Source organism: Megalobrama amblycephala, linkage group LG17 (genome assembly GCF_018812025.1).
Source record: "Megalobrama amblycephala isolate DHTTF-2021 linkage group LG17, ASM1881202v1, whole genome shotgun sequence".
NCBI lineage: Eukaryota > Metazoa > Chordata > Actinopteri > Cypriniformes > Xenocyprididae > Megalobrama > Megalobrama amblycephala.
The window spans coordinates 26,397,508-26,974,223 of record NC_063060.1 but is presented as its reverse complement, the minus strand read 5'-3'; the positions used below and the strand labels follow the sequence as shown (position 1 = coordinate 26,974,223).

The 576,716-nt window shown below is 37.3% G+C and overlaps 6 protein-coding genes and 2 long non-coding RNA genes across 15 annotated transcripts in view; 6 read left to right on the top strand and 2 right to left on the bottom strand.

The window, feature by feature from the left end:
- Positions 1-137,385: 137,385 nt before the first annotated feature.
- LOC125250104 lies at positions 137,386-153,564 on the bottom strand. Its single transcript, XR_007180719.1, has 3 exons — positions 150,805-153,564; positions 147,981-148,104; positions 137,386-139,466 (listed from the first exon to the last, which is right to left on the bottom strand). It is a non-coding gene; the product is annotated as an uncharacterized LOC125250104 (long non-coding RNA).
- ptprfb (protein tyrosine phosphatase receptor type Fb) lies at positions 150,175-385,849 on the top strand. Its single transcript, XM_048162494.1, is given in 36 exon segments — positions 150,175-150,498; positions 253,026-253,186; positions 272,911-273,056; positions 274,120-274,261; positions 292,844-293,029; positions 299,321-299,431; positions 303,388-303,399; positions 305,278-305,504; positions 305,507-305,549; positions 306,435-307,016; positions 307,253-307,386; positions 308,415-308,559; positions 313,449-313,754; positions 316,102-316,295; positions 324,326-324,352; positions 332,074-332,191; positions 334,038-334,616; positions 335,787-335,884; positions 336,405-336,661; positions 340,000-340,081; positions 343,281-343,508; positions 352,320-352,480; positions 355,559-355,570; positions 357,957-358,069; positions 362,305-362,402; positions 368,626-368,749; positions 368,885-369,060; positions 371,106-371,225; positions 371,316-371,470; positions 372,766-373,051; positions 374,454-374,632; positions 381,027-381,153; positions 381,234-381,359; positions 381,729-381,883; positions 382,879-383,014; positions 384,146-385,849. Coding segments are annotated over 35 exon segments (5,751 nt in total). The 5' UTR covers positions 150,175-150,498; positions 253,026-253,089; the 3' UTR covers positions 384,215-385,849.
- A 4,890-nt stretch (positions 385,850-390,739) lies between these two features.
- kdm4ab (lysine (K)-specific demethylase 4A, genome duplicate b) lies at positions 390,740-406,893 on the top strand. Of its 2 annotated transcripts, XM_048163178.1 has the most exons (23): positions 390,740-390,887; positions 392,053-392,205; positions 392,293-392,468; positions 392,549-392,663; positions 392,776-392,969; positions 393,131-393,180; positions 393,273-393,376; positions 393,520-393,657; positions 394,357-394,577; positions 394,672-394,826; positions 394,958-395,020; positions 395,111-395,403; positions 396,280-396,388; positions 396,468-396,640; positions 398,512-398,698; positions 400,150-400,226; positions 400,409-400,464; positions 400,640-400,748; positions 401,830-402,018; positions 403,835-404,008; positions 404,094-404,213; positions 405,304-405,396; positions 405,518-406,893. In XM_048163178.1, exons 2-23 carry the CDS (start codon positions 392,077-392,079, stop codon positions 405,656-405,658), a joined length of 3,066 nt encoding a protein of 1,021 aa, XP_048019135.1. In that variant the 5' UTR covers positions 390,740-390,887; positions 392,053-392,076; the 3' UTR covers positions 405,659-406,893. The 2 variants fall into 2 exon arrangements, with proteins under 2 accessions (XP_048019135.1, XP_048019134.1); XM_048163177.1 differs by having other exon boundaries at positions 394,958-395,403.
- A 29,040-nt stretch (positions 406,894-435,933) lies between these two features.
- On the top strand, positions 435,934-506,843 carry st3gal3b (ST3 beta-galactoside alpha-2,3-sialyltransferase 3b). 6 transcript variants are annotated; one of them, XM_048164452.1, is made up of 13 exons: positions 435,934-436,190; positions 443,412-443,560; positions 455,833-455,904; positions 456,281-456,328; positions 460,397-460,439; positions 464,515-464,607; positions 471,049-471,143; positions 476,228-476,291; positions 476,914-477,009; positions 477,120-477,306; positions 492,030-492,176; positions 498,622-498,768; positions 503,301-506,843. In XM_048164452.1, exons 2-13 carry the CDS (start codon positions 443,452-443,454, stop codon positions 503,388-503,390), a joined length of 1,191 nt encoding a protein of 396 aa, XP_048020409.1. In that variant the 5' UTR covers positions 435,934-436,190; positions 443,412-443,451; the 3' UTR covers positions 503,391-506,843. The 6 variants fall into 6 exon arrangements, with proteins under 6 accessions (XP_048020409.1, XP_048020411.1, XP_048020412.1 ...); XM_048164453.1 differs by lacking the exon at positions 435,934-436,190 and adding an exon at positions 436,236-436,998; XM_048164454.1 differs by lacking the exon at positions 455,833-455,904 and having other exon boundaries at positions 435,935-436,190.
- Positions 506,844-515,930: 9,087 nt separating this feature from the next.
- On the top strand, positions 515,931-532,909 carry LOC125251439 (neurturin). 2 transcript variants are annotated; one of them, XM_048164450.1, is made up of 4 exons: positions 515,931-516,172; positions 529,943-530,035; positions 530,158-530,344; positions 530,459-532,909. In XM_048164450.1, the coding sequence occupies exons 2-4, from the start codon at positions 529,982-529,984 to the stop codon at positions 530,929-530,931; spliced, it is 714 nt and encodes a 237-aa protein (XP_048020407.1). In that variant the 5' UTR covers positions 515,931-516,172; positions 529,943-529,981; the 3' UTR covers positions 530,932-532,909. The 2 variants fall into 2 exon arrangements, with proteins under 2 accessions (XP_048020407.1, XP_048020406.1); XM_048164449.1 differs by lacking the exon at positions 515,931-516,172 and adding an exon at positions 525,561-525,629.
- A 1,169-nt stretch (positions 532,910-534,078) lies between these two features.
- LOC125251440 lies at positions 534,079-538,631 on the top strand. The gene is made up of 4 exons (XR_007180999.1): positions 534,079-534,284; positions 534,556-534,639; positions 538,137-538,394; positions 538,507-538,631. It is a non-coding gene; the product is annotated as an uncharacterized LOC125251440 (long non-coding RNA).
- On the bottom strand, positions 537,734-540,717 carry ptger4c (prostaglandin E receptor 4 (subtype EP4) c). The gene is made up of 2 exons (XM_048164448.1): positions 539,339-540,717; positions 537,734-538,638 (listed from the first exon to the last, which is right to left on the bottom strand). Exons 1-2 carry the CDS (start codon positions 540,119-540,121, stop codon positions 538,045-538,047), a joined length of 1,377 nt encoding a protein of 458 aa, XP_048020405.1. The 5' UTR covers positions 540,122-540,717; the 3' UTR covers positions 537,734-538,044.
- A 30,611-nt stretch (positions 540,718-571,328) lies between these two features.
- Positions 571,329-576,716, top strand: part of pif1 (PIF1 5'-to-3' DNA helicase homolog (S. cerevisiae)) — an 11,681-nt gene continuing 6,293 nt past the window's right edge. Inside the window, exons 1-6 of the mRNA XM_048164253.1 lie at positions 571,329-571,483; positions 571,625-572,208; positions 573,362-573,491; positions 573,599-573,724; positions 574,037-574,190; positions 574,568-574,682. Of these exons, the coding sequence (XP_048020210.1) occupies positions 571,648-572,208; positions 573,362-573,491; positions 573,599-573,724; positions 574,037-574,190; positions 574,568-574,682 (1,086 nt within the window). The 5' untranslated portion in view covers positions 571,329-571,483; positions 571,625-571,647. The remainder of the gene's footprint in view (positions 571,484-571,624; positions 572,209-573,361; positions 573,492-573,598; positions 573,725-574,036; positions 574,191-574,567; positions 574,683-576,716) is intronic.

Below are 576,716 nucleotides of genomic sequence, written 5' to 3'. Positions count from 1 at the left end.
TAAGAAAAGTATGTTAAATATAAGCGTCAGGAGACGGGGGAGTGGAAAGCCGTCAACCGAGGGGTGTACAGTGCCACCCCCCCCCCCCCCTTCATTTTCATTCCTCTTTCCCGTTTCTCGCCTCATATCCACGTCTCTTCACATCCTTCTGTCTCCTTTTCTCTCACCTCTACTGTCCTTACCTCCAGGTGCTGCGGATGCCATGACGGCCTGTAAGGGGCATTGGGCATATATGTGGCGAGCAGGGTGAGGCCGGAAGCAGAGCGAGGCCATTTGAGTGAGTATCAATGAGTGACACCTGTCAGTCACACCGATCTCGAGTCCGGAGGAGGTCCAGAAGGATAAAAGGAGGAGTGACGACAATGCACTGTAAAAAAAAATCCCAGTAAAATTTACGGTAAAAAAACGGCAGCTGTGGTTGCCAGAACTTTACCGTAAAAAATACAGTAGCAACGTAAAAAAAAAATCTGTTAAATTTACGGTAAAATAACGTATTTCATTTACTGATATAATGTTAATTTACCAACCTAATGAAGTACTAATATCTGTTTTGTACCTTTATAATACACTGACAGTCACCAAACACAGTGGTGATAAGAGTCACATGATGAATCAAAGTTCATCACAAGCAGATTTTCCACAAGCTGAGAAGGACAACACTAACATATAGAAGGTGCACACACTGTCATTCACACACACACTAAACACCATCATGGTAACATGCATGAAATTTTAAAAATGCAATAAACATTAATTTAACAACATTAGATGTAACATAAAACCCTAATGTACATGACTGATTAGAAAAAAATGAAAAAAACTAAGAAGAAACAGAGTTATTTCAATGGAAATATATCAAATGTGAAGTGTCACGCAGGGAATTGTGGGAATGTCAATTTACGGTTTTTCACTGTAAATTTTACAATGAATTGTTATTTTTCACTTCCAAAAACTGTGAATTTAACGGTATTTTACCGTAAAATTACATTAAATGTACCGTTAGATCTATTACAGTTATTCACCGTATATAGTACGGAAACTTTCTGTAAACCAATTGACAGTTTTTCACCGCAGAATTTTTACAGTCTTTTACTGTTAAAATCACGGTCATTTTTTAAGACGAGGCCTGGGATATTTTAAGTAGCTGTTTTGTTTTTGATCATACAGCAGTCGTCCGTGAGGGGCTTCCGTTTACTTTCATGTTGTTTATTTTGTGATTAAACTTTACGTTCTTTGCTGGTTTCCGCCTCATTCCCGTATCTATGAACTTTGTCACACTGATAAGTGGCACTACAGAGATTGTCTGAGATATTAATTATCACTCAAAGCAGGAAAACTCATCTATTCACAGCCTCACTGCGTTTATAATCATGCTCCTTCAAACTATTCTAACTCAAACTTTCAGGAAAAATGTTAATTAAAAAAAGACTGAAAGAGTTGTCAAAAGCCTAATGGTGGTGATGTTGAAATATTGCGTCTGCTGTGTAGTTCGTTTATAAGCTCTAATTAGCTTTTTACTTTTGCCGATTGTATTTAGGCTTCAAAATTCATAAAAATTTTAGTTACTGATGCCATTGTAGAAATATGCTATTCAAAGTCAGTAATGATTAATCTATTGTTCCAAGAGAATATGTGAAATAATAACAGGGAATTATTGATATAAAAGACTGTTATTTGGTTGGTCTGGCCCCATCTTATGTAAGTAAACATCATTTTAAACCCTTTTTTTTCTAATCAATAATGTTTGAGTAAAATGTTTTAATGAGGAAAAATTAACATTTAACATATTTATGGACTCAGTTACTTTTTAGTCATGCTAAAATGCTACTGTGTATATTTGAATGTGGGGCTGTATGTGGCATTGTTTCTATGCCATTAATATGTATTAGATCTGTGTTATTTTAAGAGGCATAACTGTATAGCTATCGACATATTGTGACTGTTTCTAAACTCATGCAGTTAATGTTGATCTCATTTGTCATGGTGAAATTGAGTTATGATATCAGTCTCATCATACTCCATCTGGTCCTCATCCATGAACAGCATAAAGCCCCTCTGCAAAAATACAGCAATCGTCTCTCTGATTTCCCTCTCTGTTTGACTCCAGAACAACAGAAGATCACTTCACGTTGGGCAAACCATCCTATTATGATTTCTAAAACAATTGTCTCTGTCAGCCGTATCTCAAACACAGCCATGACAATCATTTTGTCATTTGTCACTCTGCTTTCAGATGATGGAGTCATCAGCTCTAGTGCAGCTTAGGGTGCTGAGAGGAGCTGGTCCGTGTTAGAGCGAGTGTCTTTCCGAACAGAAACGCTGATCTGATGAGTAGCATCATTCTGAATTAAAAAAAAAAATGGTGTAGGATTTACTTTGAAGCAGTTTTCACTCAAAAACAAAATAAATAATTACAAAGATACAGCAAGTATCATTGAATTAAATGTGATATTTTGAAGCAGAAAGGCTGAAATATATATATATATTTTATGCTGTTTGTACTCCAATAAACTTTGTTTTATTTGCAACTTTGAAAAAAAATATTTTATTTGCTGGTGGTGGGCAAAAATCTGTGAAATGGAGACACACACACACACACACACACACACACACACACACACAAAGACCAGTATGTCACTGAAAACTTGAATTTAATGATATATCTTTCTCTTACAGGTTTCTTGGGAACACACTTGGGGAACAATAGCCAGGAATAGGAATCCACCAGGTTCAGAGACGAGGAAAACAACACGTTGGTAGGTAACGCAGGTAAGAAGATCATCCGATGCTTCAGTTTGTTCTGGTCAAGGCCAAACGATGAGAATGTGTGCGATGGAAGCTTTTGTAGAGGGTGCTGATGAGTGCGGTTATTAGAATTCGGGTGATGGTAAGCATTGTGAGGGAGTGAGGGAGCCTGGTGGATATATATACACTGATCAGGCATAACATTATGATCACTGACAAGTGAAGTGAATAACACTGATTAACTCTTCATCAGGACACCTGTTAGTGGGTGGGATATATTAGCCAGCAAGTGAACATTTTGCCCTCAAAATTAATTAGTTAGAAGCAGGAAAATTGGGCAAGTGTAAGGATTTAAGCGAGTTTGACAAGGGCCAAATTGTGATGGCTAGACGACGACAACATGTCCTCTGCTCTGAAATATTCGGTGTCTGAGATTTTCGGTGACACTGGGCGGAGCTTACATGAATATTCACGAGTTTCCTGTTTTTTCATTTTCCACAACAATTAAAATGATGAAATTGAATTACAAGTGGTTAAATTGATCAGCTACTAAAGTTACTAATGTGGATTTATTTACAAAAATGTTTTAGTTCTATTCAACAAGCTTTCCATAACAATTAAAATGTTTAAATTTCAAATTTGTTTATTTAGCAGCTAAAATAATAGACCATGTAGTAATTTGCATATCTGTAATATCAAAAATGAAAGTAAATAATGATAGTAGGTTTTGAATAAAAAAAAGTAACTGATTCTGTGTTGAAATTTTATTTAAAAATGAGAAGTCATGACATATGATTAGCAAAAACACTTTAAACACACATTAACACACTTTACACAGGGTCTTGGGATCACAGACAAATGAAAGTTTAGTCTGCTCATGCAATCCCAGTGATACCAGCCTTTGCTACTGACACATTCAATCTAAAATATATAATAAAATGACATTACTACAAATCTGTATTATTAAAATTTTTAATAAACTGTGAAAAAGTGTGTGCTTTGTCTGGTGTACAGGGATATTTATTGGCAAAAGTCATCATCTTTGGGAACGAATCAAGGTTATATTAGCTATGGACATTATATTAGTTATTACATGCATAATTCATCATGGCCTATTTGGATAATCATTAAACTATATTTAAAGTACATTAACATGTTTTCTTGCATGTGTGCAATTTTGGAAACATATAACATATAAAACATTAGAAATTCAAGTCCACCCAGATTAGAAGTGCTTCTGCAAACTAGGAAAGTTTACTGCTGCCTTCAGCACAGGAATTTACAATTAATATTATTATGCTACCATACATTTCGGCAAACTTTTAAACTATATGCTTTAAAGACTTAAGGTAAAACAGAAACAACAAAAATATGCTACTTAAAATGCTATTGGCTCGTTTAGCGAATCCTAACGACACCTCTGGCTGTGTTCATATCAAACATAGCTAACACATGACATGACATAACACAATATAGCTTATATAGAAAATATTGTGCATCAATAACAGTTAGAATATAAGCTTGACTTCGTTTAACACTGAAAAATTAGCTAATTACCTTTAATTTAAAGGTCCCGTTTTTCGTGTTTTTTTGAAGCTTTGATTGTGTTTATAGTGTGCAATATAACATGTGTTCATGTTTCGCGTGTAAAAAAACACAGTATTTTTCACATAATTTACTTATCTGTATACCGCTGTTTCCACTGTCATAAAAACGGGCTGATGACTTCCTTGTTCTATGAAGTCCCTCCTTCAGAAATACGTAACGAGTTCTGATTGTGCCAGCGGTTCCTGTGTTGTGATTCGACAGCAGCTTAGCGAACCTTGCCCGGAAAGGTCATACCATAACGTGGAGATGCACGCGCTCAGTGTTATTGTAAACATGTCTTTAATTTTATCCTATCAATTTGAGCCGGAATCAGACCCGGTGATTGGACTGCGGGATGAAAATAACAGCGTTTCGACGACATGGCGACAAACACACTCTACAAACGCAACCCTTGTGTATTCCTGTGGGTGGAGGTTAGTCATGTTAGGGACCCTTGTTACCAGATATGTTGAATAAAGACCCGGAGTCAAAGTTTAAAAAAAAATAATAAATTGAAGAAAAATTTAATGAAGAATAGTTTGTAGTTTCATCAGCAGAAGCCAGCTTCATGTCTCACAAGGAGTTCGTAGGCCGCTCTGCGTACATTCACATTTCCACAACAATTATACTCTAACAGAGTCAACTAACTACGTCATTACTTCAGGTTGAATGATTCTGATTGGCTAAGAAAAATAGACAAGATTAGAAATTTTCCACTCATGGACAGATAGTAAGAAGCATATCTCCCTTCGTCGCAGTGATGACGAGGGGGACCCTGGATTTAGGTACCGGATGTCCTTTTGGGGTCATGATGTGGCGTCTGCTGGTCTCAAGCAGAATGCCAGTTGTCCAGTACAAAGGGACCTGCACAAAACTCTTAGCACACATACACAGATACACATGATTCACAGCTTCTTCAAGGCTGAAGTTGATCTGAGCTCTGCTCTGAGCAGGAAACTTTCCCCAAAACATACTGATAACATGTTCTTTTCTCTCAGTGAGAGGTACAGAGGAAAATAGATGCTTTAACATACATTGAAGAAGTCATTCAAATATTTTAACAGAAATATAAATGTTGATTAATAACTTAAAAGATATATATTGAAGCGGCAGTGGATTCCAGAATCCACCCCTTCAGTCAAAAAACTGTTTTAGTGACGTCATTAAAGAAGGAAGTAGAGGGATGTAGTCCAAACTGGCCGTTCGATGTAGGCGACTTCTGTTAAATAAAATATCTCGCTTGGCATTGAACTTTGAGCTTTAAAATTTTACAGATTTTATTTATACTCTGACAACAACATTACACACTAACTAAAGTTTGAAACATGGGATCACGAAGAACGGGACCTTTAAGCCGAAGAGTGTGCACTAACATTTTCAGAGTCGCTTTAACACACAACAGGAAACTCATGAATATTCATGTAATCTCCGCCCAGTGTCACTGAAAATCTCAGTTACCAAATATTTCAGAACACCTCCAACCAATACGACCATATAGGTAATTTGCCACTTCCCTGAAATACGACCCATGGGAGCGTTTGCTAAAGTTATGCCCCTATCGACAACAGGACACTTTCATTTTAATGCATTGTTCCCTTTTATCTGTGTCATATTTCAGGTTTCGTGTAGCTCAATTGGCAGAGCATTGTAATAACAATATGCAATCGTGATCACGCGATTGTGGGTTCGATCCCAGGGAACACATGTGCTCAAAGTGTAAATGCACTATTAATCACTAAGGGTAGGTTTAGGGGTGGAGTGGGTGTAGTCATTAATAGAAAAAAATTAGTTTTGCTAAATGAAAATAGTGTTTTACACTAGAAATAGTGTAAAAAGTCCACACAATGCATTTAAATGAACACACATTTTGATTGGTAATGACAGTTATATGTTATTTCATGACGACAGACGTAACACGACACTGTCATTATTTCTACGCCAGCTAGAGGGCTCATGACTTTAAAACGTAAATATAGGTCGTAATAAGGTGCTTGATAAACAACCTAATAGGGTCGTTTTTTTTGAAGGACAGTCTCCTAGACGACTAAGTCAGAACATCTCCAAAACTGCAGCTCTTGTGGGGTGTTTCCCGGTCTGCAGTGGTCAGTATATATCAAAAGTGGTCCAAGGAAGGAACAGTGGTGAACCGGTGAACAGGGTCATGGGCAGCCAAGGCTCACTGATGCACGTGGGGAGAGAAGGCTGACCCGTGTGGTCCAACAGATTAGCTACTTGTAGTTCAAATTGCTCAAGAAGTTAATGCTGGTTCTGATAGAAAGGTGTCAGAATACGCAGTGCATCGCTTTTTGATGCATATGGGGCTGAGAAGCTGCAGACCAGTCAGGGTGCCCATGCTGACCCCACCGCCAATAGCAGCAACATTGAGCATGTGAGCATCAGAAGTGGACCACGGGAGCAATGGAAGAAGGTGGCCTGGTCTGATGAATCACGTTTTCTTTTACAACAGGTAGATGGCCAGGTGCGTGTGCGTCACTTACCTTGGGGATCACATGGCACCAGGATGCATTATGGGAAGAAGGCAAGCCGGCGGAGGCAGTGTGATGCTTTGGGCAATGTTCTGCTGGAAATCCTTGGGTCCTGCCATCCATTTGGATGTTACTTTGACACGTACCACCAACCTAAGCATTGTTGCAGACCATGTCCACCCTTTCATGGAAACAGTATTCCCTGGTGGCTGTGGCCTCTTTCAGCAGGATAATGCACCCGGACACAAAGCAAAAATGGATCAGGAATGGTTTGAGGAGCACAACAACAAGTTTGAGGTGTTGACTTGGCCTCCAAATTCCCCAGATCTCAATCCAATTGAGCATCTGTGGGATGTGCTGAACAAACAAGTTCGATCCATGGAGGCCCCACCTCGCAACTTACAGGACTTAAAGGATCTGCTGCTAACATCTTGGTGCCAGATACCACAGCACACCTTCAGGGTTCTAGTGGAGTCCATGCCTTTATGGGTCAGGGCTGTTTTGGCAGCAAAAGGGGACCAGCACATTATTAGGAAGGTGGTCATGTAAGCTCTAGCGTAGGTTCTGGCGGGAAGACTCTAATGTTACGTCATTCATTAGATCAGATTTAACCAATCATTATTGAACACTCAGGTATAAAGCATTGGTACTTACACTTATCTGAGTTCGCAGATGCTGACACCAATCTCCACTTCCATCCTCCCCACCGCCACCAGGATGGTCCCTGTCCATATCCCTGTGGGGGTCGGCTACGCCCCTGCCTTTATTCCGGGCAGGATATGCCGAGCCTGCAACCATTCGGATGCGTGCTACGGATGGGGCCTACGGCAAAGAACTTTATCTTTTTGTATAGCTTTCTGGTTGTTAATAAATTTCATCATTATGTTATTTTGCCTCCCGAGTCTTTCTGGTAGAAATAATGTTATGCCTGATCGGTGTATATGTTGGCGGGATTGGCCATGATTAAAGCATATTCAAAGGCATTGTCTGGAGTCTGTCTTGTTGCTGTTGCGCAGCAGGTCAGTGGAACACAAAAGACCTTATTCCCAAGTGATAGTGTTCATAGGGGGCGATGTATTGTCCGATTCAGAGTGAGACTCTTAAGGCCTTTGCACACTGAGTCCGAAATTTTCGCATGCGTTTTTTCGTATTCGCAATAATAAAAAATCGGCACGCACAGAGACCTTGCACACTGAGTCCGATGTGTATTAACGAATGCGTTGCGAAAAAAAAAAAACCACAAAACAAATCGCAAAACAATACAAAATGAAGTCTTCAAGCAGTGAGCATGATTAGTTGTCTCCTCTCTTCTTAAAAAGAGAAAAAGAAAGAGGAAATATTGGGTCCATTCAATCCCTGAGATTGCATAGAGAGAAAGGAGAGTTCACCTCATCAAGGAGCTGCGGGATTATCCTGAGCGTTTCAAAGTTTACTTCAGGATGTCAGTGGCTCTGTTTGATGCTTTACTGGCACAATCTGTCTTTATATTCGGTCTCTTTGTATTCCTCACGTTGTTTGTCATTCAGTGCTGCTGTTTTGTGCTGTAGAGGACGTGGATCATCTGTCAGATGGCATTCTGGATTTTTGCGTTCGCGTACGGTAGCTCTGAATTGTCAAAACGTCTCTCAAAATGCTTGCCACGGATGCGAAAAATGCAGAAAATCGAACCTGATCCGAATATTTTTTTGACGGACGAAAGTTTCGGAGGCAGTGTGCAAACGTGATTGACATAACGTGAGGTTGAATTTATTTTTTAACGTGCGAAAGTTTCGCATGCAAATTTGTGTGTGCAATGACCATTAGGTAGAGGTCTTCAACCCCGCTCCTGGGGACCCACTGTCCTGCAAAATTTATTTCCAACCTGTTTCAGCACACCTGCCTGTGATTTTCAAGCGATCCTGAAGAGCTTGATTAGCTGGTTCAGGTGTGTTTGATTAGGCTTGGAGCTAAACTCTGCAGGACAGTGGGTCCCCAGGAGCAGGGTTGAAGACCTCTGCTCTTAGATATCCGGGGCTACCAATGTTGTCAGGTAGCTATAATTCTTAGGCGTTTGATGTAGTCAGAGTAGCTAGTCTTAGGCATTTTATGTGGTCAGTATAGTTATAGTCTTAGGCGTCTTATGCAGGGACACCAATGCGGTCAGAGTGGGGAGTCACCTGAGAATAATATTGGATGTGTCGGGACACCTGGTTTAACTTAAGTCAGGTGAATAGGGGATATCTATCATAATATATAGTCTTTTATATTCTCATTGTATAAGCCAAAAGATGTGATTATTATTTACTTTATATTATATTGAGAGTGTATCTTTTTTTCTGCTCACTATTACAGTAATGACCCTAAACTGAAATACACTGGAATAGAGTTGAGATTGCTACACTTCTATTAGTAGCTGAAAATATTATTGTATCAGCCTCTTAGTTAAACACATTTTTTTTAAACTCTCTCAAAATGCAATTATAATGAGAAAAAAAAGATAAATAAAACACTCAAAGGAGCACAGTATGAGTAGACAGCTATTACAGGTATTCAAATTTAACGTAAATCATTTAGCAATGAAAAGACAGATGTCAGCTTACAGGTATGACAGATGTCAGCTTACAGAAGGTCATCACAAAAGAGATGCTGCCGTAATCAATATTCAAGTAATTGTAGTATGATCACAGCATGTCGCATGGAGATTTGATTAGATACATAACAATGACATTTGCCACTGCAGAGACCGGTTTCATTTGAAACTGGGTCACTTTTGGCTGACAGTAAGCTTCTCAAATTTGCATGTTAAACGGTGCCATTAAGATAACTGTCTCTTCAATGAATTCAACCCTCTTTTTCATGTCCCAATGATTGCCAGCTTATAGGAAGACAGTGACAACTGTCATCCCCCCCTAAACCTTAAACACACAAATAACAACAACGACAATGACAACAACAAACTAAATCTTTCCCCATACACACACACACACACACTCACTCATCCATCCATCTATAAACACACCCACACACAGGCATGTTTAGTATTATGGTTGGCGAGGCATTTCATATCATGTCTCATTAAATGTGTGAATGATTTCAGGCAGAGATCGCACTTATCAGAAGCTGGTGCTAAATTAAGTTAGCAGGAAGCAAAAACATACCAATGAAACAGCAATATGCTAGTGTTACACCATCTTCACGAAAATCGCCTGAAGGATTCCTATAGCAATTTCAAGCCAATGCCCTCTCTGACCACAGGTTCACATGACACAGAACTGAAAAGGAAGGTCTATACTGGGACATTCTGACACGCATGTATATAATAGAATGGGCCAGACGATAGCTTCTGACAAACGTGTGCCGTGGGACGCAGCCTCTGCTTCAAAGCTGGAAGCCAACAGGCCAAGGACACTAATCTCATCCTCTGTTATAACTCCTGTTTCTCATATGTTTGGTGTCCGCTGAACACATAAATCATAGCTGTGGACTCTTTAGCAGTGTTGTCAAAGAAAGAACATAAAGAAAAAAGGAGAGAGTAAGGAAGGAAAAATAACACTTAAAAGGTGCACTTACACTATGACCTTTCGCAGTGAAGAGAAGGGGAAAATTGACTGGAAAGGATCATATAGCTGATAAAACCTTAAGGAAAATATGTTCAAAGAAGATATTTGTTGATTTTATTTACAAAATCTGCTAAATTTAATGCAAATAATCAACATAAGGTAATCACAGAGAGAGACTACCTTTTATCCCCAAGACAAATGCAAATGTTAAATGAACCCAATTACAAACAAAAATGTTCAAATGTCTAAATTACATTTCTCTTGTAATATTAGATCAGTTTATATGAGAGTGCATCTCACGTAAAGTGTATTCACTTCTCACTTAAGAGCTGAGTCCATAAAAACTGGTGCATACCAAATACACGATTTCAGTTACTCAGGTTACATTTATAATTTTATATATGCATTGTACAAGTCCGGAAATGTTGGGATGTTTTTTAAATTTGAATAAAATGAAAACTAAAAGACTTTCAAATCACATGAGCCAATATTTTATTCACAGTAGAACATAACAGAACAAATGTTTAAATGGAGACATTTTACAATTTTATGCACAAAATGAGCTCATTTCAAATTTGATGCCTGCCACAGGTCTCAAAAAAGTTGGCACGGGGGCAACAAATGCCTGAAAAGCAAGCTATTTTGAAAATATTCAGTTGGGATAACCAATTGATATCAGGTCTAACATGATTAGCTATAAAATGGATGTCTTAGAATGGCAGAGTCCCTCAGAAGTAAAGACATAGGCGCGGGAACTGGGGGTGCTGCAGCACCCCGTTCTCACAGGACAATAAATGCAACACAAATTTTTGTTCAGTTACATTTATTCATTTTTATCATTTAAAAATTTGTTTGTAATAAACACAGTAAATGGGCTATAAAAATGTTGTTGTTGTTGTTTTTAAAAGAACAACTTAGATCTAATAAAAAAGCTTTATGGGCTCAAGCATAGGCAGAGTTTCCAATAATGTTTTGCAGTGTTGAGCAAGGTAGCCAATCACAGACAAATCTGTTGATTTCTGGAATTCATTGAGATGTTAGGATCCACTCACCGCTCAAAACGCCAGAGTTTTTGTTCAGCGCTGAATGCTTTTCATGCTGGCAAATATTGATTAAAAAAGTGTAGACATTATAATAAAAGAATCATTGTGAATCAATATGTGTCAAAGCATTGCGAGATCGAGACAAACTTTCATCTTTTTAGGGATTATAAAGGAACGCTCGTTGTGCACATTCTGCCATGCCAAATCATGCACGCAGCAGTGTCTATGCTTGCTTTCATGTTTCTGAATGTTGTTGATACTTTAATAACAAATGTTATAATGTATCACCGTTTATGCTGGGATCTGTAGGTTGTGGTTAGGGCTAGGCGACATGTAACTTAAAAGGTATTACATGGAAATCTCGGATGTAGGCCTACTGGAAAAAAAGTGCTTTATACTTTTTATTTGTTTAAAGCTGCTGCTAATGTATTTCCCGTGTGCAGTCAAATGTTGTGGTGTATGGGCTATGCAGTGTTCTCAGCTATTTTCTTTTTTTTCTCAACGATATGTTTGTTGTTTCCTGGAATTTTAACGCATTTTATTGAAATTTCTTTATTGAAATTTCTGTGCGTAAGGGACAAGGCCGAAGACATTTATTGGATGCCCATGGTACTTAGGCCCTCAGACTACACTGCAACACTCATAGGCATGATTGTGCCAATGACATTACGAAATGGGCCCAGGAATACTTCCAGAAACCACTGTTGGTAAACACAATCCGCCGTGCCATCTGCAGATGCCAACTAAAGCTCTATCATGTAAAAAGGAAGCCAAATGTGAACATGGTCCAAAAGCACCATTGTGTCCTGTGGGCCAAGGCATATTCAAAATGGGCTGTTTCAAAGTGGAAAATTGTTCTATGGTCAGACGAGTCCAAATTTGACATTCTTGTTGGAAATCACGGACGCCGTTTCCTCTAGGATAAAGAGGAGGGAGACCTTCCAGCGTGTTATCAGCGTTCAGTTCAAAAGCCAGCGTCTCTGATGGTATGGGGGTGCATAAGTGCATACGGTATGGGCAGCTTGCATGTTTTGGAAGGCTCTATGAATGCTGAAAGGTGTGTAAAGGTTTTAGAGCAACATATGCTCCCCTCCAGACAATGTCTATTTCAGGGAAAGCCTTGTGTATTTCAGCAGGACAATGCAAAACCACATACTGCAGCTATTACAACCAGTTCCGGGTGCTGAATTGGCCGGCCTGCAGTCCAGATCTTTCAACTATAGAGAAAAATACGTCAAAGACGACCACAAACTCTTTAGCAGCTGGAAACCTATATCAGGCAAGAATGGGACCAAATTTCAACACCAAAACTCCAGAAACTCATAAGCTCAATGCCCAGACGTCTTCAAACTGTTTTGTAAAGAAGAGGAGATGCTACGCTATGGTAAACATGCCCCCGTCCCAACTATTTTGAGACCTGTAGCAGGCATCAAATTTGAAATGAGCTCATTTTGTGCATAAAGTTTTAAAATTTCTCAGTTTTAACATTTGTTATGTTATCTATGTTCTAAATGATTTGAAAGTCTTTTAGTTTTCATTTTATTCAAATTTAAAAAATGTCCCAACATTTCTGGAATTCGGGGTGTACACCACTAAGATTAGTGCACAATATTTCAACATACAGTATTTCACCAGCTTACCAGCTATCAGACCAGGGGTATTCATAGTCCCACTACAGCCAAATATTTCCCGTCCACAATCCCAACCCAGCACCGACTGACATAGATTGATTTTAGCCTATGCACTTTTGCTTCAGCAAGCTGCCTTTTAAGCAAACAGACTGGAATCTCACTTGTGATGGCCTTGCATCACCTCACCATAGCCTTCTTTCTAGTTTTTTTTACTATCACCACTCCCCAAAGGAATATCACAATCTCCCTAGTCACCCATCTTCTGTCAGATCCTTTATTTTTATATAATGAAAGTCGCTCTGAGGCTCGTCACCTTTATTCCACTGTGTCTGTTTCTTTTTCCAGCCACACTCATGCTTGTGAAGAGAGTAATCCTTCATTTCTTGCATGAGAGCTTGCCTGCAGAGAAGTAGCTGCAAGCTACAGTATCCTTTAATTCAATATTCAGGAAGGGATGTTCTTCAATAAATCCTGTGAATTCATCTCCTTATTGTTAAAGAAATTAAATTCTTTCCAGAGCATCTTGTTTTTGAATGAAGAAATTGGCAGCATGACACAAGATGCACGATGCATTGTCAGTGAATCAGTGAAGCTTCAGCTGATCTCTTTGAGATGATTCAGCTCATTGTGATCTTAACATGTGTGCATATTTTCTTTTGAATTTCAGAGAGATGCCTTATGAGATGAAGATTGTACAAACAGACACATCAATTTAGAGATCACATAGTCTTTCACTTAGTGTGAACTTTACAATATGGTGTTTTTTCTTTTACCTTTAGCTAGTGCGAATTGAAATCATAAGTAGAAAAGCACAGAAAGACAGCTATACAATTAGAAGAAAAAAACCCTGACCAATTACGAGTGGTTTGCGATCTGATTTGGTAATTAAAATTTACAAAGCAGATGGAATAACTGGGGGTAATTGCAATGTGAGAATTGCTGTGTCATGTCATATTCTGTTAGCATTGAATTTCATTGACCTGGGTTTATAGATAATGTACTATAATTTTGGGTTTTGGTGACTAGAGGGCAAATTTCTGTTGGCTTTTTGAGAATCAAAATTATGATCTGATGTCTAGGAATAAATTATGCTTATAAATGGGTATATCTATCTATCAAAGGTTTGTTATTTTCGGTGTCCGGACATCACGCTTCTTTTTTCCATGAATAATACACCAATTAAATGAGCTCCCCATTGATGTATGGTTTATTAGGATAGGACAATATTTGGCCAAGATACAACTATTTGAAAATCTGCAATCTGAGGGTGCAAAATATCAAAATATTGAGAAAATCGCCTTTAAAGTTGTCCAAATGAAGTCCTTAACAATGCATATCCACTCAAATTTATTTATTTATTTATTTATTTATTTATTTATTTTTAAAAAATTTTTGATATATTTACAGTAGGAAATTTACAAAATATATGTAATATATTGTTGGCTATTTCTACAATATACCCGTGCAACTTATCTACATATACACCACACATATGATCAAACCCCAACTTTTATTGAAGATTCAAGATTCATAAAAACATTTTGACTGGGTCACTAATCATCCACATGGGCCATTAGTGCTTGGACCCTGATGATTGCCCCTTTCAGCTATAATTTATCATTTATGTTGAAAAACGTTTTGCTGCTTTTTTAAAATTAATTTATGTACTTATTTATTGTGGACACAGGATTCTTTGATGAATAGAAAGTCTAAGTAACATTTTAAACATATTTACTACTTTTAATACATTTAAACATTACACATGCTGGGAGGAATAAGAGGAATGTTTCATGGCCTGATGTCTGGATAGTGTCCTTTATCTGTTCCCTTTTGTAAGGGTCATTTTGGAGGGCTCTCTGTTATGAACTGTTCTGAGCCCTCCTGTTTGAAATGCCCTGTAAATTGATGACATTGCCACTTGAAGGATCCTGCATAGGGCTTTCAAAAATACATTTAGATGATCCCCACAACCATTTGGAGAGATGGAAATAGCTAATATTTCAGCATAATAAGTATGTTGTCACTGCTGAGTGCATATGGCGAAGGTCAAAATCAAATATCAGTGGGTGCATGTGACTAATACTACACAACCCTCTGCATTCTTTAAACAACTTGGGCACACCACTATACCACAAAAAACTGACTGGGAAATAAGATGCAGATTTTGCCCTATGCTGCCCACAAGTCGGCATACTAACATCTAATGTTTTATGCTTCTGTTAGATTAGCTTTAACCATCTTCTTGTATGTACTTTTTCCTATTCTGTTCTACATTTTGTTCACTGATTTTATTCATATGCATTTCTTCAGTTTTTTTTCTTTTTCTTTTGATTATTAAGTCCTTTACTACCAACATATTGATTTCTGATGCAAATTTCTATCCAGTATCAGTAGCAGAACCTGCATAGGCCTTTCAGTCAAGGTTTGGCTAGCAGCATGAACTTTTGAACAGTAGTGTAATTAATACATTTAGATAATTATACTAATAGTAGTTATAGTAAATGTGTTTCTAGTACATTCCTCTGGTGCCATCAGCCAATCAGCTCCAACGTGGTTAGTCACATGACAATTACCGCTCATGTGAATATAACTGTGTCAGTGACCAAATATGGCAGTATGCAGATCATATACAGTTGAGCAACTGATAGCTATCGGACAGCTTTCTTCAGAATATTATAGACCTCCTCAATGTAGGCTGTGTTGTTAGCGATTAACCTCAAATTGCGGGGATTCACTTCCTAGAAACCATCACATACTGTTGTCAACTGTGATTATAATTGAGATAGAGTGGCGGCTGGAGATGTCTTTCATCTTAGAAAGCCAGCCTTCAAATCATCCGTCCTCAGTGCTGCCTCCAGATGTTACGCCCCTCAAGAGGGCAGAACAAATGTCTGAAACCTAGTGTTGATATGATATCACACACGCTCCATTTTGTCAGACAGTGTAGGCTTTTCAGTGTGTATACAGCAATACATCCTGCAGATCTCAAAGAACAGCATAGTGTGATTAGAGGGAACAAATGTAGGTTGCGTTCCAAATGCAAATACAGGAGCTACTCACCTTCTTTGTTTTGATTTGTTTAATAACAAAGGTGTGTGGATCTTGTTCTTGACCTCAGAGCTGCAATAGCTGTCATATGCCTTCTTAACATGCTGTGCAGGTGTAACCGTGTAGGCGCTAATGTGAGGTAAACACTCCAGTTTAAGTCACAGATCACATATTATACCACAGTTGCAGAATAATATAATACCTGAAAGAATTGAAAGACCTTCTGCTTAGAAGTAACTTGAGGAAAATTGTAAATTGATAGCATTGAATGCTTTATTTATGTAGTAAAGTTAGGTAGTGTTAAGCATTAATACTGTGAAATATTATTACAATTTAAAATAACTTTTTTTTGTAACATTACAAATATCTTTACTGTCACTTTTGATCAATTTATTGCATCATTGCCAATTTCTTTTAAAAAAAAAAAATCTAAGTTTTGAAAAATAATTATCCAGTTTCAGAACATTTTGCTAGAGAATGTAAGTCCTGTAAAGCTCAAGTGAAGTCAGGTGATACATGAGGACAAGGACCAAAAGCACAGGAGTAAATCAACAACAGAATGGCTTCAACAGAAGAAAATATGCCTTGTGGAGTAGTCTGGCCACAGTCAACTTGATTCACGTCAGACGTTCCAACCATATTGCTGAACAGACACAGTTTTTAAAGAGGAATGGTGCGAAATTCCTCCTGACCGTTGTGCAGATCTGATGTGTAATTACAGGAAATGTTTGATGAAGGTTATTGCTGCCAAAGGAGGGTCAACCAGTTATTAAATCTTTTTCTTTTTTTCACCCTGCACTATGATTTTTTGTGAGGAATGCATGTGTTTGTCTACTGTTGTGTGCTTATGGCCTTTTTTTATTCAGTAATAAAGGGGTCACATACTTTTTTACTGTATTTGCTGTAAAAAATGGTTGTATCTGTAAATGGTATGTCTGAATATGCTGTCTGCAGATACTGTACTTTATGCATTGTGCATTTTTCTCCCTGCATGCCTGCATCAACACATACTGTATCAGGGATGCAGGAGGCATTGGTCACTGTGGATTTGAGCTCTGTTGGTTTAAGGAGGTGATATGGCCTGCGACACTTTCATTTTGCATTAGATTAGCCTCGTGTAGTCTCTAGGAAGCCTCAGTATTCCCACGTCTTATGAAAGCATGCCATTTAGCTCAATGTTTGGGCCTTTTTTCTTCTTTTTTTGGCCTTCCAGCATTTAGCTGAAACACATTGAAAGTGAGCACAGGCAGTCAGGTGAAGATGTTGTTTAAAAGAACATGACATGTATTGTACCCTTGTAAAAAATGTGTCAAGGCTGGTTTGTCTCATCTGTTTGCTCAAAGATTTGCTAAGGAGAATCACAGTGAGCATTTTTATAAGCGTTATGGATGTAAAGCTGGTAGCTTGCCAAGATTTTTAGCTCCAGAAGGCTTCACGCTTTTATATCAAGTCATTTAGAGTGTAAATTTCATTTGTTATATCCCTCATTAGTGATAACTGAGACACCTGTGCTAGTTATATCCTTAAGTCTCGACACATCATTATGTGGGGTTTATTTTTATTAACATAATCTGCCTTATTGAGCAGTTAAAACTACTGTGTGCATTTTCATATTTTCATACTGCGAAACAAAAACGCTGTGCCAAAGTCCCAAAAACCTAATTAATGCGGTGTTTTATGAAATTCGAATAAAGAACTTTGCCAACAAACAAATGCCAATAAAGCAGTGAAGTCCCAAGTATGGAACCAAAAAACATTATCCCCCGGTTTCACAGACAAGGCTTAAGCCTAGTCTCTGAATTAAATGCATGTCTGAGCTACTGAAAGCAACTTATATCTTAAAATATGTCAGTATAAAAGCTAAATGTCCTAATTGAACTAATAAAGGCCTAATCCTGGCTTAATCGAAGCCCTGTCTGTGAAAAAAGGTGTATAACTAATCAAAATCCTCCATACTAAAAGAATGCATGGATGCAAGTGTCAGTGTAAGAAGAATGCAATGCAACAGTCTACGGACATGCACAGACTCAGACAACAACCACAAGCAGTACAAACTTTGAAACAGCCTAATCAAACCTTAGCCAGTTTAATTTTTATCTATAATATTACTTTTGCAAAAATGTATAGGCCTACAATGCTTAATAGCACTCTCACCCATTTAAGATGGATTTTCCATTTTTTTGATTTGATTTGATATAAGCAGTGAATCTTTACTTTACTGTATAGCAGTGGTTCCCAAAACTGGTCCTGGAGTACCCCCAACACTGCACCTTTTTGATATCTCTCTTACACTCGTAGTTATAGTAAAGTGAGTTCTTGGAGTCTTTACTAATGAGCTGATGAGTTGGATTAGGTGTGATTATGGACACATCCAAATTGTGCAGCCTTTACCAACATTTCTGCATACAGTTGAGCTCGAAAGTTTACTTGCAGAATCTGCAAAAACGTTAATTGTTTTAACAAAATAAGAACGATCAAAAAATTGCATGTTATTGTTTATTTAGTACTGTCTTGAATAAGCTATTTCACATAACAGATGTTTACATAGGCCTATAGTCCAAAAGACAAAAAAATAGCTGAATTTATAAAAAAATGACCCAGTTCAAAAGTTTACATACCCTTGATTCTTAAAGGGATAGTTCACCCAAAAATGAAAATTTGATGTTTATCTGCTTACCCCCAGGGCATCCAAGATGTAGGTGACTTTGTTTCTTCAGTAGAACACAAATGATGATTTTAACTCCAACTGTTGCTGTCTGTCAGTCAAACAATGCGAGTGAATTGTAACACAATTTATAAGAGTAAAAAAAAACACGCACAGACAAATCCAAATTAAACCCTGCGGCTCGTGACGACACATTGATGTCCTAAGACACAAAACGATCGGTTTGTGTGAGAAACCGAACAGTATTTATATCATTTTTTACCTCTAAAACACCACTATGTCCAACTGCGTTCAGCACTCGCTTAGTGAGGTCTGAACGCGCTCTGACAGCGGAAGTGATGTCTAGCTCTCATTGAAGTATAAGCGCGAGACATCACTTTTGTTGTCAGAGCGCGATCAGACCTCGCTAACCGAGTGCTGAATGCAGTTGGACATAGTGCTGTATTAGAGGAAAAAATTATATAAATACTGTTCGTTTTCTCGCACAAACCGATTGTTTCGTGTCTTAGGACATCAATGTGTCGTCACAGAGCCGCAGGGTTTAATTTGGATTTGTCTGCATGTTTTTTTGACTCTTATAAATTGTGTTACCATTCACTCACATTATTTGACTGACAGACGGCGACGGTTCAAGTTAAAAATCATCATTTGTGTTCATACTGAAGAAACAAAGTCACCTACATCTTGGATGCCCTGGGGGTAAGCAGATAAACATAAACTTTTCATTTTTGGGTGAACTATCCCTTTAATACTCGGTCGTTACCTGGATGATCCACGACTGGTTGTTTTGTGATGGTTGTTCTTGAGTCCCTTGTGTTAGATCAAAATCTCAATAATAGGTAGAATATTTGTAATCCCAGTCATCAGTTAAGAAACAGGCGCCTCAACCTCTGTGATGTGTGCAGCAGCAGCAGCAGCACGAAGCCTCGGGAGAATGACCAAGCAGACACAGATAAAGTGTGGTACAAAGCATTCTCCGATTTATTCAGGAAGAAGGGTCATATTTATAGACATAGGTCAAACAACAATCTCCAGGATGGCTTGAGCATCCAATCATACAACTTAAGAATCAAACCTTACCATGTATGGCATTTCACAAAATATAATAATAAATAAGAAATGTATGTGCGTAAATGTGTGTGTCTTCAACGTCTGGTTACGTGTGAGAGTGTCAGTGTGTCCAAGGACTACTATTTCTTGTTTTGTCTAAGTAGGTACACAATGGAAAAATCCCAAGACACAGAGAAAGTTAAAAAGTGAAGCCCAAGAAATAAGAAATTATTTAACATCTTGTTTGTCCTGAGCAGTTAAACTGAGCTCTGTTCTTCAGAAAAATCCTGCAGATTCTTTGATTTTTCAGCATCTTTTGCATATTTGAACCATTTCCAGCAGTGACTATGATTTTGAGGTCCATCTTTTCACACTGAGGACAACTGAGGGATTCAAACACAACTATTAAAAAAGGTTGCAAACATTCACTGATGCTCCAGAAGGAAACACGATGTATTAAGAGCCGGGGATGTAAACTTTTTGAATTGAATGAACAGGATAAATAGTACTTTTTTGTCTTCTTGGAAACATGTAAGCATCTTCTGTAGCTTCCGAAGAGCAGTACTAAATTAAAAAATATGATCTTTAAACAAAATAAGAAAAACTTGCACATCATCTTCTTGTTCAAAAGTTTTCACCCCTTGACTCTTAATGCATCGTGTTTCCTTCTGGAGTATCAGTGAATGTTTGAAGCTTTTGTAATAGTCCCTCACTTGTACTTAGTGTGAAAAGATGGACCTCATCATACAGACTTTGTTGGAAAAGGGTTCAAATATGCAGAAGATGCTGGAAAACCAAAGAATATGCAGGACCTGGGGGATTTCTCTGAAGAACATGGTCAGTTTAACTGCTCAGAACAAACAAGAACAACCATCACAAAACCAACAACTAGTTGTGGATCGTCCAGGTAACCACACACAGTATTAAGAATCAAAGGTATATGTAAACTTTTGAACTGGGTCATTTTTATAAATTCAGCTATATTTTTTTTGTCTTGTGTACAGTGATTGGAACGGCGTTACTTTTTTCAGTAACGAGTAATCAAATGAATGACTTTTTCCCCCTGTTACAACACCGTTAAAAAAAATGCTGCGTTACTATAATTGCGCTCACTGAAGCGGTTTTCATCTTAGCTATAGGACCTGCAAAGTTTTTTCTCTGGTGTGTGTGTTGGGGTGGGACACAGGCTAACTGATGATTGGTGTGTGACTAGACCTGCAAAGCGTTTTGTTGTAAAAATAGTACAGGTTTGTCATACACAAATATAATTTTAAACTGAAAACAAAACTTAATGAAGTAGTCAAAATCATGTCTGACCCATGTCTCCCGATATATTGCGCATGATGTATTCCACCTTATTCATGCTGTTCACTTTTCATAATCAAATAGATGAATTTAAAAAATAACATAGGCATATGTAAACATAAATATGAAACTACATTTTTTTTTTAAATTTCTACCAACACCTATAGTACAGTACAGAGAAATTTCATATTGTGAGCAAGAGTGGATCATAAGTCACTAGTTATTGTCACTAGTTATTTGACATATTTGAAAAAAAAAAGAAAAGAAAAAAAAAAGCAATAGTTACTTTCCCTGGTAATTAGTTACTTATTTAATGATGTAACTCAGTTACTAACTCAGTTACTAGTGAGTAACTAGTTACTATAACTAATTATTTTTTTAAAGTAATGTGCCCAACACAGCATATGGACTATATGTAAACATCTGTTATGTAAAATAGCTTATTCAAGACAGTACTAAATAAAAAATAACATGCAATTTTTATGATCCTTCTTATTTTGTTAAAACGATTAACATTTTTGCAGATTCTGCAAGGGGTATGTAAAGTTTCGAGCTCAACATACCTTAACATAGAGCTGAAATGAACACACAGTAATACGCAAAACAACTTTTGTTCCTTTTCACACTAATTATGATTACAGGGACAGACTATTGATAAAGGCTTGTTTTCACACGGTTTCTTGCACAATAATTATGCCCTCCAAACACTTTTACCATAGTGCAAAACATGTAAACCAGGGGTGCCCAATCCTGTTCCTGAAGAGCTACCTTCCCGCAAAATTCAAAGGTGTTTTTGTAGGTGGTGTGTTATTTTCAAGCATAAATAGAGCCTTTCTAGTTCCTCACCAGACATTTCACATCTGAACTACCATGTGGTAGTTCAGTGGGTACGGAAAGTATTCAGACCCCCTTAAATTTTCACTCTTTGTTATATTGCAGCCATTTGCTAAAATAATTTAAGTTCATTTTTTTCCTCATTAATGTACACACAACCCCCCATATTGACAGAAAAACACAGAATGTTGACATTTTTGCAGATTTATTAAAAAAGAAAAACTGAAATATCACATGGTCCTAAGTATTCAGACCCTTTGTTGTGACACTCATATATTTAACTCAGGTGCTGTCCATTTCTTCTGATCATCCTTGAGATGGTTCTACACCTTCATTTGAGTCCAGCTGTGTTTGATTATACTAAATGGACTTGATTAGGAAAGCCACACACCTGTCTATATAAGACCTTACAGCTCACAGTGCATGTCAGAGCAAATGAGAATCATGAGGTCAAAGGAACTGCCTGAAGAGCTCAGAGACAGAATTGTGGCAAGGCACAGATCTGGCCAAGGTTACAAAAAAATTTCTGCTGCACTTAAGGTTCCTAAGAGCACAGTGGCCTCCATAATCTTAAATGGAAGATGTTTGGGACGACGAGAACCCTTCATAGAGCTGGCCGTCTGGCCAAACTAAGCTATAGGGGGAGAAGAGCCTTGGTGAGAGAGGTAAAGAAGAACCCAAAGATCACTGTGGCTGAGCTCCAGAGATGCAGTCAGGAGATGGGAGAAAGTTGTAGAAAGTCAACCATCACTGCAGCCCTCCACCAGTCGGGGCTTTATGGCAGAGTGGCCCGACGGAAGCCTCTCCTCAGTGCAAGACACATGAAAGCCCGCATGGAGTTTGCTAAAAAACACCTGAAGGACTCCAAGATGGTGAGAAATAAGATTCTCTGGTCTGATGAGACCAAGATAGAACTTTTTGGCCTTAATTCAGGCACTGCTCATCACCTGTACAATACAGTCCCAACAGTGAAGCATGGTGGTGGCAGCATCATGCTGTGGGGGTGTTTTTCAGCTGCAGGGACAGGACGACTGGTTGCAATCGAGGGAAAGATGAATGCGGCCAAGTACAGGGATATCCTGGACGAAAACCTTCTCCAGAGTGCTCAGGACCTCAGACTGGGCCGAAGTTTTACCTTCCAACAAGACAATGACCCTAAGCACACAGCTAAAATAACGAAGGAGTGGCTTCACAACAACACTGTGACTGTTCTTGAATGGTCCAGCCAGAGCCTTGACTTAAACCCAATTGAGCATCTCTGGAGAGACCTAAAAATGGCTGTCCACCAACGTTTACCATCCAACCTGACAGAACTGGAGAGGATCTGCAAGGAGGAATGGCAGAGGATCCCCAAATCCAGGTGTGAAAAACTTGTTGCATATTTCCCAAAAAGACTCATGGCTGTATTAGATCAAAAGGGTGCTTCTACTAAATACTGAGCAAAGGGTCTGAATACTTAGGACCATGTGATATTTTAATAAATCTGCAAAAATGTCAACAATTCTGTGTTTTTCTGTCAATATGGGGTGCTGTGTGTACATTAATGAGGAAAAAAAAAAGAACTTAAATGATTTTAGCAAATGGCTGCAATATAACAAAGAGTGAAAAATGTAAGGGGGTCTCAATACTTTCCGTACCCACTGTACATACAACATACTGTAATAAAGCATTTCCAGATTCACATTTATCTGTTTCGAATAAAACACGCTTTTAGCACCACTCAATGGAGATTTCACTTTGGAAGTGTCATGACATGTGCAACTACAGTTTTTCCAATGAGCCAAGAGAGTATAAAATTTGTAGAAATAATCTAAACTTGATGGCTGGTCTAATCAATTTCATTGATGCAGGTTTGAGGTGTCATACAATAGGGTCAATTCCGGTTGATTGGGACACTTTTTCCAAGTCATCGCAATGTCAAAAAGTCTCCCAACCACCCTGAACTCACACTATGTCTTTCTTCTACCATCTGAAAACAGAGATCAGCTTTAGAGAAACTAGTGATGGGATATGATTGTGAGGGTGACTTTCCTCTGTCGGACTTGAAAAGATTTGCAGTCAGGCAATAAGATTTGAGAAATAAATACAGCAGCAGAGGAAACAGCAAAAGTTCAGTGACACATGGGAGCATCGCAAGCTGCAAATAACTTGTGATTGATACTCAGGTCTTGTGTGTTGGTGACCTGTGTGTGTGGTTCAGATTTTTGACTGTACAAATGTTCAAGGGCAACCATGTCACATTAATCTGTTGCTTTTAACAAAGAGTTGCTTTTATTGTACTCCTTAATTAGTGTTGTCGAAAGCTTTCCAGTTACTACCCAAGCTACACATGGTAAGGGTCAGCTTATGTCTTGCACATTCAATATAATCTTTCAGTCTCCACTGGAATGTAGGAAACTCTTTAGTCAGTTTTCTGCAGTATTTATAGACATTAAAAACAGAAAAGAAACAATATTGATTCCTACTTCAGTTAACTTCGCTCAACACAAGGTAAGGCTCATTGTGCAGGTGCAGAAGTATTGCTTTCTTTTTGGTGAGGTAATTGGTATTTTCCTCTCAGATTGTAATACTGTGAAAACTTGGCAACATGCCATGGACAGTTCATATCAAGTTATTTATTCCAATTGAACATGGAATCACTTTTGTCACATGCCCAGAAATCTAAGCAAATTCAGAGGCCTTTCCATCTCAACAGTAACTACCTTGTTAATTAGTCTCCAAGATGTAGTGTAATAGAGGCTCGTAAAAAAAATATTAAAATTTGCAAAATTGATCATTTTAGCAAAGTATGCTTATCTCAACCCACAAGAGATTTGGCAGCCTATTCAAGCTTTCTAGAGTTGTCCACAATTTAATTAAAAAAGCTAGCCAGCCAAGTAAATTTTTTTCTTGCCTTTTTTCTTGCCTTGCCGCCCTGGCTGTTTCCATTATGTCTTTGATGTAAACCCTTATATTTACAAGTTTAGGTTTATCTCAATTCATTAGTGTGATGTGGTCAAACATCAGAGACTTTAAACAAGAGGCCTAAATGTAGCCATTTTATTTTTTCTCTAAATATACATTTATAGCAGATTCATTTCTACAATACATAATGCCCCTATATTGTATAATTCATTAATTTAGTTTAAAGGCTCTCTAAGCGATTCTGAGCGGAGTAACTTCCTGTTGACGTTCGAAGTGTTGTCAAACAAAACAGAGGCTAGCTAGACCCTCCCTCCTACTCCTCCTGGCCCTCCCCTCCGTGCTTCCTGAAACAGTCATGAACGCGCATTTAAAATGTAAGTAGCTTGCGTATTGACGCTGCTTGTCGGTTATTGGCTGGAGCATGTTTATTATGTTAAGTGGTCCAGGCTGCACCAGTTTGTTTTTATTGCCGTTTTCGGAGCTTGTGGCGACTACAGAGACCGCGTTTTTTTACAGTGTGTTCAGGGGACAGGCAGCTAGCGGATAGTGAGGAGATGTTTGCTGTATGTGACAAAAAATGTTTTTGGCCTAAAAACGCGTGACTTCGTTTAGAGCACCTTTAAGTGCTCATTTTTTGAGTATTAAAATTTCAAAACATTTCTAATAAAAAAATAAATAGATAGAATAAATTATTGAAACTTTAAAAAGTTCCACAATGTGTACCTCCATAATGTTGACAATTCAATATATGAACAGAATAGAAAACATTTGGTCACCTGTTGTAGCTTAATTGGTCATCTTCCGAAGACCAAATTACCCTCTAAAATTCAGTCTTGGGCAATTTAGAATATTATATTAAACACAATATGCATATAAACTACACCATATTATAACATGTAATATGTAAAATAAAAAAGGAAAAAAATAAAAATCCTAAATAAGAAAAATGTAAATATGTAAATGTATTAAATTGAAAAATAGACAATAGACACACTTTTATGTTTTAAAATGTAGTTATAAGTAATAATTAATAATAAATTGATAAATTATTGAAACATTAATGTATTAACAGATTATAGACCATAGATTGTGTCACCTTTTGTAATTTGATAATCTTTAGAGTCTTGGACAATTCACAATTTATTTCTACATGAAAACCATAGTTCTATACAGTATATTAGGTTCTTGTGTAAAATCATATAAAGTCCAATGAAGAATTAAAATGCAAATAATAATAATAATAATAATAATTAATCTTTCTTCGAAGTTGCAAATGTATTCACTTTATCAACACTTCATTCATCATGCTATAAAAATATGTAAAATGAAAATTGGTCAGCAGGCCTTTATGACTAAAAAAAAGAAAAAAGATGGCCATTCAAACTTCAGTCTGTGGAGGAGGGTTTAGAATAAATCTAGCTGAATTCAGGCTTCTGCACCAAAATGCTATAATCCCTCAATAGCTTCTTCAGTAAGCCCTGTGGTCTTATTCAGCCTTAATGGCCTGCTCTACTTGTTTCTTTTGTTAGCACAAAAACTTTTGCGGGTTTATGCCAGATTTTGTTGTGCTCCAAGATGCCGCAATAGTCCAATTAAACAATTTAGCAATTTTCAAAAAGCCTGTTTGTGCAAAAGATACGCTCTTATTTAACCCTATAAAGCTATATCATATTTAATACACACATTTCTCTAAATCCTCTCAATTTCTCAAAGGCCTCTAAATTAGCAGCATGATCAAAACTTTGTTGAAAAACCTGTTGTGTACATGCCTTCGCACTCTGATAATTCTTTTTTTTTTTTTTAGAAAACTTGTTTTTTTTGCTGTGAAATCTTAAGGCCTCTGGTTACATAACATGTGAACCTTGTTTCCTAAATATGGAACGAGACCAGAGGTGGGTAGAGTATCCAAAACTGTACTCATGTAAAAATACAAGTACTTATAGAAATATTTACTCAAAGTAAAAGTGAAAGTAATAATCCTAATAGTTACTTGAGTAAGAGTAAAAAAGTATCCAATGAAAATCTACTCAAGTAGCTCGTTACTAGTTACTTTGTGTATATATATATTTGTGTATATAAAACTCGCTGTGCTCGCGCTCATAACATCTGAACATCTGAACACAAACAATGATCAAATGCACACTGACGGATCTTCTTCGTCTGTTCTCCAAAATGTAATAAAATGTATATTTCTGCAGGCGCGTGTAAACTGGTTAACTGTGTCTACGTAAAGGCGTTAATTTTCAAGAAGAACAGGTCGCCGGCGCCGCCACTGCGCAACTGCGGGTGTTCATTTCATAATCTCTGAACAATGGTAGCCTATCTTATTTAATGTATAAATTAAGATATATGTCCATAAAAACGGCAAAGAAATGCTACATACTGTTATCGTGGCGTAATAATCTGCTTGGTTGTAAAATGTCGGCTATTGGCTGTATGAATTGAAATCAAATGAAATCGATACCTGTGTGGAATTGTTCACAGACAGCATACGCAGTTCAACTAATAAAGATCTTCATCGCTGGCGAACAATATAGGATGCATTTGCAGATTTGCTTTTGATTGACTGTAGGTCCACTGCCACTTCCATTCAACGCTCCGAGTGAGAAACCGCTTCAGATGATTCAGTGCGTGCAGGAACTGAACAAATCATTCAAACTGATTCGCGAACCAATTTAGTCAGTTTTGCCAACTTGTTTGATCAAGTCTTTGAACAGAATCAATTCAAAAGAGCGATTCATTTGTGAATGGGGCATCGTTCATGAAAAAAGAGACAGCGTGCTTAGAATAAACTACGCATTTCTTAACATGTACAGTATTGCATTAAAATAAAGTAACGAGAGGAACGTCGCCAAATGTAGGGAAGTAAAAGTACAGATTTTTCATTACAAATGTACTCAAGTTAAAGTAAATGTACCCACATTTAAATCTACTCTAAGAAGTACAAATTTTCCAAAAAACTACTCAAGTAAATGTAACGAAGTAAATTTACTTCGTTACTACCCACCTCTGAACGAGACGTTGTGTTAAATTGACACAGATGCTGCAGCACTGAACTTTCTGGTAAGTTAACTGCATCATCATCATGCGATCTGCACCAAGAGGCAAAAGCTCACCATTTAAGTGCATACAACCTCCTAGTAAAAGGAGCTCTAAGCACTCCCAATGATCTCTTGATCAAGGAGAGCAATCAGGACCAAAAACCAAAAACCACACCTACCCCAGCCATGCCTGAGTGAGGGCAACTAGTCTTAGAGGTGGCAGGTTCAACGGGGAGAACAGAAGACAATAAGCTCTCTCTTTGGAAGCGAACAGATCGACCTCCACTCAGGTGTAACCTCCATTCCCCGAACTCCAGACTGTGCCTCAACAGGAAGTCTGCTGACAGATGGGTGACACCTGGAACATAAACCTCCCTGAGGTACAGAAACTTGTTCTGCACCCAAAGGAGGATGCATTGCACTAGCAGCCACATGCGGTGAGACAGCATCCCCCCTGGTGGTTTATGTAAGCCACCACTGTCATGTTGTCTGTCCTGACAAGAATGTGGTAGCCCTGGAGCATTGGGAGGAACCAACTCAAAGCCAGATAAATGGCAAGCAACTTCAGGCAGTTTATGTGCCATGACTGATGCTCACCCCTCCAAACTCCATAGGCAGGAAGGCTGTCATAGACAGCACCCCAACTTGTAAGGGAGGCATCTGTGGTCACCAGCTTGCGACGATAAACACCCTCTATGGAAACACCCCGAGACAAAAACTGAGGTTGCTTCTATACAGTAAGTGTCCTTCAGATCCACCATGACAAATCAGTCACCTGGTTGAATCTGCGACAAGATCTGCTTGTGTGTCAACATCTTAAATCTGCCCCTGACCAGAGTATAGTTAAGATAGCGCAAGTCCAAGACAGGCCACAGACATCCATCCTTCTTTAGCACAAGAAAGTAGTGGCTGTAAAACCCGCTCTCTTCCTCTGATGAGAGAACCTCCTCTATCACCCCTTTCTCCTAAAGCAAGAGGATGTGCTGCTCCATCACGGAGGATTTGTTCACACCTAGGGAAGTACCTCATTGAAGCAAGGAGGATTGCAGTGAAACTCTGGGTGATATTTCCCTTTTCTACAGTCAACCCATGCCAACACTCCAGGCAGAAGCTTTCATTCTGCCAGATGTGCTGCCAAAGAGGTAACAGAGGCTGGGGCGTGCCTGGGGTTGACAAAACTCCTGTGCAAAGAGGAACCGCTGTATCTCCAGCCACTGGAGTCTGAGAAAGGAGGGGTAAAAAAAATGTGTACCTCTAACTGAATCAAAGCTTCTTGCCCAATCCCCTGAAGTGCCGCCAGAGCAGAGTGTGTGGCCAGCACTCCATTTAGGATAATAGGTCGAGCTGTCTCGAGAGCAAGCTGAAGCAGCTGAAGCTTAAACGCTGCGCGGCGACTGCTGTTTTGCCAGCTTGAACTTTTCAATGACTGCATTCACCGAGTCATTAAAAAGTTTTGCTGACCAGGGCAGAGGTAGTTCTGCAAGGTTTGGATGGCAAAACACCTTACAGGTGGAAGCCACGAAAGGGGAAAGGTCCAAAGCCAGCGTATACTCCACCGGGGAAATGCCAGCGTACCCCTGCTCCTCATAGCCAGCAATGCTGGTAAAGTCAGCAGCCGCCATATTAGTCAAACAATACAGCTGTTTCAAAGACCTTGAGATTTCAGCCTAGAGGTCGGGGGAAAAAGGCAGCACCTCTTTCCACTAGGTAGGACATAGTCAGTCGAGGCTGCTCCAAACTCCTCAAGAGTCCAGCGTGGCAGAATGCAATCTAGGCCAAAAGAGTCCACATTGCATGCTTCCGGGCTGGGACATAACTGCCGAGACACTTCACACACCTACTGTGAGTGTCACCACTAACTATGAAGCATGAACATGGAGGAATACACTTTAAAAGAATTCAGCTCAATGTAGCCTCTGAAGCATACAAAACCAAAAACAAGACATGCCTATATAGTGCGAATGATGTAGTATTTTTTAAAGGAGCAGTGTCTGCACCATCAGCCAATGAATTGGTGTGATTCTATTCAGACAATCGGTACCACCCATGAGTGTTCCCCATAGTGTCAGCTACTGATGCAGTGTCGAGTGAACCTATGAAATCTTTATAAAGTAAATGTAAGAATAACTTTTATATTGTTAGTAATATTTCAAGATGAACACTTACTAAAGCAACTTAGTTTACTTGATTATCCATACATTTTGTCTATTTTGGCCATATAAATATCACACAGATCACACTACATCACTTAAATCAATTTAAAACTGCAAAATATTACTCAGTTCGATGTCCAGTTTTAACAGTTGGAAACGGTGGTTTTCAAGCACATATGACCGAAATCTGTTTTTCCAACTGGAATATATTTGAGTGCATCAGCACTTGATTACAAGCCACAGCTGGAGAAGAGATGCAGATGAATTCTCACCTGAATTCCTGTACCAGTAAATAGACGACTTGCTACATTTGCATATAAAAAGGTGTGCTGATAAAGGAAGCACTTAAACTGGAGTTTCTATCCATTCAACATCCTGCCTTTTTCAGAGGTTTGATAGAGGACTACTTTTATCTCTATGGATCCCATTATAAGATAATTGTATTTATTTTCAGTAGGAGCAAAGATGAGAGAATGACATGGACATTTGTTCTTCTGTAGACCTCTGCTAAACTGCAGAATGTGCTCACACACATAATTTGTTACAGCGTTGATGTGCTTTGCAATCCAAGCAAGACTGGTACAGAATAGAACAAGACCCATCAGTTTATTTGTAATAGGATATATTTTTTAACCTAATTGGAATATTTTCATTAAGAATTTAAAGTATTTTTCACAGAGCATATTGCAGACTATGTAATGAAGCATGTTGATAATTCTAATTTATTAATTTCAGGTATTGCATAATACAACATTATTAATATTTAAAATTTAAATATGTACACCACTGTTCAAAAAATTGGGGTAAGATTTTTTTAATGTTTTTGAAATATGCCCACCAATACTGCATTTATTTGATCAGTGAAAGTAATATTTTGAAATATTAGTAATAGTTTAAAATAACTAATGGCAAAGCTGAATTTTCAACAACCATCACATGATCCTTCAGAAATTATTCTAAAATGCTGATTTGGTTCTCAGGAAACATTTCTTATTATTGTCAATGATGAAAACAGTGTTGCTTTTTTTGTGTGGAAAATGTGATAAATATTAATTTCAAACAGTAATTGAAATGTTTCAATTAAAAAAACAATTATTTAAAACAATTTTTTTATGTTTTAAAATGTAAAAGTTAAATGTTACAATAAATAATAACTCTGGTAATTGTTTTTCATTATCCATTTGCCAATCATTCCCAAAAATTTCCAACAGACAGTTCACACGAGAGCAGCCAATGAAATTAATTTACTTAATTTTAAGATGCGTGTCACACACCCCCTAAAACATGGCATGGCTGCCAGTGAAACTTGCAGAGGTTGTAATATTTTGCAGCACATATGCTATACTAATTACACTGTAAAAAAAATTATATTCTTGATTTGTTATTACAACATTTTTTCTTTTGTCAAATCAACTTAAATAATTAATGTGGTTCAGATATCATAATATTTTGAATTTCTGTTGATTAAGCCAATCACCTTCATTGTATTAACTCAAATTTTTAATTTCGGTGAACTCAAAATTTTAAAGCAACCAGGTAACTTACATTTTTAAGTTAAGCCCACAGTGTATAATTTCACAGTGTTGTTGTGGAGAGAGACACTTATAGACACATTATTTTTGAATTAATAAATGATAATTGATTCCTTCATTTTATTCTATATTACCAATGAAATACAGTCCACTACACATCCACAAAGCTGTTGCAGGATGCCTTGTTAATTTTGACGATAACAAAGGCATCTCTACAGGCATTTAGCAAAAGATATCAGAACCCCCTGCAACCACACAGGGTATCTATGAGAAACAGTATTAACAGCATATTAGCCCCGCTGTCCAAACATCTTTGGGCTTTAATCAATGTCAATGTCAAATGATGCCTTGTCTTCCCCAGGGCAATAGACTCTGGATGGGAGGTGAGGGGTGACACACACATTACCCAAAGGAGAAGCCTGGGCCTCTAATGAAATTAATCCTTAAATTATTCATCACCATCACAGAGTCTGACAAATGTCGGAGGATTGCCATGATGATGAGCTGGAGAAAAAAAAGTCCTCTAACTAAGTTGTGTTGGTATTTTTCCTCTCATTTGTTTGTAACCTCAAGAAAATGTTTTTCACATAACTCATGAGTCCCATAATCCTGAATATCAATAATTTATAAGAAGCTGTCCTAAAAATTGTGGGTTCCAGGCACAAATGATTCAAGGGCGGCATTATTGGTTAGAAAAATACATCTGTTTAGGAGTCAAGCAGAGGGCACAATGTTTAAAACCCACCTTGATTTTCAGATCATCTATATTGGAACATCTATCCATCTGACACAGGGAGAGCCAGAGCGGAGTGTCTCCGGGGTGTCATTCATTTCGGTAGATGTTCAATCAATCAAGTCAACCATTGATCTTCCTGTCAAATCGTTTTATTCTCTCTGTAATAATCTGCTCACATTTGACAGAGACCTGTGTGGAATAGTAACAAGACAGACAGACAAGGTAAATGGATTAAGAGTAGGCTGCCGGCCACTGGTTGCTATATGAAGCTGCTGTGGGAGTGATGAGCTGAATTAATGTAATAATTCATCCATTCCTATTGATTCCTGTGTAACTGAATAGAAATAACGCAACTTATTTCTTTATCCGAATCTATTAATTTATTCAAAAATGCATATCATAATATCATAATGAAGAAAAAAGCCTCATTCTTTAAAATGTACTCTTATTAAGTGGTTTGGCATAAACTTTCTTAGAAAAAAAAACTGCTTTATTGCTTATTAATATACGAAAAATGTATGTTCACCACATCAAGGTCATGTGGAGCAACAAACATGCAGAAACATGAAGTAAAACAGGAATTTATATAGTAGATATGATATGATATAGTATTAGTAAATGTAGTAGGAAGAAAACAGCACTGCAGAATCATATCAGAATTCACACCCGTCCTCTCACATCACTGATACATTTGCATATGCATTCTCTTGAACATGAATAGGTTATTCTCATTACTCTGCAGGTAAAATATTTATCATAGTGGGTCTGCAGTAAGTTAACCCTTCAGCCTTGCTATTTGAAGACTATCAAGATTTATTGTCACATGTATATGCCACAGACATAACTATGCAATATATTTAATGACTTTTACATAAACTTTAATTATGTGAAATCTGAAACATTTCCTGAATTATAAGAATGTCAGATATATTTTAAATATATATATATATATATATATATATATATATTTTTTTTTTTTTTTTTTTTTACTTTTTTAATGCACTTTAGAATAACCACCGGCAATTTTAACCACCTGCAATTTGCAATACAAAAACAAAATGAGCAGACACCAGTCATGAGTAATGTGATTTTGAGCAATTTAAGTCCATTAAAGACAGAGGGGGGCACGAACATTGCCTAATGGAATGGTAAAATAATACAATACTGGTTGTTTCAGCGTTTCAATGTTGTTTTTAAGGTTCATGAATTACGGTATATACAACTTTACATTGGGCACACCATACAGTTAATTTGTGAGGCATGTTGTCACATATATATTTATATATTTAAACAACAGTTCTGTCTGGTTCTCAAATCTGATTGGCTGATAGCTGTGCAATATTTCAGTAATAACAGCACTCCTACCTTTTCAACGTTTGTATCACTCCGCTTGAAGTGACCATCATGGCGGCCGAGCAAATCCACCATAATTTTTGCTAATACTACTTGTTGTACCACAAACTGTTGTTTTAATAGTTTTTTAGACGAGAATGTAGTTGTTTAGACCTGAAACGTGACTCATATTTAATCATAGCACCTATTTTACAATTTGTTTAGACGTTTTCGGAGATGCGAGCTCCAGGGCATCAGCGGCTGTTCAGTGCTTGTGTACGCGCCAAGAACAGCTTCATCTCAGCCAGTGCTTCGGGGATTTACTGCTGGCTCTTATAGTGGTTAAAGATGAGACATTTTTGTCTACACACTCGTGTTGTCGAACTGTTGTATAAACGCAATATCACACTCGTAGCCGTGCAATATGGCTGTATATCAGCACGCTGAGATTTGGCTGCAGGCTTTTAAACCAAGTTACTATCAATCTACTGCAAAATGAAAGAGAAAATGCAGTACACTATCCATCAACCAATTTCCTTTATATGAGAATATGCATCACTTCTTGATTGCTGTTTAAGTTGTCTCTGGCTATAGCCACTACTCAGAGAGCCCAGTCCCAGCAAGAGGCCCTGTTCTGGACAACCTCCACGGGTAAACAGAGATCTCAATAGAACATGGGAAGCAGACATTGTGGGAGCGGGCAGAGCTGGCAGCCATACAAAAGGTTGCATCCGCATGGACCCACCCAATGATTAGCAGGCAGTGGGAGGCTGGGACTCGCAGCTCCCGTCTCGGAAAGAAGGCAGGATGCTATTGTGATTTATTTCTCTCATTAACACGTGAAGGACGGAGCTGAGATTCGCTGTCCAGTGTTTTAAAGAGAAAGAACCAAATATGTTCTTTCTGCTAGCCTTGCTATCTAGCTTATGCATTAAAAACTTGTGAGGACAAGGACTTTTTCTTTCTCTCAGTTAAGTTTCCTTAGAAACATAATGACAATAATTATTGTAATTTTTTTATTTATTTATTGTTAAGCAACATGTATCACAATGAAAGCAGTAGCATGCATACGTTTTGGGTTATATGACTTTAAAATCAGATTGGATTAGCGATGAGCAATAGTATTGCTCATCGCCAATCTGAAAATTGTCATTATTTAGGCTACTCACCCTCATGTCATTCCAAACCTGTATTCCAATTATTCTGATGATACACGTTTTTGGTGAGAGACAGACATAATTTTATATATATTTTTTTAACTAAATCGGATTCTATGGGCTGCTGCAACTGGATCATTCAGTTGACCTTAAGAACTGAGTCAGTCTGAAACATTATTGAATCATTCAAACCATTATGAACTGATTCTTTGAAAAGATCAGACTCAAAAGAACGATTTTTTTTATTACGGCTGAGTCCAAAAGCTTAAAAAAGCTGCCTTCAGAGGACGGATTCCAAGGTAGGAAGGCATCAAGGCACGTACAAATTCCTGTCTTCTGAGTTACCTTCATCTGATCGAATTTTGAAGGCGCTGTCTTTGATATCCCACAATCCTGTGCTTTCCATTCTGTGTCATTTGAGCTAAAAAATAACAATGGCATCTGAAAGTTGCATCTGAAAGACTCGAGAGGCAAGATAACGTAACAATGTTATTTATTAATGATCAGCAAGCAAAATGTTATGAGATAAAGTTAGTTGGCGTAGGCCCCATCCGAGACACACATCCTGAGGGTTGTGGACTTCCTGCCTGAAGATGAAGGCAGGGGTGTAGCCGACCCCCTGGGAGGTATGGAGAGGGACCATCCTGGTGGTGGTGGTGGGGAGGATGGAGGTGGAGGTTGGCGTCAGCATCTGCGAACTCAGACATGTGTAAGAACCAATCTTTTATACTCCAAGTGTTAGATAATGATTGGTTAGATCTAAACTAATAAGTGATGTAACATTAGAGTCTTCCTGGCAGAGCTTTCATTTCTGATGTAATTTCTAACATAAATTACTAGTAATTAAATATTTGCTTTATTATCACCAAAGCTCGCTCTATTTTGCTGTTGATCATTAGACCGTTGCGCTGCCTCAGAAGTCTGTCCGAAATCAGTTTTGTGAGGTACATTCATGCGCAAATGCTGCCTACAATGCCTGATAAAGCAGTGAGGCAACATTTTGATCATGAATTGGACATTGCCATTTCTTATAACTCAATCCAATAAGTGAGAAATATAATCAGTCATGAATGTATCATTCAGACCGGTTTGTGAACTGGTTCAACTGACTCACTGAAAAGACCAATCAAAAGAACAATTCATTCATGATTTAGACATCGCTGCTTCTCACAACTCAAGTTATAGTAAGTTGAACATGAAAAATTAAACAGTCTGATTCGTGAACGAATCATTCAGACAGGTTTTGTTAGATTAGTTGATTCAGCAAAAAGATCAGACTCAAAGGTGTGATTCGTTCATGAACTGGACATCTTCTTAGTACTCATATGGTTAGGGAAGACTTTGAATAAACAGCAGAATTGTGGACTGCTTTTATTAAACATTTTGGTCATTTTGGAGCTTGACACCCCCAGTCATTTACTTCATTTACTATCATTATACTGAAAGAGTGGCTAGATATTCTCTAAAAAGGTAGAGAGAAAGTCACATGAAGATCAGTAAATTTTGTTTATATAGTGCTTTATCCATTACAAATTGCAGCTTCGCAGCAATAATAGGTGTGATGACTGAATTTTTACTGATTAAATGAAGAGATGTTCATTCCCATTCTAGCCATGATCAGAAGGTTGACAGTTGACAATTCAAATCGGCAAATGAGTGGCATATGGTAATCCTTCAGAACCTGATGCATTGCAGCCCTCACAAGAGATTCAAGCAACAATAGCCTCTTTCCTTTAAGTCACAGCTTGTGTGCATTGCTAGAGGAGGATGGGCTGCTCTGTCCCTGATGACTCTGTGGCCTGACCTTCTCTTTCTGCCTTTTGTCCACCTCTCTGACAGTGTCCGCAATGATTTCTCCATTCCAGCTCTGACAGGACAACACAATGAATCAGAGCCATTACAAAAGGGACTTTTCCACTTCATTAAGCCAGAGTCCCACAAGCTTGGAGGGCACAGAATAAGCTATTTATCTTGAATTACAGCTGCTTAGAAGTGGCTGCATGATAATATGTGAATGTCTTATTTTTTCTTGTTGTAAATACCCCTCAGGACATCCTCTGGTGTGGGCATGAAGAATCAATATTAACAAATGCATCTCTTCAATTATGGAAATTGGATCCTGTTTAAGACAGTGCATGGCATGCTTACAGGCATTTGAAGAAGATCAAACAACAATGGGTCAGTTATTCTGGGGCAGGCTGCGAGAGGAAATTGTGCTGATGATGACGCCGAGACTAGGAATGAATTGTTGTGTCCGTGGACAATGACAGCGTAATAATGTCTCTCAGCGGGCTTCACTGATTGATTCATCATGATCCTCGGAGCAAGCTTATTCCAGGTGGTACATCAGGTCAGCTTATCGATGGATTGACCTGAACTGCATTCAGGCTTTAAATGAGGGACGCTAATGATTGGCTGAGGATTCAATCACAGAACAAACAAGATGGCTGAAATTCAAGTGTAGGTTATTTCATCTTAGATTGTAAATATACTATAGACTGCATAGACTGCAGGGGAAAATTAGTAGAAATTTGGTGCTGTTATTAGCTTCCTCAATAGTCATATTCATATATGTTATGTTTGGCAATAAGAAAACAATTTTGATTTCTCTGTATTTCCATACTCAAGTACGTTTAGTGGTGCCATTGATGTAATATTCGCACTTTAACCACTGTGTGATATTAAGCCTTCACTCCACACACCTGAGCTGGTTCAAATAAATAGAGAGAAGACAGAGAGGCACAATGCATGTACTTTTGATCTCTGATGATTCAAAACAACTTTGCTATCAGAATCAGGGAAGTTTGGGAGTATTTTTGGTAAACCATAGTTGAAAAAAAAAAAAAAAAATCTGAAACCAACCAAGATGCTTGTGGTGTGGCAGAAGTCACTATGAATCTAAACCAAACCTCCCAACAAAAACAGACAACCATCTGTTCTATTCTGACATTTTTGTAAATCTCTGGGAAATTTCAGATAGCAGCAGATCTCATATTCTAATAAAATGCTGGAGGCTCAGAAGTGGTTTCAGATTGATGGGTTCGGGAGAGAAAACGCCCTAGTGGTTCGAGGGGTTTCCTTCAAAGCCCAGATAAAGCCCCAAAGAAAAAATATAAGCATTCTTTCAGTAATTACAGAGTAGAATTATGGCAGAGGTCAGATAAAGGACTGTGGAAAGACTAAAATTTTATTCTGTCTTAAAGGGAAAGTTTACCCAAAAATTTAAATTCCGCCATCGTCACTCCACACCTCCTCTACTTTTATTGTACTACAACAGATGTGAATTTTTGAAGAATATCCTGACCACTTTTCATAACAGACTGTCCTCCAAACCCGACCCTATAGGTCATTTTTCAAGCACCTTATTACGACCTAAATTTACGCTTTAAAGTCATGTGCCCTCTAGCTGACTGTTGTTACCAATCAAAATGCGTGTTCATTTAAAAGCAATGGGTCTCATTCATGAAACATGAGCAGACCGAATTTTTGTGTAAATCTTGTGTAAAGTGGTTCTGGCGTAAATTTTCAGATTCATTAAAATGTTCGTATTTTCCAAATGTTAAAGAAATCTACACCTGCTCCCAGCCACGTGTAAATAGTGCGTTTAACATCCGAACGTTTTGCTCATTAATAAGGCTGCATTTTAATTCACCTTAATAAGGTACATTACAGAATTTTGAAAAAAATATTATATAGTAATTACATACGTTTTTTCTTTTTACTTTTATTGTGAGAGCCATAGCATCTGCAAACGGAGCACTTTAATCAAATAATTAATTGATTTCAATAGGGCTGGGCAAACTAATGGCCCCTTAATTGTTATGGAAATTGTTTCCTATAAAATGGCCAAAATCCTTCGTTTGGTGTCATAATATGATGCCCATAAGTTGTCAGTCGGATTTAATGGGCGGGATTTATGGTAATTGAGAATGAGCGTGCACGCACGTCCCATTTACGACTGATTGGAATTCATTAACACACACAAACATTTCACTATCACTTCTGACGTTTACGAAGTATTTGTGAATCAGGAGAAGAGTTTTCGGGAAGGTCTCTTTACGCGCAAATCACTCACATATTTACTCGTATATTTACGAATGTTTCATGAATGAGACCCAATGTGTGGACTTTTTTACACAATTTCCATTTAGCTCTAACATGATGTAACATATGATAAAAGTTGTAACTATACTATCCCAGCTAACAAAAATATGTTTTAAGAATGTTTTGCTAACATTATTTCTAAATGTTCTATGAATGTTCCAAACGTCCAGTTTTTAAAAAAATTTTGCTTTTTGGTTATGTGAATATTAAAGGAACATTCCATTGTATCATTCTGCAAACAACGTTAATTTTGAATGTTCTCTGAACATTCTGATACGATGTTGCATTTAAAAAAAAAAAAAAAGTTAGACGAACATCCAACTTAAACTTTCAGGAAAAAAGAAATTGTTCCATGAACGAAGCATAAATAATGTTTTTGTGCTAACATTTTGAGAACATTATTAAAGACAAGATAACTGAGATATTCTGTTAACATTACTGGAAGAATGTTTGTTCATAACTTTAAAAGAACCTTGCCAAAACATTACACAAAGTTCTGAGAATGTTCTCTGTTAGTAACATCGACATGTGGAGCCTAATTGTGTAATTTTTGGCTTATATCTTCACTAATGTTTGCTGTTTAATGTAATATAGCTTAATGTTCATGACAAGCCTTCAGATACTCAGTATAACACCGTGTCAAGTTGTGTTGTCTTTATTGATCGAGCAAAAAGAGCTGTCTGTTTTTCCCCAACTCAATCAATGTCTTCTGACCTGTGGTAACCTTCAACATAGTTGAACACGAAGAAAAAACAGACCCGAGAAAATGTACTTTAGGATGCTTTTACATAAAAGTGAAATATGTCAATAAAATATTCACTGACAATCTCAACAATAAGCCTAAACCCACATACTTATTATTCAACCCACTTCTTTATTTATTCCCTTAACAGCACACAAACAATTTGATAAAAACAACCTATTAAAATAGTTCACAGTTAATTAAGCTGAAATATAATGGGATACGTTGTTCTAGCTAGACTGGATTAAGTGTTCTCATAATCAATGATAATGCATCTCAAAAGACAGAGTGTTCACACATTTATCATAACTGTAAATTCTGGCAATTTACAAGATATGTTTTGTTTAACTGCAGCACAGATGGCTGTGCACAGCTAAATAAATGTGCAGTAATTGTAAAGAACTTGTTTTATTAGCTTCCAGTTTGTTGTTTATCACAACATCAGAGTAATATAGTCATGTGAAGCTGCAAATATGTATAGTCAAATGTGTGTCTACAAAAAACGAACAAAATGCAAATGTATCGTCACTCAAGGTCAAACATAATCATGAATGGGTTTCTGGCAGTCTCTCGATTCTCATACATGCCAAGGATTTTCTTAGAAATGCTTTTTGATGGAGAACCAGACCATGATCTGTATTCTGTCACACAGCCTCATTTCACAGGAATTGTAGCGATTTGGACCTCTGCTGCAATATAAGGTGATTTCATAAGAGAGGATGAGAAAAAATAGCTGGTTCTCGATGAAGCGGGGTGGGTATATTGATTTCTTTTTTCTTTTTTTTTCAAAAGATGTGGGTAAAAGATATTTGTCTTAGTGTACAGACATGTGTGATAATTTTACCTATGAAGATGTTCTGCTAAGGTAAGGTAGAGCTACTGTAAAAGGCACAGATAAGCATTTCTTGATACATGAAGCATCTATGATACAGTGTGTTTTAACAGACATATCAAACAACAGTATGACACCATAAAGCATTTTTTAAAAAGCGTTCTAAATGACTCTTGGTGATGTCTGCAATATTTAACCCGTTGAATTTTGAGTGGAGTTGAGGCTTCGCAGATGTACCTGTTTTCCTCGCCTGATTAGTGACATGTTTCTCGGTAAGAAACCCAGTGTTTGCACTCCATTGTGCCACGGAGCAGCAAAAGCAGTCAGGTACAGATTCACCTGCGGACTGGCATGGGCTAGCACCCAGTTTCAATTAGTTTGTTTCACTCAAATAATAATGAAAGTTCATTGTACTTATAGAAAAAAGTTGAGTGAACTCAAAATTTTATTGTAGTAAGCTGAACTTAAGGGGTTAGTTCACCCAAAAAATTACTCACCCTCATATCGTTCCACACCTGTAAGACCTTTGTTCATCTTCGGAACACAAATTAAGATATTTTTGATAAAATCCAATGGCTCAGTGAGGCCTCCATTGCTAGGAGGATAATTAACACATTCAAACAGCCAGAAAGCTACTAAAGTCATATTTAAAACAGTTCATGTGACTACAGTGGTTCAACCTTAATGATATGAAGCGACAAGAATATTTTTGTGTGCCAAAAAAAAAACCAAAATAATGACTTTATTCAACAATATGTAGTGATGGCCGATTTCAAAACACTGCTTGAAGCTTCAAAGCTTCATGAATCTTTTGTTTCGAATCAGCGGAGCATGTATCAAACTGCCAAAGTCACGGACCCCGGCAGTCCCTCACAGACAACTGCAGCACACACATAAGCATAATAAAACATAACACAAAGTGCAGGCCTGGTCCTCTCTCATCATTTACTGTCGTCGCTCCCCCTTTCATGCTTCCGGAGCTCCTCCGTGAGATACGAGACCTTTGCCGCACACAGCTGATGCTCTTTATCCATTGGCCTCGCGCTGTTCTCTCACGGTTCTCGCCGCGCCCTGCTTGTCACAACTCGTTTACTGAAATCACGTGACTTTAGCAGTTTGATACACGCTCCGAACCACTGATTGGAAACAAAAGATTCGTAAAGCTTCGAAGCTTTGTTTATTCAAGCATGATTGTTAAATGCTTCCATGGCTCTCGGCCCCGTTCCACTTGTCACAAAAATTGTAAGTTCTGTTAACTTAAAAAAATTTGTTTACTTAACTGTTTTGAGGTTTTCCTTAAATGTCTTGAGTATTCTGAACTTGAGTTTTACAGTGTGCACACCCCGTTATTAGAAAGCATGTGAAGTCGGTAGTACTGCCCTGCTAGGCTGTGGGTGCAGGGGGTTTGTTGGTGAGCAGATTCCTTTGTGAGACTAGCATTACAATCATTTTAATTCTCTAAATATGAACATATCACTTGTCCTTATGACAGAAATGTCTTTAAGTTTGAGCTTTTGTTGTTAACGCTATCAAATCATCAATTTTAATTCGTAATGTGCCCCTGAGAGAACTGAATTTTGCTCCTGAGCCAAATCACAATCAGACGAGGGCGAGAAACCCACCCACTGAGGCTTATTACTTGTGCCGAGGGGGAGATAACAGAAGGGTTTCACTTCCAAAAAAAAAGTATGGTGATGTTTCCTCTAGCAATTTACTCGTTCTTGATTCTCCTCTGTACCATCCACGGGGTCAAGAGCTGCTAAAGCTGCTATGTAGACTAAGCCCAAAGGAAAGCTTTTCCACTGACAGATGCTCAAACACGAGCAGTGATTTATATTTTTTCTCAACATCAAACAGGCGACAGATGTTTGCATATTAATTGAGTCAAGAAACCGCTCACTGCCTTGTGAAGCTTGAGAATTGTGCAGCACAGGCCTGGATCACTGGAAAACCTTCACAGATGGGGGAACATCCTCAGTATGACCACAGTGTAAGATATTTTTCTAAAGAAAAAGTTCAGTCATGCGAGATAACATTTGTGTGGCTGAAACCTCGGCCTTTGTAGTTAGTTCATTAGAAGACTAGTCATAAAAAAGCACTAGGGTGTTACTAAATGAGATTGGAATTGCTACCAAGGGGATTTAAGTTTTAAAGAGGTTGTGAATAACATTAGAAGTCATGACATTTTTCTAATGAAGGAAGCGTGTGTTTGAATCTTGTGCACCTGGAGGAGGAGACAATTAGCACTTAACAAGAAGGTGTTAGCGCGCTCCATCCTGCCTTGGAGGCCAAATCACAATCAGAATAATTCACCTTATAGTAGTACAGCACAATATCTCATAATCCATCGCCAGGACAATTGAACATGAAATAAGAGTGTTCATGCGAATGCTCATGAACTAAGAATATATATCCCAGGAGAACATGCAAGGTCAGTTCTCTGGAAGAGTGCACTCACTTCTGGGAAAATGCACTCTGCTTTAACTTATTTGATCACTGTTGGGCTTACAGTTTCCATTTGAGACAAATGAAACTGCATTTTATAGTTTCTATATGGCACCAGCTTCTTTTGCTATATTAAAAAGCCTGCTTCCTTGCTGCTGCCATACTGTGATTTAATTACAGGCTGTGTATTTAATTATTGGACATTCGTGATAAATAAATAAATGCTCATGCAAAATTACATCGTTCACTGTAGCCAGCATCACAACGCCTGCAGCTCGGCTGATTTATTGTACTCTAATTTTCATTCCAAAAGCACAACAAGCCTGAAAATAGGCACAACAACAGTGCACATGGCCTTGCTAATATGTCATGCTTGTTTGAATGAAAATGTGATGGGTTGGTTTTTAAATATGCGTTTCTTTCGGCTGGGGCTGCATTTGAAGTTGATACAGGGCTCTGATTGCCTTCGGATCACCTACTCGCTCACTGTGAATCACTTGCTTTTAAGTCCTTTCCACTTTATGACTTTGATTCTTGTCCTATATGTGACCCCAAATGCAGTGTGACCATCAGGGAGTGTAATCACTTTCAGCAGAGGGGTGAGTGTGCTGTAGAGTTCTCGAGGAGCATGTTAACAGCCTGATTGTGATTGTTTTCTGCAAAATCAAGCTCTCTTAAAAGTAAACATTTTCACTTATAGCCCATTATCACACACACTACACAGAATCATTGCTCATTTTCAAAGAATAAGGGGCAAAAATGATGTTATCAATGGTTAAAGAGCTGACCCATTTGAGCATGTTGTCTTTAAGAACATCTGGAATTTCAAGGCACAACAATATTGTTGTGTACGTTATGGGGACCAAATGTCCCCTCAAGAATAGTAATACAAGTACATTTTGAGTAATTTTTATTTCCTGCAATATTTTCACCTGCTCCATTACACCAAAATTGAAATGGTGAATTATATTTTAGCAACATATTATTATAGCGCATATGAAAGATTTTATGTTTCATTAAACATTGATGTTGCTCTAAAAAAAATCAATAATTTATTAGGTTTTTAAGCAATAATAGGTGGACAGCTATACATTCGTAATCTGAAAAACAGTGGCACACATTTGATTTGTTGATAACTTTCAACTCATTTTACATGTTGCTTCCAGGACTATCACAAATAATTCCTTACTATATTATTCCACTTTTTAAAACAAAAAATAATACATAGGCTACTATATATAGTGATTTTTCAATGTTTTGTAAAGAAGTGTCGGTAACACTTTAGTTTAGTGTCTAATTCTCACTATTAACTAGATATTTATTCGCATGCATATTACTAGGATATTGGCTGTTTATTTGTACTTATAAAGCACATATTAATGCCTTATTCTGCATGACCATATTCTACATTCCTTAATCCTACCCAATACCTGAACTTAACAACTACCTTACTGACTATTATTAAGCAATAATTAGGAGTATATTGAGGCAAAGTCATAGTTAATAGTGAGAACTGGACAAACTATTATGAATATTAGCCATTCAGATAACCTATGTGACATTTAAAGGATTAGTTCACTTTCAAATGAAAATTACCCCGAGCTTTACTCACCATCAAGCCATCCTTGATGTATATGACTTTCTTCTTTCTGATGAACACAATCGGAGAAATATTAATAAATATCCTGACGCATCCGAGCTTTATAATGGCAGTGAGCGAGGATCAACAAGTATGAGCTGAAGAAAGTGTCTCAAAAAAAAGCATATTCCACACAGCTCCGGGGGGTTAATAAAGGCCTTCTGAAGTGAAGTGATGCATTTGTGTAAAAAAAAATCCATATTTAACAAGTTATGAAGTCAAATTTCCACCAGACCGCCTTCCGTATTCAACTTACAAAGAAAGTGTAAAACTCTTGCAGTTCAAAACATTTACGCTACGTCCTACGCCTTCCCTATGCCAGTTCCGTTTTTTTCATAATTTGAATACGGAAGGTGGTCTGGCAGAAGCTAGATATGTTACTTCATAACTTGTTAAATATGGATTTTTAAATTTTTTTTATATATTTTTTACACAAACACATCACTTTGCTTCAGAAGGCCTTTATTAACCCCCCAGAGCCGTGTGAAATATGCTTTTGATGGATGGATGTGGATGGAGACACTTTCTTCAGCTCATGCTTGTTGATCCTCGCTCACTGCCATTATAAAGCTTGGATGCGTTAGGATATTTAATAATATTTCTCTGACTGTGTTCATCAGAAAGAAGAAAGTCATATAAACCTAGGATGGCTTGAGGGTGAGTAAAGCTTGGGGTAATTTTCATGTGAAAGTGAACTAATCCTTTAAATCAGCATATTCACAACAATATTCAATTTTTAACACAAAACCAAATGTTTTTGAAATATAATGCCTTCCCTAGGTTATTGTCATGATTCCTGTCTTGTGTTTAAGGACTTTTAAGTTGAAGTGTTTTTTGTTCCTATTATTTCTGTTCACTTTCTGTGTTCCTGTTTGCTTTGTAGTTTGTACCTTGTTTTTTTTTCCTCCTTGTTAGCCTCATTTGTTTCCATGTCTACTAATCACCTACACCTGTCCATTGTTAGCCTGTTAGCCTTTGTGTATTTATTTATTTATTGTTTGTTTGTCAATAAAACTCACTGCATTTGGACCAAGCTCACCTTTCTTTTTTAGTTCACCTTTACGTTACAGATATCAGGTCATTCTTCTATTTGAAACCTACTGTCACATTCTGTTATTGTTTCAGTTTTGTTTTCATTGACTTTTAGTCTGTTTCTCATTGTTTCCCATATTTCCTGTGTTTCCTTTTGCTGTAATGATTAAAATTTTTATTTCTGTCAGGACCACTATCGTCAAATATGATTGATAATGCATAGAGTTTGTATTGGCGGTATGATTCTGTTCTGGGCAAGAACTCCCTGCGCATCCATGCAGCTTAGCATGGATAAGAGCAGGGAGAGCAGCAATAACCCCCCTTAGGGTAAACTGAACAGAACCAACATATGCAGATATAATTTAAGTCAATATTTATACATGTTTAACATACACATATTTCAAGAATTAGTTTGATTCAGGGGAATCATAAGGCAAATTCTGACTGAAGAGAGGAGGAGCTGGGGATGGAGGAGGGTAATTAGCTCCTGAGAAATGCAATAGCTGCTGATAATACTGAGGAGCTTATATATGGATGCTGTGATAGGCGTCGTATTCCTATAGGTAGACGGGAGTCACCTGGGAGTCAGCTGATGCCAGCTTGACTAACGTGACCTGCCAGAACTAACGCTAACGCTTGATTGTTTGTCATGATTATTCATTGTTTCATTGATCATCACACCTGCTCCTTGTTTTGTTCCATAGTTCTCTGTGTATTGCCTTCAGTTTAGTTTGTCTTTGTCTGATGTGCTCATGCACACTGTTTCAATTACCTTCATTTGTGGATATCACTCTTTTGTTTTATTTAATAAAATAACTATTGCATTTAGATCTGATTTGCCTGCCTCATCTTCTTCTTCAGTCCAAAATGTTACACCTAAACTTCTTTTGATCATATATGACGGCATTCATTGCACAGCATTGCAGCAATCCCATGTATAGCATTGGTTAGCGTGTTTTTTGTTTGTTTGTTTTAACCATTTGGGTGGACAAGAAATAATGGGCAAAAATGATGCAAACGAGAATCAAACCTGCATTGCCTGCATGAGCACTACGTATGCTAAACCCTTAAAACTCTTTCATACACTTAAGAGTGTAAATACGTATATGAGGAATTGCATGTGTGTGTGTGTAGGTAAGTAACAGTTGCATCTAAAATAATACTAAACATTATTAGTTGAAGTGCAACAACCCATTTCATTATTAATATTGTTTACTTGCATAGTTTGGTAATTAACTAGATGCCAGCAGGTATCTTTCTTAACTGCAACTCAGACATCATTGCTCTAAATGAATGAATGTCTGCATCTAGACAAGCACCTGCTGTTTGCAAGGACTCTTGAAGATTGCCCACTCTCAACAGATGACACTACAGAAAAAAAAATCATTTATTTGCTCCTTATTCAACTGCTATGGGTTATTAGCTTTGGTTGTTCATGGACATGGTGACGAATATGGAGAAAAATAAATATATTATATTCAGTTTCTCTCCAAACAGCTGATGTGAGATGTAAACTGTCTGCTGGATGATTCGATAAGCTCATTCTCACCATACCATGACCGCATCAACAGATGAAGAATGAGGCTGCGTGAATTCAGTGAGTGGCAAAAAAATTGAGTAAGCAAGAAAAGGAGGGTGAAAAATAAAGATGCCAAGAGGAATGAGCCAACGTCCCCAGTGCCAGCTGTCCAGTCTATCTAGTTTGCTTGAGAAAGCTAATTTCCTCAGTGCACTGTGGAGGTGGCAGTGTGGATGTAATAGCTGATTAAATGTCCGTGCACGTCTGAGCACCACATTCATGTTCCTGTCCCTCCCGTCAGAGGAATAGTGGGTGTGTTTTGAACCCTTTGGCAATGGAGGGACCGAGGGCTGTGGGACCGACACAGAAAAGAGGAAAGGTTACTGTACTTCAGTGTTCAGGGAGGAGCTGTCCCTGGAAAAAAACCTTTTCAGGAGTGTTAAAACTAAAAGCGTGAGAAAGGGCCGCTCAGGGCCCAAAGAGCATTGTCTCTGTGGAGATGAAAAAACCTGCAGGAGAATGAGTCTTCTTTTGGGGTTCCCACGGTCTTAGAAATCCTGGAAATATTAAGGAATTTCAAAAGTGTGATTTGCCTGGAAAAGTCATGGAGATAAAAAAAGATCACAGAATTTTCTAGTGTCAAACAGTGAACGAAGAAGACAGGAAAACAAAATGAGTGTAAATGTGTGTTGACAAATACAAACAGACAAAGAATAGTGCTATCCAAACATACTAATTTTATATAATTTGAAACTGCTACAGCAGTAATACACAAATATGAGCATGTCTTCATTCAGGGCATTTCATACAATGGGCTTATGCAGATCGCCCTTTTTTTAGCAGATTCAGTTCACAAACAACTGACAGTTGTGACCTAAATATAATTTTCATTTACAATAATAACTCCTAAAATTCAGCATGAGTAATTTACTTTATGCGCCATCATTGTGTGCACATACAAGCTCAGAGGATCTTCTGTCCTTGGCTCACTTTTAGTCAGATTTATGAATTCAATGAATTGTTAACTGGAGACTAGCTCTGACTGGATCATTTCAATCAGTGAATTGTTGACTTGAGAACAGATGCAATCACATTGGTCCAATTCATAAATGAATTGTTCTGTGAGATTTGTGAACCAAATAAACAGGTTAATTGAAAAGAAGCATCTCGGAAAGGGTGAAGATGTCTTTAGTTCAAAATAGTGAGGAATGACATGTTTTTATGAAATGTAGTCGAATAAAAAGTACAATATTATGCTTTGAAATGTATAGGGATGTAAAAAATAAATACTCCAATTAAGTAAAAATACTTTGTTACTGTCCACCATTGGTGTCAACATGAGTTTTTCCACATCTAAACTATTTCTATTAAATTTTGTGAGAGCAGTCTTGGTAAAATGATTTTAAAAATCCTCCATAATCACTGGAAATGTCATGAGAATTAATACAATCTTAATGTCGTATAAAAGTAAAGGAATTTTGTATAACCAATATGAATGTTTTTGTAATGTTCAGGTCAGATTCTGGGCCTTTAGTGCTAGTTTATGATAAACATTTTGTAAGTTTAAACATTTTATATTCTAATCACTGAACACACACAGAACACTTTTGTCAGAGGTTGCATTATTCAGCCTGAGGGTGGTGTTCTAATGTTGATTGACAGGCTTTAGAGGCCCATTGAAGTGCCTTGAAACGTGCAGTATAATATTCAATGTGTTCACATAAATTCCATTGAAACAGGAAGATAGGGCGGGACATATCGAACAGCTAAAATAACCAAAAGAGTTTTCGTTATATCACAGCCTCAGCCAATGCCATTGAGTTTAGTAAAGCCTCAGTTTCCTCCTAATCTCCTCCATTTTGCTTTAAAATATGGCATTCTGTGCAGAACTCAAATAGGTCTGATTAGAGTCTGACTTGTGCATATGATCCACTTTGTGCTCTCTGGACCAGAGCAGATTGTGTGTGTGCGCTGCAGTGGTTTGCATTAGACTAACGCGTCAGTTCTAACACGTCACCGATAGACAGTGACGTGTTAGAACTGCTCCAAGATTCAGCACCCAAGTACGACTTTTGGGAAAACAGCCAGGGAAGCCAGGACAACATATTACAGCCTCCGGTAACACCAGAGCAACAGCCCCTCTCACCGGACACGTTATCCCTCTCTCTAGCATCCCCTCTTCTGTGCTTCTCAGAGAAAATGGAGGAACCTGGTGTATGGTGGAACCAAACTCTCCCACTCTTTTGCTGCGAGCCCCCAGATATAAAAAAAAAAGTGAGCCCCGAAACCACCAAAGCCTGTGGGCCCAGCTCGGCCTCCCCCTCCTCCTGCGAGAGCTCTTTGGCCCCTGCCACAACGCCAGGGCCCACATCCTCCTCCATCTGTTCTAGGTGAACCAAAAACAACCAATAACAGCTCTCAGTGATGTGTGTCGGGTTCCCGCTATGAGAACAGTGACAAAAGTACAGAATGTTATTGATAACATTGCTCCTGTGAAAGTCAGGAAGAAGAGTGGCAGACAAAAAGCACCATGGAGAAACTCAACAGCAGTGCAAAATATGAAAAGACAATCCAGAAAAGCTGAACGCATGTGGCGAAAGACAAAACTTGAAATCCACTATAACATCTATAAAGATAACCTTCATGCTTTCAATGTGGAACTAGGCAAAGCTAGACAGACCTTCTTCTCAAATATTATAAACAGAAACTTAAACAACACCCGCACTCTTTTTGCTACTGTAGAGAGACTAACAAACCCCCCAAGTCAGATTCCCAGTGAAATGCTCTCAGACAGCAAATGCTGTGAGTTTGCTTCCTACTTCTCTGAGAAAATGAATAATATCAGAAAGGCGATCAGCACATCCTTGAGCTGCACTGGGGTAAACCTCAGAAAGTAGCTATTATGTCTGTTTTCGAAGCAATTAATGGTAACATTTTGGAAGAAACAGTACAGCACCTTAAAACATCAACCTGCGCCCTTGACACACTTCCCACATCTTTTTTCAAAAGCGTGTTTAACTGTTTAGAAGCAGATCTCCTAGAAGTGGTAAACGCCTCACTTCTCTCTGGGACTTTTCCAAAATCCCTGAAAACTGCAGTTGTTAAGCCCCTCCTGAAAAAGAGCAATCTAGATAACACCATATTGAGCAACTACAGACCAATCTCAAATCTTCCTTTCATAGGCAAGATCATTGAAAAAGTTGTTTTCAATAAACTGAACAAATTCTTAAGCTTGAATGGATACTTTGACAACTTTCAATCTGGTTTTCGACTGCTTCATAGCACAGAGACAGCGCTCATAAAGATAATAAATGATATTCGCCTAAACACAGATTCAGTTAAATTATCAGTGCTGGTTCTTCTCGATCTCAGTGCTGCGTTTGACACTGTCGATCACAACATACTTCTTGACAGGCTGGAAAACTGGGTTGGGCTTTCTGGGATGGTCCTTAAATGGTTCAGGTCATACTTAGAAGGGAGAGGTTATTATGTGAGTATCGGTGACCATAAGTCTCAGTGGACATCCATGACATGCAGAGTCCCTCAAGGTTCAATACTTGCACCCCTCCTGTTCAACCTATATATGCTGCCACTGAGCCAAATAATGAGAAAAAAAACAAATTGCATATCACAGCTATGCAGACACCCAGATTTACCTAGCCCTATCACCTAACGACTACAGCCCCATTGACTCCCTGTGTCAATGCATTGATGAAATTAAAAATTGGATGTGCCTAAACTTCCTTCAGTTAAACAAAGACAAAACTGAAGTCATTGCGTTTGGAAGCAAAGATGAAGTTCTCAAAGTGAACGCATACCTTCACTCTAGGGGTCAAACAACTAAAAATCAACCTGAGTTTCAGTAGCCATGTAAAGACAATAACTAAATCAGCATATTATCATCTCAAAAATATTGCAAGAATTAGATGCTTTGTCTCCATACAAGACTTAGAGAAACTTGTTCATGCTTTTATCACCAGCAGGGTGGATTATTGTAATGGGCTCCTCACTGGTCTTCCCAAAAAGACCATAAGACAGCTGCAGCTCATACAGAATGCTGCTGTCAGGATTCTGAGCAGAACCAGAAAACATGAACACATCACACCAGTCCTCAGATTCTTGCACTGGCTTCCAGTTGCATTTAGAATTGATTTTAAAGTACTGCTACTTGTTTATAAATCACTCAATGGCCTAGGACCTCAATACATTGCAGATATGCTCATAGAATATAAACCTAAAAGATCACTCAGATCATCAGGATCAAGTCACTTCAGGATCAACAAATACCAAGGGTTCACTCAAAGCAGGGAGAGTCTGCTTTTAGCTGTTACTCCAGCCGCAGCTGGAACCAGCTTCCAGAAGAGATAAGGTGTGCTCCAACAGTAGCCACATTCAAATCAAGACTCAAAACACATATTTTTACCTATGCATTTGCTGATTGAGCACTGTGCTATGTCCGAACTGTTTATACTTTATTGTATACACACTATCTTTTTATTCTTTCAACTCTTTTTCTTATTTCTTATTTATTTCTTTTTTAATGCATTTTATATATTTTATGTATCTCTTTTATTTTCTGACTTTTAATGCATTTTATATCTTGCTGTCTGGTTGAAAGAGCTGGGAGAATTAGGAAGTAAGTTTTTTCTTTTCTTTTTTTTGTTATCTGGATGCAGGTCTGTGACAAATATTTATTTATTTATTTTTGTTTATCCCTGGATGCAGCTCGGTATAAAGTTAGTCCAGGAAGATTTGTCTATAAGGGTACTGTTTAAACACACAGCTGCCTGACAAATATTTTTCATTTTTTTAGAGTTATCCCTGGATGCAGCTCTGTATAGAGTCAGTCCAGGAAGATTTGTCTGCAGAGTTAGTCCAGGAAGATTTGTCTGTAGCCTAAGGGTAATGTTTAAACGCACAGCTACCTGACAAATATTTTTAGTTATCCCTGGATGCAGCTCTGTTTAGAGTTAGTCCAGGAAGATTTGTCTGTGAGGGTAATATTTAAACGCACAGCTACCTGACATATAAAAACAGTCATCCCTTTGCTTGAGGAAGATTCATTTAGATCCGCTCTGATGGATAGATCCGTTTAGATCCGCTCTGATAGACAACAAAAAAACTCCCTGAAATTTCCTAACTCTTCCATCTAGCTAGCGAAATTCTCTGTTTTTACTGTTATATCTATTTCTTATGTGTTCCATTATTATTATGTATTTGGTTCTTCTTTATGTAAAGCACTTCGAATTACCATTGTGTATGAAATGTGCTATACAAATAAAATTGCCTTGCCTTGCCTTGCCTAACGTGAAACCAGACTTTGTTCGCCCCAATGGAAAGCATATTTACACTGTCTGAATCGTTCCCTATCCCCTATATAGTGCACTATGTGCCATTCACCATGTAGAAAATAGTAAATGTGTGAACAAGTGACCAATTTTAGCCGCAGCTTCAGGATCTATTTATAATGTAGGGGGCGGGACAATCTAGAGAGCATTTGATTGAACACAAAATCTGATGAGAAGCTAAAGTGCAGAGTGATGTCATCAAAATCATTCATATATATACAATGCGGAAGTGAGAGACTGTAAGCTTTAAAGGTGCCCTAGAATGTTCTTTCACAAGATGTAATATAAGTCTAAGGTGTCCCCTGCATGTGTCTGTGAAGTTTCAGCTCAAAATACCCCATAGATTTTTGCTCTCTGATAAGCAAAAAGCAAAAGTTGATTTATTTCACTAATTCCATTTAAAAAGTGAAACTTGTATATTATATTCATTCATTACACACAGACTGATATATTTAAAATGTTTATTTCTTTTAATTTTGATGATTATAACTGACAACTAAGGAAAATCCCAAATTTAGTATCTCAGAAAATTAGAATATTACTTAAAGGGCACCTATTATGCAAAATTCACTTTTACATGGTGTTTGACCATAAATGTGTGTTGGCAGTGTGTGAGCAAAACCACCCTAGAATGAGAAAAATCCACCCAGTGTTTTTTTTACAATCTCAATAATTCATAAGCACTGTCTCAGAACGCCCTGTTCTAAGATTGCTCTCACTGTGACGTAGAATTGCGCTAAGCCCCACCCACGTGGTTTGATTGACAATCTGGTTTTGGCATAGACCCCGACCTCGGTGATCTGTCAACCATCCTCCATTGTTTCAACGACAGCCGGTAATGTCTCCTAAGAAACATAAGTGTTCTGTTGTGGGATGTAATAATGAACATAGTAGTTTTCACTTACTTCCGACATCAGAGCCACTGAAAACGCAGTGGATGGATTTTATTTACGAAAGAAAGGCGCCACTCAAAATTCCAAAATACGTTTATGTTTGCGCGAATCATTTTTTGACCGACTGTTTTGAGAACAAGGGTCAATTCAAAGCAGGTCTTGCTTCAAAGTTAATCCTCAAGTGTGGATCGTTGCCTACTGTTCGCGATCCAACGTCACCTCCAGAAGAAGTAAGTGTATTTAATGTTTTTTGAGCAAATAGTCATTTCAGTCGATGTCAGCCAATTCAATAACAAATGCGTCTATAGTTGTTGTCGTCGTCGTAGAATGTCTGTGTATATAATTTAAACCTGGTTTGTATAGTGTGTATCCACACGTATATATATATATATATATATATATATTTTTAAAGATATTGTATTAAAAACTGTGTATGTTTACTTAGCAAACGTTATCACAGTATTTGTGTTTGTAGTTTCAAAAAATTGCGCGAACGTTATCACAGTGTGTGTGTGTGTTGCACATCCATAATTGCAAAGGGGGCGCGATTAAAACTCTATAAGTACATAAATGTATCAAATAACCATTCAGAGACGTCCTGCTCCATTCTCAATTGTGTTTCTTCTGCCGGAGTCTCTTCATCATCTGGGTCTGATTCCGGTTCAAACATGTACGGCTGAATGCCATACAAAACAGCGGGTCTCTCACTCTCAGCCATTCTGCTTCTACCGACTGTTTATTGCCATAGGTATGCAAGTTACGCCCTCATCCAAAGGCAGGGCGGGGATATGCAGCTCATTTATATTTAAGGTGGTACACACCAAAACAGCTCTTTTTAAAACAGGCCCCAAAAATGACATTTTCAAATGGTTATAATAAATTAACTGTGGGGTATTTTGTGCTGAAACTTCACAAATACATTCTGGGGACACCCAAGACCAATATTACATCTTGTAAAAAGGGGCATAATAGGTGCCCTTTAAGACCAATACAAAGAAAGGATTTTTAGAAATCTTGGCCAACTGAAAAGTATGAACATGAAAAGTATGAGCATGTACAGCACTCAATACTTAGTTGGGGGTCCTTTTGCCTGAATTACTGCAGCAATGCGGCGTGGCATGGAGTCGATCAGTCTGTGGCACTGCTCAGGTGTTATGAGAGCCCAGGTTGCTCTGATAGTGGCCTTCAGCTCCTCTGCATTGTTGGGTCTGGCATATCGCATCTTCCTCTTCACAATACCCCATAGATTTTCTATGGGGTTAAGGTCAGGCAAGTTTGCTGGCCAATTAAGAACAGGGATACCATGGTCCTTAAACCAGGTACTGGTAGCTTTGGCACTGTGTGCAGGTGCCACATCCTGTTGGAAAATGAAATCTGCATCTCCATAAAGTTGGTCAGCAGCAGGAAGCATGAAGTGCTCTAAAACTTCCTGGTATATGGCTGTGTTGACCTTGGACCTCAGAAAACACAGTGGACCAACACCAGCAGATGACATGGCACCCCAAACCATCACTGATTATGGAAACTTTACACTGGACCTCAAGCAACGTGGATTGTGTGCCTTTTCTCTCTTCCTCCAGACTCTGGGACCCTGATTTCCAAAGGAAATGCAAAATTTACTTTCATCAGAGAACATAACTTTGGACCACTCAGCAGCAGTCCAGTCCTTTTTGTCTTTAGCCCAGGCGAGACGCTTCTGATGCTGTCTGTTGTTCAAGAGTGGCTTGACACAAGGAATGCGACAGCTGAAACCCATGTCTTGCATATGTCTGTGCGTAGTGGTTCTTGAAGCACTGACTCCAGCTGCAGTCCACTCTTTGTGAATCTCCCCCACATTTTTGAATGGGTTTTGTTTCACAATCCTCTCCAGGGTGCGGTTATCCCTATTGCTTGTACACTTTTTTCTACCACATCTTTTCCTTCCCTTTGCCTCTCTATTAATGTGCTTGGACACAGAGCTCTGAACAGCCAGCCTCTTTTGCAATGACCTTTGTGTCTTGCCCTCCTTGTGCAAGGTGTCAGTGGTCGTCTTTTGGACAAGTGTCAAGTCAGCAGTCTTCCCCATGATTGTGTAGCCTACAGAACTAGACTGAGAGACCATTTAAAGGCCTTTGCAGGTGTTTTGAGTTAATTAGCTGATTAGAGTGTGGCACCAGGTGTCTTCAATATTGAACCTTTTCACAATATTCTAATTTTCTGAGATACTGAATTTGGGATTTTCCTTAGTTGTCAGGATAATTTTAAATAAATAAACATTTAAATAAACATTTGAAATATATCAGTCTGTGTGTAATGAATGAATATAATATACAAGTTTCACTTTTTCAATGGAATTAGTGAAATAAATCAACTTGTTGATGATATTCTAATTATATGACCAGCACCTGTATATATATATATATATATATATATATATATATATATATATATATATATATATATATATATATATATATATTCAAAATGTTCATTATGAAGTAAACAAATTTCCATAGTCTTGATGTGTTTTCATAATTTCCGGTTCATTGTTTCCTCTACACAAAACATGTGAGATTAATAAAGGTTGCATGACTGCTATGACTGAATGTGTATGACTGTGCAAATTTCTTTTGTGGGAAATTCCATGCAGCAGCTGTTCTGTATTTAGGAATCTCCACCCACGGAAACAACACAGCGACTGAAGGTACGGCATTTAATAAAGCTATAAAGAATGCTATGTCTTATGGCTTGGCAGGCAGACCAACTAAATCTTCCTCAAATATATTCAAATGGCTCCCGTCTCTCCTCCCTGACAATATCATTATGTGCAGTCATTGTATTTTATGATTGGAATAACAACTCTCTGGATAGGAAAAATATAACAATGGACGGCAAAGCCAATTACCATAACCTGGCACCTAGTTTTGTCCCTTAATTTATTGTAGGAGTGTAAGGTCCCCGTGTGTAAGGCGATATTTGATTTATTAAACATCTCCAGTCACATTATAAAGCACAGCACTTTCATTTTTCATGTATATGCATTCCCTTTTTCTGCTCTCCTCTCTCATCTAAGCTGAGTGTTCATGCTTAATGCTGCATTACCGTTGTAATGGAATAAAAAAATGACTTAATCTTACTTTCACATTCACAGGGTACTTGTTGTACTGTGTAACCACTCACAGCCTGTTTCCTGTAGCTCTTTAAACATCTCAGAGCACTGTCATCACCTCACACTTGTAATGCTGAATGTTTATTCAAATAAGATGAAGTTACAGTTCTTATAAGAATTTGCAGAATCCACTGAGAATATGAAGGTGGAAATGACTGAAAATTACACAGGTGGAGGTAGTTAGTTGCATTTAAAGCTTAACAGACTATAAAGGCTGTTTCACATTACACTTAACCCTGGGTTGAAACATCTTTTTAATCTAGTTTTAACCACAGATTATGCAACATTTTACACTAGTAATTTTGAAAAGGAGTTTGTGAAAACTTCTGAAACTCTGCTCCACTTTTGTGCAGTTAGCCCTGAATTGTGGTGCAAATAATATTATGAAACAATGTAGTGCTAGAATTCTATGCTGAGGTGGGGTTCTGAATTTGCCGAGTTACACACGTTCATGGGTCAACATATTTTGTTGATCCTGGAACAACATTCCTGTCTGAAAATCCTAACCATATCCCTACTCCTAAACTTGAAGTTTTTTAGCTTTTAATATGAATATGTTAGCCTTAAGGTTATGAATAAGCTGGTGTGTTCCAAAACAATGATACAATTTGCATTCAAAACATACAGTCTCTCACTTCCGCTAAAATGGATCATGGATTTTAAAGGTGACCTATTATGCCCTATTTAACAAGATGTAAAATGAGTCTCTGATGTCCCCAGAGTGTGTATGTTAAGTTTTAGCTCAAAATACCCCACAGATAATTTTTTATAGCATGTTAAAATTGCTACTTTTAGTGGTTGAGCATAAACGAGCTGTTTCAGCGCGGTCCCTTTAAATGCAAATGAGCTGCTGCGATCTGGCTAAGAGGGCGGAGCTTCAAGAGCTGATTCTCCGGTGACAGGATTCAGTCAGGACCTACAGTCTATGGTCAGGACGCACTATAATGTAAGAAACTGCAAATATATGCTGCATGGAGATAGAACAGGTATAGTTTAGTTCAATTACGCCTGTCTTCTTGTTTTTAATCTACTATATTAGTACAGGCCTGTTGTACCGTCCGAATTATGGCCAGAACTTTACCGATGAGTTTTATGACGTTTATTGTACTTGATGGTTAAAGATGAAGCGTCCGTTTTCACTCTAGAAAATCACTGTAAGAGCTTAATAAAACACTGCAAGTGTGCATTAAAATATTATCCATAAACTCTCTCTCTCTTTCCCTTGTATTATCATCACCAACATAGCAAATAACACAGAAACACTCCTTAAAACTAACAGTAAACAAATATAAACACCTTATGCCTTTCGGGTGGTGCTTGATAAACTTTATACCTGTAAATAAGCTCAGATGAACTGTAATAAAGTGCCCTTACCTTCATTACTGCCATATCCAGTATCAATCTGGAGACTGTAAGCTGGATCACGAACAGTTTTTACTTGTATATCCTTGAGTAGCATATTTTTAGCACAGTCTCTGTTTTGTATTGTCTCTTTGTATTGATATTCGTTCACTAAGCAGTCCGGTGTGAAATCGCGCAGACATAAACGAATTTCGGCAGAACTGAGGGAGCATTTTCCTGGAAAACCAAGTTAATCCACCTCGTTTTCAGCAGCTCAGATTTAGGTAGTAAATGAAGAGAGCTATGTGGATTAATCCATCCAGCTATAGAACACCTAAAACGCTTGGGAGACGTTCTCGTCAGTGCAGCAATGGGGGACTCGCTATGAACGCGCTCAGGGCGGGTCTATGTTCAAACTTCAGTGTCAGTCAACACTGTGGGCGGGACATGTGGCTTTTGTGACGTCACACTGCCAGGGATCTGGAAAAGGCTTGTTCTGAGACACTGCTTATGATTTATGAGGATTAAAAAAAAAAAGGAGTGGGTGGATTTTGGTTGTGTACACACACTGCCAACACACATTTATGTCCAAACACCATGCAAAAGTGAATTTTGCATAATAGGTCCCCTTTAATGACATCACTGCGGACTTCAGCTACTCATCAAAACATCTGTCCAACCAAATGCTTTCTAGAATCTAAAGTCCCACCCCCTCCTACACTGTAAACAGTCCCTGAAGCTGCGGCTGAAAACAGACAATTCAGGCAGTGTAAATATGCTTTCCTTTGACGCAAATGAAGTCTGTTTTCGCGTTAATCCCACGTGAACTGCCGCAGCATGAGCACAGTCTGCAAATGCACAAGTCGTCACAGACCACAAAACGTTCAGACACATTTGAATTCTATAAACAATCCTTCATTTTAAAGCAATATGGAAGAGAAACAGTTAGAGATTATGAGGAAAATTGGGTTTACAAGCTCAACAGCTCTGACCAAGCTGTGATCTAGGCAAAACGGTATTGGCTTTTTTTCTTCTTTTTTTTTTTTAAAGGAAAGTTTGTTCACTCGGCGGCCATATTTGCAATGCCCCCGGGCATCTATTTCGGGCATCCAAGACCAAGTCCTATCTATTTGAATTGGGGAATCCTGAAATCTCAAAAACTGCTTGGCGAACTCCCAATTAAATTACATATTTCAAATCAGCAACAAAATCTAACCTAAACCATTCCATAAATGTTGTTTCTTATGCTAAAGTAGCATTTAAAAAAGGCTATTTTTTCAGGCTAGACAAGCCAATGTTTGTAGTGAACAGCAGACGTGATGGCGCCAGAGCTTCACAACAGATATCCTTTTGTCCTACTTTGATTAATACAAAAGAATGTGATAGGACCCTCAACAACAACAAATAAATGACTATTGTAATCAGGACTGCCAAAGGTGGAGGACAGGAAAGATGGCATTAACGGCCCATTGATCACAGGCTAATCTCATCACAAATTGCCTTTGTTCACCTCAGCCCTCCATGCCTGAGTCCAAGCTGTGAATGGCCATGGACTCCTAGAGCTACCAAACTGGTTCTGGCTAGAGCACAGCAAGAACAAATAAATGCTCCAAAAGAAAGACAATTTCTATACATATTGGCTTGAAACCACCAAAAATGGACAGGTATACTGTAAGGAACATGTACTTTTTACTCATCCAGGATTACATTTCCAAGGTCCTAAAGACATTGTTTTATTTAACTGTGTATTTTGGGACAATGCAACAAGTTCCACAGGATGAAAGGTGGTGGGCGGACACCTGGAATGCAGTGACCCAATCACATCACCACATCAGGAAAGGTGGGGATTAGTAATCCCCTCCCCAACGGGAAAGAATAAAAGCTTTCCCAAGTGAACAAACCCTTGTTCTGAGTTTCTGACCTGACGAGGGAAGCACGACCAAGATTATACTCTTGCGAGTAAACCTTTCACCGCACAGACCTTCAAGCAGCCCAACTGCTTCTGCAGAGGACTTTTGATCCTGACCTGCATAACTCAAGTACTTCAACCTACAGAAGATCCTGTGGATCGACCACCATCTGACCTACAGTTCTCTGGATTACACAGTTACACTGGATTGCACTCAGAGCAGCTCTGCAACTGTTGGAAAGCAATCCAGTCTCCCACTGCACACGGAAGAATACCAATGGACAATGTTTCCCATTCCTGGACTGGTCACCCGACCAAGTGAAATGTAAATATAAGCTAACCAAACCTTTTCCCAAAGGCCTTGGCATTAGGTTGTTGCTATATGAGATTGCTATTTGTGTAGAGACTGTTTATCCAGGGTCAGCAAAAACAGATACATTTGACACGTTATCTGTATTCATAGTAAATGCTTATTTGCTATTTCATACCAGCATCCAGAAAGACCACAACTGACTCCCAATTACCCATTCATTGCTTCATCCAATCCGTTGCTCTTCTACTTGGGATTCAATTTTGTTAACGTCCATTTGTGTTGTAATTTGTCCTTTCTGTTTGATTATTGATTCAATTTTCTTAGTAGTTTAGTCATTTTCCTTAGTAGTTTAGTCATTTTCCTTCATAGTATTTAATAAGTGTGATATTTTACTCTTGTACATCTTTTCGTTAATAAATTCATTTTTATTGCAAACTCTGTCTGTAACGTTGGGAGTCATGATGACAAGGGGTAGGTCCAAACGCAGGCTTTATTACAAACCCGATTCCAAAAAATTTGGGACACTGTACAAATTGTGAATAAAAAAGGAATGCAATAATTTACAAATCTCATAAACTTATATTTTATTCACAATAGAATATAGATAACATATCAAATGTTAAAAGTGAGACATTTCACATGCCAAATATTGGCTCATTTTGGATTTCATGAGAGCTACACATTCCAAAAAAGTTGAGACAGGTAGCAATAAAAGGCCGGAAAAGTTAAATGTACATATAAAGAACAGCTGGAGTACCGATTTGCAACTTATTAGGTCAATTGGCAACATGATTGGGTATAAAAAGAGCCTCTCAGAGTGGCAGTGTCTCTCAGAAATCAAGATGGGCAGAGGATCACCAATTCCCCCAATGCTGCGGCGAAAAATAGTGGAGCAATATCAGAAAGGAGTTTCTCAGAGAAAAATTGCAAAGAGTTTGAAGTTATCATCATTTACAGTGCATAATATCATCCAAAGATTCAGAGAATCTGGAACAATCTCTGTGCGTAAGGGTCAAGGCCGGAAAACCATACTGGATGCCCATGATCTTCGGGCCCTTAGACGGCACTGCATCACATACAGGAATGCTACTGTAATGGAAATCACAACATGGGCTCAGGAATACTTCCAGAAAACATTGTCGGTGAACACAATCCACCGTGCCATTCGCAGTTGCCGGCTAAAACTCTATAGGTCAAAAAAGAAGCCATATCTAAACATGATCCAGAAGCGCAGGCATTTTCTCTGGGCCAAGGCTCATTTAAAATGGACTGTGGCAAAGTGGAAAACTGTTCTGTGGTCAGACGAATCAAAATTTGAAGTTCTTTTTGGAAAACTGGGATGCCATGTCATCCTGACTAAAGAGGACAAGGACAACCCAAGTTGTTATCGGCGCTCAGTTCAGAAGCCTGCATCTCTGATGGTATGGGGTTGCATGAGTGCGTGTGGCATGGGCAGCTTACACATCTGGAAAGGCACCATCAATGCTGAAAGGTATATCCAAGTTCTAGAACAACATATGCTCCCATCCAGACATCGTCTATTTCAGGGAAGACCTTGCATTTTCCAACATGACAATGCCAGACCACATACTGCATCAATTACAACATCATGGCTGCGTAGAAGGAAGGATCCGGGTACTGAAATGGCCAGTCTGCAGTCCAGATCTTTCACCCATAGAAAACATTTGGCGCATCATAAAGAGGAAGATGCGACAAAGAAGACCTAAGACAGTTGCGCAACTAGAAGCCTGTATTAGACAAGAATGGAACAACATTCCTATTCCTAAACTTGAGCAACTTGTCTCCTCAGTCCCCAGACGCTTGCAGACTATTATAAAAAGAAGAGGGGATGCCACACAGTGGTAAACATGGCCTTGCCCCAACTTTTTTGAGATGTGTTGATGCCATGAAATTTAAAATCAACTTATTTTTCCCTTAAAATGATACATTTTCTCAGTTTAAATATTTGATATGTCATCCATGTTGTATTCTGAATAAAATATTGAAGTTTGAAACTTCCACATCATTGCATTCTGTTTTTATTCACAATTTGTACAGTGTCCCAACTTTTTTGGAATCAGGTTTGTAGAATGAGCGTAGTCGTACAGGCAACGTTCAAACACCAGCAAACAGAAACATAAGGGCAAGGCAGAAGAGTAATCCAAGTCACAGGCAATGGTCAAGGCAGGAAGCAAACGATCATCAAACAAGGAATAAACAGTCCAGGGTCAAAAACAAGGCAAGGCAAGGCTAGGAACTAGGAACTAGGAACTAGGAACTAGGATTAACACGGAAAACATACGACTAAACAATATTCAGCCCTGTGTGTTTATCTAGGTGCAGCTTATAAAGGGTCCACTGATGGGCAACAGGTGCAAGTGTGTGATTGGTTCCTAGTTAGGGAATTATGGGAAATGTAGTCCAGAGAGGTGTATGACTGTGTGTGCAATGAAATGGTGAACCGGCGACCTCTGGTGGGGAGTAGCAGGAACCAGCAGGTGCCGGATATGTAACACTGTCATTCTTGTGTTGATAATCAGAGGCTCTACAAGTTCGCCCCAAGTCCTTCAAATTGGTCAGATGATAAACTTCCTCCAATTTATAAAATTCTAATTCAGTCAACAATCTTCCATGATAGTTCTTTATTGTCAAGGTGAGATTCCTTGACTGGTGCCCCGAAATATTGAAAGGAATCATCTGACTCAATATTAATATTAATACAAAATATTAATATTAATATTTAAGACCATAAATAACTACATTTGTGGTGCCCTCATGTGAGGTTAATCCAAAATCACTACATGTGCATGTGCAGTCTTATGCACGAGTCTCAGTTTCTTATGGGAACCGGAGCCTCTAAGGCAGCTACAGTGACGCAATGAATTTATAAATCAGTGATTGGCTCTTTTACTTAGAAGGCGGGGCATATTCTGCCATATTGTGCATTTCAGTTTCTCCCATTCATAACTAACAGGAGTGAACCATCTTTCTATATCTATAGTCCCTGACCCCACCCCGTCTTCCTGTTTCATTGGATATTACGTCATCACAGTGAATAAAGCTGTGCGTTCCAAGGCACTTCAGTGGGCCTTTAACCCTACCCATAAGTTATTTCTAAATTCAGAAGGAAATTATAGGTGAATAACACTGATGTAGAAGCACCTAACCCTAGTTGTAAGCCTAAATATAAGAGCAGGTTTATGTGGTGACAAGTATGGATAGCAGGGATCAATTGACAATGACTATTTAATTGCAATTCCTAATTTGATTTGAGGTAGTAAACAGGACGTAGTTTTATTTTAAATGTAAGGAAATATAATTAAGAACAATTAAAATTGAAAGACATTTGTTTAACTAATTTTAAGTAAAGTAAAGCTTGTCAGGACTTTGATAGACAGATGGACAGACAGGTAGATCAATGTGATTAACTTCATAAATTTGCAAATAAGAATTGGTTTACATATGGGTTTACAAATGTACAGTGAAAATGTGAATAATGGCACAACATAACCAGGATGAAGAATGACAATTTGTGTGAAAAGCTCATAAAAGTCAAATGTGCTCACAAGAGGACGCACGTGACCTCTGATCTCAGCACTTCAGGGCAGAAATTAAACTCTGACCTTACATTAGAGTGTCTGTCCAGATCTGCAGAATAGACGTGTGAGGTTCAGCCCCTCAGTACAACGATGGACACGCTCACATGGAGGGGACATTAACACAGGCTTCACTGCAAACAAAATCAGCTCCCCTTAAAATGAGTCATTTGTACTGTAGAGGTCAAAGGTGAGGAACCCTCCTGTGTTATATTTCACATTTTACTGGCTCTGTGAAGTTCACAATAGCATGTGAAGAATCTGACCCATGTTTTTACACTAGTGTTAGAGGCAGTGATGTCTTCCATTAATCAGCCTTGCTTCCTCCATAAGACATAATCTAAATTATCACACAATGGAGCTTTGACAACTGCACTCAGTGGAATGCAGTAATAATTGAGAGCATAACAACAACGTATTGAAATGACAATAATTCAAGCTGACACATCACAATGACTCGTATTGAGCAAGGCATGTTTAACTCTCCCCCATAGCTCTTTAGAAGCTCCTCAAAAGGGAAAACTGGCTGAGAATGAGCCATGTTTATGTCAATATTGTGTTAAGAATACATATTACAAAGAATCTTTCACTAAAATTTCTCATGCGGTCTACTGTGGCTCTCATCAGTTAGTCTATGTCTAAGTAGTCAAACATTTTTGCCAAAGTAAATTGCATTATGTATGCATGGCTTTTCAGCTGCCACTCTGAAATCTTTATGTATGTATTTCCAAAAAAAAAAAAAAAAACTGCCTTGAACTACTGTATAATTATAGGACCAAACCATTATATTTGGCAGTCAATTTAAGACATTTCGAAATTCCTGCAGACTGGCCACATCCTCAACCATCCTTTACTTTGGCAGACTGTTTTATAGGCTCACCGCTGTATGAAGCAGTGACAGGGAGGGAGCAAGACCCAACAGTGAGCTATTTTATGAATAGGGCTTTGATCCGAGTCATATTGCAGAGATTTTGGATTAAGCTTCGAACAATAGGGTCTTTCATGAATGGAGATACACATATTGTGTGAACAGACAGCCAATCACCCTGCCAATTACATCTTAGATAGAAAAACAAGCATGTGGTTTTCATATTTTGCCCTTTTTTTCATATTATGGTCAAATGAAGAGGTGATAAATCATGTGAATTTTCTTCCCGTCTCCATCATGCTAAGTGTCCCGTTTTGGTGAGTTTCCAGCAAGTAATATAAAGGCCTCAGGCAGCTACAACATCAAGAGTGAGGTTGGCATGCTGAAGCCTGTCATTTAGATTTGGAAGTGAACCATTAAATGTCTTCCTTTTGGGGAGATTAAATAATTCCAGCTGGCCCAGTGTGCTATTTCAGTCTAACACAACACACTTTAGGTGTCAAGACCTCTCTTAATGAGAGGGCAGGGAATTTGTGTTATTCATGGTAGGAAGAAGTATAATTAGACTTGATAAATTAGTGCAACATTAAGTTCAATGTTTCATTAGAATGCATCCGATTACACAGGAGAAAAGCAATTGATTTTCGAATGTGATGTTAATCATTTTCCCTGCCGTTTCTCAGTAATTTCCCTCAGATAGATTGTAGGCCCTGATTTCATCCAGTCCCACTGTCATAAAGCCAGAATGCAGTCAATATGTTGTTTGAAAATCTATCTATATGACAAAAAGTGTTTTGTGGTCTTGCTATCAGAGTGATTCCCTTTCAAAGTGGAACTGTACACTGCGTCTGATCAGACGCTATGGGGAACGCCATCCTCATGACTAGTGTCTGAATCATGTGTTTAAAAGACAGTTTTATTGGCCAACGAAAGAAATTTGCTCCGTTCGAACCAGCAGCGGCTCCTGACCATAAATTTAGGAAGGGCAGATTCTGGGTCTTAGCGCTAATCTATGATAAACATTTTGTAACTTTATATTCTAATTACTGAACACATATAGACACACTTTTGGTAGAGGTCTAACTTCCTTGTGTTATTCAGCCTGAGGGTGGCACTCTAATGTTGATTCACAGGCACGCACAGAATGCTATCTTAGACCCTGTTTACACCTGGTATTAAGATGCGTTTTGGTCAATCGGATCACAAGTGGATGAGGGAGACACATTTACACCTGGTGTTTTAATCCGTCTCTTTTGTCCACTTTCAACCACTTCTGTCCTGATTTCTTTAAGGGGAGGGTCTATGGGTGGGTAAATGTATGGGCTTTTTCAGATCTTTCGATCTAATGGACAAAATAAGCTTGCACAATTTACATATGAACACGGAGAGCACCAAACATATGAAGAGCATCAGCAAGACGATGCCAAATGTGGTAAGTACATGTTAGATATCAGGAATGGTGAGAGAACATTGTGCTTGGTACATTTTTCATCTTCAAACCAAACTTGGGTCTTCAGCCGACAAAGTTTAAATCCCGTCTGTCTAGAGCACTTCCCATAATGTTTACGCATTAAGCCAGTTCTGTCAGGACCACTATCATCAAAGATGGATTGGCTGTGGCTGGATGTTACCGATCTATGAGAGTTGCCACTTACAGTCGGGGAAGAGCTGAAAACGGAGATGCCAGAGTCGGACACTTTCTGCTTCCTGTAGTGATGCTTGAGCTGTTTGCATACTTTATCAAAGCAGAATTGAAATAAATGCAATATTTGTCAAATACACAGATGTTTCAGAGACATTTTCATTCAATACTTTATCTGCTGCTTCATACAGCATCTGTTTGTACAAGAATAAAGTTCAACATAAGCCTATACTATTTAAATACCAAAAAAGTGGGGTAAGCATTTTTTATCAGTTTTATTTTGATAAACATGACACAATACAACATCGCAACTAGAGCTTTAATTGTTATAAAAATACAGATTTGTGAGCATTAGTGGAACTGTTAGAATAAACACGAACACACATGACCGTTGTCATGCAGTGAATTTGGCCAATCATGAAACAGCTGCGTCATCATGCAGCCGCTCTTGAGATGCAGCGCAAATTTCATCATCAGCAATTTCGTTTTTGTAACTGTGCGTACTTGTACTTGTACGCGCAGGTCGCACATGCACATTTAATACGCTTTTAATTTTTTTTTTGCAGTAATTAGTTTATCCACAAGGTGGCAACCATGCCCTAGGGGTGTCGATTCACAAGGTAGTCAAAGAAAAACTGCATAAACAGAACAGACCAAGGGTCTCATTTATAAAACTTTGCATTGATTTCATCCTAAAAGTGTACGTACGCGCAAAAGCTAGATTCTGCGTACGCACAAAAAAAATCAGATTTATAAAACCACGCCAGATCCTGCGCACAAATCCCTTTAAATCCCAGTCAGCGGAAGATTGTGCGTACAGTATGTGCATCTCCACCCTGTCTCCTCCCCGAAATCACCATATATGGCGCTTATGACGCCTAGTTTTACTATGCATAACCTTATTCCCATCCTCGTGACACCATGGTTAACATTTGTGCCATACACATTACATTGCTAAAAATCATCCAATATTCTATTTTAGAATAAATATATCAAAATATGCATAAAAACAAAATTGTATTAAATACTTAAGATAAAGGTTTTAGAATAGAGTTGATTCATTCATTTCCACTGGCCAAATACAGTAGTCAACATTTGAAGTGGATCAAAACAGTTCATCACAGTTATATTAAGAACTAAGTTGTCTAAGTTGTGTAGTTTAAAGAGGAATTATTGTGCTCCCAGCGCTCCTCGCTGTCACTAAAGCAGCGTGTCACAGGAAAAGTGATCTAAAGTAGCACATCTACTATCTGAATTCATATCACGTTTGTTTAACTTCTCCGTAATGACTGCGTAATGTAATTTCAGTGCTTATCGCCATTAGTGAAAATGTAATATTAATGTAAATATGTATATCAAAATGAAAACGTGAGTTTCCATGCGAGTTTAAATCATTATTTTATTTATTTAAACTGTTATTGTGAACATACACTGAGGATTTAAAGTGGTTTTCCTTCATCTGCACACTGCCTGTATGCAGGCATCACAGGCAGTGCACTTGAGTGGTTTAAATCCTATTTTACCAACAGAAGTTTTTCAGTGAAGATCGGACAACATACCTCTAGTAATGCTGTGTTATCTTGTGGGGTCCCTCAAGGGTCCATTCTGGCCCCCATTCATTTTTCTTTATACATGCTTCCACTTGGTTCCATTTTTAGAAAACATGGGCTGTCATTCTATTGTTACGCTGATGACACACAAATTTATCTGCCTTTAAAACGAAATTCTTATTGTTTGAATACTCTCATGACCTGTTTGACTGATGTAAAGGCCTGGCTGTCTTCAATGAGAGTAAAACAGAAATTATAATTTTTGGACCCTCTGATTCCTCTACTATTCCTAAATTAAATTTTGGTGGTTTGTTCACTTGCGTGAAGCCCTTGGTGAGAAATTTGGGTGTTATGTTTGATGAATCTCTGAAATTTGATAAGCAGATAAATTCAGTTGTGAAATCTTGCTTTTTCCAGCTCAGACTTTTATCAAAAGTAAAGTCATTTCTTTCTTTTAAAAATTTTGACAAAGTAATCCATGCTTTTATTTCTTCACGGTTGGATTACTGCAACTCTATTTACATTGGGATTAGTCATTCAGCTTTGTCCCGTTTACAGGTAATCCAAAATGCGGCAGCGAGACTTTTGATGGGTGCACGGAAACGGGATCATATCACTCATATTTTACGTTCCCAACACTGGTTACCAGTACACTACAGAGTGGATTTTAAAATTTTACTTCTCGTTTATAAATCCCTAAATGGAATGGCTCAACCTTACCTTTCCACCCTTTTGACTGAACACCATCCAACAAGATCACTCCGGTCGTCTAATCAGAGACTCCTGTCTATCCCTAAATCTAGGTTAAAATGTAGGGGGGACCGTGCCTTTTCTGTAGTTGGTCCTAGACTCTGGAATGACTTGCCCATTTCAATTAGACAGGCTACATCTCTATCTGCTTTTAAATCTAAGTTGAAAACATATTTGTTTGATAAGGCATATAATACATGTTGAAGCACCCTTTCCTTTTCTTTTATTGTTATCTTTTAACACTGAAGCAGCAATTTTAGTCTATTTTATGGTATGTTTTTACAATTTCTTTGTGTATGTGTTTTATTGCTTAATTTTTTTGTCTTTTTACTTATTGTCTTTTCTGTGTTTTTAGCTATTGTAAAGCACATTGGACAACATAGGTTGTATTTAATTGTGCTATAAATGAATTGCCATTGCCATCTGCCGTCAGTCCCTCAGCTCACCATTGGTGTCGCCAATTTCCTTTGTCTCCAGAATGTGCGTACGCACGGCTCAAAGTTTGCTTAAAGGTGCGCACATTCTCCCGTCAAGTTTGTTTTTTATAGATCACAACCTTTGCGTGGGAACTGGTGTACGCACGTTTCCAGCCCCGTTTTGTGCGTACGCACACTTTATAAATGAGACCCCAGAACTTTGATTACATGCGCACGTAATTTCTGTTTTTGTTTTAAGCAAAAACAAGACTTAATATCTTAAGTCATTTTACTTCTCAATAGAAAAAAAAAACAAAAATACTAAGCGAGAAATTTTTTTTTGCAGTCTAACTGTTGTATAAAAGCAATATCGCAATCATACTGTTTTTTTTTTTTTTTCTCAAAAATAGTATAGCTTTCTGTGCAGCTTTGTTTTTTTCTGTGCTGATATTCGGAAACAGCTGCATTCATGTTCGAGTGACATTGCTTAAATCATGCAGTGACATTGATATATTTTTGAGTGTTACATAAGTGTCCAAATATTTTAAGGGCCATTGTATATCTGCAGGCACTGTTTGGTACTAGTCCATCCTCTCAGTTCAGACTCACTTTCATCCTAGGATTTGCATAAAAAGGGCTGAATGCAGCTTGCAGATTTGGAAACCCCTCTGTCATTTACTCAGTTCCTGCCATGTTAGCATGCAATGATGTTAGACAGCCGCGCCGTTTAGTTTTTTGTGCTTGACACCAGAGGTGCGGCACTCTGAATAGCCTCTGGTAAAGGCAGTATGTCCCCATTATCATTATTTTCCATGTGCTGTGTTCAGGTAAAATCCTAAACCCTTCACTCAGCAATCAGGCAGGTGTGCTTCAAGCAGCAATTGCTCTCTGCTGATATTGGGCATTATCTGTCCAAGCCCGAGGGCTGCTACAAACATCGTGCATATTTAAGTGAGAACCCCCACCCCCACCCCCTCCCGTTCGCAATTCAGTTTTGCTGTTAAATTTCAGAGTAGAGAAATCTCTTGAAATGTTGTGTGTCCTAAAGTACGGTTTTCTATATAGGGACTCTGAGACCAAACATTTACTAAATGTGGCATACTTTCAGTACAGGGCACAGCCATTCTCGTGCAGTGTAAATAAAGAACACATTTTGTTCACAAGCAACTTGGAGGTCACAACAAAATTCCTGTCCTAGGTACACTATTTCATTAGAAAAAGCTCTAGGCTACAAGTCTCCTTCATTAAAGTCCACAAAGGATGAAAATATGGGCTTCACTGAGTGAATATAATAGATCTCTGCCATTTTCATTCACACCATCATCTCATCATTCAAAGCAGCGAGCTCTGTTTGTAGGCTCATTAACTACATTCATTCACATTCTGCTACTCTTACATCTAAAACCGAACCCTCATTTCTTTATACATTGTTTTAGAACTAGGCCTTACATTTACATTTAGTCACAGTCACTTTAACTTTTAGGCCCTCTAACTTTTGATATCAGACATCAGCCAGATGACATCATAATGGTGGTGGCTGAAATTGAAGAGTCAGTCAATGACTAAACAAGCAGCCTTTTGTCTATGAATGAAAACTGGCTTCAGACAAGCTTCCAAGTCACCATAACTGCATGACTAATGATCTAGTCCAAATTCAAGTGTGATTTAGAGATAACCGAACAAGTATTTAGTGGATACAATGCTTCTTTCTTGATAGAAATAGAGTCATAAATGAAATTATTTATTTTATCATGTACGTTTTCTGGTTTCGTGAGTCACAAAAGGAGGGATTTTGTCAAAATTAAGCACATAAAAGCATCAATATAACACATTGTGCACATTATAATATGAAAGACTGCAGAGCTTTGACAAGTCAATGTTATAGTATTTATTAATCTTTTGAATTAGCTTTTATTTTTATATTTTCAGTTTTCATTTTAAATTTAAAAGGTTTTAAAAGTCATTTTTATTAGTTATATATATGGCCAGTAACTTTGGAAAACCACTAGCCACAGTGTTTTTCCAGTGGTTTTCCAAAGTTACTGGCCATTCAGCATTTTCATTTCTTTGGGGAAAAACTGCCATATAGATATTTTTAATATCATCTCATTATTTGGCAGTAGGTATATTAGGCTGCTGTCACTTTAAGACCTGACGCACGAATCCATTATACTGTTTACATATGCGTGTTTACATTCACTTAAAACATAACTGACTGTTTACGTGACTACTTGCCAAGATCAGCATTTTGTCATTATGTTGTGTGTATTTGACTGTTTAAGCACAATATATAAGCAGCAAAAAACAACTCAGTTTAGTACGAGGAGGCTTTATGTGCGTGCACTTTGGGTGTGAGCACAAAATTGGGAATGAGTAAAATTATGTGCAGTATGTGCAATCCCACGCTGAAATGCAAGCTCTGTAACACCAACAATATTCATTTGGAGCAAATGAAATGCGTGAGAGAGGGAAGGCAGGTTTATATGTCAAACTAGCTGTCGGAGAGATGAGATAGCGAGAAAGCGCAGCTGATATCTTGTATCTATTCTGTGGAAAATTATTGGAAGTGTTATTTTTCAGTATCGTTATGTATCAAAAAATCGATATTTTTAACAACACTACTTTGCACACAGTTGATTATTTCAAATGCCTTTTTAAAAGACTACAATTGTAAATGTATATATATTACATATACAATTCAACCTGCCAAAGTGGCTAGTAGGAGTGACTGCGTTACACGCCACTTCTAAAATCCACTTTTGAAATCCACATTTGGCAGGTTGGCGGGTATTAATTTCAAGCCCTGAATATATAAAACGTACAGGTGGTTGCAATGAAGCACACATCATAGAAACATAAACAGAAAAGTCTTTAATAATAAATCCACCAAGGTAAACACAACCACAATAACTCAAACTAAACTGAACGATGAACAGAGGAAACTAAAGGCTTAAATACACCAGGAGACAATCAATGTAACATAGAACAGGTGTGTAATTTAACCAGGAACCAAGAAACTCACAAGGGAATACAGACAGGTAGAAAAACCAAAACTAAATCAAAAATAAACTGAACATAAATCTGGCAATATATATAGCTTTAATTTATTTTTATTTCGGGTTTTAGTTAACTTATTTCAGTTAGTTGCGTGTGTTTACAGTGTGTGTTGAAATCAGTTAAATGTGTTTTTCATCTATTACTTTTACTTTAATTATGGAAAACACCGATATTTTGTTTGTAAATTTAAAAGTAATGTGTTGCTTTACTAGTTACTTGAAAAAAGTAATCTGATTACATAACTTGCATTACTTGTAATGCGTTTCCTCCCACACTGATGACACCTTGTTTATGATTTCTGATCGATTTTAAAAACATTTTATACACTCATTAAGAGGATTTTATGACCAAAAAAATTGCGATTCATTAATTATTATTTATATTCTGTAAAATATATGTTGTTGTCCTTGTAATAACTGTACTTTAAGTCACTTTAATGTGCCAGCTAATAAGACAAATAAGTAAATTAGTAAAAAATATCTGTTAAAATTGGCTCTGTCCTTGATGGTATCCCAGTTTTACCCAGCATCTCGAGGATTGGTGTTTAAGAATTGTGTATTTTTATCCTGATTATACTACTAATGTATTGAATGGCCTGTAGTCAGTCTCAGGAATGCAGCACCCAGTTAGGAACATCCAGACCTGCCAATATCCTCCAGGCTTTTTGTATCTTCTCTTGACAATGCTCTTACTGTTATACCAGGCTGAGATTAATTTCTTGTCTGGTCTGATTGAGATATATAACCCAGTCTTGTGGCCTCGACTGTAGCCTGACATGTTGCAGGGTCTCAGGTGTCAGTGGCCATTTCCCGCTGAAGGTCCCCGGAACAAGATTAAATCCATTTATCTGTTTCCAGATTGCGCTAAACCCATTTCTGCTGTCATTTATTTGGTGCATGTCATCCTTCAGTGCCCTGTTTTGTTGTGTAAACAAGCATGATTATCTCACCTGTGCATCAAAATATGCCTGATGTTTAATATACTGGAGCAGTCTGATGATATACTGCAGGTCTCTGTAGATCACAGAAGAGAGGATGAGGTCTGTTACCTGAGGGATATCAGTTAATTAACAAATAATAGTTTCTGCTTAGGGCACTGACTTTCTATTAGATTTTATTTGTTATTTAACTTGGTACTGTATATCACACTTCTGATGCTACTGGCATCTGTTAACATACACATTTTTCTTCTGAAGATTATACAAATTCAGTCCAGAAAATAGAACATATGTCAGGGCACAGTTGCAGCAGGGATGAAAAAGGCAGGATCTATGAGCAGCAGTCTTTATTAATTACAAAATCAAAATAACAAAAGCACTCTGGCTTCTTTGCAATCTCCAAAAACTCAAACAGGACAACCACATTACATTGACAATAATGGACAAGGACCAACTGAAACTGAGGGCTATAAATACACTGGGAAACACTAGGAACTAAATCACAGGTACAGTAAACAGATCAAATGTGACAGCATAAATGCTAGCAGAAGCAGCAGTTCCGACAGTCAAAATCAAGGACTAATAGATGATCTTGACATGTTCAGTATTTTAAGGTTAAATTATTTTCTTCATTTTTCTTTTTTTTGTACATATGTAATTCATACCCAGGTGAAAAAAGTACATTTCTATAATGTACTTAAAGTGCTCTATTTCCATGCATTAATTTTGTACTTAATATACTAAAAGTTCCTCTTTAGTACAAACCCGATTCCAAAAAAGTTGGGGGACTGTACAAATTGTGAATAAAAACAGAATGATGTGGAAGTTTCAAATTTCAATATTTTATTCAGAATACAACATAGATGACATATCAAATGTTTAAACTGAGAAAATGTATAATTTTAAGGGAAAAATAAATTGATTTTAAATTTCATGGCATCAACACATCTCAAAAAAGTTGGGACAAGGCCATGTTTACCACTGTGTGGCATCCCCTCTTCTTTCTATAACAGTCTGCAAACGTCTGGGGACTGAGGAGACAAGTTGCTCAAGTTTAGGAATAGGAATGTTGTCCCATTCTTGTCTAATACAGGCTTCTAGTTGCTCAACTGTCTTAGGTCTTCTTTGTCATGTCTTCCTCTTTATGATGTGGCAAATGCTTTCTATGGGTGAAAGATCTGGACTGCAGGCTGGCCATTTCAGTACCCGGATCCTTCTTCTACACAGCCATGATGTTGTAATTGATGCAGTATGTGGTCTGGCATTGTCATGTTGGAAAATGCAAGGTCTTCCCTGAAGGAAACGACATCTGGATGGGAGCATATGTTGTTCTAGAACTTGGATATACCTTTCAGCATTGATGGTGCCTTTACAGATGTGTAAGCTGCCCATGCCACATACATTCATGCAACCCCATACCATCAGAGATGCAGGCTTCTGAACTGAGCGCTGATAACAACTTGGGTTGCCTTGTCCTCTTTAGTCCGGATAACATGGCATCCCAGTTTTCCAAAAAGAACTTCAAATTTTGATTCGTCTGACCACAGAACAGTTTTCCACTTTGCCACAGTCCATTTTAAATGAGCCTTGGCCCAGAGAAAATGCCTGCGCTTCAGGATCATGTTTAGATATGGCTTCTTTTTTGACCTATAGAGTTTTAGCCGGCAACGGCGAATGGCACGGTGGATTGTGTTCATCGACAATGTTTTCTGGAAGTATTCCTGAGTCCATGTTGTGATTTCCATTACAGTAGCATTCCTGTATGTGATGCAGTGCCGTCTAAGGGCCCGAAGATCATGGGCATCCAGTATGGTTTTCCGGCCTTGACCCTTACGCACAGAGATTGTTCCAGATTCTCTAAAACTTTGGATGATATTATGCACTGTAGATGATGAAAACTTCAAACTCTTTGCAATTTTTCTCTGACAAACTCCTTTCTGATATTGCTCCACTATTTTTCGCCACAGAATTGGGGGAATTGGTGATCCTCTGGCCATCTTGACTTCTGAGAGACACTGCCACACTGGGAGGCTTTTTTTATACCCAATCATGTTTCCAATTGACCTAATAAGTTGCAAATTGGTCCTCCAGCTGTATATGTATATTTAACTTTTCTGGCCTCTTATTACTACCTGTCCCAACTTTTTTGGAATGTGTAGCTCTCAAGAAATCCAAAATGAGCCAATATTTGGCATGACATTTCAAAATGTCTCACTTTCAACATTTGATATGTTATCTATATTCTATTGTGAATAAAATATAAGTTTATGAGATTTGTAAATTATTGCATTCCTTTTTTATTCACAAGTTGTACAGTGTCCCAACTTTTTTGGAATCGGGTTTGTACTTCTTAAGATAATCTTAAGAACATCTAAGTGTACTCAACTGTGCTATTTTGAGACACCATGAAATATGAACTTAAATGTGCTTTTAATATACAATCTCTGTATTTATAAAATGTATTTAGATACTACTTATAGTACATTTGAACCCATAGTGTACTACAAGTGGTAACTAAATATATTTTTTGAAATACAGAGATAGTATATTAAAAGCACATTTAAGTTCATATTTCATGGTGTCTCAAAATAGCACAGTTGAGTACACTTAGATGTTCTTAAGATTATCTTAAGAAGTACTTAAGAAGAATTTTAAGTGCAAAATTAGTGCGTGAAAATAGAACACTTTAAGTACATTATAGAAATGTACTTTTTTTCACCTGTGTATGTATTTTTGACTGGTATTGTGTCATTACTCAACTAAAATGTCAAAATGCATGATTATTTAGAATATTTGATTTAGTATTTAAGAATAATGAAAAATATATAATTTATATATAAATAATAATAAAAAAATTATATTAATAATTTAAAGGGGATGTATTATGCCCTATTTTACAAGATGTAATATAATCTCTGGTTTCCCCAGAATGTGTCATGAAGTTTCAGCTCAAAATACCTAACAAATCATTTATTATACCATGTTAAATGCCCATTTTTGAGTAGAAGAAAAAACATGCTGTTTTTGTGCATGTATCTTTAAATGAAAATGAGCTGCTGCTCCCCACCCCTCTTTCCAGAAGAGGGTGGAGCCTAGAGCTTGTGCCTCAGATACTAACAAAACATCTGTTTGGTTTTGATTATCATTTCTATTGCGGTCACGCTTACATGACATTGCAGTTCTTCATCATCACGAAAGTTAATATGGCTTGTTCAACTTGAAGCAGCACTGCACAAACTGATCAGTGTATGACATCAAAGTACCACAAGAGTGATCAAAGAGCAGACGGCTCCGTATGCTTTTAGAATCGCTCTTGCGATACTGCGCTGCTTCAAGTCGAACAATCCTATTATCTGCATGTGTTTTGAAGCCATATCAATCTGAACTTCTGATATATGGTTTTCTGAGCACACAGAAAGCCGGATGTCAGACGGCCGTCCCGTGATTATTAAATTAAGTTCTCTCTACACACAAGGTTATGTCAAAAACACACAAAGTTCACATGGACACAGTCTGTTATGTCTGTGAACTGAAACAGAAAGTAAAGAAATTGCATGTGTATATTAGATCTGTGCATTAAAATGAAAGCAGCATAATATACAGTACCTACTGCTATATATGCTGTTAATATGAATCAGACAACAAAAGAAAAACAGAAAATCACTCACTGTTCTTGACTGAATAACTTAGTAGCTTAAATAAGAATACATTTCTTACTTGAATGCTGCTGTTAAAGGTGCAATGTGTACATTTTAAGAGGATCTATTGACAGAAATGCAATATAATATACATAACTATGTTTTCAGTGATGTATAAAGACCTTACATAATGAAGAATTATGTTTTTATTACCTTAGAATGAGCCATTTCTATCTACATACACCGCAGATCCCCTTACATGTTAAGTCACCATTTTGCACCGGCATGTTTCTACAGTAGCCCTAAATGGATAAACTACTCTACAGAGCATGTTTGCTTGACTGGCTTCTCTCTGCTGTCTCAGACTATGACAACTATGCCCTGTGTTGGCCACCGTAGCTTCTCTACATTGCAGTTCGCAACCTAACCGCTAGATGCCACTAAAATTTACACACTGCACCTTTAAATGCTCTGATGAGGAGATAAACATGGCGGACTGTGCACAGCTCACTCAGGACGGGGTCTATGCTATAGGGCCAGTGTTGCCAGATTGGGTGGATAATTTCCAACCAAAAGCTTACCAAAACCTGTCCACTCCAACAACAAAAAAACACCCAAAACTTTAACTGTCAAAATAATGTGATTTTATTGCCATGTCAGTCATTGCTGATATGGACCATTTTTAACTCCTTAAAAAAAATAATGATGACAAAGTAATATAAAAATTGATAAATTAAATTAAATCAGGGCATATAAGAGAATTACCATATTATGACTAAAATGCCCAGGTAGACTATGTCAAAACGGCAATCAAGAAATTAACCGATACCCTCGGAAAAACACATGCATCATTTTCAATGTCAACAGTCAGAATTAGCCTATTTAAATGCTAAAAGTGCGCAGTATGAGTGATCGGAATAAGCAACGTAATTAGCAGGTATTTCACACTCGTTCATGCACACACCGTGACAGCCAAAACGGTGTCATTCATTGATACATACTGTACGATAATCTGACAACAACAAAAAAAAGGGCTATATGTAAGATTTTTACTTTAATAAAGCATAAAAATACCCCAATATGTTTGCAGATATTTAAGAAACATGCTAAGTTCACCTACTTGTATCTCAGAAAAACAATGCTACAGCCAGATATTCTACTTTGAAATGTGCGTTCCGTGTCGGAATGTCTGTCTTTGTTTTGGTCTGTGCGAAACCGTGTGCTGCCAGTTTATCCAATAGTATTTCGACATGACAGGTTGCCAGTTGGTGGAAAACACCGCGTATTGCAGTTATGGAAATCAGCAAACAAACTGGGTCAGAGAATCGCAGATTCTACCTGACCTAAAAAGCCTCTGCATCCATCTAAAAATCTCTATGAACGACAGCATATTAAAACACAGAAAAATCAACTCATCAGCTTATAGAGTGTAAGTCTCCTCAGCTTTCATTGTCAATTGCGTTCCCTCGTGATGCGTGTCCTCAAGCTGGCCACCCGTGTCTTTGAAGGAGGAGGCGGGGCAAACAATGTTTTGAATTTGGACTGCAGTACCTATATCGACCGCTGGGTGTCATTCCTACATAGAGCCCCTTTAACAATAAAAATGTGCTTACCTTCCTGTTGCACTTTAACTTCAGACAGAATAACAGAAATTCTTTCATGAAGTAGGCTACATATTGTAGAACAATACAACTTTGCATAGTCAAAACTAATCAAGTCCAGCAGCTTTCAAGGATATGTCCTGATGCAGGACAGGATCATATAGTCCCATATTTAGTTTCGATTTTGATTAAATTATTTAACTGTGCTCTGAATTACAGTGATATAAGATCCTTCACCTCCTCAGGTGTAATTCATATTGTAAGAGTTAGTCACACTCCCACTCTTTACTGTGTAATTTATATTCAGGCCACTCTGGCATTGTAATCACTTAAATATACAGCTATACATTCAAACTCTGATCCCTTATCACGCTAAAACTTGTCACTCATGAATCATCACGTCTGTCTGCTGATTCCTCGTGATTGGCAGGAACCCACCTAATCTAGCAACACTGTACAGGACAAAGTCCATCAGCGGTTGTGGGCGGGGCCTAAGCATTTGTGACATCACAGAAGCTACAATCTGCAAACTTCTTGCTCTCAGACACTGCTTATGATTTATGGCGATTAAAAAAAAAGGTTCAGTCCCAGAGCACTTTTTCTATCCCCCAACAGTATCTGAAGCTTTCCACTGGAATGATGGGGCATTAGCTGCTGAAATGGCAATTAATGTTTCAGCTAAAACATACTGTCAACAAATGTTCTTTCTCTAAAGTGGAATTTGATAAAGCGACACTCGCAGCCGTGGAAACAAAGATGAAACACCTCAGAAGAGAATTGTGTCAACATTTGCCATCCTGTGCCACCGGCTCAGGGAAACGGATTGCACTTCACAGCCGTAAGCAAACTGGGTCAAGGCAAGCAATGGGGGACAAGGACTCGCAGGATGCTGTAAACAGAGCCGATGACCTCACACCTTTGCCGCACCTCCCTCCCGCCTCACGCCATTGTTCTCCCCCTCGCATGCCCCGCGTAATGAGGACATTTTTTCTCATTGAGGCTTAATGACATTCTGACAGTGTGCTGTCGCTCAGAGACCCCCGGATTCAGCCAGGCAATTTTACAGTGTATTCCTCTGTTTTTTTCTGCTTCTGTAAGGGGAGTCTATTCACCGTCTGAATGAGTCAGGTAAATCCAATTCCAAAAAGCAATGGGATCTCAGACGAAGAGGAAATTACGGCTGGGAGAAGTGATGGTGGAATGGATCGAGACCTCCTTAGAATTGGGCTCCGGCCCAGACAATGCAGGACACCACTTTTAGTGCTCCTGTTAAATGCGTTTTTATAATTGATTCCCTCAGTGGCACAAAAGCGGGGCATTGAAAAGGCTGTCATTTGTGTCTCTTTGTGTTGTACACTGATGAGGTCATTCCCTCGAGGATCCGGTGTTGACCTTAGAGTCGAACCTCAAGGACATTGATGGGAGAGACGGGACCACACACATATAAAAGTTAAAGATACAAAAGTAACTGCAGTTAGTGGTATAATTTTTCTCCCACCAATTTTGTTTCCATTCAGCTTATGATGGAAATACAATGCACATTCTTCGTCCATTTCAAGCATCTTCTAATTCATTAGGTTGTCCATCAGGATCAAATGACACAGTCATCTAGTTTGCATATCTTTCTGATACAGTGTGTTCATTGTGGCCTTGCAACACCTGTGATGATATTAAATATTTGTCAACTTGTGGGTTGGAAATGTTCAATTTGTTTGCACTCCTATTGTCAAACAAAAACACAATGATTCTGACCTGAAAATGATCCAACCAGCTGCATGTGCTTCTGAATCAACTTTTTTTCCATTCTGCTCTCTCAGAGTGGCTGAAGTTTTGACCATATTCCTGTGCTTTGGTGAATTCCTGAGTAATGTTTCTTAACACACTGTTTTTTTTTCTCCCCCAAAAAGCTTTGCAGATACCTTTTTTTGACTGCATCACTCTGATTTAACTTGAGGAACACGACAGAAAGAAAACTATAGCGCAAAAAGGAATGTTACGAACATATGTGAAAATATGTGTTATGAACATATGCTGACATAAAAAAGAAAATCTTATGATATGCAGCTCTAATATTTTTAAGTATTGTTATTGGACACTTATACATAATATATGCACATGAAAGACAACACAACTACACTTTTTAAGCATTTCATTAAAAAAACAAAAAAAAATGTTTTTTTAGGTTTTAGATTATTCCACTATAAATATGTTCAAAATCACAATAAAGCATTTCTGGCTGTCAAATGTGGTGGATCATGTTTATAAAGTTTATAGAGTACTCAGGTAAAGTGAGTTCATACATCCACTAAAAGTCACCTTTCTGCTTAAAAATAATTGCAAAAATGGCCCAGAAAAGTTAACTTGATTCTGATAGTTTTATAGTTTAACATAAATGTCTAAAATTTAGGCCAACCATAACTGCAAGTTAAAGCCGTCATGAAATGGAAATTATATTCCTGTCTTGTTTCCCCGGTTTTGTGTTGTAGGACTTTTATTTTGAAATGTATTTTCTGCTCACCTTGTTTCAGTGTTTCATCCCCTGTGATATTTTCCGTTTCGTATATATTTGTGTCCCATGACACACTATACACTATGCACTTATACACTACTTATACACTATTTACTACTCATCCATGTAGTGTATGGATGTTATAAGTTTATTTTGTCTGATCCCCCCTCCGCAACATAACTAAAGCTATGACAGCTGAGTGCATGAAGTGTCCAACATTCCACACTTTGTTTTTTCTGTTAATTTAATCGCATCATCCGGATATCTTTTTGGAATTTTCTGTGTGAACGCACTAGACACACTATTTATACTTAAAAACGTCATTGAATAGTGCACAAGTACGCAAATTGCGACACACCTTTTGGACACATTTTTTGTTGCCATAGCTACCCATGTTTGTTTCCATGATGATTAATCACCTCCACCTGTCTCTTGTTTGCCCTTTGTTATCTTGTTTTGTGTATATATAATATAACAGTATATATATAATATAATGTTCTGTGTATATATAATACAACCTTCCCTTGATTTTTCTTTTTTTTTTTTTTTTTTATAAAAGATTATGAGAGCACAAGAATTTTTAAAAACATGACAATTTATAATAAACACTGCAACACTCCATAAAAAAATAAGAATTGTCAATTTTGATAAATGGTGTCTTGATAAGGATTTAATACATTATGACACATTTAATTAAGGCCAATTCACATATGACAGATAGACTCTTTATAGTTACTGATGTGGCAATCATTAATGAATGCTTAAGTTCTTCAAGAGTCATACATAACCTCAAGGTTATCTGTGCATTAGTTAAACATGAACATGCACCCTGTATTGTGTCCGAGAAACATTTTTAAAAGGCTCCAAAAAGCATGAAGCCGAACAGCTGCCATTGACATGAATGGGAATGTTAACAGATACAGTATGTGTTATAAAGTGACTTGTAGTAAATACTAAGACTTATAACAAAAAGCCTTGGAAAAAACTTGTTAAAGATCATTTATAGTGAAAATGTGAGCCACAACAATTTGATTAAAGAGCCACAGGTTGAGTACAAAAGATATCATCTGAGGTTTACTTATATTGTTTGTGTCAAACTTTAATTTAGCTTTAAACCTTTTACATGCCACACTGAGTTTCGTAACAAATCAATGATGTATATAATTGCCCTTGCAACTCTATTCTTACTTCATTGTTTAGTAGAATATCATAATGTGCTACTCATGGGATGTCATTGGTGTAGTGATTTATGGGCACCATAAATGTGAGGATTTGGTCTATATGGGCAACAAATAATATTGTGAGTTTTGGTCACGTCACTTAAGGCGAGTGTCAGAGTGTCAGGTGACCTTTTTTTCTAAGTAACAGTAACATAACAGTCAAAGACGATTGTTGAAAAAATAAAATGATGTCAATTGGAGGGAGTTTGTCATCTGACCAATCTGAAGGATTTGTGAGATATTGTTAATTTGTAGAGCCTCTTCTGCATTATCAACACAGGGAAGACACAAGTGTAATAAAATAAATTTGATTAACGAAAAGATAAACAAGAGTAAATCAACACAACTACTAAATGAATACCATGAATGACAAAGGTATAAATGCATAAGATGCATAAAATACAAGTGATTAATTTGGGTGTGGCTATGGCAGAGTAGAAGAAGGTTATCAGATATCTTGAAGACACACCACCCAAAATGAGAAATTCTCCTGAGTTTTCAATCTTTCTCATAATACAAATGACTGCTTTGAAATTGAGACCATTTTACCAATGGCATTTAAAATGATATCAAACATGAAAGGAAAAAACACAAGATACATTATACATTGAATATGCATTCTTGGAGAACTTTCAGTGACTTGAGTCAGGAGGAAAGGAAGGAGGGTGTGTGTGGGGGGTGGAGGGTTGCATAGATGTGTGAGGATGTTTGGGCAAGGCGTTATCCTATGCTATTTCTTTGAGATCTTCTCTCCAGATGAGTTTTATTGCTTTTTTTGCAGGGCGCTTGATCTCAGCTTTTGTCTTAGCAGGAAAATCAAGTCTTACAAAAGATAAATTGTTGTTTCTCTGAAGCCAAATGAAATGAAAGATTATTTGTTATTAACTAGCACCAGTTATATTACCTCTAATATAAATTAGAAACTCATATACTGGTAGTTTACAACAATGTCAAGGTCTCTGCAGAGGTTTTGTCAAAGATGCAATAGGTGATTCTTTATAGAAACATTTTTTATTATATTGGTTGCAAGTCACTCATATCCTAATAGCAATCACTATGTCTAAATGTATTATAAATATATATCCTCTGTGGAAAGCGTAGGACCATAAATTGTTCATCCAATCATAATATATTCAGTCCGAATGAAATAATACAATGTCCTACCTGCCTGTCAACGTATGTTTTTACAAATCCTTGCGCACCCCGTTCGTGCAGACATCATACGTCATCAGTGTGTACAGGGTGTAGGAGCACCGCAAACAATCAGCAGTCTTCCACTGGTTGTGCATGTGTAACAATGCAATGCAGTGCAGTAGGGAAAGGAGCTAGAATCTGTCTCTGTGGGGAGCTGATCTCCTGGAGCTCCAAAGAGGTCCTAAAATCTGGAACACACAGGCCCTGGGCTGGGCCCTGGAATGTGCTGTTTTCTGCATTGGGAATAGCTTTTCTTTGGAAGACTTATTTTGTGCAACATTGTGTATTACATTGAATAGATTTCAGCACTCTCTAAGAGGCCATTGAATAGACTCTCTACAGCTATTATCTCTGCCATTTAGACCTGCTGGCCACTTAATGTTATAGTCTATTATGGAGTATGATGTGGGCATTGCAGCAGTAGAGATATAGTGCAGAGCACAATAAGTGTTTAGAAGAGAGGAAGGCAGCAAATATTATTGTCACAGAAGAAAGATCATCTTTCAGGTCAGGTGTGCAGAGTCAGGGTGCATCACCTGCCGCATCAGCATCATTCAGGGCCTTTTCCTGACGGTGGTGTTTTCCTGCTAATCAGAGATGAAGGATTCTGCTGCTCAAAAACACAGCACGCTGTCTACAGGGAGGAAGAGGCCTTACAGAATATTGTCTTAGGATAAAAAGTAGCCACAAAGGGACTGCTGAATATTGTCACTTTCTCCATTGTAAGAAATTACAACAGTTTGGTGTTGCAATCTTGTTTTTAAGGCAGGTTCATTTAAAGGGTTAGTTGCCATCAGTTACTTACCCTCATGTTCCATATCTGTAAGACTTTTGTTGATCTTCAAAAGACAAAAGAGATTTCTGTACTTCCATTTACAGTCCACGGAACTACCACTTTGATGCTTCAAAAGGTTTATAAAGAGATCACAAAACTAATCCATATGAATAGAGTGGTTTAGTCCAAATGTCCTGAAGAGACTGGATCACTTTACATTATGAACAGATTTAATTTAGGCTTTTATTCACATATAAACATTGATCAGCGAACATAAACATAAGCTCAACCGAACCTGCTTGATGTGTGAGAGCAAACCTCTTGGTTCTTGCGTAACACAAGAGAATGAACCTCAAGCTTAGATTCTGTTTACCATATCTAATGTGTGCATTGATGAATGTGAATAAAAGCCTAAATTCAATCTGTTCATCATAAAGAAATCTAATCTCTTCAGAAATATTGGACTAAACGGCTCACATCATATGGATTAATTTTGCGATCTCTTTATGAGCTTTTTTAAGCATCAAAGTGGTAGTTGCTTGGACTGTAAATGGAAGGACAGAAATCTCTCAGATTTCATTTAAAATATCTTAATTTGTGTTTTGAAATTGAACAAAAAGTCTCACGGGTTTGGAAGGACATGAGGGTGAGTTGATGACAACATTTTTGGGTGAAGCCTTTAAGTGAAATACAGTTGTTTAAGATCACATATTTTAACTAGCTATATTATTAATGTCATTTTAATGACAATACTACACTACAAAAAGTTTTTTTAATCAGTGCTGTGTTTGTTTTTAGGTAAAGTGTTAATATACAGTGTAAAATGCTGCATTTTATGCTGCTTTTGAATGGCTTTTATAAAAAAAAAAAGTTATGTTTGTGTAGTTAATTGATTTGAGCAGTCATGATTCAGTATTTCCCTTTCAATAAAATAATGCTCGATAAAAGCACATTGATATGAAAGTCTTTACAAGTTTCAAGTTTCACGTTCAAGTTCAAGTTTCAGTTTTATTGTCATATGCATATTCGTACAGAGTACCACAGCAATGAAATACAATGTGCCTTAGCACTCTCTCAGCACCAGTCAATAAATAATATAAAATAAATGGGATAAAATAAAACTAATTTCAAACATACGCTCAAACCTCAGCCCTCCTTCCACTTACGCTATAATTCAGTAACCTTACAGCCTGTGGATAAAAACTGTCCCTAAAACGTGACGTACGTGTTGGGATGCTCTGCCAACGTCTCCCTGATGGGAGTTGGGAAAAGAGACTATGTGCCGGATGACTAACATCCTGTATAATTCTCAGTGCCTTCCCAATGCTGCGTTTCCAATAAATATCCTGTAGTGATTCCAATGGAACCCCAATAATTTTTGATGCAGTTTTAACCACCTTTGTCAGAAGATTCAGTTCACTTGAAGTAGCCCTTCCAAACCACACTGTAATATTACCTGTCAGTATACTCTCAATTGTGCAACGATAGAATTTTATTAAAATATTTTGAATTACTAGTCGTGTTGCTTGAAAGAAAGACCATCTTATAATCCAGATGCTTAAAGTTTTAAGTGTGAAATCACCCTATAGCTAGCATATAGTACATGTACTATAAAACTACATGGTAGAGGCTAAAGTAATTATTTCTTTAATATGTAATGGTACTAAACCTGTTTTCTTCCCGCCAGTGTGAGAATATTATGTACGGTCTTGCAATCATTGTCCAAAGTACTTTAGAGATTTTTAATCAGAGGAATTCATGTGAGAAACTAAAGCAAGGAATGTAAAAGAAAACATCATGAAATGCTTTAATTTGAATAGTAATGGCCCGGTCTAGGCAGAAGGCCAGCAAATCAAGTGGTTTAAAGGCGTGACAAACCAATTGTGCCATTTCACCAAGTCTCATTTTTAAATAGCGGTTAGGCAGATTGAGGTCAGCTGTTTAAGACTCCTGGCTACAAGAGTCAGTCATGTAAAAAAAAAAAAAAAAAAACAGAAGAAGAAGAAGAAGAATTAGAGGTCAGGAGTGATCATATTATTGCTCAGAAGAATAGGTAAGACAGAAAAAAGTGAAAGGACATATTCATTATGAAAAGGACACGAGCACTATGCTGTCTGTGTGAGATCCTACTGAATGGAATATAATTTACTGCTAGTGTATTTGTTCTGTTTCTAAGTCTGCTACAAAATATGTTCCAAAAGGTACCCAACCTATTTATGTTGCCTCCTATGATACCTTGTTACAGATCAATTTTAAGGTAACGTCTCATTGCTTTCCCAAAATTCATTGTGACGAGCGCTGTGAAAGATTCTAGTCATCAAAGAGTCCTGAAAAAAAAAACCCACAGTTTTCACAAAAATATTAAAAATACACATATGGAGCACTCTTTGTTTAGAGTGCCTGTGTAGAACATTAATGACGCACGAGGCTGCACAATAGTTAAATGCTTTGTAAAAGTAGGCAGAGAGGCAATTCACTTCATTTTGGAGCAGATACTTTTTCAAAACAGTGTTCTTTTTGTCCACAGAGATTGACTTAAAGAGATTGAAATACTATGTCACATGCCTTTACACCTCTGGCTTTCATTAAAGCTCAGACAAGTGAATTTTTTCTTTCAAAGCCAATTATACAAATGGCCAGGGCCGCTTTTTCCCCCTCTGCGCTGAATAGAGTGTGCTTCATTACCTTTACCACATCAGAGTGAGCAGGTGTGGGTGCAGCGGAGGTGAACTTTGAGTCCATTCAAACATCAATAATAAGTCTGTGCTAGCGCTTTATAGCTTCAGTGGTCTTATTAAGTGTACATGTAAGGTTATTATAGTTAACTAAAACTAAAACCATAAAAAATACTTGAAATAAAATCAATTTTAACTGAAATGAAATATAAAAAATGTAAACTTCTTTTCCATCTAGTTGCCAAGGCAACATTTCTCCTTTTCATTTAGTTTAACTTAAATACTTGAACTTAAAATGTACTAAAATAATTAAACTGAAAAAAAAATAGACATAACTTTAATGGTAATCTAAAAATATAGTATCTCTTTTGAACTTACATCAAAACATTTGTGGTTTTGCTACAGTCGATTTCATTTGTGGTTTTGCTAGCCATTATATATAAAGTGTGAAAGTAATAAAAGGTGTAATTGAATTTAATTATAGGATATTTTAAACATTAATTTTCCTGCAAATCTCTGTTTTTCTACTTCTAGGCATTACTAAGAATTACCTTCCATACTTTGGGCTAAAAATAATCTGGCTGTTTAGAATAGATGGTGTATCTTCCATGAAAAATGACAGGATAAAAATAGAATCATGTGAGACTCCCACATCTGTGTTAAAGGGATCAAGCAAAACCATTCCAGACATAAATTTCATATCCTGCTTTTTCTGCAGGAGATCCACTGGGGCACGTGGGCATTTGGTGAGAATGGATTTCTGCTCTGTGTTGGGACTTCCCAGGAGGCCGTGTGAAGCCTTCATATTCTCTGTTGTGTTTCTCTGGCTGTGTATTGATGGATGTTTGTCACTTTCACCTGCCTTTGATGTGTAGTTTTGGGGCTAGTTGTGAGTAAATTGGAAGGACAGACTCAAGGGTGTGTGTGTGTGTGTGTGTGTGTGTGTGTGTGTGTGTGTGTGTGTGTGTGTGTGTGTGTGTGTGTGTGTGTGTACATACACTCTTATGCTTGCCAAGGCTGTATTATTTTTACAGTAAAACAAAAATACAGTTTAAATAGTAATACTGTCAAATATTGCAAATTAAAATAATTGTGTTCTATTTGAATAATCAGAAATCCTTTAGAAATCATTCTAATATGCTGATTTGTTGCTCAAGAATAATTTCTTATTAATATCAATGTTGAAAACAGTTGTGCTGCCTAATATTTTTGTGGAAATCGTGAAGAGAGAATATTTTGTGTCAATACATTGCATTTATTTAACAGATTTATATTTATTATCACTGTTTTTTGTTGTTTGTTTGTTATGAAGGTCCCAGTTTTTGGAAACTATCATGGCTTCATTATGTATTTAAGGGTGAATGCCCATATGTATAAATTATTCCTTTTCTCAGACCAGACTTACAATCTCAAGACATGAAAATCCATCATAAAAATATGTTTTCAAAAATACAACTCTCTCAATGTTGTGGCGTCTATTTTTTTAAAAAATTTTTTAAAGGGTAGTTTTCTTGTTTACCAAGGAGACAACCATGTCAGTGAAGAGCTTGAGATTAAATATGAGACATGTGATGTGTGAAGAAAACTAGAAAATAAAGGTAAATATCACCAAAATATTTAACATTCCCCAGGTTTCACAGACAAAGCTTAAGCTAGTCCTAGACTAAAATGCATGTTTGCCCAGGCGGAAAAAAAGTGCACTAAAATACACTTTATTTCAGTACACTTCCATAATGTACTTAAAGTGCTCTATAATCGTGCACTAATTTTGTACTTAATATACTAAAAATTCTTCTTGATTACTTCTTAATATAATCTTAAGAACATCTAAGTGTACTCAACTGTGCTATTTTGAGACAATGCTTTTAACATACTATCTCTGTATAAAAAACATTGTATAAAAAAATGTATTTAGTTACCACTTGTAGTACACATGAATCCATCTTTCATACACTTTTAAATATACTCATTAGACAGAAAATACACATGAATTATTTAAAATATGAGAATAAAATATGATAAATATATACAAAATGTATTTATAATCTATTGCCCACATATTTTTATACATCAAATAATTCATTTCAAACAAACTATATGTTAATATTCCCTTTATATGATATACTTAACTACTGTACATAATAATGGTGTCTTTAATTAGTACTGCCACATGAAATAAGGAGGATTCAATAGCGAATGCAGCAAATATCAGTTTATTAAGAAAAATGGCAGCAGGAGAGATAGCAAGGGTCAGACGTCATGGGTGCAGATGGCAAAGTATTTCTTGGTAGCGCAGAGACTGCAATGGGCAAACCAGTCCTCCAACAAGAGTCCGACAGGTAATCCAAAATGATGGGGAATACCCAGAACATGAACCAGAGATTCAAACACAGCCAGGACTAAGACTGCACGAACACACCAACCATCTGACAACACAGAGCAAAATGCACAGACATTAAATAGTTGCGCGCAGGCACGTGCACAGGTAGGGCTCAACCTGTGCAGAGCACATACCCTTTTTGTCCTTAAACTCCAAAGAGCCCTTTTTTTTTGGAGGTGTTTTATTTTATTTATTTATTTTCTTTAATAAATCAATGCTATTGGTCACCTTTTACGTATGTCTGTCTGATTTACAAATATATTTAGCCTAATAAAAGGTATTAAAAAGAGCTTGTGACAAAATCTTTTTGGATCCGCTCAAACTGTCAGTCAAACCTCTTAACTCCGCCCCCTGAGTGCAGCGAACGGAAGGTCCACAGCAGAGCAGCTGAACGTCTTGCAACGGTAAATAAATATCTTGTTGTTTGAACAAGTAGGCTACAACGTTGTCTTTACGAAGGAAACACTAGTATGTCTATAAAGTTTCATATTTTATGCAGTGGCAGAGACAGGCTAGCATTTGCCAATAGTCTACAAATAGCCTTAAATAGCCTGTGCATACAGTAGTATTACATATTTTATAAATTGAGATTTTGGAAAAACCTATTAATGATGACGTAGCCTAATGTGATGCCGTCGTTTTAATGAAACATTTACGATGTTAATATGTATTTGCTCGCTAAATATTTTTTTTTAATCTAGTATTGTATACTCCTCGATCGTCTTCACATGTATAAACATAGTAAAACATGGTTTTGTAGTATGTTGTAGTAACTAAAAAACATTTCAGAATCATCAGGTCACTGTGCTTCTTTATATTTTATCATGCAGAATGTAATGTGTGTGTATTAATGTGTTGAGAGGGACATCCCAGTGGATCACAGTGAAGTCATAAACATCTTCAAGCACATGGCTCACAGAAGATTGCTGTTGTAATTAGTTTTAAAGAAGCCCTGAAACCCTGTATATATATATATATATATATATATATATATATATATATATATATATATAAACTGTCATTAATAGTGAATAAATATAAAGCTTTTGAGACTAATTGGGGGGAGGGGGGGTGCCCTTTTTAGTTTCAGCACATGCCCCTCAAAAGGACTGTGCACGGCCCTGACGAAGGGCCTACTTTGCATCAGCAACACAGACTCAATGAGAAACAAGTAATTCACAAGAAGACACTGATGGCACCTGTATTCATAGCAACTAGTTTATAACTATTTAATCATTTGATTGTTAATGCTAAATATAGGGGGCTGTTGCTCGGTATAATAGTTTTCAAGAAAACTATGTAAATTTAACTAGGCTGCTAAAATGAACACCAAAACTTACTGTTCTGAACAAGTCTAGGGAAACCACTGAGAAAGCACCAATCAGAGGTTGCATTTTTATGATGTCATCATGTAGACTTCTTACAAAGTATTTTACAGTATTTTAAAAATACAAAAATACAAAACACTAAAGTATTTTGACACAAAATACAAAGCCATTTTCATCAACCCTATCAAATTACAAAATACTATTTTGTATTTGAAATACATGTATCATAAATACTGCCCATCTCTGATTATAGTATGAAGCAGAACAGGACCAAGTGTTGTGGGAGCTGAACGAGGCCACTGGAGTGATTGCCCAACACACACCTCGCGAGCAGCTTTTATTATGTCACTGTCGCCGGCGCTGCTTCCGCTTTTCCAGTCATGAGTATGAGGTAACGCAGCTCTGTTTATCATATTAGATACATTTGAGCGTGTTGAAAATAATGATATAACGTTACTCTGTGTGTTCACTCAGCTGCTGTGAGACACTTGTTTGAGACACAGTGCAGTAAGCTAGATCGATTTTAGAATATCATATTAAATGTTGAATGGCTTGTGTTGATAAATGGCATGCAATTAATTTTAAAATGTATTGTATGATAGAGAAAATGCTGTATTACTGTTACTAAAAATAAAGCTGCATCTGATTATGCTATGTTAGCTACTTCACAAAATAGTGTTTTTCTCTGAGGCATGGTAAAGCATGGTACTCGCAAAAAAACAAGAAATTTAGATTTAACCCTCTGGAGTCTGAGGCTGATTTGGGGCCTGAAGAAGTTTTGACATGCCCTGACATTTGTGCTTTTTTCAGTTGTTCATAAACATATTAATGACAAAGGTGTCATTACACTGTATTCAGCACAAACTAGGCTACCATAATATGTGAGGAACATGTATGCACATGTTTTTGAAGGAATAACGTTTATGCGTGGTTATTGAAAAAACAAAAAAATTAAGGGTAACACTTTACTTGAAGGGGTGTGCATAAGACTGACATGACACCTTCATAATCTTGACATGACACATGTCATGAATATGAAGGAGGTTTTATGAATGTTTATGACAACTGTCATTAAGTGTCATTCGCTCAATTATGTCATTTTTAATGCAAAGATGACATTGTTTGAGATGTCCGAGTTATGACAACTTGACATAAACCAACACATCATAACCTGTCAGTGTCTTTGTCATGACAACTTGACATTAGCAAAACATCACAACCTGTCATAAACATGACATAGCAGATTAATTAACAAACTTAAAAAACAACTTAGCTTTATGGGTTAACATTACATTATTTTGGTAACACTTCAGTATAGGGAACACATATATAAACGATTAACTATGACTTTTCCCTCAATAAACTCTTAATTTACTGCATATAGTTATTTGTTAGGTTTAGGTATTGGGTAGGATTAAGAATGTAGAATAAGATCATGCAGAATAAGGCATTAATATGTGCTTTATAAGTACTAATAAATAGCCAATATTTTAGCCATATGAATGCTAATAGTAATAAGCAACTAGTTAAAAGACCCTAAAATAAAGTGTTACCATTATTTTATAACAGTGTCATCTTTTTTACGAAATTTGAAATTGTCTATTATCTGACCTTCTGTTGGAGGAAACTTAAAAAAACAAAAAACAAAACAAAAAAAAACATGAAATGAAAAATAGTCATGACGCTGTTATAAAATTATTTGTCAGAGTATTGTCACTTAATGACATTTTAATGACAAATTCAGTTTGTACCACTGTACTTGAGCTCAAGATACATATTTATGACACTATTATAATGGCCTCATGACAGCCAATGTCAAAACCAACCACATGACAGTTTAATGTAATGTTAACCCATAAAGCAAAATAATGTCAAGTTGTCATGACAAAGACACTGACAGGTTATGTATTGGTTTATGTCAAGTTGTCATAACTCGGACATCTCAAACAATGTCATCTTTGCATTAAAAATGACATAATTGAGCGAATGACACTTAATGACAGTTGTCATAAACATTCATAAAACCTCCTTCATATTCATGACATGTGTCATGTCATGATTATGAAGGTGTCATGTCAGTCTTATGCACACCCCTTCAAGTAAAGTGTTACCAAATTAAGTCACTGAAATAAGGCCAAAAATATATATTAAATCTGTGTTTACAAGACTTCTGACTTCTTTTACAAGACTATTTAAAATATAATGTATTTCTGTGATGCAAAGAGTCTGAATATAGAGGACAGATCATACATCATTTTAGTTTTCTTTATTTTGCAAAAAGCACAACATTTTGTTTTTACTCTGAGTGTATACAAATAAAAGAAGATATTCTATAGTTTCAATTGATATATTACTTATGTCTCTATGACAAGAAATGTCATAGTATTGTCAAAGTATTTTAAGTCTGCTTTGCTGCAATGTGAAAAAAAACCTGAAAACGCGCTGGCGCGTTTTCAGACCTCATGGAGTTAAACAATAAGACTAAACGTGTTGAGCTATATAACAACAATTAGTTTTCTGTCTATAAATATATCAAAACAGTTGTTCCCTTGTCTATTAAAATGTGTATTATGTTAAAGCGTCTTTGGTGTTTCCATGGTTTCTACAAAATAAAACCGGAAACCGAGGGTAACGCGGGTATGACGCAATTGACAGGCGACTCCTCACACGTCCCGGAGCCTTGGTTAAAATTGCAATTTTCTCACAATTTACAAATAGTTGTAAACATTTGGGATATTTTAAGTACTCAAGTGAACAAAATAACACTGGCCTAGTGGTTTTGGGATATTTTACTGCAAAAAATATTACATATTGTACCTTTAAATGCCTAATCCTGGCTTAGTCTAAGCCCTGTCTGTGAAACCGGGCCTGTGTGTATTTATATTTAAATATAAAAATTCTAGCCATAGCGAGACAAAGGAATTTTAATCCAAAAAGATCAAAATGTTATTTTCAGCATAATACATCTTTTGAGATGTGATGGAATTGACACTGCAGTGTGAATTTTCCTGACTTTCAGAACACTGAAGCATTCTCCTGTGATTAGACAAAATTGTTAGTAAACAAATTAATTAAAAGTATGTTTTAAGAGTTTTCAACAAGTGCCCTAGTTGAGGAAACATTTGCAGCTTAATGACATCTTGGTTTTTATATGACCTGCCGTGTATTACATCGCCAGTCAAAAACAAATCAGAAGGACAGACAAAAAAGAGAGAGAAAGAAATCTAGCACTATCAAGGACTGTCTCACTTCTTATTAGAATCAAAAAAATTAAGTGTGTCATCTGCTGATTGCATTTTTCAACTCCATTCTGACAGACATCAGTCAGAAAGCAATCGCTCCCCTCATTACGACAAGATCTTCATCATAACATCTCTCTTTCTCGTGCACAGGCCTTATTTACAGATGACAGGCAGCTCATTTATGACTAGCTGCCTTTGAGCCTGTCACAATGGCCTTGGGGGCGAAAAGAAACAGATAAGCCTGTTTTGACTAATACTCTTCATTTCTTCTCTAATGACCCCTGCATATTTTTGTTTTATGGTTTTGATTTTTTTTTTTATTTTTGTGAGGCATTTTTCAGATGTTGCATTTGGACATGGAGATTTTTTTATATTTACAAACCCTATTTCATCACACGTTCCATTACACCAAATATGCAGTCTTATTCACATAAACTTCCCACACTCTTTATTAAATTTGTGTTCATCAGAATGTACTGTACAGCCCACAGTCAGGATAGCGTCGGTAATGACGTGGTTATGCGCTTTTCTCAGTGGGACTGAATGGCGCTGCCTTCCCATAAGGCTGTCCTGCTATTTCACTGATATATCTTGCCTTTGTCTACCTGCTTAGCCTTGAGACTATATTCATTTCCTTGCTACTCATGCCAAGAGACATTTGTCTTTTTCTTGTCCTTCTGTTGGAGATTTATTCCATTAATAATTCATTACAGTCCGTGGATTTCACAAGACCTTCTCCAGGACGCTACAGACTGATTTTTTTTTTTTTTTTTTTTTTTTTTTTTTGTCATGTTGAGAGGGGCGAACGCAATGTCCTCTTTGAATTCACAGATTATGTGACCTGTCTGCTGTGGACTGGTGACATGATGGCTTTGTGGCAGGGGTTTATGTCGAGTAGTTAAACAGCAAATAAAAGCTCAATAATTCAGGTTGTGAACAGCCAATCAGTACCTGGGAAGTTGCATGAGTTGGGAGGGGCATCTTGGAGGAAGTGAAATGGTTCTGCATATGTTAAAGAACATCACTTGAAATGATCAATGCTCAAGTAATTATGTGTGAGTGACCAATAATTCCAGAGAAGGACAAAATAGTATATGTATGAAGTTAGTGTAAAATCAATGCTAGTAATCAATGTAAACACATGTTAATTATACTGCAGATCAAGGCCTAGGAAATACTTATTCCTCTTGCTTTTAAAAAAAAATTTTTTTTAAAAAGTTTGAGTCATGGCTTTGCATTCATATTGTCTTAATTATTTGTAATCATACCATACATTTTACATTCCATATGGGATGTGAAAAAATAGTCTTCATATCCTTTCATGAGAATTTTATAATTTGTTCTTCCAATCAAATGGCTTTCATTTACAGGTGACTGTGCCACCACTGTACCACCATATTTTGATGATCCTGGAACAACATTTCTGCCTGAAAATTTAGTCCTAAACTTCCTAAACCTAATCCTACCCATAAATTATCCCTAAAATCAGAGGGAAATGATAGGTGAGTAACACTGATGTAGAAGCACCTAATCCTGGTTGTAGCCCTTGACTTAAAATATAAAGTTGTCCCTCAAATATGATTGGCTGTTTGGAATGTTGTTGCACTTGGTGAAACCACATTCACCCAATCGGTCCAAATCAGATTTCCTCCACAGTCTGTCCTGCATGATCTTTATCAGCAGCCACATTTAACATCTCTGCAGAGAAAGAAGATATGATTAGATTTCTTTAAATAGATTTTTTTTTTTTTTTTTTTTGCTTTTTCTGAAATCAAGCTATTAATAACACAACAGTCTCAGGTTTGCTTTTAGTATACAGTATATTATTTTACAGCAGATAAGATACAGCAGATACAGCTGTTGGTTCAATTTTGCAGTAGAAGGAGTAATGATGTACATTTATGAGGGCCCTGACTTTTGTCAAAAGAGAAGACAAAACTGGTTTCTCCATTGTCCTAATAACAGGGGGTGCAGAAGCAATGCATGTTTTGTGCCTTTAAAGGGCACTGCAGCAAGGGCACACTATTCGTATGAGCATTCCAGAGAATCGCTTCACTGTGAGACAACAGGTCTTCCTAGGACCACGCTCACAGTGAAGTTAAGGTGAAAAGTGATCAGAAATCAAAATCAGAAAGAGCTTTATTGTCAGGTATGTTTACACATACAAGGAATTTGTTTGGGTGACAGAAGCTTGAGAGAGACATTTTGAAATGTCATGCCAAATATTGGCTCATTTTGAATTTCATGAGAGCTACACATTCCAAAAAAGTTGGGACAGGTAGCAATAAGAGGCCGGAAAAGTTAAATGTACATATAAGTAACAGCTGGAGGACCAATTTGCAACTTATTAGGTCAATTGGCAACATGATTGGTTATAAAAAGAGCCTCTCAGAGTAGCAGTGTCTCTCAGAGGCAGTGTCTCTCAGAAGTCAAGATGGGCAGAGGATCACCAATTCCCCCAATTCTGCGGCGAAAAATAGTGGAGCAATATCAGAAAGGAGTTTCTCAGAGAAAAATTGCAAAGAGTTTGAAGTTGTCATCTACAGTGCATAATATCATCCAAAGATTCAGAGAATCTGGAACAATCTCTGTGCGTAAGGGTCAAGGCCGGAAAACCATACTGGATGCCCATGATCTTCGGGCCCTTAGACGGCACTGCATCACATACAGGAATGCTACTGTAATGGAAATCACAACATGGGCTCAGGAATACTTCCAGAAAACATTGTCGGTGAACACAATCCACCGTGCCATTCGCCGTTGCCGGCTAAAACTCTATAGGTCAAAAAAGAAGCCATATCTAAATATGATCCAGAAGCGCAGGCGTTTTCTCTGGGCAAGGGTCATTTAAAATGGACTGTGGCAAAGTGGAAAACTGTTCTGTGGTCAGACGAATCAAAATTTGAAGTTCTTTTTGGAAAACTGGGACGCCATGTCATCCGGACTAAAGAGGACAAGGACAACCCAAGTTGTTATCAGCGCTTATGGGGTTGCATGAGTGCGTGTGGCATGGGCAGCTTACACATCTGGAAAGGCACCATCAATGCTGAAAGGTATATCCAAGTTCTAGAACAACATATGCTCCCATCCAGACGTTGTCTCTTTCAGGGAAGACCTTGCATTTTCCAAAATGACAATGCCAGACCACATACTGCCTCAATTACAACATCATGGCTGCGTAGAAGAAGGATCCGGGTACTGAAATGACCAGCCTGCAGTCCAGATCTTTCACCCATAGAAAACATTTGGTGCATCATAAAGAGGAAGATGTGACAAAGAAGACCTAAGACAGTTGAGCAACTAGAAGCCTGTATTAGACAAGAATGGGACAACATTCCTATTCCTAAACTTGAGTAACTTGTCTCCTCAGTCCCCAGATGTTTGCAGACTTTTATAAAAAGAAGAGGGGATGCCACACAGTGGTAAACATGGCCTTGTCCCAACTTTTTTGAGATGTGTTCATGCCATGAAATTTAAAATCAACTTATTTTTCCCTTAAAATTATACATTTTCTCAGTTTAAACATTTGATATGTCATCTATGTTGTATTCTGAATAAAATATTGAAATTTGAAACTTCCACATCATTTAATTCTGTTTTTATTCACAATTTGTACAGTGTCCCAACTTTTTTGGAAACGAGTTTGTAAGAAATAACAGAAAATATATTTTTTTAAAAGATACACAATAAATTATGTTTCATTAACAAAGTTCAGGAGGAGCATGTTCAGATAATTAACCTAATTAACACGGGAGGAGCTTATTCAGTTAATCAACTATATTAGCATCAGAAGGTATATATAGAGCATACCTACCTCCATTCTATGACAGTTTTTCTGCATCCCTCCACCACCCCATCTCCTCACTTATAACTATTCCTATCCCAGCCTGGAATGGGGGGAGTACTCTGGGTGTGGGCCAAATTCCGAGCTCAGAGCCCTTCCCTCAAACAGCATGCCAAATACGCATAACCTTTACTCTATTTAATTATATGTAAGCATGAACTCGTGAACAAGGTACAACCTATAAAAATAAACAAGATACACAATATACAGAAAAATAGACAGGTAAGGAAATGTAAATAGAGGAATGGTGTGTTAAATAAATAAATATACTTTTGGAAGTTTGAAACAGCTTGCCAAAGCAAACTTTCTGGAAAAGTATTATCATTGGTCCGTGGCCATTACGTAAGGTAGGTGTGCGCTGAGGCTCCGCCTTCTTTCACTCGGAAAATCTTTTCCAGTTCATTTCACCTCTCGAGTCCGTAGAAGTCAGATGTCTGCGAGTGAAAACATGAACACTGGAGAGCTGCTTTATAGTAGAAAACGAAGTTGTACTTCTAATGAAATGAGAGACTGACACTGTTTTTTGTGTTTAATACGGTAAAGCTGCTTGATTTTAAGCAATCTATTTTATAAAGTGTTATAATATAAACCAGGGCTGTAACCACCATAGACACTGAGGGAGGAAGCTGGTGATCCACTGACAGATGGAGGTGGGCACAGAGAGCTGGGTTAATTTGGACAGGAGGAGGTTTGGGATGATGGTGTTAAAGGCTGAACTGAAATCCACAAATAGAGTGGTGCAGGCATGACATGACTTTGTAGGCTAAAACACGGAAACGTTAGCATTTTAGCACTACCGGTTCCATCACCCCGAATGGGTTTTTTGAATGGGATTTTGGTTAAATGCCTGAAATAAGGTCTGTGGTGAACACAAGCTCAAGACACTTTCAAGTTTTATTCTACGGCATAAAATACATCAGTATTACCCCACCTGTGATTTTTGAATCTGTTACATGTCTTGACAAAGGCGGTTGCTAACAAGTGGCTAAATGGGACTACAAAGGTTATTTGGGACATTAAACACCATCATGCCGAACGGGTAAGCTCAATCTGCTTTTACAGCCTCGTTATGCTTATAATTGTGCTCTTATGAACTATTCTAACTCAAACTTTGTGCAGAAATGTTTTTAGATAAAAACTGAAAGAGATGTCAGAAGCTTAGTGGTGGTGAAGTTAAAATCATGGGACCTTGGTGTAGTTCGTTTATAGCCTACCTTTAGCTTTTTACTTCTGACGACTGCATTTAGGCATTCAAAATTCATAAAAGTTGTGCTCAGCTGTGAAAATTATCTTGATGGACAAAACGTGTAAGTGTCAAACTGTTGTTAATCACAGAGCTTATTTTTTGGGATAATCCAAAAGCCTATGGAAAAATCCTATTGGGTTTTTGTTGAGGGAACCAGTGTGATGCTAACTGCCAGATGGCCTACAATGTGACGTTGTACCTGCTACACTCTATAGGATCCTCACATAAGTCACATATGTTTTAGGATGTAGTGCAGTCCCATGCTGAGTGCATCATCCATAGACCTGTTTGCTCAATGAGCAAACTGCAGGGGGTCCAGCAAGGGTTCAGTAATGTTCTTCAAGTAGGCCAGGCCCAGCACCAGTCTCTCTAATGATTTAATGACCACAAATGTTAAGGCAATAGGTCTGTAGTCATTCAGTCCAGAAGATGAGATGCACATCCTCTTCGCAGACCTGAAGTGCCAGAGGGGGAAAGTTCTTTCTTAGCAGCATCTGCTTGTTCATTTCCTGGGATTCCACAATGTCCAGGTACCCAAAAACTACAACACAGAAACAAGTTCTGTGTTTCCAGTTTTGACAATTTGGAAAATATATTACTTATGCTGGGTGATCATTTGAAAGAGATTTAAGAGATTGAAGACATGATTTTGAATCTGTTTTTATTGAGGACACTGTTAACACTGAACTCTGACTGAGATTTCTAATTCCACTTTTATGACGAATGTCGCGGACAAAATGTTCTCCAGGCTTTGATCTATTTGTGTTATAGTATGTTAGAAACATTTCCCTAATATCTATGGTTTGTTGTAAATTATCATTTGGATGTGTTTCAGATTTTTTGTTCTTTGCAAAATCTATAATGATTTTTTTTTTTTTTTTTTTTTTTTTAGCTTCCAGGAGAAAATATGCTTTTATTATACAACTTTAATAGGGTCTCTTTCTTTAAAAAAACTCAGGTCAAGATAAAAGTGGTGCAGTTGACAAAAATGAAAATACTGTTTTGCTCTTTGAGAATTTGAAATATATGCAAGGACCTTCGGTGGAAAATATCCATGACATAAAACTAAAAAAATTAGCATTGTTAATGGAATACATCAAATTAATTAACTACATTCATTCATCACATCAATAAAATTTTTTAAAGCAGCTTTGTCATAATTATGGCAGAAATACTGGAAATATGATCGAGACTGGGGCTACTATACTGGACAATGGGGTTCCTTCAAGTCAAAATTGTTGATAACTAGTGTAGGGTGTTTCAAAAAAGAGAGCCCTTTTGCGGAACAGAGCCCTTCATGAGGGCACATTTTTAAGCATTGCACCTCTTCCCAATGCATTCAAAAATGCCTCTCCAGGGTTGTTTTTAATTAGTGGTCCTTTCTAAGCCTGCGTTTAACAGCATAATACCAGAGCTTTACTGGCCAAACTCAGCTGACTGTCCCTGATGCTAATTGCAGGTGGATTACAGATTTCACCACCAACATAACGCAACAGGTACAAGTAAAAAAGTTCACAGTATGTGATCAGCACAGGATCTTGCACATTGTGCACTCAGGTAACAAAATCTTTGAGACCTGTATGAATCAAGATTCAGGATTCTGGCTGACAAGATCATCAGAGACCCCTCACATTCTGCTTGTCTCTCACCTGCTGCCTTCCAAGAAGCACTGCAAAACCATCGAAACTAAAACTTCCAGATATAAAAACAGCCTTTGCAGCAGCCCTCAACACTTCAGTACAAAAAAAAAGAAAAAAAAAAAATACTAGAAAAAGGCAAGATTCCAGCACCTGCTGTGTAATAAATTTCATCATGCACTAAATAATTGACTTTGCCAAGTTATTCCTCTTAATTCCTTCTAATTCACTTTCACTGTTCACCATTACTGTGTATATTTTGTGTATATTGTTGTGTATACAACAGCCTATATGTGTCATAACACAGGAGGAGTCAACACAGGTAAGTAGCGAATCACTGGTATTTTATTTGCAGTAACTGGAAGCAATTGTTATAGAGGGTCAATGGTGAGTATAACTGCAGTCATATAGTTTGAGGATGACTTAGCTTGATGATAACAGGAGTCTATAGATAGCAGAATAGCAGAGTCTCAGATGAGCAGATGGGTGGAGACTGATGACAGAAGGCAGGTAACAGAAGACTGAAGACTAGGACTGGACGACGACGACGGTAGCTGGTAAGTAGATCAGGTGGGTAGTCAAGTAAGAGTTCATCAGTATAGACGAGACCAAACACTGTGGTGAGAAAAGTGACTGCTAATATAGTGAGTGAGATAACGAGGGTAATAGTTTGCAGGTGCAAGTGAATGAGGAGTGTGAGCAGATGTGAGCCAGAGAGGATGATGGGAAGTGAAGTCCTGAGCAGACAGGTATGGTGAATGCAGCTGGTGACAGTACTCTCCCCTCTTGGAAGGCACAACCTCATGCAAAAAATGGATTCCAGCCAGAGTGGGAGGGTGGGTGTCCTGGAGCTGTGTCAGGTGACAGGCAGGTGACTTGGGACACCTCCAGGACGGCACTGGTAACCCAGGGAGGCGCCGGCATCTCAGGAAGCCATGACGGTACAGGTAGCTCAGGGGTCCAAGGCAGTGCAGGTAGCTCAGGAAGCCATGGCAGTACAGGTAGTTTAGGGGCCCATGGCGGTGCAGGTAGTTTAGGGGCTCATGGCGGTGCAGGTAGCTCAGGAAGCCATGGCAGTACAGGTAGTTTAGGGGCTCATGGCGGTGCAGGTAGCTCAGGAAGCCATGGCAGTACAGGTAGTTTAGGGGCTCATGGCGGTGCAGGTAGCTTAGGAAGCCATGGCAGCACAGGTAGTTTAGGGGCTCATGGCGGTGCAGGTAGCTCAGGAAGCCATGGCAGTACAGGTAGTTTAGGGGCCCATGGCGGTGCAGGTAGTTTAGGGGCTCATGGCGGTGCAGCTAGCTCAGGAAGCCATGGCAGTACAGGTAGTTTAGGGGCCCATGGTGGTGCAGGTAGTTTAGGGGCTCATGGCGGTGCAGGTAGCTCAGGAAGCCATGGCAGTACAGGTAGTTTAGGGGCTCATGGCGGTGCAGGTAGCTCAGGAAGCCATGGCAGTACAGGTAGTTTAGGGGCCCATGGCGGTGCAGGTAGCTCAGGAAGCCATGGCAGTACAGGTAGTTTAGGGGCCCATGGCGGTGCAGGTAGCTCAGGAAGCCATGGCAGTACAGGTAGTTTAGGGGCTCATGGCGGTGCAGGTAGCTCAGGAAGCCATGGCAGTACAGGTAGTTTAGGGGCTCATGGCGGTGCAGGTAGCTTAGGAAGCCATGGCAGCACAGGTAGTTTAGGGGCTCATGGCGGTGCAGGTAGCTCAGGAAGCCATGGCAGTACAGGTAGTTTAGGGGCCCATGGCGGTGCAGGTAGTTTAGGGGCTCATGGCGGTGCAGCTAGCTCAGGAAGCCATGGCAGTACAGGTAGTTTAGGGGCCCATGGTGGTGCAGGTAGTTTAGGGGCTCATGGCGGTGCAGGTAGCTCAGGAAGCCATGGCAGTACAGGTAGTTTAGGGGCTCATGGCGGTGCAGGTAGCTCAGGAAGCCATGGCAGTACAGGTAGTTTAGGGGCCCATGGCGGTGCAGGTAGCTCAGGAAGCCATGGCAGTACAGGTAGTTTAGGGGCCCATGGCGGTGCAGGTAGCTCAGGAAGCCATGGCAGTACAGGTAGTTTAGGGGCCCATGGCGGTGCAGGTAGCTCAGGAAGCCATGGCAGTACAGGTAATTTAGGGGCCCATGGCGGTGCAGGTAGCTCAGGAAGCCATGGCAGTACAGGTAGTTTAGGGGCTCATGGCGGTGCAGGTAGCTCAGGAAGCCATGGCGGTGCAGGTAGCTCAGGGGCCCATGAGTCCGTAACACAAGAGACGGGGATACAGAAGACTCCCTCAGCCACTGTGGCCGCAATAAAGGAGCAGGGAGAACAGAAGGTCAAATCCTTTGTGTCAGGGACGGCCCCCTCAGCCGCGTTTCCGTTTTTTAGTACATTGTCATCATGTAAACGCACCCTAAAAATCCAGGAACTTCAAAAGGGGTGATTACAATTTTTTTAAAGAAATGTATACTTATTGTCAGTAAAGACTAAATTGTTTCAAATTGTAAACATTAAATTGATCAAAAGTGACAAAGACATTTATAATATAACGAAAGATTTCAATTTCAAATAAATGCTTCTTTTGAACATTTTATTAATCTAAGAATCCTGGAAAAATGCATCATTCTGTCCACAAAATATTAAGCAGCACAACTGTTTGTAACTTGATAATAAGAAATGTTATTTAAGCACCAAATCAGCATGTTAGAATGATTTCTGAAGGATCATGTGAAACTAAGACTGGAGTAATGATGCTGAAAAGTCATTTTCTATATTTAAATAGAAAATGGTTATTTTAAATTCTAATAATATTTTGCAACATTACTGATTTTACTGTATTTTTAATCAAATTAAATGCAGCATTAGTGAGCATAAGAGACTTCTTTGTGTACTATTATGAGTGCTGTATACAGAATAGACTTACATTAATATTGACTTTGTCCAAGCAACCATACAAACACCTGCGCAACATCCAAGAAACCACATTTTTGTAGTGAAATACGTGTTTGCCTCATTCTTCTCTCATATCCCTCCTCTGACCCTTCCACATGGAAATCGTCCAGAATGCCTGTCCTCTCAACAGGATATTAAGTCTATGCTGAGCTTTATTGCCCTTAACCAAGAGACCTAAGGGAATGGTCCTCTCAGTCCACTGCGATTTCTGTCTTCACTGTGTTGTCAGGCCTTGCTTCAAGGTCATTATGACAGCTTCACAAGACCTGAATGCTAATGTTACACTATAAAGCAGCATTACAATGTCAGTCAGTCCACACTAAGCAATCCGTGTCTCAGGCCGCAGGCTGTGAAGTGGGAAAGCAAGCTATGGCTGAGTATATTAGAGCTTGTCTGATGTTTGGGTTCACCTCAGGTAGAGATGACCTTTCTTGTTCCCGAACAGCAGGGCAGGAGACAGAGCTGAGTCAACCGTAATGACAACATGCCACCAGATCCAGCTCTACTGTGCCCTATTGCAGCCCTCCACCAGGGAGAGGAAAACACCACTGGCATTAAGCACAGTCAGCAGTAATGACAGCCCACAGCATATACCCAAACACCATGCAGGAACATAGAAGGAGAAGTGGAGAAAAAGACAGGGCAGCTGGCAGGTATAAACTGCAGAGCTGGAGATGAAATGCAGGTTTTGTGATTGAAATGAACAGCTTTTTGTGTTTCGTAGGTGTGGGTAAAGAATATGTGAGTGGCTTGAAAAAGTAAAGAGACAGAGAGGGAAGGAGATAGAATTCAGTCTCGTACAACACTGCCACATAAAAGAATGACACACTCAGACCCATTTTCTGTTTCTTAGTGCCTTATAGGCAGGAAAAGCCCGAGTTTAATTGATTTTGGGTTTTAATGGGCTGAAATAAATCCAGTCTTTGGATTTCCACAGACTGAATTTCTGTTCAAAGAATTTGTGAGAGAGTGTGAGGTGAACAAATGAGGTATAGTGTTTTTCTATTTTATTTACTAAATATATGGTACTTTGATATATGTTGTCATAACGTAAATACACACACATACACATACTGTAACTGATTACCTGTAATTCCACAATGTAGTACTTGTAGTTAGATTATATTATATTTTAAAATGCTCAAAATCAGATTACAGTTACATTTTTACATGATTACATATTCACACAATGGCAGTAAATTATTCATCATTTATTGATTTTCCGTAATTCTTCTTTTTACTTTGAAAATTTTCCTTTCCAAAAAATCCTGTTGTGTGTCATACCATTTAGCTTTGACTATATTCACAATCTAGAATGACCATGTAAATGTCATGTAGTTAAATTTGTGATGCTTCTAAATTTGGGGGGAAAAAGCACCTCTTGTCAGAGTTGGTTGAAATAAATGATGAGTAAAAGGATCTAAAAGCTACTAATCTGAAGCAATGCTTGTTGCAGTAGCGCCATCATATCTGGCTATAACATGTCATATAGCCTATAACATGCATTCACATGTTTATTTTTTAACTTTTTGGGAGGAGTAAAATTTACATATGTGATATCTCAGATCACCTTATGAAGTGCTTTGAGCGATTGGATTTAAATCCATCTCGAAAGCATTTCGGAGGGCATTTACACCTGGTCTTTTCAAGATCGGATAGCTATCCAATCAAAGAAAATGCATGAAGTGACCAGGTGTAAATAGGCCCAATGAGAAACCATAGTAACTAACTGAAACACAGGAACTAAACACAAATCCCACCCAAATAAACAAAGAACACAGATTATCCCTTACAACAGAGGTTTTCAAACGTGTCCTGGAGAACCCCCAGGACTGCATGTTTTGTATGTCTCCCTATATCTCCCACATGGAAAAAACCTATATAAACATATATGTTTCAATATAGGTTTTGATATAGGTTTTACATATATGTGACATATGTAAAATTGGCCGTTTTCCTATATTATATGTACATATATATACACACATATGCACACATATATGCACACATATATGTACACATATATGCACACATATATGTACACATATGTACACATATATGCACACATATATGTACACATATGTACACATATATGTACATATATGTACACATAATATAGGAAAACGGCCAATTTTATATATGTCACATATATTAAAAACCTATATCAAACCTATATTGAAACATATATGTTTATATAGGTTTTTTCCATGTGGGACCAATTTCACGTGTTCGTGTAGCGGTGTGTTTTCTGCGTTGTGTCGTAATCAAAGACAGACTGCGAAAAATCTTGCCATCAGGTCCTCACTTTATTCTGTATAACACAAATGGCAATATATGAGGACTTGTGCAGCATACAAACAGCATGCGGCAGCAACGCACAACGCTGAGAAAGAGAGATATTAAAAGTAACTTAAGTAAAGAAAAATAATCAACGAAACATCTGAATGTACATCACAGAGGGGTTTTGGATTACAATCATACAAATATATCATGTGAATTCAGCTGTTACATGAAACATGGCCTTAATTGAATCACCGCAAAAACTTTGTGCGACCTACCGCTGTGATGTCTCATGCAGACTGGGAAGCAGCAAAGTGCGTCAACACCCCAAGTCAGCATGGCGGCAGGAAACCCCAAATATGGTCATGGCAAGTGGAATCACAAAATAATTGTCTAAATACATAACTGCTACATTCACACATACATAAGTTCTTGCATAATTTTTTTCGTTAATTCTTAGTTTTTGCCTTGATAATAGAAAATATGAGCTAGGCATCATGTATGACAGTCAAAAATGAGATATGAGCTACAAAATGACCAGATCCTGCCATTAGCTATATAGAAGACATATCTTGTATGTATAGGGCATATATATGGATATGAAGAAGCAATACAGGAGACCTATATTTCCTGTATATGCACATATGCACCTCAATTTTGCCTATATGTGGCATATATACACATATATGCAGTATATATACGCATATATGCAGCATATATATAGCATATATGCAGTATATATGTGCATATATGCAACATATATATAGCATATATGCAGTATATATGCGCATATATGCAGCATATATATTATCATATATGTGCATATATGCAGCATATATGTACATATACACTGCATATAGGTTTCATATATGCGCATATATCCACATATAGGTTCTTTCCATGTGGGCTGACACACCCACTTCAGGTCTTGCAGTCTCCACTAATGAGCTGATGAGTTGAATCAGGTGTGATAGATGAGGGAGACATACAAAATGTGCAGGGCTGGTTTGAAAACCACTGCCTTACAATGACCCCTACCCCCCATCAAGGAGGCGCATCCTCTCACCTCATTAAATATACAAAACAGTCCAACAGAGGAGGGCAGGAGGGGGCTCAGACGGAGGATGTGGAGCAGGGACACCGGACAAGAACCAGGGCAGAAATAACAACATGAGGAACAAGGACAGAGAGGAAGGCGAGAGGAGCCATGATGGAACCCCCAGGCGAAGAGCCAGAATGCAAGCACATGGCAAGGTCAAGGGAGTGAGGCCATGCATGGTAGATCTTTAGTAGGTGAAACCAGGGGTATGACAGAGAGCAACGGACTTGCTAGCAGTGGAGACTCAGGCGGAGACGAAGAACTGAGGGGATCCAGCAACACAGAAAGTCCTGTAGGGCAGGGCTAAGCCACAGCAGCGAGCAACCAAGGTGGAGCCAGGGTTGCTGAAGGATTGAGGCAGAGACAGAGGGAAGGAGTGATGGAGGAGGCAGAGTAATGACTGGCCAAGGTGGAGCTAGAAAGACAAGGAAGCCCGGCTGTAGAAACGATGGTCCCAGGTAGAGCCGAGGGGGTGAGGAGCCATGGTGGAGCCAACTGGTCAACAAGCTGAGGTGGAGTGACGGGCACGGAGGTTCTTGGTGAAGCTAGTGGGTCGACACTCCAGGGCTGGACGGGCGAACAATTTTGTGCACAGAGCAGGAGACAAAGGGCTAAGAAGAGGCAGTGCAGACAAGGCTGAAGGACTGGGCAGTGCAAGTAGGTGTTCATAAAAAGGCTTTCCTAGCTGATACAGGACAAATAGACTTCTCAGGAACGATCTTCTTGATCGACGCGGTGCAGGCAGACATTTCAGGAATAGCACCTCCTTGGCCGATACAGGACAGACAGACTCTTCAGGAACAACCCACTCGGTTGACGCAGAACAGGCAGACACCTCAGAAACGGCTCACTAGGCCGTTTGTTGTGTTTTTGTTTAAGTGTCTTTGTTTCATGTATATCCAGTTTAGTCTTCATTGTGTCCTAGTAAGTTTCCTTAGTTGCTGATTATTTTCACCTGTCTTGTTTAGTCCCCTTGTTTTTTTTTTTCTTTTGTTTTTTTACTGAAACTTGTCAGTACTGACACTTTTGATCAATTTAATGGATCCTTGATGAAGTAAAGTATTAATGACTTAAAATAAATATCTTACTGACCCCAAACTTTTGAATGGTAGTGTATATGAAATATTTTATCAAATACATTAAGATATATGATGGGGTCATGATGTACTGCACATTATGAATTACCTAGTTCATGACATCATGTCAAAGCTTGAAAATAACCAATCTTTTCTTTGGTCATTGTATTTTCCTTCACCGTACACCTCAGGCAAGATGAAACCTGATTTGTTTGTTTCCTGCAGTTTGCTGCTTCTCAAAAGGTGGCAGGGTCTCAGCAGACGTTGTCCTATATACTGTGTTGTGTTACATTTCAAGGACGTCTCTGAACAGGGCTTGTAAAACACGTTTGGCATGGGGCTGGAACATGAAAACTGCCATCCTCAGCTGAAAGAGAGGGAGCTATCATTAGTCCTACTGCATTTCAATGAGCCTCTTGAACACTTAGCCCTATTCAAAGACATTTGAGATCAAAAGTGACAAATCCTACCTATTAGTTACTTACCTCAGCCTACTTTTTAGACCAAACTCTAAAACCAGTCAGTTATTTAGAGTGACATTTATTTAATCAAAAGTGTTGCTAATGCTAACATGCTAGTGCATAACATTGTTACTGATTCCTAATTATTTTACTGTTTGAAAAGCTATGAATTTCAAGTGATTTTTGTGAGTTTTATTCTATATGCTAGTGTAGTCTTAAATACTGATAAATTTTATTTTAGCAGAAATACACATTTAAAATTTCAGTCAAAAAAAAATGTTGATGACTCATCCTGCACTACAAAGATTTTTGTCCAATTCTTTCTAGAATGAGAATGTCCCTCCCCTAATGCTGCCTTCACCTATCAGAATCATCATAAACTTGAGTTTCGTATTTAGAATTATCCGAATTATTATAAATACGAGTTTCCTCGTCGGAAGTTGGACACGAAGGGCCCCTCAAGTCTTATTTACGAATGGGGAAACTCTGAGAACATTTTGAAATTTTGATTAAAAAGTATGAGGTCAAAACATACAGTATTTAAAAAATGAAATGCATGGATGAACTGTTCACCCAACCTGTTCACAATACAATAAATAACATATATTTAGAAAAAAGAGTGAATTTTTATGTCATGCAGACTAAATGGATTTCACCCAAAAAATCTGTCATTTACTCACCCCCATGTAATTTCAAATCTATATGACTTTCTTTTTACTATACAAGAAGATATTCTGAAGAATGTTTCAAAAATTTTTTTTTCCCATACAATGAAAGTCAAAGGGGTCCAAAACAACACTGGTGAATGTTGAATAAAGTACAATAAAGTAAGTCAAACAGGTTTGGAACGAAAATGAGGCTGAGTAAACAATGAAAGATTTTTCTTTTTTGGCTGAACTATCTTTACAATACAAACAAACTGTTGCTGCTACGCTTATTTTCAGTTGCTGAACTTGATTATGTACCATGTGTTTCATATCTAGCAAGCTAACATATCTGGGACAATGCGCTTGACATGAACTGGGAAATGTTTCACCGATTCCAAAGTCTTTTGTTTATCTCACTGACTCCTCCTGGCTCCTGGGGTTCGAAACACAATAAGGCCATCGTGCGCACAGCATGTCGCAATTGGCATATAGGACATCTCTGCGTTCACATGGGGGGTAACAGTGCTTTTGTACAGGAGTAGGGGCTCTGCAAAAGTGTTTACTTGCCCTCAGTATTGATCTGTTGTATGAAAACAGTACAAAGGTATGATCGATTAGCAGGCGCTGAACTTGTTTGACTCTGCACTGTATGTAGTCTGAGAGTGAAAGAAGGGGAGGGAGAGCCAGTCGAAGTCTTGGCGCTCATGTCCCAGGCTTTGTGGGTTTGTCATGATTGGCATCACTGATGCCAAAGAATTTGAGGTGAACCGGTGGCACCATCTCCCAAAGACCACATCACACCTGATTGACAAACTGCTTCATAATTTCATCTAAATGTTTGTGCCATCATTTTTATCGAACACTGGCTCAATTTACTACAGTCCGTCTTCCAAAATCAATGGCCATTGATTAAAAAAATTGATTTTTCGAGGGAATGTGAAAGTCAGACGTCCGTACATGTTAATAATACAAAAGGAGAGCAAGGGCTGAATGCACTAAACAGTTTGTGTAGCCATCCCACAATTTTACTGCCAATTTAAGTGAATTTCATCATTAAAAAAAACTGTAGTTTCAACCTGGTGTCCTTACTCTTACTCCACTTTCTCACAATATATCCTTCATGGTCCCATATGCACACATACATTCTGGAGTTTACCAGCCATATTAAGATTCTACAGAGACACTGTCATTCTGCCTCAAGAGGGAAGAAAACATTGTCAGGAAGCAACTGGCTGTAATGAGTGGCAGGGTTACCTACCACAGTGAAATCTTAATGAGGGATTGTCCTTTTTGGTGTGCGTTCTCTCAGCAGAAATAGAGGAAAGGTCCACACGCTGCATTATAGAGCCATTATCATTTCATTTAATGTACAACTGAATGCTAGGCCACAGGAAATTACAAATACCACATGTTGCTTGACTACAAATGAAATCATTAGTGGAGGAAAAAAGGTCTGTCAACAGATTACGTTGACACGCAATATTTCCTTTGTGAATGAGATTGTTCTGGATGAAACAGAAGCCAGTGTGTTTTGCATTTATGTAACAAGATTGATGAAATTGGCTTAGGAAAGGGGCTTTTTGCAGATACTTAACACTAATTAAAAAATCCACGCTCTTGCGAATTATTGTTCAAAGAGAAGTTTGGACTTAATTCATGACACTTGATATAATCTAATCATTGTTGACATGCTCCATTAGCAGATGATCATACTGCGGCACTAACACTACAGGACAAAACAATGATTAAAAAAATTAAGCTCAAATAGAAGTACTTAGATAGATGCCAGGGGGCTTCACTAAAAATACTTGTGAAAGGACTAAAAAAAATGTAATGTGCATTTGATACTTTTGGTGTCCTACTAGTAATTACTTTTTTAGAACATGTGCAAATTAAACAAGATATTAAGAGACTGGCATTTTGAATGACCTGAGATGAGATGGGATGTTATGGAGTTGAGGCCCATTCACACCAAGTATGATAACTATAATGACAACCATAACTATAAAAAGTTTTACCAATTGTTCTAATTCAATGACAATAGCGAGGTCAACAAATGACAAAGATTAACAATATCATAAGAATCACTTTCGGAATAATTTTTCCCAGCTGATGAAAGATAAATACATGGACAAACCATTCAGAATCCACCCGACTTTATAGAGCTCAAGCATTTAAAGCAACAGACGACATATCTGCAGTGCACATTTATAATGTTATCATCCGTTGGTGTGGACGCTATAGTTGTAATTCTTGGTGTGAATGGGTCATGATATTATTTAAAAGTACAGAGCCATAAAATGTATGTGAATAACATAGCTTAGATAATTTGGTTTCAAGAATCTGATGAGAAATATTTCATTAGTTTCCAGACTTTGGTATTTTGGCTAACCTGAGCATAGTTTGAGAGACTGTTGAGATCTATTCTGAAACTATAGCGCAGGAATGGGCAACTTCGGTCCTGGAGAGCTACTGTCCTGCAGAGTTTAGCTCCAGGATTACCAGAAAGCTATAGGCATGTGAGTTTTTATCAGGGTTGGAGCTAAACTCTGCAGGACAGTGGCCCTCCAGGACCAAAGTAAAAGAAGCAAAAACTTTTATTTGCTCCCTTACAGAAAACCCACATGAATTTCCCATGTGCAAAAACACGTAGTCACATGTGATTTTGCACATGTGAAATTTAATATGTGAAAACATGTTAAAAGCACATGTGAAATATGTGGATCACATTGGAAACATGCATTTTTGTCTGTAAATTCCCATGTGAAACACATAAGATCACATGTGGAAAACGTGAAATGTGTTTTTTTGTGTGTGTGTTTTTAAATCTCATCTCATTTAAATCTCATGTGTTTTTAAATCTCATTTGTTGTTTAAATGTAAGTTTGGAGTCAGAAAGATCAAGGTTATCTGTCACACCAGTGGGTGTTATTTTATGCTATGAAGGTAAATCACATGTTCCAGTGCACCCTTCTCCCATGTACTTTCAAACTATTATTCAAACCTTTTAGTTGTCATAGAGACTCTGACAATGACCAATAAAGTGTGATTATATCTAATCCTTCCTATTCACAGCACATTCTATTAAAATGTGCATATTAAAACCATTAAGTAATAATGTGTCATTTCTCTGCCAGAAATCATATTTTTTCTTTCTATAACTTCATGGTTATTTCTTACAAATTCTATGCCCTTGACAATCAAAAGCTCATTTTATTTATTTATCATTAACTCTCCATCTGTTTTATAATCAATGATCTTGCTTACTAGAGTCTCTCCCAAGAATTACTGTTGCCATGGACACAAACATCAGTTGTCATGTCATATGTATTGGTAGACTCTCCGTTATCCATCGAAGGTGTATTCACATTCATATTGCATCACTGGGCTCTATTTTTCATCAGCTCCATCAGTATGCCAATAACATCACACCTCATTACTCAAAGAACAGCGATTCTCAACCATTTCCTATTCTAGGAAGTCTAAAGTGGAGGGAAGGGAGTAGTTAGTGCAGGTTCCCAAAGATCTGATGTGTCTTGTGTCATGCGACCCCTAGCAGGATACATTATTGAACCTGCCTGTGCCCTGTGCATGCCTCCAAGCGGCCCTGGCAGGTACCTAGCAACATCAATTACAAAAGTTGTGCCTATGGCCTCTGCCATGTATTGCCATCACCGTGGGGTAATTGGTCCGGCACTGCTTCCAATTCTGTACAAGTCGAGCCTATTTTTCTAGTCAGTCAGCCTTGCTCTATGTTTAACAAGCTATTATACCCCCTAGCTCCACCGCTGAGCCCGGGGACATTGCATGTGCGTGGGTGGCGAGGTGTACTGAATCAAATGGAACCGAATCATGATCCTTGTTATGATAGAGAAAAGATTCAACTGTCAGTTTTACAGCTAACATGAGGTTACAAGTCATGACAAACTGAAGTCTTACAGACATGTCATTGCGAATATCCTAGCTGATTCCTAACTTCTTTTTTCTACTTTGGCTGGGTTTGTGCTCTCTCATAATTTCACATGCCATGATAAATTAACCTGTTTTCATCACCTGGGGTTTGCCCCTCCCTTTCCCTCTCCTAACCTATATTCACAGAGGTCTGTCCATGGCAAGGTCTTTTAAATGCTCTTGAAATTTTACTGAGCGCAGCTGGATCATGGGGGCACAGGGTTGATAATTGGGACCCACTCCAGTTCCAGCTTTTCAAGCACAGCAGCCAAATTGCCTGCTGAAATTATAAGCTTAAACCAGGCTAAGATAGTGTTTGCTGGTCTTAGCTGGTTTAAGATGGTCCAGTTGTTCTCCCAGCCTGTTTTGTTGGTGTTCAGCTATAGCTGCTCTGACCAGCTGTTAAAGGGTTAGTTCATCCAAAAGTGAAATTTCCGTCATTAATTACTCACCCTCATATCATCCCAAACCTATAAGACCTTCGTTTGTCTTCGGAACGCAAATTATATTTGTGTTCCTATATTTTTGATGAAATCCGAGGGTATCTGATCCACACATAGGCAGTGCACCTTTTGAGGTCCAGAAAGGTACTAAAGACATTGTTAAAACCTACGTGACTACAGTGGTTCAACCTTAATATTATGAAGCGATGAGAATACTTTTTGTGTGCAAAAACAAAACAAAAGTAATGACTTTCATTCAACAAATTCATCTGTCCCCTGTCACACTCCCATGCAATTTTCGTTGCAGGGCTTCAGTGTTTACATCCGAACGGCAGCTCAGTATTGGCCAGCTCTGATCACGTGGGCACCACGATGCATGAGTGTGATGCTGACACAGGAGCCGGCCAATACTGAGCCCACGTTCAGACATAAACATTGAAGCTCTGCAACGAAAATAGCATTGCAGTGTGACAGGGGACAGACGAATTTGTTGAATAAAGTCTGTCAAAAACACAAAAATAAAAGTTAGGTTTCACAGTATTACTGCCTATATATAGTACAACCAAGATATTTTTCATCCATGTTTTAATTATATGAATTATACAGTTTTTTATACAGTTCTGTTTTGCAGCACCTTACTTGCCAAAAAATATAAAGTGCAATGATTTCATTGGGTCCTAAGTTATGGAATTTATATTCATTCGCAAGGACTGACAAGCATGTGGAATGCTGTTCATTCCCCGTTAATGGTATGAAATAAATATTGTGATAAATATCGATATTGAATGATATAGAAAAAAAATGTGATAATATTTCTGGCGCTATCACCCAGCCCCTAACAGAGAGATACAAAATCGCAAGTTAATATAAGGTCACAAATAAGAGATATAAAGTCAGAATTGTAAGATTTAAAGTTACATTGTGAGATATAAAGTCAGAAATTAAAGGTGGAGTAAGTAGAATTTCAAAAACACTGTTTGGAAGTTAGTCGGGCCGACATCAACAACAAAAGCGTAACCAATCAGCATTAGGGGGCGTATGACGGTCGAGGAGACAGAACGAGCAAGAGGGAGATTTGAAAAAAGAAAAAAAATGGGACACAATACAATAGAGCTCAAAAGAATATTACTGGAATGAAGTTTTATGACTGGGCAAGCACTTTAGGACCAATGTTTATTAGAAAAGCTTTCCAGTGCTGGAGAGAGCTAAGTGGGAAGGCCTGAAAACAAACACGGAGGCTGCTTTCATTCCGCTTCATATGTGCGTATCACTGGGTTTGAGTGTAATTGATTGTCTGGAGCTGCTGTGCTGTTGGCGACTAACAACGAAGACTTTGTATTTACTCTTGTATACTGTACGTTCATTTTTTGTGCTTCCTTGTCATTCGTTCATCAGCTGCGCTTTATTTTTTGTGAAGCATTTTGTGGCGCGTCAGCTGTGATAAATAGACATCCACTCGCATTGCATGTGTAACAGTGGCTAAATAGTGAGAGTTTTGCAGTTAAACTACTGCACACTGATGACCGCTAATGAATGCAGTGCTTAGCATCATTGTTAGTGCAGTTGCCTCGCCTGCCAGCAGCGATCAGGCCAGGGTTCGAGACCGCCTCGGAGCAGAGTCTGAGTTTTGGAGGCGGAGCAATGAAGAGAGTGGTGGGTTTGTTTGGATTGATTTCAAATATCAACAGCATTTTTCAAAATCTACTTATCCCACCTTTAAAGCCATACAATGAGAAATTGCATTGCAGTTGTGAGAAAGACACATTGTGTCATATAAATTCACAATTACCCTTTATTTATTTTTTTAAACTCTGGAATAGGAAATAGGCTTCCATAGGAGAGCCAACTCTCTCTACCCTTAACGTCACAGCCTTGTTATCTCACATATATCCCCCTGAACATGTTCAAATTGTTCTTCATGAAGAACTGTATAAGGCTCTAAAGGAGAAGCACAAGAGCAGCAAATGAGGCAGTCTTCTGATAAACGCATCTTCTTTCAGCAGTATGAGGTCCTCATATCATGTATTCCATAGAGAGATTTGGACAGATATAGGAATGTGGTGCTCATTAGCGGAAGTCCACGTGCTGTGCCATAATTGATGCAATTTTCATCTTGCACATTCACATATGTGATGGAATGAAGGCCTCCTACTGATGTTGCCAACATTACCGACAACTTGCCAGGCAACACATTGTGACGTATAAGGATGGTAACAGTGCTGCTTATGCACTTTAGATGTATTTTGATGTGTGTGTGAGAGAGTTAAAAAGCACACAGGGAAGGTACTGATTGCTTGAGTGGAAAAGTGAGGTAATCTGTTGACCTCATGGTAATTTATAAGTTAAGGAATGTTTGGTTGAATAACCCACAATACCCCATCACAGATGTCCTTATAGGTTTTATGACTTCTGTTATGGAAATTAACTTAGCATATGGTTTCTTAAAGATAAAGATTTCCCATAATTCAAAGGCAAAAACAGATCTATTCTAGCATATGTTTCAGATGGGTTGCTGATTCCAGTAGCTAAACGCTTGACCTTGCCAGCTGGTTAAGGGACGACAGACTCAGAGGTCCCTTGCGAGAATCATTTAGATTCTATTATTCAGAGGATTTACACTCAAGATCTAATGACCACAAAAAGAGCAATGGTGAAAGAGAGCAGAAGCTCTGATTCAGGAACAACTCATGCCAGGTCAAGACTGATCTTCCAAAACTACTTAAATTCATGTGAAACGTTTTTATTATTTAGTACATTTGAACGGCAGAATACTAACAGTGGTTCCAACAGGCAAGAATGAAACCTACTGTATGAAGCAGAATTTTACAAAGCTGAAGCAGTAACCAGTAGGGGTGTATTACATCAAGAATGGACTTGAAAAGGCTTGGACTTGGTCCTTCTCCCCCATGCACAGCATGATATCAGAATAGAGATATTCATGATTCCTCTCAGCTAAAAATACAGATTTATGTTAGACATATGCTTGAACTATGTCCTTGAATACATACATTTAAATAGTGTGTTTTTCATTTACCAATAATAATGAATGTGTGACATTCTGTGGACACTGAGCTTTGGCATTTTCAGACCTGGGACAGTCTTGCACTCTTACTTCCTGTAAGGAGCATGTACTCTCAAGTGGCCAAGATTTAAAGTGTGGGTATTCGGATATGCCCGATATTAAAAGTCCTTCTACTTCCTGGAGAGCATGGATTATTTACCAGGGAGCAGTTTATCATATATTAAAGCATTTCTGGAAAGCATTGTTCATATTAATGATGTAGAGGCCTTGAAAGTCATATATTAAATATGATACATACTGTCTTTAAAAGCTTGTTGTTAGGAACAAACTAAAACCTTAAATGGAATGTCTATTTACACTAAGTCCAAATAGCATCCCTTGTTGGCAAATGCTATTTACACTACCTCCGGCCACCAATGTCTGGTTGGGCCACTCAAGTTTTAAAAAAGAAGCAAGGAATTCAGTATCTTCAGTGGCACAGCAGTAGCAAGTAAGGCTAGTATTCCTGGCTATTAATGTGATCAACGCGGGTTCGAATCTGCCTTTTGCCGAGCTTGCATTTACTTTAAATAAAAATGAAAATAATGTTCTAAAAGTGGAAATAAACTGTGAGTGAGTGTTTGATAATATTAAAAGTGTTAATTGGGTAGGGTTAGGGGAAGGTGTAGAGAGGGTTGTTACTCTCCCAATAAGACATCATCCATTTAATAATTATAATAAATATAATCATTTACACTCTATGATATTATTACATCCTGTTAATGTACAAAAATACTGAGGTGCAAATAGTATCTACCAATATAAAGTATAGATAGCATCTAATTAATTTAATCTCATTGCAAAGAACTGATACTTTTACATGGTGTAAAATAATCTATCGCTATTTTCACTTAGTGTAAATAGCCACTGACAATTTTAAATTGTTCTTCATTGAAAATCTTGCCTTTAAAATTTGTGTTGACAGCCGAGGTCACCATTTACTCTCATTGTACGGAAAAGAGTTGCTTGAATATTTTGCTCTAAACAACTCCATTGGTGTTCCAGTGAGAAAAGTCATACAGGTTTCCCAAGACATTAGGGTGAATAGGTGATTATTTGTGAAAACTATTCATTTAATATACAGCAGCAGGATATTGAGGGTAATGTAAGAGGTGGCTATAGTTGGTCCAGTTAGATGAACTGGCTTCCAACCCACCTGGCACTCCAACATGTCATTGGGGCAATACAGAACCAGGGGAGGAGAGAGAGGGAAACTTTTCATTTTAATTAGTTCCTGCTGCTGTCTAGAAACAGGCTTGGAGGTCAGATGTAATTGGTTTGTTTTTATATTGAGATGTTCAGGCCAGAATGATTGGATGTGGATGAGTTTTGGAAGCCCCCCCACCCTTCCACCACCTCTTTCTCCCTCCTTCTGTTACCTCTCTCAGTCTGGCTCTACCACAGATACTGGAAAAAATCTGTGGATCCTGGCAAGCTCTGGGGCTTGGCATGGGCAGAAAAGCCACGGCATGGCCCGTTCCACCAAGAGATTTGCCAAGCACATAGTCTTTCTCTCTCACAGACACAGGGCAGAAAGGATGTCTGTGACAATATGTGGAGGAATTTATATCATGCTGAATGATTAAACCTGAGGGCTCGTAAAGTATGCGTAGGTGCCAGGCAAGCAGTTCCTCAAAGTGTCCAACTAATACTAATATGTGTCCAACAGTAACTGAAGTGAAGTGGCTAGTGTGTGATTACTGATTGCCAAGGCCTGCATATAGATTCTGTGCTTGCAGGAGAAATCAAATTCAATCTTTTATCACACATTTAATAGCCTCCAAACACATACATAAATATAATGAGATTTTCTTGTAGATTTTTTTTTTTTTGTAACATCTTAAATGTCTTTATTGTAAGCTTTAATCAATTTAACAACAACAACAACAACAACAAATAAAAATAATAATGTACTGACCCCAAATGTTATCATTAAATTGTTGAGATGATATCTTGCAGTTCATGTTGATTCATTAGCCGCTCTGATGGATTTAATTCAGTGAAGGATTCATCGGACTGATATAAACTGGTAACTCATCTTATTGAAATAATTATTAAAAGAACCAACTCAAAAGAGTGTTTCTTCTACAGAGCCCACAAGGACAACTTAATAGAAATATTTTGCTTGACATTATTTTGCGGTAAACTGTCTATTTATGTCATAACATTCAATACGGACTGCAATCTCATGTTCACAACTCATGTAAAACATGATTTCTTTTGCCGTGGGACTGAAGATTCAGCAGGGGGAGTGCCCCGGATAGCAAACTGACATAGAATCAACAGAGTCAATGTTTTTTTGTTAGCTGATACTACATCATTTATGTTTCCACATTCCGTGCCTACTCAAGAGCCTTAGAGTTTATGCCATTTGGACAAATTTGTCTGTCTAATACTGATTTCTCAGTAGAATGTCAACTGTATACTTATCATTCTTGTGTTCCACTACATTTCATAGCCTGTGTGTGCTGTGTGTTATATAAAAATCTTGCAGTGTTGATAAAGATCAGTGCCTCTTAACTTTGTCTGACCTCAAATCCAAACCAGTGTCAAATGCAGTGCATAGGTCGAGTAGAATCAAAATGTTTCTCCTGAACTGCACTGAAGTTAGGCGAAAACATCCAAAATGTACAGTAAAAGCTTTGGTCTAAAAGAGCTATTTCAGCTTGTTGTAATCAAGCAAGCAAGTGAAATGTATACACCAATCAGGCATAACATTATGACCATTGGCATCTATCTATAGTGTGCTATAGTGTGAGTGGGATATATTAGGCAGCAAGTGAACATTTTGTCATCAGATTTTGTGTGTTAGAAGCAGGAAAAATTGGCAAGTGTACGAATTAGAGCGAGTTTGACTAGGTGCACGTGGGGAGCGAAGGTTTGCGTATGATAGGGCTGCATAGCCGCAGACCAATCAAGGTGCCCATGCTGACCCCTGTCCACTGCTGAAAGCACCAACAGTGGGCACGTGAGCATCAGAACTGGACCACAGAGCAATGGAAGAAGGTGGCCTGGTCTAATGAATCACGTTTTCTTTTACATCACATGGATGGCAGGATGCGTGTGCGTCCCTTACCTGGGGAACACGTGGCACTGCGATGCACTATGGGAAATAGGCAAGCCAGCAGAGGCAGTGTGATGCTTTGGGCAATGTTCTGCTGGGAAACCTTGGGTCCTGCCATCCATCTGGATGTTACTTTGACACATACCACCAACCTAAGCATTGTTGCAGACCATATACACCCTTTCCTGGTGGCTGTGGCCTCTTTCAGCAGGATAATGCACCCTGCCACAAAGCAAAAATGGTTCAGAAATGGTTTGAGGAGCACAACAAGTTTGAGGTGTTGACTTGGCCTCCAAATTCCCCAGATCTCAATCCAATCGAGCATCTGTGGGAAGTCCGATCCATGGAGGCCCCACCTCACAACTTACAGGACTTAAAGGATCTGCTGCTTTTTTCTTTTATTTTAGTCTTAAAGTTCAACAAAACTGTTACCTGTAAAGCTTGACATATGAAATAATTGTCAGTAGTATTTCATATGTCAGGATTTACAGGGTTAAGTAACACACTGGAGGTGTTCCATAGGATTCTGCCAGAGACAATCTTTAGAACATCAAATGGTGCTTCAAGTATCTATTTATTTTTTAGTGAAATACATTTTTTTACTGTAGTGTATATTGGAGGAAAGGAGGGTAGAAAAGTCAAGTGGTTGCACAATGGATAAAAAGCTGGAGTATTTTCCTCATTGGAGTAGAGCTGAAGGAATTCAGGAGTGCTGGTATTGGTGGATCAATGGTAGAGGAGGTGGGCAATGAGTTGTGTCAGGGTTAAGAGACAATGGACCAGTGATGTTACCCATTTTCTTAAAGTAGATAATGAAGCCCTTAGTGGTGAGTGAGGAAGCAGAGGAGGATGAGAAGAACATAGACTGTGCGGGTGGAGATGTCAGTGCAGGTTCTGGAATAGAAGTATGTCTTGACTGATCTAATGTCAGTGGAAAATCCTGAGAGGATGACTTGGTATATACTACGGTTGTCAGTAGATTTAGCTCTCTCCCATTTTTCTATTTGTGACTGCATGCTTGAAACACAGTCATACATCTGCCAAAGCTTTGGATGCAGATGGAGGTGAGGAGTAAACATTTGGTGCAGAGAGAGAGGGAAATGAGAGCAAGAAACGAAATGGTTGAATGAGCATTACACATTCTTCCCTAAACTTCTAAAACACTTGCAAATCCCTGAGCTCAAATGATTGCACATTCTCTCTCTTCCCCCTCAGTATTACTTTACATAAATTACTCTGGCAATAACTGTAGAGTTCAGCATGTTCTTCCGTTTTGCTTTCTACAGTAGCCTGAGTCTAGTGTGTAAGAGGTGTTGGGGAGATAGACGAGCTCTTCTCCACTACATTATAGACATGACGGTTTCATTACGGAAATCATCAATTGTAGGCAGCTTGCTGTAGGAGATTGTTTTGTTGTTTCAGTAAACATTGAGATATTGTTTTCCAGCAGAGCAGTGTGTAATTAGCCAGGGAGTTACATAGTTCTGTGAGATGTAACAATCCTTATTTTAAATGATTGTTTATAGTTGCAAGAAAAAGTATGTGAACCTTTGGAAATTACCTGGATTATTGCATAAATTGGTCATAACATTTGATTTGCTCTTCAACAAACACTGTCTGCTTAAAGATACACAAACAATGTTGCATTTTCGAGAAAAAAAAAAAAAAAAAAAACATGTATACATTCATAGTGCTGTCAGGGAATGCCAGACTTGAAGACAGAGAGTTAGTTGAAACCAAACAGGTATTTATTGGCACAGAAGTGAACAACAAAGCAGGTGAGTGATGGAGAAGTCAGATTAATATGGAGCAGATAAATACTGAATAACTGAGTCTTTTCATTCTTTACCAGGGTGCAGGAGTATATCGGATGACTGGAGAGTGACGGAGCACACATCCCTTCATGGAGTATGATGAGTAGACCAGTGAGTAGGATCCTCTACTGAGTATAACTGGAGATTGTTGGAGTATAACAAGGACATTTCTCAGGTAAGTAGAGTGGAGAAGAAGCCTGTAAACCACTTTAGAGACCAGATAAAGGCTACGTTCAGACTGTCAGTCCAAATTCGAGTTTTGTGCATATCCGATTGAAATCCGATCAGATTTAGCAAGTGTGAACGGCAAAAAAATCACATGAAATGCAAATCTGTTTCGAGCTACATCCATATGAGGTTTGAAATCCTATTCAAATCGCATTTCTAGAAATCTGTTTTAGTCTGACTGCTCTGGGTAGCGTTTCCCAAAAGCATCGTAAGCCTAAGTTGATCGTAGCTCCATTGGTTTCAGTGGAGCTACGATCAACTTAAGCTTACGATGCTTTTGGGAAACTCTGCCCTGATCGGATTTTGTGTGGTTTCTGTGACTTTCTCACACTCACGTCAAATTGATGTTATAGAAAACATGCTGAAAGTCACTTCAGAAACAAGGTTGTGTTGTTGAAAAGTGCCGGATGAGCAGAAAATGACAATATAACTGAGAAATGTTTTCCTCTACATTTCTGCCGCTGCTTCAACACATAGTAGTCGAGCGCAATGTCTACACATTGTCATGTTGTAAATAAGACAACATACCCTCCATGTTGTGGTCGTTGTTTTTGGCGTACCAGCTCAATATCATTGCCATAGAAACCAATGCATATATTCCGGAAAATGAAAGACCGGCATGAGACACACAAATCAGATCTGAACAGTTACTATACACAGTGTGGACAGTCAATAATTTTAGATCAGATTCCAATCGGATAATTGGATTTGGACTGACAGTTTGAAGCTAATGTAGCCAAAGAGCGACTGTGAGGTGTGTGCTATTATACAGGTCCAGACTGGAGTGCTGATGGGGAACAGGAGCGGGTGATGGCCGAGTGATGCTGCCTTCACATGTTATCAGAAATTTGATAATTCCCACTTGTGAAATCGTGATTACGAGCTTGTTGTATTCAAGTTTTGAAATAGGAGGGTTTTTCATATGCAATTTTTACCTAGGAAACTCATATTTACGATAATTCCGAGAGCATGTGAAGGCAGCATGAGTGCAGGTGACAAACGAGAGGGATGCTGGGAAATGTAGTTTCTGACTAGATGACTAGACTTTTGTAGATGTAGACTTTTGTAGACTTTTGCAGAGTGAACCCTTGAATTAATAACTGGTTTACCCTCCTTTGGCAGCAATCACTTCAATCAAACATTTCTTATAAATCTGGATAAGACCTGCACAACAGTCACAATGATTTTTTTTTTTTTTTACCAATCCTCTTTTAGTTCGCCAATAATATTTGAATGTCTTTTTTTTCTGTTCTGTTGCCATTGTTTATTTACTCCTGCGCTTGTTGCATCATCTTTTACATCTACTTCTGTTGAGCTTGAATTGGTAAACAGATGGTCTTACATTCTCCTGCAAAATGTCTTGATAAACTTGGGAAAACATTTTCCTGTAGATGATGTACTGTAGCAAACTGTCCAAGTCCCCAGGCAGGTTTCAGGCTGAACTGCCAAAGTCACGCCTTCAGTGTTGAACCATTGAAATTTCGAAACACTTATGACGTAACAAAGCTTCATTTACTGAAATCACTGAGTGACTTTGGCAGTTTAATACACGCTCTGAACCACTGATTCGAAACCAAAGATTCGTAAAGCTTTCACGCTTCATGAAGCAGTGTTTTGAAATCACTAGGTATTGTTGAACAAAGTCGTTATTTTGGGGTTTTTTTGGCGCACAAAAAGTATTCTCGTCGCTTCATAACATTAAGGTTGAACCACTGTAGTCACATGAACTGTTTTAAATATGTTTTTAGTAGCTTTCTGGTCATCTGAATGTGTTCATTATGTTGCTGGCAATGGAGACCTCACTGAGCCATCGGATTTTATGAAAAATATCTTAATTTGTGTTCCGAAGATGAATGAAGGTCTTATGGGTGTGGAGGGACATGAGGGTGAGTAATTAATGACAGAATTTTCATTTCTGGGTGAACTAACCCTTACAGGTTATCCTGGCTAAATCCACTTAGCTTTTGTAAAATCATTAACATAGGGATTTGCATACTTTTTCCTGCACTGTGAATGTTTACTTGGTGTGTTAAGACACAAAACCATATCATTCTTGTGATTTTAGTTGAATTCGGATCAAATTTTATAACATGCAGAAATCCAGGTCAATCACATGTGAAGTCCTACAACTGTATAATATTTAAACCTATATCATATTTATAATATTTAAACTTATAATTATAACCTAACCAGGTTGTAGGAGCAGTTTCCTGAATTAAAATAAACTGTTTATACAGTGAATGTAGTGACTGCCATAGTAAAATAAACTGCCGCTAAATCAAACTAACTGTTAGATTAATGATCTGTGCTCTGCCATAAAGGTCTTGCTTCTTTTGTTCTATTCATGAAAAGGTTAATATTCATATTTCAACACCTCGTCTCTGTTCACAGATGTGTACCTGACTAAATAAAATGTATTACTTTAGTCATTCATATATTATCCACAGTGACAGCCAACGATTGAGAAATCTTTGAGGTAATATTATTTGAAGAAGCATTGTGGCCTTTGCAAACAGAGAGTATAATTTGATTTACACAACTGTCACAGTAGAATATTGAGAATCAAAATGAGGATTTTTATGTTATGTTATGGCCGTTCAGACAGAAATGTTAGCTTTTACTCTCTGCCCTCGTTTCATTGCACACACATTATATTCTCAAATCTGCATAGAGTGGAAAAAAGTACCCATTCAAATAAGATGCAGTGGACTGCATCTTGAGTGTTTCTTCTTCCCACTTTCAGGTTGTCAAATGACAATGTCCCAGATGGCTTAGAACTAGCAGAATAAAACTAGTCTAGCAAGAATTAATTTCATCATCCACTTGTTTTAGAATAGTGTCAGGCCAAAGGCCATGGTTATGCATTTGCGCTTCTTGCTGAAGTGAATTATCATGCATCTGCAGCCTGATATTATTATTGAATTTTGCAGGATTTTGTTTCCTAATTGTGATGCAAATAAAAGTTCACAAGTTCACAATGTTAATATAATCCTAGCGTGAAATTAGTAAACATTTTGTGCTTGCTGTCCATAATAGATTCTAGTTCTGTGTACGCCTGCAAACTACTTTATATTCATAATATCTACATGAAGATATCATTTAGATACTATTCATCTTCTTTCTACAGAGCTTCTGTTAGTGGCCAATACTATTTTGTGTATCTGGGCTGAACACACTTCCCCTAGTGCAGCAGGGTCCAACACGGCTATGGAGGCCATCCATGAACCATCTAGGAAAATTCTGTGCTCCATGTCACAGCCACTGAGTCCGTCCATGCCCGCTTTGTCATAGCCAGATCCTCCATGATCCTCCATGGTCCCGTCCACTGCTCCAAGGTCCATGGTCTCGTCCATTGCTCCATGATCCAGGCCAACCTGATCATCCATAGTCTCGTCCACTACTTCACGTTCCATGTTCTCGTACACTGCTCCATGGTCCAGACCTGCCTGATCCATCATAGTCTCGTCCACTGGCCCGCCTGATCCTCCCTAGTCTCATCCACTGCTCCACGTTCCATGGTCTTGTCCACTGCTTCATGGTTCAGGTCTACCTGATCCTCCATTGTCTCGTCCACTGCTCCACATTCTGTGGTCCATAGTCTCATCCACTGCTCCAAGGTCCAGGCCCGCCTGATCCTCCATGGTCTCGTCCACTACTCCACATTCCATGGTCTTGTCCACTGCTTCATGGTTCAGGCCTACCTCATCCTCCATTGTCTCATCCACTGCTCCACATTCTGTGGTCCATAGTCTCATCCACTGCTCCAAGGTCCAGGCCCACCTGATCCTCCATGGTCTCGTCCACTACTCTACGTTCCATGTTCTCGTACACTGCTCCATGGTCCAGACCTGCCTGATCCATCATAGTCTCGTCCACTGGCCTGCCTGATCCTCCCTAGTCTCATCCACTGCTCCACGTTCCATGGTCTTGTCCACTGCTTCATGGTTCAGGTCTACCTGATCCTCCATTGTCTCGTCCACTGCTCCACATTCTGTGGTCCATAGTCTCATCCACTGCTCCACGTTCCATGGTCTTGTCCACTGCTTCATGGTTCAGGTCTACCTGATCCTCCATGGTCTCGTCCACTACTCCACGTTCCATGGTCTCGTACACTGCTCCATGGCCCAGGCCCACCTGATCCTCCATAGTCTCGTCCACTGCTCCACGTTCCATGGTCTTGTCCACTGCTTCATGGTCCTTGGTCTCGTACACTGCTCAATGGTACAAGCCCATCTGATCCTCCATGGTCTCGTCCTCTGCTCCACGGTCCAAGCCCACCCCTGCTCCATGGTCCAAGCCACGGCTCAGGTCAACCACCACTCCATGATCCAGGCCCTCTACAATGCCATGATCCAGGCCCTCTTCAGCTTCATGGGTCTGGTCCTCTATCCCTCCCCCTGGTCTGCCTCCACCTTACCACCTTCCTGGACTCTTTATTTTGGTTGTTTTATATCAAATAAACCTTCGGTGGACTATACGTTAGACATAACAAGGTAATTTAAGCATCTTCCGGCATTTAAGTGTGTATGAAAAACTTTTGGAAAATGCTTGAAAACGCTAAAGTGTTAATGGAGAGCAGTTTGAAATGAAAACACAGTTTTCAAATGTATCCGGATTAGTGTAGACATAGCCATTGATATCTATCGGTGCAATATGTACCACATGACTAAATGTGTCCACACTACAATGCGAAAACAGCGTTTTCAAATTTATCCAGGGTCTTTAAAAAGCTCAGTTTCTGCAGGACAAAAATGCTGTCTCAGTGTGGACAGAAGGGAAAAACTTAGAGAAATATGTTGTATTTTCAAATGTATTAGTGTAGACATATCCTAAGACATCAAAGAAAAAGTAATGGTTATCAGGCATATAGATTTTTGTGAGTGTGTGACTGACTGAAGTAGTCTTGAGTCTTTGTTTGAAGTTTATTTTGATGTGTTATTTTGCTCCCACTATATGTGCAGGACATAAAGCACCATATACAGCATTATAGGCTCTTGCACTTCAAAATAGAAGTCTCACTGATTACTTTCCAGCCATACTGTATCTCCCACTCTGTGATGTATCCTTTTCTCACAGCAGTCTCACCTGAGAGTGCACTAGATCAGCCTGAACTCATGAATTTTTTATCCTCTGAACTGGATATCACTTCTCACCCACCACTCTACCCAGTCAACACAGTCTGTCGGGCCTCTAAAAGAGTCTTTAGCGAAAGGCCAGTGAGAGTGTAAATCTCTACACCACCCCATTAATAATTCACTGCATTTTCAGAGATGTGTCATCGTATCAACACAAGCGAAGCTGAAATGCGACCTGCACGGGCGGCTTTTGTAGGTTTTAGAACATGTATTGCTAAAGTGACGCCTATACAGACAAGGAGAGGTGCCTGCAGCACCTACTTTAGGAGTGAAGGGTTATTTGATCCGGTTTCTATTGTACTGGCCCTAAAGCGGCCAGAGAGGATCCAGGCAATATCTCTCAGGTTAATGGGGGGTGACTCTCAACATGATGCTAGCGGAGAGAGGATTGAAAGATGCGGTTTCGTCCCTCTCTTATCGCCGCGTTCACCTCTCTGTGACTCATCTGATTTTACCAGACGGCCAGAGGGCTTTCAGAATGTATTTAAAACAAACACAGTTCATCGCTCAGCCTACTACCCACCAGATGGGATCTTTAAAGTGGGGAAGATGTAGAGAATGGTTTGAGACGCTAGTTTTCCACTGTGGATGACATTTAATGAGAACTGAAAGCACTGCACTGGCAAAATCATTTTTGTTATCAGTATCTTTTTTTTATATATATATCTTGTGTTCCAGTTAAAACAAGACAAAAAGATTTTTAAAGTAAATAAATTTAGGTTTAGATATTTTTAAGAAAAATTAGACTGCATTGTGTAAAATCTTGCAATTTACCCTTATGTTGTTATTAAGCAAATGTACACTGTAAAAGATGATTTTCTGAAGTTGTACATGAAACAAATTATTGGAAAATACTATTTAGGTTTTTATTTATTTGTTTATTTAAATACTATTTAAGTCTTTATACTTAAAAAAAAAGTCTAATTCAACGTTGTAACACGGTTAGTAGATGTGGGAAGAAGGAGGCGGGAACCGGCGAACGTTCAACAAAAGTTTAATTCAAAATAAACAAAGAAAAAAATGAAAGTAATGCCGGCAGACCCTCGCGGACGTCTGCCGGCCACACAAACATAATAAAACATAAAATAAAGTCCAGGCCTGGTCCTCTCTTGTCCTTCACTGATGTCGCTCCTCCTTTTATGCCTCCGGAGCTCCTCCGTTAGAGACTCGAGGCCGGCACGCCTCGCAGGTGAGGCTCATTATCACTCGCGTCACCGGCCTTGCGCCGTTCCCTCACGGCTCTCGCCCGCCCTGCTCGTCACATACCCCCAACGCCCCTCGCAGGCCAGGGGGTACTCCCGCGACTGCGCTTACTCCCCCCCGGGGCCTGTCTCGGCGGCCGCAGGACCTGGGGGTAAGGACAGACGAGACGAGAGAAAGGAGACGGAAGCAAGGGAGAGACAGGACGAGAGAGAGAGAGAGACAGATGGCAGGGGTTCGCCGACCCCTGGGCACGCCACCAGGTGGTCCTCCGCCAATTGGATGGCCGAATCCAGCGACGTGGGCCGGTGGCACTGGACCCACTCGGCGGTCTTCTTCGGAAGCCGAGTGGTGAACTGTTCCAGCACCACCCGATCGATCATCTGCTCCACGCCACCTCCGTCGGCCATCAGCCATTTGCGGCACGAGTCCCGGAGCTGTTGGGCCAACACGAAGGGCCGGCCCGCCTCCCCCAGCTCCAGAGACCAGAAACGCTGACGGTGCTGCTCGGGGGAGCGGCCGACCCGCTGCAGGATGGCCCTCTTGAGGTCGTTGAAGACCAGGAGGTTCTGGATGGGCAGCTGCTGCGCTGCCACCTGCGACTCGCCCGAAAGCAGCGGGACGAGCCGCATGGGCCACTGGTCCCGGGGCCAACCTGACACCTCCGCAGTCTTTTCAAATAGGTCCAGGAAGGACTCCGGGTCATCTTGCGGGCCCATCTTCTGCAGTGGCAGCTGGAAGGAGCCAGCAGCTGCTGCGCTGGTCTCCGCGGGAACCTCCCGGTCTATCCAGCTCCGGAACTTCTCGCGGTCCTCCTGCTGGCCCTGGACAATCGCCTCGAAGCGGCGCTCCTGGTCATTTCGGAGGTCGAGCAGGGCCCGATGTCGTTCTTGATGAAGGGATGATGTCCGCAAACGGCATTCCAGAGGCAGAGGTTGCCTGCATGGCGGCGGCTTCCGTCTTCCTTCCCGGGTTTCGGCACCAGTGTAATAAAGGTTCTTGTATAGAGGGAAGGAAGAGGACAGGGATCGGCTTTGGCTGCTGACATTATTTTCTCTGGTGGCTTATTCTCACCAGAGAAAAATCTAACACATAAACAAAAAGACGGTGCAACGCACACTCAATAATTCCACATCCAAGGATGGGCTTCACTCCACAGAACGAGCACGGCTCACACAGCGACTGTCAGCAGACCCTCTCTCTCTCTCACGCTCCTGCTTCTCCTGGCGTTTTATCCTGTCTCCACGCCAATTACTGGAACAAGAAACAGGTGTTTGTGATTTACATTCAACCCGTTCAATCACCGCACATCCCCAGACGCTCCCTCCTGTTGCAGACCCCGCTAAACCACGCCCCCCTCGCCACAAACGTGTTACTTGCTGTTTCATTGTAATTAATTGTGAAATTTACTAGCAATTTCTGAGTATAAATAGTTTATACATTTTGTTTTTCAGTGTATAATAAAACGATACTAAATATTAAAACACAATTAGAAATACATATTGTTTAACTGATGTAAGATATTTAAAAGTTTTTAATTTGAAGTAAAAATTATAATGATTAATGATGATAATGATTATTTTTATTTTAAACTTATGTAAATTCTACTTTCATGTGCTTGCTATGAAATTGGCTTTTTGCATAATATGTGTGTGTACATCTGTATTTTAATTCTGTCAGTTCTTTTGTGGTTATTTAATTAAGCTGATAACCTTCACACGCTTTATATTAAAATGACAGTTTGTGATGTTGGGTGATGAAAACAGATTTGGCGTCTTTGAGGTATCTTAGTGGGTGGCAAGAGAATAGGACTTTCCTGTTTAACCGAGAGGCAAAGCTGGCTGCAGTGACAGCCACCAGGAAGCTCTTTTTAATTGGATCGCACCAAGCCTCTTAAGGATGCTCCATGACTGAAGCACTATGCCAACCTACTTTCCTGAAAGCAAAATAAGCAGACCGTGGCCCTTTGATACACGTTTTCTTTGAACAGTACTGAAATTCATCCACTTCAGATCTTCTAGGACATGTTTTCCAACCGGTTTTGTCTTATGTACCCCCACTGTCCAAGAAAGGCCTCTTCCATTGATACTAAATAAGAAATATTCCTTTTAACACTTATATTATACTATTTAATATGATCATAAATTTAATTAAAAAGTTAATTATTACAATAACTCACTTTTAATCTAAAAGTTAGACTCATCAAGCAGCCACCTGAAGCTGTCTGAGAAATTATATATTATATTATTTAAACTTGATGGGATGAAAGTGGAGGAAAGAATGCTAAACACTTGAAAACTTTTTTTTAAGAAATTAATACTTTTATTTAGCAAGTATGCATTAAATAGATAAAAAAATGACAGTAAATACAATGTTACAAAAGATTTCTACTTCAAATAAATGTTGTTCTTTTCTATTCTTTCTATTAATCAAAGAATCCTGTGAAAAATGTATCACAATTTCCAGGAAAAAAAGACTTCTTTCAAAAACATAATCATTAAAGGTGCTAAAGAGGATGTTTTGTTTTATAAATTTTTGCAATATTACTTGAAACTGTCTTTACTAACTGATAAAAGACTATTTATTAGGTGCACTGAAAGGAATAATATTAATATACATCATCTGTGCACGAGGTAGGGCTTTAAAAACATCAGCCAATCGTTTACGCGATCATCGCGTAAACGATTGGCCCTCTGGCTTGTCAATCACTGCCGTGACGTTCCTTGTGAGAGACGTGTGCGGATTGGCCCTCTGGCTTGTCAATCGCTGCCATGACGTTCCTTGTGAGAGTCGAGCGCGGCTGCGTGCTCCAGTAACTTTCCACACTCCACAGGCGCCGCATGCAATGTTTTTGTCAGGAGACAGGAGTAACAACTGCAGATTATGAGTTACCTGCGGTGAGTCCGACATAATGAATCCACTAACACGATACAGCGAATGCCGGTGGTAAACAGTCGTGTTCCAATACGAATGTTTACGAGTTTTGGGAGGCGTTCCTTCGAAGGAGGGGGGTTGTTCTTACGCATGCGCTCATTTCAAAAACTCAGTAACAGTCTTTGGTTTCTCAGTCGACGAAAAGATCCTCTTTAGCACCTTTAAAAGTAAGAAAAAATGAATTGTTTTGAATTATTTAAATATTTTAAAAGGCCTTATTTTTTGTTAAAGCGTGTATGTCCTGTTCACTTTTCTAGAATAATGTAATTTACCATACACCCCTGAGCATCAGGTGTGAATGCTTTTAAAAGGAAAGAGAGCATGTGAAAGAAAGGTCATGTGGATCTTCATCTGGGTCATTTGCACCTAAAGCAGAACTTCTCTCGTTTCCATATTCATGCTTTTCGTCCTATTGATGTCTGTACCTCAGCCACTGAAAGCAGACTCGGTGCGGATGCAAATAAGTTACAGACGACACCCACTCCCAGGCACTCACTCTATTTCCTCAGTTCCTGGAAAAATCTGGCGAGCTAAGGCAGTGTGCTTCAGCCTAGTGTTTGTGGGGGTGTGGACAGGCGAGCCCGGAGCCGTCATCCTCATCCTGGAGCTCCTGTAAAGACAGCCATGCAAAACAACAACAAGAGATCAGTGGCTAATCCTCTTCCTTACGTCGCTCAGCGCGGCTCCCGCCCAGTCGCATATTCAGATCAGCTCTCCCACCTTTCCTCGGCTTGTCCTCAGGGAGTGAGGCTGATAGGCCTGTCTTTATTTAGCTTCTTTACCCAGTGATGGCTCAGATCTGCCGACTCTGAGGTGAGCTCTCAGCACACAGGTTTTCCCGTGAGAACGAGGCCGTCTGACAAGCTTCAGTCAGAGCATTGAGCCTCCACCTCTCTCGTCATTTATGTAATGCTAGTTTTAGTGCGCTGATGGCGGTGCTTATGTAATGGCTCTGCTTCTTTCATTTAACTGACCCTCCATTAACCTGCATGGGTTATATTGTTTGAGGAAACGTCATTATTTCCTGAAAATATAATTAAATTTATAGTGTTGCTATTAATGTAAGCAGAGGCCGCTAACACACTCTCAGTTTCATGAGCTTATCTTATTATGGGCCATAAACGCATCAGAAGCTGTACTTTGGGTCAATACAAGCAAGAAGATCAATGATGGGATGCTAATTTAGTCTAAAATACATTGACAATGTAATTCACACATATAATTGCTTGAATACTCATCTATGATGAGCGTGTTTTCAATTTCTGAATTGATACATTTATTGGGATATTATTGGGGGGCATAAAATCAATGTCACAGTGATACAACTGTCTTAAAGGGAAAGTTCACCCAAAAATGAAAATTCTGTCATCATTTTCTCACTCTCAAGTACTTCCAAACCTGTATGAATTTCTTTGTTCTGTTGAACACAAAGGAAGATATTTGGAAGAATGTCAGTAACCAAACAGATCTCGCACCCATTTACGACTATTCAGTTGTTAAGTCTGACGTTACACGGCAGCGCTTCCGGGTCCTAACGCTCTATCTCATACCACAAGAAAACAACAAATGGTGCTAATATACACACACGATGTGGTGTAATACTACAAAAAAATTATAATCATAACCTTTATCTCCACACCAAAATTCCAGATGGCCAGACAGTGATTCATCTTTTATAAATCGTTAAAATATTAATGTCTGTGACGCTGTGAGCACGGAGACTGTTGTGTAGACTGTAAGTATTTTAAATGTTTAACTTTTCAAAACGATTGATGTTTAATATGAATAAATAGCGCTCATAAACGGCCGTCGATGGCATTCTCAAGTGAAATGAGTCGAGGCTTGGACCCGGAAACAGCGTTCCTTACGTCATGACTTAACAAGCGGATAGTAGGAAAAATAAATGATGACAGATTTTTCATTTTTGGGTGAAATATCCCTTTAATATCATAATGAAAAAAAGGCTTCATCAAAAGAATGAAATTCTTGAAAAAAAAATTTATTTAAAAATGTGAAAAAATGTGAAAAATATATATATTAAAAAATCTTCTTAGTTTATTAATATTTGCAAAACTGCCAAATCAAGTTCTTGTGGTGCAACTTACATGCAGACATATGCAGTAAAAATATACAAAAACAAAAAATTATATCATAGATGTGTCAAGGTCAATACTTCTTAATTTATGTCGTCAAAGTTAGTTTTAAAATAGTATAAATATTTAAAATGGTTTAAAATATTCAAAAAATGATATAAATGATATTAAAAAACGATTAAATGATGTTCATTAATAATTCATGATATTATATAATAATTAAATATAACAATTTATGATTAACATTATTTATTCATTTATTACAAAGAATAGGCCTACAAGAACTTGGCACATTTAAACCAGTGGTTCTCATCCAAGGGGCCGGGCCCACTTGGGGGCCTCAGGAAACTTCCAAGGGGGCCTCAAGATCATGCGTAAGTATTTAAATTAATAAATTATTATTAATATTTTAAAATAATCAACCTCTAATCTAAATTAAAATGATAAAATCAAGATTCTTATCTTGTTATTATATATAATATAATGAAATATTAAAAATATGTCTCCCTCTCAAATTATGTTTTTAATTAAAGAACATACAGTTATTGAAGTTTCTGAAGTCACAAAATGAATCTTGGTGTATTCATTTAATATCAACACTCTTTGTTGTTCTGTTCACAACAAAATGTTTGAAAACAGCAGCTTTGTTAATTACAGCAGAAATACTGGAAATAGCTTAAAAAGCCTTTCGGGGAGCCTGTTGGACAAAAAAAGGGGCCTTCAAATCAAAAAAGTTGAGAAACACTCTTTTAAACTAAAGATTTTCTTTTTCTTTCTTTTTTTTTTAATGTGGATACTCTTTGACATTGACCCAAAATGAAAAAAATAAATAAATAAAAAATAAAAATAACCTGAATACTTCAGGTCTTGTAACACAATCGATCCAAATGTATGTGCAAGGAATGCTGGGAATAGTGCACTTCAAATGCCATTCGTAAGTTTATGTAAATACTTGCATCCAATACCGCTCACTGGTATAAAATATAGATGCACCAAGTTTATAATCTGTGTTATTATGCCACCGATGCCCAAACAGGAGGGCTAGATGACTTGAAGCCGGTAACCCTACACTGGTGGGACACTGATGACAAATCTCTTCCTGTGGGGGCTTGGCAACCACAGCCCATAAATCAGTGAAAGGGTCACCTTGCCAGAGTTTCATTGTCCTGTCACACACTTTTCTATGTAGAATGTGAACATTTCTTAAGTTATAATCATGAATACATACTGTACACTTTTCTGTTAACGCTTGTCCCACCTTTTTTCTTTTAGGCTTTCCCGCCATTGACTGAAATTTCCGGCAATCCGTGTTTTCAGTGTTACATGGTAGGGGGCGCTATTAAACATCTTCTGAAAGAGTAAAGAATCTTCTGATCAAAACACAGGCGAAGAAGCAGAAACAAGCAACAGAAGCGCTGTCGGGGAAAAAGTTAATATGACATTCCAGCATATATGTTATGTATTACTATTATTGCTATTTATGGAATGAAACTGATATGAATTTATCTACAAGAATATTTTACCATTGAAAATCCTGCAGTGAATCAAAACTAAGTGTCATGAGAAGAATGTGTGCACCAATTTTCAAAAGTAGGATAGAGAGGATTTCAAAAACTTAGGGTGCAGGGGGAAAACGGGTCATTATTGCTGGTTCCTAAGCAACCAGAAGCATGCTGGGATCTCAAACAATAGCCAGGCTCCATCCTCTGTTGGCATGTCACAACATTTGTCAAGAATAAATGCTGTAAAAGAGGAGAAATTCAGAAACAGTTGACTTCAGCTGTGATTTTGGATGCAAGGTTGATACGGCACACATTTTAAGTAGACATGATAATTAAAGGTATTTGCGTAACTCAGTGTTAATCAAACATTCATTAATAACTGGGTCATTGTTTGCTGAGAAAATTCGAACAGCCTTGAGATTTATTCCAAGGTTCATTTATTCTCCCATAAACATACCACAAGAGGACAGTTGGATTGAAAACTTCACATTTATCATGGCAAACATTATTTGGTTTCATGGGTTAATGTGACATATTGAAGAATTGCCCGTTTAAGTGGTCACATGTAATCACAATCTACTCATTCATTTATCATAATTAAGCTGAAATCTGTGGGACTGCATGCATAATTTTGGTTATTGGTGTGGAATTTATAACCATCTTGTTTTGGCACACCACATATTTCCATAAAAACATGAACTATCCTGAAAGGGAGAAGTTATGATCTTTCCTTCAGCTATGTATACCCACATCACTCCTACATTCTGTACTATGACACTGAATAAATATTTTTTTAGAACGATGTTCAACTTACTTTAATTTTTATATTCTACTATTAAAAAGTTTGGGGTTGGCAAGATTTTTAATGTTTTTGAAGGAACTCTCTTATGCTATTCAAGACTGCATTTATTTGATCAAAAAAATAAAGTAAAACAGTAATATTGTGAAATATTATTACAATTTAAAAATAACTGTTTTCTATTTTAATATATTTTATAAGCTGAATTTTCAGTATCATTCCTCCAGTCTTCAGTGTCACATGATCCTTCAGAAATCCTTCTAATCAGTCCCTCCAGAAAAACGCGGACTTTTTTTGTGATTGTTGCGGGCAAAAATCCTTGATTTTGCGGCACGTTTTCTTAAAAAATGCGATGGAATATATTTTTGCAATTTTATGCGATGAAATTGCGGGAACTTGCAAAAACTGCGGTTTGATGAAAAAGAGAAAAAAAGGTGATTCCCCCAACAACACCCTGTTCTCACTAGGCTACTACCTTAATGTAAAGAGTCATTTCTTATTACTTCCTATGATAAGCAAGCATACTAAATCACAGAATATTTAAGTTCTCGTTCTGTTTTATTTATTTAACACATGGCTCAAACTGGTTTTCCTGCGTCGACCTCCGTCTGTGGTCCAACCATAGACTGTAAAAAAATATGGACGTAGTGTCCGTGACGTCACCCATAGAGTTTTGAACAGTAGTTTTTGACGCGCAAATGAGGCCGCGGCCATCTTAGCTGCACGTGACCGCACGTCACTCACGGATAACTGAAAATGGGCAAAGAGGCGGGACGAAGTTGGAGCCCATGCGACTTGTTGCTGAAACCACGCCCGCCCTAGCTATCTATCTTAGATACTATCTAAAATATTAATAAAGATAGCAATATCATTAGAAAGTACTAAAGGATTACTGTCAATCTACGGTGATTTTTTTACAATAACGTTATAGATGCTCCAACACCAGTAGGCTAATTAATTTGTGTGGGGTGTGCAAATAACACAAATCAAATGGGATTTCATACCTTTATAATGAAATAGAGATCGCGAGATGAATCCAATCCGTGGCACTTGGGTAAAATATATATATATGTACCAGATGTATATCTCTCAAATGTTCTCTCAATGAGCACGTATCCAAAGTATAATTTTTCAAAATAGTGCAGCAGTTTTAGTTATATCCAAGCAGTGCTGTCAGAGTTGTATATCCTCCTGGTATTGTCATTGTAGTAAATCTCAGGAACAAAACTTTTAGCCAATGCCACGACGATCCAACAACGTGTGTTCCGCATGCAAGCACATGTACACAGACTGACATCTGTCTCGAGTACGCAGCAAGCCATATATTGTATAAAATAATACAGAAAAAAAGCACAAATACGACTGAGATGCCAAATTCAGCGGCTGAAATGAGCTGCTGAGGTAACATGACGGCTCACAGACAGCAGCGGCATACCTGTCACTCAAGTGACCACGCCCTTAATTATGCAGAACTTTAAGGCTTACCGGTAATATAATTTAAACGGACGAGCTATAAAAAAATTCACCCCCCTCAGAGTTGTCATGAAGGGCAAATTCGCAGTATAGACCAAAACCACAATATGAACCAGACTGTAAACATGTTTTTTTCTGCTGTAAACTTGGCTAATTTAACATGATGGTCAATGAGATTCTGCTCACTTCTGCAGCCTGTCCCTAGCGGCCAGTCGATGAATTGCAGTTTAATTCACTTCAGTATTGGCTTCACGAGAAACAGGGGGAGGTTGCCGCTTGGGTCCAACACGCAGTTGCACGGAGTATATAAAATACTTTGCCCCCACTGTCATGTAACACACTGGGAAACTGCTTCGCGCGGTCTTTTGCGCATATTTTTGTTGGCAAATGAGAATGATTTGCGTGCTTCATCATGGTTTCACCGCGGGGTTTGCAGATGATGTTCACGTCACGTAATTACGTCACTTCATAAGGTTCCCACGGCAATGGGGGGGGAAATAATGGCGCTTTACTTGTGTGAAGTAAACGCAACATTTTTCAACTTTATGCTAAGATATATGTGACTTTTTTGCAACAAAAATACAGGGATTATAAAATCATGCTAGCCCCGCATATTTTGCTTGCTGAAATCGGCAATTTATGCGGCGAAAGTGCGGCGTATTTGAAAAAATGCGACCCCCGGACATGCGGACTTTGGCTGATTATGCATTAAATCAGGCGATCGCATAATCGCGTTTTTCTGGAGGGACTGTCTAATATGATGATTTGCTGCTCAAAAAACTTTTATTATTATCCATGCTAAAAACAGTTGTGATTTGAAGAATATAAAGATCCAAAGAACAGCATTTATTTGAAATATTATTTTAAACACAATTTAAATGTCGTAACTGTCACTTTTGATCAATTAATGCATCCTTGCTTAATTAAAGTGTTAATTTCTTAAAAAACTTAACTTAAAATCTTACTGAGCCCAAAGTTTTTGATATTTTTCAAAAATTCTTACTTAATATCACTTTACACAAGCTAATGCAACAGGATTCTTAACTTGAATCTGTAAAATTCAACTTTGCTTCATCCACTTGTGTCAAGATATGAAACTGTCCTAATTCAACAACAACAGCATATAATGTTACTCATGTATTGAGCAGAAACAAAGGTACCTTGTCATTCTAATATTAAAGCTTTTTCAATATTAAAGGTATAAATAGTGGTTGAAATGGGTACTGCAAAATGTTGGATAGAGTTGTTTCCCCAGCCCCCTCCTCCTCAGACTTGACGCTCAAGCGGGTTGCCAGATTGAGGATATGCAACAAGAGGGAGCGCAATTGACAATGGAAGGCGAGGAGGCTCATTGTAAGTTGATTTATCACTGTAAGTTGAACACAGTGTAAGTTGAATTATCTGCATTTTAATATGCTCTTAATATGCTTCATATAGATTTTTAGATGGATGCCAAGGCTTTTTAGGTCTGGTGGAATCTTCGATCTTCATTGTTGGCAGCAATATGTTTTATTTTCCACCAACTGGCAACCCGGGGAGTTACTATTGGGAAAATCGGCAGTGGGCGGAACCACACAGACCAAAACAAAAACAGACATTCCGACACAGAATTCATATTTCAAAGTAAAACAACTGGCTGTAGCATTGTTTTCCAGAGAAACAAGTATGTGAACTTAGCATGTTTCTTAAATATCTACAAAAATATTATGCTATTTTTATGTTTTAGCAGTCAGAAAAATACATATAACGCGGGTCCTAGCTCTTGTCTGATCATAACCCTTCTTCTTCTAATTATATTCCTCTGACCTTTTCCTTTTTGGTAATATTTTTTAGCCATCTGTCTTTCTACAGTCTTTCTACAAATGTCCTGCTTGCTTATTGGCTGTTGCTCACTATTGCTGATTGGCTACAAGAGTGTTTTGGTCAGTCCAGTCCACTTTGTTTTTTCTCCTGTTTTCACAGCCAAGCACACACACAGAACAAACATCTAGCAAATATTCACAAAATTGTTTGTTTAGGTGTTGATTTCAATTTTCAACAGCATTTCTCAGAAATCGCTTAGTGCACATTTAATGGAAAGATTTTGATAAAGATGAGCCTTGGTAGTGTTTCATATCCAGGTATGTCGGGATTTACAACAGTTTCTGTACCATTCTGTACCAAGCATTATCATTGTGAGGAAGAATCGAGCTTTTGCTTAGGTATACACTTTTATCTAGAGTAAGTTACATTACACACAAGGTGCACATTTCATTATAGCTTGGATTTCTTGGAAATCAAACCTATTATGTGTTTTTAGTACCATGCTCTATTTTTTGTGCAGTAGGAACACTGTTGAGGTCAGTTACAGGAACGGTATGTTGTTAGTTGTGTTAATACATGAGCAATGGCTGTTTTACATTTAGTATGCTGAAGTGTGCTATTGATAGGTATCTAGCATAGGGTTTTAGGCCTAATATAACTGAGTTAGACACAAACAGCTTAGGAAATGAATCATACTGGGCATACTTAACTGGATCACTTAAAATAACTTTATTCCATTATGTTGAGAACAAATTGTTTTTCTGACAAACGTTAAACCAAATATATTTTTTTTCAATTGCATTAGTGTTGAACCAACATACATGATTAAATCATTTAAATACAAAGCATTTGAAAAACTAATTTACGTGTGATCTTTAAGGTTACTTTTTATGTTGTCCACAGTAATGGCATCTTCAAGACTGGCATCGTGATAATTACTGGCAATGCCTCCATTAACATTTGTGTTCTCATGAAATGGAAAAAATCGAAGTGTAAAGGCATCGACTGCTTGATTTGGAAATGGACCATCTGCGGGCCTGTGATAAGTCTCCCATGTGTGGCGGGGCCAGGCTTCTGTTCTCTTCTTTCTGTCTTGCAGATTGCAGATCAATGCAGTCACACTGGAGACCCCCTGACTTCACCCACAAAGAGATTTGGTTACCCGTTTACTTGTCTGGGAAACAAGACCCCCAGCACACCACGAAGACTGCTTTTCTTTTCTTGTCAGTGGGCCTCCATTCCATTTCCCAGCCTTTTGTTCTACATTTTTTCCTCACATATTTGGTCTGGAGGCCCGAAATGTTACAATAGTTCCTAAACAGTTTGGCAAGGAGGAGAGAAAGAAGCCAAAAGAGAAATAAGACATTTGCCTCTCAAATGGAGACCAAGATGGGGTGTTAAGATTTTTCCATCAAGGATTCTTTGTTCCTCAAGAAACCATGGTTACATGGAAAGGTCAGAACTACGTGGCCGCTGCTTTGACTGCAGAGAAGAGCACACATTGTTTCACATATAGTGTTTGCTCTAGACGGTTGTGAAGGCTGGTGTGGGTGTGAGATAGTATCATTGCTAATGTGCTCTTAAATATTTAAACCAACCAACTGTTGGACATGAATGAACATGTTCTTTCAGGCAAGACACCCCAGGTGAATATAGGGTTAAATAATAAATATCACCATACTACCTTGTAATACAAGTTTACTCAAATGTTATCCTTAAAGTGCTCCTATTATGCTATTTTAAAGGTTCCTAATTTTGTTGTGGAGGTCTCAATAGGTTTAGATGCATCCAAGGACAAAAAAAAAACGTTAATTTTCTCAAAATAACTATTACAGCACCGTCTTTTTTCTCACAGTGTCTGAAACAGATCTGCTCTGATTGGTCAGATGGCCCAGTCTGTTGTGATTGGTCTTCCATTTACAGCAGTAGACCATTATCATATCTGAATTTCAGCTCCAGAGGCTTCCTCAGCACTACAAAGAGTAACGAAGGTGTCAGTTTTACAGTATCAATTTGAGCCCAATTCTTTGAAAGTGTATGCAACGTGGATTTGCTTTCACAGTGCAAAAAACAGCATTTTCTCGACCTGTCGACAACAAACCAAACTCTTTCACGCCTCAGCTAACAGTGTTTGAAGGCTGGTAAAAGTGGATGTTGTTTGTAGGCAGCCAATGAAGCCAATACTTTTTGTGCATAAAAACAAAACAAAAATAACGACTTTATTCAACAATTTCTTCTTTGCCCTGTCATTATCCTTACGTAGTTGCCGCAGTAAGCACAGTGAAGGCTTCTGTGTTTACGTCCGAATGCCAGCTCAGTATTGGCCAAAGCTGATCACGTGAGCAGCACGATGCATGCGTGTGATGCTGACGCAGGAACCGGCCAATAACAAGTCAGCGTTCTGACGTAGAACCTGGAAGTGCTGGACGTAAACAACGTATGAGTATGACACAGAAGTAGGGCTGGACCCAAATATTCGATTCAAATATTTGAATATTCGTTCGGTGGGTTGGTATTCGATTTTCAATTTTGGGATTCGAATATTTGTTTTTTTGTTTGTTTGTTTTTTTGCACACCTGGCATCCCCCACACGCGAAACGGTTCTCATTCGCGCTTGAATATGTTTACACTATAAAATCTGGCGAAATACAATTCTTTTTTTTACAATTATTAAGTGAAACATGAAATTTTACTAGGACGGCGTGTTCTTTATTTATTACAGTTCATTTATTTTTCGTTCTTCTTTTATTTATATAGCCTACCCGTTACTGTGTCAGTAATTACTGTACTGCTAATTTCTGATTTAAGAGTGATTTGTTTGTCAGAAAAATGTTAAGCTACCTTATTAAAAAGTATTGCTCTTAACAGACCTAAGGAGTTTGCATCTATGGTACATACAAATCAACAGTTCAACCTGGAGCGTACAGCTCTTAAAGGGGCCACACCATATTTACTCATTACACTGCCTTTTTTAGAGAGAAGAATATGTTCAGCCCCCTCCTTCCAAAGCTTTGAATATTCATTGTGGATTACTACCGAAGCTTCGAAGCTCAAAAAAATGGTATTCAGACCAGCCCTACAGAAGAAAAGATATTGTTGAATAAAGTTGTTATTTTTGTTTTGTTTTTGCACTCAATAAGTATTCTCGTCGCTTCATAAAATTTAGGTTGAACCACTGTAGTCATGTCAACTTTTTTTTAACAATGTCTTTAGTACCTTTCTGGACCTTGAAAGTATCGGTTAAATTTGTCTATGGACGAGTTAGATACCTCTTGGATTTCATCAAAAATATCCTAATTTGTGTTCCGAAGATGAATGAAGGTCTTACGGGTTTGGAACGACATGAGGGTGAGTAATTAATGACAGAAATTTCATTTTTGGGTGAACTAACCCTTTAAAAATGTATTTCGCATGTTTTGACTAGTCTTAAACAACACTTTTAAATCGAATAAAACTCATGTTCCTGTGTGAGAACTTGTCTGTGTCTAATTTATCTATCTGCTTCTGCAGGAGCAATTTGTGATGTGAGAGCGAGGGGGAGTTTCCCTAAGGCATGGTCAAATCAGCAACTGCGCAAAGGATGTGATCCTTGCTTTACTCGCAGAGGGCATGGAGCAGGACATGAGGAGATCGAGGACATTAGCAAGGCGTGAAATTAAAGCCATCATACAGCAGTAAGGCAGGTCCCGCCTCTTGGGAACCTGCCTTGGACCGTGCTGGGGTAATAGAGCCTGCCCTATTACTGTAATGATCTGTAGAGAGAGGACGAGGGACATGGGATGGAGATCTGAAAGGGATACTAATCATATGCTCATACGGGTGAAAGCTGGACAAGCTCTGTAAGCCCCTAGTGAGCCAACGAATATCATGGACAGGTGGAAACTGATTAGTGCTTGTGTCTGTGACTGGTTTTCTTCTCTGTACTTTTTCTCTCTTATGTCAGGCCTCAAAAATATAGATATTTTTTGCTTTTTGCTGATATTTTCCCCTGAATGTGTCTGTGAAGCTTCAGCTCAAAATACCCCATAGATTTTTTTTTTATTAATTTTTTTAACTGCCTATTTTGGGACATCATTAACTATGCATCGATTCAGGCTGCGGCCCCTTTAAATCGCGCGCTCCCTGCCCCCCGAGCTCTCGACTATAATACAATGCATTTACAAAGTTCACACAGCTAATATAACCCTCAAATGGATCTTTACAAGATGTTCGTCATGCATACTGCATGCATGCGTCGGATCATGTGAGTAGAGTATTTATTTGGATGTTTACATTTGATTCTGAATGAGTTTGAGGCTATGCTCTGTGGCTAACGGGCTAAAGCTAACATTACACACTGTTGGAGAGATTTATTAAGAATGAAGTTGTGTTTATGAATTATACAGACTGCAAGTGTTTAAAAATGAAAATAGCGACGGCTCTTGTGTCTGTGAATACAGTAAGAAACGATGGTAACTTTAACCACATTTAACAGTACATTAGCAACATGCTAACGAAACATTTAGAAAGACAATTCACAAATATCACTAAAAATATCTTGTAATCATGGATCATGTCAGTTATTATCGCTCCATCTGCCATTTTTCGCTATTGTTCTTGCTTGCTTACCTAGTCTGTTGATTCAGCTGTGCACAGATCCAGACATCCTGCCCTTCTGTAATGCCTTGAACATAAGCTGGCATATGCAAATATTGGGGGCGTACATATTAATGATCCCGACAGTTACATAACAGTCGGTGTTATGTTGAGATTCGCCTGTTCTTCGGAGGTCTTTTAAACAAATGAGATTTACACAAGAAGGAGGAAACAATGGTGTTTGAGACTCACTGTATGTCTTTTCTATGTACTGAACTCTTGTTATTCAACTATGCCAAGGTAAATTCAATTTTTGATTCTAGGGCACCTTTAAATTTAAGTACATTTCTAACAAGTTGGCAGGTGTTCTAGATAATTTTACCTCTGTGACATTAACAGCAATCATTTTAATAATACTATAGTATTATTCTTTTATTTTTAACAATATTTTACAAAACCTCAAAAATTAGAAAGGCATTTAAACAAAATCAAAGAATGTAAGAAACAGTACAGTGAGAAAACACTGGTCATCCTTGTATTCTTGGTGCAGCAGTATAAAAAACAACCAATAATAATCCTTGACTTGATTTGGCAAAATCAATTTTCACTTTATGTGTATCTCAGGGTTGCAGGCAAAGTTAAATTCGACAAACAAGAAGCAATTATTGTCTGCTGGCCATATCAGGAATGCCACTGGCCTGAATTGCATTTCATAGTGTGCTGAAAATTACAGATCTGACCACTTTACTTCACATTTTATTACTTTGCATTAAGCCTGTTCTGCATTTTGTGTCTTTAAGACAATAAATCATTTGAATTATGATTGTAATATGAACCAGTAAAATTCATAGCGTAACTAAAGAAATAAAGAAAAGAAAAAACAAATATTAAGTTGAACTTGGGGGTCTTATTATGCCCTTCTTCAAAGTTTGTATTTTGTTTTTAAGGTCTAGAATAGGTTTTCATGCTTGAATGCTCAAAAAACAAAAAAAAAAATTTCACATATTTTACATTATTGCAGCCCCTCTCTTCCCTATCTGTCAGTAAAACTCTGTTTAGTTCTGTTCTCTATGAAGCCTGTCCTTAAAAGCACAATGTGATATGATTGGTCGGCTGGACCAGTGTGTTTTGATTGGTCAACCACTTCGAGCATGTTTAGGAAATGTCACGCCTCATACCATAACCGCGAGTTTCAACACAGTAAAGAAACACAGTACTAACTGAACCAGCCCCCCCCCAACCCTCCCCCTTTTTTTCATAAGCTTTTGGTGGGAATTATTTAAATGGAAGGATATTGTGACGTTTACATTTCCGAAACTACAAAAAAAGGTGTTTCAGGGAGTTCAGAAACAGTGCTTATCGATATATAGAAGTCCCTTTGGAGTGAACTTGTGTGCTTTGTAACTTTGCAGACTAGACTGGGTAAACCCAGCCTGATCTAACGCCATTTTGATTTCGCCCGGCAACTCAGTCTGGAAACCCATACATTCATTTCTACTGCTTCTGTTACACTTTTGCAGGAACCAATCACAGATTGGCTTATCCAATTTGCTCGCTATTGGCTGGTATAACATGATGGCGATAGAGAAGCGACGACAGTTCCTTTTAACCTCTCGACCAACGATGCTGAATGACTTCTTTAGTTTAGCAAACAAATCGCTCGAGAGGGTGTAAATACCACTCACTTTCATGTTTTTTTTTTTGCACAACCTGCAAAAATCGCTCGATGCCATTGCTGCTTCTGCAAACCGCTGATCAATGCTACAAACTAAAACAAACTAAACCTGTCTGGAGTTGTCGCGTCGCTCTGCAAAGTACGTCACCCGGATCGTTGATCTGATTGGTTGAAGGACTATCCAATTGCGTGAATAATGCTCGTTGATCACGCCTCTTGTGCAGTAGAAAAGTATAGCAAACTCCCCAGACCAATGTTCAATTTTAAATTGAGCTTGGTCTGGTGATAACCAGACAATTTGCAGACCTATTTAGCAATATTAAAAGAAAACACACAGCACAAATGTACAAAAGCATAATATGACCAATTAAAAGGGATAATTCACTCTAATATGAAAATTCTGTCATTATTTACTTGCCCTAATGTCGTTCCAAACCTGTATGACTTTCTTTCTTCTGCGGAAGATATTTAGAAAAATGTATTTTCTTTGTCCATAGAATGATAGTCGATTATGTCCAATGTTGTTTGTGTTTAGACCCCATTGTCTTTCATTGTATGTTGCAACTTTGCTGCAGTCCAAAGTTGTCACTCGTTTAATCTCAGTCAGTGTGAGAACCAAACGAATTTCCATTCTGCAATGAGTTTTGTGTTTGTAATTGTTCGTGTGGTAGGACAGTGAGTGTGGAGCTGTAATAAAGGCTCGCTAATGACCCTGGCGCAAGGTCCAGAACATCACAACAACAGAGCTGCTGTCAGCCTCTCTTTGCAACTGCTCACTCTCCCTTAATGGAACATCTGAGTCAATAAAAACAATCATCACACTCATTGCCACAGAAAGCCAGGAAATCATTTTAGCTACTCAAAGAAAGCAAACCCACGGTGCATAATCTATAGCTTCAGAAATGAACACTTCTCTTTGCTATTCTGGTCAAGTATGTGTTGAGGTTTGGAGTTAGACGCCTAATGTTATTGTGGCTCTGTGGCTAAAAGTTGTTCTGTACAGTTTGGATGTGCTTTCATTATCTCAATCATTCACAATGAAGATTTTCACCTAATTCTTCCCTCTCTAATGAATCACACACAATGTCCACTCAATAAACCACCAACATGGGCTTTTGTTTTGCCAATGAGGGTCAATAGATGGATAGCGTGTCTCCAAGTGCCTTCTCTTTTTCAAGACGTTAATGGAGCTCAGCCAAGACCCACAGAACAGTCCCAGGGGTCGTTCCCAGATATCCTCAATGATACCCAATCTGGCCCCATTAGCGTTTTCTCCACCCATCAAAAACATGACTTCATGAATGCGGAATTAAAAATTAACCATCTAATATCCATTTGCTGATGGCTCCCACAAAAGAAAATGAAAAAGCAGATTCCCTCAAGGCTTTCTGGAGAAGAAATGACTCCTGCAATCCTATATGTAGAGGAACGTCTGACAGTGATAACAGGAACAGAACGGATGAAGTTACTTAAACAGGTCCCAATGATACTGAACTAGGAGCTTGTGCAAAGGCTGTCAAATAAAAGAGTTGAGTAATTACAGGTAAGCCAAACTTAGCAATTATAGTCGTGCCAAATTAGGTTCACGAAAAACTATATATATATTAATAATTAATACATCAAAACAAATCAAAATGACACTTTCACTATATTTTAAATGACATGCATTGCACTTGATCTGATTTTATTTTATTCCCTTAAAATCAGCCATAACGATGATCTTTCCACTCCATTCTCTCAGTTGATCAGAGAAGCTGACTGACTTTGCACCTCTACCACACTCAGGACTTCTTACATTCTTCTTCTTCTGACATCTTCACTGCTGGAACATTCTAGCTTTGATTTTTTTTTTCAATAACACACCATCAAAGTCACCATATCTATATCCTACCATATCTATGTTCTTCAACTTTTTCTAGCCCACCACTCCTCTCCTGTAATGTTCTCTAGCTCTTCATTTCGCTAGCTCTAGCATTACATTTTCTCTTCAACTAGGAAATGCCATTATTATTTTTAATAGAAAAAGCAGACAATATATTCATAGAAAAGCAGATTTAAAGAGAAAAAATGAAAATTCTGTCATCATTTACTCACCCTCAAGTAGTTCTAAACCTGTATGAGTTTTTTTTGTTCTGCTGTACACAAAGGAAGATATTTGACTACCATAGTATTTATTTTTCCTACTATGGTAGCAAATGGTAGGCGAGATCTGTTTGGTTACTGACATTCTTTCAAATATCCTTCTTTGTGTTCAGCAGAACAAAGAAACTCATACAGGTTTGGAACTACTTGAGGGTGAGTAAATGATGACAGAATTTTCATTTTTGGGTGAACTATCCCTTTAGATGTATAATTCTATATAAAATCATGTTTTTTGACATGTTCTTCCTCTCACGTTGCTTTAAATAAGCCACCAAACACAAACTACAGACAATACTACAATATTCTTCTAGCACTCTCTGGAATACTTGATTCTGATTGGCAGGCACGTGCACAGGTAGGGCTCAACCTGTGCAGAGCACATGCCCTTTTTGTCCTTAAACTCCGAAGTGCCCTTTTTTTTTTTTGGAGGTGTTTTATTATATTTATTTATTTTCTTTAATAAATCAATGCTATTGGTCACCTTTTACGTATGTCTGTCTGATTTACAAATATATTTAGCCTAATAAAAGGTATTAAAAAGAGCTTGTGACAAAATCTTTTTGGATCCGCTCAAACTGTCAGTCAAACCTCTTAACTCCGCCCCCTGAGTGCAGCGAACGGAAGTTCCACAGCAGAGCAGCTGAACGTCTTGCAATGGTAAATAAATATCTTGTTGTTTGAATAAGTAGGCTACAACGTTGTCTTTACGAAGGAAACACTAGTATGTCTATAAAGTTTCATATTTTATGCAGCGGCGGAGAGACAGGCTAGCATTTGCCAATAGTCTACAAATAGCCTTAAATAGCCTGTGCATACAGTAGTATTACATATTTTATAAATTGAGATTTTGGAAAAACCTATTAATGATGACGTAGCCTAATGTGATGCCGTCGTTTTAATGAAAAAACTGTCATTAATAGTGAATAAATATAAAGCTTTTGAGACTAATTGGGGGGAGGGGGGTGCCCTTTTTTAGTTTCAGCACATGCCCCTCAAAAGGTCTGTTCACGGCACTGCTAAAATGTATAATTGACCGTTGTTCAGGGTAACATATTTTCTTCATATTTGTGTTACTTTTTATGGCTGTCATATCAATGTGTTTGTCTCTTTCTTTTAAGATCACAAACTAAGTAGTCATGTAACAAGTAGGATAATATGACAGCAGGTTGGTTCACCCTGAATTGGTACATAGTGACAGCCTTCACATTCATAGTTAAAAACAAAAGCTAGGAATTAAATTTGCAGCAGAAAGCCTAAAAACAGTCCTGTCATGGTTATAGTTTTCATTCTTAAAATGTCCCTATTAGATAAAAGAATCCTGCATCCTACCGACAGCTTTCTCTGGGGAGCAAATCCCACTAGATGGAATTGATTAATATTTCACATTTCAAAATCACCAACAGTACATCTTAATCCCGAGGTGTTGCAGCCCTTACCTCTCAAGAGGATTCTGCTTTCCATTTCTTAGCCAGCCTTTAAGTGAGCGTTTAACTGGTTCAGCTACTGCTGGGCAATTTCTGAGAGGTCACCAAAACACACCCATATAGCCAGATCGGAGTGCTGAAACACAAATGCGGCTTTGTTATTTTAAAACCATTATGCTATATGATAAATCTGGCCAGACATTTATGCACAGACATGTATGGTCATGCCACCATATTGTAAGATATGCTGTCTGCACAGGACACACTGAACAAGCCCCTGCTTAAGACTTGACCTTGGCTGTATTTTCCTATGCATTTTTTATGTCGATCCAAGGTAGTTACACTGCAAAATTCAGCGGCCGATAAATAAGTGTTTACTTCCATTTTCTGCAAGCTATATTATATTTACAGGGCATATTTTTTGCACCCCATTTGCAACAAATGAATACTATAAAAGCCACTGAAATGACTGCCTTAAATTAAAAGAACATGTAATGGATTTCATTCAGAAATGATTCAGACTATCAATCCATTATTTACTTTCACCTGCTTCAGAATTTGTAACTCGACAACTGAGAGCTGAGAAAATGAGTACAACTGTAGAAAATAGTTTTTACATCTCAGATTAATATCTGAGTGCTAAATCTGATAAATGTATCCAGTTGGACATGATACATGTATTCATATCAAGTAGTGTGAAGTTAATCTTTCTTTTTATATAATAGAAAATCATTATCTAGGGGATATTAAGGGATATATATTTTATAGCTATTATACTGGGATTCATTAAATATTTAAAGACACCACACCATTAAATTAAAATAGACAATTCTTATTTTTTCATGGAATATTACAGTATTTATAGTATTTATTATAAATGATTTATCCATGCACATCCTTATTTTTTATTTTTTTTTAATTTAAAAACAAAAAAACAATAATTTAAAACTTGTAATCTTCAATCAAAATAACTACTCCTCCCTTTTGCAGCAACATCTCATCTCTCCTCTGATGATGTGTTCACTGGCATGAGGGCGGGACAACCTGTCAATCACATGAGATCACACTAATAGCAAAGCACAACATCCAGCGATCCAATGAACAAAATCAAGTCCTGCTCCTTTTTTTTTTCTTGTTCATGAAGCTGTTTTACACAGATACACATCACAATAGGGTAGAAAAGAAGGTTGCAACTTTTGTTCTAAGATAACTTTAAAGGGTTAGTTCACCCAAAAATGAAAATTCTGTCATTAATTCCTCACCCTCATGTCGTTCCACACCCATAAGACCTTCGTTCATCTTCAGAACACAAATTAAGATAGTTTTGATAAAATCCGAGAGCTCTCTGACTCCTCCATAGACAGCAATTTACCACCACTTTCAAGGTCCAGAAAGGTACTAAAGACATTGTTAAAATCGTCCATGTGAGTGGATCAACCTTAATTTTATGAAGTGATGAGAATACTTTTGTGTGCAAAAACAAAACAAAAATAATGGCTTTATTCAACAATATCTTTTCTTCTGTGACATTCTCCTATGCTGTTTACATTCAGTAGCCTACTTCCAGTTTCAACTCATTATTCGAAGGTTGAAATACTGCACTCACGTGGACTATTTTAACAAGGTCTTTAGTACCTTTCTGGACTTTGAAAGTGGTGGTTATATTGCTGTCTATGGACGAGTCATATACCTCTTGGATTTCATCAAAAATATCTTAATTTGAAGATGAACAAAGGTCTTACGGGTTTGGAACGACACGAGGGTGAGTAATTAATGACATTGGGTGAACTAACCCTTTAACTTAAATCTATAGCTATTTTTTATTTTTTTTGTATTTATTTAGTTGTTACTTTTAAGTTAAAGTATTTTATATTCAATTACTGTATCTATTAATATGTGAGTACTCATTTCAACTTTAATAAACTTGTTATTTATCAAGAATTGTTGTGTAAAATGTCTGGGCTGATGGATATTGTGTGATATAATATATTAAAATGACATATAATCTTGGATTAAATGTGTTTTATTTAGGTTAGGTTAAAACTAATTGAATATCTAGATTGGTTTAGGTTAAACCCCAAATACCTCTGCCTCATAAAGCAACCACACTAATCTAAACGGAGACTAATCTTATCGATTCGTGAACGGCCGAATGGTCACGAATGTTTCCGAAAATCCGCACGAGCAACCTGTAAACCAGCCAGGGAGGGAGACAGCGTGATTGAGGGGACGGCAGCAGGCAGACCAGCAGTGTCTCAGACCGCTCTGGAGCAGAAGTCCGTGAGACACAAACTCTGGATTCACAACAATAGAAGCTTTTCCACTCTACCGTAGTTATAGCAACCGGTCTCAATAACGGGATTATAACAGCCGCGTGGCACATTAGTAGAGGAAGAGTCGTTACTCTGTGGAATCAAAGAATTTTCCAGTCGATTTTAAAAGTGGATTTGTACGTGGCCAACTGAACCGGGTGAAACGAGCGGTTGCCGTGCACGGAAAGAAATGCAAACCGCGGCGGAACGGAGAGACGGTGAGTTTAACGCTTTTCCCTCTTCATTCGGTCTTGTTCATGACACTTGTTTTGCATAAAGCTGTACTTTTAAGGTGATTATTATTCGCATTAATGAGAAGCTTCTCAGCCACGAGGTTTGGAGTGTTCGCGAAATCCTAGTAATTCTCAGAGAAACTAACGGCTGAGTTGACGTCGGCTAAGCTAGTGCACTAGCTAACCGAACGATTTAAAAACTTGCAGATCTTTAATTTACCGTGGTCTGCCCAAAAGACAAGTGCAAATGAGTTCCTCTCCTAGTACAGCAAGTTATAAGCAAGGACTGACCATATTTTGTCGCTGTAAGTCTCATTTTAGTGCCTCGTGGTCTCAATTTCTTGTCAAGCGCTTGATTAGGAGCAAGTGCAGGGCGCAATGTAACGTAGTTCTGTCATGTAATCGAACTAGATAATGAAGTTGAACTATTGACCACAGGTAATCTGTATTGCACAGCGCATATTCTCTGGTAAAATACATACACATACAGAGCAAGTGTCGCGGGACATTCTTCTATCACTAAGCTGCCCGTGCGCGAGCTCACTTATCATAAGATGCTTTATCTTATATAAAATATGCCACATATTAGTGTTGTGCAATCAGTGTTTTGTTTACTTATGCATATATTTGAACTGGTTCAGTCCGGTGTGATTATGAAAAAGGCGTTAAGAAATTAATTCCAAACACGTACATGGATAAGATTTAGTACATTTTTTTTTAAAGAAGATGCCACCGTCGGTTGATGAGCGTGCATATTTTGAAACGCACACTCCCACATAGATATATTATACAAACATAGTGGTCTTTTTTTTTCTTCTTTTTTTCTGTTTTTTAACAAAAAGCCGTAGGCTGCCTTTAAAGACGATGTCTGCTGAGTTCTGTTCTAATCGCATTATAATCAAACATCGCTATGTTTGCTATAATGAGGTTTATTTATTTATTTATTTTACGTTTCCAAATCGTAATATTTCACAGTGCAGCTCAAACCAACTCTTATATCCGTACCGCTCTGTTATAAAGTATTATTTGACCTGTTTTGGCGATATTTTTGGTGGGGCTTCAAAGAAACGTGTCAGTGAGATTTACATGAGAACGCTCACGCGCGTTAAAAGGCAAGTTCAGCCAAAAATCAAAATCCTGTCATCATTTACTCAATGTTGTAACAACTCAAAACATGTACGACTTTTATTTTTTCCATGTAAAACAAAGGGAGATGTTTGGCATTCACAGTTACTCACTTTCACTGCATATTTTTCATGTGTGTGTCAGTCAAGACATTGTGCCTTACAGCTCCTGTTGTGGAAGAAAGGAAGTCATGCAGGTTTACAACAACATGAGGGTGAATAAATGATGATAGACTTTTAATTTTTGAGTGAACTGTCCCTTTAACTTCATTTATGCAGTGGGGCGCCAGCAGAACAATGCCACTCTTGTTATGCTATAGACATGCATTATTTGTTACTCCGGTTTTGTTGCCCTTTCCCAGGTCCTTCTACACAGCAATTCTGTCCGTCAGGAGTTATTTTAAGAAGGGAGCCTATAATATACATGACCATACGTGAGCACTGCAGGCGAGGGTTTCAACCATCCAGAGTTTTTATTTATTAAAAACAAACAAGCATATATCAAGAATATCAAAGTGTGCATGAAGCTTGTCAGCAATATTGAACGATCTGGAAAAACTCATGAGCAAATTGTATGCAATTGCATCAGAAGTCTGGAATAATTTGACCAGGGACAACATCATTTTCTTGATCCTGTGCTGTCTTCTGATACAACTCTTCGTTCGGTCCATGTAATTAGTTTAGTATTCTGTCAGTTCTGGTTTTGCTCATAAAGACAGAATGACTCCTGAGGCTAAAGGCTGGCTGGAGAAAATGTGTGGTCTATATTTTGACTGGCATTAAGATGAACTGATAATGCCACACGTGTGAGTGGATCACAGGCACGTATTTGTTGATTTGCTGAATTGTTGGCCGAATTTCAGATGCAGCTGAGCATTGTGACCTGCTAAAATAAGAAATATAGTAACCATGAATTTTCTGGATACATTTACTCTAGGTCTGCATGTTTTACATTAATAATGTACGTGTCATAGTTGCTGTCATTAATTAATGAGCATGAAACCATAGGAGATGCCGTCTAAGCAAGATATACAGTTGTATACTGGATCCTTGGGTATTTCTAGCAGTTTTGTTTGTGTCAGTATAATTTGGCATCTTCCTCTTCCACCCTCTTACCTACTTCATTCTGGCAGGGGGAACTAATTGGCACTTTTGAAATGCCCGGCCCTCTGTTGCCACATGCTGAAAAGCCACTTGGTGCAAACTTCTCCCTTGCTGACGCTGTCTTATGATTTCCATGTGCGCTGAATTTGGGTAATTTCAGGGTCTGGGCTCTAATAAGAGATTTTATTTCTGTAGCGCATCGGTTGTGGTGTCGGGGATCAACGTTTATAGGACTCATATCTGGGAACTGAAATTCTCTTGGACTTCTTAGTGGCACATTGGGCTCTGGCATGGGAACAAGCAGTTTTTTATTTAAACAATTCAGCCTAGTCAACACTTTTTTTTTTTTAGGAGTCATGTGGCACAGTCAGTGTGTTTGAAAATTTTTCAGTGCTTTAGAAGTTTTTTTAGAAGATCTGTTGTTTGCTATAGTTGCTTTCACTCCAAGAAGGTCATGAGCACCTGAATAAAAGACAAAGCTTTGACTAGATTTAATTGGTTTACCCGTGTACGCTGGGGTTTATTTTTTACTCTAAAGGAGGTATTTTCAAATTTTGTTGCCACAGATTTCCAGATTTATTTATTTTTTCGCCCTCTAGTAAAGACAACTACTTGTGTTGTAATGTGTAAGACCTATTTATAGTATGAGAAATAGAAGTATTATAAATATGTTCAGAATATTACCTGAAAAATATTTATTTTCTATAAGTTGTATCCTTGTAACTAACCTAACCTTGTAACTTGAATAAACCTGAAATTAAAAATAATGAAGAAAAATAATTGTAAAAATAATTGGAAAAATATTACTGTCATGATTTCTGTCTTTAGGAAACATTAATAATTTCAAATTTATTATGTCATTTGTTTATTGTATTATGTTTGTTAATGTTATGTTAATGTCAACAAAATTAATGCTTATAACTGTTAAAATATTTGTGGCAAGTAAAACTTTTGTCTTATTGCCTATAATTTAGGGCTGTCCAATGATTAATCACAATTAATCACATCCAAAATAAAAGTTTGTTTATATAATATATGTGTGTTTACTGTGTATATTTATTTTGTATTTATAAACGCATACATATATTTAAGATAAAACATAAAAATATAAAAATCAATAAATATTTATATATAATATATACATGTAAATGTTTCTTAAATATACATGTATGTGTTTATAAATACAAAATAATTGTATAGTACATATATATATTATGTAAACACAAACTATTATTTTGGATACGATTAATTGTGAATAATCGTTGAATAGCCCTAGCCTCTATTGAATTAATATTGTCTTTTTGTTTCTTTATTTTAAATTCATTTTGAACTTCCATACTTCTCGCCATGTGGTGTTTGGTAAAAGCCACCAAACATTTCACATATGTTCACTTTCAATTAAACGCTTTAATAAATTAGGTTTCAAAATAAATAGCAAGGCACTGATTATAAATACTTACAAAAGTACTTCCTTAAAGGGTTTGGAAAACCGGTTTAGAATCACATAAATTATGAAAGAATGTTCATTTGAGTGAACTATTCCTTAAAAGTGAGTAGTACACTTCACTCTTGGCCTTGTTGTTTAGCCTTTCATGTATGGGTTCAGTTGCTCACTTTCATTTGGAGCTCTACGGCCCTACGAATGCCATTGGATGTCATCCATGTGTTTGCTGTACCCAAGTTGCTGTCATTAAAATTGAAAAGTTTTCATATTTCTCAGGCTCTTCTGTGTTTAGAGAACTGAGAAGTAGTTAAGTGTCTGGAAGCTAGGCTAATTCTGCAGTAATTTGGCTGCTGATTGAAAACAGGTTCTCCATTAGTGGGCCTGCTGGTGGCATTATAAAACATTTACACCACAGTTTTATGGGATATCTCCATTTAACGAAAAGTGGAAACATACTTTGGCCAAGAAACGGCCCAGACCTTTTATAAGAACAGTGGCTAAGGCTATTTTGAAGTGCCCCCCATGTTTTCAGTTTTACATTATTTGCTTAAGTTACAGCTTTGATGGTTTGTGCTGAGAGGTAATTGGATTGACTCTGTCCTGATTTATTTTGAACATTATGCCTTACCTTGCAAGCTGTACTTTTGAAAACTAGCTCTGATATTTTTTTTTTTCAACTTGTTCACAAGTGAAAGCCTATTCTTTTGACACTTGTTAATATTGGTGTTTACATTTTTTTTTTTTTTATTCAATTCAATTAACATTTATTTGTATAGTGTTTTCACAATACATATCATTTCAAAGCAGCTTTACAGAGAATGCATGTCAACATTACAAATGCATCAACATTTATATGCATGTTTGACCATAATTCAGTGTTTGACACAGTAAAACTAAAATATGACCACTTTAATGGCTTAATGACTATATCGAAATATTAAAGGATTAGTCCACTTTCAAATAAAATTTTCCTGATAATTTACTCACCCTCATGTCATCCAAGATGTCCATGTCCTTTTCTTCAGTCAAAAAGAAATTAAGGTTTTTGATGAAAACATTCCAGGATTATTCTCCTTATAGTGGACTTCAATGGACTCCATTGTTGAAGGTCAAAATTACAGTTTCACTGCAGCTTTAAAGGGCTTTAACGATACTAGATGAGGAATAAGGGTCTTATCTAGTGAAACGATAGGTCATTTTCTTAAAAAAAATACAACTGTATATGCTTTATAAACACAAATGATCGCCTTGCAAGTGCTTCCGCCTTCCGTTTTCTTCAAAAAGCTTACGCTGTATGTCCTATGCCTTCCCTATTCAACTTACGGAACAAACGCGGCGCCAGTTCCATTTTTTCTGTAAGTAGAATAGGGAAGGCGCAGGACATACAATGTAAGCTTTTTGAAGAATTTTTTTTTTTTTTTAAGAAAATGCCGATCGTTTCACTAGATAAGACCCTTATTCCTCATCTAGTATCGTTTAAAGCCCTTTGAAGCTGCACTGAAACTAATTTTGACCTTCAACCGTTTGGAGTCCATTGAAGTCCACTATAAGGAGAAAAATCCTCAAATGTTTTCATCAAAAACCTTAATTTCTTTTCGACTGAAGAAAGACATGAACATCTTGGATGACATGGGGGTGAGTAAATTATCAGGAAATTTTCATTCAGAAGTGAACTAATCCTTTAACAGAGAGATTCCGCAAAGGTTGTTATGGTTGCCAAGTTCATATAAAAGTCGCAAGTTGGGCATTAATAAAGAATTGAACTGATTTATACTCTATCACTGTTGTTTCACTGTTTCTAAGCTGTTGTTTTTGCATTTCTATGTATATAAATTTGCATGTTTTTAAGCCTTGCCTGTTTAAGTATTCAAGTGCAAGAAGACATGAAAGAGAACTCATTACAGTTTTTGCTCGCTGTATGAGAATTTTTTTTTTTGTGTGTGTGTGTGGCTCTGCACACACATCCGAAGCGTGCGCACAAAAAGCCGCACCTCAGACAGCGTGTGAATACTGAATTGAGTTCTCTTAAGGTCGGGACACACCAAGCTGACGGTCGGCTGTTGGCCAATGCCTGCCCATCGGCGAGCATCTGTGGGGCTAGTTTTTGCGGTGTGTTCCACACGTTGGAACCATTTTGCCCGATTCAGCATACTGAATTGCCGTCGGGGTGGTCGGTGAGAGTGGGAACTCTGATTGGATGTTCAGTTTAGTGTACAAGTCAGTGCATGAGAATTAAAGTGAAAGTGATGAAAGAGAGCAAGTCAAGACAGCACTAGGGCTGTCGCGGTTAAGGAATAGTGCGATATGCGGTATTATCACTAATATATATATATATATATATATATATATATATATATATATATATATATATATATATATATATATATATATATATATATATAATATAACTGTGTAACAAGGTCATATTTAATAACGAAACTAAATAAAGCAAACAGGAAGTGAAGTAAACAGAACAGAATATCAAAATAAGGGTCTACATAACAGAACATAAACCTGACAATAAGATCGTTGGGCTATTGTTATATATAATAGTTAGTTCCAATTCTCAAATCTGACTAAACAAGATACTTTCTGCTGATATTTCATGAGTATAAGCAGAACTCATCTCTGCACTTTCTAGACGGCTGTCAGTCAGTGCAGTTACATTGTTGTGTCAAGGGACTGTCTTTGAGTCTTTAAACCATTCATTCAACTTCACGTTCAAAAACGCTGATTCATTCAAAGAGAGATGTAAAGAAACAGCTGTTAAAATCATTTTAACTTTGAGCGCCACTTTATACGACTCATCTGACTTTTAATGCATCGATGCTAAGCCAGAGATTTCGCTATCCTTGGACACAACCTTTTTTCACGAGAATATTTGTCTCGCAATCGTACGCGCTCAGTCGATCTCTCTCACAATCGCTGTCTGTTTAGGCTTGTTTTGTGCAAATATACGGAGCCTCTTTACAAATCACCATGGTGCACATTATGCTATTATTATTAACTTATTTAATATTTAGTACACATGCATGAAGTGCAAACGAGAAGGACATAATTAGGGCTGTCAAACGATTAATCGCGATTAATCGCATACAAAATAAAATTTGAGTTTGCCTAATTTGAGTTTGCCTAATTTGAGTTTGCCTAATTTGAGTTTGCCTAATTTGAGTTTGCCTAATTTGAGTTTGCCTAATTTGAGTTTGCCTAATATATGTGGGTGTACTGTGTGTAATTATGTATATATAAATACAAACACATTCATGTATATATTTGAGAAATATTTACAAGTATATGTATTTATTTATATTTTTATATAATTTATATTATATATAAATAAAAATATTTTGTACATAAATAACATATTTCTCTTAAATATATACATTAATTTGTGTGTATTTATATATACATAATAATTACACACAGTACACCCACATATATTAGGCAAACTCAAACTTTTATTTTGTATGCGATTAATCGCGATTAATCGTTTGACAGCCTTAGACATAATCTTTCAAAAAACAGAAAACATGCAAATATCGCGGTTGCAGCGGTTTTTGCAGTCCTCTGCGGTTGGCTCGTCAATAGCTCGGTATTACGATATTGCGGTTATCGCGACAGCACAGGCAGAAGGCTTATCTAATGTTATGTTATCCTCCCTGGGCATTCCAAAACAGGAATATATGATATGTAAATGCATAAACATTTTTAATTTTCAGGAAAAATAACTTCTTATCATCATAGATTATATATATATTAGCCAGTACTGGATATTTAATTCTGCATGCTAATGTTACCTTTTTTTAAAAACACAAATACAAAACTGTTAAATATCATCTTAAATGAATATTCATTTTTCATACTGCATTATAATATTATGATGTTGTGATGCTCAAATTTAAAATGATTGATTTTAGTTTGTGTTTCATTTTCATTTATTTAGACAAAAGTATATAATCTTATTTTTGTGATTTATCTGTAATATCTCATACATATAACTATTGCCTTCTTGTATAATCCAGTACTGTAATATTGGTGCATCTCTAGATCTCATTTCTACCATCATATACGATCCTGCTCATGCTGCTCAATCCCTTGCTTTCGCAGTGCACCAGTGACGCTACAGGCCATGACCAGTTTGTGGTTTTGCGTGACTTATTAGATTAGCGTGTTAGTCACCGGGCCTCCGTCACCATTGTGGTGGCTCCATTAGGCAGAAGGACGTGTCCAAGGTACGATTACTGCCAGTGTTTCGTGTGAAGGTGACCTCCCCCTCCATGCCCTAATCCAACCACGCAGACACATGTACACTCTTTCCCTCGCTGTCTTTGTTGATTCCCTTCTTGCTACTCTTTTCTGTCACCGCGATTTTCAATAATCCAATAAACTCAGCCAGCCGCTTGTCATATTGACATGCATGTGGTTCTGTGTGCTGTCACTCAGGAAGATGAATGTAGAGGGAGTTGCAAGCCACAGTACTGATACGGAGGATTGCTTAATGTTTATGCAGCATCAATGGCCTTGTGTGTTTAACAATTAAAAAAATTGCTGTGGGCTCCTTTGAATATTGATAAGGGAGGCTCTTTTGCAGCCCCGTTTAGAGAACTGGGACATGCATTTGTTGTGGTGTAGGTGGGCAGTGTACAGTGGTTTGGATTGCAGTGCTTGTTTTTTTTTTTTTTTTAAGCATTAGTTTGGCTGCAGAGTTAAAATTTAAAATGGTGTTTATAAAACCATATATTTAGAGGCAGTACAGAACCATTTAAACGGATAGTTCACCCAAAAATGAAAATTGTCATTAATTACTCACCCTCATGTTGTTCCAAACGCTTAAGTCTTTCGTTAATCTTCGGAACACAAATGAAGATCTTTCTGATTAAATCTGAGAGCATCCCACCATAGACAGCTACACAACGGACTCTTTGACGCTTCAAAAAGTTCATAAAGAGTTTGTAAAACTGATCTATATAAATTGAGCGGTTTAGTCCAAATTTTCTGAAGAGACTCTATTGCTTTATATGATGAACAGATTGAATTTAGGCTTCATCTCACACATCATTTGTGGTAAACAGAAGAATGAAACTCCTACAGGTTTGGAACAACATGAGGGTGAGTAAATGATGACAGAATTTTCATTTTTTTGGGTGGACTGTCTCTTTTATTACCCTATTAGGGGCTTTCACACTGGAGGAACGTTTTAATGGTTCCTAGAACTGTTGGCGGAGTATGGTCTAAACCAGCACTATAGAAACTACCAGTGACGTAAGTGTATATTGTTAGGCCAAACGCATGTCAAACACTGGCACCCGCCATTTTTAAAAAGCCATGTAAACATTTACTCTTCATGAACATGGAAAACAGAGATAACTGTATTTACCTGTTGTTTGTAGGGTTGTGTTCTTTTTTCAACCTCTGATATGGAACACCGCATGTTGTCATTGGAGATTTCATTTCTTAGCCCCACTTTTTGCTCTTTCAGTCGCATAAATTATGCATTTACATTCCATCTATGTTATCACGAAACCCGCGACACACAACAACACACAGCTCTGATCCCAGCGTCCTCCATCCACTGGTTGTTGATGTTTCATTATGGTGTTTGCTTGATTAATCAATTGGTATTCACAATGTAAGTATGGTTTAGGGAAGTAATTGGGCATAATTGCAGAATTCCAGCTTCAAATCGAAAGGTCAGCACTGACCAGCTGCTCTGAAACAAATCTGTGTCTGTTTTGAATTTAGAAAACATTGTTTTTTTTGTTTTTTTGCTCAGCAAAAATACCTCTGCTAGCACTTTCTCCTTTCTGTGGATAGTCACTCTAGAGTGAACTGTGGAATATTCTCAATTCATCCTAACTGAATGCAGAAAACAAGTCATAGTTTTCTGTCAGCCATTATAGACAAAAATCTTCCACAAAGCATACAGCAACAGCTTCAGTAGGGAGCTGAAGGGAGCTAGGTGCTGTCTTAAGCTGTTTTAAAGGGTTTGGACAGGGTTTGTAGTTTTTGATGGAAATGTTTTTTTTTTTTTTTGAGTCCCACTGAGTGCAGTCTCCAGACTGTATCACGGGGACAAGAGGAAGCAGCATGCAGGAGAACGGGAAGATGCAGTTCTGGCGCTTCATCTTCCCACTGGTGTGCCAGATGGAGAAGACCAGGGGGAGTCCTGGCATAGAGGGGGTGCTGGTGACTGCCCAACCGTCACAGAAGGACTCCCCCCTCATTCCAACTGTGTCTGTCCTCTGGACAAAGAAGAGACTATTTAAACAGAAAAGGCAACCTTGGCAAAATGATGGATGTTTTTTTCATGTACATGAAGTTTGTATTGAAAGACTGAGCTCTGCAGAAACTCATTTGCTTTGAATGTGTGAATAACCATGACTATTTTCCTTTCCTAATTTTATGGAACTCTGCAATAAAGATGACCTAGGGCCAGTCTTAAAACACGCAGCACTAGATACTTTCATTTGTTGTAAATTTGAAATAAGTAATATACATTAAAATAATATTTTATTTAATGCTTAAATTTATTGTTAAAATATGTATTTAAATAACTTAAAAATAAATATAAATATATTATTTTTGCACCAAGGCTAGTGAATTAATGGCCCAAATGGGCGAGCAGGTAAAACCTGGTAAAGAAAGTGCAACTTGCTTACTAGTGAAAGAACGTTTCAAGCCAAGACATGCTTTTTGTTGTCTTTCACACTGTAATTACTGTAATGGATTTGCAGACAGCCAAACTTCAAGACTTTATGGATTGTAATGATTAAGGGGCATATCATACATCCGGCACAATGCGGCGCCAGGCGCGACGCAAGTGTTTTTTGCTAGTTTCAGCCCGACTCAGTTATTATTTTCACATCCTGCACCACGTAGTTTAAATAGCAAATGCATTTGCATCTGAAAATGAGGTGTGTTCAGCCGCATTGTTGGCGCATTGCTATTTTGAGGCAACTGAAATAGACTGCGGCTTTGACCAACTGAAACCTGGTCTAAAGTCAATGGCGCAATATTTGTTTTGTTATTTAGGCTACGTCCACACGAAGCCGGAGCTTACCCTAAACCGATCTTTTTTTTTTTTTCCTCGTCTCAAAAAATATCTGCGTCCACACGAAACCACTGAAACGACTCAAAACGATGTAGTATACATGCCAGACCATTATGTGCCGCTGTAATTCTGCTGCAGAAATGCACTTAAAGCAGCAAATAAGACTTGAGCATGTGCATAAACCTTGCGCGCTGAAGACAAACTTTAGCAAAGCTTAGAAATAACACTTTATTTTGGTTCAGTAGCTTCTGCAGCACGAACACAAGCATGTAGAGTCTGCTGTTGCTGTTATTGGTGCTGTTTTGTGGTGTTAGTGCGTCTGACTAGGGTCGACATGTGGGGTGATGACATCATCGTTTCAGAAAATTGCTCCGTCCACACGACAACGCCAAGCCGGCGTTTTCAAATTTTTCCACTCTGGGACCCGGTTTCAAAAAATACCGGTTTCACCTTTCGAAAACGCCGGATCCGTGTGGACGAAACGCCTATCCGGAAAAAAAATTTGTGCGATTTCACTGAAACGCGTCTCCGTTTCAGTGAAAGAGCGTGTTAGTAATGTGGGTGCACAACATGCGTACACTCTGCTTGTTACACACACAGGGATGCATAGAAGCACACAAACATGCCAAATATTTAAAATAAAAGGATTACAATGTAAAAGATTATTATTGTGTGCATAAAGATTAGGGCTGGGCGATATATCGCATGCGATTGTCACGCGCATTTCGTCAGTAAAGCCGGTTCCCTGATTACCGCTAAATCGCCATCACCTGCTTTCAAATGGAGCGGCATTTAATATCGCGTTCATATCGCAGATGAATCGCCTTCGATAATGAACGCGATATTGCGTGGCTTGTCAGTGAACTACGGCTCTGTCTATTAAATGCCGCTCCATTTGAAAGCAGGTGATGGCGATTTAGCGGTAATCAGGGAACCGGCTTTACTGACGAAATGCGCGTGACAATCGCATGCGATATATCGCCCAGCCCTAATAAAGATAAAAATGCTTTTCCTGAAGATGGTCTGCTTGCGCGCTTTAACCTCGCGCACAAGCAGGGGTGTGTTTCCCGAAAGCATAGTTAGTCAACTATGGTCGTAAGTCCCATTGAACTCTATTGGTAACGACGGAACTTGAGACCATAGTTTGCTTCGGGAAACACACCCCAGATCCGTTTCCTCACTAGAGAAGCGTTCAGTTTTTCTGCTTGCAATTTCTGCCATGTCAATGGCGAATCCGCCATGGTACGAGCGCAGCTGGCTTTTACATTTATTTACATTTATTCATTTGGCAGACGCTTTTATCCAATTCCCTTTTAAAGGGAATGGGAGACGAGACTCTGATTGGTTTATTGCATGTTATGCCCAAAACACACCCATTACTCAGTAAGAGAATTGGGACAGCCCTTTTAGTGTGGGGTGCGCCAACTATTTTTCCCGTCCTTAAGCAAAAGTGGATTCGGACACGCCCTAAGCGCACTTGCGCCGTGCGCTTTAGACCATGCTCTTAGGTCGTTAAAATATGACCTAAATATTTTTGAGCTACTGTCAGAATCTTTTCATAAACTGCAAGTGATGTTGTGGTCAAACTGTATGTCTGGAAATTCAATGCCAGATGTCTCTCACTCATACTGAAGGACCGGTCTGTTTCTCAGAAAGCCATGATTGGATTTAATCCAAACGTTAACAGAAAGCAAATGACTCTCATAAAATTAACCAAGGTAAAGCAATAAGAAACTCATAAAGACTGTCATAATCTTGTTCCTGGGATGTCTGTACGCCAGTATGTTTTTCCCACTGTACGTTGCAATGTAAAGATCGTTAATCAGTTTTACAGATATTTTTTCCCATATTTAAGCATTCTTCCAATATCGGTTTTGTTATATCGGATTCAGTGATAAATGCCGCCATCTTGTTGGCGCTGCATCTGAGGGGAGATGAGTCATACATCAGTTAAATAAATCAGCCATGAATGAATGCATGTTGGAAATAAAGCTGAATTTAATTCTCTCTCTGTTGTCTATGCTCATCATTAGTCTCATAAAGTCGCATTCATAGTGCCGTTCACTCACTGGTTTGAGGCTCCGGAATGCTCCAGTATGGCCACCATATGTAACTTTGAACAAGATTCACTTGTTTAAAACTCCCTAAATTACAATTACATTTACTATAACCTTTATTTTGCTAATAAACATCTAAATAAGAGCTACATAGTGTTGTCAAAAGTACCAACTTCATTGATGTCTATTTACAACATGTTTTTGAAGTGTTGATCATTGCAGCTAGGGCTGGGCGATATATCGCATGCGATTGTCACGCGCATTTCGTCAGTAAAGCCGGTTCCCTGATTACCGCTAAATCGCCATCACCTGCTTTCAAATGGAGCGGCATTTAATAGACAGAACCGTAGTTCACGGACAAGCTACGCAATATCGCGTTCATTATCGCAGATGAATCGCCTTCTATAATGAACGCGATATTGCTTAGCTTGTCAGTGATCTATGGTTCTGTCTATAGGCCTTTTTCACAAGAATCGGAAATCACGTGACGCAGGGTAAAGTTAGTTCCGCTATGCGTCTGCGGCTATTAGATTGATATGCTCTTTTCTCAAATATCGCTTCTTACCTTTTCTGTTTTGTCTGTTTTCCAAGTCGCTTTTGTATAATCTACAAAGAAATTATTTTCTACTGGTTTGTAGCTTGTACGGCCACTAAGATGTTGCTCGAATTTACCGGCAGGTGGATTTATATCACCAGCTGTCATACAGTAAAGGCTACGCAGCTCATTCATCAATTTCCCCGATCGTATTACATACGACGAACATTATTTATATAACTTATTCATTAAAAAAATAACTCCCAATATATACTTTAATGGGGGATATAAAATCGAGATACATAATATTGTCGTGAGTTTAATATGTTTTAAAAATATATAGCATGTAATCTCATATGGCATCATCCCACATTCAAACATATGCTATAACTAATCCTGATCGATTAAAATTATTAAACTAAGACATAACTAATTTCCAACACCACACTGTACAACAGTCTTTGCATTAATGTTGCAACAGCACAATAATACTTCGCATAATACACACTTTAAGATGATGACGACAGGAAAATGAGTGAGAGACTGAAGTGTTTATATCCAGAAATATCAGGGTGCGAGCGGTCCTGTTTCATGAATCAGAGGATCAGGCTTGCTTGAGGGAGCTTCCAGCTGATCATTTCCCCAGCACGTCGCTAAAAGCACTCTATACATCCCAATGTGCATACTATCCACCCTAAATAGCACTGAATATTACACACAGACTACTATTTAGGATGGATAGTATGCACTTTGAGACGCAAGCACTGTCTTTACAGCACATGGACCACGATATGCACAGCCGCGCCAAACAGGCACGAAGAATATAACCAGTTTAACCGCCATCACTTCAAATTATTTATTAATTTAGCTCTTAATGAGAGCTCTGTAGTCTCACCAATAATTCACCAAGAACGTTCAAACATTTTCATGACATTTAATTCGTAAAACGACTTTGATTCCCGAGCTGGTCCTGATCGAGGCTATCTATCAGTGTAACCGGAAAAACTTTTACACTGCGTGGATCGTTCCGGAAGCCAAAAACCCGGAAGTGTGAAATTGGCCTTTTAAATGGCGCTCCATTTGAAAGCAGGTGATGGCGATTTAGCGGTAATCAGGGAAACGGCTTTACTGACGAAATGCGCGTGACAATCGCATGCGATATATCGCCCAGCCCTAATTGCAGCCAATCACAGACATATCTGATGAGCGTGTGAACACAGTGGCCAATCAGAGGTGTTTACAAATCCACTCAACAGTGCTCAAGGCATCACATTTTTAAAATTTCATCAAAGTCGGTACTTTTGACAACACTACAGCTACGTGGAAGAAGTTCTGCATAAACGCATAGATAAAAACAATGTTCTGTCAGCATATATTTCATAATCTTTTTTTTTTTTTCGCCTTTTTATATTTGTTAGAATTATTTTTATATGATATATTTGTTATCCGTTTGTAATGCTTTTAGTTAAACAAGGCACTTTAATGACATTGCACTTTATTTTTTGCACTCTTTCAGAACACTTAATTTATTGATGTAGAAGTGTATTTTGTTATATATGCAAGGAGGGAGTGAAATTATGGTATAGTAAAAAAGTGTAAAAGCAATTTCATTCAGTTCAGTGCTGTTATATCTCTCAAAAACAGAAATAATATATATCGGTTATCAGGCACATAAACATGCAAATAATCAGTATCAGTATTGGTTATAAAGTCGATACTGATCCATCTCTATTATGGGATCAATGCTCAGGATGTTGATATGCAGTTGAAGGTACCTGACCCAGAAAGGTGAAGTGATTCCCTTCAGCCCAGCAGAGGACAAAAGGGAGAGGCTGTAAGGAGTGCAGTGCTACCACCTACCAGGAAATGACACATAAATGCAGACACTGTGACAGAAATTGTCACCTCAGCATGTGGAGTATTAGTCACAGCTGACCACCTAATGTGTTCGACCCATGGTCCAAATCAGACTAGTGCACAAAAAGTTGAACATGTCAGACACCTTCTACTTCTTTGAAATACTGTGATGGGTTGATTATTAGGTTAAGCACTTTTATTAATGACCGTTCAACAGAACCTGACAGCCTGACATTATTAGCTATATGAGACAGGCCAGAAATGATTGCTAAAAGGATAGTTCACTTAAAAATGGTCAGAGTTATGCCATATACAACCCTTGTGCTGTTGCATACCTTCATGCTATTATTTTTTTGTTTTTTTAATGACATCTGTTATAATGAAATCATCATAACTCATACATGATGCCCCCTGCTGTGGCTTTCAAATAAAATATGGCTTTGTAATGTTACATACTCGGTTACATAATGTGAGAATATTAAGTTTAAGAGATGTGAACTACCATTCAAAAGTTTATATTATGATATATTATTGCAATTTAAAATAACTTTTCTGTTTTAATGTATTTTTAAATGTAATTTATTCCTGTGATGGTAAAGCTCTATTTTCAGCATCATTACTCCAGTCTTCAGTGTCACATAATCTTTCAGAAATCATTCTAATATGCTGAGTTGGTGCTTAAGAAACATTTCTTATTATCAATTTTGAAAACCGTGAAGCATTTTCTCTTGATTCTTTGATTAATAGAAAGTTAAAAATAAAGGCATTTGTTTGCAATAGAAATCTTTTGTAACATTGTCTTTACTCTTACTTTTGATCAATCCTTGCTGAGTAAAAGTATTAATTTCTTTAAATAAAAAAAAAAAAAAAAAAATCCTGCTGACCACAAACTTTTAAATGATAGTGTATGTTCGGAAATGAAAATGATTAAAAAGAAACCTGCTAATAGAGGGTATGATTAACCTAGTTAGTAGGTAGAGGTGAGGGCCATTCGGTCGCTTTCCTAAAAAGGCTTGTGATAAATGAGCTATTAAATCATCTGCTTGTGGGTCTTCGGGGCTGAAAGGAATTGGTGGCATTATCTCTTGCAAATAGGTTTGAAAATGCTTTAGGCCACAAAGAAACTGATTTATTACCCTAGATATTGTATGTCGTTAGCTCCAGTCTCTTTCATGGGTATATGCATTTTTCCCCTTCTAGCCCTCAAGACTGCATGTAAAATCACAACTAAACATAATTGTTTTGCCCTGTTTAATTCTAGAAATACATTTCTGCATAATCAGTTGAAACTGTTCTTGGAGGTAGCCATTTGCTCTTTTTCCCTCCCAGCATGTCTTTTGAATTTGTGACCTTTTTATTGCACATCTTAGTTTTATTAGTCACCTCTCCTCCCTCCATCTTTGCTATTAAATCCTCTGCTGTCATGCATACACTAATCCAAATCTTTCCTTTCTTCTCTACTCGCTATACTTTATCTCGCCGTTGCTATAGGAAACCGCACTTCATAATCATTATTCTGAAAATGGAAGTTTGCTCCTATAATGATAATGGACGGAATATCAAAAGGGTGGTCAGTATTTTACTTTCTTATAGGCTGCATTCATAGCAGAGTATTAAACTTTTTTTAATCTCACTGAAAGAGTTATGCTACTTCCATCTGTGAGAAACTTAGCAAGCAGGGCTGTGTAAAATTTTATAATTATATAATATAGCATTAATTACAGTATAAAATAATATATTTACTGCCTCAATCTGTGATAAGAAGTCACTTCAGATTCCAAATGGAAGTTATTTTGAACGCTCGACTGACGTTATGAAGTGAATTTGGAGTAAAAACATGCAATGTTTGGCACGTTTTGCTTTTAAAAACTGCACACCATAAGTATCAATAATTTTGCACATCATAAGTGACTCAAACACCTGTTGAGATGAAGCAGCATTTACTGAACTGATCGAGCCGCTCTGATCACATTGCCACTCCTCACTATGCCAAAATGGCAATTTCGGTTTTACTTCGATTAATCGTGGAGCCCTATTAGAAACTGTACAATTATTAACTGAGGAGGACATGATGTGGACTTCCAGTTAAAGCTGCTGCAATGGTAGTACATTACTTTCTGCTATCCCAGTGTAATGCTCAGAGATGGTTTCAAGTAAACTGCATGTAACTTGGTTTCCGAGACAAGTTTAAACACTGTGGCACTTTCAATATCGCTCTGTTTGTTTGAGCAGCCTGACATGTCAGCTTCTGGCTCAGTCAGTGGTGTGAGTTTAGATAATAGAGGGCAACTGTCAGGTTGAAGAAGTAAAATTCCCATTCATTTTCTCCATAGGGAAAATGATTTTAATGGTATCTTAATAAACCTTTAAAGGTGCCCTAGATTATGTTTTTAAAAGATAAGTCTAAGGTGTCCCCTGAATGTGTCTGTGAAGTTTCAGATCAAAATACCCCATAGATTTTTTTTTTATAAATTTTTTTAACTGCCTATTTTGGGGCATCATTATAAAGCGCCGATTTTATGCTGCGGCCCCTTTAAATCCCGTGGTCCACGCCCACAGAGCTTGCGCTTGCCTTGAACAGTGCCTTAACAAAGTTCACACAGCTAATATAACCCTCAAAATGGATCTTTACAAAGTGTTCGTCATGCATGCGGCATGCATGCGTCGGATTATGTGAGTATTGTATACTGTTATATTGTTTACTTCTGATTTTGAATGAGTTTGATAGTGCTCCGTGGCTAACGGCTAATGCTACTCTGTTGGAGAGATTTATAAAGAATGAAGTTGTGTTTATGCATTATACAGACTGCAAGTGTTTAAAAATGAAAATAGCGACGGCTCTCTTGTCTCCGTGAATACAGTAATAACCGATGGTAACTTTAACCACATTTAACAGTACATTAGCAAGATGCTAATGAAACATTTAGAAAGACAGTTTACAAATATCACTAAAAATATCATGTTATCATGGATCATGTCAGTTATTATTGCTCCATCTGCCATTTTTCGCTATTGTTCTTGCTTGCTTACCTAGTCTGATGATTTGGTTGTGCACAGATCCAGACGTTAATACTGGCTGCCCTTGTCTAATGCCTTTTATAATGTTGGAAACGTGGGCTGGCATATGCAAATATTGGGGGCGTACACCCCGACTGTTACGTAACAGTCGGTGTTATGTTGAGATTCGCCTGTTCTTCGGAGATCTTTTAAACAAATGAGATTTATATAAAAAGGAGGAAACAATGGAGTTTGAGACTCACTGTATGTCATTTCCATGTACTGAAGATAAATTCAATTTTTCATTCGAGGGCACCTTTAAAGACCGATCTACTGTGAGCTTTACTGGTTTGATGATAAACCATGATTATTAAAACCATATTTGATTACTGTGATTTTGAAAAAAATAAATCTTTTCCAGTATGAAGCAAAGTTAAAGGGTTAGTTCATCCAAAAATGAAAATTCTGTCAGGATTAGTTTTATGATCTTTCTATGAACTTGTTGAAGTTTCAAAGTGATAGTTACGTGGAGGGTCAGAAATCTCTCAGATTTCATTAAAATATCTTGTTTGAAAGATGAACTAAAGTCTTCTGAGATTTGGAATGACTCGAGGGTGAGTAACTGATGACAGAATTTTAATTTTTGGGTGAACTATCCCTTTAAGCAATAGTTTCATGCAGGTGCAGCATGCAGAATATGTTTTTTTTAGTGTGAAAACATGGCGGAACGCTGTGAGGTTTTACAAGAGTGCTAAGGGAAATTATATGAATAAATGTATGAATGAATTAATTATATGTATGTATCTCTGATGGGGACTGACTGTCTTCAGAAAAGTTTTGATGGCATTTTCTTTTCCAATTTCCTCTGTGTAATCCCTAATAAAGTAGTGTTTATAAGCGCAGCAAAACAGCTTTATTATCTGCTGTTCCATAAGCGCCATCTACTGTCACAGAGTGGATATTCAGAGCATTACTTCATTTTCATTCAGCCTGTATGCCATTTTATCATTTTATAAAACTTTTTTCAAAACTTTATTTGAACATGTACGTGTTAGTAGATAAAATGTTATGTTGTTGTTATGATCATTTTGGTAACTACAATCGTGATATGAAATGCTTTGTCATTTTCTTTAAATCAAGAGCTTCATACGTCATCATTTTTAATTCAATTTATGTCATTCACAATGCTTTGTGTGATTGTAGTCATTTAACTTATTGAATCTGTTCACAGTTTTGTACCCTTTTTCTATTTGCCTGATTTTCAATACTGTTTTGTTTCAAATCAAAATTTGTAATGTTGTGATTCACCTCATAGCTGCTTTGGTTTGGTTCATGGCTTACAGCTTTTTAACGCAATCTTTAAAAAAAAAAAAAAAAAATTACTATGCGAAAAATGAATGTGGAAAATACTTCTGGAATCAAGGTGGGCAGACACTGTTGCACTCTATGACAGGCGGGTGGTTGGGAACTTGGAAACTGTCGATTTAACAATTAACTACTAAAAACCAAATTAACTTAATTGCATGTTTTGTTCATATCACTTACAGTGTTTACTTAAAACATACACAGGCCAAATGTACGTTTCTAGGCCAAAGACTTTGTTGGATAGAGAAATGGAGCAGGGACACTCTGTCTGGCCTATAATAAAGTGTTTTAGTAGCAGCAAATGTAGTATTTACATGCTTTCATTGCAAAATCATAAAAAAAAAATAAATGTACAGTAAAGCTGTTTGTAGAGATGCACCGATTGATCGGACAGGGATCGGAATCGGCCGATTTTCCTCATGATCAGTCTCACTTCTTACCGATTCCGAGCCGATCTTTTTTGTTACCAGCGGCACAGGCAATAACGTCAAATGCGCGTTCCCGCTCTCTTCTCTGTCACGGTGAAGTGACACACCCGCGCGGGCGCCTCCTCTCTCTCACTCGCCTCATTCGCTCCGGTTAAATAGTGCTTACTGCGCATAATTTTAGTCATTCCCACAGGTTTCGCGCTCACACCGAAAGCGCGCGCACCACTGATCTATATTAGTGAAGCGAACAAGCCACGCTCAGTCTCAAACAGAGATAGAAGTCAAACAGACTCACAAGTACCAAAATAAGCACCTTCCTGCGCTCAAACTGTCAAATACATACACAAGTATGTCAAAACCAGCGGCACAGGCAATCTTGGTGAGTATACAGATAAACACAGTCAGTTTTGAATCGTTAAATAGCTAAGAAAGTGAACCCATGTCATGTGTAACAGTATTGGGTCCGTTGAACACCGTTCATAAACTCTGAAAGGGACAGCAGTCCAATATTCCTGCTGCTGTCTGTCATGTTAATCAAAGAACAAAAGACAAAGAAAATCAGTTTCAGCTCTTGACTGAATAAGTTTTATAACTTTAATGGTAAGAATTGATCTGTATTAATATTTACAATAAAGACTACAGAAATTAATGTAACCAATGTAAAATAATACTGAATGTGTCATTTTACATTTGATTACTTTAATTTCTGTAGTATTTCTTACCTGAATAGAAACCCAGTTAACCCAAAAAACTTAGTTTCATAGCTATCTTTATTCTATTGCATTTATTTGAGCTGTTTATATTTTATTATTGAGTTTTACTTGTTTTTTTTTTTTAATGAAAATAAAACTTTGCATTGAAGAAAAGTAGATTTTTGTTTGTATATGTTGTCAATTATAGTTCTTAGAAAGAAAATCGGAATCGGCAAAAATCGATATCGGCCGATCTCACTAACAAAAAATCGGAAATCGGAATCGGCCAAGAAAATTGCAATCGGTGCATCTCTAGCTGTTTGATTCTGGATAAACTGAGAATCACAATTTGTTTTGTTTCAAATAGAGATCACAATTCTCCACCGATTCTGAAAAGACACCTAGGCCTAAAACAAAATAACATGTAATTTTCCAGAGGTTCTGATCTGGGAAAAAAAAAAGAAGCTGTTTACACTGAACGTGACAAACCAACTGTTGCAAAGAACTTGGACTACGTCAGAAACAGAACGGGGAATCTGTTTACTGTCGGGAATTTGTTGTCGCGACGCACCGCATCCAGTGTAGACTGTATCACTGATTATAATGAGTTCTATTGTCTTTTGACATGTCGCGCCGCTCATGTCCGGTGTAGACACGTGTAATTGCTGCAGACTACTTAAAATGTTTAATTAACCTAAATTAACTTGAGTTTGACCGAATCTCTTGAATGAATGATTCAATGACAAATACTTTTTTTTTTTTTTTTTTTTTTTTTTCAATCACTTGTCGCCACCTAGTGGTGTAACAATGTAATGATACAATTGTTATTTGAAGCACCAAGTTACTTTCAAAAGGTGATTTGCTCTATTTTGATCACTTCTGTAGACATCAGTGTTGTTTGTGAAGCTGATTTATACCTCGAATGTCTCTCTGGGTCAGCGGCAGCGCAAACACAGATTTGAATGTTCCGGTGTGATTTTTGTCTAAGGTTTAATAGACATGGCTGAATCGTTGTCATTTAGGAATGAGATCGTGTGGCTGTTTGAATTGAGATCATAATCTTTTAACAATTAACTGTGCAGCTCTAATACAGAGTCAAGTACTTTGTTTCAATTTGACTTAAGGCGTTTTAATGTTAGTAAGACATTGAACATTGTTTTGTTTTTTTACTTTAGCTTTTGTTGAATTTATCTCTGATGTTGTATTTTTTGTACAATAATTGATTCTTTTTTTCACCTGGAATGAAAGTATTATTTCCTTTTAAAGGGGGATCTCCCTTCAGAACACGCAGATGAGAGCAGAGAAGTTTGTTTGCTATACTGCATGAAAAATGTCAGGTCGCTTCAGAGTTCAGCTGGAATATCTTTATGAAACACTTGAGGCAGAAACGTCATGACCACTACATGGAAAAATATTGCTGTGCTACAAAAACTTGTGAATTGTATTTATTTAAAATGCTGTTATAATACTGATTATGCCAGTCAGATCAGCACAATAATGCTCTAAACATAGTGAGCTGCAAATAATGAACAACATACATCTGAAAACATGGTCTCCATCTGAGGCTATCAATAATCTCCATTGTAATTAAAATAAATTTAAACAGCCTATGAAACCTCACAGCTGTTCTTAATGAATGAGAGGAATGTTGCCACAATAGCTTCAAAGGAAAGACAGCACACAGTGAGTCTCTGAGTTCGCTCTCTATATTTTAGCCTCAAAGGATTAAAGCTCCATTTACAGTTACAAGTAACACGAGATCCACACAGACCATTCAGATAATGAAATGTGCATTTGGTTTTTTACACCTGGTATTAAAGCATGTGGTGTGTGATTAGCCATGTGGGTTGAATCTCACCCTTCCAACAAACAACCCCTCCACTCTCCACAGTGAGCCAACATGAAATTAAAATGAACCCTATTTATTTTCATAATGCACCTCTTATTGTGCATGATTTATCTGTGCACTTTATTACAAATTATGAAAATGTTATCATATTGATGATATTTTCATCAAAATAATATTTATCTTTATAAGTATAAATTTAAATATTTAATACTTACCAAAAATGTAATTAATAAATCCATCAATTAGGAATCAATTACTCATCTTCGGGCTGGGCGGTATATTGAGTTTGTACGATATATCGATATATTTTTATATATGATACAGAATGAGGCAGTACCGTTTATATCCATATATACGGTAGCTTGATATGAGCGCATCTGAAAAATAGCAGGGGACCCAGAGTGCTGCTGCGGGGGAAATGCATAATACAATTTGTCCTAAACATGAGACATGCTTAAGATTAAGGGCTTTAAAGGGCTAGTTCATCCAAAAATGAAATTTTGGTCATTAAGTACTCACCCTCATGTCATCCCAAACCCGTAAAACCTTCATTTGTCTTCGGAACACAAATACATTTATTTTTGATGAAATCCGAGGGTATCTGATCCACACATTGGCAGCAACATCATTGCACATTTTGTGGTCCAGAAAGGTACTAAAGACATCGTTAAAATGGTCGACGCAACTACAGAGGTTCAGCCTTAATATTACGAAGCGACGAAAATACTTTGTGTGCAAAAACAAAACAAAAAAAATTGACTTTATTCAACAAATACATCTGTCCCCTGTCATACTGCTACGCTATTTTCGTCACAGAGCTTCAGTGTTTGTCTGAACGCGGGCTCAATAGAATAGGATCGCCATTATTCTGACTAAAATATTAATTTTGATAAAATGTTTGTTGTTAAACAATATGTGCCATATGTAGAATTTTAAACCTACCATTAAGTGTATTTTTATGATAGCAGTAGGCTAACTGTTAAGTGACTATTGTAATGGGGTAATCAAAATAGCCTAATATAGCTAATTAGTCTGTGCTTTTGTTTTTATTTTCATTTTTAGTTTAACTTCTGCTTTAAAAAGCATTATTTTTATTTTTATTTTACATGTTTGTAATGTTACAATGTTAGAATGTAATGTGATATTCCCTTTTTTGAACATATAATGTGCCAGACTACATGGTTACATTCACTACATTTGTTTTAACAGCCTTCAATATGAACATTGTTTGTAGGACAACATTAGGCAGGATGTGAAATAAGATTTTTTTTTTTTTTAATACAGATTTTTTTTTTTTTCTAATTCCAAATAGGAAAATGTAGAAAATACTGAGATACTGTTTATTGCCATTTAGCCAATTATTATAATTTTTTTTTATTTTTTTTTTGTGGCCATATTGCCCAGCCCTGACTCATCCTTAGAAATGCCTTTTTTTTTTTGGCATTTCAGTTCAATTCAGTTTTATTTGTATCACACTATTTACTATTTATTATTTATTTACTCTTTTATTATTTATTTAAATTAAAAATTAATAGGGGGAGAGGGATGACAGAGTGCACATGGTCCTGGCGTGTGAGGGGCCCTCAACATCCTGAAATTATTATAATTATTATTATAAAATTGTGCGCATTTACACTGTGTCTGCGCTAATTCTCTGTTCGCAAGCTTTGGCACATGTCTGTGTAGGCGCCTCCTCCTACAAGCACAGCATGCTCGCAATTCGCATGATTTGACTGGTTGTCTAGGAACGTTGCAAAGCGCTAAATGGCTGTGAGGGAGACCGGATGCGCCGGACTCCGGAGTGTGGTGATCTTCGAATCGTGCCGCTGCCGTTCAAGCTAAGATAAGGCAAAAGGTAAACAGTAAGGGAAAACAATTCCTCATAAATTTCTTTCCAAAGAGACCAAGTGAGAACCTATATTGTCGAGTGAGACAACAGCGACCTATATGTCGCTGTTTACGTCGTGTAAATAGATGCTTGCTTGCTGAACGGGAGTCTGCATTTTCCTACATAATAAGAAACGCTCTTATCGTACTCTAAACGCTGAAGTAACAAGAAAAGTGTGTGACAAATCTTTAGAGATAAATTGTAAATATGGAAAACAATATGTAGGCTAAACAATGTTTGTGTGGATCTTGCATTATATTAAAGGTGCCCTAGATTCAAAAATTGAATTTACCTCAGCATAGTTAAATAACAAGAGTTCAGTACATGGAAAAGACATACAGTGAGTCTCAAACTCCATTGTTTCCTCCTTCTTATATAAATCTCATTTGTTTAAAAGACCTCCGAAGAACAGGCGAATCTCAACATAACACCGACTGTTACGTAACAGTCGGGATCATTAATATGTACGCCCCCATTATTTGCATATGCCAGCCCATGATCGAGGCATTACACAAGGGCAGCCAGTATTAACGTCTGGATCTGTGCAGAGCTGAATCAACAGACTAGGTAAGCAAGCAAGGACAATAGCAAAAAATGGCAGATGGAGCAATAATAACTGACATGATCCATGATAACATGATATTTTTAGTGATATTTGTAAATTGTCTTTCTAAATGTTTCGTTAGCATGTTGCTAATGTACTGTTAAATGTGGTTAAAGTTACCATCGTTTATTACTGTATTCACGGAGACAAGAGCCGTCGCTATTTTCATTTTTAAACACTTGCAGTCTGTATAATTCATAAACACAACTTCATTCTTTATAAATCTCTCCAACAGTGTAGCATTAGCCGTTAGCCACGGAGCATAGCCTCAAACTCATTCAGAATCAATGTAAACATCAAAATAAACACTGTACTTACGCGATTAGACACGCTGCATGACGAACACTTTGTAAAGATCCATTTTGAGGGTTATATTAGCTGTTTGAACTTTTTTATGTTGTTTAAGGCAAGCGCGAGCTCTGTGGGCGTGGAGCACGAGAATTAAAGGGCCACACACCCTGAATCGGCTCATTTCTAATTATGCCCCAAAATAGGCAGTTAAAAAAATTAATTAAAAAAATCTATGGGGTATTTTGAGCTGAAACTTCAGACACATTCAGGGGACACCTTAGACTTATATTACGTCTTTTAAAAAAAAGTTCTAGGGCACCTTTTAATATGAGCAAACTTGGTCATATAATTTTAAGACAGTGTGATGATAATAAACTAAAAAAATGTATGTCAAAAACAATTAAAAACATTAAACACTCACAAAATTCATCACAAGATCCAGGCAGCTATTGTTTACAAATCTAACACACTTTTAAAATTTTACAGAAATGACAAAAATTATTTAAAATATATAAAAATTGGCCATCTCGGTAACAGTCGTGAAAGGTTAATGTACTATCACAAGTGTCATTATTTCTACCATGTTTACTATTCAGCAACTATTCTTAAACTAACACATATTATGATAGCATAAATATCAGACATGTAGCCTAATATATGGCTCAGGATAATATCAAGCCTATGTTCATCATGGTTGTAGAGGTACCTACAATGTTAAATTAGAAAGATTGTAATGTTTTGGAATACAAGGCACAATGTCTGTTAATAAAACACAAAACTGTCATTGTTATGTCTGGGTGCTCTATTTATGGCACAATTCAAACACAAGAGTATAGTACAACTGTTTTTCTATCAGTGAGTGATCTGTGTATAATTGTGCCCTATTATTTAAAAATGTGTGGCATAAAATTAACAAAATTTGTATAATTATATATATATATATATATATATAAGGGGCCCCCACACACTGTCTTTGCGTAGGGCCCAGGAATCGGTGCTACACCCCTGTGCACAGGCAGCCATACAGAGAAATTGGGAGAGAGAACATAGTAACGATAAGTTCTTCTGACTGAATTTATGGAGCATCTCAAATGCTAACTGACAGAGGATGCTTTTTCAACATCACCTGCTATCAGTGCCTGAACTCCCAACCACTGCAATCCAACTGCAACTCTGAGTGAAAGCCTCATTATTATGTTGCTGTTGGTGGAATAGACTTCAGGACTCACATGTCATTAAGCTTGCAATTACTGACATTCACACCCTTTACGTACATAATTTTTGTTTAAACACAAGTTTCTCATTTCTTACAGTCTCTCGACCCTGTCCGTGCCAGAGCATTGGCTTTCTCGGAGGAGGGTGTTTAATATTTTTAAATGGCACACTTGCAAGTGGATTATTTAAAAGGTGGCGTGTCAGGCAGATCTTTATCTGGTGACTTAGCAGCTTGAGTTGGAGGGACTCGGCATGGCGTCTTTGAATGCTGATTAGATTGCCTCTCCCTCACTCCTGTCGGCTAAATTGCACGCTAAAAGTACGTAGGCTGTTGTACATTACGACCACATGAGGGGACAGAATGTGATTTTTAAAAAAAAAAGAGAGAGTGAGAGTGAGAATGCATTAGAATACTAAAGTGATAGTAAAAACATTCCCTGCTTTGTTTAACCATCCAGTGATGTGTGATGAGTAAATATGTTGGGTCACAATATTGCCCTTTATTGACCCAAAGGTTACGTTGTGGCTTGACAGTCTTACCGCCAACTTGCTACACAGGATGTGGCTTGCCCTTTGGTTGTATGCTGAAATCATTCTTGGTATGAATCAAGCTGTGGGATATTCACCTAAGTTACCCTTTACACAATTCACCCTTCCTGTCCAAAAGTGCACAGTATGTGAGTACATGGAGTAATGAGCTCTATTTGGTTCCAGATGTCAGGCACATTCAGACAAAAATAGGCATGATGTGCCCCTTCAGACTGTGTGTACACAACATCCAGAATTTTTAGCTTTTTTTAATATAATTAATTATCATGTCTATTATAATAGTTTTTATACACAAGAACTCTGAAAGTGTGGCATGTTGAAATCGGATGTTCATACATCTTGAAATCAATTCTATAATTTTTTTTTTTTTTTTGAATAACGGCCCCAAGTGACTGTAATGACACAATTTATTTTCTCAGCTGCGGTGATCTCAAGGCAGCTGGCATTTTCATTCTGCCCAGCCGCCATCACAGAGCACGAATCCTTGGCATTTCATCCAATTTTCAAACTAAAGTTTGTGAATAAAAATGGCTGTACGCTGACAGTGATATTTCAGTTAGCCTTAACACTGTAGGTGGAAAAGAAGCGTGAGGAAATGTCACGGCCTAGCTTCTACAACAAAAACGCATTGGGCTGTTTTTGGTTAAAACGGAATGTCATGCTGAACAGAACTGGCAGAATTGGCTATTGAATAAAATAGGTTCTTTTAATTTCGATGGAAAGATGAGACCCGCTTTGAGAGGAATGTCAAGCTTTTGTTATTCACGGCATGAAAAGAGTGTTCGTGTGTTGATAACAGCTAGTTTTTGTTCTGGGCTTTTGGTATTCGGTGCTTTTACAGTATGTAGCTTAAAGCATCTTTTTTTTTTTTTTTTTTTTTTTGGAGGCAGCAGACATATTCCTGTAAGGATGCTCAGACAGGCTTCAGTCCTTCTGTCTTATTCTATGTAGTTTTCCACTTTCTGACAGTTGCTCTCTGTATACTTTTACTCTGAACGGGTGTCAGTGTCCTTATTAATAATTTTGAAATGTTCTACCCACTTACTGACATTCGTTTTTATTTCTGTGTGGAGGTGGTCATTCTTGTGGTTTGAATAGTTATATATTGGTTCATTAAAATACTGTTGAAATATGCTGCACTAAATATTACTGAAATAATAAATGTTATATGCTAACCAATACGTATTGATCCATTAGTTGAGGTGGGCGTTTATTGCATCACACTATGTTGTATGTTTTTTTTTTTTTTTATATTGATATAAAATTAACTAATAAAATCGTATAAAACATGATGCTTCTCAAGTTAAAAATTCAATGTGAGGAAATCACAATTATCTGACAATAATGCATTGTTTTTGTTGCTGAAATTACAGGTCCATTCAGTCTAAGTACATTGAAATTGTTCTGTGCTACACAAAAAATGAATGAACGCATTTCTGATGATCAGTATTAAAATGAATTTTGAAAAAGTATTAAAAGTTTGCTCCTATCTCTAATATTTGCTTGTATTTGATGGGTGTAAGATGTTGCTTTCCACATTCTCTCCAAATGTAACCTCTTTAATTAACATTTAAATGTACTTTTCCTGCTAGATATGAAGCTTCTTTGGAATAATTGTACATGGTGTGTAGTGGAAATTACTTTTCAACAAGTAACAAAAGATGCACTTTAACAACTAAACTAAGTCCAGATTTTAAAAAAAAAAAGAAAAAAAAAAGAAAGAAAGAAAGTGGAGTTGTCTATATTAGGTATGTGCAACAGCGATCGAATACTCTAGTACTCGACTGCGACAGTGATAATCGATCATGTAAACAATGATCGAAAAAAAATTTCACCTCCTGATTGGTTAGCAGCACTTTGGGTGGAGCCCTGAGCTCTGATTGTTTATCTTGCCACAGCATGTGTCAAAAGACGTGAGAAGAGAGAGAATGCCCTCAAAGTCACGTAGTGATATCTGGCTTCACTTTGACAAGAAATAAAATTTTTGTTCAGAAAGTGCAAATTGAATCCAAAATATTGCTGAAATATTAGAATAATTAAAAAAAAAATTGCAATAGTGACAGTAATGTAGCCTAATAGATTGTGAATTTGTTGTGCTTTCGTTTCGATTGCTGTGTTTTTAAAGCGCAGTCGGAGTTACACTTTCGGTCAAGCTCACGTTTGCATTCGCAAACTTTTTGCAGATGAAAGTTGTAATAGCTACATCTGATTAATCTAATAAAGGATGCGTTGGGATATCAACATTTATTAACATGCTAAATGCGCTGCATATCATTGTTTCATGCTCAAATGCAATGCCCAATATCTGAGTTATTTGAGACAGGCATATTGCTTTTAGGTGGTTTTTTTTAAATAAATAAATAAATCAATAAATATACTGATGTTATAATAATGCAGCAGTGCTTTTTTGTCATATTTGTTCAATAGCATAGGCTAATTCGTATGCCGTCGAAAACGTGCATGCGATTTATGGAATCACTTAATAATGTAGATGACAATATAGCACAAATCTGCCATAAACATAGCATTATAATGAGAACTTTATAGAAATCTATAGTAAATTCTATCCTTGCCCATGTTTCATTGTGCTGTCATGAAAGCGCATCACGGCGGGAGCTCTCTCTCTCTCTCTTACTCTTGCTATAGTGCGTAACTTAAAGTTCACTGGCATTTGCATGTTTTTGTGCAGATACAAAGTTATCTGATTAATATCATAGGATGTGTCATAGAATGGGCTTCAGTTTATTGGCATAAAGTCACTCTTCACCTCAGGCAGCTATTCCTTTTTTACGCTTCTTTATTAATAACATTGCTGCATCATAATCATAATCTAACAGTGTTCTAATTATGTGTTCATGTTTTCATAGACAGGTTTTCATGTCATATTTTTATTTTTAACATTCATTTTCACAACAGTCTTCAGAGATTTTCATTATTTCCATGACAGCCATGCCCCGTCCCCTGCACACGCCCCGCCCCCCGATAATTTAAACTTGAATCTTTTTTTTTTTTAAACGATGATGATCCTACACAGGCAACAGACTTGCATGCAAACATTTGTCGTCTGTTGCCTTTCTTTGATGATAAGTCTTATCCTGTTTACCTTGTGCATAAAGCCCTTGTGCTTTGAATGAAACAAGTCGTCCAGTTTCCTAGAGGAAAAAAACTAAACAAATCAACATCAGAATATGTTCTAGTAAATATGAGAAGTGAGATAATTATAATTGAAAAATTAATTGGAATTTTAATTAATGTCTTCTGAAGTGAAACTCTTGAAGTCAGAATGCTTATCGGACAGAAGCAATTTTGAATTCTCCATCTATGGAAGACGTCACATAACCCATGCAAACTAACACTCAGATCGGAGAGAAGACAACTACATGATAGGATATAAGCATGTGCACAGAGAGAGCAGGAATCCAAAAAAACATTGATTGGTTATCAATCAAGCTTTTCATTTTTCGTTTTTAACCGTTGGTTAATGGAACATCCAGACGTTACGTTTAGCAGTTAAAATGTCTCTCTGCTTTATTGACCGAATCACATAATCTGTATCAATACTACCTCTTAAAGACCTTAAGTGAACACTACACTAACATCATTGCTCAGTCTTCAGAACAGGAGTGAATTAAACCAAGCCGTAGACAAATTGCAATGCACGCTGGGGCACTTTAGGAGAAATGGTAAAGTAAAAGGAACAATTGAAGACATGGATCAATTCCACAGTCAAATGTGCTTAAAGGAATATTCTGTGTTCAATACAGTTTAAGCTCAATCAACATCACTTGTGGAAAATACCACAACAAAATTTATTTGTCTTAGAAATGTGAGGCACTCACAATGGACGTAAATGAAGTCATTTTCATTGTAAGTGCCTCACTGTTTTTTTCCCCACTTTTTTTTTTAAACGAGGGACAAGTCAGAATATTATTTTGTGATAATCAACAGTATGTAACAAATTTTGAAGGCAAAAAATTTCCCTTAAAGGGAAAGTTCACCCAAAAATGAAAATTATCATATGATTTACTCACCCTCAAGCCATCCTAGGTGTATATGACTCTTCTTTCAGAAGAACACAATCGGAGATATATTTAAAAATGTCCTTGCTCTCCAAAGATTTATAATGGTAGTGAACGGGGGGCCTGTTTTGAAGCCAAAAATAAATGCATCCATCCACCATATTTAAAACTTTATAATATAACTAGCTTGTTTTTCCTATGCAAACACATGCTAGACCTGTGGTCCAAAATCCTGGATCACGCAGTGAGAGCATGCACTCCAAATGCGAATGTCTAACCTAAACTGAAAATGCTACGTCACGCAGTGTATGCACTATCTGTGTGTTTTTCTTTGGTTTTTGCAAAGTGAGATACATACTCCATAATGTCGGATTGCACATCGTTAAAATGACAATTACGATATTATTGTAGATATATATATATATATATATATATATATATATATATATATATATATATATATATATATATATATATATATATATATATATATATATATATATATATATATATATATATATATATATATATATATATATATCACACACCCCTATTCTCTAATCAGACACACCTGATTCAACTCATCAGCTCATTAGTAAAGACTCCAAGACCTCAAATATATGTTAATGAAAAGACAGGCTTGAAAAATGTGTAGTATTAAGGGTACTCCAGGGCCAGCATTGGGAACCAATGAGCTAAATGGACAGAGTCTCGTGCATGACATAGCATTCTAGAAAATAAATTCACTTAGACCTTTGTTTCTTTTTTTTTTTCTTCTTTTTTTTCATTCCATGACCTGCATCTTGTGAATGCATTCTGTTTGAATGTTCTCTAATTCAGTCATTTACTCACCATCATGTTGTGAGTAAATTAAATTACAGACTTCTGTGTAATGGCACCAAATATGTATGCGGGGAATTAACACTTCTTCGTATTATTTTTAAACGATGTGTTAATTGTGTCCTCTGCAGCGTGGTGAAATTCTAGTTTTAGTATACTGTTAAACTTCCTCTAAATCCATTTCTTGGCATTATCAGCATGTGTTTGTTCAATATCTGTTATGTTCTAATTTAGCTTCTGTTATGAATGTTAATTACCAACAAGTGTTTCATGATAATTAACATGTCAGTCTATAAACTTCTTGTAAATGCTGTCATAGTGGAAAAGTTGTAAAAATAAATGTGATTTTTATCCCTGTTTACATTTTAAACAGTATGTTGTACAGTACAGCAAATGTTCTTTTACATTTTTGAATACTCTGTTCTTTAATGTTGTGTCTGTCATGTGAATAGGGCTGCTCTGACATCGGTGACCTAATGTTTCCTGGATGGATGTGTTTGAAGTGTATAAACATGAGCACTTTTGATGTGTTCACTTGTTTTGTTACAAGCAGGTTTTTCATTTTCTGCAGGTGTCTTGTACCCCTAATGATGATAGATGAGAAGATTTTTTAAGTGTTGTGTCTGTGTGTCCAAGTATTCAGCTAACAGGCTACTGCAGAAATTGAATAATATAATGTAAAATAAAACCGCATAGTCTTCACTGTGAGAATAAACCTTGCTTTGGTTCTTATTAAAGCTACAAAAGAGTGTTTTTTGTTGTTGTTGTTGTTGTTGTTGTTTGAGACAGACGACAGCAGGTATATTTCACATTTCCATGGATCCAATACACTGATACACATTCTTTTTTCTCCTAACTGTTTACATTCACTTAAGACTCACCAAGTCCAGCATTTTGACATTTATTTGACTGTTTAGGTGTGCACCCGAAGTTCACTTTTGCTCCGTATTGGAGCGCCACCTGAAAAACTGTGAGTTCTCTCTACGCTTTTAATAACTCTTTTTAATAAGTTACGTTACATGATTTTACTGATTTGCATGTCAAGTTTGGACTTTTGAAGAGTGAAATTTTATCGTACATTTATCGTATTTTTATAATCATTAGAAGCCAAAATCAAAACTCAATTTTGATTAATCACACAGCCCTAGTGAGAGCAAGCTTTACCATTGGGCTGATATGGGCAGTGGAGCTCTGCCAGGCCATCCAAGCGTCTCTTGCTTCATCTCTGTGGGCAGTGTTACTCCAGGGAAACTCTGGGCTAAGAGTCTGATGCTTCTAATGGTCTGCAGAGTAGGACAGCCAGTGGAACAGGTGGTTTGGCTCCAGTCTGTGAATATCCAGAGCAGAGCTGGCCAGCCATTGAAAGACAAGACTTACAATTTCTGTCCAACCTCAGACCACTTTGAGAGTTCAAGCATTGGGAATAAATCTCCCTTTGTTCTGAAGAGCATCAGTTCTTTGAAAATGATGAAATGTAGAGTAATCCACCGTCTTGTGTGCTGTAGAGAAATCAAAAGAAAATAGCAAATGTAGTTCACTGTTTCTCTCAATTTCTCAGATTTTGTGCTTAGATTTATCTAAATCAAAAATTCTTACATTTGAGGACATAATTATTAGATCCTGTCCTAAAACTCTAAATCCTTGTGGTCCTCCTCGAATCCACACTTTGATATTGCATAAACGGGGAGTCCAATCCTGTTCCTGGATGGGCCACCTTTTAGCAGAGTAACCCCAGTTAAACACACCTGAACCAGCTAGTCAAGGTCTTCAGGATCACTGGGCCCTTCTCTATCAGGAATCTGCATCCTAGTAAGTAGAGATGCACCGGAACCGGATTATTTTTTTTTTGCTCCAAACACACGAACGGCAACTGTTGTTTGTGTGTAATTATTAGTAAGTCGGTCGACAGGAAGTTAAAGGGATAGTTCACCCAAAAATGAAAATTCTGTCATCATTTACTTACCCTCAAGTTGTTGTTTGTGTTTTTTCAACACAAATAAGATATTTTAAAGAGTATGGTTAACCAAACAGTTGATGGACCCCATTGCCTTATATATTATGAGAAAAAAAAAATACTTTGGAAATCAGTGGGGTCCACCTGTTCGGTTTCTGACAAATTCATATTTCATATTTTCATATTCTTAGGTGTGATATTTTGGTCTTATCAGTTCAGCCCTACAACCTGTGTTTTAAAATAAGTTGGTCACCATGAAATCAAAATTGACAATTCTAATTTTTTTTATAGAATATTGCAATATTTATTATAAATGATTAATCCATGCGCATCATTGTTTTTTTTCTAAATTCATGTGCCCTAGTAATCTTTAATCAAAATAACTTCCCCTCCCTCTTTCAACAACATCTCTTCTTTTCTCTGATGATGTGTTTACTATGGGAAAAACTGTCACTCAAATGAGATCGCTGCAATAGCAAACGACAATGATCCAACAATCCAATCATTCCCAATGAACAAAATCATGTCCCACCCTACGTTTGTTGTTGTTCGAGAATTTGTTCCTCTCGGATACGTCACAATAGGGAAGAAAAGATTTCAACTTCCGTTTCCAACTTTAACATTGGGAGAGGCTCTAGCATTGATTTAAAAAAAAAAGAAAAAAAAAGTGTTGTCAGGTAGCATGCTTGGCAGTCCTACAGTGCGGCTTGACCCTGTCTTGCATGAAGTTGGAGAGAAGTGATGCTGTCAGTGGATGGGAAGTCTGGGACATAGTTAGACAGAGGACTGAAAAACCTGCCATAAACAAAGATTTAAAAAAAAAAAAAAGAACCCCATCACCCTGAGGGGAAAAGAAAGGGTCCAGCACTCTTCTCCTCCCCCCTCAAGCTCGACAAAAAGCCTTGGACTCGGCTCATTGTGATGTGGTCTTCAGAAAACCTGTGCGGAGTAAGAGGCCCTCTCGCTGAGAGTGTCCTCCAGGCAATGCAAGGTATTGTTCTTGTTCTATGACCAGCATCAACATACTAGCTGCTCTCGTCCAGAAAGTGCATGCACAAAAGCTTTTCAGATCTATTTCTGTTTATTTTTAACGTCTCTGGGTGGGTTTATCGGTATATAGCAGGTTTCAGATCCAGACTTGTCATTATCGACAAAATAAAGCTGTAAAGTGGTATATGGCTGTTTTTCTCAGAATCTGTGTTTGTATGGGGTCTGGAATGATGTTGTGGTTCTATGTGCCTCCATTTATCTTCATTCCCCATGCTGAAAATAGAGCCAGCGCCTGTGTCATTGGTGTGTAGGGTTTGGTGTGGAACCAGCTGAGCGTCTAGACCGAGGGATTGAAAGTCTCAAAAGAGAGCAGGAGGCATTAAAGCAATGACAGCAGTGTCTATAAAAGAGCTTGCCTCAACCATGATTACCAGTGTGGAGACAAGTGCCACTGTTCATAATGTTAACCAAACTGCTGCGTATACTTATGCCAAACCATCTAGTTCTTGCGTCTTTGCGGTTTTTGACAAAAATGCCTGCTATTTTGGAAGATTTACAGTCTACATGTGTCTTTTAGCAAATTAGACATTCCTTTTTGATTTGGTTACATGTCTTACTAAGGCAGTTATCACTGTTTTGATAAAAAAAAAGAAAAGTTACAAAGTTTTCCGTTATTTTAGTGCATCATTCGGGTATTTAAAGTGTACTTTTTCTTTTTGGAATTTTCAGTGTGAACACACTACTTGCACTGTTTGTACTTAAAAATGTCATAGAATAGTGCATAAGTACGCAAATTGGGATGCACCTTCTGTGTTTCGAAAGGGAGAGGTGGTGGGTGGTGGACTGAGCCGTTGGTTGCAATTTCCAACCTCCCCACTAGATGCTGCTAAAAATTACACACTGCATCTTTATATATGGACTAATCCTTATAATAACTACAAAAGATGTTAATTCAAAAGCATTGAGTGATTTTATCTTTGTCTTTTGTTGTTTGATTAACATTCATGACAGACTGTAGCAGGTTTATTGGGCTGTTGCCACTTTAAAAGCTGCATGGATCCAATATACTGTTACATACGCCTTTTTCTTTTCAACTATTAACATTCACTTAAGACATAACTTTGACGTTTATGAGGATACTCTCCAAAATGGCAATTTGTGTAGGCTATTGTACGGTGGCCGAGAGAGCTCAACGAGCTGCAAATGAAGAAAAAACATGCAAATAGAAAAAACACCAGCAAATAAAGAAAATATCTTCATCAGTTTGACAACACATGTGCTGCAAAAGTCCACAACACATGCAAATAACATGCTGCAAATAGCACATACCAGGCCCCGGTGATCTCAAGCCCCTTCTGCGATGATCTGAATGATAATGATGAGGCTACTTTTAGAATTAAATTAATATTTTAATTTGTCCCGCAATAATTTATAGCGCTTGACGCATAACTGACGCGCTATAATAAAATTAGCAGGACATTCTAAAACGCTTAACGTGAAAATGCTTAACGTGGCTTAATGTACTTACACAGTGATTTTAACCAACCAAACTTACTAAATGTCATTCTAATAAAGTATACTATGTGCAAAAAAATCAGATGAGCCCAGAATATGATCTTAACACATTTAATGACACGTTAAGCCTTTTCCTCCCATAGAAAACCTTTATAAGAAAAGGCTTAACATAGCTTAATGTACTAAGACAGTGATTTTAACTGACCAAATGTACTAAATATCATACTAATAAAGTATACTATGTGCAAAAAATCAGATGAGCCCAAAATTTGATCTTAACGCGTTTAATAACACGTTAAGCCTTTTCCTCCCATAGAAAACCATTATAAGAAAAGGCTTAACGTGTTATTAAACACATTAAGATCATATTCTGGGCTCATCTGATTATTTTTTTGCACATAGTATACTTTATTAGTATGATATTTAGTAAGTTTGGTTGGTTAAAATCACTGTGTTAGTACATTAAGTCACATTAAGCGTTTTTCATGTTAAGCGTTTTAGAATGTCCTGCTAATTTTATTACAGCGTGTCGGTTATGCGTGATGCGCTATAAATTATTGCAGGGCAAATTAAAATATTCATTTAATTCGAAAAGTAGCCTCATCATCATCATCATCATTCAGATCATCGCAGAAGGGGCTTGAGATCGCCGGGCCTGGTATGTGCTATTTGCAGCGTGTTATTTGCGTGTGTTGTGGACTTTTGCAGCGCATTTCTGTATTTGTATGTGTTGTGGACTTTTGCAGCGCATTTGTCTATTTGTATGTAGGGCTGAAACGATTAGTCGACATTATCGACAACGTCGACAATATAAAATTGTCGACAACTATTTTTGTTGTCGAATAGTCTCTTGATCTCATACGACCTATTTGAAGGGCCTGCAATAACGTGGTGTAACCAGTGGGGGCGCTGTAGCGCAATACTGTAATGCAGCCCTCCCGGATCCAATCCAATAAAAGAAGTCAGCGCTTTGGAGAGCATAGTGCAAACAAAGTCGAACCCGTGAAATGTGGGAGATTAACATAGCATAAACATAACAAACATAACGTTTAGCATAACTACAGAATACTGTCATGCAGGGCCACCAACTCTCATTCAAACTCACTGTTCTCATGCCACACGTTCATTTTCTCACACAGTGAAAGATGCATCGCAGAGCAAAGAGGACACAGACAACGCACCGACAGATCAGGTTACTTTTGATATAAAACTAAGTCTAAGCTTTTAAATTTAGTCAATATTACTACGGGATTCAAACAATACTTGTGGTGGTGACGCTGTTTAACGTTGTGTGGCAGATCGCTGTAACACCTCGGTTCAAGCGGCATGTGAACCTATTCCTCTCTATTACAGCGCGAAATAAACATTAATGAACATCAAAAAGTACTTACTGAACTTACTGAAATGAATCCATCTCTATTGTAATCACTTAATCTGAGTTTTAATCGCAGAAAGAAGTCAATAAAACTTGCAAACAAATATATCACACAAAATGTAACATTTACCTCAGGAAAGCCATTCAGTGACCATAAACTCGATAGTTTGTGTGTGTGTGTGTGTGTGTGTGTGTGTGTGTGTGTGTGTGTGTGTGTGTGTATATATATATATATATATATATATATATATATATATATATATATATATATATATATATATATATATATATATATATATATATATATATATATATATATATATATATATATATATGAAATATAATATATAAAAATATGAAATATAATATATAAAAATATGAAATATAATATATAAAAATATGAAATATAATATGATGTATAATATGTGTGTGTGTGTATGTATGTTGTTTCATTTTTCAAAAAAAACCCACATAATTACATTATATTTTTTTAACCTGAAGGATATTGGTCTATTCAGTTGGCTTGAAAATTATTAAAAATACACTTTTAAAAGCTGAAGTGATTTCCTTGTTTTATTTACTAGTTAAAGTACAGTATAACTCAATATTTTAACTAATTGCTAAAGTAGAATAATCGAACAAAGCTTACTGATTAATCAGTGCAATAATTGATGATTAGTCGATTAATCGTTCTAATAATCGATAGATTAATCGCTTATCAAAATAATCGTTTGTTGCAGCCCTATTTGTATGTGTTGTGGACTTTTGCAGCGCGTATCTGTATTTGCATGTGTTGTGGACTTTTGCAGCGTGTGTGTTGTCAAACTGATGAAGATGTTTTCTTTATTTGCTGGTGTTTTTTCTATTTGCATACTGTTTCTTCATTTGCAGCGTGTTGAGCTCTCTCGGCGACCGTGCTATTGGACTGTTTAGGCGCATATCCGAAGGCCACAGTATACTTTGCTTTGGCGTTCCACCTCATCTTGGAGCGTGAGCACAGAAAGCCACCTAGGGAACAGTATCTCTTTCGTGGATTAAAGCGCTTATAATAACACTGTTTAATATCAAGCACGTCCAACAGTTTAGCAACAGTAGACTGCAATTTACAACACTTATTCAGCTGATTTGGATGTTAAGTTTGGCTTAGGAAGGAACAAAAGCTCACCGCTGTGAAGGAAAGGATAGTGTGCTGGACGGAATGAGGCAGCGACACAATAATCTTTTTACGTAAATTATCTTGTTTTCATAATCGCTGGAAGCAAAATTGAAATTGAAAAATCAATTATGATTAATCGCAAAGCCCTATGTTAATTATATAAAAGCACTCATACTAAAGGGATAGTTTACCCAAAATTAAAATTCTTGTGGAATGCAAAAGATATTTTGTGATTGTGTTGGTAAATTTTACATTATCTTTGACTTCCACTCTATGGAAGAAAAACAAGGATGGATTAACTTGAGATTTACACTGTGGAATCTTTAAAACCAGAAAGCAACCACCCAGAAACCCTAGAAACCATCCAGAACGATTAAAAATGACAAACCTGGCAACCACATGACCAATGCTTTTTCATCTACCCACAACACAGCATCATGCCAGTGAGTTTTGCATGGACAAGAAAAAATGTACAAATCTAATTCTGAATGCCATGCCATGCCATGAGTTTTTTTTTTTTTTTTTTTTTGCACGGCTAGACAGGCAAGTGTTTTATCAGTAGTGAGGCAGTGTTGTATTTTTTTTTTTTTTTTTTAATGTGGTTTGGACGGTGACAGGCTGTTTCCAGCTAACCCGTGAGAAACATGGAAAACTCCACCTCCTGTGTGCAACGGTGCGTGAGAAGTGGCTCTCATGTGTCTCAACATCCCGTTTTAGGAAATAACTCTTGCTGAATTCAGCAGATGCTGCATTGTTGCACCTCTCCATATTATCTAGCCAAGGCCGATCGATTCGATGCGCAACAGTAACAAGTCCTCTCATGTCCAAAATACGACTCCGTATCAGGCTATAGTTTTCTCTGGCTTAGTGTCACGCATTCCCATCTTGATGTGGACACATTAAGTGGTTTATACAGCATATCAAGTGTTTAGCCATTTCACAATTTTGCCCCTCCACTGCCGTCACCCCATGGCCTAGGGATTTTGCCACCGTCCAGCTAATTTAACCACACCCTCAACTCTTTTCCCTGTCCTTACTAAAGTTATTACTCACTCAAGGCATAAAGATTGTGTTTAGAGGGCCGCACTGCGTGGAGACTCAGTAGCCCCTTGTGTGAGTGTGAAAGGGCCTCCTCAGCAGGTCTGCCAGTCTCCTGCCACCAGCACTGTCAGCCTGTCAGTCAGCAGGTATTCATGTCAAGCACCAACCAGAAAATATCTGACAGACCTCCATACCTCAACTAAATGGTCACATTTCATGGCCCTGCCAGTTAAGGTTTTGTTGTAGATTTGTTGAATAAATTTGGTTACACCACTGGTACCAGAGTTGCCCTATTTGTTTATTTTGCGCATGGTAAAGAACAAAAGCCTAACAAGTCAAACTAAGTGGGACGTAACAGTGCTACCTAATTTAAACGCACAGTGCAGACCAATATCTGCATGGCCCAGTGGACAGCATAGTGCTACTGAGTGGATGGCACAGCAGGCTGTTAAGTGCTTCACAAACCAATTTTGAACATGGTATTACTTGCACTACCATTTAAATTCAATGGGAAAGTATTAAGCAATTATGCATTAAATTGATCAAAAGTGACAATAAAAAGATTTATAATGCTACAAATGAATTCTATTTCAAATGCTGTTCTTTTGAACTTCAAAGAATCATGAAAAAATTTTCCATAAAAAAACATTTTCCACAAAAAATCAACATTGATAATGTAATAATCATAATAATTAATATTATTGAGAATCAATGAATAAATTACATTTTAAATAGAAAATAGTTGTTTTAAATTGTAAAATATTTTAGAATATGTACTGTTTTACCATATTTTGATCAAATAAATGAAGCCTTGGTGAGCATATAAGAGACTTTATTCGAAAACTTTTTTCAAAATATTACCGACCCCAATGTTTTGAACAATAGCGCACATATTAAACATATCAATACTAAATATTGTTATGTTGTTAGTACGATGATATTAAATAAAATGTAGTTTAGGAGTGATGGTGCTACCAAATCAGGTGTGCTTGTTGTTACATGTTAGTCTGGAGTCCCGTCTGAGGCAATTTTCTTACCCTGAAAGCTTTTTCTTCTATTTTTTTGGCTTTCAAGACATTACATACTCAACTCACACCTTCAGTTCCCCTCATTTTCCTAAAGGTGACTCAGATCCCTTGCGGTTCTTTGTCAGACTATTGCTGCTTTGTAGTTTCATCAAGAATACCAGAGCGGATTGCCATCTAGGTCAACTGGAATACGCAGATGCCCTCATTCAGAACTAGACCTATAATATATCTAAAGAGTGCCTGCGCTCTTCTGACCGCATTTGACCATGCTGTTTGACTGGCAGATAAAAGGAACGTCCTTAGGGCGCATTCTTCTAGTCGGGGTCTCAGCCTGTTTGAGCTTTGCTGAATTGACATTGTTCCTCATGCTCTCGCGGCCCCCGGTTCTGCTTTGATCTCTCCTCATAAACGGGAGGAAGTGTTGTGTGTATCTCTTTTCATCCCATAATATAATCCATCAAATGTGTTTGTCTCAGCATTAACCAGCATCACCATCTCACAGCTGGAGAGATTGTTGTTTCCTTAAGCTCCAGTGTAGAGCAAGCAAAGTGGTTACTTGATTTAATTAAAAGATGGTAACTGTTTTAGCATATGGAATGAGAAGGACTTGGCCTTGTTGTGTGATCTGAGTAACCATGGGAATATTAAAAGAATATTTTGAGTTGAAGGCATTACTTTGCAAGAATGTCAGTAGCACTTAAATGCATTGAGATGTTCTCTTATGCTCCTGCACACAATAAGGCCAGCGTGAATGATGCTCGGGACAGTTGACGGAACTCTCACTTTCCTGATCGGGCCAGTGCTTCACCATCACAAAAGTTTTCCATTTGTGCTCGTCTTGTCAATTTAAGTATTCAAGCTCAAGAAGATGCGAAAGAGAACTCAATTCAGTACTTGCTGTATGAGATGTTTTGTGTGCACACATTCAAAACACACTTCCAGAAAGCTGTGTCTGCTTCTCAGACAGCGTGCAAATACTGAAATGAGATCTCTTTCACGTTTTCTTGTTTAAACTCACAAATTCACACAGAATTGTCAAAATGTCTGTCTTGGCAAGTATCCTAGCAAACAGTCCATTATGTCTTCAGTGAACGTAAACAGTTGTTAAGAAATAAAATGCAAGTGTAACAGTATTTTGGATCTGGGCATTATATAACTGCTGCTGTCAGTGTTTTTAATGTTAATCAAACTACAAAGGACAAATAATCACTCGCTGCTCTTGACTGAATAAGTTTTGTAACTTTAAAAATGTTTTATCTATATTTAATTAATAGACTAGCCTATGCAGTGTTATTTTACATTTAATTATTCAATTTCTGTACTTGAAATCTGCTGTTAGACCTTCCTGAAATGTTGTGCTATTGCTCGTAATTTGATTGCGGTCTTATTTTATTACTGATTATCTTTAATGATATTTAAAATTGATATTAGTTAGGCTAGTAGTTTTTGCTGTCATATCAAATTCCACTGGTGTCTGAAATTTGTCATAACCTTATTTATTATCATTTACATGGAATTTTTTTATTTTATTTTATTTTATTTTATCACTTTTTTTGTGCTGAAAATTCTGGCAAGGCAAGTAAAAATTTGAACTACTGGCCCGACTGAGCAAGTAGAAAAAAATCCTATGTTGAGCCCTGCATTTAGTATACATAATGTTAACTTTTATCCATGGTTTTGAACTCAAGACCTATCCTTTTCAAAAATGGGCACTGAAAAAGCTGTAATTTAGAGATCATCAAGGCAATTTCAAGCAAACTATCTCCAGTTATCTGTTGATTCCCATTCCTAGATGTTACATGAATGCTGTGCATCAGTCGGAGCTGGAGTAGCTATATAGTATTTGTGTAGAAGCATGGGAATGTGCCACAAGGAACTGATGGCTTCCTGTTTTAGGAATGTCTTTTTTTGAATGTAAGACGTTTAGATCTCATTCCTGAAACTAAGCACACTGTAACATCTGGTATCTTATGTGTAACGAGTACAATATAAGCGCCCATGGGAAATACCCAAGAATGCAGAAGTGTGTACTTTGTATTTTACTTTGAGCAGACAGCAATTGTGATACTCTGACAAAGCTCTGAAATGCACATTTTACATTCATTAGAATGTGTCTCCTGTTAAGATATATGTGATACCAGTGGTATTTAGCTTAGCACAAACTTTTGTATTTGGATAAAGACTAGTCTGCTGATGAATTATGCTTTTGTGTGGCATATTCTCTCTGTTGAAGCTGGGATGGAGTTTATTCATGAGAATATATGAACTATCATAGGGATTGTCAGTTCTCATTTGTATTTTTCATGGTAAGCACTTTGTCATAAGGTGATATAAGTCCCCATCCTTGAATGTATCCTGTTTGCGTCAGGCCGTATAATTAATGTACAGTGCTAAATGCAAATGGATAGACCTCAAGGAGAAGCCTCAATCTCCATCACTTTGAAAAAGTAACTCGTACAGCGAGACCCAAGGTCCCTGCTAACTCACACCAGCACTTTTGCAGAACTGGAACGCTGGAACACTCCAGCCAGGGACTTCCTGTTTAGACTGTGACCTTCTTTTGGTGAGGGAATCTGACACTAGGAGATGGATTTCCCAGCTATCTGAGCTGATGATGTAATGGGAGTCTAAGCGTAACAAATGATGGTGCCAGCCAGGTCATCACTCGCCCTGTGCACAGGTGGTCCCATTTCTGAACACTTTGGACTCTCAGAACTGTGCCGTCTGTCTGCAGATGGCTGTGGAAACTTGTCTGGATTTGGCTAGTCAGAGGTTACGTTACATTCCTTACTAATATCTCAGTCATTTCAGAAAATGTATACTCTAATTAGATATATTTTGTCTATGGCACGACACTATCAAACCCTAAATTACATTAAATTGATCAAAAGTGACACACTGTGCATTTATAATATTACTGATTTTACTGTACTTTAAACAGATAAATGTATTCTTGGTAAACATAAGAGACTTCTTTCAAAATCTTTTCGACCCCAAAACATTGAATGGTGGTGGTGTATAAAAGTCTTTTGACATTTTAGTTATTCTTGGAAAATGCTATAAAAGTTTTTCAAAAGCATATGAAACCAACATGAATACAAAGAGTACATTGGCCCATTTACTTGCACTGATAAAAGGGCAGGGATGTTTGATTCATTTGGTTTACACCATCACTGTATTCCCTCTATGCAGTTGTCTGACTAGTTATAAAACTAAAAAACAGACTTAAACTGTGTGTTCTGTACTTTCCAGTTTTCCCAGATATAGGCCTGTCCAAATGTGTATATGAGGTCAGACACTATAACTAACAGCTCTCGTTGTTGCAGTCAGATGCTTGAGGTATGGCTGTTACAGCCTGTGCATAATTGTGAGGCTCAATGTTGTGCTGTCACTCAAACATCAACCACAATCTTCAGGTATACTTGAAGAAAGATTGGGTAAACTTGGCTTGCTAAGTGCTTTTTCAACTGCAGCTTGTCAGGGTGGTTATGCACTATGTCAAATGGATGCTAAGAGTGAAGAAGGCAGAGAAAAGTTTGGCTTTTTGGGACCAAAATCGGATTTTTTTGGATCTTTCATCATGCCGAGCCTAATTGTTTTGCCATGGTCCAGAGTTTGCTTAACAAAGTATGTTAGTTTGGCCCCAGAGACCTCTGTTGTTCTTTTTCCCACAATGGCTCTCGCCATCTGTGAAGGGAGATTGTTGACTTTCCATTAGTCTCGATCTACACAAGGCCAAAGTTCAGCAGTACTGCAGGGAGTGGGCACGGTCTATAGCGCACCAACATCTCCCAGAGTCAGCGGTGTGAGCTGAGCCGTCTGTCTTACCCTCTCTTGCCCCGTGTGACAGTACTTTTATGCCTCTCCCTAGACAGACAACCGAGGTCGGTGAGGTAAAATCTTAAAGTGAGTTTCGGCAGATTGGACTTGAACAGTTTGGAAAAACTGCCTCGTGTGACACGTTGTTCCACTTTGTTCCCAGAGCTGTCGCTCCCTTCAAGTGCACCTGGGAGGCTCAGAACCCTAGGATTGCTCAGTTGTTGCGTCACATAGTCAAGTCGGAAGCAAAATGCAGATGTAGTCAAACCAAAACAAATAAACAGACAATTAACTAATTGGTCTAAATGAAATTGATATTAAAAGTAATTTTCAACCTGCAAATATGACTTTGCTTGATCATTATTTTGCTTCTAATTACTATATCTTATAATTACTATAACTTCTAATTATTACATTTCTGACTCTACTTTAGTAGGGCCCTATGATTTCCACGCAGAAAACGCAGACAGAATCGCGGAATCCATTAATAAAAACGGAATTTACTATATAACGCGGAATGTCACGGAATTCGTCAAATTTTTGATGAATGAATAAAAAGCAGGTCGTTAAATCACGATATAGAGTGTCTGTGTATATTAAACCACAAAAATACTATTTAAATATGAATCCTGCATGTTGTGTGTCTCTGAAATGAATGTCGCAGAAGCGCGGTTTCATTTACCTCACACACACGCAAGCACGCACGCACGCACACACACACACTGAAGCACGTGTGACGCTCGCAGTGTTTTCATCCTCTGTCGCCTCATGAACGCACAAAATTCATCTTCACAAGTCACTTCATCAGCATTTTAACGCTTTATTTGGAAAAAAATCTATCATCATACCATAAACACAGAGACTCAAAGCTCTTGGCAACCCGTCAAAATAAAAGTTTGATTTAACTTGAAAGATTTAACTTCTGTAGAGTAAAATTTAGATACGTTTCAATGTAATAATAATACTAACACTAATAGACTTAATAATAATAAATTATTAAAACTTTTTTTTAAAGGAAAAATTTTAACAGTAAAGCTCTGATGTGCAGCACTTTGTTTGATAAAAAAGTTTAATTTCATGATTAAAAGAAATTCAATTAATGTTATCCAGAAAAATTAAAATACGCAACAGAATTTCTGAAAAAACAAAATATACTTTAAAAAAATACATTTTTTTTATGAATAAATTTGTTGTTTTTAAGAATTCAATTAATTAGACATTCTTTTTGATTATTAAAATTTAATTTAACCATTGAAAATTGAAAAACTTAAAATGGAAAAAAACGGAATCCAGAAAAATTAAAACGGAAAAAAACGGAATTTGGGAAAAAATAAAACGGATTTCATAGGGCCCTACTTTAGTGGTCGACCAATATATTGCCATGGCTGATATTTGGCATTTTTTAAATTATCGGCATCGCCTGGTAAGTATTTCTGTTTTGCCAAAGTGTGGAATCTGGACTTTTATTTTGACTGTATTCGGGACCTTTATTTTGACAGCACTGAGAGCGCGAACATCATTAGCCATTCTCCGTCTTCATTAGTTTGTTTACCTATTTTACAGATTTTTTTTTTTTTATCAAGTTCACATTATTTTTTCATATGGTTATATGGGCCACCCTGCTTGCTAAGATGTCAGCATTAACCATCAAGAAATCAATGGTCAACCTCTACTCTACTTGAAGGCCACATATCTATGCTCATTGTACACCATTATTTTAGCAGCCAGCCACATTCAGTCCAACAATCCAATTCTTGCAGTGTTCAATAAGATGATAATTCAGAAAATGGTAATGACTTTCCTGTGTAGTGCTTTGAGGTTCCTGCTGAGCTGCCCTGAAGCTTTCAGTTAAGGAAGTAAATTGCTTAGACCCTTATAGCCTCAAGGTGAAAGCACCCCAGGTCCTTAAATGCAGGGAGGAGGCGTCACCGGAGTCAGCAGTCCTCTCAATCATGAGGCGGTGTGTTACAGTCTACGCTGGTCCAGTTCCCAGACTTATCCCTTTACCACATGAATGTCTCTATTGTCCGGTTCAGGACCAGATGGGAAATGTGTGGTATCCAGCTCGCCAGCTCTCCATTTTTTTTAAATCCCAGTTTTGTGAGAAGCTGAGCTGTTGGGAATCCTGCTGTGGCCGTTGGCCAAGAGACCGCAGGTGCGTTACATAAATTCCAAGCTTTCGCCAATTAAATATCAGTGTTGACTATGACCTTGTACAACACAAAAGTGCCAAGTTACATTTGCCATTTACAACATTTAATCTACAACATTAACATTTACAACTTTGATTGGAGACTTTTTTTTGGCTTTGTTGCCTAAAGCACACAATGTATAAACTAAGGGTGTTTTCACACCTGTAGATCGATTGCATTGTTCCGAAACAGGGACTAAATTTTTTTACAGTGTTGCATTTTCTTCTTGGTTGGGTTTGCTTTCACAAGGCAATATTTCAAAGCACACCAAAATGTGTTTATGTAAGTCATGTGCGTGTACAACTGCCCCTTTATTGGTCAGAGTTTTCTCAGCGTCATCCATTAAAATGATTGACAAGTTCGCTCCATGAGCATATTGTGGCTTTTTTTGGACTGTTGAGAGACACGCAAACACTATACGAATGTAGCCGTCATTATCGCTGTTAAATTATAATCATATTAATTCAAGCATGCTCTCTCTGTATCTCTCAGCACTGTCTAGTAGGCTAACAGAGTCGAGACGCATTGAAACACTATATGAATGTTATAATGCAGCAAGAGCGGGAATCAAGGCTTCGTCAGGACAGCGTTCTTGCAGACTTGCACGGATAAGCGTGATTGCACAACGTTTTAAGATGATGAGGTTCTCTTTGGTTTTTAAATGCAGTAATTAATGTGCTCACTCACAGAATCAAACACTGCATTTTATATAACTCATTTCCCTCTATGAAATATGATATCGTTTGGTTTGTTGGTCGGATTGCTTTCGCACCACAAGCGAACCGCTCCAGTGTTCGTTTGCAGTTGTTTTGGTGCGAGTCCGAGCGCGATTGCCGTGTTCACATATGCCTAAACGAACCGAGCCAAGGGAGAAAATGCACCAGATTCCGAAACAAACGCTCAGGTGTGAAAGCGCCTACTTAATTCTAATTCTAATTCAGTGTTAAAACTGGTACAGTCAGAGTATAAGATGGTAATGCCATAGTACTGAATGATAGACATTCATACTTCATGGTATTTACCTGGGACTTCCAATGATACCATGGTGCCTTGCTGTACACGATTAAAAATGTCATTAGTATTTCAGTGGGTTTAATTGTTAAAAGATCACGATCCAAACACCCACATGTTCTTATTCTTAAATGATAACAATTCACCTTTATCAATTAAATATCTGACAAAACTTTAACCTCAATAAACCCCTAATTACTGCATATTAATAGTTAATGATATAGTTAATTTTAGGTATTGGGTAGGGTTGGGTATCATTTGAATTTTAATGATTCCGATTCTGCTAATTGATTCAGATTTTTATTGATTCCTAATTTCAATTCCAATAAGGCAAAAAAGTAGACATCATTCACATTTATTCTAAGTCTTATTGCACGTTAAAAAATAAATACGACCTCACGTTGTGTTAATTACGTTTACACGCTGCCTAAATTTTTTTTGGATCGGGTTCAACTTTTTGCGTTTTTTGCATCCATAACACATTTTGAGAGGTGTTTTGCCATTTCATAGCCACCATAAAAACGAACGCCAGCATCCAGAATGGCGTCTGATTGAAGTTGATCCACTTCATCTCGCAGGACAAAACACTGTATGACAAACATACAAAGAGTGCGGGATACAAAGAGTATTAATCAATACAAAAAGTATATATCAAACTTGAGCCACTGACATCCTAAAGTAAACTTTGAATCGCTCTGTATAATCCCGCAGCTCCTAGATAAGGAGATGGAACTCTCCTTCCTCTCTATGCAATCTCAGGATTGGATGGACCCAATATTTCCTTTCTTTTTCTCTTTTTATTACGAGAAAGGACAACAAAATCATCCTCACTTCTTGAAGACTCTATCTTGAATTGTTTTGTGAATATTTTCACACTGGATTAATTAATATGCATCAGACTCAGTGTGCAAGGTTTCTGTGCGTGATACATTTTTAGAATGACGAATACGAAAAAACGCATACGAAAATTTTGGATTCAGTGTGCAAGGACCTTTACACAAGGAACTTTGGCCTATGGTTTAAAAATACCAAAGCAAAAGCAACTAGTCTAACCAATAAACATTTCAAGCATTATTAAATAAATACAACTGAACAAAGATATGATTGAAACAGTGTTTTCAGGTATTCAGGGACAGATATTCAGGTATGGATTCTTTTGATGAATAGAAAGTTAAAAACAACATTTATTTGAAACAGAAATCTTTTGTAACATTATAAATATCTTTACTTTCAATTTTGATCAGTTTATTAAATTCTTGCAGGATAAAATGACTTGAGGAGTCCTTTGACTTTTGAAAACCTTCGCATTGGCATAGAGATGCCCTCAAATCCAATAGACATGGACTAAAAGCCACAAAAATCCAATTTTGGTATCATGGGGTCTTTATTAATGTCATTGTCTAGGTGCAGCCCAGTTCTGTGGTCATTTGTAGTAGTTCAGTGAGAGAATCTTGACTGTGGACTTTGAGATGCTGGATTTGTTCATGGGGCCTTTGTTCTAATATTATAGCTGATATAACCAGCATGGCAAAACTCATTACTAAGATGTGAATTGATCTGAGCATTTTCCTAGTGGGAAGGCCCTTCTGATTGGAGCGGCGGCCTAGGCATGTAGGGAGACAGAGTAAATTGCATTGCGGTTCGTCTCCCATTTCACCCAGCCTGTCTGATGGGATCAGCTATTGCAGGGCCACGTGGATCAACAGCAGGGATGGAGGAAAGGTACAGTGGGGCTTTTCTTCTGAAATAAGTGTAATGTGTAATTAGTATAGAGGGTATGTACATGACATCACCATCGACTGCAGAGTTGCAGCGTTGGCTCTCAGCGTGAATGCTGTGAAAAACACACAAAACACATCTAAAATGGAAAAGAGCTTTGCAATTGAAAGATTGTCAAATCTATTTGTACAGTCAATTGCAAAGCTCTTTTCCATTTTAGATGTGTTTTGTGTGGCTTTCACAGCATTCACGCTGAGAGCCAACGCTGCAACTCCGCAAATACAATATATATATATATATATATATATATATATATATATATATATATATATATAATATAGGGCTGGGTACCGAACTCGATACTTTTTAGGTACCGATCGAACTGCCTCGATACTATCGAGTATCGAAAAGTGTCTCAGAATGGAGCTGGGGAGAGGGGCGGAGAAATGCTTTCGCTGTCTCGTTGAGGAGCAAGTAACGTTGCGCTACATTGTTATTTATATCTAAATATATAAAACTATGCACGCGAGAGAGACCCTATGTGCGAGAGGGTGAGTGAATCAACGGTTTCGTTTTCAGTTTATCTCCGAATGGACGGGTGAGAAACGGCTGTTTATGTGAGCAGCCGGTTCACTACAGATACTGTTAACAGAACACAAAAGTGTCGCAATGCCTGCAGAAACAGCGGAATGCGCAATGTTTTTTAGTCTAGTTATGGACAGGTACAACACACAGCAGCTTTACATCAGCGTTCGTTCCTCAAGTCTATGGAAACACGCGACCAGTTCTTGACAGGTTTGTTCGCCTGCACGAGCACAGGCTCTGGCTCCAGAGCCTGTGCTCTGGAGCCAGAGTCTGGAACCAGCTCTGGCTGATACCCTGCTGAAAAAGGGGTATCAGCGTCCTCCTGATACTGTGGATAATCTGCAGGTCGGGCCAAGTAATAAAAAAATAACATTCAAATTAATTGTGGGTGGATGAGAGATGAATCATTAATGTGTTGATTTTAATAAAGACACAGAACTCTTATTTCACGATAAGACACAACGAACGTGCGTCACTCTTACTTTGCTTTGATCTTGTTAATAATAATCAATTTTTTGAAGAAGAACAATTGGTGAGTGATTTAAAAAGAGCCTCACATACTGAATTTTTGCATTGAAAACTAAACTTTATTAAAACTATTTGCACTGATTTATTGTGTTGGGTAAATTTTGTTAATTTGTGCTTTTTTTTTATTCCCTGCAGTGGCTCAGGAGATGAGTCTTTGAGTCTGAAAAAAAGTCAACAAAGTTAAAATTTAAAACCAAAGATTTTTTTGAGGTTATGTAATCTTGTTTAAACAGATTTTATAAAATTGGTATCGAAAAAGGTGTCATTTAGGTATCGGTATCGAAGTCAAGGTATCGGTATCGTCTCTGTATCCAAAATGTTTGAACGATACCCAGCCCTATATATATATATATATATATATATATATATTAGGGCTGGGCGATATATCGCATGCAATTGTCACGCGCATTTCATCAGTAAAGCCGGTTCCCTGATTACCGCTAAATCGACATCACCTGCTTTCAAATGGAGCGGCATTTAATAAACAGAGCCGTAGTTCACTGATAAGCTAAGCAATATCGCGTTCATTATCGAAGGCGATTCATCTGCGACAATGAATGCGATATTGCGTACCTTATCAGTGATCTACGGCTCTGTCTATTAAATGCCGCTCCATTTAAAAGCAGGTGATGGCGATTTAGCGGAAATCAGGGAACCGGCTTTACTGACGAATTGCGCGTGACAATCGCATGCGATATATCGGCCAGCCCTAATATATATATATATATATATATATATATATATATATATATATATATATATATATATATATATATATATATATATATATATATATATATATATATATATATATATATATATATATATTGTTTCTTGACATTTATATGTGCCTGATTTCGACACCGGGAAAATACATAAAGCAAATTTGCCTGTGAACGCTTTATATAAATACAATATAGGTAGGTAGGTATATTATATATATATATATACAGAGACGGATACAGAGACGATACCGATACCTTGACTTCGATAAAAATACATAAAGCAAATTTGCCTGTGAACGCTTTATATAAATACTATATATATATATATATATATATATATATATATATATATATACAGGGAGTGCAGAATTATTAGGCAAGTTGATTTTCTGATCATATTTTTTTCCCAAGCACATTTTACCAATTCCAATCCACATCAATCTTAATAACTACTATTAATATTGTTTTTAATCATTTATAAGTGATATATAATTGTTCATGAAGGCTGGAAATGAAAAATGCCTTATATTCAGGTGTGCAGAATTATTAGGCAAGTTTTCTTTTACAGGCAAAATGAGCCAAAAAAGAGATTTAACTCAGACTGAAAAGTCAAAAATTATTAAATACTCATGAGAAGGACGCAATACTAATGCAATACTAGAAATTGCAAAGTTAAAGCATGACCAAGGGACAGCAAAATGCTCATTGGGTCAGCGGGGTCAGACAAAAACAGGTGGAAAAGAAAAGACACATGTTAACTGCAAAATAATTAAGAATTAAGGTGAAGAATTAAGTGTGAAACCATCAGGAACCCTTTAGTCTCCACCGCCACCATTTTCCAGAGCTGCAACCTACCTGGAGTCTCCAGAAGTGCAAGGTGTTAGGATCTCAGAGACTTAGGTTAGCTAAAGAATCCTAAAAAATGACCTGCACTTGATAAGAATCACAAGCTGAAGTGTTATAAAATACATGAAGACTGGGTTTTAATAGGGCTTATAGACAGACAGCTTGAGAATGACTCCTGATGGACCAGCACCACATCCTCTTGTACCACTGTTTGAAGAATTTATCCAGAATCTGGCAGTAAGGTGTTTGAGTTCACTTTTAGTCCATCTCTTATCCTGAAATGTCTGTCTTGCAGAGATGGACTAAAAATGATCTTCCAAAACTTACTGCCAGATTCTGGAAGATAAATTCTTCAAACAGTGGTACAAGAGGATGTGGTGCTGGTCCTTCAGGAGTCACTCTCAAGCTGTCTGTTTATAAGGCCTATAAAAACCCAGTCTTCATGTATTTTATAACACTTCAGCTTGTGATTCTTATCAAGTGCGGGTCATTTTTTAGGATTCTTTAGCTAACCTAAGTCTCTGAGATCCTGACACCTTGCACTTCTGGAGACTCCAGGTAGGTTGCAGTTCTGGAAAATGGTGGCGCTGGAGACTAAAGGGTTCCTGATGGTTTCACACATAATTCTTAATTATTTTGCAGTTAACGTGTCTTTTCTTTTCCACCTGTTTTTGTCTGACCCCGCTGACCCAATGAGCATTTTGCTGTCCCTTGGTCATGCTTTAACTTTGCAATTTCTAGTATTGCATTAGTATTGCGTCCTTCTCATGAGTATTTAATAATTTTTGACTTTTCAGTCTGAGTTAAATCTCTTTTTTGGCTCATTTTGCCTGTAAAAGAAAACTTGCCTAATAATTCTGCACACCTGAATATAAGGCATTTTTCATTTCCAGCCTTCATGAACAATTATATATCACTTATAAATGATTAAAAACAATATTAATAGTAGTTATTAAGATTGATGTGGATTGGAATTGGTAAAATGTGCTTGGGAAAAAAATATGATCAGAAAATCAACTTGCCTAATAATTCTGCACTCCCTGTATATATATATATATATATATATATATATATATATATATATATATATATATATATATATATATATATATATATATATATATATATATATATATATATATATATATATATATATATATATATATATATATATATATATATATATATATATATATATATATATATATATATATATATATATATATATATATATATATATATATATATATATATATATATATATATAGTATTATATATATATATATATATAGTATTTATATAAAGCGTTCACAGGCAAATTTGCTTTATGTATTTTTATCGAAGTCAAGGTATCGGTATCGTCTCTGTATCCGTCTCTGTATATATATATAATATACCTACCTACCTATATTGTATTTATATAAAGCGTTCACAGGCAAATTTGCTTTATGTATTTTCCCGGTGTCGAAATCAGGCACATATAAATGTCAAGAAACATGATTCCTGGCTGCATGTCAATATCCATGGATCACTGGAGTTTTGGTAAGTTGTAAGGAACACTATATCAAGTTTTGGTAAGTTGTAAGGAACACTATATCAAGTTCAGCCTATAGTTTAAACTAATAATTATTTATTTTACTTATGTTTTCACAGTTTTCCCTATTAAATCCAGTCAAGCAGGAGGCTCTTTTGCCACTCAGTCCAGCTGAGGTGGCGTGTTCCGTCGGAAAAGAGATGTCAGTGCATACCCTATATAAGTTCAGATACTTAACTTGGAAAGTATTATTATTATTATTATTATTATTATTATTATTATTATTATTAAAAAAAAGTGGAAAAAAAAAAAGTGTGTGACCAGCAATCTTTTGTCCGTTGAGGCAAAGGGGGTTCAGGGCATGTCAGCCTTGTGAGCTATTTCATCCATCTGCCATGCCCTGTCAGGACAGGCTAGCTGGTAAATGCTTCTGCGTGACTTTGAGAGGGGGAGAGTGGACACAAGAATGTAGCTGCATTTGGCTTTGCTAATCCCTCACTATTAGAAGAGAATGGACACTGTCTCATGCTGTCCGGCTCTTTGCGTAAGGAAAAAAAAATAAAAAATAATACATTGCTGTTAGGGTGAGTCCATGCATGGCTTGATGTTAGGAAATGTTTAGGCTTGTCTGTAATTTTCTGTGGTTAAAATACACAAATTGGGCTCTGTTGCCTAATACATGTGGGCAGGGGTGCACATAACTTTTTTTGGTCTGGAGATGCTGCTTGGTTCTCACACTTTACTCAGAACATTTATACTACAAGTTGTCGTCATCACTTTCTCGAACATGGTAGATGATGATGTTTTGTTTTTATTTTATAAACACTAATGACAGACAACAGCAGGAATATTAGGAATATGTCATATCTTTGATTTTTATTGTTATTATTGTTATTATAAGGCCTTTGGACAAAAAAATGACCTGTCACATCATTGACACATATACACACACAATATAGGCAAGGCAATTTTATTTGTATAGCACATTTCATACACAATGGTAATTCAAAGTGCTTTACATAAAGAAGATTAATAAAAGAACATAAGGAATAGAAATAACAGTAAAAACAGAGAATTTTGCTATCTGGATGGATGAGCTAGGAAGTCTTAGAGTTTTTTTTTGTTGTTGTTGTTGTCCGTCAGAGTGGATCTAAACGGATCTATCCATCAGAGCAGATCTAAATGGATCTTCCTCAAGGCAGGAACACACCAAGCCGACGGTCGGCCATCGGGCAGTTTTTCTTCGTCGGCCGACTAAGTTTTCTCAGTGTGTTCCGCACTGTCGGCTGAAGTTGGTCCTCGTCTGCCTTTTTTTGGCCGATTCGAAATGTTGAATCGGCGTTGGAGCTCGTCGGTCCGTCGGGCCATCTGATCATTCTGATTGGCTGTTCAGCTACTGCCGCCTGCTGTTTTGGAAAGGCATTTCATATCACGCAGGCACAGAACTGATGTGCTGCTTGGCCGTCGGCTGTTTAGCGTTGGTTTGGTGTGGCAGGGCAACTTTGGACACAGACACTGCCGACTTGAGCAAACCCCGCAGTCTGCTTTCGTCGCCACTAGTTCGTCGGCGTCGACTTGGTGTGTTCTGGCCTTCACACGTCAGGACCGCTACCTGTTAAGGCACTTAAAACTGATAAACAAAGTTTCAATCTCCCCTTTTGCCAAGATGATCAGTTTATGGAAAAGGAGTTCGGTTAGGATTAGTTAAAACATTTCAAATACACCTGCAGGATATTTTTTCTAGTCATGTATTTCGCCATTGAGGATTTCTTATATCTTATATTTCTTTTCCTATATATATAACCTATATATATAGCTATATAACCTATATATATAACTATATAACATATATATATATATATATATATATATATATATATATATATATATATATATATATATATATATATATATATATATATACACACACACACACACTACCGTTCAAAAGTTTGGGGTCAGTAAGATTTTTTTAATGTTTTAAAAGAATTATCTTCTGCTCACTAAGCCTGCATTTATTTGATTAAAAATACAAACAAAAACAGTAATATTGTGAAATATTATTCCAATTTAAAACAGCTGTTTTCTATGTCAATATACAGTGTAATTTATTCCTGTGATGGCAAAGCTGAATTTTCAGCATCATTACTCCAGTCTTCAGTGTCACATGATTCTTCAGAAATCAATCTAATATGATGATTTGATGCTCAAGAAACATTTATGATTATTATCAATGTTGAAAACAGTTGTGTACAAATTTTTCTGACCCCAAAAATCTTACTGACCTCAAACTTTTGAACGGTAGTGTATATAGCCAAAGGAAAATATATTATTATATATATTGCCAGAGCAGAACAGTGCAATCTTTGTGCAACCTCTGTGCAACACAAAGCGGTGTTTTGTTTCTCAATGAATCCGTTTTGAACAAATCAATCGAGGGAACCAATAATTTAATGGCCCATTCATAAAGTAAGCCATTTACTTTTACAATTACAATTTACAGCCATTTGAACAAATCAAATAAATGAATGACTCAATGTCTTAATCATTTAGACCTTTACCGGCACCTACATACATATATGATCACCGTGATTTTGCCAAGTAAGACATGTTCCTGGATCAACATCTTTGTTGTTCCTGGAACAACATTTCAATCAACCAATCAGACATCTTTGACATTTTTCACAGAGCACTTGCACAGATATACACGGGAGCATTTGAAAATAGGTGTCTATGAGCGGATATAATGGGGATCTCCTGATAGACGCCTGCGTTTAAATGCTCCCGTATGAATCTGTAAGCGCTAGATGAAGAGCGACAAAGATGTCTATTTACAAAGTTTTTGAAGTGTTGATCATTTTAGCCAATCGCAGACATGTATGTTGAGCGTGTGATCACACATTGGCCAATCAGAGGTGTTTAAGAATCCATTCAACACCACTCAACATGCTAGGCTATGCTGGTATCGTCACATTTTAAACTGCCCAACTTGGTACACTATCCCAAGTTTATTTTAAGGAAGCTGGTAAACACTGATATGTTCCCAGGTTTAAATAAGTGGTTGGTAATTTTTTTTTTTAACTGTACCAGGTTTAAATAAAACAAGTCGATAAGCAGTTAACTTATGCTAAATGTGTCAGTTTACACGCAAAGAAAAGTTTAAGCTTTTAAAGAGTATAAGCATAAAATGTTTAATTTAGTTAATATTACATTTAATTTACAGACTGGAAAACTTTTTGTGCTGTTTTCTAACAGTTTGTATTTTAAGAGAAAAAACCTGCGCTTAACTGGCATTTTGTTTTCATAGTTAGACAGATATCGTGATGTATCATTATAGGATTGTCTAGCAATATACAGATTATTGCAGAATCACTGTATCGTGATATCATTATCAAGTATCATGATCGTATAGTATCGTGAGATACCCTGCGATTCCTACCCCTATGCACAGTAGAGTGTACTTCAAGTAATAATAATAATAATATAGTTGATTAAAATACAGAAACTCAAAAGTCTTAAATACAACCTGCCAGTTGGAGTGAAACTTACTTAAATAAAATTGCTTTAACCTATAAACCTTTGATTTTAAATTGCAGAACTGTATTCTAGGTTCTTTTCCATTAAATGGCGGGTTTTATTTCCAAGGTAATAATTAAAAAGTTTGTTAACCCAAGGTTAGGATTTCTATTTGCCCCAAAACATGAACATAGAGTGTGAAAAGATTGAAGCTGAATTGTGTATTTTTTTTATTTTTTTTTCTATGATAAAACGCTTACTCCTATCCCAGTTTAATAGTGGCGTTATCAAAACATTGAGAGTGTTTGAGAAAGCTGTTTGAAAATGTGCTGCAGAAATCTCATATTTTCTCTTAATTCATTCTTTCAGTTCAGGTTATTAGCAGTTTTATTGAATACATCTGTTGCACAGAAAGGATTGTAGTACAAACTAGGGCTGCATGATTTTCTGATATATATTGCAATATGAAAACAGTTTCACCAGATGAATACCTCTATTTGGAAAGAATTAATCATTCTAGATAGGGATGCATCAATACCATTTTTTTTTTTTTTTCAGAACCAATCCGATATTAAAAATTCTGAGTATTCTGAATATCTGATACCAGCCCAGTTTTTTTTTTTTTTTTTTTTTTTTAAATCAATGTAGAATTTCTCTGTGTGTTGAACTGATAATCACTCTTTTGTGTGTTAAACACAATCTTCTAAATACAAACAACTTCATCAAGAAAAACAAAAAACAAAAAATATATAATCATCTATGCAAAAATACCATTATAAACTAGGTTAGTGGATAATTCAGCAGCAAAAGTTACTCTAGAAAAATCATGTGTACAATAATTGTATAAGAACAATTCATAGTGCTCTCTACTCCAGTGTTGTGATCTAACAGACACCTGGTAGAAAGATGACATGATTTAGAAACAGCAATAAACTGCAGCAAGATAAAGTTCTTTTGTGCAACACTATAGACCTTTTTTCTTTTTCTACAGATCAAGTATAATAATAGGAATATTGAATCATCTTGGGGAGAGTTTCATCATGTTGACTGTCATAACCGAACTTGACACGCAGTTTGAATGCTGAATGGAGAATGACAGCGGAGAGAAGAGTTTACTTGAACTTAAATTTAACGACTTAAATATTAATCTGTAAGTAGCTGTAAGTAGCTTCATAAGGACTTGGAATATATAGTGCATGAAAATTTTATGGTGCTTTGTAATGTTTTTGTGCCTTTTGACAGCAGGAATGTTAGGCTGCTGTCACTTTAAGAGCTAATACACATCAATTTTCTTTCTCAAATGTTTTTATGTTCACGTAAGCAACTGTTTATGAGGATACTTGTAGAGACAGGAATCTGGACACAATTTTGCATGTATGTGTCTGTTCAAGAACAAATAGATGAGAAAGAGAATTCGGTGTTTGTGTACTGTGTGTGCACACAGGAAACGGCTTGCGAGTTCCAAATTCAGTTCTCTTTAATGTCTTTGTGCATGACTGGTTTAAAATCACTTTAACTAAGTTTTAAACTGACAGGACCGAAAACACGTGCAAATGATAAGCTTTTAGTCTATGATGATTAATCTTTGCAATTAATCTAAGAATTACATGCATTTGAACAATGCATGTTTCGTATCTATATCTTGTTGCCCCATTAAAAAGATGCACAATACATTTAAAATAAACGTCTTTTAATCTTACATTATTATAAATACATATAATTCTTTACATTCACATAAATATAAATCTAATATAAATAGTTTTTTTTTTCATTTCATAAGAAAACAAATAGTAATTTTAAACTTTTTATTAACATTTGGATTTTATAAAATTACAGTGATTTTTTTTTTTCTTTTTTTTTTTCTAGAATTAGAATTAGTCTAGCATACTTTTTGCTGCTGAATTATATAGTCATCTAGTTTACTTATGTATTTATTGGTCAGCTTATGATTATATGTTTTTATTCATTTGTTGTTTTTCTCTATAATGAAGTAGTGTGTTTAGTGCATTCTGGATTGTTTAACAAATCAGAGATTGACCATTAGTTCCACAAATACAGATGTATAGATACAGGCCCCCACTAATTTTTCTAGAAGTTAATAAATTCAACAAAGGTAACCTCTTTTGCTACATATTTTAAATGGTTTAAATGTATACTCTACATGTTTGACCACTTATGAACTATCATTTATCCTACTATATGTTGTGTACGTGACTAATATTCCCTACCATCACCAATAAATAAATTACTATTAGAGCACAAAATTGTTTACAAGATAACAAATTTCTTCATTGATCTAACCACTTAAATTTTGGTCTCAGAATGTACCAGATTTATGCATTTACATTTAAAATGTACAAAATTTTCATCCGAGGGGGGCATGCCCCGGCCCCCCTTAGAGGGATCGATTTCCACCCACCACAGTCCCACTAAATCCTGTTGGAAACACTGCATATGGATCACATATCGACTACCAACCTGCAAAATGACTATGGCGGATGCATACATCGCAATATCGATGCTAAAGCGATAGATCGTGCAACCCTAGTATAAACATGAAATACTGTTTGCACTTATAAATATTGAAACACTGGATAACACATACACATTACAGTGTCCATAATAACCAGATTACATGCACAACTAAATAATTACAGGAAGAATAGTACTAACAAAGTATATTTACAAGCAGCTCCGCAAAATACTTTCATTTTAATTGCACGGTGTTCCTTTTTTAGTGCAGTAACAAACACTGCCATGTGCAATGTGACCTAAAGTCCTCACATTTATAACACTTTATCTGTTCTAAAGACATTTTAAAAACTGAAGTATCAGTATTAAAAACTTTTTGTGCTGTTCTGTATTTTACCTCCGTCACCAGAGGCCATATCAGTCTGAAGGAGTCGTTCATGAATTTCTAATAGCAGCTATTCTACAGAAGTGATGTTATTGCTGTAACGCACAGCCTGTAGCCTGACTGAGCAAATAATGTCCTACAGCCACACCTGTTCTTTCCTCCATTTCAAACAACACTCTTTATGTGCTAGGCTGTTTTTGTGCTGCTTTTATTCCTGTTTGTCCTTTTCATCCTCTTCCCACTTCATCAGTTATAGATAAGACATTACCAAGATATTGGGCAAATACGTGAATCCATCCCATCTCGAAAAACAAACCTGGCTGTAAGTTTCAAGTAAATCTGTTTGTTAAGAGTTGAAACCTGTATTTGCTGAAGGTATCTCCAAACTGAACACACCTGTTCCAGATCTTTGCATCGCCCCCTGTGGACAGAGAAATGGCAGTGCAGGGTACTTTGTGTTGATTGGGATTTTGAAGAATATGCTTTTTGGTCTCAGGGAGGCAATAGAACTTTTACTTTAAGGGATAGTTCACCCAAAAATGAAAATTCAGTTACTCACCCTCAAGTTGTTCCAAACCTGTATGAGTTTCTTTGTTCTGCTGAACACAAAGGAAGATACTTGGAAGAATGTCTGTAACCAAACCGTAACCAAAAGCACTGTTTTCATCTAAAAACAGAAAACTTTTTATGTGTTTTGGCCATTCATTTACACAACAATTGCAATTTGGGGGCCTGAAAATTCAAACATTTGAAAACTTTCAGAGTTTCAGAGTGCAAGTTTTTGAAAACGATACAGTTTATCATCTCTGTGTAAACTACAGAAACGCAAATTTGTGAAAACGGTGATGCCATGTGCTGCGCATGTGTATTATGTGTTCAGTCTATAGGCACGTAATGTTTCTTTACAAAGTGACATCGCCAACTACGGGCCTAGCAGTATAATACAGAAATTTTAGTCGTTTTCACAGATATGTGTAAATGGGGATCATTTTCACAATGTTGTCGCCTGTATAAGAAAAAGGAAAAGATAAAACCTTATCGTTTTTAGTACATAGTTGTTGCGTAAGCGTATCCTTAGTCTAAAATGCATGTTAATTAGCTAGACATTCCATAATGACTTGAGTGATTTGAGCTAAATCTTGAGCCATTTTCTGGTTGGATATTTAAAATATGTTGTTGAAATGTAATATTCACAAACAGTTTTAGAGATTTTAGTCTTTATCTGTTCAAGTACATGTTCAAATGTTTGGGGTTGGTAAGATTTTTAAAGGTGTCCAAGAATGCTTTTTCACACGATGTAATATAAGTCTAAGGTGTCCCCTGAATGTGTCTGTGAAGTTTCAGCTCAAAATACCCCATAGATTTTTTTAAATTAATTTTTTTAACTGCCTATTTTGGGACATCATTAACTATGCACTGATTTTTTTCAGCGCGCCGCCCCTTTAATTCGCGTGCTCCCTGCCACACGAGCTCTCGATTATATTACAGCACATTTACAAAGTTCACACAGCTAATATAACCCTCAAATGGATCTTTACAAGATGTTCGTCATGCATGCTTCGAATTATGTGAGTAAAGTATTTATTTTGATGTTTATATTTGATTCTCTATGAGTTTGAGGCTGTGCTCCTTGGCTAACGGCTAATGCTACACTGTTGGAGAGATTTATACAGAATTAAGTTGTGTTTATGAATTATACAGACTGCAAGTGTTTAAAAAATGAAAATAACGATAGTCTTGTCTCCGTGAATACAGTAAGAAACAATGGTAACTTTAACCACATTTAACAGTACATTAGCAACATGCTAACGAAACATTTAGAAAGACAATTTACAAATATCACTAAAAATATCATGATATCATGGATCATGTCAGTTATTATTGCTCCATCTGCCATTTTCGCTGTTGTTCTTGCTTACCTAGTCTGTTGATTCACCTGTGCAGATCCAGACGTTACTGGCTGCCCTTGTCTAATGCCTTTCATAATGTTGGGAACATGGGCTGGCATATGCAAATATTGGGGCGTACACCCCGACTGTTACGTAACAGTTGGTGTTATGTTGAGATCCGTGTGTTTTCCGGAAGTCTTTTAAACAAATGAGATTTACATAAGAAAGAGAAAGCAATGGAGTTTGAAACTCAATGTATGTCTTTTCCATGTACTGAACTCTTGTTATTCAACTATGCTGAGGTAAATTCAAATTTTGAATCTAGGTTCTTTAATGTTTTTGAAAGAAGTCTCTTATTCTCAACTTTTATTTAATAAAAATGCAGTATACAGTTCATATTGAGAATTGTTATTGCAATTTAAAATAACTGTTTTCTCTCTCTCTCTCTCTCTCTCTCTCTCTCTCTCTCTCTCTCTCTCTCTACTCTAGCCTACAGTGTCACATAATCCTTCAGAAATCATTTTAATATGCTGACATAACAGTTGTGAAGTTCAAAAGAACAGAATTTATTTAAAATGGAAATTTTTGGAACAATATAATTGTCTTTACTGCCACTTGACAAATTTAATCCATCCATGCTCAAAACATTCCTGGGAACATTACCATGATGGCCGCTGAGTGAACTACTGTACCTTTCCTTAAGGGACTTTGGTTGTTCTCACAGGTTTGCACTGGTTCTTCAGTGCTCAGTCGTGGTGAGTGGTGGTCGGCTCACACAAACAAACACACACACACACACACAAACACATGCACTGTCTGTGTGTTTGAAGTGCTTTGAGAGGGAGACCTTGGGGGAGGAGGGTTATGAATAGGTTATGCATGAGTTCAACCCCCCCCAGCCCCCCGTTCACAGGGAATCAGAAGACTGATGAGTGAACGTGACTTTCACAGCTTCCACTGCTACTTGTGCAGGTGTGTGTGTCTGCATGAGAGAACTGTGCTCACATTTCCACTAACACACACACAGACCCTTATCTCCTCCCATCCGTCAAGGCTTTGTTAAAAAGAAGGGCTAGTAAATGGCAGCCATGATGGATTACTCACTCATTTGGCAGCGCTCTCATTTGTGTGTGTCTGAGCGTGTACGTGCAAGAGTGACAGAGATGGGAAGATGACTGAAGTTGATTTCCTTTGCACACCAACAGTATGAGTTGTTTTTCTCTATTCACCACCAAAGCAAACACCAAATAGCACCACTCGACAACAATGATTGATAATTGCATGTAATTTATTTTACAACAGCATTTTACACCGATTCTATTTCAGTAAACACTGTATGCAAACAGTGACTATTATTTATTTAATTTGTTTAAATAACAAAAAAATGCTGAATTTCCATCTACACTTTTTTTTTATGGATTTTGGAAGATCGTATAAAAAATGCTGGAAGGAAACACCAAAATGTAAATTATAAAGTATACTGCTGTTCAAAAGTTTGGGGTCAAGTTTGTTTTTGAAAGAAGTCTCTTATGCTCACCAAGGCTGCATTTATTTGTTCGAAAACACAATAAAAACAGTAATATTGTGAAATATTATTACAATTTAATAACTTATTAAAATTAATATATTTTAAAATGTAATCAATTCCAGTTATGACAAAGATGATTTTAAATTGAAACTATTCTAAATATTTCTTATTATTAATGTTGAGAACAGTTGTGTTGCTTTTTTTTTTTTTTTTTTTAATCTGTGAAAACACTTGTGGAAACACTTTTTTTTTAATGATTTATTTGAAATAGAAATCATTTTTTAAATGTCTAAAATAAAATAATTTTGTCACCTTTAATTAATTTAATGCATCCTTAATGGATAAAAGTATTAATTTATTTATTCTTACCTTTTGAATGGTTTTATGTATGAAGTATAATTTTGTAATGTTTTTTTTTATTTTTTTTTATTTTTTTTTGGAACACATTGGATGGAAACTGTTTTTTTTTTTTTTATATTGTTTTTGTGATGTTCCGATTTCCCCCATAAATTCAAATCATAACTTGGGTGGATTTCTTTTTTTTCTTTTTTTCTTTTTCTTTTTTGTGGTTCCTTGTGCTCTTGTGCATCAGACAGCAATTTGTGACAACACTATTCACTGTGACAGTCTGAAGCACAATACATAGAGACTTGAGATTTGAGAAACAAAATGTCCAGACACCATACACTGACCAGTTAATAAGGTTTGGTTGGTTGTTGTCGAATACGTAAATTGACCACTACAAGCATCCTTAGAATTTTTTTTCTTTTTTTTCCTCCTTGGCTGTCAGTAAAATAACAATCATTAGATAACACTTTCTGATGCTCATCTTGTTTGGTTCAGGACACTGACTCTGAGCGTTGTCTCCCTGAGGGGTGAGCGTATCCATTATTGTGTGATTACAAGAAGACGGCGCTTCTGACTGTGCAACACAGTGTAATATTACCTTCTTGACGGTGAGGTTTTGGGTTTTTGTTTTTGAAACAGGCTTCCACTTTTTTTTTTGGCACCAGCACTTAGCAGAGCAGCTCTTTAAAGTGCTACATTTGAAGTCTTGATCTTTGATTTTCTTCAAACTGAAACAGAACAAGCTCAGAGCAGCGCTAATGAGGTGATCGGCTTCACGTTCCTCCAGCTCCTCTGTGGTTTTCTTTTAATCGATGAAATGTTGCTATTAAGGTCAACAAACAAATCAAAATGACTATTTACTTTTTAATACAGATTCCTGGTCTTTTGAATGATTGACTGATTGCATGTTGTTCTAAAGAGGAAAGTTTATGCATTCGGAATCATTAAAATTTCTTTTCTTTTTGGCTGACATAGGGCTGGGTGATAAAACGATAACGATATGCTCGACCATTTCCGTGTGTGGCGCTTGATCGCCGCCGTTCGTTGGAAATATTTAACATCAGGATGGATGATTACATGCTTTAAATCATCGATTTGGGCAGCTTTGAGCAGCTCTTGAGGTTCTTATCCAGTATGTGAGATGAAATCCTCGCTGGTATAGCTGTGTTTACTGACTTTGATAAGGCCTGCTCTTTGCGCTGTCCATTCAGTTGTCATCAGAGGGAAAACCTCTCTCTATGATTGCGTTGGTTGGTTATTTTCACAGCTAGAATATGACGGCTGCACAAATAGATTTTTAAATGCTCACATTTTTTTATTATATTTCTTACTGTGGTATTGTAATTTCAGGGATGAAAAAAAATTACAGACATAAATGAAATGCGGGACACTACTTAAGTCTTGCGGGACAAAGCTCCTAATTTCGGGACTGTCCCGCAAAATGCGGGATGGGTGGTCACCCTACTTTAGACTTATGTTTACATTAATTATTTGAGTTTTCCATGGTTGTTGACATTTCTGTCTTAATAACTGAGGGGATTATGATCAGAGGAAGGTTAAGTTTAAAATCAAAATGTTTAAATGTACTATATTTTTCTCCTGGTCCTTATTTTAAATAAAAAAAATAAAAATATCAATAATTATCGATATCGACCGATATGAAACACTGATATCGTGATACAGTTTTCAGCCATATCGCCCAGCCCTAGGCTGACGTTACCAAGACCTTTTCAACCCGCTCAACCACCTGTCGTATAGAGACCACTTTTCAAGATCCAACCAATTCCAAATAGATTAAATAAACTCTTGATCAATGATAATTTACCTCAGTATATTAAAATAAAAATAAAAAGTTACTATAATTTGTTGTAAATTCACAGTATTTCTGTTTTTACTTTATTTTTGATCAAATAAATGCAGCGTTGATGAGCATAAGAGACTTCAAAAACAAAACAAAAAAAATTACTGAAACTTTCGAATGGTGATATATATATATATATATATATATATATATATATATATAATATAGTAGTGTGTGTATATATATATATATATATATCGGTATGGGTAGGGAACAGCAGGTGGGAAGAAAACTAAACTATATATATATATATATATATATATATATATATATATATATATATATATATATATATATATATATATATATATATATATATATAATCAGTAGTTTACTGAACAAATTGTGTCTCTGTCTTTAAATATATTAAATTATAACTAAAAGTTTCTTAAGGATAAAAACATATATATATATATATATATATATATATATATATATATATATATATATATATATATATATATATATATATATATATATATATGTCTATATTTCTCTGCTAATGCTAAAACTATGTAGGGAGCCCTTACTTGAACATTAGGCTACTATAATATTAAAGGTTATTAACACAGCCCAAAAATATTAGCTTAAATTCAATCGCAGGGCTCGAGGGCTTCAAAAAGTTAGGAGCACCAGCAAAAATTTAGGAGCACCACAACTAAAAAGCCTTGTCATTCGCTTGTCCGAATAAAAAAGTTGTTTGTCTGGAAAAAATAGGATTCTTGTGTTGTAAATATAATTTATTCTGAAGCAATAAGTGTTCACTCAGCTTTGACATTTAAATCGGCATATTTGTGATATAAACTCCGAGGGCATTTTTTTTTTCTTTTTATAAAGGGCTTTTCCCTCTAATCTTATTAAATGTGTGCTTCATCTTTCATTTTAAATTCTTAAATTTGATCAGTAAATTTAATTAGAAATCATAAGACACTATACAGCTCTTACCAATCAAATTAAATAATTTACACTGAAAAATTATAATGGAATTAAATAATGTCATTGGATTGTGTTAATTTTTTTGGAATATACAAATAAGAAATGTTGGAAAGACTGATACTTTTAAACATGAAACTAAACCGCCAGTAGGTAGCGGCAGGTGACTGTCTTTAGGAGTGAGTCATTCATTCAAACGATTAGTTCAAACGTATGATTCATTCAGTAATGAAAACACGATTGTGTTGTCATGAAATGTGAGATGGTTCTGCTGTGATCTTTGTTTGGAACTATTTTCGCTGCAAAAACGGATAATATTGCGTCTAAAATGTAAGTGATTTTTAATTTTAACTACTTTTTACGATTTATTGAACTGTTGTATGAAACCAGTGTTACATTTTCAATCGTGATATTCAGGATATTCAGGAAAACTGTAGGCCTACTCTTGGTCATGTAATGTTGCTTAACTGTATCATATGTTTTAAATATAAAAACTCAAGTGTTAATGTCGAGCCCTGAGTAACAGTGTTCTTTTCATCATCTCTCTTCAGCTCTTTATATTTTGCACCATAGTCACGTGACACGGAGCGCCGTGAAAGGGAGTGAATGACTGATATTAACCAAACTAAAATCTGCTTTAAACTTAAGAACATAAAGATGAAGTTTAATTGGTTATGTGACAGAACGGTGGACAGGTTACTGCATCAGCTTACAGCAGGCACATACTGTGCAGTAATTAGCAAACGTTTTGTAGAGAAATGAAAACAGGTCGCACCTCAACAATTATTTTCACTCGCACAAATGCTCCCAAAAATATTTTGAGGTCGCAAACTTAAATTTAGGGAGCATATGCGACTAAAATGGTCGCAATTTTGAGCCTTGAATCGCTATTTATTTTTAGATATAATAACCAACATCAAATAACAAATTGTATGCAAACTTGTTAGCTGCACATAAGGCAGTTTTTACTTTAAGTTTTACTCCAATTCGTTGTTGAAATATAATCATTTATACACAGTGGCTGTCATTTTCACAACAGATTTATTTAAACATACATTAAATAATCAAGACATCACTAACAGGTTAAGATAAAATATAATGAATATATAGGCTAATACAGAGCATATATTAAGCGAAAGAGTTCATTCCTCTGGCGAATTAACAAGCTGTGCGCACTAAATGGCTTTTCTGAGGTAAATGCTACGTGACATAGCCTATTGTTTACAAGCTGTTTCATTGATGTCTTTCCACCATTGAAACACTGATTGAGCGATTACAAAAGATATGACTGTTTCAGTAAGTTGTACTGTATACCTTTAGATGTTCATTCATGTTTATTCTGTAACTAGTAGGCTATTAAAGAGGAAGAGATGATCGCGTTCACTCGCGTTCCGCGCTGCCGGTTGAACTGAGGCGACTGCAGTGATCTGTCACGCCACATCAAAGCGTGTCAAAACGGCATTTTCTGATTGAATTTCGTATTTTGTGGACAGAATTTGAAGGATGACACTTTGTTTCTTATCGAAAGTAACAAAACGCAGAGCTTATTGCGATTAACAGGAGACCTTAATGTTGCAATGCAATGCATTTGGTACTCACGTGCACCGTACCGAAACATTTTGGTACGAATACGTGTACCTTTACACCCCTAGTAGCTGTATATATAAATGGTAATTATTGGTCTGCATTTGTTTTGGCATATGCACTTAAAATGTTCTTGTTCATGTAAAGTGTCTCTTTAGAGTGACTGTCCTGTACTGGTCCGGAGTGTCTGTTGCTCTATAGGGTTTGTAGTGTTGTATTGTGAAGGAGAATCAGAGCAGAGAGGGAATGGAGTGACTCTCAGTAAAAACAAAGTGCCACAGCCTATTCATGAGAGCCATCCCAAAACATCTCAGACCTATTGACCAACTGGATTGATATTCTTGTAGAAAAGCACTGCTTTACTTTATTGTTTATTCAATTAAAGGGATTTTTACCCAGAAATGAAATTACTGGTCAGTAAATAATGACACACAATATTCATTTTGGTGCATGAAGAACAGAAAATGGAGATGGTTTTCCAAAGAGTAATGAGTCACACAGTCCAAAAAACAGAGAATATTCTCCACTTCAGAGTAAATATACATAATATTTAACTGCTGATTATATGAATTATATATGTGAACATACATGATTATTTCCAAACAATATCTAATGCATCCACTCACCAATTCATGCCGTTACATAAATGTGTCCAATTACAGTCTTTGTTGAAGCACCAAAGCTGCAAATGAAGACAAATGGAGTGAGTCCAGAGAGAAGCGTCTTCCCAAAAGAGATCTCGGCCCTCTGTCACCACTGCTGCCATATCGCAGGACTCTAAAATAGTGTGTTTAATGTGTCTGAATGTGAAACATTATTTAGCCACTTGGTGGAGAGTGATGTGGCATTTGTCCGAAATTCCTGAATTCCATCAGAATAAAATCCCTTATTTGCTTTTGATTACTTTCCATCCAGTGGAGCAGATTGGTATTGTTTAAGGGGCCGTTCACACAGGGTGTTTTCTTGCATTCTGTCTGCACTTTTTTATAAATTGTTGGGTTGATCTTTGTTCACATCCTTTTTGTTCTGTCGCCTACAGTATCCCAGTATTTTTTCCTTCCAACTTCTCCATATCCTGTTTTGCTCCATTCTATTGTCTGTATGTTTTTAAACAAACAACGTGTCCTGTGTGTATGACCCGATACAAATTATTCATTTATTACTAACATTAATGTTAAAGGATTAGTTTACTTTCAAATGAAAAATTCCCCAAGCTTTACTCACCCTCAAGACATCCTAGGTGTATATAACTTTCTTCTTTCTGATGAACACAATCGGAGATATATTAATAAATATCCTGATGCATCTGAGCTTTGTAATGGCAGTGAGCGAGGATCAACAAGTATGAGCTGAAGAAAGTGCTTCTATCCACATCCATCCATCATAAACGTACTTCACACGGCTCCAGGGGGTTAATAAAGTCCTTCTCAAGCGGAGCGATTACATTTGTGTAAAAAAAAATCTGTATTTAACAAGTCAGGGCTCAACGCCCTGCCAAAATTTTCACTGGCCCCACAAATAAAAAAAAAATTAAAAAAAGTAAAAGAAAAGAAACTGGGCCTATAAAATAAGCCTAGTCATTGTTTTTGTTGTTATGGCACCAAAAGCTACTAGATTAACTCAAATGTTAAATATTGTTAGACAAGTAAACAGTAAGTAATACAAATAGAAACAAATAATCAAATTACAAGTAATAGCACAAATAAACACAACAGAATGAACATAAATGAAATAAACGATGCTTTTCAGGTTTTTATGTAGGCTTAAACAGGAGATTATCAGGTACAGAAATTGTAATCTAATGTGTAACTATATAACTATAGATTAAACTTTATAAAAGTTAATCAGTCAAGAGCAGTTATAGATGCATAAATGTTTTGAAATGTTGAAAATATAAAACGTTAAATACTGTTATTTGAAATTATTTATAAAATGAAATGATACTTTAAATGTGAAGTTAAACCCACCAGAAGGTGGCAGCAAGTCTGTTAATTAGCGAGTCATTGAGATTCAATCGATTCATTCAAATGGCTGATTCATTCAGGAAGTGTAGCTCAGAAACGCAAAACAATTCTGTGGACTTTGTTTGGAACTATTGTTGTTGCTGAAATAGAGCGAAGCAAGCGATTTGATGTCTAAAATGCAAGTCACTTAACTGCTTGTTTACTAAACTGTACGTTTGTATCAAATCAATATCACATTTGTAATCATGCAGATATTTGGAGAAAAATGGCGCTCCATGTAATATTGGTTAACTATATTAAATTATATAAATATAAAAGACATGCAGGGGCATTTTTGCTCCTTATCTTGAATTCTGGGGGCATTCTAAATGCATTTTAATAGACTAAATCACGCAGTAAAGTCTTAACCTTCTAGACAGCGTCACGTAGTGTACAGTATGCGTGCACTCAATTGGTGTGTTTTGTTTGTTTTTTGCAAAGTGAGGGAAATACTCTATAATGTCAGATCGTTAAATCAACAGTTAAGATATCATAGGCGAGATATAACGCACACCCTACAGCACTGGCCCGATCGGGCAAGTGACAGTTCCGTCAACTGTCCCGAGCGTCGTTCACACATCGGGCAGTGCTTATTGTCGAGCCCTGCAAGTTATGAAGTCAAATATCTAGGCCACTCTGCCTTCTGTATTCAACTTACGAAGAAAGTGTAAAACTTTCGCAGTTCAAAAAGCTTACGCTATGTCCTACGCCTTCCCCATTCAACTTACGGAAATAACTTAATTGACGCAATGCCAGTTTACACTTTCTTCGTAAGCTGAATATGAATACGGAAACCGCCAATTGTTAAACATAACTTTAATAATAAAATAAACATGAGGAACGAAACGAAAGTAAAGCGGCAGCCCCTCACAGATGACTGCCGCATATAAACATACTAAAACAACAACGTAAAGTCCAGGCCTGGTCCTCTTTTGTCCTTCACTGTAGTCAGTCCTCCTTTTATCTTTCCGGAGCTCCCCTGTGGGACGCGAGACCAGTGTGGCACTCGGGTGACGTTAATGCGCCACTGCCACTTATTTTCCCACGGCTCCCTGCCCTGCCCTGCTTGCCACATTAATATGTAAAATATTTTATGTATGTTGTTGTGATATATACCATTGCAGTGATGTTAAATTACTTTTGTTCTTATTGCCTGTATCTATTCAAGCTTATGTTTCTGAATTCTGAAGCAATTCTGTATTCTGTTTTTAAATGTTAGCTTATGCAAATGTATGCTGTAATGACACATTAACGTTACGGTTAAATGAACTTTGAAAGTGCCCCTATTTTTGACTTGGAGACACAAGTGCTCCTAAAAAAAAAAAAAAAATGTTAGCGTAGAGCCCTGCTGTGAAGTCGATCTGAAAACCGTGCTCTGTCTTGCCTCAGCTGCCTCGGGTTTCTGCTCTTTGGTTTGTTTCTGCCTCCAGTTGCTTGCCCGTGGAAGAGAATTTCTTCCCTTTGAAGCCCCCCACACCACCTCTCTCTCCCCCTCGTTGCTCTTCGTGGCGAGTCTGGCCTTTGAAGAGTCGGAGGACGAGAGGGCTGCAGTGTTTTCAAAGTGCCTGATGTCGGTTCATTTCCCCATTTTAATTGGGCTATCTAAATGCATCCCTGGTTTGTCAATACCCGCCGGGGTCCCAGATAAAAATGATTTGTCTGCCACATTCAGCGGCACGCTTTGCCTCTCCCCTCAGAGAATGCAGCCCGCGAGATATCCGGATTAATGTAATGGAGAATGTGTGTTGTTTATAATTGTTTAATAGCGATGGAAAACAGTGGCGTAGTTCTGCTCTTTTATATTGCGTTCATACTGACTGCAGTTTTATTGCTAGTATGTCTGTAGTAATGTCGTTGGATGCCCTAATGTGATTGGTGGACTGTAGCATTTGAAAATATGATCACAAATGAAATGCATTGCTGGTAAAATTGCAACAGGTTATTTCATATCATATTAAAAGGATAATTATAAAAAAAAAATTCCATGAAATTTATGGTAAAAAAAAAAACTGCCAGCTGTGGTTGCCAGACATTTACTGTAAAAAATAAGGTAGCAACATTTTAGGTTTTACACACTAAAAAATTCTGGGTTAAAAACATGTCAAATGTTTGCCCAACATGCTGGGTAGTTTTATTTAACCCAACTATTGTTTAAAAATTACTATATGACTGGCTTGAAATGAATCCAAAATAGGTTGGAAATTAAAAATCAGACACATAATTACTCTTTATTATTCTTTAGGCAATAAGAATAATCAAAAGGTGAACATTTATTAATAAGCAATTTAATAAATGTTTGGTGTTTCATAAGTTTAATGAATAATAATTAATAAATGTTCATTCATTAAACGTATTAATCGATGTTAATTTCCAGCATAGTTTGGGTTCTTTTTAAGCAAGCAATACAATAATTTTTAAAAAAAGATTTTGAATTTTAATATCATCCATTTATCAGTTATTAGCCACAACATAAACATAATTGGCCAGAATTTTAATATCAGTTCATGCCCTAAAAACATACTCTCACAACAACATATAAAGTATATCTTTATATATATATGTATTTTTGTTGTTGTTGTTGTTTACTTTTTGTAATAATAATAATATTTATATTTTTAATTATTTAAATTATTTTTATTTATTTATTTATTTATTTATTTTGGGAGAGCTCTTAAATATGTGAAATGCTTCTTTTTTTTTTCTTTCTTTCTTTTCTTTTTTTTTTTTATCCTGTGCGCTGCAGCTGACGCAACAGCTCAGGAAATGTACTCATTCTCACGGTGCTATCAACCAATCAGCATCATGATGTCATTGTCATGTGACAAATTACTCTGGAGCTCCATGAAATTTACAGTTCAGGTGACTGGCTCAAAAAGTGCATTGGTGCAATAAGCAAAGATGGTGCATGTCAAAGCATGTACTATTTGCATATAATATCTGCAGATACAGTACGAGCTGTTCGTATACATATCCAGATGCACGGTCTCTCTCTCTTTTATTTTGTCGCACAGTATTGAAAGTTCTGAAGGTGGCCTTGCTGAACTCCATGTGCCTCTCCTACTTACTCGGACACACACAAACACACACAAGGTCAGTTTACCAAGCACAGAGTCTTATCTTCTGTATGCTGTTTTTTTTTCTCACCTTTTGTCACTGAATGCATCGGACCCTTTCACTCCGCTTGAAGCTCCATTATCTTTAACCACCCAGCGAGTGAGTGCCGGTCCCTCCCTAAGACCCTGTATCTACATTCAGATGTAATAGGACTGTGTGGTGGTGTTCAATATTGATGGAGCGCTTTGCATACAGAGTGGAGGAGGTGTGATGTTACTGTGGGTATAGTCTCCTCACCACACTGAGCCTCTGTGGATTCAGTCGCTGTATGTGCGTATGCGGCCGTATCACAGCTGTGCGCGCTTAAACAGGTGCTTTTTCCAACTGTTGTTTACAGTGACACACCTGAGGCACTGAGAAAGGGGGATGAATTTAAACAAGAATGTAATTCTGACCTGCAGCCTGTCCAGGACTGCTTTGCTTTAACAGGTAATCAGACTAGACCTGGTCTGTAAGCATATGTTCCCTGATGATTACTGCAAATGTTTCACCATCGTGACTAGATTCTTAAAAATATTGTGTTTTTAAGAGATGAGTTGGTATAGCGAAATTCACATATCGTAGTATGAGTCATTTTTAGGGCTGTCAATTTAACGTGTTAATTAGATTGATTAGTTATGGTAAAAAATAACGTAAAATTTTTAAAGCATTTAACGCACTTGCCCTGCCCCAGAAATATGTAGTTCATCTGAACTACACAGTTGGTTGATTGACGAATATGATGACAACAACTCACTGCGTGATGAAGCCTATAGAATGCAGTCAGAAAATTCAAGATATAGGGGCAAAAATGCCTGTGTGAGTTTTTGTCTCATATTTAGATCATAGGAGTTAAACAATATCACATGAGTAACGAGTGCAATATTACACAAGTGCTGTTTTTGTCTCATGGCCTATATAACGAGTGCAAATGCATTAGTAATTTTATACAACAGTTCAGTAAATAAGAAGTTAATATTGTGTTATTTTGGACACAATATTGTCAATTTTGTTTACATTTTCATTGGCAAAATTGAAGACAAAGCAGAACTGTTCATCTCCGTGCATTGCACAGCAGTTTCATTTCTGAAAGAATGAACAATCCCACCACTGCTCATTATTATCATTAAGACATTTGCGGCCACCTACAGGCAGTTTTAGTATCTTGTTTAGAGTCTAAAGTTCATGTCTGTAAATTTCTGTTGAATCAAATAAAATATTTATTTCTTATGCTGCGTTCACACCAAACGCGAATAGAGCGTCAAATTTGCGTCTACCGCGTCTAGTTTGCCGCTTGAACATTTTGAATGCATTCGCGCGTCTAGAGCGAAATAGACGCGTGTAAAAAAAAACAAGCGTTTGAAGCTAAATTGACGCGCGTCCGAGGCGAAATCTGCTGCTTGTGGGAGGGGCAAGTGCTAGGCGGTTGTCTGTTTGCAAGATGGCTGATGTTGATTGTGCGTTCATCGAGAGAGCTACCGCTTTGTATTCGTGGGTCGATAAACGTGTACGTAACTCAAAAGAGAAATGTGTATTTACAACTTACCAGGTTGCCCAATCTCCTCACCGACACTCTTCCAAGTGAGGTCCTTTTTATTCCTGTCTCTATAGAAGTATGAACTTGTGTCTAGGGATGTGTCACGATTTTCGAATATTCGATTAGTTGATTTAATTATAGAATATCGAATAGGTTGTGCGATTGTCGTCTTAAAAATCCTCATGTTTTCAATGGTGACACGTTCACAGAGGGTGGTGCGCGCAGCCAATAACGCACCTAAAAAGCTGTCATTCAACTCTTAGACAACAGTAGAACACAGACTAGCGTGGCATATCAAGGCTTGAGGTAGACTTGATGCGATAGTCGGTGTTGCCGGTGTTCAGGAACAACACCGGTATCATCACTTGTCACCGCTCCCGAATTGGCGCTAATTTGAAAGTGAAAGTAAAATCCCCTCGGTCATTCATGGTGCGTGTCCACTGGTGGAGAGCGAGCGTTTTCAGTTTATTCATGTGGAAGCTCAACGTAGGAATTAATTGAAAGCGCTCGCTCTGCTTCGCAACGTTATGAATGGCCGTGCGGATTTTACTTTCACTTATATTAACGAACATATTAATATGTTTCAGCACATTACAATCATTATATGGCTTGAGTTAAGACAGCATATTCCCCAATGAATTAAACAGTTTATCAATATCATACTGAAAGCGTGAATGGTCTATCTCCCTCTCTCTCTGTTTGTGTGTGCATGCGTGCGTGCATGCGGGGGAGGGGTGCGATTTTCGAATAATAATCGAATAATTCCCAGCGATTTTCGAATATTATTTTTGCTTGAAATGCCCATCCCTACTTGTGTCATAAATCTCTGGGTGACTGCTCACTGATAATATCAGTCGTACCTCCATTTTGAATGAGTGACTCCGGGCGGGCCTGCCGCCACAGCAGCAAGCAGGCTCCTGATTGGTTAACGTGGCACGAATTTACGGCAAAGTTCAAATTTTTCAACTCGGGCGTCAGACGCGAATTCGCGCCAAACGCGTAAATGCACAAAAATCACCATTCGCGTCATTCGCGCGAACGAGGCGAATTCGCGTCTTCCGCGCTAAACGCCTCATTCGCGCCGCGAGACCTCCAGACGCGCGTAAACGCGTCTTTACATTGACTTAACATTGAAATCATTCGCGCCAGACGCTCTATTCGCGTTTGGTGTGAACACAGCATTAAGCTACTTTTTGTAATGTCTATTTGATGCTTTACACAATAATGACTTCAAATTATCTTTTGGGGCTCTTTTTATTAGCCAGAATTGATCTGAGATTAAATTGCGTTTAATTAGATTAATTAATCACCACATCAAGTAATTCATTAGATTAAAACATTTTAATCGTTTGACAGCCCTAGTCATTTTATATCACAGTAATAGTATACAACACATCACTGGAAATTTAACTCCAAAATGCTTTTTATATTACTTGACCATGCAGACATGTAATTTTCTCAAAGTAGTGACTTAAAGTAATGATATGCTTTTAATGAGAATCTTATATATGATGGTCAAAGATATTAGATCTTACACTTCTTTCATAGAGAATTTGTCTGTCTGTCTATAAAATGTATTATTTACATGTAAGTGTTGTTTTACTGTAGACATAATGATTTATAAAATACAAATTGCAAATTATTTTGGACTGTCACTTTCCCGTTATTCTAAAAAAATAAAAAAATAAAAAATAAAAAAAAATCTCACCTATAAGGACCAATTGACAGGCTTGCATTTTCATTTGAGTTTTGGCAGGGTAGGAGTACGGTGATAAGAAAGTGAAATGGCTAAAGGAAGCTTTGCTTTTGCTTTTCTTTCTGTATGGCAGGGTCATACCTGTTGGGACATTAAAAATGTAATGTCAAATGGAACTCGCTTTTCCATTTTAAATTCAGCAGACATTGCATATTCTTGTACACACAAATGCAAATTACAGGACTTGCAATTACCTTTGATTTCATCATTCACACAAATTATGCATGCACAAATAGGAGATGCACATGCAAATTTTGTTAGTCATTGTTACATTATACTTTAGTGTACAACATAACTATATACAATCAGTCCACAACAGATGATACTCATGTTGTGGTTGGAGGCATAATGATCCAGTATAAATGTGGCTATGATGAGCGCCAGTGTTGGGGAAAATAACTTTTAAAAGTAATGCATTACAATATTGCATTACTCCCTAAAAAATGTAACTTAATTGCGATAGTTACTTTTTATGGAAAGTAATGTTACTTTTTCTCACCTGGGCTTGCTTGTTTGTTTTTTAAAAACAACAACAAAACAAACCAACAAAAGTTGTCAAATGTAAAGGCCCTTTCACACCAAAAATGAAGTGGTGTGAAGGAAATGCAAATTCATTCCTATACAGTAGAGGGTGAAGCTCAAACAAGCTGTGCTGCCATTCTGGATTGCAGAAGAATAGGACAGAGTAGTAGAAAGTTCAACACTCTTAGGTCCTGTCCCAAATGGAACCCTAGGCCCTTGCGCTCTTCCGCAGGGTCCACACTTTTGTGATGTCGCTTTGACTGTGGAGTAGAAGTCTTCTACAGAGCTTGCGGGCTCTGTGCTCTGCAAAAGTGCGCATCAGCTGCAAAGGGAATGCTCGTGGGCACCCTTGTGAAACCTAGAATGACAAATGGGACACCCTACAGTGTTGTGGACTTAATGGAAATGCGCAAGTGGAGGCCATTGTAAGTCCACAAGACCACAAGCCATTTTGGACAGGGTCTTCTTTAAAAAAAAAAAAAAAAAAAGAGATACAAATGTGATGTTTATCTAACAAGCCATTTTTGCTTATTGTTATGGTTTAATTGTATCATCAAAGGGCAGCAGCAAATATATTTGTTAATAAAGTGAGACTAAATACATAAAGTATAGGTTTGCGTAATGTTCTGTATTTTACTGTTTTTATTCATTTTAAGGAATACTGACTCTGATTTTTTTCATGTATTTATTTATTTTTTATGTGCAAGTGAGATGAGTAAATGCTTGCTCTTTAGTCTAGAACTGCAATAAGCATCATGTTTATACAGCGCACTCAACACCTGCACCGATTTCTCTCAACATGGCGACAGGAGAGATGTCAGTCAATACATGGAAGACAAATTACCTTGCGTTACTTATTTGAAAAAGTAACTCAAATTTGTTAAATTAAAAGTAATGCATTTCTTTACTCAAAAAAAGTTATCTGATTATATAACTTGCATTACTTGTAATGTTACCCCCAACACTGATGAGCACATTTAAAATGGCTCTAAACTGATTCAAAAGCTAGTGAAGTGCCACACTACCTGCTGCCAAATATACTTCATCCAAAACATAAAAAAAAAAAAAAAATCATCCTAAACATCATGTAACCTTATTATATGTGACTGATTTGGAACACACATAGCACTGTGCATGGCACACTCGACTCAATGTTGTACAGTGTGATGATCTAAAGTATATGAGTCAAAGATATGAGCCAAAATAATCAATTTCTAATTAAACTAAATTATTTTTATTGATAATTTGAAGTATTTTATGAAACATGTTTGTTATTGACCTGTTTCTCAAAAAGCACTGCATGGCAGACTGGACTCACTATTGATTTGAGTCAAGATTGACATAAGCATGTTGCAAAGCTAAAAATGTGATGTTCTGAAAGGAATAATTTCATTTTATAGTTATTCTATAGTCTATTTTTTAGAGTTTTTATACTATTTTTACTACTTTCTAGTATTTTGTGAGAGGAAGTTTATCATTGACATGTCTCTTGTATGGTGAGCCATTACAAATGTTGTATTTATTTATTTTTTTTTCCCACACAAAGCTTGTTGCGGTACGTTCTGGTCTTGCTTATTCCACAAAGTACACATGTAATTAGGGGTGGGACAGAATATCGATATGGCGATATATCGTCATCCTTCTCTGTGCGATACGAGAATCGTATCGCTGCGCCAAATATCGATATTTTAATTAAAAAAAAAAATAAAGCGCTATATATAGATTTCTTTGCTCAAAGCGTCCTACTTCAAGGCGGCGCTCGACACATGAATGAGGGAAACGTGAACTTAAGTTAACTAGCCTAAGAAAAAGAGGTTATTAACAGGATGGCGGACAGCAGTGTGAGTAAAATAGATGCCCCAGCCACGTTTAAGTTCAAAGTGTTGACGCACTTTTATACCATTGATGTGACAGTCGTAGACATCTTTGACGTTCTTCACCGAGCGCTTAGATATACACGGGAGCATCTGAAAGCATATATTAGGGATCCTCTGATAGACGCCTGCTTTCGAACGCTCCCGTGTATATCTAAGCGCTTGAAGAACGTCAAAGGGTGATGTTTGCACCTGGTTTTCACATCGTGAAAAGACCAGGTCTAAATGCCTAAATACGCATTTGAGACGGATTTAAATCCGATCGCTCAAACCACTTCAGGAGATGGTCTGGGACGCATTCCAGTCAAAACTGTCTATGCTCAGTCTAAATGCATCTGGTTGTTGAAACTACATATGTAAATTTTACTTCTCCCAAAAATACTAAAACTGAAACACAGAGTCAGATATGACAACGCTACTGCATCACACATCGCCGCAGATCTCTTCAGCAAGCTGACGCGCAAACGGCCGCATATGAAAGTGAAAGTAAGTCGCAGACGCATAACACACAATTATCTTCATTAAAAGTAATGAGACCTTATACCAGTGCTGTTGCCGCTCTCTCCTATTGCAGTCTTTGATTTTGAAATTAAATGATGGTCAATAAAATGCACCTCATATTTCTTGCTTTCGGTGACGTGAACTAAGATACCTAATTTTAGGCTAATTTAAGGCAGCATTACATGTAGGGGTGGGAATCGGAGTTCAGTGTAGTTCATGAATCCCCATGAATATGTAGTTTGTTTTGTTGTTTGGTAATTAATTTGGTCAGAACTATTACCAGTACATACAAAGCTTTGGGAATCTTTCCAGTGATCATTGCCCAGCTCTATTGTATCTCATGCGAGATTTCTTAGAAAGCGCAATTGTGTTCCCTTGTTGGTAGAGTAACCCATCTGAATGCTTGGTTCTTTGTTCTGTTGTTGTTGTTTTTTGTTAGATTGTTCTTTTGTTTGCTCTTTCACTATTTTTAAAGTTTTGAGCCTTTTGTTTGTTTGCTGCTGTTTGTACTTTTCTGTCCTTTCTTGTTTCATTTTCACATTCTTTTGTTCATTCTGTTACTATTTTTCATTCAGTTGTTCTTTCACTATTCGGTCAATAAAATGCACCTCATATTTCTTGCTTTCGGTGACGTGAACTCTATTAAATGTACATATAAGATCGGATTTATCCGTTAACCTGCACTTAACCTTTTCACGTGCATTTTGTTTTCATATTAAGACCAATATCGCGATGTATCATTATAGGATTGTCTAGCGATATATCGATTATCGCAGAATCACTGACTCGCGATATTATCGTTATCGTGAGCCATTTATCGTGATCGTATCGTATCGTGAGGTACCCTCCGATTCCCACCCCTACATGTAATGCTGCCTTAAATTAGCCTAAAATTAGGTATCTTAGAAGGCAGTATAGTTAAGATGTCTACTTTTTAGAACGGACTTTGATACCTGAAAATTCTCACACAATAGGAAGTTCACTATGTTTTAGAATTGAGCAAATGTCTCCCATGTGACATAAGGTTTGGAGAAAAGGTTAGATGATTATTGTTCAGTGTAGTTCATGAATCCCCATGAATATGTAGTTTGTTTTGTTGTTTGGTAATTAATTTGGTCAGAACTATTACCAGTACATACAAAGCTTTGGGAATCTTTCCAGTGATCATTGCCCAGCTCTATTGTATCTCATGCGAGATTTCTTAGAAAGCGCAATTGTGTTCCCTTGTTGGTAGAGTAACCCATCTGAATGCTTGAATTGTGGGTAAGGTGTCAGTAAATTGATTTAAATTACAGGGAGGGCGCTGGTGGGTATTAAGTAATTGACAGTTGTGCTGGGCTCTCTGTCTGTGCTAACGACTTCAACGTAAAAGCTAAAGCTGTTTCAAACGGTCGTCCACCAAAATTAACGGCTCACATGGCAAAGCTGTAGTCCGCAGGCTTTTTCAATCACTCTTTTATCTTGGCATGTGATGGCTGAAAAGCCCCCAGAGAAAGCGGGGCATTAAGGGCAACAGTTGTAGCGAGGCATTCTTAACCTCTTTCTCCGGTCACCCTGCTGTCCGCACTCTACCCACTTCCACAGCACACGTTAAGGATGAATCCTTCAGCTTTCCTTCCGATATCAGCGGCAAAGACGCCACAAAGATACAGTTTGACTGGGTTTTCTCCTGAGGTGGCACAGCAGAGGGACTATTGTGGATATAAGTGTAATTATGCCCTAGAAAGCAGTCTCTAATGCTCACAACGTCTTTCCTACAGAGGAGCCTGAAACTCTCAGAGCAATAGCTTGTCCTGGTTTCTCATCCCCAGACATTGTTCATGTGACAAGAGGCAGAAGAGAGATATGTTTGGGAATAGGTCTTTAGGACATCTTGAGTTAATACGAGTACAATGTTCCATCATTTACTGAAATTTAAACAGTCATTTTAAAGATATTTTGAAAAACCATTTGTCCATACAAGTCCAAAACATTCTTCAAAAATTATTTTGTGTTCTGCAGAAAAATATTAGTTATACAGGTGTGGAATGACATGAGGATGAGTAAACAGAATGACAGAATTTAATAATTTATTTATTTATTTTTCATTTTTCAACTATCTCTTAAAGCTACATGGAGTTGACATGTAGGCTATAGTAGATACTGTCATTTTGAAAGATTGGAAATTATTAATTATGTCAAGTGGATATTTAATCTACATGCACAAATGGAATGTTATGCATCTATATAATTATCTGGGAAATGAAAACAAGTATGTTGGATAAAAGTAGACGGTGACGGAGTTATATAACCTGGTCCTTAAAGTGATGGATAATGATTATTCGTTGCCTAACCTCTGTGTCATTTGTAAACATTATGCGGTAAATTCGATAGAGTGCATAGGATGTTTCTCATGTGTTTCATCATTTGTATATGGCATTTTAGTGCTGCATTACCCGTACAGGGATTAAAAATGTTCCACTGAGGTTCACCGTAATCTAATAAGCATCACTGTGTCAGATTAGGACATTAAAGGGAGTTCTGTGTGGGAATCACTGCGTGGCAGTGTCTGGAAACATACAGGTTTAATACTATAACCTTTCTGTTTTTGGAATTAAGTGTAAAATCCTTTGTTTTGAGTCGTTTGTTTGCTCTTTCACTGAAAGTAAATCTCACAAATCACACTTGCTAGTAAATCTCACAAGGAATCATCTGCAAGTAGGCTGACATTTAAAGGTCCCGTTTTTCGTGGTTTTTTGAAGCTTTGATTGTGTTTATAGTGTGCAATATAACATGTGTTCATGTTTCGCGTGTAAAAAAAAAAAACAGTATTTGTCACATAATTTACTTATCTGTATACCGCTGTTTCCACTGTCATAAAAACGGGCTGATGACTTCCTTGTTCTATGAAGTCCCTCCTTCAGAAATACGTAACGAGTTCTGATTGTGCCAGCGGTTCCTGTGTTGTGATTCGACAGCAGCTTAGCGAACCTTGCCAGGAAAGGTCACGCCTCTTACCATAACGTGGAGATGCACGCGCTCAGTGTTATTGTAAACATGTCTTTAATTTTACCATATCAATTTGAGCTGGAATCAGACCCGGTGATTGGACTGCGGGATGAAAATAACAGCGTTTCGACGACATGGCGACAAACACACTCTACAAACGCAACTCTTGTGTATTCCTGTGGCCGGAGGTTAGTCAAAAAACTGTTTTAGTGACGTCATTAAAGAAGGAAGTAGAGGGATGTAGTCCAAACTGGCCGTTCGATGTAGGCGACTTCTGTTAAATAAAATATCTCGCTTGGCATTGAACTTTGAGCTTTAAAATTTTACAGATTTTATTTATACTCTAACAACAACATTACACACTAACTAAAGTTTGAAACATGGGATCACGAAGAACGGGACCTTTAATGAAATGTGAAATTTTGAAGTAGACTGATATAAAATGTCAAACATACTCAAATAATTTGTCTCATTTATGACTTTGAAAAATCAGTTTTTACAGTTTGTTCGTTTATTTGTTTGTCATTTTCTTTTGCTCATTCTTTCTTCTGTTCTTCCACCCTATCTTTCTCTTGTTCATTCATTCATTCGCTTGTTCTGTTTTCTGTTTTTGTTGTTGTTGTTGTTGTTGTTGTTGTTTTTCTTCAAGTTTTGAGCCTTTTGTTTGTTTGCTCTTTTGATTGGTAATTTGTTCTTGTTTGTACTTTTCTGTTCTTTCTTGCTTCATTTGCTTGTTCATTGTTTTCTTTCGCTATTTTTCATTCAATATTTCATTTTTCATTAGCTGCATTTTCATTAGTCTTTCTTTCTTTCTTTCTTTCTTTCTTTCTTTCTTTCTTTCTTTCTTTCTTTCGCTTCATTTTTTTGCTCTTTCACCCTTTCTTGGTTCTGTTTTTGTTTTTTGTTAGATTGTTCTTTTGTTTGTTCTTTCACTATTTTTAAAGTTTTGAGCCTTTTGTTTGTTTGCTGTTTTTATTGGTTGTTTGTACTTTTCTGTCCTTTCTTGTTTCATTTTCACATTCTTTTGTTCATTCTGTTACTATTTTTCATTCAGTTGTTCTTTCACTATTTCAATCTTTGTTTTGGGTGTGTGTTCGTTTGCTTGCTTGCTTGCTTTTCTGTTCTTAATTTTTGTTCTTTCTTTCCTCCTTTCATCTTTCCTCCTTTCTTTCTCTCCTGTTCTCTTTTCCGTTTCACTCTTTCATCCTTTGTTCATTTTGTCTTAGTTTGCTTCATTAAGCTCTTTAGTTTTTTCTTTTCATTCAATATTTCTTTTTTCATTAGCTTCTTTTTCATTAGAATTTCTTTCTTTCTTCAGTTTTTAAGTGCATTACTTTTGTTGGCATGTATCTTTATTTTTTTATATTCACTATTAAAGTTCAGATACACCATTTTATATCCAAATTCTTACCACATGACATTAAATCAAATCACGATTCCCTCATAATGTGATTAATCATTAACATTTATGTCCTAGCAAGGTTCCTGATGAGTCACACAGGCAAGCACGTACAACCTTTGTACACAGGTGAGTAAAAACAACCCTCCAGTCCATTTTGTTAGGAAAGTACTCAGAGAGCCCCTGTTCTGACATCACACTGGCTCCACCCAGACTGACGCCCACTCACAGCTCAGTGTGAAGAAGCTTCCCTCAGGAAGGACAGCAATCAGCTCTCTCCACAATCAACTAGAATTTACCACGTCACTGGGGAAACTACTGAAAAAAGTTGACATTTATAAACCGTAGACAAAGACGGGACTCTTTTGACGTCAGTTATACACTTACTGGATTGAATAGCAAGCAAAACATAGCCCTGTGTTGTCTGTTCCGCCGTTAACAAGGATCTCCCCACCTGGATGATACGTGTGTACGGATTTGAATATTGTGGTGCTCACTCTTGGGAATAACAGTCAAGGGAAAAAACGAAACATTCAGGATTTAAGTAAAGGATTACCATTTCTCACATTTCCTGTGGATATTTTCATAATTCCGTAGTGTTATGGGTAAGTTAAATTAACACTTACTGTAATCTAAGTTATGTTGTGCTCTTTTTTTTTTTTTCCTTGATAAAAAACAATTAAAATATAATGAATTAAAATTACAATGATCATTTTTCTTCTCTAACACTGGTGATGGAAATGTAATAGCCTAAAGTGAGTAAGTAATCCCTTAACTTTGTCCTAACTTTGCTCCACTATTGCGGAGGTTTTCTTCAACTCTTCCCAGAGCACTTTTTCTGTCTCTTTTGTCCTTTTATTGTCACTTGTTAAACCAAAACAATACTTTTATTCTGGTTCTATTGGCTACCTCTTTGGCACATAGCCCATGTCTGGTGAGAGCCCTTCTTTGGCTTTCTTTTTTTTCAGGGGACTTTGAATAGAGAGCCGTAGAGTGTCCCCTAGCTACCACTGATATAACGTGAGAGACCCCGCTGTGAGACCACATGAAGTCTCAGGCCAAATAACCCGTTTTTCCAGTTGTCTTTATCTCCCTGCGTGATCCTGTCTTGGCTTTCTGGATGGTTTTTGGCCCGACGAGGGTTTTTTTTTTTTTTTTTTTTAGAGCCAGCTCAGGAGAAACTACACCATTGATTAAAGGTGACTGAAGAAAATTACAGGCTTTGTTGTGAGTTGTAACATTATGTTGAAACGCCTGTCTCCCTCATAACTCCAGATGTTATTGTAGATGGCTGAAAATTGCTTGTACCTGCTTGAGGTATGTGTTATGAATGCTGGGACCATTTTAAACTCATCCCTGTGAAATGAATGTGCGTTTGGCTCTTTCACCTATGTGCGGTAGCTCAATACAATGAGCAAAGTGAGGGTTGCACAATAGATTCCTTGCTAAACTTTAGATGTTGCTTTATCTGGGGGGAAAAAAGGATCATCCAGTATCTTCTTTCTCTCTTAGTTTTCTAAAAGTGGAAAGTTGGGAACGGAACGAAGTGTAAAGATAGCACGTCTGTCTCGCTTTGTTTAGCATGAAAAGCTGAGACCTCCTGGGGCTGTGCCTCAGAGAACCGAGAGTTGCTCTCTCAAAGTTGTGCAAAATTTGAACCATTACTCTCTCTTGCGCTTGTTAATCATTCACCGGCACAGACTTGCAACTCTTAAACGGGATGGGGGGTGGAGAACAGAGCCCGATAAAAGCTTTTTAAAGGAAAAGCTTTTCGAATCAAAACCACTCTGATCTTTGCATCTGCATGCCTACCTCTGCACAGAGTAAAAAATAGAAAACAGGAGCCCAACGGAATCTTTTGGTCTTATCTGTAGTGGCCAACCCCCTCGTCTGTCACTCTTGACCTCCCACATACAGGCTGGTGACCTGAAATTCTTCTTTTACAACTCCGTCACAGTCGTGTCGCCAGCTGCTCCTCTCAGTAGAGTGTGGGATCACGCTGAAGAGCAAACTGTGTGGCTAATAATGTTAGTGGTAACGTTTTTCTGTTATTGAAGGTGCTAGTTTAAGTTTTGGGTGAACGATTATTTTCAAAAAGTTGTATTGCTACTTTGTTGTCTGTATTTATGAGTGAAGTGTAATTTTAATAAGTGGAATTAAAGTCTGATTAGAATGATAGTTTTGTATTACTTGCTATTACTGTAACCTAAAACAAATAATGTAAACCAGTTTTCCCAGATGAATGACATTGAAATGTCAATGAAATAGGTTTTCCACCTCATTAACTGGTTCATTTATATAAATATGTGTGGTGAGAAATATCTGGCATACATTTAAAGGAGTTCCTTGTAATTGTTCTGACTCATGTCTTTAATATTCACTTAGGAGTTTTTATCTGTGTTGCACATTTCCCTCATGGTTTGAGAAAGTCTAGTGGGCAATATGGACCAAAAAAAAAAAATATTTACTTGATCTTAAAAGATCTTTACTTGACTTGTCAACATTTTGACTGGGCAACAAATAGTGACCTATTTTATTTTCACTCCTTTTTATGCATCAGCAAAACATTTTTCATAAATAAATAGTAAATAATATATTAAAAAAATTATATATTTTTAATTCATTTTCAATTTCCTTTTAAATTTTCAACAGCTGGAATTTATACAGCAATAATATATCCATGACATCTATATTTATTTACAATTTGGCACACAATTTTGTTCATTGTTATATATATATATATATATATATATATATATATATATATATATATATATATATATATATATTCTAAATTGTATTTATTGTATTTAAGTCATTATTGCCATTTTAACAAACCTCAACTATGTCAGCCTGAGAATGATTGTTTTGACACAAATCAACATAATTTGACACCACCACAATTTTCATATGCATTAATATTATAAATCAATCAGTTTATATTTTATTTTTTTTCCCCCAACAATGTAAAATATTGACCCGGTAGAGCCAGTGACTATTCCATCTACTGGCCCGAAACACTGGCCTCTGGCCAGCGCGCCGTCTTTATTATTGAGCCCCGTCGTACGATATTGGTCAGTGTCCCTGGCAGACACCATGCGAGATGGTGCAGTTTTGCTCTAGTGATGTGTTCGGACAGGGCTGGAACAGTGCATGTGTGATTTGAGGGCTGCATTTGGATGTGAAAAACATCTCAGGTGTAGTAACACTGACTTCATCGTTTGGTGATTAGCTACACACTCTCAGATGAAGAGCAATATAAGTTCTTATCGACCATTCAAAGAATGTTTTATTCAAAGATTGTGTCTTTTGTTTGAGTAAAGCTCCTCTCTTTGTCATCGACACTTCATTGAATAGGGTGTGATTACCTCTATTATTTAAATGATTTCTCTCTGAGAGCCTTTCTGTAATTAGCATTCACAAACATGCATCTCTAACTTTGAGTGCTCACCACTCAAATATCTGTATTTTGCGCCTTTTAATATTCATCCAAACAGCAAAAGTCAAATCTGCTATTAAGAGTACAAATTAAATTTTATGACACATTTAATAGTACGAGAGATGGAGCTTTTATTAAAGAGGACATTACCCTGCGTACAAAGGAACTCATTTCACTGCTAAATCATCTTGTTATGGAGCTGCTGATTGAAACAACCTCCATTTGGCGCTTTCTAAATGTTTGTAATAATGGTCACTGAGTCGTCTGTCAGTGATATTCACAGGTCTTTACATGACTTGAGACTTTAAGAGGTTTGAGTGAACTGCATGTCAATTCAAATTTTAGTAGTTTGCAATTACGTGTCAAATCAGAACCAGATCATATGTAAATATGTAGGTTTTCATGTCCTGTACCTTTTAGTAGGGTTTATTATTTCTTATAAATCTAAAACTTGCTAAAAGTATATTATTAGTAGTTTTTATTTGATCTCTGTTCTGAAAAATTGCAGCCATCACAAACTGATGCTTCTTCGTATAAGCCAAAGCTTTTGCCGAACAGCATTTTCCGAAGCCTTTTCAAGCCCAGCACCATTATTACAGGTGTAGACAATACTGGCCAAAGCACACACACACACACCTTGCTAGCCACAACTAATAATAGCAGGAGGATAATACCTGTCAGAGCTGTTTGTCCATTTGCTTTATATTACCTTTAGGATATATGACTCTCTGTTTGTGAACGAGAAAACATTTCATTTCTTTGCTAGACAATTGAATTCACCCCCAACCCTGCCGTGCAACAGCAATGTCATTAGGTATCAACAGCATTAGTTTTCATGATGAGTGGCTCTTTCCCTTGCTTTAGTCATCCTCCTCCCTTCCCCAAAATGCTTTACACAGCAAGATTCCCAGAATGTGATGACTTGTTTTGGATATGCGAATGACAATGAATTCATTTTGTTAGCATGTCTTTTTTTCGGTGTCTCTATGTATGAATTATATCTTGAGGCAACAACATCCGATAACAAAAACCTCACAACATTTACCTTAACAAACACTGTATGCCTCCAGGAATGCAAAATTGTTTCATAATTTAGTAGAGCGTTTTGAGCAAAGGTGCCATACCCAACAGATGGCGTGCACTGGATGAATATACTGGAGAGGATTAATAACTGGATTCCCCCACAATGCAATTCATGATGAACAGTATTGTTGTGTTTTCAGCCCAGTGCCCCCCATGAATCTTATCTTAGCTAAAACATCCCTCTCTCAAAAAAACAGTGGACGGACTTGGCTTGCTAATGGGACTGCTAATCCTTAGTTTGTTTCCATGTAAATCTTCCCACTGATGGAGAGGCCCCCGCCCTAGTAAATAAAAATGATTTAGCTAGTTTCCTTGGCAAGCTGTTTGTGGATATATGGGGACTGTGATGAACGCAACTATCATGTAAAGAGGGAGCAAGAATTCTAGGATTGTGCTGATAGTGAAGTGTATCGACGATAGTCAGAAATATCGCCTATCAAGACGATAATCAAGATGATAATTGGCTCATTAATGTATTAAATTATCACGCATAACCACCGACAAGCAAGTATGAGGATTGAGGAGTCCTTAATGAAAATGTTTTTAAAACAGACTACAAAACTACATTCCACATCAAAATTGAATTGCAAGCTGATCTTTTCACAAATTGTCAATAGTGCTTGTTATAAAAGAGACACAGCATTGGTATACAGCTGTTGTTTCATTTCCATAGCACATTAACAAAACCTTTTAATGTCACTAATAACAATACAATTACAAAATATTAAAATAATACTATTATTATTATTATTATTATTATTAATAATATATAGGCCTAATAAAAGTCTTTAGGTCTGAACACCAAGTCAGTAAATTAAGATTTAGAATTAAGATTTTAAGTTTGTATACCGTTATCAGCACTGAGGTAGATTCAGCTCTTGTCATGTCTGAAAGAATTAATGGACTGTTAGTGCAGCGTCAGATGCCAAAAACATGGTCAATTTTTGCTTTCACTTTAACTTTCAGGAAATAATTGACTAGTTTGAGACTAGTACACTGGCATAACTCTTGTGCAAAGTTTGCAGATTGCATGTGTGATATTTACATGCTCGCCTTTTGGGTGAAATATTTCTATGCAATGTCGTTTTTCTTAATCACCAACTCCATCTTTGCTCACAAAATGACATTACATTTCTCAAAATATTCTCATTTCCTGCGATTAAAAAAACAAAGTAAAAAAATTAATTGGTAAATAAACAAGTAAATAAGTAAATTGATGATTAAATAAGTAAACTAATTGCACACACTTTAGAGTTAACTATCTTTTGGTATCATAAAGGGCTATTTATAGGAACTCCATTTATAGGAACTCAATTTATAGGAACTAGCCACCAGGGCAGTCCCCTGCAAACTAAATTTCCCCTAGGGCCATTTTCCTGGTGCCAGTAGGAACTCTGAAGTGATGTAAGCCGTCAGTTACATCTTGCCGCTCTGTTTGTTGTGCGTGACTTTTATTTTGATGGTGAAACAGACTTTTGTTTTGACGGCGCCGTGAACGCTTTAGCACACAGTGCTCCTATTCTCCGTCGTCATTAGTTTACAATCTGTTTAACAGTCTTATATAAAACATTGTAAGATAGAACTGTTATACAGAGAAAGTAAACTGTAAATGTTGGTCCATGGCGTTGGTCCATGGCGTTGGTCCATGGCGTTGGTCCATCTATTGCTGTTTTCCATGTTTGTGGAGTAAATATATAGGCTATAAACTGTTTTTACACTGCTTTTTAAAAATGGTGTTTCACGTGCATTCGACCAGTTAACGTACTTGCGTCACTAGTAGTTCCTATTGTGCTGGGATAATAGGAGCTAATTTAGTCCCCCCAAAAGGCTTTCCTATAACTAAAATCGTTTCCAGTTCCTGCAGTGTGAACATGATAAAAAGCAGGTACTTCCGCCAATAGTTATAGGAACTATGAAAAGGTTCCTCCAGTGCGAAAGCCCCTAACGTTTGATAAATTCTTTATTCCATTTTGGACTGGATAAAGAAAGACAAGTTGTCGTTTATGTTGATGGGTGGGACTGTGTCACTTAATGACATGTGGCGCCCTCAAACACAACTGGATAATCAGATCCTAATTAACACTGACATTTTGGGCTACAAGACACTAAACCATGTCAAGACCATAGTTGGGATGTGGACAACTCCCTGTCCCTGCAAACTAAAATCAGCCCAGTGTGACACCAAAACATCTCGGCCATTTACTGACCTGACAAGAGCTGTTTCTTTTATTTATTTTTTTATAAATTGCTCTCTCATGCTTATGTTAGATCCATTGAGAAACCCCAAACAGAGGGTGCTTGGAGTCACATTTATTTGCTTTAGCTCACATATCCGTATTCTTGTTAATTTAATTTACATAAATGTGGAGTGTTGTACCTTGACATAGTGCGGTGATGCAAACAACCTGGTGTTCATAAGTAAATGAAGGTGTTGCTCATGAACCATGTTTGTGCATGTTTTTCTGTTGGCAGAGCTGCAGAACCTGTTTGAGACAGGGGCCAACATTGCGTGTCTGTTGAAGAGGTAATTGATAGTCTGAGAACTGTTTTTACTGCAGGTACATCCACCCTGCAGCCACAACGGGGGATGAGGGGGTGGGTGTATGTAGCAGCGAGTGCAGAAGGGTGAAAATCGAAGAGCACCAAGTGGGAAGAGGAGGTCTAGACAGTGTGGAAGAGGCGGGGGATAGATAGTGAAGGAGTAGATGGATGACCTAAACAAGATGGATTTTATGTCAGGTTCCGGACAATCTATTTCATGCGACACATTACTGTGCCGGCATGTCTTGGCCAAGCAGATGGAAGGATTTCTATTTTTGCCAGGTAATGGCTGAGAAGTGAAATAAGTCTTTACCCTCAAGATTCACAGCTTCTCATACTGAAAATAGGGAGGATGTTGTCAGATGTTGACTGTCAACTAAACAGACGGCCATCCCTTTACCAACAACACTGAAGTCTTCAAAGTGAAAAAAAAACAGAATCAGGCTTTTCTTTTGATGTTCTTACTGATGAAACACTAGATATTTTTAAAATGGACCAGTCTGTCCTGTATAATTAGATTCAGGTTCACCTGACCCCAATTGGAAGTTTTCTCAGTGGGCCTTTAAGACACATTTCTACTTTCAAAAACCATTAGATCAGGGGTGTCCAATCCTGTTCCTGTAGAGCCCGTTTAACCCCAACACACTTGCCTAGAATTTTCTAGTGTGCCAGAAGACCTTGACTAGCTGTTTCAGGTGGGTTTGTGATTGGAGAAAAACTTTGCAGAATAGTTGCCGGATTGGAGGACCAAATTCAAAGGTTTTAAGACATGTTTTAAAAATATTTTTAATTTGAGCAGCAGTGGCAAAATGCTCAAAAAATAGTGAAAGCAGCAAGGCCGAAGACGGCAGCAGTAAAATAATTATTTTTTATCTAACTAGGGTTAGTGTTATTCGACTAGTTGTTTTTAGGGCAAATTCAGTAGTTGACCATTGTGTCCCATCCCTAATGGATATGATGGGCACCTGAAAGTTATTAGTGTTTGTGGTTCAGTGGCTTGTCTTGTCAACAGAGTGCATGTTTCAGTGGTATATTGATTGATCTCCTCCCATGCTATTGTTCCTCAGTTACTTGGTTTTGCTGGAGCACTCGAGCTAAAATTCAATTGGCAGATTGTTCTTTAGGTATCATTTTAAAACTGTTATTATAATTTGAGTGAGAGGTTTTGCCTTTTGTCTCAAAGCGGTCCTTCAGCCCTAACTGGGAGGGAAACAGTGTGGCGGTATAAACCCATTTTGCAGAAAAGCACATTGACTCTGCTTTGGAGACGGAGGCCACGGTGGCTCTTTTGATCTCGCTCCTTTCAAGTGAAACCCTGGGTAATTTGCCTGTCGCGGTCAAAGTGAGTCACAAGCTGTCAGAGAAACCCTTTATGCTGTGGAGAGTTTTAGTGAAAAGCAACTATCAGGCTAATCCTTCTCTTCTTCCTCTCAGCTTCGCTGTGCACTGCCCTGTTAGTTAAAACCATTGCCAAGTTAGAGTGAGAGAAACTAATAACTTTCCCGGCATGAAAATTGGGAACAGAACACGTTCCCTTACCTGTCGCTCTCACCAGTGGGAAGCAACACTACAGGCTTGTATGATTCTTCCCTGAATGCTAATGGAGTTGCCCAGCTTGCCTCCATGTTGGATTCTCTTCAGAAAGGCAGCTAATAACCCATATCAAGTCTGATCTGCCAGCTTCTTGGAAGCCAGGCCTCATTTAAATTCTGTCCCCTGGTTACAGGCGTGTTCAAGAAGCAACCACTTGCCACCTCGCTGGCCTGCGGTTTGTTGGTTTGTCTTGGACGGGAAGTCTGTTAGTGCTTGAATTAGCCTTGTGCGCTCATGGCAGCCGTCCCTGACGTCTGCTGCCCTGTGACATCGCCTCTTCCTCCTCCCCGTCGCTGCTTGTTCTTTTACATTTTAAATCCAGAGCCTCACGAGACCGATGGGGATATGGCTCCATCTGCCACAGCTGTCTGTTGTTTAGCAGAGAGACGGAAACAGAGAGAGGCAGCAAACCCCACAGCGAGATGAGACCGCAGCTTACCCACACCTGTAGAACTTGCACGGCAGGAAGCAGAAGTTTGGCGTAGTTTGTGGGATGAATGGCGGTTTGATCATGAGATTTGCTTATTTGCGAGTCCTTGAGTCAACCTAAAACCAGATAAGGTGTTTCTCCACTGCCTTATATTCATATCCAGCTGTGTAAATGGACGAGTTGTACCTGTGAAATCTCATTTGCCTTATTTACTGCATAATTAGAGGAGATAATGACTCCCAGGTTAACCTGTTTTCCCATGGCGACCCTCCTGTTTTCATCCTTCAGAATGTTCCCCCCATTGAAAATTGGTGCAGTGTATGCTAACAGGCCTCCTACAGTTAATCCCGTCTTTGTCTTAACATGGAGGAGGACTTACACTCTCAGAAAACAATGGGTCTTGCATTACTTCCAGCCAAGGAGAGGAAGTTTACAAATTATCAAGAGCATTTTTTCGCAAACCGTGACCAGAAAAGCAGCATTTTGAACCAGAGAGTCTCTACAAACGATTGTATTTCAGGGCTGGACTAGTTTTCAAGAAAGCCACCTGCATTTGTAGTTACTAACATCAGACTTTTTTTTCAGGTTCTGGTGCTCTCTTGAGGAGTCACTTGTCTGAAGATTGATTGGATCTTAAGTTTTCAGATAGCTGTTCGACTTTGCAGCTCTCGCTCTCATGCTGCGTCTTCAACAGTGATGGAGGACTTGGTACTGATGATTCTTCACAAGTGAAATATCTCTTTCTAGTGGCAAAGTTTTTTGCTTGAAGTTTTTTTTTTAATCTTCTACAATGACTGGCTCAAGGAATTTTGTAATGCATTGACCAGACAGCTTAAACTTTTGACCAATGACAGACACTTAGATAAGTCTAATGATTTTTTTCTTTTTATAACTCTTGTTACTTTAATACAGTCTTTTTACTGTATCAAAGTAAAATATTATATGTGAAATGTGGAACAACAACTGTGTACATATAACATAACTGTCATGAAAATGACCTTGAAAATGATCTTGAAAATAAGCGTAATTTTTCAAAAGCAAAATATAATTTCTTTTTACTTTGTTGATTTTGGTTTGAAATATGAGCCCAGACATGTTTTTGAAAGATTTTGTGCACATGAAAACAACTTAAAAGAATGTCAGATTCAATATTTAAGAGGTATTTTGTTCTAATGAAGTGTTTCCTTGTCAAGATGTGCTTATCCAGTCTCAGGCAGTATTGATTCAGGTGTCACAGGTCTCTGTTGACATGTCTTCTGTTTGTTTGTGTGTGGATTGAGCACCGGTGCCGATGCTGAGGGTAAACTTAGCAGGCTGTGGGGGATTCAGAGGCATTCTGTTTCTTTGTCGTGTTCGTAGTGCTGTCGACTTTGATTGAGATCGCTTTGTGTTTGACTTCAGGTTTATAATCAGATAAGATTCTTTGCAGTCTTCAGCAAATATAACCTGTCAAGTATGCAGTTTATTCTTTGTCTATTGGAATACATTTTTAAAGAGGTAATTAGAGGTTGAAGTGTTGGCCAGGACCTTCTGATAAATTTTTGCTGCTTTTTGTCCAAATTGAATTTCTTTTGCTTACAATAGTCTGTATTACTGTCAGTTCTATTCAAGTCACTGTGAGTTAATGTACAGTATCTTGGGTCATATTTAGCATTATCATTAGATAAGAAAATTATTTTTATTATTATTATTATTATTATATTTTTCTTTTAAATCGTCTGTGCCTATTTTCAATTTTACGCCTTTGCTTTATGCTGTAACATCAGTAATAACTCAACAGAGAATTCCAAATGAAGCGTATCTTTAGTGTGTTTCGCTGTGTGTGTAGTACATCTCATTTCTGTTGAATTACTCTGCGATTGATTTGTGGCTGCAGGAAGGAATGAGAAGCCTTTTGGTTATCTTCAAAATGTGACAGTAAATCTCCTGGTTATGTCTTATTCAGAGAGCTTTTGCTTCATTTTATTGGTGTTTATACTGAATAAATGAGTGAGCTGTCACCACATCTGATGCCATCTATCTAGGAGTCAAATGTGATTTTAGGCTCATGCCATGACAGAAAGGTCTGAGGGAACGTTTGGTCATCTGCTCACTTAAAGCTGGCTCTTCTATTTACGTCTCACGTGTACTATTGCCGTCGATACTTCAGGCCTATGTACATTTCATATGAGTCATATTACTGTACATTCCATCACACTGTACTTAAGGGCTTAATGTAATGCTTTAATATAAACAAATAACTTGTATAAATACACACTGAAATGTCAAGCACAATGAATCTGGAAATAATATAGTGGTCTTGGTTTTTCTAAAGAAAGTAGCACTATTACTAGAGATTTACTGATGTGAAATTTGTAGCCGGGTAATATTATAAATTATTTTGTTTGAAAACAAGTGATAGTAGGATTCTAGGTAGGAAACTAGAAAGATTTATAATAATGATTTATAATTTTAGAAAATTATAATTTTGAGATTTACTTAAGCTTACATTTAACAATGGAAAGAGTGACTCAGAATTCAGCTGAATGATGGAATTAGTTATTTTCACTTCGACCACTAAGCAACCATCCAGAACACCCAAGCATTGACATCCTACAACGATCTTGAATCATTGTGGTGGTGGTTTTTTGGCACAAGCATGTTCTTCAAAAAATGCTCATTTGTTTTTGCGCTGTTATTTTTACATTTTGTTAGTTTACCTTTGTTAGATGTTAACCACTTTATTAAGGAAAATAATTGTTTATCAGGAAGCTTGGGAGCTGAGCACAAAAGGCTGTTATAAGCCGAATTCGAGCACGATGTTGTTGTTGTTGTTGTTTTGCAGCACAGAACTCTGTCAAGAAAAAAACATCTCCCACATGAAGTGTAGCACCACCAAGTAATTTGCTTACCTTCCACTTTTATTTGATTTTCATCAGATTTACTGTCTCCTGTTCACTCTCAAAGTTATCTTGGACTTGCTCTTGGGTCATATGTTTTATAAACTTGTCAAGATAAGAAAGATTAAACTTGAACACCAGCATCATAGTTGAAATCACACACCCGCTCAAACCGGGAGCCATGGCCCGTGCCGTGTATGGTGTTGGACAATTTTCTCCAACGCAGGTTTTGTGGGAAGGACTCAGCTTTATCTTCCCTAAAGACGTCAATAAGGTTGTCTACACAAGGCCCTGCCATAGATTCTCCTGTTGTCTTTATCTCTGGATGGGCCATTAAGGGAAAAGCAATCACTGGCGCTGGAGCGGTTGGAAGGAGATGTGCCTAAAGAGTGACAAGGAGAGAAGTGTTTATTTATCCTCGATGCTAGGAACACAGTGGGCTTAAGACGAGATTCCTGGGGCTTTCACACTGAGGAGACCGTCTATAAAGGCAGGGGAAATGAACCTTCACTTAGTTTAGATGCCACATTAGCATGTCACAATATACTATATAATCACAGTATAGTCACAGTTTAATCTGTAGTGCCATGTCTGAGTTTGAGGTCAGTAAGGTAATAACAGCATATTAGTATGATTTCTGAAGGATCATGTGACACTGATGTAGTGTTGTCAAAAGTACCGACCGTGATACCAAGTCGAGTATTATCAAGTATTTGTTGAACTGCCATTATGCTGATTTTAATTTTCTAAAAAAGCAGCTTTTGTCTGGACAGGACTGAATTGCATTCTTTATTACTAGTTTTGCATTACAGTAATGAGAATTTGAAGGGGGAAATGTGCTTGTCATGACAATTCCACAATGAAAAAAAAAATATGAATGAAATTAAAATACTTTATTATTTCTTTTGTTTTTGGGGTAAAATGTGACTTTTTGTTCTCAAACGTCCTTGCAATTGTGCATTTTTGTGCTTTTGCCTTCAGCTGGTTATATACATCTGCCCACGTGATAAAACTACCTGTATGTATGAGCATTTGAACATAAATGTCAGTATTTATGTGATCTCACGTGATATAAGATGCACATGAATAACTGCAAATGCCATTTGTTCAATGATGATCCTTATTCAGATCATAATCCTTAATAATCCTCTGTATTCATGCTAAAAGCTCAATAAATTTGAGTAATGTACGCTTGTAGCCTAGTTTTCAAAAAACGAAACCGTGACTTCTCAACAGTTATGAGGTTGATGACTGTTTGAGTATATTGCTCAAGATCACTGTTCCTTGGGTAAATCTCACCTGATGTGTGTACGTTCTCTCTGCTATTGTGTTGTTATCGGATTATTTACTCGTTCTCTTCGTAACCCTGGCCTGAACAAACAAGTCAGGCGTGGGGTAAGAGCTTGGTGATTGGCAGGCAGGTTTTAAATTATTGGTTTGTGACTTTGTGGTATGTATTAAAAAAGTAGATCAGTTGGCTAATCCTCGCAGTATTTTCAAAATGTAGGTCATGCTCCAAGCATAATGCTTGCCTCACTTTTCCTTCTCTACTGGTGACCTAATCAACTGCTCTTATTTGATATGCCTCCAAAGGTGGTAAAGGCTTATTACGAGAACGATTGACGTGGTACTGAAACCGCTCTAGGTGTTTTAGTATAACCGAGCTATGACTCAACATGTTATGCCGTCTCTTGTTATTTTAGCACAAAAACCCTCTTTGTCAAGTAAGATTATCAAAAAGCCTTTTGGATGAAAAAATAAACACACTTTTTAAATACCTCACTGTTAGGATCTGTTTGTTCATTGTTTCTTTTGGCATCATCTCACAAACACGGCAGCCAGGCGTATCTGCACGCATCCAACATGCATCCGAAATCAGCTTGTTAGTAATTGGCTAGTCAACACCTTCTCAGGTGAATTGAGAATTTCTCAACATGTGAGATACTGAAGCCTTTGTTTGTGCCTCATTCACATTCTTGCTTATTAAAATCACTGACAACTCACACTGTGGAAATTATTAAACTGATGAGATCAGACGAGAGCACGCTGACATCAAAGTGGCAGATGTAGGGTTTAGGTTTAGTGTCCCTTATGAAAAAGAAGTACACTTTTACTATACATATACTTAAGCAGTGCTTCCCACACATAGACTTTACTTGGGCGGGCCGCCCACATATAATAACGGCCGCCCAAGTATATTGGAGACACATTTTTGCTTTCTTTATTTTTATCCTCTTATACTTTTATATCCGTGCAAGATAATGAAACCATCCACGATCGATAAACTAGTCGTTTCGTACCTGCTCGTTATGTGTGTGTCAGAACTGTTTACTTCCGCTAACATTCCCACGGGCGTTGCATTTTGCAAAGTCACAAGGCGGCGCTGTTGCACGTTCTACATGCTCGCTCAACAGCGCTTCAGTCTGCTTCAAAGTGATTATCAATCAATGAAAAGCGCAGATTTATGCCAAGCGATTGCTAATGAACTCAAGTTGATGAATTATTACAATGTCTACTTTATGGCCTTCATATAAAATGTTTTAGACGATTGTAAGAATCTGAAGGATCAGCCTGCAATAGTACAGACATTTCAAAATAAGAGTCCCGGTGTATTTCGGGCTTGTTTATAATTAAAAGTCACATGCTTTTTTCTTTTTCTTTTGGGCATTATTGGTATTTTGGTTACACAATAAATTGTATTTAATTTGATTTCCATTTAATTCATAGTAAATTATTGTAGTCTCCCCCACAGGAAGAAAAGACTTAAGAACATTATTTGACACATATATTATTCATTTTATAAATTTTACGAGTAAACTCTGTGTCCCATTCACTGAGAGAGACACTATACGACAGCAAGGAGAACATAGGAAAAGGTGAACCATTTAAATGCTGTAATTATGCATAATTTACAATGCATAATAATGCACAATGCATAATAATGTATGTAATTAAATGTAATATCCTATGTAATTAAAATTTCAATAAATAAAAATACTGTTAAAAATCACACATTATTTGTTTGTCACATGTAGTAAGTAGAACATTTTTGTGCCGTGGGTAATAGGAGGATTTTTCGCCCAGCTACCACCGCAAATATATTTCAAACCTGTGGGAAGCACTGCTTAAGTGTGAACTGAATGTAATGTTTTCCGACATGTTAATTGAAATTAAATGAATCCAGTTAGCTGAACTTTAGAGTTCTTTTTTGACCCAATTAAGAACATAATTTCATGATTAGGTCTGTTGTCTTTGAAATATGGTTAGTGTACTGCTGAATGTATTGACAAGCATTTTATGGTAATGCATTGATGTCATTTATATTGAAACCTGTATGTCATATATTTAAATGTATTTGTAATTGCCCATTTGTAATGGAGTCGCAATTTTGTACATTTAAAATATATTAACTTTAAATGTAATATTGAATAACACACTACAGTTAAAATTATAATCAGGTACAGTTAGGGCTGGGCGATATATCGCATGCGATTGTCACGCGCATTTCGTCAGTAAAGCCGGTTCCCTGATTGCCGCTAAATCGCCATCACCTGCTTTCAGATGGAGCGGCATTTAATAGACAGAGCCGTAGATCACTGATAAGCCACGCAATATCGCATTCATATCGCAGATGAATCGCCTTCGATAAAGAACGCGATATTGCGTTAAAATCACTGACAACTCACACTGTGGAAATTATTAAACTGATGAGATCAGACGAGAGCACGCTGACATCAAAGTGGCAGATGTAGGGTTTAGGTTTAGTGTCCCTTATGAAAAAGAAGTACACTTTTACTATACATATACTTAAGCAGTGCTTCCCACACATAGACTTTACTTGGGCGGGCCGCCCACATATAATAACGGCCGCCCAAGTATATTGGAGACACATTTTTGCTTTCTTTATTTTTATCCTCTTATACTTTTATATCCGTGCAAGATAATGAAACCATCCACGATCGATAAACTAGTCGTTTCGTACCTGCTCGTTATGTGTGTCAGAACTGTTATTACTTATACATCAAAATAAGTGTGCTTCTTTAAAACTTGATAAAAAAAAAATATTAAAAAAACAATGATCTAAAATGTAATTTAAAAACTTTTACATTTACATTAATGAATTTGATATTAAAGTGCGCTTAAGTAGAAACAGTCATGAAGGTGTTCTCTTTTTAAGTACACTTAATTTGCCTTTTGTTTAATTAATATCATTATCTGCAAGTACAGGTTTTTCTTAAAAATAATCACTTCTTTTTCAGAAGGGGTAACAGTATTGTTGTAGCAAGTAGCTCTTAAATGGAGAGATTAGTCATGTAAACAACACCAGAGTTGGAGTTGGACTGGACTTCAAATGGTCAGGAGGGTGTAGTCACCCCACATCGTCTCTGCTGAAAGGCCCAATTCGGGTTGTTTAATAGAATGTCTTTGTTAGGTAAAGCAAAACCAGCCATGCTGCTACATTTAGCACTATTGCTACTTTTAGTTATCCACTCCCAGACAGAGTTAACTTGTTACTATACTCGTTACATTATTTTGAAAGAAGCTGAGCTATTGTTATGCTGCTGAAAAACGTTTTCTAGTCTCAGGCAGTAGCACTGCTACTTTTAGTTAGCTACTCCCTTTCACTTCCTTAATATTTTTCAGCAGTGTAACAATAGCTGAGCTGTTTTCAAAATAATGTAGCCAGTCTTATAGCAAGCCAGTTTTACCAACAAGTAGCAGTGTAGCATTGTAGCAAAAAAAAAAAAAATCTGCATTGCTGTTTTTATTCAGACGCCCAAGTTGAGCTCAGGCAATAATCAAACATCCTGTCCTGAAATGTCCTTTTTTTTTTTCAAGTAGCATTGGAAGTTTGATTCATCAAATTGGTTCATTCATATGGTTCATGTCCAAGAAATGTTTCCAAAGTGTAGTTTTTGTTTTTAAAAAGTGTAGTTCTTAATAGTCGTCACTCAATAGTAGTGTCATTTTACTTGTTCTTTTTTATAGCGAAATAAATATTTGCTCCGTTTATCATGGCCTTTTGAAGATGCAGTGCTTTTGTATTTGTGTATATACAGTGTATTTAGCGGTAACTTTTTATACATTTATAGACCTTTTTCAGGGTAGTGCGGCGCCATATTTCATTTGTGGCAGAAATGAAAACAAGATTGTGAGAGACAGAAGTACAGTGTGTTCAGTGGATTGTACTGTTGTTTAACAACATGCCAATAGTTCAACTGATGAAACATTTGAGAGAAAAAAAAAAAAGCTTTGAGTAGACAACTCCATAAAACAGTATTGAAAGTTGTAAGTTACATACATCTAGGACTTTTATATAGGGTGCATGCAATTGTTAAAGGGTTAGTCCGCTTTTAAATACACTTTTCCTGATAAATTTACTCACCCCCATGTCATCCAAGATGTTCATGTCTTTCTTTCGTCAGTCGAAAAGAAATGAAGGTTTTTGAGGAAAAAATTCCAGGATTTTTCTCCTTACAGTGGATTTCAATGGCTACCAACAGATTGAAGGTCAAAATTACAGTTTCAGTGCAGCTTCAAGGGCTTTAAACGATACCAGATGAGTAATAAGGGTCTTATCTAGCGAAACGATCGGTCATTTTCGAAAAAAATACAACCGTTTATGCTTTATAAAAAAAATATCGCCTTGAACATACTTTCCGCTTCTGCATTCTTCATAATTCCTCAAAAACCTTCATTTCTTTTCGACTGACGAAAGAAAGACATGAACATCTTGGATGACATGGGGGTGAGTAATCCTTTAAGATCTAAAGATCACAGCCTCATTTTCATCAACATGAAATTCCTGTCTTCCCTGCATTTAGTCTATGCATTTGGCAGACGTTTTTATCCCAAGCACCTTACAGTACAATCAGAACTTGTTATTGTGTGTGATAATGACCTATAACATATTGTCTATTAATGTATTTAGCTACTTTTTGTCAGTAGCCCCAGTGTAGTTTATCAAAATGTTAGCTTGACAAGTTTAATTACTTTAAATTTGAGCAGCTTGACAAACTACAGTTTCAACACAACTTCCCCTATATTCTGGCAGTTTCATAGTCTTTTAATATTGTAAGCACTGATTTAAACCAGCATTCATCCTTAGGGAACTGTGTGTGTGTGTGGCTATACAGTAATACTGCCACACTTCATGAGATCGAGCCATCTGTGTAAAGCCACTTTACAATCTTAATGGCGGCCGGTTATTGGGAATTCCCAATTCCCTCTTCCGTCCTTTTGATATTTAGCGAACCGGCAGCAGATTATGGGTTTAGTTTACTTTGATAAAAGAGCGTTTGCTTACCTCATTAACCCTGTTGCCCCTCGGCAGACCACTCAATTCATCATGCCCGTACCAAATTGTCTATATGCTTGGTTGTCCTACCTTGAATTAAATGCTAACACGTGTTTGTCTCTGTGTTCTGCAGGTTTTAGTCTATGATTGCGTGAGAGCAGAGCGGGGATCGAGGGGGAGCAGTGCCAACCTGGAACATGGTGCCTAATATTTGCATGTCCGTGCCCCTCCTGCCCGTTGGGCTTCCTCTTCTGCTACTGCTGAGCTGTGTGCAATTCTCCTCTCAGGCGGACAGTAAGTACAACACTTCAGCTGACTAGTCATTTTTTCCCCGTGCCTTTTCCTGTACCTTGTGAAATTGGAAGTGCATCGCATTGTGGAATTGTTTGCAGGCATGAGCGAACACACTAATGTTTCACTCGCTTGGCACGAAATGAACCCGAAATTCAAACAAAGCGTCCGCCGCTACCCACGGGTCTGTTCACCTGAACTTTCCCCCGGCCTACTCGCGCTTAGATGAGCGATGCATTTCTATGTAGCCGTGGATCAGAAAGCAGTTCTCAGGAGCCACTCTGCTTCATTGTCCTTGTGAATGAGTGTGTGGATCATTGAGATGCACCGTGAGTGACATGGCAATGTTGCGGGTGCCACGGGTTGAGCGGAGGTCAAGGCTCAGTTCTGGCATGGGTCAGAGAGCCATTTAATTCACCATGTGACCCATCTGCACCGCTGTCACAAGGCTGCTGTAATTCCATTAGGCCTCTCTCTCTCGCACCGGCTCACTTGCTGTCTTTCTTTTTCACTTGCTGCGTTTAACCTTTAAATCTTTCAGTTGTTCAGAGGCAGTGCTAGTATAAGAGTAACCTTGAAGCTTCTTCTCTTGACTCCTTTTGCCACTTTCAAAGTCGCTATGCCTTTGTGATTCAGAATCTTGCCTTTGCTTTCTCGAAGTCTTTTTCAAAACGATCTCTGATGCAAAGTATCTCTGACTATATTTCAAGAAATGTGAAGAATCTCTTTAGTGTCTCGAATCTGAAACGTGGCATCAAATCAGTTTTTCTTTTCCAAATGAAAATTTTGATGGGAAATTCTTATTTAAGTTCAACATGCAACTAAAAAAAAAAAAAAATCTCAAAATCAAATAAAAATGTTAATATAACTTCCCAATAGATAAAATAAAGTCTTAAGGTGCAGTCAGATTTACTTTTGTATGGCAAAATTTGGCGAGCAAAATGCAGTATTCTCAATACGAATTGGAAAATTGGATTTCAGGCAAAATAAAAAGAAATTTAAATTTTTTTATTAAAATTTGTTTCACTAACATGACTACTGCTTTATCTTCTTATTTAGCAATATTGGCAGATATTGGATATATAATTGTTCATGCCCATTTGACCTAATTTTCCTTTTGGATTCTTTCCTTTTCCATCATCTAAGCGCATTCTCACACCTGTGAATTGTTTGTTTTGTTCCGAAACGGGGACAAAATTTGATACAATGTTGCATTTTCTTCTTGGTTCGGTTCGTTTTCACAAGGCAACATTTCAAAGCGAACCAGAATGCGTTTATGCAAGTCACATCCGAATATAAATGTCCTCTTATTGGTCAGAATTTTCATGAGCTCATTGTGGCTTTAAATCTAACTGTTGAGACACTTAAATACCATACGAATGTAGCTGTCATTCTCGCTGTTAAATTAAATACTACATTTGTATTAATACTGCAGCAAATTCAAACGCGCTCTCTCTGGATCTCCCAGCGCTGTCTAGTAGGCTAACTGTGTCGAGACCTATGAATGTTTTAAAGCAGGTAGAGTCGGAATCAAGGCTTCGTCGGGACAGCATTCTTTCGCAGAGAAGCACAATTACACAACATTTTAAGATGAAGAGGCGATCTTTGGTTTTCAATTTCGGTAACTAATGTGCTCACTCACAAAATCAGACAATACTGCATTATACTAATACTGCTGTTATGAATTATGATATTGTTTGGTTCGTTGGTCCGTTTGGTCGGATTGCTTTCACATCTCAAGCAAACCTCTTCAGAGTTCATTTGGAAGCGTACCGAGACCACCTCTTCAATGAGGTCTCGATACGCTTGTTTGGTCCGCTTTTGGTGTGCATCCAAGTGTGATTGCTGTATTCACACCTGCCCAAACAAACCACACCAAGGGGGACAACAAACTCTAGTGCGATTCAAACAAACTAAATGAGGCAGGTGTGAAAGCACCCTAACAATCACTTAAAGTTAATCTTTAAGAAAACACAGTTTAATATATCTGTTAAATGTAACCTTTAGCCTCAAAATGAATTATTTTTCATACTGTACATTATAATTTTGCAATGCCTAAATTTACTGGTAGCATTTAAAACAATTGATTTTATTTTTTTTAGGTTTTATTTTTAATTTATTTACCTTAAATATTGTAGAATTTGAATATCGACCATTTATCAGTTATTGCCAATAATATGAAAATAATTATTGGCTTAATTGAATTTATTATTAAAGCATCACATTACAGAAGTAAATTAGGTTGTGAACACTGTGTTGACTTCATGCCACCCGGATGAAGACAGTTGTTGTTACATTGTGAATAAACATTACAGCATTTTGCTCATTGCTGCCATGGGCTTCATGTCTTTTGTTCAGTTTTCTGCATGTTCGTGTCTAGCGCATTAACACAGCATCTTCATTAGTGTCATCGCATGCTGCTTTAGCTGCTATAGGTGCTGTTGATGGTTTGAGAAGAGGTTTCTCTGGATTCATCAACTATACTAAAGGTTTCAGACACTAAAATCCTAGTATGATACTGCTCAACGGTGACATTATTTTGGTATAAATACTTTTTGAAGAAGGTTCAAACAAATAAAACTCTAAAAATAGAGGGGAGGTTAAATATTGACTACCACAAATGGTCTTTTTTGTGTTGTTGTCTGTAATCAGAGAGGGTTGAGTTGCTAAACATGAAAGAACTGGCTTTGCAACGCTCTGAATTATAGGGCAGTGGAGCCAGAACTACAGGGTGGGGCGTCGTGAACGTTGATCACCATGGTAACAGATCCTACCTAATTCAGACGGATGAAAAATTAAGGCACTTTCTTATTCTGAATGCTCAAAGAAGTCAAGATTACTCGGATTGCACAGTAGCTCCTGCGAGGAGACTGAGGGCTGTTCCTCGAGTCTTGTTTAGGTGGTTATGTCTCATTTGTGTGATTTAAAGCCACCCAAATTGCCTGATTGGGTCTTCATCATAACTGCTTCCTCCAGACGCTACGTCTAGGGTTTACATAACAGTCTTTTGTCCTTTTTGTCCTTTAATTTTGTTCTTTTAGAAGTGGTTTTCTCTCAGCTGAAAGAAGTAAACTAATTAGTAACTGTCTAAATGATAAATAGGAGATCCTAAGTTATGTCAAGTTATGTTAAGCAGAAATTGTCTAGGCTTTTCTGTCTGTCACTATCTATATGTCTTTCCGTCCGTCTGTTCTGATAGCTTTTTTAATACCAATACCACTTTTTTTTTTTTTTCTTTTTTTTTGTGCTGTTGGAAAAATAGCTTCAAGCTTGTTGTTACTTGAAAAGCTAGTCTGTTTTAAATTGTCAAGCTACCTTCACACTACTGAAAATTAATAGCATCATTACTTTTAGTTAGGTCAACACTGTTGTGAACTATAGGCCTACTTTTAGTGTTGTGTAATGTATTTCTAAATCTACAAGCCTAAAAATGTCCATTTAAACCATAGTTTCTTCAGTCTTTTTGCATTTATCTGATTTAATGCTATTTCTCAAACTACTCAGCCTTCCCCCCCCCCCTTTCATTTTCCAGTTGCAGTGGAATTTTTTCTGATGCTATTTGTCTCTATATGTTGTAAGAGGCAGTTTATATTGATCCTTTTTCGGTCCTATCCCTCCCATCTCTCTAATGGCAAGAAGGTTTGAGACAATTCAATCCTTTGAGCAATAAATGAAGGTGCCGTAAAAATCCTATCTGAAAGTTAAAGAGAGAGCTTTCATTTTTCTCCCACTTGAGCTAATTCTATATATTCGGTACAAAACAAATCCTGTTTTTGTTTAAATGATAACCCACACATATGGCATACTGATAGAGGAGAAACACTTGCAAACGAGGACCCTTTACATTTTATCTTGAAGCGTTATGTAGAAAACCACCTCTATAAATCAATTAAGCAAGCTATTGTTTTCCCGGCGGGCTAGGCATGGCCGACTGGGTGGTCGGCGGCAAATTGGATTGTGTTTTCAAGTGTCCATATGGTCACTGAGTGAAATTGACAGGAATAGAAATTGATCCTTTTTAATTAAAAGTAACCGTATCCTCAATCGAGTGGCACTTGCAAGGTAATTTTGTTAGTCCCCAGCTGTGATCCTTCAATGACAGACATCAGAGGAGAGATGGCGAAAAGGAGAAATGGAGAGAGCAGAAGGTTTACATAAGGCAGAACGGTAATATCACAGCGATGAATTAAAGGACTGGTCAGCGGGGGTTAATGATGTGAGATTAATAGCTTAATTACGATGGTCGATCGCAGGGCTGAAGGCAGATCCCCAAACTCTCAGCTGTGGCTAGGATACAGCACTGTCATCTGATGACAAGATCATCCAGTGTCCTTGACTGAAGGACAGCCATAAAAGCTATTTGAACCATCATACGTATGAGTGTGTCATCCTCCCATGCCACTTACACCTTATAATATTGCTGGTTGTGAGAACGACCTCATCGTCAAGACAAGATTAAAGTCTGCAAGACCAGCATGCATCACATGAACACCGGCACACTACAATGTCATGTAGTGTGGTCCAAAATGTTCCAAATCAAATAAATATATATATATATATATATATATATATTGTATATATTGTGTATATATATATATATTATATATATTGTATATATTGTGTATATATATATACAAATTGAGGAGTTATGTATAAATGGTTTAAAAAAAGTTAGACTATAATATATATATATATATATATATATATATATATATATATATATATATATATATATATATATATATATATATATAAAATACACTGCATTTATTTACTTGCTTGCTTGCTTGCTTATTTTAATCTATATTTTTTAATTCGTATATTTTGATATTGGATATTTTATTATGAATGTTCATCTCACTTACTTTTACATTTATGCAGTTAGTAGATGCTTTTATCCAAAGCGACTTACAGTAGAGGAACTAAAATGTTTTTATGAATGTTTTTTTTTTTTTTTTCATCTAAAGTTTTTTTAAAGTACATATTTAAAAATTAATTCAATAAAAGTTTTTTTTTTTTTTTTTTTTTTTTTTTTTTTACTTACACCAATTTAGTAACACTGTTAAATGTAATCTTTAGCAGATCTCAAAATATATGTGACCCTGGACCACAAAACCAGTCATAAGGGTCAATTTTAAGGGTCAACTATTTGAAAATCTGGAATCTGGAAAAAAAAAAAAAAAAAATCTAAATACTAAGAAAATCACCTTTTAAGTTGTTAAAATAAAGTCCTTAGCAACATATTTATAAAATATTTATGGTAGGAAATTTACAAAATAACTTCATGGAACATGATCTTTACTTAAAATCCTAATGATTTCTAGCATAAAAGAAAAATAGATAATTTTGACCCATACAATGTATTGTTGGCTATTGCTACAAATATACCCGTGCGACTTATGACTGGTTTTGTGGTCCAGGGTTACATATATCCATTATGTTGTAATGCCTATATTCCGTTGCAAAATAATTAATTGTCTTTTTTTTTTTCTTTTTTTTCTTTTTTTTTAATGTGTAATTATTCATTTATTTCTTATTTTCACTAGTGGTCTCAGACTGTATGTCCTTCCAATTATAAAAATCATGATTTTTTTCCCTGTAGCCTATAGGCACACGGTCACATCAAATCCATACAGTGTAGGGAGAAAACATGCACAGTGCACATTGTCAAGAACTTGATGTATTGTGAAGTTTCTGAATTGTCAAGAATCTTCTCCAAAAACCTCTGTACAGCATCTGAGATGAGGGTTGTGGGGGCATTTTGGCTTGTTAATATCCATAAAGCGTTTTTATGTAATCACAGACATGAGAAGCTAATCACATTTGTACAGACTTGCGTCTGAGAGCTTATGACATTTTGTTGTGGGGAATTCACGTCCCCTGCTTCTCATCAGCATTAAAGCTGGCTTCTCCTCATCCTCCACTGACTCCCATCATAACCTTTTTTTCCGTCCCCTTTGTGCTGACCCCATAATTGTCAATGACTAATGTTCTTTGTTCTTGTACAATGTGACCCACACACTTGGCTTGTTCAGGCCTCCAGGATTGGGTTGGCTGGCAATATGAACCGCATTTTATGTTGATCTTCTTCTGGGTTTCGTGAGTTGCTCTTCTAAACAGCTCTGTTCTAACATTCTTGCAGAAATATGCACCACATGTTCAGTTCTTGGTGCCTGGAGTAGAATATTTTGAATCTCCCTTGAGAATCTTTTTTAAATCGTTGTGGGAGGCTGCTTCCCAAAATGTGAAGAGCATTTATATTAGGTTACCTGTTTGGGAAAGCTTGATCAGACTGTTTCCAGGTTAGATGCTATTACTGCCCATACATGGTATTGCCATTGCTATGAACTGCAGGCATGGAAACATTGAGATTTTAAAAGTTAAAGGTATAGTTCACCCAAATATTAAATTTCTGTCATTATGTACTCACCCTTAGTGTTGTCAAAAATATTGGTATTTTGATACATATCAATGCTGAAATATCTGAAACTGTTCCAGTAGTCCTTTTCTGCAGTATCAAAACACTGATACCACTGATACTCTTCTTGACATACCCGTCTAGTCTCACTCACCCGTCTCATTTCCTCAAGTTGAATAGGGCTTGTATTGTGCATAATTTTACTCATTCCAGCAGGTTTTCGCGCTCAAACCAAAAACATGTGCACCACTAATCTATATACGTGGTGCACACACAAGCTGGGAAGCATATATATTTGGAACAATATAAGGGTGAGTAAATGATGACTATTCCTTTTAATGAAACAAATCAGATATATTCGTAAGATATTTGTACTTTAGTTGAATTGTATATCTTTATTATTGTAATATAGTGGTATAATATTAAGTAAAAGAGAGACTTTTGTCCCAAATTAGCATATCACACACCTTCATTTAGTCTCATGAAGTGTTTTGTAGTTGTGGATCTGCTACGGTAAATTCATTTTAATGAACACCCCAGTCAAGTCCAGGCCATTTGTGTTCAGATCCCAAAAGGACTGTAATTAAATTTTCTCCTGACACATGGTATGAAAGTTTAAGTACTGCAGACTTGTAGAAAAGGGCAGCAGTAAAGATGTGTAAGCAGTGAATAGGTGGGTTTGAAGGGAGCCTTTATCTATGGAAGCTGATTAATTTAGTTAGTGTGGGTGAGAGGGGCGTTGATTGTGATGGATGACGTAACCCACAACAGGTCCCCATTGATCCAGCACTGATCTCCTCTCCAATCCTACATCTCTGTCTCACGTCCATCCCCCAGGGGCACTTAAGCTTTTCTCTGCCCACCCGCCAGTCAGTGGCACAGGCTGTGCCAAGGTGACGGCTGCCCTTTAACTAACAGCTTTAACAGCTCCCTGCCTTCCTCCTCTCAGCTCTCCCAGAGCTGTTTATGCATGGATGAAAAAGACTTTCAAAAACTGCACATATGCACACTCATTTAATATACAAGGATAGGGCTGTGTCGGGTAAATGTGGTACTAAAATATGGAATATTCTTTTTGTTAATTTTGTTTAATGCCATCTTTTTTTGATACCAATACTGCTACTGATTTCTCTATGAAATTGACCCCCCCCTCAATTTTAGCCATTAACAAGCATGCAGCCTTACAGTATGATTGAAAGCTACCAAAATATACATTTATTAGGCTTTAAAAAATATAACCACTTTTAATTTAAGTGAATTTGAAACAATCTTCACATAAACCCATTATAACTGAGATTTGTCGGTGCCCTTCAATATATCAGGGCTCAGTTTTTTTCTGCTGGCCCAGTCAAACCAGTTCAGATTTTTACTTGCCCAGTCAAAATGCACAAAAATCTATTGTTTTTGTTATTTTTGACCATGTAACCTTGTAAGCAGTGCTTTAAGATTTTCAAGTCTAGCAGGTAGGATATATACAGAAATTGAACTTATCAAACACTTCATAGAAGTTATCAAACACTTCACAGTCTTCACTGAATAAATTATACATTAAATATTGATTAATCTTATTAAAGCTACAAATATTATTTTCATTCAAGAGCAGTGAGTGATTTTCTCTTTTTCTTTTGCTCTTTGATTATCTTTAATGATAAACAGCATTAGGTTTATTAGGCTGCTGTCACTTTAAGACCTGCTGCACATGACGCGGATCTGATAGACATTTTCTCACTCTTTATGTTCATTTAAGTCATTTAACTGTGCTTTCGATGATACTTGACAAAACGGGCATTTTGGGATAATTTTGTGTTTTTGTCCGTTCAAGCACTGTGTTTGTCACACACAGCATGCACCAGTACCGCACTGCGTTCTTTTTTGTGGTTTATCATGCTTGAATGGTTTAACACTCTGAGGTCTGAGGTATCACTGGCGATACCACCGCGTTTTTTTTCTTACTAGTGTGAAAGAGACTCAAAATACTCCGTCAATGTTGCACGTACAATTAAGAGTTATACACCATTTTAATCTGTTGAATATCTTCTTTTATTTGTGTACACTCAGAGTAAAAACAAAATGTTGTGCTTTTTGCAAAATAAAGAAAACTAACATGATGCGTGATCTCTTGTCTCCCTCTGAACAAAGTCCAATCTGATAGTTCTCAGAAAATGAACTGTAACTTAGTGAATACTAATCACAAAAAAATTAGACTTATGTCTAAAAAAACGTTGAAATGTCAGGTTTTAAATCGTGTAAGTCAAATCGAAAACAAACATTCTGTGTTTATGTAATCTGTATGAAAAGAGAGCCATGTCAGAAGTCTGAGATTCAGCTCATTACCCGCTAATGCGGCCACGCCCACGGAGCCAGCACTATTCAGATGTAAATTCAGTCAATACATGCATACATCGTCTCAATCGTGTATTTATTGTCTTGAAAAGTGTTTTGAATAGCCATAGTTAGCAATCTCTGGCCTCTGTTAGTTCGGTTAGTTCCTGGATTGCCTATTCAGGCATTTGTGGCCTAAAGGTGCACAGAGCGCCCTCCGGCTGCAAGTATGAATTGAAAACACAGTATCCAGCACTCATAGTAATGACAATAAATCTTGAATAAATATTACTCCTCTGTATAGAAAATTGACATAAACATATGAGAATCCATCAATATTTCTCCAAATGTGCATGCTTTTAAGCTAAAAGCCTATATGAAATGCCATAGAGGTAACATAATTGTTCAGACACTTTGCATCACAGAAATACATTATATTTTAAAGAATATAATAGAATACCATTATTTTAAATTGTAATAATATTTCACAGTATTGCTGTTTTTTTCTGTATGTTTGATTTACACCATGCTTTGAGACATGATCACAGAGGGGTTTTTCACAGCTTACCTGTCTGAAAGAGCTCATTATTTATGCAGCTCATTAGAGCTCTTTATGCGATTCTTTTGTCTTCTCAGGTGAGAATCACCCATTATTCATGATGATTCACGCCTCCACGCATACTGTTTCTTGACCAAAGATGTTTTAGAAAATTAAATCTCTCTATTGTTTTATATGAAGGAGTAGGAAGGATAATTTTTACATAATTTTGAAGCAAAATTCTAGTCTACAATCTCCAATACCCAGAAGTCTTGTGAACACAGATTTAATATTATTTTTTTGGCCTTATTTCAGTGACTTAATTTTTTTGTTTTTTCAATAACCACGCATAAACGTTATTCCTTCAAAAACACAAACATGTACATACATGTTCCTCACATATTATGGTAGCCTAGTTTGTGCTGAATACAGTGTAATGACACTTTTGTCATTTATATGTTTATGAACAACTGAAAAAAGCACAAATGTCAGGGCATGTCAAAACTTCTCCAGGCCCCAAATCAGCCTCAGACTCCAGAGGGTTAAAGCATTTGCATAAATAAGAGCGTGATCATACATTGTAATGCTAGCCAAAGGATGACAGGAAAAACAGATGCTGCGTTAATTGCGTTAAATACTTTTAACACGTTAAACTATAAAAAAAATTGCATGCATTAACATGTTAATTTTGGCAGCGCTAGTGTAGTGTGTGTGTGTGTGTGTGTGTGTGTGTGTGTGTGTGTGTGTGTGTGTGTGTATATACTTATATATGTGTGTATACATATATATGTATATATATATATATATATGTATATGTATATGTATATATATATGTATATGTATATATATGTATATATATGTATATATATATATATATATATATATATATATATATATATATATATATATATATATATGTATGTATATATATATATATGTATGTATGTATGTATGTATGTATGTGTATATATATATATATATATATATATATATATATATATATATATATATATATATATATATATATATATATATATATATATATATGTATATATGTATATATATGTATGTGTATATATATATATATATATATATATATATATATATGTATATATATATATATATATATATATGTATGTATGTATGTATGTGTGTATATATATATATATATATATATATATATATATATATATATATATATATATATATATATATATATATATATATATATATATATATATATATATATACCATAACAGTTACTGTAAAATATGTATTATTTGGTTGGTTGGTTTATTTTGTAGCTTTATTGTACCTGCAGTAACCATGCCAAAACTTTTTGGTAGACGTTTGAAAAAGGCATGAGTTATAACGCATGTTTGAAATATCAAAGTAAAACTCAGGCAGAATTCCCATTACTCGCTTCCACTGTAGCTGAGTCTAGAATATTTCTCCTGCAACTCACCATCCACTAGATGAGTCCTCTGAGGAAAACGCTGGGTTAACGCGGATTACGTGCAGGTCATAGCAAATAAAGCAGCCGGATTTATGACCATTTATGTTTGTGTCATAATTACACCCTTCGGTAACAGCGTGACTGCAGTACGCAGACTCCCGAGGCTCTCTAGAATGGTCTCAGGCGATCACTTTGGGTTAACCTTTCAAAATAATTCCAATCTGGTGATATTTCATGGCTCCTTAATCTTTCATAGTGCCTGGCTGCCCTAAGCATTCAGAGTCACCCAGAACTTCCTGTACCTTCTGTCTAGTGGAGTTCTCAGCCTGGTGCTGCCTGCAAACCAGCCGTTATGCTCACTTATGCTATCACTATGCTCTGTGTTCTCATGCAGACATTCCTCTTGTCCTTCTGCCAGTAGCGAGGCCCGGATGGTACAGGCCTATTGTGCGCATGCTTTCGATGTGTTATGCTCATCATAACAATAGCCTTATGAGAAGCAAGCTGGAATGCATTCGCATCTAGCGCAGGTTTGTGTTTTAATATTGATGGTTCTGTCTAAACAGGAAGGTTTTCTCTGTGAGGCAGAATAACTCTATTGTTCTATCATGAGGGCCGAATAATGAGGTAGTAACGGTATTCCCTCATGATTGCCCGTCTCTACTTTGATCCAATATCATGTCGACAGTGGGAAAGCGAGATAATGAGTAATAGCTTTGAAGACTCCAGGATGGGCACCGGTTTAAAGGCTGAAGTAATGCTAAACCTCTGCTAAACCGCCTAGTCATATGATACAGCTTACCTCTATTAACAGGAAGCTCTTTTTTCATCAAGTTGTCAAGACACATGAGGGAACATTGAGCTAATGCTTTTAGTAAATGATTTTTACCCCTCAGTGGCTACATGTGTACCCTCCACCCAAGCCGTGTAAGAACATTACTTAATCTTCATTTCTGTCAGTTCTGACTTTCTTTCTTCTGTGGAAGATATTATAAATTAAGTGCTGGTCACTCTTTTCTGTGCAATTGTAATGAATTGAACAATAAAAAGGCACAGAAGCACTATGAAAATATCATAAAAGTAGTCTATATGTGTTTTCTGAAGTCATTCAACAACTTGTGATGAAAAGACCAAAATTTACAACCTAGACTCAATGGAAAAAATGTGCTTCTGTCTACATTTTTTGCAAAAGTCCAAAAATACCTATACAACAGTTTGCAGCTGAAACAAACACTAGTGGCAGTAAAACACCAACAACTTTTATTCCTTTTTACACAAATTTTAAGTACAGTGGAAGATTACCGATTTAATATTTTCATGCGGTTCCTTGCACAATACTACGTTGTGACCTGAAAACATTTTTACCATATTGCATGATGCATACACAATTATATTTTGATGTTTGCATCACATAATCAGCTCCATATGAATGGGATGTTTAGCAAGACTCACTGGACATTATACTTGGAAAATGTTGTGAAATGGGCAAGAAACAATGTAATATAATTTTGCAGAAATGTCACCACAAGCATGTTTTTCCAATGAGCATGTGTTAAAAATGTTAGTCATTATTCATTAAAATTCTTCCTCTCCAGTGAGTTGTTAACTTCTGTGAGCGGATCATCCACTCAAGAATCATATCAGTCCGATTCATGAATGAATCAACAACTGGATCATCTTGATTCATTGAAAAAAAATGGCGCCGCAAATGGCCACCTCGGATGTGGTTCTTTCCAATTCTTCTGTTGTTTTTGTTTTTTTCAGTGTTTAGTCATGTCTGTACTTTCCTTCTCCACTGCTCCTGTCACCAAGATTCTGATTCACTTAGAGCTCAGATTCAAAAAGTATGATTTGTTCACAACATCGCTCCTTTTTTCATGAATTCTCAAGATTGTCTGTGAATAACAACTTAACTGTTGTATAACTTAAGTAGACTTGAGTTGTGTGGACTACTTTTTGGATACTTTTGTGATGTTTTTTGAAGCTTGACAGTCTCAGTCCTCATTCACTTTTATATTTGAAAAAGTGTCCTTAACCATTTCTTTTCCACGGAAAAAGGTTTGAAACGACACAAGAGTGAGTAAACCATGACAGAATTTTATTTTTTAGCTGAACTATCCCTTTAATATAATTCTCCAGCTGTGTCTTAGGAGGAAAGCCATTACTTTAATGCTTCTCACAGAGGGATATGCATAATTGTGCTCAGAATTTGTGTTCCGCACATTCTCCTAAATAATTTAATAACATTAGAAAGTGGCGCACTCAACAGCATCCTAACACTGTAATCACTTAGAGAAAGAATTCCCACTGGGGATTGTTTTTTCTTTATTTTTTTTGTGCCTTATCCGATCGTTTGTTTTTCTCTGTCCTTCGGCCCATTGAATTCTGTGTTTCTCTCTCTCAAATCCTACAAAAGCAAAGTGTTGATAAGTTGCATTTCAAACAACTTTCCCAGTCGATCATCACCTTCCCTAAAAGCATACCCGTCACGTGAGAGTTTGCCGTAGATGCCAATGCATTGAATTTAGCGAGGGAATTGTGCATGTTAATAAAGGAAACTGGAGATATTGAACTGATAGAGCAAAATGACTGGCTTGATGTAGAGTTAATTGAAAGCAAAATCCTGTAAAAGGTCTAAAACCCAGTTAATGGACAAGTTTCACTAAAACAACCGCAGCTGATAGCATCGGACACATTTCCGCTCAGCACACGAGTGAAAATGATAACTTGCTAATCTATTATTAATGAGAATGAATGGTTGGCTCCCTGCTTTGCGTATTGATCCTTGTACTCAATCCGGCTCGGGTGTTTCTGCGGAGCGGGAATGCTGCTAATTGCTGGTGTCCATTTGTCGTCTCCACTCTAAAGCCTTTTTTCTTAAAAGCCATATAAATGCTTAAAACATTGCTACAAAATTCAGATGCATTTTGCAACACAAGCCTTCTCCAGGGAAAGCCTTAAATTACCCATTTTGTAAATGGCCGCAACTTCAAGATGCAAGGAAAAACATGTTCGCAAGTAAAAGTAAAGTTTCATCTTGATCAGGATTTTGCAGCCCTCGTGTCTGTCCTCCCCCCATTACACTGGCCACATGCCACTGTCTAAAGCATGACTCTAGTCTGTAGGAAATGAATGTCAACAGGTGTCCAAGGCCACCTGTTCTGGTGCCTGTGGATTTATTGAGTTGGTTAATACAAAAGGACTGGGACGACAGCAGAGCCACCTGGGAGGTCAGGGCCCGGTCCCTCTCATCTCCTCCTATGACCTGTGTTCTCAACAGAGTCTCTTTGTGCATCAAGTAACCCTGAGCCCCTCTGTCAATTCACAAACATGTTGAGGGCACAACTGCACTACGCCAATCTGTTAGCTTTGAGATTTTTGAGAGCTCTACAAATGTTTCAAGAGCACCTTAGATAATGTCACTGGCCATTGGAAAGGCCCTCTTGATTTCCAAATCAATGAGAATGTACTATAAACACCGCAATCAAATTGAATTTTTCTTGCTTCCCCAGGTTGCGCTGTAAACCCAAAGTTGGGCTAACTCAAAAAGAAAAAAAAAAAAAAAAAAAAAAAATTAGTTATGATGTTCAAATTTAAGTAAGCAGAACTATCAAATTGAGTTTGTAGTACTCATGCATGTTATTTGCTCCTAACTTGAAGTACTGACTTAGATAACTCATATATTTTGATAGCAATAACATGAAAGATTTAGTTAATTAACTTTTTTTATTTTAAGTTCTTGTAAATCAAATGAGTTATTTATTTCACTATAAACCCTAATAAGTTGTCAGAACTCAAAGAATGAGAACTTTTTCAGAAAGTGCCAACTTGCTAATTTGCTAACATGTTAACAATACCATGGTATAGCACTTACTGAATGAGTACAGCACCTTAAAACATGTAACTTACCTGCTCTCAAACCAAGCAGCATGCGCCATTTGTCACCATGATGATAACTCTCCAAAAACCCACATGAACAGAAACTCTTCTAAACTAGCATAACAAAACATTAATCACTACTAAATCTCCCTTACCATTAATCTTGCACACAAAAAAAAACATTATATAACTTTATTTTAGCATTTACTCTCCCTTTCGGGTGCCATGGGCAAAGAATGCTGGGAAAATAGAAATCCCAGCCCAGTTTCAGTTAAACTCAAGTTAATCTCAGTTAAAATAAATGAGTTCATACAACTCAAAACAATGAAACAGTTCAGTTTACTTGAAATATGTCGGTGCTGTGAACTCAAAAGAAAAAGAAAGTTCTAAATACTCATAACATTTAATTTAACTGAACTAATTTGTTTAAACCAGCAAGTATATTAAGCATTAGGATTTGTTGCTCTTAATGTACCTACTTAAATTTTCAACATCACCTAGTGGTCTCATTAATAGAAATCGCCTAATATTGCCTTTTTATGAATGATACAAATTGTTTTTATGCAAGTGTCTGATAACCAGTATGCAGAATCAATGTTAAATAATTATCCAAACAAACTATACAAAAGTCTGTCTGTCTAAACCTTTATTATCTGCCTTTCAATTGGACCTCTGTGGTTCATTCATGCATCTCATGTGCTTAAACTCTCAGCAGTTTATATGTACTTTAATTTGAAACATGTGCCCAGATGGGTTAATGCCTACTGATCCTCGCTTGTAAACAAAGGGGAAAACCCCCCACACGCTAATAGAAATGTCATGACAGATGTTAAAGGACTCTTGAATGTCAAACTAACACTAATCTCAAGCTTTATATCTCACACACACCAAAGTATCCATGTTTTGGGAACTCCAAGCAATGAAAAAAATCTTTTTGGGAGTTTTTCCCATTAAACTAGAAGTTATTCCCATGAAACTAGAAGTAGCTAACCATGATGGCTGCAACAAGGAGGCTGTAAGCTCCCCAAATTACCTTTCTACCCTCTTGTGTGGGTATAATGGAGATAAAAGTGGCCAGAAAAGCTTTTATGAGGGTATGTGTTGCTCTGTGATGCCAATCAAAGCAGTATCCAGAGGAACCGGCACGTAAATGTCATTTAAATGTCAGGCCAGCCAATACTCCTGTGGGTCATGGGGGTGCTGGTGTGGTACACATTGGCTTAGATTTTACAATGGATACACATACAGGTGCATACACATAAACAGCCTCGCAGTTGTGGGCGTCGTCTTCTCTGATATAGCTCCAGTGGGGGTTATGTCCTAGAGCAAGGGCAGCCCAAGCCACCCGGCATATTGTAGTGATGATTTAAATAACACCCCCTGTCTGCTAGTCAGTACTTCACCACCCTACAGTAGGCTCTATGTTATGTTAACTAGGTATTGATTTTCTTTTCTTCAGCACTACCCTTCTGATCCCAGAGTATAAAGGAGGAAGGACACCATTGCGGTGGCACCGTATTCCCTCTGCTTGTTCCCTCCGAGAAAATCATATGTACTTCTACATGTAGTCTCCACACTGATGTAATTCATCTCTCCCTTGACTAAGAGAGGATTAGATTCCCACCATGGACCACCCGCTAGGACATTGTGATCTATTCCAACATGTCCCGTGGTTCACTGGAGATGTTTCCCTGTGATAATGGATTTTGCGTCATCCTCCTTATGATCGAGACTATCAGAAATCATGGGGCTGATAAACTGAGATCAGGCTAAAGGTGGTTTTCAGGGTCTTGTTTGTATATTTTATATATAATGTAGGGTTAGGGTTAGGTTATGATACAGATGTGACTCTGATCTGAAGTCGTTAGTGAATGATTCTTAGGGAATTGTAACTACAAGTGGTATGTCTAGTATAATATTTAATATTCTTTTCTTATTTTTTATTCATTTATTTATTTATTTATTCTGGCTGATGCAAAAAAAATGTTTTTAGTTTTATTTTATTTATTTATTTTTTAAGTGAATCTCTAAAATTCTACTTTTCTAAAAAAAAAAAAAGCCTGGTTGAGCTTTTTAAAGGTGCCCTAGATTCAAATATTGAATTTACCTCGGCATAGTTAAATTACAAGAGTTCAGTACATGGAAAAGACACACAGTGAGTCTCAAACTCCATTGTTTCCTCCTTCTTATATAAATCTCATTTGTTTAAAAGACCTCCGAAGAACAGGCATATCTCAACATAACACCGACTGTTATGTAACAGTCGGGGTGTACGCCCCCAATATTTGCATATGCCAGCCCATGATCAAGGCATTACACAAGGGCAGCCAGTATTAACGTCTGGATGTGCAGAGCTGAATCAAGACTAGGTAAGCAAGCAAGGACAATAGCAAAAAATGGCAGATGGAGCAATAATAACTGACATGATTCATGATAACATGATATTTTTAGTGATATTTGTAAATTGTCTTTCTAAATGTTTCGTTAGCATGTTGCTAATGTACTGTTAAATGTGATTAAAGTTACCATTGTTTCTTACTGTATTCACGGAGACAAGAGCCGTCGCTATTTTCATTTTTAAACACTTGCAGTCTGTATAATGCATAAATACAACTTCATTCTTTATAAATCTCTCCAACAGTGTAGCATTAGCCGTTAGCCACGGAGCATAGCATCAAACTCATTCAGAATCAATGTAAACATCAAAATAAACACTGTACTTACGCGATTAGACATGCTGCATGACGAACACTTTGTAAAGATCCATTTTGAGGGTTATATTAGCTGTTTGAACTTTTTTTATGTTGTTTAAGGCAAGCGCGAGCTCTTGGGGCGTGGAGCACGAGAATCAAAGGGCCACACAACCTGAATCGCCTCATTTCTAATTATGCCCCAAAATAGGCAGTTAAAAAAATTAATTTAAAAAAATCTATGGGGTATTTTGAGCTGAAACTTCACAGACACATTCAGGGGACACCTTAGACTTATATTACATCTTTTAAAAAAAAGTTCTAGGGCACCTTTAAAGCTTATGATACTATTTTTTTTTTTATTACTTTTATTTATTTATTGTAGTGTATATACATTCAAGAATAGCTTGTATTTGTATGTTCCCCACAAAGTTTCTTATCGCTGTTGCCTTAATGATATTATTATTTACATTATTTATATATTATATATTATTTTTTTATTAATTTATTTAATATTATTGATATTAATTATGTAGTTTCATTCATATTTTAGGAAATGCATCTCTCAAAAAATTACTTGATACTCTTTCCAGACTGAATTTTCATATCTGTCCTTGCAGAACAGCACACATCTTATAAGGTCAAACACTGGCCTGATTGTCCTTGAAGATTATTTCCCACCCTTGTGAGAGCAACTACAAAGAGTTTGCTTGTAGTTTTTTTTGATAATATCTGTATATAATGATGTTTATATCTGGTTGTACCGTGATATTCACCTTTCACCCGCATCGCCCACTATTTCCGCAGAATGTTGCGCAGTAGCTGCGATTCTGCCAAATGGTTTTGTTGGCATCAGTGTCTCTAAAAACAAGACATTACATGTTTTAAATGACTCAGGCGATACATGTGAGTTTTTATCTTCACACCGTCCTACCTGGCTTGAGCAGTGATGAAACATGTTCCATTGTTGTTTGTATTGTAAATGCATGACAAAGACGCAGGGTGTGTGAGCTGCTCTCCCAGAAAGCCATGAGCCGCAGCGTGCTCCGACTGGCCTCTTTAAAAACAAACCCGAATGTTATTTGGCTACTGGTAGTTGAAGCCATACTATTGTCAGCGTTTCTCCTTTCTAATACAGAATGAAATGTTTTCATTCTTTATATGTCCACGTGTGAGTGTTTGTAAATTCTTGAGGCTATTTTTGGCTGTTGAATCACATTGACAGTGTTTCTTTCGTGTTTTCTAGGACTGCCAGTTTAATTTTGTGTGATTTATTAAAAGTAGCAATAAATTCTGTCATTTTAACACTTAAATTGTTTTGTGGTTCTATAAAAAGTATTGACAATTAAATGCACACAATTAATGTATATTTTATAGGGCTGTCAGTGTTTACACTTCAGAGTGATTTAATTATAAATAATGTGACAAAATAGCTGTGTTTCCACTGTCGAGCCAGGGCTAACATCGTGCCGTACAGGGCCAATAGCCTCAGACCTCGAGCAGTAATTTATTAATTTGTGTCAGGAGTGCACGTCAACAATTGTGAATCAAACTGGTATTTATCATTATCTCGCATAAAAGAGAACACACATAGTTATTTAGTTTCGCCAGCTTCCATTTATTTGTGATCACAGGAATGCACAAACCAACTCCATTATGGTTTTAAGTCCAAAGGCATACACATTTAGAAAAAATATTGATAAAATATATGATTATGTCATTTCTTTAGAAAAAAATAGCATTTTAAATGTCTTAAATGTTGAGGTTAACTGGTAGCCTGATATGATAACATGGGAAAATGAGAAGTGGTGTTGACCCTGCTCCAGTAAACTTGATCATGACCAGTCCTCAAGCCCCAGTTGACCCTCTTTGGACCAAGGTGTTCATTGGGCCAAAAAAACCCTGGCAGTTTGCACCTAGGAGGCCTGATCAACCCCCGGAAGTAACAGTAGAAACGCGGCTAATGTGATCTTTTATCATGTTCTTGGTTTTATAATTAATCGTACTAAATTAATGGATTAAAATGACATCTCATGATCTAGACGGAGTCCATCAGAACATAACGCAGGGTTCGCGAGACGGTGAACTATTTTTGTATCGACACAACATCTTAATGTGCTGCTTATAACTGCCCCTTTGACTTTTAAAGTCTTTTTGCGAATTATTATTAATTTTTTTATATAAATAAGTTGCCACAATGTTTATTTTGTCAATAAGAAGCTGTCATACAGAGAATTGTACATTCTGAGAAGTATTAAGTGACTTGTGGGTGAAAGTCTCTCTCAGGCTCAGCTGTAGGTGTTAACTTAGTTCCAGTGTAAAGGATACCCTGTTCATAACTAGTTTAACAAAATTTTGTACGACCGCAATCCAGGAACTAATGGCTGCTCTCTTTCTCTCTGTTTTTTCACCTCACTTTTCAAGGCTTGCCAAATTTCATCAAATCTCCAGAGGACCAGACAGGGATTTCAGGAGGAGTGGCATCCTTTGTGTGCCAAGCAGCGGGTGAGCCCAAGCCTCGGATCACTTGGATGAAGAAAGGAAAGAAAGTTAGCTCCCAGCGCTTTGAGGTGACTAACTGTCTTTCCCTGCCTCTCCTTAGCATGTCACTGTCTCTCCCATGCTGCATCATCATGATGCCTTTCTTCTTTCCATCATCAGGAATTTGCGCAACACTCTTGTTTTTCTTCTTACCCTCTTACGCTGATATATTCTTTTGTGCTGCCGTCAGCCACCTCACACCCCTCTGTGTTGTCCCTCTATTCCCTTCGCCCTATTTCCTGTTCTATCCGTGTTAGGGTTTGAGGTGAGATTTGATTGTAAGTCAATGAAACCACTAAACTTTAACCTATTTCAGAGCAGTGCTTATTTATTTATTTATTTATTTATTTATTTATTCATTCAATTACTTACAAACATTTCAGTGGCCAAAAAAAAAAATATATATATATATATAATATATATATATATATATATATATATATAATTCTAGAAATAAATAGTGACCCCAAAATATATATATATATATATATATATATATAAAAAAAAGAAGCTTTAAAAAAAACCGCACTTAAAAATGTCAAACAACTGGTAATCTATTGAAATGGTATTCATAGATTTTTAAGTGTGTCTTCATTGTTCAATATTTATTGGAGCTGCTTTTTGTCAAATACTGTCAAAATATATTGAAGGAATGTTGGCTAGCCCTGCTCTTAATCTAAACTTAATCTCAATGCACACAGATCTCCACGTGGGAGGAGAACACATTAGCCTAAATACACTAAATGTATCCCCTCTTAAGTATTCTTTAAGTGCCTAAGGTATCCAGCCCCATACACACCTTGCTGACTTCAGGTCTTCTGCACCACAACAGTGCTGTAAAATATTATATATATGTAAAAGCATATTTTTTACATGTGAAAAAAATAAAGCCCATTCCATCAACACCGTATCCGCCTGGGATAGACGTGGCAGTTCTAGGAGAATAACTCCAGACGGTAGTTGGCTGAAAGTTCAGAGGGGGGTGATTAAAGATCCACCAGTCTTTGAAGATATATGATCTGTCTAAGGCTTTGTAGTAAATTCAAGACGAGAAGGGAGAAAAATATTTGACGGTGTGTCTTTCTTTTTCAGGTGATTGAATTTGATGATGGCTCGGGCTCAGTTCTCCGCATACAGCCGCTGCGCACTCACAGGGACGAGGCCATCTATGAGTGCACAGCCACCAACAGCATGGGAGAAATCAACACCAGCGCCAAACTCACTGTGCTGGAAGGTGAGACGTCCCACTGGGCATTTAATGGCACTTGCTTTGACCAATATTTCATAAATTTCTGGCTTTTTTGCATGAGCTTTTGCCATCAATTGGACAGGAAATGAAAGGAGAAGATGGGGTGGGATTGTGAAATGACCCAAGCTGGATTTGAACACTACCCACCAGGCCACGCTTAATCTACTAACTATAACAAGTGATAGAATTATTAATATATATATATATATATATATATATATAAAAAAAATTAATTATAAAAATGAAAACCTCATATCTCCAAAAATGCTTTTCGAAAAAATTACTTTTTTTAAATAATTAAACACTGCATTGTCAAATATGACATTGCGGCTTTATATATGGTCAGACACTTGCATGTGTCATTAACATACAGTAACAACAAAATATAGATTCATCTTTATTAAAGTTACAAAAGTTATTCAGTCAAGATCAGTAAGTGATTTTTTTTTTCTTTTCTTTGATTAACAGTAATGACACAGATTGCAGCAGGTATATTAGGCTGCTGTCACTTTAAGAGCAAATGCACTGATCCAATATACAGTTACACATGCGTTTTCTTTCTCAACTATTTACCTTCGCTTAAGACGTAATCGACTGTGTAATCCTTTATGAGGATATTTTGACAATTTTGTGTGTGTTTGTCCGTTTAAGTGCAAATAGACGTGAAAGAGAACTCAATTCAGTATTCACGCACTATAGAGAGGCAGCTTTTTCTGGATGTGCCCAGCACAGAAAACGGCGTGCGAGTGGCGAATTGAGTTTTGTTTCATGTCTTCTTGCACTTGAATGGTTTAAAACCACATTAAAATGCGCACACAGGAATCGATTAGCGGAATTGAAATTTTAATTTCATAACAAATATCCGATTCCTGACCTTAAGTATCCAATTCCAGAATTGGAATCATTTATCGATTCTTAACCCTATTGACCGCCAAATTTCGGACATAGGTGTTTTGTCCATCATGCGAACAACCTCATCTGAAGCAGTGTGTACTGCATCACGTTTTCCATCTACTTACAAGTTATAGAGTTTACTGTAGCTATGTGGGTGCTCAGTTTTTTTTTTCTGTCATTTGGCCAAAATCTCATGTTATTGAAGATGAAGTGCTACACACGGGCTATTTAACACCATACTGGCTATGACTCAGCTCTTTCATTGCAAACAAGCAGAGATGGTCCAAACTGCATGAATTATGAATTATTACTGACTGTTTTACTGATGAGTCCAACGGAGTTATGAGGTTTAGTCACAAGCTCTTTTTAATACTTTATTTGCAAAACCCACAGACAGACCCAAACCGTGACCAAAATTAATTATTTATTAAAGGGGTGATTAAGTGTTTTTTTTCTAGGCTTGGTTGTGTTCTTGGGGCACAGTCTAACATGCCTTAATGCTTAGTTTTTTTGAAAACGCTGTATTTTTCATATATTTTACCTTTATTCTACACCTCTGTTTCCACTGTCATATGAACGGCTCGTTTGACTTCCTGCTTCTAAGATAACACTCCCTCCGAAATATGCAATGTGTTCAGATTGGTTAGCAGGTTGGCAGCTGGCCCAGTGTATTGTGATTCGCTGAAGCGTCCAGAAACGCCACGCCCCTTACCAATCCATTGCTTCAGTGAAAATGTAAATAATAGCGTCTATATTGCTGTATCAAATTGAGCCGAATCAGACCCAGATAAAGAGGGTCAAGCTGCAATCGCAGCTTTTAAAGGACGTTTATGAATGGCATTTCAATGGTATTTCCAAAGTGTTTAGATATGCTGTCACTCCTGTTTGTTAGCTTTCTATATACAGTTTTATCCTGATTAAAGCTTTACTGTAGCGGAATACATGACTGTGTAGTCGCATTTTTGTAAAGGTAGCGTTTAATTTATAGCATGAACAACTGTTTGTCTATGAACATAGAAGTTTGTTGATGTTTGTAGAATTAAGCTAACTGGCTAGCATAGCAAAAACGAGTTGCTCTTTGTATATGTCCTTGATGCAACCAAAAATAGCAACAGGACTATATGTTTAAAAGACATGTACAAACAATAAAACGTACTTACAATTTGAAGCCAATAAACAGCAGCTTCTGCTTTTAAAGTGGGAACTGCTTCTTTCAGTAATAGCCTTTGTGCATTCAGTAATAGCCATCCAACATTGAACTCGTGTAGATTCTGGAAGCTGTCGTCAGCGCCGCATCCAGTGTAGAAAATATCACAGATTATAATGGGTTGGGCTGCGCCACATGGCCTCGCCCACTTTGTTGCGTGTTCCCGGGAGTGTGTTTTGCAGGGTTTATGATGTCACCAACCCGTTGTAGTCCAAAACCGGTCGTGTTTGTAGTCATTTAACTTGAAGGGGAAACGGTTGCATTGAACTTTCAGCGCTGTAACTTTGCAGATACCGTTTATGCTTAAGAAGCGACACTACACACTAACTAAAGTTAAAAAAGTGAAATCGCATTTAACCACCCCTTTAAATAAATAAATAAAAATGAATGGAGATGTGGTTTCTGCCCGATATAGTGTCTTGCGTCAATAGTTATGTCTAAGTATTAGGTTGTGAATCCTGATTTAAGAATAACCCCTGACCCATTTTTCTATGCAAGCCATTGGATCTTGCCCCATGTTTAGAGATACATTTATGTGCTGAGAAATGAAAATGAAGCATGAGATAGGAATATGAGAGTGTGATAAAATGTCAAAAATTCAACCACTATTAAAAATGAATATCTTAAAATATCCCTCTGAATTCCTTGTAGTAACGACTAACCCACCCCAGCACCATGTGTTTGGTATTACACACGTGCCCCCAGTGTAATCCCTTTTAATCTTATTTTTCCTCCGTGTATGAGCAGACAAAGGCCATTTAGTTGAAATTAGAAGCCCTGAATGAAGAAATCATCTGATGAATGTTGAGTCCTGTTCAGAGAGGAAGAGGAAGAGAATGGTGCCATATTGAAGGCAGGCCGTATGGCTCTTTTAGATGCTTTCCACAGTGAAGTGGATAAGTTGGACGCCCACAGGATCCTGCAGGACAGAATGAACTCTATTTATAGCTCATTGTTCATAGCGAGCAATGCATCATTTGTGTCCTACAGCAATGCTGAAAGACCAGCACAAAGGAGAAGTTGAATGATAATGATGTTCTCTAATGACTTACTAAAGGATGTCCTCTGCGGCACATTTGGAGGATCTTGGGAATCTCTGCCAGAAATGCAGTCGTCTCATCTTAAGCTCATAGAAATTATATTAGGCTGAAATATAACACATTAATTTTCATCACAGTTTAACCAGGGTAGAACCAGTGCTTGCACTGCTTTAAATACAAAAAGTACAGTTTGTTTTTTTCTTAGGAAATAGTACCTTCCTAAATTCCTTGGAAATGTAAATAGCATGGTGTATGAATAGGATAATAATTTAGTACCGTGATCTATTTCACAATATACAGTCAGTCAGTCATTATCACAGAATAAACACTGGACATTAAATGTTAAAATTGAGGAAAAAAAGAAGAATAAAACACAAAGTGATACAAGAGACAAGAAGTGAGCACAGATAAAGCAGTTGTTGTGGAGTTCAGAAGTCATCGTACACAATATTTGACCACATATCGCAAGATTGACCAATTAGTATAGTAGCCATGTAAAAAGCATAAAAAATAAAGTTTTTTGTTTTGTTGTGTTTTGGTTTGATTAGTTTGTCCTGGTTTGGTTGAAAGTTGCAAGGTAGCAGAAAAACACTTTTTTGCTCAAACAACAAGCCATTATGTGCTTAAGAGAGTTTAACTTCTTAAAGTTGAATGACCTGATTTACAGACGTTTGTTAATGTGCTAGAACTTGTTTGTCACATGAATCACTCCCACCTGAGTTTAGCTGGTCAAACACAGCTTAGGAATATGTGAGTCACTGCGTCTGCCTTTCTAATTAGCTACTTGAATCATATTGCTAAACAATTAATGTGAACTTAACATAATTGATCTCAATTTAAATAGATGACAGTTACAAGAGCATTTCTTCTGTGATTATGATTTGTATGGTTGCTCTAGAAGAGTGAACAAGTTCTTTTCCTCGGAGGGCCACTAATGCATCCTAACACGCCTTCAGGGCTCGCATGTCACCGAGACTACACTTCGTGTGGAATACCAGCAGGTTTCATTTCAACTTCTAGGCTGCACTTCCACCAAGGTTGTGGGCGTTAGTTGCTCACAGCTGTCGCCTGTTGAATAAAAATTTGCCATACCTCTCTTGTAATCACATTGTGCGGATGCCGACATGGGCCTCTGTGTGAATTCATAATGACTTTGTCTAGCTGCACCCCATTTGTGCTCCTCATTTCTCTGTAGCAGAGAAATTTGACATTACTGACACTCAAGGACTGCAGTGAAGACTGAATGCAAAGCAGTTTGTTACATGTGCCTTTTGCAATGTTCAGTTTGATCATTTCCATTATATGCTAAATCACAATCAGAAGGTATAACTCTTGGTGAATATGCCCACAAGAACCTTTTCCTACATCCCTCCAAATGGTAAAAAGAGTTTGTTTCTCATTCATTTCATGCTTTTGTCTTGTGTCAGACTGATGTGATGATGTGCATGCTTTCATGTATCACATAATGAGGAAGGACTCCCATCGTCCTCTCAACCCACAGGAATGCTTTTAAATGATGGATCAGTGGAATATTTCTGTACATTAAAAATGCGGTTTCCTCATTAGATATCCTTTTCAAGAGCTCTACTGGTGCGCGCTCCTGGAGTTCTTGTCTTTCAAAGTGGCTCAAACTCAACAGTGTAATTGGTAAACATTACTCGTATTGTCAGTGAATGAATATTGAATTAGCAATTTGGAGAAAAGTCCATGTTTGGGAATCGTAACGATTTAGATTCCATTAGCAATTCTTTTAGTAATTTCAAGGAAGAACGAATGAGCAATTATTGGAAAACAATTTATATTGCATTCATTACCCTCAGCTACCTGTTTGGTCTCGGATTTCAGACTACAGAACGGTTTAGTTCTTATCAAATCAGATTATATTATATTATACAATTCTTTGGAAAAACAGGTTATTACTTGTTCACATTTTCTGCATCCAACAGCTTTGCTGTCTTTATCTCTCCTAAATCTTTATATCTTATTTTTAGTTCAGAGTTTCTGTGTTAGTTTACTAGTTCACTGTTTGTGAAAAAGTCATGTGTTGCTCATACTGTATGTGGGGGGAGTGTGAAGTATAAAGGATTTTTCCACTGCAAAGTATTCATGAGGAACAATGAATCACACTCATCACTGTAGAGAGAAAATAAAATACATACTGATTGTTTTAGGAGGCTCTGGTTTTATTCCATTGGTAGAACAATGCAAATTCTAGAATTGTTAATGGAACCAAATGTCATGGGAATTCGGGTATTAAAGCCTGCTCAGAGGAAGATTTGGTCCAATCCCTCAAAATACTAGTTGTACATATATTTTCCAGCTAGTCAAGTACAGGCAAAGACCACTCTGGATCATTACCGCCCACCATTTACTGACACATTTGTCATCGACTGCACAGCATCACAGTGTTTTTAAATGCAGCAAGCTTTGACAGTTCAGGTCATTTTCCTGAATGAAAACTTTTCGTTTTCCTCAAAGGGCATCATTTGCTTTATGCACATTCCAGGGAAGCGCTCTCACGCAACACACACAGACCCCCTGCTCTACAGGTGTGGTCTCCAACTGCTTCCCTGGCTTCAGTCAACGGTCCGTGTCACGAGTTTAATTTCTCCCACCATCTGCTGGCTTGAAGCCCAGCGCTGTAGATCATGAGCGTTTGACAGTTACAAACTGCGTCTGTCGAGTGCGGCCTCTCCCAAGGACTCGTGCAATATGGCTGGGTGGATTCACTCACCTGGAGTCTCTATCGGCATCCCTGCCGCATTTTAGAGGGCTTTGTGGTTTAACTAAAGTTACTGGATTTTGAATAAAGACTAGTTTGAGTTGCAGCTTTAACCTGCGGCTTGATGCACAATCCAAATTAAAGGCTGTTTTCCATAATTATGACTAACATCAGTAATTAATCCTGACAGAACGTGTTTGTAGCTGCCAGATCTGATTGGAGTCTCAAGCGATTCACTATAGCAGATGCGTTTACAACCCTTGTCTATATAGTGAGCTCCTTCCAGTCCAGTTTAGATTGGAGGAAGTGACCTCAGACGTGTGACACAGGCTTTAAATCTGTAGTGCTATAGAGTGGCCATTCTCTGTCTGATGTTGCTCTGGTAATTGTGAATAAGCAGCCCTGTGGCTCTGACAGCCATGCTCACTAGGCCGCATAATTGGAGCAGTTCACACTTTGAGTCGTCGTATGTCCGACAGCTTGGTCAATGTAGCTTCAGGGTGAAATGATCGTAGGCTTTCAGTTTTAACAGCTAAATAAGTAGAATAATGTAGTCTGGTGAACAAGTGAGAAAAAGTAAGGGTAAAAATATGCTAAATTCTATTATTAGGCAATATAATAAATAAAAGAGGCTGTGTTGTATAGTAAACAGTCACAACTAGGGTTTGCATACCTTTTCGGGGCCGATTAATTTTTTAAATTTTTTTTTACTGATCGGTATCGGCTATCCTAAGCCCGATTCTTTATTTTACGTCAGCTGTCGTGCATGTGTTGTGCAGTAGGTGGCGGTATGCACCTTCTAGTGGGTTTACCAACTGCCGTTAAAAGGAAAAGTTGCTCAAATGCACATAACGTTGCTCATATGCACATAATATGAGCCATAACGCGTTGATATGGGTTGCGTCTTGATTCAGACTTGACTGACAGATTGGCATTCTGACGCCGTGATCTTCATGCTTTCTAACCTTAAAACCACTTTTTTTTTCTTTTTGTTGCAATCATTCTGCATATTGTACATATAATATACAAGACGTTTATATCAGTGGTCCCATATTCATAATTGTGACACACTCTGTTTACAATGCATATATATATATATATATATATTTGTGAACTGATGTTCAGCTGTTCTTTCATTAGTCAACTAATTATTTTGGGATCATCAGTCATCAAGCTCAGTATGTTTTCAGGTCATTTCAAGTTTTGACGTAACTTGAAGCAGTGATATCTAAGTGGGTGAATTGTTTACTTAATTTTTAATAAGTCTTCCCATTAACGCCATCATTTTGTTTAGGGCTGCACGATTTATCGTGATAAAATCGCACGCGATATGGCAAAGACTGCGATTATTTAATGCGTGGCTTGTCAGAGCTGTACGGCTCTGTGATCAGTAGTAAATTCTTCTCCATCTGAAAGCCAGAGGGCGCTCTTGCGCAGAAACTCAAAATATGCCTTGCAGCAGAAGATAACAGGCATCATATCGCTGTAGCTGAATAAACAGAAGATTGAAATGCTTTGATTAATTAAACATGACTAATAAACACATGACTGCCTTATTCTGTGTAAGAAGCCACATCATCTCACAGAAGGACACTCAACTGTCATTATGAAGTGAGTTTGGAGTAAAAACATGTTATTAAATGTTGTCTTTTGTTGGACAAGATGTTAATAAATGCTTCTCATGTCTGGAAAGATGTTTGACGCGTGTTGCTTTTTCAAATGTACATTATAAGCGACTCAAACTTGCAGTGCTTTCAGATGGATTAGCATTTGGAGCCATACTTCATTGACAAGCCGTGCATAAAAAACAATCGCAGCCTTTGCGATTTCATAATCACACTAAGAATCGCGTTTAAGCGATAATCGCGTTCAAGTTCAATGTTATTTTTCGTATCGTGCGATATATCGTGCAGCCCTAATTTTGTTCGTTTAGACCATTTCACGAACACGTACGAAAACAAGAGGCGGGATTTATTGCACAAATCAATCATTTCCAACCATATCCAATCATAGCACGATGGAGGTATCGCCTCCTCTCACGTGACTTTCCCCCATTCATTCTCAGTTATCCCCCACCACACGCTTTAGGGGGGCTGTTTAAAACTCAATCGGTTCAGTCAATATCATCGAGACATCAGTAGCAGTATTAGTATCACTGATACTTGCCTTCATTCATAAAAAGTTCCATGTTGTTTCTTTATGTTGTTTTAATTTGGAGATTAACTGTGAAATTATTACATTATAAAATCTATTAAAAACGTAAGTGTTTTTAATTGTGATCACGATTAATCACAGAAAAAAATGTGATTAATCGAGTTCATTTTTTTAATTGAGTGACAGCACTAATAAATATATATGTGTATAATAATATAATATACTTGTGTATATATGTGTATGTATATATATATATATATATATATATATATATATATATATATATATATATATATATATACTTTTACAGGTATCAGAGAACATTTGCAGATGGACCAAAAATATTCAAATTGAATCTTTTACTTAAGCAAAATTTATTCAAACTCTTAAGATGCAACTGGGGTGGAAAAACAAACAAAAATGCAAATTGCATGGGACGTTCAAAGGCTGTGAGTGATATACGTTCAAATTCTGTGGTTATCTGCAGCGCTTCGGGTCGTGAGATTGTTGGTCTGTCAAAATTTGGTAGGAGTGGCAGCTATACAGTCTGTTTTATCTTTAGTTTGATTAGCTCCGTGTCAGAGCTCTAGCACAGCCTGAAGAGAAGATGCGTTAATAGAGAGGTTCATGTGTTTGATCTGTGTTGTTCTGTCAGCAAACTGAAAGAATAAGTAAAGGCTGTCACATGAACCCAGCTGAGGGGGCTTCATTTTCATGTTACACAATTCTCAGTAACTTTCAGCAGCACTATAAAGCAAACTCTTTTGGAAGTGGTTCAACTAAACAGGTGTTTCAATGTATCAACGCTGCTTTGTTTTAGGGGATCAGGTACTTTAATTTTTTCAATTAGGATATTTTAATTTTATATAGTTTCTTAAAGGTGCTCTAAGTGATGTCACGCGTTTTTAGGCCGAAACATTTTTTTGTCACATACAGCAAACATCTCCTCACTATCCGCTAGCTGCCTGTCCCCTGAACACACTGTAAAAAACGCGGTCTCTGTAGTCGCCACAAGCTCCGAAAACGGCAACAAAAACAAACTGGTGCAGCCTGGACCACAAAACATAATAAACATGCTCCAGCCAATAACCGACAAGAATGATTTTAAATGCGCGTTCATGACTGTTTCAGGAAGCGCGGAGGAGGAGGAGGAGGAGGAGGAGGAGGGAGGGTCTAGCTAGCCTCTGTTTTGTTTGACAACCCTTCGAACGTCAACAGAAAGTTACTCCACCCAGGATCACTTAGAGCACCTTTAAGGTTTATTTTTATTATAATCATATACTTTTTATTTTATTACTTTAGTTTGCAATTATATTGATTCAGTTGTACTATAATTAATATTATATATTATTTTTGGATAAGACACTTAACATAAAAACACTGTTGTTTTTGCTGATGGCCTCTACGTGACCAGGATGTTAGTTCTGTTCGTGCTCTCTACATCTGAATAAGGTGATCTATAACAGATAGCAGATCGTGTGATTTCCACACGGCTGTCATGGCTCAAGGTGACTCGGGCCGTTGCGCTTGAGTGGAGTGAGCAGATCACCCTTCGGTTGTGGTAATGGGTCACACATGTGCTGTTATGTACAAACCAGTGTGCTGTAACATAAATAACAGCTACACGTCTGTGGCAGGGCTGTAGATCATATCGAGACGCAAGAAACTGGAGGACACACAGGAAGAAGGGCGAGATGGAGAGAGGAAAAACCAGAAAGACAGACCCATGCAGATAGAGGAGGGAGGGAGAGAGCGACCAGCGTCGCACCTGCCTAATATTGATTAAGTGACTGTTGGAAGGAAGTCAGCCTGAATATTCTGGCCAGCAAGAAAAAGTGTATTATTTTAAAGGTCATGGCATGCATTACACCTCTTTCCTCGCCACTGACTTAGATAAACAGCATGCTGCTGAAATATTGCAGACGGGACTCTGCCACTCCTAGGGTGCGGTTCACCTTTATACACGCTGCTTTGATATTTACTGCATGTGTCTGTGAGGTTGCAAATCTGCAGGGCCAATTATATCATTTAAAGGCGAGGATGTTCCGGGCAACTATTGATTTTACTTGGTCTGTTTTCTGCCTTTAGTTTGATCCTTATGAATTCCTAGCTGTGCTCATAATTAAAATGAACCAGGATATGACCCTCTGTACACTGAAATTCTGTTCTAAAAACAAGTGTGCTGCCTATCTAGACAGCATCATAAGCAAATTCCCAAAGCCAAAGCTGCTCCACAAGGTAGGCAGCGTTAGTCAGGCCAATAATGCATTGTAATGAGCTCTTTCAAGTAAAATATTATTAATTATATACAGTACATTATAAATAGAGGGCACAGGCTGGTAGGTCCTTTACATTCAGTTTACAAGCAATCAGATCATTACTGCATGGCACAAGCTGATTGGCCTCTGCTGATCCTGTAGCCAATGAGATTGCTTGCTCAAACAATTAAATAGTCTGGTTCAGTGTTTGTTGTAGCAGCATGCTATCAGAGTTCCTCTGAAACCCTCCACCTTCCCCAGCTCCACCTGCCTAGATCTGCTACGGGATTTGTGTGTTTATTTTATTAAAGGGTTAGTTCACTCAAAAATGGAAATTCTTTCATTAATTGCTCACCCTCATGTCGTTCCACACCCGTAAGACCTCTGTTCATCTTCATAACACACATTAAGATATTTTTGATAAAATCCGATGGCTCAGTGAGGCCTCCATTGACAGCAAGATAAATAACTCTTCCAGATGGCCAGAAAGCTACTAAAGACATATTTAAAACAGTTCATGTGAATGCAGTGGTTCAACCTTAATGTTATAAAGTGACGAGAATACTTTTTGTGTGCCAAAAAAACAAAATAACGACTTTATTCAACAATATCTAGTGATGGGCGATTTCAAAACAGTGCTTTGTGAAACTTCGGAGCTTTACAAATCTTTTGTTTCGAATCAGTGTTTCAGAGCTTGTATCAAGAATGCCAAAGTCGCGTGATTTCGGTAAACAAGGCTTCGTTACGTCCTAAGTGTTTCGATATTTCAATGGTACACCACTGGGGGGTGGTGTAACGTCTTGTTCTTTTCTAAACGGCTAAATGTTTTGTCTTTCTGGCTTCATTTTAAAAGTACTCAGTCTTGTTTCCAAAAATGCAAATATAATAGCATGTAAACGTTATCTCCTACATCAGCCTGCAGGCAAAGCAGCATTCTTTACTGTCTGATATCTAGGCTGTCACTGATATCACCTAACACTGATGTCATCTTGCATGAATGAATGGTGTTTTGTTCGGATGCAGTGCCTGCCGTCTCTCATTCGTAATTGCTCTGATTCTCTAGAATGTATGTTATTCGTAAGTATTGAGTGGCTACATTGAGAGTATGATCTAATTTGAAGATAAATGTGTTTGTTAAAGTACTTTTACCCAATTTAATATGTAGAGACAACTATTTTTAGATCGATTTGCTAATAATTTTTCTTGCATTCTTAATGGACAACACATCTGTTTAATTTGTTATATATATATATATATATATATATATATATATATGTGTATGTGTATATATATGTATGTATATATATATATATATATATATATATATATATATATATATATATATATATATATGTATATGTGTATGTGTATATGTATGTATATATATATATATATATATATATATATATATATATATATATGTATATATGTATGTATATATATATGTATATGTGTATATATATATATATATATATATATATATATATATATATATATATATATATATATATATATATATATATATATATATATGTGTGTATGTATTCAATGATGAGCCAATAAAGCAGATTATTTGGCAAGCTGATTAATGTAAAAAGCTGTTTTCTCCAGAGATCGACAAATCTGGACTCGAAATGATCTCTGGAAATTAGAAGATGTAGAAAAATGGTTGATGTTCTGATCTCATATATCACTACAGAAACCTTTCTGCTCCTTCCATCAAAAGAGATGTCCCCTTTAATTGTTGTCATCCATCACTCTCATACACACCTTTCTGGGAATTACAAGGACATTTGTTTCTCAAGAACTGTTGAGATTTTTACTGAAATACTCCATTGTTTTTAAACAAGCTATTTGTTTAGAAGTTGGCTTACCCGACTAGAAAAATTCAGTGCAAATCATTGAAATCATTTTGTGGTGAACTGTTCCTTTAAACACATACAGGTAGCATATAGCATGGACGTTACACCAGACTCATTGGATCTAAGCATGCGTGATCAGTCTCTGACGAACGGCTTGTTCTCGGTGTGAGTGCCCCACGGTGCTTCATCACTATTTGAGCATCCTCTTCTGTGGCGACGTGTTTGTGCAGGGTGAGAATAACTCTGGCTGACGTGGACGTGGAGAGCACTCGGGCTGTTTCACAGTGGGGTCTGAGGACAGAGACTTGTCTCTTCAGCGGGGTTCTGATTAGACCCATCACCCCGCATGCCATGCTCTATTCTCCCTGGTAATTGGAGCTGGCAGGAGGTTGGCACGTACCCCTCCTGTCCTCCATTTCCCTCTTTATCCTCCCACGGTGACCCCCCTACACTACTTCTCATGTCGGATCCACTGTAATGTGTATTATGTCCCTCTCTGCTCTGACCCAGCATTGAGGACATGCAGCCTATGCATGTCTAAACCAAGTTTATGGCAGCCCTTGTTGTTCACATTAGATTGGCTCACCGTTCCATTTCTCTGCCTTCAGGACATTTTGTCCTACTTACTTAACCAACCACCTGAAAAGCCATTGTTATTCTCTTGGCAGCGTTGCTGCTTTGTTTTTTTAATGATACAGAGTTAGCTCTTTCCCATTGTTCGCCATTAGTTTCATTCGTTGGTTTCCTTCAGTGCTCAAGTTTTGTAAATATCAAACTTTCAAGCCTCGATCTGTTCCTCTGTGTTATCTGATTGCTCATAGCATTGAATGTAACTCTCAGTGCACGTAATTTACTGCTTCTCGAAAAACAATGTTCCTTTTCTTTCCACAAAACTGATTACAGATGGGTTTGTGGTGTGCTACTCTGTTAGCTCCTTTTTTGTGGTCACATGCATCGATTGGCTTGGCAGAAACTTGGCTGCTTCTTGGCCTGGTTCCACAGCTGAGGAGATAATACAATAGATTGCAATCTGCAAGGGCCTGCACGGTCTTATCACGCTGGTAAGGTCTCATTAAATACCCGCTTTTGGGTCTGTGGATGGCAACAGTAGATTTCCCATTCAGGAAAGAAATTTGATTGGGCACTATCACGGATACTATTGTTACAGTGGCACTCGTTTATGGAGGTCGTCACGAGGTCTTAACTATTAAACACTGTTGTAGGTCCTTCCAGCTCTTTTAAAGCTAGTGATAACATTTATATACAGTTTTGTCTACATTAAAAATAAAACACTTATGGTTTTAAAGATCAATTAAGTGAGCGTAACATGACGGATGTCATACAAGCATAAATGTCACATACATGTAGTTTTTTTTTTCTGAATTTCATCATATGCCTTCAACATTGTCATACAACTCAAAGTATCTACACTATCATTCAAAAGTTTAGAGTCAGTAAGATTTTTTTAAGATATTTTTGAAAAGTCTCTTATGTTTACAAAAGCTGCATTTATGTTTGTTAAAAAATACAACATGGAATATTATTACAATTTAAAATAACTGCTTTCTGTTTGAATATATTTGAATTTGGTGTTGATTTGGTGCACAATATATTACTTATCAATGTTGAGAATAATTGTGCTGCTTAAAGTCCCCTGTGGTGAAAATCAAGTTTTTAATGTTGTTTATATGTCTGTGTGGTGTTTTTAATTTGCTTTAAGACAAACCATGTGCAAATTCAACACCATTGCTGAGTATTTTCTCTTTAAAACTGCAGTGAACCAAAGACCGTCTCAAAAACGCAGTTTGAAATCGCTGGTGATTCTGACGTCACAAACTACCTTGTAACCAATCACGTCAACGTGCGATCGTCTACGAGTGGATCTCTGTGAGTGAGTGGAGGCGGGGCTAGTTTGCATATTCATAGAACCGCGTATACTAAATCAGGCAAGGGTGTAGAGTTACATTCAAGCTATGTTAAGGCATGAAGACATTTTTTTATTTAATTTTTTTTTTTCAAGGAAAAAACATTTAAATATGTCAATTTGGTGATCAAAGATGAGTTTTAAGGGATAAAATTGACTACAGGGGGACTTTAATATTTTTTGTGGAAACTGATAATTTTTTCTAGAATACAAATTGAAAGAACAGCTTTTTTTTTTTTGTAACATTACAAAACATTATAAATGTCATTTTTGATATTTGATGCATCCTTGCTGAATAAAAGTATTAATTAAAAAAAAATAAAAAATAAATAAATAAATACTGGCCTCAATACCCCTTTCCAAAAAAATAGCAGTCTAATATAAATAAACCTATAGCTTCATGTACAATGAACAATAGAGCCGCACCCAGTGTAAGAGTAGGACATGATGCTTGACGTTTAGACATGGTTTTGGTAGTCGTGAATCATAGTCAAGCTGCTATCTTTGTTTCTCTTGAAATGGCAGTATGCTCAACTGCATTTTTAAAGTAACATGATACAAATAAGGTGTTGACGTTGCATAAAAACTTGAGCCTGTACTCTTTGTCTGTAATTGTCAGGAATTCTGCTTCTCGTATACCATGACCTCATTCGCTTGCGTAACCTCTCAGACAAAGGTGAAATAAAACTCTGCAACACAAGCAGAGAACCTCAACACATGACATCACTGTCGTTAAAGTTCAGTTTCTCTCTATTGACTATTTGCTGGAACATTTCTGCAGAGCTCTCTCGCTGTTCCTCCTACTTCCTCCTCATTCCGTCCGCTCTCAAGTTTCCCTCTGCTCTTTACAAGATGGCATCCCAATTACCCACCAAATGTATCACCCCATCAGAGCCAAGCACCTTGTCATAACTGCTTCGGGGAAACAATGAAACTAGCGTTGGCAGGCTTTTTAAATTCAAACCGCCATCTGCTGCGGCGCCCACATCTATGATGTGGCAGAGACTCGGGACAGAGCGGGACATTTTGCAGACTTTTTCCCATCTTACCTATTCATCTCAGTAATGGAGTCCTTGCTCGACTCAATATAAGCACACAAGAATTGCATTAAAAACAAATTTCTGAGCTTTGAGTCTTCTGTTTTTTAAATCCTCATGCATAGTAAAGAGGTGTAAATGATAAAAGTGCTTTCAAGGATGGAGAATGGCGCTTTTATTTAGGAAATGTAACCATCAGTTTTTTTTTTCCTCTGTGCTTTCTTTTGTGGAATAAATCCATCTTTTTCTCAATTGTTTTTACTTTCACATACCATTTACTTTTTTTCAAACTCACTATACTTGTAAGGAAGTCTCTGTCATTATAAACATTACTTATAAGCAAAATATTAGGAAGCATATTTAAAAGGTGCAGTCAGCAATTTTTCCTCATTAAAAGTTATAGACAGTGATAGTTAAAGAGAAGTACAGTGTATGCAAGATGAAGACTCCAGACACATTAGTAGCCTAAAAAGCTGCTTTCTTTTACAAGGAGCGGGTTGCTTCATGGTGGCTGCCATGTTGTGGTCACATGACCATCTGAATACTACTCATTTATCTCAGTAACCTTCCTGTTATTTGACCCTTTCGCTCGTGAAATAAATGAATCATGACTGAATGCTAATTTCTGCAGTGGCGTCTGCAACCAAGAACATTTTTCCATTGCATGATTCTTCATCCACATCACTAGGTGTCAGTATAATTCTAAGACAACTTTCACACACACACACACACACACACACACACATAAAAAAAAAAAGCAAATGCATTCAAAATGCAAATAAAGTGCACCTTTAATAAGTATATGTGAACATATAGCACATAGCATATAGTATGCCATTTTGCTCTCAAAGGCACTTACAGAACAGGAGATTGTATTTTTCTACTTTTTCTACTATTTTTTTTTTTTTTTTTTTTGATAGGGGAGCCTGAAATACACGTTTTTACACTCCACTGAGGGAACAGTTGGTTTTCTCTTAGATGTTCTTGCGTGCTCTGTTACCTTTTTGCATGCTGACTATATGACACTTGGTAGGTACTATTTACATGTTCCTTCTCAAGAAAATGTATTCAATTGTTTATTCAGAATCTGCTCTGAGAAAAGGACCGGCATAGTGATACAGCCCACACTCATGCAGGTAGTTGACCTCTCTCAAGCATGCTGAGGTAAAAATGTACACTTCGATACATGAGTTTCTGAAGGTCACTCCTGAGAAAAAAAAAAGAGAGAAAAAAAATCTGCCTGTTTTCGCTTCTTAATGAGGCATAACTTGAACAGCCTCATATTCCAAGTTACCTTGTACTGAAAAGTTCCCTCCAGTGCGGATTCCGCGTAAAATTTTCCGCTTTCTAAACGATTCCCTATTTCGATGTTTTCATAAGGGGGTTAGTGATTCGTGAAATAACTCTTTTGAGCTTTGCTCACTTTGGATGTGTGTCTGATTTACATTGTCCTGAAGTCATGAGCTTTTCAATTCAGCTTCCATGAGAAGTGTGGCTTGATGCTCTAAGGCTTGATACACCAATGATTTAATGTTGAACTAACTGGAATAAGAAGAAACAATAAATCAAAGTTGACTGTAGTGCTCTGTAGAACTTAGAGCAGAGGTTCTTAATCCAGTTCTTGGAGATCTACCCACCTGCAGAGTTCAGATCCAACCCTGATCCAACACACCTGTCTGTAATTATCAAGTGCTCCTGGAGATCTTAATAAGCTGGTTCAGTTGTGTTTTATCAGGGTTCGAGCTGAACTTTGCAGGAAGGTTAGATCTCCAGGAACAGGATATGGCCCCACCTTAGTATCACTGAAATGTTTGTCACATTTCAAATGTTGAATAATTCAGCCTTGCCCTTTGGCTTACCTTGGCATCAAAGAGAGTGTGGTGTTGCAGTAATGTTGTTGCTATTGCAAGTGTGAATATTACGCATCCTGGGCTTTCATCCAAACTTTTTTGTGAATGTTTGAGAAGAAAACATTGTCATTTTAAACAAGTGCCACAGCCATACTGTTGCTTTGTTCATGATTTCATGTGCTTAGAAACCGTATGTTTACAGCCTGGCCCACTTGCTTGTCTTGTTTGTGATTATAATTAGTGTTCTTTTTCATAGTATTCATATAATTTGTGTTAATTATGCAAATGTTTGATACTTGGAGATATCTGCTCTGTTACTCCCTCGTGTAGAAATAGTGAATGGCGTCACAGTCTGTATCAGAGTGGAAACGTTGTTTTCCAAACCATTGAAGGACAAAGCATTATTTGCCAACTAGATTTGCATTCCCAGAAGAAAACAGCAGTGTTTGCAAGACAGCAAAAGAAATGTGTAAGGTTTAAAGTTTAGGTAAGCAGTTTTAGGCTGTGGTTTTGCAAAAATTAAATGCTGCATCAGTTGCATGTTGCGGTTGTCACATCTTTTGTTTTCTTTCTGTGGCACATGAGTATCAACACATCACCAGTTTTGCAGTGTAGAGGCGGCTGAAGATGGTGAAAATGTTATAAGAAAGAAAAGAGCAATCACAATTCACTATGCAAATGTATGTAAGAAGGATGACCAGTGGCAATTGAGAATGCATGTGTTTTGATGATGTCAGTGCTGTTGTTTACATTTTGAATTGTGAACATAATAAAAATGGGGGTTGCAGGGGAAATTTTCAGACTTTGATCTTAAATGTCCTGAAGTAAGCTATAAAGTTTGAAAGCACACTTAACAATTAACAACAGAAATTAGACTTTGTTAGTAATAAGATAAGAAATGATGAGAGCAATAATAATAATAATTAGGTAAGGTCAATTTAAGATTGTAATAATAATAATAATGATGATAATGATAAACTAGCAAGGAATGGCTTTTAAAAAAGAAATAACTCATTAGAACCTCAGATGATGAATAATGAAGATAAAGAATAAAATTGGGTCTCCGTGCTGGATTTAAAGGTGGCAATGATTGTGCAGAAAAGTGTGGAAAAGTAAAACTAGAAAGTATGAGAAATATCAATATAGAGTGCTGACCTGCTAGTAGCATAACTAGTTCTAACTAGTGTATTGACCCTGTCATGTTTGGATTTATTTGTAGCTGAATTTGCATTTTCCTTTCTCAATGTTTTTGCTCTGTCTCTACACACACTCCTATAAAGATTTAGAACAAACCAAAAGCTTGCGGCTTAAAACTGAAAGCTTGGCGTCCATATGGTGTTACATGTTAGAATAATGGTACACAAACGTCCTGTGGATTAGCCTCGCCATGCTTTGATCTTATTAATGCAAAGGAAGGCCTTTTTCTGGGAAGTGAATTGATTCTGTGCACTAATGAGACTAGTCCTGGATTTGCTTTTGCAGGACAATTACCTCCGGCTCACATCTCTAACCCTTGATTCAAAGCAATCAGAGATCTTTGAGATCATTATCCCTATTTTGGTAAATCATTAGATTTTTGGCTCCTGACTTGACCTGTTTTTTTCTTTTTCTTGCTGCAGAAAACCAGATTCCTCATGGCTTCCCCACCATAGACATGGGCCCTCAGCTGAAAGTGGTGGAGCGAACAAGAACAACCACGATGCTTTGTGCAGCCAGTGGGAACCCTGACCCGGAGATCACTTGGTTCAAGGACTTCCTACCGGTAGACATCAACAGCAATGGGCGAATTAAACAGCTTCGTTCAGGTAGGAATGGCACACTTCTTCAGACCTACAATCACAGGAGAAGGAACTAATATACTAAACTTAACTGATCACAAATATAGATACCCTATCAACACAGCTCTGTTTGTGCAGTGTCAGGCCTTTGGTCTGCAAATTTGTCTTTGCTTACCATTGAAGGAGAAATGTATTGATGTGGCCATAACTTAAAGTCTTAAGCTACATGCAAATGGTCTGGGTAATTGTAGGCAACCTTATTGGAATATGAGAGTGGCCTGTAGAAGATGAGCTGCTCTATTTAAATTGTAGACCTTCCTAATGGATAGACGGCTCAGGTCTGACCTAGGATCAGACGGATGAACAGGACTTTGCCCAGGCTGGATTAATGGCTCCTGACTGACTCACAGCTTATCCCTCTCCACTAAATCCACTTCATTTAGAGGGCAAGTCCACAGCAGAGCTTGTTCTCAAGTTTCTAGCATCAGCGTCTAAGTACACAGCTTACAAATACACAGTTGAATGTATGAGCTCCCACTTGGTTGCAAAAAGTCAAATGAACAAAATGTACCATTCCACCAAACATCAAAACATTGCTTCCTCAAAGAGCTTATCTCTGGACGGCATGAGGCGCAAAGCTTTATGGCCCTTTTAGGACACTCTTAACATAAAATTATGACAATAAAGCTAGTCTTATCTGGCTTATCTGCCTGTTTTACTCTTCTGGATAATGTTGAATGACATGTTTGCTGTTTTGCTTCTAGTAGATAAGTGTTTTCTGATAGACAATGGTAATGGCGAAGTAACCTTACCTTGTGATTTGACCGATAGTTTAAGTCGGCATGAAATCCAAATGAACTCTTAGGTGTATGATTTATAGCTTTTCGATATAACCAGTGTTATCCAATAGCAAAGTCCCTTTCAAGGAAGATTTCTTCATTTGTTCTGCTATATTTGCAACACCTCCAGAAAACTATTTCAGGCATGCAAGACCAACTGTTTTTGGGCTTGAAAGCAGCTTGCCAAACTCACATTGCTTGCTCGCCAAAAAAACTACAAGCCAAACTCACATTTAAATAGCATATTTCAAATCAGCAGCAAATTTTGACATAGAATGCTAAAATAGCATTAAAAACATATTCAGTTTTCTATGGGAACCGGAGCGTCTAACAGTGATGTGCAGTTGTCAAGATGCTAATAAAAATACTAATGGTAAACGCAAGTAATTAAATGTGATTTATCATTCAAATAAGTTCAAATCATTTTTTTCTGTTTGAAATACGTCTTAACTTACGGAAGTAAAATGTGTCGAATGACATTTCATGTTGGCTTATATTCACGTGTACAGAATTGTTGCTAGCTGTTTCTGCTTTTCTCACACCAAACTTGTCGCCTTAACCTGCCATGGTCTGTGATTTTCTGAACAATGCTGTGAACAAAAATAACCCGAGTACATTTTGTTTCCCTAAGCTCTGCAAATATTCCTTAAAGCGTCAGGTTTGGTAGGCACCAAAACTATCTCAGAATTTTACCACAAAGAAAATTTGCCCTTGGATCTTTTTTTCCGAAGCTAATTCCGTTGCACCAGACAGCCAACATTCAACTAATCCTCGGAGAGCAGTAGTCTGCGCTCAACTTGATTCCTTTCTGTTTAATTAAGCTTACTTTCATTTGATTCTCTCCCTTTTGTTTTCCTTATCTCTCTTTGTCTATCTCTCTCGTCTACTAACACTTCTCTTCAATCTTGTTTGCATTCAATTTACTTCACCTAGGGGGTTCGCCAATACGAGGTAAGACAGCTGGAATGTGTCTCACGAAACGTCTCATCCATTACCCGTCTCATCGCCACCACTGTCATTTCCTGCTTGTTCAGTACATATACAACCTTTGTCCCAGCATTCAACCTGTCTGTGTTCTGATATCTAAGCAATATAACAGAAATGCACTACTATTCAAATGTTTGGGATAAGTAAAAAAAAATTATAAAAAGTTAATAATTTTAGTAATCAAGGATGCATTCAATTGATCAAAAGTGACAGTAAAGCCATTTGTAATGTTACAAAAGATTTCAAATAAATGCTGTTCATATGAATTTTCTATTCATCAAAGAACCCTGGGAAAAAATGTATCAAGGTTTCCACAAAGATATTCAGCAAAACTGTTTTCAACATTGATAATAAAATATAATAAAAAATTTCTTGAGCAGCAAATCAGCATATTAGAATGATTTCTGAAGCATCATGTGATACTCAAGACTGGAGTAAGACCAGATGCTGAAAGTTCAGCTTTGACTTCACAGGAATAAATTGCATTTTAAAATATATTATAATTGAAAACAGTTATTTTAAATTGTAAATGTTTTCCATTGTTTTTTTTTTTTATTTTTTTTATCAAATAAATCAAAATCCTTCTTTCAAAAACATCTTGCTGACCCTAAATTTTTGATCAGTAGTGTATTTATTACTAAAAGTGCTTTATTTTGAAACGCGTTCACTTACCAAGATATAATAGGAATAAATCATGAAAATTCTGATAATTTACAAACCCTCATGTTGCTCCAAACCAGTGGAACATAAAATGTGAGATTTTGAAGAATGTCTTGGTCGCCATTTTACATGTAGTAAAAATAAATGGGGATTAGAACTTTCAGAATTCATTGTTTATTACATAGAAATTAGTGTTCAGGACATTTTTCAAAATATCTTTTGTGTTCCACAGAAGAAACAATTCATTTTTCATTTTTCGATGAACTATCCCTTGGATGAGGGGAATAAAGTAATCGACTCTTGCTAGTTATTGTGACGTGCGTTTGTTGTGGATATTTTCTGAGGCCCGAGTCTTATTAAAGTTATGCTATGAGTTTAGTTTTCAGACAGAAGGCCATCTTTAGAATCTCCAGAGTGTGTCTCTCACATTCCAGTTGGGCTGTGATGAAATTGAAATGATTGAATTTGCATACTACTTATGCTAAAATGAGTATGTATGGGAAATGAGGGCACGGCCCTGATTGTTAAGATGGAGCATTCGATCAATCACACAGTTGCTCTCAGTTCTGAATGAAACATGGATTGCTAAAGCATGCTTGCTAGAGGCGAGTGCTTGACAAAACCGCCATTACCCTACTTCACTCAGTCAGTTAGCAATCTCAGTGGTCTGAGGACCCCTGCAGTTTGACTGTAAAACAAAGTTGAAAAGGCAAAAAAAAAGAGAAAAGGTGTACTGCACATAACAAAGGCCTGTTTGTTACCGATGACTGTTGTAGCACGTCAGCTCACCTCAGGTTTTGAATCAGAGTACGTCTGTCTCGCTAGGGGAGAAAAAGCTGACACTGCCGTATGTTCCCGAGTGGTTGCTGAATTTTACTGGCTGAATTCTCCTTGTTCGTGGCTATGATGTTTAATTGATCAGGCTAGCAACAGCAGGTCTTTGTGTTCAATTCATCTCACTCAACTCATATTGTTTTGTATCTCCTTTATCAGTGAGGGACATGTATCCACTTCATACAATTTCATGTCCTCATCAAGACGCACAGTTTGTCCCGCATTGTATTTATGTTTCAAAAATGCATGTCTCCATGTGGCGTACTTCCATCTCCAGTTGAAATGAAAGTGTTGAAAAAAATGACAATTTTCATTTTGGGGTGATCTATTCCTTTAACATACTGTATGTCATACCAGATACTTAAAAAAAAACAGTGATGGTTAAAAAAGATTATACATTTTTGTCTGTAACTGTCAAAGAATTTAATTGCATGCAAAATTGAAATAAAACAGTGGCTATTTTCACATTCCTTCTCTGATTTAGGTGGGATTTTGTTTTTTTTTTCTTTCTTCTTTCTTTATTGTGGTCCCTTTACTTATACAATATGGCACCATCAATCAGATGTGTTGTCAGGACTGAGGGGTGATGGCAATCAGTGCTGAGCAATCTCCGAATTGATTAGTAATTTGCTGCTTGTCAGTGTAGGAAACACCACCAATCAGTTTTCCTTGAACTTGGAGATTGGGCAAGGTTAGTGGTGCATGTTATTTCCTCCCTGCAGCACTGGGATGCTGGAAAGTAGTCAGGGTTGAACAGCAGGTGATAACCTATGCTATGATGGTACACCACTGCCAGAGGTAAATATGTGTGCTTTTGCTAGATTAAGAGCCTGGCAGAGTCTTGTAGAAGATAATGCTGTATCTATGGTTAGGACACCCAGATTGATTTTTCGTTTGATGTTCCTTCCCATGTCAAAATGGGTAGTTCTAAAGTATCTGCTGCATTTAATGTTGTTTCATATTATTGAGATTTACCTCCTTTTGTGTACTGAAGTGATATCTTCAATAAATGCACTACTGGTCAAAAGTTTGGAACAAGATTATTTAAATGTTTTTGTTGAGTCTCTTATGTTCACCATGGCTGCATTATTTGATTAAAACCCCCCCCAAAAAAACAGCAAAAACAGAAATATTTTTAAATATTAAAATTTAAGAATATTTAAATTAAGATTTGTATTAAAGGTTCTTATTATCAGTGTTGAAAACAGGTTTTACTGCTTAATATTTCTGTGGAAACAGTGATTTTTTTTTTTTTTTTTTTTTTTTTTTTTTTTTCTCAAGATTCTTTTGATGAATAGAAAGTCCAAAAATAACAGCATTTATTTGAAATAGAAATGTTTACATTATGACATAACATTATAATTGTCTTCACTGTCAATTTTGATCAGTTTAAGGATTAGTTCACTTCAGAATTAAAATGCATGTCTTTCTTTCTTCAGTTGAAAAGAAATTAAGGTTTTTGAGGGAAAACATTCCAGGATTTTTCTCCATGTAGTGAATTTCATTGGCTATCAACAGCTTGAAGGTCCAAATAGCAGTTTCAATGCAGCTTCAAAGGGCTCTACGTGATCCCAGCCAAGGAATAAGGGTCTTATCGGTCATTTTCTTAAAAAAAAAAAAAAAAAAAAAAAAACCTTTTTAACCACAAACGCTCGTCTTGCACGAGCTCTGCGATGCGCCACACCTAACATAATCACGTTGGAAAGGTCACGTGTGACGTAGGCGAAAGTACCATGCAAGTGTTTACAAAGCAAATGTGCAAAGACTAAGGCAAACGGCCTTTACAAAAAACGACCTTTCCAACGTGATTATGTAATGCGTGGCACATCACAGAGCTAGTGCTAGATGAGCATTTGTGGTTAAAAAGTATAATTTTTTATTTTTTGTGGAAAATGTTGTTTCGATTGATAAGACCCTTCTTCCTAGTCTGGGATCATGTAGAGCCCTTTGAAGCTGCATTAAAACTGCAATTTGGAACTTCAAACCATTGGTAGCTGTTGAAGTCCACTATATGGAGAAAAATCCTGGAATGTTTTCCTCAAAAACCATAATTTCTTTTCCACTGAAGAAAGAAAGACATAAACATCTTGGATGACATGGAGGTGAGTAAATTATCAGGAAATTTTAATTTTGAAGTGAACTAATCCTTTAATGCATCCTTTTTTCTTTTTATTTCTTTTTTCGGAGTCATAAAGTTCACAGTTTCCACAAAAATATTACACAGCTCAACTGTGTTCAACATTGATGATAATAATAAGAAATGTTTCTTGACCACCAAATCAGTATAATATTAGAATGATTTCTGAAGGATCATGTGACACTGAACTCTGTAGTAAAATTCAGCTTTGCCATCACAAATAGAAAAGTTATTTTAAATGATAGTAATATTTCACAATATTAGTTTTTGCTGTATTTTATCATTATCATTTTATCACTGTATTTTTTTATCAAATAAATGCAGCCTTGATGAGCATAAGACACTTCACGTCCAAAAACATGAAACAATCTTAAATATTCCAAACTTTTGACCAGCAGTATTAAAAGACTAGTTGAATATTGTCCTCATGTGACCTTATGAAGCACAGTTTTTATCTATAGTGACCACACAGGCTGCATAGTTTTGTGTGGTATTGATGTTTTGTTTTTTTTGGTGGGTATAAATATGCCACAGGAGTAATAAAGTCATATGCTGTAGTGTAATTGGCTCCGAGTCAATGACATTAATATCCTGAAAGCTTTTTCTAATGACAGTGAAAGGCAAATATGTTGTGCTGTAGACTCACTCAACCTGCAAAATCAGCTTAATGCATATGTCTTAGGCAGCATTCTTGGACAATAAACTATATACACAGTGGAACAGGTCTGACATTTAAACAGGGGGTGTTTACTGATTGTTTGCAGTGAAAGTTTGTGGTTTGTTGGGGAAAGTTGCGTCAGGGGATTCATAATCATGTTCGTAAATCAAAGAGGTGACTTTTATTCTTGTTTTTTTCTTCAGGAGCTCTGCAGATTGAAAACAGCGAGGAATCAGACCAGGGCAAGTACGAATGTGTAGCTACGAACAGCGCCGGGACGCGCTACTCAGCCCCCGCCAATCTCTACGTGCGAGGTAAGAGACATGCTCCAGGTGCCGCCCCTATCAAAACAACTTCCTCAACAATGATTCACACCTTTATTTTGACCATGTTGCAATTTTGTTTTGACTTCCACATCTGTTGAACTTTGTTTGACATTTCAAAGCCAAGATAAATTAAAAGTTGTTGACCAAACTGTGCCTGAAAAAAAAAAAAACATTCTCTGCTCTGTTTTGATTTCATAGCAACTGACGCACAGGTAAACATGTATATTTATCAAAGTATTTGTTATGAGAGCGAAAAGACAAAAAGGGTTAACCAAAGGTTAGTGCCACACATGACACCTGCAGTATTAATACATGGATTTAAAGGTATAATGGTGTTGGAGGCATTGTCTGTGAAACAGAACTCTGAGAGTGCTGTTGTTATGAGTGTCAACCCCTTCAGCTCTTTCCATGCAGGTAATAACAGGGAGCTTATGGCAGGCTGCCAGTATGGCCTCCAGCTAGTGACGTTACGGTGCCACCCAGTTATTGTCACGCAAGAAGTGACGACTAAGCCTTCTCATGCTTTCTGTAAAACAAATGGCCAAAAATGTTTCATACAACGGGATTAAACTGCAGACATCATCATACAACTCAATCACAAGAGGTTGCTATGAGTGTCTAAACGCTTTGCAAGTTAATAAAGGGGTTAAATTGTATTTTGCATAAAAAGGAAGCCTGTTTTTAGGAACATTCGGGGTATGTTTACACGACAATGATGTACTAAAAACGGAAGAGTTTTTTTCTTCACGTTTTCCGCTTACAGTTGACAGTGTTGTCAAAGCGATGCCTATTCACATGGATCAGTGAAAAGTACTAAAACCGCTGCCAGGCCAGTAGTTGGTGATGTCACTAGTAAAGAAACACTACACATCTATACACTGAACACAGAACATGCATGCGCGTGACGTCACCATTTTCACAAATGTAGTTTAGTTTGTAGTTTACACAGAGACAGTAATGGTATCTCTTTCCAAAAACTTGCACTTTGAAACCCGTTTTTTTTTTTTTTTTTTTTTTTTTTATATTTTTGTGAACGTTTGTGGTTTCAGGCTGCCAATACGCTGTTGTTCTGTAAATAAATGGCCAAAAAAACATTTCTGTTTTTAGTTAAGTGTCGTGTAAACAGCCCCTAAGATGTTTTGCATTTTGACATTTATTTTTATGATAATTAAACACATTTACCCCAAGTTCTCATTATGGTTATGCATGTTTAACTTTTGAGGTTTTTTCTTTTTTCTTTTTTTTTCAGTGATTAGATTCTCATGTAATGCGGTCATTTTTACTTTATTTATATCAGCCTAAATAGAATGCAGTACCAAACATATTATGTGCATTTGAAATAATTAGCAAATTAAACAATATATGGTCTCATGATATTTTAAATTATTCATTAAATATTAACTTTATTTATTATATTGTCTTTGTTATTTATTGAATATTGCCTGATTTATAAATACTTTATTTCAACAAAATATGGTCTTTTTATTATTATTTTAATTATTTATTTATTAAATACAACTTTATTTATAAATACTTTGCATTTAAATTATATATTGTCTTTTTATTGATGAAATACTGCTTATAAATACTAATTTAAATGATTATAAATACTAATTTGAATATAATTTAAGTGATAAAAGTTTTCTCGCATTATGAGTGCACCCCCAATTATTTATTGTATATTACTATTTGATTTGTGCCTAATTGATTAAATTTGTCACATTCCAATACCTACTATTCCTACTATTTATTTATTTATTTATTTTTTTTTATTTTTTTTTGAGAATCACCCATGGAGCAGAATGAATATTTATAATTTGTTAATCAGTCTGTATGACCTCACATTTCACTACAAAGAAACGTAACGTGCACTGCCAAATAATAATAACAAAAACAGGAACTTCTGGAGTTATACCAACAACTAACTTCCTCAGAGTTGACAGGTGCATAATGGGTCGACTTTATCCATCTGTCCATCACAGCCTGGGTGTGGGTGCTTGTTTTTCAAAGCGTCTCTGTAAAACGGCTAATCATGCTTTTCTTTTCAAGGGCGTTCAGCACAGCGTACTACTACCATTCCTCAGCCGCCCGTCCCCGCTCATTTATCTGCTCACGCTAGATGAGTTGGGTGTCTAAGACCGCCAGCCTGTCAGTGGATCTATGTATTCAATAGCTGCTTCCTTTTTCCTGGTCCTCAGCACTTTTCTGGGAGCTGTCTAAATGCTCTATGACTTTCTCTCTCTCTCATTCTCCCGCTCCGTCCATCTGTCTGACAGAGGACTATATCACCTGGGAGAATCACAGTCATGTATACTGGCTGTATATGTGAGTGCTCATTTGTCAGCCGCTTTTTCCATAGTGAAAAGTTGTCAACCACTGTCTGCTCTCTTTCCTCTGCTCTTGAAACTGACAACAAATCAAGAGTGAAGTGGGTGCATACTTCACATCTTGTGTGAATGTGTCCGCTTACTTTTGTTCAATATTTAAGGAAGATAAATGTTAATATCGCTAATGCACATCATTGTATTGTAGTGTTACCTTGGCAGTCCTAACAAGCCTTTAACTGACATCATCATCTTTCATGTGTCAGTTTGTGACAGAATATGGCCGAAGGCCCTTTTAGATTATCTCAGTGGCCTTCTCTGCCTCACTGGAGATATGGTTATGAATGCTCGCAAAAGCATACAGAGACAGCTGTCAGAAAATGTTCAATCATTCTGAATTGTTCGTATAGTATAGCAGTAATGGTACGCCAACATATGTTAGGAAAATGTTAATAATATGTCAGTCATCCTGTGCTGTTCCCATCGTTGGACTTTTGTTTTTGTTTTTGTGGAAGTCTGTTAAAACAAAAAAGTGAATTGTAACTATTACTTAATATCTCAAAACTGAGATTATATTTCTCACTATTGCACAGTTTCTTGTAAATTATGACTTAATGTCTCACAAAAATGACTATATATGTCACAGTGACATTATATCATAATTGTAATTAATTTCTTCTGCATAAACAGGCTACTATACAGTATTTGTTCCTTGTTGAAAAGATTTAAAAAGTTTGGTGTCAGTAAAATTTTTAAATATTTTTTGAAAAAAGTCCTATGCTCAACATGGCTACATTTATTTTTATACAGTAAAAAATGTAATATTTTGAAATATGATTCCAATTTAAAATAACTGTTTTCTATTGTAATATTATAATTTATTATAAATTATTGTAATATTGTAATTTATTCTTGATATTCTAATTGATATTTAATTTTGAACAGCCAGTCTTCAGTCACATCATCATTCTAATGATCTGATTTGATGCTCAAAAAACATTTCTTGACTTATTTGAAATAAATCTTTTAACTTTATAAATGTCTTTACTGTCACTTGTGATCAATTAAATGAATCCATGATGAAAAAAAGTATCAATTTATTTTAGTTAAAAAAAAAAAAACGTCCTGGATACTCCCAAGAAATGGTAAATTGGAAATTGAGTAACTTATTTGGTCACTCACACAGCAGAAGAATATGGTTGTCAGTCTTGTTTTATAGTGTTAAATATAGTTGAACACAAAGTTATTAACCAGAGGGACAGCCGCTTTCTATAACCGAACTTACTCCCTTAAATTGATGTCTACCGTTAACCTTTATCAATGAGATTTGTGATCCTTATAGACATGTAGTGATAAGTTTCTTAAATTTCTTTGACATTTATCCTATAATATGCCTGTATTTACCTTTAACATTGTAAACCTACAGTATGAGATATGGTAGAGTATATACAAATCTAACTCAAGTGTGTGTCTCTGTCTTTATTCAATTTTTCATTGCATTTTCTAACTGCCATGAAATTATAGGAATGTCTTTTCCTGTTCTCTTGTCTCACATTTGTCTCTGTCTTTCAATTTCATCTCCATCATATCACCTGGTCAAACTCTCACCTCATCACTTAGACCCTCGAGGAGGTTGGTTTTTTTCACTCTTAACCGCTTCTTGCAGACCTCAATCTGGATCCCTCTTTAATCAGAGACCCTTGTTATCAATCCCACTCCCTCTGCTATGCTGCCCCTCATCCATGTTATCTGGCTGAATGTGTTGTGTCAGGTGACTTGCATGAGCCTGGACTAATAGGGATAGCAATTCATTAATTAGTCCAAACTAGTTTTAATCCATGTAAAACATCCCCCTTAAATTTTACAAACAATCATCTGTAATTATATTTTTAATAATTTAATTTAATTTCTCATTTTTGTCAGGTTTAAGTTAACTGCGTTTTATCCCACAGTGGATGTATGGTTTGGTTTATGAATGAAGAATCCTGTAACCAACCTGCTTCCTGATACCTGAAACTTTATTATAGAAATATCATCAGTGTTTATTTTGACAGTAATACACTTCTGTTGTATTACCCACACCGAATTTCCATTCTTATCCTACAAATTATTGTCACCCTATGTCCATTTCCATAGTCATGGTTTGTCAGTGTCTCAGACTTCTTTGGAAATCAATGAAGTGAATATTTGTATTTCTTAGACATGCTACTGCTACTGTAATTTCTTTGCAATAGTGGACTTGAAGTACTTGAATTTTACATAGCCTAATTCAAAGAAAAAATGCTCAAGAGTCTATCGTTTTGCCTTTACAATGCAAACGTAATGAGGAGAATAACAAGCTTGGTCGCAGTGTCTATCTGAAAATAAAATGAGAGAACATAGTCAAGAATCCAATTTCAGGAGGACCTGTGCAAAAACCAATTATTGCCTATGCCATTTCTCCATAGACAGACATGAGGCAGCGGGTCATTAACACAAATTGGAAGAGTCTGTTTAATGTGCTGTGGTTTTATACTCCTATTTTGGGAGAATAGGAGAGAAAAGTCTCTCCAGTTTGTGCTTCTTGTAAATAGTTCAGCATTAGTATCTACCGCCATCGTACCACAATCTAAGATTCTGAGCACTACACATAGAAAGTGAAATGCATTCTAGTATTTACATTGGTAACAGAATACCCTTTTAAAATGTTGTTTTTGTCGCGCTGATCCTTGAGGATTAGTTCCTTGTACACCAAGAGTTTGGCCTCATGCAGTCGAGTCAGTTTATGTCAAGGCAGGTTTGAATTCCATTCAGCCCCCACATTGATAGTTCACCTCTCTCCTCCCCATCTCTGCACAGTGTCAGTAGGCTCCTTTTCGTCTCCATGGGAACCTCTTTTAATGTCAGGTTTATCTGCATATCAGAGGCTCACAAAGAGAGGGCCCTGCGAACAATACATCTCCCACAAGGTCTCAGACAGGTTCCCGAATCTAGGCAGGACCAAGCAACAACAGACCAGGGTCTCAGTGCGATAAACTGACAGAGAAAACTCTACATCCTGCAATGCCTCAGCAAGGATGTTTTTTTTCTTCAAATCCACAATTCAATAAAGCTCCCCTTTGGCATGAATTTTAATGTCTCACTCTATAAGAAATACCATTACAATGCCTTATTCACCCTTCCCTCGGCACGTATTGGTTTATCGCCCTCTTCTGCACATATGTGTGAGCCACAATATTGACTTCCTGCCTCCAGTTGTTAAGCTTCAGGCTTTAACAAATAGAAAAAGTGGCAGTCCGGCCTTTGAAGAGAATTTGTTTGACCTGTCAGCTCGACTTCATGTTAGTTTGTTCAGGTTAGTGGCATAGTGCTAGTATTTACACTAGAGACGTAGTAATCACAATAGACCCTGTGTATGGTAGACCCTGTATAATAAACCCTGTGTATGGTTTTTGTATCAAAGGTTAGCAAAAGGACTACAATACTGCACATACTGAATCTCTCACCACATTTTCTTCTTCGTTCCGGTAGTACGACGAGTGCCACCCCGTTTCTCCATCCCACCTACCAATCACGAGGTTATGCCAGGGGGCAGTGTCAACCTCACCTGTGTGGCAGTAGGTGCCCCCATGCCCTATGTCAAATGGATGGCTGGTGAGGTGGAGCTCACCAAGGATGAGGAGATGCCCGTGGGGCGCAATGTCCTGGAGCTCACCAACATCCGTCAGTCGACCAACTACACCTGCGTAGCTATCTCCTTCTCTTGGTATGATTCGAGGCAACTGCACAAGTGTCAGTCAAAGGTAAGATCCTCGAATGACCACTCTCTACACAAAAATGTTCATTCTTTTGAAAGAATCTTCTGCAGTAATAGCCTAGGTGTATACTTCATTTTCCACGTTCTGCTCCGTCTTGCATCTTGTTGAGCATGCAAGACATTAAAAGTATACTCCATTGACGTGAGCCAGTACATCAGCTGACTGTGCTGATGACGAAAATGACGTCAATTGGTCTGTTTGCAGTCCAGAGCGGAATGAAGTTTACTTTCGACTTTAGACCAAGAATGTGTATTAAGAACTTAAATAAGGTCCATTTTGTAGATTTTCTTAGGTTTAAAGATTCTGTAGACAGTTATTTTACCCAAGACCCTGAACAGGTTTGTCAGAGAACAGAAAAAGTTATTTTCTAACTGCAACCCCAAGGTTCTGACCAGCTGTTTGGTACGCCTGGCAAATACACACAAAGAAAAAACATGGACACTTGCTCTCTGTTGACTGAGCTTTAGGGACTTCCCGCGTTTTACTGTGGGCTCTGAGAAAATGAAAGGCTTTAGATTATTCTGAGCATGTGTTTACCCAGACCAGATGTCTGGAGCTGTATCAGTGCGGCTGGTCCCACCAGACAACGCCGAGCCCTGCCAGACTTCGTTCCTCGTCATCGTGGCTGCCTCTATTGATTCCACTTTGCACTTCACCAATCAATATGGACTTGGAGAATGTCACTGACATTTATCTGGAGTCCAGCCACAAATCTTAAAGACACAATGATGAGGCGGCACAGTCTGCCTTTCTTTCTCTTGCTGTCTTACATTGCATGTCTTTCTCTATTTTAGGAGTGTACCGTGTAGGCAGCTTAGCCTACATAAACTGTCATCCAATTCATTTCCTTTCTTATTGTCTACTCCTCAGCTCTCCCCAAGCCTCCTACGTCTCTTATTGTGACTGAAACCACAGCTACGAGCGTTACCCTGACATGGGACTCTGGAAACCCTGAACCTGTGTCTTACTACATTATCCAGTACCGGGCCAAGACCTCGGACACCAACTTCCAAGAAGTGGACGGTGTTGCCACCACACGTTACAGCATTGGTGGTCTCAGCCCTTATTCCGAGTATGAGTTCCGTGTGATGGCGGTCAACAACATCGGCCGTGGGCCACCCAGTGACCCGGTTGAGACACGGACAGGTGAGCAGGCGCCCTCCTCCCCACCGCTGCACGTCCAGGCACGGATGCTGAGCGCCAGCACCATGTTGGTGCAGTGGGAACCGCCAGAGGAACCTAATGGTCAGATTAGAGGCTATCGCATCTACTACACATCTGACCTGGATGCTCCTCTCAGCGCCTGGCAGAAACACAACACGGACGACAGCCGTCTCACCACAATCTCGAGCCTGACCACCGACATTACCTATAGCCTACGTGTCCTGGGCTTCACATCTGTAGGGGACGGCCCACCATCTGATGTGTTGCAGGTCAAGACACAGCAAGGAGGTGAGTTTTTGTAACAATAATACATCAGTACTTTTACATAGGGCAGGGTAAAAATCAATCATTATGTCACATGTAATAAAAACAATCTGAATTGAATTCAGTTAGAATTTGGAAATTGAAACAGGAAATGTGTATCGATACCCAGCCCTACTTTGCATGTGTTATTTCATATCAGCATCATGAAAATACATGTTCATCTGTTGTCGCTAACATGTCTGTGCCTGTTTGATTTCAAGTTCCTGCTCAGCCATCCAGCTTTGAGGCTGAGGCGGAGCTAGATACTCGGATCCAGCTAACTTGGCTGTGGCCAGTCCAGGACCCCATTATCAAATATGAGCTGAAATATTGGGAGGCTGACTCAGAAAACAAGGTATCGTGCCAGTGCTTGTTCCTTCTCGATTCATTCAGAATTACAAGCAGACCAAATATTGATCGTGTACAGCTGTTGCTGTGGGCCAAGGATACAAATGAAAGATAGCCAAAATTGACATTTCACAAAATGACTGCAGGCAAAAGGCTGAAGTCAGTTGATAGAATTAGAATGTGCTTTTGGCTTCAAAAACAGAATGTACTTGTCAATGCTCAGTGCTTGACAGTGTTTCTAACTGATGCCAGAAATGGGCAGTTTTGATCAGTTTTTTTTCATCCACATTGAGATCAGATGTCTTGAACACTTTCATCATGACAGCCATCGGTGTGTGAATATGGCAATATGGTGGTTCCATGTTTTTAGTAAAGTCCCCCCACCACCACCACCATAATCTTATAATGTTGAATAAATATAAAGGGGGGAAAATATATGTAGATTTATTAATTTAGCTGATAGTTACAAATGGATGAAATAGGGGTCTACAATATTAGCTGTTATGCTAAATATTTGTTGAACATGTAAACTTGCACTTAAAGAAAACAGACCGAAATGTCACCCATTATTCACTCAAAATCTCTCTCTTCCCACGATTGAATCGGATGCGCATTCACAACACGCATAAATGGACAGCAGTGGGTGTGCTTAACACCATACAAGGTGAAGAGGATGAAGTTTATTGTTTATCATTAATGCGGTAGATTAAATGTTTGAAAGTGAATTGGATTTGATGACTAAGTCTTCCACACCCACCTCACAATACATCCCTCAGCCCCAGAAATAATGTGTTAAAGTCACAATGAAACAAGTAGTGAAAGATCCTCCGTTTTATGACATGCATATAAGTGAAACGGATTATTGAAAAGAAAAAGCTGTCGTTCGGGGAACTGTGGTTCTATTCATCGTTTTTTGATTGGATGGGGGCAGATCTGAATGTGAGCTTGCAGTCGTAAGAAAGGGGGGTTTAAGAAGACTAAATGATTGGAGAAGATTGGAACATTGTGTTTTATTAACATTTGTTTCCTCTTCAGATCCATGTCACCTTCGACCCTGCCGGCTCATACGATGTTGAAGGTCTGAAGCCGGACACTCTGTATAAATTCTCCCTGGCAGCCCGCTCTGAAATAGGGCTGGGGGTCTACACTCAGCCCATCGAAGCCAAGACAGCCCAGTCCAGTGAGTGCCCTATTTTTATTGTCTTTATCACATCAACTAACCTAAACGTGTCCCTATGGGCAATCCAGAGGACTTCTTTCCCCCTCCTTTTTCAAGCCTTTTTCTCCACAATTAATTATTTTACACCTCTAAGCCAGGGAATACCTTTATTCATTGACAAGGGCGAAAGGTACGTTTGGTGTCTGCTTGTGCCTTTGTCATAATTATTTTGGCTTATACGCTATTAATGTGATTTGTTATTGCTGCAATGTTAAAAGCCAGAGCAGTGAAGCCTGCTCGAGAACAGGAGATGAAACACTGCATTTGTGCTAAATTTAACGCTGACTCTCACCTCTGCTCGCTTATAACCCAACCTTTCTAGCTTGCACCCACATATCAAAAGTCAGTGTTCAGGGAGTATATATTACAATATTTACAGTCATATCAGAGTACTCCCTTTCCTCCTGAGTCCCTCAAAGCCCCATGTTCTCCTAGAGACCTGTCTATCACCACCTCCAGGACTCAAAAAGACCCTTTGATCTCTTGAGGTTTTTTTTTGTCAGGACCCCTGGAAAAAAAAAAACAACAACCTTACAATCTGTCGACATGTTCAGCTACGGCTGCAGTATTTTTGTCACCTATTGAAGCATCAGGCATTTGTAGCATCTCCCACTGTTGTCAGATTAAGGACCGCCTGATGAGAGACACCTCACGCTCAATCCCACCGTTGGCACCATGAACGGTGCGACGTCACCAAACTGCCTCTCCTGTTCTCTGCTCTGGATGTTAACAAAGGAATGCAAGCATGTTAAAATATCCCAGCGTACATTCTTCTTCCTCTCAGCCACCTCTCCTTTCTTCCTTAGTTACTTTTTTATTATTATGCATTTATTTTTATCATATGCTGTAGAGATGCATGAACAGATGCCCTTTAGCTTTTTTAATCGTTGTAAATTGTTGTTGTGCTGTTGTAGTGATTTTTTTTTTAATGCTTCTGGACTGTGTTGTGTTGAACAAGAACATTTAATTTGGAAGCTCACCTGATCTCTATCCGTCGTGGACGGATAGAGTTTAAATATGCTCTATTTAAATATGCTCTATTTAAATATGCCGTGCTGGTGCTGCGCTTATCTCAGACACTCAGAAGTGGCACAGAGCCTGCCAAAAGATGCTAGCAGCATGCTTTAGCGTAGGCAGGATGGTCGAGTACGCTCTCGGACGCGTCAGCTGCCACACTCACTGACACTTGGATCTCTGACAAATGGGGGGCTGTTGTCTCCCAGCCAATAGTCTGACTGAGAATGTGTGAACGCCTGTTAAAACACAAACCGATGGCCTTTCCCCTGCTTGTCAACACCCAAAAAGAGAAAGGCAGTAAACGGCTGCGACTTACTGATCACTTAGACCAGAGTGAGAAATTAACACATACCACCAGCCAAATGAGGGTTTTTTTTTTTCGCAATTGCAAGTCATTTTTAACAGTCTTAAGGCTGGTTCACACTGTGAGATTTTGGCCACGATTTGGTCGTCTGAGACAAATTTTGCAAATCCTAAAAGATTCCTATAATCCTAGCCTAAAATCTGTAGTCTTTGATCACTAGTTTGACATGTTCACCGACAGCCGATTAATGGCCGTTGCAATCAAATTTTACCTCCGACGAAATTCTGGCAGTGTCAGATCCTCCAGTGTGACTTCTCCTACGACGAACGTCGAAATGTCTTCGTTTTTCAAGACAAGCTGTGATCAAAATGAATGATAGAGATGTCGTTGTTAGCCACCATTTCAGTCCCGTGTGTAACGCAGCTCACTGTCATCGAATGTGTATGTTTTGATGATGTAAAACTCTGGACAAGTTTTCATGCGCGCGTCCGTTTTTAACGCGTCTTGATTGTCGTGCAGTCTGACATTAATGACAGCTGAGATCTAGGGCTGGGCGATATATCACATGCGATTGTCACACGCATTTCGTCAGTAAAGCCGGTTCCCTGATTACCGCTAAATCGCCATCACCTGCTTTCAAATGGAGCGCCATTTAATAGACAGAGCCGTAGTTCACTGATAAGCTACGCAATATCGCGTTCATTATCAAAGGCGATTCATCTGCGATATGAACGCGATATTGCGTGGCTTGTCAGTGAACTACGGCTCTGTCTATTAAATGCCGCTCCATTTGAAAGCAGGTGATGCGATTTAGCGGTAATCAGGGAACCGGCTTTACTGACGAAATGCGCGTGACAATCGCATGCGATATATCGCCCAGCCCTACCGAGATCCCACAGTGTGACATGAGGATCATGTTCGTACAGTCTGACAAGTAACCATCGTAAAGGACTATTATAAATTGCACAGTGTGAACCCGGCTTTAGATTGGATTGTAACAACAGCACACTCTTGCTGGTGAGGCGCATTTGATTGGCTGTTATGCACACTACCATTCAAAAGTTTCGGGTCTGTACTTTTTTTTTCTTTTTATGTTAAAAAGTTTGGGGGAAAAGTCTCTTATGTTCATGATACCTAATGCTGCATTTATTTGCTCATATAATACAGTAAAACATTAATATTGTGAAATATTATTATAATTTAAAATAGCTTTTTTATTTTAATATATTTTATATAATATTTGAATATATAAAATGACATTCATATTATGTTCATTCTCCTATTAATTTTATTTTAATTGTTTGTATTTCTGTGAAGAAATTCATTCTGGCACTCTCAAACACTTACATTCTCCTTTCACATACCTACATATATTTCTACACTATATTTCTACACACTTATGTTTTTTTTTCACATACATTTATTTTTTCTCTCATAGTCACATATTTTAATGCACACATTCATACATTTTGCTCATATTTTATAACACACACATTGATTACTTTTTACTCTTATATTCATATATTCTATAATTCACATTCACAGCCTAAATTTTGTACTCGTATATATTTTTACGCACACATTTATACATTTTTATAGATTTATGCAAATGTATTCAAAGTATACGTTTAGTATTATGTGTGTTAAACAAGAAGAAAATGTATGCATGTCTGAAGAAAATATGTGTATGTAAGAGAAGCAAGTATGTATGTGTGATAGAGTGCAGTGGAAACAGAAGGTGCACAATGGAAACGGAAGGCAGGTCAGGCACGATCACGTTCAGCCTCTCAGAGCCGCCCAGTGACGCAAGTCCACAGTTTTCCCGTGGAATTGGCTACTTTAACATGATATTTAGCCCCTGGGATGCGAATTTTACCAAGGGAATCCTGCCAAAAACGTGGAAGGCGATTTTTACAGTAAATCATTCTATTTAATACAAAGCAAGCTACAGGGACGCAATGTCAGTCAACTAAACGAGTGTCGCATTCGTCTTTTCGGGTGATGGAAAAGCTTGATGACTTGGATAAAATTAATGATTTATTCCTAAAGACACTGAATATAATTACTTTGGATATTGAAATATGTTCTCAGAACTGTGCACTGATTGTTTACTGTTCACTGATTGGCGGGTTATAGAAGCAGCCACAGCATCTTTCTGCTATGAGTGAAATGCAGGGCGGTGGTCTGAAATCAGTTCCTCCACTGAACACAAGCCCATCTCCGGCACGAAAATCAGCATCGTTACAGTGGAAATGGGACAAAAAAGACCGGTTGATTACAATTTAATTAGCTACTTTTAAATGTCATTTTAAACTCGTTTGTTAAATGAGTTTAAATGTAGGCAATATTTTTCGGCATGGTAAAAACAGTATAAAATAAGCTTCCGGGGGGTTAATAAAGGCCTTCTGAAGCGAAGCGATGCGTTTGTGTAAGAAAAATATCCATATTTAATACATTATAAAGTAAAATAACTAGCCTCCACCAGACCACCTTCTGCATTCAACTTATGAAGTGTAACACTTCTCGCAGTTCAAAACGCTTACGCTACGTCCTATGCCTTCCCTATTCAACTTGCGAAACACGTGACATCAGTTGCGCTATTTTCGTAAGTTGAATACGGAAGGCGGTCTGGCGGAGTTAAATTGGCTAGTTATATTAGCAAATTAGGTAATTGTTAAAATATAAACACAGCATTTGCTTTGGTTTAGTGTCGATGAAGCCTTGTTGATGGGAGTGTGGGGGTACTAGAAGCTAAAAGGGATAGGAACCACTGGTTTAGATTATTTAATCTGTAAGTACTAAATCAGCTATATCATAGAAAATAAAATAATGAATAAAATCAACCCTTTATTCTGGGTTACATAAACAACTCAATTTGCTGGGTAAAATGATCCCAATTTGTGTTCTGTCCTATATTTACCCAGCCCTTGGGCTAAAAACAACCCAAATATATACATACGTATGTGAAAAGAAAATGTATGTGTGTGTGAGTAGAAATAAATGCATGTGAAAGGAGAATATAAGTGTGTGAGAGTGCCAGAAAGAATTAAGACTTTTTCGGCTGCCCATATATTTCTTTTTAGTATTTTCAAACATAAATATGAAAGAAAACCCAGTTACAACCTTAGAGCATACCAAATATACCAAAAGGTTATATATGTATGTTATATCAGGATGTAATGTTTCCACATACATACTATGTTTTTTGTGTGTATGTTTTGTTTTTGGGGGGGTATTAAAAAAAATTGTGAGTGGCTAATAAATTAGCAGATTTCTGAAATCGTAGCGAAGAAAATTTTATTCTAGAATTTGATGAAATCAAGCTTGAAGAAGCATGACTTCAAACTTTAAAACCTAAATGGCTTTAAAAACACAAAATCAATTTATAGTTCTAATTTGATTTTAGACAAAGATATAAAACAAAGACGTTCTCTATTATTGTGCCAACCTCTCAGTCCAGAAGCGAGCTTGTTTTGAGTTGATTAATTTTGCTTGATGCCATCCCCATTGCCTTGCCCCCCACCTGCAGCCCCCTCTGCCCCCCCTCAAGACGTGCACCTGCTCAGTCTGAGCTCCACCAGCATCAAGGTGAGTTGGGTGGCGCCACCTGCCGCTAGTCGCCACGGCGCTATCGTGCGCTACACAGTCAGCTACCAGGCGGTGAACGGTGAAGACTCGGAGCGCCATGAGGTGAAGGACATCGGAGCGGATGCTTCCAGCTATGTGCTGGATGGGCTGGAGAAGTGGACGGAGTATCAGGTGTGGGTGAGAGCGCACACCGATGTGGGCCCCGGCCCAGAGAGCACAGCTGTGCGTATACGTACCAATGAGGACGGTAGGTCTGAAGTCACCTATATGGACAACTACTAATACTGGGCTACTCCTGGCTACTATCTTTCTGTTTCCTTTTTGTCTGACAAATTTGTTTAACTTCCTTCTAGCATGTCTAACAATTATTCCTATTCAGGGTTATGAACAATATCATCTGTGACATTTGCTTTAGATTGCTTGTCAAACCTTTTCTAATTAAATGGATGTGTTATGGTCAGAACTTAAGTCACATTCTCCAAATAATACCTAACCTTGAACAAACCTGGACCTGAAAGCTGGGTCTTCTCCCTAAAGAGTAACGGTGACTGAACTCTGTAGATGGAGCATTGAGTTTTAATTATAAGTAGACTAAATATGTGAGGAGGGAGCAAAATCACAGAAACATCCTCCGAAAGCACCATAAAATTCAGTGGACCACTACCCATGGTTCATAACTCAGAGTCATCTTATCATTGAAGGACGGTCTAATTGTCCTACATCAAACAACAGACACAGCTTTCCAGGAAGGTCCATCTGTAAGCTAACCGGGTTGCCTAGACCTGGGGTTTTCAAACTAGGGTTCAGGAACTTGGGGTCCTTGGCCTCAAAATGTTTAAAAACCCCTAGACATGCAGGCACAGACAACAGCCCTCGAAGCATTTACTCACTCTTACTCACTGTCTGTCCTTCCTCAGTTGTGCTTCAGCAAATTTGATGTGTGTGTTCACACAAGTTGCAGGCTAAAACATGTGCAACTTCAGGCAATCCCTGAGTGCTTTTGATAAGGTTTTTAGAAGTGTAGGTTAAAGAAGCTTATTAAACGTAGGAGAGCAGTATAAGTCCGGATGTGCTCACTGCATGGTCCTTTACAAGACAACATATGCTTTGTCTCTAAATAACAGGATTTGCTCTGCTCCCCAGAGCATGTGAGGCTTGTCCTGCACGCATACACAAGCATCCTCTTTTCTCCCAGGCCACGTTTTGCCCTTAACACCCTCCTTAGTGTTCGAGAAGTGCAGTTAGACTACCGGTCAAAAGTTTGGAATAATTAGGATTTTTTTTTTATGTTTTTGAAAGAAGTGTCTTATACTCACCAATGCTGCGTTTATTTGGTCAAAATACAATACAAAACAGTATTATTGTGAAATATTATTACAATTAAAAAATAACTGTTTTCTATTTTAATATATTTAATATATACTTCTGTGTCACATGATCTTTCAGAAATCATTCTCATTTGCTGATTTGGTTTTCTTTTATTATTATTATTATTATTATTATTATTATTATTATTATTATTATTATTTTATTTTTTTTTTTCATTTATTTATTTATTTTTGGTTCTCAACTATTGATAATGATTCTTATTATTATCAATGTTGGAAAAAAATGTGCAGCTTAATATTTTTGTGGAAACTGTGATAAATCTTTTTCAGGATTCTTTAATAAAGAAAAAATTTCAAAAGAACAGAATTGATATGAAATAGAAATATTTTGTAACATCATAACTGTCTTTACTGTTACTGTTATTTAATTTAACCCGTCCTTGCCGAATAAAAGTATTAATTTCAAATTTTTGAATGGTAGTGTATTAGGTTTCCACACACACACAAAAAGAAGCAAAAACTGTTTTTAACAATAATAATAATAATAAATGTTTCTTGAGCACAAATTCAGCATATAAAAAAGATTTATGAATGATTTCACAGTATTACTGTTTTTACTGTATTTTTTATCAAATAAATGCATCCTTATTGAGCATAAGACTTCTATCCAAAAAATGAAAAAAATCTTAATTATTCCAAACTTTTGACCAGCAGTGTGTCTTTGTCCACTAGCATCTTCATAAATATCTTTTGTTATCTCTTTCCCTTTTTCCTCTTTCTCATTCTTCAATCTCCCCTCCTGTCCTAGACCACCTTTTGCCCTGTTTGTCTGTAGTCACATCCCTATATCTTGTTCCTGTGGTCACATTTACACCCTTAGAAATGATGTCATGAGTTTCTCTAATCTGGTTGTCGTCTTTTAACATCATTTCCATCTGGAAATTCATTCATGTGAAGCATGTCAGCTGAGCAGCATTTCAGCACATCCTCATCAAAACATTAATTGTCCTTAATCACCTCCTAGACTTTTAGCAGTTCTTATTTTTCATCATAATTTTTTGCATTTTCTTCTGCATCCTTGAATAGTTGTGAATAATCTTCTCACTGAAGCCGCATTAGCTTTTCTACCAGTATGATAAATGTTCCTTAACCGACAAATATTGTAATACCTCTCCTCAGCCAAACCGCTAACTCATTAGCACTTATTAGAGTGTTTGAGCTCACACACACAAGCCTAAAAGTTTAAATGTAATTGTCCCCCTTTAGTGCCAGGAGCCCCACCTCGGAAAGTCGAAGTGGAGGCTGTGAACTCCACAGCTATTCGTGTGACATGGAAGCCGCCTATTTCTGGGAAGCAGCACGGCCAGATCAGGGGATACCAGGTCATATACTCCCGCCTGGAGAATGGGGAGCCACGCGGCCAGCCTAATATAATGGATGTTGCTCTACCAGAAGCACAGGTACTACCTGCTAATTCCTTATTGTTGTACTTCACTGTTTGTACAGTGAGCTGGATGCCATTGTTATGGCTCAGTTTGGCTCTGTTCCAAACCTTAGTGATCCTAACTGAAATCAGAACTCTTAAGGTGATGATACACGGGGCAACATTTTAAGCAATGTTGCCGGGCAGTGTAGGTGAGCGATAATGCTTGGCCACTTTCCCATTGAGATTGAGCAACAAATTTTGATCTAAAGTATCCAGATAGAAATTTGTTGCCCATTCTCAATGGGAAAGTGCCCAAGCAACATTCGCTCGCCGACATTACCCGACAACATTGCTCAAAAAGTTGCCCCGTGTATCATCACCTTTAAGTGACTTATTTTAAAAGCTTTACATGGAGGCTTAACTAAACCTCACAGTTGATTAGAATTGAGTTTGGTGTTAGCATGTTGCTAAGCTATTGATCTAATACAATAAGCAAGCAAGCTTGCACAAATATTTGGTTAAAGGTTTTGTTTTTTTTTTCTTAAAATATTGTTTATTACAGTTCAGTACAGTTCATTTCAATCATTTGAAAAAATAAAAATATTTATTTAAAAAGAAAATAAAAACATCACAAATGATCTCTCATTGGTTTTAATGTCCTTTTAGTATTGTTTATATACTATTTATGTTGTCAAACGATTAATCGCGATTAAAATAAATGTTTGTGTTTTCATAATATGTGTGTACTGTGTATATTTATTATGTTTATATAAATACGCACACATGCAAGTATGTAACAAAATTATGTGTGTGTGTGTTTATATATGCATATAAATATACACAGTACACACATATATTATGTATACTATACACAAACTTTTATTTTGGATGTGTTTGACAGCACTAATACTAATATATTGTCATTTTTATTAGCTTGTGTTTTTCTGTATAGCTTTAATTTTTATTTCAGTTTTAGTATTTTTAGTGCTTTAGTAGTTAGTTTAGTACTAAGGTTTTCTATATTTTATATAGTTTTTATATTTGATTTTATTTCAGCTTTATTTAATTTACAGAAAATAATTTTTAGTAGTTTTTGTTTTGGTTAACAATAACAACACCGTTTTTTTGGGGGCAGTTTTTGGCAGCATAGTTGTCTTGTTTTGAACAGCCTTCGTGTTGGTTAGCGTGTCTTTAATGCCTAAAAATGCTGTCTAGGTAGGCAACTCTAGGGTTTGGAACAGAAACGTCTGTGTTTTCTACACATCTAATTCCACATGAAAACTTTTTTGAGCCTTCAGTGTTATGTAAATTGTTGTTAAATATTTCATAGATGCACACTATTGGTAGCCTTTCAAGAATTCAACTCTTTGTAAATCCTAACATTAATACATATGCACTGTCTTGTTACTCTGTATTTTTTTCAGTTTTGCTCATGGTGCATTAATATAAGGAGATTTAAAACTGCCTGAAGAAACGTGGGTGCACTGAGATGGAAGAAAGATAGTAATCCTTAGGAGGGATTTAGATATCCATGAATATCTTAAAGTAGACACTTTTTTGAGGATAGAGAGAATCAGACTGGGGGCATTTAAATGCTTCTGCTCTTGAATTGTTAGCTGAGAATTAACTTGCGTAGACATGTGTTTTTCTGCACTTTCCCGGCCCCCAAACAAGAGTTTCTCATTTACCTGTGTAAGCATTCCCCTTCACCAAGCTAGTGGGATAAAGACTGTGATAAGAGATGTTTATAGGCCACTGTGGGATTTAATGGTTTTTAGTAAATGGGCAGGTGACAGGGAGTTTTCTGGTGCATTGAGAAGATTATTTCTCATTTGCATAAGTGCTTACCCAAGTGAAGGAGTGCAAGAAAAATGCAAATGTATGATCTTACACATCAGTGCTCAATCCACCTCCTAGAACTGGCAGGTTTTCTGTCTGCCTGTTAATTGATTTCAGCCTGTTTTATTAGGGATGCACAATACTGTATATTAGTACTAAATTGGTTGTCGCCTAATATTATGTTATTTTATATTATTTATATTATTTAATTGTGCAAGCAATCAATTAAATTTGTTTTTTTATATATTTTATTTTTATTTTTATTATAATTTTATTTTAATTATTTATAATTATCTTTGTTGTCATCTAACACACACTTGAAGATCTTAAAAAAACACTAATTTAATTGAAAAATGTTATATACATTTTATATTTTATACTAATTTCATTTTAAAAAACATAGTAATTAAAATTGAATAACATTGTTAAATGTAATCTTTAGCAAATCTCACAATGAATATTCATTTTCACTGTGTACATTATAATGTTGTGATGCCTAAATCCACTTTTTAGTATTTAAAACAAACTGATTTAAGATTTAGTGTTATTAGTGGAATTAAATTATTTTTAATTCATGTAGACAAAATAGTATAGAATTTTAATATTTGCCTTAATATTTTTTAATATTTTATCAGTTATCGACCATAACATCCCATATCCCAAGTATGCCAGAATTTTAATATCAGTGCATTTCTAAATTTTATATTCTATAAAATCCCTCACTCAGAGCTTGAAATTGTCTTTGTGACATTCGCCCCTCTGGTTTGTGGATGCTGTTGATGTTTTGTCTGTTCAGAGCCTCCAGTCCACAACACCTCCACAAGTCATAACTTGTAAACTTTGTTTAATGTCACAAGGTTAGTGGTTCTAAATGTTTTTGACAGCATACAAGACACATTTGTTGTGAGTTTTTTCCAACTTTTTTTTTATCTAGTCACCATCAGTGACAAGAAAAAACAAAACAATAGGTTTTGTTTACAGTATCTGTCAGGTGAACTGCTGTTGACCTCTTTGCTCTCACAACACAAAGACACCTGCGCTTCTCTCTCCCTCTTTGACAAACAAATTTCCCTTCATCCACCATAACATCTGAAGCCATTTACCACGAACTGTGATGGTTTGTCCCAGGACATGACTCATTCGCCGTCATTGTCACAGAAAAAAAAAAACAACAACAATAAAACACTTACAAGACTTGCTGAGACGCATTTGTAAATATCAGATTCCTCAGACACAAAGATCCATACAGGCCTGTTTATTTTCACCTTGTGTCTCTATTTTCTCTCAGACATTGAAGAACTATCATAAGACTCCGGTTACGTTTATGTCTACATCTTTCTTCATTCTTTGACTCTTACTCAGCAAAAAAAAAAGAGAGAATGTGTTGTTGCTTTGCTCTCTGGGATGTAACTGGCCAGGGAGAGCTGTGAAGAAGGGAGAAAACATGTCGGAGAAGTGATGAAAATCCATTGTGTATTGTGTAACACTAATGGTTTGGCAGGGTGGTTGCTGAGTTGCTTTGATAAATGGCCTGTAGTGCTTTTTTGTCTTGACAAAAAGACCCGGATTTCTCAAGACATCCATTTTGTTCTTCTGGGGGTTGCCAGTTGTTCATTTTTAATATGTGCTGTTTTTCTACCACCTTCAGAGACTCTCCGGCTCTAAGAGCATGGGCTTCTGCATGGATGGGCTCCTAAAACATCTCAGAGGAGAGCAGAAGCATGTGTAATGTTTTTCATTTGCTCTTAGTGTACATTACTGAACCAATCCAAACCATAATGGCTAAGCCACCAATTAACATTAACACTTGTGAGTTGCAAACCGACTAGCTACCTACACAACGCCCACTCTCATTTGGTATGTCATAACATTGTGATTGCAGATTTTTTTTATTGAATTATTTTCATCCGATGTGTCATCATGAAATGACATGTACTGTAATGTAATTATAATGTGATATATTTCTGAATCTGGACTGAAACATGACTGCCATTTTTGAGGAGGCTTTTTGAAGGTCAAAGTCATTTCCAAGTATCCCAACAGTTACATTTCTCTCTCTTTTTTTTTTTTTATTGTAATTGTTTCCAATATTTTTAATATGTGAACTACTGCTGTTAACTCGAACTTATAAAGCCATAATGAAACGGGAATTATTATTGTGACATACATCTGAGTAAAACGGTTCTATCTGTTCTATAAAGTTTTTTGGCTGTTGATTAGCATTTACTAATACCCCTCCTAAGCTATTACATTTTGATAAATGTTTTTGCTCTGATATACCATGCACAATTAGATGTGGAACATAAATCAAAAACTTTAAAAGTACTTGCAATTTTGATGTCACAATCTGATCCCAACATTTGTCTCGCACAGAGAAACTTGAGAAGCCTCTCTCTCATCTGTCTCCCCGGCCTCAGCTGAAAAGCTGGGAAACCAGCAAGCACTTGTTTGTCCGTGGGTGGGTTGAATGCATTTTCTTTTCAAGAAGGCCAGACTGGGAACCCACACACCACCCTCAGTCTAAATTTAACTGAGAGTTAATTGATCCATTCCAGTGTGCCGCGAGAGCTGAGCAAGTGGTCGTTAGAGAGGCCTGTCAACCTTTCCATGAAGAATCTCCAATAAATCTGCACGAGAGTCCCCTACATTACAGCTGTCACTCTTCTGCGCTGCATGGTTAGGATCCTGTTTCATCAGTTGTGGTTGTTAGATTGAAGAGGGAAATAGGAAATTACAGATGTGTCGAGAGATCGGAGCTGTGGGTGATGTGGCTTTTAGTGGACAAGGACCTGAGCTGGTAGCCACATAGAGGATTTATAAACCATCACCATCTTGCCATTGGGTCTTGGGTGTTCATACCTGCTCCTGGGAGGTTGTAGGTTGGTAGTAGGTGTTCCAGTTGTGTTTGGTGGTGGATCATGTGAGTTTCACTGTCTATGTTGTCTACAATGTCTTCCCATTGGTAGTTGCCACATCCCATCACCGTGCATTTGCATAATGTACATCTGCATGTTGCAAATGGTTGACGCATCTCAAATCAACTCGCTTTGAAAGTAAATGACTTCCGATCACTTTGTCGCTGCAAATTGCTGTCATGTGAAAGCCTCTTTAAGACTCTGTGAGCATCTGCTTTATGGGTAAAGTAAATGTTATATACATACAGCACCAATTCTGAGGAAATCACTCTGGCCTCTGTGGCCTCAGTTCCAGATGAATGAAAGAGAGGAGAGCCCTTTATTTTCCATGATTGATATCAGCACCATCTTTCGCCTTTCATCTCTTGTTCTCCAACAGGCTCTATCTGACAAACGCAGACTTCCATTACTATTTTAATATCCTGTCTGAAAATTGCCGCATTTGGCTATAGCTGAAGATTCCTATCAGTTCTGACCTGTTTTTTCTGCTCTCTGAAGCATTTTAATAAACCAGGCTAATTTATTCATCTAGCATTCAAAGAGAATGATCCTGAAGAGATAATTTTGGGAAAGCAAAGGCCTGTATGTTTAACAGAGGCTAAAGTGCCACGCGGAAAACAACAACCCATTAAGAAAGCAGATACGTGGAAAAAATGTCTCATTAACTTGAGCTTAAAGAGGTTGTTTGTGTTTATTTAAGCGTACGTTTCTTGTGTCTGTGCTACGGTGGGGTTTAGTTATAATGTATAGCAGACTGAAGGAACTGTGGCAGCTTTTCCATCCCCTGTAGATGCTATTGTGTATGTGCTAATGTAGCCCCTCCAGTTCGCGCCGCCCACTGCAAGTGGTACGTAAACCCGGCCGGTTCACATAGCAGGTGGGCGCTCTAACAAGGTGGCTAAAGACCACAGTCTCTAACGTCAGTCGCTAGAGTTCCTCTTGAGATCCAGGGGAGAGAGTTTTACATGCACAGCTGTTACTGACCTACGTCCGTTACACCCCCCACCCCCCCAAACCTCAGTCCCATCTGGGTCACGGCACCAATATAGCCCCTTCAGTTTCCACCACCTGCTCCAAGCAGGACTCGAACCCGGGCCTGTCTGCATAGGAGGTGGGCACTCTAACAAGGAGGCTAAAGCACCTCTTGAGATCAGGGGAGTGAGGTTTACATGCACAGCTCTTACCGGCCTACGTCTGTTACACCAAGTGCACTTTGGTACTGTATCTACGCTGCAGCACTGTGCACGATTAATAGGACAGTTAAAGTCAGCGGTTTAGGAGGAGTCCATTGAGTAGGAAGTGAATGCAGTGAAACCGCAATGACTCAGTGATTGAAGTACAACTCTTAAGTGCAGACCTGAAGGGTTAGAAGCGCTCTCCGGCCCATTATAACTGATCAATGTTTCAGCCTCCACGCTTTCTACTCAACTTATCAGCATGACTTCAGCTCCTCGCCGAGAAAGGTAATGACGGGCGGTTTGGGCCTGTAGGCAGTCATGCCCTGGGTAAAGTCATTTTTACTGGACTTTTAGGAAGGCATGCCCTGGGCAAAGCCAGTGGATTCTCGTGTGCTGTCAGGTGCTTTTAAAATCGTCCATGAGACTCCCAGCTCTGAGCAGCCGCCGGGCTAACAAGACACCACATATGCGAGGCGCTATCCTATAGGATTGGCTGTGTGAGGTCTGTGTTAGGGAAACAGACTGAAACATTGGCCTCCGTCTAGTCTGCTAATGGTACTGTTATGCAATATATATATACACAGATCTAGATCAGCTCCATCATGAGAAGCAATTGTACGATATGGATGAATGTTTGCAGACTGATCTAATATAGAAAATTACAGTGTGGGGGTCTGCACACTGATATTGTGACATGCTTCACTGCACTTTGCAGATTCTCGGCTAGAAAGGAGCCATTTCCTTTTTCTTCCCGAAGAGGAATATCAACTCCGGTTGAGTTGGCTTCTCGGTCCAGGAAAGATTTGATGCTTCGTGTGTGCGCCTTTTGTTGAAGGTTCAGTAAGAGAAAGCAATGGTTGTGGGTGCTCAGTGTCAGTAAAGTTTGATGTCACCTAGCTGGCAATGTGATAGAGGTAATGGGATTTCATGCTCAACACCACCAGAAGATTCGCACCAAGAAACAGGCTATTCAATCCTGATGGGATTCACAGTCAAAAGTTTATATATATATATATATATATATATATATATATATATATATATATATATATGTGTCTTGTGTTTAAATTAAAAACTTTTTTAGAAATCACTAAAACTGTAAAACTTCACCATTTGTCTGAATACATCAATCCTGTAGTACAGGGGTCACCATTCCTGCTCCTGAAGGGCCGGTGTCTCTGCAGAGTTTAGCTCCAACCCTAATCATACACACCTGAAGCAGCTAATTAAGGTCCTACTAAGCATACTAGAAACTTCCAGGAAGGCGTGCTGATGCAAGTTGGAGCTAAACTCTGCAGGACACCGGCCCTCCAGGAACAAGTCTGGGGACCCCTGCTGTAGTACCAGTATCTGCCAGCAGGGGCCAAAATTGTGTGTAAATGTAAAATGTGGCTTTTTTTTGTGCAAACACAAATGTGTCAGTGAAATAAGATTAGTGATGTACAACATTCAAATTTTCTAAATAAATGAAAAACATGAACAATTTAAATCATTTCTTTGAAATGCTTTAAGTAAATAGGCAAAATGTAAAAATGGAGGAAATGAGCTGGACAATTCAATAAACAGTATCAACTGATACTCTAATATTCAGCCGATAACCAATATGGTACTGATATTTTGTGCATCCTTAACAAAAATTGTGACAAAATTGCTTTAATTATACACACGTAACAAGGCAGTGCATCTGTGATTAAATGTTTTGTATTGTACAATATTTCTGTGTGTCTTTTGGAGGTCAATTTTCAGGTTTATAATGAAAGCAGCTCAGGTAAGTGTCTGTGAATTGCAATATTTGCAACCATGCTGAGACTAAAACGTTCTTGCACCAGGTGTAAGTGGTGCAATAGTTGTCATTTCTTTCTCCCACAGAGCGACAGAATGAAGCACCTTGCCTTTCTTAACAGTATACCACTGCTCCTTTTACCTGACATTATGTGGCACTGTGTCAAATGTGAAATATTGTCATCTCTCCTCCTCCACCCTTCTCCTCTGTCTCTGTAGCATGTCACTGTTAACGCTATGTGTTCATCTGTAGATGAGAGAAAAAAAAGGTAGCGATGCTTTTTTTTCTCCCCAGTAGTGCCATCTCTGATTCATTTTCCCCCTCTCATCTGTCATATGTTTTCCATCAGTGGAAAATTGAAGAGTCCACGGAATATGTGAGTAACTCAAGTGTGAGCGGGTGGTTTGCGGCATTGGGCCTGCGGGGATGCTCTGCGTTTGTGTTCATCTATCGCTTTTTCCTCTCTCGCTTGGCTTTTCTTCATTTGAAACTAACATTTCTCTTTGTAAGGAGGGATTAACAGTTTGAGTGAACTCCTTCTGTGTGCTTGATATGAATTTGGACCAAGCAGCTTGTAGAAAAGGGGAGAAATGGGGGAAAATACACAATCGGCAACATTTAGCATCTTTTGAGCATTGTTGCAAACATATTCCTAACTCTGTACCCGTTCACTCGCACACACACAGAAAAGACCAGAATAAATTGCAGCATTTTCAGCATTATACTGAAGGTCTCCCACTAATGCACTGTATTTACTAATGGTAATGATGCCGCATGCTCAAAAGGTCTGGCCCCTGAGAGCACATTTCACTGACAGTGTAATGACTGCGCTAATGACTTTTAGCATAGTAAGTACCCGTTATTCACTCTCACACACACACACACACACACACACACACACACAATCACATGTGTGTGTATGTCACTGGAAGAGACTGGAAGAGACCATCACTACTGGAGCACTCTTGTTGAATATTCCATGAAGAGCTGGCAAGTTTAACATTTCCTGAATAATAAACCCTCACTTGTACTGAGATGAGAAATACTGTACATGTATAGACAAGGACACTTGACTAGAGAGATAGAAGAGATGGTTTAAACTGAGACTTACTGATTTAAATAGTTTTATGAATGAAAGCTTTGTCTAACTTGTGGTTATAATAATCACAAGAACATTTTTCTGGCCAAAATAACATCTAACTTTAGTCATTGGTCTAAATGTAGGCTGTTTATTGGAAAATAAACCCAGACAGAGTTTATTTTATTCAGCTAACTATACATTATCCCACTTATTACATTGTTACTCGCCCAATAAATAAATGCATAATTAAAATTATTATGTAAGAAGGAATCTGTTGCCGGGAACAAGAGTCATTTCATTCTATAATATTTGATGGCAGAATGCATCGATTACCCAATCCTAAGTATTCCAGAGAGCCATGTCAACAACTGTAATTTTCATAACGGTTATGAGTTTAGATACTGAGTCATGACGAATGCATGACTTTGTATTGTTTTTGCTGCTTCTTTTAAATGGGAAGCATGGAAAGGGATATTAATGGAGAAGTTACTATCTGCTTGGCTCCTTTGTGAATGGGTTGGGAAAGGAAGGCATTGAATGATGTTACCTGCTTTCAGCAGAGGGACCGGTTCAGGGTTATGTGTGCTGTGAGTGTTGAAAACCAGTGAAGCCTGGCTGGAGAGCTAAAGCTGCAGACAACAGTCGGCTTTCAACACTATAGCTCTTTGTGAATGTAGGTATGTGTTGTCTGTGAGCATGCCTTTTTGTGTGTGTTTGTGTGTGTGTGTGTGTGTGTTTCGTTGTTCCAGAGTTTCCTCAAAAGATTCTTATAGTTGCGTGACAGCCCACTACAGTTCGGGGCCTGGCTTGCGTTACGCTAGTAAATCCTCTTACTGCCTAGATTTGGAGCATTAAAAAAGAGCAGAAGAATTGGGCGCACTTCAGTTACCAGTGTCGTTTTCCTCCCAGTGAAGCCTGACCCCATTTCTCAGTCCACCCATCTCTGTGCCAGCAGACTGGCTGCCGTCTCTCTGGAGCCCTGCTGTTAGCGACCGCACCTGCTCTGCTGCCACTGCGTGCTGCCACCTGCCTGGAAAGCATTCAGCGTGAGCCAATCGCTTGCTCACGCCAAATTGCTTTCCTATCCCTCTCCCATGATTCAGGGTTATCTGGCAGTCTGTCAGCGAACTGGATTTCTGGAATCTGGGATTCATACGTTAATTCGAGGATTCACACCTGACCTGGTGACCTTTAGCTGTCACAGTTAGGTGTGCGTGTATTTGAGTACAAATCGAGGTCACCCACCAAATTTATCATCTCTCTGATGTTGGATGTAGTTATGTGTTAAACTGCCCTTGCAGAAATTGACTAGATGAATGGGTCAGAGCATCTCCAAAACTGCACCTCTTGTGGGGTGTTCCTGGTCTGCAGTGGTCTGTATCTATCAAAAGTGGTCCGAAAAAGGAAGGATGCATGTGAGGAGCGAAGGCTGGCCTGTGTGGTCCGATCCAACAGACGAGCTACTGTAGCTCAAATTGCTCAAGAAGTTAATGCTGGTTCTGATAGAAAGGTGTCAGAATACACAGTGCATCGCAGTTTGTTGCGTATGGGGCTGCAGACCAGTCAGGGTGCCCGTGCTGACCCCTGTCCACCCCTGAAAGCACCAACAGTGGGCACGTGAGCTTCAGAACTGGACCATGGAGCAATGGAAGAAGGTGGCCTGGTCTGATGAATCACATTTTCTTTTACATCACGTGGATGGCTGGGTGCGTTGCATCGCTTACCTGGGGAACACATGGCACTGGGATGCACTATGGAAAGAAGGCAAGCCGATGGAGGCAGTGTGATGCTTTGGGCAATGTTCTGCTGGGAAACCTTGGATCCTGTCATCCATGTGGATGTTACTTTGACACGTACCACCTACCTAAGCATACAGCAGGGTAATACGCCCTGCCACAAAGCAAAAATGGTTCGGGAATGGTTTGAGGAGCACAACAACGAGTTTGAGGTGTTGATTTGGCCTCAAAATTCCCCAGATCTCAATCCAGTCGAGCATCTGTGTGATGTGCTGAACAAACAAGTCCAATCCATGGAGGCCCCACCTCGCAACTTACAGGACTTAAAGGATCTGCTGCTAACATCTTGGTGCAGATACCACAGCACACCTTCAGGGGTCTAGTGGAGTCCAGGCCTCTGGGTCAGGGCTGTTTTGGCAGCAAAAGAGGGACCAACACAATATTAGGAAGGTGGTCATAATGTTATGCCTGACCTTTACCCTATATATATATATATATATATATATATATATATATATATATATATATATATCCTATATATTAAGCAGCACAACTGTTTTATATATATAATGTTTATTGAAGCAACATATTAGAATGATTACTGAAGGATTATGTGACACTAAAGACTGGAGTAATGATGCTGAAAATGTAGCTTTGCCATCACAGGAATAAAATACATTTTAAAATATATTCACATAGAAAACTGTTATTTTAAATTGGAATAATATTTCACAATATTACTGTAATTTTGATCCGATAAATGCAACCTTGTTGAGTGTAAAAGAGTTTTGAAGAGAATATGAAGGAGGTACAAGATGTAATTGGCAGAATAAAATAAGAGAGTACATAGAAATAACGAGTTGGAAAATAAAAGGAAAAAAAATAATAGAATAATAGAAATAATAGAAAAATAATAGGATAATAGAAGTAAAATAAATATATATATCAAAACATAGGAGAGTACAGGAGAGAATTAAGCCTTTAAGATACTTTTTAAAAGTGCTAATTGAATAATCTACTTGTAAGTTGTCAGGTTGTCACTTGAACATCTTGGGATCACAGTGACAAAACACTTCACTTTTTTCAGACATGTTTTAGGCACAACCATCAAAGTAGGTTTTAATGAATCAATCCTACAAGACGCTAATACAACTCTCATAACTTTCTCTTTTTTTTACACTATTTGAAGGAGGTGCCATAAATAATTGATTGCAGTATTACAGTAGTAATTATGGCATTTTTGTCGAAAAATGGTAATTGTAATATATTACAATTATTATTATTGTAATATAATGATTAGGGAAAAAATACAAATAAAATAACATGCTTCATGGTTCTTTTCTGTATATGGCTTCATAAGTATATTGTCATCTCAGCTAGGATTAGCTTGAACTGAAATGCAACACTGCACTTTTCTCACATAGCTGCAAAGTTTTTGTGACTTTTCTGGCACTCTTCAGTGGTAACACAAATAAATGGATCTGTTCTGTGCTATGCAGTAGTTTCAGGCCCACTTCTACATTTACACTGCTCTGTTCAGTGGATAATTGGTCTGCACTTTGTAATCATTTATGGTAGCACAGTTTTGTCACACTTTTGGACTGAATATCTCTCACATTCTAATAATATGACCATGTGAGAAACAAACAAAACAGTTGGACAGTAGTTTCATTACTATATTGAAGTAAATTTAACTTTAATAAAGTCTAGCTAACTCTAGGCTTGAATAGATGTACACTATTACATACTGTACACATTGTCATCGAGATACACCCATGTCTAAGAAAAACACCTAACATCTGTATTATGAAACCTGTCTTAACTCTTAAAGACACTTCATTCAAGCCATTTTTAGATCCTCTCTTTTCATCAAAGGTGAGAATCTCTATTAATTTCTTTCACCTCAGGCTCTATTCAGAGATATCACCAACACATAATGGAACTGTGCTGCTCTTTTCACTGATGACATTGATTATCGCTTGACAGCAGAGAGACATGCTGGTGTCAGCGAGTGACATCTGTGCACCTCTGTGTTATTTATTCTAGCAATCAGCCATTTTGAAGGTTAGCGTCAGCTGCTAGCTCACTAATGAAGTGTGACTGTGCTCAGTGTAAAGAGGAAACACACACCTATTAAGACGGCTTGCCATTAATCTCACCTTGTTTCATTAGAAAGAGAACCTCAAGAAAATCAGATTTAGCTTGAACTTAAATAAGTTATTAACTATTGTTTGGATGACAAAAACATTTGGCTGATGCTGATAATTATTTTTATATGTATATTTTAAACAGACTTCAAATTTTAGTAATTAAATTTAACTTTCTAAATGTGTATATTTTAAAAATATTTCAGAGTTGTTATATATAAGACTCTATATTTACACTTCCTTTCAAAAGTTTGGGGTTGTTAAGATTTTGTTTTTGAAAAGTCTCTTATGCTGACTAAGGCTGCATTTATTGGATCAAAAATACAACAGTTATATTGTGAAATATTATTACAATTTAACATAAATGTTTTCTATGTGAATTCTATGTAATTTATTCCTGTGATAACAAAGGGAATTTTCAGCAGCCATTATGCTAATTTTCAGTGTCACATGATCTTGCAGATATTATTCTTATATGCATTTAGAAAAAAAAAAACTATATTTTTTCTATTTAAATATATTTTATTATTAAAACTGTTTAATATAATACGCCCTAATATAATCTGCTTCCACCTGTCAACCTAATCAAACTGATCATTAAAACAAACTTATAACATCAAATGAAAACTAATATTTTCTGATGCAGATAATGTCTTGCTCATGCACTTCTTCAGAGCACTCATAGTGAAAGGTTCACTACAAACTGTTCTTTTTATAGCTTCCTGTAGAGGTAAAAGTGAATGTGCACTAGTGTACTACTCACAGAACTTATCCAAAAATAAGTTGACTATTAAAAAGAACAGCTTCAGTTCACAAATAAAATATATTGTTTAAATTGCTACTACCTGTAAATGCTACCTAAAAATGCTTAAAAACACTAACTTGGTGAGATTTATACTTGGTTTTAATAAATAGAACGTTAATTACATAGTTAATGTAAAAATCTAAAATAGAATTGTATTTGGTTTTGATGTAAATTTAACCAGGAAAATGTGACAACATTGAGAGTGAATTTACATTTTATTTATTTTAAAAAAACAAAACAAAAAAAAAAAAACTAAAAGACTCCTACTTAGTTAAACTTCTGTTCTCTGGTAGTGCGAGCTGTTCCCTTTGCTCAAAAAAATTATAAAAGAGCACTATTTATGATAGAGAAAATGAGAGATGAAAATGCAATTGCTTTGCCTATAAAAAGTAATTTTGTATGATGAAAGTAATGAATAAATGCTCAAACTCAAAAGGTCATTTAAATGTATCCAATCATTTACATTTTACCCTATGTTCCACCTCTTTAGGGCTTCTGTGGGAGAGAAAACCAAACCAATCCTTAGTTTAAAAAAAGAAAATTGTGAAATGTGGGCACATATTGGTATAAGTACTAATATAATTAAAACCTTAATTATAGAAGATACTCAGTCAAGTCATGCTAAGAAGGCTAATGAGAAGCTTTTAAAATGCCGTTTTCATGAACTCGATTTACCAGAGGATTTGTGACCATGTGTAATATAGGAGTCGTGTGTGTGTGTGTGTGTGTGTGTGTGTGTGTGTGTGTGTGTGTGTGGGCATGAGGCGGGTAAACATTTGCTGTGTTATGACCTTGGTTTATTTCCATGTCTACATTTAAGTGTAGTTGAACCTGTACTCTTTAATTATTGTGCAAGTTTGGTTTCTTTCTGTGTGTGTGTGAGAGAGAGGATTTTCAGCACATCATTTGCAGGTAACCCTGCAAGTACACTAAGAAGAGATTACTTGAGTAACTGTAAGCATTACAGACATTATTCCTCATGAGGCATTTCTTCAGTAAAATTACTTTTCTATTCATATAGCTAATTCATGTTTAAAGAGGATGAATAGCAGCGGATTAATGATGCACAGTTTCAGGGGCCATTTACATGACACCGTTTTCAATTAAAAACAGAACACTTTTTATGCATTCATTTTTGGGGCCCTGAAAATGCAAACTTTTGAAAACCAGTTCAAAGTTTTTGAAAGCGATACTGTTATTGTCTCCATGTAAACTACAAAAACGTGAATTTGTGAAAACGGTGACGTCATGCACATGCGTATTACATGTTCAGTCTATAGGCATTTTGTGTTTCTTTACAAAGTGACATCGCCAAATACTGGCCCGGCATGCAAAATACAGCATTTTTAGTAGTTTCCGCGAATCCATGAACTGAAATCTTTTCGACGGCCAGTGTTGTCTGTACTTTAAAAAAAAAAAAAAAAAAAAAAATGCAAAGGAAAAACTTTTCCATATCTATCATTGTTGCGTAAACATACGTTGAAATTATTTAACTCTGATGCGTTTTATTGGTTTGTTACTTGTCTGGGCTGCTTTGCGAGAACTACAGTATGTGATTGATTGCAAAAAGCCACAATGTAAGGATGCTGAATCAGTAGTGGAGGTATATTACTATAAACTATCTTTGGGGAAAAAGTGAAAATATTGTGTTTTAACCCTAATCCAGACTTTGTGTGTGTGTGTGTGTGTGTGTGTGTGTGTGTGTGTGTGTGTGTGTGTGTGTGTGTGTGTGTGTGCGCATGTGTTCCTACAGTTGCTTGCGTGTGCTGTGTTTGACGTTCTCTGTTTCTTTCTTTGGTTTGTGAGTTTGTTCAGTTGCTCACACAGGTTTTCTGTTGATGTCAACCAGATGTGTCTTAGTTCTAGTTGTGTACACCAGTTGAGCTAATTTGTGAACTAATTTGGCTTACTTTTTGAGGAACTTTGAAAACCCTATTTAAAAAAAAAAGGGGGGGGGGGTCATTCCAATATCTGCCAAATTACAGACAGTTGAAAAAAAAAAAAATGTCCTCATAAAACATTTAGTCACTGGTGTAAAGCAATAAGATTGACACCCATGGTTGAGCTGCTTTGGTTCTTCTTTTTGTGGCTTGGAAGAGCTTCTCATAGAAGAAGCTTTTCAAAGCCTTTCGGAGTTATTATTTGAATGTGCAGTATGATATTAAAAGAGAAATGTTTTTATAAGGGGTTTGTAAATGGTTAATCGTTGGGGTGTGTGTGGTTTATTGGAGGGTTTGTGATCAGTGTCTGCCAGTGGGGATGGCATGAGGGCGTCTCTAGATAAAGCTATCTTGGCATCTTAGGCATCATGCTGTTTCCGTTTAACAGGAGGCTGTGATCACCGGACTTCTCTCCGAGACCTCTTACTCTGTTACCGTGGCAGCGTACACAACCAAGGGTGATGGGGCGCGCAGCAAAGCCAAAGTCATCACCACCACCGGAGCAGGTAGAAACTCACACTTTACACTTGACTCGCTTCACGCTCAAATTCCACCTTGTTTACTTTCCTAATGCATGCTTCTGGTCTTATTCTGCATGATTTATTGGTGCACATTGTTCTAGAGAAGAAAAATTCTAAATATTATAACTTGCTTCACTTCTGGTACATCTTTTCTTCTCTACTGATGTCACCAGATGCTATATTCCACTGAATGTCCTCTTTTACTTGGAAATATATCACATTACAGAAGTAAAATTCGGTTTCATATTGACTTTAAATCCTGAATGTGTCTGTGGAGGTTTTCAGTGACAATTCATTGTAGAATGTCTGGTGACATTTAATCAAAATCAGCTTTTGCAAGGCATTTCTTCACTCAAGGATAAAGTAGCTGAAAAGGTCTCAATTTTATACTATTATTATTAAATATTAAAAATGTTATAGAATTATGGTCAATATGAAAAGACATTTGCAGCTGCTCAAGAAACATTTCTTACTGTTATCAATGTTGAAAACCGTTTTATTGCTTAATATTTAACTGCTTAATATTTTAGTGGATGATAGGGGCGTAATGGTACACAAACATGATGGTTCAGTATATACCTCGGTAGTTAAAAGTTGCTACATAAAATTGCTTCTTTTTAAGAAACAGTTGTTTATTGAACAAATTGTGTCTCTCTCTTTAAATAAATTCAATTATAATTAACATGTTCTTAAGGATTAAAAAAAAATCGATCTCGGCTAATGCTGTAAACTATATGTAGGAAGCCCTTTCTTGAACATTACTATAATATTAAAAGTTTCAATTAACAACAGAGCCCAAACTATTAAATTCAGTTGCTATTTATTTTTAGATATATAATCAACACTCAAATAAAAAACATGTAAATTGCACATAAGGCAGGTTTTGCATTCACTTCTAAATCTATTAATAAAATATTTTTCAATTATTTTTCTACTCCAAATTTTTGAAATATGATTATTTACACAGTTAATGTCATAACTTGTTTTCATGACAAATTTATTTATACATATATTAAATAATGAAAGCATTTCTAACAGGTAACATAAATATAATGAACATATAAGCTAATATTGTGCATATATTTAGTGAAATGCTCCCCTCTAGAATTCATTTCTCTAGTGAACTAACATGGTGTGGACACTAAATGACTTGCCTGAGGTAAATGTTATGCTATGTGAGATATTACTCTCATGCTGTTTTATTGATGTCTTTCTGCGGTGATTGAGAGATTACACGTAAACATATCTATGCATAGATGTTCTGTAATTCTTCTTCTGGGCTTTTTCCTGTTGTGGCGGTTAGCAAACAGTGTTGCATTACCGTGCACATCCCCTTATGGATTGGAGTGTGAATCGCCTGTGACTGACTGTATTCGTCGTCTTACTGCATGCACCGAACCGTGACGTCCGTATAGTTACTGTTCAGGACGAATATATGTACCGTTACACCCCTAGTGGATAACCATGAGAGAGAATTCTTTAATTTTATTTATTTTTATTTGAAATAAAAAACTTTTGTAACATTACGAATGTCTTCAGTATGATTTTTGATCAATTTAATGCATCTTTGATGTATAAAATTAATTTCTTTAAAAAAAAATCATACTGACTTTTGAACGGTAGTGTATTTATATTTATTTTTTAAGATGATGAGAAAAAAATATTTTATTTTCCTTTGACTAATTGACTAAGTAATTCTGCTATGCCAGAATAAGAGTATGGTTTTAGACATTTTCAAAGTTCAGGAGGATTTTGTCTGTAATCTAAAAAGTCCATGCACAATAACCCTCTTTTCAGCAATGCTTCACATATTCTCACTTTGCCCCTGCAGTGCCTGGTAAACCCACGATGATCATCAGCACCACCATCGGCAACACGGCTCTCATCCAGTGGCAGCCTCCTAAGGACATGGTGGGTGAGCTGATTGGCTACCGACTGCGGTACAAGCGTCTGGAGGAAGAGAACTATGAAGTCCGTGAGTTTGCGCGCACTGACGACCACCACACCGCCACAGACTTGCACAAGGGTGCAACCTATAGCTTCCACCTGAGCGCCAGGAACCGGGCAGGAGCTGGAGAGGAGTACGTAAAAGAGATCAGCACTCCGGAGGACGTGCCCAGCGGGTTTCCCCACAACCTGCGTGTTGTGGGCCTGACCACCTCCACCACTAGCCTGGCCTGGAACCCACCGGCCCTGTCTGAGCGCAACGGACGCATCACCCAATACCTAGTGGTGTACCGTGACATCAACAGCAAACAGAACAGCACCAACCGTACCGCCGAAACCCAGATGACCATTCAGGGGCTTCGGCCAGACACCACCTACGATATCCGTGTGCAAGCCTTCACCAGCAAGGGAGGGGGTCCCATAAGTCCTAGTATCCAGAGCAGAACCATGTCTACATCACCTGGTTTGTGTTTAGACTCCGTGGCTTACGTTAAATCGCTTAAATAGATACAGAAATCCTTTTATCCCTCTGTGTAGTGTGTGGTGTAATTTATCACTGTGTCAGGCCCCAGATAATTACAATGCACTGTAATATAATTATAATGCACCTTATACACTATATTTAATGATACAGGTGCACATACTACACACCCCTATTTATGTTCCAAGAAAAATTGTGTCCGGAAAACAGCATCTTAACGTGTTCATTTCTGTCTTAACACATCTGAACTTAAGATGAAATCTTTGTCCACTAGTCACAGAGAAATCACAAGATAACCAGTGAATTGTTTTTGCTGCAATAACACACACTAGAAACACCATAGCCATTTTGTCATGCTAAGACCATGATAAATGTGCAGTGTTATGAAAATATTCAATTATCTTCACTTTGGGTGGTCCGTATCAAGGCAAGTGGAGAAGTCCTCCCTTTGTGTTTTACTTTATGCGAACTGAAATCTGTCTTATGTTTAGCGGAGTCATTGTTGTTATTGTTAACTAAAACTATTTAAAATTGTTTTCGATAATTGAAGAATACAGCTTAAATAAAATGAAACATAAATATTATATTTAAAAAAACTATGTTTAAAAACTTGTTTTCTTGGCAAATACCTGAAAGAAGTTGAAGTATAAAAACTGAAATAAAATTTTATTAAAGCTGTATGGAAATATTAAAAGTCACTAAAACTTGAACTAAAAATTTAAAATATAAAAACAAAAGCTAATTCAAAATATTAATAAATAATATTAAAGTCTTTAAATAATACTAAAATAACACTAAGCAGAATAGCATCTCAGTTATTAGGAGTTTTAAGTTTCCTGTAGTTGGGAAAAGTATAGCTAGAGTCACAATTTCTTTATGTTGTTCTCAAAAAATATGCTGATATTATAGTTTACAGAAAAGCTTTTACAGGAAATATTCAGACGGGCTTTATTTCCTTCTTTATTAAAAAATGCATGCGAGATACTGTAAGTACTTTATTGCAGTGTCAGTAATTTCACACAAACAGTAAACAGTCCTTTGTAACCCATTTCAGAAGCTTTGTTTTGTTTAAAATGTTACCTTATACATAATTTAAACCCTGAGCAAAGCTCTGCATATGTGCTTATAAAATCCCTGTTTTCTGCCCAATAGCATTTGCCACAAGTTTTGGTGTCAAAGCTGTGATGAAAACCTCTGTCCTTCTCACCTGGGAGGTGCCAGAAAATTATAAATCCCAAGTGCCTTTTAAGGTAAGACCCCATTGACTTACAAAACATTTCTCATATTAAAAGATATAATTCACACAAATGTATGTTTATGGCTGTTTTCATACTGTTTTTGTAATCTAGCCCTTGGGGGTCTGCTTTATAATGGTCTAATGTTGCAACAGATGTAAATGTAATCTTACCTATTAGGTTTTAAGTGCTGATTCTGTAAATTCACATGTGGTTTTGTAAAATTGCGAATCACGCTGTTGGTCAGTAAGCTTAAATGCTTTGAAAAGTCTGTCAGAACAGTCTCTGGCCTACAGTGGATTTGACAGACAGTCTGTGTGGCGTCTCTGCATGCCAGCCACCGGTATAAAACCATAACAGTAATATCCTGATGGGCCAAGCCCAAAAAACAGCACACTGTTTCCATCGCTAGAAGTGACTGCATGGGGATAAAGTCTGTTTATGCAATCAAGTTCTTTGTTTAAATAAAACTGAATGAAAAATTAGATTTAGTGAGCCGTGCAACTGAGTGAAATTGAACCTCTCCCTCCTGTAGATCCTTTATAACCAGCAGAGTGTGGAAGTCCAAGGCAACCTCAAGAGGAAGCTGATCACACGACTGCAGCCAGACACTGATTACTCCTTTGTGCTGATGAGCAGAGGGAACAGTGCTGGTGGTCTCCAGCAACAGGTTTCAATTCGTACTGCACCCGACCTGTTCAAAAGTAAACCTGTCCTGTACACAGCAGACCAGACCAATAATGGTAAACTCACCATCAACCTGCCAAAAGTTCCCACCCCAGCTCCTGTCAGGTTAGTACTCTTGTAATCTGAAAAACAAAATGGGTCATTTTAGTGGTTCAGAAAATAAGTTTGAAAGAAAAAATATGATGTGAATATGATATATATATATATATATATATATATATATATATATATATATATATATATATATATATATATATATATATATACACAGTCAAACTAAAAAATATTCAGACATTTTTGATATATTTTTTGTAGTGGGTGCATAACACTATAGTTCATTTATGTAAGTGAGGATAGCAAAATAAAGTAAACTGTGACATATTATCCCAAAAATTCTTCATACTGTGGACTACCAGTAAAACTGATAAAAATTTGGGACCAAAAATTATTCAGACACTTTGACCTGACCATGTTTTGCTTAAGTGTTATCTGACATAATTAAGGGTGTGTTCACACTTGTCATGTTTGGTTCGATTAAAACGAACCCTGGTGCGATTGCTCGGTTACTGTGGTTCATTTGAACGTGTGAACGCTGCCATCCGAACCCTGGTGCGCACCAAACAAGCGGACAGAGACCGCTGAAAAGATGGGTCTCGGTCCGCTTCCAAACGAACTCTGGTGCGGTTCGAATGATATATGAACACAACATGGGCCGAAGACATGTAAACAAATCAAAAACAGGAAGACGAGACCCTAAAAAGGACAGAATCCTAACGCATGTCGGTTTTTCTCGTCATAGGCGCGAGTTTGCCCATCACAGGCATCAGACGCGTGTCTCCACGCAGCAGAGCGTTTGTGTGTAATGGATGGATTCCCGCCGCTGTTTTGACTCCTTTACACATTTTATAAGCTCTTCACGAGTTCCCAGCTGGCCAACATACCATCATATGCATGCTATGCACCGCTACGCACACACAACGAGCGCATTTACCTCAGCACACAGCATTGTTTTGAATGTTCGGTAAGTTTCGTCTCAAAATAGGCAATACGTCATAAAATCCGACCAATCACGTTGTGAATGTATTCCTATGCCTTAAGGTTTGGTATCTTTTGGTTCGGTGATAAAATTGCCAATCTGAACGCTAATCGGACCAGGACTAAATGTTTTTTTCTTCTTTGGTCCGGACCAAATTAACCAAACGAACCGAACTACAAGTGTGAACGCACCCTAAGATTTTTTTTTTCTGTCACAGTTTAATTCTGAGATCTTGTCATATTTTATTACTATATTTTTTAAACTATAGTGAATTAACTGTATTAATGAATGAAATGTTCAAGGTGTCTGAATAAATATTGGTTTGGCTGTGTGTGTATATGTGTGTGTGTGTGTGTGTGTGTGTGTGTGTGTGTGTGTGTGTGTGTGTGTGTGTGTGTGTGTGTGTGTGTGTGTGTGTGTGTGTGTGTGTATATATATATATATATATATATATATATATATATATATATATATATATATATATATATATATATATATATATATACACTATTAAATAAATTATTTAACAAAAGTAATGAAATATTTTTAAGATTTTAAATTAAATCTTTTATATAAACAAAATTTATATATATAAAATTATTATTTATATACATTTATTTATGTAAAAATAAAAAATTGTAGCAGGTTTTTTTTTTCATACTAATATGGGGGCACTTGATGTCAAACATTTATGCAATGTCTTGATTCACTGATAACAGTTTAAGTAATTTAGAAATGGCTTGCAGCAGATTTTAAATATTATATGTATATAAAGTGTTTTCAATGCAGTTTTTATGTAGTTTTTTTTATGTTGATAATCATCTTATTGCTGTGCATGTAAATGTACTCCTTCCCCTCTATTTAAACCTCATCCATGCGGATACAGTAACACTGCCTGAAGTAATGCCCGCAGCCTCATTCGGGTCAATGACGCCATGCTTTCCGTTCTGCAGTGTAGCTCACACACCATTACCATGCAATTATTCCCCCCCAACTGAACGACTGAATCTCCCCACCTCAGCAAACAGCCTTCCTGCCAACGCTGCAGATTCCAGCTGCTTTTAAACCCAAAACAACGTCATCCTACTGTATTCAGCTTTACATTTGACCTTCTCCTGAAAAAAAGCTGGCTTTTTCAAACTACCAGAAGGTCCTTGTCAGGCTCAAGTGACATCGTCATGTTTTCGCTTCATTCTCCTCTGAGCTGTGTGCTGAAGGATAAGTCGTGATGGAGTGCGTAGAAATCAATAGCGGAGAATGTGCTGGCAGAGAGGCTGTTTTCTATCTTAGCTGAAAGGAAGATATATCTAAAAGTCTTGGTTTGAGACCACTTAGAGTGCAGCCTGTCATGATGGAGGATATGAGCACATCCTGGTCGCAGAAAGCAGACACGCTGTTCTGTTTCTGATGTTCTTGCCACAGAGAGCCCATCAGTACGGCTGAGTGCTCTTCACAGGAGCTCCTGCTTATGGGTGGAGGCCCTTCAGTTATCATACCGCTTAAATGTGTTGTCATAATTTATGCATGAGAAAGGCCTCTTATGTTTATATGTCATTTTCAACACTTAATTTTTCATGAATGAGGAGGTAATGGAAGAGAAGTGGATTGTTTTTGTCCTTTGAGAGGAACATGTTGTTTCTGAGTCTTGCTTTTCCACAGCCAATTATGTTCCCTAAAAAGAAATGAAACTAATTTGCTACTGAACCGCAAAACTGGGAGATATTTTCTCTGACGTCTTGGCCGTTGACAAAATCAGAGCTGGTGCAGTGTGGTCAAAAAAAAAAAACAAAAAAAAAAAAACTCTGCACCTTGTTGCCAATCCCAGGAGGAGAACAGGGCTATGCTCCGGAGTGCCTTTTTTGATTGGTAAAAAGATTACCAGAGTGTTGAGGATGAGAAAGTCTTGGAGAAGATTGGCATTTGTAGTAGTGCTGATTGTTGTGGGATTTCGTGTCAGACACAGCGCTTCGTTCTGCGGGAAATGGCGGAGCTCCGAAGCACAGAGAGAGTTTTTCTTGGAGCTGATTTTGAAAATGCCTCTCGAATCAGACACTGGCCAAATTAAAGCCTCAGCCCCAGTCTTATTATGAGCGGCCGTGTGCCACTCTCCCAAAGTTATGCTTGTCCGGACCACCTGACAGCTCATTCGTGAGAGCTTTATTCACTCACACTCGAAAAGATGGAGCTGATCATTAAAAACCAGTATAGTGTTGAGATGAAGCTATTACTCAGAAAACAAGTCATCAGTTTTTCTACACACTCACACACCTAGAATGGGTCGCTTTTAATTCCCACCAGCGCAAATCTATGACCTTTTGTGGTATAAATGGTGACGCATGTTCAAGTTGCTGTAGTGCAGTTGAGAGTAGTAAAGGTGTGCATTCTAACCGTGTCGTTTTCTGCATAGGTGGTACTACATTGTGGTCGTGCCCGGGTCTCTTACATCATCTCGTCAGTGGATTAATCCTGATGAGATGGAGCTGGATGAGGTGAGTTATTACTGTTTTGTTATTAACAGTATTCAAATGTATATAAAAAAATATGACCGCACACTCAACTTGCGAATAGTTTATTTACCAACGTTTCGGCAAAAAGCCTTTGTCAAGGTATAATTTCACTCCAAGTGGAAAGAGCATAAATAGACAATGAACAGGTGCATACAATTAATCCCAATCAAATATACAATCAATTAATTAAGTAATCTAAAAAACTGTCCAATATACATGACAAGAATAAATACACGTCAACAATAGAAAACATCACCAACAATAAAAAGTAGAAGAAACACTTATAGAAAACAGCTTAGATCGAATTCAACATTCAAACCGTAAGGAATAAGAGTCCTTAATTTATATATCCAATAGGCTTCACGTTTGAGTAAGATACAATCAAGATCACCTCCTCTCGTTCAATACCTATATAACGTAAAGAGGAAACGGGATGAATTAACAGTATTACCAGAGTCATGAGAAATATGATACTAAATGTGACGTGTAAACACTGCAGATCACTGATTGGTCAGAAAGAATCATCACTACCATCTTCATTGGATTTGAAACACGAGACACCAATCCTGCTAGATTTAAATAGTCAGTAACCGCCACCGCAGTATCATTTGTATTCGTTACTCTATTTAAATAACAGTCGCACGCAACTTGAAAAAAAGAAATGGCTGTATCGTGGTCAGTAGACGGGGTGCAGACTCGTTAGTAGCCGAGGAGTGGATTCACGGCAGTAAAGGCACCGCAACTATATCAGTCTATAATCCCACCCACTTTGAAGCGGTACTAAACTGCAGTTGAAAAGCAAACCGAAAGTAAAGCGAGCTGAGTCGTACCACGCAGTGGAAAAGCGCCATATGTTAATATATTTTTAAATGTAATTTATTCCTGTGATGGCAAAGCTGAATTTTCAGCATCATTACTCCAGTCTTTGGTGTCACATGATTCTTCAGAAATCATTTTAATATGGTGATTTGCTATATAAAAAAAAAAACTAAAAAAAAACATTTTTTTCAGGTTTCTTTGATTAATAGAAAATCCAAAATAACAGCATATTTGACATATATTTTTTGTAACAATGTAAAAGTTTTTGCTGTCACTTTTGATCAGTTTGAGGCTAAATTAACGTATTGACTTCTTTAAAAAAAAGGTTAAAGTCATGGAAATTCAGTGGTTCCCAAACTGGGGGCCACAGAGTTATTAAAGGGGGGCTCTTCAGGGTTAGACAAGACCCCGCTGCACAATTATCCCGCTTATTATGCGGGTACTTGCCACACAGGTACAGTAAATCATTAAACACAAAATATTTATTTGACATATTTTATTACCTCAAAATGATTTGCTCTAAGCACGGGCAATTTTGTGAAAGGACTGACAGTGCCAGGTAAACGTAAAGCAAACGATGAATCTACTTAAAATTCACAAATACCAAAACAACGTGTCTAGAACCCATAATAATCAGTGATTCGGTCTACTGGATGTGGCGCAACACGACAAATCCCCAACAATAAACTGATGCCCCTTTCTCTTTATGATGTACTCCAGCGCTCTGACACAAATGACAAATGAATTTGCAACGTTCGCTTTCTCGCTTCCAGTAGACAGCCTCAAGCTGTTGCGGCGGTGCGGTGAAAAGACAAGAAAATGTGACGAGGCATATCTCGCCCTTCAGATTTACCAGTACAATGGTGGGTAATGAAGAGAGACCACAGTGTGTTGCGTGGGCCAAAATATTTGCTTCTGACAATATGAAGCCATACAAGTTAAGACGCCACTTAAACCATGTCTACACCGGACGCGACTGTTGACGCACCGTGCCGTGCCACAACAGCTAGAAGCGACCGATGTGAATCCATTTGTCCTTCCTATGAGAAGTATCTTGAGTGCTTGGAGTATGTCATAAACGGAACAAGGCATCGGTTTACTGTCGGGAATTTGTTGTCACACCGCACTGCATTCAGTGTAGACAACATCACTGATTATAACGGGTTCTGTTGTCTTTTGTCGCGTCAGGTGTATACACGATGTTTACATCATAAACACAAAAAGACGTCTGTTAAAGTTGTAGTACTGTATTAATTACAATATTTTAAATAAATCCTATAGAATTTTTCAATAAAGGTCATGTCTTAAGGTGATGATACACGGGGCAACTTTTTGAGCAATATTGCCGGGCAATGTAGCCGAGCAACGTTGCTTGGGCACTTTCCCATTGAGAATGAGCAACAAATTTATATCTGGATACGTTAGATCGGTCGTGGGCAATTTTTTGAGATCCTCCAATCATAATGTTAGCAGCCAATCACATGACCGGTTCGGAGATTTCAGAAAAAATTAAAACAAGATGGCGGCCTCTCACCGGCAGTGGAGCGGAGAAAAAGAGTGTGAACATATCTTTTTACGCTAGTAAGTTGTCATGCGTCAACCCAAAAGAGGGAATTTACCTCATATATTGCTTAAAATACCAACAGTAATGCGTGTAAGCTGTAATTAAGCCATTGAATATTTTCAGTTAAATACTAAAAAGACGGAGTTAGTTTAACGTCTGTAGTAGCGTAGGCTGTAGGGCTTATGGCACATAAATGTAGCTTTTGATGCGATCGACGCGGGTTCGAATCCGCCTTTTGCTGAACTCGCTCTTCTCCCTTTTTCTATCACAAATCAGATCGGAAAGGCATTTATTTTTAATAAAAATTGAAAAGTTGAAATAAAGTGCCTATAAGTGTTTATAGTAAGGTATTTATTGGGTTGGCAATAGATTTGCTCCTCTCTGATTAGTTGCTGCCAACTGTCTGTTGCCCTAATTAGTTGCCCGTTGACGGCAACATTGCCCAGCAGTATTGCTCAAAAAGTTGCCACGTGTATCATCACCTTTAGAGTGTCTTTATGCGGGAGCATGTATATTCACCAAGAATCCTGGAAAAAAAAAAAAAAAAAAGGTTGCTCATGAAAAAAATATTCCTCTCTACAAAAACTGGCAGGAAAAGTTTGAGAACCATTGGGTTGAAAGATGATAAACCACAGTGATTATTTGTAGAGTTTATATACATTACATGCTTTTACATTCACAGGCAATTGAAATTAAAGCATTGACTGACTTGGCATTAGTTTTCCACACAACACTGAGAGCCTGGCTTTTATGTCTGTTGTCTTACATCAATTCATCTATGTCTGATCTCTTCTTCAGCTCCTGGAGTCTACTGAGGGAGCTCTGCTCAGGAGACGACGTCACACTGACAACATTAGGCCATACATCGCCGCTAAGCTGCTCACCCTCCCAGAAAGCTTCACCTTGGGCGACGAGAAGACGTACAGTGGCTTCTACAACCGTCCCCTTTCTAACAACCAAAACTACCAGTGCTTTGTCATGGCCGAACTCAAGGACCAATACCCTGTTACTGCAAATGAGAAGCAGGTATTACAGATTATAATTTGTTTTTGAACTACAATATATGGGAACCCACATCCGTTTGTATGTTTGCAGTCTTTTATCAACGTCCTTCGAAAATTTCAGTGTGAGTTGCAGATACACAAGCAGTTATTTTGTGAGTCTTGCCAAAGCTTTGTCCTAATAAGCAGCAAAGCTCAATAAGCTTTGTTTGTCGAACAAGCATTAGCTTAAATGCCTCGCCGGTTCTCTCAGCCCCTCTCGCATTTTTCCATCTGCTTCTCAAACGAATCAAAGAATCGAACTCTGCACCCTCAAAGCCCTGAAAGTAATCATCGCTGAAACTTATTGCCCAGACCTCCAGAGGACCAGTTGGATAAATATTCATAATTTCCTCTTATGATAGCGTCAGCAGTGTTTGGCACTTTGAGCTCCTCCATCTCGGCTCTGTGGAAAGAGCAGCAGAATGGATTTGCGTGGCAGGGCTTTGGGAGCACGGAGGCTTGTCCTGATTCCCTTGAAGCTGACTCTTAAGTATCCCTAAAGCTTAGGCATTAATCTGTCCGCCATGCTTTATGAGAAGAGGAGGACAACTTCCTCACTCAGCACTTCAAAGGCCTTTCTGCCCCTCCTTTTTTTTAACCCTGTCAACCTTTCCGTCCTGCCTCGTTCACTCGGACTTCCACAAGACGTTCCTGATCTGCAGAAACTGCACTTGGACGCCTCTTTAACTAATAAAGATTAAACAAGCCCACAGATGATTTGAGAATGTTTAGATAAGTGTGCGATTAGATGAGTGTGTAAGGTTCAAAAGAACAAGCCTAGCCATTTGTCCGTGGCTAGAGAATGATATCTCAGAGAAACGTCCAATGCTCCACATCTAATGCTGCTGTGCCCTTTGGATCTGGCTCTCCAGTAGCTCTCCTGCAGCGGAGCTGTCATAGGAAATGAATGAACAGCTCTGAAATGAGCTGAGCTCCAGTAAAGGGGCCTTTAGAACATATGAAGCCTGGAGCTCGAGACAGAAACACAATCCCGTTGAAAAGCTGCGAAGAAACAGTGTGGAGCTGGGATTGAAATTATAGTCTAGGACTGGGTAAAAAATAATTATTTTCCAATAAATCACAAAATAAAATGCTACCAACCGCAAATCAATAATAATAAATAATATTATTATTAAATATAACCTTAAATCCGTGTGAAATTAATAAATAAACAAAATTAAATTAAATTAAATATATTTTAAGAAATAAAAAATATATATTAAAAGAACTATGATTATATAGGACTGGGATTGAAAAAAAACAGACTAGTATTGGGTAAAATTATTTTTCAATTAATCATGAAATTTACACAATAAAATGTGACCAAATGCTATTTAATAATACTAGTAATGATAATTTAACAATATCAAATAAATGTTAAATTAATCAACACAATTAAATACACAAATTATATTTTAAAAGAATTTGCATTAGACATAATTGAGTTTGATTGACAGGCGATCTAATATCTATCATAACGCCGAATCCGCTGTTATGTCCGACAAAGCAGTCAGGGAAGTTAGTGGATTAACGTTGGTGGACTCGAACTTGAAAAATGGTGTGTACTGACATCTTTCCGCGGTTGAAACAACATTCCTTCTGATGTTCTTTCGTGTTTATTTGATGCAATAAATTAACGACTAGGAAGAGGTGATCGTTTCAGCTGCTTGAACTGAGGCGCTACAGCGATCTGTCACGACACAACGGTATTTATTGTTTAAACTTCTTTAAAAATTACAATATTTGAAATTTGAGACTTTGTTTCATATCAAAAGTAACCTCCTCTGTTTTGTCTGTTGACGCGTTGTCAGTGTCCTCTTTGCTCCGTGATGTGGCCTATTTTTCACTGCTCGAGAACGCCATGGCTTGTCGGACATAGCAACAGTAACTAAAGGGGGCGGGTCTTTGCGAACAGTCAGTTATATACTATATATTTCAAATAAATAGATTTTAAAAATAAAGCTTATGTTTGTCCTTTTTTAATACTTAATGCTTAATTATACAATACTATTTCTCCAACCCTCAACATTTAGCATGTGAGGCTAAATAATAAACTAACTTAGCATGTTACATAAACTAACTTTATTCACTGAGCATGATAGTTGAACAGTTTTCAGTGTGCTCTAAATTTAGTGAAATATTTGTCGTTGTCTCTTCTTCAGCATTGAATGTTAGCTTTATATGTTAAACTGAAATGGATAAAAATATGCACTGTAGTGAACAGATTATTATTATTATGACTTTGTGACCAAATGAATCGATAATTCCCATACCCAAAAGAATCAATATTAAAAATGAATCAGAATGAATGAAATCATTACCTTGTGAATGAAATTTACTTTTAATTCACTTTAGGTTTAGTTAGTTTCAGCAATGGTTTTGTTGCATTTTTTTAGCTTTTTTCAGTAATTACAAGTAGAGAATCACTAAAGACACCCATGAGCATTTCAATTCATCGTGAGGACCAGTAAGACACAGTGTCTCCATGTCCATGGAGAGAGACAGAATGTCTTTGTGCACAAGCATCACTTGAGGCACATAAACAAGCCCAGAGTAGTGTGAAATCGGATGATAGATAGAGTGTGTAAACAGAATCTGTTTAAGCAAGTGCGGAGAAGCAGGCTTAAGATGTTATAAATGAGAGCGAGAGACAGCACTTCGACAGGTTTGAAAAGAAGAGAGCTGTTACAGCTGTCCAGCAGTCCATAGGAAAAAGAACATTAGAGAGCAGTGAGCTTTTAAAGAAAGAACCACAAGAAAAAAGTGTAACGGAGGGAGAGAAAGAGCGTCAGCTGGCTGGTAAAGTTAGGAAGGAGGGCCTGTGGCGGCCGAGCTGTTTCTGCCAGATAAAGTGTTTACATTAGCAGAATGCCCACACTGAGACCCCAGTGCTGAGATGATGTCGTTTACCGCTCCTCTTCTGCCTGAGGACACAAGCCCATCCTTATCCGCTCAATGGATTTTGCGTTAGTTAGTATTCAGCTTCCTTGTTTTTTTTTTCCTCCTTGTCTGTAGGACATGCTAAACACATTAGTGACGTTAACTGCCTTTAACACATCGTACTCAAATTGTGTTAAAGTGCCAGAGGAAGCAGAGTGCTGTCGTTTTATTCGACTCCAAAGCATCTGTAGAAAACGCATTGCACTGTGGTCTACAACCAAAAAAAATAGATTTTTGAAATCCCTTTGATGGGAAAATCTCACAAAGAAATGTCTGACTCATATTTTATTATACAAAAAAGAGGCCTATTTTTAGGACTATTAAGATTAGCATTTATGTTCAAATTTTCATTACTGTAATTTGAAAAATGTCATTCTCATTAGTTTAGTACAGTAATGTGGATAATTGTACATTTAACATTTAAATTTCACCATTCAGAAGCTTTTATCCAAAGGGACTCACAAATGAGGGAAATCACAAGCAATTTATCATAAAGGAACCAATTTTCACAGTCCTGCAATGCAGAGCTTTGAGAGAAACGCAGAATACAGAAGCTGAACCAAAAGTATATATTACAAAAAAATACTTGTTTCTTGTTTGTATAGAAAATGGCTTTGTTTTCGGTGATTTACTTATTTATTTAGATATCTTCCATATTAATCTAAATTTCTGTCCCAACTGAGCATGAAAATCAGTGCGAGATAGGGAATTTTGTCTTTTTTTTTTTTTTTTTTTTTTTTTTTGCAATGTTTCTCTGTGTAGCCCTGCCCACAGAGAACTCTCATTGGTCCAAAATTATGTGCCACATGACTGTCTACAAAAGCTGGTAGCTGTTTTTACATTTTTTATACAGTTTCCAACTGGTCCAAGTTGGTGTAGATGATCAGCTGGTTAGCCTGGTACATCAAGTCAGTTAAAGCAAGTGGCCAACTTTTAAACTGGAAGAAACTGGTTCCAACAACTAGCTTGAGCTTAAAGGCCCAACTCATGGCAAATTTCTTAGTAAAAAGAAGTTCGAAATAGCGGTAAACTGTGGTATACTGCGAACATCCACGCTGTTGATAGCGGCGTTTAGGTGAATATGTACCTATGTGCTGCACACTTTCCTTTCAATAACAAATTAAACACAAAGCAAAAATGACAGCAGTGAGAAAACGGTAGTTAAGAAAGCATCTGATCATAGTAATGTGGATGTTTGCACGAGCTCTGCAATTCAGCACTCCAGTATCTGAACATGCAATACATGAAAATAAAGAACAGAACCTCTACTTTAAAAAAAAAAAAAAATATATATATATATATATTATTTTAGCTTCAATCATTCCTTTTTTATCAACACATGAATATAGGTGAGTTTCATGTTTTTTTTTTAAAAAGTGACATTTTGAGCAAAAAGCTGAGAAAATCACGTTTTTATCAAACACTACATCTGGATCATATGTGACCCTGGACCACAAAACCAGTCATAAGTCGCACAGGTACATTGTATGGGTCAAAATTATCGATTTTTCTTTTATGCCAAAAATCATCAGGATATTGTGAATTTCCTACCGCAAATATATAAAAAATGTATTTTTGTGAGTGGATATGCATTGCTAAAGAACTTCATTTGGACAACTTTAAAGGCGATTTTCTCAATATTTAGATTTTTTGTTGTTGTTGTTGTTGTTGTTGTTGTTTTTTTTTTTGCACCCTCAGATTCCAGATTTTCAAATAGTTGTATATCGGCCACATATTGTCCTATCCTGACAAAACGATAACAACAATACATCAATCGAAAGCTTATTTATTCAGGTTTCAGATGATGTATAAATCTCAATTTCAAAAAATTGACCCTTATGACTGGTTTTGTGGTCCAGAGTCACACATTCAATACGATGATCAAAGCATAGATGCTGTAGATCGCTTCCATCAAAACCCCCAAAGCTTGCACTATACCACTCCTATACCACTTCCTGGATTGACATTTCACTCAGTAACATTAGGCAGTTTTCATTTATATGCTGTTATTGTTGATGATCACATTATTTTTCATATGCATGTGCTTACATATGAGATCGGTCGTTTCTGTCTGTGACAGAAGAAGATGCGTAAAGACCAATTCACACCACACAGATAAACGCCAACAAACACCAATGAACAAGTTGGCAGTTGGATTTAGAATTTTATGAACAATAACTGTCATGTTCACACTGCCCCAACAGACCCCAACAAACACTGATTGAACATGGTCAGTCAGGTGAAAACAAACTCCAACAGACGCCATCAGGGGTAACACACTGATCAGACAAAACCCAACACACGTGTTTGTTGGTGTTTGTCGGTGTTTGTCTGTGCTGTGTGAACTGGCCTTATGCCCCAAGTATGTAACAGTGAAAACATGGAAACCCGGAAAATTCTGTTTGGCAGAGAAGCGTTTTCTCATAAATAACGGAAAATTCTGTGTTTGGCGGGGAAAGAGTTAAAGGGTTAGTTCACCCAAAAATGAAAATTATGTCATTAATGACTCAACGCTCATGTCGTTCCAAACCCGTAAGACCTCCGTTCATCTTCGGAACACAGTTTAAGATATTTTAGATTTAGTCCGAGAGCTTTCTGTCCCTCCATTGAAAATGTATGTACGGTATACTGTCCATGTCCAGAAAGGTAATAAAAACATCATCAAAGTAGTCCATGTGACATCAGTGGGTTAGTTAGAAGTTTTTGAAGCATCTTATATAGATTTTGGTCCAAAAATAAAAAAAAAATGCGACTTTATTCAGCATTGTATTCTCTTCTCGAGTCGTGAACCCGGATGAACAACAGACCCGGAAGAGAATACAATGCTGAATAAAGTCGTAGTTTTTGTTTCAGTATATTGCACATACATTTTCAATGGAGGGACAGAAAGCTCTCGGACTAAATCTAAAATATCTTAAACTGTGTTCCGAAGATGAACGGAGGTCTTACGGGTTTGGAACGACATGAGCGTGAGTCATTAATGACATAATTTTCATTTTTGGGTGAACTAACCCTTTAAAAGCAAGCAGCTTTACAGTATTAAATTAACCGGAGAAGATTTCCACATCAAAGTAGGCGGAGCCTCAGAGCGCACCGGCCTATTTACATAATCACCATGGACCAATGGTAGTTCAAAGGTGGTTACCAGCCAGGGCAGTTCGGAAAGTTTGCTTTGGTAAGCTGTTTCGAACTCCCATAACTACCACAAAATGAACTTCGTTTTGGCCTGATTTTGTTCTAAATGATGTCACACCAGTTCGTTTTTCAATTTTGCTTGAAGTACATCGGGGCCTTAAGCCAATGATATGGTTTTTCCAGGTCTTTGCTAAAGAAAAGCCACAATTATGCAGTGAAATGTATATTTCCAGTACATCACGCACACACGCAACCGCCCGCCTTCACATAAAGGATCACGTTAACAGTGAGATTGTCATATGAGCAGTGCGATAACACAACGTCTTCATGACTTCATGACTCTCCTCCAGCTATTATCCTGCTTATCTCTTCAATTAATATCTGTGCACTCTTAGACGAGTCAAGCTGAGCTGAGCAAGTGATCTGGATTATGGTGCCCCACTCTGTATGATGGGATGAAGTGGAAGGAAGGGAGATAGAGAAAGAGAAGAAAGCTACGGGGGTTTGGCCATCCATATGGATGGCCTCTCCCAACACAGAATAAGGGAGTGATAGTGGCAGGTCCATCTTTCCTCAACTTTCTTTCTTTGTTCTTTCTTTTCCTTTTTCCCCCAATTTTTAACGCAGGCAGATTGTGAGGCAAAATTCGAACCTGTCCCATGGCGCATGCATAGAAGAGGGCACAGCAGATATCTCATTTATGTCCCCTCACGCTGGCTCTTTTTTCTTCCTGTCACTCCCTCCCTGCCTCCAGCCAGCTCACTATCACCATGGTTTGAGCACTAATGAAGAGGATATGATTCCTCTCCTCAGCTTCCATTTATCAAAGCTACAGAGAGGTAGAGGGGGGGGGGTGTCCTCTCTCTCTCTCTCTCTCTCTCTCTCTGTGTGTTCTTCTCACACAAATTCCTCTTTTCTTGTTCACATCTTCCTGTATATAGTCACATCTACTCAGAGGTGTGACCTATGCTAATCCAGGGTGAATGCGTGTATGGCAGGGGTTAAAAGGAGCTTTGTTAAGGGAACCTGGTCTGACATGGAGACAGATGTGATGATGTGTGTGTGCAGGGCCTGTTGTAGGTTATTTTAGTTTTGCTTTTTATTTTAATGCTATTTAACTATTTTAAATTTGCTTTTTCCATTTTAGTAATTGAAGTTGAACAGTGAACATACATTCCTAGAAAACCTGAAAATAGGAGGGAATTTCAAAATTGATATGAATCAGAAATATAATATACACTAATGTTCAAAAGTTTGGGGTCTTTTTTTGGGGGGGGGGTGATACTTTAAGCAAGGATGCACTGAATTGGTCAAAAGTGACAGACGTATAATGTTACAAAAGATTTCTATTTCAAATAAATTCTGTTCTTTTGAACTTTTTATTCATCAAAGAATCCTGAAAAAATGTTATAAATGTTTCATGAGCAGCAATTCAGTATATTTGAATGATTTCTGAAGGATCATGAGACACTGAAGACTGGAATAATGATGCTGAAAATATAGCTTTGCTATCACTAGAATCAGTTACTTATTAAAATCTATTCAAAACATTAAACTGTTATTTAAAGGTGCAATGTGTAAGTTCTTGGAGGATCTATTGTCAGAAATGCAATATAATATACATAACAATGTTTTCAGTGGTGTATAAGGACTGTTTGGTCCCACTTTATATTAAGTGGCCTTAACTACTATGTACTTACATCAGAACATAAGTACAGTGTACTTATTGGGTTCATATTGAATTGCAAAGCACTTTTGCTGCTATTGAGGTGGGGTAAGGTTAGGGAAAGCTTTGGTGGTATGGGTAGGTTTAAGGGTGGGTTAAGGTGTAAGGGATGGGCCAACAGTGTAATTATGAATGTAATTACAGAAATTAATTACAGATGTAATTACATGTAGGTGTTTTTAAAATATAAGTACAATGTAAAAATATGTATGTACACAATAAGTGCATTGTATCAAATTATTAATTTAAATGTAAGTACATAGTAGTTAAGGCCACTTAATATAAAGTGGGACCAACTGTTTTTATTACCTTAGAATGAGGCATTTCTATGTACATACACCGCGGGACCCCTTACATGTTTAGACACCATTTTGCGCCGGCATGTTTCTACAGTAGCCCTAAACGGACAAACTGCTCTGCAGAGTGCGTTTGCTTTACTGGCTTCTCTCTGCTGTCTCGGACGATGACATCTTTGTCCTGTGTTGCCCACCGTAGCTTCTCTATATTGCAATTTACAACTTCACCACTAGATGCCGCTAAAAATTCACACACTGCACCTTTAAATTTTATTAATATTTCATATTATTTTAGTGTATTTTTGATCAAATAAATGCAGCCTTCAGCATAAGAGACTTTCTTCAAAAACATTAAAAAATAAACTAATATAAAATAAAAATATACTAACATTCTTATAGTCAATAATGACCACAGGAAACAGTTTATAAGTTCTTAGCACAGCTAAGATGTCTGCTAAATATCATGACAAAGACACAGAAACTTTCAGTCAAGTCAAGTCACCTTTATTTATATAGCGCTTTTTACAATGCAGATTGTGTCAAAGCAAGCTACATTAATGTAACTTTAGCTACATTAATTTTGATTTCAAGTGAAGCATCCTATCCAAACAAACTCTTATTTGCTCTTGGTCAGCCATATTGTGTATGTTGTTGCTCTGGACTAACACAAACTTTCTCTCTCTCTGTCTCTCTGTAGCGGACCTTTTCAGCCAGCCCGTACTCGGACCTCATCGTGGTGTCGGACGAAAGCCATGTGCAGCGCAGTATAGAAAAGCCTGAGATGCTTTGGGTCATGGGCCCCGTGCTCGCCGTGGTGCTCATCATCATCATAGTTATTGCTATCCTGCTCTTCAAGAGGTGAGGAAGAGGTTTCCCATCACTCCTTTCTGACGATCAGTAGAGGTTCACTGTTCACTGGATTTCGCCTGTGAACATTCACTGAACAACGGTAAATGTTGACCGCACCCTTATAATCGTTCCTCCTGATAAGATAGATCCCATATTTCAATTTCTGTTTGAATGCAATGTTTGAATTATCTTAATTTGAGGTCTTTCACAATTAGTTGTGATTAATTAGATTTAATATTCACCATTCCATGTAATTATTTCTATATTATGTCAGTTGACAGCCCTAGTTTTCACTGTTGTTGATGGGGTTATGAAGAGAGCAACTCTCTCGAAGTTCACTAGATGTGACGGGAAAAAATATCAGCCTTTGTGAAAGTCTCATTTTAGATGAAATACACCCCTGCACATCATCGTCGGCGTGACTCTGAATTCAGGGCTGCTTTGTACATGGAACAAGATGTGGCTAATTTTAGCTAGCTTTCCCGCAGAGAGAACAAAAGGAGGACATTATTCATAATGACATCTTGACTCAGCCGAATAAGGCAGACATGTAGCTCGCGGCATGACCCGGTGGTCCCATTCACAACGCTGATACAGTACTGACTAATACTCCCTCTAGCCCGTCTTAGTAAAATCCCTTACTTCAGAGCAAACCTTGCGTTTGTTTTGCTCTGATTTTCTCCATGTTCGACACAAATCCACCGTTTCAGCCCCCCTGATGGCGCAAGGACTCTTTTAGCTTTGCACTGACTCGAATCGAGGCCGTTCACGAGCGAAGATGTAGCAGCGAAACGGCAGCGTCAGCTTTTGGTCTCGGTAGGCCAGCGGTTATGTGGCTGTGCCGGCACACCCTGCTGATGCTATTCTAAAAGCTGTCATCTTGCACTGCCCACCGCTGTGAGCCGGATAGTCCAGCGAGTAGCTCTGCTATTGTAATGCTTCAGGACTGATATCTGGTCTCTTTCACTGCTGGCCTAAAATTTCTCTCTCATATGTTTGTTCACACTGACAGTGATATTGTCGCTGGAGGCCACAACACTGCAAAAATGCTGTTCTTTAGTATTTTTGTCTTGTTTCCAGTCTAAATATCTAAAAATTCTTAAATTCAGATGCTTTTACATAAGTAAACATTTTTTCAGTTCATTATTTTTTCTTGTTTTCTGGAAAACAAAAAATCAGAATGAAGTGAGTTTTTGCTTAAAACAAGCAAAATGATCTGCCAATGGGGTAGGAAAAATAATCTTGTGTCTGTTTGAAATCTTTTTTCTTGTTTCTGTCCCAAACAGAAACAAGATAATTTTTCTTACCACATTGGCAGATCATTTTGCTTGTTTTAAGCAAAAAATCACTTCATTTTGATCTTTTTTTTTTTTTTTTTTTTTTTTCCCAGAAACCAAGAAAAAAATATCTTACATCATTTTACTTATCTATAAAGCATCTGGATTTAAGAATTTTTAGATATTTGGACAGGAAATGTACTTGAAAAGTAAGAAAAGCATTTAATTATGTAGGAATGCACAATATTATAATTTTAACTGATACCGATAAGCACATAATTTCATGTTGTGGCTGATAACTGATTAATGGATCATATTAAAATTTTACAATATTTTGTCTAAATAAATTAAAAAACATTAAAACCTAAAATCAATTGTTTTGTGGACAAATGTATATTTATTTTGAGATTTGCGGAAGGTCACATTTAACAGTGTTTTTAAATTATTCGTATGAGCGTTAGATGACAACGAAGGTCATCTAAATGTAAAAATAAGATATTAAATAGAAGTAAATCTGTAATATCGGCCGATTACTGATATGGTACTGATATATTTTGCCTCCCTATGAATATGTATTTTTTAATACGTCATGAGCAAGATGAAAAACAGCACAATAATAAATAACACTAAAAAATAATAATTAAAAAAAGATTACACTTTATTTTACAGTGCCGTAGTTACATTGTAATTGTTCAAATAAGTACTGAGTAATATTAATTAACTACATGTACTTACTATATAGTTACAGTTAGGGTTTGGTTTAGGGTTAGTTACTTATAATTATGCATAATTTACTGTTATTACTGTTGTAAGTACATGTAGTAACGTGCAACTACGGCACTGTAAAATAAAGTGTTACCAAAAAAACTAATATTGGCCGATAACTGATACGGTACCGATATATTATGCATCTCCATTATTATGTGTTTGTATATAAATTGAAGCAGGTTATAATACATTGTGTTATAAGAACAAGATGAAAAAGACAAGGTTTTTGACCAGGTTTTTAACACAACAACAAATAATTTTAAAAAGTTTAATAATGGCCGATAACCGATAGGGTACCGATACATGATTGTTATTGTAAGTTAATTGAAGCTGTTGATAATATGTAATGTCATAAAAACAAGATGAAAAAGACCATTTTTGACATGGTTTTCTACACATTTTGTATTTTACCCCTGGATGTGGGCAGAAGAGGTAGTTAGAATTACCTACAGGTAGTTACCTAATATTAAAGGGATAGTTCACCAAAAAATGAACATTTTGTCATCACTTACAGTACTCACCCTCAAGTTGTTCCAAACCTGTATGAGTTTCTTTCTTCTGTTGAACACAAAAGAAGGTATTTTAAAAAATGTTGTTAATCAAACAGTTGCCGGTAGCCACTGACTTCCATAATAGGAAAAAAATACTATGGAAGTCAAAGGTCAACTATCTGGTTACCAACATTTAAAATAACATTTTTTGTGTTTAGCAAAAAAAAAGAAACACATACAGATTTGGAACAACTTGAGGGCGAGTGAGTGATGACAACATTTTTCATTTTGGGGTGAACTATCCCTTTAAGTATCACCTACTTAATATTTGTGAGCTGAAGCAAAGGCTGAGGGAGTGTCAGTCAGTCATTTCATATAAGTACTTAATCAAATAACGTTTCTCTTTTTAAATCACCATCTTCAAACACAAAGTCAGATTTCTGAAAGACATTTTTGAAACCAAGGTTAGCCGCACAGCTCATTTGGGTCTCTAGGTGTCTGACAGGAACTAATCACATGTCTCTTCCTTTCTCCGCTTCGTACAAACGCAGCAAACAGGAGAGGTAGGTACCTTCAGATCATGGCCAGGTGTCTTTCTGTCATAGTTTTCATTTCAGAAGTGTCATCTGTCTCACTCTTCACAGGCTGCAGGGTTTACAGGTGTGGCCGCACATGTTACTGTTCATTTTCATGTTGTTTTGAATGACTATCAGTTCAGTTCATCCAAAACAAGATGTTGGCTGTAATTGCCTTTCTAAATAAAGACTGACAGTAGTTCACCCTCACATCCTGCTGTCCTTGAAAAGCTCCAGTCCATTGGGTTTTCGTCGTTACAGTGGTGCATGCTTGCTGTTGTGATCGTGATGTTTTATTTTTGGAGATGTTTTTTTTTGGTTTTTGTTTTTTTTCTTGCCGTGCTGTTCGTGTTGATCCTTCACCTCCTCCTGAAGGTCACTCAGACTGAGCGTGTGCAGTCAGCCTTTCTGCTGTCTCACCTGAGCCCTGAATGGCCCATTGTAAAGGAAATGCCAGCCTGGCGGCTGCCGAAATAGAAATGTTCTCGTCTTCAAAGCTGACATTTCCCTCCACCGAACTGTTGTGTTTCTTTTTTCCCCCCCTTTCCTTCTTACTCGCTAATGTACAAAATATATCTCAAACACACATACAAGCTCTCTCTCAGAGCAAAATGGACATTTTCTGTTATTTTTATCTTTGCGTTTCATTCTGAACCCACTATAAATGGATCCTTTTAGCCTCTAGTGTATATGTATTAACTCCAAACTGAATAATTGAAGCATGCTGAGACTTACTGTACGTACAAAAGAGGCGAGGGGCTACATGTCCAGCGCTCTAGTGATTAGCGATGCTGTACGCCTGGCTCTGTTAAGTGGCGTATGCTGAAGACCCTTCGGTGCGGCCCGCCTCTCTGGTGTCAGCCTCATTTGAGCTCTTCGGGCATTATGAAAGCTAGAAAACTGTGCTCAGAACCTTACAAATTGAGTGCAGTGAGATGTGAAATTTCCCGTGCAGTTGGCTCTCCCATTTTGGTTGGGGATTTGTGTCCATGTGTCTGAGGATGGGTTTTCACTGACAGATGTTCTGCGTCTCTGTGTGTGTGTGTGTGTGTGTGTGTGTGTGTGTGTGTGTGTGTGTGTGTGTGTGTGTGTGTGTGTGTGTGTGCACGACAGCTTTACCTGCTGGAAGAGCGCGCTCGGGTGTGCAGGTGCTACAGTGCCGTAATTACCGGTGTTGTGCCATCCAGCTGATGTGCTAATTACCTAGTCGCCTTGTTTTCCCCACAAACAAGGAGCGTCGCACCCTGAATATTTAGTGAGCTTGCTAACGGAATCGAGCGAGGTGCTGAACAAACACGCTATTTGGCTTTTATTTTGGATCACCGTGACCCCATCACATCCCAAAGGGAAATCCTAATGTGCTCTAAAAGCAGCGATGCTTTAACAGGAAATGAGGCTTGTGCTTTTTAGACTGATTAATATGTTGTCTTAAAGACCTCATGAAAACAAATTTAGAGTATTGTGACTTGTAGACAATCTCTATTAGCTTTTAGGTCATCTATACAGATATAATAATTGTATGCATTTTAAATGCCTTTCCAGGAAAAACTAACCAAAATATATTATATTATATTATATTATATTATATTATATTATATTATATTATATTATATTATATTATATTATATTATTTTATTTTATTTTATTTTATATTATTTTATTTTATTATTTGTATTATATTATATAAGATAGTATACTAATTTAGTGTAATATAAAGTACTATTCAAAAGTTTGGGGTTGGTAAGAAGTCTCATGTTCAGCTCCATTTATTTAGTAAAACAAATACAGTAAAAACAGTAAAAAAGTTTTAATATATTTTAAAATGTTTTCCTTCAGAAATTATTCTAATATAATCTGGTTTGCTTCTCAAGAAACATTTCTGATTTTTATCAGTGTTGAAAACACTTGTGCTAGATAATTTCAGGATTCTTTAATGAACAAAGTTCAAAAAGAAAGTTTAAAATAAAAATCTTTTTTCTTTTTTTTTTTTTTTTACTGTCACTTTTGATCAGTTTAATGCATCCTTGCTGTATAAAAGTATTAATTTCTTCTGAACCCAAACTTTTGAAGTGTGTATATAGTTGACTAAATGTTTAGTCCAATCAGATTCTTTCTAGACTAATAAGCAGCAAATCACGTGTTGAGTTGTCAACACAAGACACAAAATGTTACTCTTCAATGGTGTTTAATAGATGTTATTTTATTGAGATGCTAATGTCCACATTTCACTGTCCCATCCCTCAAAACAATTTATTTTATCTTACTTTTGTTGTAGAATATTTCGAATCTGCAGTCCATTCTCTGTTGTTGAGGCTGTCGTAGCCTGAATGAATTCAATAGCACTACTCATGCTGACTCCATTTTGTTCTTACAGGAAGAGGGCATCCCCCCTACCTAAAGATGATCACTCTAGTGGTGTGAAGGATTGTCTTCTGGCCAACTCGTCTGATCCTGTAGAAATGAGGAGACTCAACTACCAGACACCAGGTAACACATCACACACCATATGTACTGTAGACACACGCTACCAATCTGCCAGAGCCCCATGTGTTCTCCACCATATGCACGTGTATACTTTGCCTATGACTCAGTGTGTGATATTTGAGCTTATCACCATATGCCCAATGCACAAACACAAATCCAGTCTTTTCCTTACATACACAATACATGCACATCATCCATTGTACTATATCATCTGTATCTTGTTCAATAACCCTGATATTATTTTCTCTGTGCACAAACACGCATCAGCATATGCCACCAAATGTGTCATTTAGCATAAACAGTATGTGTATGCACACACAGATACATGCTGACTGAACTGACAGTGTGTCTTTGTAATCAGAACGATCTGTCACTGCCGTGCGTATCTTCAAATCTTCACGGCCCGCCCACCCCACCCTTAAAGACAGAGCACATGAGAGAGGAGGCACTTTTGGTCATAACACTGCATCTGAAAGCCAGATAAAAGCTTTATTTTATTTTTTATTTTTTATATTAGAGCTGCACGATTCATTTATAAAATATTGCCATCTCCATTCAAATACCCACGCAATCTTATTCATGAATGACAGCGATTCAGCTACGTCTAATAAAACTTTGACAGGTACAGCTAATGTTCAAATATGCGTCGGCACTGCTGCTGAGCCAGAGAGAGCAGTTGTCATGTATAGGTATGAAACAGCTTCACAAGAAGTCTTTTCAACCATATAGTATCATTATTTAGGTTACAATCATTTAAATTATTACAGAAGTACTTGGATAAAAGCTTAAAGTTCGGATATAAACACCGATGCCTATGGCAATAGAATAAACGACATTTTGAAAATAACTTGATGCTTCAAATAAAGATCTGAATCACTGAATCATTAATTCAATTCAAGAGATTTGTTTCAAAAAACGCAGATTCATCCAGTAACAAAACAAGCGAAATCTTTCAGTGACTCATTGAATCATTCATTCAAAAGATTAGTTTCAAAAATGCAGATTCATCCAGTAATGAAACAAGTGAAGTATTTGAGTGAGCCATTTAATAATTTATTTAAACCAATTTTTTTGAAAATAATTAATTTATTCATTATTTTAAATAGACTGGGGCAATTAACATTTTGCTAGAACCTCTAGTAAATAATGTAATTTTGTATAGTTGTCTGTTCAGAAGAAAAAAAAATGTGATTCTCAGTTTATCCAGAATCGTGCAGCGCTATATATATGTGTATATATATGTGTGTGTGTGTGTGTTTTTGAAAGAAGTGTCTAATGCTTACCACGGCTGAATTTAATCAAAAATACAGTAAAAATAGTAATATTGCAAAATATTATTACAAATTAAAAGAACTGTTTTCTATTTGATTTGATTTTAAAATGTAATTTATTCCTGTGATGGAAAAGCTGAATTTTCAGCATCATTACTCCAGTCTTCAGTCACATGATCCTTCAGAAATTTGCTGCACAGGAAACATTTCTTATAAATATTTATTTATTTAATACAGTAGCTCAGTAGTTCATTTATTTCTCTTTTTTTTTAAGTTTCAGAATAGTGTAAGGTGTTTTTGTTTAAATAACATTTTCGTTTGAGAACAGTACTGTTTTATGACTTTGTTCAGTGAGTATGCTGAATAAGCAGTAGCTGTAGGAAAGCATAATGAAGCGCTCTGCTTCATATTGCATATAAGGTACTATTTGTCTTTTAGTGGCTAAATTCAGTTCAGAATTTAGTTTCTTCACTCACTGTCTCATCTCCTTGGAGTGTCTTATATGGACTCAATTCACCCAAAGGCCTCTTGCACTCTTTCAACCCCTCTTTGTTAATTAGCCTCCTGCTTACCATTCCCAAGGTGAATGAGAGGCAGATCTGTGACGCTAAGAGAAAATGTCAGGCCTGCCTCTCTCTCCTCTAATAGCTGAGTGGTGGCAGTCGAGCCAGGTTATTACAGACCCTTTCAGTCCTGAAGAGCACATAATTACCGCAGGCAAAACAGCCATACAGCTCTCTTACCGTGAATCTCCGCTGCCACAGCCAGCGGTTTTCATTTGGCAGCAGAGTGGCGACAAGCGTACTTCACATTTCAGTGTTTGATTAAATTTTGAAACACAGGATTGAGTTGTTTTTGTGTTGTTTATGAGTACAAATTATGTGATGGTATAGTAATACAGAGATTTTTCTTACAGGTACTTTTATGTCTTTTGGGTATTTTGTTATATATATATATATATATATATATATATATATATATATATATATATATATATATATATATATATATATATATATATATATATACAGTAGTCAACATTTGAAGTGGATCAAAACCTTTCATCAAAGTTGACCTAAAACCACCTTCTTAGGACAGCTTCGTTCTTAGGAGAACTTTGATTAACTTTTTTGATCCACTTCAGATGTTGACTACTATATATATATATATATATATATATATATATATATATATATATATATATATATATATATATATATGTGTGTGTGTGTGTGTGTGTGTGTATTTATTTATTTATTTATTTATTTATTTATGAAGGTTACATTCTTTGAAACTTGTTTTATTATGCCTTCATTTTTTTTTTGGGGGGGGGGGGGGCTACTTTTAAAAAAAAAAAAAAAAAAAAAAAAAAAAAACTTATGTAAAGATTCTGTTGTTTTCACCCAGACTTTTTAAATTATGAAAATCCATTATAAAAAATAGTAAGGGTTAAGTAAACAAGGCCTTTTAATATTTATTGTCAAAATAAGTAATATAAATATTTACACATTTTACAACTGTCCCTCAGTTGTGGCGTCGTTTTCATCACAACCAACAATGTTGCTAATATTATCAACAGTTGTGTAGAAATGATGAAAAAGAAAAATCAAGGTGATAAATATTACTTAAGAACAGAATATCTCTTTGTGAAAACATGACTTAATTATTTGTATTTAGGATACATTACATGCCTAAGACAAAGGCAAGACAAAGGAGTTGGCCATTTGATTCCTAAAATGCTTTTAAAATAATTTAGAGATGTGATGAAAATTATATTGTGGTGGAAATGTTTGTTTCAGAGGAGAAAAAAAAAACTGTTTGACATTGTTAGTGTGCAAATGAATGATGTGAAAAAGTTTGTTTTCTAGTACCCTAGTTGAAGAAACAGCCATATCTGAGGCAGGAATTGCTTGTGTTGTACCTGTATTAACTGCAGGAGTTATTCACTTGTATGTTATGTACAGCACACACATGCCCACATTATCAAACTTAATTTCCTGCCATCTTATATGTTGCAGTAAGGTGTCCAGTCCCCTATCCATTCGTTTCTAGTTACATTTTCACTTAAACGACCTTGGACATTCATTTCAATTCCAGACATCTTGTAATCTGCCTTTCCCTGCTTTGCATGCATGTTTTAACTTTACTTTGTCACATGATCCCTCAAGGTGCTTGGACATCTTCCTCCATCTCCTACTAAGCAATTCCCAGCTTACACCACTGACACTCTAAATTAACATGAACTCCTACTGAATATTTACATACGCAGTATGTCACAACACATGACCGACATATTCTAGCAAAGAAATGCAAGATGTGTCCGCATTCTGTCGGACACAAGGATAAAGCAAATCAGGTTTTTTGGCATCACATCAGTGCGATTGATAAAGAGAGTGGCCCCTGATCCTGCCGCCCACTGTCTCGCAGTAACGATTTCATGAAGTAGCTGGCAGGGGGCTCGTCCAGACATTACTGTGCTCACTATGGGTATAATGAACTCATAATGGGGAATCATACCCAACCATGTCCCATTAAGCATCACAGTCTTGCTCATTCATCCTCAACCACTGGAATCCTAATGACAGATCCTCTCTATTACAAACCCCCCCTCCTTTCCTCACCAAACATCACACAGGCTGAGCATTTCCACAGATCCAGCTGAGCATGTAGCCTTGACATGTTCTCAGGCGCTGACAGTGGCAGGGAAATGGTTTTTAGCAGCAAGCTGACCCCCCAGACAAGAAATCCAGAGCGTGTTTTGGGTATAGACATAAGAGGACACAACATATGTCAGCACAAATCTCGCAGAAGTATCATGTCACATCAAGGTGCAAGAAGAACCTCTTATGTCGTGCCCTCCTCAACTCAAAACTGACAGACTCGCTCCCCGCCGTAATGGTATGATGCATCAGGTGTGATACTCTGGGATGTGCTCATCACTTCTTGTTGTCTTATTTTCTATTTTAGGAATGAGAGAACATCCTCCCATATCTGTCTGTGAGTTGGCGGACCACATCGAGCGACTCAAGGCGAACGATGCCCTCCGTTTTTCCCAGGAGTATGAGGTAGGACAGTAGCTTAAACTCATTTGACTAGTGCAGCTCGAACGTTTAGCATTAAAAACATCTGAATTAATTACGGTTGCAGATTCTCTAGGACAGGGGTATCAAACCCTGCTCCTGGAGGACCACTTTCCTGCAGAGTTTAGCTCCTACTTTGTTGGAGCAGGGTTGGAACTGATGTCTACATGAAAGTGGTCCTCCAGGAGCAGGAGTGGCTACCTCTGCTTTAAGACTGTTGTGGTAATGTTGTAGTTTTACTACATAGTTTGGAGCAGAGGTACCCAATCCTGTTTTCTTCACAGTTCAACCCTAATTAAGAACCAGCTAATTAAGATCTTCAGAAACACTTGAAAATTACACACAGGAACTCTAGGAACAGAATTTGGCACCCCTGATTTTGAGCTATTTTATTGCCTTTAAGTCCCCCCGGGAATGTTGCTTTCATACTGATGTCTATTGAATCATTGAAGATCGCAGAGTCTTGAACTACAGGATCCAATTGGGTGGAAGATCACTGTCTGCACTCTCATTGGTAGTCGCAATAACTGTTCATTTGCATAAAGTTAAGCTCTTCTGTTGCATCAGCAATGGTCTCTTCTACTCTTGTTGCCAGAAATTGCCAACTCTCATTGAAAATGAATGGTATCTGGTCACTTCCCTGTGAGGAAATATTATGCACAAATTGTGCTATTGTAGCCATAAAGGTCACTCACTGGGGCAGTACTCTCAATAAGGACACCTTTGTACCTTATTTACTCCTAAAGCGCTTATAGTAATACCTTAAGACTGCTACCTTTTAAAGGGATAGTTCACCCAAAATGAAAATTCTGTCATCATTTACTCAGCCTCAAGTAGTTGAACACAAATGAAGATATTTGGAAGAATGTCAGTAACCAAACAGATCTCGCTTGAAAAATAAATACTATGGTAGTCAATGGGGTGCGAGATCTGTTTGGTTACTGACAATCTTTCAAAATATCTTACTTTGTGTTCAACAGAAGAAAGAAATTCATACAGGTTTGGAACTATTTGAGGGTGAATAAATAATGACAGAATTTTCATTTTTGGGTGAACTATCTCTTTAAGGGATCACATTACTACTCTAAAGTACTAATATGCACCTTTTAAAAGGTACAAATATGTACTTTTTAGAGTACTGTCCCAGTGACAATCTGTTGTATGACAAAGATACAATATTTGCACATTTTTTCTGAAAGTGTATGTCGAAGCTTGTCATTGCCAGTGTGAATGCCCTTTAAGAAACTGATGAAACTCAGCAAAAGTTCAGCCCATGTTCTTAGGAACTTTTTCAGATAGAGCAATTGTTTTGTCTGGGTTTCCATTGTTTGATCTGATTTGGCATTTTTATTTTCTGTTTTTGTTACTTTTGTGAAGTTTGTTGTGTCTTTACTGTTTTTAAACCATTTCCTCACTCACTTTGCACTCTTTGGTGTTATCTAAGTTTCTCCTGCCATCATCGGTTAGTGCGCCCACATCCGGTGTTATGACAGCTGCTCGTGCTTGTTTCTTTCAAATAGGCAGATGTTCATTTTCCCGTGATCTCTCTCTAGAAATCTTCAATATACACGTAGGCCCTGTCACATCTTCCTGGTGTTAAGAAAAGCCTTTTACCTTTAACATGCCTGTCAGCTGTCAACCTAAAGATGTGGAATTATTAAAAGATCAGACAGTGTTGGCCCAAAATGTGCATCCTTGAAGGTTAAGGTTTTGACAAACACCTGGTGTGGATGTATTAGTAGATTAGTCTTAACCATTGCAAGATACCCATTCGAGATGTTTATGAGTGAAGTAGTTGTCAGTTTGCCAACATCACACATGTCTCTTTCTTTCATTTGTTCCTTTGTTCTTCTTGTCTTACTTTGGTCTCTTTTTTTCATCACAGTCGTATTAATAGTAAAACTGCAATTAAAATTTCACTCCAACCAACGATACCTAATTTTCTGTAATTGCACGTCTGTGGAAAATAAAATACAAAGACGACAAGGATTTTGTCTTTTTATAGACCTCCTTTTATTCATTCCTCTTTAAAAATGTTTGTTGAGAGACGGATCAAGCTGTTTCAACAGTCATATGTGACTAATCTCGCCTCCTGCCGCTGTGGTTGTGGTTTTCACCACTCAAGCCCTCTGTAGCCAGGCGGTGCTCACAACCTGCTCTTGGCATGTTGTGATGTCATGTCCTCCTGTCAAGGAAGGCCCCCTCTCAAGGGGACAGATGGTTCCGCTTGGGCCAATGGGAGTAGCCTAGTCCAGCCAGCATGAGCTAGGCAGCAGGTCACCATCACGTTTATTGGCTCCAAGTTCTACTTGATGCATCCGTTGCTCGGCTTCATTGTGTCAGTGTTTCACATGCTCATATCTGCCAAAGATGTTTTTCCCTCTGCCTTGTAATCAATTGCTATTTCCTCTTGGCAAAATTGTGCCACACCATACAACCGGTGATCTTTACATTAAACCAGCATGAAGCCCAGCTTTATTATTAACCTGAAGACGTACATACCAATTTAACCCAAAAGTCAGTATGTTTTTGAATGATTTACACTCCATAAACATACACCAGAATTTAAATTGTTTGGTGTCCAAAAATTTCTCCTTGGCTTTTAAAGTGCTCAGTAGCATTTTCAAGTGCTCACTCCTCAGCTCCACTGGTGGCAAAAGCAATAGCTAACACTCCCATCAGACACTGATTCTCACCAGTAACGAGCTTATGTTTGTCAATCCTCTAGAGCCAAAGCTTTTTATAGGAGCCGGCGCTCACCTCCCACCGCTATCATTATCCGCATCTCTCAAGCTTGTCATCTCATGTAGTGACAGCTCATATTTGTTCCCCTTGTTTGCCGAGCACTGCCAGTCAGCATACCAGCTGTCTTATTCGCACATTACCTGAACTTATATGCGAAAGCTTACGGCAAAGTAAATGTTCCTCCAAGATGCTTGCTGATAAACTGGCAGTGAAACACTTAGCACGTCAGATACTTCAATATGGCAATTTATTCATATTGAATTTTGAGTTGCCGTTTACTCGTGAACATTCCTTCACATGTGGAAATTTAAAAACCAGTTGTGTTCTGAAGAAAGTGCTTTAGTTAGGGCATTTCTTGTCAAAAACAAGTGCGCAAGTTTGAAAGGATCCGAGGAGGCTTATGTTATCCCAGATCAGGTGAAAGGTATGGAGGTTGATGGACACTGAGTCAACCAGAGACTTGTCCAGAGCAGGCAAATCAATGCTGCATAACAAGAGACCCTGCGACATTATTGAACGGCCAAGCAGGCTGCTGCATATTGCCGTCGATCGATGCTCAGATACGACCCGGTGTCATTTGAGCCGAGGAGACCTGTGACTTGAGAAGGAGAGGGAGAAAGTACCACCCCACCTCTAGTCTCTTGTGTAATCCTCTGAAGTCAGAATGATGAATCCAGTGTCTAGCTCCATGCAGAGTCATGTAGTGCAGAGTGCATCTTTAATTCTCTCCTGAAAATTTACATTTTATTCATTTGACTTTTGCTTAATCCACAGTGATTTACAGGTGCAGGCATATGTTTATCAGTATGTGTGCTCCCTGTAATTCAAATGTAAGACTCTTGGCATTGCTAGCACCTTGCTTCATTGGAACTACAGGAACATCAACTTTATTACTATTAATACCAATTCTGTCTTTTTATACACAAGTTGTACATTTTCTGCTTCGCCTGTGTGAGTGCTTTATTGTGTGAATGTAAAAATGCACTAAAGAGTGGCAGAATGCAGGCGAATAGTTTAGTCAATTCTATGCTTTTTTCAAATCCAAACGACCTAAAATGCAATGAACAAAAACAACCAGTCACAAATTACTTTTTAAAGTTGACACATTTATTTTTTGATTGCTTGTTTGTATATTGATTGATTCTTGCCACCATAGACAATGTAGATACAATTTCAACATTTATCATAGGTCTTCTGTTATTATTTGTTGTTGTTATTATTAATAGTAGTAGTATTGTTAATGTTAGTATAATTCTTCTTATTAGGGCCCAAGCCCTGAAAGGACTAGATCGCCACCAACTTGGTCAACGTGAAGTCAAGACATTGTGGATCCTAAATTGCGAGCAGATTTTTGATATCTCGAATGGTTTGGCTGTGGCGAGGCAACGAATTTATAGCGAAAAAGGAAACAAAGTGTTATAACTTGCTTTAAACTTCATAGGAATGAGACATGGCAATGTAGACCTGTGAAGTGATTCTTGATATCTTAAACACTGTTGCCATGGCAATGCTGTCAATAAATGGAAACAGGAAGTGTTATAAATTCTGCATACATTGATTTTGATGAAACTTCAGCTGTGTGTTTGTTGTAGGAGACAAAAGTTATTGTAGTCAAAGTTATAGCACCAACACTGGCAGCAGAAAGTGTGTCACTTTCAAAATGCTTTGAAATCACCCTCTTATTTTTACCCAATTTGCTTCAAACTTCATTAGCATAATGTCAAAACACAGCAGATGTAGGCCTGTAAAATGGATTCTTATCTTAAATACTGTTACCATGACAACACGTCAAACTTAAATATTATTTTGGGGTGTTTTTGAGGCTCTCAGTATGCTTCAAATTGCATGAAACTCAACACACAGATCAGAGGTGTCAGCCAGTAGACATGGGCAAAGCCTTAAAAAGGGCATGGAGGAGGGGCTCTATAGTGCCACCTTTTGACAAATGTGGGGGCCTACAGTCACCAAACTCGGCACATATATTGTTCTTAACTCCAAAGAACAGGAAGTCCGATATTTTGGTTGAATTCACACAATTCACACCAAACTTTCTGAACATGGTGAAAAGACATTGAAGATGTTAAATTGTGAACGGATATTGGATATTTCAAAAGATGTTGCCATGGCGAGCGATTAAAGTAATGACAAAAAGGATAAAAAGAAGAGTCTCATATCTTGACATAATCCTTTTACATTTACCCAGATGAAATGCATATTGCCCGTCATGTACAGTTGCCCCAAAGCCACCGGGGGGCGCTGGGTCTTGGACATCTCTGCTTGCAGCTATATTTATTATTATTAACCTGAAAAATATGTAATAACAGTAATGAATCATTGTGCCATCTAAAAAATCAGCCACAAATTATTTGATAAAGGTTATTCATTTATTTATTGTTGTCACCATAGACATGAATCTGTAGATACAGTTTGATTAGTAGTAGTAGTAGTAGTAGTAGTAGTAGGTTGTGTTTGTAACATTAACAACAATGGTATCAAAAATTATACTTCTTTAGCCCAAATTCACACAATATATAAATGTAATATGAATTCTCCCATTCACCTTTTGTAGTAGATTGTGTCCTTCCCTTATTATTGTCTGTAATAATGCATCATAATGGCTGTAACATGAGCATGACCTCTCAAACCTTTGTACACGACAGATAACTGACCTCTAATAAAAAGGGCCTTGCCTGTAATGTCTGTTAGCCATTCAGGGCATCACCTCATGCAAGCACCCAGTGATATATGCAGGCTTTTCCTCCAGATGTGTTCATCTGTCCTCTCTGTTTAGAGCTTCCTGTCTGTCTCCATAAATCCACACTTTCCCTGTTGGATCTGGTATTCCTCAGCCATTGCTCTTCCCTCTTCGCTGCTGTCAGCGGGCACAAAATCAAGCGCAGGCATGAAGTCCACATGGACACCAGTAATCCATTAGTCCAGGCTGAGTGTCAGAATGCTCCCTCCTCTCAATGTAATCTTTAGCATCAAAGCCATATGACCGAATGAGCTCAGGTACAGACATACTGAGTCAGTGGTACTATTATCAGAGCCCCCTACAGTGATCATGTTTGAATTATGGTATCAGAGAACACTAAGCCATCTGTTGGTTGCCTGTGATAACACATAGCAGATGAACTTGGTGTTATTGCAGGGAAGATGATCACTAGTAAGGGAACAGAACTGCAATATATCCACAAAGGGATCCAAATTACCACTCTTGAGCTTTGCCAGTCCATCAGTTCTAACAACCCCTGGTGGCGAAGTCATCTCTGGTTCTTGCGGGTCTCCGTTCAAAACATCGGGTTGCTATAGAAACAAAGCCTCTCTTGCTGAAGTGATGCTAGTTCAAATTTACCCCTGCGGCACTTTGTGGTATCAAGCTTCAAACAAGGTGCCTCAATAGACTGAACAGATTTCTCTCTTTTTACCTTCCTTTCTTTGTCCTCTCATCTTTCCCCTGCAGTCCATTGATCCAGGCCAGCAATTCACATGGGAGAACTCCAACCTGGAGGTCAACAAGCCAAAGAACCGCTATGCCAACGTTATTGCTTACGACCACTCGAGAGTTGTTCTCACCCCCGTGGACGGTAAAAGTCAAACAAATGCGTTGACCTTTAACATTTCATTATGGTGACAGATGTGTGTATGTTTAGGGAAAGCATGCAATTAGCACAAATACTGGCACAAGTGGGCCACCAGTGAATTGTCGTCTCTCTCTATAGGTGTTCCAGGTAGTGACTACATCAATGCCAACTACATTGACGGCTACCGTAAACAGAACGCCTACATTGCTACGCAGGGCCCTCTGCCTGAGACTCTGAGTGACTTCTGGAGGATGGTTTGGGAGCAGAGAGCCAGTACCATCGTCATGATGACCAGACTGGAAGAGAAGTCCAGGGTGAGTACCAGGGGACATACGACATCAGGACACGATGATAAACTAATCAGCTACATTCAGAACGAATAATTGCACTCAGTAGGCCCCTCACACAACTGTGTGATAAGATATTTCGATAAATGATTTATTATTATTATTTTTTTATATATATATATTGTAGTTTATTTATAATATTCAATACCGCTACATTCTATATTGGAATATAAAATATTTATTAAAAAACTGAAATAATTTTCAATAATAATTTGAAAAAAATAATTAATTTTAACAAAAAAAATATATATATAACATCCTTGAATCTGTTTTATAATCCTTGTTTTTTTTTTTTTTCACAAATAAACTTTTAAATACATATTAATAAAATGGATAGTACAAAAGGTGGATACATAAAATACTATTAAACAAGGTTTTGAATAAAGTGTTCACCAAGGCTGCATTTATTTGTTATATTGTAATATTGTGAAATATTATTACAATTTAAAATAACTTTTTTATTTGATTATATTTTAAAATGTAATTTATTCCTGTGATGGTAAAGTTGAATTTTCAGCAACAATACTGCAGTCTTCAGTTTCACATGTTTATTCAGAAACCGTTCTAATATGCTGATTTGGTGCTCAAGAAACATTTATTATTGTTATTACTAATGTTGAAAACAGTTGAAATATTAAAAAAAAAAAAATGGTAGTGTAGGTACAGAGTACATAAAAAGCCATGTACAAAGAGCACACTTTTCTAGGCCTGAGGTTCCCTGTTAAATGGTAGCATGAGTTCCTACCCAACCGCAGAAAATATAGTAAGAAAATAAAAGACAAAATACCATTCCATCCTTTTACTGGATGACACAGTACAATGGTTCACGACTCTCTTGGTGCTGTAAAACATCCATCTGTGCTTGGCATTAAAGGGACCTGCGTTTCTATGAGACCAATCACTATGTGGGCTTTTAGCATGCCGTTGTGCAGGGCTCAGCGGTGGGCCAGTGGCACCCAGGGTTGGTGAGGGAGCGAGTCCGTCAACTAGTTTTCTGTTCAGCTCAAATGTCATATCTGACAGTAGATAACCTGTAATTCCGCCCCCTGCGGAATTTGTGCACTCAGGTTTTTGTTGATGGATGGTAGGTCAGATGGGAGCTAAAGAGAAAGAGACATGTGTTGGCAGAGCTAGCGTGGTAAATGAGTGAGTTTTGGCAAGGCTGTGCACCCATAAAGCATTACTTCATAGGTAAAGGGCGTCCCCAAGCCCTGTGATGAAAACCTCCAGCAGAGACAGAACAACTGGCCTAGTTTTACTGCTGACAGGACCTACCTTGAAGAAGAAATGAACTCTACTTCATTTTCAGTTGGTCTTTTCCTGGAGTAGATTAAACGATCTCTATACAAAACATGCTGTTTAGGATGAATTTCTACTGCTTTTGTCTAATTTTAAATAATATTTGCATACACTCTGCTTTGTTGGCCTTCATTAGAGTTGTTCTCAATTCAAAAATAAGCTTTGTCCTTGTGAAGTACCAGTGTCTCGCCCCTCTGCCACAACTTACTAACTTCAATATTACAATGAAAAGCTTTACTTCATGCGTTAAACATTTTAAATGTACATATTAAAGTGCTTGTTTGATTTAAAAAAAAAAAAACTTTTTTTTTCAGAGCAAATTCACTACTGTTCAAATGTTTGGGGTCAGTAATATTTTTTGTTGTTGTTGAAACAAGTCTCTTATGTTCACCAAGGCTGCATTTATTTGATCAAAAACACAGTAAAATATCAAAAATTGCTAAATTAACATAACGGTTTTCTATTTTAATGTATTTTAAAATGTAATTTATTTCTCTTATGACAAATCTGAATTATCAGCATCATTATTCCAGTCTTCAGTGTCACATGATCCTTAAAATCATTCTAAGATGTTGATTTTATGCTCAATACACATTTCCTAATATTATCAGTGTAGGCTGCTTAATGTTGTTGTGGATTGTTTAATAAAAGTATTCATTAAAAAAAAGAAAAAAGAAAAAATGTTCTGACTCCAACCTCGCTCTCTAAAACAGGTCAAGTGTGACCAGTACTGGCCCATTCGTGGCACAGAGACTTACGGAATGATCCAAGTGACCATGCTTGACGCTGTTGAGTTGGCAACCTACAGTGTGCGCACCTTCGCTCTTTACAAGGTAAAAAGTTACTTGCCTTTTCTTCTCCATATTGTAAGTTTCCACATTTTCAGCTCGCTTAAACTCCTTCCTCCCACTTTGTTCAAACAGAATGGTTCTAGTGAGAAACGTGAGGTCAGGCAGTTCCAGTTCATGGCCTGGCCAGACCACGGTGTGCCTGAATACCCCACCCCCATCCTAGCCTTCCTGCGCAGGGTCAAAGCCTGCAACCCTCCTGATGCTGGACCCATGGTAGTGCACTGCAGGTGAGCGCCGCTCCCCAGTCTTTCATTTGCTGCTGACCTTTTCACTTTATTCGGATCTTATATAACTCTGTTGTAAAGTGAACAGTTGTAGGTTTGCTTGCTGGAATTTGTAGGAAAGGTTTTTACATTTAATTGAACCTTTGTGTTTTAGTTAGGGCTGTTAAGTTAACATGTTTAATTAATTATATAAAAAACAATTAATTCATTACAAAAAAACTGAAGTAATTATTGATTTAAAATTAATTTTCATACCCCCTACCAGAATGTTTCCATAATATTCCATACCACTTTATTGATATGTGAATAATTTGATTACTCAGTATATAATGTAATTATTTGTTTAAAAAAAAAAAAAAAAGTTATCTATTGACACTCTAAGGCTACGTTTACACTGCGAGCCTTGCTCAATTCTGATTTTTGCTCAGATCTGATTTTTTTGTATAGTTGTTCACATTGTTGTTTTAATTGTGGCCAATATCACATTTCCAGTGTGAACAGATCATGGGTTGCGAGGTATTTACCACGAAATTCACTCAGTTGCTTCACGGGGGTTAAATATCGTGTTAGTGCGTTTGCTTTAACCCACGGAGTTGCAAAACAACCCGCGGCAACAGTGAAAAAGCAACACAATTCTGCGGGAAAATCAAGGACTTGGCAACACAGTGCACTGTCATACAGAAGTAAACACGGAGGGCATTAAAGTAAGTGATTACGCTTTTATTTATAGTGTGATCTGCCGCGGAAGCCAGCGAAATTATGCGCATGCAATATGAAAAATAAAGACAATGATGTGACAAAAGAGAGCAGAGTTTTGAAACTTATGATACGAGCCCTCATGTTTTGCTTGTATTATAGAGACGTCTCTGTAATACTTACGAGTTCCGACACATCACTGCCCTTCTACTGACTACCTTTCGCAACTATCTTAATAACGTTGGGTAGGTGAAATCTTTGAATAGACTCCCATGAGTGCAGAATTGTGACGAAAGTTGATCTGGAGTGACATAAAAATCACATGAATTCCGAAATGACTGTTCACACTGCGGTCGCCTTACAAAACTTCTAACCTGTATCGGATTTAGTACCACATATGGAAGTGGCACAAATCAGAATTGAAAAGATCAGATTTGATGTGGTTTGTACTGTTCACACTGTCATGGGGAAACAGATATGAGTCACATGTGGGTAAAATAAAATAGATTTGGACCACATTTACCTGCAGTGTGAACGTAGCCTTATTATTATTATTATTATTACATAGTTTGTTTGTAGTCTAACCAGTTTGTGTCTGTCAGTGCTGGAGTGGGCCGCACGGGCTGCTTCATAGTCATTGATGCCATGCTGGAGCGCATGAAACACGAGAAGACAGTAGACATTTATGGCCACGTCACGTGCATGAGAGCCCAGAGGAACTACATGGTGCAGACGGAGGACCAGTACATTTTCATCCACGAGGCGCTGCTGGAGGCCGCCACCTGTGGAAACACTGAGGTCCCTGCCCGAAACCTCTACGCCCACATACAGAAGCTCACCCAGCCACCATCTGGAGAGACCGTCACAGCCATGGAGCTGGAGTTTAAGGTGACTGCAGCTATCTTACTCATTAATGAGAAAAGTCATGTTTTCCTTATTAAAGTTAAAAAAATTAATAGTACTTTTGACAAAGACTATCAGTGGATTATAACATGGAGCGGGTCACCTCATGGGGGCCGCCATGTTGAGATTGTATTACCAGCTGAATACTAGTCATTTTATCTTGATAATATCCCTATTTTCTGACACCTCAGCTCCAAAAAAAAATGTAATCATGATTGAATGCTAATAGTGGATGGTGATTAAATACAACATGAAGATGCCACAAAATGGCAATAACACTGGACTGTGCTGAGAAGTTTAAAACATTAAACGTTTTTAATTGATATCAGCCCTAACTATACCACAAAATAAACAGAAACAATCAATGACAATTGACAATCGATGAAAACTAAATTGTAAAAACAAGCTTAAAATGAAATTTAAATAAAAACTAAATAAAAAACTATTATATATAACACTGATGCATCCACGCCACTAGGTGTCAGTATTAGCCCGTGATGACTGTAATATCAGTCAGCACAATGTAACAAAGCTAACTGAGTGCACCTTCAGTGGCGAGAGTGAGACGAGTCAATAGTTTAGGAACATTTATATGCAGTAAATGCCACAGTCGATCAGATTGAGCTCGAACCGAATGAAATTTCGAACCAATTGGAAGGGGTGGTGTAGATCTTGAACAATCTGATGAACAGGAAAATTTTAACTGTGTAAACTGGTCAGTGGAGGAGGCTCGCAGTAGCTTTGGTAACATTTTTGCGGTGACCTGTTTCTGAACAAGGCGACTGGCACTGCGTAGGCGCTAAAATATTGTTCAGGATAGATATAAATGAATATGTAAATGCACGTGAATTTGCAGAGTTTAGGGTACATAAACTAATCTTTCGAAATCTGGAATCGGATTGGATTCTTTCAGATTGACGAGAATTAGTGTATGTAGACACCTAATGACTCAATAAATGTTTTATTGAAAATGTTTTACTATTCCATCTCTTAATAGTGCTGTTGGGATGTAACTGAACGCTGGTATATGCTCAACTCAGAACGGATTCTAGAAGTAGAAACAGCATCTGGTGCAAAGACCAGAGTGGGTACCCAGTACAGACAGAGCTTGTAGTAGAGCCAACGGTCTCTATGCACTCACTGCTGATGTCCATCTGTGCTTTCTCTTCCCTGCTGCCAGTCACGCCCTCGCTTTCCCAGTCAGACCGTTACACCCGCACCCCTCTCTACTGCTGCACAGCTCACATTCAATTTACAATTACAATAGCGCACAACTAATAGTCCCCCACATTTAAAAAAACATTTCTGTTTCAGAATGTTTTTTGCAATAATGTTTCTGCCAGCTTGTTTATGCTCAAGCCCTCTGAACCCATCGCTGTTTCCACAGAGACTTGCGAACACCAAAGCCCACACCTCGCGATTCATCAGCGCCAACCTGCCCTGCAACAAGTTCAAAAACCGGCTGGTCAATATCATGCCTTTTGAGTCCACACGGGTGTGCCTGCAGCCAATTCGAGGAGTGGAGGGATCGGACTACATCAATGCCAGCTGCATCGACGGATACAGGTAGCCAAACCATTACAAAAACACTAAGGAGTGCAACAGATTAATTTTTTTTTTTTAATTCATGCAGCTACTATAAACATATTTGAAAGATTAACTGTTAGCTTGCTTTGCTCCCTCTCTCTCTCTCTCCATATATATATATATATATATATATATATATATATATATATATATATATATATATATATATATATTGTCCAAAGGCCTTAATAATGATAAAAAAAAACAAGATATGACATCCAAAGTATGTAAGGTAGTACAACTAGATCTCTTTTATTGAATCTAAAAGGTTTTAATTATATTTTGCTACATATTTTAAAGATTTTGAAGTGTCAAATGGTCATTTGGTTTAACCGTCCAAAGGCCAATAGACCCATTTAATCATTTGTGATTAAAATATCTTAAAATGTAATAAATGTATATATTTTTTATTCTGGCATGATTTTATAACATCATATATCAACATAGTGCAAAATGGTATTAAAATAATGTGTAGAAGTCATTGTTTTATGAGAAAGAATGTCTGGAAAAATTTATTTCATTGATGTCATTCGGAGTAACCAATATAAAGGGACCATTTTGGATCAAGTCATGCGGGCAATATCACGTGACAGGATGTGACAGCATTTAGACACCTGCAAAGGACCACATGGTTGTGAAGCAAAGTAACTAACTCTCTCTTAACTATTTGAAAAATTAATGTTTTCACTTGCTCATACGCATGTCCCAAAACATCAGGTCATTCGGTACAACCGCTGTAAAACATGGAAAATGTTGTAATATTTCAAAAACTTGTACTAAATATAAAATGTTTGATTGTCCTTTTGTTAGCTAGATATCAGCCTGTTAGCATTGTTTGAAAATATCGTCATTCAGTATAACCAAAATTGCATTCGATCAAACCGAAATTTTGGTTAAACCGAATGACTTTTTTGGTGACAAATATTGTCCATCTTGTAAAAAAAAAAAAAAAATGACAAAAGCAGTGTTAACTGATTATAAAAACCACATAATCTCATTGTTAACACTTAATAAAAATTCAAAATTAATTATATCTCCATTGTTTTTTACACTTTTAAAAACCTTATTCGTCAATGACCCATATATATATATATATATATATATATATATATATATATATATATATATATATAGAGTGAGAGAGAGAGAAAATGCACATTTCTTAAGTTGTATGAATTTATAATTTATATAATTATAGCCATGAAATATATTTTTACTTTTTTTTTTATATATATACAGTTTTCATGATATATATAGCAATGGAGGTCAATTATATCAGTGAGGGTCAGATCATTGTTACAATTCGATTTTAGCCACGTATTATGTTGCCGTTCATAATAGTTAGCAGCCAACTGTCATGTTTTATCTACTCACCAAAGCCAATTTAGTGAATCTTTAATTGAGGCCTCTGAATCCATCTCTAAATAAATGCAGTGGTTTTGATAAGTAGATTTGTTGACTTTCTTTGTGTTCCTGCTGTTCTATTTACATCAGGCATCAAAACTCGTTCTTGTATGTGGTAAATAAGATGATCCATAGCTGCTATTTTTCTCCACAGCAATATTCTCCCTAAACAATGAGCAGCACTGTGTAGTTTGTCTACATATTTTCAGCCTTCACATTTTTTGTTGCCTTACTCTGTCTGACAGCTGTTTATTGAATTACAAAGGGAGGCGCTCTCAATGGGGCGAACGCTTGAGAAAATCAGAGACAGAAAAGCGAGAGAGAAAAGGCCAGTCGTGTTTGCCGTAAAACGAAGCGTGGGCACGAAATGTCACAGAGTCTGTGAAGGAAATGTCTAGAGGCTTGATACATCAGCCCCTCTCGTTTGAATTAAAACTTAATGAGAGCTACTCTGGAGGAGCTCAACCTGTGCCAATGCGTAATTGACACCACTCCCATTTCTGAAACCAAATGAGCTTCAAAAGCGATTCTTTGGTCACGTCTCCTTCTCTAGCCGAGCCTCAGGGTTCGTCTGCTCCAAGATTTGTTGTCTTGTCAAAAAGCAGCAATTAAGCTGCTTTTAAACAGCATGTTAATGCGATAAGCACAAAAACACGGTTGACCTTCTTGCTAGTTTACAAAGAGCTTCTCCAGTCAAGCGGATACATCATTAGGGCTGTTTTCGTGTCGGCCTTTATAACCATTTTTGGTTTCGTGTTGAATTTCGTTTGATTGGGGGGAAAAATAACCTCCAAGGAAGAACAGCATGATTAATATAGAGGTAATTCGGCTTTGTCAAAGGCAGTGTGTCCCTGACGTCTGCTTTGTGTTCTTCGTAGCGACGTGTTTGTGTGTGTGTGTGTGTGTGTGTGTGTGTGTGTGTGTGTGTGTGTGTGTGTGTGTGTGTGTGTGTGTGTGTGTGTGTGTATGCTATGGAATGAGTGGTCGAGGGAGGGGGGGGACTTGCGCTCCTCTTTGCTCTTCATTCTGGCTCGTCTCTCCCCATCTCTCTTCTCTTCTTCTCTGCCGTCTCTTTATTTGTCAGAACAAGGCCCTGAGCAGACTTTAATCTCCCGGTTCCGTGTTATTGCCTCGCCTGCAGCACCTTCATTAGTTGCTAACCCGTGGCACTGTTTGTATGAGACAGCAATGTGTTTGCCATGTGCACATTGATTGTACAAGCTTCCATTGCGAAGTACGCTGCTGCCACCCAGTGGTCATCTTAATACAACACCCTAGCTCTATGTACTGTACACAGGGGTAGAACAACAGATTATAGGACATGGATTTTCAATCGACTTGTCTTTCTTAAATGTGAACTTCTGCAAGCCATTGAATTGAACCGCCACCATTCCTTCAACGACACACCATCACTTTCTCTTCAAAACCCGCCCTCCAAATACATACTGTATCAGCAAACCTGAACGTGGAAGACGATTGATAGGCAGGGAGCATTTTTGGTTGGCTAAAAAAGGGTGGGTCACTCCCCTTTTTTACACTTTTGAGTTTAGGGCTGTCACAGAGACAGGGGTGATTTCTCAAAACACTCCTTTAATTGATATCTGTCAGGTGGTAGGACATTTTATATGTGATTTTCCAAAAGGAAAAATATCAGAGTTATAAATATAGTAGTGTCTTAGTAATATGCTAAATGTCAGTTGCAGCCATTAATAGACTAAACTTAAACTTTTTTTTATCATAGTTGTCACAAAAAATGAGACCTGCAAAATATACATAAAAACAAACGTTGAATGGAAATTGACTGCAATAGGTTTGTTATAAAGGCATAAAATGGACCTAATTATAAAAAATAAAAAAAAATAGCAAGAAAAAATATTTGGGGCCAATGTTGTTATCTTTAACTAAAACAATAAAAGTAATTTTGTTTACTGAAATAAAGCTGAAATAAAATAACAAATATTACATGAAAAAATGGGGGAAAGTTAAAAAAATTAACAAACTGAAATAAAATATGCTAAAGTTGAAGTAGCAAAATGATTAAAACTGAAATAAAAATAAAGTGCATCACAAAAATACTATAAATACCAGTGTTTCCCACAGGTTTGAAATATATTTGCGGTGGTAGCCGTGTGAAAAATCCTCCTATTACCCACGGCACAAAAATGGTCTACTACATGTGACAAACAAATAATGTGTGATTTTCTTTTTTCTTTTCTTTTTTTAAACAGTATTTTTATTTATTGAAATTAATTTTAATTACATAGCATACTATTACATTTAATTACATACTAATATTATGCATTATTATGCGTTGTAAATTATGCAAAATTACAGCATTTAAATGGTTATCCTTTTCCTATGTTCTCCTTGCTGTCATATAGTGTCTCTCTCAGTCTTTCTTTAGTCTTTTTCCTGTGGGGGAGACTACAATAATTTACTATGAATTAAATGGAAATCAAATTAAATACAATTTGTGTAACCAAAATACCAATAATGCCCAAAGGAAAAAGAAAAAACTTAGCGTGTGACTTTTAATTATAAACAAGCCCGAAATACACCAGGACTCTTATTTTGAAATGTCTGTACTATTGCAGGCTGATCCTTCAGATTCTTCCAACCGTATAAAACATTTTATATGAAGGCCATGAAGTAGACTTTGTAATAATTCATCAACTTGAGTTCATTAACAATCGCTTGGCATAAATTTGCGCTTTTCATTGATTGAGAATCACTTTGAAGCAGACTGAAGCTCTGTTGCACAAGCTTGTAGAACGTGCAACAGCGCCCCCTTGTGACTTTGCAAAATGCAGCGCCCGTGGGAATGTTAGCGGGAGTAAACTGTTCTGGCGCACACATAATGAGCAGGTACAAAATGACTAGTTAATTGATCGTGGATGGTTTCATTATCTTGGGCGGATATAAAAGTATAAGAAGATAAAAATAATAAAAGCAAAAATGTGTCTCCAAATATACTTGGGCGGCCATTATTATACCTGGGCGGCCCACCCAAGTAAAGTCTATGTGTGGGAAGCACTGAATACTATATTTAGTGGTTTATATTTAGTAATACTATATTTAGAGCTCAAAAAATATCACTGGAATATGAAGGTTTATGACTGGGCAAGCGCTTTAGGACCCACGTTACTATTTGAAAAGCTTTCCAGCGCTGGGGCATATTCTTCATACCTCGCTTAAAACATCTGAGATGATTTGACAGATGCTATATCTTCTAATCGTGATAACTGAACTCTGGCTAATTTGGTTCTTTAAACGAATTTGCAGATTGGATTAAAATATCTGGATTAAGTTGTCTAAGATTACTGCGTGTTCTCGTGTTCCATGAAAAGGGCAGATGTATCGATACACGAAACCACGATCAGCAATGCAGCGATTGGCTGGAGTCAAGACGGCAATGTAATGACATCATAGAATGAGAAAACACACCTGACGAAAAACTTGACGAATTTCTAGACATTTATAAGGAAACAGCCAAGCGAATAAGTGACAGAAGAACAACATAAATGTTATAATAGATAAATGAAATGTGCACTATTTTTTTTTTTTTTTTTTTTACACGATTACCCAATTATTTAGGCTATAGCTATTCACAATTTCTAGTATTTGTACAGGCAATTTTTTATTTCAATGTTGTAATTAGCAACTAATTTACCTTTGAAGCATATTTGACAGCATTAATTAAAGTTTCTTAAGGGTCCAGATCAAGTTATCTGCATCTCCTGCGCTTCATCAAGCCACTCCCATAATAGCTGTCGCGGTTCAAATTCACAAATGCATGTACGGCATAGACATCTGTACATCATGTGTGTAAGACTCCAATAAAAATTATTACGTAATTATTCCCTCACGAATGAATCTCTCAAAGAGTAAAACTGTCGGTGTCTATATTATGACACTACACGGCATTATAGTATTATTTGCACATTTATTTTTAAATCATTATTATTGTCCCTGGTTTACATCAGGGTAGGCCTACTCTTGTGGGAAAGTAGCAGTGGCTGGGACAGACTTTAAGCGGACTTCACCTCCGCTTAAAAAGATGCAATCTAATCCTGTTTACATGAAATAAGCCTGCTCCCGAGCAGGTTTGAGCTTACGGACCTGTTTCTATGACAGCAAGTCCAGGATGAGCGTCGAAGAACCGAACAATCCAAGATCATGCCAAATCACCATCAGTCAAATCCAGCTAAGTGAGTTAGTGACTTACGAAGAATATGCCCCTGGAGAGAGCTAAGCGGGAAGGTCTGACAACAGACGCGGAGGCTCCTTTGATTCCGCTTCATATGCGAGTAACGCTGGGTTTGAGTGTCATTGATCGTCTGGAGCTGCTGTGCAAACTCTTGCTTGTAATTACTCTTGTGTACTGTACAATCATTTTTTGTGCTTTCTTGTCGTTCGTTCATCATCTGCGCTTTATTTTTCATGAATCATTGTGTTGCCTGTCCGCCGTGATAAACAGACATCCACTCTCGCATTGTGTGTGTAACAGTGGCCACTTAGTGAGAGCTGCGCAAGTAAACCACTGTGCACTGACGACCAATAGGAATGCAGTGTTTAGCATCATCGTTAGTGCATTCACTTCGCCTGCTAGCAGCGAACGGGGTGGGGTTCGAGACCGACTCGGAGCAGGGTGGTTAGGATTGGAGGGTGAGTTTTGGAGGCGGTGCAATGAAGAGAGGGATGGGTTTGTTTGGGTTGATTTCAAATATTAACAATGCCCAACAGTGTTTTTAAAAAACTACTTACCCCACCTTTTATACTATATTAGTACTAAAATGTTCAGCACTTTTTGTGTGTTGCCTGGAAGTAACACTATGTTACTTGACAATGGCTAGAAAACACACAGCTGTTTTTATAGCTGCTGTCAAGGTCATATGATCATTCTGGCATATTTGCTTGTTTTGCATCAAGGTCTCAAAAAATGTTTTTGTGTGTGTGTGTGTGTGTACAGACAGCAGAAGGCCTATATTGCCACTCAGGGCCCTCTAGCGGAGACTACTGAGGACTTCTGGAGGATGTTATGGGAGCACAATTCCACTATTGTAGTAATGCTGACCAAACTCCGAGAAATGGGACGGGTAAGAGCTCGTTCCTCCTTTTAACTTGCATCCTGCTGTTTTAATCAGGGATAAACTCCAATTTTTTTGCCATCCTGCAGGAGAAATGCCATCAGTACTGGCCTGCAGAGCGCTCTGCCCGCTATCAGTACTTTGTGGTAGATCCCATGGCTGAATACAACATGCCCCAGTACATCCTGCGAGAGTTCAAAGTCACAGATGCCAGGGTAAGTGCATCTATCACCTGAAGGACTCTGCCAGAGGGGCATTATTTGTGTTTATTCATATGAATGTCACTCAGTATGGTACTTGAGGGCACCGCTGGGGTGTGTGAGCAATCTGTTGCTGGCGGCGGATGTTTCGCTCTCACATCCTGCAGCTCGCCTTGGACTTTAGAGCTTTTTGGCGAATATAAATAGTGGCAAGGTTATGAATAAGCTTGTAGCTGAGACGCATACACACCCAGTCATACAGCGAACATATGGACAAAGGCTCCCTGCTGCGCGCCGTCTGACTGGGTGGTGTCCAGCTGTTGTGTGCTTATGTGAGAGAGAAACCAGCAGCCTAATAAACCTGTAATTCTTCATTCCCTTCAGGATGGACAATCCAGAACCATTCGCCAGTTCCAGTTCACTGATTGGCCAGAGCAGGGAGTGCCAAAAACCGGAGAGGGATTCATTGATTTCATTGGCCAAGTTCATAAAACCAAGGAGCAGTTTGGGCAGGATGGACCAATCACTGTGCATTGCAGGTATGCTGATCTGTGACTGAACAAGTCTGAAAATATGGATAGAAAAATGTGTGAGGGATAGCATACAGTCAGCTGATCAGCATCACACAATAAACCCCAACATGAAGCAGAGGGGTCTTCCTGGTAACATCTTGAAGGGTTTATTATGTGATAATGACCAACTGAATGTACATTATCCTGCTTATTACACTGCTTCTTAACAAATAAATAAACATTTTAGACAAAAAGTGCATTTAGTTGCGTAGTTCCGTCACTTTAAGATTTTATGTAATGTTTTTTATGTAAAATTTTATGAATAATGAACCATTTGTAATATTATAAATTATTTTTTATTTAATAATAAATAATTGTACACATTCTTACTAATTAGTACTTTTACACTTTTTAAATTGTATCTTTTAATTGAATAATTTGTAAATAGTTTTAATTTAATAATAAACGTTTTTACACATTTAATTTTAAAATGCTATGCATTGAATTAACTTAAAATGCAATGAAAAGTACTTTTTTAATTCTATCAATTAATTTATTGTCATAATTATTTATTTAATTTAATAAACATTTTAAGAAATTATTTATTTTTATTAATAAAAAAGTATTAAAAATATGACTTTTCTTTTTACAGATTTTTTAATTGTATCACTTATTTAATGATTTACCTTTCATGAATCATGAACTTTTAAAAAAAAAATCTAATGTATTAATAAATAAGAGTACAAATTTTTAAATTGTATAATTTAAACATTTTAATAAATAATTATTATGTTTATTGTTTTTTATTTTATTTATTTATATGTATTTATTATAATTTAATAATTTATAATTTCATTTTTACACATTTTATTTTTAATTTAATTTCTATCACAGCCTCACAAACCCCAGATTGGGACACACAGATGTAGTGCATTACACTCAAGACAGCAGTGTTATGTGTCACATAGAGCCTTCACCCTTGTGTAACAGGTGTTAAGTTAACAGATGCTGTTGTTTTTCAGTGCTGGAGTGGGAAGGACGGGTGTTTTCATCACTCTGAGTATTGTCCTGGAGAGGATGAGATATGAGGGTGTGGTGGATTTGTTCCAGACGGTTAAGACCCTGCGCACACAAAGGCCTGCCATGGTGCAGACAGAGGTACTGTCCTAATGCCCAAGCATTATAATACCATTGTCAAATATGCCATTAAAGCTGCTGATTTAGAGCCTTATCATACACCCGGCTCAATGCGACGGCAGGCGTGACACAAGTGTTTTTTGCTAGTTTCAGCTGATGCAGTTTCATTTTCACATCCAGCACCCACGTTGTTTAAATAGCACTCGCGGCCATCTTTTTGCCCGTGGGCATGCTGGTCTGAAAACGAGGTGTGTTCAGGCGCATTGTTGGCGTGTTGCTATTTTGAGGCAACTGAAAATGATTGCTCCATTGACCAACTGAAACCTGGTCTAAAGTCAATGCCGCAGTATTTTTTTTATTATTATTTAAAGGGCGCGTTAGTAATATGCGCCTATAGTCGGGTGCACAATGCGCGTACACTCTGCTTGTTACACGCAGCACACAAACATGCCAAATATTAAAAATAAAAGGATTATAATGTAAAAAAAACATTATTATGTACATAAAGATAAAAATGCCTACATGTCATAATGGATAGTCAGTGCATGTATCAGAATTACCTCTTTGCAGTAATGACGAATGAAATTAGCTAATTATTTGACCAATCGTGGCAATATACACATGTATTTAAACTGACTTGTCAGGTTAAGAGTGTCTATATTCTGCCATGTAAATAGCAATCTGCCATGGTGCAAGTCCCATGATTCATTAAGAGACTAGGTATAACCCTTCTGGACCATGCACTTGGCGCGTTGACCATTTTTTCCATTGTTAATCTAGCAAAAGTGGATTCGGAGACACCCTAAGTGCACCTGCGGCATGCGCTTCAGACCATGCGCTTAGATCGTTAAAATAGGGCCCATATACTAAGAATACTTAGAATTACTGATTGGATATATCCACTGCTTCAACAAAACACACTGTCTCCAACTGCATCCAAGTTGTTTATAGAGCCTATGGAGCGTTATTTCTCAGGACACCTATTTCAGTGGTATCTGTCAAGAACGTTTCATGCGTGGTGTCCCATAAAATCATTTACAGCAGTTTCAACAGGAATTGATATGGAGCGTAAGCTCTCTGTCGCCGTAACTGTGTCATTAGTTAAGGAGGCGAGTGTTTCTCCCACTAACGCATGCTGTTTTTCCCCTGCAGGACCAGTACCAGCTGTGCTACAGAGCCGCTCTGGAGTACCTGGGGAGCTTTGATCACTATGCAACGTAACCACTCCTGGACCACAGCCCTCTGGTACAACTCTTCAGGAGTGCACCAAGTGTTCCTTCTGAGCCACCGTTCCCCCACCCCATCTTGTACAGAGATCTGGGGGGTTGGGAAGGGCAGGCTATCCAGTGGCTGGTTAACCAATCACAGCAGTCCGTTATTGACTGGCACCAAGAGATTGCTTTAAGAAATATAGACAACTCTCTTTCAAGAAGCACCATCTAAAAAAAACTATATTCTAGTTTCTCTTTAGCGTACGCCAACCCACACTACAGTCGAAGGCTACTGGTAGCACTAATTCTTCTCTTTTTTTTTTTTCTTTTTTTTTTTCCCCTTCCTGTATGACTTTTTTTTTTTTTTAAATCATGATTATCATTTGTTATTATTTTAAAAAATTCTGTATGACATTATTGTTATTATTTAGAATATTTGTTGTTTTTTTTATCATCTTTTAACATCTTTTGTCTTAACGGCCTTTTCCGTGGGTCTACCTTTTCCTTAATTGGTACTGTTTTATTTTTATTTTCTATAATAGGTTATTTTAGCACAAGAACATGTATTTTTAACATGTTCCTGATACTAATACCAGAGAACCGCTGTTCTCTAAGCTGCTGATGGTTTGACTTTGTAACATGATTTTACTTTTTTTTTCTTTTTTTTTTTCTTCTTTTTCTTCTTCTTTGTTATGTATAATTGGTCTTATTGGGCTAAAATGAGCGGGTTCACTTTTGGAGAAGCCTTTAATGTTCTGTCTCTGTCTCATTGATAAAAGAAAAATCTCCATCTGTGAGATGTACGCATTTGGGTTTAGTGGTACTAAATAAGAAAAACTTTTGGTAGGGGAAAGCAAATCAACTAATGAATAAAATCAGCACTGTACAGAACTCAGTAGGGGTTAAATGTGATTTGTGAAGAATAAACCTTCTGATTGCAGCGTGTTTATCGTGAGGGACGTTACTGGGAACCGAACGCAATCCTGGCGAAAAGTGCCCCTCGCACCCCGCTTCTCTGTGACATTAGAAGACGTGATATTGAAATGAGACCAATCGCCGTTGGCAACCTGTACAGTATAGACCACTCCCCCGAGGGAGAGTCAGCTCTGTTTAATCAAACTCTTCTTTTTATACAGAAATATATATATACATGAATTTATAATTATGAATAAATATAAATACTATTATAGATACAGTATATATACAGCTTCTGCTCTATTGTCCATAATTCTCTCAAAACGTAATCCTGGACTTTTCTTGATATACCAACATACACGAGAGACTGCTGTGTGTGAATCTATTCATGGTACAAAAGTTATATCTACTGTATTATCTACGCACCCGGGTATTTGGCGGTCTCCTCTGGTGGGATGGGGCAGCACAAAGCAAATTAAAAACACTTCCTACAGGACGTCATTTCATGCCTGCTCGATTACAACCGGCATGTTAAAGGGAGACCTGGCCATACGTTCAGAATATGTTGGCAAGTTCATTTTTACCTTGTGAATGATTAGTGCTGTAGAGGTTCGATCTGTTGTATACACAGTCTGTTTTCTATTTGTTAATAAGAAAACTGGAATAAAAAATGTTGCAGGAAAAAACTCATTGATGTTAATAAAGTTCAATAATTGGTTTTTGTACAAAATATTGCCTCTGTGTGCGTTTCTAGACTGTTCAGTGTGTTACTTGATTTAAGCAGAAGACAAAATGACTGGATGTTAGATGACTTTAACTTTGTAAAGCACTGTAATAACACTCCTCTTAAGATCTCGGATCTGTGATGGCTTTAGCTGTAGTTATCCAGCAGAGAACAACTTGTTCTTTGGCTTTCTGTCATGAAACAAATGTTCAATGAAAAGCAAATAATATTCAGTCAGTTTGAGCACTGGGTAAAAAGGTCCTAAAAATGGAACCAGTGCATTCTCTGTTTTGGTTGAACATTAAGGAGAGCTGAAACCCTTTACAAAGAGTTAATGCCTATATCAGAAGGATGCCAACGAGTGGCTGAAATTTATTTTACAAATGTGTCTGATCGTGTGAATATGGAACGCTGGCTTTATGATCACTAAAGCTGTCAATTAAAGGGATAGTTCACCCAAAAATGAAAATTCTGTCATCATTTACCCACCCTCAAGTTGTCCCAAACCTGTATAAATTTCTTTGTTCTGCTGTACACAAAGGAAGATATTTGGAAGAATGTTTGTAACCAAGCAAAAAAACTCAAAAAACTCCATCCACCACTTCTTTAATATGAGAATTTTTTATATGGACCTGCCATTCAATCACTCTTGCTTTGAGATACATTATATTTTATTGACCAAGGAATTGCAGATCTAATGACACACTGAAAGTGATACTGTAAGCTGATTGGCATTAATGGTTACCTCTGACCATGACTATATAATATGCAAAAGGAGCTTTTCATTTTGCCTTATGTCTTTAAAGGCCACATTTTAGACAGAAGCAAACAATGTTCATTTTATGAACAATGTTCATCTGTTCTTATTGGTTAGTTTAATGATGTGTGGATCCTGTATTGTTGTCATGCTCCTCAATTCATGCAGTCAATAAATTACTCTTTTATTACGGCAGTGCGTGATAGAAAAAGATATATACTTTTACTTTATATGCACCTTGAGTTATGCACAGTAGATACATTGATAAAAAAACAAAACTTAACCTTTTTCAGCTTCATTGTTCATTTTGAATACATTTTCAGGAGCCTCTCATCCTCCCTTGCCTCTTCTGTAAAAGGCATACACTTTAAAAAAAAAAAAAAAGGGAAAAAAATGTTTACTCAACTAATGTCTTCCATTTACCTTTCTTTAACAGTGTTTTACAGATATAGGTTGCACAAAGGCACTATTATTCACTTCTTATGATCATTTTTCATCTTCAAATCCAACATCAATATGGCTATGTCAACCATGCCCACTTATTTTCCTGAGAGTGCAGATCAGTCCTCATCTCCTGAACTATCAGATGAGCTCACCATGGCCGTTGCTGCTGGGCAGTGGTGGGCAATAATGGAGGATTCCTGCCCCTTACCTGAGGAGCCTGAGTATGGGCCACTCAGGCTTCTCAGATGCAACACTGAAGACCACAAAGCAGTGGAGGGAGAAGGAGGAAGCATCTGTGGTTGCTGGGTCTGAGAAAGTTAAGAGAGACGTCACCTCATCTCCAGTCTTCGGTGATGCATCTGGGAAGACCCCACACTCAGGATTCTCAGATGCAACATTGAAGACCAAGAAGCAGTGGAGGCAGAAGAAGGGAGCACCTGTGGTTGCTGGGTCTGAGAAAGTTAAGAAGAGAGACCTCATCTCCTGTGTTCAGTGATGCATCCGAGAAGACAGCATACTCATGATTATCAGATGCAACACTGAAGACCAAGAAGCAGTGGAGGCAGAAGAAGACACAGGGAGCACCTGTGCCTGACAGGTCCACACAAAGAGAACCAGTGCCCACCCTGTCCCAACAAAAAGCACCTGTGCTTGTCCATTCTGATATGGGGAAACTCACCTCATCCCTGGTCTTAAGTGATGCATCTGAGAAGGTCATGCACTCAGGCTTCCTAGATGCATCACTGAAGACCAGGGAGCAGCGAAAAAACCAGAGGCAGAAAAAGACACAGGAAGCACCTGCGGCTGCCAGGTCCCCACCGGGGGCACCTGTGTCTGCTGGGAACCAACAAAGAGGAAAACACAGGATCCCTGAACATCTGATTAAGCTTCTGCAAAATGTCTCTTTTGCACAGGGAGCACCTATACCTGGTGGGTCCCCACAGGGAGCACCCATGCCCTCTGTTTCCTTACAAGAAACACCTGTGCCTGCCTCAAGTTCTCCACATGGAGCACCCATGCCAGACAAGGTTCCAGATAGGCAAAAACAAAAGATCCCTGAGCCACTGAGGCAGGAGCTGCTGCAGCTGCAACTGCAACCTAGAGCTTCTTCACTTCAGGGAGCACCCTTGCCTGAACAGATCTTAAAAAGGCAAAAAATAAAGATCCCTGAGCCGCTGAGACAGGAGCTGCTGGAGCAAAAGCCACAAGTGTCTTTTCTTCAGGTAGCACCCCTGCCTAACAAGATTTCAGAGAAGGAAAGATTAAAGATGCCTGAGCCACTGAGATGGGAGCTGCTGCAGCAGAAGCCTGAAGCTTTTTCTCTTCAGGTAGCACTCCTGCCTAACAAAATTTCAAAAAAGGGAAAAACTAAAGATCCCTGAGCCGCTTAGACAGGAGCTGCTGCAGCAGAAGTCTCTAGCCCCTTCTCAAAAGGAAGCACCTGTCTGTTGCGCAGAGGGTGTTCAGGGTGTCCCTGACAAGATCCCAGAGAGGAGAAATCTGAAGATCCCTGAGCTGCTGAGGAAGAGGCTGCTGCAGCAGAAGCCTGAAGCTTTTTCTCTTCAGGTAGCACCCCTGCCTAACAAGATTTCGAAAGTGGAAAACCTAAAGATCCCTGAGCTGCTGAGATGGGAGCTGCTGCAGCAGAAGCCTCAAGCTTCTTGTCTTCAGGTAGCACCCCTGCCTAACAAAATTTCAAAAAAGGGAAAAACTAAAGATCCCTGAGCCACTTAGACAGGAGCTGCTGCAGCAGAAGTCTCTAGCCCCTTCTCAAAAGGAAGCACCTGTCTGTTGCGCAGAGGGTGTTCAGGGTGGCCCTGACAAGATCCCAGAGAGGAGAAATCTGAAGATCCCTGAGCTGCTGCGGAAGAGGCTGCTGCAGCAGAAGCCTCAAGCCTCTTCCGTACAGGTATCACCCATGCCTACCAAGTCCCCATTGGATGCACCTTTACCCAACAGTACCTCAACGAGAGTGCCTGTGCATGTCAGGACCCTACAAGAAGCAGCAGTCCCTGCCAGGTCTCCACAGGGAGCAGCAGTGCCCGCTGATTCAGCAGCATTGCCCGCCCGGAAAATCATAAGAGGAAAACGGAGACTTACTGAGCATCTGAGGGGGAATTTGCAAAGTGCACCAGTGCCTGTCACCCAGGGAGCACCCATGCCTTCCATGATCCCAAAAGATGTGTCTGTGCATTCTGGGACCCCACAGACAGCACCTGTTCCACCATGTTCCCCACAGTAAGCTCCTGGGTCTCAACGGAAAGTACTTGTGCCCACTAGAGCTCAACAAACTCCACCTGTACCCGAGAGCTTGTCCCCATTACTACAGGGGGGCCCCCAGGGAGCAGCAGTGCCTGCCAGGTCTCCACAGGCAGCATTGCCAACCCGGAAAATAATAAGAGGAAAACGGAGACTTGAGCATCCGAGGGAGAATTTCCACCGGTGCTCTAGATTTAAACAATTAAACACTGTAATAATTTAATCTGGGCTGAGTAACGCATCCTTTTCAATTCATATAACCTTCATATTGAAATGATGTCTAGACTTTCTCTGAGAATCACTCATTAAATCTGCAGCATTACATGATTATGTCTGTTCCTTCATCAGGACAATGTGGGTGTGTCAGCCAACTCCACAGAAAAAAATTCTCACCTAAACCAGACAGCTGAGAGCAGCCTTCAGCCCAGGTCCCACTCCCAGCTGACCCGGAACAGAGCTTTGGTTGGTCCCTCCTTTCTCTCAATTTTACTTAGATACTTAGATTTTACTTAGAACAATTTAACACTTTAATAATTTAACCTGGGACGAGTAGCATATCCTTTTTCAGTTCATATTGAAACACGGTAGAAGTGATATCTCTTTAGATTTTCTCTGAGAATCACTCATTAAATCTGCAGCATTACATGATTATGTCTGTTCCTTCAACAGGACAATACTAGTGTGAACCTGTCACCCAAGCAAAAAAGCAGCCCATGGCATTAAAAGTCAGGGACCAACAGTCAAAACCAGGCAGCTTTATTTTTGTTTGAAGCTGTTTTTTTTGTGTTATTTTATATGAATGAATAATAAAATGTAAACTATGTATCTATTTATTCATTTAAAAGAAAACATTGATCACAATAAGCAACAGGTTCATGAAATATTGGTAACACTTTACTTAAAGCCTTTTTATCTGCAGATTCCTTGTTACACATGAAATTGGTTGTCATGTGATTTATATATATATATATTTTTTTTAAAGGTGTAATGTAATTATTATAATGTATTACTACTGTGGTTATAACTGTGTTATAATGTATTATAACTTATAATGCATGGTCTCATGATTAATTATAAGGTGCATTACAAGGCATAAGTAATGCAATAGAAATACTTTTATAATGCATTATATATTGATCAATAGATATACACAAAATAAAATAAAACAAATCTTTTTGATTTTATTTTTTAGGCTTTTAAAATTAAAGTCCCTATTTTTTCGGGAATTATCGTGAAATTGGCCTTTTGGTTGGATTAATTTGGAGAGATAAACGCAGTGTAATTTTAAATTGAATTAGTAATGGGTCAAACTCCTCTGTGTTAACAAAGCAAGCATTTAACATAAAATTGAGATCACATTGAAACGTGTATGGCAGACAGCAGGCAAGCGACTGTAAACGTGACAGTGATTTGATTGGTTATGGTGACTCTGGCGTGGGTGGACCAATAATAGTAAACAAATCCTGTGTGCGCATGCGCAGTGTGTGAGCGCTGATGGAGGATTGTCAGGGGAAGGATCTGCTGTTAGCTAAACATTTCTACGAAGGTTGAGGGCAGCTATTAGCATTTTGTTCGACAGAGTCAGTAAGTATTTACATATCACCTACTTGTTACTTTCTGTATTTACGCTATTTCTATAATTTACGGTTTAAAAGCATTGTTAATAGTGGTAAAGTCGCTAGCTTCGAAGAGCTAACCGTTGTACTTTCACTACTGCTACCAACAGCTAGTTTCCCAATTTACGCAATTTTATATTATATTTAACATTTGTACTTGGTATATTTTGTACACCCTGTCGTGTACTTTGTATAGGTTAGATCTTTTTATTTATCCGATGATAAATTAATGATAAATTTGTACATGATAGTGTTTACGTTTGGCCTAACTCGTTAGCCTAGCCATACTTTTAAAGAGACGCATGTGTTAGCCAATCAGCATCAGGTCTTCTGAATACAAGGTGGGGCGTGCGAATGGGCGTGACGTACGGGTTGCGCTGGGAGAATGTGAGGTTTTTGTCTCACTGTCTTAGCCATGTCAAGTCAGTTTTTTCTCGGCTATAGTTTGTCACATGTGTTTTAAGGTTTTTAACACAGTTCTGCTAAAACGTGTGGTTAACCAAATTCAGGGGAAGTTAATGAAACCTAGCAACCCATCATGACAATAATGTGTTGATTGTGATGTATCCCAAAAAAGTCATCCCACATATTATATAGCAGGGGTTTTCAAACTGTGGTCTGGGGGTTTGGGGGTCTATGGAAAAGTTAAAAGGAAAACAGCGTTTAAAAAAAAAATAGTTAGTTAAATAACAATTATATTAAAGTGAATAAAGATCTAAATAAATAAAATGAATAAGTAAATAAATACTAAATCTAACAGTGCAGTAATACAATGAGTATATAGAAAAACAATGTAATGTAACTTAATAGAAGCTAAATATTTTCCAAATAATATTTATAATATTAATTTTCACAGTATAAATTGTCTTTATACAAGAAAATATGAATATGAAATATACATTTTAGGATGGGGGTCCCTCACATATGGATGATCATATTTGGGGGTCTGTGACACCTGTTATATAGTACTTTAAATAACAACTATAAGCTTGATTTAATGTCAAATAAAAGAATCATGCTTTTTTTTATGTTCATGGAATTCTCATTTTTCATGTTTCAGTATTTTGATAATATAGTCTGTGTTATATTAGCTGTACATTGAGAATACAATTCCAATAACATTTGTCATACAGGCGCTAAGGACTCGGTCGGTCAAGATGGCATCGGACACACCGGTTTCTAGGGGTATTATGACCTTTTACCCCACTGTTGAAGAATTCAAGAACTTCAACCGCTACATTGCGTACATGGAGTCTCAAGGTGCACACAAGGCAGGCCTGGCCAAGGTTAGAGGAAAACGCTACTCTTTACCCATTAGGCTACTGCTGTCAAAAAGTAATTCACAAAATTATATTTATTTTGCTCAACTACAGATCATCCCGCCAAAAAACTGGAAGCCTCGACGTTCGTACGATGACATTGATGACCTGCTAATACCTGCACCGATTCAGCAGGTTGTGACTGGGCAGTCAGGGCTGTTTACCCAGTACAACATCCAGAAAAAAGCCATGACTGTGAAAGAGTTCCGCAAAACAGCCAACAGCGACAAGTAAGTCTGTTGACACATTTTCTTGTTACTTATTTTCCAGTTTAAATGTATTATAACCACATCTACCCTTCCTTTTTAAGGTTTTGCAGCCCTCGGTATGATGATTTTGAAGAGCTTGAAAGGAAGTACTGGAAAAATTTAACCTTTAACCCTCCCATCTATGGAGCTGATGTAAATGGGACCCTTTATGACCCTGTGAGTAAACTCTTGTAAGCAATATGAATGAATTTTATTTGGTTTCGCTTTTGGTTTGTGAGCTCTCTCAAGTGAATGGAGTCATTGTTTATTTTTTTCACGTCTTATACAGGATGTCAAAGAATGGAATGTGGGGCATTTGAATACCATCCTTGACACCGTGGAGCATGAGAGTGGTATTACAATAGAGGGAGTAAACACACCCTACCTCTACTTTGGCATGTGGAAAACCACTTTTGCTTGGCACACTGAGGACATGGATCTCTACAGCATTAATTACTTACACTTCGGGGAACCAAAGTCCTGGTAATTGTTTGTAAAACCTGCGGGTTTGATTTAAATTCTTGAAAAGCTTTTGGAAGAAAAATGTAATTTGTAGATGAAATGTGTGCCCATGGGCCAAAAATGGTTGTTGTAATTGTCTATCCTGATGCCAAGTGCTAAATTCTTCTGGAATGATCTCCTAGGTACTGTGTGCCTCCAGAACATGGAAAAAGACTGGAGCGGTTAGCCAAAGGTAAACAGCGTTTCGTGTTGTCGATTCTGTACACAGAAATATTTAGCTTGATTTGTATTTGCTCATATATAATTCTTGCCATTGTTATACAGGCTTTTTCCCTGGAAGTTCACAAAACTGTGAAGCATTTCTTAGACACAAGATGACTCTTATTTCACCTTCAATTCTAAGGAAGTATGGCATTCCTTTTGAAAAGGTATGTTTTTATGATCATGAGTGCATTTTGCCTAACTGATGACTTGTTCTTTTTACCATTAGCAGAGCTAATTATGCTTCCTTAGGATACATGTGTTTGTAACTTCAAGTTTTGTGATGTCATTGTCCATTTTTGATTTGTAGATCACTCAGGAGGCTGGAGAGTTCATGGTGACATTTCCGTACGGCTATCATGCAGGCTTTAACCATGGTTTTAACTGTGCGGAATCTACCAACTTTGCCACAAGACGATGGATCGACTATGGAAAGCAAGCCATACTGGTAAATAAATAAAAAAAATTTGTATGACCCTAAAATTGGGAAAAAAATGAAATTCAATGCTTTTGTAACATTTATAAATGTCTTTACTGACACTTTTGATTCATTTAATGCGCCCTTGCTGAATGAAAGTATTAATTTCTTTAAAAAAAACTAAAAACTTTTACTGACCCCAAACTTTTGAACGGCAGTGTATATAAACTAGGGTTGTCAAAAGTACTGACTTCGGTACCAAGTCGGTACGAAAGTTTAAAAAATGTGATGACACCAGCACAGATACATGCGGGAGCATTTGAAAGCAGGCGTCTATCAGCGTCTATCCTTAATATATCCACTGATAGACGGATCTGCTGATAGGCGCCTGCTTTCGAATGTTCCCGTGTGTATCTTTAAGCGCACGTTGAGGTTTACAACATGTTTTTGAAGTGTTGATCATTGTAGCCAATCACAGACCTATCTATTGAGTGCGTGAATACAATGGCCAATCAGAGTTGTTTAAGAATCTGCTTACCAGCTCTCAAAATGCTAGGAGGAAATGCTGGTGTTGTCACGTTTTTAAAATTTTAGTACCGAAGTCGGTACTTATGACAGTCCTAATATAAACTGTTTTAATCTGTATCATTTGTGTCAACAGTATTTATCGTGTTCTGAAATGCCTGTACGTTACATGGTGCATCAATCTTGGCTTATTTTTTTCCTCAGTGTTCATGTAGGAAAGACATGGTGAAGATCTCCATGGATGTGTTTGTAAGGAAATTTCAGCCCGAACGGTATGAGCTGTGGTTGGCGGGGAAGGACAATGCTCCCATTGACCACTCCAAGCCCACGCCTGAAGCAGCTGAGTTTTTAGGTGGAGAGGCTGGAAAGGGCGGTGCTCAGGAACACGGCACTGAGAACCAAAGTAGTGAGGGACAAAAGAAAAGGTGAAAAAGCTCACTTTACTTTCCTACATTGTACATACTGGCATGTAAAAAATGTAATATCAACCTAAAATGTTGCATTTTCCAATTATATTAGCCTTGCCAAACAAAGGATAGGAACCAAAAGACACAGAGTGTGTCTGGACTTACCTGAGGAAGTTCTTCCAAAGAGTGAAACAAACGATGAGGAGGCTGAATATGGCAAGAAGGGGCGCTTGACTCTATACACAGAACAATACAGAGAGTATCAAGGTATGTCCTGTGGTTATGGCCTAAAAAATTTTTTTAACTTTTTTTTTCTTTTTCTTTTTTTCTCAAATTTAAGTGATGGCAGTGGTTTGAAACTCCTTTGTTTGTGAAATTTGTTGAAAAATTTATTTCAGATTTGAAGGACGAAGATGACCTGCTGCCACTGATGGGTTCGACCAGTTTAAAGATGCTTCCAGGTTCCAGAAGTCCTGCATCTGGGGAGTGTGTTAGGGGTTTAGGTTTTAGTGCCGCAGACCCAGGCTCTAAAGCTACTTCTCTGTCCTCAGCCTGTACACAGTCCTTCCCAAAGCGTCATCTCTCTATAGCATCTGTCCCTACTGTCCCTCACTGCCTGTCAGCCGTGCCACGGATTTCTACCAAACCAGGGGTGGCGAGCCTTCTCTTTCATCGGACCCTAAGCCCTTCAGATGCCCTTCAGGTCCATAGCTATGCAGCCAGAACAACGCTCTGTAAACCTCAGCAACCCATGACAGAGGAACCCAGAGAAGAAGACCTCAAAGACCCAGACATTCAACTAGATGTGAGGCCAAATATGCAAACTCCACAACCAAACATAGAGGTTGGTAACTGCGTTGTCTTAGTGCGTGTATTTATTTTATTTTTTAAATTAGCATCTTGAGTGATTTTGTAGTCGAGTGCTGTAACATATGTAAAAAAAAAAAAAAAAAAAGCAAGTAGGTAAATACTACAAAATGAACACAGGGCTGCATTGATATTAAAATTGTATGTTCAAAATGGCTGTTAACTGAATCGATATTAAAACTATTTTGTCTGAATAAATTAAAAATAAATCTATAAAATACTGATAAATGAAAAATCTTTGATAACTGATATGGTACCACTATATTATGGATCCCTAAATAAAATGTTGAAAAAAAGAATGAAAAAAAAAAAAGTGAGTACAAGGTACATTCTCGTTCAGAAGAACCAAATACTCCTGTATCTTAAATATTTTAAGATATGTTAGGACAAGTTGCTGAAACCAGGGATTATAATGTTACAGAAGATCTTCTTTTTCAAACAAATATTGTTTCAAATAACTATTCAAAGAATCCAGAAAAAAAATGTATCACAGTTTCCACAAGAATATAAAGCAGCACAACTGTTTGCATCAGTGATGATAATAATAAGAAATAATTTCTTGAGCAGCAAATCATCATATTAGAATGATTTCTGAAGGATCATGTGACACTGAAGCCTGGAGTAATGATGCTGAAAATTCAGCTTTGAATTACAGAAATATATTACAGAAAACCTTTATTTTATTATAATATTTCACAATATTACTGTTATGTAATATTTTTTTAATGCACTTGGAATATATTCAGCTTTATTCACAAACATGACAAATTATGTTTTAAAAAAAAGCTCAAAATGTATCACCTCCACAACTCGTATCTAAATGAAATGTAACGCCTCTCTTGCTTTTGTTCAGCATGAAATTGAGGGAGAGAAAGAGAATAAAAGCATGAAGAGGAAACTGCAGCCACTCAGCAAGTTGCCACGTTTGCATCCCCTCCTCAGAGAAAACTCCAGCGATGATGGTTAGGATCTGTTTATTTATGTGTTAATTTATTGGTGCATCACTTTTTGCTCTTTCTCATTACCTCCTCCACTCCACAGAGATTCAGGAGCCAGCGACAGAGCAAGAGGAGACTGATCCCTGGGCCAGACTCCTTTCTCCCATGTGGCAAAGCAAGCCTCGCGATTTTGAAGTTGAGAAGGATTTCAACTTCCGCATGGGCCAGCAACCTCCGTACTGTGCAGTGTGTACCCTCTTTCACACGTACACACAGGTAACACATGCCATTACTATCATCACTAAAATCTATTATTACTCAGTGTTAATTTGTGCGAACCAGCCAACACAGCGAGTTAGTCTCACTAGCTATGTTTCCATCCACCTATTTTTATGCGCATTTTGGGATATCGCATTAAAAACGTTGGATGGAAATTCCAAGATGCACATACATTTTAAAAAGGCACTCAAAAAACACAAAAGATCCACTCAGTTGAGTCAGATAAGATTTTTTTTTTTTAAATCCAATAAGAAAACGTGCATAAATATTTATGGAATAAATTCATAGATGGCCATTGAAAGTCACGTGTTTGCATTGGGACAGCATAACTGGACCAACCAGTGGAACGATCTCGTCGCACGGCATTTGAAATGCCTGAGCACAATTCTGACATTAAAGTGGTTCGGTATAATTACCTCCTAGAACTGTCCACGACTGTGTTCCCAAAACACCAGGCATTCACCTCAGAAAGCATGTTGACATGAATGCATTTTTTTCATTTCTTCTGAGGCTCAAGTAATGTATTATATATGAAAATTATTATATAGAGTGGCTTCTCCTACTGCAGTAACTTCCATTTATATATTATATTTTTGATATTTAGCGCCAGTTTACAAAGAAGTGACAATTTTGTTCTCTTCAGCTCACTGGATGGAAACGCTGCTTTATTCACAAATGTTTTATGCGATATCCCAATTTTGCGCATAAGTTAAATTCTCAACATTAATGGAAACATAGCTACTCGCTGTTTGATGCCATCGGTGGCTCAGAAATGTCTGGTGGATTGTGAAGACAAAATGTTATACCATACCAGTCAAAAGTTTGGAAATATTACTATTTTTAATGTTTTCGAAAGAAGTCTCTTATGCTTACCAAGCCTCCATTTATTTGGTCAAAAATACAGAAAAAAACAGTAATGTGAAATATTATTGTAATTTAAAATAATGGTTTTCTATTTTAATATACTTTAAAATATGATTTATTTTTGTGATGCAAAGCTGAATTTTCATCAGCCATTGCTCCAGTCTTCAGTGTCACATGATTATTCAGAAATCATTCTAATACGATGATTTGATACTCTTGTTATCATCAATGTTGGAAACAGTTGCGCTGCTTAATGATTTTGGAACCTGTGATACCTGTGATACTCATTGAATAAAATGTTAGAAAGTATAGCATTTATTCAAAATAGAAATATTTTCTAACATATATAAATCTTTAGTATAACTTTTTGTCAATTTAGCACATCTTTGCTGAATAAAAGTATTAATTTCTTTAAAAAACAAAAAAAGAAAGAAGAAAATTACTGATCCCGAACTTTTGAAGGGTAGTGCATATTGTTACAAATGATTTCTATTTTAAATAAATGCTGTTCTTTTTTAAACTTTTTATTAATCAAAGAATACTGAAACAATTCTACAGGTTATAATAAATATTAAGCAGCATAACTGTTTCCAACATTGATAATAAATCAGCATATTAGAATGATTTCTGAATGATCATGTGACACTGAAGACTGGAGTAATGATGCTAAAAAAAATCCAGCTGTGCATCACGTAAATAAATTATATTTTAAAAATAGAAAACCATTATTTTAATTTGTAATAATATTCCACAATATTACTATTTTTTTTTTTTTTTTTTTCCTGTATTTTTGATCAAATAAATGCAGGCTTGATGAGCATAAGAGACTTTTTTCAAAAACATTAAAAATAATGTTTCCAAACCTTTGACCGGAACTGTATGTATAAAATATAAACTGTGCAATCAGAAGTTAATATTCCTTTTCTGTGAGCTGATAAATGAAAGATGACTTGTGTAAACCTCTAAAAGATTGTGCCATGCACTTTGCCATTTCTTCTGTGTAGAGTGATGTAATCAGTCTGATCCAGTGCGGTTCTGCAGAAGGAGGGGACCAGCAGAAGACCATGCCGCTGATTCCCGAGATGTGCTTCACCAGCAGCTCTGAGGGACACCTGTCCACCCCAAATCTGGATGAAGATGGCACTAGCCAACTCATCAGCTGCTCTGTGTGTAGTGTGCGCGTTCATACCAGTAAGTCTGTTGTTCACTGTCGCCACTTAAATATATACAGTTAATATGGCATGTCACAGCATTTTAAAAACACTTTTCTACTACTTTTATAATTATTCAGGCCATTTATGTCACTGTTCAAAAGTTTGAAGTCAGTAAGATATTTTTTTTTTTTTTTTTTTTTTTTGAAAAAGAAATTAACACTTTTATTCAGCAAGAATGCATTGAATTGATCAAAGTAAAATGTATAATATTACAAATGATTTCTATTTTAAATAAATGCTATTGTTTTAATAAACTTTCTATTTATAAAAGAATCCTGACAAATAAAATTGTATCACGGCTTCCACAAAAATATTAATCAGCACAACTGTTTCAACATTGACAATAAGAATGATTTCTTGAGCACTAAATCATCACATTAGAAAGATTTCTGAAGGAAAGCTTTGCCGTTGTTGGATATCTGATGTTAACTGTATCCAAAGTTCATTGGAAATGTAGAAACTTGCTGATTAAAACACGGGACAAACACCAGTCCTTTGCTCTCTTTTATTTTCGTTTGATTCAGGATGCTTAAAGTCTTGTAGTTCACATGACATGAAGTTCAGAAATGAACAGGATGCAGCAGACTCACAAGGAGTAAATGGACAGGTGTTGACGAATGGACGGGATGGTCTTAAGTCATTAACGCATCCTGTGGAAAGGTGGTGGGTGTCCATTCAAACACCCACACCTCACCAATGCAAACCAAAAAAAACAAAAAACAAAGTTTTAGACCTTGACCAGGGGTGTGTGGATAATGTAGTGCACTAGATTTGATAGTGTAGTTTACCTGGAATTGTGGGAGATGTAGTACAAAGAAAAATTAAAAAAGGAAATAAGGAAAGAAAACCGAAAAAGGGGTCACAGTATCCATCCAATAAATTAGATTTTAATTTATAATATATAACAGAAAACAGTTATTTTAAAGTGTAATACTATTTCTCTAGCTCAGTATTTACTGTATTTGTGATCAAATAAATGCAGCCGTGATGAGCATAAGAGACTTAATGCTGTAAAAAACATTAAAAACTGAAGGCAAACTTTTGAACTGTAGTGTTTATAACTTTATATTAAAAGAGACTATTTCAGCCATTTAAAAAGACAGATCACACATCTTTTTATCTCAATAAACGTTCTTGGTTAGCAATTTTATTTCATTTATTATTTGAAGCCAAAAATGGTCTTTGTAAACCATTCAGTCATATTTCATATTTAAACATTAAACAACATTAAAATGGCTGTTTCATGTTTTTTTTTTTTTTTTTTTTTGTTTTTTGTTAACCAGTTACATCATGTAAAAATATACACTTTCCCTTATTGATTGTTAGAAATGTTATCCTAAAGTTTTTATATTGCAAATGAAATATACATGTAATTTGTCTGCTACCCATAAAAGGTCATTTAATAAATTGTGGATGTTTTGTCTACAGGTTGTTATGGTGTGTCTCAGGATACTAAGCTGGATGGGTGGATGTGTTCCCGCTGTGAAGCGAATGCCATTACTCAGGTTAGTTGGATCATTTGTTTAGGTTTACTTTTTTTTTTCATCCCCAAAACCTCTGCCATATATTTTTCTAGCTGCTAGGGGGCGCTATTATGTCTGGCGATCTGACGAGGTTTTTCCAGTTGCTTCTACTTTTTAACTCATATTCTCAGTGGTGTGACTAAGTGTTTGTGTCTTTCCCTAAGGACTGCTGTTTATGCTCTCTGAGAGGAGGAGCTCTGCAGAAGGCCAACAATGACAAGTAGGTACCCAAGAGCCCTTTATGGTCAGATTGCACATTTTCAATAGCACACATTCCTTTCAGCTGAATGACACTTTTATGTACCGACACACTCCGCTGCTGACATGTCACGTTAAGGGTTTTACCTTAGGTGCTGGTGAAATCTGCTTATGATAAAAATGTGGTTTTGTTGTAGGTGGGTTCATGTGTTATGTGCTGTGGCGGTGCTGGAGGCTAGATTTGTGAACATTGCAGAGCGCAGTCCTGTTGATCTCGGTAATATCCCGCTTCAGAGATTTAAACTGGTGAGTTAATGTTTTACATGGAAACATAGAACACAATCTGAATGAAGTGCTGATTGACATGTAGAGGGAAAGTGGATCTATATAGTTTATTTTAGAAATCTTGGCTAGTCAAAAAACAATGAGGCTCTCTCTCAAATTTACACTATATATATATTTATAAAAGTACAAAACACCCTAATTTTATATAACTGTATAAAATCATGGTGGTAAATCAGTATTTACCCAAATACTTCCCCCGATAAAGTAATTATGAAAAAGGCCATGGTGGTTGTTTTTTTTTTTTGTTGTTGTTGTTTTTTTGTTTTTTTTTAAATCAATCATTTTGCTAAAATGACTTTATAATTGTAATTACTGAATTTTTCTATAATTTAATTAGTTACTTCTGATGTAATTGAATTAAATGCTGTATAGACTGTAGATCAATTCTAAATAAAACTATAGTGGATTTAACATGAAATTTTAGTGTTTAGAGGTAAAATGTTTTTCGTGTAACCTTCTCGCTTTAATTTCTTTGGTCAGTTCAAGAATAATTTATGCAATTTTATGTTATTTATTTGAAAGAGAAAATAAACGATTAGGTAGTAATTAAGTACTTTTTAGAGTAACTTACCCAATTTTTTTTTAAAGAAATTAATACATATGAATACACAAATGATACATATTAATACATAAAAATACATATGACCCACAATAATAAATAATAACTTACAGAACCCAAACTTTGAACGATAATGTATGTGCATGCAATATTATATGAAATAAAATATGGCAATGGAGCGATGTCATGATAATCATTGGATAAATGATCTTGTTACTGTAAAAGCTTTGCTATTCTGAGAACAGCTATTTAACGGGTATGTTGGCATCATCTCTATGCCTAGTTAATTAGTCACTAGCACTGTTTATATAGCACATGTCTGTTAAGCAGTGTAATAAAAGGGGATTTTGGTATCTTAATCTTTTCATTAATCTTTTACAAATTACTTTCTAAATTCATCAAAATTTTTTCATTGTTCACTTTGCATGAACCCAAGTGTGTTTCTATTGTCAAATTCATAAGTAACAAAGGTTCTCTTTTCAGAAATGCCAGTTCTGTCGTAAGTGGATGAAGAAGAGCTCAGGTTGCTGCGTGCAGTGCTCACATGGCCGGTGCTCCACTTCCTTTCACGCCACTTGTGCACAGGCAGCCGGAGTTCAAATGCACCCAGACGACTGGCCATTCGTTGTATACTTCACCTGCTGGAGACACAAGGGCGGCACCCAAGTGGAGGTACAGACACAACAAAGACATTTTCAGAAAGAGGGTGATGACAAAGTCTAGAAATGAAAGCTGAACAATCAAAATGCACAGAGAAGTCAGTTCACAGTTTTTGCCTTTAACTACATTGAATGGCACGATAAGGGCATGATAAGAGGAGAGATTCTCCTCCATTTCCTGGGATACAGCGTCTGTACTGGTGGTTCTAACATAAGGGAAACAGGGTTCGTACAAGGTGCTTAAAATGCTTGAAGTACTTGAATTTGACTTTGAAATTGAAGTCCTGAAAAACCCTTGGAAACAGCCATATTTATGAAAAGATACTTAAAGTGCTTGAATTTTTGAAAGACAATATATATATGAAATTGGTGTTTAATATTTTATCGATTAAAACAATCTTTTCATGCCCAAATGAATGCTATACCTACATATAGAGCCATTTCGCATGGCTATGAGCGTGATATTGCTCATATAAATATCCAAGTATATGAAACGGCTTTCATTCTTGAGGTCCATCATATATTAATGGGAATGTATGAAAAAAAAATCTGAAAAAAATGAAAAAAATCTGTTTGAATAAGGAAAGCGATATCTTTGTCACAGTATTCCCTCAATGGTTAAACACAGTGACCACAGTCATTGCATGTGCTGCACATTATTTTATACCATTTTGTTTTATTAGTTTATTTTTATTTATCTATTTACCTTTTTTAGTATTCGAAAGATAATAAAGATCTTGTTTGATAAGTGAAATCTCTGATTGTAGTCCTTGAAAACCAAAAAAGTAGTGCTTGAAAAGTCCTTGAAAGTCATGGAATTTAATTTTGCAGTATCTGTACGAATCCCAAATAATAAAATGCAACATAGTTAGCAAAATATATCAAAATACTTCCCACATGTCTTGTTGACATCAAAGGTCCGTAATCTAATCAAACTGTGGTATTTTGCCGCAAATTTGCCTGTCAATCAGAAACCGTCCTCATTAAAGTCACCATTAAATTGAAATTCACCTATTTTCTAAATGCATGTTATTTATCTTATTGAAAACAATATGCATTTGTTTTATTTATTTACAATTTGTAATTTTTTTTATTAATGTCATTTCTTCAGGTGAAATTACAAATTTCTCTCTGGTGATGTACACAGTTCTTATTCAATCATATAGGCTGATTAAACCTGTCCCTTTCTTTCAATTGTCCTCAAGTTTACATTCAGATCTGCCTTGCTTTAATCAACAACCAAAAGATTGAACCAAGTCCTTCGCCTACATTTTTGTTTCTTATCAATAATCTGTTTTATTTGGATGTACATCACTATACAGAAGAAAAGTTGCTAATTTCATTACATGAAAACTTTTTGACTTTAAAAGTGTGAAATTCTTGATAAGAAAACCTTTAGTCAGATGTAATATTATATTATTTATTTATTTGAAATAAAAATATTTGAACACCTGCTTTACTACTAATTAAACCAGAGACGTGCAGAATACTAAAAATAAAAAATAATAAAAACGGGAAACGATGTCATAGAGAGGTCCCCAAACCAACATAAATCCAAAGAGTACATTTCTCAAAACTTGGCACAAGAAGTAGAACCACTAAAAAAAAACAAGTGTTTTACATTGACTGGCCTGTCTGGGAGGTTCCGCAGGGTGGAGTTCTTATCTTTAGGCCAGTATGTATTTACTGTATTTCGTCCATGACCTCTTATTGCGTTATGCTGGTAATTACGCAACATCATAGCTCTAAGCATTTTGCTTGCTGTAAGCCAGCATGTCAGCGCACTGTTGTTAACACTTAAAAAAATGTTTGTTGGATGTTATCTGCAGACACGCAACAAGGCATCAATGCGGGAGTTGGAGAAGGGACAGAAAGTGATCTGCAAGCACAAAAACGGCCGATACTACCATTGTGAGGTGGTTGAGTTGACCAAGGCCACCTTCTATGAAGTTATCTTCGATGATGGCTCATTCAGTGACAACCTCTTCCCTGAGGACATAGTGGTATGTGAGGGTTTATGCAGCTCAAAACAATGTTGAATGATCAAATGCACAGTGTACTGAAGCAATGCTGGTCTTTATTTCTCAGAATAGAGACTGTCAGCAGCTCGGTCCACCATCAGAGGGCGACGTAGTTCAAGTGCGCTGGACAGATGGCCTAATCTATGGAGCCAAATTTGTGTCTGACCATATCATCCCAATGTACCAGGTCAGAGAACAACAAACACAGTTGTGCACACTATTTGGGTTAGAGTTCAACTTCAGACGGTGCATAGTAGAAATTGTGTGTAACAGTCGAAACACTGTTTGCATTGTATAGGATAGTTTAACTTGTAGGATAAAACACAGACTAAAAATCTGTACTGTATACTGTTAAAGTTTAATATCATAACATACACTACAATACCTATTCACATAATAATACAGTACAGTCATGTCTGTCTGTTTTCCACCTGATTTCACTGGAGGCTTTTTTTTTGTCTTTTTCATGATATTGATCTTCATCGTTGTTGTTGCTATTATGACAGGTCATGCAATAAGCTTAAATTTCAGCAGTAAGCACATTGGTACACTCCTTACCTATGGTAAAATCACTGTAACCCTCAGACTCCGGTGGCTTATTACTTTTATTAAACAGCAACATGATAAAACTACTGGTATTAATATCTACTGTTGATTATATACCGCTGTTGCCAGTTATATCGGATTGTAAGGGGTGGTTTAAACCTCTTCTAATCCGATCGAGAGGACATGTAAACACTTGATCGAATTGAAACCCAAAACTGGAAAGTACTGTGTATGCGCAATAATGTAGAAATGACGTATGACGAGTGGAACGAGCTGTTGTTGTTTAATGAAGTGTCATAAATTACTGTAGTGTCATTCTAAAATTCTCCTCCAGCTCATTGTCTGTGAAGTGGAGCAGGACAACGTCCCACCAGACTCTCATCCTCAGATATCTTGTTTCAGGCACAGGAGGGGGCGTTTGATAAATATAAGCAGCATGGCACAACGGTTCATGTGCTTGTGGTTACCTAACTAGAACCCGAAGTAGATAAATATTAACTCTGCTTGTAGAAAAAAAAAAAAAAAAATGAGGAAAGAAGAAATGTAGGAGATTAGTATGTGCAAACAGCAGTAAAGTCTGTATATTTGTGCAGTGCGCACGTGCCAAAAAATGAATTTCGATTGTAAACTTGTGACATAAATTTGCACATCAACTCGATCATTTTTCATTCATCAATCCGAAACAAAATGAAATGAAATGAAATAAAATGGCTCTTTTAATTATTTTCCAGGTGGAATTTGAAGATGACTCTCAGCTCACTGTAAAGAGGGAAGACGTGTACAGTTTGGACGAGGAGCTGCCCAAACGTGTTAAAGCCCGACTGGTGAGAAACGCCTTTTCTTTGATCGGTCTTACCACTACAGTAACATTAGCTCGCCATGACACTGACCTACTAACCAAAGTGTTTTTAGCAGACATTAAATCCATTTTATTTCTGTCTCTAGTCTGTGGCGTCGGACATGCGCTTCAAAGGGGTGTTTGTGGAGAAGGATGTGAAGCAGGACTCGAAAAGACAGCGGGTGATCAACTCCCGTTATAGGGAGGACTACATCGAACCGGTCATCTACAGAGCCATCATGGAGTAACACTCCACAAACTCCTCACAAACAATATCTTCAACACACAGATCAATTGGCTGCAACATAACAAACAGAAAAACAGGCTGGACCAGACACCTTAATGTTTTGAGTGGACAAACACGTCATTATGTGAACGGACAACAGCAAATACATGCCAACCACCGAGCCTTTGTTTTTAAAAACACCAAGATCAAGTTTTAGACCTTCAGGCTGAGTAATAATTCTCATTGAAATGACCCTACTGTGAACGGTCTTCGGGCGGCATAGATGAGAGTCCCAGAGATGAAAATGCTAGGAATGTCTTGTGTAAGAGTGTTTGTTTGTTCGGATAGCACACAACCGGCTCAGGCTCAGCGGGAGCGTTGGACTGCTCTCGGACTCCTACTATCTTCAGTCAGGTGGCGGTAATGTTTCAACTGTTTTGTTTTTTTTTGTTTTTTTTAATCACCTCCCCGCAGACCAACCGGCTGACTGCACATGAACAGACCTTTAGTCCGTCAGACAAATCTTTAGTCAGCGGGGATGCGCCGTCCCACTGACCTTTTTGTAGGTCTTAAAGTGCTTTGCAATATCTGAATCTCATGGATGAATCTAGTCTTTCTTAGTACGAGCAGCTCTCATGTGTGATCTACTGTAAACATGGGACGTTATAGGAAACTAGCTTTATACTCTCACATTTAGGTGGATACAGCAGCTTTGGATTTTGTTTAAATTAATTTATATTTCTGTTGAAGTGCAAGGAATGCCAGTTGTTTCCTAACTGCATATTAGTTCTGGATTAACTTTGTTTGTAAAAAGAAGTATTTATATATGTTGAAGCCAGATTTTCTCTACTTTTTCTACTCTTAGTTGCATTACTATGACAACACAGGTAAGAGTGACTTGTGACCAGTCAAGGTCGAAGTGGTGCACTTATCCATGTGTTTTTTTTTTTTTTTTTTCCTCTTTTCTTTTCTTTCTCTTTTCATTTGTGAGTTTTATAGTACTTAAGGCAGGGAAGGCAATGTCTCAAAGCACTCCATTTAGAGAGTGTCAAAAGAGACGCCTCGTTTGAATCACTTAGATTATTTTAAAAATGTTTTGTGGAGATTCCTTTAGCTGTATAGCATTACAGATCCTTGTCTTCAGTTGTTTTGTGCAGTAGGCATTACACTCCTTTGTCTTGGAATATAGATCCATTGTTAATTTAAGGCTAAAAACTTTATTTTTAAATTAAAAGCAATGTGTCCTATCCCCCTGAACATTTGTTGTTCATCTCATTTTAGCCTCTTCTGAGTGTCCATACACATTATTTACAAATCATTTACAGTGTTTAAAGGTGCCCTATATTCAAAAATTGAATTTACCTCGGCATAGTTGAATAACAAGAGTTCAGTACATGGAAATGACATGCAGTGAGTCTCAAACTCCATTGTTTCCTTCTTCTTTTATAAATCTCATTTGTTTAAAAGACCTTCGAAGAACAGGCGAATCTCAACATAACATCGACTGTTACTTAACAGTCAGGATCATTAATATGTACGCCCCCAATATTTGCATATGCCAGCCCATGTTCAAAGCATTACACAAGCCAGTATTAACATCTGGATCTGTGCACAGCTGAATCATCAGACTAGGTAAGCAAGCAAGGACAATAGCGAAAAATGGCAGATGGAGTGATAATAACTGACATGATCCATGATAACATGATATTTTTAGTGGTGATTGTAAATTGTCTTTCTAAATGTTTCGTTGGCATGTTGCTAATGTACTGTTAAATGTGGTTAAAGTTACCATAGTTTCTTACTGTATTCACGGAGACAAGACTGTCCTTATTTTCATTTTTTTAAACACTTGCAGTCTGTATGATGCATAAACACAACTTCATTCTTTATAAATCTCTCCAACAGTGTGTAATGTTAGCTTTAGCCACGGAGCACAATCAAACTCATTCAGAATCAAATGTAAACATCCAAATAAATACCATACTAACGCGATTTAAACAAGTTGCATGACGAACACTTTGTAAAGATCCATTTTGAGGGTTATATTAGCTGTGTGAACATTTTTTATGTTGTTTAAGGCAAGCGCGAGCTCTTGGGGCATGGAGCACGAGAATTAAAGGGGCCGCACACCCTGAATCGGCGCATTTATAATGATGCCCTAAAACAGGCAGTTAAAAAAATTAATAAAAAAATAAAAAAACTATGGGGTATTTTGAGCTGAAACTTCACAGACACATTCAGGGGACACCTCAGACTTATATTACATCTTTTAAAAACATGTTCTTCAGCACCTTTAAAGTTGATATGAATTGAATTAAGCCTAATGTCCTAAATTAAAACTAAAGTCATATAGTTTATTTTAGAATAAAGTGGGGGGTGTATACATTGACAATTTATCGGATGGTGAAAAGTTACGTCACAGCATGTTGAAATTACTGCAATTATGAGATTCTGACTTAAAAGAAGCATTCAAGTCTTCGTAGAACTAGTCATTATAACTTGAATTTTATGAGAGCTCTGATATTTACCACCTGACTGCTGAAATGTCATTCGGAAACACTCAAAATGGCATGGCTTTAACAGTAAAATGTAGTTAGGCAGTTTTGTAATACTTTTATTTAATAATTAGTACACTTGACTATTGTCCTTCCAAACCCGTAAGACATTTGTTCATCTTCAAAACACAAATTAAGAAATTTTTGATGAAATCCAAGAGGTTTTTTTATCCCCCATAGAAAGCAACGTAATTACTGTCATTCAAGGTCCAGAAAAGGTCCACATAAGTGGTTTTCACACCGGAGGAACCTTTTCATAGTTCCTAGAACTATTAGCTGAAGTACCCAGAATTTGCCATGTTCACACCACAGGAACGATTTTAGTTCTAGGAACTTCTTTTTCGGGGGAACTAAATAAGCTCCTACTTCAGAGTAGGGTCCAAACCAGCACTATAGGAACTACCAGTGACGCAAGTGTACGTTGATTGGTCAAACGCATGTCAAACACTGGCACCCGGCATTTTTAAAAAGCCATGTAAGCATATTTACTTCACGAACATGGAAAACTGTGATAACAGCATTTACCTGTTGTTATTTTTCTCCTCTTTGATGATATGTAATACTGAAAGTTGTCATATGAGATTTCGTCTTGGCCTCACTTTTTGCTCTTTCAGTCACGTAAATTGTGTTTACATTCCATCTACTGTACGTTATCACAAAACCCACGACACACAACAAACACAGCTCCGATCACGATTTAGCATTTGTAAATGCTGCGCTTAAAGATGCCGCTGTCGGCCGCTTCAGAGTTCATATTCCCGGTGCGAATGCAACCAGGAACATGTCTCGGGGGAGAAATTAGTTCTCAGGGAACTATCCCTAGTGGCTAGTTCCTATAACTGAGTTCCTAGAACTATTTATTTGGTGCAAAAGCCCTCATAGTTAAAATAGTCAACATGACTAGAGTGGTTCAAACTTAATGTTATGAAGAGACAAGAATACTTTTTGTACGAAAAACAAAAATAACTACTTTATTCAACAATTTCTTCTCTCCCCGTCATTCTTCTATGCTGTTTACGTTGTACAGACAGTGCAGGTATTCAAGTTCTACGTCAGTCAGAGCGCCAACTCGGTATTGGCCGACGCTGTAACACGTGAGCAGCACGACGCATGCGGGTGATGCTGCTGACGCAGGAGCCGGCCAATACCGAGCCGGCGTTCTGACATAGAACCTGGAAGTGTTGAACGTAAACAGCGTAGGAGAATGACAAGGGAGAGATGAATTTGTTGAATAAAGCCGTTATTTTTGTTTTATTTTTGTGCACAAAAAGTATTCTCGTCTCTTCATAACATTAAGTTTGAACGACCTCTTGGATTTCATAAAAATATCTTAATTTGTGTTCAGAAAATGAATGAAGGTCTTGGAACAGGTTTGGAATGACATGAAGGTGAGTACTTGAAGACAATTTAATTTTTGGGTGAACTAACCCTTTAATGTCTTAATAATGTTAGAATAATCTTAAAATAAACAATAGACTTAGAATAGTTTAGCAAAAGAGTTGAATAACACATCTAATATCCAGCTAAATAAACACTAATGACTGTTACTTGTAGTAATGTGATTTTGTCTATTGATTACTGCAATTACACTGTTTTTGTGGTTATTAGTGTTGCCAGAGAAAGGCATAAATCTGAGTCGGAGAACATGCACAGTTTAAATGTCATTAATAATTATGGCACTTTCAGGTCCATCATTCTAAAGTCATTGGGTTTTTTAAATGGGTGGGGAGTTAAGTTTTATGCATTCACAGTCATAATGTTAAATGGTTTTGAAATATTAACTCAAAATACACTTAGAAGCTGCCACCTGCGGCCAACCGTTTCATTTTATTTATTTATATAGCATGAAATCTGTAGGGAAATCATCCTTCACTAAGTGTTTTTGTGTTACCAGGCTCTGAGAATGACAAAAGCCGTTCCCAGGAAGCTAGGGTGTGTGAGGGTGTGAAGGAGCTAATGAGATGAATGTGTTACTCCGAGGCAGCTCTTCTAGTTGACTAGGCTTGTAATATTCTTGAGAAGGATTCCTGAGAGATGAGTGACTGTTACCCGGTTTTGCCAGTTAGGTTACTTAGATATTTATGCAAAATTAATAATAGATTTTGTCACCAGATCAAGTCTGTATGTTCATAGTCCCGTCAACAACCGGTGTTTGATGCGTTTGTCTCTATGCCTTATTACCGTTTGTGTGGATATGCTAACAATGGTGCCAGCTGGATTTTTATGTCTAAATGGTGTTAAAGCCTCATCCTGTTTATGTACATACTGAGTATTAAAGATAATGTTTTGTAGAGACATCTGTTCTAAGTACAGGTCAGAGCCACCTATTATCAGTTTGTTCGACTTGTGAAAGTCCTTGTAATTTAGAGTAGCTTCACAGTATCAATCGTAGTAATTCTCTCTTACAGTGTCCTACTTTAGCTCCTCACACTGTGTCGTCTTTGTAGTGTGGGAAGTGTGCTTTACTCACTAAAAAATTAACTAATTGAGTTACTTGGTTACTTTTTATGAAAAGTAATGCATTACATTACTTTTGTTACTTTTTCTCACCTGGGCTGGGCCTGCTTGTTTGTTTTTTAATAACAACAACAAAAAGTACTATTTTTTGGCAAATGTTAAGGCTCTTTCACACCAAATGTGAAATGAATAAACCTCAGTCTGAAGAAAATGCATATTTACACCTGTACAGTAGAGGGCGCAGCTCAGACAAACCGTTCAGATGTGCTGCCATTCTGGATTAAACAAGAATGGGATACAGGAGAAGGAAGTTGAACACTCTTATTTCTAAATCTAATCTTAAATAATTTTTGCTTATTAGTATGGTTTAATTAGATCATTGAAGGTCAGCAGCAAAGACATTGGTTAATAAAGTGAGATTAAATACATAAAGTATACAGTGCACAGCATAAATGAGTACACCCCCTCTGAACAAATAAAGATGTATTTTCTTTATGATCACTGATACAGTTCATGGAAAGATGGCAAAACTAAAATGTATTAAACATATACATAATAAAAACTGAGAAATATATGTAAATTAGCCAATTTTGTTTAAATTAAGGATTGCAGAAATGAGTACACCCTAGATTTAATTCAATAAATGTATAATATTCTAGTACTTAGTATGCCCTCCATAATTTTGAATATACTGCTCTGACGCTTCTTGGCACGGAGTGTACAAGTTCATGACAAATTGTCACATCTGTCCTGTTTAACTCCTGGATGATGAGCTCCTTAAATGCCCTGATCTTTAATGGGGAGTGTTGCTCAACACGTCTCTACAGAATCCCCCACAGGCACTCAATTGTGTTAAGATTGAGTGCAATACATGTCCACAGAAGGTTTTTCAATTTGGGAGAATGCATATCCTCATTGTTATGTTGAAAAAATGCCCAACAATGCAAGGAATGAGGAAAGGGTAACATCTTCTGTTTCAAGTTTGTGTATTAAATTACACAGTGGTGTGGGAATTCATGACAGCATTGATAAAGCACAACTCCCTCACACCTTCAGCACTCATACATCCCTATATAAGAGCTTTACTACCACTGAACTTTACTGTGGGAACCAGGCACTTCTCACTGTACTCCTCCTCTAGCAACACCAGAACATTTTGGATGCTGTTAGATCCAAAATGATTGATTTGGTCTCATGAGACCAGAGTATTGATTCCCAGAATCTATATTTTGTAAATATGGGCTTTGAAAATGGCTAACTGACTTTATTGTGCTTTGGCTACAGTAGGAAGTTCCAGTGAGAACAACAACCATGCATGTGATTTCTGCAGGCTGCATCTTACTCTGTGAGATAAACAGTCACTCTTTTCATAGCTTTTGCTGGCTCTGAGACACTCGCTTATGTATTTTCTTCTGCTCTTTGTCTTGCAAAAAAAAAAAAAAAAAAAAAAAAATCCCTCATCACTAAATGAAAGCTTAAAATGAAGGCCTGATTATTTCAGGGGCTCTGTCACAAGTCCATTATTTTTGAATTTCTGTGTTACTTTTGCTATATTTTCACACTTAAAACAATGATGTGGTAATCCTCTTGTACCGCTGTCCTCTTCTGTGCTAAGAAATAAGTCTCCTGACAGTTCTTTCCCAAGTGGTTCCATTGTTGTCAGCATTAAGTCTGAGAATGATTGGGCTATATAACACTTTTAATTGTCAAGAAATTAATTCTCTTTAAATGTTTTGGTTCAACATATGCTTACCTGTTGATCACACATTGCTTTAAACTTACACCAGAATGTTTTTTTTGGGTTTTTTTCCCCCATTTTATTTAGTAACTTTTAGGAGGGCGTACTCATTTTTGCTACACAACATTTTATCACCTTGATAAGAAAATCTTATTTTCCTGAATAATTTTGACATGCTTCTTTGGTAATTGATTAAGCAGACTTGCTGGAACATTATATCTCTAAAGAACCCTAACATGTCTTCTAATTAATTGAGTGATTGCTGACATTTTTAGAAGTTTCAGAGGGGGTGTACTCATTTATGCTGTGTACTGTATTTGTGCAATTCAATGTAGTTAATTATTACAGGTTTATGTAAAATTCTGAGATTGAATTTCACTGTTTCTATTCATTTTGAGGAATACTGAATGTTTTCGTGCAAGCGAGATTAGTCAATGCGTGTTCAGATTTAGTATAGAACTATGATAACCATCATTTTCACACAGCGCACACAACACCTCTGCACTATTTCTCTCAACATGGAGACAGGAGAGCTGTCAGTCAGTAAATGTGAAAAAGTAACTTGCATTACTTATTTGAAAAAGTAACTTAGAAATTTTGTTGTAAATTGAAATGCATTGTAGTAAAAATGCATGAAGTAATGCATTGCTTTACTAGTTACTTGGAAAAGTAATCTGATTATGTAGTTTGTAATGAGTTACCCCAACACTGGCAATGACTTTAATAACTTATTTTGTGTTCCACAGGGTGTAAAGTCATATGTTGAGCATAGATGTCGAGTGACGTGAGGTAGATGAAAACCGAATTTTAATTTTTATATAGGAAAAAGTGGTAACACTTTACAATGAGCCTCATTAGTTAACATGAACTAATAATGAACTGCACTTCTACAGCATTTATAAATCTTTGTTAATTTCAACATTTACTAATAAATTATTAAAGAGTTATATTTGATAACATTAGTTAATACGCTGTGAACTAACGTGAACAATGAACTGCTGTATGTTTATTAACTAACGTTAACAAATATTAACAAATACAGTAACAAATGTATTGCTCATGGTTAATTCATATTACTTAATAAATTAACTGTTAACAAATGTACCTTATTGTAAACTATATACCGAAAATGTTTAAAGGCAAATGTAGACATAAAAATGAATGATTTCGGGTCACTGATTTTTTTTCTTTTTCTTTTCTTTCTTTCTTTTTTTTTTTTTTTTTAAAGAATGTTGCAGTGTTTATTATAACTTATTTATCAGTGCATTTTTTTTTTTAATTCACATCTGCCCCCATTTAGTTAGCAACGCCCAACTTCCTACGATTCCTACGACAGCTGACTTTTCTCCGCTCAAAGAACTGGCAAAAACGGTTAAGCACATCCATCAAGTGCATGTTTACATTGAAAAACAATGGAAAAAATAGCGCAGAGAAATGCAAAAATGCGTTCTGTGTGAACAGGCCTGTAGGAATTCATGTGTGTTGTTAACAGCTGCAAAACATTGCTATGGTTATAGTTACCAACTTACCACTATGACAATAAACCGCAATCTCTATTAATTCATCAGTGCATTGATTCAACACAATTCTAGAAGTTAACAGTGTTCCGCACGCAAACGGAACGATCACATCAAACGAATTTTTTTTACTATTTTTTACCACTCCAATGAAATCTGGGTCTTATCTGGTCATCCTTGAACAAAAGTTCTGGCTACCCCCCTGGTTTGATCGAAACTCTGCAGGCCTCCTGATTTGAGGAACCCTGGAACTGAAAATGATCGTTACAGCACATGGTCTCTCAGTTCCTGAAAGCATGGTAAGTTCATGTATTTAGACCAGTCGTTACGTAAACATCCATTAGCTTTTCTTTTGTATTGCTCAGGAAGTGAATTCTGAAGCGGTGTCATCTTCTCAAACAGTAATTAGACACGCTTGGGATTAAGACACAAACAGAGCAGAGCTGTAATGAAAGCTGTATTGGCTTTTAACTGAGGAGCATGTATACAGGCAAATCTCATCTGTTTTGCCTGACACACAGATGCTTTATTGTGATTGCAATGCAATAAATTGGTATTGACATATCTGATAACCTGCGTGAAGCGCTATGTGGTACTTAGCATGACCACAGGCTTTGAGCCAGCTGGGTTGAAAAATGGTCACACCAGTCCATGAACAGTGTGGTTGTATGCTATAAATAAAGCATGTTATGAACTATAATAAGAATGTTAACCTGCTGAGTATGCACTTGGTGAATGCTGACTGCACTAGTGTTTGTGTGCTAACACACTGTGATTAGAAATCAGCACATTAAATTAAAGGGGAATATGAGATGCCTTTGATAGAATTATAAGGTCTATGTACATCTTTTTTTACATATATTATGCTAAATGAGATTTAAGACTTAAGTGAGGGTGGATGCCATATTAGATTTGATTCATGATTCAAATGAAAACTAGACTATGAGGGACAGACGTTCTCTTTCAATGTCTCAGGTCAGGTTTGCTTAGGTTTAACATGTTTTGTGAAGTAGGAGTGGAATTTTTGCTAGTGTTAAAAGGTGAAACTGAACATCTGGGATTTAACATCTACAGTAAGCCTCAGCTCATGATTGGCAACTGAAGGTTGAACTAGGGAAGCAGCTGAAGTTTCCAGAAAACATTGCAAGGACGATACTCAGGCCAGATTTGGCCTTAAAGGGTTAATTATGCCAAAGATTAAAATTCTGTCATTAATTTCTCACCCTCATGTCGTTCCACACCCGTAAGACCTTCGTTCATCTTCGGAACACAAATTAAGATATTTTTCATAAAATCTGATGGCTCAGTGAGGCCTGCATTGTCAGAAAGACAATTTACACTTTCAAATGCCCAGAAAGCTACTAAAGTGACTACAGTGGTTCAACCTTAATGTTATGAAGCGACGAGAACACTTTGTGCACCAAAAAAATCAAATAACGACTTTATTCAACAATATCTAGTGATGGGCGATTTCAAAACACAGCTTCATGAAGCTTCTAAGCTTAATGAATCCTTTGTTTCGAATTAGTGGTTCGGAGCATGTATCAAACTGCCAGAGTCACCTGATTTCGGTAAACGAGGTTTCGGTACGTGATAAGTGTTTCGAAATTTTAATGGTTCACCACTGGGGGGCGTGAATTTAGCAGTTTGATTCACGCGCTGAACCACTGATTCGAAATAAAAGATTCGTAAAGCTTCAAGCGTCATGAAGCAGTGTTCTGAAATCGCCCTTCACTAGATATTGTTGAATAAAGTCATTATCTGTATTTGAAAAATGTTGTTACCACTTGTAGTACACTATGGGTTCAACTGTACTATAAGTGATATCTAAATACATTTTTCAAATACAGAGATAGTATATTAAAAGCACATTTTAGTTCATATTTCATGCTGTCTCAAAATAGCACAGTTGAGTACACTTAGATATTCTTAAGATTATCTTAAGAAGTACAAAAGAAGAATTTTTAGTATATTAAGTAGAAAATTAGTGCGTGAAAATAGACCATTTTAAGTACATTATAGAAGTGTACTTTTTTTTCACCTGGGAATAAGTATTCTTGTTGTTTCATAACATTAAAGTTGAACTTAATATTTCTTAAGTAGCTTTCTGGGCAATGAAAGTGTTAATTCTCTTGCTGGCAATGCAGGCCTTCACTGAGCCATCGGATTTCATCAAAAATATCTTAATTTGTGTTCCAAAGATGAACGAAGGTCTTACGGGTGTGGAACGACATGAGGGTGAGTAATTTATGACAGAATTTTCCTTTTTGGGTGAACTAACCATTTAACATCTGACTGTTCCAAGCAAGTGGTCATGTTGGAACCTACTGTCTCTTGGGAAAACCTTATAGAGGAGGCCCACGAGCACAAGAAGTCCAAGTATCTCAAACTGGCAAAGGAATGTAGAAGGCATGGGTGGAGGGCCCGCTTTGAGGTAGGCTGCAGGGGCTTTGCAGGATATTCTCCACATTGGACACTCAGTCTCCTTGGTATTAGAGGGTTGCAAGAAAGAAGAGGCACTGAAAAATCATAGAAGCTGGGGAAAAAGCTTCAAAGTGGCCGAGGATCAAGAGTGATCCATGGTGTGGTGCACTACTTGGGTTGCCCAGGCAAAGGTGTCTGATGATCTAAAACCTGTAACACGTTAAGACCTTGGGTTCATCAGTGATGATGAGTCCAATTTAGAACCATTGGGTGTTTCAGAAACTGTTAATATTTCAATTTCTAATGAATGTAAATTTGTGACATTGATCAGGTGAACTTGTTTGGGCAGATGTACTTCCTTATGTAACAAGATAAGATCAGCAGGTTTTCGACAAACTTGTCGAGTTCATGCAGCTCACGTTTCAAAAAAACATTCAGTATTTTGTTTAAATAATCGATCAAGGCACACAATGAAGGTGAATGTCTGTCCCTCATCTGTCAAAATAAATACAGTGTCTTTCTAACCAAAGGAATGCCGTACTGTAGTTTGTTTTCTTTCCGAGTGGCTTAACTTCAAGCATGCTTTGTAAATTACAGTAAGGACATTTTTTTTTTTTTTTTGGTCTATTTCCTCAACTTCTTAAACCGCATATCAAATGTAGATACTTCTTTTGAGCTCCAGTGCTGTATAAGTCACAGTAACGGCAAGCCATGCTCTCAGGCATTGTTAACCGTGCCACATTGGTATATTATTCAAATATTATTGATCATTTATTTATTTAAACATTTGTCTGCCACCATCTAAACACTAAACACGTCAATTGAAACGCATGAAAGAAGCTATTGCATATTGTATCAAATATTGATATAATATGCTCTCTGTATTCTCAGAACATGGTGAGGGTGGAAACACAGTTTATGCAGTAAGATTATTTCTCATTCTTCTTAAAAATATGTGATGTGAAATATCCAATGCTATTTGGCTGAAACTATTGAAACTATGCATTTCTGCAGGCACACTGTGTCTTTGCAATACAACCACTCTGTTCTCATTCTTTGTGTGCAGTCTTTAATCTGCAGGGACGTAAGCAGCTCAAGAGCCTTGTGGGGATCACATGGGGGTCAGATGATCAACAGTGAAGACCCTCTGGTGTTCCTCATTTTGGAGTCACACTCATGGGGTGCGTCTCATTCAGCTCCCTAGTTCAGTACTCAGGGCACTGATCAGGGAGTTGGCCATTTTAAGGGCTGTCTCAACTGCAGAATCCTTCCAGGGCACTGAAAAGTTCGCTCCCTAAAAAGTCCCAAAATGCACGGTGAAAACCAGGGAGCATCGATGCTCACTATGCTCCCTTAAAGGGGGGGGTGTAATGCTATTTCATGCATTCTGACTTATTTACACTGTTAAAGAGTTGTATTCTCATGCTAAACATGGCCAAAGTTTCAAAACATGAGTTGGACGTAAATCCACTACTTCCGGTTTTGGTACAGGATTCGGAGAGTTTTTTTCAAGTGTGTCCTGTATGACGTCAAAAGAGAGCGGAATTCCTTGTATAGGCACTTCTCCCTGATAAGCACATCACCCAGAGCAAGAGCACGCTCATCAACGTGCTTTGTTCGGGATACGGAATCCGAGAGATTTTTCAACAATGGCTGTGTCCCAATTCAGGGTCTGCACCCTTTGAAGGCTGCATACATCATCGAGGCAGTCTCATTTAAGAAAAATAACCATTAGGTTGCAACATAAGAAAGAAATTACAGTATTTTACACCTCACAATGAACATCAGTCAATTTTATTACGGTTACTTTTCTTAAATATGACATCCTCGATGAAGTATTCAGCCTTCAAATGCTTGACTGAATTTAGTATATAAAGATAAGTTAAGTGTTCTATATGTCCCAACGGCAGGGGAATCCTGGAGAATGACATATTGAGGGAAACCCCAGTACTGCAGCACAGCGCCGCGATATAATGAAAGTTATATGACTACCTCAGATTTAACGTTTGAACTGTACATCAGCATCGGGGAATAACGTTATAATCTCGTTAACTGTAGAGAAAGCTGCTTACATGTTGGCTACACAGGGAAAGTAACAGTGAAGACACTGATTTAAATGTAAACACAACTTTTGTGTCTTTATCAGCTTTTCTGCATATATACTGTCCCTGATAATCATCACACATGAACTTACCGCTTACTCCGTTAATGTAAATCCGTTTTAATGAATGAAATGAATGACTACTCTGCTGCTTTTCCTGCAGTTTCCAGATGTGAAATGTTAAAATTTGAACCACTGAATTTGTGGATGTGAAATAAAATGGACCGAAAATTGCCAGCTGAATATTATAGGTTGTATTTTTAAACAGAATGAATATTTTGGAAGTGAAATCTGAAAGGTGAATATGGATTATTGCATTTTTAACAATGAAAATGTGTGTGAAATGTTTGAATTGAAATATACACAGCTCAAATATACAACCATGTTGAATTTCAGCCCATAAAAATGCAAGCCCTAGAATACAATACAATTACTTGCAATATTACTTGAAACTGTCTTTACTAACTGATAAAAGACTATTTATTAGGTGCACTGAAAGGAATAATATTAATATACATCATCTGTGCACGAGGTAGGGCCTTAAAAACATCAGCCAATCGTTTACGCGATCATCGCGTAAACGATTGGCCCTCTGGCTTGTCAATCACTGCCATTACGTTCCTTGTGAGAGATGTGCCCGATCCAGTAATTTTCCACACTCCACAGGTGCCGAATGCAATGTTTTTGTCAGGAGACAGGAGTAACAACTGCAGATCATGAGTTACCTGCGGTGAGTCCGACATAATGAATCCACTAACACGACACGGCGAATGCAGGTGGTAAACACTCGTGTTCCAATACTCGTGCACGAGTTTTGGGAGCCGTTCCCTCGAAATGAGCTGTGAAGGAGGGGGGTTGTTTTTACGCATGCGCTAATTTCAAAAACTCACTAACAGTCTTTGGTTTCTCAGTCGTTGAAAACATCCTCTGTAGCACTTTTAATGCAATGCAATTTTTTTTTCAAGTAGTGCAAGTCAACAAGCTTTTTATTTCATATGGCATTATTTTAATTCCATAGGTATGACCTTGGTTTCTTAAAAGGTTAGAAAAGTTATATTAGTTGTAAGAAAAGTTGCCAATTTACTTAATATTTTGTAGTAATCTATGCAAAAGCTGTGAAATATGCTTGGTTAGCACTGGTTAGTGTTTTCTCAGGGATTGTCAGATTCAGATACAGGTAAAGCATTACAAGTAATGTGAGTTACGCAATCAGATTACTTTTTTCAAGTAACTAGTAAAGTAACACATTACTTTTAAATATACAACAAATATCTTATTAATTTCACTTTTGGTGTGAAAGGGCCTTTACATTGGCCAAAAATAGAACCCAGCCTTGATGAGAAAAAGTAACCAAGTAACACAATTAGTTACTTGTTTAGGGAGTAATGCAATATTGCAATGCATTACTTTTAAAAGTAACTTTCCCCAACACTGGGGCCAGTTGCATAAACATAGCCATTATGTTAAGACTGTGTCTTAAGAACTAGTATGACCTACTAACAGTTAGTTAAGAGTAATCAGTCTTACTTTTCGGTATTAAATTAGACCAATCTAAGTTTTTTATGTAACTGAGTTTTTAAAAAAAAAGTTAAGAACAGTCTTAAGAAAAAAATTTGATGACTTACTTGTAAGACTAGACCTAGCAGTTTATGCAACCGGCCCCTGGACGGATTACACGTGGATTGCCAGTGAATATTTTTTACACATTCACCTTCCATGTAAACCAGTCCCAATCTGAAATAAGTTTAAATGAAGAGCATATTTAAATGTTTCATGAGATCTCCATCCTTGCGTTGGCAATGCGTTTTGTTACTGTGAAAATATTCTGAAGTACCATCCTCTCAACATGTTTGTATGTATATACAGTACACACACACACACATTTATGCAGGCACTGAGACGAAAATAAGGGATTTCTGCAGGGAAGGGTGGCTCACATTCCATTACCAGGTGAAAACATCCTCTGAACTAGCTTTATCTCAAAAATATATCATATAGCCTACTATATTCACCAATCCCAATCCATTAAGGTGCTAAACCTGTCATCTCTTGGTTTATAATTGATTTTTTGTCAGTAACATTGTTTAGATTCTATCAAGAGTGTGTCTGAATTTTGTATTTATAATACTAAAAAATACTAAAAACAACAAACTAGACTGTACTTAGGCTGGTATTGGCAAAGCTGGCAGAACATTCTTAAAGTCAGTCCAAGAGTGAAGGAGTTATTTCCTGGCAGTGTGGAAACTATGTGCTGCTCAAAAGCTCATTCAGCAAAGCTCTAGTCGACTGTCCATTTTCCTTTATATTGCATATTAATATTTCATAATTATGTGCCTCAAATTCTAAAATAAAGAGGTCTGCAGGTTTAAGGTGGCCAAGTGCTGGTCCTAAGCTGGTCCGAAGCAACTAGCTCCAGCTCAGGACCAGCTTAAACCAACTCATGACCAACTAAGGACCAGCTCACACCAGCTGCCATGCTTCAAAACATACCTTGGCAGCATATGCTGCTTTTTCAACAGGGTATTAAATTCAATTCAATAAATCATCTAATTTGATCATCTAAGCTCTCTCTTTGCAACCATATTTATGCCAATAAGGTTTTCAAACCGCAAATTGCCACACTAACATTATAATTATAATACACAATTATTATTATAATACAAGTTTACTCATCTGTGTGATTTGCATGCTGATAACAGCTGGTAAAAACATAATTATCTCCACTTCTCTACCAGTGTTAGTTTTTTTTAAGATGCTTTTGCTTTAACATCAACTTTCACAGTATGTACAGTAAGTAGCCAATAGCCATAGCAACTACCTCTCTGAACATAATCTGCTCTGGAGGCTGGAGGAGTACACGCCTCTCAATTTCAGAGGTATTCAGCGCACAAATACTCTTTTTGATGAGGCTCCAGTGGGTATGACAGCACAGATTATTCATAAAATTATATTATAAAGTTGTTTATTTTATACTTATAAAACATTACTGATGATCCACTGACTAGCCTATATGTGCATTCCAATTTGCATACTTATGCACTATTCCATGCCGTTTTGTAGTATAAATAGTCTGATTAGTTTTTTTACACTGAAAATTCCAAACAGAAAAGTGAACTTTAAAGCCAATTCACACCGCACCGACAAACACCAACAAACGCCAACGAACAAGTTGAGAAAAAACTCATGTTCACACCGCCCCAACAAACACCCACAACTACATAATGTAACCATGCGTTTTTGCTCCCTTTTATTTTCACACATTAGTGCATACAAAGTTTAGTCCCCAAGTGCGCACAACTGGAGAAATACACGATTACCTTTGATTTCGTTAGATAGAAAAGAAGCAGGGCCGTACGCAGGGTTTTTATATTTACCGAGGTCACAAAATGTATTATGCTAGGGGGGTTCGGGGGCATGCTCCCCCGAGAAAATTTAGATTTCCTTGGTGTACATATATGCATTTTAAGACGTTTTAAGGCCAACAAATTGGATAATAGCTTTAAAACCATGTCAACAAATACATACATGCACGCAGTTTTGAGGCAGCTTTAATCGCATGTTTGGTAATTCCATGACTTAATTTACCTCAAAATAATGATGGCGCATGCCCGTAGTTTCTTTAGCGCTTTAGTTAAGCTATAATAAAGTGATATGCAGCGCGCGCCGGCGCATTTGCGCGAGCAATTCTTGAGTTCACGCTTCGAGCGCAGTAGGCTATAGCCTAACGGCTGATTGGAGCTTTACTGACATAACCTGACAACATCTCATCTGACCGCAGTTCACTGTTGTTCAGCTGAAGCTCCCTTTTCCGCGCTCGTTTGACTTGCGGCTGGCGCTGAGGCGAAGGTGGAATGCGCGTCCGAAAAGTGTCCCGTTTGTGGTCGTAAAGAGACATTTCTTTATAAACGCAGCGTTTTACTTGGCGATGTTTTAAAAAATATTTTTATTTTTGGTATTTTTTATGCTCTGTTAGTGGTTGTGGAGTAGCATCACCTGGGGGGGATTAGACAAATGCTGATAGAGACGGTAAAAGTGAGTGGGTCCAATATCATTGGTCTTAAAAAGTGGGTGGGTCTTGTCCCACCCACATACAATGGTTCCGACGCCCATGCAACCATGTAGCTAAACAAGCCAAAACGAATTACTAAAAACGTAACTGAAGGTAAACCTGCGTTGCTCTCATAGTGGTTAAATTAACTTGCTCTTGCTGAATGGCACGGATTGCACTATGGACTATTGTACCTTTTGTATATTTTTATTTTTTTAACTGTATTTTATTTTTTATAACGAACAAGCTGAGATGTCACGTTTCCAGTACTTTGTTGTGTGTGAGGCGCGGGCGCGATCAAATAGCTGTCTTTGCAGGGGACTTGCCTCATCATCATGGCAACGGTTCGTAGCCAGGTCAGATTACGTCAGAGTTTGTTGCCGTTTGTTGGAAAACTGTTTACACCGCGCAGACATTCCACGACCCGACAAATGCTGATTAAACATGTTCGGTCGGGTGAAAACCGACTCCGCCCAACGCTAACAAACGCCAACAGGGGTTTCACACCGATCCAACAAACTCCAACAGACGAATTTGTTGGCGTTTATTGGCTGTTGTCGGTGTGGTGTGAATTGGCCTTTAAATACCCGGATGATGCACTTAATTAACTAAGTGTGGAATGTCCGACACTTAAAGCAATCAACTGTCGCATCTTTAATTACATAGCAGAAGGGGAAGGGCTATCATACTCCGATGTTGATTGACAAAATAACCTTATAAAATTCATACATTACATACTTGTATCACATGTATGCTCTGTTTTGTTTAGTTTCTGTGTTCCCATTTTCCTTAGTTCCTTGTTAATCTCCTCGGTTAATCTCCAGCAAATGCAATGAGTATGCTGCTTCCTTCTTTTCTGAGAAGATCACTGATATCAGAAAGGTGATCAGCACATCCTCAAGTTGCGCAGAGATCAGACAGAGCCAACCACAACTTCAGAAATTGTTACAATGTCTGATTTCAAAGCAATTTATGCCAAAATTTTGGAAGAAACAGTACAGAACCTTAAAACTTGCTGCCGTGACACACTTCCCACATATTTTTTTTTCAAAAGTGTCTTTAACTGTTTGGAAGCGGATTTCTTAGAAGTGTTAAATGCTTCACTTCTTTCTGGGACTTTTCCAAACTCCCTGAAAGCTGTAGTGGTTAAGCCCCTCTTGAAAAAGAGCAATCTGGATAACACCATATTAAGAGACTACCAATCTCAAATCTTCCTTTCATAGGCAAGATCATTGAAAAAGTTTTTTTTCAGTAAGCTGAACAACTTCTTAAGCTCAAATGGATAACTGGCCAATTTTCAGTCTGATTTCTGACAGCATCACAGCACAGAGACCGTGCAAATAAAGCCACTGAAGTCTCAATTCTTGCACCACTCTTGTTTAACCTTTATATGTTCCCACTAAGCCAAATAACCGAAAAAACAAATTGCCTATCACAACTATGCAGATGACACCCAGATTTAAACAGCCATATCTCCTAATGACTATAGCCCCATTGACTTACCAATGCATTGATGAATTTTAACAGTTGGATGTGCCAGAACTTTCTTCAGTTAAACAAAAAGAAAACTGAAATCATTGCATTTGGAAACAAACATGAAGATCTCAAAGGTAATGCATAGTTATGGTGTGACTTTGGAGTCAGACGTTAGTTTCAGTAATCATGTCAAAGCAATAACTAAATCAGCATGTTATCATCTCAAAAATATAGCAACAATTATAGATGTTTTGTTTCCAGTCATGTGAGAACATGAGAGAAACATGTATGGTTTTATCACCAGCAGGGTAGACTCTTGTATGGACTCCTCACCGGCCTTCCCAAAACGACCATAGACAGCTGCAGCTCATAGAGAACGCCGCTGTCAAATCTGAGAATATCACACCAGTCCTCAGGTCTTTACACTGGCTTCCAGTTACATTTAGAATTGATTTCAGACCTCAGTACATTTCAGATATGTTCACCTAATATAAGCAGATCACTCAGATCATCAGGATCAAGTCAGTTAGAAATACCAAGGGTTCACTCAAAACAAGGGAAGTCCTTTGATAGCTGTTATGCCACCTGAGGTTGGAACCAGCTTCCAGAAGAGATCAGATGGGCTCCAACAATAGCCACATTCAAATCTAGAATCAAAACATATCTGTTTAACTGTGCATTTACTGAATGAGCACTGTGCTACGTCCAGCCGATTGCACTGTATTTTATTCATGTATGCTCTTTTTTATTCTTAACTGTTTTCAAAGGGACATATCATGAAAATCTTTTTCTGTGTTTAAGTGCTATAATCGGGTCCCTGGTGCATCTACCAAACCAGAAAACGTGAAAAAGGACAACCCACTTTGTTTTGGTAAGTCTTTCTCTGCAAGCATGTAAAAAAACGAGCCGTTCTGATTTCGCTCCCCCTTTTGACGTAGGAAGGGGGTCTTATTATAATATTACCACCTCCTGAATCTGTATGTTCTGTATGGCTGGGATCAAACCCGCGATCACATGATTGCATATTGTTGTATATTGCAATGCTCGACCAACTGAGCTACACAAAACCTGAAATATGACACAAATAAAAGGATATAATGCATTAAAATCAAAGTTTCCTGTTGTCCATAGGGGCACAGCTTTAGTAAATGCTCCTATGTGTCATATTCCATGCATTAAAATTAAAGTGTCCTGTTGTCGATAGGGCGCAACTTTAGTAAACGCTCCTATGGGTCGTATTTCAGGGAAGTGACAATCGACATGAGCGTATCGGTTGGAGGACATGTTGCTTGCCTGTTAACACCTGTTCTATTTCAGTTAATTATCCTCTGTGTATTTAAACCCTCAGTGAGTCTGACCAGGTGCGTGAGCCATCAACACCATGTGTCGTCATGGGACTTTGAGTTTGATGGAGTTTGAGGGAATGTAGGAAGACCCACCCATGTTCCCACCACTGAGGTTGAGCTGCTGCTGACCTCTGCGGGATAATTTGATTTGGAAGAGGATAGTTATTTTCTGTCTCCTATGCCCCTGCTGGTTCCGTTCCGCCCAGCTTCAAGTTTTCTGTGCCCCCTCTTGTTCCACCCAGCTTGAAATCTCCTGTGTCTCCAGATTCCCCACCCAGCCTCACTCTCCAGCCTCCTCTTCCAAAATTATTCAGTTCCTCAGCTCCTCGACTTCTCTAATGGCACTCTGTTGTGTGGATCTGCCTCAGGTCTTTCAGGCTCCAGCTCTGCCCAGTCAAGAGGATCCCCTGGCTCCGCCTCCAGCCATTGATCCCGTCATTCCACCTCAGCTCATTGACCTGTCGGAGTACTGTCACATGAATGCTCTGTTTGTTTAGTTTCTGTGTTCCCATTTTCCTTAGTTCCTTATTAATCTCTTTGGTTCTTAATTATTTAACTCTTGTTCTGTTTTAGTCAATCATCCTCTGTGTATTTAGGCCCTAGGTTTCTTGTGTTTCATTGTCTGGTATCTTCTTTGTGTAACGTTGTGTTTCAAGTGGATTTCTGTTAGTCTCCTGTGTGTTATTTGGAAGATTAATAATTAAAGACTCTGCTGATTGTACTCTTCCGTGTTGTGTGCCATTTCGTGACAGGTTGAGTACAAGTGAGTACAAGTGGATGTTCCAACCAATACATGGTTGGGACATCCACTTGTAATAAGCAATACTGTACAGTTGGATGGAAATTGATTAAATTAGAAAAAGTGAGCACTATATATTATCCAATAGCCAGAGTGGACAAAATAATGTCAGTGGAAAGGTCATTTTAGGTCGTTTTCACAATAAGACTTGGAATGTGCATTAAGAAAAAATTGGGTACATTTTGACTTCATTTTCACTAAAATTAGTAAAGCTAGTTAGTTTGTATATTTCATCTGTGGCAACTTAAATAATTCTAAAATAAGATGAAGGATCAAGCTTTATGTGTCACCAACAATAGAGTGGACTACATGAACGATACAACTGCAATTTCCCCGCTTTGTGAAAATAATTTTGTAATCACTCCGGTTCTCTATTCACTGCCATTATATGGATGAGAGTGAGTGGGACATTTTTAAAAAATTCTTCTTTTGTGGTCTGAAAAAGAAAGAAGAGAATAAGGAATTAGAACAACACCAGGGTGAGTAAATGATGACTTAATTTTCATTTTAGGGTGAACTAACCCTTTATAGTCTGTCTTGTCTATTGCAATCTCAAAATTCTGGCCAGTTTATAATACCTAGAATATCAAAATCAATTGCAGGCAGTAGAACCTTTTCCTATTTAGCACCCAAACTCTGGAACAGTCTTCCTAGCCTTCGGGAAGCAGGCACAATCTGTCAGTTTAAATCAAGACCAAAAACATCTCTTTAACCTGGCATACACATAACACATCACATTTCTATAATTCACATCCATTAAAGGATTGTTAGGCTGCATAAATTAGGTCAAACGGAACTGGAACACTTCCCATAACACCCAATGTACTTGTTACATGTTAAGAAGCATGGCATCTACGCTAATATTAGTCTCTCTGTTTATCCCGAGGTTACTGTGGTCAGCCATATCCAGTCCGTATCTAGATCAGATGGTGGACATGCACCTAGACACGACCACAACGCTGAATGTCAGCAGAGATCCTGTCAACTACAATCCCCTGCAAAGGCCTCGTCGTCACGGCAGCCATCGGCACAGAAAAGCCCAAAGGAACCATACAAGCCCTTTACACAGACCTTTGACCAGCTCTGTCTCTATACTGGTGTGATGAAGCCGATCCTCAAGCTAAAGGAACTGGATTAAATAACATGCAATTAAGTGTAAAAAATTTACATTCAGGTCGAACTTTTGTATTCTTTTAAAGTAGGCCTACTCTTTTTAAAATGATGCTAAAGTGTAGCAATAGTTTTGGCAGAAATATGTAAATAAGAGAAACTGCGCTGTTACACAAGAGCACAAATGTGTACGGTTTTTGAACAGAGGAAATCCAAGACCACTGGTTGGCTTTCCATCTAAAATAACAGTACAAACTGGAGATTTGTACTTTTCAGGATATATGTAACCTTATACTGAATTCATGAGGTCACAATCCCAGTTAAGAATCTACTGACATCTCTTGTCTTGGCTAAAGTCAGTCAGTAAGGGACAATACATTGTGTATTATAGTAATACACATACCATTCAAAATCATAATGTTTACAAACTCATACACTCCCAAAATGTACAACCAAATAGCAAGAGATTGAAATGTTGAGCATGGATGAATGTGGATGACCCAAATTATTCAGCAAACAACAACATAAATTAAATATTTATGGTAATTTTGTAAAATAGAGGACTAATCAACAGGGACATGAAGTATTTACAAGTCATTGCTGTTGGAGGTTACAGTACTACATTTACAGGTTGACATACTTAGGTTTACCACCAACATGAATGTTCTTATTGTCATTTCATGAATAACAAAAGACATGAATAACATATATTGTATCAAATGTCATTGTTATTCATACTTTAGTTGAATCTCACCCCAAGTCACAAGGCCTATTGGGAATCCCCACCCCCCATGGCTCTTGGGAAATCTACCTCCATGTCTGCTTGCTGTCAAGCACGTAGTAATGCAACACAATATTTATTTATTTAACTGGTGGAAACCCTATATTATTAATAATTTTTTTTTAAAAAGTATAATCCTCAGGTGCACTGTTTATATAAAACTAGCTCCATGAATCAACCAAATAGAGAGGAACATACAATATCTCACTTTTTTGGTGGGAAAAAAGCATCACATTCTGGATATAGACAAAACGAGCCAAGAACAGTAATTAAGTAGTAAAGAAGACTTAACATTGATTATTTCGGTAGCATTAAAAAAAAAAGCTTTTTCAAACTAGGAATATAGCCATTACATTAAGAAAGTTGATCAAAGAACACCAAAGCGGTCCATGACTTCAGTCTAGTAATGTAAGTTATGCACTTTCGTAAAAACTCCCGATATAACCGCTGAAACTCTCTATACGGAAAATGAATCTCTTGCATCTTTTCTGAATTTTGTTGTTTGTGATGATAAAGAGAACTCGCATGAGTTCAGATTCAGAATTCAGTCAGTGAGCGCGTGCAACCCTCATTGGCACTTGCGTGGCGACTAATCACAACGCTTCTGATTGGACATTGCATTTTTAAACTCACCAAAATGTGTGTGATTGGTTATAATGCTCAACACTGCAAACTACACCCGTAAAAAGAAAATGACTAAAAATATGATGTAACATGAACAAATCTACTTTAAGTGTAATGCCACAATTTTTCATATTTATAGGTAACGTTTCATATTATGGGACTAGGCCTACTTTCTTTGACCCCCACAGCATTTTTTTTTTTTTTGTCCTTCAGGGGGTTCAAGCCTTCATTAGGGGGATCAGAACCCTTAAATGTGCTAAAAATAATGGCGTTCTATTGCAAATGGAGCAACAAGGAAGACCCTGGACCATGATTTAAAAAATCTAATTGGCATTCATAGAATATATAAAGAGAGAAGACTGGGCTTCATATGTCATTGCTTGACTCTGTTCCATCAAAGGAATCTTGCTAAATCAATTAAACCAAAGACAAAACAAATCAAAGACTTCAAACAATATTGCTTGTCTTTAATGATGTGCAGTAAAGTCTTTAAATCTTTACTTTAAAATACAATATTAAAAATGTTTAGCATTCAAAATGTCCTTAAAAACCAGGATTGCCTTGAATATACAAAATTGTTAACATGACAGGCGGTTTTTGTTTTCTAAATGTCTCTAAAAACAGCAGTAGTTTCATGCTCTAGTCGAGACAGTCAACAGTTCACAAAACACATTAAATGTGGTTGACGCAACTCATGTTTATACTCACTGAACCTGTATTTTATGTCGCCTGGGTTATACTTTCCTGCCTTGCAAAGTTTTGTTCTTTTGACATCAAACTCAAAAGCAATGTGATGCGTTTTCTCCTTTCTTAAAAATTAGATGCATTTTTATAGTTTGCAGTGTTGTTGTTTCCCCTGATGTCAGTGACCAGATCAGAGCAAACTTCTGATCCATTTTTGGACCCACCAACTGAGAACATTGAAAAATGAAAAATTGCATTTTTTTTTTTTTTTTTTCTTACAAAAATGAGGAGAAAATTTGTGTGGACTTTGATCTTCTCTGTAGTGCATCATGTTCACCAATCTTTTTTTTTTTTTTACGTTCGCAGCAGAACATCCTAAAACGTATAATAATTTTGTTGTCTCTGCACACACATACATAAATGTAATGTGTTTGTGTGTTAAACATATAAGACGTCATTTGGGCGTGACTCACACCTCTTTTCTAAATGTCTCCCCGCCCATAATGCAAGATCACTCACTCACACCCACAAAGTTAACATCCCTTCAGCCAATAATACTTCTGAGGATTGTGATCACTTCTGTTCTCATGCTAGGACAGAGGTTGGATAATTAGCAGTCCCTTACTAGCAAACGTATTCAATGCAATGCGTTTGTGTTAACTGTATTAACAAGTGGACAGTAGTTTGCACATGAAAGTCATTAATCAAAACGTTTTTTGTCTGGCTAACAACAAATCATCACAAACACGTGTTGTCATTTCAAACTATGTTTATACTCACTGCAATGAACCCATATTTAATGTAGTCTGGGTCATATTTTTCATACCTGCCAAAGTTTTGCTCATGGTTTTAGAGGATGAGGGCATGTTACATCATGTGTATGTTGGCATCTGACTAACTTTCTAATATTATATTATATTATATTAGTAATATTTAGATTAAACCTATTGATTGGGCTGTCCATCTATCCTGTCTGTTTCAAAGACTTTAGAGTTCAACAATATTTAGTGAATCTAGTTTTCATTATTGAACCTGCAGAAACTTCAGCGTGGATAAAGCACAGGGGTTGTGTGTTGCGTGCATAATACAATATGACTGGACCAGTTGTGTTGACCTAGAACACAAAATATCACATTGCATTTGTTTATTTTTGTATGCAGTCATTTAGCAGACACTTTTACAGAGAGGATGTATAGTATATCTATTACAGGGACAATTCCCCTGGAGCCAATCTGGTGTTACATTTCTTCATCAAGGGAACAACGATAATAATCCATTGGGAATTAAACATACAACCTTCCAACAACTTAATGTGTTGTATATATGGTTCTTATAAATACCCATATGTATGATTTCCAATTAGCAGGAATTAGCAGGATGTTCATGCTATATACAATTTAAGTGGATGGTGACCAGGAGCAGTCAAGCTCAAAAATGAGCTATGAAGATATTTTCCAAGACTTACGATAGATTTTTGTGAAGAGGAGACGGAAATAAAAGTTGTTATTGACTGAAAATATTCCTCCTTTTGTCACATTTGAATGTGCACACAAACGTAAATGATATTTGTAAGCTGCTTCTTGTGAAAAACTATTGTGTGTCTTCAGAAGAAATGTAACATGCTGTGACAGCACCTTGTCATCATTCACTTTCTTTGTATAGAAAAAGCAGTGTAAACTTTCTGATAAACGTCTCATTAACAGAAGAACAATGTCACACAAGTTTGGAATGACATGAGGGTGAATAAATGATGAAGAATTTACTTTTTTTTTTTTGTGATCTTAAGTCTAACTCTGTGTTAGTGAGTCATGTTGTCACTGTCTTTCTGTCAAACATAAAACTAATTTACCTGAAACTTATTGGAAGAAAATTTCCCCAAAGGCATAATAAACCTCCTCTTGCTCTAGGCCTACTATGAAGTAGAGAACTTACAGTGCCTCCTGCCTTGAAAAGAAAACAACTGGCTTTAACTGTTACATGCAAGATAATCAGGGGAATATACTGTAGCAACAAATCTACCTAAAATTTCTAGTCTTATTATTAGCAAAGATCAGTGACTTCATTTTTATTATTCCTATACACCTGAAAATATCTCATAAGTGTGCAGCCCTAGCGTTCCAATGTATCTTATGATGTGGTTTTTATAGCAAAGTCTATCTTTCTGAAACACATGGACAGGGCCATTTCAAATAAATGTGAATATATCATTTGCAGTTAAAAACAATGATATAATGATATAATCTGAAGAATTTATACTTTTCATTTTTATAATTATGACTTCAATTTTTTAACTTTAGCAAAGGGAGATATTTTCTTTTAAAGAAATTGCTTTTTAAGGACTTACAATTTACATAAACCCTGCCCCTGAGAACACGCAATAATAACATAAGTACATGTTATTGCAATACAGTACATAACACAAATGCAACAGCATGTCATAAAAGCAAGATGACAACATAAGTTTTGACCGTAATTAAACTAAACTATAGGTATCTTCATGCAGCATATATTCTCTGGCTTAGTATGATCTTACAATAGTTCCCACATGAGCGATTTATAGATTATCATAACAGAATATGCTAATCAATGACTTTAAAGGGTTAGTTCACCCAAAAATGAAAATTATGTCATTAATGACTCACCCTCATGTCGTTCCAAACCCGTAAGACCTCCGTTCATCTTCGGAACACAGTTTAAGAATATTTTAGATTTAGTCCGAGAGCTTTCTGTCCCTCCATTGAAAATGTATGTACGGTAGACTGTCCATGTCCAGAAAGGTCATAAAAACATCAACAAAGTAGTCCATGTGACATCAGTGGGTTAGTTAGAATTTTTTGCAGCATCGAAAATACATTTTGGTCCAAAAATAACAAAAAATACGACTTTATTCAGCATTGTCTTCTCTTCCGGGTCTGTTGTTAATCCGCGTTCACGACTCCGCAGTGACGCTGCTGACGTGTTATCTGGTATATATAAAAATATAGCAATACCAAAATACAAACAATGCAGAATAGCTTGAATACAGCGTGTGTCTACCTCAGACTGTAAACGAACCGGATAACGTCAGCAGCGTCACTGCGGAGTCGTGAACCCGGATTGACAACAGACCCGGAAGAGAAGACAATGCTGAATAAAGTCGTAGTTTTTGTTATTTTTGGACCAAAATGTATTTTCGATGCTTCAAAAACTTTTAACTAACCCACTGATGTCACATAGACAATATTGATGATGTTTTTATTACCTTTCTGGACATGGACAGTCTACCGTACATACATTTTCAATGGAGGGACAGAAAGCTCTCGGACTAAATCTAAAATATCTTAAACTGTGTTCCGAAGATGAACGGAGGTCTTACGGGTTTGGAACGACATGAGGGTGAGTCATTAATGACATCATTTTCATTTTTGGGTGAACTAACCCTTTAAGATAGTTACCTCCACATTAGCTACATAAATTCATCAACTAACCATTCAGAAACATCCTGTTGCATTCTACATGTTGTCACATCTTCTTGAGACTCTCCATCATTGTCTGACTCTGGTTTGAACATAAATACCTGAACAGTTTCTGACATTTTCAAAAAAGACTATCGGAGCTGCTAACATGAGCTCTTGAAACTCTGCCCTCTTCTTGGGAGCAGCAGCTCATTTGCATTTAAATGGACACACACAAAAACAGAGCGTTTTTGCTCACCCTCAAAATGTGACAAATTTAACATGTTATAAAAAATTAACTGTGGTGAATTTTGAGCTAAATCTTCACATACAACATTCTGGGGACATCAGAGGCTTATTTTACATCTTGTGAAAGTGGCATTATGTGACCCCTTTAACACAGGTGTTTATTTTATCATTCATTTAAAATTGTCTCATAGTTATACAAATTAATTAGATCTATGTTTCTATTCAAAGGGATGGAAACTAATAGAAAAAGATTAGGCTTAAAAGATTCCTTATCCTATGGCCCTCTAGAGGGAACATTAATATCACAACCTTCATCTTTTAGTTGAAATTGCTGATAGTTTAGAACTTGCTGTTAGCCTCCCGAGCATCATAAATTCATCTTATACTACAGGGCTGTTGAATGCTTGAATCTGATTGGTTGACCAACGTTCTAAGGTGTGCAATTATTTTTAGGGAAGTGCAAGGCTAAAGTAGTTCTAGCAGGTCTTGACCGCATTGCAGTTCCATATCACTTCGCCAAATGTTTTCAGTTATTTCAATAGGTCTTACAGCCTACAACCGCAAAAGAACCAAAACCCACAACAACATCAACCAAGCAAATAAATATAGTAAACAATAGGATGAAAACGACAAATTATTGTCATGATTTTTGCCACAAAATACGTTTTATTGTGTCCTGAAAGTGCATAGGCCTACTCTATCTCACTCTCTTTCAAACATACTGTATAGTACAGACACACACTTGCACAGAAACGTCAGCGCTGCTCTGACGAATTAATCAGTAATAATCAGTAATCAGCAACTTAAGATACATGACTCACCAGCGAGGTAATTGAGGTAAATAACTGAGGTAACTGCGGTTCTTGAGATAAACTTATAGTTTTGCTATCCGCTTTGCATCGTGGCCGCATTACCACCTCAGGGTGTCCATTATTTTCTAAGAATTAAACAGCCCATCGTCAGTTATTCCTTATGAAGCATGTTTGCTCAGAATTTCTTGTTGTTCTCTATGTGTACAAAGTTTTGAGAAGTTTGGATTTCTCAAAGTTATAGGCATAATAGGCATGCTTGGTCATATCAGACACAAAGCCTTTAAAAAATTCTGTCTGCTAAACAGTTAAATATATCAAAATTAATTTCATAACTTTTTGCCAGCATGGTCTAGAGCTGACGTGCAAAGTTTGGTAAAGGTCTGACAAACAGCCTTTTTTTAACAAATTAAAATGGTGGATAAAGTTTTTAGATAATCATAAAAATTTGATTTGCTATTGTTGGGGATTAAAGCAAGAATTCAGAAGAAACAAGAATTTTAATTGGTGGCGGAGATATTAACTAAATGTAAGGTTCCTTTTTACTACCACCTTGAGGCTTGTAACAGTATAGGCTGTTCAGATTTGCTGTTATTAGCCACTGAAATTTAATTGCCTTGCCTGTTTTTTGAAGTATCCGAGTCATATTAGAGGATATGTTATTACGTCCACCAAAGAAGATGCATACCAATTTATAACTTCATGGATCATATGGTTATGGAGTTATAATGCTTTGTTTGTTTGTTTGTTTTTTTTGTAGCATCCCCTATTGGTTGAATTGTACTAAACTTGGTGTGCATCCTCAGAATTTCCTTAGGCTTGGGCATTGCGTTCAGCAGCTATAGGTCAACTCGTAAAAATGGGCATTGCCTCACCAATTAATTAATTATATCTTTGCAATGTTTCAACAATCAAAGTTCTTTTGAAAACTTTTTGCCGGCACTCTCCCTAGTGTACCTATTTTGATGAGGATCAGACCAACGGCCTATGAGGAGTTTGAAAAAGTAGCTTAAGAAAATAACAAAATAATGTATATGTGGCTTATGTATGTAGGGCTTGACTCAAGGATTCAGTAGCGGTGTATGATTGGGACCATACTGCTGAGTTTAGGGTCTCTGTGATTTACCGCCTCTGATGCCCATACACTATTAGGACATAAAAACAAGAAACAAGAAAATCAATACAAACACAATAGGGTTCCAGGACCTTTGATGCATATATCCCTAAGAATAGCAATTTCCAGCAAAAAGGCCTAAAACATAGAGCTGCTTCAAACAATGGGGGAACTAAAATGCTGCCCAGTAGCATATATAAAGGACAAACAAGGCCCATCATGTGCACAACAACTGCAAAGATATAATGCAATAGCTGACGAGGAGAGACTGCCACGTGAGGAACAGAAAGACAAAACGCCTATGAAAAGATGCATTCATTGCAATGAAACTGCCAGATAACACTATAAATAGTCAAAGCACTCGACATATGACAAACCCAGCTCACGGTTAAAGGCACAACAAAATTAAATATTTCAGTTAAGCGATCTACCTAGTAGCCTATATGGGAAGTCTGACTCGTTTCCGCGAATCGGTTCTTTCAAACAGTACGTTTCAAAGAATCATTTCAGAAACTGATTCAGCGCATGCTCATCACTCACATGCCGGTGTGACATATTACATGCTCTAGTCTAAAATGTTCTAATAAGTAGATACATTATGGGTTCCGATTTAGTTTTATTAATAAATGTGTTTATTGTAATTTCAAGCCATGATTGGGCTCATTTAAACAAATTCATTTAGAAACATATAATCTGCATTGACATTAGGTTATAAAATTAAATTGAAAATATGAAAATATTTTCATTTGCAACATTTCTGTTATACGGCTATGAAAAGTAGACTAACTTGTACTTGCTCCCTTTAGCCAAAGTAAAATCGTCACTCCAAATCAGCTGCTACTCAGTTCTCGATATTCCAGAAAGAGTTGAATCGGAAAAACCCGGACTTTTTTGTGAACTAGTTCAATCGATTCATTACTAGTTCACTCGATTCGGTATTTTGGGAATTGTAGACACAGTCAAACATTCAAGTTTGAAAACGTAGGCATGTAGCAAAATGCAAATTTGTAATGCGCTCAAGAACATTTGAGACACAACCGTGCTAGGACCAGACCTCCCACTTTAACGGTGCGGAGAGAGAGAGAGACAGAGAGGGAAGCGAAGCGTAGCGGAGAGTGATTCCTAAATAAACCACCACGCACACGCAGCTTCACTCTGGTTGATTTGAGGAGGTGATAAAGTGTCCTCGCAATTTTTTACTGAAAAGGGATGGACGGTAACGGCGGAGGAAAAGAAAAATGTGGTCGATAACGTTTTAACCCGAGGGTTTCACGACTGGTGGGGACAGGTAATGTTAAAGTAAACCGGTGGAAGGGGGATATTATCGTTATAACGTTATACCGGACGGTTGTTTTACCTCAGAGCTACTGTTCAATCTGCGCGACTGACTAACTCGGCGGTGTGCTAAACGTTTAATGTACGATGTTTTTAAAAATGCTTTTAAAATTGTACCAAATGTTGTGTGCTTGAGCATGAGTTTTAGCCGTCTGGACTGTGTTTGTGTGTGGCTGGCTAGCTGAATGAGCGCAAAGAGGCTGCTTTGCTTTAGGCCCATGAGCGCGTATTATCCATTGCGTTTCACTCATATTTTCCATCATGTGTGTTTTAGTCAGATTTTTTAAACATGTTCTCCTTCGAGACTCGGGTGACGTGTCGAAATGTATCGGTGATGTTGTGTTTATCTTGAGAGCTGGCCGTTGGTTTGTGTGTGAAGTAAAGGGGAGGGTAAACCGTTAGCCTGTCTGCGCTCTCAGTCTGAGAAATGCAAACATTCACTATCTGGACATCAGTGCCTTTATCACACAGAGGTCTGCATACTTTTGGACAGATAAAACATTATCGCACTGTGCTGTTGCTGCAAGTCCGTTGTGTTTGACGAATTGAATAGCCAGATAAAACCGAGGAGTGACTTTTCAGTCTTTCAGTTGTTTAAAGCGCCACGTTACATTAGACTAATAGGGTGAATTACTGGTATACAGTGTGACAAAGTATATACTGTTAAGTTAACTTATATGTATATTACATATGACGGATAGAATAAGGAAGGCTGTTGACAGTGGTAAATTTTGTTGGACCTTCAAAAGGCATTTAATGCTGTAAGTCATTCTATTTTGTATTGTGTATTGTATAAATTAAAGGCAATGGGAAAAACTATTAGGTGGGTATACAGTCCTATCTTGAAGATGGAAGTCAGAGAGTTGATATTAAGGGTATAATGTCTAGCTTATTATCAATTACTTGTGGAGTTCCTCAAGGGAGTTTGTAAGGTCCCCTATTTTTTCTATTATATATAAAAATGATCTAGAAATGGCATGTTCAGAGGAGCATTATCTTTATGCTGATGATGCCGCAATTTTAGTGTCGCATCAAAATAAAGGGGTCATTGAAGAAAAAAAGTGGCTTTACAATTTTAGGAGATGTCCAATTGTTTTTTGATAATAAACTTTACACTTAGGTAAAACTGAGGTCATTCTTTTTGCTTCTAGAGGGGAATTAAGTGAGAATGCTGTTTGTTTGTTTGTTTTTTGGTTAAGATCAGGGATATTATAATAGAATCAAAGAATGTTGTAAATTGTTTGCATTGTCTTATTGATAATAAATGAACAGGCGATTTTTATGGCTAAAAAGGTCTTAACTAAAATATGTGGTAATTTTTAGCAAGGCAAGCTGATTTATTGGATGTCCATACCTTAAATTTGTTGGCTGGTGTTTTGATTGATTCAACCATATTTTGATTATGCAACCTACTTTTGGTATAGTAGCTGTTCCCAAGGTATGAAAGATAGCTTCAGAAGGCTCAAAATAAATTGATTAGAATAATATTAAAGGTTCGTCCTTGTAAACATCTGAGTTGTGAATGTTTTATAGGGGTAGGCTTGTTGACTGTAGGGGGAAAAAGAGTACTTTAAAAAAAAAAAAAAAAAAAAAAAAAAAAAATTGAGTATGACTAAATTTTTTTAATAATATCGTTCCTAGTTATTTAAGAAATTGTTTTTTGATGGTGAGAGAGCAACATATGACACTAGGGGCAGGAATTACAATATTTGTCCATGTAAATTTAAAAGTTTGGTGGGCAAAAGCATGTTTTTGTATACTAGTGCAATTGCTTGGAATAAATTACCTGTAGCAGTAAAGAGATTAAAGGACAATGGAGGTTTTATTATTATTATTATTATTATTATTATATATATTTTTTTTAATAGAAGATATTGCCTCCGTTTGTACATGTCTCCATCCATTTTAAATAACAACGAGGACCACAATGGAAATAAGACACAAGGCTTTATTGTGTTTTTATCCTCAACAGTTTTTTAAAGTGTATGGGACACTGGTTATTTTGTACAGTTTGTAAACTTGTCAAATAAATTCAAATCAAATCACATTTCAACATGTTTAGATGTTATCAAACCAAGTGGTATTTAATCGTTTAAAGCAGAGCATTAAAAATAGGTTTTAACTTTTCAAAATGAAAATAAAGGTATTGAGACACTTTCTGGTTGTCAAGTGTTGGTGGAACATGTTTATAGTATATGATGAACTTCCCCTGGGAAACCTGTGCGAACTTAAGGAAAAAGATGCTATCACCTTCTATATTATATTTACTTTATTTGTATGTTTTTTTTTGTGGACTTGCATTCATCCTGTGTAATACAGGGGAACATAAACTGTATAGCACTTCATGAAGTTTAAAATTATTGTTGTGCTGCTCATCTTACAATAACTCATTTTAGTGAATTTGACCAAAGGGATAGTTGGCAGGCTGTTCATGCTTCTCTTTTCCATGTACAATCTAAGTGGATGGTGACCAGGAGCTGTCAGGGTTCAAAAATGAACCATAAAAAGATATATATATATATATATATATATATATATATATATATATATATATATATATATATATATATATATATATAAAATATAAAATAAAAATAAATAAAAAAAATAAAATATTAACCAACTCCTCTTATGATGAAAGAACATACTTTAATGTTTGTATTTTCAGTAAATACCTTATTTACTGAAAATTTCCCCCCTGCTGTCACATTTGAATGTGCACACAAACATGAATGAGACTTTATAGCTGTTTCTCACACAAAGACAAACAAAACTTCTAAGTAGAATGGACTACTTTTATGACACATTTGACAGCTTCTGGTCTTCATTCACTTTCATAGATGAAACAAAAGCAGTGTGCAGTCTGTGCACATTCTGATAAACGTCTTGGTAACGAAAGAATGAAGTCATACAGGTTTGTAACGACATACAGAATATATAGATAGTATATATTAAGTATTATCAGTGCTTCCCACACATAGACTACTTGGGCGGGCCACTCCAGGGATATGGAGACACATTTTTTGCTTTTATTATTTTTATCCTGTTATACTTTTTTTTAATTTATTTTTTTTATCCACGGATGTGTTAAAAACAACACAACACAATCTTTTTTGAGAGTATAATGAAACCATTCACGATCGATTAACTAGTGAAAAAATCTCCCCTTGCCCTACGTGTTTCTTACCTGCTGTTTTTTTTTTATTTTATTAAACAACATAGAGGGCATACATGAAATAGATTTTGAAACAAATACAAAAAAGGATGTATAAACAAGCAAGCAAAAAATTATTTAACAAATATCTAAGACAAAGATAATAAAAAAGAAACTTTAAAGGTGCCCTCGAATTAAAAATTTAATTTATCTTGGCATAGTTAAATAACAGGAGTTCAGTACATGGAAATGACATACAGTGAGTCTAAAACTCCATTGTTTCCTCCTTCTTATATAAATTTGTTTAAAAGACCTCCGAAGAACAGGCGAATCTCAACATAACACCGACTGTTACGTAACAGTCGGGATCATTAATATGTACGCCCCCAATATTTGCATATGCCAGCCCACGTTCCCAACATTATCATTATGAAAGGCATTAGACAAGGGCAGAACGTCTGGATGTGCACAGCTGAATCAACAAACTAGGTAAGCAAGCAAGAACAACAGTGAAAAATGGCAGATGGAGCAATAATAACTGACATGATCCACGATATCATGATATTTTTAGTGATATTTGTAAATTGTCTTTCTAAATGTTTCGTTAGCATGTTGCTAATGTACTGTTAATTGTGGTTAAAGTTACCATCGTTTCTTACTGTATTCACGGAGACAAGAGCCGTCGCTATTTTCATTTTTAAACACTTGCAGTCTGTATAATGCATAAACACAACAACATTCTTTATAAATCTCTCCAACAGTGTGTAATGTTAGCTTTAGCCACGCAGCATAGCCTCAAACTCATTCAGAATCAATGTAAACAATATAACAGTATACAATACTCACATAATCTGACGCATGCATGACAAACACTTTGTAAAGATCCATTTTGAGGGTTATATTAGCTGTGTAAACTTTAAGGCACTGTTCAAGGCAAGCGCGAGCTCTGTGGGCGGAGAGCACGGGATTTAAAGGGGCCACAGCATAAATCGGCGCGTTTATAATGATGCCCCAAAATAGGCAGTTAAAAAAATTAATAAAAAAAAATCTATGGGGTATTTTGAGCTGAAACTTCACAGACACATTCAGGGGACACCTTAGACTTATATTACATCTTTTAAAAACATAATCTAGGGCACCTTTAATTTTCAGGAAATACACAAGAGGTATTATAATGAAATCATAATTCTTTTTAGCAGTAGTGCAGTTTTAGCAGCTTTCTTATCTGCTGATTCTGTGTGCGGCTGTACGCGAAAACTGTTTACTCCCGCTGACATTCCCACGTTCGCTGCAGAGACACGGTGGATATTTCACAAAGGTGGCGCTGTTGCGCATTCTACAGGCTCACGCAACAGTGCTTCAAACTGTTTCAAAAGTGATTCCCAATCAATGACCAGCGCACAATTATGCCAAGCGATTGCTAATGAACTCGAGTTTTATGAATTATGACAATGTCTACTGTGTGGCTTTTATAAAATATGTTTTAGAGACGGTTGAAAGAAATCATATCTCTCTTATCTGAAGAATCAGCCCGTAACAGTGTAGACATTTCAAAATAAGAGTAAGTTTTTTTTTTTTTTCTTCTGGGTATTATTGGTATTTTGGTTACACAATAAATTGTATTTATTTTGATATCCATTTAAAGGTGCCCTAGATTCAAAAATTGAATTTACCTCGGCATAGTTAAATAACAAGAGTTCAGTACATGGAAATTACATACAGTAAGTCTCAAACTCCATTGTTTCCTCCTTCTTATATAAATCTCATTTGTTTAAAAGACCTCCGAAGAACAGGCGAATCTCAACATAACACCGACTGCTACGTAACAGTCGGGGTGTACGCCCCAATATTTGCATAATGCCAGCCCATGTTCCCAACATTATGAAAGGGATTACACAAGGGCAGCCAGTATTAACGTCTGGAGCTGCAAAGCCGAATCATCAGACTAGGTAAGCAAGCAATAACAACAGCGAAAAATGGCAGATGGAGCAATAATAACTGACATGATCCATGATAACATGATATTTTCAATGATATTTGTAAATGGTCTTTCTAAATGTTTCGTTAGCATGTTGCTAATTTACTGTTAAATGTGGTTAAAGTTACCATCGTTTCTTACTGTATTCATGGAGACGAGAGCCGTCGCTATTTTCATTTTTAAACACTTGCAGTCTGTATAATTCATAAACAACTTCATTCTTTATAAATCTCTCCAACAGAGTAGCATTAGCCGTTAGCCACGGAGCATATAGCCTCAAACTCATTCAGCATCAATGTAAACTTCAAAATAAACACTGTACTTACGCGATTAGACGTACTGCATGACGCACACTTTGTAAAGATCCATTTTGAGGGTTATATTAGCGATTTGAACTTTTTTTTGTTGTTCAAGGCAATCGCGAGCTTCGGGGGCGTGGAGCACAAGATTTAAAGGGCCACACACCCTGAATCGGCTCGTTTATAATGATGCTCCAAAATAGGCAGTTAAAAAAATGAATTAAAAAAAATCTATAGGGTATTTTGAGCTGAAACTTCACAGACACATTCAGGGGACACCTTAGACTTATATTAAATCTTTTTAAAAAAAAGTTCTAGGGCACCTTTAATTCATAGTAAACTATTGTAGTCTCTGGCTTGGATGCTCCCCCACAAGAAAAGCCTAAGAACATTATTTGACACATTCAATAATATTAGTATTTAATTAAATGTAATAGTAGCCTATGTAATTAAAAAGAATTTCAATAAATAAAAATAATGTTAAAATTTTTAAGATTTAAAATTTTTCACCTGGCTGCCACCGCAAGTATATTTCATTTGTTATCTATAATATTTATGGAGAAGATCAGCAGAGCAGGGGCCGTATTCACAAAACATCTTAAGGCTAAAAGTAGCTCCTAACTTGCCGATTTAGGAGAAACTCTTAAAAATAATGGGTGTGTCAGTCCTAATTTTAGGACTCCTAAATTTTTGCTCTAAGAGTATTTCACAAAGCATTTTAGCACTAAAACTAGCTCCTAAATCTGTGAAACATTAGGAGTCCTATTGACTACTCCTAAATCAGACCAAATCACAAACAATCCTAATCCACCCAAAGACACTGTACACCATTGAGGCAATAGCGATAGAGCCTTAGGTGCTCAACTTTTTCTTCATAAATGTAATACATTTTGATTTATAGATTTGAATCTACGATGAGGCGCCAAAAATAAATCTTTTACAAATAAATAAATATTGTCCGATTACCTGTGGCAATGGTTTTCATGAGTTCACACTTACAAATGATTGAATAGAATAAAACAATATATTTACAATAAGCGTAGTTGGTGTGCTGTCCAAGGGGATCGAGGGCTCCGAGCTTGGAATTTAGCCCAAACCCAAAGTTCTCCCCGTATCCCCAACCGAGAGTGAGGAGCGGCGTGGCGGAGGGATGCAGAAAACTGTCGAAGTAACTATAGGCGAGTCGGCTCTCGTCTGTGTATATATTCCTCCTCTCGAGCTGATTAGACCGTTTGAATGTGTTCCTCCCAAACTGTTATGTTTGTTTATAAAACATAATTTGTCTCTTGAATTCTGCATTCTCTTGAGACGCAGATATCCAAGAGGTGGACAATTAACTGTATATACTAGTTTAATAAGTGACATTTAGCCTACATTTTAATACCTTTATTTGAATAGGGCAACATTTGTATTTTAAAATCTTTATTTTAATATGGAAACATGACACCTCATTCTACAATGTTTCTATGATTAAATCACTGACTCCTCCCCTATCAGCCAATCACTGTTTGTATACTCCATGGCAACAATCATTTTATGCATCGTGGAATAAAAGTAAACATATAAACAAATAAAAAAACAGATGTGTGTGTGTGTGTGTGAATTTTTTTTTTTTTTCTTCCCCCTCCTCTCAGCTGACAAACTGTCTTTGCTTGTGTACTTTTAATAATGAGAGTCTGTCTGCTTGAATGCATGCTGTGATCATGTGATTCATTTTCCCTGGCTTTTCTGTCCTGTTCTTAGGTGATGTAAAAACACGGTACCATGTGAATGGTTGAGGAACATGAAGCCTGCACACAAACTACTGTTCGTCCTGTGTCCCATGCTGGTCTTGGGGTTCATCTACTACTCTTCTGGGAAGCTCCATTTGCACGTATGGGGCCAGAAGCCACGTGAGTAGTTCTCAGGCCTCGTATTGCCATCTATCTGTTAATGTGAGTCCGGTTGTGACCTCTCTGTACGTGGGCACCTTTTGCTCAGTCAATATGTATGTTTGCCACAGTTTGTTTGTTAGACCCTCTGTCAGTTGAATTATTAAGCTTAACAGTCTGCTTGCGTGCTTGCCTTACAACTGGTTGTTTAGGTTAGATCACGTCTCAAAGTGATTATTCTCATGTGGGTTCACAGGGTTTGCAGTTCTGTTTTCAAAGAGCTCACGGTTTGTAATTGTTTGCTCAAAGTAGTGTTATTTTTTTATTTTAGTTTTATTATAGTTTTATTTTTAATTAACTAAAATTATAAAAATAAAAGCTTTCACGTTAATTTAATTTTTAATAATTTTGTTATGTGCTTTTGTCATTATTACTTTTTTAACATAAATCAATTTTTTTAGCATAATAAAATGCTTTTGTCATTTTACTTTTTTTAACATTACTATTTATCTTTAATTTATTTTTAGTTTAGTTTTAGTTTTTAGTTATTTTCAGTTAATAATTTTAGTGCCTCCACTTAAAATTATTTCAGTATTTGCCAAGGCAACATTTCTAATATCCATTTAGTTTTTTCAACTAATATTTATATTTTATTTTATTTCAGTTTCAGTTAACACAAATGTTTTTAATAGTCTGTGATAACACTGGCTCAAAGTAAATAATTCAGGGTACATTTGACCATAGGGCAAGAATAAAAAAAAAATTGCTAAATGCAAGATATCCTCCTTTTCAATTCCATGGTTTAGAGGTACGGTAGGCATTTGTATGGCTAAATATTTGTTGTTCAAATGTTTGCGCAGGCTCATGGACTTTAGTAGCTGGTCTAGGGTTGTCACAGTTCCAAAATTTCAGTAGTCAGTCCCAATACTAGTAAAATTTTGCAGTTTCATTTTACCAATTTTGGTACCAAAGCAAAAACTGATGAATTAAGTACTTTTAAAACATATTGTTCCATTTTGTCTCTCCTTTTGTCTGTTTCCTATTGAATCATGCATAGTGTACTTAGCAGCATGAAAAACTTAACTTAATCAAGTTGTGAATGGGTAATAAACAAAAAAAGAGAAGAGCCCTCTCTTTACTTTTCTCTAAAGCGCAAGCTCACTGAATTCTGCACTGGTCTGAAAATTTAGCTGCACGATTCTGGATAAATTGAGAATCACTTTTTTTTTTTTTCTTTTTTTTTTTAAATAGAGATCACAATTCTCCCATGATTCTGAACAGGCAACTAAACAAAGTAACATGCAAATTATTATATTCTGACAAAATGTTAATTGCTGCAGTCCATTTAAAAGTTTAATTAATTTGAATGAATCATTTAAAAAAAATCTGTTTGAATGAATGATTCAATGACTCACTTGTTTTATTACTGTATGAATCCACATTTTTAAATGAATCTCTTGAATTAATTATTCAGTGACAAATACATTTTTTTAACAGTTACTTGTCCTGTCTTAGTGGCATAACAAGGTAATCAATGGAGTCGTTATTTGAAGTGCCAAGTAACTTTCAAAAGGTGATTTGCTCTATTTTGATACTGTAGACATCAGAGGTTATGTCCGAACTATCAACTTTTATCCCAGTACTTCTGTGATAATTTGAATATTTGTAGCACAGAAATAATGATACTGTGTGGTTGAAAAGACTTTGTGAAGCGGTTTAATACCTAACTGCTTTCTATGGTCAGTGGCAACCACAACACAGATCTGAATGTTCCAATGTGATTTTGTCAGAGGTTTAATCGGAGTTGCCAAGGTTTAATCGAGATCGCAATATTTTTTTTTTTTTAACGATTAATCATCATCAGTTGTAAAATTAATTTCTTATTTACATTGTTTACACTTTGTTGGTTATAATGAAAGGATTCTCAAGCTGTTTAACAAAACGAAACGTTTTCAGCAGTGTTAAGTGGATTCTGACTAACTTACTGACTACCACCTCTGATAGGCCATTGCGTTCACATGCTCAACAGATATGATTGTAATTGTCTAAAATGCTCATCGCTTGTAAAAACTCGCTGTAAATCAGTGGTTCTCAAACTTTTTTGGTCATGTACCTTTAATTATGCAATTTTTTTTTTTCAATTTTACTGTGTCTATACCTAATTGAGCATATTTTTTTTTAAAACATAAACATCTTTCACATAGACATTAAACATTGTGAATTAGCTTGAGTAAAGTGAGCAAATTAAAAGCAAGTCAATAACTGGGTAAATCAAAACAGCCTCCTCAACTTTAACCTCAGATATTTTTACTTTCAACTTTTTTGTATTTTCAAAATACGTTGTTTTTAACGCATTAACACTAATATTGGGCAAATGTTTTTTTTTAAATTATTTATGTTGTTATGTTGTGTAAATGCTTTTAGATTTGTTTGTTTTTTTGCATGTTTTAGATGTTTTAGTTTTTCTAAAGTGATTAAACAATATGTAATTGTAAATGTTATAGATGTTGTATTCCAGATAAAGGGGACAAGATTTTTTTTTTTAAGCCACTCAAAAATTCAAACGTTTAAAAACAAATGTGTGTAAAATAATAGTCAAACCATTTCACATGATGTTAGGTTTTTGCAATTATTTTAGAGTGAGGTTTCCTTTGAATTTATTTTCATGACTGAATAGTCACGTTTGTCATATTTTGACAATGACCCAGATGTGATTCTATCAAAAAAAACAAAACACTATTAAATATTTAGTATAATTTTATTTTTAAATGTATATATTATTTATGATTTAATTATTTGAAAAGTTGATTATCATGCACTGAAGCAGAAATCATGCTAGCTGACAGCAACAAAGTTTATTAAATAAGGCTCTGGTACTTTATTAAATTTCCCCAGAACAAGAACAATTTAGCACCACTGATGCCAGGTCATTATATACCCTGTTTTTTCTGTAGGTGGATCAGAGCAAGACATATTATAGTCAGGGATGTGCGAGACTATTCGACTAGTTAATTAAATGATACTGCTTGGAAATACTAGTCATTTACGTTTCTTTTTTTTTTTTTTGCACATTTAATGTTTTGCTTTATATTTTTACAGAGACTACGTTTCAAATACTGTCATGTTAATGTTACATTTTACAATAATATATTATTTTGAAAAGTGCATCTCTGGAGCAGAAAACATCTCTGTATCTCATGTATCTCTGTGGCGCTCGCGGCGGGTTCAGAGAAATGTCCACTGGAAAGATGAATGAGGCAAGGGAGTTTTTTGAAAGCCTACACAACTTTTCTGTCTTCTTTGTCATATCAAACTAGTAACAATTAAGCTTACCCATAAGCTTGTTATACTAACGGTTATGAGGGACAATACGATATTGAATTTTATATCGGATTAAAGGAGAAACCTGGACATGCAAGTGGTTGCTGTGGTATCAAACAACAATACATTAACATGCTGACTTATGTGGACTAACTTTTGTTTAAGGAAATCTGTTTATAATATGCTGTTGGGTTCGACTTTATTAGACAGCGCATTGATTCAGTTGATTGAATAAATTGCCTATGTTTATAATGGCTAACAGTGCGCGGGGGTTAGACTAGTCAACTAGTCGGTTGCAAAATTTCCATTTAATGTCATTGAAATTAGTCGTTGCACACATTGCTAATTATAGCATGGCATTCCTGTAGCATCTTTAAATAGACTCGCCTTCATTGTTGATAAAAATCGAAATGCTTTAAAATAATCTCTTCTCGCTTCTTTATTTCAGGGGACAAATCGGGCATATGAAAAACAAGTCATTATAATTTTCTAGCAGGGTTTTTAAATTAGATCCATAGTGTCCGCAAAGAGTTTTAGGGTACATTAACACAACAACAATTTACTAAAAATGTAAAAAAAATTCCTTTGTGTTTTTCGTGTACAGACGACAACATTGTAAGAAGTTGATGATGTCACTTTGTAAAGAAACACTACACGCCTATAGACTGAACACTTAATATGTTTATGCATGATGTTACAGTTTTCACAAATTTAGATGATGATGGTATCGTTTCCAGAAACCTGCAGTTTGACATCTGAAATCAGGCCCCCAAAACACTGTTGTCGTGTAAATGAACGACCAAAACGGATAAAGTTTTCTGTTTTCAGTTGAAAAGGGTGTTGTGTAAACGGCTCCTTAGATTTAAAGATTGGACAAGATGAAGTTTTGCACGAGACAAATATACTTCATGAAATAAGTTTCAGTTGGAGTGAATTCAGTTGTTATCTAGAGGCTCCTTGATTGTTTAGTCTTATCAGATCCACTTAAGAGGAGAACATGTTGTGTGTCTCAAAAAATAATTGTGTGTAAATTATAAAGTGTGTATTGCATGCCAAATGTTGCATACAAAATTATTTTGGAAATAACTCTTAGTGATCAGCTCCATTTACTTTTATGCATTGAGAGAGGACATACTGTACATTTAAATGTTTTGTTAAATCCAGCACAGTTAATACAGTATTAAAGAGTCCACCAAGCAAATGTTTCAGTGTATGTTGAAGTTTTTGTTTTATTTTTTCTAAATGGGATTGTTTTAGCCTTTATTTATAGGACCAGAATCAGGAAAGTTGATTGCCAGTAAGGTGAATGAGATCAAGACATGTAGGACTCGAAGCATGAGTCAACAGCTCTTATGTCACGAGTAGGCATGTGACGGTATTACATTTTCATGTTGTGATAATTGCTGAAGCTTTTATCATGGTATACGGTATTATCACGATATTAAAATAAGTTGCAAAATAGTGTTGTTATAGTAAACAGGTTTAAGAACTCTTTTTCTTATAACAAAAAGAACATTTAAATACAATACCGCAGTACACGCACACACAAAAATATTAAGTAAAATGTTTCAAACAGATTTAAAGTGCAAAAGAATTATACATTTTCAATCATTATAAGACATGTTGTTGTCCAGATTAAAATAAAAAAATGTTTGTTTAGAAATAAATAGCCTATTAAGTTGTTAAATGTTTGGTGCTGTGATGAACATTGTGAATACAAAAAAAACTGAATGACAGTTTGAAGCATTTTAAATACTGGTCAGTAGCGCAGCTGCTTTGTTTATCGTTTTTTTGGGGTAACCACTGCATTTCTTCTGCTCCATCAGAACCCTATGCTGTCAGAGAGTGAACGCATACTTTCATTAAGTGCGTCTCCTTCACTCATTCCACCATGTGCTTCTCGTGCACGTTGCACTTGTTTACATGAGTGCGTGTGTCCCTTTGATGCAGCATACAGTGTTGTTGTGCATTTTATACGGTTGATGGGGAAAGTATTCCTTAAATACATTATAAAAATTTGAATAATTCGTAATACATAATTATTCTCAGTATTTTGAAGTGCCCACGATAACAATATTCAGTGCATATTCAATATTGTGATATATCGTATTACCGAATATCAGCACATGTCTAGTCATGAGTGCTTTACAGTACTAAGACATCATGGTTTTGATGCAAGCACTTATTGTTATAGTACATGTTTACTGACAACACTGAAATAGCCTAGGTCTTGTGCTGCTTAATATGCAGTTGACATGGAATTAAGATATAGACTTTGTGCTTGTTCAGTCAATGAAAGGTTATGGAGGTTTTAATGTTACAAGGCAGGTTCTTGATGTTCTTCCGTTGGTATGCTGATTTTCATAGATGTAAAATCCTCACCTTTCAGTGACGACTCACCTTTTTGAGATCAAAAGTCGCCTATGGGATTTGCATAGATCCAGTGCAAAAGTGTTTTTGTCGGGGTACTTGTGAACTTACAAGAGTAAATAAAGAACTGGTTGTTTCAGAAAGTACTGTACAGTGCTTCCATTACTCTTTACTTAAAATATTACCCTTTATAGACATAGTTTTTAATGTATGTGAGGTCTGAGATGTGGGAACGGTGCGAAGCGAGAGGGCAAACAGTTTGCAGTTCAGCTCAGTATTGCGTCTAACCAGCCAATATTGCCTTAAATAGCCTGTATTGCACTTCATCTCTTATAACATGAGATTTTGACCAAACGTATTAAATCTTGATTTTGTTGAAATGTCGTGGAAAATTACAGTTTTGGACATACAGTATAAAGTAATAAAAAATAAATAAAAAGAAACCCCTTAAAGTAACTACAAATGAGCATGTAAAGCAAATATCTTTAAAAAAAACTCCCCGCCCCATACAATGTTCTCCCCCTTACCTGTTTGCATCCCTGGTTTTTCATTGAATGAATCCAAATAAGGTGCATTTATTTGCGCTTCCACTTGGCTGCAACCTTTTTTCAGTCACTAGAGGGAGGGAGAGCACCACACTATAGGGTCAGATTCACAGAGGCTGCTGGTGGGTGATGATGGGTCTCACTTCTCTAAGTAAGGTCTTTACTTTCTTTGAGAAGTGAGACCCATACTTGCATGGAGTTGGATCTACTTGCATGGAGTCAGATGGCAGGTTCTATTGGATAATAGACATTAGTGGATATTATTTATGCCTGTGGTTTCCAGTACATGACAGAGCCAAAACCAAAGTCCAAAGAACCTCTGTTTGGTCATGAAAGATAGGATTGATTTAAGGGAAGTTTGTAAAGTCAATTTGGAGTCCTGTATTAAAAAAAAATAAAAATAAAAAATAAATAAATAAATAATATATATATATATATATATATATATATATATATATATATATATATTTTGCTGATGTTGGCTCTGTTTTTCACTCAACGGAAAGACATGTAAGTGTTTACTGTTCCGTTATGTTGGACATTTAGAGACGTTAAAGGAGTTTCTGTAATGTTTTTGAATTTTTTTTAGACTATTGTGCTGAAGCGTAGCACTTGTGCTTAGGCTGTGTGCACTCAGTGAGTAATAACTACTACATTAATGTCAGTACTGACACCAGTCTTTTCTTATTTGTTCATTATACCAACCGTATACTTATTCGCTGCTAGACCACGTGCGACCACCTGTTAAAAATATACGATTAGTGAAGATTAAAGTGAGAATTTCCAATGCTTTTCACTATTTCTGCAAAATGGGCAGCAATGAATATTTATGTTTGAATGAATTAATATTTTTTTGAAGTAATTATTTTACATTTGAGTAGTTGTTTACATTATATAGCCCTGAAAACCTATTATGTTTTTTTTTCTGTCATTTGTTTTGTGTGGATATTTTTATTTTTCGTTCATTTTATCATGGTGAATAAGCGGAGGATAAGGGCTGCTTCACAAATGATTTGAAAGGTCCATGCAACTGCCACTAGGGGGCAAAATGCGACAATCAAATGTTGAATTTTGGAGATAGTGGAAAGGCAGCTTCAGTCCACACACACACACTGCTGCAGCAGGATGTTTATCATGTACAACACTAACACTAAAGTACTTTAGCATGCTGTTGGAAAACGGGTCGGTCCTGGTGCAGACAAGTCAGAACGGTCCCCGTGTTTCTGATCTGCAAAAGGGCCCGAAATGTGTAAATAGTGTAAATATGATTGATGTTCTACTTGATAAGACAGAAGAAAGTGTTTTCATCCCATGTGGAAAAGAGTCTGTGGTACAGACCGATGATAAAGCAAATAACTATTTGGTTGCTGCAATTATTTTGAAGTTTTATTGATTAATGGTTTCTTATTGGCTCTTAGAAACGCAGCTGAGGAAATGGATTTGGCAGGTTTCTTCATTTATTCCACTCCTTATGTACAGTCTCCGAGATTATTTAGTGTTCAGCAGGCAAGTTATTCTCAGTTTGTTCAATTCATGTTTGCCTTCGCTGACTTCGGTATCTTGAACCTCTGTGGAAAAAGTTAGATTAATTATAAACGGCACATTTCGACAGCTGCGCCCAGTTTATTTTGGAAAAATTTTGTGAACCTGGGATGGGTTTTTTGAACCTAACCCCTGTTATGAAAGGCACTTCAGGACACATTGTAAAGACAAATCACAATAAATGGCTCTGAAAAGGGTACGAGGGAAGGAAACGCAACCCTATTTTGATGATAAATGACAAAGAGAGGGCAAGAACAATTTTTAAATTTTTTTTTTTTTTTTTTATAGAAATGCTCTTTATAAATCATATGTTACTGAGCTTTAGTGGATCTGCAGAGAGGAATGAGAGAACCCACCCAGATCCAGGTTCATAGTAGGGATGGGCATTTTTGGCAATTTTTCATTTTGATCATCAATAGGTTTCAAAAACGAGTAATCGAGTACTCGGGGGCGGGGCATGGCCGTCATGGAGATAATGAAAAATCTGAAGACTGTTAAGAAAATGAATGTTAAAAATAAAAATATAACATCAAAACCTGTCTATGAAAACATGAAAATGTGATTAGAACACTGTTAGATTATGATTATGATGAGGTGAAGAGTGACTTTATGCCAATAAACTGAAGCCCGTTCTATGACACATCCTGTGATATTAATCAGATGAAAGCGATCTTTTCGGCACGGAACCCCATTTTCTGCAGTGGGGATGAGCGGAACGGTTTGAGAATGGACACAGGCCGGGAAGCCTCAGCGGAACCGTGGTAAAGTGGTATCTGAGCATGTGACTGCCTGTCTGAGTTTTGTCAACACTCGACAGACGGAGGCGGCACGATATTTGACGGAGGCGGCCACCTCGTAATTCTCTATGCAGGAAAAACCCTGTATTAGACTACAATAGTGTAACTATTGTAATTTTTTTTTATTTATTCTAATATTTCAACAGTTTTACAGTATGAAAATCACTGATTATTGCTAAATTAATTATGAATGGATTTTAAAGGATATTTTCAGCATAAGATAAAAGCTTGGCACTGCACAGCTTGCGTTGAACTGTGTTTTTCATCTTGTCAAAGTGAAGCCAGGCATCACTACGTGACTTCAAGTCCATTCTCTCTTATCACGTCTTTTGACGCATACTGTGGAAAGCTAAACAATCAGAGCTCAGGGCGCCGCCCAAAGTGCTGCTATAACCAATCAGGAGAAGAAGAAAAAACATTTCTATAATGATCGATGATCGATCGCCGCTGTCACGGTCGAGTACTTGATCGCTGTTGCACATCCCTAGTTCATAGCGGAGCTATTACACAATGTTTGCACACCGGACACGAGCCTCATGATGCATCCAGACAAAAAAGAACCCATAACAATCAATGAAGATACCTGCTTTGAAAGTTAGGTTGGTTAAAGTAACTGATGTTTTTTTTTTTTTCTTTTGATGAGCTGCAGAGCTGCACTATATTTTTCTTGTTCATCTCAAATAAAATTGTTTCAATTATAAATATTAAGTTTTTGCTTAAAGGCACAGTATGTAAGTTTCGCTGCTAGAGGTCGAGAAAACAATCTTAGGTCTTATTCAAAACGATAACAAAGGCCTAGCTTGATAACACTGTGAATGAGCGTGGAATCATGGGAGTTGTCGTCTTCACCTCCACAGCCAATGGAAAGCAGTTCGATGGGACTCAAAGCAGAAATCATGTTCATGAATTAACTAATGTATTAAAGTTTTAATAATGTTGTGGTATGAAGCATCAAGTGCTACATTCTAATTAAGTAGCCGCAAGTGCTGAATTACTACTCATCACTTTATTTGACAAATTAAAATTGTGGGGTAACACAGTGCTATTTTACTTGATTTATTGCAAAAATCTTACATATTGTGCCTTTTAATTAAAATATATTAAATATCTTCTTACAATTATTTCAAACTTATCTTGTGAATTCTTTTTTTTTTTTTTTCTCTCTGGCTTTCTAATTTAAATCATCTTTGTTTTGAGCTATATATGCAGTAATAGCAGTAATAAATGGTGTTATATATGCTAATCTAATGAAACTTTTTAAAAAGTCTGTTTTTATAGGCTCACAAATGGATTTCTGTTAAAACAATAATGTAGGAATGTTTTCATTTTACTGTTGCTAAAGTCTAGCATCAAACTTACAGCTGACTGGTCCATGTTAGAGAATATTATGAGTTGGGGTGGGCGATATATTTAGATATATTTAGGTAGACATGATTAATCGGTAGAAATTTGTCAACCAGTAGAGATTTTGGACTATCGTCTCTATCGCGGTTATGCTCATGTGACGTTGCCGTGCTGGTCCGTCACAAAAGCTTATCATTTGCATGTGTTTTGCACAGTGAAGACTAGCCTATGGAGTGTTTTTTGTACATTTAATTACTTTATACAATTTATCTAGTATTTCTTCTTATTTAGTGCTTTGACGTTTTTCAGGTACGTCTATTTCATTTGTGTCTTTGTCCTATTGTAGTTTTTTTTTGTCCTATTGCTTGTAATTTTTTGCTTAGGCTAGTATTAGTTTTTTTGTGATTATTGAAAATGGTGATGAGAATTATGAAATTTCAATGGTATCAAAATTGTGATGTAAAAAAACTTATTTAAAGCAAAAATAAATATACTGTGATCTCTATATCGTTATCGTGAAATAAAATGACTCCTATAGAGATACAGGGAGTGCAGAATTATTAGGCAAGTTGATTTTCTGATCATATTTTTTCCCAAGCACATTTTACCAATTCCAATCCACATCAATCTTAATAACTACTATTAATATTGTTTTTAATCATTTATAAGTGATATATAATTGTTCATGAAGGCTGGAAATGAAAAATGCCTTATATTCAGGTGTGCAGAATTATTAGGCAAGTTTTCTTTTACAGGCAAAATGAGCCAAAAAAGAGATTTAACTCAGACTGAAAAGTCAAAAATTATTAAATACTCATGAGAAGGACGCAATACTAATGCAATACTAGAAATTGCAAAGTTAAAGCATGACCAAGGGACAGCAAAATGCTCATTGGGTCAGCGGGGTCAGACAAAAACAGGTGGAAAAGAAAAGACACATGTTAACTGCAAAATAATTAAGAATTATGTGTGAAACCATCAGGAACCCTTTAGTCTCCAGCGCCACCATTTTCCAGAACTGCAACCTACCTGGAGTCTCCAGAAGTGCAAGGTCTCAGGATCTCAGAGACTTAGGTTAGCTAAAGAATCCTAAAAAATGACCCGCTCTTGATAAGAATCACAAGCTGAAGTGTTATAAAATACATGAAGACTGGGTTTTTATAGGCCTTATAAACAGACAGCTTGAGAGTGACTCCTGAAGGACCAGCACCACATCCTCTTGTACCACTGTTTGAAGAATTTATCTTCCAGAATCTGGCAGTAAGTTTTGGAAGATCATTTTTAGTCCATCTCTGCAAGACAGACATTTCAGGATAAGAGATGGACTAAAAGTGAACTCAAACACCTTACTGCCAGATTCTGGATAAATTCTTCAAACAGTGGTACAAGAGGATGTGGTGCTGGTCCATCAGGAGTCATTCTCAAGCTGTCTGTCTATAAGCCCTATTAAAACCCAGTCTTCATGTATTTTATAACACTTCAGCTTGTGATTCTTATCAAGTGCAGGTCATTTTTTAGGATTCTTTAGCTAACCTAAGTCTCTGAGATCCTGAGACCTTGCACTTCTGGAGACTCCAGGTAGGTTGCAGTTCTGGAAAATGGTGGCGCTGGAGACTAAAGGGTTCCTGATGGTTTCACACTTAATTCTTCACCTTAATTCTTAATTATTTTGCAGTTAACATGTGTCTTTTCTTTTCCACCTGTTTTTGTCTGACCCCGCTGACCCAATGAGCATTTTGCTGTCCCTTGGTCATGCTTTAACTTTGCAATTTCTAGTATTGCATTAGTATTGCGTCCTTCTCATGAGTATTTAATAATTTTTGACTTTTCAGTCTGAGTTAAATCTCTTTTTTGGCTCATTTTGCCAGTAAAAGAAAACTTGCCTAATAATTCTGCACACCTGAATATAAGGCATTTTTCATTTCCAGCCTTCATGAACAATTATATATCACTTATAAATGATTAAAAACAATATTAATAGTAGTTATTAAGATTGATGTGGATTGGAATTGGTAAAATGTGCTTGGGAAAAAAATATGATCAGAAAATCAACTTGCCTAATAATTCTGCACTCCCTGTATACGATTTTAGTCATATCGCCTACCCCTAAATGTGAGATGACATGCTGCTTTGACGCAGTGGAGACGTAGTGTTAAAAGTTATAATACAATCAATGTAGTAATTGTCAAAAGCTGGTTTTGTCCATTTTGAAAGAAGATCTGTGGCATCAAACCTGAAAACTTTCTGAAGGCACTGTTTGCTATTGTGTGTTTTGGTTTCTACATGTTCATAAAGTTTACCCTCATTATCATATGCTGTTTGAATGTGCACATATTTAGCAGGTCTGCTAATGTTTAACTCTTTTGTTTCACAGACAAAGATGTGGCGGCCATAATAAAAGTCAGTAAGGTCACTAAAAATACTGTCAAATCCCCTGTGACCAAAGGTAGAAACTCTCCACCGCTCGTTCTGTTGTGGCAATTTTTGGGGACTGGTGAAATAATCAATGGGCTCGCTGGTGGGCACTAACATTCTTAACATCCATCTGGGTTTGTTTGTGTTTTTTTTTATTTTTTTTATTTCTTTAATAATCAGTTGCACAGGCAGCTAATGGTATCAGCTGGAAATTATGGTGATGGGCATCCTGAAAATTTCAACCTCATGTAATTTCTGGAACTAATGCAACTTTCTAGTTCATACTGTTTGAAATAGGTTGGCGATTGAGGGTTTGGCCTGAGGGTCATTCAGCATGACCTCAAAGTTTCCAGAAGATTGTGTCAAGGACAGAATCACCGGGCCTAATTGATGGTCTTGTGTTTCAGAGCCGGTGGTGGAGGGTCCTGTCTCCGTGGGACGAATAGTAGGCTCAGGTACAGCCTTACTGCAAAGAGTGCACTCTGGTCAACATGAGAACCCCAGCAGTTATTATGGGAGGCCTAGTAGTCCAGAGATGATGTCCTCCACTACATTACACACAAAAGCCCCTTTCACACCAAATGCAATATGGGAACAAGCAAAAAAATGAACCAACAAAAATAAAGTGATTTTGCCAGTACAGCAGGTGGTGCTGAATGACAGCAAAGCTCACACAAGCCAGGACAGATAACTGAAAGGTGTCCCGATTTGTGCCTGACAAGTCCCATAAGGGTTAGTACCCAAAAATGTAAAAAAAAAAAAAAAAAAAACTCATCAGTTACTCACTCTCATGTCGTTTCAAACCCGTAAGACTTTTGTTCATCTTCAAAACACAAATGAAGACATTTCAAATGAAATCTGCGAGATTTCTGTCCCTCCATTGACAGTCCATGCAACTACCGCTTTGATGCTTCAAATAGTTCATAAAGAGACACAATCGCTTTATGGGCCTGTTTACACATGATCACTTCATGCGTTTTCTCTGATCGGCTAGCTATCCGATCGTGAAAAGACCAGGTCTAAATGCCCTCCGAAACGCATTCGAGACTGATATAAATCCGATTGCTCAAACCACTTCAGGAGGTGATCTGGGACGCATTCCAGTCAAAATTGAACAGGTCTAAATGCATCTGGTTGTTGAAACCACATATGTAAATTTAACTCCCAAAAATACTAAAAAATAAACGAGTGAGCATGTTATAGGCTAAATAACATGTTATAGCCAGATATGACAGCGTTACTGCAGCACGCATCGCCGCATTAGTGTAGCTGAGTATCTGTTCACAGCAAGACAACGCGCAAACTGCCGCAAATCAAACTGAAAGTAAGTCTCAGGCGCTCAAAACCCAATCATCTTCATTAAAGGTGCCCTAGATTCAAAATTTGAATTTACCTCGGCATAGTTGAATAACAAGAGTTCAGTACATGGAAAAGACATACATTGAGTTTCAAACTCCATTGCTTTCTCTTTCTTACGTAAATCTCATTTGTTTAAAGACTTCCGGAAAACACGCGGATCTCAACATAACACAGACTGTTACGTAACAGTCGGGGTGTACGCCCCAATATTTGCATATGCCAGCCCATGTTCCCAACATTATGAAAGGCATTAGACAAGGGCAGCCAGTAACATCTGGATCTGCACAGGTGAATCAACAGACTAGGTAAACAAGAACAACAGCGAAAATGGCAGATGGAGCCAATAATAACTGACATGATCCATGATAGCATGATATTTTTAGTGATATTTGTAAATTGCCTATATAAATATTTCGTTAGCATGTTGCTAATGTACTGTTAAATGTGGTTAAAGTTACCATCGTTTCTTACTGTATTCACGGAGACGAGAGCCGTCGCTATTTTCATTTTTAAACACTTGCAGTCTGTATAATTCATAAACACAACTTCATTCTTTATAAATTCTCTCCAACAGTGTAGCATTAGCCGTTAGCCACAGAGCACAGCCTCAAACTCATAGAGAATCAAATATAAACATCAAAATAAATACTATACTCACATAATTCGAAGCATGCATACAGCATGCATGACGAACATATTGTAAAGATCCATTTGAGGGTTATATTAGCTGTGTGAACTTTGTAAATGTGCTGTAATATAGTCGAGAGCTCGTGTGGCAGGGAGCACGTGAATTAAAGGGGCGGCGCGCTGAAAAAATCAGTGCATAGTTAATGATGCCCCAAAATAGGCAGTTAAAAAAATTCATAAAAAAAAATCTATGGGGTATTTTGAGCTGAAACTTCACAGACACATTCAGGGGACACCTTAGACTTATATTACATCTTGTGAAAAAGCATTCTTGGACACCTTTAAAAGTAATTAGACTAAATGATCTTACCAGTACTGTTACAGTGCTCTCTCCTATTGTGTCTTTGATTTTGAAATTAGCTGATGATCAATAATACAGCTCATATTTGTTGCTTTCGGTGACGTGAACTCCATGAAATCTGCATATAGCGCGGGAATTGAAGATCAGATCTGTATCCGTTTTGCGGAGACACGTTTATGTGGCCAAATGTAAATGCAAGCGTTTTTATAAATCCGATAGCTATCCGATCAGAGAAAACGCATGAAGTGACCAGGTGTAAACAGGCCCTATATGATGAACAGATTTCAATCCCTGCTGTAAATAGCTACTTATGAATCTTTATAATGTATCCCCCACACACCCACCCATCTCATTTAAAAATGTTACTGCTGAACTTTTAAGAAATCTTGTTTCTCTGACCACCAGGGCCATAACCACCATAAAGTTAATTTCAGTAGTATTTTGCTTTTGTGCAAAATCTTTTTTTTTTTCATAACAGAATTGAACTTCAACTTACGGAGACAGGTGTAAGTGTGAACATTGAAAAGTCTCCAAGAGAAACTTATAAATACCTATAAAAATGACCACATTTTTAAATATGACATCACAGATTATTTTAATGGTATTATTTTTAAGAGAAAATTGTGATGGCATGATAGGGTTGAACAGACAGTGAGGTCTCAGAAAGTACATAAAGCATTATAGAAAAATTACATAATATTTTAATTAAGTAAATCCATTAAAAAGTAACAGTGATTAATATGGATATTTCTTTTTTATTTTAAAAGTTCTTTAGCATTATACATGAAACCAAGTTAAATATATAAATAATGTAACCAACTTCAGTATCTTGTTAATTATATGAGTTATTTTATAGTCATGGAGATACTTGAAGAGTTCAGATGCAAAAGCCTATAAACGCCAACTTCGTCAAAAATGAGATTATGATATTGATATTGAGTGAATGTCACATGCCACCAACATTCAGTACACTATGAATGAAAAACACATCTTAGACTTCATACCTTAGAATGATGTCTTTATGTGTTTAGTTATAATATAAATGGGTTTCACCCTTAATTTTGCAAAGACTTGCATTATAAATCACAGCGATTTGATTTGCAGGCTGTCAGTGTCACACTGCTAAACCAGCCTAAACCTACCAATCATCGGAGACACTTAAATTGTCAGTTTTTGGTGTTTTTTGTTTTCCTTTTCTTTTCTTTTTTCTGCAACTTAATTTACATCCCTGTGAAATTGTAATCAAAGACTTGGGCCACCATCTGAAAGGGTTCAGGTCTGACCCCAGCGGGTATCTAAGAGTTTGCTTGCTGTGATTCCACAGTTAAGACACCCTTGGAGGGTCTGTCTCCGAATTGCCAACTTTGAATAATAGCATCTGTTAAACATTCCTTTTGTTTTCAGCAGTGGTCACTTTCTAACCAGTTCCTCCTCTCCATTCTGCAGCATCTGTCTGGAGAGCATCAGTGGAGTTCTCAAACTCTCCTTTCCATGCCTTAGTGCCATATGATTAGCAATGCTGTCCACGCTGATGCCTTATTCACGCTGTGAATGCCACAAGTTTTGCTAATGAGAATGTAGTAGCTGAATTAATGTTTTGATCCACATTTACCTGTTCATCAGTCCTTTTACTGCAGCATATTATTTCAGTTTTGTCTTTTGTTAAATGTTTATTGTGTCTAGCTGCACTGCTCTGGCTATCACATTAAGCATGCTTAAAGTCAAACATGTTACTTTATTTATTAAAAAAAAAAATGAAGTAAGCATTCTTAAGTATGCATAGCAGTTTTGGTTTCATTTCCCCCCTGCTCACACTTCTTGTTTTTCCCTCTTCTTTTTTTAAGGCTTAACATCATCTTTACCTCATAGACACACCTATGGTCTAATGAAGCCCGCATAGGTGGAGAGCTGCTTTTTAACAATTTCCCAGCTGAAATGTGGAATGTTTTGGCTGGGCTAATCTAATATTGCTGCTGCTTCCACATGCACTAAAATCCTTTAGATGATGACCTAACCTTATGAATGTTAAAGTATTATTAACATGTTTAGTGGTACAAAAATGCACCAATGTTGCATTTTGACATGATGATGGCATAGCAAGTAAGAATTTTTTTTATTTTATTATTTGGCTTATGATGTTCTGAGTTAATGTTAATTTTCATTTTTCTCTTCACAGTGTTTGATAAGCAAGGATTCTTGCTGAATCTGGAAACAAAGCTGTAAGTATTCTGTGTGATACAATTCTTTCCTTGGGACTGGTTCACACAGAACGCATTTTTGCTTTGAAAAAACACAAGGTCTCGAGACATGTTTTTTTAAAGTTGAACTGATTTTAACCTGAGTGTTGCATTTTTAGAATGCTGTGTCATGCGGAGATGCTGCAACCGGTCAAACATGTCCATCTAACATGCGTTTGCATAGAAAAATAATGGAAAAGAAGCTCAGTGGAATGGAAAAACGTGTTCTGTGTGAACGGCCTCTTATACATTTTACCAATAGAGAGAAAATTTACATAATGAAAATGTTATTACAGTGATCAAGAGCAAACTGCCTTTTTAGTTTATCTGCATTATTCAATTTATTTTTATGTGATTTTACATGATTTTTAGATTACATAAAGAATTTGTATTATAGATATTAGATGGTATCACTGGTCACCATTTCTTTTTCACCCCATTATCTTTCTACTTTCACTTGTGCAGTTCAGTTGTCCTTTACAAATGTTATTGTATTTCCAGAATATATTGCTTATGCTCACCAAGGCTGTATTTATTGGAGAAAAAAAAAGTAAAAAATAGTAATATTGCGAAATATAAATACATTTTTAAAATGATCAGTGTACATTTCAGTGCTTCCCACAGGTTTGAAATATACTCGCGGTGGTAGCCGGGCGAAAAATCCTCCTATTACCCACGGCACAAAAATAGTCTACTACATGTGACACACAAATAATGTGTGATTTTTAACAGTATTTTTATTTATTGAAATTAATTTTAATTACATAGCATATTACATTTAATTACATACTAATATTATGCATTATTATTATGCAAAATTTAAATGGTTCACCTTTTCCTATGTTCTCCTTGCTGTCATATAGTGTCTTTCTCAGTGAATGGGACACAGATTTTACTAGTAATATGTATAAAATGAATAATATATGTGTCAAATAATGTTCTTAGTCTTTTCTTCCTGTGGGGGAGACTACAATAATTTACTATGAATTAAATGGAAATCAAATTAAATACAATTTATTGCGTAACCAAAATACCAATAATGCCCAAAAGAAAAAGAAAAAACGTAGCGTGTGACATTTAATTATAAACAAGCCCGAAATACACAGGTACTCTTATTTTGAAATGTCTGTACTATTGCAGGCTAATCCTTGAGATTCTTACAATCGTCTAAAACATTTTGTATAAAGGCCATAAAGTAGACATTGTAATAATTCATCAACTTGAGTTCATTAGCAATCGCTTGGCATAAATCTGCGCTTTTCATTCATTGAGAATCACTTTGAAGCAGACTGAAGCGATGCAGCGCTTGTGGGAATGTCAGCGGGAGTAAACCGTTCTGACGCACACGTAACGAGCAGGTATGAAACGACTAGTTTATCGATCGTGGATGGTTTCATTATCTTGCGTGGATATAAAAGTATAAGAGGATAAAAATAATAAAAGCAAAAATGTGTCTCCAAATATACTTGGGCGGCCCGCCCAAGTAAAGTCTATGTGTGGGAAGCACTGCATTACTTTTTCAGGATACTTTGATGAATAGAAACTTTAAAAGAACAGCATATTTGCCATCACAGGAGTAACTTACATTTTAAAATACAGTATATTCAAACACACAAAAAAAATATTTTAACTTGTAATAATATTTCTCAATATTACTGTATAGATAGATAGATAGATAATATGAAATGTAAGTCTAAGAGATCAATTTAATGCATCTTTGCTGAATTTCTTTAAAAAAAAAAAAAACTTTTCAATGATAGTGTATAATATATCAGGTGGTTGTAACAATACAAATATAGTGAAATATAAATAAAAATAAAATCTAAAAAGTCTTAAAAGCAATAAAGGCTTTTGACCTCATTCAGTGCCATCAGTGTCTTTGAGCAATCTATTCCAGCAACCTCGTGTGACGTGTTGTGATGTATTATAGGTCTGTGTGTGGTAGGTATATGTTTACATTTCATCTTTGAAGCAGCCATACTCTCAGACTCTCACCTCGCCCTAATTTCTGTGTTGAGCATCAGAGAAGGCATGTCTGTCCACACCATTCACACGTACAATAAGCAAAGCCTTCGACAGGTTTAGATTTCATTGACGCTGTGAGCAAAAACTGTCTGTGTGGTGCACTTCATCATTCAGCTGGCCTCAATCCACCATCCACTCTGCTTCTTAAAGACTCAGAGCTGTCACGACAACAAAATACGACACTGTCCCATTGGGCCAACCACTTCATCAAAGTGAAGGTTTCAGCAAATAAGTGTCTTGTGGCTTTTATGTTAACTGTTGAAAAGGCACTTAGTGTAGGACATTGTGATTTGATGTGAAAACCTGGGGTTGCAGCATTTTATCAACAATGTAAATTCAGAGAACATGGTTTTGTTTTTTAATGTGTTACTGTCACTTCAGTATAATAGTGATTTTTAATCCAGACTAGTATTGAGATTAATACAGTTAATACTGTAGATGCCATTTAACAAGGTGGTCCAGCTAGCATGTGTCCATTCTCACCCACTCCAGTCTTTGATAGTCCTGATTTCTCTCTCTCACACAAACCCATTGGCCTCTCAGACCTGACCTGTGTCCTCTTCACCTGTTTATTTGAACTTCTCTCATTGTGAGCTGCAGGTTATTAATCACACTGCTCAGTTTAGGTGGTAGGAGCATGTCTACTTCCCCCATCCATTTAGATGATTTCTCAATATTTCATTATTGTTACAACCACTTGATATATTATACCTATATGTCCAAAACTTTGGGGTCGGTAAAATTTTAAAAAATGTTTTAAAAAGAAATCTTGTGCTCATATAGGCTAAATTTTCTATGTTAATGTATTTTAAAATGTAATTTATTCCTGTGATAAGCTGAATTTTCAGCATCATTACTCCAGTCTTCAATGTCACATGAACCTTCAGAAATCCTTCTAATATGCTGATTTGCTGCTCAAGAAACATTGTGCTGCTATATATTTTATATTATTGAACAAAGTTCAAAAGAACAGCATTTATTTGAAATAGAATTTTTTGTAACAATGTAAAAGTCATCATATTTGATCAATTTAATGCATTCTTGCTGAATAAAAGTATTAATTTCTTTCTTTTTTTTTTAAGTCTTACTGACCCCATCAATTTTGAATGATGGTGTAAATATATCTATAAATAACAGAATACTGTAGGTGTTTTAAAAAGAGTCCTGATTGTTCCAGTTATGTACAAGTTTTTAACTTTTTTGTGTTATAGTGACTAAATATTTTTGACTCTCGTATAACCCTACCCTCATAATGAAAACTTTTAAATGAAAAAAAAAAAAAATATTATAGTAAGGCTCCTACAATGGAGGCAATAAACATTAAAATACACAGTTTTTAAAAGTATAACCACAAGATTCTAAGCATTACAGATTTTAACAAGAGACATGAGTTACATGGCATAACTGTCTGTAAAGCATTGTTTGCATTGAGCAAACGTCTGTCACGCATAACCAGATGTTTATTCATCTAGAAAAGTAGACAGTTTTATAGTTAGAAAAATAAACTGGCTTTATGGAATAATTAGCGTAATTACTTCACATTTCAGCTTTTAAACAACCCGGAACGCTGGCCCTGTTTAGTTCCATTGTGAGTGTGTAACTGGGTTTTTGCCTTTTTCCTATAAAAACAAAACAAAACTGAGGGGCAATTCAAAATTGTTTTCTGTGGTAACATCATGCCACAAATGCTTTCTTTAGAGCGCTAGCTGTTTTGAGCTTGGAACATTCTTTCAGAACAAAAGTATGCAATAAACACACTCACTGTTTGTGTAGCCAGCAAAATGTGTTGCATTCCTAACGTTTGATTATTTCTTTTATTTAACACATCAGCGATAAATGAAGTTTCACGAAGTAATCCATCACATCCTGATCTAGATGTCATTTATCATGTGCCAAGCTAGATAAAAACAATATACCTCAATTTTACCATTACCCCGTAGCATAGTCATGCTGCGTGATATTCCTGTCAGGTTTAACATTTACAATCCAAAATTAATGCCTCCTCTTTCTTCTCCCCTCTAACTGTCTACAGGCCTCCAGAGTTGGTGTACAAGTATGGAAACCTCAGTGAAGGATCCTGCAGACCTGGCTATGCAGCTGCCAAAATGACTGCTATCTATCCAAAGTATGAACAATATAGCTATACATTTTTTTTATTTAACATAATACTTCGGGTTCAACAATATGAATGGCTCACTGTCTTTTTTTGTAACGTATTGAACATGTTGTTGCACAATCTGCTATTTTAAATTAGTGATGCACTGATATTTCGACCACTGAAAAAATTGTTTCCGTTTCGCCTGAAATTATTTAACTGTGCCAGTGTCTTTTTCCTGCCCACAATGTGTATAAGCTATCTATAACATGCTCTCTATAACATATACGTTATATTTAACATATTAATGATTATTTAAAGTGCTCCTATTATGCTTTTTTGAATATTACCTTTCATGCAGTGTTTTTAATATAGCTGTTTGTGAATGTAATAGGTCTGCAAAGTTTTAAAGATGGATGACAAATAGTTGTCTCCTAAATGAACGAAGTGACGAGTCGTCAGCAATTCCAGTTTCACTGCCTGTTACATACCTATGTAACACTGTAACAAATTTGGTCTTCATTGACTGCCCACAAACAACCTCTACTTTGACCCTGTACAAAACACTGTACCTGTAGCAGAGGCTTGGAAGTGTTTGGTTCGTGTTGTCGACATGTTGAGAAGATGCTGTTTTCAGCGCTGTGAGTTCACTTGCAGAGGATGAGGACTTGGGCTGGAATTGATATGGAAAAAACTGACGGCATCATTACTGTTTGTATCACTGTGTATACAAGTGCTGTCGAAGCCTCCAGAGCTGAAATTCAGATATGGTAATAGGCGTTTTGTTTCCAACACAGCGATAGAAAAATCACAACGGACTGGGCCATCTGACCAATCAGAGTGGAGTAAGTTCATGGAAAGGAGGGGTTTAGAGAGACTGAATATTCGAACAAACTGTTTTCAGAGAGTTTGAGAAAAGAGATGATGTGAAATGTATATTATGAGAAAAGTAAAGTGATTTTTTTTTTACTTTTTTTTACTTGTAAACTTGTTGTAGGAGACCTCCAAAACAAAGCTAGGAACCTTTAAAATAGCATAATAGGGGCACTTTAATGTATGTTTGAATAAATCTGTCATATATATATATATATATATATATATATATATATATATATATATATATATATATATATATATATATATATATATATTCTCTGTTTAAATGTTTACATAACAACAAATTTGAGCAGAAACATAATTTGATTATTAAAAAAACTGCCTTGCGTGAAGTTTAAAAGTTTATTTTTTTAAAAGTTTACAGGTTTTATTTGACTTTGATTATTACATTAAATACGAGTATTAAATAAACTTTAATTTAGGTGTTGGTGTTTCAGTAAAAAAAAAATTAGGTGCATCATAAATTTAAATATGTCATCAAGTTAAAGTTAGCTGTCTGAGATGGGTATTTTGTTGAAATTATTAACACAAATGTAAATATAAAATGACTTGTTTATCAAAGTGGTGACTGACAGAAAAACATTCTTATGGTTGAGTCCTGATACATGAATTATCCATTGGTCTATTGCAGTTTCACATGAATTGGTGCTTTGCTAGATGTGGTTGTGTTTTAAAAAAAAAAATGTATTCCATATTTCAAAAGAAGGATAATTGAAGATGGCAGATGGGATAGATGTTTGGTTGGAAGAACACAAAGAAGCTTTGCCTGAATGCTGAGTTTTTATTCACCTTTTTATTTTCATCAGTTCAGCTTTTTTTTTTTTTTTTTAAAGCTGTTTTTCATCTGCACGGCTTTGCAATACTGAGCTCTCTGTCGTCTTCAGAATTAAGTACAAACTCTGTGAATGCAGGACCACTTTGTTAAAGATTTACTTCCTTAGCCCTGATTTACCAAGTTCCTCTTGTATTCAACTCTCCGTGGTTTCACCCGTCACCATTCGAGAGACACTATGTCACTTCTCAGCTACGAAGCCCCTGAGGCCAGTCTCATAATATCTCTGACTGAACAGAAAGCTGCTCCTCTGATCCTTTAAGTCCTTGTTAATTTGTGACCTACCACAACAAACAACCACTTCCGCATGCTCGCCGGCTCCACAATGCGCCTGTTGTAACTCTTTTGGAAGTGGACAGTAATTCTGTCTTTGCGGCTGAGAGGAACAAGCTCTGTAAAGCAGCCACTGTGGATGACTGAATGAGTCAACTTCTTCCATTTGACTAAATCCTCAGAGCGCCCCTCGACCCTCGATGATGTCACACAACACTCAGGGACCCTCAGTGATGTCATGGGCCTTTGATGGAACTTTCCGTCTTTGCTGGCATCCGTATTCCATTGTTTCCACATCTTTAGGATAATTCTCTGGCTGGCAGAAGTCATTGTAAGCAGAAGTCATTTTTCCACTACAGCATGCCCAACGATGATAAACATTAAGCATCACGCTTTGGTTTGTTCATGGATATTTCTCTCATCGCCATAAGATTGTTTAGAAATAGCTTTTCCACCAATCAAGCAAGATTATTTTGGAAGGGATTTTAGAAGCTATCACAAAACAGTAACTATCACACAATAGCAACAGCAATATTTTGTGCAAGTCAGATGGTTGCCCTGAATTGACTGACTAAACAAAAATATTAATTTATATAACCTTTTAAAGAAGAAAGAGTATAAAGAACTTGACAAGAATGACAAGTTCATGTTTCAGTTGATGAAGTTTTGTTGTGTCGTTATTTGTCTAGAGGCAGTACAAGCATCAAGAGGCCCATAAAGCAGAGCAGTGACTGAATTGGTGCCTGAAACTTTTTAACAGGTCTCCCAATTAACGGCATATGTGTTAACAGTGTCTACAATGTGCCTCTAATTAACATGTGATGGATCAATGTTCTCAGGGTCTCTGTTTATCTTTTGGGGTCAAAAGGCACTGCTGCCACATCATTACAACACAAATATTTGAGCTTTTTTATTGCATGATAAATTATTTGTAATGATGTTTAGGATACATTGATTCAGTTTAGATATTGCCAAAATCTTGATGAAGCTGAAACATTTTATGTACTTTTTGAATACAACAGATTATATGTTTCATGAACTGACATTGTACAACAGTAATAATGAGTGATAAATATACATGCGTTCAATAATGCGTAACATTTTAAACGTTTAAAAAATACAAAGTATATGTAGTAACATTACATTAATACATGCTGTGTTAGTGCATGTCCATGATATCTAATGCATTCATGTAAATGAATTGAACCATTGTTTCCATTGAATGAATCAATAATTATATTAGTTTTGTAATTGGACATTTTTTATTTAGCATCTTAGAGGAATAATTGTGTCCATGTTTGGATAAAGAACCTTAAGACTCAAATTTAAGAATATCACCTAGTATAATTAAAAAGTAAAACAGTGCGGCATTACCCCGCAATTTTATTTTATAAAATAAAGTGCCCTGTATGAATAGTAATTTAGCACTTGTGGCTGTTTTCATTAGAATGAAATAAAATAATGTGAATTTAAGTGATCAAACATAACTGTAACAAAGTTCAAGTTCAGTTAAGGATGTTAAACGTAACTTTAATCATAAAATAAACATAAACAGCAAAACGAAAGAGGTGGCAGCGGCCGACTGCAGCATATAAGCACAGCAACTAAAAATGTCACAGGGTCTTGGGCCCGCCCTGATTTATACCACAGTAACGTTAATAAAACTTAAATACATTAGCTCATCCATGAACATGATTTCTGCTTGAGTTCCATTGGATTGCTTTCCATCGGCTGTGGAGGTGAAGTCAACAACTCCCATGATTCCACTCTCATTCACGGCATCATAAAGCTACACCTTTGTTGTTGTTTTGAATAAGTGACCTCTAGCGGTGAAACTAACATACTGTGCCTTTAAATTTTACTTTTAGGCCGTGTGTCCACCAGAGCCTTTTTAGCCAGCTGGAAACGCTAGGCGCTCTGCTTAAAACGCCCGTCTGTGAGCGCTTGAGAGCGCTTCTGCAGCGCAGCGTTTTTTTCCGTTGAGGCGCTTTGTTGCTATGATACGGAATATCAGTTGGCCGGTGTTGTATTTGTCCCGCCCCTCCTCCACTCTGATTGGATGGCTGGCTAAAAAGTGACAGTGATGAGCGCAGCATTTTACTCAAAGTTGAACATTCTTCAACTTGAGGCGACCAGTAAAAAACGCCGAGCACTCAGCGCTTGAGCGTGAAAAAGACGCTCAGCGCCTCGTTACGCTCCTGGTGTTTAAAAAACGCGGCGTTCCCATTGAAAACAATTGAAAAAGTATGTTAGCAGCTGGAAAAAACGCTCTGGTGGACACACGGCCTTACCCTTGTGCAGTTTTATATTACATTTCTTCATTAATTAGAAAAGTCTGGATCTGAAAAGTTTTTAATGCGCAAAACCACATATTTTAAAGTGAACATTTTAAATACATTTTTAAATGGGTTTTACATGCTTTTAAAATGAAATCATGTTCTTAAAATGCTGTACTTGTGGTGAAATTCAAACAATTAATTTTTTTAAATCTAGAAAAGCTTTTCAGCCCCATTATTCAGTTGTTGGATAAACTAGGAATGGTCCTATTAGAGTTAAATCCCACTTGGCATGTTCAGAATGTGGTCATTTGGGCAATCGCTTATTTCTCCCTTTAGCGGTTTAATTTTATTAGGGGATCCTTGCATGTGTAGAATACCACCTGAAGCTCTGTGATACCAAACTCTGTTAGTTCAGTCGTTGACTAACCCTTGGAATCCACTTTATTTTCAACACCTCCACTCCTTTCCCAAAATTGTTTGTATTGGACTCTTAAATCAAATGTCTTGGTTGAACTTGAGCGGGCGGTTATGAAAATACAGCCCCCAGTGAGAGATAGCCATGAGGAAATGAGCACAATGTGCACAGGCCTCCTGTTCAAGACCCCTTTATGACAAGCAGACCCCTGTCTGTCTTTAGACCTAAAGCTCTCTCTCCCAGTTATTTATAATGCGAGTTAGTCCACACCCCACAAGCCACAAGTTAATTAATCACAGTTTGTTTTGGCAAGGTCTCGCTTTGTCTGCCTTTATCAGGTGGTATAAGAAGAGGATCTGATGCGACCGTTTTTTCCTTTTTTTTTGACATTGTCGGACATCCTCTGGCCTCAAGTGATTAGTACATGAAATAGACACACTTTTATCTGAGTCTGTTAAACAGTCGCCAATAGTGAGCCCATTCATTTCCTCATCTCATTTCCTGCAATTGCTCTGACATTTTCTTCAATTGACATCTTCTTTGTCCTAATTTTCCACACATTTCGGACATTTGTTGTAGATTTAGATGGTTTAAAGGCAACTGGAGTTACCAAAAGTTACCAAAAAGGCTTGTTAAAATTCTCTTTTTAATGTGAATTTTGAAGGCCATTAACTCATGACGCTCTGTTCTATGGAAAGTATGTTGGGAAAGGGGCTCTGCTGCTTTTTCTTCCCAAAAGCAGGACCTGTATTTTTAAATGACCCCTGTGTTCTCTTTACTGACTCGTGATTAGTCTTTTAAGTTTTCTTAAGGGGGCCTAATTTTTTCAAACCATCTGTACCTCTCGACAAGCTTTCCTTGTTAGTCATCCTCTTCAACCAATCTACTGCAATTTTCTTACTTAATCGTAAAAGACCTAAGAAAGAAGAAAAAAAACCTGAAAAATGATCCAATATCCTCATGTTTGTAAATGAATAATGATCCTGTTGAGTTGGGAGGGTCGTAAAAACAGACATCCATCGTGTGGCCACACTTACGGAAGCAGAAAAGAGGCAGCGTTCACAACATGTTTGTGGAAAATGCTTCTGCTGTCTGAGACTTGCTCAGTTCTTATAAAATAAAACCATTAAATGGCCCCTGAAAGGGATCTGGTATTGAAAATTTTTTTGATTGATTATTTGATGGCTTCTGAAAATTCACACTGTCTCCTGACACCTTTGAGCAGCTCAATGCTCCACTTCCTGGAGATTTCTCATTTGTATTGCTTTAAATGTTGTCGAAATGCCCTTTGGTAGCAGGCGGAATAGATAAGAAATGACAGCGAGGATCTGCGGGTCAGAGGCACAGGCATTCATCGTTGCCTTTACACATCTAGCTTTAAGAGGGGAGTGTGCTGGGAAATGGCCTCCGGGTAGGGTATCCCCTGACTCCTCTTGAGAAGGGGTGAACGGAGGCCTGAGTTCATGATTGATTGGTGCTGGTTCAGCCACACTGTTTTAAACTTTAACCACAGGTCAAAGCAGAGATGAAGTGAGACCTCTCACAGACAAAAGCCCCCTTTGACTCCCCAAACTCCTGATGTCCGGGAAGGGAATGTGTTGTTTGGCTATATGTAATTAGCCCTTTTGATATGGAATCAACATGTTGATAGGGAGATGTTTTTGGTACTGTGCAAAATTTGCAGTCTTCTATTAGATCTGCAGAATGTCTACATCTAAATGTTAGTTGTCCATAGAATATGCATTCATTATATTATGTTTCTTATGCTATTGCAGGTTTAGTAAGCCAGCTTCCATGTTTCTGGACCGAAACTTTAAGCGGCTTGCAAAAGTTACCAACTATTTACCTCCATTTGGATTTAAAACACAAGGTATGTATGCATTTTAAATAGATTCATTAAGGTGGACTTTGCCCTTTAACAACAATGTTCTCCAAATGCTTTAAAACGAGTTAATGGCATGAATCATTCTGAAGCACTTCTCTAGAGGACTACACTTAGTTTTTAGTTCCCGTTAATTTTTTTTCCCCCAAAATTTTTTATATTGTATCCCGCTTCCGCCTTCTATTTTGTCCTCTTTCTGTCCTCAAAAGCATGCAGGTAGAGGACTGTGGAGGGTTTTATTTTTCTTCCTCTCCCTTAAGATACGGTCTTGTTTCATTGCCACAGACTAGGGCTTTAGATATTGGGGGGGAAAAAAAGACTTTGCGATATTTTGTTTTTCTGCAATAAATATTGTGATATGAAAACGATTTCACCAGATGACTTCAATAGCTCTATTATTCATTCTATTAATCATTCTAGAATGATTGGGGTGATTTTATAGGGGATTGAATCTGCATAGAAAATAATAGATAAATTGCAAGCATAGATGAATACAATAGAACAAAGATTCAAATTAAATAAACAGTGCTTTATGTTTTTCAGATAAGTCTAATAGAATTCAGATACAGAAATTTGAATACATTTATGTAAATGTAAAATAACACTGCATAGTTTTCGTTGTATAACTTGCATATAAATAATAACTTTTGTAGCTTTAACAAAGATTTTTTTTTTCTTTGTATTTTGTTGTTTGATTAACATTAATTACAGACAGGATTAACTACAATCCCTATACTTGACATTGCATATTCCTGCGATGTGACTATTGCTGGGTTCAGACTACACAATATCAGCCCAGTTTTGGCACAATGTGTTTGACGTAGGGTGTTGTGGTGATTCATAAATAACAATTGCCGTCTGGATGCAATTATCAATCGTTTCATCTCGTATAGTATGTCATAGTGGACGACAACCAATGTCTGCGGCGCTTCACAACAGCGTCCCGACAGAAAGTCTAGCATGTTTAATTTTTTTCCGGTCCTCCATGACAGTTCCGTCACATCTGTGACATTGACCAATAAGAAGAAGCTCTTCCGTACACAGCTTTCAAACATGGCAAAACGAAAGAGAGACAGTCGTATTGGTGCTGCTACGTGGAATTAATAATTAATTGGCAACAATATTCTGATGTTTCCTCAAGGGACTACCATGACAGAGTGAAAGATAAATACTAGTGAATACTACACACATTCATACTATATAGAACATTATTTTTCCCTCCCCCATCCACACAATGCTAAACTGTTTAGTTTTGGTTGCTTGATAGACAAATAACACAAATAACATTTTGTATCTTTCTGTGATTGACACCTCATAGGAGGGCCATATTATCCTTCAAGCGCAAGAAAGCGCAACATTTCAGAAAATTTACTTTCCTTTGCATTATTTCTCATTTACTTCAAATTTCATTAGGTCTACTAAAATAATTTTATACCTATACTATAAATATCTTATTTACCATACTAAATGTAAACAGCAGTGTCTCTCTCATTGTTACAGAGTGTAATATAATTATATAATACTATTACTAATATAATACTATTAATTGAAATAGTCTGGTGCGACTTCTCACATCCAACAAGATATATGGAATAAAAAATCAGTAATTTAGGAACAAAACCAGCAACACTTGTGGCATGGAGTGGTTAGAAATAAACAAAAAAACTGGAGCTATATAACTTTATTTTGCCAAAAAAAATAAAAATCTCATTGTTACATACATTATTAGTTTTTAACATCTAGTGGAAGTATTTTCCCTTACTTTATGTTAGCTAATACAATCCCTGAATACATTTGTACACTCCTTTGTTTCTTGACAGACACCTGCAGCGCTTGTGCTCACACAGCTGGGCCACATTTGTCCAAGATGCCGTTTGAGCATCGGTAACGTTTAATGGCTGCATCGGACGCGTTTCGGTGGTTTAAATCGACGCTCGTGACTTAAAGTCGAGTGCTTTTATTGTAATTTAGGCAAGCGCGCTCATAATAGAAGTGATTGAGAGCGCGGCTCATGGTTGCATAGCAACGACAGACGCCACTGGAGCGAAAGCGCATTGGAAAGGAGAATGCGGCGCGGCCGCTTATGTGACGCGATATGTGAATGCCCCTTAGAACGGCGACTTTTTCTTTGCATATCAGACAGGTAGCAACTAGAGAATAATAATAATAATAATAATTTAGCGGGCCGGATTATGTTTTATTTTTGAGATCAGTTGCGGGCCGGTTAGAGGGGGTGGGCGGGCCGTAAATGGCCCGCGGGCCGGCAGTTTGAGACCACTGTTATAAAGTTTATATTTTGGAGGAGTCTCGCTGTCATTCGTTCTCCTGCATACTGCGCACATTAATATCTTCCCTCTTGCGCCCCCACATGTCACTTGTCCCGCAGAAGACTCTCGAAAATATTTAAGCAAAATGGACAAAATAGACCCCAATGAAATGAAACTGAATCAGAATCTAATGGAGAGCTTGTGAATCAGATTTGAATCAAATCTGGAATTCTGGGCTTATTATTGATACAGTTGCATTTTCTAAGCAAATTCACTCCCGTAAAGTCAAGAGAAAGCAGAAGCCTAATAATATATCACTGTTCGCAAAAATGAATCCCATCATAAACTTCAAATGCTTTAAACTGTTAGCATTCATGTTACTTTATAGTCGTAGGATGCCAAGCTATGATCTTTCTTACTATGATCGACCATTGGGAGTGACTCTGATATTGCTGTAGTATCTGAGAGAAAACCTCTGCAGTGTGTACGTGGCCAGATGTAATGCACAGTATGGCAGACATTTATGTACTTCAGTGATGTGGGGATTTTATCCCATTCAACAGAGAACAAGAACTTCATTCTACTGAGCTTTGTGAATGTATCAAAGAGAATGAGACCTTTGGAAAAGACCTGTAGATAAGGAAGCTGTTTCTTGAAACCAATTGGTTGCTAATGTAATCCTCCGTTGTCTGTTCAGTCTTTTTTCCCCTCCATCTGAAAAGATGATTACATCTTAGATTTTAGCACATTGTCAAATGTTCCAGCATTTGAGGGCAACGGGCACATAAGGGTACCTTGAATGTAACCTTTGTGTTCTGTTAAGGGCTGCCGTGTCCACACACATGAAGACTTTCAAAAGAGCAGGTCCCATGTTTACATTACACCTGGTTTCTGTTTTCTGCACGGATCGTGAGCCTAGCGTGACTTCGCTTTTAACTTTATTCATTTGGATAGGTGATACGTGTGGTTCTTGAATAGAGCTTGACAAAGGTTCTCGAGTCTTGGGCCAGAAAGGCATAAAAATAGATGTCTTATTTATGCACTACCAATTCTGATATAAGCGATCCCTGCGGCCACCTACGACTTTGTGATTTCTGCTCTTGATTACGTCGCCCTCAGTGGAAAACATTCAGTCAAAGCATTGCAGATGGTCGTGTCGACCGTAAGGTAATCCCAACATCCTTTATAGACGGGAGAACCAAATACCTCAAAGGAGAATAAACCATTAGGGCTGTTTTGACTGTAAGTTTGGCCTTTTAAGTGCCTTACAGTATTAAGTAGCCTCTTAAAGGTCTCCAGTGACTCAGGATGAAGTGTCACTCTAGTTCCGCTAATACTCACAATGAATTGTTTAAATAGCTTTTGAGCGTGTTTGATCAGTTTTTAAACTGAAAAGCTTCTTGACAAACATTACATGAAAGAAATGTCATTATGTGACTCGTTCTCTTAGAAGTCATGCTCCAGATGTTTTTTGCAATATTAGCCCCTCATGTTCTCAAAGTATTTGCATCATTTCTACTTTATTTCAGAGCATAATTTCCTCTTGCCAAAACAGTGTATGTTAAAGATGAGGGGCTCGTTTGTTTAAACTGCCAAGAGTGATACTTGGCTGAAATGTTTATGGCGTTTATCTGAAAACAATTCGAACCTATTGCTCTTCCCATTTCTTTACGAAACCCTGATATATATATATACATATAGATTTTTTTTCCGTTTCTTATTCCAGTGTGGTCCCGCCGCTGTTTTTGCAGCGTGTGGTGATGCTTGATGTGAGCCGTCAGCGCTTTGTCCAAACAATGACGGCTACTCCCTGATGCTTTTTAATCATTCAGGTCACAGTTTAGGGTCAATGCAGATTTCAAGCTCTTACGTTAGCTTTCGCACTATGCCGACTGTTGCATTTCTGGAGGATGAATCAATTTACAGGTCTTCACATGCTGTATTGTTGTAATCACAACCATTCACTTCAAACCAAACCACAGGACTACATTGGTACATCCTATTATGTTTGCCTCTCAATAACATACTGTCTATGGCAATAAAAAAGATAATCTCACATGTGAGCTCTTTGTTGTCAGGAACAGTAATGGTAGTCATTAGGGTAGATGCTTTCAAACCACCGGACGAGGAAAAAAAGGAATTATGTACAGATGTAGATTTGGCGCCTCACACGTACAGCAAAGTGCCTAGCAGACCTCCCAAAGTGTTTCCCTCCATGTTATGCCTTCTTGATTTTTATTCATTGGAATATAGTTAAGGTCAAAAAAGTACGTTGGGAACTTGGGCAAGTCCGTATATATTTGTGCTTATTGAATTAGCACTTTTTCAATCTGTTTTCTCATCTTTGGCCTTTTATAGTGTGCATACTGATGCTTTAGTCAATTCAATGGGTTACACTAATGCAACCTTACTAGGAAATCCGGTGTCTTCGCTGATATCAGGCGGTATAATCTGTGGCTTCCACGAATGCCTTCGAGGGTATCAGAGGAATGATCGCTATGACCAAACAGCTTTGTAAATTTATATCACGAGGTGACATACTGAGAGCATTAAATTGAAGTCTATGGCACAGGAATTTTACTTGTTTGCAAATGGCATTCCATTTTCCAGACTGTTTTTTCCAAGGTGTCAGTAACCTATTTTCAGTTGCTAATACAACTTCCAGGAGCCTCCAAGTAAATAATATAATCATGCTTCTCCATCAGACCACCAGGAGAAAATCATTTGAGTCAGATGAGAGCCGTAACCATCTAGAGATGTTTTTGTTTCATCTTTTTGTTCTTCCTTGTTCATCTCTCTCTACAGAAAGAATCATAGATGTTATATTATCTGCCACAAAGAATTATGGACTGGGACCAGATTTGGATAGGTATGTTTTTGAAATAATGCTTATGCTCACCAAGGCTGCATTTATTTCAGTAAAATATTAATAATATGAATATTATTACAATTTAAAATAACTTTTTTTATTTTTTTTTTTTTATTCCTGTGATGGTAAAGCTGAATTTTCAGCATCATTACTCCAGTCTTCAGTGTCACATGATCCTTCAGAAATAATTATAATATGCTGATTTCATACTCCAGAAACATTTATTATTATTGTCAATGTTGAGCAGTTGTGTGCAGTTAATACTTCTTTTTGTATGGATTCCAGGATGAAATGGAAATCTTTTTTAACAATGTAAATGTCTTTAAAGTCACTTTTGATCAGTTTAATGCATCCTTGCTGAATAAAAGTATTAATTTCTTTCAAAAAAATCGTATTGACTGTTTGTATATTTTAATGTGTATTATGCATAAAATGTTCTGAATGTCATGGTTTGCATAACGCATGTATATAGTGCATCATCTTTTTACCTGACCTTTTTAAAACTGCAGTTATAGGCAATATCAGGCTAGGTTGTGTCAGTTCTAATAGCTGAATATGGTTGTAAAGATGTATGCAGGTTTTGGAGTAATGCCACCTGTTTTCTCATATGTTCTCTTTGCAGTTTGAGTTGTAAAAGATGTATAATAGTAGGTAATGGCGGTATCCTTAGCAACAAGTCTTTAGGATCCCGCATCGACGAATATGATGTTGTAGTAAGGTGAGTGTCCACAAAGTCAACTTGTTCTGCCTTTTTAATGACCAAATCAATAAACTGAACAAACAAAAGGATTGTAGAGACAAATGCAGCTGATTTGCATTTTTTTTTAGGCTCAACGAGGCCCCAGTGAATGGTTACACCAGGGATGTAGGTACTAAGACCACCATGAGGATAACCTATCCCGAGGGGGCCATCCAGAAGCCTGAACGCTATGAAAAAGATTCCCTCTTTGTCTTTTCTGCTTTCAAACCTCTCGACTTTAAATGGCTGAGACAGATGGTCTTCAGAGAGAAGCTGGTAAGACCTTGTTTCCCTCAGTTAAATCTGTACTTATTTATTTTTTACTTATTTGTTAAGGTCTCCTTATTCATTTGAGTTTGAGGTAGAAAGATTCCAGTTGTTTTTATAGACCATTTTCTGCACTAACTTTTTTCTGTCCCTTTTATTATACTCGAAGTCATTTATGAATTCAGAGTAATGTTAATATTGCCCTCTAACAAAAAATACTGCATTGTAATTTTTGTGGTTAAAGGATTTTGATTGGGAATAGTTATTGAAGAAGAGGCTTTTATTGTTCAAGGTCTTTCATCTCATTTTTAGCATGTGGTAAAACATTCTCCTTCCAGGTTTGACTGACATCTAGTGAATAGCCTCTTAATCAGGAGGGTCGGCCCGTCTGAATGAGCTCTCTCTTATCTCACACAGTTTTAATGACTCTGCCTCCATCCCATTTCTTATCACACAAAGAGCAAGCACAAGCACTCCGTTCTCCTCTGGAGTTGGCTGACTCGGCTACTCAAGGACATGTTTTTTTCTTTTCTAGTCGTCTGTCATGTAATCGTGGTCAAGGCGTTTGGTTCAGTGTGTGTGGTTTCCCCCGTAATCTCCCTTTTCCAATATACTTGTCTTCCTCAGCCACACACCTGCTTGTTTTCCCCTGTTGTCAAGTGGGAATCTGGCGGCAATGTGCCTCAGGAGCTCCCGGCCAACACAGCTGCTGGGCTTTCAGGGGACCAGCGCTGTATTTTTTTACAGGGTGACATTTGTCAATGTGCAAGAGACTCGGCGGAGGAAGAAAAATAGAGAGCTATTTGATTACCTCCCTCCCCTCTGGCCCATGAAAAGAGCCAGATTTGTCTGAACATCTGATCGTAACAAGCTGGACAGTGGAAAGTGCTCAGATAATTGATCTGCCCTCTGGCTTCTGATACATTGGCTTTGATCTCATGGAAGGAAGAATTTCCTTTAGCAAATGAGGGGTCAAGAAAGCTCCAATGTGTCTGCCATAATGTTAGAAACAGCGTTCAGAGGATGATGACTGGTGAAAACCATAGTATTGGTTAACAAAATAGCTTTTTTTATAAAAAAAAATGGAAAATTGAATGTTCATGCCATACTGGAATCTAACAGGGAGATTCTTGGTTGTAAAAATGGTTGTAAATGGGCAGTATTTAGTAGGGCTGGGTAAAAAAATATCGATTTCTCAATTTTAATCGATTCTCATTTTTACGAACCGATATCGATTCTTAAATCCCAAGAATTGATTAGTCTAGTTTTCAGTTGATGAATGAGCAGAATATGTAGCACCTCCCATCCAATAAATCGCAATAATCTTTGTGCTTTGTTTCTTTTGATATGAAGCAAAGTCTCAGATTTCAAATGACGTCCATCTTATTATGAGATTCAAAAAATAAATACCGTTTTGGCGCGGTTTAATATGACGAGACAGATCGTTTTAGCACCTCAGTTAAAGAGAAGCGGCAACATGGAGTGCATGTGAACATCCTCTCCTCCACTTTAATACCAGTTACAGCGCAAAATAAACATGACTAAACATCTGGTATGTTAAAATATACAGTACATCTTACCGAAACCCATATCATGTCTCGTGTAATAGCTCAATCAGTGTTTCAACCTCGGAAAGACGTCAATAAAACGGCTTGTAAACAATGTCCCGTAACGTCACATTTACCTCAGAAAAACATATTCAGTGACTATAAAGTCATTAGTCAGCTAGAAAAGTGAACTCTAGAAAGCAACATTCTGATAAATATAGCTGTGCACCATTACATATTCATTATAATTTTTAATGTTCTTCAATATTTAATGCATGTTTGAATAAATCAATTATGACAGCCGCGATTTAAATGTTTATATTTCAAAAAAACGAACTGGAGTAGAAATATGATTATGTAATTCTAAACTTTTATAATAAAACATCATTGAGTGTAATTTAAGTGTTTGTATATAAATAAGTTAATTTAACCTTCAATATTATTATAGTAGTACCAACTGACTCCCATGTGTAGTTTACAGCATTAGTTGAGAGATTTTTTTCCTCTAGAAAATTTGCCATGTACTTTAACTGAAATACTACATCCAAAATAATCGAATCGAATCGAAATTGTAATCAAATCGAATCGAAAGCATGTGAATAGTAATCGAATCGTGAAAATTGTGTCAATACCCAGCCCTAGTATTTAGACATATAATACCCAACATAGCTATTTGTTACTTAAAAAAAAGACAAGCATGACTCTTAACTGCTCGTCATATAAAGCTTTGGTGTGTAACTTGTCCACAGTGAATTAGGTTTTAGGTTTTCTGCAAACCAGAAATCTGCTTATTGGAACGTTTACATGCACGTGTTGCCGGCTTATTATAAACTTACACGTATATGTGTCTCCTCCAATAAGAAGGTGTCTGCATCTTTCCATTACTTTACTTCTCCCACACAATGCATACTCTTCAAAATCCTGTAAAAATGGTGCTTATGCTTTTACATGACAACTTAAAGGTGCCCTCGAATGAAAAATTTTATTTATCTTGGCATAGTCAAATAACAAGAGTTCAGTACATGGAAATGACATACAGTGAGTCTCAAACACCATTGTTTCCTCCTCCTTATATAAATCTCATTTGTTTAAAAGACCTCCGAAGAACAGGCAAATCTCAACATAACACCGACTGTTACGTAACAGTCGGGATCATTAATATGTACGCCCATGTTCCCAACATTATGAAAGGCATTAGACAAAGGCAGCCAGTAACGTCTGGATCTGCACAGGTGAATCAACAGACTAGGTAAGCAAGCAAGAACAATAGCGAAAAATGGCAGATGGAGCAATAATAACTGACATGATCCATGATATCATGATATTTTTAGTGATATTTGTAAATTGTCTTTCTAAATGTTTCATTAGCATGTTGCTAATGTACTGTTAAATGTGGTTAAAGTTACTTTCATTATTAAACACTTGCAGTCTGTATAATGCATAAACACAACTTCATTCTTTATAAATCTCTCCAACAGTGTAGCATTAGCCGTTAGCCACGGAGCACAGCCTCAAATTCATTCAGAATCAAATGTAAACAATATAACAGTATACAATACTCACATAATCCGACGCATGCATGCCGCCTGCATGACAAACACTTTGTAAAGATCCATTTGAGGGTTATATTAGCTGTGTGAACTTTGTTTATGCACTGTTCAAGGCAAGCGCGAGCTCCGTGGGCGTGGAGCACGAAAATTAAGGGGCCAGTAGCCCTGAATCGGCTCATTTATAATGATGCCCCAAAATAGGCAGTTAAAAAAATGAATTAAAAAAAAATCTATGGGGTATTTTGAGCTGAAACTTCACAGACACATTCAGGGGACACCTTAGACTTATATTACATCTTTTTAAAAAAAGTTCTAGGGCACCTTTAATTTACGTTCTCCAGCTGAAACGCATGTTTTAAACTACTTTCTCTCGGTGTTAAGAGAGAAAGATGTTAAGATGTATTGAGAATGTTTTTGCATTTACCTTGCTGGAGAGCCTTCTGTGAATGCAAGCTGGAATGCTGGACAATTCGATCCTTGCATCAGAATCAAGAAACCATGCCAGAATGAATCCTGGAATTTTGGGAAATTTTTCAAAAATTTTCTCGAATCTCTGTATGAAAGAGGCTAATAATTCCTCAGATCACGTAACTCGTTGAAGAAAGATTTGCTTTAACTTTTCTAAGCAATCACATTAAAACAGTTGGATTTTTGTCCGATGGATAGTAAAATAGGCCTTACGATGAAGGAGGGACCCAAGCCATATCTAGAAACAGAATATTGCATAGACCACCCAGAATACCCTAGCGACCACATAGCAATTGACATAAACCACTAAGAACACCTTAGCAACTGCATAAAAACCCCTGGCAGCGATTTTTGTTCAGGCAAGCAGCACTCAGATTTTCTTCCGAAAATGTAAAAATGCCGTTCCTGATTGTTTTTCTTCCTCCGGCAGACAGCCACAGCTGTAAAAGATGTTTATATCCAGCTAGTCTACGTGACCTCCCGTGTATGTATTAAGTTGTAAGAGTATCATGTTTAAAGTGGGGTTTTTAACCGATTGTCACTTGACAAATGAAGCCCATCACTATTGTGAATTCTTACAGATGAAAAACGACTGACTTCTATTCTTCTCTCTTGATCAACGTCGAGACTCCGAGAGCCCCTCGCATTCCCTCGCTCCCTTCTCAAACAGTTTAACTTTGGCTGTGTTTATTTTTAACTGGCGAAGGATGGTATTTTAGGGCCCGATGAAAATCTGACTAAGCGTTTATCTAGTTTATGCGCTCTATACGTACCACAGATGTTTCTTTGAGTAATCTCTAAACAATAACAGCCATTCATCACCATGCTTAATCACACATAATCTTATCAAACACTGTGTCCCTAACAACAGTATACAGTTCATCTCATGTTTGAAAACAAATACATTCCCTGCAGGCCGCTTCCAAGTCTTATTTAGATCTTACGACATATCTTTGAACATATCATCGCTGCAATGAAAATCCCGTTGAGTGACTTGTGGTGATGTTGCTGCTGCTTTGCCAAAATATAAACGCTTCCTTTTATTGGCAGAAACCTGGTGGCGAAATGGAAAACACTTTGTTTTTGTAAGCGGTGACAACAGCGATTGAGATCCATTGTGTGGCGACTTCTTTCATTTGGAGATGAACGCATAAAGACATGTGCGACTGTGTGGGCAGTTGGCTTTAGAAAGGCGCATAGCTTTAGACTTCGGTGTAATCCTCAACTAGCGCTGACTCCTCACTCTCTTCATCTCAAACAGTCACACTGATGTAACTTTGAACAGTGGCTGCTCGCTGCTTTGAAGGTTTTTTTCCCCTCTCTGCTGCTCTTTTGTACATTGTGGACACTCACGGGTGGAAAGAATGCCAACCTATTCAGTTCGTATTGACAGAACAGTAGACGGATGCCTTCCCAGCATTGAAGAACCTTGCTGGAGTTCACCTGAATATTTTGCCATGAGGCATGAGCGCACATTGGAAAGGACCTGTTAGTCAAATTATTACATTTTGATGAAAGATTGACATATTTATTAGGACATATTCATTATCTTAATGCATGTTATTGGTCTTATACAGTGCTTCAGTCATAACATTTATTTGTAGGCCAAAAAAACCAGGAACAAATTGGCATTTTAACTTTCAGTTCCATCATTCTGAAGTCAATGGGTTTTTTAAAGGAGTTTTTGATCTGTGGTGAACACAAACTCACTCATTTTCACTTTTTATTCTACAACATAAAATACAGCGGCATTAAAAATCACGCCAAACAGGTACTCACTAGTCCACTTATAGCCCCATTGCCTTTATAATCACGCTTTTGCAAACTCTTCTGTTGTTTTTATATATATATATATAAAAAATATATATAAAATTCCATTGTTGGAATTTTAATGATGGTTACACTGAAGTCATGTGACCACTGTGTAGTTCATTTATAGCCTATGTTTAGCTTTTTTATTTCTGGTGATTCTATTTAGGCTTCAAAATTCATTATAGTTGTGTAAGAATCATTAACTTTTGTTAATTACAGAGTTTTTTGCTTCTGCAATAATCAAAAGCCTATGGAAAAATCCTATTTATTTTTTGTCAAGGGGAACCAGGGTGATGATGACTTTCAGGTTGACTGAAAAAATACAGTATGTCATCACTTTCGGCAATCTATAGTGAACAGTTTATACATACGTTCATTTTTATTTTTTACCTTATAATCTTGAGTTTAAAAGTCACATCTTGATATTCGTGACAATTCAAAGTCAAAATTATTTTCTGTGGTCATTTGAGCTTGTTTTGAACTGGAAACATTACTTTTACACTCAACACGATTTGTTAACTTCAGTCTACTCCAGAAACGTGTCACACTTTTCTCTTGATTTCACCTATTTTAGTCATTCAAAATGGATTAACGCTTCAGAGGTCACTGATGTAAGAACACATGAAGGAGCCTGATTTGAAAATAGGCAGCGGGCCAGCCGTCATGTGCGATAAGAGCGTACTGAATTAACGAGTCCTAGAGGTCGCAGAGGAGCATGTGGCTCCCACGATAATTATTTTCATTCAGAATACCATTGACTAGGTAATCCTCTGGCTTCTGTTTGAATATATTTACCCATCACTTCCTTCTTCCATATGTCTTAATCCCTTATTATTTCAGCCTTACATGGTAAGAGCGAGGCAAAAGTGTGTCACTTATCAGACACTCCTTCAGGCTCCTGCTTTTGGCATTTATTGAAGGTACTTTCCGTGTCGGCGTGTTGCATAGCATTGCCAGTTGTATAATGCTTGCCCGTTGTATTTTGTGGTTTAGTCTGTAGTAGCTTTATTTGCATGCCAAAATTCAACTCTTGGAGAACACACTGTTGTGTGCATGACTTTATCTCTGTTGACGCCTGTGGAGAGCGTGCCTTTGTTTACTCATGAGTCACCTTTTCTGAAGGATTTATGTCACTTTTGCATAATCTTAAAGGCATAGTTCACCCAAAAATGAAATCATTTTTTCCAAACGTTTGCTCATCCTGGGGAAATTAAAAATCAATCCTGGGCAGTCTTTTTAATATAAAGAGGACCAAAACAAGCAAAAAGCAACATAAGTACTACTAATAAAAAGTACTAAGGCTTGTTCACTATATTCAAGTCTTCAAAGTCGATAGCTTTGTGTGAGAAATGGACTGACATTTGTTTCTATTGCCTGAAATTGTTGCCATCTGCCCTACCTGGTGTTCATGAGAGAAATAGCGATTACTGATTCATGAAGGAGTCATTCTTTGCATTCTTTGCAATGAATCCGTTGATCCAGTTCACAAAACTGCTCTAAATGAGTCATTCATTGATTTGAACAGCCCACTAGAAGGGAAGATTATCAGGGAATAATGATGCATAATGAATAATAATCAGGGAATAATCGTGTATTCTTTTTGAAGCTTGAAATAGGTTTCATGAGACCTTTCATTATTTGTCAGGTTTTTTTTTTTTTTTTTTTTTTTTGACTTTTGATTATTGAGAGTCAGCACTTTTGATCTCTTTGTAGCTTGATTGCAAGTCAGCATTTTCATGCCCTTTGTAGTGGTGTTTTTGTAAAAACGTGTCTGTTTTTAGAGTTTGATGCAGGTGTTGTCTCTCCTTTTGACCCAATGGGACAGCAAGCCAGGGGTTAACAAGGGGACATGGATGTTTGCTTCTGAACATGCCAACAGCCAGTCTTTCATCTACCAAACAGTCACTTGTATGTATCTGTATTACATTTGAGGTAATAAAAAGGTGCCAGACCTTTAACCAGTCATTTGACATGCTTAGGGTAGTCTCAGTCTCAGATGACATGGCCATGGAGCATCCACAGGCCATTTGCAGACCATTTCATAATCACTCTCTCTAATCTGATTGGCTGACTTTTCACAGTCTACCCAGAACCAAGCTGACTTTAGAAGAAGCCATTTTGAGGATGAAATATTACTGGAATTGCCAAGGTTAGTAGCACCAAGATATGCAGAGTCTTGTTTGAGGAACTGTATATTCTGCTTTGTGGCTGCGAAAACCAGTACTTGTTGCTTTTAGAGCACAAACTGGGGCTATTTTAGGACTTCAGACAACTCCCATACCTAAATGGCACATAATGATGAGATGAATTTTGATTGTTCATATGCAATGCGAATACAACCTTATACTTTATGCTCAATGCTCTGGCAACACAAGATTATACTTGGGGTAATGTTTTTCCCATCAAAAGCCCTATTCGTGTGGGATTAGTATTAACTGGTGACCTCTAGTCATTTGTAATAATCGCGGAGGTTGTCTGTGACCTTAATCCTGTGCGAATCTTCCATGTCTGTAATTTGTAAAGTAAAAAGTCCCTCGCAAATGACCTACCATATTTCGCCGAACACTGGGGTCCTGTGATAATACAGTATTAGTCCCATGTGAATCGGCATCTCTGTGATTTGGCCAGGATTTGGCGGGGTCGTATATCATTTTTTGCAAGGTTTTTGTTTCCTGTGCACCTTTTTATCCATCTTTCGCAAAGAATGGAGTGTTTTAATAGTATTTTGGCTGCTGGGTCATATCGCTATACACCATACAACTATACAATTTGCAGAGAGAGAACGCTGAAAATCATCAGAAGAGCATGTGGTAAGGAACATTCTTCTGTTTATGAGATATCATACAGCTAGAACTACATGTTACGCAAAGCCTTGACATCATATCCGGGAGATGAGTCAGTAATTTTGAGTAAAATTGCAGGCTTCGCTTATCCTGTACAAATGCGCCACACAAAATTCAGATGTGTGTGGGGTGGGGTGGGGGGGTTATTTCTAAATCACACGAGGTCCCCAAATAATACTAATCCCGTGCGAATAGGGCTAAACACGCAGTTTACTTTTTTGATTTTCCTTCTACTAACAAGCTTTTTCTAAAGCCTGAGTGGGGTCAATTGACCCAGTTGTCCTGTTTGCTGCCTCAAAGTGTGAAGATGCATACACAGGATGACCCAAGTATGTCTGTAAAGCAGAAAGTCATGGCTCTCAAGGCAAAGAAGGTCAGAACAAGGACAAAGGCAACAAAAATGAGCAAATAGCTCAGATTCTTGCTAACAAAAGGAGTGTCATCTGAGTATCCTATAGAGTTTGGATTCCTGACCCGGTCAAGAGCAACGGGATCTAGATTTTGTGAACCTGACCTGCTCTGGATGAGTGCTTCACGAAATGTGCACATTTCTGCTGGGGCCCTCAGAGTAAACCTTCAGCGCTTTATATACAAACTGAAGTTCATATGAATCATGCAGAGCCTGGAGTGAAATGGTTTGCCAGTGCAGGTTTACACTTCTTATCAGGCTTCAGCTCTGACTGTGGTGGTATAAATTTGCATGTTGATATGTCACAGCCTAGCTGCAGTTGCAAATTTGTCATCCGGCCTGATATGTTTATAGGCATTCAGAGCATGGCAACTAGAGCAGCAGGAACAACATCTGTCCGACAGCGTGCCTGAGCCTCTAGAAGACAGGCTTTGATTGCAGCTCAGTCGGCTAGAGCACACACCATAAAAAAGATCATTTCACTTTAACAGTGTACCTCCCAAGTTTATTGACCTTTTAAATATAACCCTAAAGATAAACAGGAAACTTTTTCAAAATAGCCTGTTTTCCTCTGCTTGAACTGTGTGTATGCAGTATCTTGAGATACGGAGAGAAAGGATTGCGATTATTTGGAGGAAAACAACTACATTTTTCACACAAGACAAAGGAACCCTTGGCTATTTTCTCGCGAGCACCTGTGGAATGGTCCATTGACAACCTGTTGCCCCTCTGTGACCAGATAAGATTTCCTTGTGCATCATTTTTGAAAGGAAGTCCCAGTGCAGAAGTTTCTCATCGAATCTGACCATGTCAAGTGTAAACCTGATCAAAGCAATACTTGAGGTCCCCCCCTTTAAAGGAGTAAGCATTAAATTACACGGATACAGTTTCTTATCCGTTAGGAATGCAGAGGAAGTTTTTGATCTTTAGTGTTTCTAAGGGCCTATTTACACCTGGTTACTTTATGCATTTTCTCTGATTGGATAGCTATCTGATTGTGAAAAGACCAGGCGTAAATGCCCTCCGAAACGCTTTAAATTTGATTGCTCAAACCACTTCAGTAGGTGGTTTGAGACACATTCCAAACTAAACTGGACAAGTATAAGTGCATCTCATTGTTGAAACCACATATTTAAATTTTACTCCTCCCAAAATATAAAAAAATAAATGTGTGAGTATTTTAAAGGCTATATATGATGTTATAGCCAGATATGACGGTAACGCTGACGCTCAAAACACAATCATCTTCATTAAAGGTCCCGTTTTTCGTGGTTTTTTGAAGCTTTGATTGTGTTTATAGTGTGCAATATAACATGTGTTCATGTTTCGCGTGTAAAAAAACACAGTATTTTTCACATAATTTACTTATCTGTATACCGCTGTTTCCACTGTCATAAAAACGGGCTGATGACTTCCTTGTTCTATGAAGTCCCTCCTTCAGAAATACGTAACGAGTTCTGATTGTGCCAGCGGTTCCTGTGTTGTGATTCGACAGCAGTTTAGCGCATCTTGCCCGGAAAGGTCACGCCTCTTACCATAACATGGAGATGCACGCGCCCAGTGTTATTGTAAACATGTCTTTAATTTTACCCTATCAATTTGAGCCGGAATCAGACCCGGTGATTGGACTGCGGGATGAAAATAACAGCGTTTCGACGACATGGCGACAAACACACTCTACAAACGCAACTCTTGTGTATTCCTGTGGGCGGAGGTTAGCCAAAAAACTGTTTTAGTGACGTCATTAAAGAAGGAAGTAGAGGGATGTAGTCCAAACTGGCCGTTCGATGTAGGCGACTTCTGTTAAATAAAATATCTCGCTTGGCATTGAACTTTGAGCTTTAAAATTTTACAGATTTTATTTATACTCTAACAACAACATTACACACTAACTAAAGTTTGAAACATGGGATCACGAAGAACTGTTTTGCGGAGACACATTTATGTGGCCAAGTGTAAATGGAACCGTTTTAACAAATCCGATAGATATCCATTAAAACACATGAAGTGACCAGGTGTAAAATGGCCCTATGTGTTTTCTGCATGCTATATCTGCGACAGTTTTGCTGGTTAGAAAAACAACAACAAAAAAACTAATTTCTAGGTTGTATGCCTTCTATACAAGTGATCTAGAGCACTTTCCTTGTTGTGTTTAACTAAAACTATAAAAAATTGTTTTCATTATTTAAAATAAATCTGAAATAAACTGTTAATATTAGATGAAAAACTTCAATTTAAATGATAGTTAGAAATGTTGCCATGGCAACTAATTGAAATAATATAAGTTTAAGTTGTGCAAAACTGAAATAAAAAAAAAATATATATATATATATATATATATATATATATATATATATATATATATATATATATATATATATATATATATACATTACCTTTAAAATAAGGTTAAATAAAAATAATTAAACTAATAAAAATGCAAAAGCACACAACAAAAATTGCTAACACTTAAACTAAAAGTAAAACTGTGAATATAAATAAAAGTTAATTTAAAATATTAGTAAATACTGTAGTAGTATATAAATCTAAACTAACTTTTTCCATGGTGATTGATGTACTGTCTACTATATTTAAAGGGTCATGAAACACAAAAACAACACAATATTTGTAATATAAATATTTTGATAAATTTTTGGACTATTTTCTTCTGGTTTTGACCCTTCACATTTTTGAAAACTGTACTGAGAATTGACCTGTATTTCTGAAATACGGTGTTTTGTTACACTCCATCCCCCTGCATTTGATTGCACAGCGCTGAGCCCTGAAGACGCCAGATTTCTCTTCTCATTGTGCATTAACTTTTTGGCTTGCAGGTTCTTTATAATGAAGTTTGGCTTTTATAGTTGTTGCTTTTTCTCGCTATCTAAGCCATACGTTTGCATAACATGGAAGAAATCAGAAGTGTTTATACTGATGTCAAAATAAAACAAATCAGATACCTTTCACACTGTTTCAAACTTCAATGCAGATAACATCAACTACCACATACCTGTACTCCTCCCTGAAACTTAAGATCTTAAATGCAAATTTGTCAAGCACTAAATGTAATTTTGTTTTGACAAACATTACATGTAATTTCCATGTTTTTTTTTCTTTTTTGATAATCCGTTTCATTTGGATGTACGTCACAATAAGAAAAGCTCTCCGGTTTCATCACGGCTTGTCATAAAAATATCATTGGAAAACATGGTGGCTTATTTTTGCATGTTAAATGCTGTAATTGAAGTTCAGCCTCTGTACTCCTTGTTTGTCAATGCTAATATTTTTTTTGTCATCAGAAAACCCTCCACTAGTGTTCCTGGGAAGATTTTTCTCACCGCACATCTGCAGTTAGGAACAGGTTTTCCCAGCCACCGCTGAACGTTCACCCTGACCTCTCGTTTCCAGCAGCTGACAGAGGGAGAGGTCGGCGATGTGGCCTGTGATTTTTATGGAGTGATTTAACACTCGGCGGCCATGCTAGAAGCTTGTTAAGGGCGTGCTGAGGCTGCGTTCGGGAATTGAGAGGCCTCTCTCACCTGCTGCTTTATTGGATAGATCAGTTACAGAGGCCGTCCTGTTTGACAAGAGTGTGGCGGTTGTTAAAGTTCCTGCACTGCAGACGACTTGTGGTTTTGAGGGTTTGGAGAGGTGATCAATCAGGGTATCTCACTCACTTTTTCTTTCTCTGCACTCCTGACTGTGATTCCCTGGAATGCCGATGAGAGGTCTGGAGTAAAGCCAGGCGGAACCAATGTAGATGATGTCAACAATGGAGCTATGTTTAGAATGACCTTGTCTAACTTTGGTGGGATTGTAATGCAAACCAGAATCAGGCTGGTGCAGTGCTCTGAAAACAGTTGTCAATAAGAAAATCTAGACAAGGCAAAATTTAAAAATTGTACATTTCATACATTCCACAATAATGCTGAATAATTCCTTGAATTAACTGTGGTGATGTTGGAGACATGGCCTATTGGGTAGCTCTGACTTTTTGTCACCTCTTTTCTCTCCTGTAAATGAAAGTCCACAAATTAAATAAAAATTGAGCATTGAAATTGAACATTTAATCTTTTTGTATCAATGAGGTACATTTACATGTATGCTTTTGGCAGATACTTTTTGATCCAAAATGAATTTGCATTTAAGGTACACTACTGTTCAAGTATTTGGGGTCGTGAGATTTTTTTTTTTCTTTTCAACAAACAAAAAAAAAAAAAACGAAAAAGTCTTGTCTGTTCTCCAAGGCTGCATTTATTTAATCAAATATGCAGTAAAAACAGTAATATTGTGAATTTTTTTTTATTTTTTTTTTTATTTTTTATTTTTTATATTTATATGTTTCCCATGATCTCTGTGTTATCGCCATGCTCTACTGTTTGAGCTACAGGAAAGTTCCTGGCTTATATAAAGACTTACATTATTCACTTTATTAAGTACTTCTATCTTCTATTTAACCTGTTTAACTAGTCTGGCTCTAGACTAACTCTTGGGTTGGGCTTTTTCAGATGCTTTGATGACATCTTACTGTGCACTTTGTATTTCCAGTTTAGATTTTCCAGTACCGAATATTACTTTAGCTATTATGTGAAATGTATTTTTGAAATTTAGCAGTGACAACAGCAGTCATTTATTTGGCTGACCGCTGGTCTTCAAGCCACTGTGTATCTAGTAAACATTTAGTGTTTTATTGTCCCACTGAACACAAGAGTGTTTGTCTGGGACATTTAATACCTGCTTATAAAAGTTAAAGTCCTCATCACGCCTGGCCAAGAGTATTAGTGCTTGCAGCTTTTAGTACTTGATATCTAATGAATATATGAATAGTGAATAAATAGACTAGCAGATCAATACAGTATTCTGTGTTGTTTGAAGGGATTTGGAGTAAGCTGTACCTAAGCTTCTCTAGACACTCAGTGATTTTGATGAAAGATTGATCCTAGTCTTAATGTCATTATGTACTGTTTAGCCAGGAGTATTCTTGTTTTTCCATAGCAACTTGGTTATGTAAGTCACAAGAGTAACTCCTGTATAGTATTAAACCTGTCCTTCGAGAAGGAAACGACCTTACCATATCTGCTGATCCAATGGAAGGAATGTCTAAGCTTACAGAGACATCCTCACTTGTGCTAAGTGATTTTAAAAGAATCAATCAGGGACTTCCTGTTTTATTTCGTCTTCAAACAACCTATCACTCTTACACCAAACACTACTGGCCAGTGCATTTCCTATGCGTTTACTTGTTCTCTTTTTCAGATACTGTTATATTCTGAATGGAGGCTTACTTCAGCTTGGCAAGATATGTCCAATATAGACTTTACACTGGATGTTGGTGGTTTCGTAGATGCATTGGTTGTGAATTCATGATTTTATTGTTTTTTTTTTCCCTCTTTACACCTGCTTGTGGTTTCAGCATTCCCCAGAATTTCTGCTTCTGTTCTGCAAAACCGTGCTGTTGACAGAAGAGATGATGTTTTCTTGCCATGGCTTGCTGTGGGCGCGGGGGCCTCCAAAACTGCTTCAAAGCCGTTCGTTTGGCTCAATAGCTGCTCCTATTGTTGGGCTATATCAAAGGCAGTCTGCTTATTTGAACAGGTGACTCCCATTAAGTCCGATGACCTGGCTGGCTGTTTGCCAGCAGTGCTGCCGTGGCTTCGCAGAGCTCGTCTAGTCAGGACGCTAATACCTGATGATCTCGGTGCCCGGTCGCAGATTGAATAATTGCTGAGCTATGGCACTCTGCAGGTCTCCTGAGTAATTGTTATGGGAGAAGCTGGGGGCCGTTGCTCCCCAAACGCTCGTGGAGGTCGGGATTTCATTTGTCCACTTCCTGTGGGCTCGTCCAACCTGGGCGGCTTGCTTCACTTTTAATGAAAGCCGTCTATGCTTGCGCCATCAGTATGCAGTGATGGCACCTTATAGGCTTTGTGCCTGAACTCATGATTATGGAATAGATTATTTCCTTACTTCTGCTGTAAGATGAAACACAAATGTTCCATACATTTTTCATGATGCATTTGGTGATCAAACATGGGATGTGTAGTCTCATTTGTCCATATCATAATTCCTCTCTCTTTTTTTATTTAATTTTTTTTTTATTTAGCAAGGAACAGAGGGCTTCTGGAAGTCTGTAGCGCACTATGTGCCCCGGGAACCCTCTGAGATACGTATCCTCAACCCCTACTTCATACAAGAGGCTGCCTTCCAGTTTATTGGCCTTCCACAGAACAATGGCCTCATGGGTAAAGGGGTAAGTAACATGCTCATTAAGTTTGAGTACTTTTCATAACATTGTTTACATTAACTCATTGAGTGCAAGAGGATCTGACTCTGCTAAAACCGGTAGCTCTTCGAAAGGAACTGTTGGACTGCCCCCGTTTATTGAACCAAAATGGCAGGCAATGCTTTTAGTCAATCTTATGTTAATAGGGGTCACAGGAAGCCTTAGACACGTGTTTCCTCAATTAGCCTGTAATTATCATAAAGATCACCATAGGTCAAAGGCAGCTTGACTAATCTAATAGGTGGGGAGAGCTTATGCCAAGTATTTTGTCCAAACCTGGACAAAGCTGTGTTTAAATCCTCGTTATCCAGTGCCTAACATTAAAAATCTCAAATAATGCAGCAGGTGTTGAGTTAGATTTAAAAAAAAAAAAAAAAAAAAAAAAAAAAACTGTCAGTAGCCAGGTTTCCATGCAAGGATTTTATTTTACGAAAGAAAAAAAAAAGGTTTAGCGTTTTAAAATGTTTAGCGATATAGCTGATGGAAATGCCATTTGTCGATAAAATTTCTCAAATGTCGACACAATCTTTTTAAGTTTATTTTTAGCGCATAACATCTATATCAATAGTTCAGATGTCACAAAAATGAATTGGGAAAAACTTTTTGTCAAGAAAAGGGGATTTAACGCAAATAAATGTGGTGTCACATGACAGAAGTAGCCTATAGATGCAGCGTCCACGTGTTTATGTGTTGTTCCCGTTAGTGTTGTCAAAAGTACTGGTACTTCGGTACCAAGTCGGTACTGAAATTTTGAAAATGTGACGATACCCGCATTTCTGTAGTACCGGTAATAGCGAGAATCCGGGTATATTCGGTAGCCACTGATAAGACTGTGGCAGCATTTACTTGAATATGACACGAATGAAGCACAAAGCTTTGTTTACAAAAGAAATAATAGGTTAGCGATTAAATGTGACATCGCAGCCATGGAAACATTTTGGTTCATGCCGAATGAGAGTTATGTGAGTCCATACATTTAAGCTTTGTATTCTGTTCTGCGAATCGCGATCTGGTCTCCTGCTTAGCAGAGAATTTAACAATATTCCATTAGTAATTCCACATGGAATCTCTGTTTCTTTTCCCAAATCTTCACTCACGCAGGGGATTATAAACGTTCCTTTCGTTCGCATTTAGGCCTATTATAGGCTATTCGCATTCTTTACTGTGGTAAAGTATAAAAACACTGTAGTACAGAAACTTTTTTGCTTGCACATCAATTTCTATTTAACACAGTTTGTGCTTGTTATTAGACTTTATAAGGCGCGTCAAGTTTATTTGTATATAGCACGTTTCACACACGCTGGTGATTTTTACTTTTGCTTTATTCTGGCAGCGCAAAATCAAACATAGCCTGAATGTCTTGGCCCTGCGGAGGATAAACTCGCTCTTCAGACCTTTTGCAACAAGTGTCAGTTGCTTGTAACGTCAGGAGATAACATGAAGATATTATTAAATAGAAATGGTCTCTTTCCTGCTCATGTCCCACATCCCTCTCAAAGGGATATGATGCAACTTTGTGTGGAAATAAAAAAACAAATGTTTTTAAATACTATTTAACTTTCTTATTATTTAGGTTACCATTATTTACCGATATTTATTTAATAGTTTTACAGGCTGTAGTGTGTTGTTTCATTGACGGAATAGCTCAAATAAACACGCACGTCTGTTACCCCTGTTGAAAAAAAACAGCATATGTTGGCAAGGTAGGTTTTGAAGCTGGTATGCTGGTTTGAGCTGGTCCATGCTGGTCCAGGATCAGCATAGGACCAGCATGGACCAGCACTTGATCAGCATAAACCAGCTCAAACCAGCATACCAGCTTCAAAACCTACCTTAACCAGCATATGCTGTTTTTTTCAACAGTACAAAATGGATATTTGAGCATTTATTTATTTATTTATTTATTTATTTATTTTTATATTTCAAAATGTATTTCATTGAGGTAGCCTATATATACACACACAAACATACACACATGCTCCAAATCATATTTAATATGTTTTTAAAATAGGCTATAAAATAAAATAAAATAAAATAAGTACCGAAATTGGTACAGAGAACCGTAAAATTTTCATGGTATTGGTACTGACTACTGGAATGTTGGTACCGTGACAACACTAGCTCCCGTTAAAGCACCGTTTCTCCGTAGATCGTAGTTCAAAGGTTCATCACAAGGATGAGGGAAATAGGCCTACTAATCACAAACATGACACTTGTAAATATAAATTATTTATATATAGTATAACTTATTAATATAGAATTTTATCCCAAATAAATTAGGAAAATAAAGTAGTTGACTCCAAAAAGCTCTAATAAAATTTTAGAAATGTAATGTGAGAATAAGCTTCAGTTAAGCTAATGCAGATGCAATTTTTTTAGGGATGACGTCATTACGTGCACCATTTTATCGATAAAAGGCCAACTGAATGGAAACAGCCTCGAGACGACAGCAAATTTCACAATTTTTTTGGCACATATTTGCTTTGTCAAACACAAAACAGTGCAAAACTGGATGGAAACTTGCCTATTATGAATCACAATTGAGGTAGCAACCTGGATGCAGAATTGGTATTTGAATTAGAATGCAAGCAGAATTAAAATGAATTGAAAGACAGCTAACTTTTAATGCTAAATTGTATGTAAAAAATGCCATCTATAGAAATTTGTCTTTGGTTTATATATTTCACCATATTTAATAAATTATTGTTTTTTGACAAGGTGAAAGAGCACTTCCTTTACCATTACCTTTGTTCAATTTTTTTTGAATTGCTGTTAATATTTAAAAACTTGTAAATTGAAAAGAAGGTCATTCTAAAATATTGATGGTCATTGTGAGCTTTTTTTTTTTTTTGAGTAGGTTTAAATCAAACTGACTTGTTGGTGAATGTGTCCAAATTTGGAGGGGAAATCCTTATCCAATAATCACAAATAACTGGAAATTTCATTGAAATTATTTGTGTTCCCACCTTGTATATAATTTCATTATATAAAAGGTGGGAACCTTGTATATGGTTTGGCATGCTAAATTCTACCATAAAAATTCATCACGAATGCTGTGGCCACACTTAGAACACCCCACCCCATTAGCAAACACATTTTATTCAGACATGGGTGTTGGGTGTGCAGTAGCCCACGGGAGGACTGGGAATCAGCACTGTCAAAAAAAATTGTGTGACATGCCTCGGATCTCACACATGGGCTGCAACAAAGAGTACTTGCCTACTAAGAGCTCATAAACAACACACTTTCCTTTCAATCCCAGGAAATTGGACTTGAGAAAGTAGATAAATGCCACTAGCATCATAGCTTGATGAAGCTCTCAGCCATCCCATCATGGCATGAGTACAGACAAGGGTCTGTGTGTGAGCTTGGCCACCTCCTGAAAACTCAAACCTCCTCTGAATGGTAGAACATGTGCAGTGCACGTGGAGCAGAGCCCAGGCCCCTAAGGTTTGTGTAGGTAGGGGGGCAGCACAGGAGGGAAGCTGTCCCATACGGTACTGATCAAGGTGGGATGCATTTTGACACAGTCTCCCCCTTTGAGCACTCCAAACACCCACCTGCTTAAGGCTGCATACACTGACACAATCGTAATACTAATCTGTGTGTGTGTGTGTGTGTGTGTGTGTGTGTGTGTGTGTGTGTGTGTGTGTGTGTGTGTGTGTGTGTGTGTGTGTGTAAACCAGACCCCAGGCCACTGTAAGCTAATGATTTAGAATGGTTGACTTCCCCAGGGAGATGAGGAAGTGAAGGTCTGCCTCCTGAAATTGGTGCGTCAGGGGTGGGGGTCTGTTTTAAGCAAATTGTTAATCACACGCAGCTCAAGATGAGTTAACAACTGTAGACCAGAACTAAGCCAGAACTCCTTCAGGCACAACGCCATCCAGACCTTGAGGAAGAGCTGGACCAGAGCAGACCACAGACAGTGATGTTAAATAGATTAAAATACAGCACAGCAAGCATAGTTATTCTGCTTATCTACTCACACATACTATATAAATATCCAGTCATTTTAAAACAGTAACCATTGTGATGGATTCAAATTAGGGATGTTAACGATTAATCGATGATGGATTAATTGTCGATAATACATTTAATCGATAAAACTTAAAGCAGACACAAGGAAAAAATTAAGCAAGCAAGCCAGAGTTATGTTTGGGACCATTTCACAGCTAAAGTTATGCCTTCATCATGACTATAAGTTTGCGTGTGCATTCGCAACCTTTTGTTTTATGCAAATTTTTTATGTTTTATTTGGGTTTATTTGCTGTGTTTCATCGCTCCAGGAAGAGCGCGCGTCCACAACATGACTCGCACATTCTGAATAGCACGTACATATATTTGCATCATTTTGTGTAGATATAATTTGTAGTATTATGTTTCTTTTGTATGTATCTGATAAATCTCATATAGGATGCATTTCTTTGAGTTAAATAATGCGCTAGCAAAGTGCTCCACCGGTGTTCATTCAGCAATTCAGCTCCCGCATCTATAACAGCAATACATGACTAATAATAACTATAACTGGTACTGTTATATTACATAACGTTATAATGAGAATACTAGTTTAATAAATCATTGTGAATTAATTGGGTTTAGTTGCCGTTTTCAGCACGCTGTTCCAGAAAGTGCGCGTCCACAACTAGGGCAGCATTGGTGACATGTTGTATTAGTCGTTATATTTGATTATTAAATAGTAATTTAATAAATTATCAATCACATTGACTCATTTTACAATCCTAGTAGCCCTTTATTTAAATTAAAAACCCTTCTCATTCATTTGGCGAGGAACATGCTGTTTTGAGCAGCCTTTGCACACCCTGTCATGCTGTTGACTAAATGTCACTACAGTAGACGCAATTTAAACAACATTCGATCATGGGAATTTGTGTAAATTGACATCCCTAATTCACATGATTTGTTAGACTGATTCATACAGATACCTTGTGTTCATGTCATGAGTCTTTTGAACTTATTTTATTGAAAGAACCTGCTCAGAAGAGTCGTATGTTCATCAATCTGATTACAGTGGTCACACTGAATATTTGTTTTTGCATGTTTAAAGGTGCCATCGAACGTTTTTTTACAAGATGTAATATAAGTCTAAGGTGTCCCCTGAATGTGTCTGTGAAGTTTCAGCTCAAAATACCCCATAGATTTTTTTTTTTATTCATTTTTTTAACTGCCTATTTTGGGGCATCATTAAATATGAGCCGATTTATGCTGTGCGGCCCCTTTAAATGCTGACGCTCCCCGCCCACGGAGCTCGAGCTTGCCTTAAACAGTGCCTAAACAAAGTTTACACAGCTAATATAACCCTCAAATGGATCTTTACAAAGTGTTGTACAAAGTATTGTATACTGTTATATTGTTTACATTTGATTCTGAATGAATTTGATGCTGTGCTCCGTGGCTAACGGCTAATGCTACTCTGTTGGAGAGATTTATAAAGAATGAAGTTGTGTTTATGCATTATACAGACTGCAAGTGTTTAAAAATGAAAATAGCTACGGCTCTTGTCTCCGTGAATACAGTAAGAAACGATGGTAACTTTAACCACATTTAACAATACATTAGCAACATGCTAACGAAACATTTAGAAAGACAATTTACAAATATCACTAAAAATATCATGTTATCATGGATCATGTCAGTTATTATTGCTCCATCTGCCATTTTTCGCTATTGTCCTTGCTTGCTTACCTAGTCTGATGATTCGGCTGTGCACAGATCCAGACGTTAATACTGGCTGCCCTTGTGTAATGCCTTTCATAATGTTGGGAACATGGGCTGGCATATGCAAATATTGGGGGTATAATATAACAGTCGGTGTTATGTTGAGATTCACCTGTTCTTCGGAGGTCTTTTAAACAAATGAGATTTATATAAGAAGGAGAATGGAGTTTGAGACTCACTGTATGTCATTTCCATGTACTGAACTCTTGTTATTCAACTATGCCAAGATAAATTCAATTTTTCATTCAAGGGCACCTTTAAGCTTAAAGCTAAGACAAGGCAATAGACAGTCATGTATACAATAATACAATCTCATAACATTCAATTCAGACTGCAAACTCACAACTTCCAGAATTAATTTATCAAAATATATAATTTCTTTTCATGTAGTTTGATAGCGATGCCAGAAATGTTAATATAGTGCTTTATAGCATGATAGGACTTCATTTACTATTAAACAAGCAATAAAATGTATTTTCTTGTTTCTTATCTGGTCTAACATATCATTTGAATCAATGTTTTGTCATTACAATTCACAAAACAAGTGCAAGATATTGTGCGTTGAGGTTAAAGTCTAAGGCTCTGGATAAGTATATTATCTTCAGCATGCTTAGTACTTGATGGTGAAATTTTAAAATGCTACAGTATCAATTTAAACTTGCGTTCTTTTCCATAGAACATTCCAACGTTGGGCACCGTTGCCATAACGATGGCCCTTCATAACTGCGATGAGGTCGCTGTTGCTGGATTTGGCTATGACATGAACACCCCTCATGCACCCCTGCACTACTACGAAACAGTCAAAATGTCTGCCATAAAAGAGGTAACAGTTTTATGTTTGTTTGTTTAATTGACAAAATGTCAATTTAACTTCTCAAATTAAACATTTCAGGCAGTACTGTGGATTTTTTCTTTTTTAGACAAAACATTTTGTACAATAAACAACTGTGAGCTCAGTTCTTAGACCATTGTTTGATCAATGTCTGTTTATCTGTTCACTTTATGGAAAATTACAATGATGATGTCATCAGCAGAATGTCCTGGGCTACTTGCTGTTCTGTTTTTTTTTTTTTTTTTTTTTTTTCCTCTTAGATCAGTCCATATGTAGATAACTTTGTCGTTATGTTTTGTAAATTCCTCTCTGCCCACATTTGCCATGGCTGTAAAAGCACGCTCATAAAACAGAGCTGTTAACGCACAGTTAGCTCCTGACTGCTCTGGCACCCATCCTTGTCAAATCACAGTCAGGTACCATTCATGCAGAACTCGCTCACTTCCTGCTGCCTGTATTCTGTCAGTTTAAGTCTTGTGCGCTATGTAATGTCAGCTTAAAGAAATGGGATTTAAGCTGTTGGCCTTGTATAGCTAGTAGCTCACATACTGTAACAGTGTAGAGTATTTGTCTTTGTAGGTTTGACAGGAGTCTTCATCCCAGCTGCGATGTAAGGGATTAATTACTACAGTACTCTATGGCTTTCAGTGGTAAATTCCAGGATTAGAGTAAAAGGTTGCTTCACCAGATTGTTGGGGAAAATGTGAAATTTACATTAATGCACTTCAGAATCCTGTGAGGAAATGACTTATAACCCTTTTGTCTCTCTGAGTAGTTTAAGATTATTCTATTCAAAATAAAAATATATTATGAAAAATGATGTACATTACCATAAAAAAAAAAGTTTAGAATTTGTACTTAGTGTACTTACCTAAGAAAGTACTGGGTAATAAAAGGTAACTACATGGGTTAAAGGGTTAGTTCACCCAAAAATGAAAATTCTGTCATTTATTACTTACCCTCATGTCATTCCACACCCGTAAGACCTTCGTTAATCTTCAGAACACAAATTAAGATATTTTAGTTGAAATCCGATGGCTCCGTGAGGCCTCCATAGGGAGCAATGGACACTTCCTCTCTCAAGATCCATAAAGGTACTAAAAACATATTTAAATCGGTTTATGTGAGTACAGTGGTTCAATATTAATATTATAAAGCGACGAGAATATTTTTGGAGTGCCAAAAAAAAAAACTAAATAACGACTTATTTAGTGATGGCCGATTTCAAAACACTGTTTCATGAAGCATCGGAGCACAGATGAATCAGTGTGTCGAATCTGCTGTTCGGAGCGCCAAAGTCACGTGATTTCAGCCGTTGGCAGTTTGACGCGCGATCTGAACCACTGATTCGACACACTGATTCATTTATGCTCCGATGCTTCATGAAGCAGTGTTTTGAAATCGGCCATCACTATATAAGTCGTTATTTTGTTTTTTTTGGCGCTCCAAAAATATTCTCGTCGCTTTATAATATTAATATTGAACCACTGTACTCACATAAACCGATTTAAATATGTTTTTAGTACCTTTATGGATCTTGAGAGAGGAAGTGTCCATTGCTCCCTATGGAGGCCTCACGGAGCCATCGGATTTCAACTAAAATATCTTAATTTGTGTTCTGAAGATTAACGAAGGTCTTACGGGTGTGGAATGACATGAGGGTAAGTAATAAATGACAGAATTTTCATTTTTGGGTGAACTAACCCTTTAAGGTTAGGTTTATTGGTAGGTTCAGGGTTAGTACCTTGTTATTACCCAGTTATTGCAATTACTATAATAAGTACATAGTATGTACATGGGGAACAGGACTGTAAAATAAAGTGCTGTTTTGAGCTACATTCATGTGGATTATTTTACTTTTTTACGCCACATAAAACGTAAACGTGTCAGACGTTGTTATACGAAAACATGATGAAAGTCGCTGCAGAAACAAGGTTGTGTTACAAAGTGAAAAATGTCGAACCCGCGGAGACGACAACATGGAATAAAGCCACCCATACCATCGTGCCAATGCCTCATATGACACAGTAGTCCAGTGCAGCGGCTACACATTGTCATGTTGTAAATAAGACAAACCCCTCCATGTTGCGTTTGTTGTTTTTTGGCGTATGCCTACCTACACAACGTCATTGCCATAGAAAGCAATGCAGATATTCCAGAAAACTAAAAAGCGGCATGGGACACACAAAACGGATCTGAACAATTGTATCCATTCTATAGTTTTAGAACAGATTCTAATCGGATACACACATAATCAGAGACTTCTTTCAATAGCTTAAACAAATCCGACCCCAGATGCTGAGAGCTGTTTCTCTAAGTATTGAAGCATTGTTTCAGATCCTCTCTCCCTAAGGCAGTTTGGCCTTAGGAGACTCTTAACCCAGCTTTCATTTTGGGCTGTGCCCTTTTCTCTCTTACGGAGAGTGAAACTACACTCCTGGATCTGTTGGGTTTTCTGTGAATGTGATCCGTCACAAGGGCTGAGCATGCTGAAGCAGACAGCTCAGAGACTCTGACGAGAGGTTTTTGGCATGGTATAATGGCCCCAGCAGGCCCAGAACCTCCTGTCAGGGGCAGTTGTGGGGTCCCGCCCGTTCGGACCGAGAGCCTCTCACAGGAACCCAAAGCTCTGGTTTCATCCAACATTACCAGGCCAGTAGTTCCTCTGCTGTGCCGTACTGCATCTGAAAATCACATTGAAGAACAATAGGATATTAAAAGAAAACTGGAGAGGATGGTTTTTACAGGAGTCAATGCAGCTCCAGTTCTCTGATCCCAGACCACACTATATCCCTCTCCTGTGGCTCAGAGCTCTGTTATTGTTGTAATAAAAGATAGTAGTAAATGTGATGTGCTGTGGACCTGAGAATTAATGTAACTTTTTTTATCATGACTGATTCTGACCTTTTCTAAACCACAAATCTGTGGAGGAAAAAAAATAATACTGACCAACCACATTTAGCAGCTGTTTTCATCCACCATTTTTCAGTAACACTTTGTTTTAGGGTTCAATTCTCACTATTAACTAGTTGCTTATTAGCATGCATATTACTAGGATATTGGCTGTTTATTAGTACTTAATAAAGTACATATTGATTGCCTTGACCATATTCTATGTACATCTCTTAAAGGGATAGTTCACCCAAAAATTTTAATTCTGTCATCATTTACTCCCCCTCAAGTTGTTCCAAACCTGTAGAAATTTCTTTGTTAGGCTGTACAAAAAGGAAGATATTTGGAAGAATATGACTATCATAGTAGGAAAAATAAATACTATGGCAGTCAATGGGGGGCGAAATCTGCTTGGTTACAAACATTCTTCCAAATATCTTCCTTTTTGTACAGCCTAACAAAGAAATTTGTACAGTTTTTAACTACCTTACCAATTATTAATATACAGTAATTAGGAATTGTAGGCAAAAGTTGTTGTTAATAGTTAGAATTGGACCCTGATCTAAAGTGTGATCGTCTTTTCTAATATAAGTCTGTGGAGGATGTACATGTCTGGATTTTAATGCAATTTGAGAAATTACCTAAAGATACAATAAAATGTTTTTGGGTCAGTAATAATAGTGAAGCAAGACACCCAGACAGTATACAAGCCGTTTTTATTTTTACTTTTTTTTTTTAAATCTTTAATCCACAGCATGAACTTCTCAAGATTGATTTAAATTATGCGTCACCCTCAGCGAGGTAAATTACGGATGATTTCAGGTTATTGTTGTGTGGATTTAGTTTACAGTATTACAGTGAATGTGTTGTAAAAACATTAGGAACAATTCATTTCACTAATGTAAGCAGCTGTAATTACTTTCGAATGAGGCTTTTCTCTTGTCAGCCAATTCACAGTCCTGCTGTTTTAATTACGTACCTGCATAAAAAATAAACTAAAATAAAAAACAGCCAAAAATGTTTTATGATGATTTCTACCAGGCCATATAAAAATAATATCCGATCAGTTATAGCACTTTAGGAGCGCATTCAACACACTATGAAGGCAGTTTTTTACATTTTGGCGAATTGGTGGCTAACTTGTACGATCTCATTTGTACGTTTTTGCTTACGCCCCTTTCACGGTTAGGTTTAATGGTAGATTTTCATGCTTACGTTTTTTATACATATATAAAAATCATAAGTTTTTGTACAAATTCATGAAAGATGTGACCTCGTAAAATATATATGTTTTCTCATGAAATCGGAATGGCACATTTTTCTGAAATAAGGGGGTGGAGCTTGGCGTTATACATCCCATCAGTCACAGACAAGATATCCATAAGTGATCATGCCTGAAATGTCTCATACAAATGAAGTGTGATTGGTTATTTATGATGTCATATGCCCTTTTATATTTGAATGGATGCTTTGCGACCAATTTAAGTTGCTGTATTCACCAAATTTAATGCTAATAGTCAAAATCTCTGCTTCCAAGACTGACATGCTTGAGAATAAAAGGGCAGACTGTCGTGTCAAGAGTCAGCCACATACAGTAAGAAATGACAGTCTGCTGTTTGTTTCCCCCACAGTCATGGACTCACAACATCTCAAAGGAAAAGGAATTTCTCCGCAAGTTGGTGAAGGCCAACATCATCACAGACTTAACCAATGGGATTTGAACCTCCCAAGGTGGGTGCCTTTCTTGGAGGACTTGAAAACGCAGGATCCTGGGAAACCCTGGACCAGACAACACTGAAGAGCGTGATTTCAGAGGTGGGAGCGATGGCTCACTTAAGATGCACATGTGCCTTCTTACCGACAGGCTTCCTCTGAGCGGGACGTTGAAGGGTTCTTGAATGTCTCCGGAGACAATCCTTGTTGGAAACTATCAGAGACTTTGAGGGGACCAACACAATGCGCTTGAGGAATGAGTCGCAACATTAACTGATTGTGCCAAATGTACCTCTATTGGAGGAGATGCCTCTCCTCTCCTGCCTGAATGTATTAACGGTGTAAATATCAAAGATTTTTACAGTGCATTTTAATGCTAAGGCCCCTGCCTTCACACGTGATTCTCCGTCCAGGGCACTCAGTGCGTATCCTGCCCCAGTGTGTGGAAGGGCAGAGGCAGGTCTTTGATTCAGCTTCTGAGCACAGGAGGCTCTTTATCTCCTGAATGTGAGCTTATTATGTTACAGCTTCTTTTGTTGAGGAAAGGAGCTCAATCTCTAAGTTATTTATTTTGGTGCACAGATGAAGGCCTTTTGTTTTTTCGTATTTGAGGTACCGCATTTCCAAAATGACTTGTGTTATAAATACTCACTACAGTTTACTTGAAGTGGGAGACTGAGTACCTATTAGGGATGCACAGATACCATTTTTTTTTTCCCAATTTAAATTCCAATACCTGAATTGTGCATATCGGCCAGTACTTCACGAACTTCCTAAGGGGCCGTTCACATGTCGCGTCTAAAAACGTGTGGAAAATGCCGACCACGCCACTTTCTCATCTTTACAAAAGTGCCCTTGTGGTCCTGTGGTGTCTGCCGTTGCTAGCAATCATGAGCCGTGTGTTCTCCATGAAGATGAAGAGGTTTTAGCAAAGGATAAATGAATTTCTAGCCCTTGTATTAGCTCTACTACTAGATATATTCATACCTGCAAACTAGTCGCTTTTCTACGAAATTCGCCGTTTTGAATCAAAATATTGGGTGAGGGTGAGTTTGCAGGCACAATAAATCGAAAATGGGCTATTTTCCCTTAGACTAGAGTGAGACAATAAACGTCTCTCGAGCTGTCGTGATCTTTTTTGGAGCTCTGTGGTGTGACTGACACTTCGCTGTAGCGCTTCAGTTCAAACAGGCAGAGCGCACGTGAACCGATCAACTCTTCCGCTTTACAACACGAAATAAACATGAATGGATGTAGGATGAATGAATACCGAAGGTATGTTGAAAGATGCAGTACAACTTACTGAAATCAGTATCATGTCATATGTAACGTTAATCGATCAATCATTGTTTCAACCGTGGAAAAGCGCCAAATAAAATAGCTTGTAAAAATGTCACATTTACCGTAACATTTACCTCAGAAAAGCCATTCAATGTCAAAAAACTCATTAGTCAGCTACAAAAATGAACGTCGAGAGGAGCATTTTGATATATATCCACTGTGACTATAGGCCATTGCATATTCATGTACTTCAATACTGAATGTATAAAACCGTAAAACCGTTTTTTTGACGGCCTCCTTTTAAATGTTTAGGCCGATATTAAAAACGAGTAGAAACAGTATTAAAAACATAATTGTCATTAAAAATGTATTATAACGTTATTATAAAAACTTCTTTATGTGTAATTTATATGCAAGTAGCTTACAAATCAATTAATTTTAACCAATATTATAATGATGTACCAGCTGTGGTTCCCTGTATAGTTTACAGTATTAGCTGAGAGATATTTTTTCTTTGAGGAAATTTGCCATGTACTGTACTTGATAAGCCCCAAATTAATCTATATTGAATTGAAGGTAATCAAATCGAAATCAAATCGCGAGCTTCTGAATCTAAATCGAATCCAATTGTGAAATTTGTGTCAATGCACAGCCCTAGTGTCAATATTTTTTTTATTTTTTTTATTAGTAGTAGTATTTTTTTTTTTTTTTTTTTTTTTTTTTTTTTTTTTTTCATTTATTTTCTTGTGGGAGTGCACCAGAATGCTTAGTTTACATGTTAAAATCATGAAATCCCCCCCCCCCCCCACTACTATTTTCTTTGTAAACATGTCACCTTTTTCACCTCTTTGGAGTTTGCAGGTATGTATATTTATGAGGTGAGAAGTAAAAACCTGCCCTGTACAGCTATGATCAACTGTTCGTCCATCTTGGCTGAGCTTTCAGTGTTGTTACGGAAAGGCCGAAGCCGCTTGCCGCGCGTCTACATTTGTGAAATAACGAATTTGAGCGTGCAAAAGATGCAACATGTGAACGGCCCCCTAAAAACACACAACTTCATTATAGATAAATAGAAAACAGAAAAACTTACACACATTCTATGCTACTGTTCAAAAGTTTGGGGTCAGTAAAAACTAAAAAAAATTCAGTAAGGATGCATGAAATTGATCAAAGTCTTTTCCATTGTTACATTGTTAATTCATTTCAAATACATGCTGTTTTTAAAAAAAATAATATTTCACAGTAATTACTGTTTTTACTGTAATTTTGATCAAATCAGTGCAGTCTTGGTGAGCATAAGATACCTTTTTCAAAACCACAAAATTTTACCGACCCCAAAAATGTTCTAATTTAACAAACACCCAGTAACAAGAACCACAACATTCAGAAACTTCAGCAAAATACAGTCCTTTTAAACAAAAACAAAGACCTTTGTTTTTGTAAAACTCACATTAAATAGTTTTTTATCCTAACAGTAACATCCATGTCAAGCACACAGTATCGGGTTTGGATCGATATCTGATATGACAAAAAAATATCCGTATCTTTTCAGATACAAGCCAGATCGGTGCATCCCTAGTTAAGACAGACCTCAAAATCACCTGACGTTACGGTACACTGCCATCCTGAATTCTGCCGCTTTCAAAAGGTAGCCGTTTCAGACCAATACACCAAGAAGAACCATTTTTAACTTTGGTTTTACTTTGAATACATTTGAAGATGAGCAATGTTGCACATATTTACAAAAGAGATCAAGTTTGTACTTTTTTGTGTGGTACGGACCATTTTATGGAGTACTGTGAGCTTTTAGTCAAAGCAAAGCTACAACTTGGGCAGAGTACTGGAAACGTGCCATTGCACTAGCTATCAGAGTTCATCATGTTACACTACATTATGTTCACTACACCTGGTACTCATCAAGATCCCACAACAGGAAGGAGTCATCATGGAATCATCCTGACTGTCTGAAACACATTTGAAAGAGTTCTTTGCTCTCGTAGAATGGTGTATTTATATTGTGCAGTATGCCACCAATCAGCATTATAATGATGATCATTTGGAGTTAGAAGGAAATACAAAAGTATTGTTTCTTTTATATGTATATATATAAATATACATATATAATATATCTTCAAGTTCTAATAAAATTAATGTGTTGGGCAGTTTTGGCCCTTAATTGATCTTTTGTGTCATCTTTATCTTTCTCTGCTTTTTTCAAAGACAGTGCTCACTGTGTTTGAGTCACAGATTGAAGGTATGAGGCTCATTTTAAACTCATTCAACTCAAATCTAGGAGTAATTCAGCTTCATCACAGGAATTAACTGCACTCTAAATATTAAAAAAAGCAAGCAAAAAAAGAAAGTTATTTTAAGTTGTAATAATAATTTACAATATTACTGTTTTGCTATATCTTTTTTTTTAATCAAATGCAGCATAAGCAACTTCTTTTTTAGGTACCAGATTATTTTATATTTTTATGTTATTTTTTTTATTTATTTTTTATTTATTTTTTTTTGTGCCTTTAAGATATTATGATAATAAATGGGAACATTTGTCACCATAAAAATATTTATTTTTACATCACACACTAAACTAACAAATGCAATTAACATGATGATGTTGACAACTACATCACTATATGATTCATGTCATAGTATCATAATTTGGCCATGACTGAATCTGCTGCTCATAGAACCTGATTGTACCTCATAGAAATAGCCCTGTCTGCTCTGGAAAAACTTTGTCAACCTACTTTATTATTATTATTATTATTATTATTATTATTATTATTATTAATGAACTGTAAGACATGAATGCACAAATAAATAAAACTATCAATAAAATATTGTGAGGGGCAAAAATATGGTGATGTATATTGACATGTAATGGAATCAGCACAGTCAGGTTCTCTGAATAGAATCATGCTGATTGATCACTGATGTGATCCAGAAGTGATTAATCACTTTATTATTTAGAGTAGACAATCCTATAATGATGAATTGTGATTTTCCAGGGAGGGAAGTAGATGTCCAGGACTCAACAGAGCATCCTGCAGCAACTGCACTCAGTATGACCTGCTGTCAAAACAACTGCCAGATCACCGGTCAACCCGGACATATAGAATGCTGTCTAACCTACATGCTTGTTTTCAAAGCTTAGTACTGGGGGAAAAAAAAAAATAAAAATAATAAGAAGAAGCTTATTTATAAGCTTCTTGTTCCATGTTACCCTCTATGTCACGTAAAAATGTGGTTTATAACAGCCGTTTGTCAAGCTAACTGATAATGCACAATCCTTTAGCTATTGTTTGGTTTCAGAATAGTTCAAGGGATGGTTCACCCAAAACGCCTTCGCGTTTTTCACATGCATAAAGGTTTGTGTATTGCACACACCCACGATGTAGAACTCCTCATTCTGAGCAACTTCGCCTCTAGTCCTACCGCTGTCCATCTAATCGTTCGTTAAATATTGGAGATTATTTCAAAAAACAACTTTGGCGAACTAGTCCTAGGTTTTTGGCTCAACCTCGATAACTAACTGTTAAAAAGCTTTAAAAACTACATGTTCCATATGGTAAATTGCCTGTATTTTCTGTAAATGGTCTTTTCCATCTATGATTGAGATGTTTACATGCTTGCTAGTTAAAGCCTTTATACTTTTTTTCGCATTTGTGTAAAAAGCCTTGAAACGCTTGAACCCCTATAATTGCTGCTCTCAGCTATATAATTTTTTGCAATTGTTCTTTTATTCTAATAGGTTCTTTGATGGGGTTTTTTAATCAAATACAGTTTCATTTACAGCTTTGATCCATCATGAAAATAAGCGACAACCAAGGAGAAAAGCGGAGACCTTCCCCTACCCTACCAGAAAGAGACTGTGTGAAAGCAATGTGAGGGATAATAGTGCTTTATTTGATTCTCTCCTCTATTTCTTTTAATGCTCAAGTGTAATGTTGACTAGGATCTCATTTCATATGTGTGGCTCTGGAAGAACACCTCTAACAGTGGGACGTGCTCTCAGCTGGGCTTGAGGCAGGAAGAGCGCAGCAGTACAGCTGCTGGATGTTATAACTGTATTCTGATAGGGTGACACTCAGGCCCTTTAAAGTGACTGTGGTAATGTATGTTTCACTGCAAATACAGGCCAGTAATATAATCTTAAATGTTTTGGCACGAAAACTCTCCTCTGTGTTTTGGCAGATCCTTTTAAGATGACTTAACAGTCCCTTTGCAACCACAAATTCTTAACTCAACTCACTCCCATCATTTGGTGCTTTCGCACTGATAGACATAAATTCAGCTGTGTTTCCTCCTAGATAGGCAATCCAACCCATGATTCTTTGGCTGATACCTCATAAACTAAGAAAGGTGAGAGTAACGGCCCACAGATTGTCCATCAACCACAGAATGGCCCACTGTTGGGCGATTACATTGACCTGTGGTTTGTTCACTTGACGTGACATATGAGATTGGTGCATATTGCATGTTAGTCTGGAAGCTCTCAGCCTGAATGTGTTCAGAGTCAAGTAAATGCTAGATGACCTCTTTCTAGTTGAGGCCCAGACCTTCCAAAAGCAAGTTCCTTATGCCTGATAGAAATAGCTAGTAATCTACACTGGAAAAATTTCCATCAGAAATTGCTAGTAAAATTGCAAACAATTACAAAGAAAACAGTAACACATTAAATGTAAAAATTTAAAGTAGAAAATCCAAAATGTTTTTTCTTGTAAAATGTACTTTAATCTTTGCTTTATTTAGAACTTCGAAAAGGCATTTTTTACATCGTAGAGTTGTTCGACATTTACTGTTAGGAAAAAAGGGTCAAAGGGGTTCAATATAAAACTCTAGGTTTCTTGACTCAATTTTAATGAAACTTTTATGCCAAAAGGTTCTTTATAAGAAGAAATGTTAATTGCATAATACTTTCAAGTTTGATGGGCTATTTTAACTTTTTTCTAGTTATAAAGTGTTTATAAGCTGTTTAAATCCATAAATTTTAAAGTAAAAAAAAAAAAAAAAAAAGAATGATCCCATGATAGGAACCCCTAAAAGGTTCTATATATGAAGTGCCTGACAGAACCCTTTAAGCTTCTATATATATAACCTTTTCTTCTAACAATCTTCTCATATTATTGGCTAGTTTTTATTGAAAATTGTTAAATCTTGAAGTCTGTTAAATTCTCAGTCTTACAAAATGAGAAGCTTGTGAGTTCATTTGAGCAAGTGTGTAACACTGAGAAGATCTAAATGTAAACCAAGTTGCTTTTGAAAGACTTTTACTTGACCTACACATATGGAACCACGTTCCATACCCTGCTCTTGAGAATTAGCTAAATAACTTTTGGGATATCTTGGCGTAAGCCTGATGGTTCATGTCGAAGGAGGTTTTAATAACTTAAAGATACCCAGACGTGCACGTGATGATAAGCATTTTGTTAACTGGCTGATTAGCTGAGCTTACGTTTTCTTCCACTTATGTGAATTTTTGAAGGAAAAATTATCTTGTTTTTACAGCACAATTAGAATAATCATGTGTGGTTAGGAAAATAGATGGGTTTTATTGTAAGAAAATGTTAAAGGAAGAAAGGCCCATGTGTGCGCCACTGTTGTGCTGTTTTGCTTTGTGTGAGCTTGTTCTGTTAGATGTGGCTGCAAACAGATTTTTACCCTCACTCTTCTCATGACTTTTTTTTACAACCTCCAATTGGGTACAGCATGTTCTTACAATGCTTTGAGGGATTAACACAAATGTACTTAAACAACTGAAGACCATTGGAGGAGCAGCCCATCCTGACAGTAACTGTAGAAGACATACAAAACACGCTTGGTACAGTTCTCCTTCATATCAACTAATACATTTAGCAATCTACATGTTTTTGTAATATTTTTTTACTTGAAGCAATAAGTAAAACTGTCTATTTCTAAAAAAGGAAAAAAAATTGAGGTTAGATTGTGAATTTAAAATATTGGCTTTTTCCACTCTGAAGAACCTTTCTATTCTTGTGTTGGATTAATTGTTGTGTTGGAATTTACTCTTTTGTTTTTAATTAAATTCACATGGCTTTATATCTTGCAACCATGTCTTTAAATCTCTCATTTGAGTCTATAAATACTCTGTGACTTTAAATCTCATAAATGTATCTTTATAATGTGAGACTACATTTCACATTTGAGACTTTAACTAACAATATGACTTTAAATGTCACAATTGTGACTTTATAACTAATAATGTGACTTTAAATCTTGTAATTGCAACTTTATAACTACTAATGTGACAATACATCTTGCATTTGAGACTTTAACAATGTGACTTTAAATGTTGCGATTGTGACTTTATAACTAATAATGCGACTTTAAATCTTGTAATTGTGACTTTTTCAACTAATAATGACTACATCTCGCATTTGAGACTAACAAATTGCAACTATTTTAACTAATAATGTGACTTCAAATCTTACAAATTGTGACTTTATAACTACTAATGTGACTCTACATCTCACATTTGAGACTAATAATGTGATTTTAAAGTCTTGTAATTGTGACTTTTTCAACTAATAATATAACTACATCTTGCATTTGTGACTAACAAATTGCAACTATTTTAACTAATAATGTGACAGTGACTTCAAATCTTGCAATTGCGACTTTATAACTAATAATGTGACTTCAAATCCTGCAATTGCGACTTTATAACTAATAATGTGACACTACATCTCACTTTTGAGACTTTAACAATGTGACTTTAAATGTTGTGATTGTGACTTTATAACTAATAATGTGACTAATAATGTGACTTTAAATCTTGTAATTGTGACTTTTTCAACTAATAATATAACTACATCTTGCATTTGAGACTAACAAATTGCAACTATTTTAACCAATAATGTGACAGTGACTTCAAATCTTGCAATTGCGACTTTATAACTACTAATGTGGCTACATCTCACATTTGAGACTAATGTGATTTTAAAGTCTTGTAATTGTGACTTTTTCAACTAATAATATAACTACATCTTGCATTTGTGACTAACAAATTGCAACTATTTTAACTAATAATGTGACAGTGACTTCAAATCCTGCAATTGCGACTATAACTAATAATGTGACTACATCTCGCTTTTGAGACTTTGAGATCTAATAATGTGACTAAATTTTGCAGTTGCGGGTTTATAACTAATAATGCGACTTTAAATCTTGTAATTGTGACTTTTTCAATTAATAATGACTACATCTCGCATTTGAGACTAACAAATTGCAACTTTTTTAATAATGTGACTTGAAATCTTGCAAATTGCGACTTTATAACTACTAATGTGACTCTACATCTCACTTTTGAGACTTTAACAATGTGACTTTAAATGTTGTGATTGTGACTTTATAACTAATAATGTGACTTTAAATCTTGTAATTGTGACTTTTTCAACTAATAATGACTACATCTCGCATTTGAGACTAACAAATTGCAACTTTTTTAATAATGTGACTTGAAATCTTGCAAATTGCGACTTTATAACTACTGTGACTCTACATCTCACATTTGAGACTAATAATTTGATTTTAAAGTCTTGTAATTGCGACTTTTTCAACTAATAATATAACTACATCTTGCATTTGTGACTAACAAATTGCAACTATTTTAACTAATAATGTGACAGTGACTTCAAATCCTGCAATTGCGACTTTATAACTAATAATGTGACACTACATCTCACTTTTGAGACTTTAACAATGTGACTTTAAATGTTGCGATTGTGACTTTATAACTAATAATGCGACTTTAAATCTTGTAATTGTGACTTTTTCAACTAATAATGACTACATCTTGCATTTGTGACTAACAAATTGCAACTATTTTAACTAATAATGTGACAGTGACTTCAAATCTTGCAATTACGACTTTATAACTACTAATGTAACACTACATCTCGCTTTTGAGACTTTGAGATCTAATAATGTGACTAAATTTTGCAGTTGCGGGTTTATAACTAATAATCTGACTGTATCTCACAAAATGACTTTTTCTCAATTGAGACTTTATAACTAATAATGAGGTTTTTAAATCTTGTAATTGTGAAGTTATAACTATTGTGATGAGACTTTAACTAATTGTATGACATTTAAATACTATTACAACTATACATACAACTGTGACTTTTTAACTAATAATGTGACTTTAAATCTTGCTATTATGACTTATTATTATGCTATGGGGCTGTTGAATGCTGGAATCTGACTGGTTGACCAATGTTTATCTTGCTAATGTGACTAAATCGAGCAATTGTGGCAAAGTGTAACTTTTGTAACACACTTTTTTTTTTTTTTTTTTTTTTTTTTTCTACTCTGATACAGGCTTTCACATGAGACATATGGTGTCTGAGATTATATATGATAGTTTGCAAGTGATTTTGATGATGTTCAGTAGGACAACCTTCCAGTATGGTGTTTTGACAATGCTGAACCTGGACCTAAAAACTGAAGTTGTGAGGGTAAGCAGACTGCAAGGCTTACACGCTGAGAGCATGGATGCTGTTGGGAGGGGATGCATGACAAGTGTGAGTTGTGTTTGTCATAGCTCAGTCACCCTTGATGGTATTTGAGCAGTTTGTTTACTGGGTGCCTGTATCTGTTGTTCATGTGCTCATGGGCTTAGCCGTGAGTACACACAGGACGTGTTCTTCAACCCTACACAATAGTGCACGTTCACATTCATCACTCAAACAGACAGTCACATATTATGTCAAAGAAGGTGTGCACTCAGGGCTCTTATTATGAATTTTTAGCTATATTACTTTAGTAAATTCATTTTCATGCCCAATTGTTCATTTTGACAGGCTGAAGGCATCTGTGCGTGTATTTTATGCTTTCTTTCATCGAGATATGAGATTTGGTGTCCTCCAGCTGTTTAATAGCCAGTAATCAACTCTTAAAAACATTGTAAGTAATAAATCTTTGAACTATAAAGAGCACAAATGAAACAGCAGCTGAGCACTGCCTCAGGACATTAGAAAAACTGAATGTTCTAGTTTGGAAAATACCTAGAGTGCACCTGGTGAAACCCTGTGTGGGACATGCTGTGGTGCTCATGAAAAGGAACTTCGGAAAATCATGATGGCTACATACTCAGCAATGTTATCTGTTTGAATCAAATTGCCATCTATTGTGAATCAAGCAGGGTTACCTGAGGGGAAACCCTAGTTGCAATGAGAGATTTCCCAATCAATCTTTTTGAACTTGAACTTTACACTGCTATGGATCATCTGTAGGACCAGTGGTGATTCACACTCCTCCATTCCTCACTCAGTTGTGTGTATTGTTGGTTTGGTCTATAAATAGAGCTCAAGAGAACCTCCCAGAATTTGTTTTAATGTTTTGTGAAAGCCTAAAGCGAGCAAGGCCCTGTTTGGCCAGTCTTTGTGCTTTGAGCATGGTGTTTGTAGTGGAAGGAGTGCCAAAGTTAGCGCATGCATGTCTGTGGGCGGAGGGAACTCCACTGAAGACATTCGGAGAGGAGAGGGCAGGTTTCCCAGAGAGCTTTTCATCTCTGCCATCTATATGCAGATATATCAACTGTCAAAATCAGCAGTGTATGTTCTGAAGCATGTTTTTGTTTAAATAAGCATGCTTGAGTTTGACTGCATGAAATATGATGAAAATCATGATACTTGATATTTGACATTTAAATTTAACATTCAAAATTAGAGCTTATGCAGGAACTCAATGACCTAAACTGGCTGATCTAAAGTGACGGAATGAAAATGTGTAGTCTAGTACTGCCCCTGACCCAGAAATGAGCATTCTGTCATCATTTACTCACCCTCGACGGCGTTATGTGAGGGACTGAGAGTTTCAGTCACCATTCACTTATGTTGCATTTTTTTCCATACTGTGAAGGTGAATGGTGACTGGGGCTGTCATTCATCTCCTTTTGTGATCCACAGTGCACAGAAGAAAGAAAGTAATGAGGGTGAGTAGCCTAAATGATTTTCCTTTATGGGTGTCCCTCTAATTACTTGGGACCTGTGTCTTTTTTTAATCATGATTCATTTATTTTACGTACGTTTGTGCATCATTAATTCAACTTGTGCTCTTTATATACATTAATTAAATAGCCTACTTGCGCGTAAAACGGGTTGCGAATTCTTATGTTGTATCTAATCGCACGCGATGTGGACACATGTTTTTTTTTTTTATGGGGGGGTCAATTGATTAGTTTATGATAATGTTCTGTGTCTCATTCAACATAGTATGAATGGCTAAACATAATATGAAAAAAAAGATATTCGGATAAATTGTATAACCATACGCAAGAGAAGCGTCGAAGCGATCCTCACTTGACACACCGGGTGAAAAGCGTGTTAATTTTTAGCCTAATGATCAGACCGAAAACATTTGTCATCATTTGCATGTTGAAACATTTCTGTTATGAAATGTGGGGGGAAATAAGTGAATTATGATGCCCGGTAGGCTATTGGACATTTGAAGTATAGCATTTTACAGAACAATATGTCCATATTACACACATTTCTAGCTACAATACAATAACAATAACAATGTGTAAACCGCTCCAGGAAATAATTAGATAAATTACACATTAATTATACATTGCTAAGATTATAGCCTACAACTGTTAATTCGTAATTTGTATTATGTTATCACTCTAAAGCTAAAAGAAGCATGCAGACAAAGTAAATGTGCCGTGCTTGATTTAATTTCTAAATCTATAGAAAACAGAGTTATTAACATTTATATTTTCTTTTCATAAATAATCATTTTTGTTTATAAAGTTTCGAGGCTGAGGAGGTTATGAAAGGATGTTCTTTCACATTCACTTTCACAGACTCGACGGGATCATGAATCAACAACTGATTAAAATCACAGCAGCGTTTGGAGTGGCTTTTATCACTATTATTATAATTCTTAAATGAGCCACTGTCGTTATCATGTTTCGAACTAACACGACAAGTTGGAGATTCGATTTTGGAGGGTATGCTATATTTCCTATTAAAACTATCAACTTTTTCTTTATGTGAGAAAATTGAAAGTTATGTTTTAAAATGAATAGGAAAACTATATGACTCGATAGAAATATGGCTTAACAAAACCAATGCCTGTCCTGCTTTAACTATGCTACTTAAAATATAATAGAAATGAGGACGAAATATTAGCTGTTATTGTCACTAATATTATTTAAATAATTATCATTCTTATTTTTACTGTAGCTGCTAAGCCGGTCATGGTCATTAGCTTTGATTTTCATTCCTCTCAGGATCATCTATCGAGGTGCTCACAAGAAGAAGAGAGAGAGGCTTGGCCACGGAGGGAGGCGCCTTTCCGTCTTCCTCGCCTTTGAAGAGTTTGTTCTCTCGCTTTTAGAAGAGGACATACCCGTGAGAAAGTCAGTTGCTCTAAAGGGGCGCGTGTGGATTTTACCCGCGAAGACACGCTCAAGCTGCCTGCGAGAAGCGCGAGGCAGTAAGGATTTGGCGCGCTCAAGCACTCCATACGCACGGTAACGCGCACAACTTCAACTTCATGACATATCGGCTGCCTTTGAATTGATAGAGTTATAGACTGTCAACGGCTTTGGATCTAATTCAGACCTCTGTAATATGTCCCCTCGGGTAATAAACATTAGACGGCTGGTGTGTAATTGAAACTTTTACTAGTCGGGTGTCATCAGGTGTGGTCTGAGAGGCATTGTAAGCTACCTGTCATTCTGTTCTCACAGCCTGCTGAACTTATTCTTGAAAACAAACATAGTTTGGTTTATGGCTTTTTTTATTTAGAGAGGTTAGCAGTAGATATTGAGCTGCAATTGGATTGAGGGAGACTGTCAAATGTTGTTTTATTAGAGGCGAATGGAATGTTTTCATCAGCACTATTGTAGCGTAAATAGTGAAAGATGACATTAAATCGTTATGATTAAAGTGAAAGTCGTTTCCATTTTAAAGCTGTTTTAGTTGATCCAAAGGTTTTTTTTTCTTGTGGTAAAATGTTTAAAATTTAAAAAATGTTAATTATTATTTTATCCTCGAATAAAAGACAGAGATCTATTTGGATTGAATAGAAAACGTTAAACACATTTTTTAACTTTTTAAAAAGAAAAAAAAACCATTGTTTTCTTGTAGCTGTTTGATTGGCTTTAGATAGCCTACTTAGATTTAATTATCGTTAATAAATGTATGTTATTTTATGATTAACATACATTTCACGTTTCACATGTGAGCTAAACTCAGTTTATTCAAATTATTTCAAATTTCAGATTCCACTGAAGGATTGGATTACATTTTTTGTGCACTGATTTCCATTTTCAGGGCTGTCATTCTGGAATCTTTGCTTTCAGATCAGCCCTGGACTACCGCCGCACCTACCTCAATGACATGTCCATGTGTGTTTTTGCATAGCTTACATGCTTTGTATATTACTTGAGCTCAATGTAAAGCAATGGTTTTCATTTGGGGTCCTTGAGGACCCCAACACTAAACATATTGGATGTCTAACTTATCTGACACACCCAATTCAGGTCAGCTAATAAGCTGATGATACTATCAGGTGTTTTCAAAAAAGGATACATCCAAAATTTGCAGTGCTGAAGTCCTTCCACGAATGAGAAACACTTATAAGGAGAGCCAAAAGAGCAACATACTTTAACGTATTATCACGGATGAGTTTTTCTCCAATTTTTTGGTCACTCATGTGTTAGTTGACCTGGCTCTCACCTCTGAGGGTTTTACTTCTTCATGTCATTTAATGATCTCTCAAACCCCGGCGTAGATGTGGCACCTCCTGCTTTGTGTTTTCATGAGCACATTCCCGAACCTCAGCAGCATGCAGGGACGGTTTAAATGATGACACATTCATACACAGGACAATGCTACTGGCCTCTAGCGCAGCAGAACTTATCAAGAAGATAACTGGCATGCACAATAAATGAGATGTGTTCAGAATATGACAGAAATGTGTGTGAAGAAGAGATTATATTACTGCTTTTGAGGAGAATGTTGAGATATCTCACAGTGTCCTGCAACTCCACCGCAGGGTCCACATCCCTTGGCCTTAGCTGACCTGAGTCTATTCTCTCTAAGGGTCAGTGCAACTGTCTGTGTTCCATCTGAATGGGCCTCTGTGTCAGTTTCTTGAAAATTCATCATGGTGCCAACTAGTGTGCTTTTGAAAAGGAATGTCAGGAAATGTTCAGGGGTTCATCTCAAGCGAGCCACATTGTCATTTTGGGACCCCTAGAATAGTTAGCTAAATGTCAACCATCTAAAGACTTTTTAAACAACACTCTTTATTTTGTGGTATATTTAAAATGTGATAAATAATGACTTATTTACTGATGTTTTGTCAGTGTTGTGATCTCAAGTGCACTACTGTGTCTATAGTTACCTCCTCAGGTGAAGATGATTTCATTTTGCAAGTGTTGTAGATGGGCATGTGAAAATATTCATCCTGACTAACTTGTCACTTAAATTTTGTGGTTTACTGAAATGTTTGAAACCTCAACTGAAGCCCATGTAATGTACTCTTAAAGGGATAGTTCACCGAAAACTGAAAATTCTGTCATCATTTACTCACACCCTCAGGTCATTTCAGACTTTCTTTCTCCTGCGAAACTCAAAAGAAGATATTTTGAAGTACTTTGGGGTGCAAAACTATACATATATTGTGTTCCACAGAAGAAAGAAATTCATACAGGTTTGGAAAGACATGAGGGAATTTTATTTTGACAAATGATTATGCTTACCTTACATTCAGGATCATCCACACAGTTTTCCCCTTGTAAAATGGATTGAACGTTCTCCCTCTTGTGGTTACCAAAATCATTAGCAAAAGCTATTCATTTTGATACATAGCACCATTGTTGCATTCCTCATACTCTGCAGATTTTACAACACAGTCTTTTTATACAAGCAAATTGTTTTTCGACAGAGCTCGTTCATTTGCCTTGATTGTGGCACGAAGAAAATCAGATTTTGTGATTGTTTATATCTTGACCCTCAGACTCAGTCATTCAGACTATTGCTCATACAATAAAACCAAATTTATAAATGCACACAAATGTTTTACCAGGTCTGACCCTTGGTTTTCGCTTAATTGTTGGTGTTTTTGCCAGATGAAATGAATGTACGCTCAAGACTTCATTCATGACACTGATGAGGGATATTACCTTTTTCTCTTTATCTGAACATCTCTTACCAAACTTTTGATAGCGAAGAATGTTAAGTGGACTTATTGTACACCCATGTTTGTGGCTGGAAGCAGTCTTTAATACAATAAGCTGTATTCTTCCGAAATTGCCAGGTCAGATGCATTAATCATGGTGGCGTCGGTGCCTTTGAAAGAGCGGGCCAGGTCATTACTTGAAGCCTGTCTGGGGCTCAACTGGGCGACATGGAAACGCTTTGGATGTCGTTAGTTCATCCAGACACACTAATAGCTGGTTTTTTCCCCCTCCCTGAGCTTAATTTGAACAAATGAGACGTGAGCTACAGTATAAAGGCCTATGAGGATGGGCTGGCCTCTGTGCCCGAGCGCTGCCCCGGTTGAAATAATTTCCTGTGGATTCATTTAGAAAGCAAAAGGCTGCTAGGGCAGGGTTTAGGTGGTCTTTTACCCAGGTCGATGGTTTAGGAAAGTTGACTGAGTGCGTAGAATAGCTGAAGGCTATCTGGTTTGTATATGATACGTGAATTCAGCTTCTCTCTTTTAAGCCACCAATTCTTATCTCAAAGGTAACTGTTCTGGCTTCCTTTTATAGAGTATTTAGTTGCTTAGTCTAGTCCCTCTCTTTCTTTCTCTCTCTTTAGAGGTCGCTGTGACTGCTCAGTCTAAGCCTCGGGAGTGAAATACTATCTTCACCATTACCCTCTCTTCCCTAATTTATTCCCATTTAAGGACTTGTTCATCCAAGTGTTCTCGCTCTGTCGATCCCTTTTAAATGTATTTAATCTGGCTGTATTTGGTTATCAAAGCAAAAGGAAAGACACTTTAATGAAGAGAAGGTAAAGCTGTTGTTCAGGATGGATTTCAGACAGGAAACGACATTAGCTACTGCATCTGAACTGCTTGACACAGAGTTTATGAATCTGGAACTATAAAGTTTGTACTCTAATAATCTTACAGCTCAAATTTATGACTTGTGCCACTGCTGGCTGTCAGCTCAGATCATCTTCTCAAGATGCAAATCCCAATGGTGACCTGCTTTATCCTTTGTATAAAATCAGCCTATTAGCAATGTTTTGCTAGTTGAATGATAGCTGATTTTCTTTAGATCTAGAGAAACATGACTAACATAACTTTTTTTTTTAAGCAAATTTGTTGTATCATTTAATGCAATTGATACAATATACTTACTGTGTACTAACATGTTTTATGTTGTACGTATAGTTAAAAAATACCTGCATGTAATTACATCTGTAATTTCTATATACTGTACATCTATAATTGAAGAGTTTATTTGCAAAAACAGTTAACTCCATTTTTATTAATTCTCACAAATCATGTTTTTTTATTGTGCATTCCAAGTAACAACTGCAATTGGGTTGTTTTGATTAAATAATAATAACTCTTAAAAATACAGGTAAATTAAAAAAGTTAAGTTCATTGAAAGTATGTTTTTTATATAGCCTACAGTATATTAAAAGTTCTGCTATTAAAAGCAGATAACTCCAACAGTCGTTTTTTGGCAAAAGCAGATAACTCCACATTTCATGTTTCAGAGTTAAACAAAACCCAAGTAATTGCTTTGTTATTGCATTTAAAACATACTCAAACACACATATCCACTCACTGTGCGCACACATATACACACTAACAGATCGGCACACAAGTACACTCACACACACACGCATCCACGCACGTGCGCACGCGCGCACACACACACACGCATCCACGCACGTACGGCGCACACACACGCAAAAGAACAACCCAGGTTTAAGCATGTAAGTCATGTATGGTGTACAAGGACTTACAGGAGTCGAAATTATAAATCCTCGATCACTTTTAGTCAGCTTTGACAAAACTTCCCTCAGCTAGCGCGTCTTTTTGAAGTGACTAGAAGCCTTGTCACCTGACCTGAATACTGTGCGCTGATTCGCTAAAACGGACTTATCGGTTTCTGTACACAAACAACAAGGGCGCTTGTCGGCTTCTGCTGTAAAACCGTGAACTTGCGATGTCTGACAGTGGACACTACCGGCTTTTCTGACAAAATGGATTTAGGGTACAGAACGTGCTATATATGGAGAATAATGCACAGCACTTAGTTAATTTTTTTTTTTTAAATGGCGTTTATCGGTTTTTGCAAATGAACTCTTCAATTAGGGTAGACCAGGTACAGTTGGTACACTTTTTGCTTTCACCGTTACCACACCAAAATTATGGGACTGAAAAGAAGTGAAACGAAGTGATTTTTCATATGACATTTCTTTTACTTGTCTACTAATATATTATTAATAATTAACATCCATAAGTAGGTCATATTTTTCACAATTAGCTCATAAACACAAGAAGCTTTTTTGTTTCAACTGTACCCATGTCGAAAACAGTCAGGTACAGTTGAAACAGTACCCTAGTACAGTTGAGACACCCATCCGGAATGCTGTAAAGCTGCCTAACCAATTCACTACAAATGTAAAATACATTTAAAAATGAGAATTTAACAGTTTTTATTTCCATTTAGTATTTTATTTTATTATTTTGTTTAGTTAAAAGTAGTCCATTTGTAAAACATTGTGCAGTAATGGCAAACAGTGATACAATATTTAATTTTAGGCCATAAATTTAATATTAACAGTTGAAAAGTTGAGTAACAGTAAAAAAACATTGAACAATTGCAAACAGCAATAATAAAATAGATGAAATCTATTAATTTTAATAGATTAATAGATCTTAATAGAACTTTCATCGTGCAACTAAACTGCATGGGCCGCAATAGGATTCTATGGTGCGGGTACATTTGATACACTGTGTCTCAACTGTACCCCGCTGACCACCTCGAACATTTCTCTAGATTTTACGATGACCTTGTATGACACAAAGTCATGCAATATGTCAGCGTTTAGAGCACAAAATAAGGTTTACGAAAATGTAAGTTAACTTTAACAGTCATGTAAGGATGAGAAGCTATTCAATGTCGACGTGGTGAAGTGAAAAAATTACCTTAGAAAAAAACTTTCGCCGATATCTTTGGACTGGAGAAGCGCATGTAGGCCTACTTCAAATTTCACACGATTGAAGAGGGCGCTAATATGCATGTGCTAAGAAAATTTCACAGATCAGACTTGTTGCGAACGCAAGTTATTTAAGGTGTTTCAACTATACCCTATAACCAACTGTACCTGGTCTACCCTACATTGTTGATGCTTCCCTTAGGGGGTTAGTTCACCCAAAAATGAAATTTTGGTCATTAATTACTCACCCTCATGTCGTTCCAAACCCGCAAGACGTTCTGTCATCTTTGGAATGCAAATTGAGATATTTTTTAAGAAATCCGAGAGTTTTTTTTGTCTCCCATAAAAAGCAACGAAATTACCACATTGAAGGTCCAGAGAAGTAATAAAGACATGGTTAAAATAGTCAGCGTGACTGCAGTGGTTCAACCTTGATGTTATGAAATGAGGAGATAACCAATATTTTAATGCTATATTGTGCAGAACTAATGAAATCATTTTAGAGTCAAGAACGAAACTATTTTGCCGGTTTGAAATGCATGAGTGGGTAAGATGCATGAGACCGTTTTTAATAGACTGAATGGTTTTAACAGACATCTGAACATGTTGGGAGGCATGAGTAGTAGATCCCTAACAAAAAGCTTTTCAAACTGTTTTTACATGAGATGAGAAAAACATAAAAATGGAATTAAATAATGATAAAATAATGAGCCTAATCTGAGCCATTTGCATTGTGATATATATGTGCATTCATGCACGCTTCTAGGTGCTTGGGCGAGCTGTTTGTGTGGTCCACGCCTGTGCCTCAGTTGAGGATCTGGTGGGGAAGGGACGCGCTCTCGTGCTCCGTCCGACAGGCTCGTGATGCAGCCGCGTGGTGTGGAATGCAAACAGTGGCCACTGCATTTGCGTAGCAAAAATAAAGCCTGCCAACCAACCTGCCTCTTTTGTCAAGGCTCACAGCCTCTAACTCGAACACTGCTGATTTCATTGCTGATGTACCGTGAATTCAGGAATTTAGTGCCGTAAGAAGTCAAAAGGGAACGACCCAGGACGTGCGCACATCACTGATGTTGATTTGACTGCGTCATTATTGTGTTGACAAATTAAACTCATTAAAAGGTCTTTTCAGATGAAACTGATTACAAGAGATGCTATAAGCAGTATCTGACCTTCTAATTGAATAAACTCACAGCGATACCATAGAAGAACCATTTTTGGTTCCTATGGGTGTTTTTACACTTTGTCCTTTTCAGGCGTCTGAGCGCGGTTTGCGTGATTTTTGGCCCATATGTGAACACTCCAAAAGAGCTCAGACCCCTTAAAAAAACGAACCGAACTGAACCGAGACCATCTCGGGAGGTGGTCTGGGTGCGGTTCGATTTCATCTTATGGTATGGTTCGCTAAAAACACGCAATCTGAACACAAACCGCTCTGGGCTCACTTGATTTTTCCATCCGCGAATTCCAATGTAGTTTGGTCATTTGGTTAAAGTGAACTGGGTCCTTTTTCACTTGGTTCTCTTGGTCCACTTAAAGGGGTCTCAGTTTGATTCTTTTAAAGAGGACTCAAGTGTGAAAACACCCTTGAACTTTTCAGTGATTTTTTTAAAACTCTAAAGAACCTTCTTCCACTATAATGAAGCTTTTGTGCAATGGAAAGCTTCCATGGATGTTAAAGGTTCTTCATGGAACCATTGATACCAATAATGATCCTGTATTTTTGAGAATGTTCTTATTTTGAGGCCCTTATGTTAGGTTTGCTGTATTGTGTGCATTTGCTGTTCAGGTTTGTATTTCCATTACACACTACAATCTATGGATATGAGTATGCTGTACTGGAATAAGAGTCTTTCTGTAGACATCACAAGAAAGTGTAAATCAACATAAAAGTTTCTTCTGAGAGAGAAACTGAAAGCAGCAGAAACTTAAATGATGGATCTTAGCAATTAATGGAAGTTGTTTTTGCTATCATGTTCACTCAATGACATGAATGGTGGTCTGAAAACCACATGTGTTCACAATCCAATAATCAGTGTATGTTTTTTTTTTTTTTGGATCCTGGAACAAAAGAGTAAATGGTTTCAAACAGGTAATGCTGGTTTTCTTGGCAGCGTATGCTCTCTCTTCACCTCTCCAGTGGCTGGACTCTGACAGTAATGAGAACTTACCTTTTGCCAGAGAAGGATTATTGAATTATACGCTTGGATGTCACGCACTCAGACATGCTGCGATTGAACTCGAGTTCTGGAGCATAAGCACATTAAAATGTCATAAACCCAGTGTCTCGGATATCTGCAAATAGCCAAAATGCAGTCTGTTGTAACAGGTCCAATACGTTATATACGGGGTGTATGTAATAAGTACTGTTCGAAGGAAAGACCTATGAACTTGAAAGGACATGCACGCTGCTGGTCTTTGCATTTGCCAATTCTGGATTGGAGATTGAGGCCGATGGAGTTTAGCGAGCCGGAGGGAACACGGATAGATATATTACACGGACCTCACGGCTGAAGTTCACACCCCCAGATAAAAGCGTGTCTGGCAATGATCAAGCAGTCCGGGCTGGTGAAGTGTACTTTGCATCTCTGCTTTCACCAGGTGTCTTTTATTGGCTGGCTGATTTAGTGTGGCCTATCCCACACCACTGCTCCTCATCATTAATGACAGCTGGACCTGGCACATCAAACACCTCTAATGGTTCTGACCGAGATGGAAGGGGGACAGTGAAATAACCCAGGGGTCTCTCTTGAGACTTGCTTATGCTCCATGTTGAGTCCAGTCTAGACAGTTTACAGCTCAACTTCCAGGAAAGTATTTTCATGTCAGCTTTCACTTTTAAACATCATAATTACCAAATCATCTGCTTAATCATGTATATTTATGATATAGATTTTCCATCACACATCACAAAAGTCAACACCCATGCAACAGCTCTAAAACGACAGCCCCCTCATTTGCATCTGCCATCACGAATGAGTAGTTTGCATCCACGTTAGTCACAATGACGCCACTGTGATACTCTCGTATTCTTTAACGGTGGCATGTATGTGCCTAAGGGCAGGTTGTTGTGCGTTTGAAGCATGCCTTTAATCAATGAGTCCCAGTACGGAGGCCGTCAGCACTGCTCTGCAGTTCCTCAAGAGTGCAGCCGCATGGTCCCGTCCCTCAGGCACCCTCAGCTCACATGTTAACAGCCATGATGCAGGAGACACAGAGCGACTGGCCAACAAAGACACTGCTCAGGGCACTTAAACACAACCAGGTGCACTGTGTGATAGACTGTGGGAGATGCTTCTCACTGCGTAGAGAGATTCGGACAGTTTGGGTCATTGTGGGTTTCCACTTCAACCACACTTTTTTGAGTTTATGTGCTTTGAGGAACATGTGGGTTTCCCTAACCAAATTTGAAACCAAATCTAGAGGGTTCTTATATCTCATTTGTAATGATGTAAATAAATTGCTTTTAGGAAAATCTGGTTGCCTGCTTAGGAGCTGCTAATTATATTGACAAGTGATCTGTTCACACAAGCTAAAGAAAAGTCTTTTAAAAATACAGAAACACTGCTACTGAATCTAGAGCACGAAGAGTGTAGTGCAGGGGTGACAAACTCAGCTCCTGGAGTTCCAATTCTGCTTCAATGCACCTGTAGTTTTCAAATAAGATTAAAGGACTTGATTAGGTGGATCAGGTGTGTTTAATTAAGGTTGAAGCTAAACTCTGCAGGGCTGTGGCCTTCCAGGAACTTGGTTTGACACTTCTGCTGTAGTGTGACCAAAAGAATGACTCTTGTAAGTTCTTTTTATTTATTTATTTATTTATTTATTTATTTAACTTGTTACAGTGGAACAAGTGTAGTCTGAATCCTGAAACTATTGACTCTTAAGTTGGTTCTTTTAAGTGAATCCAACACAGCTTTCTGTGAGACCTAAATCAGTGTAGTTCCTGACTGGTCTTTCACATGACAATATGTTTTTAAAAATGAACATTTTAGTATTTTCTAAAAATTAATGACAAATGTAAATGTAACTTTTTTTTACTTGTTTAATATTATTTATTATCTAGTTAATGTAGTATTGTAGTATTGTATTGTAGTTATGTAGTAAATGTTCATCAGTCGGAACGAATCTGATCCGATTTTCTGAAAATTCTCTTTATGTGAACCCTAAATTTTACTATCTGATTGAAGGCTTTTTCAATTGAGCCATGAATCTGATTACTAATGGATTATTTGGCTGCATGTAAACATAGCTAATGATAGAGTGTTCTATGTGGTTGCAAGGGCATTACTATGCAGTTTCTAGGTGGATGCTTACTGGACTAAGTCAAAAGAGCCCACCCCTAGGTCTCAGGGTGTGTCTCAATCAGCTCCCTATAAGTATTAAGGGCACCGATCAGGGAGCCGGCCATTTTAAGGGCTGTCTCGATCACAAAATCCTACCAGAGCACTGAAACACTCGCTCTTTAAAAAGTCCCACAATGAACCATGAAAAACTGGGAGCATCGATGCTCATTATGTTCCCTTAACAGAAGTTCTTAAGCACGTCACTACATAATGACACGATAGTTTTTTTTTAAATACAAACCATTATTTAATTATATGTGAGCATAAACATACATGGCTAGACAGGTTATGGACATAATCTAACTAACATGTATAATTTATTTATGGCTGAAATGTTGCATGTATATGTAACAAGCAAAGTATTTATCATAATGTGCTTTTAAATAACATTAAAAACTAATGTCAGAATGTTAAGTTCTTCCATTCATAAATACCAATAATGATGTTGTACAATGAAGACGTTATGTTGCCAGAAATAGAGTCATAAGTGTACCAATGTGTAGTGAGCCAGGATCCTTACTGTCCTTACCAGTGCCTGAATTCGTGTACACGATATACTGAATCACGACCTCTGAAGCTAGGTTCAGACGCACCCTCTGAATCCCAAATATGGCTCGGGTCCCTCATTCAGTGTAAATTCAATGGATTTTTATTTTTCACTCATTTTCGCACCTGCCAAGTGCTTAGAACAGTTTTGATATGCTTGATTAGAAGTATCATTCGTATCTATAGCATTAACTGCGTGGGAGAGGTTATGCACCGAAGCCGAATACTTAGGGTTGGAAGTTTAGAATAAACCCCTGATGTTTAGTGTGTAGTAATAGTGATGCCTGCCTTATCGAGAGGCGGCAACTAATAATTTGCATAATAAGTGTGAATTTGTTGTGCCGTAAACCATTTTCATTGCTTATCTGGCTGTAAAGGCCCGCTGTGTGTTTGAGGGGCAGGTAGTGCTCTTATCATAACCTCTGGCCTGTGCCCCCAGCATGCCAGCTCAGCTTACAGGAAGCAGTGAGGTGGGGGGTCGTCAGGGAACGAGAGGCCAAGGGGCTTATTTAGAAACTGACAGCACGAAATGAGCCGCACCGACCCCGAGTGCAGGCCAACCTCTTAGCCAGATTGCACCTCCATAGTCTACAATGAATAGATTTCCGAATTCTTGTGGTGGAGCTGGTCTTGTTTCTCTGTAGGTGTCTGATATTGATTTGCTTGTTACGGTCAGCCTGGTTTTTCTGCATTAGGTTTACACATACAGCTGGATAGAAGCTGAAGAGTGAAAGAGGGAAGCCAGCCAGACTGTAAGAATGATTGTTGTGGTCAGGAACACAGATGTGTACGCTCACAGAGTCACAGCCATAACACTCATACACACGCACGAAAACCATTTATAAACAAACAATCACATATGCAGCTCAGGGCGTGTGCTTTTATGTCACTTATGATCAAAGCAATTATGGCAGTTTAGATGAAGTGCCACATATTTAAGGAGATTCGGATATGTATACAATTATAATTAGAAAATCATCAGAATACAATAAATCCTTGCGCATAAACAACACTTCGATTTTAATGCAACACATGCAGGAGTTAGAAGGAGGGTAGAAGTCACATTTCAATAGGAATCTATGCCATAAACCCTCTTGACAGCATGTCCACATTCATCTCTGGTCATATGTGGTCTTTCTCAGCTGAAGCCGGCCTCCAGAGACGCCATAAATATGTCCTGAAGCTGTTGAAACTGGGTTCATATTTATTTGGCTGGATTTAGAAGACATAAATTCTACATTTGCCTTAAGCAGCCAATAAACCAAGATGACTGAAGATCTTAAGATACAGCATTAGACATCTTTAATGCTCCTGAGGAGCACATGTGATACTGCTTTTTATTTTTTTTGGCTGTAAAGATTTATTCTGTATATCATTCAAGAGTACTTGTGTCTAAAGGTGAGCTTGTGAGTAGATCAGGAGTCTGGATGATTTGACTTGAATGGCTTCCTACTGAATGAGAAAAGATCCTCTGACCCTTAAAACTTTACAATGACATTCCTTTAACATTATGGGAATCGTCGTAAATCATCCAGAATGAACAGAACAGGTACAGTGAGTGTCCAGGTGATTTGAAATTAGAATATGCCTCACATTTTCTAAATATTTCCATAATGCAGACTTGAAGGGATAGATAGTTTCACCCAGAAATGAAAAATCTGTCGTCATGTATTTCCCCATCCGTAATGTCTCCTTTCTTCCATTGAACAACAAATGAGATAAAATGAAAGTGGATAGGGAGCAAGAACAGTTGTCTTAGAATAGTATGAATAGTATTATTGGTACCATTTTGGTTATTTGCCAGTATTAGAGATTTATTTAATTTATCAGTTTAAATTGTATATTTAATTGTGCATGCTCATGTCCCATAAGGATTACCTTTGCTGACATCTAACACTCAACTTTAATCTTTAAAAACAATCACAGTTTAATAAATGTCAAATATCAAAATGAATATCCATTTTTCATACTGTATATTCTAATGTTGGTTCACTGGTAGCATTTCAAATGAGTGATTTTACATTTTTGTGTTTTAGTTTAAATTGATTTAGCCAGAATTGTAGAATTTTATATCTGCAATTTGTTCATTTTTATATACATTTTTGTATATAGAAATAATTAAAATATGATAAATATTGGCTTATAAATATATCGCCCTGAATCTATCAGCACATCCCTATACTCTGCAACAAACTTCTTTTGTTTCAATAAAGAAAGCCATTCAGATTTAAAAAATTACATGGCAAAAGATTTGTAATTGAGTGAACTTTTCCTTGAATAACATCTTGCTAAAATGACACAATAGTTTGCAGTTATTATTAATTGGCTCTTCATAAGCAACTTCACACCACTAACATGAACATGTGTCTAACAACACCCTGTAACCATGCTAAAATTAAGGCACATCCTCTTGTAGCTAACTGCTTTATCATGAGTTAATTATTGTAAATTGGGCTTAAGAGTGCCATCAGTTCAGTTCCACCTGAAGCGGATCTCTCAGAGGTTTGCGAGAGAAAGGAATCCAGCCTCAGTCATCTCCACACAACTGGAACGCTATAAAACTATGCCAAAATATAAGCACAGCATGCTCTGTTGTGCTGCCTGCCATCTCTTTTCCCCTAGCAAATAATTGGTCTGTCCTCATCAGTCATTTTCGGGTTGCCGTGTTTGACTGAGTCCTGCTGTTTGAATGGTGTTAACTGAGACACTGTGCCCCGTTCCTGACCCTGATATAAATCAAGCCCCCAGCACAGGTTACACAGTCACACACTGCAATGAGTCAATAAACATCTGCATTGCTCAGAGTTCTTATCAACCTCTCTGTATCTCTGTGGCTTGTAGGACCCCCTGAATGCACACGGCTCCTTCTACACGATGCAATCTAACCACGTCAAGAATGCTTTTGACAGCGTTTGCTTCAAGGCAGTTTATTTGATGGACAACGGCTCTTTTTAACACTGTAGCTTTGTCCGCAGGCAAGTCGGCACCGGTCGTGCTCAGAGATTGTACTGGTCTCTCTCTATAACAACAATGAGCATGTTTCTAAAGGCATTATGACCGTGATGAATGGGATACCTTTGATTATACGTTTGTATGTATGTGTATGTGTCACCCGCATGTTGCGCTCTGGAGTTTACATTACCTGCCTTGGTATGTACTTGTATAACTGTAGGTCGATGTATAATAAAGCCATTCCTTGTTCTTTCTATGCAGGTGGGAGTTTGGTGGTGGCCGAGGAGTTGGATCAGAGCAATGCCAGCCATGCCATCAGTCACAAACGCACCATGTCACAGGAAACGCTGGCAGGTGTGTATAAACGGCCGAATTCTTTGCTAGGACATCCATTGATTCAAGTAACCTGGAGATGCTCTAATTACTGTGAAAAACTGTCCTTTCAATTGGCATCCACCTTTGCTTTGTTTGCTCAGGTGCTTGTATGGGTTGTGATGTCTCTACTGCCCCTAGTGGCAGGAGGCAGGTCGCGCTTTCAAGCAGAATCCGAAGCTGCGGTTGGATTTGCTGGTGCTGGCGTGGAGGAGCCACCTTTAGAGGCTTTTCCAAACATTGAGGAAGAGCTTGAGGAGGGCAGTGACTCCCCGTGGCATGGCCTGTTTGGTGAGTCGGATGTCTGGGAATGATTTCTACAATGAATGAATCAATAAGGAATTATTCAAGCCTGAACAGGGTGAGAAACGTCTCTTTCTTTTTGTCCATTTCCGTCTCCCGCAGAGCCATCTGTTCTCGTCGAGGACGACCAGCAGCCAGCACGATGGGAACGCTCCCCTCGCTCACCGGATACCTCTGACATACAGACCAAAGGTGCACGCAAGAAAAAGAAGAAAAAAGAGAAGGAGGAAAAGAAAAAGAAAGAGAAGAGCAGCAGGGGACGGCATAGCAGTCGGGACTGTCGCGTGGAGAAACGTGAGATGCGCGTTCGGGACCTGGGCATGGGATTCGACTCGGACGAGATTGTCCTCTTCAAGTTCTGCGTCGGCTCCTGCCAGAGGTCTCGTGGGAACTACGACTTGGCTCTGCGCGCTCTGCTGGCCAATGGTAGTCTGCCCAAGCGCACCGCCAGGAAGGTTAGCGCACACCCTTGCTGCCGCCCCACAGGCTATGAACCGGTCTCCTTCATGGATGCTACAACAACCTGGAGAACTATCAAGTCCCTCTCTGCAGCGGACTGTGAGTGCGTGGGATGAGGCGACCTGAAAGAGGGGAAGGGGAGCGTGACCTGAAGAAATGGTGCAATGGTCAAAGACTGGAAAGGAGGAATCGGGAAGCCTCCTGGGCCATGGCTACAGAACGAGGTCGGACGGGTTGGCCGTGGTGAAACACTGTGAGGAAATTTGGTTTGGCTGTGAGTGATTCAGAACAACAGCCTGTGCTCGACAGCCCAAACCTCGACAGAAAAGCTTGAGTGGCGCTAGAATATGATTCTACCACGTCGGAGACGACAAGAGACTCTTTGGACTTGGAAAGAGTTTGCAGATGGAAGAACTGCAACTTTGGACTGTCCATCTGAATGGCTAAATAAACAAAAACTACATGTTATAACTCGAGGAGCATTTGCTTACTAGGAGTTTCATCAGACTTGGATAAAGCACGAAACCCTGTTTCATTTGTCAGACTCATTTGTTGATCCTGGATGTCAGTGCCCATTTTCCTGGCCTTCAATCTGGCATGTAATATTTCAGCCAGATTAGCAACGTTTGGATCGTTCATTATTAACAGCACATTAATTGTGTAATTACAATGTAATTGCACAAACATATGTGGAGTATTATTAAAAGTTGAGCCCATAGAAAACACACAGGCCAGTTAGTATTACCCTTTCAGCTGGAAGCACTGAAGGTTGATTGTATTTGCAGTAGGATTTTCATTTCTCAGGATTTTTACAGGACTGTTTTTCTTACATTTTTAATCCTTTTTAATACTATACATAAAGTAAGAGGTATTAAAGGGGTCATGTTCAAAGAGGCCAGGTTTTATTTAGAAAGTTGATGAAAGATTAACATAAAGTGAATAAAATCTAAAAATACAAATGAATATTTGATGCTTAACCAATAGGGACTGTCTAGTCCAATTGTACAATGCAATAGTTTTTTTTATTTATGGTGGTACATCAAATATTAATATACAAATTACATATGATATAAAATTATTATCGTTAAGTTACATTAGGTAAACAAATAAATTGTCGAACTATGTGAAAAGATTCATTCAGCTATATACCAGGCTAAAAGTCTTTTCTTGATACATCTTGCTTGACATATTTAGCATTTATATATTGATTTAGTAATAAAATGACATTGATTGCACCATAGTTATTTGGCCTTACAGGGTTTTCCCTGTTCTAGTTATCAACAAAAAAAAAATTAGTGTAGTATGATGTCTACCAGACTGTGCTTTAGCAGGCTCATTAGCATTCTCTTTTATCAACACAGATGATGACCACAATGCATTTGTCATTGTTTAACTTTTTGTTACCAAATGGATGCCATGCATCCCTTAACATTTACTGTACACCTAACAGATATCATATTTATTTTTTCATTTAAGTTATTTATTTATTACTATGTCTACACATGTGTCTTGTGGATGTTTATATTTATTGTTTATACCTTGGCCTGTGTTCTTCAATCCCTGTCATCTCACGATGAACCAGCATGGATAACAACAAGGCTTTGAAAAAGGTCAGCTGCAAAATATCACGGTTGCGGAAAAACTGATCTGTTTAACTCAAATGTTTTCACAGAGTAGGAAGATAACTTTGTCATGATCTGATGAGGGATTTCATTGGGTGCTTTATTGTGTCCTCCAAGGGTTATAAAACTCTCAGAGCACTTACCGGGAAGTCCCAGATTCAATTTATGAAAAGGAAATTAAAATAGTTTTCTTCCAAAACACTAAGGATAAGGGGGAGAAGGATTGTGTTCCGACGAGTCCATCTGTCTGCCCAATCTGCTGACCTTAAGAGTCTTGATGTTGTATTCAGTTTCAATATTAAAAGCTGCTCCAAAAAGACATTTAAAAATATTGTTTTAAAAAGCTGATAACAATAACTGGCTTTGCTTCAGTATTTTACATGTTTTATTTATCAATTATAATTGTTGTTATTGATGTTGGCAAAGTTACTCTTTATTTTTGTACTTCATATTTTTTTGTATAGGAATAAAGCTGTTTATACATAATGTGAATTAGGATTCTTGTCCTTTCATTAACGTGCAGCAGCAAACACTTATGAGGGTCTTACATCTTTCTCCAAACTCTTTAAAAGAGGATTTGAGTTTGGGTACATAACATGTGCAATTTTATTTGTATGCTTCCATATTTTGTATAATAATCAGGCTTTGAAAAAAGAGCTAACTTCTAAATCGCTAATGAATAAGGATAACTCTAAGTGTATGAAACACCTTAAAATCGTCAAAAAGTTCATCCGCACCACAGAGCTTTTCCCTCCATTGACCTCTTGTCTCAGTTCAGCTAATGGCAATCATCAGGTAGTCAGGTAGACTGCTTGGAGACATGTATGTACATTATAGCACCATTAGGCCCTAGGTGAACCTCTCATCTGCTAAAGTGCAAAGAACGTTTCCATCTGTTGTCGGGCTGCTAATGAGCACAGCCCTCACAGGCCAGCCTGGCTGTGGCTCAGGGGCCTCTGTGCCGTGAGTCTGCACCTCTCACATTGTGGGTGAACTTAATTAACAGGAGATTGGAGCCTCTTCTGCATTTTAAGGTATAACTGCACTACAAGGACCAGATGCTTGCAATAATGTGATCACAATATCTTAGTACTCTTCAGTGGTCTGTAGTTTAAAGATTAGTTTGTGCAAAAAGAAAATCCTTTGACCTTTATATCATTATAAAACCATACTTCTTTCTTAATTGGAGCACTGTAGATATTTTGCATACTGTTTCAGCTGCTTATGTTTACATTGTGTGGGAAACGAACTTATTGTCATTATTCACAGAAGCACAAATCAGAAAAAGGCAAGATTATATTGTATTAAAATAATAGTTCGTCCAAATATGAAAGTTCTGTCATCATTCACTCACCTCCAAGTCGTCCTAAACTTGTAGGCCTATGACTGTATTCTGTGGGAAACAAAATTGAGAAACTGTAATTTCCTGGATACGCCTTATGAAAGTGAATGAACTGGAGGTCCACATTATATGACACAAAGGCATCATTAAAGTGGTTCACATTCAATTGTATTCCAACTCTTCTGATGCCATATTATAACGTAAATCAAGATGTGCACTGAAAATCTCTGTCTGAACGATTAATTTACGAGTTCAACTGACTCAGTGACGATGACTCAAGGATCCGTTCGCTGCTCAATGGAATGAAGATCATCAGGATTAGGCCAATAACTTGTTGTTTGTCGCAAAATATATGTTCTCAGACATGGAATTAAGGCACATGTCGTGGATTTTGTGGCATTTATGGTAACATTTTAGTCATTTTGTTCCTCATTCAATTTCATTGTCTGGAAAAGAGTGGGATATTGTTCAAAAATCGTGACAGGTGCTAACTAAAGTGCTTTAGGTAAGTAACTTAAGTTGTCTGTCAGTTCGGCAGAGTGTAAAATTGTATTTATTTATAGTTTAGTCAACATTTTAGTGTTCGATTTAAAAACTGTGCGGCATTGACCTCTGCTGGTCAATATAAGATACGACAAAGCTTAATGTTCAACAGGTTTATTTCGGTTCAAACACTTTTGATGGTAGATCAACTAAATAAACAAGACCAGTTATTTTTTAGACTTTAGAGACAATCCACATTTACCTGATCTGTAATCAACTTTATTTTCTGTTAGTTTTACAATCCAGATGACTGCAATGCTCTACATATTATCAAACAACAACCCGTATCTCATTGTCGACCACTGTGACATTCAGCAGTGAGTATTCTTCATGTTTCATTCAATAAGACAGTCTTTTACATCCTGGCAGATAGAGTTACCATGAGAGATCTGTTTGCCCACTGACACAGCAGCACTGAAATCAATAGACATGTTGAGTCCAATGCCTCCATTTGTGTGTTAATGAAGGACTAGGATCAGTGTGATCTGAGGTATTGACCTCCAAAATAGTTGCAGTAAGATGAAACACTAATGTAAATTCTGTGTTTTGTTAGCCACACTATTACATGGGAATTAATGCACAGTGGCACTGACAAAAATGTCAAATGTTATTACAAATCTCTTAGCAAAACCTTGTTGTAAAGCAGCCTAAATTTAAAAGGTGAAGTGTTACATTTTTCGATACTGTCTCCTGTCCTAGATGAGTTAATCAGGGAACAAGTCAAAGTTTGGCTGGTTACACTGGTCAACAATTTTTTAAAAGTCATCTTCTTCAGAGATCAAATGTGCTATTTATTATGTATTTTGATGTGCTGAATTCAAATATGACAATTAAAACAACTGATTAGCTACTGTTTCCAAGATATTTAACTTTTTACATTTTATTTTAATATGTATATTGTGTAACTGTCACCTGCCCTGTTTATGTAACACTTTAAAAATCAGCAAAAGGGTTATAAAAATCTAATTTATTAGGAAACAAAACACAAAGTGAGTGATTAATGGCAGAATTTTCATTTTGGGGTGAACTAACCCTTTAAATGGAGCATCTCTTGTCACCGTCCAGCAATAGTCTGCAAGCACTGATGGGCTTCTTATGCTCCATTTGAAGTTATCTGCACTGTTCACACAAGTATGAGGCATCTCTCTTCGATTTGGTTAAAGGTGCAATATGTAATATTTTCTGTCCGCTAGAGGCCTATTCAAAACAAAGGCGTAGCTTGATGACGGCAAGTTTGAGCGCGGAATCTTGGGACATGTGGTCTTCACCTCAATGGACTGTGGAATAGAATTAGGATAGGACTCGGGAAGAAATCATGTTCATCGATGCGATTATTAACGGAACTGTAGTATGAAGCAGAGCAGGACGAGTGTTGTGGGAGCTGAACGAGGCCGCTGGTGCGATTGCGCAACACGCCGCAAACAGCGGAACTTTTATTATGCTGCAGTCGCCGGCGCTGCATTCACTTTTCCGGTCATGAGTGTGAGGCAACACAGCTCACACGTCCCAGAGCCTAAAATTGCAATTTCCTCATGATTTACAAATAGTTGCAAACATTTGGGATATTGTAAGTACTCAACTGAACAAAATATATAACACTGGCCTAGCGGTTTTTGGATGTTTTACTGCAAAATCTTACATATTGCACCTTTAAACAGAAATGTGTCCATTTGTAAAATTAAACAGTGACAAATAAGAGAGCAGCCCTGCAACCCCAATTAAACACTCCTGATCCAGCTAATCAAGTCCTTCAAGCTGTTGGAGCAGGGTTGAAACTAAACTCTCCAGGGCTGTGGCACTCCAGGAATTGAGTTTTGCACCCCTGCTGTATCATTTCTTGAGCTGATATATTGTTCAGCAGAGAGATGTGAGCTTCATTATGATTTCATCATCGGTGATTTCTAGGAATATGATGCAATTCATGTATGTCAAAAAAAAGCTTCAGGTTGCATCACTCATTATTTTGCCTAAAAAGCAAGTACTGTCCACTGTTCATAGATCCAGTCAAAGATTAATTTTAATAATTTCTGTTTTAAATTAGATGATGCCTTCCCTTTGTTACTCACTTATTTTCCACCATTCCCAAGTCAAGGTATATACTGACCCAATGGCATAGTGACTAAGTAAAGTTTGACATTTTTTTCAGAAGCATTTTGGCTGTAGACCAGAGTTTTTAAGGGCTAGTTCGCCCCTGCTGGTGGATGTTTTAACTACACCATCTGGCTGCAAACAGTGTTTTTCTCTTGCTTCAAAGGTACATTGTTTGTGTACATTTAAATAACAAGTATTTTATTCTGTTTTTGAATTCTATGGAAATACAACATTATTTAAGATGGATTTTTCAAAAATATCAGTGCTGTAATGTTAGTCATAAATTCAGATGAAGAGTATTGGGATGTTAAAGGGATAGTTCACCCAAAAATGTAAATTTGATGTTTATCTGCTTACCCCCAGCGCATCCAAGATGTAGGTGACTTTGTTTCTTCAGTAGAACACAAATGATGATTTTTAACTCCAACCGTTGCCGTCTGTCAGTCAAATAATGGGAGTGGATGGGGACTTCTGCCTTAAGAGTAAATAAAGCTTGCTTAGACAAGTCCAAATTAAAACCTGCGGCTCGTGACGACACATTGATGTCCTAAGACACGAAACGATCGGTTTGTGCGAGAAACCGAACAGTATTTATATCATTTTTTACCTCTAATACACCACTATGTCCAACTGCATTCATCACTCGATTCGTTTGGTCTGATCGCGCTCTGACAGTGGCAGTGATGTCTCGCGCATATACTTCAATGAGAGCGAGACATCACTGCCGCTGTCAGAGCGCGATCAGACCTTACTAACGAGTGCTGCACGCGGTTGGACATAGTGGTGTATTAGAGGTAAAAAATGATATAAATACTGTTCGGTTTCTCGCACAAACCGATCGTTTCTTGTCTTAGGACATCAATGTGCCGTCACGAGCCGCAGGGTTTAATTTGGATTTGTCTATGCAAGTTTTATTTACTCTTATAGTAGAAGTTCCCATCCACTAGCATTATATGACTGACAGACGGCAACGGTTGGTGTTAAAAATCATCATTTGTGTTCTACTGAAGAAACAAAGTCACCTACACCTTGGATGCGCTGGGGGTAAGCAGATAAACATCAAATTTTAATTTTTGGGTGAACTATCCCTTTAAAAATATTTATATATTAAGCACCAAAATTCAAGTATCACTGAGTTGTCATCCTTGAGTGTTGTTAAATCTATTAGATACATGGTCATTCTATGTTTTAATTAAATTGTTTTTATTATTTTATCTGAAAGACTATGTTTTTAGCTTTTTACAATATAAGCATTTCATTTTTTAGATTGTTTTAGGGTTTTTGAATTGTTAGAGTTTTTCAGTCAGTTGCACTCTTGCATATGATGAAAATAAATTGCACCTTTAATAAATTATTCACAGTTTTACAAGTCACATTTCAAGTACAACCCATCATGCAACATGGCACAGCACAGTAGAAGGAAGCAGCATATCCATAACCATATATCAAACACATCCATGTCATCTAACAAAACATAGATATACAAGTGTTATGATTTAATCCTAAAATCAGGATCATTCGGAATCAAAATGAAGCAAATTCACAGAATTTCTTGTGAATGTAAAATAACAGAAAAGAGAAAAAGTCTTTTTTTTTCTCACAGTGCTTTAAAGAATGAATCTCTATTGGCATCATTGTCTCATGCACTTTTCTGATATACATGAACTTGGTGTACTGAAAGTGCAGGTCACTATTTCAGCTTTGTTTTCTAATATTTCAGCAGCTGGTAGCACTACAACAGTCTTGGTGTGGAGTTTGGGGCTTGATGCTCCTTCGTCTTCATCAAAACCCATGACACCGTTCTGCTCGACGCTGAAAGGATGAAACTCAGCCAGGGCTGTATCAAAGTCCCATGCCTGGCGAAGGGTTAAGTCCACATAAGATTTAGTGTTCGTGCAGGTCTGTTTACCCACGTCGTTTCTACAGCTGGCTGTGCGCAAGGATGCATAACTTGTGCAATTGCTTTGCGCAAATGACGGAGGTGAGTGCTGACCATCCATCCAAACCAAAACATGACTATGATCCCCTTTCCTCAGTCCGATGATACGCTTGAGTTGCGTGCAACCTTTAGTTAATAAGTTTTTCCTGCACAGAATATACACCCATGGATCCAGTATAGGGTTGAAGGAGGCGAATCTAATAGCCAGGAGATCACTGCGATAGTCTGGACTTTTGCCTGATGATATGTAAGCAGGATCATACAGCTGGTTGACAAAAATGCGAACCTGTTAAATTGAACAAAAATAAAATCCCATTCAAATTAGAAAAGATGTAATAACAATTGTGTCAATATTACACATTATATACATGTAGCCTATATGTATATCCTAGAAGCGAGAATATTTTCATTGCACCTTGAATACGCATTATTGTACATAACTTAATCATTAATTGATACATTTAAAATTTTTATATTTTTAAAATCTCAAATAATATCAAGTTTTCTTAAGGTTACTCCATTTGACCATATTAAAACCTAATAATAATAATAATAATAATAATAATAAACAGACAGTCATGAGAGTCTTTAAGCCCCAAGTATTCAATTCATTTTAGTAAGAAGTGCATTCTTATTTTATTTTTGAATATTAATAAATCCAGATAAAAAAGTCCAGCATGTTCGTGTAATCAAATTTGATTTCGCTTGATTGGAGTCTGAGACTCCACTGGAGCTCTAAATAGTATGATTAAGAGACTAATGAAAATAGTAATTCATTTCTATATATAAAAGTGGAACTGAAGTTGTGGTTGGGTGCCGAAAGATTTGTCACGGTTGTGAGGTAAGTTATGTTGCGTTGATGATTGGCAGGATTAAATGAACAAGCTCCAATGGAATAGCGCTTATTCATAAATAATATGTAATAAACAAAGAACAAATAATATGAACACTCGCTGACCACAACGAAGTACGACTGAATAACTCACCACTAAAGGGATGGAGCATATCAGGAACACGATGGTCATGAAAATTAACAGCCAGAACATCTGGATCTCCGCCGCAGATGTTAATTTGAATCTGCGCCTGGACCCCGCGTGCCCGGATACCTCTGCCCTCACCATGCGACTCATTTTACTCATCCCGACCAGTGAACGGCACACAGCGAAATTACACAGGACGGTGATGGCGATCAACAGCAGCATGAAACCTCCGTACAGAAACGTGTACGCTGCGCCGACGGGGTCCATGGCGCGCCAGTCCAAGAAGCACCAAGTTCCGGGAAAGTGTCTTTTGTGTTTTCCGAAACCAAAACTGGGCATGATGCACAACACGATATTGGCCAGATACGTCGCCATCAGCGCGAACCGAGCCATGGCTCGGTCCACATGCTGAGAGTAGAAGTACGCGTGGTTTATGGCCAGATATCTCTCCACTGACATGGCGCACAGAATAGACATCCCAGCCGAGCCGAAGAACAGCATGGAGAAGGAGAAGAAGTGGCATAGGAGCGCTCCGCCCGGCCACCTGCCCGCGATGTATGTGGCGATGACCACCGGACTGGTGAAACAGGTGCCCAGCAGGTCCGTGATGGCCATCCCGCACACCAGAGTGTAAAAGGTGGTCTCTTTCTGCTCCTTCTTGGAGATGCACAGCACCACGATCGCCACGAGGTTTCCGAGGACTCCGACGCCAAACATAGTGGCCGAAGTGATGAGAGAGCGATAGTCCAGGCGCACTTCTGACACATTGAAATTCAGTGAATCATTCATGTCTGACAGGTTAACAGGTGCGAGTGGCTCGACAAACTAAAAAGTGTACACTTCGTTTTTCCATAAGTACAGTGTGCATCCACTGCACATACAGAGAGTTCACTAAATAAATAACGAACAGATTTCTTTACCTCTTAAGTTTACTCGCATCTCTCTGTGGCATTGATTGGACTCAAAGGTGTCACTGCTTTTATAGAAACCCACAGCTCCTCTTTCCACCATGTGATGTCAGCAATAGAGAGTGACGTCACGTGCAATCCCATGCAGCCAAATATAGCTAATTGTAAACGCAGGTGTGTAGTTTGTAACAAGTTCAATTCAGTGAGGAATTGCAAGAATAGTGGCAGACGTTTTGCATGTTTAATAGCATTATTTTGCAGAGCAATATCATTCTCTGTTGCCCACTGTGTCTAAATGTATGAATAGAAAATAATAATAATATATGCTGTGACTTGATTACAACCATATTTGTTTCATGTGAATAATTGCTTAATAACTGAGCATTCAACTCAAAAGACTATTTATCCTCTGACATTTTTTCTCAGTATTGTCAAATCATCCTTAACCAGTCAGTACATTTCTCGAAACAATTCGTACAAACAGCACCACACAATAGATTACACAAAAAGCCTGTGACACAAAATCCTTAGTTCATCTCTCAAAAGTATTTATGTCAGTGAACATATCATAATATATGTACGGTTGCAAGAAAAAGTATGTGAACCACTTGCAGAATCTGTGAAAATGTGAATAATTTTAATAAAAAAAGAGAGATCATACAAAAATTGCATGTTATTTTTTATTTAGTACTGTCCTGAGTAAGATATTTTACATAAAAGATGTTTGCATTTAGTTCACAAGACAAAAAAAAAAATAGCTGAATTTATTAAAATGGCCCCGTTCAAAAGTACGTGAACCATTGATTCTCAATACTGTGTGTGGTTACCTGTACGATCTATGACTGTTTTTTTGTTTTGAGCAGTTAAACTGAGCTCTGTTCTTCAGAAAAATCCTCTGGGTCCTGCAGATTCTTCAGTTTTCAAGCATTTTTTGCATATTTGAACCCTTTGCAGCAGTGACTGAATGATTTTGAGATCCGTCTTTTCACACTGAGGACAATTGAGGGACTCAAACACAACTATTAAAAAAGGTTCAAACATTCACTGATGCTCCAGAAGGAAACACGATGCATTAAGAGTCGGGGGCTGAAAACTTTTGAATTCAATATCAAGAAAATTGTACTTAATTTTTCTTCCAGGAAACATGCAAGTATCTTCTGTTGCTTCCGAAGGGCAGTACTACATGAAAAACAATGATATTTAAACAAAATAAGAAAAATTGTGACATCTTCATCCTGTTCAAATGTTTTCATATATATATATATATATATATATATATATATATATATATATATATATATATATATATATATATATATATATATATATACACCGATCAGGCATTTGGAGGCCAAGTCAACACCTCAAACTCATTGTTGTGCTCCTCAAACCATTCCTGGACCATTTTTGCTTTGTGTCAGGGCGCATTATCCTGCTGAAAGAGGACACAGCCACCAGGGAATACTGTTTCCATGAAAGGGTGTACATGGTCTGCAACAATGCTTAGGTAGGTGGTACGTGTCAAAGCAACATCCACATGGATGGCAGGACCCAAGGATTCCCAGCAGAACATTACCCAAAGCATCACACTGTCTCTGCTTGCCTTCTTCCCATAGTGCATCCTGGTGCCATGTGTTTCCCAGGTAAGTGACGCACACACGCCTGGCCATCCACGTGCTGTAAAAGAAAACATCATTCATCAGACCAGGCCACCTTCTTCCATTGCTCTGTGGTCCATTGGACAGGGGTCAGCATGGGCACCCTGACTGGTCTGCAGCCCCATACGCAACAAACTGTGATGCACTGTGTGTTGTGACCCCTTTCTATCAGAACCAGCATTAACTTCTTGAGCAATCTGAGCTACAGTAGCTCTTCTGTTGGATCGGACCACACGGGCCAGCCTTCTCTCCCCACGTGCATCAATGTGCCTTGGCCATCCATGACCCTGTCGCCGGTTCACCACTGTTCCTTCCTTGGACCTCTTTTGATATATACTGACCATTGCAGACCGGGAACACCCCTCAAGAGCTGCAGTTTTGGAGATGCTCTGACCCATTCATCTAGCCATCACAATTTGGCCCTTGTCAAACTCACTCAAATCCTTACGCTTGCCCATTTTCCCTGCTTCGAAGGGCCGATATATCCTGTCAATCAAAAGAGGGCAGAAAAATGCACTGCATTTGTGCTTTGTATAAAGAAAATGCAAACTGTTTGATGTTCAATAATAATAGTTATATATGAATTAATAACATTTAGAAAGTTAAGAAATATAAATTTAATCTTCATAATTTAGTTAATGTGTATTGATATACTAATTGGAGTAATGTGTTTGTTTATAACTGATACCAGTTACTGTGAAACAAGTTGATGAAATGGAGAGAATAAAGTGTTTATTTGCATTTCTTTCAAAATATATATATATGTATATTTAGAGATGCACCTATACTAAATTTCTCCATTACTTATACTTATATATACATATATATATATATATATATATATATATATATATATATATATATATATATATATATATATATATATATATATATTTGTGTGTGTGTGTGTGTGTGTGTGTGTGTGTGTGTGTGTGTTTTACAAATTGTTTTGTCTTCTCAGGGCCAAAGTTTGTCAAACAATTATTCTTTGTTTCTCTCACTTCTATTGTTTTCCCCTCACCTTGGAATGTCTTGTGACAAAGCCAGTATTCTTATGCATCCTTCATCACTGCACCTGTAAAAACTAAAAAAATATTTATGTCGTAGTGAAGCAGATCATTGTTATGTAGTCTTGTTAGTCACCCGAATAGTCTTCTCATATAATCAATGATTGTGATTAAATTGCAAATTTCATGAAGATGAACAAAAAGTCCCTCACACGCACTGCACATCCTGAGCTGATGTATAGGCAGTGGAGAGGTATTGATCTCAGTGTTTGGACTGAGAAAATCTTTGCATCCATCTCCTAATCCATTTGGGAGTATTATGGCACAGGGACGGTAATGAATCTGCAGGAATCTATATGAAGCCATGCATGCTGCTGTACCTATGGGAGTGTGTAAGATGACAGCAGAGCCTTTCTCAACACAGGATCTCGTTAAAGCTCTTCCTCTGTCCACCACAGGTATCTGATAGCAGTCGTGAACCCTGGGCTTGAGGTCTAATGGAGGTAATGAAAGAATTCATCATCTCAAGGGAGTTAAAGAGCAATGCTACCATGTGACAGCTCTGCTTGGTCTCTGTCTCTGTAAGTAGATTCTGCCCTGATGCAAGCAGCAGTCAGTGTGTGCGCGGCCGGCACCCCGGGCAAACGTCTCACGCAGCCTTTCATATCTTTCTACAATAACCTTTTGGCCATAGACGCCAACACTCACACGCCCACATCACACACAGAGAGGAGGCGTTTATACCCTGCTTATTTAGAGGTTGACTGGCTGAATGTGTGCGTGGTAAGTATATATACAGATAGCTATTTTATCAGCAAACACATACTATAAATGTCTGTGGAGAATCATTTATAGCACAAATAGTGCCGCATAAATCTTTCACCTTGATCATCTCCCATTTGGTACGAAATCAATATTTAATATATCTAGATCTCAGAAGTGTTGAGACAAGTTACTTTTAAAGTAATGCATAACAATACTGCATTACTCCCTAAAAAGTTACTATTTGCGTTGGTTACTTTTTATGGAAAGTAATGTTACGTAACTTTTTTGTTCCTTTTTCTGACCTGGGCTTGTTTGTTTGCACACAACACCTTATGCCGGGTGTGTGATTTTTGCTGTAGTAGGAACTTGCAAGCATTGTTCTCCTTCGGGAGAAATCACATGTCAGTCGTTGATGCTCGTATGGTCGTGGCTTACATCATGTGAGAGGAATTATGAGCCGAGTCGGGTACCTTAGGAGCACCTCCCAAGCTCCCGAAAATTTTTAAACATGTTTTTAAAAATTCAGGGAGTCTGCCCGAATTTGACCAGCTCTCCCCTAGACCCAAATCATACAACGTACGTACATACAGGCTACATATATCATACAATCTCATCACATATGCTTCTAGCAGCCCTAGTGTGCGCATACACTGACACTCAAATAGCCAACACTCTCTAGTTGTTTTTGTTGAACTGAATAACCATGCTGTTCTCTGCTATTCACCTAATCACCTGCACAGCCATCTTTTCAGGCCTATTTAGGGCCCGAGCACCGTTGGTGTGAGGACCCTATTGTAATTGCTCAGTCAATTATTATTCTTCTCTGAAATGAATTGCACTTTGAGGGCCTGAACATGCTCGAAAACTAATGAAACTTTGCACATGCGTTAGAAGTGGTGAAACTTTAAGTCTGATATGGGTTTCAGAATTGGGTGTGGCAAAATGGCCCGATAGCACCACCTACAAAATTTCGATTAAGTGCCCTTCGCGCTACGTTTCACGTACAGGTATGAAATTCCGTAGACACATGTGACAGCCCAATACCTACAAAAATGTGTGGGTGCAAAATCTGAAAACCCATATTTTGAATTTTCTCTGCAAAATTTGTGCAGTTTTTGCCATTTCCAGACGTTGTACTTTAACAAACTCCCCCTAGAGATTTTATCAGATAAACGTCATATTTGGTCAGTCTAATCTAAAGGCCTTTGCGACATTAAATTGTGAAGATCTTGAGTATTCCCTGAAGGGAGTGTCCGTGGCAGCCTGACAAAATTTGATGTTTCGCCATGAAACAGGAAGCTGTTGTAACTCACACAATGTTCGATCTGCCCAAAACTTCACATGTTTTATTAGAGTCCTGGCCTGAAAACATCTACATGGCAATATTCAGTTACAGTCATAGCGCCATCTGTGAGTAACAGGAAATGTTATGTTTTACAGTGTGATTAACTCCTCATTGAGATTTAACCAGATCAACATCATATTTGGTCAGTGTATTCTTAAGGCCTTAGTGATGATCTTGAGTTTTCGCTGATGGGTGTGTCTGTGGCGGCCTGACAAAATCTGATGTTTCACCATGAAAGAGGAAGCTGTTGTAACTCAGGCATCCAGTGCCCGATCTGCCCCAAACTTCACATGTGTGATAAGGACACCTATATGCCAATATTCAGTTATAGTCAAAGCGCCACCTTCTGGCAGCAGGAAGTGTGGCACGTCAAAATGACTTTGCCATATTTCTCCTATGTTTACACATTTAAATGCATGTTGCCCACTGTTCACTGTTTTCCTAAGGCCACCGGTGGCAGTGGCCCCAGGTGCTTGCAGCTTTAATTATTTTTATTTTTCTGTCCATCAGATGGTGGCGTCTAACAGCAACAATGAAAACTCAAATCTCTGTGCTTAGCGCTAAAGCTCACGTGACTTCCGCCAGCTCACCATGCAGTACAGTCGTTCTGGTACCAACTACTTTGACACAATTATCAGGTTAACAGACTTGTGATGTGTTCAAGAGCTCACAAGCTTCTGAGTGTCGAAATTGCACAGTGTATGCCTGGGACCTATACTCCAGATTTCTCTCAACATGGTGTCAGTCAATACATGAGAAAACAAACTTACGTTACTTATTTGAGAAAGTTACTCCGATATTTTGTTGTAAATTTAAAAGTAATGCGTTACTTTACTAGTTACTTGGAAAAAAGTAATCTGATTACATAACTTGCATTATTTGTAATCCGTTACTCCCAACACTGGATCTCAGTAGAATCTCATCAAAAGATTTAAATTCCATATTTTTAATAATAATGTAAAATTCACTTGTCAATATGCATATACACTACTTCAAAAGTTTGGGGTCAGTAAGATTTTTATTGTGTGTGAAATTCTTCAGCAATGTCTTCAGCATGTTAAATTGATGAAAAGTGACAGTACAGTCATTTATAATGTTACAAAATATTTCTAATTCAAATGAATGCTGTTCTTTTAAACTTTCTGTTTTTTATCAAAGAATCCTGAAAAAAGGATCCCAGTTTCCACAAAAATATTAAGCAGCACAACTGTTTTCAGCATTGATAATAGAAGAAATGTTTCTTGAGCTGCAAATCATCATATTAGAATGATTTCTGAAGGATCATGTGACACTGAAGACTGGAGTAATGATGCTGAAAATTCAGCTTTACCATCACAGGAATAAATTACTTTAAAATATATATATTCAAATAGAAAACTGTTATTTGAAATTAGTTTTTACTGTATTTTTCATGAAAGAAAATGTATCCTGGTTCAACATGGAGACTTATCTAAAAAAAATAAATAATAAAAATAGGTAACACTTTACTTGAAGGGGTGTGCATAAGACTGACATGACACCTTCATAATCTTGACATGACACGTGTCATGAATATGAAGGAGGTTTTATGAATGTTTATGACAACTGTCATTAAGTGTCATTCGCTCAATTATGTCATTTTTAATGCAAAGATGACATTGTTTGAGATGTCTTTGTTACGACAACTTGACATAAACCAACACATCATAACCTGTCAGTGTCTTTGTCATGACAACTTGACATTAGCAAAACATCATAACCTGTCATAAACATGACATAGCAGATTAATTAACAAACTTAAAAAAACTAATTAGCTTTATAGGTTAACATTACATTACATTATTTTGGTAACATTTCAGTATAGGGAACACATTTATAAACGATTAACTATGACTTTTCCCTCAATAAACTCTTAATTTACTGCATATAGTTAATTGTTAGGTTTAGGTATTGGGTAGGATTAAGAATGTAGAATAAGATCATGCAGAATAAGGCATTAATATGTGCTTTATAAGTACTAATAAATAGACAATATTTTAGCCATATGAATGCTAATAGTAATAAGCAAATAGTTAAAAGACCCTAAAATGAAGTGTTACCATATAACAGTGTCATCTTTTTTACGAAATTTGAAATTGTCTATTATCTGACCTTCTGTTGGAGGAAACTTAAAAAAAAAAAAAAAACGAAGAAAAAAAAAACATGAAATGAAAAATAGTCATGACGCTGTTATAAAATTATTTGTCAGAGTATTGTCACTTAATGACATTTTAATGACAAATTCAGTTTGTACCACTGTACTTGAGCTCAAGATACATATTTATGACATATTTATTATAATGGCCTCATGACAGCCAGTGTCAAAACCAACCACATGACAGTTTAATGTAATGTTAACCCATAAAGCTAAATAATGTCAAGTTGTCATGACAAAGACACTGACAGGTTATGATGTATTGGTTTATGTCAAGTTGTCATAACTCGGACATCTCAAACAATGTCATCTTTGCATTAAAAATGACATAATTGAGCGAATGACACTTAATGACAGTTGTCATAAACATTCAAAAAACCTCCTTCATATTCATGACATGTGTCATGTCAAGATTATGAAGGTGTCATGTCAGTCTTATGCACACCCCTTCAAGTAAAGTGTTACCTAAAAATCGTATAAAATAATAATAAAAAAAACTTTTGAATGATAGTGTGCATATGCTGTATGCATAAACAGATACATAAACATAATACATATTCGTATACAGTACATATACATAAACACATACGTGAACATATATTCATATACAGTACATATACATAAACATATTTATATACAGTACATGCATTTACATGCATTCAAATAGTTATTCATACACATACATACACAGACAGGTTTTGTGTAAAATAAAAAGAAATCCAAGTCAAGTGAATTATTATTGCTCCAAATCATTTCAGTTGTTCCCTTGTGATGAAATTCCCTTGAGAGAAAAAAACAAAAGGGGTGATTACACACATAATCAATGGAATGTCAATAGAAAATCAATTACATAAATGAAGCACATTTCAATAAATTACAAGATTAGCTGTTCTATAGAAATATCACACATCTGAATCTGGTTGAATTATGCCTTTGTTACTGTCTTGTTTTGACACTCAGAGCATGGTTGGAATTAAAGATGATTGTTTTACATGGCCATTTCAAAGTTTGGGGGTGAGTAAGAAATGAATACTTTTTAATCTTTAAATTGATCAAAAGTGACAGTAAAGACATTTATAATGTTACAAAAGATTTCTATTTCAAAATAAACCAGTCACCAAAGAATCCATCACGGTTTCCACAAAAATATTAAGGAGCTCAAATCAGCATATGATTTCTGAAGGATCATGTGACATTGAAGACTGGAGTAATGATGCTGAAAATTCAGCGTTCCCATTTCACAATATTACTATTTCAACCACATTTTTCATCAAATAAATACAGCCTTGTTGAGCATAAGAGACTTCTTTCAAAAACATTAAAAAATCTTATCAACCCAAACTTTTGAATGCTACAGTGAATGTGGGTTTGAGATCCTTCTGGCTGTTTTGCACTTTAAGTGTGTCTCTCAAGCGACTTTGATCATTTTTATGTGGATTGTAGGAAAAGTCTACTGAAGACCTCAGTTATTGCTAATGCACCACACTTGTTTACTTCAAACACTGCAGACAATTGACTGATGTCTCTAATGGTCTTGATCTATTTCTCTCATGATAGAGCTTCAGTATACTAGTCGATCCATTCCTTCTTGAATTGCGGCATCAATTTCTAAAGGTCAGTAAGTGCCTTAAGTTTGTCTAAATAAAAATATGGCTCAATTTTGTGTACTTGAGAAGTGTTGTTTGATTAACTGTTGGGAGTCAATTTCTAATTAAACGTGTGTATTGTTTGTATTATATCGATTGCAGTATTAAACCTTCTACTGTTTGTTTGTTCTTGCTGTGGTTGTTTAGCAGGGTTTTTTTTTTTTTTTTTTTTTTAATTTTGAAAGCCAATGACCCCAAAATATGAGGATTCCCTTCTTAAAATAAAAATGCAGCTATTGTCACATAGCTGTGGCTGAAGTGAAGTGCATGACAACATGGAATCCAACAAGGAGATCATAATCAAAACAACCACTTAACATGGACAACACCAGACAAGGGACAGAATCAATCACAGGGTTTAAATACAAAGAGCAAACAAAGGAAACTAATCAAGACCAGCTGAACAGAATGACTAATTAATGAGTATAACTAGGTAACATGCTAGGAAATCATAAACGTGAACACAAATTAACAGAAACTCAGTAAAACAGAACATGATTGTGACAGCTATACATAATTTAACATTAATTTGTACTTAATAAAATAAATAATTGCTATTTACTAACACATATTCAGCAAGTAACAACATATAATAAAATAAACATGACAGCCTTTACAGCATTTACATATTCATTCTCTATAACGGATGACAATTTAAAATTACTTTTAGCAGTAAATCATCATGTTAAAATGATTTCTGAAGGATCATGTGACACTGAAGACTGGAGTAATGATGCTGAAAATTCAGCTTTGCCATTACAGGAATAAATTATATTCAAATAGAAAACAGTTATTTTAAATTGTAATTATATTTCACAATATTACTGTTTTTCCAAATAAATCAAAGTTTGAAAACCTCTGTTTTTAATCTAATAGATTTGGAGAGGTGTTAGGAGTGATAAACTGAGAGTTATTGCTTTCACGTCTAAATTCAATTGCAAACTGATGCTGTGTTGTCAGCAAGAGTGTGACGTCATCTGTGTGTCGTGCAGGAGGAGCGTTCGTTCGCTCATCACATCATACCTTGACGTAAAAATGCTGTAATGATCTAATGACTCGTCAGAGCGTTTGGTTCTCACTGGAGGGCAGATGCGCTTTTCTCCTCCGTCATCTCCCTCCACGCAGCTCATTAAGACTCTTTCTGTCTTTCACCCTCACATGCTGTCGCATGCGCCGTTTCTCTCTCTATTCTTTCCAAATCCTCCAGTCTTTGTTCAGACGCAACAAGCACAGTTAAAGTGAACCGTCTGAGTTGTCATTAGAGTACAAGATAGCATGAGAGAGAATGAAAGATGCTTAATGTTTCCCGGCAGAGCGCAGAATCTGCATCGTGTGTTGTGAAAGATGTGTGATGGAGGCGCTGTGACTCAGTATTGCCCCTTTCAAGGTGAGAAACATGAGTCTTTGCTTTTTCAGGAGCTCAGGAGAAGTTTTAATTGAAAATGGCAAGGAAAAAAGGGCACTGGTGTTCATTCTCTTGATCGCTGTCAGCTCGCCTGTATCTCAGACACACAGTTTCTGTACTTCTTTCTTATGATTGGGAAAGTAAACTTTGAAGCCACCTACACACTAACCAACACACACTAGCATTAAATATGCTTAATTACTCTTAAAGGGATAGTTCACCCAAAAATGAAAATTTTATGTTTATCTGCTTACCCCCAGGGCATCCAAGATGTAGGTGACTTTGTTTCTTCAGCAGAACACAAATGATGATTTTTAACCGTTGCCATCTGTCAGCCGTATAATGTGTGTCAATAGGAACTCCACCTATAAGAGTCAAAAAAACACGCACAGACAAATCCAAATTAAACCCTGCGGCTCGTGACGACACATTTATGTCCTAAGACACGAAACGATCGGTTTGTGTGAGAAACCGAACAGTATTTATATCATTTTTTACCTCTAAAACACCACTATGTCCAACTGCGTTCAGCACTCGGTTAGTGTGGTCTGATCGCGCTCTGACAACGGAAGTGATGTCTCGTGCTTTGCTTCAAAGAGTGCGAGACATCACTTCCGTTGTCAGAGCGCAATCAGACCTCACTAACCGGATGTGGAGTGCAGTTGGACATAGTGGTGTTTTAGAGGTAAAAAATGATATAAATGAAGAGTTCAGATGCAAAACCCTCTAAATACAACAGACTTCTTTTCTTTAAAATGAGCATTTTTTACCAGGCTTTTACGATCAAGTTCAGGAGTTTCATTTTAAAGGTAATGATAAGGTTATTAGCTAGTGAATAAAATAACATTTTTTCAAAAATGTCACTCTAGACAATTTATTGATTTTTAACAAGTTACATTTTCTTTTGCCTCAAAACCAGCTAAATCCACTTGTGCTTTTTTTTGCAAAATCCTCTAAATCCACCTATTTGGGACAAGACATGGTAAATAGTTGAAAAATCACTAAAGATGCAACTAAAAACCCTGAAAAAGATGAGAGCACTTATCACTTAAAAACTAAACAGTAGACAAACCTCTTTACACAGGGATCTAACGCGTCTCTTCTATTCAGCCTCCACTTTTTGCCTCCTCCGTTTATATGGCACAGCTTCCATATGAGACAGAAGAATAGCATTTTGTTTGACTTTGTCTTTGGCGAAATAGAGTTGTTGTTGTTTGATGTATAATAAATCCGATTCCTTCAAAGTAACAGCACTGCACGAAGAACTGTTATGAGTGCATGATACAATTGCGACCAAGCCATTTCCACTGTAGGCTATTTTGCCTTATGACAGGCGGAATTTTGAGGTAAATAATGTTTTCTTCTGCCATTCAATATTAGTAGGACAGGCTGATCCATTTCATCGTACTCCATCTTTTATTTTAAAAATCTCAATCTGAATCTGAAAAATCTCCTCAGCGCGCCGTTATATTGAAACCGCTCGGAATCATATGATTCGATTCGCGCCTTCTGATTGGTTCTCGGAATATAGCGGCTTTTGCTGCCAAAGGGAAGTGCCGTCTAGAGGCTTTTGCCAACAAACTGATATTTCTGAATGGGCTGACACTGCGATTTAGAGGATTTGAAGCACGTGATTTGTTGAACGTGTACTACGTGCTGTAAGCATTCGTTCAATGTCATTATCTCATTTTTGACAGAGATGGCGTTTAGTGGCTTTTGCATCTGAACTCTTCAAATACTGTTTGGTTTCTCGCACAAACCGATCGTTTCGTGTCTTAGGGCATCAATGTTTCGTCACGAGCTGCAGGGTTTAATTTGAATTTGTCTGTGCATGTTTTTTTGACTCTTATAGATGGAGTTCCCATTGACACACATTATACGGCTGACAGACGGCAACGGTTGGAGTTGAAAATCATCATTTGTGGTCTACTGAAGAAACAAAGTCACCTACATCTTGGATGCCCTGGGGGGAAGCAGATAAACATCAAATTTTCATTTTTGGGTGAACTATCCCTTTAAGGTCAATGAATAGGAAATGAAAAGTGAAAAGGTACTAATATGTACTTTTAAAGAACTAATATGCACCTATAAGGTACTAATATGTACCTTTTTACTTTTGTACCATAGGGTACTGCCCCAGTGACAGCGCTGTAGCTTTTTTTCAATGCTGCCTTTATGCCTTTATTCCTTTATTAATTTATGACTAAGCAAACAATATTCACAAAAGTAGGGCATTCACTGAGATTCTGTGCGTAACTAGGCGATAGTATACTGTGATATCCCATAAGGCCAAAGGAGCTGGGATGTCAAATTTGAAAATCTGAGAAAAAGAAAAAGAAAAAAAAACTTACATAAAAATGTTAATGAATCATGAGCCTTAGGCAAGTCTTACGGTAGCAAGAAAGTTTTTAATTCTGGTTAACATGACACTCAACTTGAACTTCCATTTCCACTGTGATAGAGGTAATATCAGATGTGACTGACTATTATTAGACTGAACTGCTGAATGTTCAGACATTTTTTATGCAAAACTGTAATAAAAAATAAAAACAGACATTTTTATTTACAGGATTATACATGTGTTTAACTTGATGTGGCGCTGCGCAGACTTATTTGACTTGAAGCCTTGCTGGTTAGACATTTTGTCCGACTTGAGACAATGTGACTGACATATGCCATGAAAGTGCCACAAGAGCAATTCGAGACTCATTCTGCACGAATTCTGATAATGACACAGCTGTTTCACGATTGGTTGGTTTCACCGAAGACAACGATCATGTGTGTTTCATGTGTTTATTCTGACACCTTCAGTTCTACTAATTCTCCCAAATCCATGTTTTTATTACAGTAAAAACTCTTTTCTGAATTAGTTTGTTATAGCTTGCACTATAGTTTACAGTACACTAATATAAATGTTTACATTGAGGTTACATGATCATTTTAAATTAAATGTATAGTGTACTCAAACATTTCATGTTAAGAACAATTAAATTTTATGAGTACAAAATAAAAATCTGCTAGTTCTGCTTACTTAAACTTTGAATTTCTTAACTTAAAAAATTTTGAGGCAACTGATAGCCTCTAATTTTTGGAATTTTGCCAACTTATTCGGGACAGTGCAGTAAAAGATTGAAAAACTATTTCTGTTGCAACATGAAAATGTCTGTGTACTTGACAAATATTGCAGCTAATCCACCTCATCTTTGATAAAGTATGCAAACACCATTCGAGCGTCACTACGGGAAGCAGAAAGTGTCTAACTATACAATCCATTTTCAGCTCGCCCTTTGACTGCAAACAGCAAATCTCGCAGATCTATTAAATCCAAACCAAAGTCAAATACACCTTATAACTGGATGCAGCTCACATAAAATGTGATGGTCATATGACAGACATATTGCAATAATGTGACAGCAATGTAACATACTATTGAAACACATTTATTGGATGTGTCCCAATATCCACACTTGCAGTCGTGGCTACATGAGAGTGAGTGAACTTGACAGGAAGTAAGCATGCAAGACTGTCCCAGGTCTGAAAAATGCTAAAGATCTGTGCACTTAATGCACGCTATAGATACAAACTATCTCGGTTGCACTTTATTTTACAGTATGTGTACTTACAGTGTACTTACCAAACACTGGGTAGTATAAGGTAACTACAGGGGTTAAGGTTAGGTTTAGTGGTAGGTTCAGAGTTATTACCTAGTTATTGTAATTAGGCTATAAGTAAGTACTATAAGTACATAGTATGTACATGGGGAACAGGACTGTAAAATAAAGTGCTACCACTATCTCTAAAAACGCATCAGAATGGTATTTTAAGCTAAGCGCATCCCATCATTCATCATGTTCAGGAAGTCTTCTGCCCCCAAATAGTGAGATTTCAAGGAAAACTTTCCAGAGTAATTTAAATGAATTAGATTTGGTAGGCTCTAGCGACACTACGGAGGATAAGCACTTTGGAGAATGGATGGATGGATGGATAAATATAATTTGGTAGAAAAACATAAATTGTTACATATTTTGTTGGTGCAGAGATGAGTGTGTATAGATATCTACGTTTCAAAGTATTCAATATCATTCAAAATCAAAATGCGTCAATGCATTTTTGTAACACTATATTGTAAGTGTGTCCCGTCAGGTAATCAAAAATTCTACATACACTTGCAGTCTTCACGTCCACTTGATCACTGGGGCCAAGTAATACATCAAGTGGTCAATTGCAAAAACATCAAGTGTGGGTATTAGGACAGGCCCGTTGTGTAGCATGCATTTTTATTACTCTACTATTTCGGCCATATTTCAGCCAATACCTACTACTTAATTTTGAATAAAGTAGTAGGCAGTATAAAGAATACACTGTGTAGTATTCAATTCAATATGTCATGCCGACATGCCGCTGACAAACAAGCCTGTAGTGAATGTTAATGAGTTTGCGCAGTTATTTTAATTTTCCATGCTGTATTCAAAGTTGCTATATCTTCATATCTTCATGCTTATAGACAACAGATTTATAAAGTTAATCTCTTACTTTTCATGGGTAAATGTTCATGTTAGATTTTTTTTTGTTTGTTTTTTTGTTAAAAAACCATGAATATTTCTGACTTGAATGCCTGACATTGTAAAAACAAATTCCAACTCAGATGGAAGAAAGAGCTTCTCAGATGCACTTCTTAGGTTGCAATAGCCTCACAACATAGCATTGGTGCTTTCCATACCATATATCTTTATCTCTATTGTTGTAAAGCTCCATTGTCTCTTAGGGACTATTGAGCAAATCTCTTCTCTCAAAATTGTAAGCCACATAATAGTAAGACGGCATGAATCATTTGAAGGCGCGTTTAGAATATGTTATGGCGCTTGGGTGACTAACAGCCTCCTTGTAGCATTATTGCTTCTCTAAGGAATGTGTGGTAACGTTAGCATCTGGTCAGGGGAGATATTAGAATTGTTCATCTTGTGACTCCTCGGCTGGCAAGATCCAAGAATAATAACAGATACCCAGAGTGATTTCCATTTATTCTTAAGGCCACAGTGCTAAATGTATTCTCATAGATCGGTCGAGAGATGCCAAATGCATCTTTTCAGTTTCAGTTCAGTTTTGAATAATGGAGACTCTAAATGGCAACGCTCTTTGTCTCTTAGCTTTCTGTCTGGTTTTAGAAGTAGCTGTGTTCATGCATGTGAATGGGATTTTATTAGAGAAAATTACATTACCTATATAGTATATTTTACACATTAGATTGGGTAATGAAATAATTCAGAGAATTTGAGCTGGTAGAAGTTTAAGTATCACATATCACTGGTGTCTAGGCAATCCAATTAATAGATACCTGTGTGATGTTAATCTCATTGAGCTAAGATTGTATAATGCTGCAAAATGCATTACTAGCTGACACTTTTAAAGAAAAAAAAATGATGGAGACTAAATTAGTGAGTGGGTGAACGTCTGAATGAAAGAGGGCGATGAGCTGACTAAATGAATGTGGTCAGGCTAACTACATTAATCCATGCAGCTCTCAAAATAAGGCAGGCAGCACAAACCAGGGCTTTTATCATGCCGTGGTGTTTTATTTGTCTCCTGTTGACAGTAGGATGTGGATGCAGCATGAATTAATATCCTCTCATGACATTAAGCAATTTTCCTCTTCTTTCACTGTAGCTCTTTGGGATTCACAGGCTAAGCACATCGACATGTGCTTCAGACTGACACTGTCCATTTCTAATTAAAGATCCTGCATTTCCACTGAAACAACAACAGCACATTAGCAAGCAGAGCAATTACCAGATGATGCAGTAGAGAGAGATAAAATGAGATGGTCTGTCTGATTCAGACACCTTAAACTCTGCTTTAGTTAAAGAGGACAAACTCTGACATGAAATGGCTGATAACTTGTTCTGCTGTCACACGATACTTCCTCTCTGTCTCCCATCTCATTTCGCTCTTAAAAACAAGAAGAACATCACACACCACTAGGATGATGACAGGCAATAAAATGCTAACCAGGGACATCATACACTCTATAGTCAGTAAAAAAGAGTCCAATGTATTGTATTAATATAAAAGAATTTTCTGTATTGATTTTTCACTGGTGTTTTACTGGTATTTTGAATTATGGGTCGCTTTGTGTTGTCTTTTAGGGTTACAGCAAATGTCTGTAAACTTAGCAGAGTCCAACAAGAGGAGATGCTTTTATTCAGAGGCCAAAAAGGTGCAACATGCTCAGGGCAAAGACAAAATGTTTTCAATTCACGTTGTCATCAGTGTCACAATAGACAATATGCTTTTTATAGAGAATTTTTTTTTTTTTTTTTATGAAACTGTTTACTTAAAAAGCTAAGGCAAGGATCTAAGTGCAAACAATACTCTAATAATATAAACAAAAGACTGAGGCACTCAGGAATACTGAGAGGGACAAAAAATTAGTAATAGTAGTAGCAATAAATGATAATAACAGACAGATATTGCATATCCGAATGATTCATTAAATCTATTATCCATTATACAGACGTGTCATACAAAAAGGTGGAAATAAATGGGAAAACAATCGCTTAATTAAAAAAAATATATAAAAAAGGGAAAAGAAAAAAAAAAGTGTATTACTATATTACATAGTAATATTTATCAATGTGATACAATAGTTTTGCTTATACTAATCAAAATTACATTAAAATAAGACATCACAGAAAACAACTGAGACAAATCTTCATTCATTCTCTGGAGATAAAGACTTCAAACAGAAAATCCATATTCTTTCTGAAGAAGAACTGTCACAGACACGCCAGGCTCTGCCCCCAGCCAATCACGTCGCACTCCCTCACCAGAGTTCTGATCACACGCACCTGGAGTGAAGATCAAGTCAAGTATCACTGTCTTGATATTCATCTGTCTAGAACTTCATCTGCTTTCACGTACCTGCTCACTGCTCTGGTTGTCTCAAATAAACATCATAAACTGTACTTGTGTCTCCGACCTCCTCTGTATGTAACAGAAAACCAAAACAACACCGCTGAGCAACCACGATGAGCTCTGCAGACCCATTCCAAGACTGGTAACAGCACTTCGTCGTACTCTCACCAGTTCATCCACACCAGCACCACCAGCAAGCACTTCCGCATTCCACGCTGCTTCTCCTCCACCGACTGTGATCGCCAGTCCCATGGTCAAACCGGCGCCCTTCTCTGGCTCGGCGGAGGATTGCAACGGATTCATCCTGCAATGTTCGCTGGTTTTGGAGATACCCTGACGATAAAGCGAAAGCCGCCTTTATGATTCAGCAACTGGACGGTAAAGCACTCTGCTGGGCAGAACCCCTATGGACTCAGAATAGTCCCGTCGTGCAATCACTCTCAAGTTTTATTAATCACTTCAAGGAAGTTTTTGGAAAGCCTTCATGGGATTCTTCCGTAGGTGAGAGACTGTGCAATTTAAGGCAAGGTGCTTTATATGTTTCTGATTATGCTTTACAGTTCAGAACCCTAGCGGCAGTGAGTGGTTGGAATGAACAAGCCCTCATCTCCCGATATCGTCAGGGTCTGGATCCACGTGTGCAGTTGCATCTCGCTGCATACGAGGATACCATCGGCCTCGAGAAATTCATCCAACTCTCTATAAGATTCGCCACTCGTATGCAGCTGTGCATCGAAGAGCACCAAAGCCAGCAACTCTTTCCATCCTTCCTCCGCCAGCCGGAATCCGTCAGCTCCCAGAACCAGCCAGCCACGAGATGCAGATCGACAAATCACGTCTTTCACCAGCTGAGCGACAGAGGAGGCTGACCCAGGGTCTTTGTTTGTATTGTGGTCATCCTGGGCATTTCAGAGCTGAATGCCCCACTTGTCCAGTGCGATCTATGGTGAGTGTCATCCTGCCTATGTTAAATCATCAAAATCCACTCACTATTATTGCCAACCTTACTGCTGCTGATGTTTGTATTCCAGTTAATGCCTTCATCGACTCTGGGTCAGCTGGAAATTTCATCTCCGGAGCCCTCTGTCGCCAGCTCAACCTCAAGACCGTCAGTTCGCCGAAAGTCTACCAGATCCATGCAGTAACTGGTCGTCCTCTCCGTCAAGTACGTCACATGGTGGGACCTCTTAACCTACAGATTGGCGTTCTACATCAAGAGGAGATTCATCTGCTGGTTCTGGAGGATTCTACATCTGACGTGATTCTGGGGCGCCCATGGTTAGAGCAACATGACCCAATAATCTCCTGGTGGACAGGGGATGTCCTGAAGTGGGGTAATCAATGTTTTCCTGTATGTTTCCCGGAGATCCCAGTTCCAAGTCGAGTTCAAAGTCAAGTTCCACATCCTGTTCCACGGAATCCTAGCTCGAAGAAGATCCAAGTCTGTGTTACATCCATTGAAAGTCCATTGGAAAAACGATCTGTTGATATTCCTGACTGTTACTCCCACTTCAGTGACGTCTTCTGTCCGAAGAAGGCCTCCAAGCTGCCTCCTCACTGGCCATGGGACTGTGCCATAGATCTCATCCCCGGTGAGCCAGTGCCCAGAGGGAAAATCTATTCCCTGTCCATCTCGGAGGAGAAGGCCATGGAAGAATACATCACTGAGGCTCTATCACAAGGTTACATCCGCCCGTCTACTTTCCCTGCTGCATCCAGCTTCTTCTTTGTTGCCAAGAAGGACAGAGGCTTGCAGCCTTGTACTGACTACAGATCACTCAATAAGATAAGTTCAAGTTCAGATATCCACTTCCTCTCGTCCCATCTGTGCTGGAACATCTCCGCAGCACCACTGTGTCTACCAAGTTGGACCTCTGCAGCGCATACAACCTCATCCAAATACATGAGGGGGACACTATGGACACCTACTGGACACTATGAATATTGCGTCATGCCGTATGGACTCGTCAACGCCCCCTCCGTATTTCAGGACTTTATGCATGAGGTGCTCCGGGAGTTCCTGCACAAGTTCGTGATCGCCTACATAGATGACATTCTCATCTACTCCCGGAGCCTGGCCGAACATCAGCAATACATTGCGGAGGTCCTCCAACAGAGAACTTCCCTTCGTGGTCGTGGTCGATGTGTCCACCACAGGAGTGGGAGCGGTCCTGTCCCAGCAGCAGGGGAAACCAAGTAGACTCCATCCATGTGCCTTCTTCTCCCGCAAACTCAACCCGGCGGAGATCAATTATGACATCGGCAACCGGGAGCTACTTGCAATTGATTCCTCTCCCAGGACTTCCCACAGCAATGGTCACAGCAGAACTTCTCTTCAATCATGTTTTCAGATACTTTGGATTACCTGAAGATATAGTATCTGACAGAGGACCATAATCACTTCCCACATCTGGAAATCATTCTTCAGACTCCTAGATGTGACCATCAGCCTCTCGTCCGGATACCATCCCCAGACGAACGGGCAGACGGAGCGGAAGATACAGGAGATTGGCTGTTTCCTGCGTACCTTCTGTCATGGCCACCAGAACTCCTGGAGCCAGCTCCTGGGCTGGGCCGAGTACGCGAAGAATTCCCTCCGTCAACCCACCACTGGTCTCACCCCTTTCCAGTGCGTACTCCACTGTTCCCCTGGGATATTGAACCATCAGATGTCCCGGCAGTGGACTACTGGTTCTGGGAGAGCGAGAGGGTCTGAGACCCTCCCTCATCTCCAGCTCCAGCGGCCCTCAGGAGACGCAGGTTAAGAGCGTATCTTCGCCGTTCCCAAGCACCTGTATATCAACCTGGAGATAAGGTCTGATTATCCACTAGAGACATCTGGATGCAACTTCCCTGCAGAAAGCTGAGTCCCAGATTCATTGGCCCCAACACCATCCTTCGACAGATCAACCCAGTCATGTATCAGTTACAACTACCACCTGAATTCAGAATCCACCCCACATTCCACGTGTCTTTATTAAAACCTCACCACCCTTCTGTTCTTCCCTCCACAGAGCCTGGCGATGCAGAAGAACCCCCCCTTCCTATCATTGTGGAGGACGGAGCAGCCTACTTGGTCAAGGAGATCTTGGACTCCCATCGCCATGGTGGTAACCTAGAATATCTATTCGACTGGGAAGGAAAGATCATGGGGAAAGGAAAGGCCCAGAGGGAAAGGAAAGGCCCCGAGGAAAGATCATGGGTTCCCAGAGTTGACATTCTCAATCCTAGCCTTCTGGAAGACTTCTATGCCAGACATCCCAACAGACCAGCTCCAAGAGGCAGAGGTCGGCCACCACGTCGGCGGGGTCCTCGGTCCTCAGGAGCAGACTGTGGGGGGGGGGGGGGGTAATGTCACAGACACGCCAGGCTCTGCACCCAGCCAATCACAACGCACTCCCTCACCAGAGTTCTGATCACACGCACCTGACACTCATCACCAGCTCAATCAGCAGCACTATAAAAGACACTCACAGTCACTCAGTCATTGTCTGGTCTCGTTAATGCATACTAACCTGAATGCTTACCTTACGGACTACTTACCTGTCTCCAGTGTGTCTCCTAGTTCCTCCGTGTGTTCCAGTCCTCCGTGAGTGTCTCTGTGTTTCATCCGTGCACCGTCTGTCTGCCTTCATCGACATATAATACAAGATATATACAAGATAAACATCATAAACTGTACCTGTGTCTCCGACCACCTCTGTATGTAACAAGAACGTGTTCCATATTTATTCCGTAAACTTAACAGAAATGTCCTGGCAGAAATTTACCAGCACCTTTTCAGTTTTTCTCTACTGATTTTTTACTTACAGTATATACTCATGCCATAGGCCTGCTCAACATTTTCAAGCTAAGAGAAATCATTAACATTGCACTTACAAAAACTGCTCTTGGGTTTATGTTTTGTTGGAGTAGTCTATTGGTTGGTAAGTTGTGTTTGTGAATGAATTAGTGTTTTGGACGAATCTTTTAAACAAACAAGTCATTTGTTCACTTCTCTGCACTCTGCTTTTTGTGACAAATTTCCAGCCTTCAAAGAGGGACTCGCAGAGGTGCGGGATGAACTGAAAGCACTGAACGAACGAAGCATCTGATGACAGACAGGAGGAAGGGATCTGTTCTTTTGTTCTCGTATGTGAATCAATCTTGTTCACAACAGGTAGAAAGGGGACTAAAGAATTTTGATTGTGTAAACTGACCGTTATTTGGTTTTTTTAATAAATTGGTTGAGTGAATGACTCAATGACTGTCTAATAACACACAAATAACTCTCTTCGCCAGCTACTGAATCCAGTAGCTTACAATGATGTAACCTATAGAAAATAACTGAACTAAGCAACTCTGAACAAATCATTTTTGTGAATGGATTTATAAGATTCGAGTCACTGAGAAGATTTTGATAAACCAAAACCCCTATTATAGTTGGTATTAAGAGGTGCTTTAGAATCTATAGCAGGGCTATACAATTACGGTTCTGGAAGGCCATGACCTGCTGAGTTTAATTCAAAACCTAATTAAACAGAATCAGCTAATCAAGGTCTTCAAAATTACTTGATTATTATAGGCAGGTGTGCTTGATCAGGATTGGAACTAAACTCTGCGGGTCATTGCCCTTCATTAACATACCACTCTGACCTTTATGATAAAGCTGCAGTGACTAGTTTATTCTCTATAGGTAAATTACCCTATTAAAAACAGAATAATCTGAGACCTGTCTGACCAACAACAACTGAGGGAATCATGCAGTTTATGGTTAGAATTTGACCCCCTAAGGCTGTCCAGAAAAAATAATATTTGTGAATCATAATTCAAGGTCTTTGGGTTCCACTGTGATGAATAGTATTATTCTTAAATTTGATATATACTCTGTGCACCTTCATTTAACAAAAACAGCAGACTACAGGACGAATAGCACTTCTTGCCCATATCTTAACTTTCTTCCTCTCTATTTTTATTAATGAGCTGGCCTTTCCCGACATTAGTGGTGCAATTTGTCAGGATGACGTTCATGCTGCAACAAATCAAAATGATCATTTGCTTAAAAGGATAGTTCACTCAAAAATGAAAATTTTGTATTTTGATTCAACTGTCTGTTTACCAACAGTCTTTAAAATATCTTCACAAGTATGGCTTATACAATATAGATTCTAAGAGAAAGTCCTCTCTATCTCTCTCTATACACAGTTTGCTTTTACTGCCAGTTGGCTATTATGTAATGGGCTTTTGGAGGGCTTTCCTGTGGTCTGGGAAAGGTCATTAGAGGCTGTATTTCTTCTCACGTCACAGTATTCAAGCTCTAGCCGATTGCTCTCAGCCCTTAAGTGTCACCCATGTTGAGGCTCATTGATCAAGTCCGATAATTTCATTTAGACCTTATTGCTTTTGTGCTCTGAGATATAGCCGCCTGACATTTAGAGCATTATTGAGCGAATAGTTGATCTCTGAAGTTGTCAGAACCACCAGAGCAAGTGACTCATGTGACGTATTGTATAAAATCTTCTCTCTGACACACAGTCGTGTTCCACAGAGGCACAGATGGAAAAAGTAATATACATTTGATTTGACAAGACCTAAAGGAGAAAACGTACATGTATGATGTTGGGGTATTAATGTAGTGACTTGCAAAACCAATTTACAGTAAGATATTTTTTAGAGAATTATACTGTTAAAAACTGTTAAACTTATTTGTCCACACTATCTGAGCTAGCAATAAGTCTTCAAATGTTAATTATGAACAACTATGTCTAATTCAGCATGAAACATCAGTTGCAATTGTCTTTTCTTCGCTATTGTTAACCAGTGTTTGGAGTAATGCATTACTAATTAATTACTGTAATTTAATTACCTTTTCCTTAAAAAAGGGATTACTCTTAATTTTTCTGTAATTTAATTACAATTAATTCTGATGTAATTGAATTAAATACTGTATTACTGTATTGAATTAAATAACCTTCTACTTTTAAATACTTTGGTCAGTTCAAGAATAATTTATGCAATTTTATATTATTTATTTGAAAGAATAAAAGAGCATTTTCATGTCTATCCTTGTATTCTTCAACTTGTTGAGGTTGATATGGGATTTAGAAAGAAATTTGTGACAAACATTGCACTATGTTTTAGAGAGAGTAATTGTACAGTAATTTAATTACACTGTAGATCAGTGGTCTCAAACTGCCGGCCCGCGGGCCATTTACGGCCCGCCCACCCCCTCTACCCGGCCCGCAACTGATCTCAAAAATAAAACATAATCCGGCCCGCTAAATTATTATTATTATTATTCTCTAGTTGCTACTTGTCTGATATGCAAAGAAAAAGTCGCCGTTCTAAGGGGCATTCACATATCGCGTCACATAAGCGGCCGCGCCGCATTCTCCTTCTTTCTAATTCGCTTTCGCTCCAGTGGCGTCTTTCGTTGCTATGCAACCATGAGCCGCGCTCTCAATCGCTTCTATTATGAGCGTGTTTGCCTAAATCACAATAAAAGCACTCAACTTTAAGTCACGAGCGTCGATTTAAACCACCGAAACGCGTCCGATGCAACCATTTAACGTTACCGATGCTCAAACAGCATCTTGGACAAATGTGGCCCAGCTTTGTGAGCACAAGCGCTGCAGGTGTCTGTCAAGAAACAGAGGAGTGTACAAATGTATTCAGGGATTGTATTTGTTCAGTACAGTATTGTTCAGTGCAAGATTTTAATGGTATTTAAGCTAACATAAAGTAAGGGAAAATACTTCCACTAAATGTTAAAAACTAATAATGTATGTAACAATGAGAGTTTTTTTATTTTTTGGCAAAATAAAGTTGATATATATATAGCTCCAGTTTTTTGTTTATTTCTGACCCCTCCATGCCACAAGTGTTGCTGGTTTTGTTTCTAAATTACTGATTTTTTATTCCATATATCTTGTTGGATGTGAGAAGTTGCACCAGACTATTTCAATTAGTAGTATTATATTAGTGATATTATATTAGTTTATTAGTAGTATTATATTAGTAATAGTATTATATAATTATATTACACTCTGTAACAATGAGAGAGACACTACTGTTTACACTAGTATGGTAAATAAGATATTTATAGTAGGTATAAAAATAGTAGGTCTAATGAAATTTGAAGTAAATGAGAAATAATGCAAAGGAAAGTAAATTTTCTGAAATGTTGCGCTTTCTTGCGCTTGAATGTTAATATGGCCCTCCTATGAGGTGTCAATCACAGAAACGGCCTCCCCCCAATTTGAGTTTGAGACCCCTGCTGTAGATAATGTGTGAAATTAGTAGCTAGTAATTAATTACATTTTTAGAGTAACGTACCCAACACTGATTGTGACGTATAGTCAAATAAAATGGCTACTTGAACAAGAAAAAATGTAGGGCATGACTTGATTTTGTCCATCTGAAATCTGAAATTTGATCATTGGATCGTTGTTGTCTACTGTTGTTTCATTTGAGTCTTAATTTCATTAGAATTAAGAAACCTTAACCAATTCTTATATTTCTATGGAAGAGGATTAGGGCCAAGCAATAATAAAAAAATAAAACCATCTCGAGATTAAAGTTGTTAAATTTTGAGAAAAAACTCGTTAAATTTTGAGAAAAAAGTCGAAATAAAATGTTGAGAATAAACTTGTTAAATTATGAGAAAAAACTCGTTAAATTTCAAGAAAAAGGTCGAGATAAAATGTTGAGAATAAACTCATTTAATTACGAGAAAAAAGCTGTTAAATTACGAGAACAAATTCGTTAAATTACAAGATCAAAATTACAAAAAAATTAGTTAATTTAATGACTTTATTCTCAACATTTTATCTCGACTTTTTTCTCAAAATGTAACGACATTTTTCTCATAATTTAACAAATTTGTTCTCATAATTTAACAACTTTTTTCTCGTAATTTAATTACTTTATTCTCAACATTTGATCTCGACTTTTTTCTTGAAATTTAACAAGTTTTTTCTCGTAATTTAATGACTTCTCAACATTTTATCTCAACTTTTTTTTTTATTTAACGAGTTTTTTCTCGTAATTTAACGAGTTTATTCTCAACATTTTATTTCGACATTTTTCTCGAAATTTAACTTTAATCTCGAGATGGTTTTATTTTTTTATTATTGCTTGGCCCTTATCCTCTTCCGTATATTCCACATAATACAAATACCACAAAAATTAAACAAAACATTATTTTATGAAGCAAATTCATTACGTGCCATTCTTCAAAGTACTGGGTTGTTTCAACCCATGTTTGGGTCAAATATGAACAAACCCAACAGTTTTGAGCAATCTCTCACCATGAGTTACAACACATGTAAACATCATTGTATTCTTTCATGCTAGAGTTGTACAAATGAGGGTACTTTCTAACCTCTTCGCACAATCTCTCATGTATGTAGGCCTCCATTGTCGCTGTAGCTTGCATGCGTTCCGGTCTGTTCTGTTTATGCAGTTTTTCTTTGACTACCTTGTGAATCGACAGCCCCAAAGCATGGTTGCCACCTTGTGGACAGCGTACAGCGTACACATAAAAAGTGAACTATACCTTGGGCTTTAGCGTTTTGAACTGCAAGAGGCATTACACTGTTCGTAAGTTTAATACGGAAGGCAGTCTAGCGGAAGCTAGATATTTTACTTTATAACTTGTTAAATATGGATATGGAAATTTATTAATATAACTCCGATTGTGTTCATCAGAAAGAAGAAAGTCACATACACCTAGGATGGCTTGAGGGTGAGTAAATCTTTGGGTAATTTTCATTTTTAAAGTGAACTAATCCTTTAAATAAGACATAGACAATAAAACCAGAGGACACAGCCTCCGAAATGAGACGCAGCTACAGTCAAGATGATGAAGTTCAAAACTGACCATTAGAATAGTTGTCACTATTGTGTTCAGTTTAGCTTTGGGTTACTTTTTATGGAGTTTTAGTTTGTCATTATTGTTACCGGTTTCCTTTGTTTTAGTTTCCCGCCACCTTTCAGTTGTCATATATGTATATATATATATACACACACACACACACACACACACATATATATTATATAAACTTATGTTAAACAAATCTAACCTTATTGTAAAGTGTTACCAATGATGATAATGTGAAATGTAAACAATTGTAAAATAATAAGTATGGGGTAAGAATGTACAGGTGTGATTTTGGTTCATTCCTCGATTCACATTCGTTTCATGATGATCAGGTTTATCAAATGATGCTTGTGCGCCACTGTTCACAAATAATGGGATTCTCTATTGGATTGAGATCATGCAGTAGAGACAAATGTACTATACAAGATTCACCTTACCATTACCACTCCTATGTTAATTTGAGCTCTGATCATTACTTCTTTATAGATGCTCTATTGCATGTGAGGTGAATCAAGAGTGAGGTGTGAAGTGAGTCATCGGTTCATTTATTTTGCACTTGGTAATTTCATAGCCTTTACATTTCACCCAAGCTGGAACGATAATGATCGCTGGAGCTCTAAAACATATTTTTATGCTGAGTGGCTGTCTACAGATGTCTTTTTTGTGACAGCATACAAGACAGTTTACTTTTCTAATTCAGAAATGAGGCATGAAAACCCAGTTTAATGGGGACCAAGGTGTGAGAATCTGGAAGCTACGTGTGATCATTACACATGATATATGTGGTGGAAGAGTGTAATTAGAGATGTCAGTGGAGAGCAAATAATCCGCACAAACAGCAGTCCTTCTGAAATAATGATAAGCGTAATGAGTCTGTTTGGCTGGTACAAACAAGGCCATGACGGGGGAAATTCTTGTCATGGTAGACTCATTATATATGATCTATGTAAGGGGAGTCCAAATCTTTTCTTTTGTTCATTCTCAATGATTCATTTAAACTCTGCATGAGAGAGTGTGCCAGTGTACGTCTTATTATCACTAGCTGGTTAGTAAATATCCATCAGAAAACACTGTTTTCTAAAGCAGGCCATTAGAAAATCTGAATGATTTTCTCTTATATGCAACATGTTTCTGTAACACATATATCTACTGCAGATAACACTGTGTTATATATGACCCTGTCATGGTATTTCCGCTTTTTTCAAAGGGATATTTATGAGGGGAAAATGTATGCTTGGCAAAGATCTCTTTGCATGTGAATGTTTAGTGAAGCAGGTCTGTTTGCTTGGGAGGAGAGTGGCAGTTTAGATTAGATATGAATTCATAATGCAATTGCTAATTACACTTTCACAATCAAGACTCGGTGAAGTTTCACTCATAACCCTATTTGCATATCACAAATATGCAATTAAAGTGATCATTATCTTGCATTGTAGCTCTGATTATTCTTCTTCTGCCTCACTACATCTTCAATGGGCTGAAGGCAGTCCTTACTGTTAGCCTCCATTCTGGTACTGCCCACCTCTCCTGAGTGTCATAACTCAGCCAGCTGTCGTCTTGCCAAAGAACGTAAATTAAAGAAAAGCTTGCATGTACTGAACGGGGCCTAATGATGCGGGACAGTGACCCATTCCTGGAAATTTCTTTCTCAGCTGACGTAAAAGAGTACTTCTTGTTTACGGAAATACACCAACCCATGACTGATATTTTTTATACTGGAAAATGTAATTAACCAGCTCTAAATCAAAAGACACTTGTTTTTTTTCTGTCAGTAGATAGTAAACCCTGGCCTGTGTGAAAATTACCTAGATTAAGCAATATTTATTGTAAATCACTGGTTTATTGATGAATAATAATAATAATATATGGAACTTGCCAAGTGAAGTTGATGTACCTAGGGCATAATTTTATTTATGTAAGTGATGTTGGAAGCCAGAAGCTATGCACTACCTTTCTTTGTATTTATATTGTTTCTAAACAGACAGAAAGAAAGAAAGAAAGAAAGAAAGAAAGAAAGAAAGAAAGAAAGAAAGAAAGAAAGAAAGAAAGAAAGAAAGAAAGAAAGAATTGATGGTGTAAATGTGCTGTGATCGCTCTGATTTTCAGGAATGGAATTCTGAGAAAAACAGGTTTAAATAACGGTCACGCACTTTTTTCGCACAGACATGAAAATGCACTATCCAAACATACTGTAAATGGTTGTAATTTAAGAATGCTTTGGAATATAGACCTAAACTTGTTTTAAAGAAGACACTTGTCAGATTATTGTAGAAGTGAAATAAATTATGAAAGTGAAATGGAAAAAAAAGAGTTATAGAAGTTTAATTTTATGAAAATGTAAAAAAGTTTATAATAATATATTACAAAGCATGTTTTACTCTTAAACTGCAAGAAAATAAAAGTAAAAAATGTAAACATTCCAAATTTTAGGTTGAAATATTTCAAAAATTAGTTTTCAGTAAGATTTTGTTTGGACGCAATACCAAACTTTTTCACTGGATGACACCCAAGCTCATTACTGACCATTTAAGGGTGCCTCCATTATTTGAGTAATCTGAACCATATATTTCCATATTTTCATACATTTTATTAAGTATACATTCTATTCAGAAGTAGTACGCCTATGGGCAGTTTGGCAGTATTTTATCTGAATTCAACCTCTAATAAACACATAATTAGAACATGTGTGTTCATTATAGCTCCGTTGTTCTCTTGTGCTCCGCCTTCTAACGATATTGTTGTATTCGAAAAAAATCTTTGCATGCCGTAGTTTATACAGGACTGGCGGGAATTTTGCATTAATACACCTTCATTCTACATGTTATGTGGTTTATTTTGATAGGTGAACTGTCTTTGTTGTGTTAAGAGAGGGAAAGGTATGGGCGATTTTTTTTTTTCACCTCCGCTGGGTGTGTTCTTAAAGGGTTAGTTCACCCAAAAGTGAAAATGTCATTTTATTACTCACCCTCATGCCATTCCACACCCGTAAGACCTTCCTTAATCTTCGGAACGCAAATTGAGATATTTTTGTTGAAATCCAATGGCTCCATGAGGCCTGCATAGGGAGCAATGACATTTCCTCTCTCAAGATCCATAAAGGTACTAAAAACATATTTAAATCAGTTCATGTGAGTACAGTGGTTCAATATTATTATAAAGCGAAGAGAATATTTTTGGTGCGACAAAAAAAAATAAAAATAACGACTTATATAGTGATGGCCGATTTCAAACCACTGCTTCAGGAAGCATCGGAGCATAATGAATCAGCGTGTCGAATCTGCAGTTCGGAGCGTCAAAGTCACGTGATTTCAGCAGTTTGGCGGTTTGACACGCGATCCGAATCATAATTCGACACAAAAGATTCATAATGCTCTGAAGCTTCCTGAAGCAGTGGTTTGAAATCGACCATCACTAAATAAGTCGTTATTTTGTTTTTTTGGTGCACCAAAAATATTCTTGTCGCTTTATAATATTAATATTGAACCACTGTACTCACATGAACTGATTTAAATGTTTTTAGTACCTTTATGGATCTTGAGAGAGGAAATGTCATTGTTGGCTATGCAGGCCTCACTGAGTCATCGGATTTCAACATAAATATCTTAATTTGTGTTCCGAAGATTAACGAAGGTCTTACGGGTGTGGAACGGCATGAGGGTGAATAATAAATGACATTATTTTAATTTTTGGGTGAACTAACCCTTTAAACAGTAACGTTAGAGAAAGATAGCCTTGCCACTATAAATCGCTATTTTTCTGCACTTAACAGGTGAATTTTTCCAAGATATTTTCAGAGATTATAGACAAGATGTTATAGAATAATAATTTAATAAAAACCCAATTTTGACCCCCCCCAAAAAAAAAAAAAAATGACATTTGACTTATTTTTTGACTTTGGTTTTCCCAGATCGCATCACATGTATAAAATAATATAAACATTAATTTGTTAATTGTGAAGCATGTTCAGTTATTCAGTTATTTAACTTTATTACAGTTTTTTGGCAGTTCATGAAACAATTCACCTAATTCACAAACACAATCTCAGAATTACAGACCAACTTGTACACACCTCAAACTGTCATGTCAAAATCAAATATTTTGGTCAAAATCATATTCTCTTTTGTCAGAATCAGAACAAAACACACTACATTCCTGCACAGAGAACACTACTACAAAAACCTCTTATTGGGATTCAGGAAATATTTTGCAGCTCAGTGTCTATTACAGTATACAGCATGAAAGAAAGTGTACAGATAGCCTACAGTAAAATACAACAATAAGGTTTAGGGAAAAAAATAGTTTTCATTACAATACTGTAAAGTATCATTCATAAAAGAAAAGTACAAATATCAAAGAATTGAATATGAACTCAGTATGGAACACAATACAGTATACAGTTTACTTGTGGATAAATGTGTGTTATTTGAGTTTACATTGTTTGTGTACCTGTGTACATTTTTTTGTGTAGAGTTTTGCAGAAATCTTTAAGAAAATTGGAACGAGTGTGAAAACAGGTTAAATGTGTTAAACGTTTTGAGAAATGAATGAATGGTTTAGGAAATTGTGCCACGTGAATCAGTTATTAGTTAAAGAAAGAAAGAAAGAAAGAAAGAAAGAAAGAAAGAAAGAAAGAAAGGCTAGTGTAACGCTTGCCAGATGAAAAAATACTATAGTAATTTATAGTAAATACTATAGTGTTTTTGAACCATACTAGGCTACTTGAATTAATTTGTTGTGGTAATTCTATAGTTGCTGTGGTAAGATAACAACTATAGTAATATAAACAAATTACGTTACCCTATACTGTACTAAGTTTTCTACAACTATATGGGTATATTATACTACAATACACTACAGTTTACTGTAGTAAAAACTAAAGTATACTACAGTATATTACAGTTTATCAGTTCACTAAAGTTAATATTACAGTATGCTGAAGCATTCATTAACAAAGTGTTGTAAATAGTAGGCTATAATATTATACAGTATACTACACTATACTATTGTATGGTTCAAAAACATAGTATTTACTATAGTGTTTTCAGGCAAATGCAAAAAAAATTAAAAATTAAACCAAACGTTCATTTTCCCTGTTACTTCATCAGTGGATAATTGCCTTCTGTTAAAATTGTGACTTCAGAAATGATCATCTGAATAAATTAAATCTGAATTGTCGAGCTTTAAAGTAAAGAACGCTGAAGCTCCAGATGCACTAAAGAAAGGTGACGTAATGAAAACCAACGCCGTTTCATTGGTTGAGCACGTCCTCGTAGGCGGAACCGCCGCTTACGTTTAGCAAGCGGAATTGTTGATTGGAGAGTTGTTTAAATGCCTCCGGTTTGATTGGGCAGCAGTTTGTCACAATCGACCAATCTTTGTAGAGCGGAACTATTTGAAAATCGTGCGTGAGCATCATAATGAATGAACAGCTGGTGTTGTCGGGACTCGCTGTTTAAACAGTGCACGAGGAAGGTGAGTTGGTCTTCTGTTGTAAGTCAAATAATAACAAGACATGAACACGCACGTGTATTTTTTACGAATGATTTGTCATTTTATGTGAGATTAATGTTTGTTGCATGTAACTATATTTTTAATCTACACATTTAAATGTAGCTATAACAACCCAAGCGCTCGAAATGTTGGGACACATTGATCCCGCTGAGCTTCAGTGCACCGTGGCAGTGGAGCGCTTGAATCCTGCAGGTCAGGCCATCAAACGGCAGCTCATCCGCAAAGCCACCGTCACATTGGGGCGTAACGAGTTTCAGGAGATGGTCCTGCGCGTCCATGATGGCAAAGCACCTCAGAACTTCATGCTGCGCGATTTCCAGCTCTTTACGCGCTTCGCAAAGGATGGGAAATGTACTGTTAAATTCGTCCCGGAGAGCACACAGGTTCTAGTCTCTGACTGTCCACCGGATCGTTTGAAGGTGTTTCTCAAGACGCTCAGCATCAAACATCAAGCATCCCAGAGCAACAAGCCTATGAGTGACCGGGCTAAACTACGAGCCGGCCTCCCTAGAGCTTTCGAGAGCGTCAGTCCTCTCCAGCTGAAAGATGTGCAGAAAGCAAACGAGCTCAGAAGTAAAGTGAACGCCCCAATCCAACCCAAAGGACCTTCAGAGAGATCTGTCAATAAGGGCTTTGGTGAAAGGAAACAAGTGAAAAGACCCAGACCTGATTGTGACGCTAGTCCGGTATGTTCATCTTTTTGTACATGAGGCCTACATTCCATTAATACATTACAAATTAGAAGCGCAATTATTTTTTTTATTTTTTTATTTTTTTATGTGGGACCCTATTAGATAGTTTTGGTAAACCATTGTCTAACAAAATTAAGTTAGTAGTTGAAAAGAGAATATTGTTTATCTTTAAAGGGTTAGTTCACCCAAACATGAGAATTCTGTCATTAATTCCTCACCCTCGTGTCGTTCCACACCCGTAAGACCTTCGTTCATATTCGGAACACAAATTAAGATATTTTTGATAAATTCTGAGAGGTACATGAATTAAGCAATATAATCAACACTTTCAAGGTCCAGAAAGGTACTAAAGACATCGTTAAAACAGTCGACTGCAGAGGTTCAACCTTAATGTTATGAAGCGACGAGAATACGTGCGCTATAAGAATAGTGCGCAAAAACAAAACAAAAAAATGACGATTTCATTCAACAATATCTTCTCTTCCCTGTCATTATCCTTACGTAGTTGCCGCAGTAAGCACAGCGAAGGTTTCCGTGTTTATGATTGAATGCCGGCTCAGTATTGGCCAAAGCTGATCATGTGAGCAGCACGAGTCTCTGACAGCTCATCCGCAAAGCCACCATCACATTGGGGAGTAACGAGTTTCAGGAGATGGTCCTGCGTGTGTGATGACGCAGGAGCCGGCCAATAATGAGGCGGCGATCTGACGTGCATCCTGGAAGTGCTGGATGACAGAATGACACAGAAGAGAAGATATTGTTGAACAAAGCTATTTTTATTTTGTGTTTGCGCACAAAGTATTCTCGTCACTTCATAAAATTAAGGTTGAACCACTGTAGTCACGTCGACTGTTTTAACGATGTCTTTAAAACCTTTCTGGACCTTGAAAGTGTTTATTATATTGTTGTCTATGGAGGAGTCATATACCTCGTATCAAAAATATCTTAATTTGTGTTCCAAAGATGAACTGATGTCTTACGGGTGTGGAACGGCATGAAGGTGAGTAATTAATGACAGAATTTTCATTTTTGAGTGAATTAACCCTTTAAGCACCTTTTACCATTTGCTCAAAAATGACTGCAATGACAATGTAAAGGTTTAATGTACTTCTAGCAGGATTATGGACTGATTATTTGTCTCTTTAAGGTTAAGGCGCTTCACCCCAATAAGAAGCCTGTCTTGGTTCTGCCTGTGGCACAAAAGCTAAGCAAAGAGCAAACTGCTGTTCTCAATGCAGTCTTGAGTGGCAAGAATGTGTTTTTCACAGGCAGTGCAGGTAATGAACTTCAATTATTTATTATTTATAGCCATAGATAATTGTAATCTTATAGCGGTCTCTTTCTCATGGCAATTCAAACACCTCTGTTCATGGCTTTATTTTAGGTACAGGGAAGTCCTTCTTGCTCAAAAGGATTGTAGGCTCTCTGCCTCCAAAAAGCACATATGCAACAGCGAGCACTGGTGTCGCAGCCTGTCACATAGGAGGGACCACACTGCACAGTTTTGCAGGTTAGAAAATGTAAAGTTCAAATGATTTCACTCATATCTCTGAAAAAAAAAATGTGACTGCCAACAAATGCAAACATGTTACATGCATTCATCAGGAAATCTTCTCATATATAATTTATGATGGCAAAGGTTTCATGAAAAGGGTAGTATCATTTCACCCCAAACCAAACAGTAATCATAGGTGACAGCCAGGAGATTTATTTCAGTATGTACACACTTTCCTGAAGTGTCATATAATCAACACTTTTTTTCAAATCTATAAAAACAGTTGTGCTGTTGTGTGCTTGAGTCATTTTTATCTCTCGTTATCAGGTATTGGGTCCGGCTCTGCTCCTCTTGAACAGTGTCTTGAGCTCGCTCAGCGTCCGGGGGTGCTGCAGCACTGGACCTCCTGCAAACACCTTATTATTGATGAGATCTCAATGGTGGAGGCCGAGTTCTTTGACAAACTGGAAGCCATAGCCAGGTGAAGTTCACTGCGGGGAACTTATGACAAATAAATAAAAATAACTCTGTTAATGATACTGGTTTGTTTGTTAATTTTCCACATGGATAAAATTCAATTTGCCGTTATCAATTAATGTGGTGATAAGGGTTATGATATCTTTTTGTTGTTGTTTTTAACAGTTTAGTAATTTCAATTTCATTTAACGCGATCTGGATTTGCCACTCCTGATCTTCTCCTATAATGAACACCAGATGGCAAATGAATATTTGAATGTGATTTGGATCAGAAATTGAATACCAAATTAACCCAGTCCATCAGTTCTGAAGAGTCCCAGTCTAGTGTATGATTACAAATTCTCATCTTGCATTAGACAAGTGTCATCTGTTTGTTTCTAGGTCCATCAGAAGATCAACTGAGCCATTTGGAGGGATTCAGCTGATTGTGTGCGGAGACTTTCTTCAACTTCCACCTGTAACAAAAGGAAAGGACAAAGCTAACTTTTGTTTCCAGGTACTGCCCTCCTCATTTAGGCATAGTTATGATATTCCACTTGAGCCTCGATATGATGTAGCATTAAAGGTGGGGTATGCAATATTTCAAAAACGCTGTTTGGAAGTTAGATGGACCGACATACCAGCAAACAACAAACTTGTACCAATCAGCATTAGGGAGCGTATGACGGTAGGGGAGAGAAAACGAGCAAGAGGGAGATTTGAAGAAAGACGGCAGAAAGAGGAATGAGAGACAATACAAAAGAGAAAAGCAAGATCTTTAGGAACCGTGTTAATATTAGAAAAGCTTTCCAGCGCTGGAGAGGGCTAAGTGGGAAGGCCTGAAAACAGATGTGGAGGCTGCTTTGATTCCGCTTCACGCGTGAGTAAAGCTGGGTTTGAGTGTCATTGATTGTCTGGAGCTGCTGTGCTGTTGCCGACTAACGAGGAACTCTTGCTTGTATTTACTCTTGTGTACTGTACAATCATTTTTTTTTTGTACTTCCTTGTTCGCTCATCTGCACTTAATTTTTCATAAAGCATTATTTTGTTGCACGTCAGCTGTGATACACAGCCATCCACTCTCGCATTGCGTGTGTAACAGAGGCCAGCTAGTAAGAGATGTGCAGATAAACCTCAAATCTCAAGAGGTGTACTGGCGACCGCTAGAGAATGCGGTGTTTAGCCTCATTGTAGTGCACTTGGCTGGTGGGGTTCGAGACCAACTCGGAGCAGGGTGCTTAGAATAGGAAGGTGAGTTTTGGAAGCCAAGCAATTCGCCTTATTCACCTGGCGGCCATTTTGAAAACCCGAACGCCGTTGAGGGGTACACAAACCCGGAAGTTGGACTCCAATACAGTACTATCAATCAGTAGCAGCAATGGAAACTTTGTGGACTACGAATCTTGCCATTTTTACATGTGATTTGACTGTTTATTTTAATAAATATTAAAAATATAAAAGGTGTGTATCGTAGCTGACATGTAGATGAACACTTTACAGTTGTTTTTATGGCTGTTAATTCTTCCCTTCAAATGTTGAGCATTAAATTATGGCATATTTATGTATGAGCGTATATACAGTAGTGAAAAATAGCCATATTTACACATGATTTGACAGTTTATTTTAATAAATATTAAAAATATAAAAGGTGTGCATAGCTGACATGTAGATTAACACTTTACAGCTGACTTTATGGCTGTTAATTATTCCCTTCAAATGTTATTGAAGTTAGAATCGTGCATACCAATGTCGGATGTAACTTTAGAGACAGTCCTTAAATTTGCGAATATCAAACGTCTGACATCAAACCAACTTTATGCCAGTGACCAGGATGCCTTCTGATATTTTTTATCCACTTTCGACGTAGTCCCTTATCCTCTGGAAAACGGTGACAGGTTTGTCCACTGTTGGATTTTTTCCTGTGTGACGAGCACTGGGGAACACAGCAGTGCCGCGCCATTGCCGCTAAGAGAAATCGCAACGCGAGAATTCCCGGAAGTGGTAGGTGTACCCCTCAAGCTCCTTAGAACGCTCGAGGTGAATAAGGCGATTGAAGAGAGGGGTGGGTTTGTTTGGGTTTATTTCAAATATCAACAATGTCCAACAGCATTTTTGAAATCACTTACCCCACCTTTAAAAGGATAGTTTACCCTAAAATGAAAATTCTGGAGTCATTTACTCGCCTTCATGAAATTCCAAACTGATCAGATTTTCATTCATCATCAAAACACAAATGAAGATATTTTTAATGAAACCTGAGAAGTTTCTGTCCCTCCATTGAAAGCCCATTCCTTTAAAAACATAGCTTCAGAAAATCCATGAAGACATTGTAAAAGTAATCCATATGAACAAAGAGATTTTATTCATCAATAAACATTGATCAATGCCCATACATAAAGATTCATATGGATTTCTTTAACAATGTCTTCATGATCTTGAAAATGATTGGTTGGAATGGACTTTCAGTGGAGGGACAAATATCAGAAAATTAAATTTCATTTTCATTTTTTGTTTTGAAGATGAATGAAAAAGTGAGCATCACTACAGTTTA

Bases quoted from the DNA above. Each gene is read 5' to 3' on its own strand.
- st3gal3b (XM_048164452.1), top strand. From the start codon at position 443,452: ATGAAGCCTGCACACAAACTACTGTTCGTCCTGTGTCCCATGCTGGTC. The intron at 476,292-476,913 runs GTATGTTTTTGA...TTCTCTTTGCAG, and splicing joins CTGGGACCAGATTTGGATAG to TTTGAGTTGTAAAAGATGTA. The intron at 477,010-477,119 runs GTGAGTGTCCAC...ATTTTTTTTTAG, and splicing joins GAATATGATGTTGTAGTAAG to GCTCAACGAGGCCCCAGTGA.
- kdm4ab (XM_048163177.1), top strand. From the start codon at position 392,077: ATGGCATCGGACACACCGGTTTCTAGGGGTATTATGACCTTTTACCCC. The intron at 398,699-400,149 runs GTAAGTCTGTTG...TTTTGTCTACAG, and splicing joins TAGTGTGCGCGTTCATACCA to GTTGTTATGGTGTGTCTCAG. The intron at 404,009-404,093 runs GTATGTGAGGGT...TTTATTTCTCAG, and splicing joins TCTTCCCTGAGGACATAGTG to AATAGAGACTGTCAGCAGCT.
- LOC125251439 (XM_048164449.1), top strand. The intron at 530,036-530,157 runs GTGTGTATAAAC...TTGTTTGCTCAG, and splicing joins GTCACAGGAAACGCTGGCAG to GTGCTTGTATGGGTTGTGAT. The intron at 530,345-530,458 runs GTGAGTCGGATG...CGTCTCCCGCAG, and splicing joins CCCGTGGCATGGCCTGTTTG to AGCCATCTGTTCTCGTCGAG.
- ptger4c (XM_048164448.1), bottom strand. From the start codon at position 540,121: ATGAATGATTCACTGAATTTCAATGTGTCAGAAGTGCGCCTGGACTAT. The intron at 538,639-539,338 runs GTGAGTTATTCA...TCAATTTAACAG, and splicing joins TATGCTCCATCCCTTTAGTG to GTTCGCATTTTTGTCAACCA.